This window comes from Aptenodytes patagonicus, chromosome W (genome assembly GCF_965638725.1).
Source record: "Aptenodytes patagonicus chromosome W, bAptPat1.pri.cur, whole genome shotgun sequence".
NCBI lineage: Eukaryota > Metazoa > Chordata > Aves > Sphenisciformes > Spheniscidae > Aptenodytes > Aptenodytes patagonicus.
The window spans coordinates 13,758,539-14,267,126 of NC_134981.1; the positions used below are offsets into that span (position 1 = coordinate 13,758,539).

A 508,588-nucleotide genomic window follows, 5' to 3' on the forward strand; every position below is an offset into this window, starting at 1 on the left:
GGGCTATGCTTAGTAATGTTCCTTTGCATCCTGGTTTGTGTGCCGTGTCTGTTACAAGGTATGCGAAAAATGATTGAAAGATCTGTTTCAGCAGTGTTTCTAGTAAAACAAAAAGGGGGAGATGTGGGGATGGGAATCTCACTAAGGGACATTCCTGAGATTGATTTTAATGAGCAAACACTGTACCACCTGGCATGACAAGGCACTTAAGCAGAAAACAACGGAGAAAGGAATGTGCAGCTGGAAGGAGAAAAACAAGATAAAGACCATGAAGGCATTTTGCATGATCAGGAAGAACGGGCCAATCTGCTAGAGCATAGATGCGCGTGAACACAAGGCTATAACCTATCTGCAAGCTGCAGGTAGCGCGTGTACACTTCTGCTTGCTATAAAAGATGCTAACAAAAAGCAATAAAGGTCTTTGGTTGCCGTGTCTGCCGGAGTCCGTGCCGCTTTTCACCCCCACACTGGGCTCCTGAGAAAAGGTGATTAACTTAATTTATTTAATTTTGGATATTTTTTTTTCCTTAGTTAGAGAAGGTGACCTTCTCTAACTGCCAGGAATCCTCAAGCACGTGTTGACCTGTAACTAGTCATTTATTCCAGGGAAAGTGTGTAATAGTTTGACTCTCCACTTTATACTGGCTGACCTACAAGGTTTTTCCTAATGTTTCTACTCACAGCAAACTGGACTTTTCACTATATGACAGTGACCTCAGAAGGCAACAGCATAATCTGCTACATAAACAATATGTTTTTAAGATAAACATAATGGTGGATCAAAGCTTGATGAGCTTTTCCAAAAAGAGGCATATTAGCTTCATATTTGTTATGCAATCATCCTGAGCTTGTTGCCTCGCTGATTTTCTTTTCCTTGCATATTAGTTTTCATCTGTATTTCATACATTCATTTTAAAACACCATATAATTACTCCAGCAGAGGTTAAATGTCTCAAAGATGGATTTAAGTGCACGATCTTTCCTATTTCTATGTAATTACATTGCCTTCCATGTTGCAGTACTGGTCTCAAAATAACTCAGTTCCCCGCAATCAAAACTCCTGAGCTAGTTCAAGCTCCAGGAATTCAGCCTACAGAAAGTTCAAACTAAACAGACTCTGGTCCGATGGAAATCAGGCACTTTCCCAAAAGGTGATAATAGATAGGCACCAGGTGGCCGACCGAGGACAAAACAAATGCTCCCGGTATGTGCCAAAAAAAAGAAGGAAAAAAAGAAAAAAAAAGAAGAAAAAAAAAGAAGAGAAAAAGATTGGCATCAAAGGAAAATAGTAAAACCAGCAGTAGCTCTTGTGTCTGCAATCTGAATTATCACAACACAGTAGACAGCAGTTTCATGCACTGGATTCAGTTAAAACTTTTGTGCCATGCTTATTAATACGTCAGTGAAGCAAATGAAGCACAAGTTATGCTTTAGCTCAGCCACAAATTGTTGGGCACCATACAGGCATAACTAGGTGAATTTGAAAGGCTTGTGAAGTGCAAGAGGTCAGGCAGATGGGCCATTCCTTCCCAGCCTGAAACTCCGGAGCCTGCGAGCCCTGACCCACCCCTTAGAGTCAGCTCTAATAAGCACTCCTTAGTGCTTATTAAATAAATAAAGACCCTCATCTGGATCAGCTGTTTTGTCTGCTTGAGAAAGATATTTCAGCCCCATAATACAGAGTTAATGATCTAAGTTTCATGTAACGTCTATATCATCGTGACTCAATAAAATAAATTTTCATTACCTTTGCAGACTCCAAGGATCTTCCACTCTCTTGTTGGCAAGGTACCTTGAACATCAAAATGAGCAGTTCCATGAACGATGGAGGCAGCGAGGCTCAGTTTCCAGGCTGCACAGGTTCCCGTAAAGGCAGAAAGTCTCTTTTCCCTCCAGGGACAAGCAGCATCCTTCATCAGCCGCTCTGGGGATGGGAGTCCTACACCAGATTACAATAGGGCAGGTGCTCCTCACTGCAGCAGGACACAGCTCCTGCTTGCCCTCTATGCTGTGCTGGGGAGCTGGCTTCCCTTCCAGGACAGGCCACAGACCCCAGGGGAATCAGAGCATATGGGAGGTCAGGGGAGCAGTGAGGGCAAAGGGACATCCCAAAATCCTATTGACGTCCCTTTCTCAGAGTTCCCTGAAACCAGCCTTCCTGGGGAGCTGTGGGGCTGCCACTGCAAACCTGAATTCAGCGTCCTTGGGGCAGCAAAATGCAGCACTGTCTGTACAGGGAGCCTCAGCCCCAGCCACCATTTCTGTGAGGCTCTCCCTAGGCTGGAGATGTCCTCCTCACTCAGTCTCTGGCTCCAAATGCTACAAGGATGGAGAGAGGCTTAGCCAAAGACAGAGGGGCCGGACAGTCACGGTTTCCACAGGAATGCAGCAAAATGCAAGGTGAGGGTGCTGCCTCGCAGGTGGAACAAGCCAGAAATGGAGGCGAAGGACAACAGGATGCAGGAGCTCTGGAGCCAGGCTGTGGGGACACGGTCAGGTTTCAGCAGCGGTGCGTAGCCCAGCGCACAGCTGAGAAGAGAAAACGTGTGACTTGAGCTACCTCAGAGCTCTGCTTGACTGGGATTTCAGCGGGGGGAGAGAGGAGGAATTATCTGGGGACAAGGCAATACCACTATTACAACAAACCAGATTGCTGGGAATATTACCCTTAGATTCACTCTAAATACCCCACCTACTTCATTCAGAAAAGGCATAAAAAACATGGGCTAAGCTCACTCCCAGTGCAACTACAGGTGAATTTACTGCATTCTGTGGCATTTCTGCAAAGGCAAATTATCTCCATTCCCACTTTTAAAGTTCAAGAAAGTAAATAGAGCATCTGTGGAGTTGGGGGAATTTATTATCCCACAAAATAACTGACTTGACCATACTTAAATATTCTGAATTAGATATACAACTGCAGATCCCTGTGCTGATTTGAAAATCAAATTCTGCAAAGATCAAGACAAGGCCACAGATGGCAAAAGCCATTGCATATTTCACAGAGGATCTTCCTACTTCCATTCAGATTAAAGAGTTTTAGTAAAGTTAGTGGATTTCTAAGAGGAAAGGCAAATTAGTACAGTATTCCTTCTGCCATTATAGGATTTTAAATTTTCAGCTTAGAAGAAGCATTCCATGTACGTTGGCTACCACCTTAAACAAAGGAGACTGTAAGTTTTCAAGACAAAGCTACCCTAAAAATTAATATGTATAACAGGCCTGTTCATTTAAATCAGTCAGTTTAAAATCTAAATATCATTAGACCTCAGAATTGAAAGGTGCCGAAATATGGAATTTCCACAGCTGTAAACAGTAAATACCTGAAATGGGGAGAGTAAGAATGCATGAAACTTCCAGTAGAGTGTGTTTTGCATTAATGTACACAAACCAAATGTTTTGTGAATTATTTAAGTGGATGAAATGTCAGGAATGAAGCAATATAATCCAGTAAAGTAAAGCATGCATACCCTGAGGCAGAAGTGGTTTTAGTTTTCTTGTCATAGCACAGCATTTTGTTGTGTATGTGTGTGTTCATGGAATGAGGTAGGGGACACTTGAAACAAGGAGTTGAGCAAAATTCTAGAAGGTCTTTGCAGATATTTCTGGTGCTAAAGAGCAGGTCTCTGTTTAGGGTCACAAACCATATGCCAAAGTGCCTTGAAAAAGTTCTACTTTCCCTCACATAGGTTTTCACTTTCCTCTCTCTTCTAACCGCCAAACTATTCTCCTGCCTTTTCCTGCATGCAAATATAATGCAGATTGCAGACAATGTATACTTCTAGTATTGCTTGTTTATTTTTTACTGCCATACTCAAAAATCCATTTTCTTTTGGAACCACTTTTTTCTTTATTCTCTTTTTCCCTAGTTCTGAGGCAAAGAATTTAGCAACTGAGAGCTGTAGTGTTTCAGGGCTGGGAGTTATCTGTAGATCCAGTCTTGTCCTTCCCAAACAGGTAGTCCAGTGAGAATCCAAACACCCTGAAGATTTTTTTAACCCATTGCAAGATCAGACTTCATTAAACAGAGAAAAAATGCCTCTGTGAACAACCTGCCACCCACTGACTGAGCTTTGCAGAGTTCAGGCATTTGCTACAAAGCGCTATCTTCAGAATACCTGCTTTTAATTAATCTTTACTTCCTATCTTTGTCTTTTGGATTACATATCTGTGTATTCATTCTTTTCACAAATCATCTCTGTGTTTCATTTCAGGTTCATACGTTATCTATTACTCTAATTACCAGTAGTAAAATAAGCAGCTTGAGTTATGTCTTTCTGAGGGAGTTTAAAGTCACTATTCATTATAGCATCCTTAGAAGTAGAAGGCTGGCCCTTTCCAAACCCTTGCTTGGGATGATCACCTCTGCACTAAAAGCTTGCAATTCAGATGCTGTGCCTTAGTCCAAAATAATCTCCCATTTAATTAGAGAAGGAAAAAGCAGTGTGTTCTATTAGTTTTCCTTGTAATTTTTTTCGGTTGTTCTGAGAGTATATATCAGGAAACAGCAGTTGTATAAAGAACAAGCCCTCAAATATATTTTATTTTATTCTTTATATACTTTATACTTTAATGTCATTACATTAAATGTGAAGTGTACTTCATTAGTAGCCCATTGTGATGAGGAATAAATCATAAGAATCTTCTGTCTGTTTATGTAGTGATATTTTTAAAAGGAATAGGCATGTTTCTCTTATACTTTACCTTTCCCAGGTCACACAGTTTATCCATGAGATTTTCATCCCTGTCACAGTACTGTGTCCTCCTCTCTTATGGGCTGATAAGTGACTGCAAGTCTGGAAACAATTTTTCCACATTATTGGGGGGCAGGATAGGACCCCATGTGAATCTTCATGCAGGATTGCTTTGAGCTGTGCTACCCAGCGTTGGGCTCGCCAGAAGGCAACCCCTGGTGTTATGGTGCATGTTTTGCTGGTGAGTATACAGCACTTTCCATGCTGTCATGGTGCTTCTCACACTTCAGTGTGATTCTGCCCAAAGATTGTTATCTTTGATCTCTCACAGCTCTGCCTTGTATTTTTAGATGCAGTGGAAGTAAGCCATTGACATTTTTCTCCTTTTTTTGAATAGGACTTCTCACATGTTGTTTACTCTCCTCCATCTCTGTGAGTTTTACTGGAGTGTTTCTTCTCCACTGAGAGGAACATGCTGTTCACGTGCACTCTTTCTCCTGCTCATGTTTGTGTTGCCTGGAAAAGACCAATTTTCCCTAACTGCACGATAAATCACATTTGTGTCCCATTTAAAATATAAACCACAACAGACACAGAAGAACAAAAGGAACCACGCCCAGCTTTTTTGACAAAACTCCCACACATTGATAATTAGAAGCACATAAAACCATACACAGGCTAGGAGAGCTCGAGCGGCTGTCACGCCTCATGCTGTCTGTCTCAGCCTCCTCCACTTTCAATTCTGCCGCAAAATTGCCTGGAACAGTAAAAAGGGCAGAAGATGATTAACATAAACAATCTGTGAAACAATGGAGATTAAAATAATAGTAAAGATTGCCTGACAAGTGTGCTTTCACGAGACTCTGGGAAATCTTTGCTTTAATTAATTATCTGCACTTGTCCAAGGGATATCTGAAGCACTTAAACACTAAAAGGAGAACAATGCATTTTAAAAGCCATCTCTAACACAAATAATTGTTGAAAACCTTTTAAGTAGCTTACTGCATAGCCAATGTGGATAGGGGATTCTGGCCACATGTTTGTTTTATATTTTGCAATCAGACTTACTGGCTCTACAGACTTGAACTATAATCCTGCAAACTCACATGTATAAGTATTCCTGCTAGACTCAACAAAACTGGATTGTCCAGTTTGTTATATATATACTACCAAATGTAACAAATAGTGCTCATTACATTCACTAATACTGTTGCTGCTGTTGCAAGGCTCCATATATTTGTGCTTAAACTATGTAAAGCATGGTGAATCCCCATGCCTCATACACCCCATTGCCCTATTAGCAGTTTAAACACCTAAGAAGGAACTGAACACATTGGCAAAGTGTGGAAAAAAAATAATGGCTTGAAGGGCTAAAGGACTTTACCCAAGGATGTTGACTAGATCAAAGGCAAAGCTCTGTAGGAAAACTAGGGCTCTTCATTCCCCACACAATGTCACATACTAGATGGCAATACCTACTTCATGGTAGGATTTTCTCCAGCTTGCAGAATCAGGCCCTTATTTCAGGCATATTACAGCAAGTGTAACACATGGAAATGAAGTTAAGAACCTCACTGATCTCAGCAATGTAATGATGAATATTTATTTTAGTCTAAAAAATGACCAGCTTTGAGCAGTCTCATTTCTCAACTTAGACCATTTTGGCACCAATTTTTTCACATTAAAAACTATTTATCTTCCATTAATTTCACCCTCTAACTCAGGTGAATAAGGATTGGTAGGACATAACCATCCTTAAAATGAAAGATGCCCTTTTATAAAAGCCAGTTCTTTCTATTCTTTCTCTTATTTTTAGATCTGCTGTTAAGTATCTCACATACAGGTATTTGGTACTATTCCTCTGTGCCAGTACATTATAGATGTTTCACCCAAAGCAAGGGAGATGTACTTGGAGAACTTACATAAAGTCACGTGAGCTCCACACTTCCAGATCATCCTGCCACATATTCTATCACACTTGCTCACTTTCAGCAGTGCCAGCCTTTAGTAGACCCTAATTTCCCCAGGACTACATCAAGACTACCTACTGAATGCAAGTGAATGACTCTGAATCTAGTGATCATAAGAGTAATTACTCCCAGGACAAATTTACTTCTCTTGTATGTCTAGTCAGAAGCAATCAACAAGAACAATTATTTAGTTTAAGAGCCTAAATTAGCGCCTAGGTTCAACTGGTTTGACAGCAAGATGAAAGTTAATTAGCTCTATTTGCTAAAATTTTAAATGCTAGTGAAAAAGACCTCATCTTGAGGTAATTAATTGCTTTTTGGCCATTCAAGCTGTCCATGATTTCAAGTCTGAAAGGGCTTGTTACGTCCCAAGAAAACAAACCAGCCTTATAAAACCCTGGAACATTCTACCACCAAGCCACCAGGAAATTCAAACAGCTCTTTGTCCAGAAATCAAAGAAACAACTAAAAACACAAGGGGAAAAAAAAAGCTTTTGAACATGGAGTTCTAGGAAAGAAGAGTCTTAAAATATCTGTCATCAAATAAAAAAGAAGAAATCAAACTTCCATGGACTATATGCTGATTTTCGTGGGTATTTTGGTTAACTTTCATTCTCCATTAACAAAAAATAAAAATCTAAAATAGATGACATATTTCAATTTATGCATTTATTGTATTATCTGAATTAATGATGCATTGATGTTTGATTTTTTTTTTTAAACTTGAAAATACACCTATATATCTTTGGCTTGCTGAAAAGAGTAATTTATTTTGTATGATCTGAAATGATGTTTTTTTCTCTTCAGATGTCTAAAAACCAAACAATGATTTATACTTTAGCTCCAGTACAACTGAAGTTATCATGAGTTCTGCCACTTACTTCAATAGAACATTTTCTTCTCCAACTATTACCTTCTATTCCTCCTGTCTTTACTTCCAAATCTTAACAAAGTTGAAGATTATAAAGAAGTTATAGAGTGTTGCTCAACATTTTACGTTTTTAAAGTATACATAAAATATTTGTTTTATCTGAATTTTTTCATGTTATTTCCAACAAAAGAGACTGTGTTTTAAATTTTCAAATTATGTGTTATCTTATACTGTCAGTCTAGAAATTGATCAGAAAACAATTATACTATATTAAAATCATTCTATAACTTTCTTATTAAACTTATACAAAACTGAGCCATGATATTTCCTCTCATATTTTTTTAATAATTCTTTTGGGAATAGAAAGAATTTTTAAAAAAGGAAAGAAAAAGTGGAAAAATAATTTTTCTGGTTTTCCTTATTTTTTTCAGCTGGAAAAGGGGATGAGAGCTGTAACTCAGCATTTTAAGCTTTTCACAGTGGTCTTCTTTAAAATTGCAACAATTGAGCACAGTACCAAAACATATTTTTGACCAAGTTTTTAATTAATTTTTTTGGGAAAAAAATCAGACTTATCTATGTCTGAGTCTATCTTGCCACTCCTGTACATACACTAATTTTGCTTAGCTTTTAATACTGAGTTTTCGCTCAGTGTTGCTTGCTGTTTTTATTTCACCCTTCCTTTAAGCAGTATTTTTTTATGTATTTAACCGTAGGCTTAACACAGATAGCTTATTCTTTCTCCAGTTTATTGTTGATGTATGAAGGAATTATGATTACTGAATTAGTCTAGTGAGTAAATATTATACGTGGTGTCTACCTTGACTTCTCACAATGCTTCACTAGTCTTGCACATTGCAAGAAGGCACCCAGGAGAGAATCTTGAATGACAAATCTAGGTTGCTTTATATAAGCCATTTCCAAAGAAGTACAGCAGTGCTTGCATATTTTGTTCTACTTTTTTCATAAAAATTCCCTGTAGTTAAGTGGATGCTGGTGAAGGTAGCTGACTTGAAAATCACTGCAAATGACACAAGTTTTCAGAGTTCCTCAAAGAAATAGTTTCACTTGCAACTGGAAAAAAAAATCCTCCCCAAATCATTAGAATTCTTGCATATTCTCAACTGAGAAAATCATAAATGGTTTTTCTGTGGGGGCTTAATTAGACCTGTTACTTGGGGTCTTCCCATGCTGAAAAAAGGAAACTTAAAATAGTCTTACAGTAATTCCTATTCATAAAAATTTATGTGAATGAATTTTTTTATGGAATTTCTTCCTAAACTCCAAACTGGACTGGCTCTTTCCATGCTTTGCTTAACACAGAATGAGACCTAGCCCAAGAAATGGTGACTTCGAGGTTCACCATTATGTGGTCAGTCAATGGTTTATGGAAAGAGAATTCAAAGAACATATAAACTACATATAAAGCAGACACTTCTACCCACTAAAATTGTTCACCGAAGACAAACACACGTGCATGAAATTCTACAAATTTGCTACATTCAACCTAGAATCCTGTCTGAAAATAATGATGCTATATTGATTTTTTTTATAACTTTCCATTTAAATTTAATAGGAAGCTGAGCTGGGATATTTGGAGCTATTCTTTTTTATAATTATTTTTGGGACAGAAGGGAGAGGAAGATTTTGCACTTTTTACTTAAAAATGATGGGAAAGGGGGGAATTAAAAAGCCTAAGGAAATGGAGGTTATATACACTTAAAAAACAGAACCACTCATGTTGTTTGGCTTATGTCCAGGAAGAAAAATCTAGTGAGACATCTTGAAGCCTTTAAAATCATAATTTTCAACTCTGAGGAATTCTTATATTATCCATGCTAAAAAAAAATTAAAAAAAAAGGAGCATAGGTCTTTTTTCTCCATACATTTCCAGATCACAGTTAAAATGTATTATACGTACTGTAGATGTTATTTTTAGGTCAGATTGCCTGGTACTGTATTCTAGGTACTTTATGTATGGGTCACAGAGTTCAGTAATAGTAATAAGACATACTCTGTTGCTCTGCTGCATGGATAGAATGTGTCTTACCCAAGGCCTTTTACTCACAGAAACAACACTTGAACTTTATAAGACATTTTAAAGGGTTGGGGTTTGGGGTTTTTTTTAATTTGTAACACTCCCCTTAGGAAGGTTTTTGTTGTCCCTGTTTTGTTTGCTTGCTTTTGTAAGCTGAGAAGCCATGTTGGCTAGGAATTAATTAGAAAACTTCCCAACTCAAAAGTAATTGACCTTTGGAAACTAAGTTAAAAATACTGGTCCAGCAGAGAACCCATACATCAAGACTGTTTCAGTTTAAGCGTTTCTCACCCTTCACAAGCACAAAGACCACGAGGCAATGGAAAGCACCTACACGTTTCATAACCCTGCCAAATTATTCAGCTGAAAACTTGGTAATTACATGTAACTATTTTTGACCATTTAAGCAGAGGCCTCATGCAAACAGTCAAAATTTCATTGTTCCCCAGCCTAGATTACCAATGACACATCCTCTTCACCAGAATTTTCCTTTTTCTCTGTAGTCTTTGGCAAGGTAAAGCGTCTTTCTCAAATTCTCTCTTAATCAAAGCTGCTGTAAGCACAACAGAGAAATCAGCATGACTACCTGGCGTGGCTGCTGCTCCCTGAGCCCAAATATGCACCTTGTAGCTGCCTCCTCCTATGCTATCTGTGAGTTTTGTTCATCAGTGTTAGAACCAGATTGATTAGAGCTCTTCAGCTGATGGACGGATTAGGAAAAGCATTAACAACTGCTCCATTTCAAGTGCCATTTCTTTTGAAAGCAGCCCAATCGTTCCATCTAGGCAGGATTAAGAGCCAGTCACAAGTAAGCCAAGCAAATGGTAGCCAAAGCATAAATCATCATTACATGCTGGCAGCTGGCTGCAACTACATGACAACTATTCACAAACAGGATGCTTGGTGCCCTTTTATGTGGATCTTGTGTTCTTTGCACATGTTTGTTCCACGTGAATTGTTCCCTTGGAAATACAGGGGGAGAACTAAGGTGCTGAGAGAATAATAAAATACCTCATTGTCTCCTGCTGCCTTTTAATCTTGGACAAAAGACCCTTTTATTCATGGACAAAATAAGATTGGCAGAACTGATACATAAGCAAAATGTGCAATGTGTATCCTTTAGTCGTGAAACACAAAGCATATATGTTCTTGAGTCTTTGCCACTGACGTAAACTCTGACTTATGAAATTATACGAACTGCAATCCATTCATCAAGATTTCCCACCACAGCATTAGTACCTCTTCACCATTACCTGGAGCTCTCTAGCTACATGGTATTTCTGCCCCACGCTATGGTCTCTTTAGTCAGAGAAACATAAAAACCATCAGCAAGAACGTAGGGTTCCTTTCCTCTTGGAGTGATCCCAGCAGTGTTATCACATGCATGGTCTCCCCTTTAGGAAGATGATTGCATGTTTAAAACATTCCAATTTTAAGTCCCACTTTGGAATTCAATATGATTTAGTGACTTGGGTGGTTGGGTGTTTTTTCTATATTTGTTTTACTGTCTTTTCACTACTTCTAATTGCTTTTCATAAAAAAGTCAAGGATACATATATTACAGTCACATAGATACATAAAATTGTACAATTATGCCAAGAAGAAAAAGCAAAAGGAAACCCCAATAACTTGCAGAATATATATTTTCCCCTCATAATCAAAACCAAGCTTTGTGGCATGATTCCATGACAAATATTATTCTTTATGGCATTATCTCAGTTAGTCAAAGAAAAAGACCCAATACCCATAATAAATACCTGTAATAAAGGGCGTTAGATGAATCTCAAAAATCAACAGAATAGCCAAGTAACACACTTTTTTCTCTACCTGCACATTCACACCTCCTAGCATGGGAAATACTTTTGAAAAGCATAATCATTATAAACCATCTCAAAGCAATCCCAACATCTGCCATTCAGTTGTTCTGCCATTCAGACTTAGAGGTTAATACCTTATCTGTAATAGTTGTAAATACCAGATGTAAATACCAGAGAAAGGTGTAAGAATTTCAACATAGGCAGGTGTTGGATAATCATCTGTCATGTTAGCTTTCATCTTGAATCCTAGTCTTTGACAATGGTTTATGCATCAAAACATGACACTGAGTTCTTTCAAAATGTGTTAGCTTTAGCAGGTGTAACTCTGAAGCTCTCAAACCTCATGTAAATGTCCAGGACTTTTCCAGACCTTGCCGAGTGCTTCATCTCTTTGACTTTCTCTGGAAAAGAGCTGCATGGGCGTTTTGGTAGACTTCTTGGTTATTGCTGAAGTCTGGGAGTGCTTACAAGAATATATTACTGTGCTGCTGTTTTGTATATAATCCTCATTTAGCTAGACCAAGAAATATTCACAGAAATCCCGGATTTTGAATTTCACAGATCTTGCATCTGGAATGGACATAGTCGTCTCATAGAAGAAATTTATATCCACAAGGAAAATCAGAACCCCAGTAAAGTCTGTTTATAAACCATGCTATGAAAAGGGCTTGAAATACTACAAAAACCTCTTCCAAAAGTTAATGCAGCTTTTCTGACTAAGACAGATCCTATGTGACTTTGTGAGACAGTGGTTGCTTTTCTGCACAGGAAAGAGCATCACTCTTACCTTCTTTGGATTACTTTATGTTAACAATAAATTCCTTCCAAATAGCCTTAATTATTAAATGTGGCACTGGCATATTAATCCACTGATTTCTTCCTGCCCAATATTTTGTTTTATCCATGTATTACATCTAACAGACCAAATTTAAATACCTGAATGCTAGATTCACTAATACACATTGTCAGAATTGTCAGTAGCTTCATATCCTGATAACCTATTAAGTAATATGAGAGTTGCTAATTATTCTAGAGCTGGAACCTATTAAAAATACCAGAAAGCTAAACCAGAGAAGGGTGCTTTTTATTAAATTCCCAGCAGGAGTGAAAAGTCTATGAATCCAATTAAGTGACCTCATAATTTCTGCTTGAAACCAAGGCCTTGCTGGGTCTACACACACATTTTTTCCTGAGATAGCTTTTCAGATGAATGGGATTATTTTAACCAAAAGCTGTATTGATATCCAGCTAATAGGGATCCTTTTATTTCAGTAAGCTTATTTGCCTTCCTACAGGGTATAAATTAATTGTAACACTTTTATATCTGCACAATTGAAAGCACAGTAGTAACTTTTATGTCACTGCAGAAGTGTCAGTAAGACAAAGTAACTTAAAATAAGCAGCTGGGAAAGGCTGGCAGAGGGTCACATAAGCTTCATAAAATTCTTCAGAGAAAGATGGTGTCTACTGGCTTAGACCTTAGCCCACAAGAGACCTTATGATTGTGTCTAAAAGCCACTGAAGTCAAAAGGCTTTAAAATACACGCTAACTATTAGAATATGCTTAAGCACCATTTCTAAATCAAAATGTTTTCCTGAATCAGGGCCGCAGACAGGCTCAGAGCTTCTCTCTGCGACCCAGCATCCCGTGTGGGTTGCTGTAAGTGTTGCCCTGAGGAACTGGAACTGAATATTCCACACGATGATTCAACAGTCAACATTTTTCCAATTTGTGCTGGTCCTTTATATTTCCAAGAATGGGTGGTCGCAATCGGCATTGCCCCAGTGTTAAATAAGGTAAAGGTGTGTTGAACAGCAAGCCTCAGGAAGACATTACTATTATACTTACTTGTATGGCTTGTAAAAGTAGTTTTCGTGCCAGCAGCAACAAGAGTAGTAAGTAACTGGAATTGTTTTATTTCAGAGACTAATGGTAAATGCAAATAAAGATTTCTTTGCTCAGAAAACAACAGCCCTGTGAGTTAACAGAAAACATAACAACTGGTAGCTTACCCTCTAAGTAACAAATCCAGTTTAACAACAACCCACATATGTGTCTCCGAGGAATCTTTCTACTACATAATTCTCCCTAGCCCAGTTATTATCTACAGGGATACTACCTTAGGTCTGCTATTCAGAAATGCTCCACCAGCTTTGAGAAAAAAATGTAAATTACAGAGAAGAACTAAGTTAGCAGCTCTACTGAATATGAGCAAAATTGTTTCCTTCAATTGTAAGTGCACCATTTTATAACAAGAACAGCTTTAATCACAGCCCTTTCTGCACCATAGAATAAGCAACAAGGCTTAGCTACTGATGCATTTTTTCTGTGGCTGATGATCAGTCCAAGAAACTATTGCAAAATAAGTTTTAAAGTAGTTTTGAACCCTCCTTCAATCCAAGATCCTCATTTTGGTGCACAGGAATAAGAAAATCAACTGTAAAAGATGCTTTGGGAAAAAATGAAGTTGTGAATGGAAACTATGGAAAAAGGTATTTTTTTTCAAGGTGAAAAAAAACCTATTACAAGCAGTCCACCTCCCTGTGGATTTTTAATGTGGCACCATTATTTGGAAGTAACGTGAAGGTTTTTCATTTATTGACGTCTACTCTCCTTCCTACTGGCACAGGCTTTTCTGATGCTTTCACTCTAAAGTAAAAATAATTTATTTTCTGTAAGATTCCTGTCATAAGACTGTAGTAAACAAATATTTCCATCTGTTTTGGGAGAGAAATGATTTGTCAACAATGGAAGCGAGTATGGATGCAACCCAACCCAAACCCAACCCAGCCCAATCCTCAGACTTAATATCAATAATCAGAGGGGCAATGGACAGACAAAAGATGACAGAACACAAACTAAAAACTTGGATATAAATGATCCAGAACTGAGGAACAGATGAGCTAAAATATCATTCCAGACTTAGTGACTTGATCTCATCCCAATGTGGACTGAAACTAGGCCCATGACTGCACTCCCTTGCTAAGTGGGAACAGAGCTGTGCCACAGCCCTGTGTCTGGTTTGAGAATAAGAGGATTCATTGTTGCAGTCTCGATAACTTAAATATTAAATGCAGATTGACTTAGTAAATTCAGGGTCTGAGTTTTGAGCAATATGGGAGGTATATGAATCCAACACTGCAGGCCTCAGGCTCTCTTGCTATTAAGCCAAAGCTGTACGTCTGCCTAGTATGCATTTCCAAATTCTGTATATAATGGTTCTCTCTCCTCCACATATTGCTTGTTCTGAAAACCTCCCCCCAAGCTTCTGATTCTTTCCTTCTTCTTCTTTGGATTGTTTTTTTTTTTCTTTTCTCCTTTTGTTTCCTTTTTTTTTTTCCTTTGATTTGAACTTTTCTTTATGGTCCCTTTATTGCTCATTCTTTTTTTCTCTTTACTATTTTCCTCCTCTTTTACATTGATTGACTGACCATAACTGTAGGAAATGACTGGAAATATTCAGCAATCTAGCAAATGGCATAAAATGAGTGAGTCATTATTATCGGAAGCATGACGAATCCCTACGTTTCCTTTTATGTTTGTGGCAAAACAGGTGGTCAGCATCTTTAGGAATCAGCCAAAGATTTCTTCTCTCTATATCTTGCACTGCACGGACCTCACAAAGTGTGCTAATAATAATAGCAAGAATGGAAAAAGCAAGCAAACAAACAAACAATTCTGGGTGAAACTTAAAGCAAAGAAAGCAGGCTTCACACCTTGGACATTGAAGCTCAACTTACAGATACAGGCATTTATGGAGTGAAGGGACATATGTCAAAGGCATTAGAAATAAAGAATGTGATGCTTTGATTATCTCTTCCACAACTGAAGATCTGAAGGTGGAAACAGCAAAACCTTTTAATTAGATTTTTAGGAGTATATCCCAGGAAAAAGCATTGACAATGATCTTATTCTTATTATCCAGAAGTTGTTTTCTAGAAATTTCTCTGCTGTGTTACAGAAAAAAAAAAGAATTTTCCAAATCTTTCATCTGAAGTCTTTAGTCCTTCATGCAATGCTTGGGCGTGGCTCTACTTTGAAAAGGAAACCCATATGACGTTTTACTTTCTTACACTGATTTTTGCATAAAGTACCAATTTTCTAGTACAGTGAATCTAGAATTTTAAACATCCTGAGCCATTCATGAGCTTTTTCTTCCCAAATTGTCTCTTGGAGTCAGAGACTAACAATATGTCTCATTATTTTTCCTTATCATTATCTCTGAAAACGCTCTATGTTTTGTTTTCTATAGCTTCCACTCATACATTTTCCTGCTTATTTAGACTTCCAATAGACTTTACATATTAGCTTTAGGGTTGTTAGTTTATGTTTTTAAGTCTAGTAAACTGAGATATACTCTCAATGGATGTAGATGGATATGTGTCATATGCATACACATTGCACAGGCAGGCTATAGCACAACTTGCAAGGCGGGAAGTGAGATGAGCAAGCTCCTCCAGACCTACTTTGATGACTCAAGACCTCTCAGACATTACCTTTTACTCGCACCTCAGGACAGGTGTATCAGGCACCAGGATTTCCCTATTGGCCTCAGAGTCTCCTAGACTCTCCAGTGCTGCACAGTGCAGTCATACCACAGCAGGCTCCTTGGTCTCAGCTCCATTCTAGTTTGCCTCTCACAACAGGACTTCCAGAAGGATCCCCAAAGACATCTTTACAGCAGACTACCACAGTGCCTGCACTATGGAAAATAAGTCTCTCAAGGGCCCCTTTAAAACAGCTAGATCACCAGTGAGATTCTGAGCCTCCACTTTCTGCAGAATATCTAAAGCATTAAATCATATAAGCTATTTTTCCACTGTCAGCTTATAATTAGCCTGTTTCCACTGCTCATCTGAAAAAATCCAAGGTCTCATCTTCCCACTGACTTGCTACTGTGTACAAATAACTTTTATTTTTTCTTCATTTGTCTCAAGAAAACATAAGCAGTACTGTGTGTTTTTCATACAATGATTGCTAAAGTCATTTAAAGTGATATGATGCAACATGTCATCTACCAGCTGAAGCTCTAGTGGGAGAAGGTTTAGCTGCTAATCTAGACAGAATATAAGGGCTCTGAGAATGCCCATGCCGGACGTTTCACTGGAAAACTGTAAAAAGTGCATTCCATACGGCTTCCAAAAAAATCCCACAGATGTTACCAACAAAGAAATTGGGATGCTTTTAGAAATCAACCTCAAAATTCTTCCGTTGTCTGTCTCCCTGGACATTGTGTTCCAAGATTAGCACTAGAAAACAAAAAAACCCAACTTAAATAGCTTGACACAAATAGAATTAATATATAAATTGCTACCATTCCAGAAGATATTGTTTCAAATCATATTTTTTCATAGATTTATGAAAAACACTGTGCTAGTGCATGTGCTTTTGTATCAGAGCAATGGATTTGTAATCAGGAAGGGAGAAATTGTGCACTTGCAAATTTAACCTTCAAAAAGGCCAGGACACCATAGCTGTAAGAAGGACTCAAGGACAGAGTGTTTTCAGAAAGAGGCATGATTCCCAACCTAATCCTTTCTTGCTACAAGATAGCTTATCCTAAGACCAGGCTGTAGTGGCACAGCTGTTTCAGCTGAAGAAGAGTGAGGCTATGTCTAGACTACAGGGACATGCTGTGGGTTCCCCTGACCTGTGACACCTGCTTGGGCCTCAGGCTGAGTGCAAGCTACCTAGAAGAAACAGTATGGAGGCAAGATGCCAGTCCCTGGGACATCTTGAAATTTGAAGTGCTACTGAGCATACTCTAGCAACTATCTCTTTCTGAAGATTTTATTCTTCCTAGTTATCATTGTCTAAATTTCCACTGCTAACTTTGATTTTTGCCTTTCATGTGTGTATGCATATATTATCTATATTACCTATATTATCTAAAATCTAAATCTAAAATCTAAAAAATCTAAAACTCTAGAAAGAGATTTAGAGATTATTATTTACCCTACTTCATGATGAGCAATGTGCATAATTCTAGTTATTGTTCATAGTAATTGTGTGTACATAGTACTGTACCACAAAGGAAATGTAATTCTTCTTCAGTGGTGAAAAAATGCTGCTGGTATACCACAGCCTATGATTTGCTAAATTCTGGAAATCATATGGCTATTGTAACTCCAATAGGTGCAAAGAAAACTTTTTTCACTGAACAGTCACATTTAACTTTAGCGCAAATTCATAGAAACTGCATTTTTAAAAAATTCCTGCAGTGCTGTTCACAATATAGAGCAGTAGAAAATTTGACCAAATAGCTAAAACACGACAACCTGACATGTGCTCCAGTTTATCTATGTACCTATGCTTAGGAAACCATAAAAAGATCAAAATCAAACCACATTCATCCTGAAAAGAACATATTCCAGACACAAACACTAACAGAGCCACCAAGTCTTCTAATTCAAATAAACTAGCACCTTTTATAATGTATAAATCACTGGTATGAACACATGTTAAAACTAAATACAGACAAACACACTACAATAATTTTTTCCAAGTGCAACTCTTGGAATCATATAAGTCACTGTGGTTTCCAAGAAGACAAATGGCCTGGAAAATGAAAAATAAATTAGTTCTGTGACTAATTGGAGTCAGAGATTGGAGGTCAGACTTGGTTCTGCAGTTGACCCTGGTGACCAGTAAAAGTCCAGCTTGGCTCACAGTACAACTTTCTGTATTTAGGAGTTGTTTACAGTAGAGAAACACTGAAAGTGTACATTAGAAAACTTCCTCTAACAAATCTAAAACACATGTCAGTTCATAGGCAAGTAATAAACTTATAAGGGGCCATGTTGACAGTTTCAAAGCCTTTTGGTAGGACCCTGCAACATAAGATTGGAAACATTATAATAAACATCTCTGCTTTTAAATTTTGCTGCTTGTCCTAAGATGCCTGAAAAATGTATCAGCTTCATAAAGAGTTTTGTCTCCCCTAGTCTTTCTCATCACACAAGTAAAAATATTATTCAACTCTGAGCATATTTTGCTCAGGTATGAATCTCATGCAATTCTCTTAAGGTCAAGAGAGTTACACTAGTGAAATATTTAAATAAGTTGCTTCAGAATCAGGCCTCTTATTTTTCACACAGAGAACAAAATGATGTTAATTTAGTGCATTGGCTTGGACTTGTAATTGCTGATATTTTCATTGTGTTGTTCAAAGTATTTTGCTCCCTTCAAAAGTGTTAAAACTGTTTATAAACCACATCTGTTTCCTTGCATCATGTAATCACTGAAGATAAACTCTGTTTATAAAGCATCACACATACAACAGGTTATAAAATTTCTCAAAGCTCTGATGAGCATGAGACTCTAATTAGAGAAAAGTCAAGCTCTTCATGCACATAGCATTATTATTATTACTACTTGAATCCACTTGTAGCCATAAGAGAGGAAACCATTTCCCAGTGGAAAAATTCTACTTAATTCATTAAGATCAAATCTTCCACTGCTCCCCAAAATCCCAAGTAAACAGGTGATGTGATAGATGGAAGAGCTGACTTAGAGGGAACAACCTGACTTATGAGCTCAAGTAGGAGCAGATGCAACTCTGACTATATGGCGGGGAGAGAGGAAGCTGCACAGTCACCAGGCTTGCATCACCTTGTAGGTATTAGAGTAGATCTGTGCTTGTCTTGATCGGCTGTACTTGCAATTTTAGATTTCTTGCTACTTTTCTAGTCTCATCAGGCCTATTCCATTTTCTTCCTCTACACCTTGCCCAACCTCTCTCCACGTCCTCGCTGCTCCCACGACAGGTGCAAAAGAAAGCGGGGCACTGCCTTTTTTCTTAGCCTGCAGAAGGGAAGGCAACTACAGTAACTCCCAAGTAGCAGGGCATTTCAGAAAACGTTGGAAGTGCTATTTACAAATTGTCAGTATTCCCAACACTGATCTATGAGAGTTTGAATGCATTTGCTGGTCTTGTCTCCAGATAATTCTCAAAGCATTGTGAATTCCATTTTAAAGTTAATCATATCACAAAAATAGCCTTCCAGAAACTGTCTCCTCAAGAGCTGGAAGCTGTGATTTTTCCATGACTAATACATTCCATGTCTGTTTAATCTATTTTAATTACATTGATGCATCCATTTTTCCCCTTCCATTGTTAAGCATGCCGCTACCAGTGCTTAAATGAGTACTTCTGTCCTTGTTTGCCTCTAGTTTGGGAATGTCAAAGGCAAGAACTCTTTACTTTCATTGCTTGACCACAGACTAAAATAGCCTCTGACCTCCATTGTGAATCCTGGTGGTGGCCTTACTTATCGAATAACCCAGAAGTCATTAAAAAAAAAAGATTTTCAGCATAAAATACATTTATTTCTTGGACACTACTATGGTAGTGGTAGTAGTATCAACTGATAAAGAGCCTATAAAAATTCCTCATACTGCATAAATTAGGAAACTAATTTATCTAAGCAAACATTCAGAGAAATATATGCACACACAGATTTTTTTGTTTGTTCCATAGGCAGTGACATGGAAGATGCAGAGGGGCTTGCAGAAAAGATACAAACCCAGTATCTATGGATCAGAGATAACCCAGTCCTTATGAGTCAGAAAAGTTTCTTACAAGTCATCCAAGTTTCCAACCAAAAACCAGGCTCTGTTTATTTACAGAAGCCTGCGAAGGACCTACCAAAGCCCAATATATTTGTAGCACATTATGTATGAAATTCAAAGGGATATTTTCCCAGCAGCACCATTGGTAGAAATAACATGAATTTACATACAAACAGATCTTAAGGTTATTGGCAAATTGACAGGGAAATGGTATGGGTTGGCCATGTCCAAAGAAGTTTCCACTTCCACAGCAGCCAGACAAAAGACCCTACCAAATGCTAGATTGTATGACAGAGAGGAGACAGGCAGGAACTGAGAAGATATTGAAGTTGTGTCTGCTAATACTCTAAACCATCTTTACAGTTGTTATCCATGCCAGCAGATGGAGAGGACATAGAATGAAAATGATCCCCATCTCCAGTGCGGTGAATGAGACTCGTGCCACGGCAGCTGCATGAATGTCCAGCTTGGCTGATCACAACACAGGGCTAATGTCTTCAACATACTACCAAAACCCCGAAGCCCCTGCCCATCCCCAGGCCTTTGAACAGTTCTGCTCTCACCTCCAGGTCTCCCTCCACCATGCAGTGTAGAAGAGATGGCCATCCCAGTCAAGAACTGAAAGAGCAACTCCCCCACCGACCAAGTCTGCTGTTCACTCACCCCAGGAAGAGCACAGCAGCTAGCTAGCTGTTCTCTTGCACTTAGGATACAGAAACCAAAATGCTTACAGGATATTCAATAAATAGTTCAGCCTTTAGTAGATCCCAGAAGAAAAAGACCTAATAAGAAAGAAAAATTGGTGGGTTTTTTTTCATTTTCCTAGGTCCTTCTTGAGTCTCTATTACAAGACTTCAGTTCTCCCCAGAGAAGTCACCACCTCAGTGTTCAAAAATGCTGATTTAGAATAGTTCTCTCAGCTAACTCAGATAGACTCTACTACTGTGGATTAATAGCTCTCTCGGGTAATTAAAAAAACATACTGCTTTGGATTAAATTAAAACAGAACCTTATTTTAATAATAAGAGGGAATCTAAAAAATAAAGTTTGGCATACAAATGAAAAAGGCGTAAGGTATCTTAATATACCCACCATAGGTGATGACATTAAAACACTAAGTTTAGCTTATGGCTTAGGACAATAATATTTCTGTCATCAGATATTCTCCACTTACATTTTATTAATGTTATAAAATACTTTTGACTAGCAGTTGATGAGATGTGAAAGGAAAATCCCCTACAAAATATGCCACATAAAAAGAGTTCAACTTACACACTGTTATTTTTTCCTAGTTATTAAAACTAAAATTTCCATTTATAAGTGTACCCGGAGCACAGGTTTCCAATATCAATTAATTGTTAATAAAACCAAGTAATTAAACTACATTGCCAATAAATTGTGCAATGTTAATACAAGCATGGAAAGTTACAGAAACAGTGAGAAATAATATAATAGAAGGGAAATGGGTAAGAATATGCATATGAAATTTGTGACTTTTCTACTTTGTAGTGTGAGCTACATCAGAGGTCATAAACTAAGTCCTGGACTCAGGCCAAATTAAAATTTAGATAAGAGAGCCTGGGAGTTACAGGAAGATGTATTTTCCTCTCTTGGCTAATGTCAACCTATCGCCAGAAGTAGAAATACAGGACTGCTGGAAGCACCATATCTCAACTGTCATATAATGCGTGTGTAATGCTTATTTGTGTCATGAAAAATGTCACACCACCATTCTAACTTAGAACATACATTAGTCCTGCTGTGTTGGTCAGACTCTCTGCAGAGATAATCACATTTTGCCTAGCTAAAAGATCTCCCCATACTTCCACGGGCTAGGATCTTCTTATTTGTTTGAATTTAATTTGGATTTGCTTGATTAAAATTATGTGTATACCGATTAAAAAACCATATGTGCCCACAAGAAATTAAAAACAAGTGACCTTTAAAACATTCCTTTATTTGCGATTCTTTAACCCAAACTAGAAACAAATATTCTTAACAGTGCTACATAATCAAAAAATGTGTTTGGTGTGTTTGGTGATCAGTAAATCCATGTTCTCATTCCCACTATGGTGGATATTACCATGACAAAAGCAGAGTCAAGAGTCAATATCATTAAAAGTCAGAAGCTACATTCTAGTTACGGCTTCCTGTGTTATCCGAGCCACTCATAAATTCTCCAGACCTTGCTTTCCTGCTCTGTAATGTGGCGGTCATGTGGGAAGCTGAGATTTTTAATATGTGTTTGTGAGTCACTTGGTACCGCAGAAGACTAGAACCCAACATATACGTTAAAGACTTACAGTCAAGAAAGAATTTAAGCTTGCAGTTAACTTTAAGACTTCCAGCTTGCATTATCCTATGATTCTATGATTCTGTGCTGAAATCCCACTGAAGCTTGAGGTAAGGTTTGTCAGTTCCAAATGAAAACCATTGGCATTTCACTGTACTCGTTGCCTGTGAAAGTTTTCAGTCACAAGTGACATGAAGGGAAGAGATGGATGAATGGGCAGATGCTGCTGAAAGCTCTGCTGTGCTTATCACTGGAGCTTGTCAAAAATTTAATTTCTATGAAATGAAAGACATTTCAAAAGCTGTCAGTGAGATTCAGTTGTCAAGTTGGCTGTAGGATTTGCATCACAGCATCGGCCAGTTAAAGCAGGAATGGTGAGAGTTGAACACAACACTGAAATTCCCACACTGAACATGGAGCTAAGAAATGCAAAGAAATGCATTTCTAGGCTTCATCTTCCTCAAGAGGCCACGCATTTAACCTCGCAACCTGGCTACATGTTCTCAGAAATTAACTATTTCCCAGTGTTAGGCAGTTTAAATCAGATCAGGCTGTACTGTAAAAAGGAGCTAGTTCTCCACTTAGACACAAGGGCACCTGAGATGCAGGAGAGTCCACTCCAAACCCTACCGCTGCTCCGCTTGGGAAGATATTTCAGTGCTGGGTGTCTGTATCACCACAGTAAACAGAGTCACCACCACACTCCTGGCCCAACTAATTCTTATGTAACTTCAGAGAAGTAAAACATCTTCACCAGGAGAGTCTAAACGTTGTTTGTCAAATCAGAGATACAGACCACGTCTTCAAATATGGAAGGTCCAGGACCAAAATCTGTCTTCCAAGCCAGAGAGAGGATTTGAATGCATATCAGCAATATCATAAATGAATGTGATAGATGAGTTAGTGTAGCTGTAACTCATGGGCTACCACTGTAGCGACAGCAGTAACAGTATCTTCAATTCGTATAATAACATATATTCCAACATACAGTACACGCTATTGATTATCTGAAATTTTCTTTTTGCTGAACTGAAAACACTTCTGGGATTTACAGCAACTGTCAAACTGAAAAACAGCTTTAAAAAAATTATTGAAAAGGAATTATTTTGATTCTTGTTTTATTTACTCTCCTGTAACGTTTTTTATATTAGAACTGATCAACTAGACCTCATCAAAGCCTATGAAATTACTAAATTATACAATACGCTTTAAAAATCTTTTTTCAACATTACATTTTTTCCTATATATAATATGAATAAATATGACTGAAACCCTGAATGCATAATTCTCTAAGAGCATATTAAAGCCTGTTGTCTCCAGCACAATCTTTCCAAATGTATTTGCAGGAGGCAGGTACCTCAAATCATCACCTCTTACTATATCCTAATCTAGTATTTTAAAAATGGTGAGGTTTTAACTCAGCAATAGAAAAGACACTACATTCACTCATGTATCACTCACAGGACTCACAACTGGACACCACAGTTTTAGGCTGATACTTACTGGTGCCTTGGGACTTGTTGAGCACCAACCAGCTTGGCACATACCATCCCATGTGGAACAGGCATGTGGTTGCACGACCTCCATGTTTGGAGAGGGACTGCATCTTCCCATTTCCATCATGCTTGATGAATGTTGTTCAGATTTTTAGTGTTCTTTTCATGGGAATGACTACTTTGTTTATACTGTGAAACTACTTTCAATATAGAAACTATTAGTCCAATCGAATTTGGAATTTAGAAATTGAAAAAAATAAGTAATAAATTGAATAGGCTATTTGACAATGAGATTAATACTTGAAATCCTGAAACAATTTGATTTGGTTCCCTGTACTATGCATATATAACTTATGAAAACAGTTCTTGGAAGCTCTCATTTAGACCGGACATTAGGAAGGATTTCTTTACCGAGAGGGTGGTCAAACACTGGAACAGGCTTCCTAGAGAGGTGGTCGATGCCCCAAGCCTGTCAGTGTTTAAGAGGCATTTGGACAATGCCCTTAATAACATGCTTTAACTTTTGGTCAGCCCTGAAGTGGTCAGGCAGTTGGACTAGATGATTGCTGTAGATCCCTTCCAACTGAACAATTCTATTCTATTCTATTCTATATTCCATTCTATTCCATTCTATTCTATTCTCATGGCTGTTTACGTGTTTAGTCTAATGTTCCTGATATTGACGATTAGTTTTTTCAAATAACAGCTAGTAACAAAAGAGTTAAAAAACTGAATTTCTATTTAAAGATTGATACTATCCAGGTGTTCAGCTATCTTGGAAAAAGGCATTTGAGATATACCCTGTCTGCTGTAAATATCATTAGGAGACAGATTAGGCAGTGTTATACAAAACTTTAGTAAAACACAGGGATAACAAAAAAAACATTGTTCAAGTTCAGTGGAATAAATTGCCAAACACGTGACCTCCAGAGTGCCAGAGTGTCCATATCGCCAGCATCAGGCTCATAGTGTCTCATGCAGAGACAAAGGCAATATTAGGTTCTTCTATCATAGGCACCCTAGAAACAGATTAACAGCTACTCTGATGCTATAAAAGATTCTGTTAGTCACATAAAAAGTATGTTTCACTTACTTCTTGAGGGTACAAGGTCCTTAAAATATCTTGGTAATTTTCTTCAAGTTACAGGATCAATGTGCTAACTCTGACTCGTTGCATGACATAATTCTGATGTAGAAAATAACAGCAGAAGTCTCCAACGGAAGAAAACTGGTGTATACCCTCTAAAGATCCGGCCCTTGGGATCAAGCTCCCTTGCATTGAGTTTGGTTTATATAATATAACCACTGATATGTTTACAAAACAGAAAAAAAACACCTCTTTTCATGAACTACTAGGAGAAAATGTAACCTTGGGTTAAAGGATACAATGATTCACAGGTGGGATTGTCTGGGGAGGTGTACGTTTTCACAGGGGAATTTACATACAGCCAAAAGAAACCACTGCACAACAAATCGGGCGGGAGAGGGGGAGTTTTTAACTAAGTGGTAAAATAACTGTGTCTGTTTGTAGTTATTGGGCTGCTGTGCTTTTTGCTTAGTAGGTCAACACGCTGTCGTCTTATTAATTTGTGCCTGAGCCTATCACGCAAAGGTTGTTGCTTCACAGACGGTTTCAATCAGAGCAGTCAAACCAGCAAAGTAGGACATCCTGGTTAGAATTACTTTCTCAACCTCATTTTGAACTGTTGCTTTTTCAATCAGTCTTGGCAGATTTCATTATAAGGTTTTTATTATAGCACGCACATTTCACATGACATAACAGTTTTATGTAAGAAAAGTGCACCTTCAGTCACAGAGTAAACCAAGATGCAAAATACTATTAGTCAAAGACATAGCCTTAATCAAATGTCACACACCATGAGACGAAAATAGCTGGTGTACTTCTACTACAGTCTTTTTTATTATTATTATTATTGTATCCCTTTTAATGATATTCTATAACAAGTACAATATCTACTCCTGACCTCTCAGAGGCTGAGCTCTGTGACAAGCTGACTTTTCACTTCCCTGGTCAAACTGGACAAAATAATTCAAAGTAAATCTGAAGCAGCCCAAAATAGAAAAAAAGTTTTCTTTTCCTTTAAGCAAACTCCCTCTCTGAGAAAGAAACCAAAGAACTTTTATTGTGTTTTTAGCTCTAAAATTTTACAAGCAAATTTCAAACTAAAATGTCTTTCCAAAGAGATACAGTAAAACATTTCATTCAGAAACTTTTGAAATTAAACATGTAGCTTTTCCAGAAAAAAAAATAAAAAACTTTCAACCAAAATTATTCCCTAACTGTGGCATGATTTCTCAAGTAGTTCCAACTGAAACTATATCTGTATTTTTCAGTGAATGAATATCCATCAAAAAATTTTTTCCCAGCTCCTTCTTTTAGTCTTCCACTCTTTTCCTTTGGCTATTCCAGGCAAAGGATTCTTCTCATCTCAGCAACCTCTATTAGAGATTAATCCTCCCTAGATTTCAGCATTTTATATAACTATTCGTTAAGCCAAAGTCAAACTTATTCCTGCAAAAACTTAAGATTTTCTTTCAACTAAATAAGAATTATTACTTGCAGTATTTTAATATCATAAATAATCAGCTTTTAAATCCTTAATAAGGCAAGTGTGTGAATGTATATGTCAGCCTGAAAAAGAAACAGGAACACCAAGATGGCTGATGATAAACAAACTTGTTTCTAGTTCTGTTTGTGCTTAAGTGTTATTTTCAGTTGTTAACTAGGTTACTCAATATTGAATCTTAAAATCTAATAATAATAATGAGGACATATTGATGAGACACGTTTTGACCTTGCTGTGTGATTTTACACCTCTCAAAATATGATCTTGATACAATTCTATCTGAAATCATACCAGGTGCACTTTCTACTGTAGTATCCATACTGAGGACATGTCACTGAGTGAATTATTCTTTTTAGCTATTGATCATGGAATATATTGAATGCATTATGTTTATTTGTAATGGAAGTAATTACGCCATTCAAATATAAGAGGGGGGGGAAAGTTTAACTAACCATTTTCTCATAAATACATGAAATTGGACTTTAAGCACTAAAACTCACATTGTATTCCTATACACATGCAGTCCTGTATTTTACCCCAGGCTATATATGCTGTAGGCACCATTCCTCATTGGCTGAGGAAGGACCTGGGTTTACACAGCTGTACCGTCAATAAAGGTAACAGGCTATTTAAGAAATACCAAATCTCTCTGTTTTTCTTGTAGTTCCTGTCAACAGGCAATCAAAAGACATCAGCACGACTGAAACTGAGGCTGTGTTACTGGTGCTGCCTTGCTCGCTAGCTACTGTGGATACTGTGGTTATGTAATTGGCATCATCTCAGCTTTTAGCTACTGTGGTTACATTTAATGATGTTGCCTTGGTTGCTAGCTACTGGGCAGCTTTGGTGCCTTCTCGATTTACTACGAAGAGTTACTACTTCTGCTGCACTTTGCCGAGCTACTGGCAGGATACTGCTGTGGTCCAAATCTTGGGATTTCTTCTTGGCCAGATGCTTGGTACTGCAAAGTTTTCCTTAATTTGGAGTTTCAAGATTCAACCCGACATCAGTGCACTGTTGATGGATGTAACTGGAATACATAAGTTTTATGAGGGATAGATGGTATTTAGGAGTTTCAAAGGTACATACAGGAGTTAGACACCCTTTTTTTGGAATTTCCTCAGGAAATTACCACTCTCTAATTCCTTGCGGCTTCTCTAAAGTCAAAGGAGTTCTACTATAACCATTTCTGGTTACAGTAGAAACAGCTTTCTTCTGTAACCTGTTTAATCCAAAACTTTCTGAATATTTAGCTCTCTAGACTGGAGCTTTCATGCAGATTTAAGAAGCTGTTTCTTCTTCTTTGAATGCTCTGAAGCAATGCTGCCAAATAGTCAATGGCCACATCAGGGTGAAGCAAGGAACAGAGAGAGATGGCTTGAGAAAGCCACCTCTTTAGGACCCGGATTATGACAGGGCGTAATTCACTAGTTACGAACTCAGAGTTATTCTCAAACCATTTTTCCTTTGTAAGCACTTAGAATCATAGAATCATTGAGGTTGGAAAAGACCTCTAAGATCATCGAGTCCAACCGTTGACCCAACACCACCATGCCCACTAAACCATGTCCCTAAGCGCCTCATCTACACGTCTTTTCAATACTTCCAGGGATGGGGACTCCACCACTTCCCTGGGCAGCCTGTTCCAATGTTTCACCACTCTTTCAGTAAAGAAATTTTTCCTCACGTCCAATCTAAACCTCCCCTGGCACAACTTGAGGCCATTTCCTCTCGTCCTATCGCTAGTTACTTGGGAGAAGAGACCGACACCCACCTCGCTACAACCTCCTTTCAGATAGTTGTAGAGAGCAATGAGGTCTCCCCTGAGCCTTCTTTTCTCCAGGCTAAACAACCCCAGTTCCCTCAGCCGCTCCTCATAAGACTTGGGGTCCTCCAGACCCCTCACCAGCCTCATTGCCCTTCTCTGGACACGCTCCAGCACCTCAATGTCCTTCTTGTAGTGAGGGGCCCAAAACTGAACACAGCATTCGAGGTGCGGCCTCACCAGTGCCGAGTACAGGGGCACAATCACTTCCCTACTCTCCCCTACTTTACTTAGAGAAAAGAGAACAAAGATGGCCAGATCAGAGGCAAGCACGCAAGAATGCTTTTCAAAAGTAGAACTTTCTGACAGTGATGGTCACACAATTACATAGTTTCCCCACTTACTAGGTATTTTCCTTATTTAGTCTTTGATTTCATATTAGAAACTTATACCTTATAAAAGAGACCGCATCTGTGCTTCCTTAGACTGGGGAGGGGAGAAAAAAATCCAAAGTGTTTCTCCAAACTTCTCTGGATTCTCCCAGTGGGACTGGCAAATGCAGAAAGTGAAAGATGGAAATGAAAGATTAACAAAGAAAGAACATCTCAAAGAAGGGACAAATGAACACATGAAGTATAAGGTCTACTACAAAACACTGCTACAGTCTAACATTACTCCTAAATTTTTGCTTTAGAAAGCATTCATTTCATTTAAAAAATAAAACCTGTTTTATTAAATGGATAAATCATGTTTAAAAACATATTAAAAAGAAAAAAGACAAAAGAAGAGGACTGTTAATTCATAATCTAATTGTTCCTGTTAAATCAGGACCATACCGTATCCTAAGTATTCTCTTCTTCCTAGTTCAGTCCTCCATCATGAGACTTCCCTTTAGAGACACACCACTTGTCCCTTTAATTTCTCTTTTTCTGTTCTGTCACATATCTTCCTACTCATCTGACTTTAGATTCTGACAACTGCTTCATGACACACGTCCTTGCTTTTCCTCCACCAGGATTGATATTTGACAAATGTCCTTTTTTTACCTCCCAGTTATTTCTTGGCCCACTTTTCTCAGTTGCTGCAGTGCCAGCTAGCACTGCTTCTGTGTCCTCTTGCTCATTATGCACTTACTTTTTTCCATGTTCCCCTTGTGCTTCTTATTTTTTTTAATTTAATTTGGGGTTTATGAAATCACTAACACCACATCTTAGCACTTTCTTCATATTTTCTGCTGAGAACAAGAATCATAGTGTTTGTTTTTACAAAATGTAACCATGATTAGTATGTTTAAAGTTGACCAGTTGCCTCTTGATAATAATCTTTTCCAAATGCCCATGTCACTTATTGTCCAGTTTTAAAATAAGGAACATAATGCTGTTCTGGTTTAACCCACCAGGCAGTTAAACACCACACAGCCGTTTGCTCACTCCCCCCGCCCCACCCAGTGCAATGGGGGAGAGAATCGAAAAAAAAAAGTAAAATTCGTGAGTTGAGATAAAGGCAGTTTAATAGGACAGAAAAGGAAGGGAAAATAATAATAATAATGATAAAAGAAAATACAAAACAAGTGATGCACAATGCAATTGCTCACCACAATAATAATAATCAACATTATTCTCATACTAAATCCAAAACACAGCACTGTGCCAGCTACTAGGAAGAAAATTAACTCTATCCCAGCCGAAACCAGGACAAATGCTTTAAGGAAAAAAAAACAAAGAAAAAAACAAAGCTGATGTCAGTTCTAAAATAATACATGGTCCAACATTTCACTGTCCGACAGCCCACTGGAATGAAACCTTATCTTGTGCAAATACAATTAGAAGAAACTATTTATGCAGAAGTCAATCTGATTACAATGTACAAATAAAAATTAATCAAAACAGCAAACAGGAGTGAAAGATGTAGCCAGGTTATAGGTACATGAATTTCATCCTCAAAAGCAAAATTTCATTTTGCCTTCTCCAGTTCAGCCATGAAACCTACCAGGTTTTATTTTTTAAAAAAGAGCCTTAGCTCTCCCTGTGAATTAACATACCCTCTCTTGTCAAAGGACATCATTCAACCAGAGGTCTATCATCCATCCTGGATATTTGCCCACCCAAATACAACACCCTGGGAATACTGGCCACAGAGAAAGAGTCTAATTCAAAAGGCGCTCACCAGCTACTGTCTCTAAGCTGTTTTGGGTTGCTCCCTGCCCTTCCCCATCCTCCTGTCATCTTTTGTTTCCATTAACTGTATATGGAACTTCATCTCTAGCAAGTCAAATGTCTGAAGTTGATTTCTCCTCCCCAACCCAAAGAAAAATGAAGAGAAGCAGAAGAAAGACAGGTACAAACAGCCAAAGGTGGAGTAATGCTAACTCACTGCTGGACACAAGCCTGGGCATCTCCGATGCAATAGTTTTCTAGACTATCACAAAATCGCGTGCAGATCTCGGTGCCCAGGGATATAAGTACCTACGAAAGAACAAGTAGGTACCTAAATATGAAGTTAGCCACGTGTGCCAAATTCTTTTTAAAAATATTGTTTGGGCTCTTTAATCACTTAACAGCATTGTACCCACATGCTCTTGCACACAAGTAACAGTGAAGGCCACTCTGAGCTCTAATCAGGGCACTGGAGAGTGAAAAGCTGGTTGAGCTATCTTGACAGTAAACTGCTATAACTGTAGTTACATGCAGCCAAGGCATCCCTCTCCAGAAGCAGGAGTAAATCCAGTGAAGTTCATGGGGTTACTGAGATGTTAAAGCCAGCTCTGTAGGTGGCTATTAAACTCTACTGCCTGATGCAGCCTTGACAAAGCCCAAACTTTGGCCCAAGCTTCAGCTAAGAGCAGTAAAAAAATGCAGAAGGAAAGATCTTTCTTAGCATGCTCTGTTTCTTGTACCCTTTTTAAACATGAAGTATTGGTCACTATTGGAGATCACAGAATCATAGAATAGTTTGGGTTGGAAGGGACCTTTAAAGGTCATCTAGTCCAACCCCCCTGCAATGAGCAGGGACGTCTTCAACTAGATCAGGTTGCTCAGAGCCCCGTCCAACCTGACCTGGAATGTTTCCAGGGATGGGGCATCCACCACCTCTCTGGGCAACCTGTTCCACTGTTTCACCACCCTCAGCGTAAAAAATTTCTTCCTTATATCTAGTCTAAATCTACCCCCCCTTTAGTTTAAAGCCATTCCCCCTTGTCCTGTCGCAACAGGCCCTGCTAAAAAGTTTGCCGCCATCTTTTTTATAAGCCCCCTTTAAGTACTGATAGGCTGCAATAAGGTCTCCCCAAAGCCTTCTCTTCTCTAGGCTGAACAACCCCAACTCTCTCAGCCTTTCTTCATGGGAGAGCTGTTCCATCCCCCTGATCATTTTCGTGGCCCTCCTCTGGATCTGCTCCAACAGGTGCGTGTCTTTCTTATGCTGAGGGCTCCAGAGTTGGACGCAGTACTCCAGGTGGGGTCTCACCAGAGCAGAGCAGAGGGGCAGAATCACCTCCCTCGACCTGCTGGCCACGCTTCTTTGGATACGATTGGCCTTCTGGGCTGCGAGCGCACATTGCTGGCTCATGTCCAGCTTTTCATCCACCAGTACCCCCAAGTCCTTCTCGGCAGGGCTGCTCTCAATCCCTTCATCCCCCAGCCTGTATTGATACCGGGGGTTGCCCCGACCCAGGTGCAGGACCTTGCACTTGGCCTTTTTAAACCTCATGAGGCTCACACAGGCCCACTTCTCGAGCTTGTCCAGGTCCCTCTGGATGGCATCCCGTCCCTCTGGCGTGTCGACTGCACCACTCAGCTTGGTGTCATCTGCAAACTTGCTGAGGGTGCACTCGATCCCACTGTCTATGGCATTGATGAAGATATTAAACAGTACCAGTCCCAATACGGACCCCTGCGGGACCCACTCGTCACCAACCTCCATCTGGACATTGAGCCGTTGACCACTACCCTCTGGATGTGACCATCTAACCAATTCCTCACCCACCAGACAGTCCACCCATCAACTCCATGCCTCTCCAGTTTAGAGAGAAGGATGTTGTGGGGGACTGTGTCAAAGGCCTTACAGAGGTCCAGATAGATGACATCTGTAGCCCTTCCCGTGTCCACTGATGTAGTCACTCCATCCTAGAAGGCCACTAGGTTAGTCAGGCAGGACTTGCCCTTGGTGAAGCCATGCTGGCGGTCTCGAATCACCTCCCTGTCCTCCATGTGCCTTAGCGTAGCTTCCAGGAGGATCTGTTCCATGATCTTCCCAGGCACAGAGCTGAGACTGACTGGCCTGTAGTTCCCCGGGTCTTCCTTTTTTCCCTTTTTAAAAATGGGGGTTATGTTTCCCCTTTTCCAGTCAGTGGGAACTTCACCGGACTGCCACGACTTCTCAAGTACGATGGATAGTGGCTTAGCAACTTCATCCGCCAGTTCCTTCAGGACCCGTGGATGGATCTCATCGGGTCCCATGGACTTGTGCACCTTCAGGTGCCTTAGATGGTCTCAAAGCTGATGTTCTCCCACAGTGGGCAGCTCTTCATTCTCCCAGTCCCCGCCTTTGCCTTCTGCGGCTTGGGCGGTGAGGCTCGAGCACTTGCCGGTGAAGACCGAGGCAAAATAGTCATTGAGTACCTCCGCTTTCTCTGTATCCCAGGTAACCAGGTCTCCTGTTTCATTCCGGAGAGGGCCCACATTTTCCCTTGTCTTCCTTTTATCCCTGACGTACCTATAGAATCTTTTCTTGTTGCCCTTGACATCCCTGGCCAGATTTAATTCTATCAGTAGCTTTCCTAACCTGATCCCTGGCTGCTTGGACAATTTCTCTGTATTCCTCCCAGGCTACCTGTCCTTGCTTCCACCCTCTGTAGGCTTCCTTTTTGTGTTTGAGTTTGTCCAGGAGCTCCTTGTTCATCCATGCAGGCCTCCTGGCGTTTTTGCCTGACTTCCTCTTTGTTGGCACGCATCGCTCCTGCGCTTGAAGGAGGTGATCCTTGAATATTACCCAGCTTTCTTGGGCCCCTCTTCCCTCCAGGGCTTTGTCCCATGGCACTCTACCAAGCAGATCCCTGAAGAGGCCAAAGGCCGCTCTCCTGAAGTCCAGGGTAGTGAGCTTGCTGTGCGCCCTCCTCGGTGCCCTAAGGATCTTGAACTCCACCATTTTGTGGTCACTGCAGCCCAGGCTGCCCTTGAGCTTCACATTCCCCACCAGCCCCTCCTTGTTGGTGAGAACAAAGTCCAGCATAGCCCCTCTCCTCGCTGGCTCCTCTACCACTTGGAGAAGGAAGTTATCATCGACGCATTCCAGGAACCTCCCGGATTGCTTATGCCCTGCCCTGTTGTCCCTCCAACAGATGTCGGGGTGGTTGAAGTCCCCCATGAGGACCAGGGCTTGTGAGCGTGAGGCTGCTCCTATCTGTCTATAGAGGGCCTCATCCACTTGTTCTTCCTGGTCAGGTGGCCTGCAGCAGACCCCACCTGTCACCTGTCCCTGCCTTCCCTTTAATCCTGACCCATAAGCTCTCGGTCGGTTCCTCATCCATCCCCAGGCAGAGCTCCATGCACTCCAGCTGGTCATTGACATAGAGGGCAACACCCCCTCCTCATGTCCCCTGCCTGTCCTTCCTAAAGAGCCTGTATCCCTCCATCCCAACACTCCAAGCATAGGAGCCATCCCACCACGTCTCCGTGATGCCAATAAGGTCGTAGCCCTGCAGGCGTGCGCACGTCTCTAACGCCTCTTGGTTATTCCCCATGCTACGTGCGTTTGCATAGAGGCATTTAAGTTGGGCCCCCGATGAAGCTGTCTTACTGGCTGGAGTTCCTTTGTGCTGCTCTTCAGGTGCTCTCCTGCTGACCTGTGTTCCTTCTCCAGGCTCTGGGCATCTATTGCTGGCTCTGGCATCAAACTGGTAGGAGTGGGATGGATTGAGGTTCCCCTCCCCCGGCATCTCTAGTTTAAAGCCCTCTTCACCAGCTTGGCAAGCCTATGACCGAAGATGCTCTTCCCCTTCTCTGACAGATGGACCCCGTCAGCCCCCAGTAGACCAGGTTTCTCAAAGCGAGTCCCATGGTCTAAGTAGCCGAACCCCTGGCTGTGGCACCAGTCCCGTAACCATTTGTTGACTCGCCAGATTTGACTGGCCCTTTCAAACCCCTTCCCTTTGACCGGCAGGATTGATGAAGAAACTACCTGCGCTCCTGAGTCCCTTACCGCCGCTCCCAGGGCTCTGTAGTCCTCCTTGATAGTCCTCAGACTGCTCCTGGCTGCGTCACTGGTGCCCATGTGAAACAGCAGCAGCGGATAATAGTCAGTGGACTGTACAAGGCTTGGTAGCCTCTCGGTGACATCCCTGATGCAAGCCCCTGGTAAGCAGCACACCTCTCTAGAGAGTGCATCTGATCGGCAAATGGGTGCCTCCGTACCTCTCAGAAGAGAGTCGCCTACTACTATCACCCGTCACCTTTTCTTAGTGGCACTGGTTGTTATACGGGGGCCAGATCGGGCTGCATTACTCAGCTCCATCGCTTCTCCTGGTGTGACAGGACTTTCCTCTTCGGCCTGCAGAGTGATGAAGCGGTTCTGCAAGGGCACCTCAGGCTTCAGGGGAAGTCTCTTCCTCCTGCTGGTCCTTGCCTTTGCAACCATCCATTCTTCTGCATTATTGGCCCCCCCGCTCCCTTCTGCATGTGCCGGTGGGGGAGTTTTTGGCTGTTTGGCCGTGGGCTGTGGGTCCGCTGCAGACTGCGCTTGGAACCAGCAATCTAGCTCCTTCTCTGCCTCCCTGATGTTATGCAGTCTTCTCACCGCCTCCTGCAGCTCAGCCACCTGCTGCAGGAGGTCCTCCACCTGGGCACACCTTTTGCAGGCAGGTCTGCTGCCTGTCCCTACCCCAGGAGAGAGGTCTAGGCACTCCCTGCAGCCTGAGGTCTGCACTGCAGCCTCTCCCTTCAGCAGTTCCATCTGCGTGGAGACATCGGCTGCTGCTGGGGTAGATGGTGCAGACCCCCCAGCTGGAGCCGCGGCCTTTACCCTCAGACGAGTGCCCACCATTCTGCCTTGAGGGTCGGTAGGACGAGTGCCCTTGTCCTGTGCCCAGTTGCTGGGTTATGTGTATGCCGAGTCCCCCGCTCGGCCCGTGGTTGTCCTCTCCTTCAAAGAGGCGCCCTCCCTGCGCGAACTGCCGTGCCAACTGCCGTGCCGCGCCACGCCCTGTTTGCCCGTCCTGTTCGCAGCGCTCCTGGTGGCTAGCGCTCCCTGGGGCTGCCTTTAGTGGGAATGGGGGGTGGCAGCCGTTGCTCCTGGCCCCGCCCACGCCTCCTCAGCCGCCCTGGTGAGAGCTGCCGGCTCCCGGCGGGTCTCTGCGCTCCCCTGTGGGTTCCCCGGCTCAGGAAACCCCCCTGTACGCCGCGATCCGCCGCTCCGCTGCGGGACGCGCCTGCACCGGAGCTGATCGCCTGTGCGATCAGCAGAGATGAGGCTTAGCTGGTTTGATTTTTGCTCTGATCCACTGCAACAGTTCTTATGTTATAAAGTGTAAGCAAGACGAAAAATCTGGTCCAATGAGTGCACAGCTTTTAGTCTTCTGACTTTAAACAGGAATACAGAGCAGTGATATTGTTTTCATTAATTCCAGCAATAAGCTGGCCTTCTGGGTCCAATCTTAAGCTACTATGAAAAGAATTATTTTACCAAGCTTTCAGCTTTGAGGAATGAAGATTACATAATTCCAGCCTGGCCTCCTTAATTAATTTAATACAGGAATGTTACTTGCCCACAGTCTGTCTCCTATTGTCCAGTAATGTTACACAAACTAAAAAGTAATTGGCAAAAAGAAAAGCTTATGTTTATTATCTAATTACCAAGAAAAACTGAGCGGTGAAGTTTGGACTTTTCCCATGTTAAGCTATATTGGCACCCAAAAGTTAATCTAGATATTTATTTAGACTAGCGAATTGTTTGTTACTTCACTGGCGCCAGAAGGTAGAGGACGGGAGGGCACTGTGCCTCCTATCTGCAGACCCTGCCAGCTAGAGGAGATTCCTCCAGGCGGAGAGAAGGACGCCCAGTGAGCTCCTGCTGCTGCTCCAGGGAAATCCTCCTGCTAGCATGACACCAGGGCACCGGCATGACTTGGTCAGCAGGGACACAGCCACTCTTCCGCACTGGCAGACAGCTGCCCCAGCAGGCAAATGTATGCCCAGTATGCCCAGCACGCTTGCGCCCAAACCACCAAGCCACTTAAACACACGCCGGCCTCTCCACCCATGCCAAGGTGTACGTCTAATGCCTGCTGAGCCGGTGGATCCTTCCCACCCTTAGCAGGACTTAGACAAGGCCCCTTAGTGCAGTAGCAGCCCCTGAGACTCAAGCCATTGCCTTTTGATAAGGGGAGGTGGACATAAACTCAGGCGTAAAGCTGAGCACTGTGAATCAGGCCCAATCCTGCACCTAGGAAACACCTCTTGCCAGCTGTAGGGACATTTGCATAGGCCTCTCAGCCATGATCTGCTCAAGAGCTGTTCAGAGGGACACTCCCAGCGCAGCCAACCCACCCGCCGGGCAGAAACCGTGGCAGCAGCCCAAACAAACATCCTTTCCCCCAAACAAGGTTATTGGGAAAACACAGACATTTCTGAGCAGTTTATTCTCTTGATTTGCAGATTGCTCAATAAGAAAACATTTCTGATCCTACACAATCCATTTTCCAAAAAAAATTGAGGGGGAAAGAAGTATGGAAACAATGGCATAAAAAAAATTATGCTACTAAGCCTCCAAAACAAATTTAACACACATGTATTTTTTTTAAGTAATTTTTTTCTACAAATTAGACCATATTCAAGTCGTTGCTTAATTTTTGCCAAACCAGAAAAAATTATGCCAAATACAGAGCTTTGATGAATGCGCAGGTGATGTCATTTCAAAAAGTCTGGGGACATTTAAGGAGGGAAAACAATTTATGATTTCACCTCTGAATGAGAACAGTCTGCTGTTTATTCAGACTTGATGCCTGAAAACTATACTAATCTGGCCTACAGAAAATGAGATAATTTTATTTATTTCACCAATGAACTGTTTATACCTAAACAAAGCTGTAACATTTTTTCCTTTCATATTGACTGTGAAATATAAAAATATCCTGGTAGTAACCCCCCAAAATGATCCTTCTTGAGCCATTGCAACATTCTGCTCTTTGCTGGCCTTGTAGATTACTCTTCAGTACATGACCTCCATATTTACAGTAATGTTCCCATGTATACGCAGAAAGCAGAATGTCAAAATGGAGATAGGATCAGCAGGTCTTAGAGCAGAGTTTTGTCCTCAGGAAAATGAAAAAGATGTGAACAAGACAAGAAGTTGCCTTTCTTTTGCCTCAGCAATCATCAGTTCCAACTTTCCTCCTTTTTGGTCGGTATACAGCAGAGCATGTGAAAATTAAGCCTGTCCTTCTCTGTGTTCCTAAATGGCCATAACTTGTATGAACAGTGACTTGATGGACATGGGCTCTGCCACTATTTTCTCTACAGAGTGGGCAGAACATAGTGTGGGTATTAGGAAGGATCACCCAGCCACACCATGCCTAATCTCTAGGCACGCCACCTTCCAGGTGAACAGGAGGAGGGTAGTTTCCTCTGCCATGTTCTTCTGAGATGTTTGCTTCATCAGCCGCCATCTAGTTTTGCATCACTGAAAGGGAAATCTAAAGCTATGAGGTAGTTGGTGGCGTTTAATGAAAATAGCATAGCCAGAAATTAACTCCTGATCATTTTTTCAAACTTGAGCAGTGTTACCTGCCAAGCACAATGGCCAGAGTCATCTAACTTTCCTCTCGCTGACCTCATATAGCTCTATATTTAATGATCTCTATATTATCATATTTAGTATCTATACAGGCTCTCTCTGTTTCACCATGGGGTGTTGGAGCTTGTCCTTCTTCCACTGTTCCAGGTCAGCAAATCTTGGGCTCTGAGACTACTGTCAACATAGTTATATCTTTATATTCTTTAATGTGATTATGTAAGAGGATAAGGAAGAAAAACCTAAGAATGCCTGTATTCCAGACAGAGCTGAGACAATATCGGTAACCTTGAAGTGCTAGAATTTAACAGTTTTGAGTGGGCTCAAGAACATACCAGATACTTGAGAAAGCAGATACCGAGAGAGCACTTTAAGAATACTCTCCCACCAGCTTTCCTGGGATGATTTCTTTAAACAGCAAAGGGAAATCCTAGATAACAGGACTGAAAGAGAGGTCATTTAGTCTGTTCCTATGGGAGCATCAGCTATACCTAATCTGTACTTAAACAAAGAAGGATGTGGAGGATCCTGTAAGCTCATGGAAAACATTAAATCTGATATATTTCTGTCTGAGGCTTTCAACCAAGAGCTCACCTGTTGATTGACCCAAAGTGTGTATATCTGAGTTTCAAGAGCCCACAGCTTGTTTGGTCTAACTGACTGAATACAGTGATCTCCTGGATTTGTTAGTTTACATAGCAGTTCACCCAGGTGTTCCCTGACAAAAAGTCTAAAGATGGTTAAGTTTTCCTCTTAAATGAATGAAGAGGTTTGTGATGGGGAGATGGAAGGAGATTTAGTTTTGCACTACAAGGGAGCTGATGACAAGCTGGATAGCTCTGTGTTTGTGATTGTGCATCTAGCAGTTTAGAAGAAATTTAATTTTCATAGTGCCCAGCACCAGAGCAGCTGTGATCCTGTTTACAAAATTAACCACCCTAAAAGGTGACATCAGGCAGCTGTTGCTGCCTGAAGAAACACTCGCTACCATCTTGTCATTTTGTCAGACAAAATGACTAAGTAAAACAAATCAATAAAATAACCAGCCTTAAATTAAACAAACAGCCTAACATTGCACCCCAGACACTGCCTCCAGCAGACTGTCAAGAAGAAAAACATATACAAGCAGAGCCACTTGGCTGAGAAAGTCGTGCTGCTAGGCTGCCGTGCTGCCAGGCTTGAAGGTTCAGCCCCACAAAACCCGCTCTGCCCTCACGGTGGGGCAGAGCAGCGGAGAGGGACCTTCAGAAAACTAGGTTGAAGAGACTAGTCAGGAGTCTAAAAATAGACCAAGTGCTGCTGTAAGTTTTAGCTAAAATGTAAGACTAGTGTTACAGCAACTCAACTCACTTGTGGAAGAGAAAGACTTTGCATCAGATATGCCTCCAAGAGACAGGAGCTGCTAGCAGAAAAGAGCACAGTAGACAAAGGCTGAGGTGGCCACCATGAAGCTGGCATTAAAAAGACATAGTTTAGTATGCAGGGAGGCACAGAAAATAAAAGGCTGCAGTGCAATCCAGGAGGAGTTGTTTCTCCTGTAGGATACAAAAAATATATTTAAAGACTTTAGCCCTTTTTCCATTATTAATTACTGTCAATTATTCCATTTTAAAACGTATGCGAATTGTTGATGCCATGTCTTTTGCTTATTAAGTAATGGCCATGCTCAGTGTCTTGAACTTACACTCTGCAGAATTCAGTGCGCTTGGTTGTGTGATTTATCTGATTTTACCATCATCCTTCCTTTGATCGCACGATCCTCAAACAAGTGAAGAACTTTCATATGGGTTTGCATATACTTCCTATATGACTGCATGGGTTAATCTACCACACAATGATGGATTCCTTCTCCAAGGATACTTCTGCAAATAAAGTTCCACTCATAAAATGCTTGCTAGAGAGAAAAGGGAATGAGTCAGCGTGAAGTTTGCACCTTTGAGTCAAATATTTATAAGCAACATTCACCCAGCTCTGTCCAGCCACATCCCCATTTCAGCTAAAGGCTTCCATGCTCTCCCAGTGCCAACAAGTCCTTTCTGCAGTTCTCCGAGTGCTTCTGCCATTTATTTTGCATATAGTTTCTGTCTCATTCAGATCAAATAAAGCCTGCTCTGTTTTATCCTCTTGGCCAGTCCCACTCCCTAGATGGCATGTTATGGTGATGGAAGTTTCTCCTGTTCTCCTTCAGAAGAATCTCTGTAGACATTTCTGGATAGATTTTCAACATAATAAGTAACTTCTGCATGAAAACCAGTCTTGCTAAAACTGTCACAATGCAACTTTAATGAAAGGTGATAGAAATCAACATAAACATATAAATAAATAAAACTCTTTTCTAGAAAATTCAAAAATCACTACATAAGGCTTCTCTTGAAACAGGAGGGCAAACTGTCCTTTAAAAGGTCAGTGTATCAGAATTTAAATAAAGAAGTTTGGGGTGACATCTGAGCTCTGCTGTTCTAGTGTAGCTACAAAAAGCTGCTGTAGAATGTGGTTAAATGTAAAGATGAGCTGATAAAGATGCAAAAGTCTGGTATGTACAGTGTTAGCTATTGTGGGAGAAAGATAAAGGGAACCCCTACCTCTGCAACTCCTATGTTGCAATACTCATCAGACTCTGAAGCCAATCAGTCTATAGCCAAGAAAAAATACTTTCCTGATTTGTTACTTTTGTTGTGTTTGTCTTTTCTACCTCATTTAAAATTCTTGCTTTTAGAAACAAACTTGTAAATATTTACAAAATGAATAATACTAAACAGCAAAAGAGATTAGAGAAATGCTTTGGTACTAAAACGTGTTTCACGTAGCCTGATTGTATAATTCAATTTTATATTTGAGGGGAGATATGTAAATACAAATGGTGAAATGTGACCCAATATTACAAGATCATATTTCAAACAATACAAATGAAATCCAAATTAAGTTCTAGTTTCTGTGTTTACTGTGGTGAAACTAAATTTAATAAATATATTAGCACCTGGAGATATTTGGTGATTTCTGAACAATGTTAAAACATTCATAAATCAAAATCTTTGAGTGTGGACAAAAAGTATACATTTGGCTTTTGGGGGCTTTTGCTACTGAGATTTATTTTGATTGATCATTCATAACACCTACTTCTTTTCACATAAACACATGTAAAACTTGTGTTAACTATTAAAAAAAACAGTGCTCCTTTTTGTTTCTTAATGGTTTATCAATACTGCAGTAATAATGAAAACCATAAGAAACAAGGCTGCACCACATTTGTAGGTAATTAGGCTGTGGTTTATTTCTTTATAAACCACATTTGCAATTTATTGAAAAGCAATGCGGTTTATAAACAAAAACTACTCACATTGTATGCCATCATCGTAACACCAGAACAAAGGCGTGCAGACCATTTTGCTCATTAAAAAAGCATTGACATTGAAAGTATATAATTTCTAGAGAGAGCTGAAAGATAAGTAGAAAACAGGAAGAGTTTCTCCTGTGAAAAGCACTTAGTACAGGTAAAGAGATTAAATATTTTACGTAATAAAGATGCAATGTTCCTTGTGCTAAATCACATCAGATGTTATCACAGATAAATCATTTTCAAGAGGACAATAAAAGGACAGAGGAGCCTAATGAAATTGTAATTTGTAGAACATCCAGCATAGCGTAACAGGAAGTCTAAATGGTTCCCTGCCCATGGAAATAGCAAAAAAAGGGGGACAGGCACAGGTCACCTGCCTGTGCAGAGGACGATGAGCAGCCACCTGACAAAGATAAGAACAAAGACGAGCTGTACAGGAAACTAGGGATGGAAACCTCTCGAATCTGGTACAATGACCACATTGGACTTCCGATCCTAACCTTTTCCAGAAATCCAGTCTACTTATTTCTTTGTTGGTACTTCTCAGGGAAAAATGATCCCTGTCTCATCTCATTCATCCTAAAAATTATTTGTTTCCTAGAGTTATGTAGCTATTGCAGCAGACTGAGAGGGAAATTCTGGTAATAAGGCTCCAGGCTTAGTTATGTCCCCATGATATGAAAGTCTGCATCTTTTTCCCCAGCTGCAACATGGGAGTAGTCACATATTTATTGTATTTCATCGGACTCTTGTGAGGGAATTAGTTTAGGTCACTTTTCAGAACACTCAGTATTTATTGTCTGCTCCCACCAACAGGTATTAATTATTATTTTATTTTGTAAATAATTTGTATTTTGTAAATAATTTGTAGAGTTCTCTTTCAGCTGCGCTTAAGGTTTTCCAAAGAAAGGAGCCTGTTAGTAGCTTCAGAAATGTCTCACTAAGCCTCCAGTTATTTGTGTCTGTCAGCTTCTCCAAGTTGGAAATGGAAGAGCTGCATTAAACATCCATGTTAACTTTCCAACATGTTGCTCAAAGCAATGCCTCTGTCTTTGATTAGTTAGAAGTACATCTGCAAAGTTGAGTTTACAATACACCACATAATCTCAAATGCAGATCTTATTCTGTCATCTGGACCATATATGTTAGCGTCAACAACAGCAATAAACAATACAAGACATAGCTCACATAAACATTTCAGAAATCAAGCTTAATCATTGTTCAGAAGTTGGACCAAGCTATGACTAACCTCTTCAGCACTATAAGCCCTTGGCTTACTGACTTTGAAATATATACAGAAGAAAGTGTATCCAAAACTTGAACCTGGAGATGAAAGAAAATTCATGTGGCATAACAATGATGTGAACAGCAAAAAGCAACTTTAAAAGTTGGTCAACTATGAAACTGAAGTTGTGTTGAATTGCAAGCCTTGCTGAATGGCAAGCTCCTCTAGCACTGCGAACACAGGATAAGATCATTTCTTAATTCATTTTATTAGCTACTTCTTTTCCAGTTCACTGAAGTCTGCTGAGCTGGCTATGCTGCTGTCCCTCTAATCTTTGGCTTTCCAAAAGGATTCTGGCGAACAGCATCAGTGGGTAAAATTGATTAAGAGTTGAACTGGGGAAAAAAAACCTGAAGCAACGATCAATGGAAAACATTTGCAAAAAGCAGAGCCTAGAAAACACCTGTAAAGCTGGTCTGTACACACAAATGTGAGGTTTTCACACACAAGTGCCAGCGTGACTCATGACAGCATGAGTCGGAGCTAGAGCACTTCCAGCTCCCAAGGCCAGATGGATTCTCAGTGCATTCCTACTTGTGCCACTTCCCCCCATTCTATGATTTCCAAGCAAGAAAACTTGGATGCATTGAAAAAGGAAGAACCACAGCATGTTCTCTGGTCTGACAGCAGTCTAGACACATCCTTCAATTATTCTTAGGTTTTTGGTAAAAGACAGGAATTAAGAGGATGTTCCAGTGTTTCAGATAATAGACTGAACTAATGAAAATTGATTTCCCCTTTTTTTCCATACATAGGTCAGAGATGACTAAATTCTAATATTTCAGGTCCAGCCTGTGTGAGAGTGAAAAGGTTCTTACATGGTATTTTAGACAAAGCCCATGCCAAGCAGGTATTTCTGTAGCCTCATTCCTCAGTCAGCAAAGATCTATACCCTATTAGCACCATATATAACACCGCATGTACTTGGAACAATCGTCTACCAGAAATAGCTGTCAGTATTTGGAAAGGCAGGGAGCAAACAACTCTTATGAAAGAGAGAAAGAAAAACTATCTTTTTAGACTACTTGATTTGGGAGTGAAATAATGATCATTGACTCAGGGAACTATTGCTGGTACAGAAAATACTGCCTGGTTTTCCTTAAGAAAGTAGCAAGTATGAATCGTCTAAAATAACTCCCAGAAGAATGCCTTTTTGTAATCTATAGCCTGAGTCCTAAAATCCAGTCCTACAAGACCTCGTTAGTGTAAGGAGGGAAAGGTAGCTCTCAATTATTTTATCATCTCATCCTTGAACCTGTGAGGGTCAAAATGCCCTACAAAATCCCTTAGATGGGCTGATATTTTGCACCAGTATCCAGGCATTGGTAGATGAGCACAGTTTCCCCAGGTGATTTGTTAGTGCAAGTCTCTCACTGCTTTGAGAGCCACTAAATAGAAGAGCCAAAAACAAGAGCTAAATTATCTGTCATATGTTGACTTATATTTCAGTAATCATGGTTTGATAGCCTAACAGAAAGTCATTGTGCATGGGTGCTATATTTAAGAAACAACAGTCTCGGCAAGACTTGTCTTTCACTGTATAGAGCTGCAAACCACAAATCCATTCCTTCCACAGTCCGTTCTGCCTGATACTCTTGTTATGCCTCTGTCTAAACCTTCAGTTAGACTTAGGGTTATCAAAAATTTGTTATTTTAAGGAGCTAAGTAGTAATCTATGTAAACTGGCAGAAGCTACAAAGTGCTCTTAGTGGCTGGAGTCAGAAAACAGTGTGCAGGGCCTCATTCAACCCAAGATAACGACACAGCATAACTGAAGCTGAACTCCTAGGTAATTCTAGTTATAAAGCTACTGCTTAAAACAGGAAAGACATTGAGAATGCTTCAAGTTTATTAAAATAATAAATACTGCACGGCCAGTTATCAAACTGATGATTGTGCATGTTTGCTGCAAAGGGAAAAAAGTGACTATTGTCTGTTCTGCCACCTTCTCATGCAGAGTCCAGAGCAACTCCTGTTTTGTGGATTTCTGAAACATCTGCTACTTAACATTGTTAGTACAGAAGTTTCCAAGAGCAAAAATGTTCTTGAGATATTTTAATACCTTCTCAGACAAGAAGCCAAAGGAAGCTGGAAGGTTCAAATGCAGTAGAATGCCTTTGACCACATCTGCTGCAAAGCACAGCCATGACAGTGAAAGATACCAAGCAAGAAAAAAAAACCCAACACATTGCATTTGACTTTGTTGACTGCCTTTCCTATGAGATGTGAGAGAGTACTTAAAAATATACACATATCGCTTTTTTCCCCCAAGTAAAAAGCAGAGGTTTAAATTGATCTTGAAATAGTTGCATCAAATTAATTCAAATGAGACATTCCCTTGGGTATCTACATCCAGGATTAAGTGTCCTTTTCTTTCCTCACCAAAAATCACAAGCCTCCAGAATCTGGATGACTGGGAGCATCAGATGGTTATGATAAAGGTAAGGAATTAAAATAATTTCTCCAAAACTGCTGTCTATTTTGAGATTAAAGCAAAAAATCACCAACCTGTGAAGTCAACTGTAACAAGTAATCATCACTAATCAACACAAAATCATTGTTCACATGTTTTCTGAAGCAAGATTGCTCATCACAACTATTTTATCATGAGACTGTAATAAAAAATGATAGCAAGTGTGTTTCTATGACAGACAACGGAGATTACAGAGACTGATTGCTCTAAACAATACATGTTAGTGGAACAGTTTGCTAATTCTTCCAAGGTAGGCTGATTTATGAGCTTTTGATCCAATTTAAAATTTGGGGGAATTTTTTTTCTGGCCTTTTTAATGGAAAAGATGTGGTAGAATATGCTCAGTATTTTACGTGTACACCAAAGAAGGAGTATGTAAATAAAATGTTTTACACTAGTGTAACTTCATGGATTTGAATGGAATTACTCTTTATATATACAGTAGACTTCAGTGGAATTACTATTTATTTATATGTACCACTTGTTGGAACAAAGACACAAACTTCAGGATGTGATCCAAATATATTTGTCTCAAAAACACCACACAGTTTCTCTGATTACAAACATCTATTATAATTTCTATTACTATAATGCTTAGGAGCTCCAGCCATGGACCAAAGCCCCGTTTTGCTGGGAACTGTATGGTCCTTTAACAAGAAAGCAATCCCTGTCCCTGCAGCGTGAGGCAAGAGGAGGAAAGGAAAGGAGAAAGTTAAAGACATACGGATGGCAAGATGCACAATAGCCTCAGTATATCAGCAGCCCAACCATCATCGAGGGCTATGTTCCACTTCTTGTTTGGCTGGTTTTCCTTTTCTTGGTATCATAACAAAGCAGAATTTTAAGGTAGATGTATACACTATCTAACCAGAGAAAAGATGTAAGTCAAGGCAACTGTCATTTGGCATTACTGAGTTATCCACATTTGTATAGTATCACTTCAAAAACGTCATGTCAAAAAAGTACCAATGATAAACAATACCATTGCCAGGAAAGCAATATATATGGTTGATGATGGAATGTAGTTTGAACACAGTGATTTAGGATCATGAACAAAGAAAGACTGAACAAAATGTCCATGCCATTAGCACATGAAGATTTAAATAAGCAGAAGATTGTGTTTTTATAGAATACATCTGAAATGATAAGACTAATGTGAGAAAATAAAAAGATAATATAGAAATAATATTGTATCAAATTTTTCAAAGGGAATTTCAGAAAAGTGTAAGACATTAAAAATATATAGAAATAAATGGTTCATTTTAAATCATTTTTGTTTGATTTGCATAGGTTCTAAAGTATTTTAGTTTTCCTATGAATACTGAGTTCCATGCGGATGATGTGACTCATGCTGACAGCATGGAAAGTTTTAATATTCATTTCAGTGAGTTTGATCAGGCCTTGACCAGGCAACAATGTGCATTTTTTAATCACCAGGGTTCAGCACTGAACAGAATCAAAAGTGCAATACAGAATTATTGATTCATTGACCTATTTACATCTTAGGTAGTTCTGAAGTCTCCACAGTCTTAACAATCTGTTCTCACTTACAACTACCCATCACCAGACTGTCTATGTGCTGCAGGCTCTATGTAACCAGATGATCTAACTTCTTTGGCCAAATATTTTCTTGAAGAAAGTTTACAATTTTGACAAGACCTTGAAAATATTTATGCATGAAAGCTACTGCTCATTATCACCAAATCATTTATTATTGTCATTGTCAGGTCCCCAAATAAGTAATTGAATCCTTACTAACCTTTAGAGGCAAAAAAAAATTTATTTCAAATCAAGGCAACTGACTGACTAAGGCCACACAGGTCTGGTATGAAAGTCTATCACGCATGTTTCTTGTTGCCTATTCTGTCAGTAGCTGATGTGGGGAAGGGGATTTCAAGCCACATGAGATGTATCTGCAACAGCTCATAAGGCTAGGTCATTTCCAAACACTCCGATTATGTCAAAAACATTCATTTTCAATGAGTGTTATGTCATCTACTGTAGTTTGACTCCTTTGTTACGTATTTTTCTTACCCAGTTCTGGACACAGAACAAAAGCAGATGGCTGCAAATATAAACTGTCACCACAACTACTTTGTTTCATGAACAATATTTACAACTTGCTCATGACTGGTTCTGGATAAAATACTAAAAATATCTTGTTGGGCCTAGCCTGTCTTTGGCTGAGAATATTCACAAAAGTGATGTTGTGAATTAATTTTTCAGAAAAGGTAATAGCTGCTAAATATCAAAGTATTAAAAAACGCACTAAATTTCTGTCAAAATTACTCAAAGTAACACAAGTTACTTTTTCTTAATCCCCAGTGTTCAACAGCTAGGACAGCATTTTCAGTTGGCTCATGCACAGACAATTTAAATCATGATCTGATATTAAAAAAAATCAGAGTAGAACCAAGGGTCTGCCCATAAACAGAACTCCCCTTAGTTTCCAATCACTTTCATCTTCTGCCATATGGCAAAGTGGAGTCGAAAACTCAGCATGACTGGCAGGCTAAGTATGGGCTTTAGCAAAGCAAGGGTGGAAGAAGGAAGTCTGCCAACAGAGCACCTCTCACAAAGATCTTTTTACTAATAAAGCCTTTCCTTCATACTGACCCAATATCATCCTGAACCTTTCCTTTAATTTTACATGAGGTAGAGGGTGAAATGCAATTGCCACAGTAGAGGTGGTTAGTTATTTTTCAATAAAATATTTTGTCTTTCAAAAAACTGAGCCTTCAAAACCAGGCTATCACACTCATCTGGAAAAAAAATGTAGGGAAAAAATCAGAAATGTTGAAAAATCTTCTTTCGACATTTTCTAAAAAAATTATGGTTTCTCTGTTCAAAATACAGAACAGTTTCTCTGTTCCAATAACTGTAAGCAGAAAAGTCATAGAATCATATGCAGGTTGAAAAGAACATAAGGTGGTCCCCAGTGCAACTGCCTGCTCAAAGCAGCATCACTGAGGAGGTCAGACCATGTGGCTTGGGGCTTTCTCCAGACTGGTCTTGAAAAGCTCCAAGGATGCAGACCACACAGCCTCTCTGGGCAACCTGCTCCACTCTGAACTGTCCCCATGCGGAAAAAGTTTTCCCTTTATATCCAGTCCGAACTTCTCTTGTTTCAACTTATGGCTGTTGTCTCCTGCACTGCTGCTATGCACTGCTGCAGCGATCCTGGCCTTGTCTTCTCAATAACCTGCCCATAGGTAGGGGAAGGCTGCTCTGAGCCTTCTCCAGGCTGAAGCAGCCCCGTCTCTCAGGCTCCCCTCACAGGGCAGGTGCTCCAGCCTCTGAGCATCCTGGTGGCCCTCCACTGGGCTCACTCCAGTTTGGCAATGTCTACTTTGGACTGGGGAGACCAAACCAGAGGACACAGTGTCTAGGTGTTGTCCAAGAAGTGCCAAGTTGAGGGAAATAATCACTTCCCTCCATCTCCTGGCTGTGCCCTTGCTCATACAGCACTGGATGGTGCTGGTCTTCGCTGCTGCCAGCCCCATGGGCAGCTCGCTCCTGTGCAGTTTGCTGCCTCCCAAAGCCCTGGGGACTTATCCACAGAGCTTCTGCCCAGGCAGTCAGTACCCAGCCTGGACTGTTGCAAAGAGTGGGGGCTCTGCCTTCCCAGGTACAACTAGCAATGCACAACTTTGCATTTTTCTCCTGATACGCTGGTTTTCTCCCGAGTATAAGAAAAAAAGCTTGGATGATACTGTCCTTAAAGATTCACAAGCTTTCTTTATCTCCTTTGCCCTTCAGAGCTGCCTCTCATGGGATCCCACCTACCAGTGTCCTGAATGAGCTGAAGTCTGCTACTCACTTTCCTCACTCCCTTTGGGATCTTGACCTCCACTAGTTCATGGTTGCTACAGCCAAGGCTGACACTGATTATCATGTTCCCAATCACATCTTCTCTGTTATTGAATAGGAGATCCAGCTGTACCTCACCCTTGGTTGGCCAATCCATTATCAAGAAGTTACCCCTTACACCCTCCAGAAGTCTTCTCGACTGGTTGCATCCCGCCATGTTGCCCTTCCAGCAGATGTCAGGGAAGTTAAAGTTCCCCCCAGTAAACAAGGTTTGTGATATAGAGACTTCCTCCAGTTGTTTAAAGAATATTTTGTTGATTTCCTCACCTTGGTTGGGTGGAAAAACAAAATGCAACAAAATCCTCTAAAATTACAGAAATGTTTTGATTGATAACAGTAAATTTTTCTGATTGGCTTTGTATGCTTTTTAGATTTCCCCCTTTCATCTTAATTCAGATCATCAAGTTTATTTTAAAATCTTGAATTACTTCCTAGGACAAAAAAAACCCCAACTAAATAAACAAAAGCCCAACAGCCAATCTCCTTTGATTTCTCAACACATCTTGAAGAGCAGACTCCAGAGCAGTTCCCTGAAGAGAACTTAAATAAGCCATTGAAAGAGCCAGAGAAGAAAATCTGTGAAAATGGAGTTATGCCCTGACAGCGGCCTCATTTTTTTCTCATATGGAAACTTTTCCTCAGGGTTAATTACCTTTTCTGCATCACGCTGCTCTTTACTACATAAATAACAGGTTTACACTCTTTGTAATCTCAACTGGGTTTTCCTTTCCTAACGGCAAATGAAACATTAGGAAATGTCTCCTACATATTTTCCTTGCCTGGATTTCTGTTTGCCAGTCAGTATGTAGGGGAGAATAAATAGCCTAAAAGAGGACTGAGAAAGGACTAGCAAGAGAAATCTGGCCACAAGAGAGGAAACAATCAAACAGGCCAGGTCTGTTCTACTTATTGGACTCTGTTCTGCAGCTGGCAAAACATTAGAAAATAAACATTGTTTCCTGATATTTTAATTTCCCATTGGAGTTTACTATGGTAAACTTTGCTTTTGGGTAAGATATGTTTTGAAGATTTATTTTTGTATAGCCAGAATGAAAAATTGTTAGGAAACAACCCTCACACGTGCCCACTGGGAAAATTTCCCTTTCTTCATATTCAGATGACCTGGGAAGTCCTGTCAGCACCGTTGGGAAGAAACTGCGTCCCTGCATAGAAAGACACATTTACTGGATACATTGCCACCAGTCCTTGTACTGAACTTTGGAGAACCAAATCAACCATCACATACTGATAGGAACATTGATATGAATTGAAACAAAGTCTGTATGAATAATACAAGACAGATGTTTGCTCACTGTTACCCAACTAATCCTAGCCATCACAACAGCATGTGGCAAACACCTGCTAAGGCCTGGCTGCGTCTTGGATGTGCTCCTAGTCACTGAAGGAAATTTCTTGTAGCATCCTGTGGTAAACTAAAAAGCATAAAAAGCTTCAAATTACAAGATATTTGTCTCAAATTACATAGAGACCTTGTCTCTTCCAGTCACAAGCTCCCTGTTTTGTTTTAAATACCCACTGAAGACTCAAGCAGTGTTCAACACTTTTCAAAAACAAACTTCCTTCATACACAGAAGCACTGAAGGAGCCTATTTCTTCAAGACAGCCATCACTCAAGAGTGCCAAGGAACGAGGTCTTACCCATTCGTAGGAAGAGAGACCCACTCAATTGCACTACAGCCCAGCAGCAGGATAGTAAAGAAGGACAGAGCTTTGAATCCAGCGGAAGTGATAACAACCTCCCTCCCTCTCACACCCTCCACTTCAACAGTAGCACATCAGTCCTTTCTTCCCATTGTCCTTTCAGACATTTCTGTAAACACAGACAGAAGTCATTGTTCTGAATTTATGCATCACAGACTTATTTTGCCCACTGAGGACATCTGAGCAGCCATTACTTCATAAAAATATGGGTGGGGTGAGAGGTTTTTTGGATTAACTGCAAATAAATTAAGAGTTAGCAATGCACAGTACCCAAAATGGAAACAATCCCATCCCCAAATAGCACATTTCGTACAATAGATTAACTGCAATTACAGCTGTCTTGGAAGTATAGAAAAAATAATAGAGCAAGATAGAGTGGGTGAGAGAAAACACCAGACTGTTCCACACTGAGACATGATGGGAGTTACCTCTGCTAAGAGGCCTGTGATGTCTCTGCAGGACTTTCCAAGGGCTGACTAATAATGTTTCCTAAATGTTCATCCATTTCACTGGCAAGTCCTTAAGTTTTTATAGTCAAACCTTTCTAATGGCACTACACTTCATGTACTCCAGTTAATCTTGTAATCAGATAATTATTTCCTGCATTTTCCATTCTAGTCCTCCAAAACAAGAAACAAACTACCATGTGGGAGGAAATTACATGCATAAAGAGAAAGTAGAAGTGCTTGTTTTGCAAATAGTAATGCAAACACTGGAGAGCTTCATTTTCCTACCAAACATGATTTTTACACTAGTTAAACTGTATGTGCTTCAGTGAAATTATTTCCAATTTAAATGCACAGGAGAGTCAGGCTATCACTGCTCATCCTTTGGATCTCCAAATATCTCTTTATATACTCAATTTATTAAAGTGTAAGCTCAAGCACAAAGTAAACTAATAATATATCCAAACAAGGAACACACTTGCACATATGTAACAAGCCATGTAAGACAAAGACTTATACAACTATACAGCTATTTGTTCAGGATAACACAAACAATAGAAAATGTTCTTCACATTAAAATGTTTTTCTAATTCTATCCTGAGATTGTCACTTTTCTGTATATATTGGCCTAATACAGTGACTTTCATCATCCAGTAGAGACATCCATGTTTTGTAGGACGGTCATCAACCTCAGGCCATTTTTACTTTGATAAATCTGGTCAGGCCTACTGGAGCAGACAGAGTTTGAATGATAGACTTCATCTTTTTAAGTCAGGAATGCCAGAGTATCTCCAGGTAAGTGTCCAAGTTCAGATATGTTGTTGACCAAACTAAACAGCTTGCCCATTCTTTAGCATATATTCACCAAAGGCTTGTAATGAAGAGAAATGGCATTATCCCCCTTTTACAGATGGGAACCTATGCAGAGAGACTAGGAAAAACATGGGCCAGGGCCTTTATATGGCCTTGGATGAGATCTTGAGTTCAAACAGTAAACCATTTTTCCCTACTCCTGAGACAGGGTGGCCTCTTCTACCCTGCCTATTGGGAACAGCCCCTGATTATTGGGGAACCAAAGACATAATTGACCCAACTACATTCAGTATGATAAAGAAAAGATTGTCTTGAGAGGAATAAAATTTAGTTAATATCTGTTACAGATACTCTGCCACAAAAGGCTTATTTTACAAACTAGGAAAATTTTGAAAAACAGTGATAAGAAGATACTTTAACAGGAAAACATGAGTAAACAGTACAATGTTTGAAAGGCTAACTTACTATAAAGAAAGAAGGATCATTTTTCACAAGGAAAAGGGCATGTTTGTCTAAAAACATCTCAGTATAACAGTAAGGTGAAAATAGTAAAAAGAATACGTAAGAAATAGACAAAAGAATAAAAAGCTAGCTATCAGTATATAGTAGATCTTAGAGACTCATGAGAAATATTATAAACATTTCTGTCTGGAGTAATATGGATAATGAGGAGGATTGGTGGGATGTTATTTAACATCACAGTTCAAAAATATAACAATAGTTTAGCCCTTTAGTAGATGCAAATGGTAAAGTAATTAATAAGGATAAAGAAGAATCAACAAATGCAAATCCAGACAATAAATCTTTCTGTTCTGCATTTGGAAGGAAACAGGTTTATGTACTTATATCACATCAGATTGACAGTGGACTTTCTACTAGTAACAAGGGGAAGTGTTAAACGCAACGTCTGTTTGTTAGAAATAAATATCTTAAAATCCATAGGCCTGGATAATTTGTGCCCGAGTGTCCTAGGAGTGCTGGTTCAGATGTTCGGAGCTGGAAAGAGTGCTAACATGCTGTCAGTATTAGAAAGGATGTGCAGTATAATCAAACTAGGCCATTTAGCATGACTTCTAGCTCAAGTAAAATAACATCAGTTCAAAGTTATTTCAATTTACAAGTAAGTCAATGTTTTAAAAAATCTTGAAAGAGAAAGATATTACACAGTTAATACTATTGTAGGAAAATGGACCTTGAAAAACAAACCCAATTTCATTCTTACAGGAGACCAAAAAATCTAAAAATGGTAAGATTAAACATTAAAAATTTTGGCAAATATTCTATGAACATAAAGCTTCTATGGCTTAATGGAGTATGACATTGTGGTTAAAAAATGGCACCAAACATTTTTAATAAATGTGCTAACTGGAATAAGAAATACTACTATTTTGAACAAAATCAATACCTCACCTGAGACAAACATCTAATGTAAATACTGAATTGCATTAAAACGAGTGGATAAAAGATTACTCATAATCCATGTCAGTGAACGGAGAAACATGAGTTCAGAGAGGGCTGCTCAGAGACCAAGAAAACAGACAAGACCACTGGTCACCTACAGTAGTCCAAGGTCTAATATTGAAGGAAAGCATCAGGATACTGACCTACAAGTGGTCCCTTGGATCTCACATCCTGGATATACTTTAAAGTGAAAAATAGCAGAAAAACTGAGAAGAAGCCTTGCCATTAACTGTGACTCAGAATTGCATTTTACTGTCTATATTATAAAACAGTAATTTTTTTTTGAAACCTTGGTACAGTTTTGTAAATCAAGTGCTTTACCTTTTCTTTTGCCAGAATAAAACCTGCATTATTTTTGGCCCCAAGTTTATCTGGTCTCAGAGGGATGTCTAAGCAAAGGATACATCAACTCTGCTTATGCAACATGTCCAAAGCAAATAGTGCATGTTGGTAGTCCCAGTGCAATTGCACCCCACAATGTCTGAGGAACCTAGAGACTGAGGTGTGCTCCCCATCCTCCAGCAAGGCTTTCTGGCAGATCGACCATGTCCAGGTGCTGGACTATGGGGACAAGATCCCCTGGCAAACACAGAGAAAGGCCTTTTTTTGAGGAGCAGAAAGCAGAGGAAGAGTTCACAGCACTAGACACCTCTCATAAAGTCTAAACAAAGAAATAACAAGAAAGAGCTGGTATATAATTTGGTAGAGAATGGAATGAAATCTGGCGGAGATGTTTTCAGAAGGATGTGTGAAAGGTTATAGATCTGAGCAACAGAAATATTTATCATGAGAGGAGAGGAGCAGTTAGTTACCTTGCAGCAAGACACTTGCAGAGCTTTGTATGTAACTTATTAAATAAGGAGCAGGGACTTGACTATGGTGTCTAAGTATCATCATGAGGAGAGAATACTGGGTATTAAAGCCATAATGCTGATGGGAAGGTATTAGATAGGATGGAAGGAAAATACCAAGGAAGGAGTTGTGGCTCCCGACCTTCACGCTGAAGTTTAGATTAGAAATAGTGTTAAAGCAAGTAGGGTTATTAATCATATTAAAGACAGTGATTGACTGTCCAAGTCCAGACACCTTCTAAATCTGTAAAGAACATTTTACTTGCACACAAACTATTGGCCGCAAGAACGGAGTGAAATACAATGGCTACCGGCATACTGAAGGCTGAGATAATGTCATGATTCCTGTGTCCCTATCCTCTGGCAGAGGGAATAAGTTCCTCTGCCGGTGAACAAGGTGAGACAGCCACCAAGGCTTCTATTGTCCACTTTGCTCAGTAATCTGAAGGTGAAAACTTCAGTCCTTCCCCCGCCTCTCCCAGCTGGTGCCTCCTGAGGTTTCTTGCAGGTGTGGCACCGCAAGCCTGCCTGAGGCCACTGTCCCTACTCCCTCCCCACGCGGTTGAGGGGAGGCTGAATTATAAATGTGAAGAAATAGTTCCGTAAACCATTTTGGAGGAAATTCTTTGTGTTTCCTATAAAAGGCAGCTTACACTTCAGGGAGAGACAATACATTCCAACAGACCTCTCTCAAGTGAAAGAATTCAATTTGTTTGTGGTTTTAAAAAAAAAAACCACAGAAATGGTAAAGGGGCTAAGTCCCTGTGTCCATTAGGGCAGAGTTGTTCCAAACTTTTCCCTTGGTTTCTTTTAACGTGGGAGCTATGGTCCAAAAAACCAATTCTGTAGAAATGTCACATCCCTACAAAAATCTGTCTGCTCCTTGTGTGTCTTTGAGAAGTAGCTCCTGCTTTTTCTGACAAAAAGAATGTTTCACTTCTGTTAGCACTGCAGAACCAATTACAGCGTGGAACAGGACTGCATCGGCAACAGCACTGTCACCTAATTTGCATACACAGAACAATTATGACAGGCAAGGATATAAGAGGCAGCCTGGCTTTTAGATTCCAGCTTGAACGTGAAGGATTAACAGTAGAAAAAAAATATCTTTTGATTCTGAGCAAATGTGATCTGAAAGCAGTCTAGAAAGAAGCCACACCTATACCTATTTTTATAGTAATAATATATATCAAGCTAATAATCAGCAATAAATAAGATAGAACCCCAAGAAATATTCTCATAACACTAGATTTCCTTTTATCCAAAAATTCATTTCTTTAAAAAAATTTCCAGCTTTGATTAATCAATCAGTTCTATTACTTTGACTAACTGACCCCCTGACTGCAGCTGACAATATATACTTACACAGCTGTGTTCATAAACAGAAAGACTATTAGATCTCAGAAAAAAAAAAAGAGACGAAGATATTGGGAAATGGACATTACAACAAGGGGGTAGAAGAAACATGAGAGTGGAAGGTGAAACGTACATTTCAGAGTGGTTATGATGTTCACTGAAAAGGAATGTATAAATGAATTTAATTTTTGAAGTGGAAATATTTATGAAAATGCTGACTATTGCACTTTAAAACCAGAAATTACATTTATGCTTCTTTTCTGCTTTTATTCAGTGCCTACATTTAATGTTTTTAGATGGAGGGCATACACAAGGACTCAGAATCTATATCTGCACAGACTTCACTCCAATTTTTTTCTTCTTCTGCTGGTATTATCTTTGTGGACTATTATGTTTGCAAGGGGAAAATCTTTTTGCTATTAACAGAAATAACTAACAGAGGAAAATAATCTAAATCAAGCTGTATGATCTGCATTTTGCTCTGCTGATTACTACAGATTAGTGTAACAATATTTTCTTATCATTTGGATCAACAAGGAAAATATTTTTCTTTGAGGACAGACATCCGCCGTAGCCAGATATGATCACAAAGGGAAGGACAACAAGATGGGCAGCAGGACCATTGCATCAAAGACACTATTACAAATTCCTGAATTATAAAATGGCTCAGTCCAAACGTAATGTAGAAGTAGTGTTATGCAGGAGGCCAGACTGGCCTTCATACAGACCCTGGTCCTCAAATATGGCCTCCACACTGAAAAACATAACTGACTAGTTTGAGCCAACAACTTACTGACATCCTCTGTGACTGGACAGAGATGAGCACATAACCCACAGTGATTAGCAAAGTGCTACTGAAGTGAGTTCATTTACAAAAGTGTATGAATAGACACATTTTTCAGTTCTGCAGCCTATGACTTAAAGGTCTGTAATTTTGACTCCTGTCCATTTCCAAACAAAAGGTGGCTTCATTTGCTAGTGAATACATAACCACAACGCCAAGTTTGTCTATTATTTTCCCTTTGTATTTGCTTTAGGGATTCTTTGGGATAAGTGGCTCTATTCTAAGGCAGAAATAAGATTCTAGTCTATCCCAGACAACCCTACAGCCCAGGATGAAGTTCTTGTTTTAAATATAAATTATAGTGGTTTCATTTCAATTTTATTTTATAGTCAAGGAAGGAACGAATGAACAAAGGACTGAAGGAACAAAGGAAAATCAACTCAGCATAGGACGCAAGACTTTGCTATAATGGTTTTTATAAACAAAATCTGTTCAGCACCAAAAAACCCTCTGTTGGCTTATAAGTATTTTTCACGTGGCCTTTGTTTTGCTTCCACGTCTTAAAGGCATTTTTCTAGGATCCTCCCTAAAATCTGCAAGCCTCTGTTCAGAAAGAGTCAGAACCTAAAAAAAATCTTTTAAGGACAAAAAGAAGGCTCTTTGCTTTAGAAGACCCACAAAGCTCCTGGTCCATATTTGCTGGTTCTGAATCCCTCGTTTCCGGTGGCTATGGGAACAAGAAATAAAAATATTTGTAAGAGTATACACACGTGGGGATTTTTATTTATTTATTAAGAAATGGACACTTTTCTGAATGTTTGCTGTTTTTTCAAATACTTTTTTCAATATTTCTTCTTTCCCCATTTTTTTCTAATTAATTTCACTGTTTTTTCATCTTGGTATCTGTTTTCCCTCAAACCTTACTTGTGGACTTTCTCACTCTCTCTGTACTTCCCAGGTGTTAGATTCCCTTCACTTTTTCCTGGGTGGTACTTTGACTCTTTCTAATTAGCTTTATATTTTTATAAGACCCATACCTGCCTCTTAGGCTGGCAGATGATGTTCACACTGGACTTGATAAGCCCTGAAGCATTTAGCTCACATCCATTTTATATCCATTCCAACCTGCCCAGCTGCAAAAAACCATCGCTGCTAAAATCTCTGGGCCACATCACAGCCCTGTAGGGCTCTCCAGCTCTGCAGGCACAGAGCAGGCAGGACCTGGGTCAGTGGGACTGATGCTGCCCACTTGCTCGCCCCTGCCACAATGCGGTTCCTGCCCATGCGTGCTGCATGGAGATGCGCTCCTCTCCTCCCTCTGCTGCTGCCCTCAGCTGCCCTTACACACACAAGGCACATGTTCCCAGACCTCCCACAAGCAACTCTCTGCTTTCCTCCCCAAACACTTCCTGATGGTCATAAATCTCCTGAAGAGTCAGTATCTCTCCCTCTTTAGGACCCCCATCTGTGTGCAGCTTAATTATGTGAGGGTCTTTTTTGAAATTGTTGGGGCTTACAGTGCTTTTATAGCACTTCATGCATTTGTTTTTATTCACAAAGCACACAGATTACAGCAAATTAAATAGATTACAGCTAGGACATCTACACTCCCAAGGGTCACATCTCAGGCAATTGGCTAGTCAAAGCAGCTTCTTTTGTTCTGAAATGTTTACGAGCCTTTAATTCAGGACACTGGGGGATTCAGCAATTCCTGGAAGTAGCCTATACAGCCACATATCTTCCTATTGCTTATTGTTGGTATGTCACATGCAATAATGTCCCAGACCCTGGAGCAGGGAAGGGAAAGGACTGACAGAGACTCCTCCATGCCCTACAAACTGGAACTGCACCTCTGCACCCAGAACAGGAAGGAGACTCCATCTCACCAAATTCAGTCCAAAAAGGAAAAGGAATAACCTGTTTGACAGCCTGCAACACAGAGTATCTTCCTCATTTTTAATTCTTGCTGTAGGTATTTCCCCGCTTGCCAAAATGTTCCTCCTTCCATCCCTAGTGACTCTCACACCCCTGAAAACAAAAGGGTGAAAGCACACAATGCTGACAGGCACGTTCTGGGTTTGGATTCTGGGACTTTTAGCCTGCGACATTCTTGCTAATTTTATTTTCTTGGCATCCCACTGATTATGTTTGGCTCTAGGCCTCCAAAACTTTTTTCCCCAGTGCTTATTTTCACGAGGCAATAGAAGGAAGAAAATTTGAGTCATGGAGATCTCTCATATCAGCTATGAAAAGTAGGTTAAACTGGCTTTTGTGCATCCAAAGATTGTAACCTAGCCCTTGCATTTTTGCCTTTGTTTCTGGCATTGGCTTAAAATTCTATTCATCTCAGAAAGAGCAGGGAAGTCCCAATTACACTAGGATGAAAGGATGGTTTCATCTTCCTTCTTTTTTTTTAATGGATTTTTTAAGATAATGGGAAATGACTTCTGTTCTCCCAAATGACAGAGAAAGTATTTCCCCTCACCCTAACAGCTTCTTTCTTCAGTTATTCCTGAACTGGAAAGAGCATACTCTCCCTACTAGCATAATTTTACAATAATTGGGGGGGGGGGGGGCACGCAGGGGGGGAAGGGAAGTTCTCATTGTGTGCAATGGAGAAATGATAGTGATGATTTGAGCCACTCCGTATTAATTCATTTTAAGATGTATATAACAATAAGGTGAGGTCCTGGCGATTCCCATTTGTTGCAGCATGCAAGTGCATTTTAAACACTTGTTGTACGCTCTGAAAATATTGTGCATGCATGAATGTCTCATTTTCAGAGGAAACAAGCCTAAAGGAGTTCTCTCATCCATGAATCACACTAAAAGTGAATCTCCGAAGAGAACTTACTCTTCCTGCAGGTGGATTACTTGCTGGGAATGCATGTGAGGTACCACTTCAAGCTTCCAGGTAGCATCTTTCTGCCCCAGAAAGGGCAGATTTCCCAGGATGCCAGTGTTCCTTTACTCCCAGCCTCTATATAGGGGTAGTCACTGATCCCTTATAGTAGCCAAAATGTGGTTAATTAAAAAAAAAAATCATGCAACTGGTGGCTTATACATTTATCAATCAAGTATGAGGAAGCCTCAGTTCTATTTTCATAGACTTACACCTCTCTAAAGAATAAAGGATATGCTGAATGGCCATGCATCAAGAATTATAAAATGCAGAAAAGACAAGTCTGTATAGAATTTCTCCTCTGGGTCAGCAAATTTTAACATTGCCCATATATTTGCTAGCAAGTTTGGCAAAATTGGAGAATGTTAATTGTCAGCGTTTCAAATCAAATGAGATGCTCCATTTATTGTAACATCTTTTTTCCCCCTGCTGAGTCTCAAAGCATTCTGGCAAGTTCTGCCCTGATTTATAACCACTCAGTTCTCAGAATGGCATGGTTAGATCCAGAATTTGTTGAATTATTTGAGGAAGCTGCCTGAAAGCCAGCATTTCTCTGAAAATATGACAGATATAGTCAAAAGCTTCAAGAGTCTGAATAGCAGCACCAGGCTGTAAACCTCTGAAATGTACAACCCAGCTAGTTAAGTGGGGGTAAATGGAAGCAGAAGTCTGCCTTCGGGCTTAAAAACAAAAAAAAAACCACCACCAACAAAAATATGGTCGGGCATTAATCCAGGCAGAGTAACTGCGTACACGTATCTGAGCCTTCCTCCTGTGCAGAAAGGGTCAGTTTTATTCCACTGTCCAAAAGAAGCAGCAGGGTGCCATTTTGTGGGGGCAGAGGAGAGCTATCAATCCTTTCAGTAATCATAGGATCTGCAAATAATAACCTACGGGCTCCTCTGTTCTGTCTTTCAGTGCAGGAGCATAACCCCTTTTGTATTTCTACCAGCATTTTATCCGGTCTGGCTTTTTATGTTCCATGGGACAGAGTCTTTACTCTTCCCCAGGGGGATTTTTCCACTGCTAATAGCTCTCATGGCCAGGAAGTTTCCTTCTCTAAATTCTCTCCTACTGTTCTTAGCTAACTCTCCTATTGCTAAGCCATTTTAAATAATTCCTCTGTATTGCTGATGTGTCCATCTCTACATATGTTCATGCATAAGGTGGCCACAGCTTCTCCTCCTTCAGGAGTTTAGTCATATTTAAAATGCTTAATTCTTCAAGAAAAATGTCTGTGCTCCATTTCCACAGCAGCCCTCCTTAATGCTGAATTCCCCCTCCTGTCAATACCATGCTGGCAGCACCATTTGGTGCAGTGCATTCATAGCAGAGGGACCGTTACCACCCCCCTTTTTGACATGAGTCTGTACACAGCCCTATTCCACTAGCGTGTTTTGATGCATAGGTTTTTGTATGATAACCACAAACTGAGTAATAAGACAATCTGTGAATGCTGAAAAGGAGTTCGCTGACGTTTGTTTGTTAGATGCTGTTGCAAGCCTCAATAGAGCAGCAGTAGGTAGCCGGCTCTTCCATGCCTGTAAACAATTATTTGAGACTCAGCACAGCAGCTCCTTCACATGTGTTTTGTCATTTAGGCAGCAAAAGGCATGACAAAACTTCAGTGGAAAAGTCTAATTTACATTACACAACTAGCTATCTCTGGACCAACACCCACTCTAGCCTCCTTCCTCTGACTGGATAACTGTTTCAGGTTATCTTTACACAGTTTTAAGCAGTTTACATTTTTTCGTAACTAAAGGATTTTTTTTTTCCAATCTCTCCAACTTCTGCTGCAGTAGATCTATAGTCTCACTATGCACTCAGTTCCTCCCAGGCACTTAAATATTATGCATAAATGTTGATACCAAGCTCATTACTTCTTTTCAGTCACCAATTAAAGTACCAATTTAGACCCGCAATAATCCTTGATCCCAGTAAAGAGCATTAAAGACACCTCTTACTAACACAGTATTTTCCCAGAAGCCATAACCTTTGCTTTTGCCTCTCCACAGGAATGACATTGTCAGAGATGCAAGCTTTCCTAGCCAGCCCTTTTCTGAGAGAAGAACCATGGTGTGGGGGAAAGGATGACATATCTGAAAATATGTTTCATTTTGTATAGTCTTAAGACTTCATGATGCAAATATCTCTAGCTATGAAAAGATCCCTAGGACTCCTAGCTATAAAAAGATCCCTGCATTTTAGGCAGTGATTTCAGAAAGTAGAAATGGATCTCGAGAGCTCAGTTCAGTAGGAGGCTACTGTAAGGGAAGATCTCTAAAGAGAGAGTTATGCAAAGACTCAACTAGAAAGAGAAAGCACTCCTTATAATCTAATCTATAGCCAAACGCAAAGAAAGAATTTAGTACAAAACCAAAGAAGCTGTGTCTGTATTACACCTGTCCTTATATAAAGCAGTCCAAACACCGGTTTTCACGACCTGGTCTGAGTTTTGCCTCTAAGCAGGTGAATTAGCCAATGAGACATTCTGTTTGATGCCACTTTAGATCATGTCAGATGACTTGCTGAGTGCTCATATATATGCCTTTCATTAGCATCACAAGGGCAAAAGATAGAGTAGAAGAGCATCTTATAAAGAAATTACAGACTGGTTTATACACAACTGCCGATCATTTTATCTTGGTTTGTCTGCAAACTGAGTCATGTGTAAGTGGTTAGAAGCTTATTCCACCCAGGCAAGGAAAAAAAGGAAGGGTAAATTGTTTTTAAGGAGGGGAGGCAATGGAATTGCAAAGTAAGGGGAGAAAAGTAAGAGCAGAAGGGACAGGAACACATGACATGGCAGAGAAGACAACTGGCTGAAACAAAAGACAGTTGAAGTAAAGAAACTATAAAACTGATCTCTTAGACTTGGGTTACTTTTTAATACTTCCTGTTAAAAGCTGGCAGTTAGATCTTACCATATCATTGATCTTTTGTATGACCAAGGATATACCATTTCTTCTAGTGTGTCTTCTTTTAGTTTTTTATTTGCCAGCTTTACAGGACTGTACTGAGAACAGACACATGCAAAGGTTGTAAAGAGCTCAGGTGCTATAACAGTGCCCTGGGCAGAGATTTAGGTAGAGTGTAAAATGCCTAAGTTCTAGGTATTTACTTCTGACAGGCAGGATGCTCTATTACTCTTAGGCTATATTCCTCTATTGCTTTGCTATGATGTAAACACACTGTTCTTGCAAACTGAATTCCAAATCAACTCAGTTATAATTTTAGCTCTGACAAAACATCTGGTATCTTAATAGCACTGTCTTTATATTGTTGGAGTAAAATTATCCTGATCAGGACTGTTTCTTTCTACACTGCAGAGTTATTCAACTTGCTTCAGGCCTGAAAGCAAATTTCATTCGTTCACATAGTCCTGTGCTAAGGCCTTTCCAGCACCACAGTCCTTTCTTGAAACAAGGGCTATTATTTCCAGAAGGTACCAGGAGAATCAGGTGGCTAGGCAAATTAAGGTCAAAAGTTGTGAAATCTCTGTTGCTGATACTGGAGAATACAATATATAGAAACTTGTTTAAATCACATGAGCTAGCTGTAACTGCCATAGTAGGTCTTTATATACTGACTCCATCTGAGCTACTTCTGATTTCTGGACTGGCACATGAATTTTCACCTTTAAACTTATGTTAAGCCTTGAGTACTAGTATTACGGGCCCACAAGCACTCATCTCACTAGATCGGTGTCCAACAACTTTCTGATACAAGCTCTAAGGTTGCCTCCAAGTTTGCATGAAAAGAATTCCCATGTACGAATCCAGCCAAATGTGACAGAGGTTTGGTTGGCTCTTTCAACTTTGTTTTAACAAAGAGAGCGGCATTGTTTTACCTAGGACAAGCATCTCAGACACCATGTTTACCAATGCCCATTTCTTCAGAATCTCAATTTGCTTTCATTGCTCAAGAAAGCACAGTGGTTTCAGGCTCAGGTTTCTCCTGGATTTAGGATTATGACTAGGAGCTGGAGAAGACCTGTGTCCTTGTTAGGCCACTAGCCAGATAGACAGGCAGCCTAATAGGTCAATTCCTTACTTTGTGCCTGGGTCTCCCCACCTATAAAGCTAGGAAAAGGATTTTAACCCCGCTCTGTAAAACATATTTTAGCTATTAGGAGTACTGTTATTGGCATAATAATTGGAGACATTGTAAGTGTGGAAAATATTGTCTGTCAGTTGAAGAAAGGAAATCATGTGAAAAGGATTGTTTTAGTTGCCTCATAGTAAAACACATTGTGGAAATCTCTCATCGACATAATGAAGCAATGTGGGGAATTTGATACTGAGGCAAGTAAGAATGATGCTGTGTAACCAAATTGCAACGTGGCATCCTGATCCACATCAGTTCTCTTAGTGTTTCCACAGTCCAGAATTAAGAAAACAGAGCTTGGTATTAAATCATGCTTGAATTCTAGCTACACGTAAGAAATAATGTAGCTCATAATGTTTCCAGCCAATTCCTCAAGTAGAGAAATTTTAACATGCACCATCCTTGACTATTGCAAAGCTGAAAATGGCTTGGGCTTCAAATTTTGTGTAAATCAAGGATATATATGAATGCCTTATAACCCTCTTCAATTAAAAATATGTTGACGATGTCCAGGATGCAAATTATGTGAGGGCAAATATAACATGCAAGGACAAGAACAAAAATTTCTTGCAATTTTGGGAGACTTCTGGCTGCAAGTGCCAAAAGCAAATTGCAAACTACAGTATGTAAATACCACACTGCTGGAATAAATGTTTTCAAACAACTTCTGCTTTGATTCTTTACTTCTGTATGTATGTGCTCTGTCGGAAGGGTAGAAGGTTCCACAGAAGCTTTGTACTTGGAAGACAAAGCAACACATCAAAAAGCCTCTCCGTGTTTTTAACTATGCACACCCAGGTGTTATTGCAAACGCAGGCAGGTATGAGTAACCATCTACACTGTGTGCTGATATTCAAAACACAGAAGATATTATCTTGGAGCAAGAGCAATGGCAGCATGCACATGTGCACACAGACACCCACCCACATGAGAACACTGTCATCTTGCACCCATTACTTGTCCTTTGATACAGACATAATCTAGTTAAAATGGAAATGTATTAGGAAAGTCAAACAATTAATTGATCCAAGAAAGGTTGTTTCATGTTTTGTGTAAATCAAAGCTAAAAATTAATTTGAGAGACGCTGCCATATTGTAGACTAAACACAGTTTGGCATGAGCGCAGGGCTTGGTGTGGGTGTTAAAGTTGTTCTGCACTACACATGGTCAGTAATCCTCAGCAGAAATGTTAACTCAATTTGTCAGTATTATCTTTATGTCAACAGTAATGCTTAAATATTTACAATAGACATAGTACTCAGAGGGTTCGTAACACAAGATAAATTGGAAAAATGCTAACAAAATGAATGGTACTAATACAAGCCCTTGGCACTTTGTACTGTTCAATTTTATATACAAGAGGGTTTGCCTGAAAGTTGGATTTTATTAGGCTCTATGGTTTATTTGCTACTCTCAAGCTTTTCTAAAATGAAGCAGAAATTTGTATAATCATTGTAAAAACAGAAATGTATTAGGTTAGTGATGCATGAGGACTGGGTCCACAAGAAAGAGGCATAGATTTTTACAGATATGTTCTGGACCAAATTCAGTCTTGATATAAATGAGTATGAATACTGTAGACCTCAAACTGAGTTGAACCTGTTTATATACTGGCTGAATTTGGCCCTATGTCATAGAAGAAATTATAAATATGCAGTATATCTTTTTTTAGATAACGTTCCATATATAATATCACTCCAAATGCATTACAAGCTAAATAAAACAACTGCAAATTTTGCAAATAGCTAAGAAGAAAGAGAAATAAAAAAAATAACTAGGGAAAATATTTTCAGAACAGCTCTGAAAATAGAGGAACAATATAATGAAATGAGACAGCCTTCCTCAACTTTTTCCCTTCATTACTCTCCCTATTCTGCTTTTTTTTCCCCATTATCATTACATACCAGTTAATTGGGTACAAATCCTGTATATTCTGCTCATATAGTTCTTGTTCATCTCCCTGTTTCCTCAACTTTCATAACCTGCCAGTCATCACTTGACTGTGATATAGTGTAAATCTGAATAAATAGTCCAAATTAATAATAAAAAGAGCAACTGAGAGATTTAAAAAATAAAATATCCTGTGCAAAACATATTGCTCTTTCAGAGATGACTGACCTAGAAGGCACTGTCAAATGAATAGCAACTCAATGTCAAACTCCCCAAAACATTTCTGTCTCTGCTCCAAGAGAGTATCATTTCAAGGGACTAAACCCTGAGAGGAAGCAACAGAAGAAAACATGCTTCAAAGCACCTATATTGGACTATAGTATCAGACAAGAGTTATGTCATCAGTTTGCAAGACCTCAGCCTATTTCCACACACATTTGCTTTTCCTTCCTCTTGCTCCCTCCTCCCCCCCCCAAAAATCTGCTATGCTTAACTTGAAACTATTCAGTTTCACACTAATATACATTTACATCCCCAAAGATTCACATACTTTTAAATAGAACTGATAATAGTGAGAAAAGGGTAAATACCATCCATCCCCTTCCTACTTACACACACACATTTCCTATCTATAGAACACTCACTGTTCTTTTTTAAATTTCTTTGAAGGAAGCACAGAAGCAATGTTTAGAAAATGTATGGAAATCCCATCTTATCTTTGAGCTGTCACTCAGGCTTTGAGTCTTTTGCCCCATATTCTATTTGCCATTCTTATTCTGGACCTGTGATATCTGATTCCTGTTTCTGTAATTTCCATCTTTTGTTCACAAGTCTATTCTCTTCACAATAACACGATTCAGATAAGGTATGTCTTTGAGTTGTCAGCTACTACTTTTTTTTTTTCCTCCTTGTAAAGATCCCATTAGTGCTTTGGGATTCTGTGATACAAATGTAAAAAGCAAGAGCCCTCTGCTGAAATATTGCAGCTCACTTTTCACTACTGCGTCAGATAGCATTAGTAGGGAGTTTTTATAGTTTACCTTGCAAATGATGGAAACCACTCTTTGTTAAACAAAAGAATGAAGGGAGCCCAGCAAAAGATATACTTATAGTACATTGCTTGTGCGTTATGGTGTCCTGGCACTGGAGGAAAAATGTAAGAGGATTATTCCTAGATAAGGCACCTTGCAAATATAACATATGCATGTTGTGACACTTTGCCCATATAATCATCATTCAGTTCAAAATGGTATGCTTTCAAGGTTTAAAAAGTAAAAAGATCAGAGTAATGACCTTGAACTACACAGCAAAAGACACAACATATCTTTATTATGTCTCCTCTCAGCACAGGGATTGCATTTTTTTTTAGGTACACATTGCCCAGCAAAATGGAATTAGGGACCTCAGCACTGCTGTGATGTAAGCAATAAATCTATAAGAAATCCCACTGTATTTCAAATAATTTTAATAACAATAAGAGGCTGATGTTTTGTACTCTGGATCTTGGATAGAAATATATGGTGCATATTTATATACCGAAGCCCCAAGACCTATGCTCCTGGTTCCTTGCCAGTCACTTGCTTTGTGACTTTCAGCAGACCACTTATATCTACAGATATGTCACCTTATCTACCTGTAGCATAGGAATGTTACCATTTGCATCAAAAAGATTTGATTCAGAGGTGTAATTTCATTTAACGGTGCTTGGAGATTCTTGGTTTCATCCATGTCCAAGGTCTACACTCCAACTACTCATCAATAACAAAAAAAATTTCAATGAGGTTCCACAGGCATATATTATTGGATAAAATTTACAATTCAACAAAGCGAGTGGTATAACTAACACTAATTGCGTAGTTTCAAGCTTTTTTCAAAATTATTTAATATTTTCATAGTGCTTATAATAAAAGAATAGTGATTGAAAATTGTTTTAACTTATCCAATAGCTTAGGACATGAAGTAATCAAAGTAGTCTTCATATGTAACCAAATTGATAATAATTTTGAAATATAGTTGTTAAAATGTAATACCAAGATCACATTTGTTTAATAGCCAGACATTTTCCTACTAGTTTATCACATCTTAATTTACAAAAAAATAAAGAAAACTAACAGTTCCTATAAAAAGCTGATCTGTATATTCTAACTGGGCATCAGGAGTTTGTTTACCTTAAAATCATTTCCTTTTATAGTTTTTAGAGTAACAAAGCCCTAGGTACAACTAATTGCAAGAGCAAGCAATGACTAGCATTTAGGTCACTTACTGTAAACAGCTGAATATTTAAACAGCACCAGTGACTGATATTTTATGGATATTCTAAAGTCTAAATATCTAAATTCTAAACATCTAAATTTATACTTCTAAAGTCCACGAAAAACAAAATTTGGGATGCACTTTGTACATCATACAAAGACACACTTTAACAAAGTACTTACTGAATTTAGTTAGGTGGTATTAAATTCAACTGCATTAAGAACTGAAGTTAAGCTGTGCCTGAGTGGCAGTGTGCCCAGGCGGCCAAGAAGGCCAATGGCATCCTGGCCTGTATCAGAAATAGTGTGGCCAGTAGTAGTAGGGAAGTGATCGTGCCCCTGTACTCGGCACTGGTGAGGCCGCACCTCGAATGCTGTGTTCAGTTTTGGGCCCCTCACTACAAGAAGGACATTGAGGTGCTGGAGCGTGTCCAGAGAAGGGCAACGAGGCTGGTGAGGGGTCTGGAGGACCCCAAGTCTTATGAGGAGCGGCTGAGGGAACTGGGGTTGTTTAGCCTGGAGAAAAGGAGGCTGAGGGGAGACCTCATCGCTCTCTACAACTACCTAAAGGAGGTTGTAGCGAGGTGGGTGTCGGTCTCTTCTCCCAAGTAACAAGCAATAGGACAAGAGGAAATGGCCTCAAGTTGCGCGAGGGGAGGTTTAGATTGGATGTAAGGAAAAATTTCTTTACTGAAAGAGTGGTGAAACATTGGAACAGGCTGCCCAGGGAAGTGGTGGAGTCACCATCCCTGGAGGTATTTAAAAGACGAGTAGATGAGGCACTTAGGGACATGGTTTAGTGGACATGGTGGTGTTGGGTCGACGGTTGGACTCGATGATCTTAGAAGTCTTTTCCAACCTCAATGATTCTATGATTCTATGATTCTATGATTCTATGAGTGCTCTGCTGAACCGGGAATAATCATCACTTGCACTTGTTAACGTGCAAGTCTGGTGCAGTCAGAGCTGAAAACATGATTCTAACAGCTTTTTTTTAAGGAAAATAAGCACCAATAAGCACTCTTCTGAGCAATGAAATATGATTTCTTTGGCCTTACTGACCCATTTCTCTTGGTCCTCTTGAGCACTTCTGGTCTCAACAGTCAGCACTACCAAGACACCAAGCAGAGGAAGCATATTTGCTAGTCATAGCACCTACTCCCTGGCAGACTCCAGCAGCAGTTGTTGGCTGTAGTTTCAGCTTTATCTAAGGATATGTCACATATTTAGGCTGTTATGTGATCTGTCTTTGCTGCTTTCCCTTCCTAAAAGCTTTCTCCATTCTCTGAACTTATATGCTTTTTTCACATTTGTGAATTAGGTGCCATGACTTGCTCATGAAATAGCTACATAGGCTGTTTTACAGCTCCAGAGTGGGAGCCAGGGCTCTCCTCACGTTTGTGTGCCTTCTGCCTCCAAGCAGGCAAGACAGGAGGCTCGGAGCAAGAAAACTAATTACAGTATGGGCACATCTATATGCTGGGACTATGATTTCAGTGAAGGAGGGTCAGATGCGCAAGCGTAGTCTCTTGCTTGCCTTTTCAAATCATATTCCGCTTGCCACTCAAGTAGGAAACTTGTCACATGTAAAAGAACCAACACGTGTCTCTATTAGCTGCCCATGAAATAGTACAGTGTAACACAAGTTTTTCCTAATAAAACCTGGTCCCTCAGCTCCAGTTTCAATCTTCAGTTTAACATTAAGATAAAACATAATGGAAAGCTGTTATAATAATATCAAGGATCTGTTTTAAATTTAAATTAAGAACACTGAGAAATATATTTTCAAATGCTGATCTTCCACTTGTTGCCCCAGAACCTGTCAGAGCCACAGAAGCTGTGTTTGTGGCCTGGGCACCCATACATACGGCGTGTTTCACATCAGTAAGGATTCAGGAGTACATTTGATTTGTCATGTTCACAGCCAAGAGGCATTTGCAGGTGCAAGTCAAAGTCGTGGGCACACAGAAGCTGTAAGGCAGCTTTTGTTCTGTGGTTTGGCAACCAGGGAGCCAGCACAATCCCACTGCCTACAGCTGGAAGGTATGCCCCCCCATACCCCTGGGGGGGGGGGTTAGGGGGAGTTCTGTCAGAGGCAGTATCTATGCTGCATGCTTATAGCATTTACCACTCAAAATAACCAAATTGTGCACGAGGGAAATGTAGACAATTGGAAAGCCTCACCAGTACACATTGAAGAGGATCCCTTTGATCCACGAAAGGTGCACTACTGCACTGCTGCGGAGAAAATTGTCCTCCTGTGTATTGGGAACATGTTATGATCAACATCAGACACAGCTGGATAAGTAGAAAACACCAGCTAGCTTCTTTGAAACCCAGCTTCATACTTGAAACTATACTAGTTGGATAAAACAGTAGACTTACCAAGCATACTGAAATCAGAAAAAAAGCCATTTCAATGGAGACTGAAGCAGGCCTGAAATGATCATCTGAATACCTGCACAATACTATAGTATTCATTTTTTTAAGGGGTTTGACCTTCTCATTCACCTGATAAGACTTTTCCGTAGACTTTCTGAATTCATTCAGAGACAAATCCTACTTCCTAGACTTGCTCCTACTTGCAAATATTATGACAGGCGGTGAATTTAGTCTCCAGTTCAACCTTTGGGCTGCTCCAACTCATCAATGTAAACACAGCCGTTATGATTAATCTTAAGGATTGCCATAAAGGTAGAGAGGCCATTTAGGGAATGTGGGTCTGGTCCAAACTTTGTCTTTCTATTTAACTTCAGTGCACCTTGAAAGAGGCCCTAAATTGGCACTGGGTTTCCCATAAATTAAATATGGGACTTTTTCTAAGCTTTAATATGTTCAGAGAGGATTTTATTTTGTTCTAATAGAATGATCAACGAATCAACTCCATTCTACCCTTTACACTTATTTAGAAATTCTCTGTAAATATTTACAAATAAAAGGAGAAAAGGAACTTGAGAAATACGCATTTCAGAGGGGGGGTTGCTATAGAATTTTACAGCATGTTACAGGAAATATCTTAGAAAGCAGGAGATAGATGTAATAATGGAATATGTGCAATTCAGTATCTTGTCTTTACCAAAGACAGTGCTCTTTCTGGTTGGAAGTGGACCACAACTCATACTGAGTGATTAATTTGCTATGAATGAGTAATTCCATGAGTTTTAAGCTCCTTCTCTACTTATCACACATCTGTGAATAGATCATTTTCACTGAACTTACTTGATATTCACTGAATTGAGATACTTGCTTAGTTCGTCAAGTGTTTTGGCATATCTGAAATTTGAGCTATGCTACTGAGTTGTGATCAGTTGGATGAGTGACCAAGCATGTGATGTGCTTGAAAGCACAGATCATACCCACTCAAAACACGTTGGTCTTGTTCCCTAATCTGTTCTCTGCTTGGAAAGGAACTCAAGAATTTCTACCACACATTTTTCTGCATACACCTCTAAATAGTTTTCCCAGTAAAATCCCATTATTCAAATGCATACAGGTTCAGATAAACTGCCTATAAAAATCTGTACATTATTACCTGATTCTTAATCACAATCAAAAGCCTGTTTTAAATGTTAAGATACACGATTCATAAAAGTGTCTCAGGTAGTTCAGTGCAGGAAGAGAACTAACCTTGTGCCAGGATGGGAAGGGAGCGCTCTAAATTACACAGCAGACTATGGATTTATACATTTATCAAACAGAAAGAAGCTGCTAAGGCACAGTAGTCCAGTATCTCTTGGACATCCTAAATATCCTCTGGAAAGGTAATTAATTTGCCTTATTTTGCACTGAATCCAGAAGATAAGGAAAGAAAACTGGAGTTTCACTCCTAGAAACTTCTAGACTTGTGTAAGAAATGAAGTAGACATTTTTAATTATTTATAATATCACCCAGACACAGAAAAAGTGTAGGGCTTTTTTCTTTTCTCATCTAGCTGATGATAAAAGCAACAATCAGGTAAGTGCTGAAGATATGGTGCTGAAGATATGGTGTTATGATAATGTGCTTGACCCAGTGAATGCACTTCAGTGAATGCAAAAAAAAAATCTGCTTTTGTAAGAAAAGACAGAAAACCATGGAAAGTGTCTGAAAACACTGTCATCCTTGATGGGACAAATGTTTTTACGTAAGTCAGAAGTATTTTGGAAAAGGAGACTAGAGTTCTGCAATGACCATCACTCCCTAAGAGACATAAATAGAACCCAAAACGATCCAAATTCAGTGTTCAGTGGGAAAAGAAAATAATTGTAATGCAAGGGCTCTCAGTAGGGAGAAGATATATGTATTTTTCAGATGGCAGTCTGACAATGTTCTCTCCCTTCTTGCCTTAAACGTCCTAGGAGGCCTAGCGATCAGGATTATATATAGAATTGACTGAACCGTCTTAAGTATTTGTTTCACAGTAATGATCAGCTGGGTTTTTTGAGCTGTTAACCATGAGCCAAGTCTTTCAAGACGACTTCAAGTTTTCAAGTTAAATTTGCTTTATGGAGGATTTCAGGCCACATCACAGTTATACCTGTGCAGTTTCCAGCACCAAAATAAGTGATGTGCAAATATCCATGCCATGGCGTTGAGGCATCTCCCACACATTTTCTTTGCACACATGAATTTCACATAGCCTCCAGTTTCCAAGTCACTCCTAGTAACCTATTTGTTAAAAAAACATAGTGGCATGTTATCTTTTACTTTTACATCTGTATCTTTACTGTTGTGTTTTCCCTGGTCTCTTCTGGAAGAACTCATTTAAAACAGGGATGGGACAAAAGTAAGAAGGAGAGAGTAGGTGTCAATAATTTTTACTGGGAAGAAATTGAAGATGTTGAATCATGAACAGTGACCTTTCTTTCTTTGTTCTCAGAGGTACCATCCTACAGCAGATTACTTCAAGCACTAGAATGAAAGATCTTCTGCCACGCCGCTTCGCTTCTCTGCATCCTGTGGAAACACAATCTACAAATAGAATTGGTCACAAGCCCTCAGGACTTGGCACTAAGGAGCAGTACATGCAAATGCAAAGTACTTTTAGAAATAAATTATCAAATATGTTGTATTTCTAAGAAGAAAAAAAGCACTATGAAGTTGTACTCTCTCTTGTTCTTATTCCATATAAAGATTGTATGTAGATGGTTTTTGAAAAAGGGTACATGGGTAATAACCTCCATGCGGTTAGACAGGAAAGCCCAGAAGAATTAATCACATCTGATGAAGCCCTAAATAATTCTACTTGCAATGCTGTACGTCTGGGAGAGACACACAAGTAAATGTTGCATCAGAGGCAGATAAATCCACAACGTTCCACATTCACCCAAAGTTTTAAGAGCTCCAGTCTGCCAAAATTAAGTCTTGTTGGCTTGTGGGACTCCTTGGAGACCACTCGGTTACTGACCATATTTGCCATTTCTAAGACAGAAATTTCCTCTTTGCAGGAGCTATCCTTGAGAGTTTATCTGACAGAATAGGCAATTTTCTGCAATAATCTGGAATCAAAATCTTTCTACCCTGCTTTATTGTCTCTCTTGTTCGACTCCCTCTGTATTTTCTCATATACTTCTCCTCATTCAGTTTATCACTCCTACGTATTTAAATTTCTTCACATGATGTCTATGCTACACTGAAAATGGAAGAGCTGTGACATATTTGATGGTAAAGTGAGAGTGGCTATTTTAGCCTTGTGGCTTTCATAAACTATTGCCTTCAGTGGTGAGCAACATGAATTATTTAGCAACATAACAGTGGAAAAAGTGTTCTCTGGCTGAAGTGAAAATGCAGCAATCTCTGTTGCTAGAATCACGACAGCTGGGATCATTCTCAGTTAGTAAGCACAGTGTGGAAAGATAGTGAGAACACTCTTCTAGGTAAAATCTTAGTCCTGATGAAATAAAGATGAAAACTATTTCTCATCTCAATAGAGCCATGATCTGGCCTTTTCAGAGTCAGAAGAGGTTAAAAATTTGATTAGCCAGCACTCAAAATACAATATAAGATTGGGTAATAAATTCTCTGTTTTAGTTTCACTCATAATGCAACCCTAATCTTATATGCTTTACTTAAAAAGAGATTAGTGCTTTTTATTTTCTAAATATAAAAAAGTTTAAGTATAAAGAATTTCTGAAATTCAGAAATTCAGTGACAAAGTTTGTTATATTAATATATTAAATGTATATTTCCCATGCAGGGAAAACCAACCCCCCCCTACACACCCCTCTGTGCTCAAAGTGGTGTGCATGTGTGTGTATGGGGCAAAGTATAAACAGTATAGACACTACACTTAGCTGAAGGGCTGTGGCAATACCATCATGAGGTCTAACTGTTCTTCGAGCCTGTGTGTTATTTTTAATATTTTCTTAATAACGAGTTTTGCTTTTAGTCTGGGAACCCCAGGCTGTTAGCTTGCCTTTGACCAGTACCAGATTATTTTCATGGTTCTGTTTCATTGAAAATAGCAAAATATAGCAATAGATTTCAAGGAATTGTCAAAAAAACCTAAAGCAGAAGGTGTTTATTGACTTCAAACCAAAAAAAGTTGCACACAGAAAGGATCCCATAGAAAGTGAAAACTGAGAGTATTTGGGAGGAATGTAAAGGAACCTAAACATGTATGGACAAGTCATTATGGCACACACCCAAAATGAAGTACAACTACAGCTCAAATGCGGGCTGAAAAGAAACTATCACATTTGTTCTACAAATCCATTAGGAGTCAGAGGATAACCAGGAGAAATGTTGGCTTGCTACTTCATGAGAAAGACAGAAGATACTGAATATACCATAGATCATAGCATGTAATGCTTTTTTTGTTTCAGATTCTTCTAAAAGGCTTAGTCACGCTTACACTATCAGAATTAATACCAGAGAGTCATTAGATAAATTAGATGGTTTTAAATCATCTGGATTTTAAATCTAGTTCTAGGAAACTTGAAGACCTGTCTGGAGCACTCATCACAGTTTCCACTAATCTTTTAAAAACTGCAGGGATCAGTGAGGTTCCAGAAATGGGAAACGTGGTGTCTATCCTTAAAACATAGAAAAAAAAGGGAATCGGAAAATGTTAGACTAATCAGCTTAACTTCACTTTCCAGAAAAAAAAAATAAATCAAAACCAACTGGCATACATCATGAAGGCAACAGTTTGCAAGCACCTGGAACAAATAAGCAACAGCCAAGACAGACCAGTCAGGATCCCATCTAATTTTCTTCTGTGATGGGTAAGAGATTGTTTAGATGAGGAAAAAGCAGAGGAATTGTCTGTCTTAACTTCAGTAAGGCTATTGACGCTGCTTTCAATGATGTTCTGGAACAGCGTGAAGTTGTCTGCCACCTTCGTTTCCAGCCATATAGTCCATTGGACCAACACAGACTGGTTTTCAAAATGCTATGCCTGATCAAATAAATCCTAACAGATGTGACCTGGTCACAAATCACCATTTGATCAGGCCTAGTCTGAAAAAAGTGACTAAAATGTGGGAGCATAACTAGTAAGAAAAATGTGCACAGGTAGCTGATACCAAAAAGCTAACAATTAACAAGCCTTATGAAGGAGTCTGTCCTGGGGCTGATACTATAATTGTTGTCCTGGAGGATGAAAGAAACTGTTTTTCAAATTTATAGTTAACATCAAGCTTGAGGGATGTGATAGAATTCAATATGATCTTGGCAATTTGGAGAAATGGTATAAAAAACAATACAATGGACAATGGAGTGACAGTGCTCTTAGGGAGGGATTATCCACTTTAAAAATACAGGATAGTGAGCAACAGGTACAAGCTGCACATGAGTCAAAAATGTCATGCTAAGAAAAGACCCATTCCAGTTTGAGGCATTTAAACAGCAGTTTAGCCTGCAAAAGACACAAAGTAGTCTTTTCATAGTGGTAAGGCCTCAGCTGGAATACTGGTTCAATCACTTTCAGAGAGACATGGACCAGATGAAGGAAAAATCCAAAGGTGGTCTACAATGGTTAAGAGACATCTAAAAAAACTTGGAAGAAATGATTGAAAGACCCTGGGACTGTTTAGCTTAGATAAGAGAAAACTTGTGGAAAACAGAATAACAATCATCTGGCATCTAGGCTGTTGCTAAGAAGGTCAATAGGAGAAGGAATGCCTCAAGGGATATTTGAGAAGGCATTAGGATAACCCTTCTAGTACTAACCACTGTCAATCCACTTGCCTGGGGAAGTTGTGGTATTAGCATCATGGGAGCATTTAAGAACAGTTTAGACAAATATCTTTCATGAATAACATAAACAGGGAATGGACTGAATGACTTCTTTCCCTTTCCCTGCTCTGAGTATGTTATCACTGTTAATACATATCCTTTCCTTAGAATTTTGGCAATAGGTCTCTGAATGGGATGGAATAAAAAATGGCTGTAGCTCTGTCACAGGAGAGATCAAACAAGAAAAGAACTAGAGCAAGACCCAGACCCAGGGCACCAAGAAGCCAAAATCCTAGGATGTCATGAGCAATCCCAAACAGAGATGGCACATGGTAGTCACTGTTGTGCAGCCCTTGACTAACAGCAATGAACAGACATAAGCAATACAAACTGAGGAGCTGTCATAACACTAGCTACATAATCTATCACAGAAACTACCAAGTGGCTTAGTAAAATGTCACTCCTTTGGAGAAAAAGACTGAAAAGTTTACATAGCTTAATTTTTCAACCAGCTTTTCTACAAAGACACTGGGAATTTGTTTGCATGGGAAGCTCATCAACGAAAGGTTGCCCCAGCTAAGGATAAATTCAGCTGCAGTAAATACAAGAAGCTGGACCAGCCTCTTGTGGTTTTGGAATAGCCTGGACAGTAACATACATCTAGAAATTATTATAATGGCCTACTAACCTACAATTACTGGGGGAGAGGATTTGTAAGAAAGGATGAAAGTGGTTAAGTATAGGATAAACAGATGTCAAATAAATATTTTATTGTTCCTTTTCTGCTTGTTTTATTTTGACTACTCTAGTTTAATGCACCTTCTGAATGTGTGAGAAGCTATATCAAAATAAATACCCCTCCATAGAAAGGTGAAAATGCCCAGAGGCTGCAAGAAGTATCTAGGCTCTTTTTATGTAGACTCTATGTTAAAAAGTCCCTTTACACGTTCTAGGATTATAATAAAGTGGAGAAAAAGACTAAGAATGTAAGACTGGACACATAAACCACTGGTCTCAATAGGCAGCCATTGAGATGATGCTGGGGATATTAAGTGATCCAGGCAGGAAAAAAAATGTAGTTTTCTTTTTCAAAGGATAATGTAGTGACAACACTATTCCATTTCCCAGAGAAAGAATGAGAAAAACAAGATAAGAGCTGTTGGGGGAAATGAGCAAAGAAAGGTAGCGAGTGTGGCAGTTTGAAGGAGGTGACAGAACATAAGAAAAATTAAGAAATGAGGTCTGAAGGATCCCCCAGAGTGAAGTTGCTGATGACATTTAAATTCTTGCATCAAATCAAACAGCCGTTTGGAACTGGGCTTCATTAAATCCTGTATATCATAGTGTTAGACACTAAGACGTTCCTGAGACCCAAATTTTCTATTTATAAACAGAAGTCTTCATGACTTTACACATTTTAGCAGTGGAGTGGAAATCGTTACAATGCTTTGCATTTGTATTCTGCATCAGCAGGAACACAAAATTTACAGCCAGTACGTCTTCCTTTTTTGTTTGTTTTTGCCTTTGTTTTCAGGTTGGAAAGAAGTCAAGGGCCTAGCTTTGCAGAGCCCAGCTAGAAGTCATTAAGAGCAGGAGCAAACCCTGCAAGCCCTTGAACACCAGCCACAGTTACATCACAAACTAAATGCACCACTTGGATTATCTGTTGTTTAAAATAGACATCTTTAGTATGCTATCTATGTGAATAAAAGCATAAACATTTCAGCTATCAACTCATCAGAACTGCTTGAGCAAGCATAAAATATCTTCTTGGCACCAGGTAGTCACTCCGTCCTCTTAACGCAATTTCTCTCTCGAACTTACTCTTCAGCCACATGCTAATGGGTTCATCTTAAGATAGCAAAACGATGCATGTTTTTAATATCAGACTTCCTTGCATTGGTGAGGGCTACAGATTTTTTGCCGACAAGACAGTTTTAGAACTACATGAATGGTACATGTTTGTTTAGGGGAAAAAAATGAGGTGAGTAAGAATTCTGAACCACAAATGATGCCACGTGAAAGACTAAACTGAACACAAAAAGTGTTACAGACCACTTCGCAAATGCAAATGAAGTGAAGAATAAAATGAAAGTCCAGCCCAAATGTTTTTTGTGGGTTTTTTTTAATAGGCTTCATTCTTTGCAATTTCCATGTTTATTTTCTGATTTTATTTTTTATTTTCCATGTTTATTACTAAGCAGGAGTACCTGAAGCAGATCACCTAAGTTCTTTTGGTTTGGCTTATTTTTTAATTTCCCCCTAAGTCCTTGGGTGTTATTTAATTGTTTCAGAGGACCAGCCAGGGCCTCTAAAGCCACATGATAAGCCTTGCCTGACTGGTCACAGAGTCCACCAGGCACAGGCTGAAGTACTCGCATAACAATTACTGCTAATGATTGAGTGCTGCATGAACTGGAGCTTGAGCCACTTTCTGCTAGAAGAGGTCTGTGATGACAGGCTCACCCTATGGAAACAAGGTGTCTTCCCTTTTCATTCCCGAGACAAATCAGCGTGGGTTTCCTCTGCTCCGGCCATCCACCAGAAAGTCTTCATCCATTATTCTTCTCAGTTCCCTTTACAGGCAAGCATGTATGATATTCTGTCCGCTCTTCCTAAAACCAACATCAGCCCCTCAACTACACTCATATATACACACAGCCTCTTTCCCTTAAACAGAAAAATTAGAGGCAAGTGGGGGGAGAAGATTGCTCACTAAATCTTTGTTGCGGAAGACAGCAAAAGAGCTTAATGAGCACTTTGGCTGAGAGCCCCACACTGGCTTGAGCCAACTGTTCTTGCGACGACAGCATCAGCGCAGTTTTATTCTCAGCTCAGTCAGCACCTCTCCAGCAAAGGATTTCAATCACACCAGGCCCTACTTTCACACTGCAAGGGACCATTGACTTCCACTGTATTCTTGTGGGTGACATACCAGAGAAATCCACTCCTATCCTAGGCTACTTTGGTCAGACAATTCCTTTCGGACTTGTATCAAATTCCATTTAATGCCATCCATTTCTGTGGTTTCTTTTTTTTCCCCTGCCACCAAAGTCCTCTCAACTGTCCCACCGACAAGTTGGCCTTTTTCTGATGTTCCCAAGTGCCTGCATGGACATGGTATCAGATAAGCACTGCAATGAGTGACTGGGTTAACTGATAAAGTTGCTAATTAAAGCCCTGTTTTCAGCACTCCTGAAAGATTAACTGGGCCAAAATTTAGAGCACAGGGGAAGTTTTACTTTTAACAATGTACACTGCTGAGTAAATAAAAGGCTCTAACAATTTCAAAGAAAGTCATGCCAAGAATCTTGCAAAAACATTTTCCTCCTCAGAGAATTATACAAATGGTACAATTCACTTTAAAGCTTTGTAGGTTTAACTTTGCGAGTCTCTTGTAAACACTGAGGCTAATTCACTAAAAACGCTGCAGCACTGAAAGCACAAACATTTTATAATCTTAATTATTCATTTCCAATTACATATTCCTAACATTTCAAACTGGCCAAAAATCAAAATTACTGGAAAATTGGAAGTGGGTTTAAAGAAATAATTTCTGTCCTCTCCAGTGTAAGGTTAGATATCCAGTTACTGGCAGGACTATACAAATGAGATAATGAAGTCATATTAGGATGGCAGTGACTAAGCTAATACCTATACTAAACCACTAAATGCACCCAGTGTAAACTGAGTGGCTCTGAGGCTGAGTTGACTAAGCCTGAACTGAGTCCCTGTGCAATCCACAGAAAGGCTGCTGCTTTTCTTTCTGGCAGTGACAACAATTACCAAACAGTTCATCATTACTGGTTGTATAAAATACTACGGAAAGTCTAACTAGCATAAGCAGAAATACTGTTGAGGTTTAAAAATGTTCTCAGATGTCCCAAGTGTGTACACACCTGTTTTGTTACTTGCTTGTAATATTCCCAGATGGAAAATGATGAAGACCTATTTTGAAATACTGTGATGAGCTGAACTGAACTCTGTCTGATAATGAGCACAGAAATTTCTCAGCATGTTTTTGATTTAAATGCTGCAACAGTGATTATTTACTGTGAGGGTAACAGAACAGGTGGTGAACACTTAGCTGACCGATATTTACGGGTTGCACATGCAGCACATCAGGACTTTTATTGGCATTGAGGTAATGATTCTAAATTGCAGCTTGTTTGCTTGCTTCTTTTAGTAGTGAACTTCTGTTAATAAATGGAATGGAAAATGGAAGATGATTACCACTGAAGGATTACACTTACGTCTTGACTACCTTGTGTTTGATATGTTCAGATTTCATAAGGTAAACCAGGGCAGGCAGGTCATGATGAGAGCACTCATTTATAATCTATACTAAGTTTAATTAAACATGGGTGATGCAAAAAATCTGAGTGCAGGTCCTGACCTGATCCCAAAATTAAGTATAACCTGGAATTTTTTTTGACATATTATAAGGACCTGATAGAGAAGTCCAAACTGGCCCCACCATTACTGATGAATTCCAAAGGTGCTTGGCTCTGGACTATTAATTTAAGAGCAAGCTTTAATTTAGTGACACTGTGCTCTGTTGGCACTATCACTGAAGAGAGATAGTAAAACCAAAGTCATCACCTACATCAATATATTTTTTTATAATGACAGGGTCACCATTGCTGGTGTTACCTCTGCTTTCTAATTACATTTTGGATCAGGTAAACTCATTCCTTCCAGTTACCCTGCAATAGTTTATTGAACTCTGTGCCATACTTTCAAATACCATTGAGAGATGCTTACATTGCAGCTATGGTGTATATTTGTGATTACACTATTTCACACAAAAATAAAGCGCTCACACCTCACTTCCTTCTTACAAGTTAGTGAATGGTAAAATTGATAAGACTCTCTTCATGATCTAAAGCTACTTTGCAACGTAGATATCTAATATTCATTAAAAGGCCTGGCTTGACAGCCATGAAGGCTAGAATCTCTTCTTTATCCATGGAGCAGGTACAGAACAACAACATCACAAATGCATTATTAATAGACACAAGGTCTATTCCCTAATTTGACCTCTAAATGGAGAGTGCCGGGTGGGATTCCCATGTGACCCCACTAAATTATCTTTCACATTCATAGCAACAATTTTAGATTTCAACAACCCAGGCTAAATTTTAACTGAGAGCCTAGTAATTATTGCAGGAACCATTTATTTTTCCTTTCCTTCAACTCCCTCTCTATGAATGTTGTGCAACTTCCTCCCTTGCTGCTTCCTCTAGGAGCTCTGCATATGTCTAGGAACAGCCTGCCTTTAGCTAAGAATCATTAAAAATTGTCATTACCCCATTGTTTCTACAGAAGTCAGGAGCAGTAGCAGCTCTAAGAATTCTGACCTAAAAGCAATATACATCAGAAAGGATAAGAACAGGAACCTAAAACTTAGCAAAGCTACCGCAAAGATTATCTAAAAGATAGTTAGTGCTGTAGCCCTACCCCACCACTATAGCCTGATCCTGTTCCTAAGTCTACATTGAAGACTAAAATGCAGCCTCAGGCCTCATTTAACTCCACAACAGGTTGCAAAACTCCTTGATAGAAGTTTAATGAGGAAACATTTCTTCCAGTTCCATTGACATGGGTCTGATCTTGCAAGCCCAGCTGAAGCCAACAGGAGAGTTTATTTTGGTAAGAATAACTCACACAACAGTTTGAAAGGAAAGCTACGTAGAGCAAGATATGTACTCTGCAGATCGTGACTCTGTGAATTTTTTGGTTTTAATCCCTAAATCTAATTCAGAATAATGTTGTAAGGTTTTGCCAGTCTTTCTCTGCATAAACCCTTATCTCCTCACAAAGCTCTGTCCTCAGCTTCCAGTCTACTTTAAAAAAGTATTTTAATTTACTTCTTTTTCCAAATTAATTTCTTTATGACCTCTTTATTTTCCAATTGTTTTCCTCCTCCTGTTCCATATTGGTGCCCGCATCTTTTTTTCTTTCAATCCTTACATATTGTTTCCTTCTTAAGAATGCTGTCATCTAAAGCACACTAAAATTATTTGAGAAGAAGTTGCTTAGGGATGTGGAAGAGAAAGGTCTGTGGAGACTTTTGTTAATCATTTCATACATAGAATGTACAACATAGAGATCATTTTATGCAAGAAAAAGGAAAGCAATAAAATCAATAAAGCAAAAGAAATTATGGAAATTTACAGGTGTGGAGAGATCAGATATTAAGGCTATTTAGATTCTCAAATTCTAAAAGAAAGACAAAACTATACAATATGTACCTCTGCATATTCTGGAGAATAGCGCACCCAGCAAATAATGAAGTAAAAGAATGAAACATATACAGTGAAGAAGAACAAACATCCCCTAGGAGGAGTGCTTACAACCACAGAACTAGAAAGAAGGGGGGAAACACTGGCTCCCTTCCACCTACAGATAAATTGGTAACAACAGTGACGGGGACTTGCAAATGGCAGAAAATAAACATACGAGGTTCAGAGGCAATTTCTTTTGAGAGAGATTCTAAAATGGAAGAATTCAGCAAAATCTACATTTTCTATTTCACATCTTTACTTGACACCTTGTTGATTCTGTAATGTTGCAGAGCATTTTCTGGACTAGCAATAGCAGAGATGTAGAGGAGGGATTATTCTAGCAAACCTTTGCCCTGTCAGAAGCATATGGGCACAGCTGTCTGCATCTGAGTACAAGCTTGTACCTAGCTTGTGGTACAACTGCCCTTTAGATAAAAACTGTACACATGGTTTTTCTCTTCCTTTACATTTTGCCTTTAATCTAGCTAGAACTTCTATGGACAACGGTAGGAATAGTAGCAAACAGTGTATGCACTGGCATTGGTAGAAGCCCTTAGGAAGAAATGCCCTACTGAAATCAAAACAGAAGGCTTGCGAAACAGAGTGCTTTGGAACAGGAAAGCAAATCCTGGCAACATATGAAAAAGAGACAAAGCACTGTAACTTTGAAGTCTCACACGCAGGCTTGTAGATTACTGTGCAAGAGCAACTGCTCTCCTCTCAGCAGTGATTCTTGTCTATGCAGGAGTTGGACTATCACCTTTTGCAACATTATGTCATACTCCACCTCTTTCCCTCTATCAGTATGTGGCTGCATCCAGCTCTACATATAGCTGGGACCAAGATATAAGCATGTCTCCTACCAATACTATGCACTATACAAGATATTACAAATACACGAACTGTTGTGAACACTGAGAGCTACCACTATATTTATGGTGATTTTTTGACAACTGTGCACATCAAATGGGTAACTAAAATAATTTGCTATTTAAATAAATAAGCTTTTCTCTTTCCCTTGTTTCATCTCTCCTCTGAATATCCAGTCAATTTCTACCATACTTTTTTTGTCAGTGAGGAGCTTGCTTTAAAAAAAAAACAGAAAACCTTTAATTCTCTGCTTTCCCTCAGAGCACTGCTCCTGCCAAAGGAGCTGTGAATAAAAGCCAGCTTTCACTGCCTTCTCAAGCATCTTCCATGCTTTCTGACTCCACCAGATCTGTTTCACAGATGCTTTCCTGGGTAAGACATCAGTATCATCTCCTCTCCCCTACACAGCACTGCCATGGTTTGATACTATCATTTACGCAATGCTCCCATCTCCTATCTGGTTAATTAGAAGTACGCAATTCAGCTCAGACTGAAATAGTAATCTTACAAGAAATTCTATAAGACCAAATGCCGAGCCAGCTGGCTATATTTTCTAATGAAGTAATCCAGTTGTGCTTTCTAGTCAGAAATTGGGTCCAATACTGTATATCACAGAATTATATCTTTTACAGTTACCACACAAGCAGCCTTTGAGATCCTCCAGTTTCCAACTCTCTACTATCTCCATACCCCACACAACAATGGCAAAAAGAACTCAGCTTCCCAGGATAGCTCTACTGCCTTCAGTGGGGTTACTCCAGGCATGAGTTTATACTCTATAAAAATAGCAAAATGCACTCCAAAAACCCCCCCAAATGCTCTGACAGAGAGATGCCTTGTCATGACAGACCAGCTTTGGATCAGTGCCTGCAGGGAACACATTACACTAAGTAAACAGCCAGACTTCATGCCATGGCCTCCAAAGGAAGGTCCTTTGCAGTCTTGTTTGCACTGACAGCTGATATTTACATACCTTTGAGAATGGCAATGAGTCTGACACTGTCTCACTCTCCATATAAGTCAATAGGGCTGCAAGAGTTATAAATCAGGAAATAATACTTCTTGTAAATAAGCCCAGAGTATTTAAAATAATCCTAAATAAGACAGCACGATTATTTCTCAAAATAGCAGTAGAGAGAATGGATTGCCTGGAAAGCTGGATTTCAGTTCATACAGATGTGTGCAATGGAATCATTTTTGTTTTGTTACAGCTATTAAAAAGATATCCATCTTAGCTTTCACCATGGAAAATTAACAAACTCAGGGGCTAGTCATGAATGACACTAGAATCAATTTAATAGAGACAAAAATATGTCTGAGACAAAACTGATTTAGAGACAGGAATGATTTATAATGCTCTTTCCCCAGTATCGGCTGTTCTTTCCACTGCAGTCACTTTAATCTCAAATATCCATAATGTGGCATGCAGCTAAAAGAAACCTCCACAGCTTGTTTGGAAAGACAGGGAGAAAAAAATTCTCAAGTATTAGGATACAAAAATATGAATAGCTCCCCAAATATGAAATAAGTACTTATTTTTTTCTACCAGACAACCAACATTACTGGAGCCTTTTCATTAACTGAGCAGAAAAAAGGCAGTGTTTTCTGTGTACTGAGACAGCACAGTGCTCAAACAGCTCCTATGTTCCTTCTAACAGACAGCACTCCCCAAAAAGCCAAAAAATAAAAGATGGCAAAACACTATTTGGATATTTTTTTTTCCCCACTGGAATCATGTACTTTTACCAAATGTTCCTCTATGAAAGCACAGCAGTAGGTAACAAGTAAACTAACACTATGGGAGAAATACGTTCACCTGTCACCCAAGAGGTGAACTGACCCATTCATCTGCACTGACCCATTCTAGATTTCCAGCCTTGGTCCATTCATCTCAACTTAGGAAAGTTTAATTCTGTATTTACCAATTCTGCAGTAGAGTTCTAAAACACTACTGCAAAATAGCATGTTTGGATCATCACAGTAAATTACTCCCGTGGGGGTGTTTACAAGTAAAAACTGAAAGAACATTTTAAGTGCCTTTTTCCCCCCTTTCTTCTTTGATGCAAGTGTTATGCTGCTTGAAAACAATGCCAGACTTAGCATTGGATAGAGTCCTCCATTGAGTAGAGACCAAATCATGGGAGAGGTAACAAAAAAATTCAGTCCCTTGATAAATTAAATCCTTGGCCTCTCTGTTCGAACAGCCAGCAAGGATTTCAGCTAAAGCCAAATATAGTAGCAGTGTTTTTCTGTGATGCAAATTCATCTTCACGATGATCTGGATCAAAACAATCTAAGAGATTTTCAGTCAGCTACAAAATGAACATTTTGAAAGAAAAGAAATCAAACTGAGATGAAAAAGGTCAATAGAGGAAAGAATTGCAAGCAAAAGCATGGGCTCTGGAGAACATGAGAGCTCATCAGCCTCTCCAGTGAGTTGGAAAGCACCTGAACGGTGTGAAGTGGATTAGCAGTTGACTTGCACAGTTTGTAAATACATCGGGAAGTTGCCAATGTGTGAGTACTAATTTTATGGTATGGAAAGGGTAAAACAGGTGGGTTGTGGGAGCAAAATTTTATGCTGTACCAGTGTGTGATACTTGCACTGAAATGACCTAGTTCCTCCTCTTTTAACTTAGAGATGAGAACTGGACTTCTGCACTGGGATCTGTTTACATTATCCCAGGAATTACTCCTTTGGGAAATGCCATTTTGATGTAACTTTTCCTCAGATCCTTGCTTTGCAATGTCTCCGCTGACCAACTGAGCCTCAAGCTCACTCTCTTCTGAATATTGACGACACTCATGCTGGCATATGGAGACCTCAGAGGGGATTAATAATGAGAGAGCAGTCAAGATCCATTGGTGTCTGATAATCTCTCTTTACTGGAAAAAGGGGGTTTCTACCAGTAAGGTCATTGCTTTGACAGATTGTGTAAAGAAGCCAGGGGAGAGTGGGGAGTATGCAAACTAGACTGCTCCCAGTTGAAGTATGTGAACAAAAGGACAGAGACCATGATAAAAGTTGATCGTGTGAGTAAAAAGGCCAAACCACTACCACATGCCTGATGAAAAGGCAGGAAAGATGTTGTCCAAACCAGGACTCCCGGGAGAGATGAGATCACACTAAGCGGGGGAGGAGAGTACGTACAGGATGTTGTTTTGTAACTGTCTAGTGTTTTCCAGAGTAAAAGTGATTGTGGCTTGGCTAAACCCAAGCTCCTCGCCTGCCCGCTACTTTATCCCTAAAGACTAGAAACAAGAGCTCCACCACCAGGTAGGCTCTCTGGAAATACATCCAAGCAGCATGGTGCTGGGAACGCCTATTGTCAGCGAAGTCTCTGGAAGACCCAACCTCTCCGTACAGATGGAGCTGACTGCCCGAGAGTTGTAGTATTGCCTCAGATTCCTGAGGCACAGAGCTAGACTGCCCAGTACCCAAAACCTAGAGGTTCAATCAAACTGATTTGGTCATCGAAGGTCCACTCTCACAGGGAGGGAAGGGCTTCACCATAGCATTCTGCTTCCAAGCTAGGTCTTCATTCAAAGGGAGTCAACTCCCCTTTCTCACTGAACCTACAGGCTAACATTTATGTAATTGTATTTAAGATTCAGGAGCATTTTTACATAATATTTCAAGTGATCCATAGTTTGCCAGATTCTTCATTTGTGCTGAATTCCTTTTTGCAGGGGCACAGCTTTAAAAGAGCTAATTTCTAACTTTTCTGGCAGTAAATTAATTCAGGCTGCTCTTAGAGGCCCTTCTCCTTCCTTTACTGACTTCTTGTCTCTCATGCGCTATCCGCTCTCCTGGAAATCTTAATCTCAGAGTATTAATTTAATTTGCCAGTATCACTTTTCTTATCTTTTACATTCTCAACTTCACTATGTAATCGTTCTGTTCCTCCTCTGCATTTAATGTTTGATTCCATGGCTGTATCCCCTTCTTGCTCTGCATTGTTTTTCCTGGTTCTCTGTTTCACAGGGCCTTCTAGTTTTTTATTTTTTACAGAGTCAGCTCCTTTGAAGGACTGAGCCTCCATTTCCATTAATATCAATGACAAGCTCTAGCGTTCTGTTCAGGGTATGAGGGACAGCATGTATAGATGGTTATGCAAATCCTCTTGATACTAATTATTCCTTCATTCTATATCTTCTGTTTATCCCTTCAAACATTTTATTCCATTTTTTCAACTTTTCTTTCATGCTACTAAACTTTCCTCTGGCACAATGTAATCCTCTTATTTGTATTATTTTTTGTCTCACTGATGGCTTAATTACAAGTCTAATTAAGTTCTAAAAACAAAGTACTCTCATACCTTCTCTTATTAACGGTTCTACTTGACAGTCTTAGACATGCTTCTCACTTCAGTTAGAAAACCAAATCACAAAAGTGAGACAATGATCAATTGAATCAAATTGTACATCACCTGTTTTGTAAGCAAACCCATTACCTTGCCTTGTATGAACAAAATAACCCTCTGAAACCTCTCTATTTCCTTATTTTCTAAGTTGTTATCACATTCTCTGATAACATAACGTATTAAGACCACCGTAGGCCTTGTAATTAGGGCTTTGAAGTGTGCAAACTTAGAGACAGCTACACAGCAGGATTTAGGATTTCTGTCTTTCTGTTTGTCCTGGTTTCGGCAGGGATAGAGTTAATTTCCTTCCTAGTAGCTGGTACAATGCTGTGTTTTGGATTTAGGAGGAGAACAAAGTTGTTAAGGCACCGATGTTCTAGTTGTTGCTAGGTAATGCTTACACTAGCCAAGGACTTTTTAGTTTCCCATGCTCTACCGACTGAGAAGGCTGGAGGTGCACAAGAAGCTGGGAGGGGGCACAGCCAAACTGGCCAAAGGGACATTCCATACCATGTGACGTCATGCTCAGTACATAAACTGGGGAAAGCTGGCCGGGGGGGGCCGCTGCTCGGGGACTGGCTGGGCATCGGTCGGCGGGTGGTGAGCAATTGTACTGTGCATCACTTGCTTTGTGTATTATTATTATTATTATCATATTATTATCATCATCATTTTATTTCAATTATTAAACTGTTTTTATCTCAACCCACGAGTTTTTCTAACTTGTGCTCTTCCAATTCTCTCCCCCATCCCACCGGGTGGGGGGGAGTGAGCGAGCGGCTGTGTGGTGCTCAGTTGCCGACTGAGGTTAAACCACGACAGTCCTTTTTGGCGCCCAACGTGGGGCATGAAGGGTTGAGATAATAACAGATTAACCGGAGTGTATTAAGGAACTTATATCTGTTAATAGTTGTGGGTCACAATGTTGGTTTCTCTGTTCTCGATATTGATTTGTATAATCTGCATTGTGCTCTTTTTTTTGCTGTACATGTTAAAGATTGGTGTTGGTTTTTGCAGTTTGCTGTGGTCTGCAGTGAGTAGTGATGTCTCGCTTGTGAGGTTTGTTTTTAGAACATTGACCTTGATGTTAGCGTGGTATGTAGGTTTCGCAATGAAGCCGTTACTGTACCACGGATACCATTTCGTGGAGACAACTAGCAATTACAGTGACTTCTCTGAGAGTTTTTTTACAAAGGAAATACAGAATGGCAGTGTCACTACCTTCTTCTATGATGTTTCCTCCTTCATTACAGTAATTTCTCAGTATTTTGAACAGCCTTGGGCAGTTAAGATACTTCTATTGGTACTTCTTGGGAATATTGTTTCGGTTTTGTCTAAAGTTGGTAAGCAATTTAAGAATATCATCCAGAGATCTGCCCCAAAGCCGAATAGTTATGAGTGGCAGGGTGTGTGGGACAAGATGGGCAAGTACCTAGGCCAATGGGCACCCCCAGTGTTTTGGAACTTCACCCCTGAGCAAGTGCGGAATCCTGAAAAGTTAGTAGAATATTTGGACAAAGTATGCTGTCACCCTGGCAACTCCAGAGAGATACAGATCATTGCAACGTGCTGGGGCCTGGCCCATGCCTACCGAGCCCTGTTCAACACCATTCAGTACCCTCAAAGGGAAGAGAAGGTCTCTGGATCTGGTGGTAAAACGACACGCCCCGCGGCCACTCAGACCCGGGCAACACGCCCTGTGGCTGAACCAAAGAACCAGCCTGTGCCGGTATCAGTCGCCCCTGTACACAAGAAGAAATCTTGGAAGCGGAAGTCAGCTCGTTTAGTAAGGGAGGAAGAAGCTTCTTCTAAAAGGGAAGCAGAGGAAGAACTATACGACTACCCTGGAGAAGGGCCATCACGAGAACAGGAGGAGGAGAGCCGGCCGCTGATTGGGGAGGAAGAAGAGGAAGAACTCATAAACGAGGCAGTGACCACCCGATCTCTATCCCTGAGTGAGCTGCGAGATATACGAAAAGATTTCAGCAGCCGTCCAGGTGAGCATATTGTCACCTGCCTGCTCCGATGCTGGGATAATGGAGCCAGTAGCCTAGAATTAGAGGGTAGGGAAGCCAAGCAGCTGGGATCCCTTTCTAGGGAAGGGGGCATTGATAAAGCAATTGGAAAAGGGACACGAGTCCTCAGCCTTTGGAGGCGACTCTTGGCAAGCGTGAAGGAAAGGTATCCCTTTAAGGAAGATGTCATATGTCACCCAAGCAAGTGGGCCACCATGGAGAAGGGTATCCAGTTTCTGAGAGAATTAGCTGTGCTGGAGGTGATTTATGATGACCTGAACAATGAACAACTATCCAAAGATCCAGACGAAGTCAAGTGCCCACGACCCATGTGGTCGAAGTCTATAAGGAGCTCACCATCGTCATACGCCAATTCATTGGCAGTGATGACCTGGAAAGATGGAGAGGAACAAACAGTGGATGAATTGGCTAGTCAACTCCGGCAATACAAGGAAAGTCTCTCTTCCTCCCTCGTCTCAGCTGTGGAGAAACTGTCCCAGGAGATCCAGCAACTCAGAGAGGATAGGTCCTACTCCCCACCTGTACGGACCAGTATCTCGGCTATTAGGAGTCAGCATTCTTTTGCTCAAGAGAGAGAATATAAAGGGTACACACCATGGGGCACCCTATGGTTTTACCTGTGTGACCACGGAGAGGACATGAGGAAGTGGGATGGGAAACCTACTGCAGTCCTAGGGGCACGGGTACGTGAATTGCAAGGGAAAACAATCACAGAAAGAGGTTCTTCCAGGAAAATTGCTGCTCCAGTTTCCAGCGGGCAGTTCCCCAGAGAGAGTAGAAGGGCTGAACTTACTCCTGATCTTAATGAAGAAACTTCTGACTCGTACGTACAAGAAGTGAGAAATGAGTACTGTGATGAGGACTAGAGGGGCCCTGCCTCCAGCCAGGGGGAGGAAAGGGACAACCGGGTTTACTGGACTGTGTGGATTCAGTGGCCTGGCCCATCAGACCCACAGGAGTATAAGGCTCTAGTGGACACCGGTGCACAGTGTACCCTAATGCCATCAAGCTACAAAGGGGCAGAACCCATCTGTATTTCTGGGGTGACGGGGGGATCCCAACAGCTAACTGTATTGGAAGCCGAAGTAAGTCTAACTGGGAATGAGTGGCAGAAGCACCCCATTGTGACGGGCCCAGAGGCTCCGTGCATCCTTGGCATAGACTACCTCAGGGGAGGGTATTTCAAAGACCCAAAAGGGTACCGTTGGGCTTTTGGTATAGCTGCCTTGGAGACAGAGGAAATTAAACAGCTGTCCACCTTGCCTGGTCTCTTGGAGGACCCTTCTGTTGTGGGGTTGCTGAAGGTCAAAGACCAACAAGTGCCAATCGCTACCACCACAGTGCACCGGCGGCAATATTGCACCAACCGAGACTCCTTGATTCCCATTCATGAGCTGATTCATCGACTGGAGAGCCAAGGAGTGATCAGCAAGACTCATTCACCCTTTAACAGTCCCATATGGCCAGTGCGGAAGTCTAATGGAGAGTGGAGACTAACAGTAGACTATCGTGGCCTAAATGAAGTCACGCCACCGCTGAGTGCTGCTGTGCCAGACATGCTAGAACTTCAATACGAATTGGAGACAAAGGCAGCCAAGTGGTATGCCACAATTGATATTGCTAATGCATTTTTCTCAATCCCTTTGGCAGCAGAGCGCAGGCCACAGTTTGCTTTCACTTGGAGGGGCATCCAGTACACCTGGAACCGACTGCCCCAGGGGTAGAAACACAGCCCTACCATTTGCCATGGTCTGATCCAGACTGCACTGGAGCAGGGTGGAGGTCCAGATCACCTGCAATACATTGATGACATCATCGTGTGGGGCAGCGCAGCAGGAGAAGTTTTTGAAAAAGGGAAGGAAATAGTCCAAACCCTTCTGAAGGCTGGTTTTGCCATAAAACAAAGTAAGGTCAAGGGACCTGCACAGGAGATCCAGTTTTTAGGAATAAAATGGCAAGATGGACGTCCTCAGATCCCAATGGATGTGATCAACAAAATAACAGCCATGTCTCCACCAACTAGCAAAAAGGAAACACAAGCTTTCTTAGGCGTCGTGGGTTTTTGGAGAATGCATATTCCAAATTACAGTCTGATTGTAAACCCTCCCTATCAAGTGACCCGAAAGAAGAACGATTTCAAATGGGGCCCTGAGCAACGACAAGCTTTTGAACAAATTAAAGAGGAGATAGTTCACGCAGTAGCCCTGGGGCCAGTCCGGGCAGGACAAGATGTAAAAAATGTGCTCTACACCACAGCCGGGGAGAATGGCCCTACCTGGAGCCTCTGGCAGAAAGCACCAGGGGAGACTCGAGGTCGACCCCTAGTGTTTTAGAGTCGGGGATACAGAGGATCCGAGGCCCACTATACTCCAGCTGAAAAAGAGATACTGGCAGCATATGAAGGGGTTCGAGCTGCTTCGGAAGTGATCAGCACTGAAGCACAGCTCCTCCTGGCACCCCGACTGCCGGTGCTGGGCTGGATGTTCAGAGGGAGGGTCCCCTGTACACATCATGCAACTGATGCTACGTGGAGTAAGTGGGTCGCACTGATCACACAACGGGCTCGAATAGGAAACCCCAGTCGCCCAGGACTCTTGGAAGTGATCATGGACTAGCCAGAGGGCAAAGATTTTGGAATATCGCCAGAGGAGGAGGTGACGCATGCTGAGGAGGCCCCACTGTATAATGAGCTGCCAGAAAATGAGAAGCAATATGCCCTGTTCACTGATGGGTCCTGTCGTCTTGTGGGAAAGCATCGGAGGTGGAAAGCTGCTGTATGGAGTCCTATGCGACAAGTGGCAGAAACTGCTGAAGGAGAAGGTGAATCCAAGTCAGTTTGCAGAGGTGAAAGCCATCCATCTGGCTTTAGACATTGCTGACCGAGAAAAGTGGCCAGTGCTCTGTCTCTAGACTGACTCATGGATGGTGGCAAATGCCCTGTGGGGGTGGTTGCAGCAATGGAAGCAGAGCAACTGGCAGCGCAGAGGCCAACCCATCTGGGCTGCCGCATTGTGGCAAGATATTGCTGCCCGGGTGGAGAACCTGGTTGTAAAAGTCCGTCACGTAGATGCTCACGTACCCAAGTGTCGGGCCACTGAAGAACATCAAAACAACCAGCAGGTGGATCAGGCTGCTAAGATTGAAGGGGCTCAGGTGGATCTGGACTGGCAACAGAAGGGTGAATTATTTCTAGCTCGGTGGGCCCATGACACCTCAGGTCACCAAGGAAGAGATGCAACATAGAGATGGGCTCATGATCGAGGGGTGGACTTGACCATGGACACTATTGCGCAGGTTATCCATGAATGCGAAACATGCACTGCAATCAAGCAAGCCAAGCGGTTAAAGCCTCTCTGGTATGGAGGACGATGGCTGAAATATAAATATGGGGAGGCCTGGCAGATCGATTATATCACACTCCCACAAACCCGCCAAGGCAAGCGCCACGTGCTTACAATGGTGGAGGCAACCACCGGATGGCTGGAAACCTATCCCGTGCCCCATGCCACTGCCCGGAACACTATCCTGGGCCTTGAAAAGCAAGTCCTATGGCGACATGGCACCCCAGAAAGAATTGAGTCAGACAACGGGACTCATTTCCGAAACAACCTCATAGACACCTGGGCCAAAGAGCATGGCATTGAGTGGGTATATCACATCTCCTATCATGCACCAGCCTCTGGGAAAATTGAACGATACAATGGACTGTTAAAGACTCCACTGAGAGCAATGGGTGGCGGGACGTTCAAACATTGGGATACACATTTAGCAAAGGCCACCTGGTTAGTCAACACGAGGGGATCTGCCAATCGAGCTGGCCACGCCCAGTCAGAATTTTTACGTACCGTAGATGGGAATAAAGTCCCTGTAGGGCACATAAAAAATATGTTGGGGAAAACAGTTTGGGTTATTCCTGCCTCGGGCAAAGGCAAACCCATCCGTGGGATTGCTTTTGCTCAAGGACCTGGGTGCACTTGGTGGATAATGCAGAAGGATGGGGAAGTCCGATGTGTACCTCAAGGGGATTTGATTTTGGGTGAGAATAGCCAATGATCTGAATTATGTGATGTTAAGTACTAATTATAGTTATAATAGTTATACTAATAATACACAGATATACTAATCATACTAATAATATTATATGCCATACTAATGTTATTACAATAAGAATCACCCAGACTAATGAAGAATAACTTCAGTGAAACCAAGCAAAGCACAGTGATGATGGTACCAGAACTGACTTCAACATGAAACAGTCCAACACCACATACCATCTCCATTTTTCCTGCCCTGGAAGATTATTATGACAGATGGAGCCCAAAGTCATGGACTAAATGAACTCACCGAACGTTTTAGAGGGATGGCCCACAGACTAAGGGAATGATATCTCTGTGTGTGTATGTGTGTGTGTGTGTGTGTGTATAAATATATATATTTAAAAAAGGGGGTGGTGATTAATGAAAATGTACTGGAAAATGTGAGACTTGAGCATGACGCAGATGGTATAGAATAAGGGGTGGATATTGTCCTGGTTTCGGCAGGGATAGAGTTAATTTCCTTCCTAGTAGCTGGTACAATGCTGTGTTTTGGATTTAGGATGAGAACAAAGTTGATAACACACCGATGTTTTAGTTGTTGCTAGGTAATGCTTACACTAGCCAAGGACTTTTTAGTTTCCCATGCTCTACCAACTGAGAAGGCTGGAGGTGCACAAGAAGCTGGGAGGGGGCACAGCCAAACTGGCCAAAGGGACATTCCATGCCATGTGACGTCATGCTCAGTACATAAACTGGGGAAAGCTGGCCGGGGGGGGCCGCTGCTCGGGGACTGGCTGGGCATCGGTCGGCAGGTGGTGAGCAATTGTACTGTGCATCATTTGCTTTGTGTATTATTATTATTATTATCATATTATTATCATCATCATTTTATTTCAATTATTAAACTGTTTTTATCTCAACCCACGAGTTTTTCTCACTTGTGCTCTTCCAATTCTCTCCCCCATCCCACCGGGTGGGGGGGAGTGAGCGAGTGGCTGCGTGGTGCTCAGTTGCCGACTGAGGTTAAACCACGACACTGTTTTCTAGCCCATTCTCCTATAAAGCAAGTATATACTACTAAAAGATATTTTCCTTTTGAATGCTACTTCTTGCTCTCTTTCTTTCAAGGTTCCATCCATCTCTGTTACTTTTCATCTGCAAATCTGCTCATCTGTCTGTGCCTGAATGCTCTTTTTTTCTTTCTTTGCTATTGATGCAATTTTTGTAAATTACAACATGGGAGGAAGGCGTTGCATTATTTCAGTTTATGAACTGAGCTGCACTAATAAAGTATCTGCCTGGAAAAATTAGTTTGGGGCAGAAACAGTGTCTTACTCTTTTTTATAACTTACTATATTAATTTATGAGTATTATGCAAATTAGGCCAAATTACTAAACACTTTCTGTTATAACAGCTCAAACATCAATTGCTTGGGATAATCAGAGCTCTAAGAAAGCTATTCTGTTTTCTTATACCCCATCCACATAACAGCTTTTAACAGTCATCACACACTGCCTACCAATGATTAAAAGGATCTTCAAAGTCCATTAGGATGATCCATTCCTTAGGTTGCCAGGAAGGTCTCTGAGGCTCTGCACATGATGTACGCCAGTCTCACTGCAGTCCCAGTATCTATTGACCTAGGGACCAGAGAGAGCCTAAGGACGAGAACAAAACTGTGCGGTGTCCTGTGTCCAGCTCTTGTCGTTCCACACTGACTGGAAATGAAATGTCACTTGGCTGAAGCATCAAGTTCACTGAGGCGACAGGAGCATCAAGCAACGCAAGCTGTTTGTTATCCAGCTGACTTCCTAAGAGCACAAAGAAATGGACCAAATGTTTTGCTAGCAAGATAGGTCTGAAGGCAGATCATTAAGACATATAGAGTGTATATAAGGACAGTCTGCATTGAAGAATGGAATACCTTACACATCATTAGGACCACACCATGCATGTAATCATCTAAATAGGTAGATGAAACAGCACAAAGGGATCACACAAATATTAACCAATCGATATGTATTTTTTCTGGCTGTGTCTGGACCCTTTGCATGCAACAAGAATCCAAAGAATACAGTTGTCCAACAGAAAATACATGTAAAAATTGTCACGACTTATCTACTGCTCTGACCCAGTCAGCTGAAGGCAATTTTATAGTACCATAATAATCCTTTAGATTTATAACTGAATATATTTGCCAGACGGTAGTTTTGGGGACAGTTACAATAGACAGCAAAGAGTAAATATTTGATGAGCATTTATGGGCACAACAGCATGTAAAAAAGAACAGGCTGCAAATCTCAGAGTCATGCGGTGTTACAGTAAGGTGAAGGTTTTCCAGACATCCAAATCAAAGAAGAATGCAGCTCCCTTGGGCAGTTAACAGATACGTCCAAACTGAGGGAAGGGCTGAGGAGGAGCAGTAACAGGAGTGAGCTTCCAAATCCATTATCAGCTGTGAGCTGTATTTTCAGATTTTTCAGTTCCCACTGAGGTCATGGAGGAGAGCAGAGCTGTTATTCGTAGCCTTTTTGGTCCCTTTTACACTTGGGGGGGAGAGAGAAGAGGAGCATAGAAGGAGAGAGGGAATCTTAGAGTATTAAGTGGATTCCTACCCATTGTCTTACTTTTCACTATCAACATGTACAAATAAACTTTATTAATCATCATTTGAATGCCTCTTAATGCCTAATCAAGATAGAATCCCATTTTTTCTAGTGTGGGGGAGACAGTGCATAGGCTCTGAGTGGGCAAAGGGCAGGGAGTATTTAGACATGCTACACTGGAAGGTCACTCACCATAGGCCACCGAACAGGAGAGTGGCACTGCTGGGGATAAACCCCAGCATCCCAGCTCAATGCCCTTTTCCACACCATGCCATATCCCTGAATTAATGTAGTTAAGCTTTTGACACAAGAGAGGACATTTGAAAATGAGAAAATATAGCTACAAGAGCTAGGCTCTAATGGACTTTTTTTTAAAACAGTTAATGGTAAGATTAATGGGTTTATGTCTATAAAACTGACAAGAACATCTTGCCTATGAATGCAAGACTAGCATTTTCACTTTATCTTTTGTAAGAGAAAAACATATACCAAGAATTAAACTCAGAGATCTTAAAGAGAGATGATTTTCCAGTGGGGCATCAAATGAAACTATCTTTATGAAATGACTTGATTTTGAAGCAGAATAAACAAAGATGCCAAAGATTTTTGCATGATGGACTTGGTAATGTTCTGTACCAGCTGTTGCTAAGGGCTACAGAGACAGAGTTTTCTACCCCGCTGGATGCACAGAAAATCAGCGGCCTTCACTTAATTGCTTTACATTCAAACAGCTCATAGACTACTCTGATTTTTGTCCCAGCTGCCTAGAGCTTCAGTGCAGCTGTGGCAGCTACCAGTAAGAGATACAGCATCATAGCAAGCCTTGTTTTCACCATCAGTTCGCACTTGCTGAAGACTTGCTTCATCCTACTCTGGAAGAATTCCCTAGTAAGAAGCGAAGCCAGTTGTTCTTCTGCTTATAAGTCACATCATGACATAAAGCAGGAGAGAGTCATAATTGATAGCAAATTATTTCCATAGATGTGACCAGCAATGTGAGCAAAGACAGAAGCCTGCAGTTCTCAATGACATTGTATCTTCACTAATCTACATTTACCTCCCATGGACACTGACAGGTTTTCATCTAAAAGACTGGTATTCTTTCATACTACATGGCCTCTTTAAGTTACATGAGCTGCTGTACATTTCTAATGCTTTGCTTGATAATAAGAGTTTGCAAACAAAAACTCTTTTTGGTCTTTACAACATACTGTGCATTTTTCTCTTTCATCTCTGGATGTCTCTAAAGAAATTGAATGAGCAGGGCAAAGAAAATCAGCAGAGCATAATACGGCCATTAGCATATCAACTGTAGTGTGTGCGTTTATGAACCTGTCACTCGGAGATTAGACCAGACATGCTTCTCTCATCAAAGGCTTCAAAGTCAAGCCTGAATACTCAACTGACTTTCCCAAGATGGGATTCTCCTACTCTCAAAACAAACATGTCATTTCTGTCTGTGCTGGAGAACCCTCTCATATAATGCCACATCAAGTATAATTAGTTGCATTATTGAATCCAACTGTTCCAACATCAAATTCTCTGGTAAGTTCCAGTGTGGCTGACTTGCTGCTTTGTAATTTGCTGACAGAAGACATTAAGGATCATTTCCGTATGCGTTAGGACTGCTCTGAGTTCATTTACAGTTCCAGTGAACTGTAATCTAGTGCAGCCTAACAGTTTAGAGCATTATCTAGAGAGCTGTATTCCCAGGTCAGGCACTGGGTTACTATACGACTTTTGGAAAGTTGCTTAACATTTCAGATAATCTTTCTTCTGAACTTAATATTGCTATATTTACTATACTTACCTCACAAGAATTTTCTGAAGCTCAATTAATATTTATTAGTCTTCTAGCTTAGATAACAGGCCCTGTTCAAAATGCAAAGTATTATCACACCTATTAAAACTGCTTCATAAATTGCTATTTATGGCTATATCTAACCAGTAGTGTTGGAAACATTTTTAGGGACTTTTGTTATCTTGTCAATAGAAGCTAGACTGCTTGCACAACAAATAAAACTACCAGTGTGATGAACCTTCCTGCTCACAGGTCATAATGATTGATTCCATATTTTAAAACGTGGAAATTTTTCTTTCTCTCAGTTCACAGCTTATTTAGGACATGGCAATGCCTTTCACCAATTAGAACAGAAATTCAGTTTTTACTAGTAAAGTTCAAAATATGTTCTTCTCCAGCTTAGTGGAACGTCACCCTGTTTGGATCCTGCTTTTTACTTCTGTGTTTGAAGTCCTGCACAAAGTCAAAGGATGAAGTCATTGGAGGTGTGACATGTAGGAAAAATGTTATGGGCTTTAGCTGTTCATGGGAAAGTATACGATGATGGAAGCCACCGAGGCGAAGGGCTCCGGAGCGGAGGATCGCGCTGGGGGGACCCTTCCTAAAGCGGCAAAACCGCGGCAAAAACCGCGAAGGCAAAAGCGCAGGGGGTGAGAGGGTGCCCCAGCCCGCCCCCCTCCCCCAGCCGGAGGAGGGAGCTCCTGATGAGCGCCCAGCGTGGGCGGAGACAGGAGGGACGGCGGCCAAACCCCCTCACATACAAGAGCAGCCCCCAAGGGAGCGCAAGCGACTTGGAGCGCGGCGCGGCAGTTCGCGCAGGCAGGGCGTGCAGGGAAGGCGAGCGGGCAGGGCGCAGTCCCCCTCCTGGCTCTAGAGGCCAACTCAACTAGTAGTCGTCGCCCTCCTAGAAGAGGACCCGCTATGGTTTCCACTCGGCCGAAAGCCGTCGCCAGAAGGAATGTGGCGACCCAGACGGAACCCTCACACAAGCATACAGCTGTCCAGGTCTCTGGCTGCAGGGAGTGCCTGAGCCTGTCACTTGTACCAGAGGGCAGCAGAGGCAACACCTGTGCACGGTGTGACCAGGTGGATGATCTGCTCAGCCTGGTGGCAGAGCTGAAGGAGGAAGTGGAAAGGGTAAGGAGTATCAGGGAGTGTGAGAGGGAGATAGATTGGTGGAGCCATACCCTACCATCCCTGAGGCAAAGGCAGCAGATGGAGGCTCCACAAGAAGCAGAGGATCCCCTGCCCTCTTGCCACCAGGCAGAAGGAGGGGACCTAAGTGATGGGGGGGAATGGAAACAGGTCCCTGCTCGGGGTGCCAGGCGATGCCCCGCCCGGCCTCCCTCACCTTCCCGGTTGCCCTTACACAACAGATATGGGGCCCTGGAACTTGAGGGCCAGGCAAATGAGGATGTAGATGAAGGTCCATCCAGGGGGTTGCCTAGGGTGAGGCAGTCAGCCCCGTGCATTATGGCTGCCTCTGCTAAGAAAAAAAGGAGGGTAATTGTCATAGGCGATTCCCTTCTGAGGGGAACAGAGGGCCCAATATGTCGACCAGACCCATCCCACAGGGAAGTCTGCTGCCTCCCTGGGGCCCAGGTCAGAGACATTACTAGGAAACTCCCTGGTCTGGTACGGCCTTCTGACTACTACCCGCTGTTGGTTATACAGGCTGGCAGTGATGAGGTTGCAGAGAGAAGTCCAGAAGCGATCAAAAGGGACTTCAGGGCGCTGGGGCGACTGGTTGAAGGATCAGGAGCACAGGTAGTGTTTTCCTCTATCCCTACAGTGGCAGGGAAGAATACTGAAAGGAACAGGAAAACACACCTGATCAACACGTGGCTCAGGGGCTGGTGCCATCGGAGGAATTTTGGCTTTTTTGATCATGGGGAGGTTTACACGGCACTGGGCCTGCTGGCGACAGATGGAGTTCAGCTGTCTCACAGGGGGAAAAGAATCATTGTTCATGAATTGGCAGGGCTCATTGAGAGGGCTTTAAACTAGGTTTGAAGGGGGAAGGGGATAAAACCAGGCTCACTAGAGATGAGCCTAGGGGTGGCATGCCAATGCTGGGGGCGAAATCGATAGCCCAGCTCAAGTGCATCTACACCAATGCACGCAGCATGGGCGGCAAACAGGAGGAGCTGGAAGCCATTGTGCAGCGGGATAGCTATGACTTAGTCGCCATCACAGAAACATGGTGGGGTGACTCTCATGATTGGAGTGCTGCAATGGCTGGCTATAAACTCTTCAGAAGGGACAGGCGAGGAAGGAGAGGTGGTGGGGTGGCCCTGTATGTTAGGGAGTGTTTCGATTGTCTAGAGCTCAACGACTGTGATGATGGTACGGTTGAGTGTTTATGGGTAAGGATGAGGGGGAAGGCCAACGAGGCAGATATCCTGCTGGGAGTCTGTTATAGACCACGCAACCAGGATGAAGAGGCGGATGAAGCGTTCTACAAGCGGCTGGCAGAAGTCTCACAATCGCTAGCCCTTGTTCTCGTGGGGGACTTCAACTTCCCGGACATCTGCTGGAAATACAACACGGCAGAGAGGAAGCAGTCTAGGAGGTTCCTGGAGTGTGTGGAAGACAACTTCCTGACACAGCTGGTAAGTGAGCCTACCAGGGGAGGTGCCTCGCTCGACCTGCTGTTTACAAACAGAGAAGGACTGGTGGGAGGTGTGGTGGTCGGAGGCTGTCTTGGGCTTAGCGACCATGAAATGATAGAATTCTCGATCCTTGGTGAAGTAAGGAGGGGGACCAGCAAAACCCCAACCATGGACTTCCGGAGGGTGGACTTTGGCCTGTTCAGGACGCTGGTTGAGAGAGTCCCTTGGGAGACAGTCCTGAAGGGCAAAGGGGTCCAGGAAGGCTGGACGTTCTTCAAGAAGGAAGTCTTAAAGGCGCAGGAGCAGGCTGTCCCCATGTGCCGTAAGAAGAATGGGCAGGGAAGACGACCGGCCTGGCTGAACGGGGAGCTCTTGCTGGGACTCAGAAAAAAAAGGAGAGTTTACCACTTGTGGAAGAAGGGGCAGGCGACTCAAGAAGAGTGCAGGTCGTGCAGAGAGGAAATGAGAAAGGCAAAAGCCCAGCTAGAACGCAATCTGGCCGCTGTCGTTAGAGACAACAAAAAATGTTTTTACAAATATATTAATGACAAAAAGAGAGCCAGGGAGAATCTCCATCCTTTATTGGATGCGGGGGGGGGAACATTGCCACCGAGGATGAGGAAAAGGCTGAGGTACTCAATGCCTTCTTTGCCTCAGTCTTTAACAGGCAGACCAGTTATCCTCAGGGTATTCAGCACCCTGAGCTGGAAGACAGGGATGGCGAGCAGGATGAACCCCCCATAATCCAAGAGGAAGCAGTCAACGACCTGCTACGCCACCTGGACGCTCACAAGTCTATGGGGCCGGATGGGATCCACCCGAGGGTGCTGAGGGAGCTGGCGGAGGAGCTCGCCAAGCCACTCTCCATCATTTATCAGCAGTCCTGGTTAACGGGGGAGGTCCCGGACGACTGGAGGCTTGCCAATGTGATGCCCATCTACAAGAAGGGCCGGAAGGAGGATCCGGGGAACTACAGGCCTGTCAGCCTGACCTCGGTGCCGGGGAAGATTATGGAGCGGTTCATCTTGAGGGCGCTCACAAGGCATGAGCGGGACAACCAGGGGATCAGGCCCAGCCAGCACGGATTCACGAGAGGCAGGTCCTGCTTGACCAACCTGATCTCCTTCTATGACCAGGTGACCCGCCTAGTGGACGAGGGAAAGGCTGTGGATGTGGTCTACCTGGACTTCAGCAAGGCCTTTGACACTGTCTCCCACAGCATTCTCCTAGAGAAGCTGGCGGCTCACGGCTTAGACAGGTGGACTCTGCGCTGGGTCAAAAACTGGCTGGACGGCCGGGCCCAGAGAGTTGTGGTGAATGGAGTTACATCCAGTTGGCGGCCGGTCACAAGCGGTGTTCCCCAGGGCTCAGTTTTGGGGCCAGTCTTGTTCAATATTTTTATCGATGATCTGGATGAGGGGATTGAGCGCACCCTCAGGAAGTCTGCAGACGACACCAAGTTGGGCGGGAGTGTTGATCTGCTTGAGGGTAGGAAGGCTCTGCAGAGGGACCTGGACAGGCTGGATCGATGGGCCGAGGCCAACTGTATGAGATTCAACAAGGCCAAGTGCCGGGTCCTGCACTTGGGTCACAACAACCCCAATGCAGCGCTACAGGCTTGGGGGAGAGTGGCTGGAAAGCTGCCTGGCAGAAAAGGACCTGGGGCTGCTGGTTGACAGCCGGCTGAACGTGAGCCGGCAGTGTGCCCAGGCGGCCAAGAAGGCCAATGGCATCCTGGCCTGTATCAGAAACAGTGTGGCCAGCAGGAGTAGGGAAGTGATCGTGCCCCTGTACTTGGCACTGGTGAGGCCGCACCTCGAATACTGTGTTCAGTTTTGGGCCCTTCACTACAAGAAGGACATCGAGGTGCTGGAGCGTGTCCAGAGAAGGGCAACGAGGCTGGTGAGGGGTCTGGAGAACAAGTCTTATGAGGAGCGGCTGAGGGAACTGGGATTGTTTAGCCTGGAGAAGAGGAGGCTGAGGGGAGACCTCATCGCTCTGTACAACTACCTGAAAGGAGGTTGTAGCGAGGTGGGTGTCGGTCTCTTCTCCCAAGTAACTAGCGATAGGACGAGAGGAAATGGCCTCAAGTTGCGCCAGGGGAGGTTTAGATTGGACGTGAGGAAAAATTTCTTTACTGAAAGAGTGGTGAAACATTGGAACAGGCTGCCCAGGGAAGTGGTGGAGTCACCATCCCTGGAAGTATTTAAAAGACGCGTAGATGAGGTGCTTAGGGACATGGTTTAGTGGGCATGGTGGTGTTGGGTTGACGGTTGGACTCGATGATCTTAGAGGTCTTTTCCAACCTTAATGATTCTATGATTCTATTCTATGATTCTATGTTAGCAGTGATACAGTAGCTAACATTATGATGACAGCTTTTACAAGGTAAATTATATCCTCTCTAGTGAAATTATTTCCTATTGGAAAGATAGAGACTAACTGAAGGCCCTTGACTTCAGCATTGCCCGCATAGTCAGTGACTGAAAGCAGTAACACAATACAAATGATTAATTTTCAACCTATGAATAATCCTAGCAAAGAAGCAAAAAATAAATAAGTATTGATCTACACTCACAGACCTCAAGGCTGATCCATTTCTGTTATAACTGATGGGAAAATTTCCTTTCTTACCTTTACTCTCTGTTGTTAACTAAACTCAGCATCTATCACACACATTCACCTTGTAATCACAAATGATGATTAAAAATGTCGTTTTAGCCTCCAGGCAGGGGGTAGAAGTACCTAGGGATGTTAGCCAGCAGGAGTCTGAAGATTCTGAGTTCCTGTTTTATTTGTGTAAGGGTGTGATAAGCTTGTGAGGACTGGAAACAACTGCATTGCAAATTCTTAGCAAGCTCTCCATAAGACTCACAATAGTAAGATCATCCAGACACACGTGAACGGGCACAATCCAGTGTGTCCATCCACTGTGATATGTGCAGTCCAAATCAGTTCATCATTTGCACTTTGAGAATTTATTGGAAAATCAGCTTATAAACACAGGATAGCCATGTATTCAACTACTTCTGGAGTACAGTTTGTGGCTTGACAATTAGTAGTATTTCATCATAACATAACAAACCTTTTAATTGTCATTTGTGATTAAGGAAGAAGGTAAGGAAACTCTGAGATCTGCAGTTGTAGGCATTTAATGGCCCTAAGTAATCCAAACAAAACTGTATTGTTGTTATCTGCTCACTCATAGTGTTGTCAGCTCAAAGGATTTTATCAAGAATATTCCAGTACATTATATTTTTCTTAAAATCCCAGTTCGTGAAGAACCTCAGTTTTCTGTTTTTAAGCAGGAGCATCCAGTGCTTACTTTAAGCACTCAACTTGTATGGAAACCCTAAAGCACCCAAAGAATCTATCCTTCCTGCAAAACTTAAGCAGGCATGATCTCCCTCTATAGGCCTCCAAAGACACTTCCTTCTCTCCCTTGATGAGAAAGGGATCCTAGAGTAGTGTCCTGATGTGGTTAAAATGAAGCCACAGGTTAAGTGGCCTGGGTACCAAATGAAGTTTCTCATGCTGAGGTTTAAAGATACACATCCCTCATGACTAAAAGTTCAAAGTCAAAAGGCAAAGCATGGTACATTTTATGACGTGCCGAGTCATGATTTTGAAGTTATCCTCATGTTTTTTGAAGTCTGTTTATTGAATATCCGGAAGCACTGCATAAGCTCTTAGATAAATATTCCGGCTCTCAAGTATGGCCCATCATGTCTCTTCCTCTTTCAATGAAGCCCAAGCAGCTTCATTCTCTTGACAACATTAATGGCAAGCATGCAAGAGGCTGTCTGAGAGGCCTTTGAGAATAGCAAGGACTGTATGCATGCATCCATGCACTCTTCAGGCCTTTGAGCTGAAAGGGAATTCATTGTGTTTGGATGAGCTGTAGTGGCTGATGTTTACGGCCTGTGCTGTGTGAAGAAACAAACTGTGGGTTAAACACAGAAATTTTCTTTTGTAACCTCACTGTTGAGGATAGGGATTGCAATGCTGCCATGTGGCTAAGCAAAGGTTCTGCTCATTATGAATGTGCATAAACACAAATACATGCATGTGATGCTTTTAAAAAACCCTCAGCAGGGATTTTATTTCCTTTTTAAAAAGTCAGTGAACTCAGAGGTGCCTTTTCAGTACCAACAACAGCTTTGTGTGTTCTGCTTGCCTTGGTCATAAAGTCCCATAGTATAAGGGTCTAGAATCTCCCCATTTTATGATGATAAAAAATGAACTGTAGCAAGGACATCTGATATTATCAAACAGGGAAACTGCATGGAGGCACACAGCTTTGAAGCAGCCTGGAATCCTTTTTTGCCAAAATGCCATGGTGATGGCCACAGTGAAAACAGAGGACTGTGGCTAGGAGGAAGGCACACTATCCATTGCAGCTTAAATACAAAATAATTTGTGTCCAATTCTTTTATTTTTATAGTTATGAAGGCTTCTCACCAATAATCTTGAACATCACAGAGAATGGCAGTGTTTAGAAAAAAAATCAGTGTGCTAGGAGCCTTGAAAGGAATTTGGAACATATTGTTTACTGGATGTTAGCAGCTACTTGAACTTTTTCTGTGTGTATACATTACCATCCTCCAATCCCACAGGAATTATACACAAATATCCAGCTCTACTGATGGAAAACATGACAGGGTGCATTTGGCAAGGATTTTTCATTCAGAACTGACTTCCCTGCCAGGAGGTTTCGAGGCTCATGCAGCATTGTTCATATGGCACCTACCCTTCTGCAAACCATCAGTGTGGCTAAAAAAGCTTCTTGATTACATCACTTCTTTTCATTTTCTTACCATTTAGTAAAAGTTTTCTCTGGTGGGAAAAAGTTAGGATTGTTTGTCTCAGCCACATTAAATATTCTCACACAGCCTTTTGTCCCAATTCAAATAGATTTACTGGCAAAACTCATAATAGATTTAAAATGACCAAGAATGGCCCAAACCAGCGATTTTTGGCTTTTTCTATTTCTGGATCTTCAACATTTCTGCAGGGAAGGTGGGAGGCTCATATAGCAAACATAAGCTGAGCAAAGCCTTAATTTCATTAGCTGTCTTTCACAGACTCCTCATAGAAAAACATTGTCCTAAATCATTAAATCACAGAGCTTAGCTTGTGCAACGTTTGTCTCTATGAAGCCAGGAAGCTAGTCCTGTGCAGGATTACTGCCCATGATTTGGCCCATAATGCTTTTGCAGGTAGTTATTCACAAAATCTATCACACAATAAAGGAAAAGACATCTTCTCTTCAAAATGAGACATTTGTCCATATGGCTGCACTCTCAGAGTACCTCACAGTCTGTAGAATATGTACGTACACTGTATGTGTACACGGTGTACTCATTTTTAACAGTGGAAAACTGAAGAGCAAAGGAATACCTTTTCAGGTATATTCAGGAACCTAATTCCAGAGGATTTAGAAGCACACCAGAAAATCTTACTTCACAGTGGAGAGAAATAAGCTTCACAGGGGGTGATGAAGAGCAAGAGGCTCACGTAGCTATTGTAAATATCCTACAGACCCCTGAGGGACTGTGGCCCATGGGCGACCCATGCTGCAAGCAGGGACACCCCTGCAGGACTGCAGCCCACAGGGGACCCATGCTGCAGCAAGGACACCCCCAGGGGACTGCTGCCCCTGGGTGACCCACACCAGGACAGGGACACCCCTGAGTGACTGTGGCCCATGGGCAACCCACATCGGAGGAAAGGCACTAAGAAACAGAGTAGCAAGAAAACCTGAAGCAGCAAAGAACAGCAAAGAAAATGAATGAGAAGTAAACAGCAGCAGAGAAAAAGCAGTAAGAAGCAAAGTACAGCAGAAAAAACACTTATGCACACAACCCCAAACCTCCTGTGTCACCCACTGCCTGACTGGAATAACTGGGACAGACTGAGTTTAACCCCCAGCAAACACAGGGGAAGTCAAGCCTGGGAAAGGAGGAGGGAAAAGTGTTTGGCTCAAGTGTTTTTTGATTGTTGATGTTCTTTTTTCTTCATACCCAAAGCAATAATCAGAAGTTGATGTTAACTGGACATAAAATAAGTAAAAATTCCCTGAGCAGTTTTGCCCATGACAGATGCTCAGATGCTCTTGTCAATAAGGTGTGCACTTCCACAGGGCAGCTCAGCCCAGCAAACTCTGATTCCTCCCCATGGGAGCACATACCTGTCTCCAGTAAAAACTAACCAGGACCCACAGTGCCTGGCTCCCATCAGGTGTCCCAGCCAACAGTTCCCTTTAACTACTGCAACATAAAATGTCATAAAGAGCTAATTAATAGGCCAAGCATATAGCTACAGGAGTATTTCAAAATATTCATTATTAAATTTGGAGCGAAGGGGGAATAGGAGTTATATTTGGTAGTAAAGAACTGCAGCCCAATATTAAAAAAAAAAAAAAATTAGTATGGATATTATTAAACACAGAGTTAGGTGATTGTCATGTTACAGGAGAGATTTTAACATTCAATTTTTCTTTCACTGCAGTCAGTAGTAAAACATGCTTTTACTTCAATAGGAGCTGAATGAAGCCATTAAGTGGAGCTGAATTGTTAAGCCACATGGTCTCTCTCCTTGTAACTTTCTTAGTGTTGCAGGTATTTGTTTCTGTTTTGTGTTTGTGTGTACATTTTCTTGGCCCTTTTAGTGCCCTAAGGAGCCATTTATAAATGGTTATAACACAATAACCCACAGAATTACAGCCCTATAAATTATTTCCTCAGGCATTAAAAGAGCCTGGGAAAATACAAACTCAGAGAGACTCAAAAATTTATTTAATAAAATTTAGGCCATATTGGTGGTGGGTGTCCTGGTTTCGGCTGGGATAGAGTTAATTTTCTTCCTAGTAGCTGGTACAGTGCTGTGTTTTGGATTTAGTATGAGAATAATGTTGATAACACACCGATGTTTCAGTTGTTGCTAAGTAGTGCTTACACTAGTCAAGGACTTTTCAGCTTCCCATGCCCTGCCAGCGAGAAGCTGGGAGGGGGCACAGCCAGGACAGCTGACCCAAACTGGCCAAAGGGCTATTCCATACCATGTGACGTCATGCTCAGTATATAAACTGAGGGGAGTTGGCCGGGGGGGGCAGTGACCGCTGCTCGGGAACTGGCTGGGCATCGGTCGGTGGGTGGTGAGCAATTGCATTGTGCATCACTCTGTGTAAGCACTGCTCAGCAGTAACAAAAACATCTCTGCATTATCAACTCTGTTTCCAGCACAAATCCAAAACATAGCCCCATACTAGCTACTATGAAGAAAATTAACTCTATCCCAACCAAAACCAGCACACCTGCGTTGCACATTTAATTTCTGTCTATTTTTAGCTTGCTTTTAAGACATAGGACAGCATAAGAAAGTTACAAATTCCACGAGGTGTTTAGAAAATGCAGCTTATCAAGATAATATTACTCTCTCCACAGCTAACACCTGTAAAGGTCTTCTGTGAATGACATCTCATATATCACAAATAATGTCATGTCTTTTGTGAATGACATAATACATCAGTTCCAATAGAAGAACTTGCTAGCAAGAAAAAATAGTTTTTCAATAAAATAAGATACTATCAAGAGTAAAAGCAAATCTGTAACTGATAACCTCCAAGGCATGGGTAACTCAAAGCAAATAATACTTAATCCTAGTGATATGCAAAGTATTTTAAAGATTTGCAATTGGGAATATCTGAGCAGTTATGAGTTTTTTTTAAAAATGCTTCTTGGGTTTTATTGAGAATTCTTGGTGGAGGCAATGCACCTGTGGGATGTTAGTCCAGCAATAACAGCTTTATTGTGACCACTCATCATGGCCAGAGAGCTCTGCCCCTGAAAGGATGGGTAACAGGGGAGGCCCGAGGTGCTTTCCTTGGTCATGTGCTGCAGTCTCAGAAACTGCCTTCAGCCACCCACTGCAACCATCCAAATTGGCAGGAGGGCCAATTTGAAAGGAACGTTAGTCCTTTAGGCAACCAGCAGTGATAAACAAACCTCCTGCCCGGAGCTCTGCACAGCAAGGTATTAAAGAAGAATGGTTGCAGAGCTACAGGGTCCTAGCGCAAGGCACCCATGGAGGACATAGCGTAAGGAAGCCCTCTTCACTGCTGTGCCACACACTGAGTTACCTTGGGCAAATGGCTACAGCTTAGATCTTCAAGGAAGATTTTTATGGCACTAAATCCAGCCTACCTCTGGATGGATTTATACTTACAGGCACCTGTATGGCTACTTAAAAGTACTTTAAAAGTTAAAGTCTGACTTCCAGACTGGTGTTATCTCTAGCCAGGTCCCTTGAGAAACGTTCCCCTTTCTCAGGGTTTGCCTTATAGATGTTTATTTGTGCAGAATCAGTTTGGGATATCTCCAGACACAGCCAGCAGAAGCAATAAATGTGATTACAGCCCTACACTCACCAAAGGAGGAGAGGATCCAATTCCCTCTTCCCAACTCAAACTTGTCCACCACTTTTAGAAAAGTCTGTGCCTGCTACTGTTAAAGAGTCAAGATTAATTAAAAATAGAAAAAATGTATAAGATGTTTTTTTAAGTCCACAGTTTAGGGAATTCCTTGGAGACACATCTTAGTTCTCTAAAGAGGCAGATGTCTCCTCGTGGCTTACAGCCTTTACTTCCAGAGCCTGTGCTCTGAGAAGTAGGCTATTTTATACAGGCTATTTGCTGACATTGTGTGCTGATCCTGTTTTAAAACAAAGCATCTGTGTAACTGTATTTCCAGAGGAATTCAGTGCTTTCATTGGGCCCCAAGGGTTAAGAGTCCTGGGAGAATTCCCAGTGGACTGGCATCCCAGGGGAACCAGGCATCGCTCAGCCCAGGCTCAAGACCCTCATAAAAAGATAGGTGTTGATTTTCATATTGATAAAAAGATAGGCTCAGATTTTTATATCAAAAAGGCAGTCTCTCATGAAATTAGGCACTTCTAGTATTAGGTAGCAGCTAAATGGGGTTACTTAGGATTTGGCTTGGACTGCTTTTGAATTTGGTTCCCTGTTGCTAGTTGTACATCTCTAAACAAGGGACAACAGAAGAAAGAGTCCAGACCAGGTGTTGAGAGAGAGCAACACCTTCAGCTGTTAGGGCAAAGGATGCTCAGTAACTCTGAATCCACCCCTACACCTCCACATCTTCCTGGTAACCCTTGGATATGCCACCAAGCTAAAGGAATCTACAGAAGAGGCATTATAACCTCTGTTCAGAAGGAGCTGGTGGGTTTTTTTTTTCAGCTGGGGGGGGGGGGGGTGAGCTTTAAAGAAGATTTTATTTAAAGCATTCATTGGTATGCAGTAACAGAATTCTTGGCACAACAAATGTTAGGAGACTTGTTTTAAGTGTAATAGGCCTCTCAACATTGTTAGATAGGGACCCAATAGAAGGGAAACATAGTCAAAAGGCTGGATATGTTTCACAGATCAGATAGTCCCACATTAGCATCAAGCCTGAGCTCCTAATTCCTGTTCTGGTCTGCCCTTCTAATACGGATGTGGTAAAACTTTCTTTTCTCTGACAAAACTTGCAGCGCTCCTGTTTAGCAGAGTACTTTTTATAACACCTACAGGTTGTATAAGCATGGGGCCATGATAAAAAGGTCACAGCTTACACGAGGGAAAAGAAAAACATGTAAGTGTTACTGCAGTTTTTCCTAAAGTGGAGTCCTGGAAAAATTCATGTAAACTGTGCATAGCTGTAATGTGAAAGGGGACATTTGTTTCTTCAGAAGGAATTATTATGGTGCAAAAATTGTCTTGGCAGATAAACAGAACATATTTGCCCAGTGTGTAAATAACTTTTTCATCTGTAAAACTTGAAGTGAATAAGAAACTTTCTGAAAGGCAAAAAGACTCCATCTCTTTACCTTCTGTACAGAGACACATACTTGTTTCTTTAAAAAAAAAAAAAAAAAGGCAGATTTTTAATTCTACCTTTTGACCTCAGTGGTTTCGGCACAAGTTTCAAATGTCAAATCAAAGAGTATTGCTCATGAAAAGAAATCTGTTGGCATAGGTAACTCTCCTATTGAGGTCACATTCTAGAGTTCGAAATGTGGGAAAAGTTTTTTCCCCATTTTCCTAAGAGATTAGTCATATAAATATTTTCTAATTACAGAAAACACTACACATGACTTCGCCTATTGAAATGTATTCGTTTGAGCGTCTATTACGCAGTTTCACTAGATGGAATGCCTCCTTTCGCAAAATTGCATGCAAATGGGTCCTTCCCTATTGGCTGACCTAGGGAGGAATGAAACCTCTCCAAACCATTGCAGCTATCCTGACAGAAATTCCTCTTGAGCTCAAACCACAGGAGGTCTGTGCTTTTGGAGATGCAGCACGCTAATCTAGCATTACATGCTGTTCAGCTGTGGACTCTATCTGTATGCAGTAGCACATTGGCCATGTTAACATCATACATTAATGCCAGGTCGAAGCTCTCAAGCTGGACCTGCTCTGTTGAGCCCAGAGTCATAAAGGTTTTCTGCTGTCATTGACACAAACTTCACAGAGATGCCAAAATCTGCCTTATTGGAAGGGTGGGGAGAGGAGAGCTCTGCTCAGCTGAGGCAAGAAGATACTCTTACACTAAGCTATGGTCATCTCACTAACCTGGATCATTTTAGGACTCAGCAGATGCTCAGATTCCAGATACAGATTTTTTTTTTTTCCAATTTAATGATGAGTGTATCAGGACATGGAACCCAGGGCTCTCCTGGGTTTTAGCATGGAACAAAAATGTACCCACTGTTACACCATGAGTCATTTTGCTGCTTGCCAGAACTCAGTGAAAAAGAGTGACATCTTCTTACCTATTATTCTTTGGACAAAATGACTTCTATCTACACTATTTCACCTGGATTTTTTTCTCTCTACTTATTTTGTGAGTTGTCAGTGGGCAGGACTGTTTCATTATTTGCTGTATAAGAAAGGAAGAAAAGGTTTGTATTTATAGCCTACCAGGAGCTTAAAGTATACAGGCACATAAGTTTTCAAAAGAATTAACAAAACAAAACGTAAATGAGTTTTTCTACTATTTTTAAATGGATTTTGACACTCAGCAGATTGGAACTACTTAGTCTTTTCTCATGATTCACAAGTAGGTCCACCATATACTTTAAAAGAATTAATGAATCTATCACCCTGCAGAACACTAATGTATGCATTATTCATTCTGCCTCAGCTTGTTTGAAATGTTTGCATGAAGAGGAACTCTAAGTACTGTTTCATTTCATCACTTACAGTGCCTGCAACCTGACTGCAGTAAAATTTACAGCACTGGACTCTTGTATGATTAATATACTACTGCCCTAAGAATCTGCTATACTTTTGGTACCATTACACACATGGGTTTCTGTTGGATACCACTCTTTGCGACTTCACTTATCATTAATTTAAAGGTAGCAAATGTTTCCTTAAAGTATGCTTTTAGTCTTATATATCAGACACAGGAGACATTCTATGAAATTTGTAGAAGAGCTCCTTTGGAAGAAGTTGATACAATTCGAGCTAAGCAGGAAACCTAAGATTAATCTGCTCATGTCTAGTCATCTGTAATTTAGAGCTAGATAAGCCCCCAAAAAGACCCATAGGACTCCTAGACAAGTAAATGAATAAAATACCCAGAGAGGTCTCCCTCAGTTATCAGGCAAAGCAAGGGAGAGGTGGAAACTCCACAACACACTAACCCTGACACCTTCTCTTTGCTCTTCCTCTTGGAATTCCTCATCATGGGAAGTAGAAAGTGGCACCACAAAATCAAAATAAAACTACTTGGAATGGCTTGCTTGTGGCGGAATCTGCACTGCTCAGAGGACAGAAGGCAAATGGGGAAACAGGATGTGAAGCCATAATACATGTCACTGTCTACCTGCAGCAGTAGCACAGTCCTTTAGGGCATCATTTACCAAATTTGACCAATATGTTTAACTATTAAAACAAAATTAGCAAAGGTTTGTATTATACACTGCTTGAATTATATGTAATTAAGAGTAAACAAGCTCAGTTGTCTCCACAGGTATCTAATATGGTTTTATAATAAACAGAGGCAACCTTTACTTTATATAGTATTAATTTCCCAACAGCAATGAAAAACTGGGACTGAAAACTTCACTGTAGAGTTTTAAGATACAACAAAACTGAGGAGACAAAACTTTTTTATAAAAGATGTGATCAAAAGCCAGACATGAAAACACTTGGATTGACTAAAAGACCCTTGGAAAGAGACCATTATTTAATGAAAAAGCCTGTAGAGCTGGTAACCAGCAGCCACCTGAGACCCTACCATGCAGTGACCCTTACTTGAGTTTTAATTGCAGATGACATCAGATGACGAAAACACAACTAGAAGGAAAAAAGACCATTTCAGTTTTAAATACACTAACAAAAATATTACTGTAAAAACTAAAAAGTTTTTCAGAGCACTAAATAAACCTTTAAGATAGCAATTTACCATAAATAGGTGAAAACTTAATAAAAATTTACAAATACAAAACCCCTGCAAAAACACCATCACTTCAGTGTTTATGCCATAAGTTTCAGGGGAATGACAAGTAGGAGAAAAACTGTTAAAAATAATTGCTGGTTTTTAGATTGGATCCATGCTTAAACATCTATTCTTCAAGATCAAATGCACAGAGTTTTGTAAGATACAACAACATGTATTTTCATTTAGAACAAAAAGTTTTGGTTAGAAATAAAAATCAGAGCTGATTTTTTACTGGATGATTTTAATACTTTTTTTTTTCCCAGATGATGGGGTGCAGTTCTGTTTGGGGGGGGGGTATTGCAAGAATGCCGTAGCACTTCAGAACAACTCAATACACATGGGAAAAACCTGCTCAACCTGAAGTCACTGGAAGAAGTAGACCTCACTTCACCAAGCCCAAGATGTCATTCTACATCATAAATACCAGTAAAATTTTAAGAGCTGACAACTAGACAGGAAGCATTTCAGCAGAAAAGAATATTCTGACACTACAGGAAGTCTGTGTTATTAATATTGTAAAGATGACAAGAATATTAAGCTCACAAATTAGGGGATATTTGATATTTTTTATATATATAGCTTATATTATGCATTTTATATATTTTATATTTATTTTACATATTTTGTTATATTGTATATTAATATACTTAGAACATTGTTTATATTTTATTATTTTACATATTTACTAGAAAGATGAAAATTTGGCCAGGAACAGAAAAGTGATGGTACAGTATGCTCTGGCAGAGGGTTACCTGCATATATATTGACTCTTCTTCCTTTTATTCCAGCCTTTTGATAATGTTGTCAGATGCTGCAGTTGGGACTGACATAACAGACAGGCTGTACACTAGGCACAATTCTGTTTGCACAACACATGACCAGATCAAGTGTAACTACATACGTCGATCCACAGAAGGACAATTAGAATTTGACTGGCGTTGATGTTGCCCATACATTTTTTCAAGCTGTTCCTTAGCTAGATATTCTGCAGTGACTGGTTACCAACTCAAGAAGAGAATACTTCCTCTTGGGTTTTGTTCCTTTCTATCTTTTCTCTCTCTCTCTCTTTTTTTTTTTTTTGGCTGCACCTTTCCTTTCTCTGCCTTTGATGTATCTTTCTCTACACCCACATTTTTGTCTTTAAGACAAGCCTACAAATGCACAGAAGATCAAAAGCACTGTTGTGAAAACCACATTTCTGTTGACTCAAACTCATGGTGCAAGTCAATGCTAATGCTACAGAGGGGATGGAGATCAGCATGGTAGTGGCAGAAATAGGACCTTCCTGATGGTTGTCTCATGGTTACACATTACAGGAAAAGCCAACATCTAAACTCCACTTAAGAAGCATTATAGGGTAACATAGGCAAAAGTCAGCTACAAGCATCCTGTGCTCCAAGATAACAAGATATCACTTCAAATTAGCCTCTCTTAATTTTCAGATGAAAAAGCACAAGGCAGAGAAAGAAAAATTCTGCTGCCTGTGCTCACCTAGGCACCATTTCCACATCCACAACAGACACGCAAACTATTTTCTCTGATGCCAGACTATTAACTTCTTAAATATATTTATATGAAAAAAGTGACATCCAGTGGCTGGTACAGTCAATTACTATTCAACTCTCAAGCCAGGTGCTCCAGCATCTGTATCTTTCTCCCTCCCTTCTGCTCCCTGCTTACTCCAAGTGCCCATAGCAAGTCAACCAGCTTTTCTGTCTGAAGGGAACTGCTTCAGGACCCTCACTGAAAAAAATCACAAGGGAGAACTGACACAAGAATTAGGGAGGTAGACAGGAAGCCCAGATCACATTTAAATGAGGATTTTGATGTTAAGGTTTGTAGTGGCATTTGATCGCAAAGCCATTTATGTTGAAGTTTGTTTTAATCAAAAAAGCAAAAAAAAACTTTGTTTCCTAAAGGTACTCCAATGAAATTTGCTACCTATCTGTGATATACATCAAATAAAGTGCTACATAGAATACTCTCAAAAAGCACACATTAACAGCTGAATTGAGTAGGTGCATTTAGAAATTGTTTCTGAAAAATCCCAGCAAGACTCTGCTAGGACTGGGAAAGGGAACACAGAAGCAGCGTTAGACATTTTGCCTGGGTAATATTGTTACAAATATCTGATATCCAATGGTACTTTTGTACTTATAAACTACATTCAACCTCATTTTTATGAGCTCAAAAATCACACATTTCCATACTAACTGGCTTGGCATAGATAATGTTACATAAAGACCTAGGAAATCATCTCCTTAATCTGTTTTTACTGAACGCTTTTCACAATAACATCATATGGGCAGAATTTATACACCACGGAAGACAGGACTGGGCAGATCTCCAACCTGGACACACTGGAATGATTCCAAGAAAATGAGAGATCTCCTATAACAGTCTCAAGCGTAAGGCCCAGTCACAGCATCTGGGACTTACTATACCTTACTGTTGTTCTTACAATTGATATCAGAACTAACTGAAAAAAACCACAGCACAGAAAAGAAGCTAGGGTCCCATCAAAAGGTAGCCATGGACCATTTGTGTCATAGGAAAAGCTGCTAGAATTAATATATTACATGATTACCAAACAGCTTTAGGATAGCAGGCATTTATTTTATTTCATTACCAATGAGCAAGATAGACTGGAATCCAGTTAAGTAATAAGAGAATGTAATAAACTATGTGATTCTGTAACAGATTGAAATATTTTAGTTAATTTTAAAGAAATATTTGATAAAAATATTCAAACCAAGTACCCTGGTCTCAAAGACATCAAATGCTAGAAAACACAACACAGTATTTCAAAAACTTTGCCTTTTTTTTCTACTTTGAAATATCCTCTATACCTGTTCACCATGCATGCACAACTTCCTATATTTCCTGTAGCTTACTTACAGCAAGACGCTTCAGTTTTTGCTGTGTTAATAGTAAGAATTTAAAATAGAATGCGCATGTTATCTAAGAATTTTCAAGATTTTAGGATTTAAAATGAGGTTAACAAACATTGCTGCTAAAGAAAAATAGGCAAAGTCATATAAGAATAAATGCAAAAAACCCACACCAGATAGCTTTAATACCACATTAATATTTAATATTTTTTAGATCCCATATCAATAAGAAATATTAGAAGGTACAGGTTTGCCTGATATACCACAGAAAACAAGCTTTGTAAGAAGAAATAATGTAAGACCAAATGATATAGCTGGGAAAAGAACCAGACAAGCTTTCAGGCTGACACACCTTCGAGGCTGAGAACAAGGCCATTTCCGACCAGAAGAAGAAAATGAGGTCTGAAAAACGTGTCTATTCTTTTCTCGGCTACCTCAGTTGCCTAATAAAAGATGTCAACTCTCCCTTTCATTTTTAGTCTGTTCTGACAACAACAAACCACCAAACAATAGCAACAACCAACTCCCAAAAAAGGTCCTTTTCAGAAGACAATGTCATAGCTACTCCATTACACATTCTGCACAAGGATTATTTCTCAGTGGTAATGGAAGCACATGCTAAGCCATAGAGAGCTAACTTTGACATTTCTGGAACAGGAAATCTCTAAACGTGCAACCAGGCAGCAGCATAGATAAAAGTCATAGATGTTTGAGCAAAAACGTGTTCATAGAGATAAATATCAGCTGAAACCTACATTTTGGCAACTCACATTTACATACACCAATACACGTACAAACAGCCTTACCTCCACTGTTTGGACCTCAACAGCATTTATTCCTACAGGGTTTTAATAAATGATGGCAACATATTAGCATTAAAAGATGTGCTTATTTTGTAGCAATTCATATTCCACATCCTGAACCCTTACGTAGTACTTGGGGTGACAAAGATCCTAACCCCTCTTGTAAAGCAGAGGTACTACCTTCACAGGGCAACCATGAGGCAAACTAGGACTCTTCTTCCTCAGAGTATCAAACCTTCCCTGGGACACAAAGGTCTGAATCATACTGTTCTTTAAGGGGCTTCCTTTTCAACCATCCCCTATTTTGGACTCAAAAAAATCTTTTCTACACAAGAAATACAATCCAGTAAGGGGATAATGGTTTGGTTTATCTATACTTTAATCAGAAAACATGAATTTCATATTTCATAGATAAAAATCTCAACATTTACATTTCTTAAATTCCTCTACTTTGACAGCTTGTGAATACTGACATAAATTACAAATAATTCCTATTAGGAGCACTCAAATTTGTGGATACAGCATCAGATGCAGGCTAAAGTACCTTCTTGTGTTTTCATTTTGATGAAACTTTAATATACAAAACCTAAAATTTTCACACACACACAAAAAAAAAGCTGCTTTAGATGTCCAGCTCCTATTTGTCTCTGTTCCCTTCCTATTATCTTTGTATTCAACACAATTTAATACTTGCAAACCACGGTCATTTTTTTTCGTGTTTCCATTCCTATTAATCATGGCCACCCCCTCCAACATAAAATGCAAACAATTAAGAAAATAACCGAAAGTAATTTTCACCCACAAAATGAACCCAATAAAAGTTATACTGCAAGTTCATCAGAGTAATTCCCAAACCAATTACAACTATTCTTAAAAGAGCCATGTGGGAAGCAATTTTTGGAGCTAAATAGACAAAAGGGAGTTGATATTACCTCTGCTTGGAAATGGAAAAATATTAATGAATTTAAACTCTGGCAAAATGCTTCAGTATTCCCTGCAAAGAACATAAGTCTTCAGGTATGATAAACTTAATGTCAAACTGATCACAACCTGAGCTACTTACCTAATAATATATTAGGTTAGGACAGGGAAGTCTAGCTGAGAGTCAAATCAGTATATTTTGAAGATAAAAAAAGATACTGGTTGAAAACTAAGGCTCAAATACTGACTTTTGCACCTCACCAACATGCTTTTTTTGAGGGGGGGAAAAAAGCATTGCCTGTGGGAACAATTCTAACAGAACATCTTCTCAAAGACATATCTTCCAAATGCTAGAACTTATCTCTGAATTAAAGAGATAAGTAAGCTAAAATGCTTTTACAGCTATTTGCAGTGAGAAGTTATCTTATTCATGGAAGGATTTGGTATGGGGTTATTCTACTAATGGTAGAATACAGCCTAACAAAACACAAAACCAACATGGGAGAAGTCTGGAGACTATATGTGTTCCAGGTTCTGGTTGGTAAAAGATCCAGCTTTCTTCTTTTTCTTTTTAAGAGCTGACAATTTTAAAGGCAATTATTTTGAGAAGAGTGCATGCACAGAAACAATGTGTTGCTAAGGCTACTACTTATTTTATTTTAAAAATGGTTGCTGTTTGTAAGCCATTGTACATTTTCTGAGATGGAAGGATATCACATCCGTTCAAACACTGAAATTTAACTGTTCAGCCCAAAGCTACAGAGCTGGTCCCTGAATAGAGTGAAACAGAATCAATTGTTACAGAAGTCAAACTCACCCCCTCTTGAAAATTTCCTCATTGCTCATGTCATCAACAGAGGACATAAAGCTTCAGATGCCTCCTTCTTGTCCAGAGGGGTACACTGCAATTCATCAGGGAGACCAACCTGCAGGACAACCAATGCAAGTCTTTTTACCTCCAATGTTACACCATTTGTTAAACTGAGCTCTGAAGTGTATTTTGGTCTTCACTGTCACCTCAGCTTTACCCCAGCATTGTTTTGCTCAACCTTTTATTAAAATCCATTTTAATAATTCCGGTTTAATCTGAGGAATTGCAACATGTGTCTAACATGAGGACTATGGTAATCTCAAGGTAATACACTAGGGTATGTTTCCAAACTAAAACTGAAGTTTCTCATTCATATCGTCTCCCATTCAGGCCATATTCACTCTACTCAGATTTTTAATGAATATAAGGAATTTACAGCTACCTTAAAGAGCAAATGAGCAGGTTTATGTTTGAAAAGAAATGTTAGAAAGGGCAGTAGAGTAACATTTTAGGACCAACCACAATGATCAGTCTACAGCAGAGATGGGAAGCTGCCTCTCTTTTCTAGCTTGATAACAGAGTTATAGATACAGGATAATAAGGTGGAGCTACTGTATGATTTCCTGTAAGATCAACTTCACAAAAAAATGCAAAGGTGACCACCTCCTTCAGAGGACAACAGAAATTAGATCCCTCAGCAAGAGTTTGCATTTAAATACCAAATGCCATAACGATTTCACACAAACAAACAAAGGAACGAGTAGGTAAAAAGGCAACAGATACCTACTCTTGCTCCATTGCCCTGCAGAAAAAAAGGGTTCTGAGGTCTACAGACAACATTCAGCAGCTCCACAGGTAACTTTAACACTGTTCACAAATCTAATTGACCAGGTAGAAAGAGTGGTTTATGATATCTCGGAAAGTTTAAGAAAAGACGTCAATGTTACATCAGGAATATAACATGAAAATTATAGCAATACTTAGCATGTTGCACTATGTTGATTACACTTTGCTGGTTTTAAAAATCAAATATAATTAGATCACCTCATATCTTATGCTTCACTAAACTAATATTCAATGGATACATTTGGGGACAGAATGCTGATGAAAAATAAGGACTGTTGATGCGCCTATAAATTAGAGAAGAGCCAACTTCCTGTGTTGTGTCCGCACATTAACAAATCCACCATAAAACACTTGAAAACTTAAGTTCATTGTACCATGACCTATGACAACAATGAGCTGCTGAGAATGTAAAATCAGAAAACCAAATGGTTTTTCCTATCCACATCTGTAATATTTTAATAGGGAGAATGGGCAACTGCTAGTTATTACTGCATGAAACAGCTTTAACATCTGCTTGAGCTCTTTACGTTCACTAGCTGTTAGTTTCCATTCTGCTAGGAATTTTTTAAGTTATGGGTTAGATTGACCATGTAATAGAATAACTTAATTTCATGCTGTGCTAGAGTTCAACCACAATCTTCTTTCAGAAGACACTTCTTACTGAATGTGAAGCCTCCTCAGCCCTTTTGTCCTCCAGTTCTTTTGTTGCTTCCTTCCTTTAATAGGGAAAGGGTTGGATAATAACCAGTTTTATGGGTTTTGTCAACAAGGGACAGGAAAAGAAGTTCAAGAGACACACAGGGCCTTTTCCTGGTCTCACGCCTAATTGCAAAACATCACACTGTTAGTAAATGTCATATTCAGCACATATAACAAGTGCATCATGTATAATCTTATTTTCAAAGCTATATTTACATGTGAAATAAAGTTCTGATCTTTGCAGCATGACTACTGTACTTCTGACATACAATTTCTTCCACATCTTGTCTGACCCGCTTTTGATCCTATTTTCAAAATGTGTAACAGACATTTTATACCTCTTGTTCACATAATGTCCAAGACAGCTCTAGTTGGTAAATAAGGTTTAATAGTTATTTTCTATATCCTTGTCTAACTAGAACTGCTTTGCAGAAGTACAATATACAGAGTTGAAAAAAGTGTCAAGAAGTATGAATTTAAAAATTAGCAATGTAGAATTCAGAGAGCCATTTCTCTAACAGACAAGTAAAACTGGGTATTAATTTATAATTTATATGTGCTGTGCAGAAAATTGGACTGCAGAGTGCCAGGTTTCAGAGTGATGTACAGGGCTACGTGCAGTCTTGGAGTATATGGGGAAAAATAAAACTGATCAACTGTCATTAAGGGAAGCACGCAAACTACCTATGCATATGTTGAAGAGTATGATCCCCCTCATTCTCAGGGGAATCTGTCTCCAGGTAAAAGTGAAACAGAGAAAGCAGAATAGTTAAGTCATGTTTCCTCTAACATTTTTTTTTCCTTCACTCTCTTCTCATTAGCTAACATTTCTCATTATCTTTGCAACTGGAGAAAAAGTTCTTACCTTAGAAGTCATTATGATTATTGCCCTGGAATAAGGGCTATAAATTAGTCTCTTAATTTCATAAGTAATACTTTAATGTTTTAGGACTGGTTTTGCTACTTCAAAACATCACCCTTTTCAGAACTTGGAGCTTTGAATATTATTAAGCCCATTTATGAAAATGTGCAAGTACATATCTTCCTCTCAAAGAACCATGTATCACATCAGACTAACACAGTTAATGTAATATATCCTCTGGGCAGCTACAGAGCAGTTGGATTATGCAAGTCATTACCATTTTTTTAATTTTTTTTTTTTTTTTAAACCACCCCACGCTAGTGATATTGTTGGAACAATACTCATTGCAAGTCTCCTGAAATGAGTATTTGAACTGCACTGCTTAGGTACAGAAGAGAGTGCCCAGATCTCCCAGTATTCAAATTCCTTCCTGTAAAGTTTTCCTGCAGAATTTGAAAGCTTACACAAAAGCATACATGTGTCAGTAGAGCAAAAAGCTTTTTTGTTTTGGGGTGTTTTTTGTAAATTTAAATTTTAAGTTAACTTATTACAAATAATTAAGCCCTAGAATGGAAGAAAGTGAATTACACCCTCTAATCTCTCATGCTCTGGACATCTGGCAGTCTACCTTAGCAGTTATTTTGGCACAGTAGAGAAAAACCTGGCAAACAAGGCACTCGGTGCTGAGGATATGAAATCCACCCCTATATGTTTGAGGGTGTTTACCGTGGACTACCTCTAACCTGGTCCTGCAGACTGAATGTTCATTCACAGCTCTAATGCATCTTCTAGCTTAGTTTCAAAAGAATCCAAGTTTGTGTGCTCCAAGACTCCTCTGCAATAGAAACCAAAACATAGCAAGTGGGGGAGGAACAACAACAGCCACCCCACCCAAAAAACCCCACCCCTGTGATTCACTCCAAAAGCCAACTTTTTATTCAAACTAAAATGCAAAAGTAGGTTCAGTCCCCAATTTCCCCCTACGTGAATGGACCAGAATCACATGCTTGCTACAAGGAACTGACATAGCAGGATATGTATGACTCACTAGATTATGATATGGTTTCTAAAACTCCAGACTAAAGCAAGAGTTTGAGAAACTGATTGACAGATTAATAGATCACATAACTGCAAACTCGACATTTTGTAATCAGTTAAATTCCCCTACTTATAAGAAGTTACAAAGCCAATGTACCAGCACAAAACAAAACTTCATACTTTTCAGGACAGAAAGTAAACAGCGTATTTGCTAGAAACACCAGCTTTTACAGAGTTAGAATTTAATTTCTGAACTGAGTAATAAGTCACTGGCTCAAGAAGGGCAAGGAGGAGGGACAGGGAAACAATAGGCCACACAGCCAAACCTTGACCCTGGGAAGGTTACATAGCCAACTCTCCTGGGAACTTATAGAATCATAGAATCATTGAGGTTGGAAAAGACCTCTAAGATCATCGAGTCCGACCGTCAACCCAACACCACCATGCCCACTAAACCATGTCCCTAAGCGCCTCATCTACGCGTCTTTTAAATACCTCCAGGGATGGGGACTCCACCACTTCCCTGGGCAGCCTGTTCCAATGTTTCACCACTCTTTCAGTAAAGAAATTTTTCCTCACGTCCAATCTAAACCTCCCCTGGCGCAACTTGAGGCCATTTCCTCTCGTCCTATCGCTAGTTACTTGGGAGAAGAGACCGACACCCACCTCGCTACAACCTCCTTTCAGGTAGTTGTAGAGAGCAATGAGGTCTCCCCTCAGCCTCCTTTTCTCCAGGCTAAACAATCCCAGTTCCCTCAGCTGCTCCTCATAAGACTTGGGGTCCTCCAGACCCCTCACCAGCCTCGTTGCCCTTCTCTGGACACGCTCCAGCACCTCGATGTCCTTCTTGTAGTGAGGGGCCCAAAACTGAACACAGTATTCGAGGTGCGGCCTCACCAGGGCCAAGTACAGGGGCATGATCACTTCCCTGCTCCTGCTGGCCACACTATTTCTGATACAGGCCAGCATGCCATTGGCCTTCTTGGCCGCCTGGGCACACTGCTGGCTCATGTTCAGCCGGCTGTCAACCAGCACCCCCAGGTCCTTTTCTGCCAGGCAGCTTTCCAGCCACTCTCCCCCAAGCCTGTAGCGCTGCATGGGGTTGTTGTGACCCAAGTGCAGGACCCGGCACTTGGCCTTGTTGAATCTCATACAATTGGCCTTGGCCCATCGATCCAGCCTGTCCAGGTCCCTCTGCAGAGCCTTCCTACCCTCGAGCAGATCAACATTCCCGCCCAACTTGGTGTCGTCTGCAAACTTCCTGAGGGTGCACTCAATCCCCTCATCCAGATCATCGATAAAGATATTGAACAAGGCTGGCCCCAAAACTGAGCCCTGGGGAACACCACTCGTGACCGGCCGCCAACTGGATTTAACTCCATTCACCACAACTCTCTGGGCCCGGCCATCCAGCCAGTTTTTGACCCAGTGCAGAGTCCACCTGTCTAAGCCGTGAGCCACCAGCTTCTCTAGGAGAATGCTGTGGGAGACAGTGTCAAAGGCCTTACTGGAGTCCAGGTAGACCACATCCACAGCCTTTCCCTCGTCCACTAGGCGGGTCACCTGGTCATAGAAGGAGATCAGGTTGGTCAAGCAGGACCTGCCTCTCATGAACCCGTGCTGGCTGGGCCTGATCCCTGGTTGTCCCGCTCATGCCTTGTGAGCGCCCTCAAGATGAACCGCTTGAACTTCATGAAAGACAAAGTGACTAGGAACAGGCAGTACAATTTTACACGAGTAAATCATGCCTGACCAACCTGACTGCCTTCTACAGTGAGATGGCTGACCCTGTGGACACAAGAAGAGCAATAGATGTTGTATACCTTGATTTTAGCAAGGCCTTTGACAAGGTTTCCCACAGTTTCCAGGCACATTAGTGACATATAGTTTGCACAGGTAGAATATTGACTAGATGGAAAACTAGCTGGTCCACCAGACTCAAATGGTTGTGATTGCAGTATAAAGTCCAGCTAATGGTGAGGTACCAGTAGCATTCATGAGGGAATCGGTACTGAAGTCAAGACTTTAATGTCTTTATTACTGACCTGGACAAGGGGAAGGAAAGCACTCTCAGCAAGTTCACAGATTTTAGCAAATTGGAGGAACAAATGATATACTGGAGGGCATGACTGTCAGAGGGACCTCAGCAGATTAAAGAAACAGGTTGACAGGAATCTCATTAAGTTCAAAGGCAAATGCAAAGTCCATTATTCAGGATGGAATAACCCCATACAACAGTACAGAGTGGGGGCTGACTAGCTAGAAAACAGCTCTGCAGAAAAGGTCAAAATGGTCCCACACTGGACAAGCTGAACACAAATCAGCAGCACAACCTTGCAGCAAAGGCCAACTGCATATTGGGCTGCATCAGTAAGCATATAGCCAGCAGGTAAGGGAAGTGATGATTCCCTTGCACTTTGTACTTGTGAGACTGCGTGTTCAGTACAAGAAACCATTGACATATCGAAGTGAGCCAAACTGGGAGCCATGATTCACATATTACATACAAGGAGAAACAGAAAGAACTGGGTTTGTCAGTCTTAGGACAAGGGGAGAATCTTCTTGTTGCTTTCCATGAGACAGCAGAGAAAACAGACTCTTTTCTGAGGGGCACAGTAACAGGATTAGGCTAAGGTAACGCACACAAGTTGCAGCAAAGGAAATTCCAATTAGATATCAAAAAAATTTTGTTCACAATGGGAAGAATCAAACACTGGAACAGGGGAACAGAGAGGCTGCGGAATCTCCAACCAGGAGACGTTCAAATCAAAGCCTGGAGCAATCTGATCTAACTGGATCTGTTTTGAGCAGGGGGGGTTGGACCAAATTATCTCTAGAGGATCCTTCCAACCTAAATTCCTCCGTAACTTTAATAATGCTACAACTTCTATTAAAAACAAAGATTCAAGGTGTCTCGAGGCCATGGACACACACTGCAAACTGGAAGAGTTCCACCAGGTGAACAGAAATGTGTCTTCCATCCTCTCTTCTTTTGTTCTTGCTGCACTGCTTTGCCACGATCTCATCAGAACAAATTTTCATAGCCTGCTTGAGGCAGGCTAGAGTAAATACCTCTTGGGTGATAATAAGCAGCTGGAGATGGGGGGCGGGGGGGGGGGAGAGAGAGAGAGAGTAAAATCTTCAAACTAGCAGTCAGATCCACAAAAGGCTATGGCTTTACCATTTGTCAGACTACAAATCCATATACTGTGGGTATATGCTCCCCAGGTGGGCTACTCAATCAAGAGGAAAGAGAGGTTACCTCATGAATCAACACCAGGCTGCAGCCTCTAAGAGAAGCCTCAAGTCTCAGCTTGACCAAAGCTTGAAGAAAACGAGTTGCATGTCAGACTTGTGCAACTATACAATTGAACAGACTATCAGATGGCTAACATTATTCATTTATCATTCACTTTGAAGGTAGATACTGAAATCATCATAACAATCAACTTGACCACCTCGTAGAACTAAATAACTAAGAACTGAAGCAAACTTATATGGTATCAGGCTCAATGGGATAGGATTCATCCACTTCAGCCAACGCAAAATGAAGCATTCAGCCAAGTTAAAAAAGAATGCCTGAAGAACTATGTCAAAAAGGAAACACATTGGGATCAGCTGCTCTCAGCAGTTGTCTAACCCTCTTCATTTACTAGAAGAGCTCATATAAAAGTTGCTAAGGTCAGGTGATATCAGTCATACCTAGAATGAATATTTTAAAGAACTATTTAAATAAAAAAAATTTTTAAAAAAAAGCATATTTCACTATGATTCCTTTTCACTACGTTCTTTAATCTCAACATCCTTTGGTGGCATTTTGATCTTCTAACTCCCAGAAAGAATGTCAGACTACTTATCTACTCAGGAAATACAACAGGAGAGAAAAGAGACAGTGATCAATAAAGAAAAATAATCAACATTTTATTAGCACTTCAACAATTACATGGTGTTCCATGGCAAAGCACAATTTTAAAGATAACACTGGTACCTCTGATCCAACATAACTGTATGATTTTTTCCAAATACAAAGGAAAAAAATTCCCAACCCTTTTATTTTTTTTTTAAAGAAAAGCTAAGTCTTATATTAGCTACTTATAAGCAGAGACATGTTGCATACCACAGTTAGATACTTCAAGTTTGACAAGACAAAAATTAACGTTTTAGGATGTTAAATCCTTTCAAATCCCTTTTTTGCTTAGTTGTGAGGGAGAGAGATAGAGGATCATTTCCTAGTCTTTCCCCTTCTCCCACTTCCCTCCTATTTTTTGCAGACCTAAAAGAAAAGTTGAATACAATGAAATCAAGAGGCCACGCATGCTACATTCAAACATAGCTGCCACAATGTTTTAATTTAAAATTTAATTACAAGTATTTTCCTGCAGTGTACAACATATTAATGCTTATGTGATAATTTTTATTTCAAATTATATAAAAGAGATTTGCAATAAGGGTAGCTTCTTTCATACACTGTTACATTTCTTAATGCATTACTTGCTCAAAGTCTGGGTTTTAAGTGATCTTCACATAAAAACAGAGGTAGCTAAGCGGAAATACTATATTTTATATGAAGTCTCAATACATGGTGTAATAAAAAGTTTGTTCTATCAATCAAGATGGATTAATTTCAAGACTTACTTCATAGTAGTTTGTCTTCCCCAGATATGAATGCTTTCTAACACAAGTACAGCTATTTGTTTAGCCTTTGTCACCATGGACAGTTGCTACATCATTATGGAAACACGATAAATTCATTTTATTAGGCAAATATTTGAGTTCCACTCAAGTACACTTAACATAAAAACAAAACAGCAATCTATATCATAATTTAATTCTTTAGTGAACTTATTATGGGAATTTAATAGTGCTTTTAATTAGATTAGGGAGAAGTCAAGAATCAAACCACTGGATTTTAAGTTTGGTATGTTTCTGTGCTGTCCAAACAACAGCTTATTTATTTAGGAAAATTCTAGTAAACTCCAGCATCTTAAATATGTTCAAAAGTACCTTTTCCAGCATCACAAAAAATGTTAATTCAGAAAGCATCACTAAATTTTAAAGTAGCAAATACAGTTAAAAGTCTAAGTGAACAAAAACTGAAACACTGTGGTCCAAATTCTGTGAACAGATCAGGTATGCAAGATGTTCTGCCTGTGCAGAACTGGACCATATTTTTCCTCAGACAGTTAAAAAGGCAATGACTGGAAAAGATGGAGAATTTAGCAGCTGCTGAAAACAGTTAAGCAGTGCAAGTAAGTGTACATTTCCTTGTCAGGCTTGAAGATCACTTAGTAGGTCCCTGAAATCCTGTGTTTTGTTTTACACAATGTAAGTGGACACTACATTGAAACTGAAACTATTTTAAAGAAAAATAACTTTCCTAAAGTGTTCCTGATTCACAGCATCCATACAATCCACAAAAGAAACAGTTCAATTTTTTTTTATAGAGATTTAACAGAATATTATGTTTAGGATCTAAAATCATGTAAGCATGTGTTTGCAATTCTGCTTTAAATTTTGATGAAATAAATAGTTATTTTTGTCCATACTGGCCAAAGAACAGCTTTGATGGTAAGACAGAATACAATTTTGGCACAGTAACTTTTAGTGAATTTCCATGACAGAGGTAGTTAGGAGGAGGAAGCCAATAACTACTTAAAGATGACAAAGAGTAATTACTTCCTACTTCTAACAGCTCAACGTTAACCTTAAAAAGCACATTTTTGTTCTTTAATGCACTGACTCATGGGAGATTTAGTTTGAAGGGCTAATGTGCCCATCCTTCCATAAAAGCCTACATCCCTGACTGAACTACATCTCCTAGGAGTTAATAGAGTCTTCTCCAAATGCCAGCTGCATTACAACAGTAAGAGATTTCTTCTAACTCCTGTTTTCTATTACCTCTGTGACAAAACTGTAGTCGCAATCATGAGTGGAATATAAATCAGTATTTAGCTTTGATATGATTCCCTGACTTTGGCCTGTAGGGCATCACAAGTCTTCTTAGCATCTCCCAACAACATGGCAGTATTGGGTTTGTAGAAGATTGGATTGTCCACAGCTGCATAACCAACTCCCAAAGATCTCTTCATTACAATGACCTGCATGTAAAGAGTTCATGTTTGACACAGTGAAAACCAACCATCATTCCCCCTCAAATGAAGACGACACAAAACCAACCTCTACAAATGAGGGGAGAGGAAGAGAGATCCCTGGCCAAAATAGGGTGCTCACTGCTACAAAACTGTATTTCAAATTTTAATATACCAGATAAATTGAAGTCTGGACCAGTTTCAGAAACATGTTATTGTTATTACATGTCAGATGAAGTGACTGTGGACACTACATCTATTCATATGCTTTTACTTTATTCCATGTTAATAAAGTCAAAGCAAGATGGGCACTGATGATTATAACATAGGTTTTTGAGGCTTTTTCATTTTTAAACTATTTTAAGAACCCAATTCCCTGTCAACACCACAATTCAGATGAGCGTTCACATCAATACTTGGTGCAACGCTCTCCGGTACTTCTCCAGACTATTACTCTGTATTACTTCATACATGGGATTTTAAAAAATAAATAAATAAATTTCAGCCAGTTTTAGCCATTAAATGTCAAATTAGTTAACCACTGCACCTTCAGGAGAGAAACTGTGAAGCTGTACCAACTTTAAACATGTAAATGTTTATTTCTCAAATTGCAACACATAGCTACAGACAAAACACTGATTAACGTATGTGCCTATGACACTGAGTACTTGAATGGTTCAGTATAACAACACTGAACTCCAAAAAAATTCACAAAGGGTGCAAAGGAATACTTAACTCGTAGAAGAACTGAGGCTAAGATTGGGTTCAGAACAAGAGATCAAATATTTCACATCAAGGAAACTTGATGTGAGCAGAACGTCATTTGTTCTAATCACATTTTTTGAGCAGAAGTACTTTCATTGGTCTTTTCAACTGCAGTCACCATTAGTCTCTATAATCATCAGCAAGTGCTTTAGTAAATCATGAACACCGCATCACACTTGCAGAGCACTGACTGTTTTGTTGGACACCTTGCAGAAAAGCTTCTCGTGGAAACCAGAAGAGTAAGATAATCTTGTTAGCTTCTCCTATAAACCATGTTTTTAAAAGCATGCTATCTATAGGTAGGTGCTAACACAACTCTGTTAGTCTCACCTGTTTGGACTTCCAGACCTCAAGAACTGGCATTCCAGCTATGATAGAGTTCGGATCTTCCTGAGCTGCTGAATTAACTGTATCATTTGCACCAATTACAAGGACCAAGTCAGTTTCTGCAGCAAGAGAAAGAAAATAAAACTGATGAAAAATTATCTGAAACCTGAACACTGAGGCTGATGTACATTTGCGTGTTAAATCTGATCTTTGGAGAACCCCTTATGGTAAGCACTCTACAAACATTTATGGGGACTTCATTCACAAATATTTTACAAACTTATCAAGGCAAGTTATACGTGAGAGTCCAAGTGTGCTACCAACTACCCCCAGCAAACTGCAAGCATCTAGAACCCCATTTCAAGGGGCTCATTAGGCCACTGCCACACAAAGTTAAATCCTTTGATATTTAAATGTGGTTTCATACACACATAGTATCAGCACTTTCAAATCTCTCTGTGCCTGGCTTTTCCTTTGAATATTCTTTAGAAAAACCTTTTACTAGAAAAACTTTCTTATTTTTAAATAAAGATGTAGGAAAGCAAGATGATGCATGTACATTGCTATACTGGTTTGCAAGATATAACAGGGTCAAATCATCCACAGCACCTGACCTAAAGAAATAACAGTAGTTTTCCTGTATGGAGCAGTAACAGTGATAAAAAAAAGACACAGCATTTGTCATTTATTTCACAGCTACAAGCAATTAAAAAAAAAGTTCTCTTGGTTCTGGAGGAAACAAGTTTCACAGGCCTATTTATCCCTCTCCCTTCAATACCTACTCTTTTCCATACTCCTACATCCAATGTTTCCCTTTGCTTTAACCTGTCTGTACTCTCTGCTTCTCAGTTTTCTGCTTTTGAGTCAGGCCATTTCTTGTATTCCTCTGTGCTCACTTGCCATCAGCTGGGAAAGCACTCAGATTGCAAGAGAAAGACCTCTGCTCCTCTACAGTGGTATCACAACAGGCACAAAAGAGAAACTGAATGGCCTAAGATTTTCTATTTTTAAAATCCTTGTGTGATGTAAAAACAGAAGAATCAAATAAAAATTGACAAGATCAAATCCAATCTACTAGAAACTTATAGCTCGCATGCTAACCTGGGAAGTCTTCGTTGATCTCATCCATTTCCAGTACAATGTCGTAGGGAACACCAGCTTCTGCTAGGAGTACGTTCAGCTGACCAGGCATACGGCCAGCCACAGGGTGAATACCAAACCTAACAGGAAAAATTCCAACCCCATTAATAAGTACTGACCACTCTGTTTTATATAACAAAATTGCCACCTGTGACCTACAAGGCTGAGAAGTTCTTTAAGTATAAGTACACGTACGAATTAATAAAAAGAAATGGTTAAATCTTAACAATACTGTAAGTACTTTTCCAGTGTTGCAGGGAACCAAGTGGGTGAGAAAGGGAACAAGGCCCGTAGATTTGGCTCTTCACCTGGAGAGCAGCTGTTCCTTTTCTGCAAAGTTAAAAATATGACTGATACAAGTATGCAGAAGAATACACTCAATTCCCAGTAAAACTAAAAAAGCTAGGAGTACATTTTCAATCCTTCCATCATAAGAAGACTCTTTCAGAAAGTTGTTGCATCTGCAAAGCGGCTTTGAAGAGCCTACTGCAATAAAAATGCCAAGGACGCTTCTAGTGACAACACGGAAGGAACTAGTAGCTTTACCAACAGAGTAAATTTCCCCCCCAGCAAAAGCTTATACCAACAAGCTCGGTGGGTTTTCTTCAAATACTTTTTAAAGTAATAGGACTATTTTACTATTCTGCCTGGCTACAATCATCAGCCCGAGCCACATCACACAGCAAGCATTCACGTCCACCTTCCAAGCAGTACCATATTTAAAACCTTGTGACAGATATCTTTGGTTCTTTATGAATAAGCCCGTTTGCTTCAAAACCATTGCTCACATTAATATGCTTTGCAGGTCCCTTACATCACTGAAAAGTAAAAGCACCGCAGAGTAAAGTGAACTGGCTACAACAGAACACTCTTCATGAAAAGGCCAAAAGTGTGCAGCCCTCCTGAAGCAAAAGCACTTCTAGACCTAGAAATGCACTTGGCAAATGACCTTATTGACTCAGGTATCTCTAGAGTATGCATGTTTATCACAGCCTAACACTCCAATCCAACAGAAAAATTAGCAGGTACTCGACTTCAAGCACAAGACAATGCTTTGCTGAATCAGGTTAACGTGCCACTTTCTTCTCATGATTGATCTTAGGAGGAAAAAAAAATAAAAAATAAAAATAAATGCGAGGGAGTGAGAAGGTAGAGAGCTAAGAAGCTATACCAGTTTAAGAATAACAACTTCAGAAATGTTTTCAGAACAGCTCAAAAACAATTTACAGAAAATACACTGCTTATGAGTTACTAAAAATTCAGACAGGGTATCAGCCAGGGGGGTGTTAAGGCATGAGCGCAGGTCTGTAAGAGTAAAACCCTGACAAAATTCAGAACAGAGATGTTAAACTGATTTAGCTGCAACTCCCAAAGACATATTTTGGTCAGAAGCAAATCTATTTCTTGTGGGCAGACTGTACTCTTCTGCTCATCTACTGGCCCTGAATAAACTAGGCAGATCATGCCTGCTGTCCTGTGCATTTTCTGTCTTTCCAGCTCTTGAGCTATCACCAAATGTAATGCTGACTCAAGCACATCAGAAATGCCTCAGATGAATGTTGTATAGGGCTGAATCTAAATGTTTAATAAGGAAGTGTACAGGTATTTTGGAATAGACAGAAAATACCCAAGAGAAAACTGTAAATTTTTGGATTTCTGAACAGAAATTTCTGAGCAGAAATCCAAGTGAGTCAGGAATACAATAAAAGGACTTCAGACAGACTTCTTGAGAAAGGAGGGAAAGACCGATAAATCAACTTGCCATGACAGAGGGATTGCCATGTATCTTTATTTCCTATTCCACTGCGATGGAAGCGGACCATCAGTGATGTGTTATTGACAAGTCACAGTCCAATCAATACAGATCACTTGTGAATCACTTGGCCAGTTGCCGAGGCGAGCTGCTCTGGAGACAGCCCAATCCACAGTGGAGCAGATGATCTTGGCATACAGGGGTGCTTCCTGAGGCAGGGAAACGCCAGGGCAGCAGAGACACCCACCAGGAGCCAGCAGCTCTCATGAGAGATGCTGAGGAGGCCTGGGCATTGCCAGAGCAACCGCAGCCACCCACACACCTATAAAAAAGCAGCCTAGGGAGCGCTGCAAACAGAGCGGGCAAACAGAACGTGGCGCGGCAGTTTGCGCAGAAGGGCATCATCACCCTACCAGCTCAAGAGGTGACTTCACCCTCTTGCACCCAGAAGGAGCTTAGCTATGGCATCCACCCAGCAGAAAGCTGTGTCCTTTGCACTCACCAGAATGGATGCGGCTACCCAAACAGAGCTCCCACAAAAACATGCAGCCATCCAGGTCTCAGGCTGCAGGGCATGCCAGAGCCTTTCACTAGTGACGGATGGCAGTAGTGAGAACAGTTGTGTGAGGTGTGACCAAGTGGATGATCTGCTCAGCTTGGTGGCAGAGCTACAAGAGGAAGTAGAAAGGTTAAGGAGCATCAGGGAGTCTGAGAAAGAGATAGACTGATGGAACCATGCTCTGCCCTCCCTGAGACAGAAACAGCCACCAGAAAAAACACAAGATCAAGGGAATCCTGTATCCTCCCCCCGCCAGGCAGAAGGCAGTAGCTTAAAAGAAAGGAGTGAATGGAGGCAAGTCCATACTTGGAGTGGCAGGCGAACCCCCTCCTTGCCTACCTCGCCTTCCCAGGTGCCTCTATACAACAGGTATGAGGCTCTGGATGTGGAAGGCCAGTCGATTGATGATGTGGATGATGGTCCATCTACACTAGAGGTGTTGCCAAGATCAGAAAGGCCTACCCCCCCATATCACAACCACCTCCATGAGAAAGAAAAGATGGGTTATAGTTGTAGGTGACTCCCTTCTGAGGGGAACAGAGGGTCCAACATGCCAGACAGACCCTCCTCTTTGGGAAGTCTGCTGCCTCCCTGAGGCCTGGGTTAAGGACATCACTAGGAAACTTCCTAGCCTGGTACAGCCCTCAGACTATTACCCATTATTGCTCTTCCATGTGGGTAGCGATAAAGCTGCAACACATAGTCCAAGGGCAATCAAAAGAGACTTCAGGGCCTTGGGACGGTTGGTAAGGGAATCTGGAGCACAGGTAATTTTTTCCCCTCTATCCTTCCAGTTGCAGGCAGTAACATTGGAAGAAACAGACGGACCCAGTCTATTAATGCATAGCTCCATGGCTGGTGTCACCGCCACAATTTCAGGTTTTTCGATAACGGGATGGTCTACGTGGCACCAAGCCTGCTGGTGTCGGATGGGATTCACCTTTCTCAAAGGGGGAAGAGGGTCTTTGCTCATGAGCTAGCGGGGCTCGTTGACAGAGCTTTAAACTAGACTTGAAGGGGGAGGGGGATAATATCAGGCTCACCCATGACAAGCTGTGGGACAACACACCAAGGTTAGAGGAACAGGGTGCTAGCAAGGGCCCTCAGCCTGTTGCTCTGAGACGTGCTGAAGTGCCTCTACACCAATGCACGCAGCATGGGCAACAAACAGGAGGAGTTGGAAGCCACCGTGACTGCTAGAAAGCTACGACCTAGTTGCCATTACTGAAACTTGGTGGGACGAATCCCATGACTGGAGTGCGGCTATCAATGGCTGCAGACTGTTCAGAAGGGACAGGTGAGGAAGGAGGGGTGGAGGGGTTGCCCTCTACATCAAGAAATGGATAGATTGTGAAGAGCTGTCTCTGAAGAATAGCCGCCATGAGCAGGTTGAAAGCTTACGGGTAAGAATTAGAGACTGAGGCAACAAAGGGAATCTTGTGGTTGGTGTTTAACGTTCGACAACAAGCCTTGGCAGAAGGAGACCTTCCTACTGTGGCATACCCTGTCATAATCAGTGAACAAGGTCCTAACAGTTGGCAGCCCCTTCAATGGGATTTGGTTAAGGAGTTAAGGCAGACCGTTATGCAATATGGATTGGGAGCGCCTTTTACACAGAGCCTATTGCAAAATATTGTGAAGGGACACTTGTTAACCCCTTTCGATACCAAAGCATTAGCTGATTTAGTATTTTCCCCTACACAAAGAGTGCTCTGGCAAGCCCACTGGCGAGAGCTCTGTGATCGTGCAGCTTTACAGAACTTGGAGCGGCGAGCGAGAGACCCGCTACGGGCCGCGGGACTCGCTCAGTTAATGGGGGAGGACCCTATCAATACGCCGCAACTGCAGGCACGGCTGGCGCCTGAAATTTTAAGACAATCAGCAGACCTTGCGTTTCAAGCAATGATAAAGGTCCCTGACACAGGACGACCGGTAAAATCTTTTACTAGCATTAAGCAAGGGAGCAACGAACCTTATATGGATTTTATCGACAAGCTCCAAGAAGCTATTCAAAAACAAATACAAAATCCTGAAGCCAAAGAGGCATTGCTTATGAAATTGGCTATAGAAAATGCCAATGAGGACTGTAAAAGAGTCTTACAGACATTGCGAAATCCGACCATAATAGACATGCTTGACGCGTGCAATCGTGTGGGTTCAATTACACATAAGAATGAGGTTTTTGCAGCCTGTTTAGCCGCTGCCTTGCGTCCCGGTAACAAAGCGTGTTTCCGCTGTGGAAACTCGGGGCATTTTAAACGGCAATGTCCTGAGAATCCTGTACAGAAGGGAGGATCAGAAGGAATTCAGCAGCCCCCTGGTATTTGCCCGCGCTGCCGCAAGGGGAGGTACTATGTTAATCAATGCCGGTCGAAATACGATCTCCGCGGTCGACCCTTGTCGGGAAACGGGAAGTCGAGCGCGAGGCAGGGGCGCGCACCGACACAAATGCCACCCCAAAATCCCCAACCCCAAAACCCCATGAGACCGCTGTCTCAGCAGGCCTGGATCACCTCAAGGCCAGAACCATGGGCAGTGCCGGAGTGGATGTCTCCACAGCCACCAACCTCTCTATAAACGATCAGACTGTGCACAGGGTGCCCCTCAATGTGAGAGGCCCCCTTGGCCAGGGGCTGAGTGCCCTATTGGTGGGGAGGTCCAGTGCTACTATGCAGGGTTTGTTTGTGTTACCTGGGGTTATCGACTCTGATTATACGGGACAGCTGCAAGCATTGCTATGGACCCCCTCTCCTCCAGTGTTTATTCCAGCTGGAAGTAGGATTGCACAGCTAGTTCCTTTTAAGAGTGTGGTTCGTAATCGGGATCCTATTCCTCGGGGGGCTGGTGGATTTGGGTCCACAGGTGAACCAAATATTTTTTGGACTCAGCTTGTCCAAAGAACTCAGCCCACTTTGACCTGCACTCTAAAGAATAAAGGCAGCAAACCGGAACAACTGGTAGTGAAGGGAATGATAGATACAGGGGCAGACGTTACTATCATCAGTACTGCAAAGTGGCCTGGATCATGGGAAACCATCCCGGTCAACACGGGGCTAGTGGGAATCGGAGGCCTGTCGACATCCAGGCAGAGTGCCAACTTAATACAGATTGTAAACCCGGAAGGACAGGTTGCAACTATTCGACCTTTTGTGGTTCCTGCGCCATTAAACCTGTGGGGACGAGATGTCTTGAGCACTTGGGGACTAGTGATTGGCACTGCTGATCCGCATCAACATTTTTAGCGGGGGGTCACTGGCGCTCGGCCCACCGTTCGACTCACATGGCTCACCGATCAGCCAGTGTGGGTGGATCAGTGGCCCCTATCACAGGAAAAGGCCGACGCGCTGCGAACGTTGGTGGACGAGCAAGTGAGTCAAGGACATCTGGTTCCCACCACCAGCGCCTGGAACACCCCAGTGTTTGTTATAAAAAAGAAAAGTGGCAAATGGAGACTTCTACATGATTTACGGCAAGTAAATGCCGTGATTCAAGATATGGGGACACTGCAACCAGGTATGCCTTCACCAACATTGATACCTCGTCAATGGGACATTGTGATTATCGATTTGAAAGACTGCTTTTTCACGATTCCCTTAGCGCCGGAAGATGCTCCCAGATTTGCCTTCTCTCTCCCAGTTGTAAACCATCAAGGGCCTAGGTTGCGATATCATTGGACGGTGTTGCCTCAGGGCATGAAAAACAGTCCACATTTATGTATGTATGTCAAAAACATTTGACATACATATGTCAAATGTATGTTGCGCGTGCGTTGTCACCCATAAGAAACAAATATCCTGACTTAATTTGTTATCACTACATGGATGACATTTTAATCACCGGACGAGACCCAAAGGAACTCATCACAGTTATGAAAGATATGTTGCAGGGGTTTAAGACATACGGCTTGCAAATAGCTCCTGAAAAGGTGCAAGTGCAAGCCCCGTGGAAGTACTTGGGGTGGAAGATTTTAGAACATACGATACAGCCCCAACCAATAACCTTGCAATCTAACATTAAGACACTGAATGACTTGCAAAAACTAGTAGGGACTATCAGTTGGGTGCGCCCATTACTAGGAATAGATAATGACATGTTAAATCCACTGTTCAAGTTGTTAAAGGGTGATCCCGAGTTGACATCTCCACGAGAATTAACGACAGAGGCCAAACAAGCGCTAGGAAAAATATCACAGGCACTTACCGAAAGGCAGGCACAATGCGTAATTGAAGGATTAGGAGTTAACTTGTATGTCCTAAATCAGTCCCAACAAGCAGTGGGCCTCTTAGGCCAATGGGACACCAAGGGTACCCAGGATCCCTTAGCCATCATTGAATGGGTATTCCTGCCGTATCAAGCACCAAAAACGATAGTGACAAGGGTGGAAATGTTTTCGATGCTTGTGCGAAAGGGACGCGCGCAATGTTTGGAACTAACGGGCACAGATCTTAAAACAATTTATCTCCCACTGACTAAAGACCACCTTAATTGGTGTGAGGCTAATAGCCTAGAACTACAGATAGCGCTGGAAAACTTTAAGGGACAAATTCTAATTCACTATCCATCTCACAAATTATTCTCCCTTAACGAGGAAATTAGTATAATTCCTGAATCGCTGAGTAGGGAGGTACCTGTCGAAGGACCCACCTTATTCACCGATGGATCAGGACGAACAGGTAAGGCAGTTATAGTGTGGTGCGAAAAAGGGGAATGGAAACATCAAGTTCACCATGTTGTAGGAAGTCCTCAGCTGGTGGAAATATACGCAGTAATTCAGGTCTTTCGCCAATGGGAGATGCCATTAAATTTGGTTACTGATTCTCAGTACGTCGCCAATGTTGTCAGGTGCTTGGAAAAGGCTTGGCTCAAAAAAGTTGATAACGAACCAGTGTTTTTAATGTTCAAACAGGTATGGGACTTGTTGAATCACCGCGTAAACCCGTATTACGTGCTCCACGTGAGGAGTCATACCTCTCTCCCGGGGTTTATATCAGAACGGAATGCGCGAGCTTATCGTCTCGCTGCCCCCGTATGGACAATCCCTGTACCAGACGTTTCTACACAAGCCCGATTGTCGCACGAGTTTTTCCATCAATCTGCCCGAATGCTGCGTCGACAATTTGGGTTGACTTGGGACACGGCACGAAGTATCGCACAAATGTGTCCTGACTGTCAGCAATTAGTTCCCATACCCCAAACAGGGGTAAATCCCCGAGGAGAAAAGGCCCTACAGATTTGGCAAGCCGATGTTACTCATATCGGAGAATTTGGCAAACAAAAATATGTGCATGTTTCCATCGATACGTTCTCCGGAGCTCTATGGGCGACCGCAGAGACCGGAGAAAAAAGCAAAGATTTTACGGCACTGGAAAGGGGCCTTTGCTGCTCTAGGGGTTCCACACCAGATCAAAACAGACAATGGGCCCGGGTACATAAGCGCAAAAACGCAGGCCTTTTTGGCACAATGGGGCATTCGACATATCACTGGTATCCCCTCAGAGCCAGGGTATCGTTGAGCGGGCTCATCTCACTCTCAAGCAGCTACTACAAAACAAAAAGGGGGAATGCTAGGGGAATCACCGCAAGCCCGCCTCCATAAAGCAGTATATGTGTTAAATCATCTTACAATGAGGGAAGACAGGACAGCAGTTGGCAGCCCTAACACGGTAATAGCGAGACACTTTACATCTTGTAACTCAGCTTCTCCGGTAGGAGAAAGGGCTCGGGTGTGGGTCAAGTCATTGGAAAATAGCCAATGGGAAGGCCCTTATGATCTTATAACATGGGGGAGAGGATATGCTTGTGTTTCCACAGATCGTGGACCCCGGTGGATACCTGCCCGCTGCGTTCGACCGTATCTGGACAAGGAGCCCAAGGAGCCCACAGATGCATCAATGGTTTGAAGTAGATTACTGGGACTTACACAAAGTATCTCATTCGATATTTGGGGAACCACCTAGTGGACCAGGCCGTGCCGGGGTATATAGGGGACCAAGTGGGTTGCCATTAGCCGTGGACTGGGAACACCAGGCGGCGGAGAACAGTCAACTGGATAATCGAGAGGTGACAGGAATTCCCTGCTTCCAGTGTCCCGGATCAACACATCACACATGGACTTTGTGCAAATGCGATAATTGCGAGAGAAACTGGTATTGTCACTCTCAGTTCCGGGCGGGAAGGTGCACAAGGTGTAAAGGGCATACCACTGGGAGCGCCGAACCACAGATTCTACAGCTAGTGTGTGGGAGATCACATTGTGTCCCCCAGCTGTGGACTGTGTGGGAAACGGACTGGGAAAGTACCAAACGACAGTGTGACAAACGACTTGGGTGGAAACGGAACAAAAAGAGAACGTAAACCATGACGCCAGTATGGGGGGGCGTCTTGTGGCTAATATCACTATGTGCAGTCGCTGTGTTATGGGCACCCTCACAGCCGAAGGAAAATATTTGGGTGACTCTGGCCAATCAGACAGGACAGGATTCCATCTGCCTGTCGATATCTTCCCCCGGTAACCCCTTTTCTACCTGCCTAGTGGGGCTTCCTTTAGATAATTGGGACTTGGGCCTGACTAGTCCTTTCAAGGAGGCCTGCAGGGGGGGACGACATGCCACTGACAATTGGGATGGATGCCTACCACATCTTAATCACTTGCCAATAGAACCTCAGGAACTCGAGCTATTAGGGTCCATAAAAATGGATTGGTGTTTGTATTTCAATTATTCAGGGGCCAATGTTTCCCGAGCCTGGTCAGTTAACGCTACCCTGGGAATCTATAAAAATGAATCACTGTGGTGTAACCACACAAGCAGCAATATATCTAAATCATCCAATGCACCTATAGGATTACCCAGGGGGGTCTTTTTAATATGTGGAGACCGGGCCTGGCCTGGCATTCCCTCTCATATTAAAGGTGGGCCGTGTTCGTTGGGAAGATTAACTCTACTAATGCCAAACACATCTATGATCCTAGACCACAGGAGGAGCACCCCTAAGACGCGCGGTAAGCGCAGAGCACATGCCTACACTTCACAATGTGATGATGCTGTCGACCTATGGAACCGGAACACTATAGCTGCGGTTGCAATCTTGGCTCCAGGTGCCGCAGCAGCAAAGAGTTTGGTCACATTAAATAAATTAGGATGTTGGCTAGCGAAACAATCAAATGCAACCTCTGAAGCACTAACGGGATTATTAATGGATGTAGATTCTATACGACATGCTACTTTGCAAAATAGAGCAGCGATAGATTTTTTTGCTTTTAGCGCAAGGCCATGGGTGTGAAGAGTTGGAGGGAATGTGTTGTATGAACCTATCTGATCATTCGGAATCAATTCACCGCAGCATTCAGATGTTAAAGGAAGGAGTACTGAAGCTAAGAGTGGAAGACCCCTGGGACTGGTTGGATAAATTATTCGGGAAATGGGGTCTAAGTGGCTGGTTAAAAGGACTAGCCAAGCTAGGAGGGCTATGCTTAGTAATGTTCCTTTGCATCCTGGTTTGTGTGCCGTGTCTGTTACAAGGTATGCGAAAAACGATTGAGAGATCAGTTTCAGCAGTGTTTCTAGTAAAACAAAAAGGGGGAGATGTGGGGATGGGAATCTCACTAAGGGACATTCCTGAGATTGATTTTAATGAGCAAACACTGTACCACCTGGCATGACAAGGCACTTAAGCAGAAAACAACAGAGAAAGGAATGTGCAGCTGGAAGGAGAAAAACAAGATAAAGACCATGAAGGCATTTTGCATGATCAGGAAGAACGGGCCAATCTGCTAGAGCATAGATGCGCGTGAACACAAGGCTATAACCTATCTGCAAGCTGCAGGTAGCGCGTGTACACTTCTGCTTGCTATAAAAGATGCTAACAAAAAGCAATAAAGGTCTTCGGTTGCCATGCCTGCCAGAGTCCGTGCCGCTTTTCACCCCCACACATGGGCATGAACCTTAACTCAATGCAATAACCCTCCCAAGAACCCAACTGCAGGGAAGAAAGAAGAGCCTGCCTCCACAAAGCATCACAAACTGACCTAGTAAGGTCACCCAGAGCTGAGCTGACCCATATGGAACCAATGGCATACCTACAATACACACCCAGGAGCATGCAGCTACAGCTGCATCCTTGCAGAAGCAGATCAGGTACAGAAAGGTTTGCTAGTTCTCTCTAGCTACATCGATATGGCACTTGAGCTAACAGATCTGCTGGACTCCATTCGTCCCTCCATCTGCAGCATTAATAATTCAGAATCCACCCAGTTAATTTGACTATAAGAAAGAAACTGAGAACTGACACACACACACACTTAGTGTCTTCCCAGTAAACATACTTCAGCTTCCTAGAAACTTGCATCAGCACACATTGTTCTTAAGCTGCCATTCAGTGCTGTGACAGTGATTTCCATCTTATGCACACCTGAGCTATGCAGTATGTTAAGACTGATTGGGACAGCATCTTAACTGCTCATCCTTTAAAATTCTTCCAGATTTTCTTATAGATCAACAAAGAATGATGACTGTAAACTGAAATAATTAAACAATTAAAATTAATCAGTTTTATTTATTAAGTTTAGAGAAATGTGCAAGTGGTACCCATCCACATGTTCTATTACTCACAAGCAATTCGAACCATGGAGAGAAAAAAACCCAGAACCCTAAACACATTTGATTAGAGCTCAGGTAACAATAAAAATTCAAAAATGCAGATATAACACTAAATCCATTCTGTCACATTTTCAAATATGTAAGAAAGCTGTGTTTCCATGTGCTCAAAAGTACAAATGCACAAATTTAAACCCCAGTCATAAAAGGTTATGCATCATGTTATATAAATCTGTGCTCTTCACTGAGAATGTTATGGCTATAGGCAAAGTAAATGAAAACAACAGTGTCTCTGGATCAATCATGAGCCATGAAGCAAAAAAAGACCATATGACAGATGCAATTTTTCTTGGCACAGTATGGGCATTACAGACTGATGACAATCGTACATCCACACTGGCACCCTTCCACAGTGGATGTGTGAGAGTGTCACTACATCTGGATGGTGAACGTACTAGGGTCCCGAGGCACTCTAGGCCTACTGAAACCAGAGGGACAGCAGCTGCACTCAATGAACACCGTGGGAGCTCCACAAAGTGATGAAAGGCCTAAATGACCACAAACTGTAAATACAGATTTATTTCATTAAAATACCAGGTAACCACTGCAGTGATCCCTTCCTGAAATTGACTCATTTCAAGTATAAGCCAGTTATTTCAAGGATTCATTCACATTTCTCCCCTGCAAAACCAACATAAAAGGCAAAACCAATAATCTTTTATATCACCAAGATTGCTAAAAAATAAAGCTTGCCCACACAGAAGCACTGAAAGGAAAGCTAAGAGCACGCGACACATCGCATTAGCCAAGAAAGGTTCTTTTGTTGCAGAACTAATGGGTCTTCAAAATTTTTAATGCAATTTGGACACACATACAGCTTTTGCTAAACATGGAGAAATAAGGTGTTAAGAGAACTGCTCCAGGAAGCAGATACATCAGCACGCACCCTCTTTTCTCACATATGCATGCACAAATACATCTAAAAAGCAATTTTATATGCAAAACTGCAACATTCTGGGTCAACACTAAACAAGTAATTGCTGCTAAACCCTACAACCACCCTGCTGTTATCCATCACAACACATGCTGTAAAACACTGCGAAGACTTATACACAACTTTTCCATGAACTTGGAAAAATAGTGGAAGAAGAAAAGCAAAACAAAAAAAACCACCCCCACTAATTGCTGGAATATTGATTCCACAGGAAAGTCACCATCTGATTGAAATAAACACATGGAAATCAGAGAATGAGTCTGGCTAACCAGCATCTGTCCAAATATCTTGTTTCAAATGAAAACTGAACCTTGACTAATTTTAAAATATTAAATTACCATAATTAGAAAATAGCTTCCCAAACAATCAGCAAGGGAGGCATGATGTTAGCTTTCCAGTACTTTCAATACCTATAAGGTCTATGAAAAACTGAAGTAGGAAAGGACTTGGGCCAATACTGGCACCTAAGAATTCTCTCTGCTTTTTGGAGTAGCACTCCAGCAGAATAAGTCCATGGGACTGGTCACGTGCACTCCAATAATCCTTCCATGCAATACTCAAAGAACTCTAACCACCATATTGCTTACAATAGCAAAAATTTATGGGAACCTGATAAGAGTAGATCTAAAATGCTTAAGGGATTAGAGTATTTGTCACGAGAAGAGAGGCTGAGAGCTGGGATTCTTCAGCCTGGAGAAGAGAAGGCTCAGGGGAATCTTATCACTGTGTATAAATACTGATGGAGGGGAATAAAGAAGACAGAGCCAGATTCTTCTCAGTGGTATCCAGTGAACAGACAAGAGGCAACAGTCACAAACTTAAATATAAGAAAAACCTGTTTTATTCTAAGGATGATTGAACATTGGAACAGATCATCCAGAGAGGCTGTCAAGTCTCCATCCCTGGAGACTGGATATTCAAAACCCAACTGGACAAGATCCTAAGAAACCTTCTCTAGTTGACTCTGCTTTGAGCAAGGGGGCTGGCTGAACTAGACAATTTCCAGAGATCTCTAACTTCAACAATTCTGTGATTCTGTGAATTCAGGTTACATTAAAATAGTGACAGAAGTTTACATCTTCAGACCTTCCTGTGTTCACTGGCTGCTTTCTAAACAAATCAGACTTCAGAAACCTTAAAAGCATGGTGTGAGAAAAGATACCACAGCCCTAATGCTTGGAAGAGGCAAAGGGAAATCAGGCAGTATATCCTGTGGAAGCTAAAATCCTGCTGCTAACATAAGATCACATGGATTGACTTATGAGGATTTCAAGGAACGTAACAGACAGGAGACCTACTTTTAACAGAAACACTGTGTGCAGCACATTGGTCCAAACACAGGAGCTCTTGAGCATATGCAAAACACCTCTCATCAATACACACTGAATGTCTTTAGCTATCCAGAGTGCAGAAGGGGTTAGTGGACGAGTAGAAAGATAAGTTTAGGTGACTCTCTTCTGAGAGGTACGGAGGCACCCATTTGCCAATCAGATGCACTCTCTAGAGGCGTGCTGCTTACCAGGGGCTTGCATCAGGGATGTCACCGAGAGGCTACCAAGCCTCGTACAGTCCACTGACTATTATCTGCTGCTGCTGCTTCATATGGGCACCAGTGATGCAGCCAGGAGCAGTCTGAGGACTATCAAGGAGGACTACAGAGCACTGGGAGCGGCGGTAAGGGACTCAGGAGCGCAGGTAGTTTCTTCATCAATCCTGCCGGTCAAAGGGAAGGGGTTTGAAAGGGCCAGTCAAATCTGACGAGTCAACAAATGGTTACGGGACTGGTGCCACAGCCAGGGGTTCGGCTACTTAGACCATGGGACTCGCTTTGAGAAACCTGGTCTACTGGGGGCTGACGGGGTCCATCTGTCAGAGAAGGGGAAGAGCATCTTCGGTCATAGGCTTGCCAAGCTGGTGAAGAGGGCTTTAAACTAGAGATGCCGGGGGAGGGGAACCTCAATCCATCCCACTCCTACCAGTTTGATGCCAGAGCCAGCAATAGATGCCCAGAGCCTGGAGAAGGAACACAGGTCAGCAGGAGAGCACCTGAAGAGCAGCACAAAGGAACTCCAGCCAGTAAGACAGCTTCATCGGGGGCCCAACTTAAATGCCTCTATGCAAACGCACGTAGCATGGGGAATAAACAAGAGGCATTAGAGACGTGCGCACGCCTGCAGGGCGATGTGGAGACGTGGTGGGATGGCTCCTATGCTTGGAGTGTTGGGATGGAGGGATACAGGCTCTTTAGGAAGGACAGGCAGGGGACATGAGGAGGGGGTGTCACCCTCTATGGCAATGACCAGCTGGAGTACATGGAGCTCTGCCTGGGGATGGATGAGGAGCCGACCGAGAGCTTATGGGTCAGGATTAAAGGGAAGGCAGGGACAGGTGACATTACGGTGGGGGTCTGCTGCAGGCCACCTGACCAGGAAGAACAAGTGGATGAGGCCCTCTATAGACAGACAGGAGCAGCCTCACGCTCACAAGCCCTGGTCCTCATGGGGGACTTCAACCACCCCGACATCTGTTGGAGGGACAACACGGCAGGGCATAAGCAATCCGGGAGGTTCCTGGAATGCGTCGATAACAACTTCCTTCTCCAAGTGGTAGAGGAGCCAGCGAGGAGAGGGGCTATGCTGGACCTTGTTCTCACCAGCAAGGAGGGGCTGGTGGGGAATGTGAAGCTCAAGGGCAGCCTGGGCTGCAGTGACCACAAAATGGTGGAGTTCAAGATCCTTAGGGCACCGAGGAGGGCGCACAGCAAGCTCACTACCCTGGACTTCAGGAGAGCGGCCTTTGGCCTCTTCAGGGATCCGCTTGGTAGAGTGCCATGGGACAAAGCCCTGGAGGGAAGAGGGGCCCAAGAAAGCTGGGTAATATTCAAGGACCACCTCCTTCAAGCGCAGGAGCGATGCGTGCCAACAAAGAGGAAGTCAGGCAAAAACGCCAGGAGGCCTGCATGGATGAACAAGGAGCTCCTGGACAAACTCAAACACAAAAAGGAAGCCTACAGAGGGTGGAAGCAAGGACAGGTAGCCCGGGAGGAATACAGAGAAATTGTCCGAGCAGCCAGGGATCAGGTTAGGAAAGCTACTAAAGCCCTGATAGAATTAAATCTGGCCAGGGATGTCAAGGGCAACAAGAAAAGATTCCATAGGTACGTCGGGGATAAAAGGAAGACAAGGGAAAATGTGGGCCCTCTCCAGAACGAAACAGGAGACCTGGTTACCTGGGATACGGGGAAGGCGGAGGTACTCAATGACTTTTTTGCCTCGGTCTTCACCGGCAAGTGCTCGAGCCTCACCGCCCAAGCTGCAGAAGGCAAAGGCGGGGACTGGGAGAATGAAGAGCCGCCCACTCACTGTGGGAGAACATCAGCTTTGAGACCATCTAAGGCACCTGAAGGTGCACAAGTCCATGGGACCTGATGAGATCCATTCGCGGGTCCTGAAGGAACTGGCGGATGAAGTTGCTAAGCCACTATCCATCGTAATTGAGAAGTCGTGGCAGTCTGGAGAAGTTCCCACTGACTGGAAAAGGGGAAACATAACCCCCATTTTTAAAAAGGGAAAAAAGGAAGACCTGGGGAACTACAGGCCAGTCAGTCTCAGCTCTGTGCCTGGGAAGATCATGGAACAGATCCTCCTGGAAACTATGCTAAGGCACATGGAGGACAGGGAGGTGATTCGAGACCGCCAGCATGGCTTCACCAAGGGCAAGTCCTGCCTGACTAACCTAGTGGCCTTCTAGGATGGAGTGACTACATCAGTGGACACGGGAAGGGCTACAGATGTCATCTATCTGGACCTCTGTAAGGCCTTTGACACAGTCCCCCACAACATCCTTCTCTCTAAACTGGAGAGGTATGGAGTTGATGGGTGGACTGTCCGGTGGGTGAGGAATTGGCTGGATGGTCACATCCAGAGGGTAGTGGTCAATGGCTCAATGTCCAAATGGAGATCAGTGATGAGTGGTGTCCCTCAGGGGTCCGTATTGGGACCGGTACTGTTTAATATCTTCATCAATGCCATAGACAGTGGGATCGAGTGCACCCTCAGCAAGTTTGCAGATGACACCAAGCTGAGTGGTGCAGTCGACACGCCAGAGGGACGGGATGCCATCCAGAGGGACCTGGACAAGCTCGAGAAGTGGGCCTGTGTGAACCTCATGAGGTTCAACAAGGCCAAGTGCAAGGTCCTGCACCTGGGTCGGGGCAACCCCCAGTATCAACACAGGCTGGGGGATGAAGGGATGGAGAGCAGCCTTGCCGAGAAGGACTTGGGGGTACTGGTGGATGAAAAGCTGGACATGAGCCAGCAATGTGCGCTCGCAGCCCAGAAGGCCTACCGTATCCTGGGCTGCATCAAAAGAAGCGTGGCCAGCAGGTCGAGGGAGGTGATTCTGCCCCTCTGCTCTGCTCTGGTGAGACCCCACCTGGAGTACTGCGTCCAGCTCTGGAGCCCTCAGCATAAGAAAGACACGCACCTGTTGGAGTGGGTCCAGAGGAGGGCCACGAAAATGATCAGGGGGATGGAACACCTCTCCTATGAGAAAAGGCTGAGCGAGTTGGGGTTGTTCAGCCTAGAGAAGAGAAGGCTTTGGGGAGACCTTATTGCAGCCTATCAGTACTTAAAGGGGGCTTATAAGAAAGATGGGGACAGATTTTTTAGCAGGGCCTGTTGCGACAGGACAAGGGGGAATGGCTTTAAACTAAAGGGGGGTAGATTTAGACTAGATATAAGGAAGAATTTTTTTACGCTGAGGGTGGTGAAGCACTGGAACAGGTTGCCCAGAGAGGTGGTGGATGCCCCATCCCTGGAAACATTCCAGGTCAGGTTGGACGGGGCTCTGAGCAACCTGGTCTAGTTGAAGATGTCCCTGCTCATTGCAGGGGGGTTGAACTAGATGACCTTTAGAGGTCCCTTCCAACCCAAACCATTCTATGATGTGGACTGTGGATTTTTAACCAAAGGAGGGCATCGAACATTAGTGTGGTTAAATTTTTTCCAGCATTGTTTCAAACATGCCAGTCAGAATCGGATGTTACTGTCCATTTTGTTTTGTGTGGGGTAGTGGTTTTTTGTTTGGTTGGGTTTTTTGGGGGAGGTTTGGGGTTTTTTTTTTTTGTTGCTATTAATGCAAGTCAGTTATCCCAGGAAAGAAATAAGTCCTGTGTTCTTGGTGTAGAGGCTGCTACCTGATCTACTCTTCCATTTCATACCAGACTGACCCCAGCAAACACTTTCTCCATACTGCAAGGAGGCCCTCATTTCCTGCCTAGAATCCTCAACTCTTCCCATCACACCCCTTTAACTATTCCCGAACAGTTTCACAAGCAGAGGGGTCAGTTTCCTTAGGAAATTAGGACTTAAAAAAATAAAATAAAGCTACTTTAGCCTAGTAAACAATCCCCCTTAACAGAGGTTTCTCTAGGAGGCAATTCAAAGCACTTAAGTTAGGCCTGTGCTCTCTCCCCATTGACTACAAGCATAGAAGAAAAACTATTCTCCCTACACTGAAGTCAGTTGCGATTACTCTGCACAGTAAGTTTGTCAGAGTGACTGCTTTCAGAGTTCTCCAAACTCCAGCTTTAGAAAAGGCTAACTCTTCTCTTGAACAGAATACAAAAAGCTACATTGAAATTTTTTTTTTCAAAAACAACTTCACTGCTTTTTTTGTAGAAGAGTACTACTATATCTAAAGGCAGAGCATGTGTATCTAAAGGAGCTAACTTACCTTACAAAAAAAAGAGTAAGATTTTGTTACTACAATACAGTAGTATTAAATTTTAAAGCCATTCTTTTTAACTAAACTTCAGCATGACACCAAAGAAACAAGAAATAAAATTATTTTCCAACTGCTGGGGCTACTTCCAAAACCCAAATTTAAGAACAGTCTAACGTATCTTAATCCCCTGAAATAGTAAAAGGTAGAAATACCTTTTACACTAAAGCATGAAATTTCTAGGTATTCAGCTATAAGTTAATAAGACTAGAGCATTCCTCCAGCTAGTATTTCTGAGAGAGAGATCAGCGTAAGAATGACTGCTGAAAGAAAGATTAAACCAAAACACAGACTTGTAGGAGATTTTAATGGAATGAGGAAAAAAAAATTAATACTTTTCATCAAGTACTTACCTGACATTTTTCCCTTGTTCTCTCAACATCTTCACTAGATCAGCTATGGGGTACTGAGCTTTTGCTGCACACAAACCATAACCTGAAAGAATTTCCAAATTTTAAGCTATTTTTCTGTTTCAGCGTAGACAGAATAGTTATGGGGAATAAGTGTACCTTCCACACAAACAGAAGCTCTCAATTAAAAATAAACAAAACAAACAACATATACATCAGACACTCATATATTCCCAGGGGAGTTTCAGCCTGACCACTGTAATTCAGTAGCTGAATATGGCTTTTAGCAGCAAATAATCTTTTCAGTCTTTCTATCTGAATTAATTCAGCAGAGCAATAAAGCCCAGGAAGAAAATGCAGAGTATAAATTATTAATGGTGTCCTCAAGGTTTGACCACAGGAGCAAGAGACAAACTCCTTGAAGATGTTTGCAAGCTTTGTTTGAAACAAAGGTAACTTCCCAAATTAGAACCCTATCTCATTGATGTTTTAATTTAAGCTGAAGCAAAATGAAAGACTACTTTGGTTTTTAGCATTCTTCTCCTCATTCCGATGCTAAAATATAATTTAACACAATAGTTGTGCCATTCAGTTGAAGGAAAACAAGTCTTGAACTACTCCCCACCTGACTTCTCCTAACAGGAAATGTGCTACTGAACTATATAAACCTATGGCCAACATAAGAGTTTCAGAGAACTCAGGATTTTGGTTTTCAGGGTTTTTTCTACTTTGATTCCAGTATTTATTGGATACTAATTAAGTTTGAGATTTTTTTTCTGCAGGCTTTTTAACAAAACAATGCAGAATTGAGCAAGTAGACAAGAAGCATAAACAAAATCCTCTCTTTCAGTAACTTAAGGGACAGCTATTTTGTTATTGGTACTATTGGTACTGTGGTAGTGCTTAGAAACTCGCACCACAACAGCTATACACAAAATTAACTGTAAACATAATTTACAAAAGACAGCCTTTATCCTGAAGAATTTAAAATCTAAATAAATAGGACAAAGTTTGAAGAGACACACACAAGGAAAAAAAAAGTGATATACACATTTCTACACAGAGGAATAATGACTAACCTGTGAACAAAAACAGATCCCACAACCCCAGTCAACATTTGACATGCTGCTGCTATGTTGCAACTGCAAGACAGGCTACAGATTTTTTGTTTTGTTTTGGGTTGTTTGTTGCTTCGGTTTGTTGGGTTTTTTTTTTGTTTTTTGGGGTTTTTTTGTTTGTTTGGTTTTTAAATAATACATCCTCTGAACATCTTGCTGTATGAGTCAAGAGTGTCTTACCTGGAGTAATAATAATGTTATTGGCTTCCTTTATCATTTCAATTGCATTGTCCACATTGATTTCCGTGTGGGTTCCAGTAATTTCCATGGGCTTCCCACCAGCTGTTGATGTGGTGCCATAGCCCCCTAGAATCACATTTGCAAGGGAACGGTTCATAGCCTGAAACACAAGAGGTTTCTGATCACCTAAAGATGAAATCCAAAAACAAAGGAGAGATGACCACAAATAAAACTAAAGATATTAAAACCTTCCTGACAGTAGTCTTTGTCTGCTGGTTTCGCCTGTTTTCAACTCAAAACTTCTTAAAACAGGCTCCTTAAAACAGAGACCCAGATTAAAACAGCAATAGCCAAACATCAGCTTCTAACACATTACACACATAAGAGATCATCAGCATTTCCCCAAGGCAAAGAACAAAACAACACAAATTAAAAAAAAAACACCTCAGCAAGTATTGGTCTCTTTCTGTTCTTAAAAGGGAGGACTATAAAAGAATGCATATTTGATGACAGATTTTTTTTTTTAATATATAAATAAAATATACACACAATTTTTGCAAGATATTTTCTTAAGTTCTTGAGCAATTCAACACAAACACAGAACTGCTATATGACAGCATGGAAGCCATGTAGCTCTTACAGGTAGCGCAGAAGCAAAGCTTCTACAGCATTAAGACAGAAAAGAACAGAACAAAGCTAAGTAGCCACACAAAACTAACCAAATACTAACTCAAAACAAATTGTAATGAACTGAAGGGGGCCATTAACTTACTGTCCGAGCAACAAAGGGGAACAAGAGATCTTAAACTAGGAGCTTTAAGAGGAGAACACATCCTGAAAATTCAGCTCTGTAGATACATAGCCAGGAAAAGCCACTGGCTAAATGCTTTCACTGGCACATCTCCTTGTGAGTGTGGTCCCAAAGCAATATCTGGAAGTAGGCAAAACTTGTAACTGCAGTAAACAAAACTTTAGAAGCAGGAAAGGAACATGATAAATCGCTTCTTTAAACAAGCATGCGTATCATACATCTGCTGCGCTAGCTCAGAAACCACAGCAAAATTTAAGAATGGATCTGGAGGCACACATACAAGCAAGAGGAAACACCCACACAAAAGTATGCTTCCAAGTATCCATTTTCCACTGACATTTCAAATCATGCAACTCCACGTGTTTTTGCTATAGCCTGAGAAGATGTGCGATTCTGTGAAATTCAGCATCTAGCAAATAAGCACAACGAAGATGTTAGAAGAACTTTTGTTTATCCTGATACATCATCACTGTTTCAGATACTGTAAGGTAGGCACACAAACTCAGGCTCTGTGAAATCATCATCTTTCTACTGACTGCAGTGGGCAGTAGTTCATATCTTCTAAGAACACACTGCCTTTGACATATATTGCAATATTAAACCTTCAAAGAGAAAGACTACTTAGTGTATTGCATCAGTTAAGCGTCAGGTAAGACAGTCTAGACAGAAGAATACCCTCTTCAGATATTACACACACTAAGCTTACAAGCAGCAAAGCACTTTCTACTCATATCTAAACCAAAAGACAACAGTAAGACCAGACCAAAGGAAAAAAGTTCAAATATTAGACATCTGAGAATCCACACAAAGCAAGCATGAGATTGAAGCACCCTTGCCTGGCTACACACCACAGAGCCAAGGAAAGAGGAGGGAAGTTTGGCAAAAAGGGGGTGGTACAGAAGGCTTCAAAATGAGCCAAGACCTCATCAAGCAACAATTAACCAATGCAGCTAAGACCTACCCAGCACAAGGGCACTGTGGTAAGTCTTCTATAGCCCCTCGGGGGGGGGGGGACACGACATGCCAATACAATCAAATGTTCTGAAAAAGTCACATTGTGTTAGTGTTTTAAAAGAAGTCACAATTCACAGGATGAGTGAACAGTACAGGCCTTTGCTTTTTTGGTTTGAAGTTAAATTTTTGTCCTTAACTCACCTCAATAGGCACAAAAGAGGGATGGGTGGAAAAATCAAACTGATATGAGTGCAAAAATTAAGATATTATCTGAATATATGTTGGCCAATTTTATCAACTCATGTAAAAGCTTTAAGGTTATCTGGATAGGCTTTGGATGATTAAGCTACAGTTTTATCACAAAAAGTAATTGGAAATGTTGTAAAAAAGTTTTCAACCATTAAGATGTTTCCACAAACACCTTTTAATCTGTACTAGATAAGCTTCAATAAATATACTGCTTTAGATGAAAGTCATACGGGGGGACAGGACAGGACACGACTGTGTTGCTTCATTAGCACAGGTTGCAACAGCCTAAAGCAGAGTTTATTGAAACTCTTGAACATTTTTTTCTCCTGAAACACAACTTGAAGACATTGATACTGAATCCCTTGATTATAAGAACGCTTTTAAAAGTAAATGATTTCCATTAAAGGAAGTAAAGCAGAAAAGAAAAATGCTGGGGGAGAAACAAGTTATTCTGCTTATTGTTTAGAAGTTATACACAATAATTTTACTAGCTGATCAACTTTAATTGTCTAAGCTTATGTGAAGCAGCACAAGATTTCTAGAATATTACCTCAAAAACTAAGCTTCCTGAAGTTTGAGAAATACATAGAGGAAAGTTATGCAGTGACAAGAGTGGCTATTTTGCTAATTATTTCCCCAGGCTTCCTATTTACCTAGATCCTTCCAAACAACAGATCCAAGTATCTCAAAATTCTGTGAGTGACTATGCCTACTGGTAAATACGTATCCAACAGATCATATTTTCCACCAAGACTTACAAGATTTTAATCTTTAAAGAACATACTTTTCATACCTGTGTTACCCCATAAGCATCATCTTTCTACTGATATTGACTAAATTGCTGACTGTATACAAAAATATATATATTTTTATATATAAAAAGATATCCTATAAGCCACATAATCTGATTTCCTTTTGATAAAGAGATACAAAATGTTCAGGAAAGAACAAGATTCTTTAAAATTCATACCTGGGATTGTTCATTTGAACTCACCTCCATGAAGCTGCACAAAAATACTTTTTTAAGCTTTTCTGAAATTGTTCCTCAAGAGAGATGAAAATGAATGATACTGAACATTCTTAACATAACAACACTATTTATCAGCAGAGAGGAAGTAAAAGACAACAGCCAGGGCTGACCATAGAAAAACATCAGGACAGGAGAATAGCAACACTGATCATACAAGAGCAGAAGTGAAACAGAATTACACAACAGATAATCAGGAGGTTGACAGCTGTTGCACTGTGAACAGTTTTCTTTAAGTCGTTACCTCTCCATCTTCAAAAACAAAAAGGAGACACACACGGGAAGACAAGAGAGACTTCTGTACAAATGTTCCAGGAAAAAAGGAGACTATTACTAATAATGCAATACGATTACACAGAGAGTTGAAGCTCAAGTTTGCTCTGACACAGACGTTAGTATCAGCAATACATTAACACAAGCTTGCTGCCACCCCGTGGTACTTCAAAGTAGCTGCTCCGAAGAAAGTAGCACACTTTCCTATACTTCAAAAAACAAAAAACTTTAAATTACTCTCTAGTCAAACCAAACATGTTGGTTTGTTGTTGTTTTTTGGTTTGGGGTTTGTGGGGTGGTTTTTTTGTTTGGGTTTGTTTTTTTTTAAGGAACTCACTACTTACAATATCCCCTGCTAATAAATTTTACATTTAGTTTAAAATTAACACTGCAGAGTGACATGACTAAAAAGACAGCTGAGCACAAGTAATCATATCTATTTGAGCCCAGATTCAAACCCTGAATGCCCAAGTCAATGCAAAGGCTTTCCTCAGTTTTGAAGTGGGTATCTCTCCAAACCAGAGAGAGATGACTGATGTCTAGTCCAACAGTTTCAATCAAGAATTTTCTAATCTCTAAACACCTAGCAGTCTGGTCTTCTGATTGCTTATCTTCCTAGCAAACATGCTGAATAAGGTTTCTCATTACTTGGAAAACAAGCACAATTTCTGCTCACTTCTTACCACACACATGATGTAAGAGAGGATGGCGCCAGAGGAGCCAATGAGTGCACCAACAATGGTCAGCAAGTTGTTGTTCAGTAGGAAGCCCTCAGCACACAAAGCCCATCCAGAATAACTGTTCAGGACAGTAATAACTACAGGCATGTCAGCACCTCCAATAGCTGCTGTTAAAGTGACACCCTGAAAAAGGAAAGAATACACACACTTCAGTATAAGCCACGACTAAGGAGAACATGCAAAGAGGACAGTCTGCCTGCAGCATTAAAAAAGCAGCATGAAGTTACTTAATAACCCAATCCAAGTATTTTCAGCATAGGAGACATCAAGCTGTGACCTGAGGATTTGACATACCAATTCCTGTCTTCTGAGAGAAGACAGGAAGGCACTCCACTGTCCTCATCCTGTGCTTAGTCACATATTTTTTACTCACAAAAATATCCCACCAGCTCCATGGAATCGTTCATACCAGTAAAGTATTCATACTGAGCAGACTTTGCAAAACTCAGTTTATGGAATGGTAATATATAGGGTAAATTTTGCAACAGCTGGTGTGAGTGAATGGGGGAAGTTACACATGGGGGTAATCTTATTAAGCTATCATGACAACCTGTACATCCAGTGCCTTTATAAGTATTTTAAGGATGAACTTTCCAAAAAGTCTTTTAAAATATCACAGTTTATCATATAAAAGCCTCCATTAAGTCATAGTTGCAAGAAGTAATTATATACATATATGCCTGTTCTTTGGAACAGTTCTGTTTTACAGCTAGATTTAGGAAAGTCAGTTGCTACTTGCCACTGTAAGTTAACATACTATGATGATAGTGACTCAGGATGGTAAAATACAATCATCAAGAGGAAACTTGCAAAGCTGAAGAATGAACTGCTTGTTTAATTTGTTTCACCTCCTATAATTCCCCAACTTACCATTATAGCTGAGAGAGCTGAGACAGAACCTAAACAAGTAATTCCCATAGTGTAACTAGGATCAATCATGTATGGAATCATTCCGCCAACACTGGCAGCCAGCAATCCTGCATTCAGTGCATGTCGACCAGGCAAGAGCAGTGGTGCAGAATTCAGGATACCTGCAATCAAACACATATTCAGAGATTGACACATACAAGCAGGAGAACCTGTGTCTCGCCCCAGAGAAGACTGAATACCTCAGCAAAAGAAAAATTAAAAAAAAAGAAAAAAGAAAAAAGAGGAGAAGATAAAACAAGTTAGTTGAAGCTGAGACCTTGTGCTGACTCAGTATTGCAACACATTCAGACATTCTAGATTCTCAAATACTCCTGTTTAAACTCTTGTTTTACTTCCTAATCTCTCTTAAGTGTTTCAGAATAATCACAAAGACCTCTTTTCCTCTTGAAAAGCACCTTTTTTTTTTCTTCATTGAACTTACTTAAATTCTGGCCCCAAGTCTTTGCATGCTGTGCATGAAGCTCTAATAGGAAGCTCTTAGCTAGAACTTCTTAGTACAGGTATTATCTCAGTCTCTCAAAAGCTGTATGCTTAGAAAAATATGACTACACAGATAACCCCAAATATAAAATACTCCTGCTTTCAAATGCTTTAGTTTCACCAGTACCCTCAGTCACACAGACTTCCCACGTTGGCAGAGACTTGAGGGGAAGAGAAGTTTGGGGATTTGTGCGATTCAGTTTAAAAAGACAAACAAGTATTTATTTTCACCCTAGGCTTTAAAACAACACAGCAAAGAGTAAAAATAATTATTCATTACTTTTGGTGTAAATAATTACTTACCAAGCGACTCATTTAAATTTAGCTGAATTCAAGAGAAAGAATGAACTGATCAAAGCGTGTGACCTGCTACCTCTAGTTCAATAGTATAGACAAGCTTATTATTATAGTACTGATATGACAATGGAAGGGGAGAAAAAAAAAAAACACAAAACAAAAAAACAGGAGTGGGCTGAAACAGGCAATGAAGTTCACCAGGGACATGCACACAAATCACTAGGAGGGGTGGAGAGGGGAAGATGGAGAAAAGAAAGAAAATAATTGAGAAGAAATAAATGAGTAACTACTTCGCAGAAATACATACTACTGACAAAGCCTTCAAAAGATTATTAGAGAAGACAGCTTTCCATCCATATCATGCTTCCTCCTTCAATGGCTGGTCTCAAACACTGAAGAAAGCAAACAGATGTTTCCCAAAGGAACTATTGCAACACTAATAACAAGATTAGTAATAGGAAGCTCTTAATACCTGTACTAAGAAGTTCCAGCTATCTCAGTCTCTCAAAAGCTGTGTGCTGACAAAACCAAAAATAAATGCAATAAAGAAACCTTCAGGTGCATAAGAATCAGGAATTAGCAAGTGTTTAATTTAGAAGGCATATTTACTAAAACAGTAAGAGGCACAGAGTTTGCATAGCAGGTAAATAGATAGTGGATTGGATGGTTTAAAGTGAGTCAGTCTTAACTGATACTGCAAAACTACCTACCTAAATGAAGCCTGCAATGCTAAAAACAAAATCCCATAAATATTAGCAGTGCTCACTGAGTCCAGCAACACCAGGGTTTCAATTAAAATGTCTGCTCAGGAAGATGAAGTTGTGATCATAAAGGTTCAATAAAATAGAGTCAGGTACAGTGTCTTAACAACACTAAAGCAACACTCATTTCTAGATGAGATGAATTGAGGGAAGCTTATGTGATTTGGTAATTAATAGCAGTAATACGTCCAAGCACTGAAGACAAACCATTCATAACTAAAGCTGTACACAAGCAAGAACAGAATTTTTAAAAGTACACTCATAAGAATTAAACATATAAACTTTTACCTGATGCAAAATACAATGTTTCTTTCCAATTACACAGCAGTCTAAAGGCAGAGCTAAGTCTTGGGGGGGGGGGGACGACACCTTTAACAAATACTTAGTTCTGAATGGAAGGTCTCACCTTGCAGTTTTCCATAAGCAACAAGAGAGCCACTGAAAGTCACCCCGCCAATGTATGTGCCAAGGTACGCCACAATCTTGGTGAGGTTTGTAGCTGGATCAGTAGCAAAGTGAGGATATTCAATCATGTATTCTGCTACACAGGTGAGCACAGCAGCCAAACCAACCAAACTATGGAAAGCAGCCACTAGCTGAGGCAGATCAGTAATCTGGATGCGTTTAGCAATCATCAAACCTATTGAGAGTTGAAGACAGAAGGGAAGTCTTACAAAACACAACCAATCTGTGCAGCTAGAAATTAATGTATCATGGTTCAGTGTGCAATGAGTACATGCACACACATGCCTGTTCCAATGGAAAAATTTGTTCTACACTAGAAATTGCTATGGCATTTAACTGAAAGCTGCATATGTGTATTTTGTGCAGTGAGGATATCATGGAAATTAGAGAGAAGATTAAAGCATATCATGTTCTTAGAAGCTTCATTAAATATTGAGAAATTCAACATTTTCTGTTAAGAAAGCACAGCGTGAAAAAGTGAATTTGGCAGCATTCAGTCAGCAACTGAACAGAAGTATGAAGTTAGGCAAGTTCATTCACCTCTGCATACCCAGTTTACCTAACAGAGATGATGTGCTCCTGCTTTTCCACCAGTCTCTCCATTCTTTACCGCATCCTGATGCATTAATAAAAGCCCTGGGACTTATGATTCTTTGTTCACATACTTGCAAAATAACATAAGCAAGCCATAAATGTAAATTAGTCAATTCGCCTGTGACCTATACAATATTTTGCGTATATACAGCTTGCATAAATGCACATATAGAGCATATATTGTCAGTTTATAGTATCATACACATACCTATGGTACCACCAAGTGCCACTGCACCTGACATCTGCGACAACAATTCAGTTGAGGGTTTAAGGCCTCCAAGAGTTGCTGCTAAGCCTCCTACAACACCAATCATACCCAAAGCATTTCCAAGACGAGCTGTTCCTTGGGTGGACAGACCAGCCAGGGCACCAACACAGCATAAGCCTGAGCCCAGATACATCATCTTTAAAATAAGAAAAACATCAATATGCATACATGAAGTAGAGGCACAAAGCGCATAATCATTATCAAAATCTTTCTAATTATTACACAAAAGGGCAAATTTCTCCAGAATGCATATAAGTCACCAGATGGCTTGTTCTTAACTGAAGAAGTCTCTTGACTATGAGAAATTGTTGTATGGGATGTGATTTTGGCCAATTAATATGTGATATCTATTAAAACTTTTTCCCCACTTTATGAGCTTGGTTTATCTGCACTGTGAATACTAAACTTGCATCAAGCCAACTTTCTTCATCAGTTCAGAAGCAAGTTTTTCTTTAGTACAATCCCAGAGCTAAACTGTCCTGTTCATTATAGGAATAGTTTTGGAATTTGCTTATGGTACATCTGAACTCCTGTTTTCAAAAAGTATAAACAAGCTTAAGTGAACTGAGCTATACACATCTAGATAACTAAAAAAATCTCAATGTATTGCAAGCCCCCAGGATAAAGCTATGCTTGGATTCACTTTTTCCAAACACAGAAGGCAATACACATAGATTTTTCTTACTATTAAAACAAATGCAAACAGAAGTCCGTCTACCATAAAAGGTGCTATAGGTACAACCCCTGTACATACCTCTGTGCTGAAATCTCATCCCATCCAGATGTCATACCTACTTTAACTGTCACTCCAAGTTAAACTTTCAGAAACATTTAAACCAAAGACTGGTTTCTATAGTCACTCTAATATTTAAGCTGTAATTTAGGAAAACTGTCCAATAAATAACAAAGTACCTGCTGCTTGGGGGGGGGGGGGGAATTAAAGCTTTTAAAATTTGCAGATTCAGCATTTGAGGTATAATTACAAGCTTAAAGTTAATCAACTTCATATTGGCTTTGTTGGAATACATAGCTGATTAAAAGACCATGGCTAATTTGCTATTTACTCCTTAACAGAGTAAGCAGCGAAGAAGCATACCTTGCTGTGAACAGCGGGCTGAGAGCCAGTTATCTTCTTACCTGTTCAATATTATAGCCGCCGTTGAGAGCAGCTGCATAGCCTCCTACAAATATACCACCAGGAAGTAGGTACAAGTAGTTGTACTCAGGAGGGTCTGTGGGACGTTTGAACATATCCAGCATTCTCTGTGTAACTAGAAACCCACCTGGCCAAAAGAAAGCAACAATTTTTAAAAAATAAAATCTTAAACTAAGCATATGCCAAGCTATAGGAGAAATATTTGGTTAAACCATATTACCACATAAAGTTAGCAACTGACACCAATAAAGCCTCCGAAAAGCTAGTAAGCTGGAAAACCACCAGGAAACAAAAGGTATAATCAGGGTGAGATCCTGCTACCTTTTTAACCTTTGGAGGGAATTTATGAAAGCCTGGAGGACTTGCTCTGGCTCCATACTCTACGCTGACTATAGGGTACAGCTTAGTTTATGACTATGCTCTTTTCCCTGTCTACTCTAGCAAAAAATAGTATTTATAAGTCACATTGCTCACTTTCGCATCTTTTTTTATTCATGAAGCTGGGACTTTTGAAGATTGAGCAAGCAGAATTTTATTCTATGCCACTAGTATATATTTCAAGTGGGAAAAGGAATACAAAGACAAATACAGTACCATCTTGGGATATACAGGAAAAAGCTATTTTATATAGTCATCACCCAAAGGATACTGTAAAAGAAAAACACACATTTAAAACATAGAATCATTAAGGTTGGAAGAGACCTCTAAGATCATCGAGTCCAACCGTCGACCCAACACCACCATGCCCACTAAACCATGTCCCTAAGCGCCTCATCTATGCATCTTTTCAATACTTCCAGGGATGGTGACTCCACCACTTCCCTGGGCAGCCTGTTCCAATGTTTCACCACTCTTTCAGTAAAGAAATTTTTCCTCACGTCCAATCTAAACCTCCCCTGGCGCAACTTGAGGCCATTTCCTCTCGTCCTATCACTAGTTACTTAGGAGAAGAGACCAACACCCACCTCGCTACAACCTCCTTTCAGGTAGTTGTAGAGAGCCATGAGGTCTCCCCTCAGCCTCCTCTTCTCCAGGCTAAACAATCCCAGTTCCCTCAGCCGCTCCTCATAAGACTTGTTCTCCAGACCCCTCACCAGCCTCGTTGCCCTTCTCTGGACACACTCTAGCACCTCGATGTCCTTCTTGTAGTGAAGGGCCCAAAACTGAACACAGTATTCGAGGTGCGGCCTCACCAGGGCCGAGTACAGGGGCACAATCACTTCCCTACTCCTGCTGGCCACACTATTTCTGATACAGGCCAGGATGCCATTGGCCTTCTTGGCCGCCTGGGCACACTGCCGGCTCATGTTTAGCCAGCTGTCAACCAGCACCCCCAGGTCCTTTTCCGCCAGGCAGCTTTCCAGCCACTCTCCCCCAAGCCTGTAACACTGCATGGGGTTGTTGTGACCCAAGTGCAGGACCCGGCACTTGGCCTTGTTGAATCTCATACAGTTGGCCTCGGCCCATCGATCCAGCCTGTCCAGGTCCCTCTGCAGGGCCTTCCTACCCTCGAGCAGATCAACACTCCCGCCCAACTTGGTGTCGTCTGCAAACTTCCTGAGGGTGCACTCAATCCCCTCATCCAGATCATCGATAAAGATATTGAACAAGACCGGCCCCAAAACTGAGCCCTGGGGAACACCGCTCGTGACCGGCCGCCAACTGGATGTAACTCCATTCACCACAACTCTCTGGGCCCGGCCATCCAGCCAGTTTTTGACCCAGCGCAGAGTCCACCTGTCTAAGCCGTGAGCCGCCAGCTTCTCTAGGAGAATGCTGTGGGAGACAGTGTCAAAGGCCTTGCTGAAGTCCAGGTAGACCACATCCACAGCCTTTCCCTCGTCCACTAGGCGGGTCACCTGGTCATAGAAGGAGATCAGGTTGGTCAAGCAGGACCTGCCTCTCATGAACCTGTGCTGGCTAGGCCAGATCCCCTGGTTGTCCCGCTCATGCCTTGTGAGCGCCCTCAAGATGAACCGCTCCATAATCTTCCCCGGCACCGAGGTCAGGCTGACAGGCCTGTAGTTCCCCGGATCCTCCTTCCGGCCCTTCTTGTAGATGGGCATCACATTGGCAAGCCTCCAGTCGTCCGGGACCTCCCCCGTTAACCAGGACTGCTGATAAATGATGGAGAGTGGCTTGGCGAGCTCCTCCGCCAGCTCCCTCAGCACCCTCGGGTGGATCCCATCCGGCCCCATAGACTTGTGAGCATCTAAGTGGCATTGACTGCTTCCTCTTGGATTATGGGGGGTTCATCCTGCTCGCCATCCCTGTCTTCCAGCTCAGGGGGCCGAGTACCCTGAGGATAACTGGTCTGCCTATTAAAGGCTGAGGCAAAGAAGGCATTGAGTACCTCAGCCTTTTCCTCATCCTCGGTGCCAATGTTCCCCCCCCCGCATCCAATAAAGGATGGAGATTCTCCTTGGCTCTCTTCTTGTCGTTAATATATTTGTAAAAACATTTTTTGTTGTCTCTAACGACAGCGGCCAGATTGCGTTCTAGCTGGGCTTTTGCCTTTCTCATTTCCTCTCTGCATGACCTAACGAGATCCCTGTACTCTTCTTGAGTCGCCTGCCCCTTCTTCCACAAGCGATAAACTCTCCTTTTTTTCTGAGTCCCAGCAAGAGCTCCCTGTTCAGCCAGGCCGGTCGTCTTCCCCGCCCGTTCTTCTTATGGCACATGGGGACAGCCTGCTCCTGCGCCTTTAAGACTTCCTTCTTGAAGAACGTCCAGCCTTCCTGGACCCCTTTGCCCTTCAGGACTGTCTCCCAAGGGACTCTCTCAACCAGCGTCCTGAACAGGCCAAAGTCCACCCTCCAGAAGTCCATGGTTGCGGTTTTGCTGACCCCCCTCCTTACTTCACCGAGAATGGAGAATTCTATCATTTCATGGTCGCTAAGCCCAAGACGGCCTCCGACCACCACATCTCCCACCAGTCCTTCTCTGTTTGTAAACAGCAGGTCGAGCGAGGCACCTCCCCTGGTAGGCTCACTTACCAGCTGTGTCAGGAAGTTGTCTTCCACACACTCCAGGAACCTCCTAGACTGCTTCCTCTCTGCCGTGTTATATTTCCAGCAGATGTCCAGGAAGTTGAAGTCCCCCACGAGAACAAGGGCTAGCGATTGGGAGACTTCTGCCAGCCGCTTGTAGAATGCTTCATCCGCCTCTTCATCCTGGTTGCGTGGTCTATAACAGACTCCCAGCAGGGTATCTGCCTCATTGGCCTTCCCCCTCATCCTTACGCATAAACACTCAACCGTATCATCATCACAATCGTTGAGCTCTAGACAATCGAAACACTCCCAAACATACAGAGCCACCCCACCGCCTCTCCTTCCTCGCCTGTCCCTTCTGAAGAGTTTATAACCATCCATTGCAGCACTCCAGTCATGAGAGTCACCCCACCATGTTTCTGTGATGGCGACTAAGTCATAGCTATCCCGCTGCACAATGGCTTCCAGCTCCTCCTGTTTGCCGCCCATGCTGCGTGCATTGGTGTAGATGCACTTGAGCTGGGCTATCGATTTCGCCCCCAGCATTGGCATGCCACCCCTAGGCTCATCTCTAGTGAGCCTGGTTTTATCCCCTTCCCCCTTCAAACCTAGTTTAAAGCCCTCTCAATGAGCCCCGCCAATTCACGAGCCATGATCCTTTTCCCCCTGTGAGACAGCTGAACTCCATCTGTCGCCAGCAGGCCCAGTGCCGTGTAAACCTCCCCATGATCAAAAAAGCCAAAATTCCTCCGATGGCACCAGCCCCTGAGCCACGTGTTGATCAGGTGTGTTTTCCTGTTCCTTTCAGTATTCTTCCCTGCCACTGTAGGGATAGAGGAAAACACTACCTGTGCTCCTGATCCTTCAACCAGTCGCCCCAGCGCCCTGAAGTCCCTTTTGATCGCTTCTGGACTTCTCTCTGCAACCTCATCACTACCAGCCTGTATAACCAACAGCGGGCAGTAGTCAGAAGGCCGTACCAGACCAGGGAGTTTCCTAGTAATGTCTCTGACCCGGGCCCCAGGGAGGCAGCAGACTTCCCTGTGGGACGGGTCCAGTCGGCGTATTGGGCCCTCTGTTCCCCTCAGAAGGGAATCGCCTATGACAATTACCCTCCTTTTTTTCTTAGCAGAGGCAGCCATAATGCACGGGGCTGACTGCCTCACCCTAGGCAACCCCCTGGATGGACCTTCATCTACATCCTCATTTGCCTGGCCCTCAAGTTCCAGGGCCCCATATCTGTTGTGTAAGGGCAACTGGGAAGGTGAGGGAGGCCAGGCGGGGCATCGCCTGGCACCCCGAGCAGGGACCTGTTTCCATTCCCCCTCATCGCTTAGGTCCCCTCCTTCTGCCTGGTGGCAAGAGGGCAGGGGATCCTCTGCTTCTTGTGGAGCCTCCATCTGCTGCCTTTGCCTCAGGGATGGTAGGGTATGGCTCCACCAATCTATCTCCCTCTCACACTCCCTGATACTCCTTACCCTTTCCACTTCCTCCTTCAGCTCTGCCACCAGGCTGAGCAGATCATCCACCTGGTCACACCACACACAGGTGGTGTCTCCAGTACAGCTGACAGGCTCAGGCACTCCCTGCAGCCAGAGACCTGGACAGCTGTGTGCTTGTGTGAGGGCTCAGTCTGGGTCACCACATTCCTTCTGGCAACAGCTTTCGGCCGAGTGGAAACCATAGCTGGTCCTCTTCTGGGAGGGCGATGACTACTAATTGAGTTGGCCTCTAGAGCCAGGAGGGGGACTGCGCCTTGCCCGCTCACCTTCCCTGCACGCCCTCCCTCGTGAACTGCCACGCAAACTGCCGCGCCACGCCCTGTTCGCCGCACTCTGGGTCGCTCGCGCTCCCTCGGGGCTGCTCTTGTATGTGAGGGGGTTTGGCCGCTGTCCCTCTTGTCCCCGCTCACGCTGAGTCAGAGCTGCCGCTCATCAGGAGCTCCCTCCTCCGGCTTGGGGGGTGGAGCTGGGGCACCCTCTCACTCCCTGCGCTTTTGCTTTTCGCGGGTTTTGCCGCGGTTTATGCCGCTTCAGGAAGGGTCCCCCGGCGCGATCCTCCGCTCCGGAGCCCTTCGCCTCGGTGGCTTCGCTGAAATGGCGGGTACACTGGGTTTTAAACTGCCGCCGTCCCTCTTGTCCCTGCCCACGCTGAGTCAGAGCTGCCGCTCGTCAGGAGCTCCCTCCTCCGGCTCCTATGCTTCCCTAAAAAAAGGTTACACCACAGGGTATGTGAACCAGGTACAGTAACTACTGTGAAATTTGGGTGGTTTTTTTTCCTTTATTGATGGATGCTCTCAGATCTATTCCCAGAATATTTCTGGAATCTACGCACTGTAAGAGCTAGAAGAATTAAGAGAGTTACACAAGTGCTTTAAGTTAGCCTGGGGGGGAGGGACCACCCCACCCCCCCAAAAAAACCACTAACATTCATACCTGCAATATTGACTGAAGAGATAAAGGTTGAAAGCACTGCTAGACCTTGAGGAGTGTTTTCAGGGAGATAGTTTCCTCCCATTAATACCAATCCACCAACTGCAGTTAGTCCTATTTAAAAGGGAAAAAAGTGTTACTGAACCTTAAAAGGCTCTATACCTAGAGCAGGTTTCCTTCTACCTGTCAACTCAAATTTTTACCCCTACTCTACACATTACTATTTAAACAAAGACTGCCATGATTTTTTTCAGCAATATAAACATGTTTCAAAAGAAAAAAAAATAGTATATGAATGTAGTTTTGAAGTACAGTGCCTCAAGCACAGTGAGCCTCTGAGTACTTGTTCGATAAAAGAAACTTTGCTTTTAATAGTCAAAATAGATCAGACTCATGACCTGTCACATATATACACAGATATATAAAATATTACATATTTATAAGGTTATGAATCTTACAGGTCACTGTTAGGAAATTTTTCTTTTTTCCCCCTCCTCAAAACACACATAGTTCGAGGAGAGGAAAAAAGAAAGCAGAAAACATGAAAGACAAGTTATTTTCAGGGCAACATTTTGGGAGGAAAGATGTGTTGTATGAAAGGAGAGACTGCAGCACTCCAAGTAAAACAAAACTATAAAGTAAACAGTTTAAGAGTTGAAAGTTACTTCTAAAAAATACACAGCACCACATTTGCCTTTCTTTTGAAAAAACATACTCTTGGAAAGAGTATGTTCCAGGTTACTTTCATAAATAGCAAGGACAACTCAGAGATGCAAAGTAGTACAAGGCTCTTTTGCATTTTAAAAGGTGTATCAGCAGACTTTAGACAAAAGTTCAAGTAAAAGGAGCGGTGTTTATTTCAAATAGAAAACAAGAAGTTGTATGACAGCTACTTACCTGAGATAGCATTAGTCACTGACATGAGTGGAGAGTGAAGAGCAGGAGTCACACCCCATACTGTATGGTACCCCACTATTCCAGCTAGGCCAAATGTTGTCACCATTTGTGTGAAAGCAGTATTAGGAGCTACGATGCCCAGTCCTAACATGCCCGCTAAACCTAGAAGAAAAGCACAGCAAAACTTTTCTATAACTTTTCAACTGTTTCTTATATTTAAACTCTGTACAACAGGAGTCCAGTATTGAGCTAAAAGCAAAAAGGAGTTTTGTGCATGGACTTGTTTTAAGATCAGCTGGAACATCTTCATCAACTACAAGGCTCTTTAAGTGCTAGTGGTTCTTTTACAATAGAAAATAAATCCATAAATATAGACATCTTTGTTATGCATGCAGACAAAGCAGCAAGGATAGGTTTCTACCCCAACACTGGCTCCTGTCACACTCCTGTTCTATAGCAAAAACGTAGAAGAGTCACAGTCATGTTGAGATACTACTTGAAAGACTCAGAGTGAGTATGAAGAAGAGAGGTTAACATTAAGAATACTCAATTCATTAGTTACCTTGGGCAGAAGTTCCGACACACACAGAATACCAAATGACAGGAAGAACCAATATTTATTTGTCAAGACAATGTCCTGTTCCTAATACTTCAGTAGATTGTGAGCATTTAAGTCCCATACAATACATTAAAGACTGAAGAAAGCAATGGCATTAAATTGATTCTGCTGCAAAGTACGAGCACAGTCCCTAGCAGGAGTCCTTCAGAATTTTAAGTATTTTACTGATATTTAAATAAAGCCAAACACACATACATGCACACAACATGAGTCAGCACTGTTTGAAATGTTAATACTTTTGGTTAAACTTCTAAAATTTTATTTTCCCCTCTCAAAAGCAATTATTACACTACACTGATTTTGTACTAGGATACACCAGCCAGTTATTAAATTGAACGAGTAAAATGCGGAGTCACTGGAAAGTATTAGCCAAATGAGGAACGCTCTACACCAATTCTCCAACTCTGGAAGTTGCCTACCTGCTGTGTATACAGATGCACTAGTCATAGTTTTGCTAAAAGGTGTAATAGTAGCTGCTTTTTCTGCTTCCAGCTCTGCTACAGTCTTCTGCTTCACAGGGGCTCCTTGAGGAATGTTATTTGGTGGAGGTGCTGGGAAAGTCACCTTGCCATCCTGACAAGAGATACTTACAGTTATCGCTAACATGGCAGATGCTTTATAGCTTGAGGAGTCTACTCTTCTTAATCCTGCAACTCAGATAAGTCTCAACATCCTACAGCCATGCCACAAGAACATCTTCCTTTTTCCTGCATCAGAAGTTTGCAAGGCTGGATGAACAGTACAGCCAGACCAAGTTAACCATACTGGTTTACACATTTTTCAGACAAGATTTAATATCAGTGTCCAAGAGCACCTGGCAGAAACACAGCACAGGGCTTGAAAGCAGGAACCAAAGAGGGAAAAGTTCCTTAAACGGAAAACATTTATCCAAAATAAAACAGGGTCTTGGAAAAAGCAAAGTTCTGCTACAGATCTGAACTGTAATCAGAGCCTGCCCAGACCTCAGCAAGGTTCCAGACATATTGTCCCACACTTCTTCTTGTTCTCCAGGCCTCTAGAGGAAACAACTGCTGGAGCTGTCAGACCTAGAAGTTGTACACGCCACTTCAGTGGTCTGAGAGCTTAAGTCAATGCAAGCCTCCTCCAGAGTAGATATTAATAAGCATTACAAAATCTTGGCAACATTAGCCAGCAAAACTCAACAGAAATTAATACCTCTTACCTAAACTGCAGATTATTATTTCCTAATAGTTGCACAAGGAGAGCCCATACTGGCCCATGCCCCAAGTTTGTATTTTATTATTTGCTAATAGAGCTTAAATTATCCTGCATATTCTAGTTCCACCATTTTTTTTTTTGCTGAAGTTACTCTTATAAGAACAGAAACATGTATTGATTTAAAAAAAAAGGAAGAATGTTTTTCTGGTCCTATAGTAATGTTTCAAAAAATGTTTTAAATAACTATGCTTTTATCACATGAATACAACATGCAAATTTAATCTTTTTCCTATTTTTCAATAGTATTTGTTTAACCTTGACAAGAAGACAAAAGCAAAGAGGTTTCCCTTCACAAAAAGGGACAGAGGAATATTCAGCTGAATGCAAACACAATTACCCACACTCTCCATCAAGCCACCTCTGAAGTCTGTTGGCATGCAGTATCTTTGAATGCATTTTAAAGAGACAGCACCAATAAATGTAAAAGTATGCACTCACAAATTAAGAAGAGAATATTTACTGATTTACCTTCATTACTACAGTTCCTCTAATAACATGATCTAGAGTCCCATAATCAAATTCATCTTTTGGATCAAAGAAGAAGTTCTCTTTGTCAGGACTAATAGCCTTTAGGAGTTTGATAATATTATTGGAATACAGAGTACTAGCCTGAGTAGCCATCCTGCTAGGCAGGTCTGTGTAGCCAATGTGTGTAACACCCTGGGGGGGGGGGAAGAAAAAAATCAAGTAAAATATTAAGGATTAGTTCAATCTCTGAAGCAGCAGCATCTCTTCCAATACATCCTTCTGGAAATATATATCCAAACCATTTAATTCATTTCTGTTTTTAACCCCAGCTAAAACTGTTACCTGCAGCTCTAACATTATTAGTTGGGGGGAGGATTATTCACAACAGTTACAAAATTCAATGTGATCAAATCCAACACCTTAAACGCTATTAGCAACAAGCCTACAGAGAGGAGAACGTATTGGTGCAAGAGCTTGTCCTCTGCAAGTCTTACCATTCTCTCAGAATTTAGTTTCTTAAAGCAACCAGGTAACAGATTATCCTGCCCAGAGATTATCCTGCCCAGTGCTTGGCATCTTCTCAGTCCTTCTGGAGGATATGCACTGGAGGCAACGTTCTACATGACAGAGGAGCAAAGGGAGCTTCCTCAGAGCTAGGTAGCTGTGCAAGTAATACGCCCAGGTTCACATTTATGTAAAGATGTAACATAATATATCCACACTGTTTAAAGAATAAATGTGAGTATACCTAGCTATCAGGCTCTTGAGCTTTTAGAAGGTGTGGGAAGCTGAGGCTGGCGTACACTCTTCATGCTCAAGCAGGCTTGTGTTAGAACACTGCTCCTCGCAACTTATATCTAAGATCCATGCATGCTTCCAGGAACTCTGGCTTCTTAATGCAATGCTCCGGCACACTACTAGTAGTTCTGCACTGCTGCTCTTTTCCACAGCTCAGTGCCAGTACACTATATCCAGGGGTAATATTCCTCTGGCTAAAAGCACTCCATATAAATTCTTCATGGAAGTATCTGCTTATTTCTGTTCTACATACTCTAATTTCAGTTTTTAAGCAATGACATCAAAAGCCCTAGGAAACCACAAAGTCAAATACAATGTGTGACTCATGATATACACACACAGCCCTGTTTATGTTAAGGTCAACCATGGTAGCAATATGTCCTACAGGCTTCCCTAGAGCAGAATAACAGCATTATGCCCTTACATTACCAAATAACAAACTTGGAAATCTGCTACTTTAAGTCTCATCACCCAGATGTCTATAACTGCTAGATTTCTCACAAGTACCAAAAATAAACCCCAAAAAACAGGAAACAAGCTCTCAACTGAGCCAATGAACATTGGAGCAAAAACAAAGTAGTTAGCTCAGTCCAGGGCAAAATTGCTTAGTTTAATGAACCAATTCATGCTACTCCTAGTTTGGGTTACAAGTGGTTTGGATACTCTAGGGCAGACACACTCATGTTGGCAAAGCTAAGACATACGAAGACGTCACCCTCCTGAAGCTGAAATTATATTGAGCTAAGCCAGAGACTTTGCACTGAAGTAAACACTGACATAGTCTGAACCTGTTTAGCTGTACCTGTGACAGGGACTGTAACCTCCAGTTGTGGGAGGTGATGAGCAAGTCAAAGAAGCTATTGCTACTGCCATCTCTTTAGGTAGACCAAGAAATAGACATCAAACCACACCCTCAAATCAGAGACAAATCACTGGACTTGGAAGTCTAAGAAATAACACTTCCATACTTAGCAACCAAATTAACACTATACAAAAGTATTTGTTTCTTTAAAAATCTTCAAATTGTTATACATAGAGACGATTAGTGACCAAATGCAAATCTAAAGGATTACTTAAGCCTAAATAGCAAAGTCAGCTACTCATTTTCAGCATACAGTTTACAAAATACAATGTGAATTCATGCAAACAGAGAAGGATCTGCAGACCAAAATGCTCACCTTATGAACATACATTTCTCCAGGCTTTGTAGTCTCAATGTTTCCCCCTGCTTCTGCAGCTAAATCCACAACAACTGAACCTTCCTTCATTGATTCAATCATATCTTTCTTAAACAAGATGGGAGCTTTTTTGCCTGACAAGACAAAGCATAGCAAGTTAAACACAAAACACAGCTTTTACCTGTAGAGCTCGGGAGATGAGTTCTCCCCTTCTCTCTCTCTAAACCTATTTTTGTAAGCAACATTTTCAATTAATTGGTACCTAGGATGAAATGTCACAGAGTGTTTGTTTATACAGGCAGAGAGAAGAGATGCTAAAACATCTTGCACCCAAGCATATTAAAAAAAAAAGAGTATGCATGGGCAGTCTACCAAAGATACTAGCAAGTCCAATTTTGTCCTCAGTAAACAGACAACATCCAATCTTACAATTTAAGTCATAACTAAAAAAAGAAATGCCACATCATAAGTTATTAAAAGACAGATGTTGTGCAATACAAAGTACTAAAACCTAAGCTCTACCTTACTATGTTTCAATTACAAATGACAGTACTGTTTCAAATGGACTTGTTTCAGTGCACAAGCTGCATAGCAGAAGCAGCAGTGATGCAATAAATATGCAAGAGAATTATATATTCTTACATTACTACTTACTTTATTACTACTTACTTTATTACTACTTACTTTATTACTACTTACTTTATTACTACTTACTTTATTACTACTTACTTTATAATATTTAATTATATATTCTTACTTTATTACTATCTACTCCTTGTTTAATAAGAAACCATGACGATACTGACGATACTGATGAGTCAAAAGACCGCTAGTTCATGAAAACAAGAGTTGTAAAAAAAAAAAAAGACACTTTAAAAACAGGCATTTATCAGGGAAAAGGTACATGCTCACACGGAGATAATTCATTAACACCTCTGTTTTCACTGCAGGCACAGCTCCAAACACACTAATTTTCCTTTATCTTGTGTAAGTTTGCATCTCGCATGTAAAACATACCTGGAATAAGCGCTGTAGTGATTATAATATCAACGTCTTGGCACTGCTTGGCAAAGAGTTTCATTTCAGCTTCAATAAATTCTTTGGACATTTCTTTAGCATAACCACCTTGTCCCTCTCCAGATTCCTTTAAGTCTACTTCCAAAGGCTCAGCACCAAGAGACTTGAACTGTTCCAGAGCTGCAGCTCTAGGAAAAGAAAATTGGAGGGGGTGGGGGGGTGGATGTGTATGGGGGACATGGGACAGGACACACAACCACTACTTTAAAAAGGAGATCCATGTTTAGAGGCAGCTCAATCCACCATGACTTTTCTGGTCTTTTGTTTGAAGACGACTACTACTAAAGAGATCTAAAGCTTATTCTAGGACTGAGGAGACCATAACTAAAGTCCTCCACTTTCTGTGTTTAGTGAAAAAACATCACTAATTTTAGGTCCCTAACGAAGATACTCGGATAAGGAATGAAGGCAGCCTACAGTTTCCTGTATAGTCAACAGTTGCTCCGAGAAGAGACTCAAAGCTGGAAGCTTAACTGTTGACTAACGCTGCTCACCCATTTCTCTTGTCGTGACTAGGTAAGTCTACAGCCCAAACTTAGATGCCTAAGATAGGCAGGGCTACAGGTGGTGTATTTATTACCTTTAATCTGTGAAATGGGAAATACCAACAAGTCTGTTTTTCCACAGGGATTTTTTTTTTTTACCATTATCCTGTAAATCTGTCATTTATTTTGCATCATGTGACATCCCAGTAAATCAATGACAGACTAAATTCCAGTGTAAGGTGAACATTCACAACATGCAGAGGATTTAACACAAACATTCTTGCGCATCAAGATAGAAGTATACAAGGATGCTTAAAGGGAATTAAAAAAAGTCTGAAAAGTTTTAGACAGATTTTGATCATGCTTTTAAGAAAAAGAAACTTATCAGTTTGTTTTAAGGCATATGCAGATTTTCTAACAAACCAGAGTGAAGGTTTTTCCATATTGCACATCATAAAACCTGGAGGTATATTCATTTTTATTCTTTCATATTAGATATAGCTAACTAACACTAGATGCCACTTCTGCATAAAAACAAACATGTATAACTAATTTTAATGCAGATATAATATTGAATTTGTATGTGCTTAATACAAGAAGGCCATTTAATATGAAAAAAAGTTAATCAAGTTTGCAGTTCCTGTAACAATAAGAAGAAAACTGTTTGTGGTCTGTAATTTTCCTAGTCTATTGCTCTAAAAATGGCTATGGGACAAAATAATCCTTCTGAACATAAAGAAGAGACCCCAAGATAGCAGCATTTAAAGCAGCTTCAACCTGCAGTTCCTGATCTTTCATCTTGAGTTTCATATATAAAATAACTTGATCTCTTTATTTCCTTGAGCAGATTGAAGAAGTGTATCTCCAAAGAGTTCCTAGCTGGCCTCTCTGGGATCAGGAGAATAGAGATGAATAAGAGTATGCAGCTATGAACCTGGATCAAAGCAAGCTCTAAATGATGGCATACAGATTCTTTCTTTACTATTCTTCCCTGTGTCCCCAAGAATTGGGGAGACATGAAATTCTGGACAAAAGCCCTAACTTTCTCATTTTCATAAAGCAACAATTTTTTTATTCATATAGTTCTGAATGATTTAATGAGATGGACTCTTTGGAAGGTTTGGTTGTTTTGGGGAATAAGAAAATGGAGGAATAATGCAGGAATAAAAATGGTATCAAGGGAATTGTGATTCAGTGCAGTACAAGTGCTTTCACCTGTAATAGAGCTACAAACTACTTAATCTTAAAATAATTTTAGATTGCCATTACCATTTCACATACCTACCTAGTATCAAATCCACGAACAACTGCACCCATTGATTTAGCTGCTCCTGCAGAAGCCAAGCCAGCAACCCCTCCTCCAATGATCAAGACCTAGAATGATACCATCAACATGCTTGGAGCATAAACTAAAAACTAGAGCTGGTTAGAAAAGCAGCAACATTATACTGCTTTCGCGACAGCAGATACGCCTCATTAACCAGCCATTTAAACAAGTTGTAACACAGAACCAAAAATGACTTTGGTAAAGCTGCCCTGTAAATGTAACGGTTTAAAAGCTGTAACTGCTAACTTGACTTATCTGAGAGCAGACTCATCTGTAGCTAACAGTTTATGTAAGTAAATAAAGGTTTTCTACTTAATTTCTCTTTTTTTTTCTTCCCCAATTCTTTTACTTTCATTTCTCTTCATCCCAAGCCACCTGCAATTCCAATCAAGCAATTCCTTCCATCACAGCCTTCAACACACCAGAAATCTCAACATCTCTGACTTTTCTTAACTGCTTCCTTGCCTTTCCCCATCTGGGAAGAAAAAACAAAAAAAAAAATCCATCCATATATAGCTAGTCTGAAGTTTAAAACTAAGCAAGCTTACATAAAACAAGTTATTCTATTATTAAAAAAAAAAACACAAAAAAAAACCTACACTGCAGGTAATGAACAAAAATTGGTATGGGAATAACTATATGGGTTTCCAAAGTCTCTAGAACTAGCCCCAAGGCAGGAAAAGCGCCTTTAACGCGGGTTCAGCAGTAGTTAGCTGTGCTCAGGAACTCACATATTATTCTGCCACAGTATTTGTTTAATTATACATACCTTCGCTGGAGGAACTTTACCAGCGGCTGTGATCTGACCCGTGAAAAATCGACCAAAGTGATTTGCTGCCAGTACCACAGCCTTGTAACTGTCAAGTAAGGACAAACACATATCAGTATTTTCCCAGGCTCAGCGTGATTCCATTCATGACAGCAATCAAAAGGATGTACATTTGACCATAGCATGCGTGGGATGAAGCAAGTTTAATATTTTACTATTGAGCACAAGTTTAATAGCCTTTCTGTCTTTGTTCATATTTCTTGCTTTTTTTTTTTAATCATGGAATGCATTTTCAGAGAGAATTTTTGGACTGCAATATACTGAATGTCCACAACTATTCACTCTCTCAAATAAAATTTTACATGAATAATAAACACTAACTTGCCAAAAGTTAACTTTGTCATCTTTGAAGCTACCTTCAAAGGCTGTAACCTGAGGCTTGTTAGGGAAGGAAACACGAACAAGCAATTGCAAAACCCAGAGTAATTTTGCAGTAAGCTCACATAGACAAGCAAGCACACATTCAAAAAAGATACCCTAACTCTGCAGAGCTATATGGCTTAGGGCAAGTAGCTTAACCTTGCTGCTTCTTTTGCCCCATCTGCTTTTTAGCCATCCTAGAATGAGCAGCTGGACACCAAGTTAACATCAGTAGAGATATCTGAAAATGCAGATTAATGTGTAATTATGTCTTGTCTTAACAAGAGTGCACATTTTCTTGCATTTTTACTAGCACTATTGTAGTTCAACAGTCCCATTTCACTCTCTTTCCCATCCCTAACAGGGACATATGGAGGTCTGTATGCCGTAAAATCAGTTTTAATTTGGAATACAGCTTGTAGATTTTATACCTTTAAATACATTATGATTTCTTATGATATTTTAGTAAAATTACACAGAATGAAAACACAGAGAAGCAACCAAACATATATGTTGATAAATACTGCTGGTGTCCACAAAATAATCTGGCAGCTTTCTCCCAACAACATCAGATCCCAATGACAGACAATCTGTGTTCAACCCATCTTAAGGATATCTTTGAGCCTGCTCTGATCTAGTTCAGAGTAAAGAGGCACTAGACAAAGCAGTCCAGGAATTAGAAGAATTGCCTTCAATTTTTGTTTGTTCATTTATTTTTAAAAAGCCTTCCTCTGATCTGCTGCAAAGCTGACCATAAGAAACTTTAAAAGTTGTTTGGCACCTCCAGCAGCTTCATCCTGCTTGAAACAGCTGTATAAAAATAGAGATACAGAATTGGCTTAGATATACCTAATATCAAAGTACATAGCTTTTAGTCCAGCTATACTTACTCAAGCTAGAGAGGAAAAAAATAAAAGTAAGATTCATACCCAGCAATGTTGGCCATGGAGCTAAGTGCATCATATCCCTGAGCAATGGTGACCCGTGGAACCTGATCCATAGCCAAGACAGTAGTCTTTTTTTCTGCAAGTTTTTTCAGGAGGTCTGGATTTTGTGCTGGGTAGATAAAACTAATCAGGGTAGCCGCCGTCTTAAAAAGATCTGCCTCATGTATGCCTAGAGCCGAGTTATATCTAGGAACCCTCACCTGAAGAAAGAGAGAAGTTTCCAAATTAATCAGTGGAAATAAATCAGTGCACGCTCCACTTCCTTTTCTCCCAGCTTGCAGTCTTGTCTATTCCCATCCACAAAGTACATGAGGAAGGAGCGTGTTAGTTTACACAACTAAACTGAGTAACTGCACTTCTTAGCTGCAGTCCACATATTAGATTTAACTCTAGGCAGATGGGTGACAAAGCAGCAATAGTCAGCACACACTTTCAGAAAGTTCTGATGGCTTCTAACCAGCAGTTACTGGCTTTTATGACTGGCTGGTTTTGGGGCAGCTGTCTTTCTCAGGCAAAATGATTACTGAACAGATGTGCCAATTAAACTCTACAGGCTAAGAATCACTAATTAGTTTGCAATGCACCATCACATACAAGGAATTTCAAGCATGAAGTCCAGTAGAAACCCATCTTGATCTGTATTCATTTCTTTGGAATTTCTCACTTTTCTTCAAAAAGAAACCTACTTAAAAGGGTTGTTCACAAACTAGCACACAGAAATTCTGTGTTCGATCCTGACAGGATAACTCCATATAAAACATTTAAAAGGAAGCCTCAACATCAAGTTTAAAGTCTTTTTTTTCCCTTCAGGACTCTGCACAACCTAATACCTCTCAAGCAACTTTACTTTTAGCGGTCTTTCCAGACCAGCTACAACTCCTCTAGTTACAAATACTTTTGAAACACACTGTTGCTGTGAAGTTGTTGGATATCTTATTGAGAAAAGTTAGAAACCCGCATCTTCAAAATTCCAAGCAAGTTTCTCTGAAGAGTAACTTGGAGTTGTACATTACTACTCTGAGTGAAAGTTTCTTAGAGCAGGGATCTTGTCTTATTAGAGTCCGGAACTAGTCTACCTTGCTCTAAAAAACACAACTTCTCCAAGGTAGTTAAAAACTTGATAAGAAGTTATCCTCATTTTTTTCAATGCTGCTATTTACTAGTTTATTACTGTAGGTGCACATCTGAGCTATTAAAAAAAACAGACTAAAATTAAATCAGAACTTAGAACGGAAAATATGAATTTAAAGGAGCTTATTTACTGAACTTTCAGCAGACTTCGAAAAATTTGACCTATATGTTTCTCCAAAAAGAATGTGGTAGGAAATATATTAATAAAGCAATTACTTTGACAATCAGATCAGAAGCCAGGACTTCCTTGGTCCCCTGGATCTTTGCTCCAACTTCTCTGTAATGGTCATCAGAAAATTTCGAAGCTTCTCCAGCACCAGACTCCACCACAACACTGAAGCCTTGTTTAACCAAGGTTTGAACTCCAGCCGGTGATAAAGCCACTCTCTTCTCGTTCTCAAATATCTCCTTGGGGACACCTACAGTCAGCTGTTTATAAGGAATTCCTGTAAGAGTGGCAGATATGACAGCATTAGTTGCACTAAAGATTACTGAATTGATATTAACGGAATTCTTCAGTGTTGTATAGTGTTGTAGAAAAAGTTAGTCGAAACTTAGCACTAGCAGCTTAAACATTAATAGCTAGAGTAGACAAAGCCTATAGATCGCAGTACATGAACTGTAACAACTGTATTGCAACATGCCGAAAAGCTAATTACAGAATCAGCTGAAACCAACCTAAGAGGATGTGAAACAGGATATTAGAACCATTGTATATTGTATAAGATGACCACTTAGTAACAAAACAGCAAACAAATCAAACCAATAAAAAACAAGACAACCCCAGACCTTAATATTACTATTGGTCTGAACTGTCACATGAGGGGTGGGGAACTTAGTAAATCCCTGGGCAATTATACCCTTACAATCTTTGTTCTGGGTCCCTCTTCGGAGGCACCCAGCTTGAGCTGTAGCGCTATTAATAAAAAGGACTTTATAGAAGAATCTCTTTTCGGCCTATTGATTCAACGGAAACCTAGAATCGAACCCTGTTATGGTGGCTGGCATGTGTAATTTCCATAACAATAGACACACACAGACATGTCACACTAGTGATTTGCCCTCCTCAGGGATGAGGAAGCAGAATGATATTTTCTAGCAGTGTAGTTCATATTTCCTTAAATTACACCATCTTTCTAGAAATCCCTGTTCTCTCAGGCATCAGCAGGTCAGCACAATCAGCCACACAAGCAGTAACAAGTGTTTGGTGCGGTTCATACCCATCTGAAATTATACAGTTCTAATTATATAAATCAGAATACCAATTATACAATACAGTCTTCTGGTGATAACACATTCTAACTGGGGTAAGAAGAATTTAAATCCCTCTTTAGTTACTTCAACTTTACTGTGAAGAAATAAATGAATGAGCTTGAACAGCTGAACTGCATTTTAACTGAACATGTTTTAAATGTCTATCAAAACCAAATTACAGTTGTCTCAGATCACTATGAATGTACCACAAAAGTACATTGAAAGGCACAACTACATCAATAAGGTACTCTAAGAGTTGCAACAGAAATGAAAAATGTGAATTCAGTAGTTGAAGAAAAATGGAATATCAGTCTACTAGTTTATTCAATCATACTTCTCTTCAATGTTATCTCCTTGTCTTAACTTGTTCCAAGCTCTACTAAACAACACCAGAAAACTGCAGAAGATGCAATTTATCAGTTTTAGCTTAAGGTTTCAAATTACAAACATCTAACTGTGTTCATGTACAATTTGCAGGCTTCCAGTCTAATATCTGAGAGTTAAACTTCTCTGATCTGATCAAGTGTTTAAATACATTATTTATAAATACACAGACTGAGGCAGAATAATAGTATATCAAACTACCACATTGATTCAATTACACTAGACAGCATGCAGTCCAGCACCCAGGCCCAGTTCTGCACCAGCTTTCACCAATGTCTATCCACAACAGCTTTCACTGATATCTATCCAGAATTTAAATCCAGATTGTGACATTTACACGAGAGACCTACACCACATATATATATTAACAAAATATAACTTGAGCAGCCTAAGCAGTCACTCATATTAAAGGTCAAGCAAGCAAGCAACCAACCAACCCCAAAAAACCCCACAACCAAACACACATACACACAAAAAAAAGGATGAAAGGGTTGTTTTAAATTACAAATCTGCTTTTACTTTGGCCACAAATACTATGCATTTTGCTACAAACTTGTACCAGACTAGTAATGAGTTGCATGTTTTAGAAAGGCCTCCTTTTCACTTTTTTTTTCCTGTTTGATTTTTTTTAAGATAGAAACAAGCAAAACAAAGCCAAAAACATACCATACTATAAGAACTTTGAGGAAATGAATTATTTTGATATTTTTAAATCTAAATCTATCTATGAAATAAAACTGGGACTGCAAGGTGCTTAAAATTGAACATCTGAAAACATATTTTCAGAACATAAATTGATAGTATCATGAGAGTTGTTAATCTAAAACAATACAAAGTTGCTAAGAACTGGTACTTAAATATCTACCTGTACTTGTCAGTCTACTCACCCATTTAAAAAAAAAAAACTGATGATTGAACACATCCAACAAGATGACAGAATGAAAGATCAAAGTACATTACTTCTAATTATTATTATTTTTACTTTTTTATTTTAGCTTTCTCTTTGAAATTAAATTAATAAAATGGTAAGAAATAATTTGAAGACACGACTGTTTTGATATTTAATAAGTTGGAGAACATTTAAAATTCTTTAAATTAAAAGACAAAATCAAATTCAGAAAAACATGCTTTAAAGGAACATGAAGTCATAACGGGAGTGAGAATGCACATCTAAAACAACAGACCCACAAAGGTAACAACGCTTTGCAGAGATTTGCTTAATCAGCATACACCATATCTAAGCATCACCAGGCAACTCAGGACATCCCTATCAGGGGCACTAGCCACTTGAAAGCTATGGTAACTGTTGCTATCACTCATACAAATTACCCTTGTCATTTGAAGGGAACTTCCCCTCACCTCTTCTCCTAATTACTACACAATAAAGTCCTGCTTCTGATTTTTATTAAATAAACTCAGTAGAAATGAGCTCTCGTCTTTTAAAAGCAGAAATGAAATCTAGAAGATTGATATTTGTTAGAATAACAATGAATCATAATTTCAGAAAGGAAGTAGCTCCAGGACAGAAGGCAAAAAGCTTCTCAAGAAGCACTGAGAAAATAAAAACTGGAGTACTACCTTCCCTTTCTCCTTTTGGAAGTTTTTACAGCGCACAAATGCAGAGGAAGGAATAAATTATAGCATACAAGTTCATAGAAGGATGACTGCACCCATTTTTAAAAAGGGTAGAAAGGAGGACCCTGGGAACTACCGACCTGTCAGCCTCACCTCTGTGCCTGGAAAGATCATGGAACAGATCCTCCTGGAAGCTATGCTAAGGCACATGGAGGACAGGGAGGTGATTCGAGACAGCCAGCATGGCTTCACCAAGGGCAAGTCCTGCCTGACTAACCTAGTGGCCCTCTAGGATGGAGTGACTACATCAGTGGACACGGGAAGGGCTACAGATGTCATCTATCTGGACCTCTGTAAGGCCTTTGACACAGTCCCCCACAACATCCTTCTCTCTAAACTGGAGAGGTATGGAGTTGATGGGTGGACTGTCCGGTGGGTGAGGAATTGGTTAGGTGGTCACATCCAGAGGGTAGTGGTCAACAGCTCAATGTCCAGATGGAGATCAGTGATGAGTGGTGTCCCTCAGGGGTCCGTATTGGGACCGGTACTGTTTAATATCTTCATCAATGCCATAGACAGTGGGATCGAGTGCACCCTCAGCAAGTTTGCAGATGACACCAAGCTGAGTGGTGCAGTCGACACGCCAGAGGGACGGGATGCCATCCAGAGGGACCTGGACAAGCTCGAGAAGTGGGCCTGTGTGAACCTCATGAGGTTCAACAAGGCCAAGTGCAAGGTCCTGCACCTGGGTCGGGGCAACCCCCAGTATCAACACAGGCTGGGGGATGAAGGGATGGAGAGCAGCCCTGCCGAGAAGGACTTGGGGGTACTGGTGGATGAAAAGCTGGACATGAGCCAGCAATGTGCGCTCGCAGCCCAGAAGGCCTACCGTATCCTGGGCTGCATCAAAAGAAGCGTGGCCAGCAGGTCGAGGGAGGTGATTCTGCCCCTCTGCTCTGCTCAGACCCCACCTGGAGTACTGCGTCCAGCTCTGGAGCCCTCAGCATAAGAAAGACACGGACCTGTTGGAGCGGGTCCAGAAGAGGGCCACAAAAACGATCAGGGGGATGGAACACCTCTCCTATGAAGAAAGGCTGAGAGAGTTGGGGTTGTTCAGCCTAGAGAAGAGAAGGCTCTGGGGAGACCTCATTGCAGCCTATCAGTACTTAAAGGGGGCTTATAAGAAAGATGGGGACAGACTTTTTAATAGGGCCTGCAGCAATAGGACAAGGGGTAATGGTTTTAAACTAAAAGAGGGTAGATTCAGACTAGCTATAAGGAAGAAATCTTTTTTACGATGAGGGTCATGAAACACTGGAACGGGTTGCCCAGAGAGGTGGTAGATGCCCCATCCCTGGAAACATTCAAGGTCAGGTTGGACGGTGCTCTGAGCAACCTGATCTAGTTGAAGATGTCCCTGCTCATTGCAGGGGGGTTGGACTAGATGACCTTTAGAGGTCCCTTCCAACCCAAACTATTCTATGGTTCTATGACTGCAAATTTAAAGGCACACAGACACTTGAATAAAGCTTATACACTTCTCAGGAAAAGAAAAAAAAACTAGGGGTGTTTTTTTTTTTTAGTTCCTAAGGACCAAGTTCAAATGACAACTGATGCTTCTGATTTCTTTTTTGTTCACTTGATTTTGTGTGAGGTACCAGAGTAGAAGAGTAAATGGCTAGGAGGCATGGGACAGGAACATGCACTCACTATATGCCAAATGTGTTTCCTCATTTATTTCTTTCACGTTATTACATCTTACATGCAATAAAAATAGGTAAAATAGGTAAAACTTTTTCAGATAGAAAGTATTTGCACCTACTTTATTAAGCAGAATGATCAGAGACCAATACTGAGGACTACGCCCTCCTCCAATGCTTTGGGAGATCAAATCCAAGCTAAACATTCAACAAGTCTCATACGTCTCTCACCACCTTTTCTCCTCTGTCCCACTACCAAATTTCTAGCAACCAGTGAATATAGAAGCAAACAGATGTCAGTTTGCCAGCCTTCAACTAGAACAGGTATACGACATTTTTCAAGCAGACTACCCTGAGCTATCACATCATTCAACACCAAAAAGGAGCAGATGTCTACAATTGCAAAGCAAAGATCTATGTTAAAACTTCAGGACAGGATATGATAATAGTATAGCTTCCTTCAAACATTATTTAACACAGAACACAGATTTGATTTGTTGAACTCAACAATTAGTTTTGAAAAGTTGAAATCTAGAATTATAAACTTAGGATCTTGATTTAGGTTTTATTTTGAGATAGTACATCTACTATCCTTGCCATGGGTTTAAAACCACATGAGGGAGCAACGCTTCCAAGTTGCCTTTCTAAGCCTCTGTCGTGGTTTAACCCCAGCTGGGAACTAAGCACCACACAGCCACTCGCTCACTCCCTGCCCAGTGGGATGGGGGAGAGAATCAGAAGGATAAAAGTGAGAAAACTCGTGGGTTGAGATAAAGACAGTTTAGTAGGTAAAGCAAAAGCCACACACGCAAGCAAAGCAAAGCAAGGAATTCATTCACTACTTCCCATCGGCAGGCAGGTGTTCAGCCATCTCCAGGAAAGCAGGGCTCCATCACGCTTAACGGTTACTTGGGAAGACAAACGCCATCACTCCAAACGTTCCCCACTTCCTTCTTCTTCCCCCAGCTTTATATGCTGAGCATGACATCATATGGTATGGAATATCCCTTTGGCCAGTTGGGTCAGCTGTCCCAGCTGTGTCCCCTCCCAACTTCTTGTGCCTACTCACTGGTGGGGTGGGGTGAGAAGCAGAAGAGGCTGTGACTCTGTGTAAGCACTGCTCAGCAATAGCAAAAGCATCCCTGTATTATCAACACTGTTTCCAGCACAAATCCAAAACATAGCCCCATACTAGCTACTGTGAAGAAAATTAACTATCCCAGCCAAAACCAGCACAGCCTCCGTGTCAGATAATCTCTGCCTTGGGTATGCTTTAGTAACTTACTGCTTTATGACATCAAGAACATTTTCCAAAAACAGACCAAGTTACACATATCTTGAGCACCTTTTTGAGTCGCATGATTTTGAATGTATTGTTCATTGAGTAGGAGATACAAAAAATCAACACAAAGGATTTTGCTACTATTAAAAGTAGAATCATTAAATTTCACAGGCCTTAGAGTCTTAGTATGCAATGTACATAAATTAGAATTTAGAAAAACTAATAAGAATACTATATTTAAGTCACTCTTATTACTATGCTTTCTCACCCCCTTAGCATAATCTCCACTGCGTAGCAAGGACACGTGCAAAGCAGTCTCAAACTTCAAGTAAACAAAATAAATAGGTAATCTACATCTCCAAGCTTTAGAAATCAAACAATTAAAAATAACTACAAAAGCAATCTTCTCCATTTAACTTCCATCTACAAACTGAGTGTTTAGAGAAGATCCTAAATTAAAACTATCAAGAAAACTCAGAACATTGTATGTAGAGAAACAGAGAAGAATACAGGGGGGTTTTTTTATCTCCTTAATCTGATTCAGGAAGTAGCCTGTAGCAAAATATTATCAACAAATATTAGAGACTGACTTAGATAAAAGAGAAAGGAGAAGTTTTGACTATATGCCACATGTTCTGGGATGGGAAAACAGGATACGAAACCTGCCTAACTTTTTAGTTACTCTAACATCAGCTTTAAACAAACCACCTCACCTGTTCTGAAGATGAGGACATATTCCAAAGAACAGCAATATGATGTTGGGGGGAGGAATGGTACAGATAATTAAACAAACGCCTCTTCTTACACAAGTAAGGGGATACAAAAAACCCAAAGAAGTTAAAGGAGAATATCTATGGTTTATAAATAACGTACAGCTTATCTAGAGAATTAATTGACAATAAACTGTTATAGGTTTAAAAGTTCTGCAAGATTTAGAAAAAAACCATGCAATTTTAAGAAAAAGGCATAAAAATAAAAAGGACATTAAAAATCCTAAGATAGAGAGGGGTAAAAGTCACAGAGCTGTAGGACAAACCAAGCTGGAAGTATATTGGAAACCTCAGAATTAGTCAATCTGTAAGCACCTTTCCCAGGACTTGGGAAAGTTTTGGATCTGTTTCTGAAGCATCTGGTGCTAGTGACTATTTGAGATAGGAATTTTCATACAAGAATAAACAAGTATTCCAGTAACCTATGTTTATAAAAAACAAAGAAAATAGCAGCAAAATAAATAGCAATAAGAAAAGTATCCATCCTCCAAGTTTACTTTTCAACCAACTCCAAATCTCTTCACTCCTAGGCTTAAGAAGAATTACTGACACTAGTCTTTTCAGAAAACTTACTCTTCTTAGTATTACAGCGATTTTACCAAGTGTCACTATAATCAAAGATAATTTCTCAAAGTAATAAAATAACTACATTTTATTCTATGCTGTTAAATTTTGATTCAAGAGCACCTAAAAAGTATACATAGGCAACAGTACTGCTACTAATTTGTCATTCAATTGCTGTTTTATCCTTGATTTGTCCTCTACTGAATGAGAAATCTCACGTTACCAAAATGAACTATAAGGACAGCTTAATTATCAACCAAAAGACTTATCAAACTTATAATTCTCAGCATTAAATAACTGCATTGCATGAATACTACTCTCCCTTAAATAAGGGCTTCCACATGAGAGATCTGAAGGGTCAGCACTTAATGCTTAAACACATGATGCTAATCAGAGCTCTTCATCCTTGTGAAAAAATTTCTGAAAACTGATTCATAAAAACAAGAAAACATACATACACACACAAGAGCATACAGATTTCAGTAAAACTGAAGAGATCTTTCAGTTTCATGATCAAATTTGTGGTCAAAGTCAAATACAAAGATTGATTCCAAACTCAAACAACAAGGGCGCTTAGCTGGAACATCTGAGAAAGGACTTTGAACCTAGTTTCCTACGTCCCAGGTTAACACTCCCAACCAAGGGACAATTTGCCATATCAAGACAAACAGATGTCTCTTTCATTCAGATACTGAATATGGAAAAAAAAAAGTTTGGAGCACCATAAATTCATGGGATGGCAAAACCATTACCTGATCAGTTCTGACAGACCCCAGATCCCTGGGCTGTCAGTCAGAGCAAAGAAATTTAGGTTTCACCATGCAACTGTGGTAAAAAGCCATACGATACAGATTACCAGGAGCCCTCAGAGTAAAGAAACTCTTCTTTTCATCACGTTTCTTCAGAAGCCCCAAACATTGGGTCATTGATTTGAAAGGACCCCAAAATGCACCAGCCACTATTAGTATTGCCAGAAATTCCATGCAACAAAGGCTTCTCCGAGTTATATGGTCTAATCTTATGTCCTGTGTTTTTACAACCAGACACTTCTGTTCACAAACAGCACTACTTTTCTAAGCCTCCAAAATGTCTAATGCAGTACCTACTGTGCACATGTAGAAGAACCAAACATCACATGCACAATCAGTCTAACTCTCCACATTAATCTGTCCCAGACTGAGAAGACCCTAAATCAGCACTGAAGCAGGGTCTCTAAATTCCTTCAGGGAGACGTGACCCATGCAGAATAATGGGCAAAATCATCATTAAACCAGTTTTACATATTCTCCAGTCTTCTAGCTGTCAGGCTATGCACAGTGTAGGACAGAGCAAAAAAACGTCAGTTCTGATTTTCATACACCTGGCTCACATCGTAAACTGGAACCAAGGATGCCCCTGTTCCCCTCTTTTTTTTTTTCCTGAAAATACCTGAACCTGTCCATTATCTGCACTAAAATGTAGTCAGTACAAACATACCAACAAACCCTACATGTAAAGATGCAGATCAAAAGTTCTTCAAGGTGGTACAACATAAAAGTTTCCTGAACAAAGTTGAGATTATTTTTTTTTAGATAGGATAATTACATCTACATATAATCATGCTTGCAGATGCTCTCTTTGTGAGGGCTGTATTTTCCCCTGCATGCACACAGAGAGTTGCACTACCAAAACTCATGGGGAACTCAGGCTTTTAACTAAGAAAAGCATTTGTTTAAATACTTCCCTCAAGCAAGGTGGCAGCAGGAGCTCTGACCACCTACCCTTAAAGACTATTTGGATCCAAAGTATTCATAATAAACACAAACACCTTCTGCATAAGCCCTTTAAAACCAGTGTAAAGTTGTACTGCAACTGACTGACTCAAGTAAGCTGCTGACATCATTTAAGAGTGTTCTTTTTATTTTAAGTCTTTTCTGTACTAACGCATATCTGAAAGAAAAAACTTGAAGGTAGCTTGAATTTAAAATAAAAGATTATTTACAACAGTTTAATCAATTTACCTGGCTTTGGAGCTGCCCGAGACCTGAGCATCTGGTGGGTTCTAAACATTCGCAAACACAGCATCTTTGCAGAATGCACCTTAGGTGGTAACACACTGCCAAAAACAGGAGTTGAGCACCAGCTAACAGCAATGTGCAGAAAGCTTGCCATTTCACCCAGACCTCACAGCAGACTCCTTGCCACGTATGGAATCCCTGCTGCACATGGAAAAACAAAGCAAGAATTATTAATGATACTAGACAGAAGGTATGTAAACTCAGCAGCTTAAGTCCAGTCAACTAACACTAGCCACAAGATGATCACTTCTCCCCACCTTTTCTTTCTAGCTAGAAAAGAAAATCCACTGTTTTTCCAAACTGAGTAAGGCAAATATCAAACTGAAGCAATAAGCCCATGAGAGAATTGACATTACAAGTTGACCTACAGATTGATATTTCTGTGACTCAAGACCATATTCTCTTTACAGCATTGCTCTAAACAAACAACTCTGACAAGTGAAAATCTCCTGCACCCCAAGGAACCAGACAAACAATTCAAACCCCAGCCAGAGCTCCCAAAGGAGTTACCGTGAGCAGGACAACAGTTTACAGGCATCAGGAGACATACCAAAGCAGGCACTCGGAGCGGGAAAGGCACCACCGGGAGAAGTGGGGCAGCGGGGAGCAGGCAGGGGAGCCGGTCCACGCTCCCCGCCGGCTGCCGGGCCGCCCTCGCTAGCAGGTGGCTACTAGCTGCCGGTAGAGGGAAGGGCTCTTCACCCGGAATCCCACTGTCCTGTCCTGTCCTGTCCCGTCCCTCCCCACGGCTCACGGCGGCGGCCCACCGCTCCCCACCGGCCCGGCCTACAAGGCCCCGTTTCACTCCCGCCGCTATTTATAGCCCGCGGCTACTGACTGACCTTGGGTAGGCGGCTCGCCCTCCACCGCCCAGGCCCGCCGCTCCCCAGAGCCACAATGGCCGGCGGCCATCGCGCCCGCCCAGAGGGAAACCCGGAGCCACCACCTCTCCACCCCCCGCCCGGGAGCGCTCCCGGGGAGCCCTTTCCGCGTCACCTACCTTCTCCACACATCCACCTGCCCTTCGTTCCGCCGCTCCCTAGGCGCTGCGAAAGCGGGACACCACAGCCTTCTCCTCAGCAACGGCCACCCCCCGCCCGCGCCAAGAGAATGCGAAGGTGCCCCCGCGCACCCCCAGCCCGCCGCACCACAGAACAACACACCCACCAACCGATACCGCCGGCCCCGCCGCGGTACTGACCGACCTTGGGCGAGGGGGCGGGGCGGGGCGGGCTGCCTGCCTGGCCGCCAACCCGGAAGGAGTGAGGGGAACGCGGAGGTCGGAGTGGGCGGGTCACACGTTGTCTCTCTCCCCGCTCTGGAAGGGGGCAGCAGGGGTGCCCGTCACGTGGCGCCTGCGCGCCGCCGGCGGCTCGTGCTTCAGGCGCCCGCGCGCGGGGGAAGGGTAGCCCGGCGGCTCTCTACAATACGGGAGGATAAAAGAAAAAGAGGAATTCTTGCAACTGTATAAATACTAATATATTAATCGATAAAGAGAATGTGCTATTAAAGAGAGTTTACAGAGAACAGCTTGTCAGGTTGCCTACACTATTGCCTGTATATGTTGTCCTATTTCACACAATCTTGTTTCACGAATTCGTTCGAGTAGTATATTCTTTATTTGCAGCGCGCTGGATGCACAGGGGATCTCTCCACCTATCGTGCATGCCCACAACAAAAGTTACATCTCATTTATACAATTGAGTAATGAATATTCTAATAACGCCTATACATATTCATTATCTAACCACGCCTATCCTCGCTCCTCATGCTAATTAGTTGCTAATTAGTTGCGTCTGCGCAGATCTTCCAAATAATTCTGGGCCGGGGTCGTTCCGGTGAAGGCTGATAGTCTTCCTCGTCCCCTTTCACCTAGTTGGCGCCAGGTTTCGCTGATCTTTGAATATATTGCTGACAGCTTGAAGGTCCTTTACGCTTATCAGACCGTCTCATTATCCACTTTACAACAAACTGTTTTTATAGTTCCTGTGTCTTCTATCTTCAGAAGGTCAGGGTTCTTTATCTTTAGAGGGTCAGGACTAATTGGTATGTGCAAACATCTGTTCTTTATCAAACACATGACAGAATATAAATGTATAAATGTAACACAAGTTATCTACATCTACATGACAGAGTAATGATTTATGTAAACACCTGGTTCACAATAATTATCTAATTATTTGTCTAAATATATTCCTCCATCAGTCCCCCCTTTTTCTGTATCATGAGTAAATTCTTTTACTACATCTTATATGATTTCATTAATTGCTTTCTTATAAACCATGAGAGAACATTGAAGCATACAACTAATGATTATTCCTAGAATGATTATTAAAACTGTGATTATAAAAAGCTTCTTTAACCAAGTAAGATTTGGTAACCAAGATGTTAATTTATTCCAGACTTCTTCAAAACTCCAGGAGGTGTCATCCTGTGTAACCTGATGCAGTATTTTAGTCTGATCCCAAATTACCTGCAAGTCTGTGGAAACCCGACCACTCTGGTCAACATATGTACAACAACTAGTGTTGATCATTATACAAACTCCTCCTTGAGCAGCTAGGAGGATATCTAAAGCCATTCTGTTTTGCAATACTACTTTGGACAAACTCCTAAGCTCTTCTTGTTGCGCTTGAATTGCATCCATAGTAGCGTTTTCCAATTTTTCTACAACAGCCGAAATATTTACAAGGGCTTTCTCAATTTCACTCACTCCTAACCATGGTAAAAACCATCTTACAAAACTATGAAAGGCAGTAGGTTTCTCAATTAAAGGATTATTTCGTTTAAGTCGCCTTAATGGGCTTCTCAGAAATCCTTTATCTAATCGAGTATGTACTGTCATATTGGGAATAACTGCTCCTAAGGTACAAGTTCCTCTCCAATTTTCAGGTAACGTTTTTCGAGCAGTATCATTACATATCCAATACCATCCTTTTCCTTCAGGGACAGGCCATTTGGTAGAATTGTTCACCTCACTATTGACACCTATATTTATTGTCTTATTACATGCTGTCTGATTTCCTACATATACCGTATCACTACAATATAATTTTCCCATACCAGTAGGTGGATTACATCGTTGAACACAAGTGTAGTAAGAATCCTAAGGGGCCGGAGTTGTTATACTTATTTGTTTCGCATCTATCCCCGAATCCCAAGAGGTATTTATCCATAATTTTGTCCAAGACACGTTAGAAGGAATTGGAATTCCGATTAATGATATTCCTTTTTTTCCCATGTTCGGGGATATGAGTACATACCCAACAATCGCTTCGATTAACTAATTCAGTCACTTGTTGTACCAAAGATAGGTGAGTATTTTCTTTCCAACCGCTCTGTATTTGATCAATTTGTACAATTACCGAAATAACCGCAATGAAGTTGGTCCAGTTGATTCGGCTTTCCATAGGGAGTGAGAAGGGGCCTTCTTTACTTGAGAGTAGTGTATCCAAGATTTCTTTTCTCGCACCTTAATAGCTGTATTAGTAGCCAGTAATACTTGGAAGGGTCCTTTCCATTTTTGCTCTAAAGGATCACCTGAAATAGTTTTGATTAAAACACAATCTCCTGGTTCAAAACTATGTAGAGGTCCATCTAATCCACGAGCTCAAGTTCCCAATACTTGTTTAGAAATTTTTCTCATCTGTTGATGTAATTCTCTCAAATATTCATACCAATAACTTTCTCCTACTTGTCTTAGATCTTCTCCTGAAAAGGTATGTTGATAAGGTCTCCCATATAATATTTCAAAAGGACTCAAGTTTTCCTTATTTCTAGGTTTAGTTCTTATTCTTAATAATGCGATTGGTAGGGATTGTGGCCATGTTAAATTAGCTTCCTGACTAATTTTAGCTAATTGTAGTTTCAGTAAGTGATTCATTTTCTCCACTTGACCACTCGCTTGAGGTCTATAGGGAGTATGCAGCTGCCAATCAATTTCTAAGATATGACTGATCTTTTGCACTATTTGGGCACAAAAATGTGGTCCCCGATCTGAAGATATTGTTTCCGGTAATCCAAACCGAGGAATTAATTCAGTGAGCATGAATTTTATCACTTCTCTAAACTTATTAGTTCTACACGGACGTGCCTCTGGCCATCCTGAAAAAGCGTCTACTAGACCTAATAAATATCAAAACCCCCCTTTTCTGGGTAATTCCGAAAAATCTATCTGCCAAACTTGTCCTGGGTAATTTCCTTTACCAATGACCCCTATTCGTACTTTGTCACCTGTTTTAGGATTATTTTTAGCACAAATCTCACATTGTTGTATAACTTGTTGAATTTTGGTATATAAATCTTTTCCAATCCAATATTTACTTATTGACTTATAAGTGGGGTCCACACCCCAATGTGTCTTAGCATGTTCTAATTTTACTAAACCCCATATAATTTTAGAAGGAACTATTATTTTTCCTTCCGGGGTCCAAGCCCATCCATTTGCATCTTTTTTACCTTTTAAGTCGTGAATTAATTTGTGGTCTTCCTTTCCATATTGGGGAAGACTTGATGTAGTTATTGTTTGGGCATTACCGTCAGGGATCAAAGTTAGCCCTTCAACCATTTTTCTTTCTGCTGCAATGCGAGCTTCTGTGTCAGCTAATCAATTTCCTTTTTCAAATTTAGTTTCTCCCTTTTGGTGTCCTTTGCAATGCATAACAGCAACTTCCTGAGGTAATTTTATGGCCTCTAGAAGATCCAGAATCTCTGTTGCATGTTTTATCTTTTGCCCCTGAGACGTTAGAAGTCCTCTTTCTTTCCAAATAGCTCCGTGAGCATGAATTACTCCAAAAGCATATTTCGAATCAGTCCAAATGTTTACCCGCTTACCTTTGGTTAATTTCAAAGCTCTCGTCAACGCTATAATTTCAGCCTTTCGGGCGGAAGTACTAGAAGGTAAAGGACCCGATTCTTTTACCTGGTCTGTTGTAGTTACAGCATACCCGGCGAACCGTCGTCCTTCTTTCACAAAACAGCTTCCATCTGTAAGTAATTCTTCATCCGCTTCCTCTAGCGGAGTTTCACGTAAATCGGGTCGACTAGAGTAAACGGCTTCTATTGTTTCCATACAATCCTGTTCCAAGGGTACTTCTGACACTCCGCTGAGGAAAGAGGCTGGGTTCACAATGTTAGTTACGACTATGTTGACGTCGTCTTGTTCAGCTAACAACGCCTGATATTTCAAAAATCTTTGAGGAGACAACCAATGAGTCCCCTTTTGCTCCAAGACGGCTGAGACTGTATGTGATACCAACACTGTCATTGTTTGTCCCAAAGTAAATTTCCGAGCTTCATAAATATTTATAGCAACCGCTGCCACCACTCGCAAACACGAGGGCCATCCTTGGCTGACTTCATCCAATTCCTTTGAGAAGTAAGCTACAGCATGTCGATATGGACCTAATTGTTGAGCTAATACTCCCAAGGCAAATCCTTGCCTTTCATATGAGTATAGTAAAAATGGTTTACTAATATCCGGAATCCCTAAAGCAGGGGCTCTCATTAATTCATTTTTCAATATTTTATATGCTCTCTTTGCTTCCCCTGTCCATTCCAATTTCAGGTTAGATTCTTTTAATAATTCATATAACGGCTTCACTATTATTGCATAGTCTCTTATCCACAAGCGACACCATCCGGTCATTCCCAAAAAGGTCCTCAATTCCTGGATAGTCTGCGGTTCTGGCATCTGGCAAATAGCTTCTTTCCGCTCAACTCCCAACTCTCGCCGTCCCCCTGATAACTCTATTCCCATATAGGTTACCTGGGTTTTCACAAGTTGTGCCTTTGAACGGGAAACACGATATCCCTTCATTCCCAAGAAATTCAACAGGCTTATAGTCCATGTTAAACATCTTTCCCGTGAGCTGGTAGCTATCAATAGATCATCCACATATTGCAAAAGCACACCCTGATCATCAGGGCTACTCCAGTTCTCGAGATCTCTAGCAAGCTGGTTCCCAAAAATAGTGGGACTATTTTTAAATCCTTGAGGTAATACAGTCCATGTTAACTGAGTCTTTCGCCCCGAGTCTGGATTTTCCCATTCAAAAGCAAATAGTTTCTGACTTCCTTCAGTCAATGGGAGGCAGAAAAAGGCATCCTTTAGATCCAAGACGGTAAACCAAATTAACTCGTCTCTTAATTTAGTTAGCAATGTATAAGGATTGGCTACCACTGGATGTAAATCCTCTACTATCTTATTTATTGCCCGAAGATCTTGAACAAGTCTATAACTTTTGCCGTCGGGCTTTTGGATGGGTAAAATAGGAGTGTTGTATTCAGATTCACATTCTTTTAACAACCCATATTTCAGGAATTTTTCTATTATTTCTTTTATCCCCTTTCTATCTCTTAATCGGAGGGGATACTGCTTAATTCTAACAATTTGAGCTTCTGGTTTTAAGTGAATCTCAATAGGTTTCACATGTTTTGCCTTACCTGGGAATTTACTAGCCCAAACTCCGGGATATACTTGATCTAAAATTTCAGAGGGGATTTCTTCATTCTTTCCCGGAGCCTGTAATGCAGTTAAACTTAATAATGAGATTAGTTCCTCCTCCTTAACCTTTAACTTCATTTGACCATCCTTGAAAAATATTTCTGCTTCTAATACTTCTAACAAATCTCTTCCTAATAAAGATTTTGGGGAACCGGGCAGATATAAAAACTGATGTAATCCTATATTATTCCCTATTTGATATCGTAAGGGCTTTAAAAAATGTGCCCTTTCTGTTTGTCCCGTTGCCCCTACTACCTGAACATAATTGTCATCTTCTGGTATTAGTTTTTCATTTAGGACTGAATAAGTCGCTCCAGTATCTATTAAAAATTCCATTGTCTTTCCTGCACTCCCCAGCTCAATATTAACCAGGGGATCAGCTGGGGTTTGATCTCCAGGTCCCCGTCAATCTTCCTCTCCCAAACTTCCCACTACCCTCGGGAACTTTGCCTTTTGCTTAGGACATTCTTTCTTCCAATGACCCACTTCTTTACAATAAGCACATTGATCTAGCCGCAAGGGAGAGCGCACTCCTTTTGGGTTTTTTTTTTTTTTTTTTTATCATATTTATTTCCCTCCCGTGCCTGGAGAGCCGCTACAGTTGCAGTAGCGATTGTCCTAGGAATAAAGAGACTAACTGCATCCTCCCCCCTTCGGATGCTGGATCAATTGTGGTATATTTTTGCATTCCAGTGCGCAGTCGATCTAAAAACTCCGAGGGGGTTTCTCCCAAATTTTGTTTGATCATATATAATCGTGACCAATTTACTGATTTAGGTATTGCCGTTTCCAAACCAATACGTATCCATTCCTGATATCCTTTTAATAATTTATAATCATTATCGTTATTATAATCCCATCTTGGATCTACCCGGGGTATATACGTTTCTACTGTCCCGGGAAGGGCTCCAGATGTGACTTGAGCTTGTACCTGTGCCCTAGCTACCTTTAAAATCATTTGTTTTTCCGTCTCTGATAAAGCTGATAACATTATTTCAATATCTCCCCAATCTGGATCCAGATTTTTATTTATTAATTCAAAACGCTTAGCCACTCGTTCTGGATCATCACGATATCCTTTTACAGCTTATCCGCATATTGCACTTCATCCCATTTTCCTTCCCTTCGTAAAAATAACATTAATTGGAGTAAAGTATTATAGCTTAAAGTGCCATTCACCGGCCATTTCTCTTTATCTTTTAACTTATACAGAGGCCACCATTGATTGCAATATTTAACCAATACCTTCTTACTTTCTGTTCCTTTCGCTGATCCTACTATATCCTTCCAATGCACAATACCTTCTTACTTTCTGTTCCTTTCGCCGATCCTACTATATCCTTCCAATGCACAATACCTTCTTACTTTCTGTTCCTTTCGCCGATCCTACTATATCCTTCCAATGCACAATACCTTCTTACTTTCTGTTCCTTTCGCCGATCCTACTATATCCTTCCAATGCACAATACCTTCTTACTTTCTGTTCCTTTCGCCGATCCTACTATATCCTTCCAATGCACAATACCTTCTTACTTTCTGTTCCTTTCGCCGATCCTACTATATCCTTCCAATGCACAATACCTTCTTACTTTCTGTTCCTTTCGCCGATCCTACTATATCCTTCCAATGCACAATACCTTCTTACTTTCTGTTCCTTTCGCCGATCCTACTATATCCTTCCAATGCACAAGAATACATTTCAAAGGGGCTTCTTTGTGGGATTTCCACTGAGGCCCGCCCACCCATTTTCCAAATGTTGTCAATAACCGAGCTCTGGTTAACACACAACCCAAAAGGTATTTTACTTTATCAAATACCCCCAAATACAAAAGCACAAAAGCACAGTCTCTTTTGTACACCAAATAACCGGTTATACCCAAAAATAAAGAATATACTCACTTTACAACAATGGGGTCCTTGTCTGTCCCCGCAGTGATCCAGTGAGTCAAGGAGTCCCTCCGGGAAATCCCAGGGGTACCCTAGGGAGTCCTATCCTCCACGGGTCCTGCAGCGCGACAGAGAGGAAGTCCCATCTGGGTCGCCAAATTGTTTCACGAATTCATTCGAGTAGTATATTCTTTATTTGCAGCGCGCTGGATGCACAGGGGATCTCTCCACCTATCGTGCATGCCCACAACAAAAGTTACATCTCATTTATACAATTGAGTAATGAATATTCTAATAACGCCTATACATATTCATTATCTAACCACGCCTATCCTCGCTCCTCATGCTAATTAGTTGCTAATTAGTTGCGTCTGCGCAGATCTTCCAAATAATTCTGGGCCAGGGTCGTTCCGGTGAAGGCTGATAGTCTTCCTCGTCCCCTTTCACCTAGTTGGCACCAGGTTTTGCTGATCTTTGAATATATTGCTGACAGCTTGAAGGTCCTTTACGCTTATCAGACCGTCTCATTATCCACCTTACAACAAACTGTTTTTATAGTTCCTGTGTCTTCTATCTTCAGAAGGTCAGGGTTCTTTATCTTTAGAGGGTCAGGACTAATTGGTATGTGCAAACATCTGTTCTTTATCAAACACATGACAATATAAATGTAACACAAATTATCTACATATACATGACAGAGTAATGATTTACGTAAACACCTGGTTCACAATAATTATCTAATTATTTGTCTAAATATATTTCTCTTGTCCTCCATCAATCTGTAATTTCTAGGTATAAATTAGGCTTTTTTTATTTACATTGTGCAACTGTTTATGCAAAATATGCTTTGCCTGAGGCATTTTACGGTGTCATACAGCTTCCAGTCTCACAACTGGTGAATTATGACGAAGTGAAGTTAAGCACTGAAAATGTGAGTCTCTCAGAGTGATTAATAGGATACCCTACTACTAGATGTTCAGGAGACTGCTGTGCTTTTAAATAAATTTGTGAGAAAGATTCCATTTAGAGTTATGGCTTATGTGCTAATATATGTGCTTTATGTTTTGGGCTCAGTAACCATTGACTAGTGCAACAACATGCCTTATCAGTATGATAGGAATCAATATAATTCCAATTATTAATAATATATTCTGTTTTAAAAAGTAGAACCAGCCCTCTCTGTCTTTCTAATTAGAAATATATTGTCAGAATAAAAAACCCAAACATGTAAAAGTGCTTGTGTTCTGAATAGTGACAAAGTTGCAGTTTGTGGTTTCTCAGCACCAGGCGCTGCAGGTCTGTGCAGTATTGCTTCTGAATTAAGTTTTAGACTATTAGGTAACACGCTTAGGATAAAGCAGGTAACTCCTCTAGTGGATATTTATAAGCAGTCATAACTACATTTGGTGAAAGTTTTAATCCAGTTATTGGGTGCTTAGGATATGTCTTGCTAGCTTAGCTATCTCAAGTTTTCTGCTATTTGGTCTGAGAGGATTGAAGTAATTTACAGGACCTCAGCTACTCGGGCCAGAACATTCTAAGCAGAATTTTAGGCATTGTCTAAAGGGGTTGACTATTTTAGGTAGTATTTGGGGATTGTAATTTTGGATTTAACTGCCTGAAAGATTTTTTTGTTTAGGTGTCTACATTGGGGAGGAGAAATTGGATTCCCAACCAAACACAACTGCTCTCATGCAAACTTCAGTAGTGCATCTATAATGAAAAGATGGATCTGTGATCACATTCCACTCTACACGGTAAGTAGTTGCCAAGCAGTCATTAAATTAAGGTAATAGAGAACGTCCGCTAAGTGAAAAGAATTCACATTTATGACCAAAGGTGAAAAGTTGTCTGGTTCAATAATGATAACCTAAGGCATTTAATTCCTCATAGGTATATAACTTAAAGAATGAGATTTGCTTTCTTGAAAGATTGGCATATTAAAAAGTGATGCCAGTATATAATGATGATTTTCTTAAAGCCTCAGGATCCTGATGTTGTCCCGAACACGGGCTCGTTACCCGGTGCACAACGCCAATTTACACACCAAGGCGAGGTATTTCCATTTCTTTTATTCTAGTTTGCGCAAAGTAGGGAGCTAGGTGGTAGCCCACAAAAGACTAGCTCTCCAATTATCAAAACTTCACACTATTTATATTCTATCTCCTATTGGTTAAATGATTCTCTCGCTTCTTATGCTAATTAGTTCGCATGCTCAGTCTTTCTCTTCTTTTGAGTCGGAGGGTTTCTTGAGTCGGTGGTTGTGATCTCCCCTTGTCGGAATTAACTCTCCTTCACCTTTAGTTTCACGCTTCAGCTGTCGCAGCCAAATTCCTGTGGTTTTGCTGATAAAACAAGTTATTTCCTAACAGCCTGATTTATACAAGCCAGGATGCTCTGCTTGTCCAGGATGTTCCTGATTTATCTCCCTTGAGATTTGATGCCATGCCAAGTATTTACTTCGAACCTCCCCGACCTTGAATAGTCAACAAAGCACTGGACACATGAATCAATGACAGCCTCTTACAAACTTACATCACTGAGACCAGTGATTGAGAATCTCAACTTTCTTTTCCACATTAATGTAAGCTTTTCATTCTCTTCCTGGTAAGATAAAGTCTACAAATGTGACCAGAGGTCACAATATAGGCTTTAAAACCAGAACTGAAATAACACAAGAACACTGAATATTTTTTATTTAGTTTAGTAGCTAATTTGTGATCTTTAAAAGCTTGGTAATACTGCTTAAATCTAGTTTTGACAATTGCTTACACAAGGGAAGTCTTCTGCTTTTTTGAAAACTCATCAAAATCTCCTACACTTGCTCTCATTTCAGTTGCAGAGTATAGATTTGTTAGTTTATCAGTCTTCACTTTCAGTACTAGTTGCCTAGGAACAGTTTTCCCATGAGCCTAATTAATTCTGTGTCACCTTTACTGTCTGGCCAACTTTGTCTCTCACCAAAAATCAGTCTGATTCATGCCTTGGGGAAGTAACAAATATTTTACTCCCTACCCCCTCCATTAATAATTAAAAATAGTAAAATGTAATAATAAACTAAATAGGAACATAACTTCTAAAGGCACTATGTTAGAATACAATCATTTTCTTTTAAATACACGACAGTGCTATTCTGATTTTTTTATAATGTTTCATACATACTTGCATATTTTTCATCCCCTCATGATTCATGAACAGAGTTTGAAGCAACACCACACAAGCCTTTGACTTTGGCTGTGGAAGGAACAGGTGGAAAGGCCAGACTGTTCAGGGAGACAAAATAAAAACATCAGCTGAGGTATATTCTGGGCACCCCAGTTCTCGGTTATCTTCCTAATCTTGAAAGCAGATTGTGATCTGGAGTTTGCAAAGCAAGTAGAGCAAGACTCTGGACTGAAATTGAACATAAATAGGTAAATTAAATTGTGAGTGGACATGTGAATTGAATCATTCGCAGTTAATATGATAATATAAGCAAAATGCATTACATGGGCCATCTCCTTCAGTTAGTTCCTGTTGGCATGGAAGGTTTTAAAAATTAAATCAGAAGAGCATTTGTTATCACATCATGTATAAATTCTACATAAAATACATTATTCTGAACAGCTACATTAAGTAGACCTAACAGTACAATAATATTGTCACATTGGAGGCTTAACTTTGTTGGCTTAAATTTACAATTTAGCCTGCAGCTTTTCCACACAAACCCCTTTCTTGTGGAAAACAGCTGTATATGCACAGTGTGGCATGATGCTTTTAAAAGCAGACACTTGTAGCTACACATTTCCTACCATGTGTAGCTGCAATCTTGGTCCTGTTACAGTCACAGCATGCTATTTGTTCCTGTAGGGAAGCAATTACAAGAGAATATTGTCTTTTTGAAAGTGCCCTTTCCAAGCTTTTGTGATTTTTGAGGAAGGTGTGACTCAAATACATCCCGAGGCCCCAGAACCGGCTGCTAACACAAATAAACCCCACACTTGTTTGTTGTTGGAAGTCGATCCCGTGTTGGGGGGGGGAGGGCTGACTCATCAGTTCTGAACACGTGGGGTTGGCAACACGGCCCGAAATCCGGGCGAGAGCCTTTAACCCGTGGTAACCGAGCTGGCCTCCTCGACGGTGGCAGCTCTCGCGGACACCCTGCCTGGCCTACACCTGCGGGCGGTAGCGGCGCGGGGTGGGGTGGCCCAGGCACCCCCAGCGCGACGGAGCCGCGGCCGCCTGGCGGGCCGCGCTCCTCCCCCTCCCGGCGGCGGGCGGCGCTAGGCCCCGGCGGCCCCGAGGTTGCTATGGCGACGAGGTTGCTATGGCGACGAGCGGTGCGAGACCGCGAGGAGGCGCTGTGAGCTGCTCTGGGTCGCGACCATCGTGGCGGTGCGTGTGGGGGTGAAACTGAAAGCGAAGGGCTCAGGCCGCGGCGAAGCGGGACTGAGTTGCTGGCTCCTTCCTATGAGTGCCTGAGCCACCCCGGCCTGAGCATGTCGGATAGTTTCGACCGAGCTCCAGGTGCTGGCCGGGGCCGGGGTCGAGGAGGCGCTGCTCCCCTCAGCGGCGCGGGCGTGTTGGAGAGCGGCGGCGGGGCCTGCCTTGGGGGTAGCGGTTCCCATAGCTCAGGCTCGGCCGAGCAGCAGCACAAAACGGGCGGCCTCTTCCCGCAGCAGGAACCGTTGCGGCCTCCGAAGACGGCGCCACTGGGCACCGGAAGCGCAGGTACTGGCCGCCGTGCAGCGGCCCCCTCCCCGCCCTTCCAGAGGCCCCCGATGCCGAAGGTGTCGGGGAGCGGCCCCCTAAAGCCCGCCGCACACCGCCCTGCCTCTGCTTCGTTTGCTGCTCCGACCTCCCCCCCCTCCGGCCTAGCCGCGAGGACGTGTCCTTTCTCCCACCCCCCGCACCTAGGGGCTGAGAGGCCACCGTGGCCTGAGGGCCAGCGCTCCGCGCATCCCTGGCGCCTGCCTGGCTCCTCTTGGCGCCGCATGGAGATGAGCCGCGTAGGGGGCCTGGTAACTGCACTTTTCCTTAGATGAGCGGTCATGTTTCTGGGCTATGGACCTGTGCCCAAGTAAAGGTGTGACGTTGCGTTGCAGCCTGTTTGCAACACCTCTCTATCCGTCTGTCCCTCCCTTTCTGTGCCCACACATCTGCGTGTGTGTTTTATCCATTTGTTAATCTGACCACAGATGGTCTCGGTCTTCCCCTTATTGAAGAACTCTAACTCTGGTCTAAAGGTTGGCCAAAAAATAAACCCAACCCAACAGTAACATAAAGCATTGTTTGTTGGTTAGCTTTTTCAAGTAGATACAGATTCTGTTTTCAATAAATTTAGGAGCTAATCTATAAAGAGATTTGGAAAATGTGGTTTAAAAAACACTGTTTCATTGGATTATTTTTGCAAATGGTGTACAAGAACAATGATAGTTAAGTGTCTTTCATTTATGTTAAAAATTAGTGGTCTTCCATTTATTGATCTTCAAAGTCTTGCCTTTGCATCTGAAATCTGTGAAAAACCCACAAAAACAGCAAGCATATCATAAGAAGATTTACTAGTTTCTCAGGTTAGCTCTTTTAGAAAACATGTTTTCATGGGGGAGGAGAGGGCTCTTTTCCCCCTTTTTTTTGTCACCTTCATGAACATTGTGTTTGCTTTTTGTCATGTAGAAAGGCATCTAGAGTTTGCTAAAGTGAAAACTATCCATATTTAAGAAAAAATATTTGAAGTATACTTAAAAGTATATTTATAGTATAAGTAAAAATATATTTAAAGTCCAAAAAGTGATGTATTCTGTGTGAATACATATTAATTTAGCGATTTCTAAGAAAAACTGTTAACAAAAACTTTTCAGAACACCTGCAACAGGCAAGAATTCCATCTGGATCACAAGATAAAGTTTCAGTTCCTGATTCTGGACCGGAAATGGCTGAACCTCAGGTGGCTGTGGCTCCTGTGGTAACATCAAAGTTGTCTGTTAAAGCACCTGAGTTTTATCCATCAGGATACAACCAGAACTTCAATCAGAACTTTGCAGTGAGTGTTTATCTTCTCTTCTTAGTATATGCCAATTTACTTATATTCAAATTAACAATGTTTTCTTGAGATCTTGTGTATCAGATAACTTGAATGCTGCATTTGCTGAAGAGATTCCAAAAATTTGGATGATAACCTCCAGAGATCCAGTCAGAATGTTAAGTGATAATGAGTGAATATTATGCTGTGTGTGAGAGCCTTTAGTGTGGGATATTTTGCTAAAGCTTGCTGCAGATAACCACGTTCCTTGTTGATTACACCAAGCATTGATTACACCCAACATCACAGTAAGCTGTCTTTTTGGCGACTGCCTCTGTAGTTACATCTGCACTGCATTTTAAGTAAAAGCTTAGCTGCACTTTTATTCAGATTTCACAGGTTTTTGAAGCAAGTGTGGGAGAAAGCTTGAACTTTAGCTTTTCTAAGCACAGGCTTTACCTTTCCTAAATTTACTGTGCCATGGGTATGATTGGCCATGACTGCCTAACTTCATGTACCATCATGTGTCTTTTAATTCCTTCAGTGATATTGTATCGCCAAAGGGCAAAAAAGTAGGGTTGGGCTCATTCCTAGCAGTTAACCTACCCACATACCTAATATGAAATATATTTGCAGCCAGACTAAGGGTAATCTTAGATCAATATTGTAGATTCATCATGTAATAAAAGTTGGTGGTACTTATTTTCTACTCCCCTTGTCTTCCATATTATTGCTACAGTAATTCTACTCCAGGGAAGATCTATGTGAATTGGAATATCCTTTTGTTATGCAAGTAGACAAACTCTGGTACTATATATAAATAGGTGGGAACTATTACTTTTACAAATACAATCAAGTGATAATAAACAATTATACTGAAACAAATAAATTTTGAATAACTTACAGAAAAATACTTGATTTGAATGCTAAACATGGTGGTTTAGTGTTTTGAAGATTTTTCCTCATCAGTAAAATCGATGTTATCTGGATGTTACCAGCTTTCTGAATAAAATCACTGTCCTGGATAATATAAGCCCATAGCCAATATACAACTGTTGATAAATGCCAATACGAACATGCTTCAGTGAATGGATAATCTAGGGGAAAAAAATACTACTTTGCCTCAGTACATGTTTTCTATAAATAAAGAAAAAAAATGCCATTTGGAATGGCATGCGTGTGCATACATTAAATTACAAAGTTTTGAGGCCAGCAATGTTGCTTTTCAGCTGTTTTGCAAAAACACACAAGCATGTGGGAGTTCCTGTGGTTGCTATGTTGTAGGAATATGCTATGATTATAAGTGACTCATCTATTAATGAAAATAACTCTTAAAATGCTAGCAAAACCTAGAACACTTATTTGGAAGTATGTTGCAGGGACCCTAATCTAATCAGAGTATACTAGGCATAGAATAGTGATGTTTCAGACTTGTTAGTCCTTCACTGTTACAAAGTTTGGATGTGGTTTTTTTTTTTTTTTTTTTACTTTAATGACTGATTAATTTCATAAACTGGGTCCACCTGCAATAAAAATAAGGAATTTAGCACACTTTACTATTACGCAGATTTTTACCATGAGTTTTAAAATTTGAATCAAAATGAAGTTTTGAGAAACTTCTGTTTTTCTGACTTATAAATGAAAGCTAAGTACTAATTCTAATGTTCCCTGGAATTTTTAGCTCTGAAAACTCACATTGTTTTTGCTATTTATTAAGCATTTATTGTTTTAGAAATAATGTGTTGATTCCTTGTTTGATTGTACATTAATTACTATGTGTGTCTATATAACACTTGCTTATTAGATTAGTTAATCTCCAGTTAGTTCTGATACTCAAAACTCTCAGTTACCCGTGAAGATACTTTAAGGGGTACAGCATCCAAGGCATACTAGAATTTTCAGAAAAACTTTACCAGGACTTTGGGGAGGAAATACTTCCGTGGGATTCTCTGTTTGCATACAGCTGTCCATCCCATAGGAAGTTGTGGATGTCTGCAGTAGAATTGACTAGATTTAGGTTTGGATTGCCAGTAGGAAATGTCAGATGTTCTCTGGCATGGGTATATGAGAATAATATGGCTGTCACTCCATCAGAAGGGCGTAATGTTCTCACTTCATAGTTTTAGGAGTGAGATTTGTATTATCTTAGATGGAATCTCCCCCCTGCCTTCCTTCCCCCCCCCCCCAACTAATTTCAGAAATGAGGCTAAGCAGCCTCAGTGGTGGGTTTTATACTTTTAGCCAAGTGTGAGGGTGCCATTTAACCTCATACAACGTGAATAGGTGATTTTGTACATGCAACAGTCTTTGTACTTAATTTTGCAATAACTTTATTGTAAACTTGTTGAGTATGTATAATCTGAAGGGGAAAAAAAAGCTTGTTCCTAAGAAGTCTGAAGAAATCAAATCAATGATAAATTATTGGTGACTAAGTTCCTAAATGGAAATGTTGTGAATACTTCTCAGCTATAGGAAAGTGGTAATTAGCACATGTACTGAAACAGAGCCTGAGAGCAGATTTGGCTCATGGATCTTTTCTATAGACTTTCTGGTTTTTATCTTTATGTAAATCAGAGGGATTTTAGTACCTACTTAGCCTTTTCATTGTTATGTCTTTAAACTTATGAACTGACTCTTAGTAGAAGAGAGGCAAATCTATTACCTTTGTTAGTGACTCTTGTGTTTTTGTTGTGAATAATCCAGGATCCAGTCCTATAGCTATCAAACATAAAGAAGAAGGATTAGACAGTGTTGGCCTGACTGAGAAATCATTGAAATTGATGGAAAATTTCTAGTTGACTTTCATGGCTTTGAATCATAAATTTGTAATGAATGTGTAAACTTATAGCCTCCTGTTAGCCGACTACTGTTTAAAAATAACCAAGAGGAATTTGCTTTACTTTCCCTTAGTTGATACAGTACATGGTGCTATCTTCTCTGTTAAATCTTAAAATCTGCCAGTGAGAAACATGAGTGGTTTATGTCTAGAAGTTACTGGACTAAATCTAATTAGTTTTTAAAGTATTGAGTGTTACTAATTTAGCAATATACAACATATAATAATGTTTGAATTATTAATTTTTCTCTCCCATTTGTTCTGTTCCCTGGCGTAGTTACTAAAACCTAGACTGCCTTTGGAGTTGCATATTTAGTATAGGTAGATGAATGTGGTGCTGAGTTTAGCCTCTGTGTTTAGCCTTTTAATTATAAAATGGGAAGAGGACTATGAATACAGGGACACCGATATACTAAATGGGATTGGAGTCCCTTCCAAATCAAGGACATTTTCCTCCAAGACTGAATTTTTATCAGATGAGGATGAGAGGAAGATACCTTCCTCTCTGCTAAATGAGGATCTCATAACAACCTGATGGCTGTCAGAAAGAGCAGCTTCTTTTACTAGCTACAACAATTGCATTCCCTGCAATCTGGCTGGAGAGTTTTCAAACAGGTTGTTGGAAGAGATGCTAGTTCAGCTGTATGTGACTAAGCTGCAGTTGTTGCACAATAATGTCATAGCTCTGTGGAACAAAATAGTTTAACTTTATTGTACAGAACTTTTACTGGGCTCTTGAAATTGCCTAGTAAAAGTTGATTTCCTTTAGAGAAATAGAATATTTAGCAAGTTACACAGAGGCCTGTTAGCTTTTATTCTTTGGCTTCATAAGCTCCAAACCGTTAGAATCGTAGAATAATTTAGGTTGGAAAGGACCTCTGAAGTTCCTCTGGTCCAGTCCCCAACTCAAAGCAAAACCAACTTGGATCAGGTTGTTGAAGGCTTTATCCTTATGAGTAGTAACAATTTGCTACCATTTCTGTAAACACCCCCCCCCCATTTCTGGTGGGCCACATTAAGTAACTTTGTCTTCAGTATTATTCACTGGGCAAATATTCTACTTAATTAAACATCATAAGAAATCTTTCTAGTTTTTCTTCTGTTATATTGATGTGTCCCTCATTAGCTTAAGTTGTATACCCTTACAACATGGGTCTTTGAACAATTTTGGAAAATCTGCATTTTTCCCCCACACATTCTTCACAGGTCGTGAAACTAATGTCTACTTGATTTTCGGCAATGTGTATCTGTCTTTCTCTACAGTTTGTATCCAGGGCTTTTATCTTTCACAGATCCATGTTGCCTCACAGTAGAGGAGAGACTGAGGCATTTTGAAGACAAAGTAAAGGATATCCCCTCATTAAGGGAGGGATGGTGGGGAGAGGCAGAATATAATTATAAACCTTATCAATGTATTTATGTCCACTAAGTAAAGAAAAAGTGGTTTATAATTTTTAGCTCAATTTTTCATTACAGTAGATATATTTTAAATGTTTTTCATGTTAAATAGTAGATCAGTTGAGAATTCTGATATCCTGTATGTTACCCTTATATCTTGAGTCACTAATTATAAGTCAGTTCTTTAGCAGTCCCTCTTCAGGCTCCTGCTTGCACTTCTGAGATCTCATGTGAGATACTTTTCACAATCTTTTGTTTAGTGTGGCAAAGTGAATTATTTGTACTGTGTCATTACTAGTTACATCACAAAGTATGTTGCTTCCTATGCTATTCCTCTCATATACTAGCATTGTAATCATCCAGAACAGCATTGACTTTAGAGACTGTTACATACATTAATTTCTGAATGGACAAAATTAGCAGCCTTCTGTTCTATCAGCAGGAGCATAAACATTGATAAAGTGGTATTGTTCTAGCTCCTCCTTTCTTTAGGGAGCAGGTGTGTTTACTGTCTGGTTTTTAACCTCAGTAACTGCAAATTAATGCAATACCATTTGAATAGTTTCATTTCATGCCTTGTAGTCTTTCATCCATTGCCAAGAGATGCAAATTTGCTGACTTTAAAAGATCATTTTTCCTGGCTATATCTTATACATGGGAACACTACACTGTATTGTATTTCTGTAATTTCTCCCCCTCCTGCATATTTTGGAGCACTTTTGCGCTCTATGTAAGCTCAAAATATTTTGTTTCCAATTTTCAATTATTTTTTCCTTCTACATTATATTATATTAATATATTATTATATTATATTATTCATATATCTGCAGCACAGTTTGTGTGCGCATCAGGAAAGGGTGTTGAGCCTCGGTTTGGTAGTTTTATTCTTAACAGGTATACTTACTTGTTAGTTTGTTAGTTAATCTTACACCCAACTTGGCAAACTGATTTCTTTTTAATCTGTCTTTTGATGTGTTTTGCTGGGAGACCCTAATCTCTATAAAAACATGTTACCTAGTTCTTAAGATGATGGGACTACTGGAGCTTTCTGATGCATTGAGGTCTATGCTCTCTAAAAATGTTTAAGTGAACCGTGTAATAAAGATCACTATCAAGTATGCAGAGCATCAGGAGTTACTCAAGACTAAGGGCTATATGGTTACTTCTGGAGATAGTAAGTGTAACAACTTTATTTTAGGTTCCTTTTAAATAGCTGGTGTATTCTTTCACTGCTATAGGATTCTTCCTTTGAAGATGGATATGATGGCTATCTGACTTTGGCAGAATATGTACAAGACTTCCTAAATCACCTCACCGAGCAACCAGGTTGTTTTGAAACTGAAATAGAGCAGTTTGCCGAAACACTGAATGGCTGGGTCACTGCAGATGAAACTTTGCAAGAACTTGTTGAACTCGTATATCAGCAGGTAGCCTGTGTATTCTGTCTTATAACATGGATGTTATGCCTCTGTTACCTAGTGTCCAAGATATGCATACTAGTATTATTTGTTATATTGTTGTACCTACGTAGTATTTTAATGGTTTGAATTTTTCTTTTTAGACTGAAACATATAGGGAAAGATTTTTCTCAATAAACTGAAATGATAGCTCAAGTGTGGGATACTTGCCTGGTTGATAAATTTCCCTGATTTACTCTGTTTCCTTTGCTGTGTATTTGAATCTCCCGGGTCACATACTAGAGTTGAAATTACAGCAGTTAATTAAAGGAGCTATAAATCCAGCAATTCAAATATATAGTAGAGACTGAAGAAACTCTTAAGCAATGTCAGTTGTACGTTTTTATTCTATCCTACAAAAAAATTCTTCATAATACTTAGATATTTTTCATTCCTTGGTATTTTAAAAAAAAAAAATTATACCTACTGTACACATCACCCTTTGGGAAATGCTCTTTTACTGACAGGCTTTGTTCTTCATTTGGAATTATACCTATTTCAGAACAGCATAATTGGAGGAAAGGAAAGCTAGTCTGCTGGTAACTAGGTCCAGTCCCATTGATGGCCATGGAAATGAGGACAGAGACCTTGAAAGGAACTCTACTAATTGGGGGAGCCATTGGAAAGAACAGGTTAATCTGTATTGCTAAGCAAATGAGCTGCTGTTACTATCTTCTGGGCTTGCTGCAGAGAATGAAGTCACGCTTGTGCTTGCTATTTATTACATTGGGTGTGTCTCACTTTCCTGAGTTGCTTTCAAATTCTACCTTGAAGAATGTAAACTTTATTCATCTTTTAAGTGCAGATACTTGCAGAATTTTTTTACTGTGAAATAATCTGGGGTATGTAGAAGCTGCGTGACTGGTCATTGTACAGAACTGGAGTGTCTTAAGTTTCTTATTATACTACAGAATTGATGCACATTTAATTCAGAACAGTTTAGTTAGACGTTAAGATTACCTGTGCTGTGTTTGGCAGCATCATTTTCCCATCCTTTATTCGGACACATGGAGAATAGTTAATTGTCGTGGTTTAACCTCAGTCGGCAACTGAGTACCACACAGCCGCTCGCTCACTCCCCCCCACCCCTGGTGGGATGGGGGAGAGAATTGGAAGAGTAGAAGTGAGGAAAAACTCGTGGGTTGAGATAAAAACAGTTTAATAATTGAAATAAAATTATAACAACAACAATAATAATGTAATAATAATACACAAAGCAAGTGATGCATAGTACAATTGCTCACCACCCGCCGACCGATGCCCAGCCAGTCCCTGAGCAGCGGCCCCCCTGGCCAGCTTTCCCCAGTTTATGTACTGAGCATGACGTCACATGGTATGGAATGTCCCTTTGGCCAGTTTGGGTCAGCTGTCCTGGCTGTGCCCCCTCCCAGCTTCTCGCTGGCAGGGCATGGGAAGCTGAAAAGTCCTTGGCTAGTGTAAGCATTACCTAGCAACAACTAAAACATCAGTGTGTTATCATCAACTTTGTTCTCCTCCTAAATCCAAAACACAGCACTGTACCAGCTACTAGGAAGGAAATTAACTCTATCCCTGCTGAAACCAGGACATTAATAAAAGATGAAAATATTCCATATAACTTTATCGGAAGAAAAAAAGAGGAATTTATCCTATTTATAACTTCATATATGTTAAATAAATTGACTCTCATTTAATGTAAGTCTTTTAATGTTGCCTCTTCTCTCTTCCTATTTAAAACAAGTCCAATGTTAGGGTTGGCTGTGCCTTCCTTAACTGAGAAGCATTGAGTGTTATCAGTCTGAAATATAACAGTTTTATGTGAAAAATAAAACTTAGTTCAGTGCAAAATGCTGTCCTAGTATCCAAAAGCATATGATCTTAGCTTTGTTGTATGTCAGGATATGATAGTGTTTGACTGTCAATCAACTATGCTTATTATTCTGTCTTGAGCTTCTGCTCAAGTATTTGTTTCCTTATCCTGGTTTATCACAAAACTTCGATTAAAATTGCTGAAGTGTGTTTATAAGCATCTGCTTCAGTGATGTTTTGAGCAGATTTACAGATGCTAGGTTTGTGAAGGAAAAAGGCTAAAATGAAAGAAACCCAAGTCCTGTACAGTCTTCCCTTCATCTGGGTATCAGGTATCTTAGCCTGTCTATAAGAATTAATTATCTACTTCCCTCTGTTCTTCCTAATCCATTTATGTCTTGACAGAGTGAAGTGCCAGTTCTCTTGTTTTCCAAAAACTGAACACTCTGACTTCATGGCTTAAGAATTTTGACTGTTGTCTAGTTAATACAGTGGATTGTTGCTGTTACAGCAACTAAAATTTCTCAAGATACGTATTGGTAGACTAGCTTTCATGCTTAGATTGTGACTTTTTTGAGTTGGAGGTAAACTGGGATTACCAAGCAACAATAATTTAGGGAAGACATTATTGCACTATAATGATTGGTTATTAAGATGATGTGAAGTGGTTTTCTTTGGTCTCTGTGTGCTATGCCAGGTCATAATACCCAAATTTGAATTGTTTCAGTATTTGATGCAACCACAAATACAGACCAAATAATTGGGAAGATAATGGTTTAAAAAAATACAGATGAGGTTTGAAGAAGTTGTGGGTTTTGGTTGTGTGGTGTTTTGGTGGTTTTTTGGATTTGTTTTGTTTTGTGGTTTTTTTTGGTTGGGTTTGGTTTTTTTGGTGGTGGGGGTTTTTTTTTTGTTTTTGGTGTGTGTGTTGGTGGTTTTGTTGTTTGTTTGGTTTTGTTTTTTTTTTGTTTGTTTGTTTTTTCTTTTTTAGGAAAGAGAAGTGTAATTTAAGTGATGTATTTTGCCTTATAAAAAGGGGGGCACCTCTTCTAGTCCAAGCAACTGATTGAAACAAAGCACCAAAAAGCTCGTTAGCTATTTCACATGCCTCTTACTGGAAACTAAAGTCAATTTGACTGTCTTAATTACTTAAATTTGTATCTTCCAAAGATACCTCAGTTCTTTCCAGCAATGTTATGCATATAGTACAGTTACACTGAGTGTGTTTTTTCCTCTGCCTGTAGAAGGTAACTAGCTATAATGCATTGACATGCTAATGGCAAGATGCTTTTTTCAAACACATTAGAAGCAGAAGCGTGCAAGCACATCTATAGCGCTGATAAATGATCAAGATGTAAAAGGAATGTTCAAAGATGATAAAGCCAAAGGAGAAGTTTAATGAATTCTTAGCATCCCTGGGATTTTTGGCAGAGCTGATTGAGTTACTTAGACCAGAGCCTCTTTTCACTGAAGCTGTATCTGAGAAATAAATTCAAGTCTTGTTTTGAACTCTCTTCTAACAAATGAACGGTAATAAATTACCAAAATAAGGGGATGTTCTGCTTTAAGTTCTAAGAGAGGTTGAATGTAGACACTAATGAATTCCCAATTACTTTTTTCCACCTCTTGGAATTTTCAAGTATCAGATTTAAAGCAAAATATTTTTCAGACAGTGTATAACTTACGTTGTGGAGTTTCGTTGCCACCACCTGTTTTTAGATGATAAAAGTATAAATGTTCAACAGTAACAGGATTTGTTTAAAAAAAAAAAAAAAGGACCCATCGAGCTGTTAACTGTAATGATACAGTTTTAACATCTGAATCAGGAGTTTGCTATTCTGCAGTTTGGAGCATGTACAGGAGAAAGTATTTATCTACTTGCCATGTTCTTGTGCTCTTTCCCTGGGCATTCACTATTGCCAAAAATAGATTTTGGGATAAATAGCACTTAGACTGAATGAAGGTGATTTTTTTTTTAACTTATTTATTTTGTTTTAATGCACTCATTGCTCCTTGACAGAGTGCGTGTCCTTGAAAAAGTGTCTTAATGTCCACTGTTGGTTTTTTTTTTTTTTTTTTTTTGTATAAACAGTTTGTAAGTGACTTTCAGACACTCTTTGGTGTAGGTCACAATGGAGAAGTAGAATTGAGGACACATGGCATTAATGGTGGTTGTTTTCTTAAAGCCACGAAATCACAGTATAATGAATTTTTAAGTGCTGAAATGCATATAGCAGTGTTGATGAAATACTATTTCTCGTGTTAACTTTCGTAATTATTAATCTTCTGCTCTTCAGTTGTCTAGTCAACTATTGTTAAACACAGTTTTCCAAAAAGCTTTTAAAGTTATTTCCTGATAACCTAATCATGACTTTTATGAATAATTTATTTTTCCACTTTTATTTTGGAAGGCCACATCTGTCCCAAATTTTTCCTACATGGGAGCACGGTTGTGTAACTATCTATCTCACCATCTAACCATTAGTCCACAAAGTGGGAACTTCCGACAGTTGTTACTTCAAAGGTCAGTATCAGATAGCATGTCATTTTAAGCCCCTTACTTTCTCAGGTTAAGTGTCTTCCTCTTTTGTATGTAACTCTTTGCACGCTATGTTAAGACTATGTTGAGGTATGTATTTAAAATAAAAGTTTAGATTGAGGATTATTAAAGCACAGGTACATACTGGATATTGAATACATAAATTTTTAAAATATTTTTAATATGGAAATAAGACTCAATTCGGGGTTCTGTAGGCTCTTTTGAACTGAGTATATTAGACTGATACCAAATTACAGGGTAAACTTGAAAGCTGGTCAACTTCAAAAGTATACTAAATGCATATATATGTACTGTCCTTGTCCTTTGACTCTTGCCAGGACTTATTTCATTGTGTTTTTTTCTTTAATTACTTTTCCGGCTGGAGTTGCTGTGTAAGGTTTATTCATTGATTGGCTAACTGACTTTACGCCTATGAAGTAGATGCATAAAATCCAGAAGGATAAATTTCTTCAATTTTCAGTTACTACGGAATTTGGGGGCTTACAGTTTAATAATGATTAGACTTCCTAGTTGACAAAAATGCAACATTTCTTAAATGGATGTATTTCCTTTTAAATATTACTCTATGACATTTGAAGGAGTAGTACACTTTAATACTTCAGAATTCTTTAGAAATTAGCCTTTTTTCTTTAAGGACTTTTGGCTTTCTAGGCTTCAGACTTGCTTCTTATTTTAAAAGTTTCACTTAGTCCACCTATGTTTAGGAGCAAAGGCATGATAAACTTAAAAGATCATCAAAATGCATTGCTGTTAATCAGGAGTGGTACCTTATGGAGAAGCTTAATTTCTTCCCCCCCCCATCCCAAAGCAAATGAGCCTTTTTGCCTTCAAAATTATCACTTTTATCTTGTGGGTTTTTTTAACTATGTTTGTTACTTAAACAATACCATGAAGGAAATCCCTGTTAATGTTGGATTATCTGATTCCTGGTTTTAAAGCCAACCCAATAGATAACATTCCTTTTAGCACCCTGAAGCCATAAATTTAAAGTTGCTTATGTTTTTATTGCTACTATGGATGGAATGGGGGGGGGGGATAAACAAGCTAACAATATGAATACAGAGAACTCCTGTTTCTCAGCCCAAGTTTCTACTTCACATTTTTTTTCAGCTCCTTAGATTTTTCAGTTTCTCAGGTATTTCTTAATCTATTACATAACCATTGAGAATACATTGGAGGTTGTCTTGCTTTCCTTTTTATTTCAAATGTTTTCTAATTCTGTTTTTGAACTGCTATGTAAACTTGTATATTTTTTGACACAGCTGAATACTAGAAAATTACCTCACTGCCATGTTATCTTAATCCTCAGTATTTGCATTTATATCTAAATTATGCATCACTGTCACTTAATGGTGGGATAAAGAATTTATTCAATAAGTTTAAAGTCATCTAAGACAATGTGGGCAGCACGCTGAAAGGGGGAAAATGTCTTTCAGAGTATACCTACTTTATTTCTGTTGATGTTTGGCTGCCTGTGTTAAACTTCCTGGACCCATATTCCAATATATAAACTGTGTAACTGTCTTTTAATTTTTACATGTTGCAATTTGCTCTATTTCATTTTGCTGTCTCGGATATCTCAGTGCTTGATAACACAATCGTAATCATATGTATTCATCTAGAAGGACAAAAATCCACATTGTCTTTGTGAAGTCCTCTTGCTTCCTTCACAAATCATACTTCCTAGCATTCAGCATTTAACAGTTTTAATGCAGTTCATAAGTTCTTAGCATTCTATTAAATAAGTAGCATTTTACATATGTTGGGATGTCTACAGATTTTATGATTTTTGTTTTAATGTTTTCAGGTGTCGAACAGAGTATGAAAACAGAGATGAAGCTGCCAAAGGAGATGAGACTACTCGAAAACAATTTCATGCCTTTGTGTTGTTCTTAGCTGAACTTTACCTTAACCTAGAGGTAAGAAGAAAGTTGCATGTCAGATGGTTCTTCATTAATTTTTGTTGTGTTTAGGTAAACACTAAAATGGAATATCATTTGAGGTGTGGGTTGTTTTTTTTTTTTTAAAGGGAGAGGGGAATAAAGTAAAAGAACTTTAGAACAGTTTCATTATAATGTGTGTCCAAGAAACAGATAAACAAAAAAGGACAAGATCATCAGAAGAGAAATGTATAAAGATTTAAAAAAAAAAAAGTGTAAGAATTCATAAAAAGAACCAACCGTAAACCACCTTTGGAATGAAGCTTTTGGTATTTTCTTTTGTCTGATAAAACCACCAGATTACTACACTTAACCAACATAGGAAATGTTACAACCTAGCAGATCAGGATCAATAACCCATGTAATTCAGTATTCAGCCACTAATAGGAGCTATTATCAAATGCTTGAGGAAGTCATGGGAATCTTCAAAATGAGCAATTAAAAATGCAGACCTTTAAAGAGATTTCTTTTGAAGGTTGAGTCCTTGGCTTATGCATGAAGCATGAAATCTTGTATTTAGATCAGTTTTTTTGTATCTGATATGTACAAAAAAAGTGTACGTACACATAAAAATTCTTTGACTCTTATACCTGTGAGTTCAGTAAGTTCACTAACTGCTGTAGTGTCCTTAAAAATATTTTTTTGACTGGATTATTTCAAAGGTTCGATTTAAGCAGACACTATAAAAATGTTCTGCTGGCATGAGGAAAGAAAACTCTGACTCTTCCATTTTTGTTTATAATTGGGCCTTGAAATCTAATTTTCACTTGCTAGAAGTAAAAAGGAAGCTTTCTAAAGGGTTTGGGGGAGGGGAAGTTGCCCAGTTTGGTGGAGTGAGTATACCATTTATTTTTAAACCATTTTCTATAATTTTTAAATATATAAAGAGTGCCTTCTAGAAGTAAGCTACTCTATAGCTGTAGAGAATGCATAATGTAGGATGGGAAAGAGCATAGGATTCTGAGAATTTGGGATGATGTGGACTGCTTGCCAGACATTTTGCAGTTTTTCTTAGCAATTTATTAGCAAAGAAACAGAATGCTAGACAAGCATTGTTATGTATATGTCAGAATTGTAAGGATACTACTCAAAGTCTGTGTTCTAGAATAGTTACAGTATTTGGCATATTCTTCCAACTGAAGAGCTCAACTATGTTAATCCCAAACCAAATCATACAGCATTTGAGAGAGAAAATGTGACTAAATTTCTAAAACTGAAGTCTTTTAAATGTGGTTTGTTTTGGGTTTTTTAAAATATATTTTGCAGATTAAAGGAACAAAGGGACAGGTAACGCGAGCAGAAGTTCTTCAAGAAGGCCTTCGGGAATTACTAAATGCGCTCTTCTCTAATCCTGTGGATAATAATTTGATATGTGCAGTGAAACTGCTGAAGGTGAGACAGTAGTTTTAAAAGAAGAAAAAAAAAAAAAATTTTTTTTTTTTTAAATATATCATCATAGTCCTGAATGAAAGAGGGAAGCTCATGAGCACTACTTGTTTATATAATTATATGTAGATCATAATATATTTTAAATACAAATACTAAGATACTTTGGTTTTTTTCTTCTTGAGTTTTTTGGGTTTTTTGTGTTTTTTTTTTTTTTTTCATCTGGGATAAGTAAAAATAGAGTACATGACAGCTGACAGTGGAAAGTGAGGAAAACAAGATATGGTCATATATGGTTCCTGCTGGTGAACCAGTGGGGGGGGGGGGGGGGGGGGGGGGGGGGGGGAAGAAAACAAGTGAAAGCCTATTTCTTTGTGCCACAGGCTAGAATGGATTCCTGGGCCACAGATTCAAGATCCAGGCTAACAGAGGTAGCCACATCACACAATTCCTTCTGTAGGTCGGTACTATAGTATGTGGTTAACAGCTCTAATTAAATTAAGTAATATGGAGAGGTTTCTAATTACGGGTAATTAGAAATTCAGAATTTATTAGGTAAAAGGAGGGAGGGAGTGTTTAGTCTCTTAATCAGCATGACCATTATCAGAGTTAAGCAACTGTCTGTCATTCTTGGATGTCCAGCTCATATGCTTCCATGCCCTGTGAATGCTTTAACTGGATGCCTCAAAAAAGAAATGAGCAATGCATAAAGTCAGTGGGTTGTGCTTCTAGAACACATAAAGTGTAGGTGACAGTGTCTTATGAAAGTATTTCTTGTCAGAAAGATGAGAATTTTTGTATATCTAAATGAAAAGCTTGAAGATTGGGAAGAGAAAGTGGAGAGGCTTTGGATAATGGGAAGAGTGTTTTTTCAAAAAGCCCTACTAGACAAGGAAAGGTATGCAGGGAGCATTATGTTTCTTTTTGAGACAATGGATGTACCTTCATATCTTTGGGAGCAGTGGAGGAAACAAAACTGCAAATGAGGAAATATTTATGGCATTTTATGCATTACATCATTAGTGGAGCAAGCTATACTTTTTTTTTCCTCTTAGTACCATTATGAAATTGAGCAAACAAAAAAAGTAACATACTACTCTAAAAGTAAAATGCAAGGCCATTTGTGTACGTATAAGAGCAGTAGAACTGAAGCCAAGATGCAAAGGATCACTTGAGGGTTTGTGTGGGGGTTTTTTTGTGTTGGGGTTGTTTTTTTTTTTTTTTTTTTTTTTTTAGCAAAAGGTTCTTTATCAGTTATTTCCTACTGTATTGTCTGCATCATTACTACTGTAGAAATATATTTCTCTTTCATGATGAAGACAAGCCTCTTTGCTCTTAAGTTTTACTTGGGGAAAAAAAAAATGTTAGGCTCTATGCAGGGAGAAACTTTTATCTTCACAAGCCATGGTTATACTCATAGTTGGGAAAACAGTTTATTTTAGGAATGAAGGTCAAAAGCTAAACAGTATTTTTGTGGAGTTTTGTTTCTGGTTTTTGTGGCTGGTCGGTTTGGTTTTCCTCATTCTTCCCCCTTCCTCCCACTCTTAAGTTTTTCAGACTCTTCTATCTTAAATTTCAATTCTGGGAGCTTCTTTTGATATGGTGAATAGGGAAGAGAGGTTTTACATCTTCCAATTTAAACCCTTCAAATGAAGTTTGGATGTTTAAGCAGGTTGCTTCATAGCAAGTGTGAGGTTGTGTTCAACTAGCGTTTTCACTCCTGCGGTCGATCCTTATGTTGAAAGTGCTTCCCTGAGGCAAGGCCCACTGAAGGACCTTTCAAAAAGACAGTACACAAATCAGCAGCACTGGAAAGCTTCCCATGTTTTCTGATTGTTCTCCAAGGAGATGGAGGGCTCACTATTTCTGTGAATATTCACAGAAATATTTATTTGGCGTCAGTGTCCATTCCAGAATAAAAGACAGTTTTGTGGGGCTTTTTGGTTTTGGGTGGTGGTGGGTGTTTGGGTTTTTGTTTTGTGGGGTTTTTTGTTTTTTTGTGGGTTTTTTTTTATGCAAGTGTTTTCTGATGTCTCAAAGTAGCTACAGATACACTCCAACATTTGTAGATAGACTGGGCTATACCTCATGAAACCTTGGTTTCACTACTGAAGCAATAATTGTCTCCTGTTGTCCTTTCCATTTAATATAGTGATAGATACAGGTTTTTCACCTGTTTGCTTTGCAATATATTTATTTTTAATTAAACTTTCTTGGTGCTGTTATCTAATTACCTAGGATCAAGGCAGGACCGCAGTAGAAAACTGGGAATGTGAAACAAGTGCTGACCAAGATGCTTGCTTTTAGCTTTGCATTTTATTCCTTTGTATCATCAGATGCCATTCCAAGCATTTTTGGATCATGTAATATTTATGCTGAGTAGATCAGGAATTGCTATGAACTTAGACCATAGTGGCAAACTAATTTTTCCCAGTTTAACTCTTACCTCCTGCTGTGCAATTATTGGGCAATGAAGTATCTATTCTTAACAGAAAAGGCTTTCATCCACAGCAGTTCTAGACTGCTGCTAAAGCACTCTCAGCAGCAGCTTCAGTCTCGTGGATTTTATGTATTAAAACTCAGGCTGGCTTGGCCAGATAATTTTTGGCTCCTCTTGTATATACCCAGATGAAATTCTCTGGCATGTCTGATGCTAGGTATGTTGACTGAAGTCTTTCTAAAGCTTACTAACCTATTGTTATTCTCGGGTAAGGATGGCATCATCTGCAAAAATATGGTCTCTTTTTTTCATAGCATGTACTTAAAGCAATTAAGATCTGACAAATGCTGTTAGTCCTTTCAAACAGGATTCAGAATGTTGCAATATTTCTGTGTCGACGTGACCCGAGTAACAGTATGGTCAAATACAATCTCCGTGTCCCACTGATGTGCAACTTCAGAAAGATGAAGAAGTGTAATGATTTTTCACAAGAAATCACTGCAATATTAAAAAAAAAAAGTTACATGTATGCATTTTGTTGTAATGTGACTGTTTCACAGTGTAAATTGCTGGAGAGTTGTTTCAAAATCATGTTTCAAGACTGAAAGGAGGGAAGTGGCTGTGAACTTCTAGGCAACATAAACATTGGACATAGAGTTACCATACTGTCTGTAGTCTAAAATAAACTATTTGCAAGGTCTATTAATCTGTTTAGCAAAAAGATGTAGGAGATTGGGACCTTCAACCCTCAGGTAGTTGCACAATGCATCTAAATGTTACGGATTGTTACAGAATCTCCTCTGTTGAGAGTTTCTTAAAGTTTTATAACTTGCTTTAAAAAAACCCAAAAAATTACTAATCCCTTGTCTTTAGTTGACAGGCTCAGTTTTAGAAGATGCCTGGAAAGAAAAAGGAAAGAATGATATGGAGGAAATGATTCAGAGAATTGAAAATATTGTGTTGGATGCGAACTGTAGCAGGTGAGAAGATAAATTTATGTGCAGTGTTTTGTTTTTATATTAAACAGAACACCTTAAAAATCTTCAAGAATAATGAACGTGTCCAAAATGTTACCTTAAAAACTTTCATTTACAAAAAGTAAGGTGATATTTGGGTCACTTCCCATGTAACAAAAAGTAATTTTCATTTTTTGGGGGTGTGTGTTTCATTTCTGGGGTGTTTTTTTTGTTTTTTATCTCTTACTAGACATGCATGTTCCACTTAATGGGATGATGGTGGTTTCTTGTTTTTTAAACCTTTAGGTGTTAAAATCTCCCTTAAGTGCTTTAGGCTCTAAAAGCATGTATAAATACAAAAATACAATAGTGGCGATATCTCATAGTTTATACTCTTAAATCTGAATTTAACAGCATTAAATATAGTATACAAATCACTATAAATGTAAGGGCAAAATGGAATATGCGGGTTTTTTTTGGTTTTTCTTTTTTTTTCTGGAGAACATACCTTTTTGGCAGGTTCTTACTACAGGCTGGAAAAGAATGAGTGGTTGGCTGATGTATTCTGCTTCTCAATTTGCAATCAACTGCATGCATGAGGTTATCTTATTCTGCTATGTTTCATCCTCAGCTTCTTGCAAACTTACTAACAACCTATAGAGGGTTCAGACATTGTGACCTGATCTCTTGCCATATAGAGGGGAGGACAGCAGGTAGCTGGTAGCATCTATGGGTTGTGATTTAGCTGCCTCCCAGGGAAGATGAGGAAAATCTTGCTTCAGGAACCAGAGAAAATAAATAGCACAAGCCCGAGGCTTCAAAAACACAGAAGCATGAACTTCTTTTAATAGAGGAAACAACTGAAGATTTTAATATTTTTTTTTTCCTTGATGAGATTCACTGAACTTTTCTCCATGGACTTGCTTAAAAGAAGAAAACAATTTCTCTTATTTTAGGGATTAAATGGGTGGTGGCATCTAATGTATTGGAGACGTTGAAATTCTGTAGTCAACAGTGAAAAGTAATGTGATTTAGAGAGCTAAAGTTAGGAGCATAAATTAGATGATTAAAATACAATTTGAAGATCACCCCCTGTTTTCCCCAGTACTATCCTTTTATAAGAAAAGGATTTGTTCCTCAACTTGTGCTGTAGGTTTGGTATCTTGATTTAAAAACTATAGCAATTTCTATTTCATATGGACTCCTTACTTCACCACAGAAGAAGTGGAGAGAGTGAGTGTCTCATAATTGAGAGGGACACATAAAGCATCTAGACTTAGAAAAAAATCATTGAGGTTGGAAAAGACCTCTAAGATCATCGAGTCCAACCGTCAACCCAACGCCACCACCCACTAAACCATGTCCCTAAGTGCCTCATCTACTCGTCTTTTAAATACCTCCAGGGATGGTGACTCCACCACTTCCCTGGGCAGCCTGTTCCAATGTTTCACCACTCTTTCAGTAAAGAAATTTTTCCTTACATCCAATCTAAACCTCCCCTGGCGCAACTTGAGGCCATTTCCTCTCGTCCTATTGCTTGTTACTTGGGAGAAGAGACCGACACCCAGGTAGTACACCCTCCTTTCAGGTAGTTGTAGAGAGCAATGAGGTCTCCCCTCAGCCTCCTTTTCTCCAGGCTAAACAACCCCAGTTCCCTCAGCCGCTCCTCATAAGACTTGTTCTCCAGACCCCTCACCAGCCTCGTTGCCCTTCTCTGGACACGCTCCAGCACCTCAACATCCTTCTTGTAGTGAGGGGCCCAAAACTGAACACAGTATTCGAGGTGCGGCCTCACCAGTGCCGAGTACAGGGGCACAATCACTTCCCTACTCCTGCTGGCCACACTATTTCTGATACAGGCCAGGATGCCATTGGCCTTCTTGGCCGCCTGGGCACAGAGCTGGCTCATATTCAGCCGGCTGTCGACCAACACCCCCAGGTCCTTTTCTGCCAGGCAGCTTTCCAGCCACTCTTCCCCAAGCCTGTAGCGCTGCATTGGGGTTGTTGTGGCCCAAGTGCAGGACCCGGCACTTGGCCTTGTTGAATCTCATACAATTGGCCTGGGCCCATCGATCCAGCCTGTCCAGGTCCCTCTGCAGAGCCTTCCTACCCTCGAGCAGATCAACACTCCCGCCCAACTTGGTGTCATCTGCACACTTACTGAGGGTGCACTCGATCCCCTCATCCAGATCATTGATAAAGATATTGAACAAGACTGGCCCCAAAACTGAGCCCTGGGGAACACCGCTCGTGACCGGCTGCCAACTGGATGTAACTCCATTCACCACAACTCTCTGGGCCCGGCCGTCCAGCCAGTTTTTGACCCAGCGCAGAGTCCACCTGTCTAAGCCGTGAGCCACCAGCTTCTCTAGGAGAATGCTGTGGGAGACAGTGTCAAAGGCCTTGCTGAAGTCCAGGTAGACCACATCCACAGCCTTTCCCTCGTCCACTAGGCGGGTCACCTGGTCATAGAAGGAGATCAGGTTGGTCAAGCAGGACCTGCCTCTCGTGAATCCGTGCTGGCTGGGCCAGATCCCCTGGTTGTCCCGCTCATGCCTTGTGAGCGCCCTCAAGATGAACCGCTCCATAATCTTCCCCGGCACCGAGGTCAGGCTGACAGGCCTGAGTTCCCCGGATCCTCCTTCCGGCCCTTCTTGTAGATGGGCATCACATTGGCAAGCCTCCAGTCGTCCGGGACCTCCCCCGTTAACCAGGACTGCTGATAAATGATGGAGAGTGGCTTGGCGAGCACCTCCGCCAGCTCCCTCAGCACTCTCGGGTGGATCCCATCTGGCCCCATAGACTTGTGAGCGTCCAGGTGGCATAGCAGGTCATTGACTGCTTCCTCTTGGATTATGGGGGGTTCATCCTGCTCGCCATCCCTGTCTTCCAGCTCGGGGGGCCGAGTACCCTGAGGATAACTGGTCTGCCTGTTAAAGACTGAGGCAAAGAAGGCATTGAGTACCTCAGCCTTTTCCTCATCCTCAGTGCCAATGTTCCCACCCGCATCCAATAAGGGATGGAGATTCTCCTTGGCTCTCTCCTTGTCATTAATATATTTGTAAAAACTTTTTTTGTTGTCTTTAACAACAGCGGCCAGATTGCGTTCTAGCTGGGCTTTTGCCTTTCTCATTTCCTCTCTGCATGACCTAACGAGATCCCTGTACTCTTCTTGAGTCGCCTGCCCCTTCTTCCACAAGTGGTAAACTCTCCTTTTTTTTTCCTGAGTCCCAGCAAGAGCTCCCTGTTCAGCCAGGCCGGTCGTCTTCCCTGCCCATTCTTCTTACGGCACATGGGGACAGCCTGCTCCTGCGCCTTTAAGACTTCCTTCTTGAAGAATGTCCAGCCTTCCTGGACCCCTTTGCCCTTCAGGACTGTCTCCCAAGGGACTCTCTCAACCAGCGTCCTGAACAGGCCAAAGTCCACCCTCCAGAAGTCCATGGTTGCGGTTTTGCTGCCCCCCCTCCTTACTTCACCGAGAATGGAGAATTCTATCATTTCATGGTCGCTAAGCCCAAGACAGCCTCCGACCACCACATCTCCCACCAGTCCTTCTCTGTTTGTAAACAGCAGGTCAAGAGAGGCACCTCCCCTGGTAGGCTCACTTACCAGCTGTGTCAGGAAGTTGTCTTCCACACACTCCAGGAACTTCCTAGACTGCTTCCTCTCTGCCGTGTTGTATTTCCAGCAGATGTCCAGGAAGTTGAAGTCCCCCACGAGAACAAGGGCTAGCGATTGGGAGACTTCTGCCAGCCGCTTGTAGAATGCTTCATCCGCCTCTTCATCCTGGTTGGGTGGCCTATAACAGACTCCCAGCAGGATATCTGCCTCGTTGGCCTTCCCCCTCATCCTTACCCATAAACACTCGACCTTATCATCATCACAATCGTTGAGCTCTAGACAATCAAAACACTCCCTAACATACAGGGCCACCCCACCGCCTCTCCTTCCTCGCCTGTCCCTTCTGAAGAGTCTATAGCCATCCATTGCAGCACTCCAGTCATGAGAGTCACCCCACCATGTTTCTGTGACGGCGACTAAGTCATATCTCTCCCGCTGCACAATGGCTTCCAGCTCCTCCTGTTTGCCGCCCATGCTGCGTGCATTGGTGTAGATGCACTTGAGCTGGGCTATTGATTTCACCCCCGGCATTGGCACGCCACCCCTAGGCTCATCTCTAGTGAGCCTGGTTTTACCCCCTTCCCCCTTCAAACCTAGTTTAAAGCCCTCTCAATGAGCCCTGCCAATTCATGAACCATGATCCTCTTCCCCCTGTGAGACAGCTGAACTCCATCTGTCGCCAGCAGGCCCAGTGCCGTGTAAACCTCCCCATGATCAAAAAAGCCAAAATTCCTCCGATGGCACCAGCCCCTGAGCCACGTGTTGATCAGGTGTGTTTTCCTGTTCCTTTCAGTATTCTTTCCTGCCACTGTAGGGATAGAGGAAAACACTACCTGTGCTCCTGATCCTTCAACCAGTCGCCCCAGCGCCCTGAAGTCCCTTTTGATCGCTTCTGGACTTCTCTCTGCAACCTCATCACTGCCAGCCTGTATAACCAATAGCGGGTAGTAGTCAGAAGGCCGTACCAGACCAGGGAGTTTCCTAGTAATGTCTCTGACCTGGGCCCCAGGGAGGCAGCAGACTTCCCTGTGGGATAGGTCCGGTCAGCATACAGGGCCTTCTGTTCCCCTCAGAAGGGAATCGCCTATGACAATTACCCTCCTTTTTTTCTTAGCAGAGGCAGCCATAATGCACGGGGCTGACTGCCTCACCCTAGGCAACCCCCTGGATGGACCTTCATCTACATCCTCATTTGCCTGGCCCTCAAGTTCCAGGGCCCCATATCTGTTGTGTAAGGGCAACTGGGAAGGTGAGGGAGGCCAGGCAGGGCATCGCCTGGCACCCCGAGCAGGGACCTGTTTCCATTCCCCCCCATCACTTAGGTCCCCTCCTTCTGCCTGGTGGCAAGAAGGCAGGGGATCCTCTGCTTCTTGTGGAGCCTTCATCTGCTGCCTTTGCCTCAGGGATGGTAGGGTATGGCTCCACCAATCTATCTCCCTCTCACACTCCCTGATACTCCTTACCCTTTCCACTTCCTCCTTCAGCTCTGCCACCAGACTGAGCAGATCATCCACCTGGTCACACCACACACAGGTGGTGTCTCTGCTGCCCTCCAGTACAACTGACAGGCTCAGGCACTCCCTGCAGCCAGAGACCTGGACAGCTGTATGCTTGTGTGAGGGTTCCATCTGGGTCACCACATTCCTTCTGGCGATGGCTTTCGGCCGAGTGGAAACCATAGCTGGTCCTCTTCTCGGAAGCCGACGACTACTAGTTGAGTTGGCCTCTAGAGCCAGGAGGGGGACTGCGCCCTGCCCGCTCGCCTTCCCTGCACGCCCTGCCTGCGCAAACTGACGCGCCACGTCCTGTTTGCCTGCCCTGTTCGTCGCGCTCCCTGGGGGCTGCTCTTGTATGTGAGGGGGTTTGGCCGCTGTCCCTCTTGTCCCCGCTCACGCTGAGTCAGAGCTGCCGCTCGTCAGGAGCTCCCTCCTCCGGCTCGGGGAGGAAAACTTGCAGGAAAAAAACCAAACCACTCAATTATCTGCAGACTGGACCAAATTTTGTCCTTTTTGGAGCTTTTTTTGAGATTTGGCTATCTAGTATATGCAAGATATAGCCCAATTATTGCTTAGCACAAAACATTCTAACTTTTGTGGTGCTTCTGTTTATTTCAGAGATGTGAAACACATGCTTCTGAAACTAGTAGAACTACGATCAAGTAACTGGGGTAGAGTTCATGGAACTTCTCCACATACAGAAGCTACCCCTGAAAACGACCCAAACTATTTTATGGTAAGAATGTACTGACACTTCAGTTCCTCAATTTAATGTGAATTTAACTTGATTCATAGACAATCACATTGCTGAAAGCTACTAACAGCTGTTTCTCTGAACACATATAACTTACTGTATAACTTTATTCTTAGAATGAACCAACATTTTACACTTCTGATGGTGTTCCTTTCACTGCAGCAGATCCAGGTACGTCACAAGCTTAGTTATACCTGTCTTCTCAATCTTCTTTAAAAAGTTGTAATTAAGTACGTAAAAAGTTGTTCTTAAAAACATCTGAAACTCGTACAACTTAAAAGACAAAATTATGTTTGAATTCCTGAATTTGTGTAACACGTGCCTTATTCTGTATTAAAAGAAGGTAAATGTTTGAAATAGAGAATGTGCATTTGAATACATATAGTTGAGAAGAATTTGTGTCGTAGTCCTCAGCACTTGGTCTCTCCAGGAAGCCAGAAATCTTCAAGTCTTCTTTTGTTTGTCCATTTTTAGTAGCAAAAGGGTTTGTTTCTTCCTTGGTTTCTTTGTTTTCTATAATCTGAGCGCAACATGGTATGACATCATTTGAGGTAAAGATATCTGTGACTACCTTTACAGTTAGTAAGTTATCTCTGGGAAGATAGGTATCATTCTTAGAGGTTGATTTATGTCCTGAGAAAACACTGTAGCAGGATGTCGTGGTTTAACCTCAGCTGGCAACTAAGCACCACGCAGCCGCTCGCTCACTCCCCCCCGGTGGGATGGGGGAGAGAATCGGAAGGGTAAAAGTGAGAAAACTCATGGGTTGAGATAAAGGCAGTTTAATAGGTAAAGCAAAAGCCACACACGCAAGCAAAGCAAAACAAGGAATTCATTCACTACTTCCCATGGGCAGGCAGGTGTTCAGCCATCTCCAGGAAAGCAGGGCTCCATCACGCGTAACGGTTACTTGGGAAGACAAACGCCATCACTCCAAACGTCCCCCCCTTCCTTCTTCTTCCCCCAGCTTTATATACTGAGCATGACGTCACATGGTATGGAATGTCCCTTTGGCCAGTTTCGGTCAGCTGTCCTGGCTGTGCCCCCTCCCAGCTTCTTGTGCACCTCCAGCCTGTTCAGTCAGTAGAGCATGGGAAGCTGAAAAGTCCTTGACTAGTGTAAACACTACCTAGCAACAACTAAAACATCGGTGTGTTATCAACATTGTTCTCACCCTAAATCCAAAACACAGCACTGTACCAGCTACTAGGAAGGAAATTAACTCTATCCCTGCTGAAACCAGGACAGTATCCACCCCTTATTCTATACCATCTACGTCATGCTCAAGTCCCATATTTTCCAGTGCAACCTCATTAACCACCCACCCCGCTTTCCATCCTTTGATATAACACACAGATATCATTCCCTTAGTCTATGGACCACCCTTGTGGAATGTCTGTAAAATGTCCAGAAATGTCCATGAAATATCCATTGAGTTCATTTAGTCCGTGACTTTGGGCTCCATCTGTGATGGTGGTCACTCAGGACAGGAGAGGTGGTGTGTTGCGTGGAGTTACTGGGTACCAAAGCCAGCTCAGGTCAGGTCACTGCTGCACTTGCACTGCTTCTTGTAAGGCTTGTCCTCCACTTGTTCGGGTGGTTCCTGCTATAGTAATTCCTATAACACGCAACTCAAATAATGGGTTACAACAATTTAAAGGTATTTCCATTACAATCTCCACCCCTGGTCCCTTTGGGCCAGGTTATAGGGTTTAACATTGCAATGAACTCCTCCCCTTGCTCCTAGCCTGGCTAGCAACAAGGGGTTTCTGCTATAGTAATTCCTATAACATGCAACTCAAATCATGGGTTACAACAATTTAAAGGTGTTTCCATTACAATCTCCACCCCTGGTCCCTTCAGATCAAACCATAGGGTTTAACATTGCAATAAACTCCTCCCCTTGCCCCTGCTCTGGCTTGGACTTATCCACAGACTGCAGTCCCTTAGGGTAGTACCTGCTCCAAGTGGAGCCTTATCTATGAGCCACAGTCTCTCCAGGGGTACGCCTGCTGCGGCATAGACTTATCCACAGTCACTTTGAGATGCACCTGTTCCAGCACGGCCTTCTCCATGGGCCACAATGTCTTCAGAGATATACCTGCTCCAGCGTGGCCTTACTCGCAGCCACAGTCACTTCAGAAGTAAACCTGCTGTAGCACAAACGTAACCGCGGCCACAGACGCTTCGAGATGTACCTGCTCTGGCATGGGCTTATCCACGGCCACAGACGCTTTGGGGTGTCCTGCTCCCGCATGGACTCATCCACAGGTCACAGTCCCTTCGACTCGAGTTCACACTGGATTTCCAGCCTGTCCAGTACAGCAGCACAGAAACAGCAGGGATGCCCTGGCCATCTGCCAGCCCAGGCACATCGCCATTGCGTTATCAAAATGTTCCCAGGCACAGCAGAATACGATGATAAGCAGTACAGCAGTACAGCAAGCAGTGAAAGCAAAAAACAACCACTAACGAGCATTGGACTCTAATATACAGTAAGGCAAGCAAGCCCCATGGCAAGCACAGGAGCCTGCCAATTAATAGCTAAACAGCTATAACAGGTATAAATTCGATCTAGCACATTCCAATCAAAACCTGTCATTATCTCGAACCCTTCGAGCCCCACGTTGGGCGCCAGAAAGGACTGTCGTGGTTTAACCTCAGCCGGCAACTAAGCACCACGCAGCCGCTCGCTCACTCCCCCCCGGTGGGATGGGGGAGAGAATCGGAAGGGTAAAAGTGAGAAAACTCATGGGTTGAGATAAAGGCAGTTTAATAGGTAAAGCAAAAGCCACACACGCAAGCAAAGCAAAACAAGGAATTCATTCACTACTTCCCATGGGCAGGCAGGTGTTCAGCCATCTCCAGGAAAGCAGGGCTCCATCACGCGTAACGGTTACTTGGGAAGACAAACGCCATCACTCCAAACGTCCCCCCCTTCCTTCTTCTTCCCCCAGCTTTATATACTGAGCATGACGTCACATGGTATGGAATGTCCCTTTGGCCAGTTTCGGTCAGCTGTCCTGGCTGTGCCCCCTCCCAGCTTCTTGTGCACCTCCAGCCTGTTCAGTCAGTAGAGCATGGGAAGCTGAAAAGTCCTTGACTAGTGTAAACACTACCTAGCAACAACTAAAACATCGGTGTGTTATCAACATTGTTCTCACCCTAAATCCAAAACACAGCACTGTACCAGCTACTAGGAAGGAAATTAACTCTATCCCTGCTGAAACCAGGACACAGGAGTTTTTCTATAATATGTTTCATGCTGTTTATGGTTTCATTAAATAGGCTATTTTCAAACTGTATAGATGTATGTTAATTTAGAGGACTAGTCTTATATATTACTTGGTCTCATTTTTACTATGCCAGATTACCAAGAAAAATACCAAGAGCTGCTTGAAAGAGAGGATTTGTTTCCAGATTATGAAGAAAATGGAACAGATTTATCAGGACCTGGAGATCAGTATGTTTTCTTTTTGAGTGGTAGTGTTTTGTTTTGTTTTTTTAACACTAGTTATTTTTACTGCAGACTTAGGAATCCAATCTTGACAAAACTGAAACTAAATATTATTTAGCACTACAATGGAAGTTATGTATTTGTTCAGGTGTAAGTTGGTTTGTAATCACACAAGTTTGAAACAAATTTTAATTGCCCTACTCAGTTGGATAAATGTAAATTTCAGATATTTTTGCACATGTACAAACATACTCTCTTCTGCATTTTAAAAAAATAAATTTGCAAGCAAAATGAAGCACCAGACCTTCAAGTGTTAGTAGTGAGACAACCTGAATTCGACTGATGCGCATACCACGTCCTAGCTAGAGATAATTACAAAATTTTCAGTGTCTTTCAAAGGGAGGAGGAGGTTGTTAAGTTTCTCTCCTCAGGATAAGTAGTATTCCCTCAATTAAATGGCTATTCAGTATTCCTGTAGAACAAGAAAAGCAACCTAATGGCAAAAGGGGAAGCAATAGATGGTAATATAGTCTGACTTTGACACCGGTTTATAAGAATTTGATAGGAAACCAGTAAAAGAAATACAGTCTAAAATAAATTGCTCTGGGCTTTGTACTCATCTGGTTGAAGGAGGACTTTCAGATCATGATTTGATACCCAAAACCACTTTCAGTGTTGTGTTTATGTGCAATAAGAGTGCTGGTCTGGATCGATATTTTTGTTAGTAAATTAGAAAACTTCTAGATGGCACCTAGTTGAGGGGAGTTGCAGGAACTTTGGAAGATAAATTAGAGATGTCATCAGAAATCAACAAGCTCATACTGTGGGGAAAAAACTACCCTCGTGAACTGCTGTGCTTAGAACAAATTAAATGCAAAATGGAGACAGAGCAGTTAAACACAGCAAATCTGAAGAGTGACATGTGGAAGACTGAGTCAACCTTCATGCAAGGTGACTGTGGAACCTTCTTGGTCTAAGCTTTTCTTAAGCCTTCAACAAATCTATCCTGATCCTCTGTCAGCTATTTCTCATGACTGACATCAGGGAGAAGGGTTCTATGTTGAGTTCCTTCTCAAGTCTACGCTCCTACAGGAAAGGAGGAACAAATAAAATAAATATGTAGACTGGTTCTTTAATGCTCAAGAAAAAATACTTTCCTTATTATACATTTCTGTGGCACTTACTGTGGTTTTGTGCAAAACACCATTTATGGCCTCCGTGCAGATGAGACATGCCGATTCCCTTGTTTGGAATTAAGGCACAGAAGATAATAAACTGGGCACCTGAAACTAATGCACACTTCTTGAGAGTCAATAGCTGCTGACTTTTTTTAAGGCTGTTTAGAATTATATACACTATCATGTTCAAGCTACAACTCTATTGTCCTAGTTTATGGTGATGAACGCTCCAGTTGGACCTGGAGAAAACAAGGAACATTCAAGTTACTTCCCAATAACTGTGAGGAGAAAGCAAGCTGTTAAGTGATCCCCATCACTTCCCAGCTTTATTTTGAAACTCTGTGGTAGTCTCCACTCTGTGCAATACTGATTATCATTAATGGGATCCAGTCTTTTCTCTGATCTAAATGAGACAGATCTTTTCTGAAAGACTGCTTACCATGTAATAGAAGATAATATAATGCAGATGCAAAAGTGAGGTGAATTAAGGTTGCCTTCTTTCATATATCAACAAATAGGAATACAGGTTTTCTATATAAATATATTTTTCAGACTAGTGTGCAACCAAGACAGTTGATGCAGTATTTGAACTAGGATGTTAACCAATCAAAATTATGCTAATATGATGCCAATTATGTTTTTTGTAAATACATCAGCGCAAATGCATTATTAAATTTTTGAAAACTTGTATTGCATTATTGCATTTTTCTATCATCTTGGAAACTATTTCTGTCTTTTAACCTGTGGACAGCATAAGGTGATCTAAAATGGTGACAAACACTGTAGCAATTTGTACATATCTCTGCTGTTTTGAGGTTTCTGTTTGTTTTCCTAGTACCCATAATTTTTTTCTTCACCCCCTTTTAGTAAATGTCATAGTTAACTACTATTTACAAAGCTCTGTTTTATTCTTGACATCTACATAAATATTTCACCTATTTACTGTTTCTGAAAATCTGTACATAAACTTAACGTTTTTGGTGATTTTTAAAAAAATTTTTTTATTATTATTTTAGCTATTTTGATGACCTTGATGACAAGATGGATCCAGAAATCGAAGAAGCATATGAAAAATTCTGTCTAGAATCAGAACATAAGAGAAAACAGTGAGATGTTAAACATTAATGTTAGTTTATTAAACCAGTTTAGGTATGGTTAGAATACAGGGGGACACAAAACATTTGTACCAAAATAAGGAAGTTTAGTTTCTCCAAGTACTAAAGTTACACAATTTCCATTTTGTTAAACAGAATCTGCTAAAAATTGTAAACTTATGCCCTGTAACTTAAAATGTTGTGTATATATCATAGTTTATTTTATGTACAGGTATATGAACAATGTTTTGGTTGCAATAAAATTGATTTTAAAAGTATCATAATGGAAATTAAAATTTAATGGGGAACTGTCCCATAAAATTTCCCTTGGGGGGAAGAATAACTTGATCTAAATTTAATTGCTTGCTTGGTTTAGTATACATTAGGACTTATCCTTTTTTACCATATACAAGGTCTGGTGTTTTTCTTTTTTTTTAAACTAAGGAGCATATGATCCAAATATGGATTCCCCCCCCGTAGGTCACAATCATGAAATCATGAAGTGGTTTGTGAAGGGTTTGTTTGGGGGGGGGGGGGGGGGCATTGTTTTGTTTTTTTCCTTTTCCTTTCCTCTTCCAAAACACATATGAGTGAGGTCTGGACTCTTTTTCCTGGAATAAACATGTTATATGTTGATATGTGAAAAAGCAAGCAGTATTTTGGGAAGTCGGGTGCTTTCAAGACCTTTGGTTCAGGTAAGCTTATTTTCAACTTTTACAAGCAAAAACTATCCTTTAATTTGCTGTGTTTTTCAAGACTACATATAGTTATGTTTTAACCCATGCTTCTCCAAGAGTATGTGCAGTGCTTGATATATTTTTTTGAATGTATCTAACGTGTCTAACCTTCCAGCAACCCTTGTAACTTTCTCCATTCTTCTAATTATTTTTATATAGTTTGTTCTAATTTTGTAGTTTGAGTAAATTCATATATTTCACAAATGTTAACATTCTGAAGCCAACTGCTCTTTTTTGACCCCATATAATCATGTTAGTTTTCCTAGGATACACCATTGTTGTTGCCAAACTCAGTTGTATTTCTTCCTGTTACCTGTTATTGGTTAGACTGAGTAGAACCCCTTACCAAAAACAAATGGGAAATATTTCCCAAAAGGTAAGCTACTGTAAAGAACACATGTTGTAAATATGCATGTAAATAATTCTGTTATTCGTTTGGTGAAATCACTGTATTAGCAGACATGCAAGTTAGCACTGACTGTTTTCTGGATGTTTATTTAACATACTCATTTAGGTTGGAGTTTTGAAAAAGAAAATTTAACTAGCTTTGTTTCCTTTGGTATAATTTCCACTATCTTGTCTTTTTGCTTTTAAAAAAACAAAATTTTTTTTTTTGCATTCAAATATGCATTATAGTAAGGTAATAGTGTCTTCAAGGGACTCTGCCTTGCATGTTTAGTTTTGCATCTTTTGTACAGTGTTTTTTTTTTTTCCTGAAAAGTAGCTGTCAGACTCCAGATGTATACTGTCAGGTTGTGGAGACAGTATGTCTTAGATGTAGATAAGAAATACACTAAGTCAATTTTGGGAACTAGGAATTGTATATTTAAGGCAATTCAGATCAAGGTTTGCAAAATAAGCTTTTTTCCTCCACCAGAAATACTGAAAAAATCAAAGTGAGACTTTTGCTCAAAAGAGTGGAGAAGTTTGTGGTGTCTGTGCATATGAAGGTTTGCAAGAGCTTTAAGCCTGTATTGCAGTAAGGAAAAATTGGTTTTAACTCTGTTCTACTGAGTAAGGAAGACGGGATAATCTTTGCCTTAAATGTTTAACAATCTGTCCTACTTGTCTTAAATCTTACAGGAGTCTAATACCAAATTAGTGATGGTGGAATGAGATGTGAGAGAGCAAAAGAAAGAAGCAGGTTTTGTGCTGTCACAATCACCATTTGCTGCTTCTCTGCCCGCTTCTAACTGCCAGTAGTTCTGTGTATGATAGAGGTGAGTCTTGAGAGGTTTAAAGATTTTGACCTGAATTTTAGCATTTACAAATCTTAAGTGCACTGTGTAAAAGTGTGTTTCATCTACAAGTTTCTGAACAATACCTTACAGATAAACAACCCTTTAAAAAATTTATTTTCTTTGTGGCATAATGGTAAGCCAGTGAAGACACAGAAGTATGGAAAGTAAACTTTAGGGGAGAAGTGAAGCAAACTTCTTTAGCACTGGTTCTGAAAAGAAACATCCTTCGCATTCAAATTCTGGCACACGACAGCTTCACACATCAGAAAAAGTATGCACAATATTTGCCACTCTTGACAAATCAATTGTGATTTAAGGAAAATGTTTAGTATTTGAAAATCACACTTAAAGTTGTTTCAAACTGGGCTGCAAGAGGTGCTGCTTTGCATGTGCTTTGCTTTTGAATGAGAGTTACATATTCAGAAATGAAGTCAACTTTTTCTCAGTAATTTCTTTTCAAATCTGCTAAGAACTTCTTGCTATTGGCCTGTTTTATTTATTCATTTGGGAAACAGATGGTCACTGAGTTTTTGAATGTTGGTTTATTTCTTTCTGGGCCAGTATTTCATTATCATGTTCTGCCTTTCCTTCCTACTGCACAGAACTCATTCAATTAGTGATGGTTCAAGATTGCAACTTCTCTCTGACTCAATTATAGTTCTAATCATCCAGTTTATGCTTGTGGATCCTAGTAGTTGATACAGGAACAGAAAATTACATTTTGGCCAAAAGGCAAGGAAGATATTGCACTGTTTGCACTCTGTGAATTGCTGATTTGCCACCTCTACTTCAGCCTACTTGACCTACTTCCACAGTCCCTACGCTTAGGGTTCTGACCATAGTAGTGAAGTTGCCAGCAAAATATAATGCATCTTCCATAAATAATAAAAAGTAATAAAGCAGAGAAGTACCATTATTTGTATTTTTGATGGATAAAATACAAATACTTCAAAACTCAGCCAGGACTAGAATGTGCATTTCTGAACCCGAGTCCAGCCCTATAAATGTCATGCTTGCTTGCTTTAAAACCAAGTATCTCTATACTGCTAGATTTACATACAATAAAAGTTATAAAAGGAGGATTCATAATCCAAATTTATACTTTGAAACTTGCTTCAGGCAAGTACTATGCAGAATAATAGTCATTAAAAAGGGTATTACAAATAGAACCAGATTTCTTTTGATGCATGGCTGTGTCTGCAGCCACTTGGCTGGATGTTGACCTACCCTCTACTTTGTTGAGAAAGCAGTTGTAGAGAATGGAAATTTGTACTGAGCGCACTTCTTCCATGATTACATACTGATCTAAGAAACCTGTACTTCTGTAGGTAAGGAATGATTGTTACAGCTAGATGAGACCATATGATCTAGTGTGGCCTGTATAGCAAAGGATCTTGAATTACATTTGCTTAGTGCTTTAAGCAGGAATTGATAATAAGTTGTCACTTAACTGTAAACTGTCAATCCATTTAAAACAGCTTTGATTAAACTGTAAATATTAAGGGGAACAGTGTATATATCTTTCAAAAAGGCAACTAGGCTTAATTTTTAAATTGGCCTTTGGGAAATTAATCTTTCAATCCATTCAGCTAGGGCTTCTGAGACCCTGTTCTAAGTATATGGATATTTGTTAGATTTCCCTGCTCTATGAATGCATATGTAAAGCAGCAGTCACACAGATAAATAATTCTCTTAACTTGTTTTAGGGATATTTTGTAGATTGGCAATCTGCCTTCTCAGTTCTGTCCCCTAAGCTGCCATCTCATTTTCCAGAGATGCTAATGCGAGGAGGCATTGAATGGATGCCCTCTTGTACAGCTGCTTGCATGCTGCAGAGGGGAGGGCAGGAGGAATGTGCTTATGCTTCTGCAGAATTTCTCTAGATAGCTGTGCTCTGTGTCAGTGCACATGCTGAAAGATGTATATCTTAAAGCACAGTTACAGGTAAGTAGTTCTTTTCTATAGTCTAGGCCTTTATACTGATAACTCTAATTTCTGGAGCAGCAAAAAAAGACATCCCTGTTTCCAGCAGGTAGTGATAAAAGCTAAAAAAAGTTAAAGTAAAAAGACACAGTGTGTATTTTCATCTAGCTTGTTTTACAGATGTGTATATAAATCAGGTCATGTTTTCGACCTGTTCTCTGCTAGCAGGAAGATAAGGTTAATTCACCAAACAAACGTACGTGCCGGAGGGAGGGAGCTCGGCGGGCCGCTCCGCCCCTCCCCGGGCTTCCTGCCTCGCGGGCTCCGGGTGCCTTCAGTTGATTCCCCGTTGTCCTGCGTAGCCCCTTTCGGGGAGATGGACGTGGAAAGCCTGATGGTGCTGTACAGGGACGACTCGGTGGAGGTGCACTACGCGGGGGGGTCCCTCTTGCTGCTGTCTCCTTGTTGCTTCGAGTACCTGTATGAAGCGGTGCTCCCTGCCTCTGCCCACCCCCTCCAGCTGGCAGAGGCCACCTGCCAGTGGGTTGCCTTCGTTGTCAGTGCCTATAGGGTACGTGGTGACGTTGTCAGGCCCTTTGCCCCGTGGAAGGGAAGATGGGGTCGGGAGGAGTGTGGCTTGTATTATTGTCTGCATCGGAGGCAAGCAGGTTTTAGAAAGCAGTCTTAATGAAGAGTACTTGAACTGTTGTTCAGGAGTAAATGAATCGCTGCTTAGGAAGTAGCATCTCTCGCCTGCTGCATTCTTGTGAAGCATGTAATGGGCCAGTTACGCAGAAACAGGGAGTCGCACAGAAGTCCTGTTACCTGTGCTACATAGGGGAGGGAAAAAAAACCCAACAAACAACAAAATTGTTGTTGCTCTGTGTAAAATGGAGGGAATTTCTTGGACTCTGCTCCAGAAAAGAGGAGGATGAAATCTGCTAAAATGTTTTTACTGCATAGAAAAACTCATGATATTCCAGGGGGCTTTAGATTTCTGGAACAAGTTTTCTTCTCATCTGTACGTACCTTCATGTATTATATCCCCAGAAAGAAAAAAGGTGAGTTTTACATATGTAATGCTTTTGTAAAATAAACGTCCCTAGTGGTCTGACAAAGTGGATTTACATAACTTTACATGCATGTGTATGAGTACAGGCCTTGAAGATCTACAGAGTACAGTTTGGCTAATGTGTTTGTCAACTTGATTAGAATACAGCCATTTTAAATTACAGTTTTAAATGTTACTTAGTCCTCTATTTATGCGTATCCTTTGCAGCCGAACACTAAAGAGTTCGCTTACTCCTAGTAAGACTAAAACCTAGGATTTTGTATATTTGATAGAATGAGCTATTTTATATATCGTCACTTTGCTGTACTTGAAACCTTTCAGGGAAGACTCAGCGAAATACGATGGTATTTTCCGAGAGGCTGTCAGGTTCAGAATCCCATTGTTTCCCCCTGTTAAGTACCTGTGTGAGTCTGTTACGAGGGCCTGAGAGATGACTGGGGCAGAGTGTCACTCTGTGGGAATGGCTACCCCAAGTCAGACTGAAGGTCCATCTAGCCCCCATTTACTGTTTCTAGGAGCTTTACTCCTCATCAGCATCCCTCTGGTGTTGCTGCTGAACGCATGTGAGTGTGTGCACTGTGGTGGAAGTATTTAGAAGCCTAATAAATCAGGTGAGTTTTAAGTTTTAAAACTTTTAGACTGACGTTTCATTAGCAACACACTTCATGCTAATGTTTAGTCGTTAAAAACAGTCAACCAGTATCACTACATACTTACAGCAGTTGGTCCTTAACAGTCATACCATATGTTCACTGCAAGTGTACAGCACCACAGAGCTGATGCACTGTCCTTAGCACTAGTGGGTAACCTTCCACCTTCCCCCTGGGCCAGGATCTTGTTCTTCAGGAAAATGGCTGAGTTTCTAGACATTCTAACTTTTAGCTTCCACCGTGACTACCTGCTTCAGGATGTTGAGGGATAACTTTCCCAAGCCACAGCAAGTGCCTTATCCTGTTGTTTGGCTTTTTTTCTTACCTTTTTTTTCCCCTTTGGTTTATCAGCTGCTGCTTTTCTTAAAGCAAAAGCAGTCTTTTTGTAGCTCTTGAGATTGTACTTCTTCAGTGACCAGTAATTTACTATCAGTTTATTGTTCTGTGGTCTCTTATTTTCAACCAGTGCCCACATTTTCAAGGCCTTTGCTATTTCCCCACACTTCAGCAGTCCATTATAACAAGATAACAGTTATCAAGCTCCAGTTTATTCAGCATGTTCTCATAACAAGTTGGTAATGAGCCTAATGGGCCAGCCTGGGGCTTTGCACAGTTAGCATAAGGCATAGTTAGCGTAAGACCTGTGGCCTGTTACTAGCTGTGACAATACTACTTTTACTGGGCCACTGAGTACAAAAACGCTTCTACAGTTATACTGTATTACTTTGTTTTGAATTCGAGCATAAGCAATCTAGTACTACAGTTTGCTTAGGCTCTGCTTTGGCCACACTAACCATCTACGTCTCTAGGCAGCTTGACAAGGGGGATCCTGTCAGTGGTGTGACCTGTGTAGAACTGCATATAGTAATCAGAATGCAGGTTAACCACAAATATATTCAGCGGTATAGTTCTATCTTCTGTTTTGCTCTTGTTCCTTTCCTAAAACTTCTAATATTTGATACACTACTTAAACTGCTACTGAACATAATGTTTTCATGGAACTGTCAATCATAACACCAAGATCTCATTCCTGGGTGGTGGTGGTGAGCTCAGAGTCCATCCTCTTATACGTAAATTAGGATTGCCTTTTCCCATTTATATCACATATTTATCTCCACTGAAATTTTATCTGCAGCCTTATTGTCTGCTCACTTGATTTTTTTTAAATTTTTTTTTAGGGTCCTTTTGCAATTCTTTATGGTAAATTTTTATCTTTAGTGCCCCAAATACCTTCAGCAGACTTTCTCACCTTGATAAATACACTAGTGCTGTCATATTTCATTTTTATTGGACTCCAGGCTTTTCCAGTGCTGGGCCGAAGTATGATCCTGGCTGAAACATATTTGATTAAAGGTCAGTCAAATGAGACAAAGCTGATTAAATTGAGATAAAACAAATGATGAGGAGTGTGAATAATATTTGGTTAATTTTTTTTCACACCTTATTTGAGAGGGTTTGCACTTCTGTTTATCCAGTGCTATACCTGGAGTCTTCAAATGAAAGCAAACTAAGGATATTTTCTGTGCAGTGATCAGACATAAGGACAATACAAAGGAAAATATCTCCTTTTGGGGCAGAACTTTTGTAGATGGCTAGAAAAGCATTCTCTATCTTGACAGAATTTTTCTAGTTTCAGCATGCGATTAGTGCATTTTCTAAACTATATCTAACTATATTTCCTCTTTGGGCAAAGCTTTAATCTGGGATTTGAGGTAGATGCAGTGCTTGTTTGGAGTAATTTGTTGAGAATCACCTGCTTCACTTCTACAGAAGGGGTAGCACAAGGGCATATGCTGTGAAAATGTTTGTTTGTTTTGAACAAAAGTGTTAATTGAAGCAGCAATCTGTACTTGAATATCACTGCAGTAAGATGAGGCTATTCTTTTGAGACTTTCCAAATGTTGTATTGTAAAAGTCTAAAATCTTTATTATATTTTAAATTCTTCTTCAGAAATATGCTCTATCCACATCCCGGTAATAGCTGTGCAACTTAATCTTTGGTGCTGGGGATTAATTAAGTTTACCCACATAGCTGCAAAATGTTTTCAATAAATTTCCGTTTTGGTAAGAACACATAAATACATGTTACATGCCATTTTTACAGGCTTATTTTAATTTTATAAATAGAAGATTTCAGAGCACGTGGCATCTTAACGTACACGATTTTAATGTGGACTTTCCATGAACTCTACTGATAACTGATATGATCAAGATAATTTAGGCTTTCTCTTCAGTGTTTCTTAAGAAGCAGTTGGAAACAGAAATATCTACTGTCTGTGGGCAGTTGTACCTGGTCAGTTGGCCATGTATCTTAATAGTTTATGAATGGATATTAAATGACAACCTTATTGCTAGATAGAATCCTGTTAGAACAGGAGGAAGTGGATATGAAGGTTAGATATTTTGCTTCCTCTTGAGTTCATGTATGCAAATAAACACAGAGTAAAGTTTCTTGCCATCACCTTGCAGAAGGACCAAATTAATTTAAATGTAAATCCTCCATTGTAATTTCTGGCAAGCATGTCGTTTTTATCTTGCAACACATTCCTATCCTTTTTCTTGTATTAATTCTTTTCAGGGATGTCTTAGAAGTTAGATGGCCTGACCCTGCTATGGCTGATCTGACAAGATGTATAGACAATGGCAGTATGAAGATCTTGTCAGTAGATGGTTATGCTCACCTTTACCTGTCAGAATTGCAGCAAGAATTTACAATAGAGTTCTTATGCAAAGTCAGCCACTCATCTGCAGCATCCTTATGCTCCTCTCAAAAGAACAGCAACTATCAAACCGGAGATCAGTATGGAAAACAAATAAAAATTCTGTTCCAGAAATGTCTTCGAAACAAACAAGAAAAGAGAATAAGAATGAACATGGTCATGCTGAAGGTAAATACAGAGAACCAACCAAACCAAAGGACCAAAGAGAGAGATGGAGTCCCTTTGTTTTACACAAATTGTTCTTCTGAATACACCTGGGTTACACAGCGTTGGTCTGTTTCCTTGTACCCAGAAGAATGGAAATACCCTTTGTCATCGGCATTAGTGTTGTCCCACAAGCGGGGTCCGGTACCCGGTGTGCAATAAGCCAATCTTGCACACAGAGCCGAGATATTTATTTAGCTCGTGTTTGCGCAAAGATGAGTGCTAGGTAGTAATTCCACAAAGCTAGCACACCACACAAAAGAACTACAGCGTATTTATATTGTTACATGATTAGTAAAAGCCTGCCTAAGTTCATGCTCATTGGTTAGTTGTGTTCAAATTAGCCTCGCTTGCTATGTAAATTAGCAGGCATGCTCCTTGCAGGTGTGGGGGGGCAAGTCTTTCCAGTCTTGAATTGAGTCGGTGGTCGCGATCTCCCCCTGCCGCCTTTACCTTTCCCCTAGTTACTGCAGTTTCTTGCTGACTTCTTGGTTTTTTGGCAATCATCTAGCCTCCAATGCCTTCTAGGGCAGGATGTTCCCCTTCTATCAGTCTTCTAGTTCTTCTTCAAGGGCATAGTCATTGTAAGGCATGCATTGTTTATACAAGGTAATCAGGCTAGTACAATGAAGGCTACAGTCTAGGATAGGTATTAACCCAAACATATGGCTACATTAGTGCACTATAACTTACATACTATTAAGAATGTAATGAAGACGTGAGAATAACAACCATACGTCTATAGGAGGTGATGTTTTAATAGACCCTGAAACACATGAAACAGTTTCTTGTTTACCTAAAGCTTTGCTGCTCAGCTGCAGAGCCCCATATTTACAAAGGTAATTTAAACTGTTTCCTACTGTCCTGGTTTTGGCAGGGATAGAGTTAATTTCCTTCCTAGTAGCTGCTACAGTGCTGTGTTTTGGATTTAGGATGAGAAAAAAGTTGATAACACACCGATGTTTTAGTTGTTGCTAGGTAATGCTTACACTAGCCAAGGACTTTTTGGTTTCCCATGCTCTACTGACTGAGAAGGCTGCAGGTGCACAAGAAGCTGGGAGGGAGCACAGCCAAACTGGCCAAAGAAACATTCCGTACCATGTGACGTCATGCTCAGTACATAAAGTGGGGAAAGCTGGCCGGGGGGGCTGCTGCTCGGGGACTGGCTGGGCATCGGTCGGCGGGTGGTGAGCAATTGTACTGTGCATCACTTGCTTTGTGTATTATTATTATCATCGTATTATTATTATCATCGTATTATTATTATCATCGTATTATTTCAATTATTAAACTGTTTTTATCTCAACCCACGAGTTTTTCTCACTTGTGCTCTTCCAATTCTCTCCCCCATCCCACCGGGGGCAGGGGGAGTGAGCGAGCGGCTGGGTGGTGCTCAGTTGCTGACTGAGGTTAAACCACGACAGTCCTTTTTGGCGCCCAACGTGGGGCACGAAGGGTTGAGATAATAACAGATTAACCGGAGTGTATTAAGGAACTTATATCTGTTAATAGTTGTGGGTCACAATGTTGGTTTCTCTGTTCTCGATATTGATTTGTATAATCTGCATCGTGCTCTTTTTCCTGCTGTACATGTTAAAGATTGGTGTTGGTTTTTGCAGTTTGCTGTGGTCTGCAGTGAGTAGTGATGTCTCGCTTGTGAGGTTTTTTTTTAGAACATTGACCTTGATGTTAGCGTGGTATGTAGGTTTCGCAATGAAGCCGTTACTGTACCACGGATACCATTTCGTGGAGACAACTAACAATTACAGTGACTTCTCTGAGAGTTTTTTTACAGAGGAAATACAGAATGGCAGTGTCACTACCTTCTTCTATGATGTTTCCTCCTTCATTACAGTAACTTTTCAGTATTTTGAACAGCCTTGGGTAGTTAAGATACTTCTATTGGTACTTCTTGGGAATATTGTTTCAGTTTTGTCTAAAGTTGGTAAGCAATTTAAGAATATCATCCAGAGATCTGCCCCAAGGCTGAATAATTATGAGTGGCAGGGTGTGTGGGACAAGATGGGCAAGTACCTAGGCCAATGGGCACCCCCAGTGTTTTGGAACTTCACCCCTGAGCAAGTGCGGAATCCTGAAAAGTTAGTAGAATATTTGGACAAAGTATGCTGTCACCCTGGCAACTCCAGAGAGATGCAGATCATTGCAACGTGCTGGGGCCTGGCCCATGCCTACCGAGCCCTGTTCAACACCATTCAGTACCCTCAAAGGGAAGAGAAGGTCTCTGGATCTGATGGTAAAACGACAGGCCCTGCGGCCTCTCAGACCCGGGTGACACTCCCTGTGGCTGAACCAAAGAACCAAATGCACAAATAGGAAAACTTTTACCTACAACAAATAGTGATACTGTAGGTAAACAAAAACTATTTTCCCATCGGAAGTCTGATTTTTACATCTCAACTATAACCAATAATGCTTCTTGCATTTATCTGTCTCCTACACATTTCTTAAAAAAAATTAATAAACCATTTTGTATTGTTGTTCTTTAATTAAAGGATTACAAAGAAAGTCAATTTTCCCTCCACCTCCTTCCTTCCTAGGAGTTATTTCCTCTGTCATCCACGTGAAGAGTATAACACTACTCTGAGCAAACTGGGGGAGAAGGCGGCAAGATGGTCAAACTACTAAGCTATGCTCTGGTTGAATAAATAAAGGCTGGTATTTTCCCCTTCTCCTGTGCAACAACAGCAGGTCAATCTGTAGGTGGGGGTGTACATTTTTGGGGAGGGGAGAGCAAGTAGCATGTATGTATATGTATGCTAGCAACACCAGCATAATCAAACTGTGAGGACTTGTGTTGCTGAGCAGAGCAAATTCCTGATAACAAGCAGAGTAGCAGGGCTCTAGCTATGGGGACCAGAAGCCAGTGAGGGCAAGGAGTGTCTACCTGAGATATGAGATCTGGAGGGCAGTGTTAAGAGAATTGTGGCTGGGGCCAACACAGATGGAGCTTGCGGAAGGTGCAAATGTTTTGGAGAGTATACAGAACAGACTGTTGTGGTCAAGGAAAGCTGGGTATATATGTTTGGAGCAGGCAAGAAGACAGGGATATGTGTACATGTGTGAATGAGGGAGCGGGAACAGGATACACCTAAACCACTGGAGAACCACTGAAAAAGAATGCCATAAACTGATAGTACTAATCCTATTGAAAAACTCTGTCCTAACAAGCAGTTCTGCAAATAGATGACGATCACATATGTTCCTTAACAGGAGCCAATTCACTTTTTTCTTTCATTAAAAAGTTTGACACTTGATTTTTTTTTTTTTTTTTTACAGCTGTATTGGGTTTGCGTGGCAAGGTTTTGGTAGTGGGGGGGGCTACAGGGGTGGCTTCTGTGAGAAGCTGCTAGAAGCTTCCCCCATGTCCGATAGAGCCAGTGCCAGCCAGCTCCAAGACAGACCCGCCGCTGGCCAAGGCTGAGCCAGTCAGTGACGGTGGTAGCGCCTCTGTGATAACATATTTAAGAAGGGGGGGAAACTGCTGCACAACAGCAGCCGGAAGAGAGGAGTGAGAATATGTGAGAGAAACAACTCTGCTGACACCAAGGTCGGTGAAGAAGGAGGGGGAGGAGGTGCTCCAGGCGCCAGAGCAGAGATTCCCCTGCAGCCTGTGGTGAAGACCATGGTGAGGCAGGCTGTCCCCCTGCAGCCCATGGAGGTCCATGGTGCAGCAGATATCTACCTGCAGCCCGTGGAGGACCCCATGCCAGAGCAGGTGGATGTGCCCAAAGGAGGCTGTGACCCCGTGGGAAGCCCGCACTGGAGCAGGCTCCTGGCAGGACCTGTGGACCCATGGAGAGAGGAGCCCACGCTAGAGCAGGTTTGCTGGCAGGACTTGTGACCCCATGGGGGAACCACGCTGGAGCAGTCCATTCCTGAAAAACTGCAGCCCGTGGGAAGGACTCACGTTGGAGAAGCTCATGGAGGACTGTCTCCCATGGGAGGGACCCCATGCTGGAGCAAGGGAAGAGTGTGAGGAGGCCTCCCCCCGAGGAGGAAGGAGCGGCAGAAACAATGTATGATGAACTGACCGCAACCCCCATTCCCTGTCCCCCTGTGCCACTCGGGGGGGAGGAGGTAGAGAATTTGGGAGTGAAGTTGAGCCCGGGAAGAAGGGAAGGGTGGGGGGAAGGTGTTTTAAGATTTAGTTTTTATTTTCTCATTATCCTACTCTGATTTGATTGGTAATAAATTAAACTAATTTCCTCAAGTTGAGTCTGTTTTGCCCATGACAGTAATTGCTGAGTGATCTCCCTGTCCTTATCTCAACCCATGAGCCTTTCATTATATTTTCTCTACTAGGATACCCGGATTATAAAGACAGAGTACTCATTTCTGTGATAACATTAAAAAGAACACTTTTGAAATAAAAATCCTTATATAAATGATGTATTCCCTAGCTTTGTTATGTTAAACGCACTGAAAAGCAGACTTTGAAGGACAGTATCAATTCTAACTGTCCAACTATCTGTCTTTTTGGGGAGCCAGGGAGATAGGATGTAGGCTTTGAAATTGTGGTCTATCTAAAAATGGATTCTTCCCAAGAGGTTGCTATTTCTGTGCAATACATTAAATCTTGGTAATCCTCCTTCTTACAGTTCTATCAGGTAAATTTTTATTCTAAATGGGCTTTTTATGAGTGTATTAGACTTCCTTTAAAAATGAATACTTCTAACAATGTTGACACATAATATTTTATGATTACATGATAAATGTAATGATTTACACATTATTGATTATAAGCCCCAGAAAATATAAAATGTTTCTTCTAGCTTATTTACATGTCTGTTTATTGTAGAATTATCCCCAAAACATGACTACTGGCATTGATCTTCATAGAAAAAAGCTCACTGAAGCATTCATTTGGAAAAGGTTAAAAAAAAGAGAAGCAAGCATGAATAATACATGAGCTTTGCACACAGATGAAAAAAAGTGGGTCAAGTTTAGATTCTGTTAACCATGACTGTGCCTCTTCTGAATGAACGTGCAGACACAAAGTATTTCCTGAAACACTGGAACTGTCATTTTCTTGGGGGTGACTTTATAATAAACAGTACATTTCTGAATAAATTCCATTTTAAGGAACAAATGGTGATATCCTCAAAAATGTTTCTTCTATATAGCCATCATGTCAGATTGGATTTTATTTAAAATTACCATAAAATCTCTATAAGAATCCAATCTGGGAAGAGCTGATGTAGCAACATACCCTTAAAAAGCACACCAGTATTCAGAGTCAAACTTACCCTGGGACTAGGAGGACATATTTTCCATTGCAGATGCCTTATTCCAGTAGGAAATGTGGTCTATGCCTCAGAGTTGAGCCTCTGTGCTTGCTGAATCCAGTCCATCCAGTCCAATGCAGGAAAGACCAAACACAGTTTGTTCCATACCTAAATAAATCAAACCAGGCAACAATAAGCACTGATACTACACAAAGCTCTACAAACTCTCTACCAAAACATACATGAAAACTGAACAATAATAAAAAATACAGAAGGAAGCAACGTCTTTTTAATGAATTCCCGAACAAATATAATTGAGCTAAAAGCAACTTCAGCTAGGGCTTAGAAGCTCTGTTAAAGAAAGCAGAAAAAAAAGTCAAGACCATAAAACAAGAGAAGGACAAAAAGATGGAACAAGATAATAATTAAAAGATAATAAAACCCTATGTCATAAAGTCAGAAAAGGGCACTTCCAGCCTTCTGTTTTAAGTAACTGCATTTCAAAATATACAGAAATCCATTTTAACAGATTTTTCCTTTTAACTGTGTGCCTGAAAGATTCTCACCTAATGAAACATACAGGAGTCACATTCAGGGATGTCTTTTTAATTTCATCTCATCAATTAGTGACCTTGGTATAGATAAACAGAGACCTATAAATTCAAATAGCAACAGAGGTCTGTGTCAGTTCTGTGGTAGGCTTACACCGCTTTACTATGAATATTATTAACATGTGCATAAAGTATACAGGAAAAGTATTACTACAGACTTAAAAAAAAAAAAAATCCAAAAATGAGTATGTTTTGGGAATTATGTACCATGAATGAAATAAAAGTAACAATATGTCCTGATTTCGGCTGGGATAGAGTTAATTTTCTTCCTAGTAGCTGGTATAGGGCTGTGTTTTGGATTTAGGATGAGAATAATGTTGATAACACGCTGATGTTTTAGTTGTTGCTAAGTAGTGCTTACACTAGTCAAGGACTTTTCAGCTTCCCATGTCCTGCCAGCGAGAAGCTGGGAGGGGGCACAGCCAGGACAGCTGACCCAAACTGGCCAAAGGGATATTCCATACCATATGACGTCATGCTCAGTATATAAAGTGGGGGGAGTTAGGGGTGGTGGTGGTGACTGCTGCTTGGGAACTGACTGGGCATCAGTCAGCAGGTGGTGAGCAATTGCATTGTGCATCACTTATTTTGTATATTCTTTTATCGTTGTTATTATTATTATTATTATTATTATTATTTTCCCTTCCTTTTCTGTCCTATTAAACTGTCTTTATCCCAACCCACGAATTTTACTTCCCCCCCCCCCCCCCCCCCCCCCCGATTCTCTCCCCCATCCCACTGGGGAGGGAAGGAGCGAGCAAATGGCTGTGTGGTGTTTAGCTGCCTGACAGGTTAAACCACAACACAATACCAACTGGAAAACAAGGACAATACGTGGATGGGTGTCTTTGAGCAAGAACAAAGAACATAAAGCAAAACCGTGGCTTCAGATTATCCTTAGTCAAGAGCCATGTCCATGGCATAACTGTTCTTTTTAAACAGTCTGTCTCTGCCGACTTTTATAGACAAAAATGACCACTGTCTGTGGAAAAATCAAGTCACATTCCCAGGTACAACAGCATAAGTATAAACGTTCTGCAGGTCAAAAGTGAAATCAGACTAGAAAAAGCAAGACTCTGTTCCACCAAAATAATCTCTGAAATTATTATTTTTAATATAAAATTAGAAATTGTACTTTTTTCTGAAAAAATCTTTTCAGAATGTTTACAAAATATTATTGCAATAAAGTGTCATAGGTTTTTCTATTCAATAAATCTCGGAAAGCATAGTTGTGGAGCTTACATTTTTGTTAAAACAGAAAACTGGGAAATAGATGTATTATACAAGAATGCTTAGAAAGCTAACTTCACAACTAAAGAGTATGGGTGGTCAGTACAGTTAATGTATTGAAGAAGAGATTTAGGTTGGGTTTACATAAAACGTGCACACAACAGTTGATATAACAACACTACTTAGAGTTGTGATTTCTTGTGATATTTTTATATCGGATAAAGCATTAAAGCACTGTCTCCACCTATACCCACAAAATGCAATTTTGTTGATATATTTAATTTCATTTAATGAAATTATAAAAATAATTTTAATAAGTGCACAGTTGACATTGTAAATTACTGACACAAGAAAATATTTAGATCAAAGCTGTAAATATGCATTTGGGGAAATACCTGACACTAAGAGGCCTTTCAACTCATGATGTAAGACCAAAGCAAAAATCTGATAGCTAAAATTAGCATTTAGAAATATTATCACTCCAAAATTTTTGCTCCAATTCTGCAAGAAGTTATCAGGTACATGAATACATATAGGAATTCAATGCATAAAATCCTATTGTCCATTTTATGCAAGAAGTCAAAAGATTGCAGTGGTCCTTTATAATTCTATAATCTCCTAAAAAAACGTTATTTGATATTGGATGTTAATTTATGTTAAAAATTTAATAAAATACAATTACCCTTTGTCCTGGTTTCGGCAGGGATAGAGTTAATTTCCTTCCTAGTAGCTGGTACAGTGCTGTGTTTTGGATTTAGGAGGAGAACAAAGTTGATAAGGCACCGATGTTCTAGTTGTTGCTAGGTAATGCTTACACTAGCCAAGGACTTTTTGGTTTCCCATGCTCTACTGACTGAGAAGGCTGGAGGTGCACAAGAAGCTGGGAGGGGGCACAGCCAAACTGGCCAAAGGGACATTCCATACCATGTGACGTCATGCTCAGTACATAAACTGGGGAAAGCTGGCCGGGGGGGCCGCTGCTCGGCGACTGGCTGGGCATCGGTCGGCGGGTGGTGAGCAATTGTACTGTGCATCACTTGCTTTGTGTATTATTATTATTATATTATTATCATTTTATTTCAATTATTAAACTGTTTTTTATCTCAACCCACGAGTTTTTTCTCACTTGTGCTCTTCCAATTCTCTCCTCCATCCCACCGGGGGCAGGGGGAGTGAGCGAGCAGCTGCGTGGTGCTTAGTTGCCGACTGAGATTAAACCACGACAGTCCTTTTTGGCGCCCAACGTGGGGCACGAAGGGTTTGAGATAATAACAGATTAACCGGAGTGTATTAAGGAACTTATATCTGTTAATAGTTGTGGGTCACAATGTTGGTTTCTCTGTTCTCGATATTGATTTGTATAATCTGCATCGTGCTCTTTTTCCTGCTGTACATGTTAAAGATTGGTGTTGGTTTTTGCAGTTTGCTGTGGTCTGCAGTGAATAGTGATGTCTCGCTTGTGAGGTTTGTTTTTAGAACATTGACCTTGATGTTAGCGTGGTATGTAGGTTTCGCAATGAAGCCGTTACTGTACCACGGATACCATTTCGTGGAGACAACTAACAATTACAGTGACTTCTCTGAGAGTTTTTTTACAGAGGAAATACAGAATGGCAGTGTCACTACCTTCTTCTATGATGTTTCCTCCTTCATTACAGTAACTTTTCAGTATTTTGAACAGCCTTGGGTAGTTAAGATACTTCTATTGGTACTTCTTGGGAATATTGTTTCAGTTTTGTCTAAAGTTGGTAAGCAATTTAAGAATATCATCCAGAGATCTGCCCCAAGGCTGAATAATTATGAGTGGCAGGGTGTGTGGGACAAGATGGGCAAGTACCTAGGCCAATGGGCACCCCCAGTGTTTTGGAACTTCACCCCTGAGCAAGTGCGGAATCCTGAAAAGTTAGTAGAATATTTGGACAAAGTATGCTGTCACCCTGGCAACTCCAGAGAGATGCAGATCATTGCAACGTGCTGGGGCCTGGCCCATGCCTACCGAGCCCTGTTCAACACCATTCAGTACCCTCAAAGGGAAGAGAAGGTCTCTGGCTCTGACAGTAAAACGACACACCCTGCGACCACTCAGACCCCGGCGACAGGCCCTGCAGCCACTCCGACCCCAGCAATGTGCACTGCAGCTACTCAGATTCCGGCAACAGGCCCTGCAGCCACTCCGACCCTGGCGACAGGCCCTGCGGCCACTCAGACACCAGCGACATGCACTGCGGCCACTCAGACCCTGGCAACAGGCCCTGCGGCTGAACCAAAGAGCCAGCCTGTGCCGGTATCAGTCGCCCCTGTACACAAGAAGAAATCTTGGAAGCGGAAGTCAGCTCGTTTAGTAAGGGAGGAAGAAGCTTCTTCTAAAAGGGGGCTGGAGGAAGAAGTGTAAGAGACAGACGACCCTGGAGAAGGGCCATCACGAGAACAGCAGGAGGAGAGCCGGCCGCTGATTGGGGAGGAAGAAGAGGAAGAAATCATAAATGAGGCAGTGACCACCCGACCTCTATCCCTGAGTGAGCTGCGAGATATACGAAAAGATTTCAGCCGTTGTCCAGGTGAGCATATTGTCACCTGGCTGCTCCGATGCTGGGATAATGGAGCCAGTAGCCTAGAATTAGAGGGTAGGGAAGCCAAGCAGCTGGGATCCCTTTCTAGGGAAGGGGGCATTGACAAAGCGATTGGAAAAGGGACACGAGTCCTCAGCCTTTGGAGGCGACTCTTGGCAAGCGTGAAGGAAAGGTATCCCTTTAAGGAAGATGTCATATGTCGCCCAGGCAAGTGGACCACCATGGAGAAGGGTATCCAGTTTCTGAGAGAATTAGCTGTGCTGGAGGTGATTTGTGATGACCTGAACAATGAACAACTATCCAAAGATCCAGACGAAGTCAAGTGCACACGACCCATGTGGTCGAAGTCTATAAGGAGCTCACCATCGTCATACGCCAATTCATTGGCAGTGATGACCTGGAAAGATGGAGAGGAACAAACAGTGGATGAATTGGCTAGTCAACTCCAGCAATATGAGGAAAGTCTCTCTTCCTCCCTCGTCTCGGCTGTGGAGAAACTGTCCCAGGAGATCCAGCAACTCAGAGAGGATAGGTCCTACTCCCCACCTGTACGGACCAGTATCTCGGCTATTAGGAGCCAGCGTTCTTTTGCTCAAGAGAGAGAATATAAAGGGTACACACCACGGGGCACCCTATGGTTTTATCTGCGTGACCACAGAGAGGACATGAGGAAGTGGGATGGAAAACCTACTGCAGCCCTAGGGGCACGGGTACGTGAATTGCAAGGGAAAACAATCACAGAAAGAGGTTCTTCCAGGAACATTGCTGCTCCAGTTTCCAGCGGGCAGTTCCCCAAAGAGAGTAGAAGGGCTGATTTTACTCCTGATGTTAATGAAGAAACTTCTGACTCGTACGTACAAGAAGTGAGAAATGAGTACTGTGATGGGGATTAGAGGGGCCCTGCCTCCAGCCAGGGGGAGGAAAGGGACAACCGGGTTTACTGGACTGTGTGGATTCGGTGGCCTGGCACATCGGACCCACAGGAGTATAAGGCTCTAGTGGACACTGGTGCACAGTGTACCCTAATGCCATCAATCTATATAGGGGCAGAACCCATCTGTATTTCTGGGGTGACGGGGGGATCCCAACAGCTAACTGTATTGGAAGCCGAAGTAAGTCTAACTGGGAATGAGTGGCAGAAGCACCCCATTGTGACGGGCCCAGAGGCTCCGTGCATCCTTGGCATAGACTACCTCAGGGGAGGGTATTTCAAAGACCCAAAAGGGTACCGTTGGGCTTTTGGTATAGCTGCCTTGGAGACAGAGGAAATTAAACAGCTGTCCACCTTGCCTGGTCTCTTGGAGGACCCTTCTGTTGTGGGGTTGCTGAAGGTCAAAGACCAACAGGTGCCAATCGCTACCACCACGGTGCACCAGCAGCAATATCGCACCAACCGAGACTCCTTGATTCCCATTCATGAGCTGATTCGTCGACTGGAGAGCCAAGGAGTGATCAGCAAGACTCGCTCACCCTTTAACAGTCCCATATGGCCAGTGCGGAAGTCTAATGGAGAGTGGAGACTGACAGTAGACTATCGTGGCCTAAATGAAGTCACGCCACTGCTGAGTGCTGCTGTGCCAGACATGCTAGAACTTCAATACGAATTGGAGTCAAAGGCAGCCAAGTGGTATGCCACAGTTGATATTGCTAATGCGTTTTTCTCAATCCCTTTGGCAGCAGAGTGCAGGCCACAGTTTGCTTTCACTTGGAGGGGCGTCCAGTACACCTGGAACCGACTGCCCCAGGGGTGGAAACACAGCCCTACCATTTGCCATGGTCTGATCCAGACTGCACTGGAGCAGGGTGGAGGTCCAGATCACCTGCAATACATTGATGATATCATTGTGTGGGACAACACAGCAGGAGAAGTTTTTGAGAAAGGGAAGGAAATAGTCCAAATCCTGCTGAAGGCCGGTTTTGCCATAAAACAAAGTAAGGTCAAGGGACCTGCACAGGAGATCCAGTTTTTAGGAATAAAATGGCAAGATGGACGTCGTCAGATCCCAATGGATGTGATCAACAAAATAACAGCCATGTCTCCACCAACTAGCAAAAAGGAAACACAAGCTTTCTTAGGCGTCGTGGGTTTTTGGAGAATGCATATTCCAAATTACAGTCTGATTGTAAACCCTCCCTATCAAGTGACCCGAAAGAAGAACGATTTCAAATGGGGCCCTGAGCAACGACAAGCCTTTGAACAAATTAAAGAGGAGATAGTTCATGCAGTAGCCCTGGGGCCAGTCCAGACAGGACAAGATGTAAAAAATGTGCTCTACACCACAGCCGGGGAGAACGGCCCTACCTGGAGCCTCTGGCAGAAAGCACCAGGGGAGACTCGAGGTCGACCCCTAGGGTTTTGGAGTCGGGGATACAGAGGATCCGAGGCCCACTATACTCCAGCTGAAAAGTGTGTGTGTGTGTGTGTGTGTAAAAAAAGGGGGTGGTGATTAATGAAAATGTACTGGAAAATGTGAGACTTGAGCATGACGCAGATGGTATAGAATAAGGGGTGGATATTGTCCTGGTTTCGGCAGGGACAGAGTTAATTTCCTTCCTAGTAGCTGGTACAATGCTGTGTTTTGGATTTAGGATGAGAACAAAGTTGATAATGCACCGATGTTTTAATTGTTGCTAGGTAATGCTTACACTAGCTAAGGACTTTTTGGTTTCCCATGCTCTACTGACTGAGAAGGCTGGAGGTGCACAAGAAGCTGGGAGGGGGCACAGCCAAACTGGCCAAAGGGACATTCCATACCATGTGACGTCATGCTCAGTACATAAACTGGGGAAAGCTGGCCGGGGGGGGCCGCTGCTCGGGGACTGGCTGGGCATCGGTCGGCGGGTGGTGAGCAATTGTACTGTGCATCACTTGCTTTGTGTATTATTATTATTGTTATCATATTATTATTATCATCATTTTATTTCAATTATTAAACTGTTTTTATCTCAACCCATGAGTTTTTCTCACTTGTGCTCTTCCAATTCTCTCCCCCATCCCACCGGGGGCAGGGGGAGTGAGCGAGCGGCTGCGTGGTGCTCAGTTGCCGACTGAGGTTAAACCACGACAACTACTTAGTTGTTAACATATGTTTTACAATTCTGCAATTCTGAACTTCAACCTCTAGCAAAATAACTGAATTCTAGGTATAAGAAATAAAAAATTTACTATCATATTCTTTTTTTATTAGGAACTTCTTGAAACATGAAATTTGTGAAACCAACATTCTGTATCCTACTGTAATGGATAAATAGTAATTAGTCCAGAGAAAAATAAAATTTATTTTCTGACATGCTGTATAAATATGTAAATGAAAAAGAGAATACTGAAAAAAAACACATGGGTTTGGGTTTGGTTTTTTGGGTTTTTTTGAGAAGATAATACTTCAGAGGTGGGCTGGTGACGCATATTCTCTGTCAGCATCCCTAAAAATAATTAAAAAACTTTTATAGGTTTGAGAAAATAAAGTTGGTAACTGATGTGGATAACTGAGGAATCAGAGGACACTGAAAATATGTGGCCTCTTTTCCTTTGAATACACGTGCATGCATCTGTTTTTGGTATAGAAATGTATTTCCATTTAGGATACAGAAATTATCATCAGCACAATTAATCTCTTCTGTCCCATAGCATAATGTTCAGTGGTCAGTAGTAGTGGTGCTTGCTTGCTTGCTGGTATGGAGGGATAGTAATGTCTTCTTACTTAGGTACCTAGAGCAATTCAGGAAAAAAATAAAATCAAGAGTTGGTTGTTATGTTTGCTGGGGGGGGGGTTCTAGTATTATAGTAGAAATGCTTCTTTGTTTTCAGGTGAGAAGTTTCTTTGCCATGGCTTTTACTCCATTTGTGTTTCTTAACTTTATCCTTTGCTTTTTCACCATTTATTAAATATATTTGTAAATTTAAAAGTTGGTGTGGTTTTTTTTTCTTCTGTCCTTAGATTTGAATATTTTTATTTTTAAAGCAGAATTAAGGGTCAACTTTGTACCCTTCGAATCTAGCCTTTAACTTTTGTTAGTCAAACTTTGTAGTTCATTACTGAATAACTATCTTCTCTGTCTATCTGATAAGAGAACTTCTTGGTCCATACTGAGTGCATAGAAACTGTGAATGTGTTTCTTCCCACAGAAGTAGGCTTAAAGGATACAACTGCATTTTCTACTTTTCAAGGAGATATTTATCTGTCTTCTGGGACAAATTTAAATGTGATTATAGTTGCTTTCTGGGAGGTCAGAAATTTCATATCTTGCAAGCTCTTAAATACTGTTTTCGTACTACAGTACCTATAAATAATTCATCTCCTTTCTGCTCTTTACTGCAGAGAGAAGAAAAGATGTGTTCGGTAAACAGTCTACCTCCTGATGTACCAGGAAATCCATACTCTATATCCTCCATTATTACTCAAGCAACCAAGTAACTTTATTTATCTTTATTATATTAATTCCTCTGACTTTTAAAGAACAGTAGTTAAAATTACACATAATACTTATTATGACATTAAGTATAAAAATTAAAGGAATTTATATTAGCACTAAGGTTGTCTATAAACTTACAGGACAAAAGTCACAACTGCTTAGAAGACTATAGTAAGTAAGTATGAAATGCTTAAGTTTTTTTTTCTCAATGCTTCAGTACTGCTACAAGACTAAACTATCATTAACTCATAATTATCATCTCTGCTGCTGGAAAATGGTATGTAGCTGAAGATTTATAAATCTTTGTGTTATAAGGATAATTATATGCGCTATAGGGAATAGGACCTAGTCTAGAGGGAAGAATGGTGAGTGTATCCTATAAACAAAGATCAGAAGGTATATATTTGGGAACCAAAACCATGCAGTGTTAAGGTATATTTGTGAAGCAGAAAAAAATTGCATGATGGAGAGAGCTGGTTGTGGTCTGGAAAAACAAGCGAATTGAAAAGCTGGAAGAGACACAAACAGCTGTAATGATGTAAGTAACCTTTCCTCAAGTTTCTAATGTATTTGTTTGGTTCTAGGTACCCTAGACAGGTGGATGAGAGATGTTGCCAGTTTTGCTGTATGAAAAGGTTATTCCCAGCATAGGAAGACTTGTGTACTCAGATCATAAAGTCCATGCTGCTTTTTGGGATGGGATGACCTTGAATATGGTCTGGGATTTCAGCGCTTGCTGTAGTAAGATCCAGGTAATTCATGGTTTAGAGGAATGACTGTTATTAAAATTCTTCATTAAAAACTAATGAGAAAACAAAACAAAAGTTTTGATACCTATAAAATGCAAACTGAAGTCTTTTGAGAGATTTATAACTTATAGCAGTTTTCTGCTGTGGCTTACTCTTGAGCTGGTATAGTAGCCGAAATGAAAATAGGGACTATCTGCAGATGCTACCATTAATGTATTGCCAGTATTTTAACCAGAAACAAGGAGGAAAAATATTTTAGTGCATAACTCATGCCTAGAGATAAATGAAACTTTATCCTTTTAAGAAGTCACTCATATTGGTAGATAAGGGAAGAGTGACTGACATCATCTACCTGGTCTTGTGCAAAGCATTTGATACTGTCCTGCACAACATCCTTGTCTCTAAAATGGAGAGACGTGGATTTGATGGGTGGACCACTCAGTGGATAAGGAATTGGCTGGATGGTCACATCCAGAGAGTTGTGGTCAATGGCTCGATGTCCGGGTGGAGACCAGTGATGAGTGGGGTCCCTCAGGGGTCTGTGTTGGGACCAGTATTATTTAACATCTTTGTCGGGGCCATGGACAGTGGGATTGAGTGCACCCTCAGCAAGTTTGTGGATGACACCAAGCTGAGTGGTGTGGTTGATACTCTAGAGGGATGGGATGCTATCCAGAGGGACCTTGACAGGCTAGAGAGATAGGCCCGTGCGAACCTCATGAAGTTCAACAAGGCCAAGTTGTGACGGTGTGCTCCCCTGCCCAACCTGACCTTTATCTCCTGTAACCCTGCTCAAGCGATAACTACCAGGGGCAGTCATTAATGGATGCTGCTAGTGATAGCTTCGTCCATTAACGAAGTGGATTCGGGAGCCAGATAACAACACGATAGCCCTTGGTTATTGTGAGAAATACGCCCACCTAACCACAGTTATCAGTATGCAAATATGACTATGAGTCAATCATCTTACCCCTATAAATAGTGAGCAGCCCAAGAGCCCTTTGAGCTCTCCTGCACGGCAGCGGGCTGCATGCCAGGATCTCCCCTTGAGTAGGGACGCCTCTCAAGGTTACTCCTCGAGGTTGAGAGATTCCTTGCTGCAACAGATACTCGGTAAGTGACTAATAGCATGCTAAACTTAGCTAAGATTTCAAAGTGATATAAAGGATTGATTGCGCATATATAATCCTGTAGACATGAACTGTTGACCAAGTCTGGGACTAGGATTGGATCCAGCTGCACCTAGACTCCTCTCTGAGTTCAGAAAGCAAGGGAGTCCTTTCTGAACCTCACGGCTCAACGGGAGGGTGTCCCTGACAGTTTTGTCTGACTCTGTCCTCTATGCAGTAAATAATCGTGTGCCTTGCCATCGAATCTTGTTCACTGTCGCATTTACCATTGAACTTTGTTAATTCACGCTTTAACTCACTGTTTTCTATCAATAAAGTATTGTTGCTTCTCTCTTACGAGTGAAGTGCAGTCTCACTCCATCCGTGACAAATGTGTAAGGTCCTGCACCTGGGTTGGGGCAATTCCAAACATGGATACAGGCTGGGCGATGAGTGGATTGAGAGCAGCCCTGTGGAGAAGGACTTGGGAGTATTGGTGGATGAAAAACTGAATATGAGCTGGCAATGTGCGCTCGCAGCCCAGAAATCCAACCGTATCCTGGGCTGCATCAAAAGAAGGGTGGCCAGCAGGTCAAGGGAGATGATTCTCCCCCTCTACTCCACTCTTGTGAGACCCCACCTGGAGTACTGTGTTCAGCTCTGGGGCCCTGTCCTGGTTTCAGCTGGGATAGAGTTAATTTTCTTCCTAGTAGCTGGCATAGTGCTGTGTTTTGGATTTAGGATGAGAATAATGTTGATAACACACTGATGTTTTAGTTGTTGCTAAGTAGTGCTTACACTAGTCAAGGACTTTTCAGCTTCCCATGCCCTGCCAGCGAGAAGCTGGGAGGGGGCACAGCCAGGACAGCTGACCCAAACTGGCCAAAGGGATATTCCATACCATATGACGTCATGCTCGGTATATAAACTGGGGGGAGTTGGGTGGTGGTGGTGACTGCTGCTCGGGAACTTTTATCATTATTATTTTCCCTTCCTTTTCTGTCCTATTAAACTGTCTTTATCTCAACCCATGAATTTTACTTCCCCCCCCTGGTTCTCTCCCCCATCCCACTGGGGGTGGGGGGGGAAGAGAGTGAACGGCTGTGTGGTGTTTAGCTGCCTGCCAGGTTAAACCACAACAGGCCCCCAGCATAAGACAGACATGGACCTGCTCAAGCTGGTCCAGAGGAGGGCCACAAAGATGATCGGGGGATCATCACCTCCCCTATGAGGACAGGTTGAGAGAGTTGGGGTTGTTCAGCCTGGAGAAGAGAAGGCTTCGGGGAGACCTTATTGCAGCCTTCCGGTACTTAAAGGGGGCCTACAGGAAAGATGGGGAGGGACTCTTTCTCAGGGAGTGTAGTAATAGGACAAGGGGTAATGGTTTTAAACTGAAAGAGGGTAGATTTAGATTAGATATTAGGAAGAAATTCTTTACTGTGAGGGTGGTGAGACACTGGAACAGGTTGCCCAGAGAAGTTGTGGATGCCCCCTCCCTGGAAGTGTTCAAGGCCAGGTTGGATGAGGCTTTGAGCAACCTGATCTAGTGGAAGGTATCCCTGCCCATGGCAGGGGGGTTGGAACTAGATGATCTTTAAGGTCCCTTCCAACCCAAACCATTCTCTGATTCTGTGATATTGATCAAAGAAGGGAGTGTGTGTGTGTGTGTGTTTTGTTATTTCAAATTATCTATAATTGAGCAAATGGATAGTGAAAAATTACTCAGAAAAGTAACCTTGCGTATATAGGATTTCATATACATTTTTAAATCTTAATATAGAAGTAAAAAGATTATGTTGATTTTTGCAAAATGGCCCTACAGAGAAAATTGTGTGGGATTCAAAGTTGACTGCTGCGTCTTTTGGCTTCTGTGTCTTTGCTTATTACCCTAAAGTGACAAGACACAAAAAAGATGTTAAAGTGTCTGTGGATATCTATTATAAACAATATAAATATGATATACTGTATCTTTCAACACAATGAATAACTTCATGATGTGAGCTAGCTCAAATCTTTATACTCACTAATGATAAAAGTAGGAAGAATTGAAAATTCTACAGGTTTGGAAACATTTCTACACATTTTTAGAAATAATTTATTATTGAATAGCACAAAATGAGTGTTGGGGCTGTGCCAGGTGTTCTTTCCCTCCCACATTTGTGATAGCAGACTACCAAATTCTATCCTTAGCAAAACACAAACTTTTAAGTGGAATGTTCACAGATACTTAATTCTTAAATTAGCAGATGATACTTGCCTTTTTTTTTTCTTCAAGACTGCAGCAGAAAATTAATACTTTTAATCCCCCCCTGCCCCTAAGGTAAATGAAGATGTAGGCTGGTGTAAGTTAACTACTCCTGATGGAGTACAGCAGCTAATACAAATAAGTCATCCTGGAATCTATGAAAGGTATTGATACCGAGTACAAAGGAATATTGAAGAGACATATGGTTCTCTTCACTGGACATAATGTAATCAAGCTTGACATACTCTGTGAATAGATAAGCCAAACATTCAGAAGGGGTATACTCTGTGCAGTAGGGGTATACTCTCTGAATAGATAAGCTAAACATTCAGTAGGACAGAAGACCTTGAAACTTTGTAGATAAGGAAGCGATGCTGAAGACAGCTAGTTTGTGAAGGTAAAAGTGTGCAAACCGAGCCAAAGAACAAACTGTGCATGCGCAAGAACTGAGTTCAGCTAGCGGTCACGGTGAGGAAGACTATCGATGACCACCAGAGGACCCTGAAAGACAATGGACATGGACAATGGACATAAGGGAGCATGCGTAAAGACTTTTACATATGTTAATGAAATAACATATGTTAACCATGTCTCAGAAATCTAATGAATATGTATATTTTGATTGTACTTAACTCCTATAGTTAAGCAGCTCGGTGTGCACATTAGGTGGAGCGATCCCCTGTGTGTCCGGCGCCACAATAAAGAATGCCTGCTTTCTAAAACTCCAAATTGAGTCAGAGTTTTTAATTTGCCGACTTACAGTAACAGTATAAGTAATTTAAACAATTTAAAGTTAAATATAAAAGAATTCTATGCAAATCCTTTTATATTAAGAAATGGTATTTACTGAAAATAATTTGGTGGAGGGGAACCAAACACATAATGATAAAAGCTACATCTTATATCTGGCAAAGATTCACGACCTGTATGACTCAGGACCACTGCATGCTGTGATTCCATTATAATTGTTACAGTAATGTCTTTTTAAAAAAAAAAATAACTAGAACTGCAACTTGGCACTTATATCACTGGATAAGAAAAAAAAAAAATCTTTGCCCTATATAGAGCTGGTACATAGAACTGGATAGCACTTGATCCAGTTTTTGCTTTATTGCAGATATTGACCTCTGCCTGCAGATTGCTTTCTCTAATCTGCTTGCTCTAATTACAGCCTCATTATGGGAATCATCAGAAGCTTTTACTGTGCTGCATTTTAGCAAGCAGATATTCACACACAAAAATTAACATTTGTACACTATTCATTACAAACCATATGGCTTTGTTACAATTTTCTATAACTGCATAGATTTAAATATGAAGGAGATTCTAGGAAAAAAAAAAGTGGGAATCAAAAAATGGTAAAGAAACCTAGAGAAAAAGCTAGTTTTTGAATCATGGCTTTTTCTTTCAGATCCAGGTGTATTGCTTTAATGCCTTCAATTTTTTGCTTGAATTACTAGAGTATATTTCTCATCTAAATAACTACTTTTTTGTGAATTTTCATGTTAACACAGTGTCCTGGTTTCGGCAGGGATAGAGTTAATTTCCTTCCTAGTAGCTGGTACAATGCTGTGTTTTGGATTTAGGATGAGAACAAAGTTGATAACACACTGATGTTTTAGTTGTTGCTAGGTAATGCTTACACTAGCCAAGGACTTTTTAGTTTTCCATGCTCTACTGACTGAGAAGGCTGGAGGTGCACAAGAAGCTGGGAGGGGGCACAGCCAAACTGGCCAAAGGGACATTCCATACCATGTGACGTCATGCGCAGTACATAAACTGGGGAAAGCTGGCCGGGGGGGCCGCTGCTCGGGGACTGGCTGGGCATCGGTCGGCGGGTGGTGAGCAATTGCACTGTGCATCACTTGCTTTGTGTGTTATTATTGTTATTATCATATTATTATTATCATCATTTTATTTCAATTATTAAACTGTTTTTATCTCAACCCATGAGTTTTTCTCACTTGTGCTCTTCCAATTCTCTCCCCCATCCCACCGGGGGCAGGGGGAGTGAGCGAGCGGCTGCGTGGTGCTCAGTTGCCAACTGAGGTTTAAACCACGACACATAGGTACATCAGAACAGCAATAGAATGGTGCAGAAGTTTGCGTGAATGGAAGGAGATTCCTGAATACACTGCATGCTCTGTAACTTAAGAAAATTGGTATTCATCTTTATCCTAAATAATTGACTACAAATAATGTTGAAAATAAAGCTCAAAAAGACTGTAAACTCTGAATTTTATAGACTGCATTTCCTAAGGGTCAAAAATGAAAACTGTAAATACATTTATTTTGTGTGGTTTCATATTTTTCTTATAGTGTTTAAAATGTTAGATAAGTTGAGTTCCAGGTGAAGCTTGTTTCACTGCGCTTCTGCCTGCCTTACTTAAAAATCAGAATTATGGTGACTTTGCCCAAGTAGGTTTAATGTTAGAGATAGTATCTTGCAAGGTGAAAAGGAGAAACTAGACTAAGAAATGAATCTTTTAACAGAACACCAAGCAGTTCAAAATAGTACTTTGAACTGTTAAATGACATTTGGATCTCTTGCTAATATATGTCCTTTTTAATACATGCTAGTGACTGAAGGTCTACTGACATCATATACAAACATAATCGGGAAATAAAAATGTGTTAATTGAAATCGATTACACAAGCACTTGTTATTCAAATTATAGCAGATTCAGTAGCTGATGAAATGAAAATTATATCTATAGTTATACATATATACAGCAAAGAGACTATTCTTAGCAGAGCCCTGATTTTTGGAAATATGATTGACAAATGGCAGCCATTGTCTAGTAATATGAAAGACAAAAAGCATTTTTTTCCACTTGGATTTTGCTCATCTAATTTTCACTATTGTCGGAAGCTATTAAAAATTAAAATCTGAAGTAGAAAAATACATTTGAGAACCTTTTTTAATACTAAATCGATTAATAATCTCTATTTTCTTGGACAGGTCTGCTGATGCTGAGCTTGAAAAAATACAGGGATTTAACTATCTTTTTGAAAGCTGTAAAGATTTTTCACTTTTATATTCCATAATTCATCTGCATATTCAAATCTGCATTTTTAGATCATCAAAGGCTCTCTATCCTGTTCTCGCCTTCTACTGTCTTACCCACTTCTTAAAATTAGCTTTTTAAGCCATTTTTTTCTCATTTATTATTTTTGTTTTATCACTTATCTTGTCCAACTTCTGTGTAACAGCACCAGAAACAAAAACAGTGTCAGAGTACAAAACTAAAATTAAAAAAAAAATCACAAAAAAAAAAGGAAGCCCTTTAATGGGTATTGCATCAGTTTTGCTAACACTCATCTACTAATCTGTTCTTGAAAGAGGGATGATGCAGTTGCCTTTGGTCTTGTTGCAGTACAATACCTTTTTGTTTATCGACTACCTCAGTATTGTTCCACTGTTCAGCCAGCTCAAAAAAGTGTGCAGCGCTGCATGTCTTTAAGCCAGTGTTCAATTTTATTAGCATGCTGTTAAACTGTGCAATGTGATATCAGATACTTTAAAAAGGAAACTAACTTTTGGATGAATTGAAGTCTTTGTAAAGACCTTTTCTAGAAATGTGTTAGATGTTTTAAGTAATATACTCTTTTTTTTTTTTTTTTAGTTTTATGTAATTACTATGCTATGAAATGTAAGACTTTGTAATGCAGAATGAGGAGTACAAATATAGAGAAGCATTTTTCTCATTATTAGGGGGAAGACTTCGATTTTTTTTCTTAACAAAATAACACTAGTTTTATTGGATAATAGCAGTGTTCTGGAAAGGACATCTGCAAAAAACAATCCATCTGGTATTATTGTCAGAAAAACAAAACGGGAGTGAGCTGGAAGAAATCAGTGAAGGGTGCATCTTGGAGGTTTTGGAAAAAAAACTTCTAAAGTAATTCAGGATATTGAATCTCTGCTTGCAGCTTCTGGGAAGTGAAGCGTCATAGCACGTGAAAACCTGTGTTACGTACCTTCATAGGAGCTGTCCCAGCCACGTCTGAAGAGGCTTTGAGGTGTAAGAGGAATAAGGGCTAAAGCTGTAGTTGAATGCCTTTTCAGACCAGCAAAGTGTTTAATTTGGCATTAAAATACCACAATTGTATAATGTGGATAGGCAAAAAGTATGGGCAAAATAATAGAGTACAGCTGTATAAATATGACAGGGCTGACCTGACAGTGCTACTTTATGAATGTCTGTTTGAATAGTTTAATTTTATAGAGGATGGTGCAAGCACCTTAGTTAAACTGCTCAAGTGACTAGAGTAGGGATAAGCAGTTTTAACTGTAAAAATGTGCATTTATTCAGAAGCTTACACCAAGCAGTCCAGTATTGAATAGAGTAAAAAGTTTTCCAAATGCTTTCTACTCTACTGTTTTGTAGTAAATAAATATTTAAAGTGTGTTTAGTCCTTTCTGGTGTGTAGTCAGTCACTCGGTGGTGCACGCTATCTTTAGTGATAAAATACTAACCTTTTATCGTTGGTTTTTCTTCCAGCGCTTTATTTAATCTTGTGGGGAATACTCAGTGTTTTCATTTTTTTCTAGAAAAATTTCTCCCCTCACCCCAGTACGGCCCTGGGCGAAGAGGAAGGGGACGGGCTGCTCCCTCAGCTGCAGTGGGAGGGCCGCGGTCCCAGTGTTTTCCGCGGCCACGGATGCCTCCTAGCCCCGCGCCGACGGGGCTAGGAGGCGGTCGGTTCCGCTTCACCTCTTGGGGTGGCTGGCGGCCGCCGCTCGTCAGGTGGGCACAGGGAGCGGCGGCGGCCAGTTTCCCGCCTCTGCTCGGGCCGGGCAGAGCTGCGCCCTACACCGGCGGCCTCGCTCCCTGCGGCGCGGAAGGCGGCGCTTTCCTGTGTAGAGTGTGCCCTCTGTCGGCCCGGCGGGCACTACCCGGGCAGCCCCCGCCAGCGGGAGGCGCGGGCTTCTCATCGCTCCGGGCTGCCTGCGGCGGGGTTGGGGTTTTGGGGTCCGTTGGTGAGGGGACCCCGGGGCCAAGCGTTTCTAATACGATGTTTTTCACTGAGAAGAAGCTAAATCGGGAGAAGGCTGCCGTAGCGCTCCTGGCAGGAGCTAGCGTCAAATTCCTGTTTTATTAATATAGTCACTCATATGTATGTTGTGTCAGGTCTTAACATAAAAAATGGTAATGTAGAGTTTTAGGTAAAGTCAGGCATGTCACTTACATGTTAGGCTCTGTAACACTCTTGGTTCCATTTTTGCGGTAAAAATGACAGTATATTTTTATTTCTTAATGACTGAGAAGATGGCTAATGAGGGGTTTTGGTGCTGCGTGTTGAGACAAAGAATACCCTTACCTCAAGACATAAAAATTGTTGCTGATCTCTGTAATTTTACATGTTTGTCTGCTGCATGTGTCTCTTCCCTTAGTCCCTCTCTTTGGTTACACATACTGACTGTATTTTAATCTTAAATTGGATTAGCTGTTTACGATCCGAATGCCGTTGTAATTAATGAGGGTAATGAAAAAAAGCATGAGCAGTTTTTGGTGGTTTTCTTTTTTTTTTTCTTTTTTTTTCTAGGTTGACAAATGAACTTTTTTTTCAACTGGATAGTACTGTGGTTTGTTTCCAGTTACTAAATACTTCTAGGATATTTCTTTTAACTCTTTCTTTCCTCTTAGATACATCTCAGTTCCAAAGTACTCATTAAGGAGAAGGTCTGCATTTTGGTAGCTTGGGAGGGCTCTTTTCAAACACTTCAATTTATGGTCCCTGAAATAACTAATTCAATTAAACAGTGCAGATCCTGATTTTATGTTTGTTTTGTTTAATTGTTTGCTTATTTTTCTTAATTTCCTTTTGGTTTTAACTCAGTTTGTTCCTAACTACCTTGGTAAAATCCTACTGATGTATTGCGTGCTTTTGTCCTCTTTCTTCTTCAACCTCCTTCTATTCTCTAACCCCAATAACACGTTATAATTATCTGACCCAAAAATATTTGAATTATCAGTCCTTCACAGATTGTTTTATGCTCGGATCTGCTTTTCCAGGAGATAACGCATTAAAGGTTTGAGCTTGTCTCTTAAAGGGTGTCGTGGTTTGACCTCAGTTGGCAACTGAGCACCACGCAGCCGCTCGCTCACTCCCCACCCACCCCGGTGGGATGGGGGAGAGAATTGGAAGAGCACAAGTTAGAAAAACTCATGGGTTGAGATAAAAACAGTTTAATAATTGAAATAAAATGATGATAATAATAATATGATAATAATAATAATACACAAAGCAAGTGATGCACAGTACAATTGCTCACCACCCGCCGACCGATGCCCAGCCAGTCCCCGAGCAGCGGCCCCCCCGGCCAGCTTTCCCCAGTTTATGTACTGAGCATGACGTCACATGGTATGGAATGTCCCTTTGGCCAGTTTGGCTGTGCCCCCTCCCAGCTTCTTGTGCACCTGCAGCCTTCTCAGTCGGCAGAGCATGGGAAACTAAAAAGTCCTTGGCTAGTGTAAGCATTACCTAGCAACAACTAAAACATCAGTGTGTTATCAACTTTGTTCTCATCCTAAATCCAAAACACAGCATTGTACCAGCTACTAGGAAGGAAATTAACTCTGTCCCTGCCGAAACCAGGACAATATCCACCCCTTATTCTATACCATCTGCGTCATGCTCAAGTCTCACATTTTCCAGTACATTTTCATTAATCACCACCCCCTTTTTTTCCTCTCTCTCTATATATATATATACACACACAGAGATATCATTCCCTTAGTCTGTGGGCCACCCCTCTAAAACGTTCGGTGAGTTCATTTAGTCCATGACTTTGGGCTCCATCTGTCATAATAATCTTCCAGGGCAGGAAAAATGGAGATGGTATGTGGTGTTGGATTGTTTCATGTTGAAGTCAGTTCTGGTACCATCATCACTGTGCTTTGCTTGGTTTCACTGAAGTTATTCTTCATTAGTCTGGGTGATTCTTATTGTAATAACATTAGTATGGCATATAATATTATTAGTATGATTAGTATATCTGTGTATTATTAGTATAACTATTATAATTAGTACTTAACATCACATAATTCAGATCATTGGCTATTCTCACCCAAAATCAAATCCCCTTGAGGTACACAGCGGACTTCCCCATCATTCCGCATCACCCACCAAGTGCACCCAGGTCCTTGAGCAAAAGCAATCCCACGGATGGGTTTGCCTTTGCCCGAGGCAGGAATAACCCAAACTGTTTTCCCCAACATATTTTTTATGTGCCCTACAGGGACTTTATTCCCATCTACAGTACGTAAAAATTCTGACTGGGCAGGGCCAGCTCGATTGGCAGATCCCCTCGTGTTGACTAACCAGGTGGCCTTTGCTAAATGTGTATCCCAATGTTTGAACGTCCCGCCACCCATTGCTCTCAGTGGAGTCTTTAACAGTCCATTGTATCATTCAATTTTCCTGGAGGCTGGTACATGACAGGGGATGTGATACACCCACTCAATGCCGTGCTCTTTGGCCCAGGTGTCTATGAGGTTGTTTCGGAAATGAGTCCCGTTGTCTGACTCAATTCTTTCTGGGGTGCCATGTCGCCATAGGACTTGCTTTTCAAGGCCCAGGATAGTGTTCCGGGCAGTGGCATGGGGCACGGGATAGGTTTCCAGCCCTCCGGTGGTTGCCTCCACCATTGTAAGCACGTGGCGCTTGCCTTGGCGGGTTTGTGGGAGTGTGATATAATCGATCTGCCAGGCCTCCCCATATTTATATTTCAGCCATCGTCCTCCATACCAGAGAGGCTTTAACCGCTTGGCTTGCTTGATTGCAGCGCATGTTTCGCATTCATGGATAACCTGTGCAATAGTGTCCATGGTCAAGTCCACCCCTCGATCATGAGCCCATCTGTATGTTGCATCTCTTCCTTGGTGACCTGAGGTGTCATGGGCCCACCGAGCTAGAAATAATTCACCCTTCTGTTGCCAGTCCAGATCCACCTGAGCCCCTTCAATCTTAGCAGCCTGATCCACCTGCTGGTTGTTTTGATGTTCTTCAGTGGCCCGACACTTGGGTACGTGAGCATCTACGTGACGGACTTTTAGAACCAGGTTCTCCACCCGGGCAGCAATATCTTGCCACAATGCGGCAGCCCAGATGGGATTGCCTCTGCGCTGCCAGTTGCTCCGCTTCCATTGCTGCAACCACCCCCACAGGGCATTTGCCACCATCCATGAGTCAGTCTAGAGATAGAGCACTGGCCACTTTTCTCGGTCAGCAATGTCTAAAGGCAGCTGGATGGCCTTTACTTCTGCAAATTGGCTCGATTCACCTTCTCCTTCGGCAGTTTCTACAACTTGTCGCATAGGACTCCATACAGCAGCTTTCCACCTCCGATGCTTTCCCACAAGATGACAGGACCCATCAGTGAACAGGGCATATTGCTTCTCATTTTCTGGTAGTTCATTATACATTGGGGCCTCCTCAGCACGTGTCACCTCCTCCTCTGGCGATATTCCACAATCTTTGTCCTCTGGCCAATCCATGATCACTTCCAGGATTCCTGGGTGACTGGGGTTTCCTATTCGAGCCCGTTGTGTGATCAGTGCAACCCACTTACTCCACGTAGCATCAGTTGCATGATGTGTACAGGGGACCCTCCCTCTGAACATCCAGCCCAGCACCGGCAATCGGGGTGCCAGGAGGAGCTGTGCTTCAGTGCCGATCACTTCCGAAGCAGCTTGAACCCCTTCATATGCTGCCAGTATCTCTTTTTCAGCTGGAGTATAGTGGGCCTCGGATCCTCTGTATCCCCGACTCCAAAACCCTAGGGGTCGACCTCGAGTCTCCCCTGGTGCTTTCTGCCAGAGGCTCCAGGTAGGGCCATTCTCCCCGGCTGTGGTGTAGAGCACATTTTTTACATCTTGTCCTGCCCGGACTGGCCCCAGGGCTACTGCGTGAACTATCTCCTCTTTAATTTGTTCAAAGGCTTGTCATTGCTCAGGGCCCCATTTGAAATCGTTCTTCTTTCGGGTCACTTGATAGGGAGGGTTTACAATCAGACTGTAATTTGGAATATGCATTCTCCAAAAACCCACGACGCCTAAGAAAGCTTGTGTTTCCTTTTTGCTAGTTGGTGGAGACATGGCTGTTATTTTGTTGATCACATCCATTGGGATCTGACGACGTCCATCTTGCCATTTTATTCCTAAAAACTGGATCTCCTGTGCAGGTCCCTTGACCTTACTTTGTTTTATGGCAAAACCGGCCTTCAGCAGGATTTGGACTATTTCCTTCCCTTTCTCAAAAACTTCTCCTGCTGTGTTGTCCCACACAATGATATCATCAATGTATTGCAGGTGATCTGGACCTCCACCCTGCTCCAGTGCAGTCTGGATCAGACCATGGCAAATGGTAGGGCTGTGTTTCCACCCCTGGGGCAGTCGGTTCCAGGTGTACTGGACGCCCCTCCAAGTGAAAGCAAACTGTGGCCTGCACTCTGCTGCCAAAGGGATTGAGAAAAACGCATTAGCAATATCAACTGTGGCATACCACTTGGCTGCCTTTGACTCCAATTCGTATTGAAGTTCTAGCATGTCTGGCACAGCAGCACTCAGCAGTGGCGTGACTTCATTTAGGCCACGATAGTCTACTGTCAGTCTCCACTCTCCATTAGACTTCCGCACTGGCCATATGGGACTGTTAAAGGGTGAGCGAGTCTTGCTGATCACTCCTTGGCTCTCCAGTCGACGAATCAGCTCATGAATGGGAATCAAGGAGTCTCGGTTGGTGCGATATTGCTGCTGGTGCACCGTGGTGGTAGCGATTGGCACCTGTTGGTCTTTGACCTTCAGCAACCCCACAACAGAAGGGTCCTCCAAGAGACCAGGCAAGGTGGACAGCTGTTTAATTTCCTCTGTCTCCAAGGCAGCTATACCAAAAGCCCAACGGTACCCTTTTGGGTCTTTGAAATACCCTCCCCTGAGGTAGTCTATGCCAAGGATGCACGGAGCCTCTGGGCCCGTCACAATGGGGTGCTTCTGCCACTCATTCCCAGTTAGACTTACTTCGGCTTCCAATACAGTTAGCTGTTGGGATCCCCCCGTCACCCCAGAAATACAGATGGGTTCTGCCCCTATATAGCTTGATGGCATTAGGGTACACTGTGCACCGGTGTCCACTAGAGCCTTATACTTCTGTGGGTCCGATGTGCCAGGCCACCGAATCCACACAGTCCAGTAAACCCGGTTGTCCCTTTCCTCCCCCTGGCTGGAGGCAGGGCCCCTCTAGTCCTCATCACAGTACTCATTTCTCACTTCTTGTACGTACGAGTCAGAAGTTTCTTCATTAACATCAGGAGTAAGATCAGCCCTTCTACTCTGTCTGGGGAACTGCCCGCTGGAAACTGGAGCAGCAATGTTCCTGGAAGAACCTCTTTCTGTGATTGTTTTCCCTTGCAATTCACGTACCCGTGCCCCTAGGGCTGCAGTAGGTTTTCCATCCCACTTCCTCATGTCCTCTCTGTGGTCACGCAGATAAAACCATAGGGTGCCCCGTGGTGTGTACCCTTTATATTCTCTCTCTTGAGCAAAAGAACGCTGGCTCCTAATAGCCAAGATACTGGTCCGTACAGGTGGGGAGTAGGACCTATCCTCTCTGAGTTGCTGGATCTCCTGGGACAGTTTCTCCACAGCCGAGACGAGGGAGGAAGAGAGACTTTCTTTGTATTCCCGGAGTTGGCCATTCATCCACTGTTTGTTCCTCTCCATCTTTCCAGGTCATCACTGCCAATGAATCGGCATATGACGATGGTGCGCTCCTTATAAACTTCCGCCACATGGGTCGTGTGCACTTGACTTCGTCTGGATCTTTGGATAGTTGTTCATTGTTCAGGTCATCACAAATCACCTCCAGCACAGCTAATTCTCTCAGAAACTGGATACCCTTCTCCATGGTGGTCCACTTGCCTGGGCGACATATGACATCTTCCTTAAAGGGATACCTTTCCTTCACGCTTGACAAGAGTCGCCTCCAAAGGCTGAGGACTCGTGTCCCTTTTCCAATTGCTTTGTCAATGCCCCCTTCCCTAGAAAGGGATCCCAGCTGCTTGGCTTCCCTACCCTCTAATTCCAGGCTACTGGCTCCATTATCCCAGCATCGGAGCAGCCAGGTGACAATATGCTCACCTGGACAACGGCTGAAATCTTTTCGTATATCTCGCAGCTCACTCAGGGATAGAGGTCGGGTGGTCACTGCCTCATTTATGATTTCTTCCTCTTCTTCCTCCCCAATCAGCGGCCGGCTCTCCTCCTGCTGTTCTCGTGATGGCCCTTCTCCAGGGTCGTCTGTCTCTTACACTTCTTCCTCCAGCCCCCTTTTAGAAGAAGCTTCTTCCTCCCTTACTAAACGAGCTGACTTCCGCTTCCAAGATTTCTTCTTGTGTACAGGGGCGACTGATACCGGCACAGGCTGGCTCTTTGGTTCAGCCGCAGGGCCTGTTGCCAGGGTCTGAGTGGCCGCAGTGCATGTCGCTGGTGTCTGAGTGGCCGCAGGGCCTGTCGCCAGGGTCGGAGTGGCTGCAGGGCCTGTTGCCGGAATCTGAGTAGCTGCAGTGCACATTGCTGGGGTCGGAGTGGCTGCAGGGCCTGTCGCCGGGGTCTGAGTGGTCGCAGGGTGTGTCGTTTTACTGTCAGAGCCAGAGACCTTCTCTTCCCTTTGAGGGTACTGAATGGTGTTGAACAGGGCTCGGTAGGCATGGGCCAGGCCCCAGCACGTTGCAATGATCTGCATCTCTCTGGAGTTGCCAGGGTGACAGCATACTTTGTCCAAATATTCTACTAACTTTTCAGGATTCCGCACTTGCTCAGGGGTGAAGTTCCAAAACACTGGGGGTGCCCATTGGCCTAGGTACTTGCCCATCTTGTCCCACACACCCTGCCACTCATAATTATTCAGCCTTGGGGCAGATCTCTGGATGATATTCTTAAATTGCTTACCAACTTTAGACAAAACTGAAACAATATTCCCAAGAAGTACCAATAGAAGTATCTTAACTACCCAAGGCTGTTCAAAATACTGAAAAGTTACTGTAATGAAGGAGGAAACATCATAGAAGAAGGTAGTGACACTGCCATTCTGTATTTCCTCTGTAAAAAAACTCTCAGAGAAGTCACTGTAATTGTTAGTTGTCTCCACGAAATGGTATCCGTGGTACAGTAACGGCTTCATTGCGAAACCTACATACCACGCTAACATCAAGGTCAATGTTCTAAAAACAAACCTCACAAGCGAGACATCACTATTCACTGCAGACCACAGCAAACTGCAAAAACCAACACCAATCTTTAACATGTACAGCAGGAAAAAGAGCACGATGCAGATTATACAAATCAATATCGAGAACAGAGAAACCAACATTGTGACCCACAACTATTAACAGATATAAGTTCCTTAATACACTCCGGTTAATCTGTTATTATCTCAAACCCTTCGTGCCCCACGTTGGGCGCCAAAAAGGACTGTCGTGGTTTAATCTCAGTCGGCAACTAAGCACCACGCAGCTGCTCGCTCACTCCCCCTGCCCCCGGTGGGATGGAGGAGAGAATTGGAAGAGCACAAGTGAGAAAAAACTCGTGGGTTGAGATAAAAAACAGTTTAATAATTGAAATAAAATGATAATAATATAATAATAATAATACACAAAGCAAGTGATGCACAGTACAATTGCTCACCACCCGCCGACCGATGCCCAGCCAGTCGCCGAGCAGCGGCCCCCCCGGCCAGCTTTCCCCAGTTTATGTACTGAGCATGACGTCACATGGTATGGAATGTCCCTTTGGCCAGTTTGGCTGTGCCCCCTCCCAGCTTCTTGTGCACCTCCAGCCTTCTCAGTCAGTAGAGCATGGGAAACCAAAAAGTCCTTGGCTAGTGTAAGCATTACCTAGCAACAACTAGAACATCGGTGCCTTATCAACTTTGTTCTCCTCCTAAATCCAAAACACAGCACTGTACCAGCTACTAGGAAGGAAATTAACTCTATCCCTGCCGAAACCAGGACAAAGGGTAATTGTATTTTATTAAATTTTTAACATAAATTAACATCCAATATCAAATAACGTTTTTTTAGGAGATTATAGAATTATAAAGGACCACTGCAATCTTTTGACTTCTTGCATAAAATGGACAATAGGATTTTATGCATTGAATTCCTATATGTATTCATGTACCTGATAACTTCTTGCAGAATTGGAGCAAAAATTTTGGAGTGATAATATTTCTAAATGCTAATTTTAGCTATCAGATTTTTGCTTTGGTCTTACATCATGAGTTGAAAGGCCTCTTAGTGTCAGGTATTTCCCCAAATGCATATTTACAGCTTTGATCTAAATATTTTCTTGTGTCAGTAATTTACAATGTCAACTGTGCACTTATTAAAATTATTTTTATAATTTCATTAAATGAAATTAAATATATCAACAAAATTGCATTTTGTGGGTATAGGTGGAGACAGTGCTTTAATGCTTTATCCGATATAAAAATATCACAAGAAATCACAACTCTAAGTAGTGTTGTTATATCAACTGTTGTGTGCACGTTTTATGTAAACCCAACCTAAATCTCTTCTTCAATACATTAACTGTACTGACCACCCATACTCTTTAGTTGTGAAGTTAGCTTTCTAAGCATTCTTGTATAATACATCTATTTCCCAGTTTTCTGTTTTAACAAAAATGTAAGCTCCACAACTATGCTTTCCGAGATTTATTGAATAGAAAAACCTATGACACTTTATTGCAATAATATTTTGTAAACATTCTGAAAAGATTTTTTCAGAAAAAAGTACAATTTCTAATTTTATATTAAAAATAATAATTTCAGAGATTATTTTGGTGGAACAGAGTCTTGCTTTTTCTAGTCTGATTTCACTTTTGACCTGCAGAACGTTTATACTTATGCTGTTGTACCTGGGAATGTGACTTGATTTTTCCACAGACAGTGGTCATTTTTGTCTATAAAAGTCGGCAGAGACAGACTGTTTAAAAAGAACAGTTATGCCATGGACATGGCTCTTGACTAAGGATAATCTGAAGCCACGGTTTTGCTTTATGTTCTTTGTTCTTGCTCAAAGACACCCATCCACGTATTGTCCTTGTTTTCCAGTTGGTATTGTGTTGTGGTTTAACCTGTCAGGCAGCTAAACACCACACAGCCATTTGCTCGCTCCTTCCCTCCCCAGTGGGATGGTGTGGGGGTGAAAAGCGGCACGGACTCCGGCAGACACGGCAACCAAAGACCTTTATTGCTCTTTGTTAGCATCTTTTATAGCAAGCAGAAGTGTACACGCGCTACCTGCAGCTTGCAGATAGGTTATAGCCTTGTGTTCACGCGCATCTATGCTCTAGCAGATTGGCCCGTTCTTTCTGATCATGCGAAATGCCCTCATGGTCTTTATCTTGTTTTTCTCCTTCCAGCTGCACATTCCTTTCTCTGTTGTTTTCTGCTTAAGTGCCTTGTCATGCCAGGTGGTACAGTGTTTGCTCATTAAAATCAAACTCAGGAATGTCCGTTAGTGAGATTCCCATCCCCACATCTCCCCCTTTTTGTTTTACTAGAAACACTGCTGAAACAGATCTTTCAATCATTTTTCGCATACCTTGTAACAGACATGGCACACAAACCAGGATGCAAAGGAACATTACTAAGCATAGCCCTCCTAGCTTGGCTAGTCCTTTTAACCAGCCACTTAGACCCCATTTCCCGAATAATTTATCCAACCAGTCCCAGGGGTCTTCCACTCTTAGCTTCTGTACTCCTTCCTTCAACATCTGAATGCTGCGGTGAATTGATTCCGAATGATCAGATAGGTTCATACAACACATTCCCTCCAACTCTTCACACCCATGGCCTTGTGCTAAAAGCAAAAAATCTATCGCTGCTCTATTTTGCAAAGTAGCATGTCGTATAGAATCTACATCCATTAATAATCCCGTTAGTGCTTCAGAGGTTGCATTTGATTGTTTCGCTAGCCAACATCCTAATTTATTTAATGTGACCAAACTCTTTGCTGCTGCGACACCTGGAGCCAAGATTGCAACCGCAGCTATAGTGTTCCGGTTCCATAGGTCGACAGCATCATCACATTGTGAAGTGTAGGCATGTGCTCTGCGCTTACCGCGCGTCTTAGGGGTGCTCCTCCTGTGGTCTAGGATCATAGATGTGTTTGGCATTAGTAGAGTTAATCTTCCCAACGAACACGGCCCACCTTTAATATGAGAGGGAATGCCAGGCCAGGCTCAGGAAACATTGGCCCCTGAATAATTGAAATACAAACACCAATCCATTTTTATGGACCCTAATAGCTCGAGTTCCTGAGGTTCTATTGGCAAGTGATTAAGATGTGGTAGGCATCCATCCCAATTGTCAGTGGCGTGTCGTCCCCCCCCGCAGGCCTCCTTGAAAGGACTAATCAGGCCCAAGTCCCAATTATCTAAAGGAAGCCCCACTAGGCAGGTAGAAAAGGGGTTCCAGGGGAAGATATCGACAGGCAGATGGAATCCTGTCCTGTCTGATTGGCCAGAGTTACCCAAACATTTTCCTTCGGCTGTGAGGGTGCCCATAACGCAGCAACCGCACACAGTGATACTAGCCACAAGACACCCCCCCATGCTGGCGTCATGGTTTACGTTCTCTTTTTGTTCCGTTTCCACCCAAGTCGTTTGTCACACTGTCGTTTGGTACTTTCCCAGTCCGTTTCCCACACAGTCCACAGCTGGGGGACACAATGTGATCTCCCACACACTAGCTGTAGATTCTGTGGTTCGGCGTTCCCCGTGGTATTCCCTTTACACCTTGTGCACCTTCCCGCCCGGAACTGAGAGTGACAATACCAGGTTTTGGGGGTTTTTTTTGCAATTATCACATTTGCACAAAGTCCATGCGTGATGTGTTGATCCGGGACACTGGAGGCAGGGAATTCCTGTCACCTCTCGATTATCCAGTTGACTGTTCTCTGCCGCCTGGTGTTCCCAGTCCACGGCTAATGGCAACCCACTTGGTCCCCTATATACCCCAGCACGGCCTGGTCCACTAGGTGGTTCCCCAAATATCGAATGAGATACTTTGTGTAAGTCCCAGTAATCTACTTCAAACCATTGATGCATCTGTGGCCTCCTTGGGCTCCTTGTCCAGATACGGTCGAACGCAGCGGGCAGGTATCCACCGGGGTCCACGATCTGTGGAAACACAAGCATATCCTCTCCCCCATGTTATAAGATCATAAGGGCCTTCCCATTGGCTATTTTCCAATGACTTGACCCACACCCGAGCCCTTTCTCCTGCTGGAGAAGCTGAGTTACAAGATGTAAAGTGTCTCGCTATTACCGTGTTAGGGCTGCCAACTGCTGTCCTGTCTTCCCTTATTGTAAGATGATTTAACACATATATTGCTTTATGGAGGCGGGCTTGCGGTGATTCCCCTAGCATTCCCCCTTTTTGTTTTTGTAGTAGCTGCTTGAGAGTGAGATGAGCCCGCTCAACGATACCCTGGCTCTGAGGGGAATAAGGGATACCAGTGATATGTCGAATGCCCCATTGTGCCAAAAAGGCCTGCGTTTTTGCGCTTATGTACCCGGGCCCATTGTCCGTTTTGATCTGGTGTGGAACCCCTAGAGCAGCAAAGGCCCCTTTCCAGTGCCGTAAAATATCTTTGCTTTTTTCTCCGGTCTCTGCGGTCGCCCATAGAGCTCCGGAGAATGTATCGATGGAAACATGCACATATTTTTGTTTGCCAAATTCTCCGATATGAGTAACATCGGATTACCAAATCTGTAGCGCCTTTTCTCCTCGGGGATTTACCCCTGTTTGGGGTATGGGAACTAATTGCTGACAGTCAGGACACATTTGTACAATACTTCGTGCCATGTCCCAAGTCAACCCAAATTGTCGACGCAGCATTCGGGCAGATTGATGGAAAAACTCGTGCGACAATCGGGCTTGTGTAGAAATGTCTGGTACAGGGATTGTCCATACGGGGGCAGCGAGACGATCCGCTCGCGCATTCCCTTCTGATATAAACCCTGGGAGGGAGGTATGACTCCTCACGTGGAGCACGTAATACGGGTTTACGCGGCGATTCAACAAGTCCCATACCTGTTTGAACATTAAAAACACTGGTTCGTTATCAACTTCTTTGAGCCAAGCCTTTTCCAAGCGCCTGACAACGTTGGCGACGTACTGAGAATCAGTAACCAAATTTAATGGCATCTCCCATTGGCGAAAGACCTGAATTACTGCGTATATTTCCACCAGCTGAGGACTTCCTACAACATGGTGAACTTGATGTTTCCATTCCCCTTTTTCACACCACACTATAACTGCCTTACCTGTTCGTCCTGATCCATCGGTGAATAAGGTGGGTCCTTCGACAGGTACCTCCTTACTCAACGATTCAGGAATTATACTAATTTCCTCATTAAGGGAGAATAATTTGTGAGATGGATAGTGAATTAGAATTTGTCCCTTAAAGTTTTCCAGCGCTATCTGTAGTTCTAGGCTATTAGCCTCACACCAATTAAGGTGGTCTTTAGTCAGTGGGAGATAAATTGTTTTAAGATCTGTGCCCGTTAATTCCAAACATCACGCGCGTCCCTTTCGCACAAGCATCGAAAACATTTCCACCCTTGTCACTATTGTTTTTGGTGCTTGATGCGGCAGGAATACCCATTCAATGATGGCTAAGGGATCCTGGGTACCCTTGGTGTCCCATTGGCCTAAGAGGCCCACTGCTTGTCGGGACTGATTTAGGACATACAAGTTAACTCCCAATCCTTCAATTACGCGTTGTGCTTGCCTTTCGGTAAGCGCCTGTGATATTTTTTGTAGCGCTTGTTTGGCCTCTGTCGTTAATTCTCGTGGAGATGTCAACTCAGGATTACCCTTTAACAACTTGAACAGTGGGTTTAACATGTCATTATCTATTCCCAGCAATGGGCGTACCCAATTGATAGTCCCTACTAGTTTTTGCAAGTCATTCAGTGTTTTAATGTTAGATTGCAAGGTTATGGGTTGGGGCTGTATTGTATGTTCTAAAATCTTCCACCCCAAGTACTTCCACGGGGCTTGCACTTGCACCTTTTCAGGAGCTATTTGCAAGCCGTATGTCTTTAACCCCTGCAACATATCTTTCATAACTGTGACAAGTTCCTTTGGGTCTCGTCCGGTGATTAAAATATCGTCCATGTAGTGATAACAAATTAAGTCAGGATATTTGTTTCTTATGGGCGACAACGCACACGCAACATACATTTGACATATTGTGGGACTGTTTTTCATGCCCTGGGGCAACACCGTCCAATGATATCGCAGCCTAGGCCCTTGATGGTTTACAACTGGGAGAGAGAAGGCAAATCTGGGAGCATCTTCCGGCGCTAAGGGAATCGTGAAAAAGCAGTCTTTCAAATCGATAATCACAATGTCCCATTGACGAGGTATCAATGTTGGTGAAGGCATACCTGGTTGCAATGTCCCCATATCTTGAATCACGGCATTTACTTACCGTAAATCATGTAGAAGTCTCCATTTACCACTTTTCTTTTTTATAACAAACACTGGGGTGTTCCAGGCGCTGGTGGTGGGAACCAGATGTCCTTGACTCACTTGCTCGTCCACTAACGTTTGCAACGCGTCGGCCTTTTCCTGTGATAGGGGCCACTGATCCACCCACACTGGCTGATCGGTGAGCCATGTGAGTCGAACGGTGGGCCGAGCGCCAGTGACCCCCGCTAAAAATGTTGATGCGGATCAGCAGTGCCAATCACTAGTCCCCAAGTGCTCAAGACATCTCGTCCCCACAGGTTTAACGGCACAGGAACCACAAAAGGTCGAATAGTTGCAACCTGTCCTTCTGGGCTTACAATCTGTATTAAGTTGGCACTCTGCCTGGATGTCGACAGGTCTCCGATTCCCACTAGCCCTGTGTTGACCGGGATGGTTTCCCATGATCCAGGCCACTTTGCAGTACTGATGATAGTAACGTCTGCCCCTGTATCTATCATTCCCTTCACTACCAGTTGTTCCGGTTTGCTGCCTTTATTCTTTAGAGTGCAGGTCAAAGTGGGCTGAGTTCTTTGGACAAGCTGAGTCCAAAAAATATTTGGTTCGCCTGTTGACCCAAATCCACCAGCTCCCCGGGAAATAGGATCCCGATTACAAACCATACTCTTAAAAGGAACTAGCTGTGCAATCCTACTTCCAGCTGGAATAAATACTGGAGGAGAGGGGGTCCATAGCAACGCTTGCAGCTGTCCCGTATAATCAGAGTCGATAACCCCAGGTAACACAAACAAACCCTGCATAGTAGCACTGGACCTCCCCACCAATAGGGCACTCAGCCCCTGGCCAAGGGGGCCTCTCACATTGAGGGGCACCCTGTGCACAGTCTGATCGTTTATAGAGAGATTGGTGGCTGTGGAGACATCCACTCCGGCACTGCCAATGGTTCTGGCCTTGAAGTGACCCAGGCCTGCTGAGACAGCGGTCTCATGGGGTTTTGGGGTTGGGGATTTTGGGGTGGCATTTGTGTCGGTGCGCGCCCCCACCTCGCGCTCGACTTCCCGTTTCCCGACAAGGGTCGACCGCGGAGATCGTATTTCGACCGGCATTGATTAACATAGTGCCTCCCCTTGCGGCAGCGTGGGCAAATACCAGGGGGCTGCTGAATTCCTTCCGATCCTCCCTTCTGTACAGGATTCTCAGGACATTGCCATTTAAAATGCCCCGAGTTTCCACAGCGGAAACACGCTTTGTTACCGGGACGTAAGGCAGCGGCTAAACAGGCTGCAAAAACCTCATTCTTATGTGTAATTGAACCCACACGATTGCACGTGTCAAGCATGTCTATTATGGTCGGATTTCACAATGTCTGTAAGACTCTTTTACAGTCCTCATTGGCATTTTCTATAGCCAATTTCATAAGCAATGCCTCTTTGGCTTCAGGATTTTGTATTTGTTTTTGAATAGCTTCTTGGAGCTTGTCGATAAAATCCATATAAGGTTCGCTGGTCCCTTGCTTAATGCTAGTAAAAGATTTTACCAGTCGTCCTGTATCAGGGACCTTTATCATTGCTTGAAACACAAGGTCTGCTGACTGTCTTAAAATTTCAGGCACCAGCCGTGCCTGCAGTTGCGGCGTATTGACAGGGTCCTCCCCCATTAACTGAGCAAGTCCCGCGCCCCGTAGCGGGTCTCCCGCTCGCCGTTAAAAGCAGTAGCCGAATCAAGGGGAATTCCCTTTCGTTTTAGCCATGAAAGCAATAGGCGGAGGGTATAATCATCATACTTAATTCCACACTTTTCTAACAGCTTCTTAATAGTACATAGTATAGATTCCTCCTCCTTAGTTAGTTGTGATCCCATTTTAAGTTTCCCAGCTGCTCACCTCTGCTCCAACGAGGCGATGATTCAAAGTTCCGGCTCCAGCTCTTTCCTGAGACTGCTCTGTCTCCCGCTGGCTATGACTCGTTCAGCTGGCTCCCCACCGGTGCTCTGTTCCAGCATTTTCGCCCCACGTTGGGCGCCATTTGTGGGGGTGAAAAGCGGCACGGACTCCGGCAGACACGGCAACCAAAGACCTTTATTGCTCTTTGTTAGCATCTTTTATAGCAAGCAGAAGTGTACACGCGCTACCTGCAGCTTGCAGATAGGTTATAGCCTTGTGTTCACGCGCATCTATGCTCTAGCAGATTGGCCCGTTCTTTCTGATCATGCGAAATGCCCTCATGGTCTTTATCTTGTTTTTCTCCTTCCAGCTGCACATTCCTTTCTCCGTTGTTTTCTGCTTAAGTGCCTTGTCATGCCAGGTGGTACAGTGTTTGCTCATTAAAATCAAACTCAGGAATGTCCGTTAGTGAGATTCCCATCCCCACAGGATGGGGGAGAGAATCGGGGGGGGGGGGGGGGGGGGGGAAGTAAAATTCGTGGGTTGAGATAAAGACAGTTTAATAGGACAGAAAAGGAAGGGAAAATAATAATAATAATAATAATAATAACAACGATAAAAGAATATACAAAATAAGTGATGCACAATGCAATTGCTCACCACCTGCTGACTGATGCCCAGTCAGTTCCCAAGCAGCAGTCACCACCACCACCCCTAACTCCCCCCACTTTATATACTGAGCATGACGTCATATGGTATGGAATATCCCTTTGGCCAGTTTGGGTCAGCTGTCCTGGCTGTGCCCCCTCCCAGCTTCTCGCTGGCAGGGCATGGGAAGCTGAAAAGTCCTTGACTAGTGTAAGCACTACTTAGCAACAACTAAAACATCAGCGTGTTATCAACATTATTCTCATCCTAAATCCAAAACACAGCCCTATACCAGCTACTAGGAAGAAAATTAACTCTATCCCAGCCGAAATCAGGACATATTGTTACCTTTATTTCATTCATGGTACATAATTCCCAAAACATACTCATTTTTGGATTTTTTTTTTTTTAAGTCTGTAGTAATACTTTTCCTGTATACTTTATGCACATGTTAATAATATTCATAGTAAAGCGGTGTAAGCCTACCACAGAACTGACACAGACCTCTGTTGCTATTTGAATTTATAGGTCTCTGTTTATCTATACCAAGGTCACTAATTGATGAGATGAAATTAAAAAGACATCCCTGAATGTGACTCCTGTATGTTTCATTAGGTGAGAATCTTTCAGGCACACAGTTAAAAGGAAAAATCTGTTAAAATGGATTTCTGTATATTTTGAAATGCAGTTACTTAAAACAGAAGGCTGGAAGTGCCCTTTTCTGACTTTATGACATAGGGTTTTATTATCTTTTAATTATTATCTTGTTCCATCTTTTTGTCCTTCTCTTGTTTTATGGTCTTGACTTTTTTTTCTGCTTTCTTTAACAGAGCTTCTAAGCCCTAGCTGAAGTTGCTTTTAGCTCAATTATATTTGTTCGGGAATTCATTAAAAAGACGTTGCTTCCTTCTGTATTTTTTATTATTGTTCAGTTTTCATGTATGTTTTGGTAGAGAGTTTGTAGAGCTTTGTGTAGTATCAGTGCTTATTGTTGCCTGGTTTGATTTATTTAGGTATGGAACAAACTGTGTTTGGTCTTTCCTGCATTGGACTGGATGGACTGGATTCAGCAAGCACAGAGGCTCAACTCTGAGGCATAGACCACATTTCCTACTGGAATAAGGCATCTGCAATGGAAAATATGTCCTCCTAGTCCCAGGGTAAGTTTGACTCTGAATACTGGTGTGCTTTTTAAGGGTATGTTGCTACATCAGCTCTTCCCAGATTGGATTCTTATAGAGATTTTATGGTAATTTTAAATAAAATCCAATCTGACATGATGGCTATATAGAAGAAACATTTTTGAGGATATCACCATTTGTTCCTTAAAATGGAATTTATTCAGAAATGTACTGTTTATTATAAAGTCACCCCCAAGAAAATGACAGTTCCAGTGTTTCAGGAAATACTTTGTGTCTGCACGTTCATTCAGAAGAGGCACAGTCATGGTTAACAGAATCTAAACTTGACCCACTTTTTTTCATCTGTGTGCAAAGCTCATGTATTATTCATGCTTGCTTCTCTTTTTTTTAACCTTTTCCAAATGAATGCTTCAGTGAGCTTTTTTCTATGAAGATCAATGCCAGTAGTCATGTTTTGGGGATAATTCTACAATAAACAGACATGTAAATAAGCTAGAAGAAACATTTTATATTTTCTGGGGCTTATAATCAATAATGTGTAAATCATTACATTTATCATGTAATCATAAAATATTATGTGTCAACATTGTTAGAAGTATTCATTTTTAAAGGAAGTCTAATACACTCATAAAAAGCCCATTTAGAATAAAAATTTACCTGATAGAACTGTAAGAAGGAGGATTACCAAGATTTAATGTATTGCACAGAAATAGCAACCTCTTGGGAAGAATCCATTTTTAGATAGACCACAATTTCAAAGCCTACATCCTATCTCCCTGGCTCCCCAAAAAGACAGATAGTTGGACAGTTAGAATTGATACTGTCCTTCAAAGTCTGCTTTTCAGTGCGTTTAACATAACAAAGCTAGGGAATACATCATTTATATAAGGATTTTTATTTCAAAAGTGTTCTTTTTAATGTTATCACAGAAATGAGTACTCTGTCTTTATAATCCGGGTATCCTAGTAGAGAAAATATAATGAAAGGCTCATGGGTTGAGATAAGGACAGGGAGATCACTCAGCAATTACTGTCATGGGCAAAACAGACTCAACTTGAGGAAATTAGTTTAATTTATTACCAATCAAATCAGAGTAGGATAATGAGAAAATAAAAACTAAATCTTAAAACACCTTCCCCCCACCCTTCCCTTCTTCCCGGGCTCAACTTCACTCCCAAATTCTCTACCTCCTCCCCCCCGAGTGGCACAGGGGGACAGGGAATGGGGGTTGCGGTCAGTTCATCATACATTGTTTCTGCCGCTCCTTCCTCCTCGGGGGGAGGCCTCCTCACACTCTTCCCTTGCTCCAGCATGGGGTCCCTCCCATGGGAGACAGTCCTCCATGAGCTTCTCCAACGTGAGTCCTTCCCACGGGCTGCAGTTTTTCAGGAATGGACTGCTCCAGCGTGGTTCCCCCATGGGGTCACAAGTCCTGCCAGCAAACCTGCTCTAGCGTGGGCTCCTCTCTCCATGGGTCCACAGGTCCTGCCAGGAGCCTGCTCCAGTGCGGGCTTCCCACGGGGTCACAGCCTCCTTTGGGCACATCCACCTGCTCTGGCATGGGGTCCTCCACGGGCTGCAGGTAGATATCTGCTGCACCATGGACCTCCATGGGCTGCAGGGGGACAGCCTGCCTCACCATGGTCTTCACCACAGGCTGCAGGGGAATCTCTGCTCTGGCGCCTGGAGCACCTCCTCCCCCTCCTTCTTCACCGACCTTGGTGTCAGCAGAGTTGTTTCTCTCACATATTCTCACTCCTCTCTTCCGGCTGCTGTTGTGCAGCAGTTTCCCCCCCTTCTTAAATATGTTATCACAGAGGCGCTACCACCGTCGCTGACTGGCTCAGCCTTGGCCAGCGGCGGGTCTGTCTTGGAGCTGGCTGGCACTGGCTCTATCGGACATGGGGGAAGCTTCTAGCAGCTTCTCACAGAAGCCACCCCTGTAGCCCCCCCCACTACCAAAACCTTGCCACGCAAACCCAATACAGCTGTAAAAAAAAAAAAAAAAAAAATCAAGTGTCAAACTTTTTAATGAAAGAAAAAAGTGAATTGGCTCCTGTTAAGGAACATATGTGATCGTCATCTATTTGCAGAACTGCTTGTTAGGACAGAGTTTTTCAATAGGATTAGTACTATCAGTTTATGGCATTCTTTTTCAGTGGTTCTCCAGTGGTTTAGGTGTATCCTGTTCCCGCTCCCTCATTCACACATGTACACATATCCCTGTCTTCTTGCCTGCTCCAAACATATATACCCAGCTTTCCTTGACCACAACAGTCTGTTCTGTATACTCTCCAAAACATTTGCACCTTCCGCAAGCTCCATCTGTGTTGGCCCCAGCCACAATTCTCTTAACACTGCCCTCCAGATCTCATATCTCAGGTAGACACTCCTTGCCCTCACTGGCTTCTGGTCCCCATAGCTAGAGCCCTGCTACTCTGCTTGTTATCAGGAATTTGCTCTGCTCAGCAACACAAGTCCTCACAGTTTGATTATGCTGGTGTTGCTAGCATACATATACATACATGCTACTTGCTCTCCCCTCCCCAAAAATGTACACCCCCACCTACAGATTGACCTGCTGTTGTTGCACAGGAGAAGGGGAAAATACCAGCCTTTATTTATTCAACCAGAGCATAGCTTAGTAGTTTGACCATCTTGCCGCCTTCTCCCCCAGTTTGCTCAGAGTAGTGTTATACTCTTCACGTGGATGACAGAGGAAATAACTCCTAGGAAGGAAGGAGGTGGAGGGAAAATTGACTTTCTTTGTAATCCTTTAATTAAAGAACAACAATACAAAATGGTTTATTAATTTTTTTTAAGAAATGTGTAGGAGACAGATAAATGCAAGAAGCATTATTGGTTATAGTTGAGATGTAAAAATCAGACTTCCGATGGGAAAATAGTTTTTGTTTACCTACAGTATCACTATTTGTTGTAGGTAAAAGTTTTCCTATTTGTGCATTTGGTAGACCTTTTAATATGATCAGTTTCCCTCTTCTTTGTCTTTGACAAAGAGGACGTTTTCACAGAATCACAGAGTGGTTGTGGTTGGAGGGGTCCTCTGGAGGTCATTTTCTCCAACCCCGTGCTCAAGCAGGCTTACCTGGAGCCGGTTGCTCAGGACCATGTCCAGACAGCTTTTGAATCTCTCCAAGGAGGGAGACTCCACAACATCTCCGGGCAACCTGTTCCCGTGCTCAGTCACCCTCACAGTAAAAAAGTGTTTTCTTACATTCAGGAGGAACCTCCTGTGTTTCAGTCTGTGCCCGTTGCCTCTTGCCTTGTCAATGGACGCCAATGGAAAGAGCCTGGCTCTGTCATCTTTACACCCTCCCTTCAGATATTTGTACACCTTGATGAGATCCCCCCCAAGCCTTCTCTTCTCTAGGCTAAACAGTCCCAGCTCTCTCAGTCCCTTCATCATCTTAGTGGCCCTTCTCTGGACTCTATCTCCAGTAGCTCCATGTCTCTCTTGTACTGGGGAGCCTGGAACTGGACTCAGCACTCCAGAGGTGGCCTCACCAGTGCTGAGTAGAGGGGAAGGATCACCTTCCTTGACCTGCTGGCAACATTCCTCCTAGTGCAGCCCAGGATACCACTGGCTGCCTTTGCCACAAGGGCACATTGCTGGCCCTTGTTCAACTTGTCCACCAGGACCCCCAGATCATTTTATAGAGAGCTGCTTTCTATCCAGTCAGCCTCCAGCATGTACTGGTGCCTGGGGTTGTTCCTAGGTAGTCCGTAGTTCTCCCCTTTTCAATATTTCTTGTGTATATGGAAATACTGTAAAATTATAAAACCACATAAAGAAAAGGAAAGTTAGTTTGGTTGATTAATGGGTCCTATAATATTAACATTTTGGTATAGCATTTAAATCTATAATTATTCTCATGTATATTTTCTTATTTGAAAATCAGTAAATGCAAGTAATGAATGAATACTTATTTAAAAGTATTGTTAAAATATTCTTGCTACTTTTTCTTGCATTTGAGATTATCACCAGTATTTTTTTCTTAATTATGACCACTAGATGACACACTTCACCAATGTTTGTTTAGAAAGTTGAGTATTGTGTCGTATCATAGAATTGGAAAGTGACCTGTCTCTACTGTCTTCAGTGAGGCAAGATTAAATATGCTTACGCTTTCCACGATGGAGAACGTTTGTAGCCTATCCCTAGTATCCCAAACAAAGTAAATTATTGCAATTTAATGCGTTAATTTGTTCCTGTGTTTTTTCAATTCCCAAGCAGGTAGACTTTTTTTTCTAATATCCAGCCTAAATTATTGTTGTTGACAGTTAGATCTTGTTTTCTTATTCTTTAAGGCTTCTCTGCGAAAGACAGCTGATTGCTGTGCTGTCTCCAAAAATGTTTTACAAATTAGAAATACAAGATCTGCAGGTAGAAAAATAGCCCTTTAGTAGCCAAACTTACATAGCTGAGGTGAGGAGAAGGCAAGATGCCCAAAGGCTCTTTTATAGTCATTTGCCTACTTAACTCCTCTCCCTTCCATATGTTAATTGGGCTAATAAAGGATGTTTACCTGTAAACCATATCCTGTGTAGGTCTCTAGACCCTTACAGCAGTAACAGCATTACTCTTACAACTTGAAAAAACATTATGCTTTACAAAAAGTCTCTTGACTAAATAACTCACAAGAAAAGGCTGAAGGGCCTGGATTTATGTTTTCTAAAGCTCTTACTATTTTTCTGGTCTCCTCTGGATTGCCTTTTGCTTAAATTATCTTTAAAGGGTCCTGTCCCAAACTGTGTATAGTATTTTAGGTGAGACTTCATTTGAGCCAAATAGCATAAATTAATTCCTTTTAATGTCACATGCAAACAACACTTCTGTCTTTTTAAAGAAAAAAAAAATCTGTTACAGGTTTTATGTTTTCTTGCAATGCCATCAGAGTCTTTAGTTTGTGATATAATGTAATCCCCATAAACTTTTCTGCTGTGTTGTTGCCTGGCTAGCTAGACCTGATTATAATATGTGATTTTGCTTTACTTGCCTTAATATGATGCACCTTTCAGTTTCATGTCGTAATTTCAGGCTGTTGCCTATGTAATTTATTACTTCATGGGATACTTTTTTACTACTTATTTGTTAGTTCCAGTCCCATTCTTCCTTTTTAAATTGCAGGATTGAGAGTAACTGATTTAAGAGACTACAATGTTTATTGCTTATGCAACACATTACTAAGTAACTAATAAATTAAGAAATCTAATTACCTAACCACACCACTATTACTAATTTGTAACAATGGTATTTTTCACATTACTATATACAATTATCTATAAAGCTCTTCATCATCACTCTTAAATCTGATGACGGGTTACTTTTTTGAAGTAACCCTTCTGTGCAGCGCAAGGCAGTATTGCCATCTACCTCTAGTTGCTACCTTCATACTATACTCCAGTCATCTACTCCTGTTCCTGCTGATACAGCTTGCTGCTTGGATTATTTGGCTATTGGGCTGTTTTTCATGGTTTCATCATTATTTTTCTGGAGTGTTCAGGGTAAATAGTCACCTGTGGTATTTATATGTTTACTCTGATAAATACTTGTGTACCAAGTAGCATGTGATCTGCCCTTTTGTCCACATTATTTTTTGCAACAAGTATAAAGTCTACAAAGAATTTGCTACTTAGATTTTGTAGTTTTTTGTATTCCAGGTAGTTTTTACTGTGTATTATGTGCACACAAATGTAGAAGAATCTAAGAATCAGTTTGAAGTATCTGTCTCATTGCCTAGCTCTAAAGGTGAAAGTTACTGCAGCCTGCTATCACATTCGGCATTGCTGATAAACAAGAGCAGCATGATGGGCTAAATGTGATACAAGTATGACTTCAATGAGAAGTGTCCCCCAGGATTGTAGCCCAAACACTCATGTTGTGGAACAGATGCACGGAAATTGCTAACTTAAGACTCACCAGCTTCTAAAAGCGTAGAGAATGCAATTGGTGGCAAACCTGCACTTGATTGTACCGGCAAACGTACATAACAGAGCTGGTTAATGTGCCACTGCTGACCAACCTGGGCTGCACAGGAGCATTTCTGGAATTGGAGAATAAGCTTTGTACATACACAATTAATTTAACATTGAATTTAAAGATCTGGACTCAGCCTCAAAACTAAGGACTTCAGGCTTGTGAAGCATCACAGAATATGAGCGAGGGAGCCTGCGTTGTTACATAAATTCCTTGCTGTCCCCTTGAGCATTAAAGCAAAGAGTTTGCTTGGGTTCTACTGGATGTGATTGTTGTCTCCTGTCTCCAGCTGCTCGTTATAGTGTGTAAGAGGGGCTGGAGGAGCAGGAACTTCAAGAAGGTCTTGCACCTAATTTAACATTTAGGCAAATGGAAAAGGTAATTTGTGTTGTGAATAAATGCTGTTTGCAACTGCAGCCTGATCTCTTTCATGGTAGATGTCTCCCTAAATCTACCCAAACCATGATGATCTTTTTCCAGGAGGTTTAAGGCAGAACAGGCTTGTGCTAATTTTTTTTTTTTTTTTTTTTAAAGATCTGGTGATTTCTAAAGGCGAACAAATTTGCCTGTTAGGAGAAAGAGTATAACAGCTTATATTGCCAAATAGAACTATGTGTCTGTCTCTTGGGCTTGGCAGCTCAAGGATGTAAATGTTCCTCTAGTTACAGAACGTAAAAGAGAAAACACTATTCTCTCAGAACTTGGGCAACAGCATTTCAGAAGCCTGATGACTGTACTGCAATTACAAATAGGGTTTTCTCTTGCTAAAACTGAGCGCTCAGGTTTGCTATATGAACAACACTGCCATCTAAAATTCTGTATGAAAAATTTTCAAGCATCTGGATAAAGATCAGCACTAATACTGATAAATTGCATAAGTAATCAACATTCAAATTCTCCTTACTCACTGTGTTGCTGTTGGCACCTAACCTCCATAGGGTAGAGGGAAAAGAATCATTTGGACTCTGCCACTGAAGGCTTCACTGATTTTTTTTTTCTTTTTTTTTTTTCAAAGTGCAGAAATAGTTACCAGTCAATAGGATATCTGCCAAAATGTATCACCATCCAGGGTGGTTTTTCAAAAATAGGCTAGTATGAATGTTTTAGGCTCTTGCTGACTAACAAAAATCTGACTATCTTTGTAGGGTAGGTGATTAACAATTTCACCATCACAAGATTTTTCTACTTTAATCTGTGAACAATCTGCTTGTATGAAACAGAAATGAAGTTGCAGAAAATACACCCTTTGCACCAACTTAAAGGAGTTGGGTCTGTACCATTACAGTTAAAAGTTGTTGAGACGGTTTGTTAACTTTTTAATCCCGTTACCTGATTGAGAGTCATGGACAAGCATGTGGTGGGAAGCTAATAGAGCAAAGCTTTCTGCAAGCCTTTTTACCGTTGGCTTTGGTTTAGGGCACAGGCTATTATATTCCAAGGTAATCCATAATTCCTGGACTCAGGAAAAAAAGGAGAGTTTACCGCTTGTGGAAGAAGGGGCAGGCGACTCAAGAAGAGTACAGGGATCTTGTTAGGTCGTGCAGAGAAGAAATGAGAAAGGCAAAAGCCCAGCTAGAACACAATCTGGCTGCTATCGTTAAAGACAACAAAAAAAGTTTTTACAAATATATTAATGACAAGAAGAGAGCCAAGGAGAATCTCCATCCTTTATTGGATGCAGGGGGGAACATTGTCACCGAGGATGAGGAAAAGGCTGAGGTACTCAATGCCTTCTTTGCCTCAGTCTTTAACAGGCAGACCAGTTATCCTCAGGGTACTCGGCCCCCCAAGCTGGAAGACAGGGACGGCGAGCAGGATGAACCCCCCATAATCCAAGAGGAAGCAGTCAACGACCTGCTACGCCACCTGGACGCTCACAAGTCTATGGGGCCGGATGGGATCCACCCGAGGGTGCTGAGGGAGCTGGCGGAGGTGCTCGCCAAGCCACTCTCCATCATTTATCAGCAGTCCTGGTTAACGGGGGAGGTCCCGGACGACTGGAGGCTTGCCAATGTGACGCCCATCTACAAGAAGGGCCGGAAGGAGGATCCGGGGAACTACAGGCCTGTCAGCCTGACCTCGGTGCCGGGGAAGATTATGGAGCGGTTCATCTTGAGGGCGCTCACAAGGCATGAGCGGGACAACCAGGGGATCAGGCCCAGCCAGCACGGATTCACGAGAGGCAGGTCCTGCTTGACCAACCTGATCTCCTTCTATGACCAGGTGACCCGCCTAGTGGACGAGGGAAAGGCTGTGGATGTGGTCTACCTGGACTTCAGTAAGGCCTTTGACACTGTCTCCCACAGCATTCTCCTAGAGAAGCTGGCGGCTCACGGCTTAGACAGGTGGACTCTGCGCTGGGTCAAAAACTGGCTGGACGGCCGGGCCCAGAGAGTTGTGGTGAATGGAGTTAAATCCAGTTGGCGGCCGGTCACAAGCGGTGTTCCCCAGGGCTCAGTTTTGGGGCCAGTCTTGTTCAATATCTTTATCAATGATCTGGATGAGGGGATCGAGTGCACCCTCAGGAAGTTTGCAGATGACACCAAGTTGGGCGGGAGTGTTGATCTGCTCGAGGGCAGGAAGGCTCTGCAGAGGGACCTGGACAGGCTGGATTGATGGGCCGAGGCCAATTGTATGAGATTCAACAAGGCCAAGTGCCGGGTCCTGCACTTGGGCCACAACAACCCCATGCAGCGCTACAGGCTTGGGGGAGAGTGGCTGGAAAGCTGCCTGGCAGAAAAGGACCTGGGGGTGTTGGTCGACAGCCGGCTGAACATGAGCCAGCAGTGTGCCCAGGCGGCCAAGAAGGCCAATGGCATCCTGGCCTGTATCAGAAACAGTGTGGCCAGCAGGAGTAGGGAAGTGATCGTGCCCCTGTACTCGGCCCTGGTGAGGCCGCACCTCGAATGCTGTGTTCAGTTTTGGGCCCCTCACTACAAGAAGGACGTCGAGGTGCTGGAGCGTGTCCAGAGAAGGGCAACGAGGCTGGTGAGGGGTCTAGAGAACAAGTCTTATGAGGAGCGGCTGAGGGAACTGGGGTTGTTTAGCCTGGAGAAAAGGAGGCTGAGGGGAGACCTCATCGCTCTCTACAACTACCTGAAAGGAGGTTGTAGCGAGGTGGGTGTCGGTCTCTTCTCCCAAGTAACTAGCGATAGGACGAGAGGAAATGGCCTCAAGTTGCGCCAGGGGAGGTTTAGATTGGACGTGAGGAAAAATTTCTTTACTGAAAGAGTGGTGAAACATTGGAACAGGCTGCCCAGGGAAGTGGCTGAGTCACCATCCCTGGAGGTATTGAAAAGACGTGTAGATGAGGCACTTAGGGACATGGTTTAGTGGGTGGTGGTGTTGGGTCGATGGTTGGACTCGATGATCTTAGAGGTCTTTTCCAACCTCAATGTTTCTATGATTCTATGATTTTATAACTTCCCATCTCTGTATTTCTTGGATAAGGCTACATCAAAGTTTCCTTACAGAGAAGACAGGGTTCCAAGTGGTTGTCTAAATTATCCATGAGAACTCAATTAAGCTATTCCAGAGTCCCATAGTTGCAGGTACCGTAGCTGATGAATCCTGCAACAATTAACACAACTGAAACATTAACAGGTTACTGGCTTGTGTCTTGTAGTGATGTTTGTTTGCTTTCTGCAGTAGATGCAGTGAGGGATATGTTCAACAGAAGTCAGATGCACCATCGTGTGCAAAGAGTATGTCTCTGGGGCCTGTTACAGTCTTTCCAAATGTTCACCAGTATCTGAATTGAGCCAATTAATATTACATCAGCAAATTGTAGTTATGCTTATGGAACAGAAGATACTGAGGACTAGGCTGATCAATCTCTGGAAAGCTGTGAAGGAAATAGGGTTAAATGAGCAAAAAAATTAATGACTTCTGGAGAGCTAGAAGGAGAGAAGATTGAAAGGTTACTACTATTGGAGAATCTTTGCTGCTGATTACAGTCATGCTGATGAAACTGGTGAATGTTAGTTACTAGGCATTGGTAACCAGAGTTTGCTGAGGGGCTCACCCTGCTTTGACTGCTAGTCATGCCTCTCATTTTTCACTGGTATAGATCTTTTCGTAATGTGCTATCATTTCTCCTGTGCTTACATGTCCTGGTTTCGGCAGGGATAGAGTTAATTTCCTTCCTAGTAGCTGGTACAATGCTGTGTTTTGGATTTAGGATGAGAACAAAGTTGATAACGCACTGATGTTTTAGTTGTTGCTAGGTAATGCTTACACTAGCCAAGGACTTTTTAGTTTTCCATACTCTACCGACTGAGAAGGCTGGAGGTGCACAAGAAGCTGGGAGGGGGCACAGCCAAACTGGCCAAAGGGACATTCCATACCATGTGACGTCATGCTCAGTACATAAACTGGGGAAAGCTGGCCGGGGGGGCCGCTGCTCGGGGACTGGCTGGGCATCGGTCGGCGGGTGGTGAGCAATTGTACTGTGCATCACTTGCTTTGTGTATTATTATTATTATCATATTATTATTATTATTATCATTTTATTTCAATTATTAAACTGTTTTTATCTCAACCCATGAGTTTTTCTCACTTGTGCTCTTCCAATTCTCTCCCCCATCCCACCGGGGGCAGGGGGGAGTGAGCGAGCAGCTGCGTGGTGCTTAGTTGCCGACTGAGGTTAAACCACGACATTACAGAAACAAGAATCTACTCATTTGTTGCTTAAACAAGTTCCCTGAAATCAAAAAACTTTTTTTTTTTTTTAACTGTCTTTGAGTTTGTGGAGATAGTTCTAGCTGTTGCTAGTAAGTACATCCAGAATATTTTCTCAAGTGTGTATATTAAATTGATAATTATCACTTCTTAAAACAACTAAATTTAATCTCCTTTGTAGTGAGGACTCTCACTAGCTAGACATTCACCTTTATTAAGCCCAAATATCAGGCTTTCAACTGAGTTAACATTAGGCAAAGTTGTTAATATAAAAACCCCAATCACAAATGATTCACATGTTAGCTTCCGAATGTGTCTTTTCCCTGTCCAATTTTGTTGTATTGGAAACTACTGCTCTGTATTGGATATTGTCAAACTAAAATAACTTCACAGGTGTATTATGCATATACATTATAACAGTATTATACAGGATGCATTTTTTGAAAAGAAATGTAATTAAAGCATATTTAATATTTCAAGTATATTGTATGATTGTTTTCCTTTTTAATTATCTTGAAATTAAATACATATAATCAGTGCAGCAGACTATACATGATCCTGTATACCACATGACTATATGACAAATAGCATACCTCATCCTTCTCCCTCCCTGTTTTGCCATTGATACTGCTTAGTAGGATGCATGATTCATATCATACAATAGAGAAAAGCCTGTCCCAGCACCTTGAGCCCTGCTACTGACAGGGCAGCACACAGCTCATACATCTAAATAGTCATATTGTTGATTTTGATCAGCTGCAGTGGAAAGGAACAGTATGTTTTTCTTTGCACTTCCACTTTGATAGTACACCTGTAAACATCCATGAAACATTTATTGTCTTGTCACAATTGTAGCTATTGCCAATTATATTTTTCTTTTCTGCAGGCTGCTCTGACTCTTCCACTGAGACCACTTCTTCATTGTTCTACTGTGATTCCTGTTGTGGCTCAGACATTAAAGCTTATTATGCACCTTTTCAGGCTTAAGGACTCATGGCGCTTTCTTCCCTGGATGTTGTTCATATCCTGGACTTCTCATTACGTCCATGATGGGATTCATCATGGCCTCTGGATCTGCCTGTTTGGAAAAACTCCTTTGCCATATTGGCTGTATGTGGCAATTACAGCATCTTTACCTCATCTATGTTCATTTATTATGTATTTAACAGGCACTAGAGAATTAATGTCTATAAAACACGGAATCTGCATTGATGTATAAGGATGATGGATCTTAAGTTATTTATATTAGCACTTGAAATAAGCTGTCTGTTTATCACTGAAGTGGTTTCCTTATGTTTCCTACAATTTCCAAATTAGGCATTTTAAGCCTGTGGAGCCAGCTCCTGTGTCAATTCCTTGTGGTCATAGAAACCTATTTCATGAATGGTAATAATTTCATATCTATACATTCCCCTTGTAAAATATGTGGTCTTCCATTATAGTTCATGCATAGCTAGCTGATTTATAAAGTACTTAGTCTCTCTGTAGTAATTACATTACATTTTACTGTCATGGTGCCATTCATCTGATTACTGTTCACTTTGGATTTGTATTCTGCCTTTAGATAATACATTTCATCTAGATAGCATTTGTATAGCGCTTCAAAAATGTGAAGTACTATATAAATGCTAAGTATTAGTGAGAATTTAGTAGTTTATGGTACTTCTAAAAAACATCTATTAGCCTTTTGAATGTGTTTATTCGTTTTCCTGCTGAACTCTTGTATTCAACTGTTTTAAAAGAGAAATGCTGTTTGTATTTCACAACGTGCAACTACATATCTGCACTTCTTTGAACGCTGCTATAATATAGTGTTTCTACTAAATTCTATTCTTCTGTAGTTGCTTGATACTCAATTTGCAGACAATTACTAGCTATTATTTGTGGTTAGAAAGGAGAAGACAGTTTGGTTACAGTATTATGTGCATTGACCAAATAGTTTAAAAAAATATACTAATTATGAATATTATTTAATTTGGAACTAAGGAATTTTAGTAAATATTTAAGGATTGTGTAAAGGCAAACTTATTTATTACAGTAAAACAAGGTTTAGGGAAGAGTCAGGAAGATAAAATTAAAATTGCTCAAAATGTAAGTTTGCTTAAAGGCCTTACTACTGTACTTGTAAACAGCATTTTTCATTAGGTGCAATATCATCCTTATAAAATGCATTATTATTATTATTATTATTATTATTATTATTATTATTATTATGAAATAGAAATTTCCTCATAAATAAGTTCCTTAAGGAAAAAATATGATTATGTGGCAGGTTCATAATGTAGTAATTTGCACTGTGGACTATTCAAAGTAACAGTTTTCATTTACAGAAATTTCTCAGAAAAAGTCCCAAAGTAAAAATTAAGCTCTTGTCTAGTTTACAGTGTATGAGCTGAGAAATGTCTATTAATAATTGTTTTGTTAATTTTTTATTCATTGAACTCCATTGCCCATTAAGTAGATGGGGCCTTAATTATTCCAGTTTGTGATGGATAGCCAACACAAGGGAATATTTTTGTGGAAGAGCATATATAGGGTAGCATGTGTTGAACTTAAGTTATCAAAGGGTGCAAAGATTAGGTGATGCATTCATACTACGTTTACATTAGTAAATGTATATTAGTGTACTGCATCTGGCTGGGATGGAGTTAACTTTCCCGATAGCAGCCCTCATAGTGCTGTGCTTTGTATTGGTAGCTAGAAAGGTGTTGATAACACACCAGTGTGTTGGCTACTGCTGAGCAGCACAGCATGAAGGCTGTCTCTCCAAACCCCCCCCAAAGGCCAGTAGGCTGGGGGTGGGCAAGAGATTAGGAAGGGACATAACCAGAACAACTGACCCCAACTGACCAAAGGGATATTCCATACCATATGACCTTGTGCTCAGCAATAAAAGCTAAGAGAAAGGAGGGGGGGGGGGGGCATTCGTTATTAAGGCATTTGTCTTCCAAAGCAACCACTATGCATACTGAGGCCCTACTTCCCAGGAAGTGGCTGGACATCGCCTGCTGATGGGAAGTAGAGAATAATTTTTTTGTTTGCTTGTTTTGTTTCCTTTGCTTTTCTTTATTAAACTGCCTTTATGTTGACCCATGAGTTTTTAATCTTATTTTCTCCCCCCCTCTGTCCTGCTGAGGAGGGGGAGTGATAGAGCGGCTTGGTGGGCACCTGGCAGCCAGCCAAGATCAACCCACCACAATTAGTATAAAGTACAGAAAAATTACAGAAAATAACTGTGATAGCTGGTTTAATGGGTACCAGAGACCTTCTATGGCTGCAAAGTAGTAATGGCTCTCTGGAGCATACTAAGCTACTTACAGAAAGTGCTGCACCATTTTAAAATGCGCCTTCCCTCAAAAAGCATAGTTTCTGCCCTATTTGTTCTTCACATTAGAAATCTATGCTAATGGAAACTTGTCTGACAGTACAGTGGGCCTGTTTAGCCTTTATTCAAAAAAGGAATAATTTTTTTTCTTGGAAAGAAGATTGGAAAAGCAGGACATTCCTTAAAGGACTATTCTCACACTGTGGATCTGTCTTTTATAGCATATAAAAGTTTCCCAGAAACAACATCAGAAATGTCTTGCTTTATAGCCCTCAGAGCAGGAACTGGATATCTGTCTTTTATCCAAAGGCGTGATGGTTTAGTAGAGGAGGAGCGTTGCTCATTCATTTACTTCTAACCTGTATTTTAAACTATAGGCTATGAAATGCCAATAATGAATAATTTTTTTGTGCAAGTGAACACAAATGTGTAGAAAATTTTCTGTATTCTTGTTTTATGGTATAATATTTGTATAATTTTGTGCTTTATCCAGATTTGTTGCAAAGTGAAATGTATATAGGAACAAAGTGGAGAATTATACTTTCTCATTTTTAGGTTGTAGCTGTATCCTTTTTAGTAACTATATATCCATCAACAGTCCTTAAGATTGGTACTGTACTGTTCTAGCTATGTTTAACAGGGTACATCTTCAGTAGTTTAAAAACACATATTTTCATTCTCTGTATTTCTAGCGATTTTTTTTTTTTAAATAGTTTTTAGCTGTAGTTCAAAATATTATTTTTCTGGTCACGTTCTTATACCAGTTCTACCATAGCAATAGATGAACACCACTCAGAAATGCATTAAGGAAAGTAGCAAGCATGTGTGACACAACTTCTCTCTTCCTCCAAACAGACATGTCAGTCTCATGCCTCATCCTGACATTTAGGCAACTTTAGCTCAGGCCGTTGACAACTTTTTAAGGTAAACTGACATGTTGCATGTAATGCTGTAATTTGTGGGTAGCCAGATTAGAGAACAAAGGCAAAGTTAAATACTTGTTTCAGCCCATGTCACTTAGGAGATACACCTCCCTATTACAAATGAATTTCTTAACAATTCCTTACCAGTATTTCATGTAAATGTCAAATTAATTGATATTTTCAACTGTGCATTGATACCTGCCATGTGTAGCAAAACCATGGCAAAAATAAACCAAGGTGCTAAAAACATATCTTAATGAATGTATGCTTTACTGCATGCATTACAATACAGAGTAAATGTGAAGTACAAAAAGCACGTGAATTACACAAAAAATTGTTAACAAACTCAAGCTAATAATTTCATGCACAATGAGACATCACTAAAATATTACTGTTATTTCAGTGGTTCATTTACTATGCTAATCTAAACTTTTTCCATATATTTTCAACTTGTAAACTTAAAGAAAGTGTGGGGTTTTTCTGACTTACTTTTGATTTAGAACTGTGCTGCTTTTTTTCCTGTTTTAATGCATTGCTGTCATAGAAAGTAGGTACTAATAATTACCAAGTTAAAAGAAAAATGTTTGAATGTTTCTTTTCCCCAGTCTTCCAGAAACAAGATAAAATTTCTCCCAATTTCCTGGTGGCCTTAACAGAAAGAGTGAACACATTTCCTATCAGTTTATATTCTAGTTTAAAATGTAATCTGTATTTTCATGTGATTACTGGTACCATTTTTTTCTACAGGGAAGTATATTGTATTAATGATCATGTGCCTTTAATTGGTTATTGATAAGTGAATTATTCATAATTGATGCCATGCTCCAAGGAAAATGCTGGTGAGTTTGAATTAAATTGAAATTATTTTAACAGCCAGGCCATTGATATTAGCTTATTATCGGAAGGACATCTCCTTTGCTAATGGAAATAAAGTTCCAGAGAGAGAGAGGGAAGGGGTTAAAATTCAGTCTAAAGGAAATGTTAGTACATAGTTAATTTTAAACACATTATTTTTATTCCATCAGCTACTGTCAGTATGAAGCTAAGTGATGAAATGCATCAGAAGAGTACATTTCTGTTTAAGTAATTGAGCCAATCTAAATTCTGTCAATTATGCAAATTTATTCAGGACAGAAGAAATTTTGTATTGTAAGTGTTACATAGTATGGGCTTTGATCAACTGGTAATTTGAGTCCACAAGCTAGGTTTTGTTTCCCTGCTACAGGCAGACCTTGCACTGAAACAGAGGAAGGGCTGTCAGGTTAAAGTACCCTTTGCATTCATTGCAAAAAAACCAGTAGTAACACTTTTCCTCGAAATACTAAATTGGTACCTTCAGTTCATTCTTAAAATTCCCCAAATTTTACATTCTCTGCATTGAATTATAAATTTGAATGCTGTATTGTAGAACTGTTTTCTGTTACTTATAAACCCACCATTAAAGATAAATAGTACTTGTATTTTTTATATATATCACATCACACACTGATCTTTCCTTTGATGTTCATATAATCACTTTACATTTGCTTAACCTAATTTTGTATTGAATTTTCCTGCGGGAAGGAGGAGTGTTTGTCTCAATGAATAGGAAACCCAGGTATGCCACTACTTAGCAAAAATATTTTAATACAATGTTAAGGAAATCTTCAGAATATTGAAAATTAGTTAAAAGAAATGTATTCATTTTGATGGAAGTGTTAAGTAGATTTCTAGGCAGTTTGTAAAAGCAGATTTGTTTAATCAAAACCAATTGACTGAAAATATTTGTATTAGTAAATATGGCTGAACAATCTGTGTGAAAATGGATTTGTATACTGAAACTGTTGGAGGGGTAATTCACCAGGTCAGACTATATGCTGTTGCCATATCCACCACAGAAACAATTCCTTTGTCCAAGGAATGTTATTAATGTCCCTGGAGCCTTCCTCATGTTGCCAAGTGAATTCAATCTTGCTTTGATCTTAGTAATTTTTTCCCTTAAAAATTGCATAACATTGAGTAAGGGTTCCTGGACTGGTGTGGGGTAGTTTCCTTAATCTGCTTGCCGTCCACTCCTTCACAACAATTTTTACAGATGAGACAAAGCTGGTAGCTGTGAGTTCTGGTACAGGAACTATGGTAAAGATAGCAGACATAACAATGGCATAAGGAATTTACAAGGTTTTGCTACTAGTTTCACTTTTACATTTCAATTTAAATTGCTTATAGTCAAACAAAACCAACTTCTTTTCATATATTACTGCCAACAATTTAGAAGCAAATTTTGTGATGACTGCTCTAAAAATATGAAGTTTCTGGGCCAAATGAATACTGTAAGATTAAAGTAATAAGGCTTTATCAATATATTTTCAACAGTCACCTATGTCTTTTTGTTCATTTAACTGTATATAATGCATAGACCCAAGCACTCAGTTATTTCGTAGTCTTACTGTGGAAGCGTGGTTGGGGTTTGGGGAGTTTTGATACAGAATACTCTAGCTAGCAAAACCTTTTAGCATAAGTAATTTTTGTTTCATTAGTCCCTGGGGAGACTGATATTCCCTTCTAGACTCGTTTTGTTAATGTGAAAGTTTGAGAGATTTGCAAGCATCTTTTGGATGAATGTTCTGTATGCCTTGTACATCAAACATAAATAAGCAAAGCAAATGCACTTACGACTTCATACCATAAAAATGTATGCACATTATTTATCATTTTTTTTTCCCCAAAGTAAAAACAATTTAACATGCTCTTGCATCCTGGACATGTAAATGTTGACCAAGTGGCATTTCTAGTAATTTTATATGGCTACAGAGACACCAGCAATGTTTCACGTGCTTTCCTAGTGTTTGACTTGCCTCAGGTTGGATGAAAGTATGCTTCTGCTTCAATGTACCTGACCCAGATACCTCAGCTGGGTTCAGCTGACTAAATGGGGATGCCTACAATGCAGACATCTATCTCATAGCAAACCATCATAGACTCCCTATATATTCAGTGTGTAGCTAGTCAGTCTGTTCGTTGGTGCTTAAAATGTGATTTATCTTTTCCTAAAAAAGATGTCTACTTCTGGTGTACTGAATTGCATTCTAGTCACTGCGGATTGTACTAACTAGATGGTAGCTGACTGAAATTGGGATTGTAGATTGGGCTAGACTTCCTATCATTCACCATGATTTACTATTGCTGGAGAAGGAAACTTTCTCTTCAGGGAGTATTTTATCCAGCAGATACTTTGATGTGTAGCGAAACATGAAAAAGTGAAACAACCAAAGGCAGTTCTCATGAGGTACTTACATCACTTCTAGTCTCACATATTTCAGTAGAGGGATAATGAATGAATTTAAATGAATTGTAACTTTTTAATGCAAAACAAACATTTATTGTAAAATTAGACCATTTTCTTTCTCAAAATCAAAATCTGTCCAAAGCCAGGAGTTTCTCTTTAAAAGATTTAACAATTGCAGTTAGTATCCTTACATTTATTGTGGCTGAAGTTTTCAATGCAAAGTCTTTGCTTCAGTTTACATTTCTTTGAAGAAATTAATTTGCTCTAGCTCCAATGTATGGGGACTTGGACTAGGAACATGAAATTTGTTAAAAGATTGCATCTCTTTCTCCCTTGAAAGTTGACCCAGATTTTTCTGTTTATAAGGCTTAGAAAAGGCTCTACTTGTGTATCCTACAGTGGAGCTTGTACTATGTACTGTCAGTCTTTCTGAATGGCAATATATAAAAGCTTTATCAAATATCAAATTTATCAAATTTATCAAATATTTATCAAAGCAATTAGAAACCTCTGGTATTACTCTGGCACTACCAAGGAGATGTGGGTTGTACTTGCTGCTGCCACCTGTGCATTCAGTGCAAAGGAGGAGTGCTGCAGTGTTAGTTAACAGTGTTAGTTAAGGAAAACTGAGGCTTGAGTATGTGGTGTATGGGGCTCCATGCTTCAGCAGTTCCCCTGGGTGTTAAAACCTGCTTCTGTTAAAAATAAAATCCTGAGTTTCAAAGAAAGAGTTGTTTCCCAATGAATTTCTGCCACTGAAAGTCTTGTTGAATGATAAAATTTCTTGAAAAATAATTTCAGATAAGAAAACCAGTTTGGCTGTGACTCAATTTACAAGAAAGTATATTTTTGCTGTCTATTTCAAAGGGATGAATGTTGGCACATTTGGTTCTCTGTTGCCTGGGTTAGCTCTGCAAAAAAGGTAGTGTTGTCTTAGTCATCAAGAGTGTGAGCACTTTCCCTCTTTATAGTGAACAGATACAAAAGTTTGGAAAAAAGTTGAGTACAACTCTTTTGCCTTTGACACATGTTTCCAAACATTTGCCTATCATGGTCATGAAAGGTATTCAATAAAAGATGGAAAATGCTTTGGACTAGGCATATACTGAGCATTTCATCAGAATCTGTCCTGTTGCTTATGCAACAGGCTGTAGGTGCATCTCCCCTGGAAGAAAGTAACTGATATGATAAAATAGGCTATTGAAAAAGAAAGCATTGAAGACAGAGTTGCTTTGCTCTAATTTTTTCTTCATCCGGTTATTCTACCTCCCTAACTTGCAGAAGGACCGGCCTTCTAGTGAGTTTGTTCACATTGCCGCATAGTGTACACATACTCTAAGCTTACATAGAAGATGAAAGGTTTCAAGTGCACAGGTGAAGGTGAGTTGCATGATAATAGCAGAATGCTCTGTTCCTGAGTTACTGATGGTATGCAATACCAAGGGGGGGGAAGCATCTCTCAAAAGGAGTAGTATTGATTGAAGGTAGAGAACAGATTATTTCCCTGGTGCTGGTGATATTTCCTTATGCCAGGATATCACTCCAGTTTCCCTGGCAGGAGTTACTTTATTGATGGAGATAAAAGCTTTAGTTTTCAGTTGAGATTCCAGCTGATTTGGCACACTGACAAAATTACATCTCCAGAGGTAACAAACGTTGATTTTTCTCTGTGTAACGAGATCAACTTCTACTAAAATTTTCCAAGTTTGTACTATATCCAGACTTGAAAAAAAAATGTGGCAGAATGTGTTTAAGACATTGTTTGAAAACACTCTTCTGTCATGTTTACAAAGGGTATTTGGTATTTCTGCTTACTTTCTGTCCCAAAGTAACCCATACTTGCTGGCTTTTAGGAATAATTGAATAGTCTACTTCATGGAGAAGGAAAGGACTTGCAGAGGTACATACAGGAGAAAATGGTTTACCAACCTGTTTGTTTATTGCCAGAGCTGAATGGCTTTTTTTTAGGCTGTGAGAGTGACTATAAGGTTTATTGTGCTACTCAGAGCACATAGACCTTCTGGAGGAGGTAACAACTAGGCTTTCAAAATCAAAACAGTTGAATAGAGGTGTCCTATGACATGCATAAAAAACATTTTAATGCTATTGAATATTATATCCCTTCATAATTTATCAAAGTAAAACTTCTTAACTGACACCTGTTTTCTTTCCTCTAGTATTCCTATCTCCATGAGTCACCTGGTGGTAGAATTTCATACAGCTACTTTTATCTCCAAAGTGCTTTATAAGTGTTACCCAATCTCACTAGGTCCCTAATTAGTTTATGGGGGGAAAAAAAAAAGAAAAAAATAAAGGTTTATTGTCTTCTATGAACAAATGGGGAAGCTGGGCTAGATAAGTGTGTTCAAAGATAAATTCTTCAAAGCTGAAGAAGTAGAGCTGACTGTGGAATGTTAGGATGAAATGTAGTTTTTCAAGCAAAAGACTGCTCTAGAGAGAAGCTTGTTTCAAACTATAATTACTAACCATGAAACTCCATGGTTAAATGATACATATCAGTCACTTCCTGCTAGCTGACCTAAAGTGATGAAACAGTTTGGGTTTTAAAACTACAAAAAGAGAGCACGTTATTGCAAACAACTTTCCAATGCCAGGAAATAGGCTTTGGAAAAACGATGAGGGACTAAGATACTAAATTCACTTGCCGAAGTAAATCTCCTCCCTGCCCCAAGTTAGTCAATACAAATGTGCAGGACTCTTCTTCCATCCAAGCATTTGATGGACTGGAAACCATTGGATAATTTGAAAAAAAGGCAGTGAAAGAGATTACGGGGAGAGAGTGTGCATAATGTCCTCTGGAGGGCACGGAACCACCCCTGGGAAGAACAGTCAGCACTTACTGCAAAGCTTGTCTCTTTTCCCTGTTTGTTTTTTGTTGCAACCCAAAGACTGGATCCCTGAAGGAGTGGACAAGTCAGGGTGGCCCATCTTTAACTGGCAACATACAGTCAGTGGTACCTGAGTGTAAATGAGATGAAACAAAAGGGAATATTTACTTGCCCAACTTTAAGTGGTTAACATAACCTAAAAGAGATTTGAGTGCAAATTTGTTCCTGTGTATTTTCCTGGATCAAATTTTACTCTGTTACATCTGTGCAGCCTCGATCTGTTAACCGAGAGATGAGCTTGGTTCACTGTGCAAGTTTCATAGTGTAACCTTTATTGCAAATGAGGAATATTTGGTGATCACATTAAGTGGAATTCAAAAGAAAAGCAGGCCAAATCCAGCAACCAAAGCTCTTTCCAGTATTAGTGAGTGAGAACTTCAGAAGCAGGCATATTAACAACAACATTCTTATTAATAATTTATTTGTTCTGGGTAGTGCAGGAAGGTTTCAGTCACTCATTATGTTAGCTGTTGTGTAACAATAAGACAGTCCCTGCCCAAGTAGTCTTACAATCTAAATAATCTGTTTTATATCATGTAGATAACATTTAACTATAAAAATATGAAAATAGAGGAAGTGATTCTGATCTTGTTTAGCTTCAAGTAACAGACTTTATAAATGCAAATTAGAATTTCTTTTTTCAAAATGTTGGCATTTCCCATACCCCTTGGACTTGTGAAACTCATGCATCTGGTATTCCAAAAAGAGCTGCCAAAAATAGCCCCATGCATATTTTTTTTTAAATTACCTTTTAAAAAAATTCTTAAGTAGATTTTCCACAGACAGTGACATCATGGAGGAGGATGGGGAGGATCTATATCCAACTCATGCATCATTTTACTGTTCAGAATTTTAATATTATGTCTCCCATTGAAAAAGGCCATACTTTACCAACAAAAGCTGTGCATATCAGATTTCCTACGAAGTAGGCAGTGGAAATTACATTAACCCAGTTGCAGTCCTACCTACCATGTTTCTTAATAACACATGACTGAGTTGTATACTGAAGTTCTTTTGTGCCCTTCTGGGAAAAAGGAACTAAAAAAATCAAAAAGGCATAGGGAAGAAGCTGTTTTGGATGAACGCTCCTTACATGGTGAGTTTCCCCACTTCTGCCAAGCTACCTGGCAGCTCCTGAAACAGGATGAACATAGATAGGAAATTTATGCAAGGACCCGGGGTGAAAACACACCACTCTTGTTTCGTGGTCAGTGGACCAGGGGGCCCTTTCAGAAAAGAAAGATCCTTTGTTAGTGCCGCCCTCTTATTTCTTAGCCCAAGTTATGAGAAGCATAAAAGAAGTCTTGAAGCTCTTTTTCCTCTTCCCCAGCTTCCATGGGTATAAAGAAAGTGTGAATTCAACTCTGTGAGTGAAAAACCGAGTATACTATGTGAGACTAAAGAGTACATCATAGCCTCAGAGCTGTGAGGGGCCTACCTGTTACCTGGCAGATGTGAGGTAGTATGAAAATCTTGGTGCTAGCTAAATAACGAAAATGTAACGTGTGGGCATGATGGTTTATAAGACAAAATTTAATTTCCTGGTATAAGCAAGGGCTGCAAGAGATCATAGTTCAGGGTTAATAATGACTTCACAAGCCACTGTAACAGTCAATGAATTTGAGTCAGGAAAGAGGGAGAATCACATTCATTCCCTGTAAAATTGGTGCAAATCTGTTGATCCTCGTGCTTAGATGTAATGTGCTGCATGTATTCTGTGCAACCTTGTGTTAGTATAACCTCATGTAGCCATTATGTTTGCACTTGACCCTGTGTAAGTCTCTTGTGACCGTAAACATGTTTTCAGCCAAAGCATAAGACCAAAACATTTGTGTATTTATGTTAGTAGAAAAGAGCACCAAATTTTTTTAACTTGATTTAATGAGTTTTCATTGAACATTTGTCATTTCTTGCTATCCCCCTATACATACAATGTTGGTTTTTAAAAGATAGGGAAATCAGAATAGATGCTCAGAATATATGTTGTTCTGAAAGCCAACTTCAAACTTTTTAGGACTCAGGAGAAGCAGGTTAGAAACAAAGCATCACGCTGAACCAGACCACTGATCTGTGTAGTCAGATATTGCCTCTGTAGGGCATGAGCTTTCACTCATGTTTGTGAGTAGACCTTCTGTCCCTCCCCCAATTTGCTTTTTGCATTTTGGAATCAAAATAACAGACTCACTTCTTCATTCAAAAAGTCAGTTAAGGCCTAGGATGAAAAAACCCCACCCAAAACTTAGGGGAACCTGGTCTTTGGCACTCGTCTTTATCATGACAAGTCTTTTGGGAGGCAGAGTTGGGCTGTGTGGACAATTGATGTAAACGTCACATTTTTTACTTGGTTTGAGAGAATGACTAAGCTATGTAGTCAAGAAAATCTTTGGTTTTTAAATAATAAGAAAGCATGCAGAATTACTGGTCTTTGTTCTATTAAGAAACACAAATTCCAATGTACTTATTTCCTCTTTGTGTATCTCAGCATCAGGTTTTCTCCAGAGCCAGCCAACCATGGAAAACATCTGCCATTCTTTCTCTTCAGCACTTGCAGATCCTCTTAGTACATCTCTCATGGTCCTCCTCTAAATTATGATTGATTTTTAAAAAATAGAGATTGAGAAGGGAAGTGTTTCTCCTTTTGCTCATTTCCTCAATGAATTAGGTTCTTTTTCTAAACCTGCATAATAGTATGTCAACTTTTAAATGGCATATTGGAGATACGGAAAGGGTTATAATTTGGCTATCTCAAATGATGGGAACACGCCATTGGAAGCCAAGCTTTCCAGTTCACCGGCAATGATGTACTCCTTGACAATCTTGAAGAAAGTTCTTGAGGTGAATCCTGGAGCTCCGCTCAGGGGTGACTTCCCAGAATGGTTCAACATCTGCAACATGATACTAACACAGCTTTCTATCAAATGGTACTCCTTGCTTCTTCAGTAACTGGATTTCTGGGTGTCTGCTTCTCGTTCTCTAGCCTGCAGCATTTTCATGCCCATCTTCCCTGCAGTCTCCACTTCTTGCCTTCACAGAGGAAAGGAGTCACAGAAATTTATCAGCCTCAATTTTCCTCTTAGTTCTCACTTCAGGGAGATTTTCACTTCTCTTTTGAATGCCAGTCAGATTCTCATCTCTGTTAGAACCTGTGCCGCAGCATCCTCTCCTCCTCTTGTGGTCTGACCTCCAAAGCGCTGCCCTGTGAGGAACGATCCCTTTTGCTGTGTACTGGTGGTAAGGGCTTTCTCTGTGCTGTTTCCACTGGTGATGATAGCTGCTACCACAGTAAGAGCTAAAATCCAGTAAAGGCACCTCTAGGTAAAATGCCTGGCTCTTAGGTAGTGTGTGGAGGAAATCAGCTGCTTTGGATAGAATTCAAAATACCTGTAATGAAAATTTTACTGAAACAGCCAGTATGTGGGGATGGGAATCTCACTAACGGACATTCCTGAGTTTGATTTTAATGAGCAAACACTGTACCACCTGGCATGACAAGGCACTTAAGCAGAAAACAACGGAGAAAGGAATGTGCAGCTGGAAGGAGAAAAACAAGATAAAGACCATGAAGGCATTTCGCATGATCAGGAAGAACGGGCCAATCTGCTAGAGCATAGATGCGCGTGAACACAAAGCTATAACCTATCTGCAAGCTGCAGGTAGCGCGTGTACACTTCTGCTTGCTATAAAAGATGCTAACAAAAAGCAATAAAGGTCTTTGGTTGCCGTGTCTGCCGGAGTCCGTGCCGCTTTTCACCCCCACAAATGGCGCCCAACATGGGGCGAAAATGCTGGAACAGAGCACCGGTGGGGAGCCAGCTGAACGAGTCATAGCCAGCGGGAGACAGAGCAGTCTCAGGAAAGAGCTGGAGCCGGAACTTTGAATCATCGCCTCGTCGGAGCAGAGGTGAGCAGCTGGGAAACTTAAAATGGGATCGCAACTAACTAAGGAGGAGGAATCTATACTACGTATTATTAAGAAACTGTTAGAAAAGCGTGGAGTTAAGTATGATGACCATACCCTCCGCCTATTGCTTTCATGGCTAAAACGAAAGGGAATTCCCCTTGATTTGGCTACTGCTTTTAACGGCGAGTGGGAGACCCGTTACGGGCTGCAAGACTCGCTCAGTTAATGGGGGAGGACCCTATCAATATGCCACAACTGCAGGCATGGCTGGCGCCTGAAATTTTAAGACAATCAGCAGACCTTGCGTTTCAAGCAATGATAAAGGTCCCTGATACAGGACGACTGGTAAAATCTTTTACTAGCATTAAGCAAGGGACCAATGAACCTTATATGGATTTTATCGACAAGCTCCAAGAAGCTATTCAAAAACAAATACAAAATCCTGAAGCCAAAGAGGCATTGCTTATGAAATTGGCTATAGAAAATGCCAATGAGGACTGTAAAAGAGTCTTGCAGACATTGCGAAATCCGACCATAATAGACATGCTTGACGTGTGCAATCGTGTGGGTTCAATTACACATAAGAATGAGGTTTTTGCAGCCTGTTTAGCCGCTGCCTTACGTCCCGGTAACAAAGCGTGTCTCCGCTGTGGAAACTCGGGGCATTTTAAACGGCAATGTCCTGAGAATCCTGTACAGAAGGGAGGATCGGAAGGAATTCAGCAGCCCCCTGGTATTTGCCCGCGCTGCCGCAAGGGGAGGTACTATGTTAATCAATGCCGGTCGAAATACGATCTCCGCGGTCGACCCTTGTCAGGAAACGGGAAGTTGAGCGCGAGGCGGGGGCGCGCACCGACACAAATGCCACCACAAAAATCCCCAACCCCAAAACCCCATGAGACCGCTGTCTCAGCAGGCCTGGATCACCTCAAGGCCAGAACCATGGGCAGTGCCGGAGTGGATGTCTCCACAGCCACCAACCTCTCTATAAACGATCAGACTGTGCACAGGGTGCCCCTCAATGTGAGAGGCCCCCTTGGCCAGGGGCTGAGTGCCCTATTGGTGGGGAGGTCCAGTGCTACTATGCAGGGTTTGTTTGTGTTACCTGGGGTTATCGACTCTGATTATACGGGACAGCTGCAAGCATTGCTATGGACCCCCTCTCCTCCAGTGTTTATTCCAGCTGGAAGTAGGATTGCACAGCTAGTTCCTTTTAAGAGTGTGGTTCGTAATCGGGATCCTATTCCTCGGGGGGCTGGTGGATTTGGGTCCACAGGTGAACCAAATATTTTTTGGACTCAGCTTGTCCAAAGAACTCAGCCCACTTTGACCTGCACTCTAAAGAATAAAGGCAGCAAACCGGAACAACTGGTAGTGAAGGGAATGATAGATACAGGGGCAGACGTTACTATCATCAGTACTGCAAAGTGGCCTGGATCATGGGAAACCATCCCGGTCAACACGGGGCTAGTGGGAATCGGAGGCCTGTCGACGTCCTGGCAGAGTGCCAACTTAATACAGATTGTAAACCCGGAAGGACAGGTTGCAACTATTCGACCTTTTGTGGTTCCTGCGCCGTTAAACCTGTGGGGACGAGATGTCTTGAGCACTTGGGGACTAGTGATTGGCACTGCTGATTCGCATCAACATTTTTAGTGGGGGTCACCGGCGCTCGGCCCACCGTTCGACTCACATGGCTCACCGATCAGCCAGTGTGGGTGGATCAGTGGCCCCTATCACAGGAAAAGGCCGACACGTTGCGAACGTTGGTGGACGAGCAAGTGAGTCAAGGACATCTGGTTCCCACCACCAGCGCCTGGAACACCCCAGTGTTTGTTATAAAAAAGAAAAGTGGCAAATGGAGACTTCTACATGATTTACGGCAAGTAAATGCCGTGATTCAAGATATGGGGACACTGCAACCAGGTATGCCTTCACCGACATTGATACCTCGTCAATGGGACATTGTGATTATCAATTTGAAAGACTGCTTTTTCACGATTCCCTTAGTGCCGGAAGATGCTCCCAGATTTGCCTTCTCTCTCCCAGTTGTAAACCATCAAGGGCCTAGGTTGCGATATCATTGGACGGTGTTGCCTCAGGGCATGAAAAACAGTCCCACAATATGTCAAATGTATGTTGCGCGTGCGTTGTCGCCCATAAGAAACAAATATCCTGACTTAATTTGTTATCACTACATGGACGATATTTTAATCGCCGGACGAGACCCAAAGGAACTCATCACAGTTATGAAAGATATGTTGCAGGGGTTAAAGACATACGGCTTGCAAATAGCTCCTGAAAAGGTGCAAGTGCAAGCCCCATGGAAGTACTTGGGGTGGAAGATTTTAGAACATACGATACAGCCCCAACCCATAACCTTGCAATCTAACATTAAAACACTGAATGACTTGCAAAACCTAGTAGGGACGCCCATTGCTGGGAATAGATAATGACATGTTAAACCCACTGTTCAAGTTGTTAAAGGGTAATCCCGAGTTGACATCTCCACGAGAATTAACGACAGAGGCCAAACAAGCGCTACAAAAAATATCACAGGCGCTTACCGAAAGGCAAGCACAACGCGTAATTGAAGGATTGGGAGTTAACTTGTATGTCCTAAATCAGTCCCGACAAGCAGTGGGCCTCTTAGGCCAATGGGACACCAAGGGTACCCAGGATCCCTTAGCCATCATTGAATGGGTATTCCTGCCACATCAAGCACCAAAAACGATAGTGACAAGGGTGGAAATGTTTTCGATGCTGTGCGAAAGGGACGCACGCAATGTTTGGAATTAACGGGCACAGATCTTAAAACAATTTATCTCCCACTGACTAAAGACCACCTTAATTGGTGTGAGGCTAATAGCCTAGAACTACAGATAGCGCTGGAAAACTTTAAGGGACAAATTCTAATTCACTATCCATCTCACAAATTATTCTCCCTTAATGAGGAAATTAGTATAATTCCTGAATCGTTGAGTAAGGAGGTACCTGTCGAAGGACCCACCTTATTCACCGATGGATCAGGACGAACAGGTAAGGCAGTTATAGTGTGGTGTGAAAAAGGGGAATGGAAACATCAAGTTCACCATGTTGTAGGAAGTCCTCAGCTGGTGGAAATATACGCAGTAATTCAGGTCTTTCGCCAATGGGAGATGCCATTAAATTTGGTTACTGATGCTCAGTACGTCGCCAACGTTGTCAGGTGCTTGGAAAAGGCTTGGCTCAAAGAAGTTGATAACGAACCAGTGTTTTTAATGTTCAAACAGGTATGGGACTTGTTGAATCGCCGCGTAAACCCGTATTACGTGCTCCACGTGAGGAGTCATACCTCTCTCCCAGGGTTTATATCAGAAGGGAATGCGCGAGCTTATCGTCTCGCTGCCCCCGTATGGACAGTCCCTGTACCAGACGTTTCTACACAAGCCCGATTGTCGCACGAGTTTTTCCATCAATCTGCCCGAATGCTGCGTCGACAATTTGGGTTGACTTGGGACACAGCACGAAGTATTGTACAAATGTGTCCTGACTGTCAGCAATTAGTTCCCATACCCCAAACAGGGGTAAATCCCCGAGGAGAAAAGGCCCTACAGATTTGGCAAGCCGATGTTACTCATATCGGAGAATTTGGCAAACAAAAATATGTGCATGTTTCCATCGATACGTTCTCCGGAGCTCTATGGGCGACCGCAGAGACCGGAGAAAAAAGCAAAGATATTTTACGGCACTGGAAAGGGGCCTTTGCTGCTCTAGGGGTTCCACACCAGATCAAAACGGACAATGGGCCCGGGTATGTAAGTGTAAAAACGCAGGCCTTTTTGGCACAATGGGGCATTCGACATATCACTGGTATCCCTTATTCCCCTCAGAGCCAGGGTATCGTTGAGCGGGCTCATCTCACTCTCAAGCAGCTACTACAAAAACAAAAAGGGGGAATGCTAGGGGAATCACCGCAAGCCCGCCTCCATAAAGCAGTATATGTGTTAAATCATCTTACAATAAGGGAAGACAGGACAGCAGTTGACAGCCCTAACACGGTAATAACGAGACACTTTACATCTTGTAACTCGGCTTCTCCGGTAGGAGAAAGGGCTTGGGTGTGGGTCAAGTCATTGGAAAATAGCCAATGGGAAGGCCCTTATGATCTTATAACATGGGGGAGAGGATATGCTTGTGTTTCCACAGATCGTGGACCCCGGTGGATACCTGCCTGCTGCGTTTGACCGTATCTGGACAAGGAGCCCAAGGAGCCCACAGATGCATCAATGGTTTGAAGTAGATTACTGGGACTTACACAAAGTATCTCATTCGATATTCGGGGAACCACCTAGTGGGCCAGGCCGTGCCGGGGTATATAGGGGACCAAGTGGGTTGCCATTAGCCGTGGACTGGGAACACCAGGCGGCGGAGAACAGTCAACTGGATAATCGAGAGGTGACAGGAATTCCCTGCCTCCAGTGTCCCGGATCAACACATCACGCATGGACTTTGTGCAAATGCGATAATTGCGAGAGAAACTGGTATTGTCACTCTCAGTTCCGGGCGGGAAGGTGCACAAGGTGTAAAGGGCATACCACTGGGAGCGCCGAACCACAGATTCTACAGCTAGTGTGTGGGAGATCACATTGTGTCCCCCAGCTGTGGACTGTGTGGGAAACGGACTGGGAAAGTACCAAACGACAGTGTGACAAACGACTTGGGTGGAAACGGAACAAAAAGAGAACGTAAACCATGACGCCAGCATGGGGGGGTGTCTTGTGGCTAGTATCACTGTGTGCGGTTGCTGCGTTATGGGCACCCTCACAGCCGAAGGAAAATGTTTGGGTAACTCTGGCCAATCAGACAGGACAGGATTCCATCTGCCTGTCGATATCTTCCCCCGGTAACCCCTTTTCTACCTGCCTAGTGGGGCTTCCTTTAGATAATTGGGACTTGGGCCTGACTAGTCCTTTCAAGGAGGCCTGCAGGGGGGGACGACATGCCACTGACAATTGGGATGGATGCCTACCACATCTTAATCACTTGCCAATAGAACCTCAGGAACTCGAGCTATTAGGGTCCATAAAAATAGATTGGTGTTTGTATTTCAATTATTCAGGGGCCAATGTTTCCTGAGCCTGGCCTGGCATTCCCTCTCATATTAAAGGTGGGCCGTGTTCGTTGGGAAGATTAACTCTACTAATGCCAAACACATCTATGATCCTAGACCACAGGAGGAGCACCCCTAAGACGCGCGGTAAGCGCAGAGCACATGCCTACACTTCACAATGTGATGATGCTGTCGACCTATGGAACCGGAACACTATAGCTGCGGTTGCAATCTTGGCTCCAGGTGTCGCAGCAGCAAAGAGTTTGGTCACATTAAATAAATTAGGATGTTGGCTAGCGAAACAATCAAATGCAACCTCTGAAGCACTAACGGGATTATTAATGGATGTAGATTCTATACGACATGCTACTTTGCAAAATAGAGCAGCGATAGATTTTTTGCTTTTAGCGCAAGGCCATGGGTGTGAAGAGTTGGAGGGAATGTGTTGTATGAACCTATCTGATCATTCGGAATCAATTCACCGCAGCATTCAGATGTTAAAGGAAGGAGTACTGAAGCTAAGAGTGGAAGACCCCTGGGACTGGTTGGATAAATTATTCGGGAAATGGGGTCTAAGTGGCTGGTTAAAAGGACTAGCCAAGCTAGGAGGGCTATGCTTAGTAATGTTCCTTTGCATCCTGGTTTGTGTGCCGTGTCTGTTACAAGGTATGCGAAAAATGATTGAAAGATCTGTTTCAGCAGTGTTTCTAGTAAAACAAAAAGGGGGAGATGTGGGGATGGGAATCTCACTAAGGGACATTCCTGAGTTTGATTTTAATGAGCAAACACTGTACCACCTGGCATGACAAGGCACTTAAGCAGAAAACAACGGAGAAAGGAATGTGCAGCTGGAAGGAGAAAAACAAGATAAAGTCCATGAAGGCATTTCGCATGATCAGGAAGAACGGGCCAATCTGCTAGAGCATAGATGCGCGTGAACACAAGGCTATAACCTATCTGCAAGCTGCAGGTAGCGCGTGTGTACTTCTGCTTGCTATAAAAGATGCTAACAAAAAGCAATAAAGGTCTTTGGTTGCCATGTCTGCCGGAGTCCGTGCCGCTTTTCACCCCCACACCAGTAGAAAATGCTAGGTATTTCTCTGCAATTTTGGCACTAGAGCCAGAGCTGGCACCTTTGTCTTTTTGATGTGTAGAGCCCAAAACCTCCTCTTCAGGACAAAAGCCTGCATTCTTCCAAAGAACTCAACTTTCATCCTATTCTATCATAATTTAATGGTCAGGGAGTGAGAAGTCCATGCTCAAGCCCTCACCCCAGTGCCCTAAGTGCCAGGCAACAGCACAGGCTGGCACAAGCCTTTCAGTTCATCCTGCAAGGGCTGCAACTGTGCAGCAGAGAGTGCAAGAGTCCAAGGGAGGCTGAGCAAAGCAGGAACATGAGAGCATTATCTGTTTGTGGGAACATTCACCTGACAGGAGGGAAATGGGTGCTCCAGTCCCTTCTCAAGTTTCTTTTCTCTTTTTATGTATCAGTAAGATATAGTGCTGAATGTAAAATATACCTCCCTGAGGCCCTAGCTGGCTGGCTGGGGAGCTTTCCTGAGAGGTGGGGTGTATCTGTACCCTCCCTCTCAGGCAGAGGACTGAATCTGGCTGGCTTGCTTCTTAGCAAGTGCATTAACCATTTAAAATGTTCACAGCTTAAACTTTTCTTCTAGACTTTTTTTTTTTCCCCCAAAAAGGAAAATACCCACAGATAAATTTCTGGCGTGCAGAAGGCTGAATGACAGTTATGTAGAGAATTTTAAAGTCTGGGGTTTTAAGGGAGGCACAGGGCCAGTCAATGCAGTCTAGAATAGGGGACATCTGAAGAGGTCACAGTTTGGGATTTTGATACCCACACGAACAATTGGAGACATTTCTAGAAAGTCCAAAGTATAATTGTAAATTATGTCCTCTGTCCATTCATGATTTTAGCCATTCTAGGAAAAAAATTAAATTGATTATTGAGAGTTGATTATTATAAGCATTGACAGAGTAATAGGAAGTACTGAAGTAACAGAGAAGCCCATTGCATCTATCAGTATGTCAGGAGCCTTGGTCAAATTAAGTCTTGCTGAAGACAGCAATGATCCAAAGTTGTTTTAACATGAATTATCCTGATTTAACAAATTGAGTCAGTGGTTTTAGTCTTCTTCAATAATCAGCACTCCTGTTGGAAGTTCAATTCCAGAGACTGAAAAGCTGTAAAGACTCAGTTTTCTTTTGTGTGTTGCACAGAATTTTTTGATTTGGAGTTCAGGTGTATTGGCTGAGCAGAAGTGCGTGGCTGCTGTTCCCCATGACATACCTTTCACTGCAAAAGATTATTGTCTAAGGAGTGGGTTAAAGAAGGACAGTTTACTCTTGCCTCTGCTTGAGTAACTGGAGAAAGGTATATATAACTGGAGGCATTATATTACAATGCATATTAATATAGAAGTTATAATCATTAACCTCCGCTCTAAAATTAAAGGCTCAGATTAAAAGAGCTGTCAGTTTTAGCCTTTCCAGCAGTCCTACGTTCACAAATACAAGGTAGAACTTCAAAAAGGACTAAAACAAGGATTTGCTTTGTTTCTCAGGACAGAAGAATGCCTACCTTCTCATTTGCAACACTTTCTGCCTTAGTTAGCACTTTCATTTGAGCTTTGAATGCAATCCAAGCCAATATGTCAATAAAACTCTTCACTTTACTTTAGCTGTACTTGTAACTAATGCCACTGTCAACTATGTCAGTGTAATTCTTGGAAAAGAATTTCTGGCTAACTTGTTCTTCCTTTGTAAGCTGGATGGCTGCCTGCACGTTCGTGTGGAGCCATAGCACAATATTTGCTATTGTTCCCTGGCTTTATTTTTATTTTTAATTTCTCAATGTCATAAAATAGAACTGTTTCCTCAGTTTACATTTTGTCCTGTTCTAATAGGTTTAACATTTTAAATTGTTGACACATTATATAGCCTCCATAAAGTGGAAAGCATGTTCTGGGTCTGACATAATCATAGTTTCCTTGCTGCACTTTCCCACTGAAGTAACTAGACATTTACTTTCTTTTGGACCTATAAATGACACTGTGAACTCTGAAGGAACATAAGATGTAGAACTTGAGCTCAAATTGAGCTCAATGTGACTGAAGAAGTAAGTTTTATTCAGTATGCCGTAGTTTGTTGTCAGCAGCAGAGAAATTAATACCTGCAGATATCTGTATTTACTCTGTGTTTTTGAGAACATAGTATCTGTATATGTCTGAGCAACCATCTGGGAACACTTTGGACTTGTCACTGCAGGAACTGGTCTTAAACGCAGAGTGCTTTGGTTCTTCCCCCTGTCCTCATCACTGCTACAGCTCCCCATACTCCTACTGGGGTGAGACTTTTGTAATCTGTATCGAGCCTTTAAAACTGTATCTGGAGATCCCATGCAAAGCATTTGTCAGAACAAACTAGTTAGTTATCCGCAAGGACACAAAGCACCCCATTTTGCAGTGCCAAGCAGACACTGGAATGCAAAATCAAATTAATACTGACTGAAGCTGTTTCTTCAACATGTTACTCCAGTAACACCTGTCTCATTATATTTCTTTTTTTCTAGCTTGTTCCTCTTTGTGCTACTTTGAAGGACATTAATGCTGCTAATAGTCTTGTCCTTACCTAAGTTCATGTTAATAAAGGTGTTGTGAGCTGTCTTAGCTTTGGCCGTGGTGGTTTAGCTTTTATAACGCAGATTTTTCACTGTAATTAAATGGTGACAATGAATCAGCTTGTTGATTCCAACATAAATTACTTCCCTGAAATCATACTTTAAATGGCACACATCATTATCTACTCTTTCTCCTCTTAACAGTAGACTTTCATTTGAAAGTGTAGTACTCTACAGTTGCCTCAATCTCTTATCCTGGTAGATAACAGTGTCAAGCAGAAACCAAGAGCTATGAAGTAAAACTGTGATAACCAGAAAGTTTGATTGTACTATATTAATTTATTAGTAGATGGAATTGCAAAACTGGTGTTGGGACTGTAAGCGTAGATTAAAGTCCCTGAGGTTAGCAATTTCTTGTATCTTGTGTTCTGGAAATTTAGGAATGGTAAGAATGGCTGTAATGAGCCAGAGCAAAGGTGAGCTTGGTCGAACAGTCTAGAGACTTCCCAAACTGATTTTTCTAGTTCAGCCCTAGAAAAGGTCAAAGCAGACAGCCTGCACTGCAGTGGCAGTGGTGGAGTGCAGCAAAATATGGCAACTGCTTGCTACCCATACAGCCATAGTGTTCAATTCAGACAGACTGCACAGTAATCTTTTCAGGTTTTAGAAGATTTGAACCAGTGACGTATGTCAAGTGTAGCAGGAAATTTGAGGAGTTATTTTCCCCAGAGACAGTTTTCCCTATCGCCTGCATGAGTCAGAAAAAGACTTTTCTGATGCCACTCACAGAAGTGTTATGGAAATTATCAGCCTCCAAATTCAGTGCAGCACATCTCGAGGATTTGGGAGATCTAATAATACTTGCTTTTGCCTTCTTGCATTTTCATCAAAATTTAAAAAATTTCAAAACAGATTAGCCAGTGCTGTGCTTGATTTCTTAGTTTTTCTTGTAATTTTCTACTGTAAAATAAGCTGTGTTCACAGAGAAGATAGATAACTCAAATTCTGGAGGACTTCAGCCTTTGAGATGCTCCTTTCTCAAGCTCCACTGGCTTCAGTAGGAGTAGGAATTGTGGAGTTCCCTGGGGATTTAGACAACACATGGACAAAATCTGCCTTAAAATTTTATCCTGTTAAAATGGCCACTGCACCTGCTGGTGTGGGAAGGCTCTGCAAGTTCTTTTCTATTAGATTTATGATCTGGCCAGTCAGCAAGGTCTTGCACAATAGGACTGGCACGTACATACACAGGTCAAAGTAAAGGTTCTCTTAGAACATGTTCTTTTATACTGAACCATCTGGCACAGGGGAAATACCTTCACCCCCTAACTTTCCTCATGCAAACATGCTCCGTACTGAGCAACAATATTCAAACAGCAGAACCCACAATAAAAATAGGCAGAACTGCATGTGGCTATCTGGGTACAGGCACACCCTACCCCGATCTGAACTAGCAAATGGGTTAGGCTTCTTAGGCTGGCCATTATGCATCCATTTATTTCAGCATCACGGTACAGATATAAAAATAAGATTTGGGCTGGTACATGCAAACTTGCAGAAGTTTCCTTTGCTTGTGGATGTGAATTGGTAGCTGTTGACAGAGGCCAGGAAAGCCATCTGGTGGCTAAAATTACACCCAGTCACAGGCAGGAACGCAGCCCTGCCAGGCAGTGCCAGAAAATGAGGAGATCAAGATAATTTTGTAGAAGTGTGATGGGGATGTTGGGTTTTTTTTCCTTAATATAATTCAAAAGAAAATTTTGCAATTTTACTTTAAAAAAACCCCTGATATTCTTCCATCATCCTATTGCTCTCAGTGCCAGGGATTTACAGAGTGCCAGACACTGTCATACCTGCAGTGAAGTGGGTAGCACTGCATGACAGACTATGCAGCAGGTTGGACAAGGGAACTTATTGGTTGGTTTGAATTTCAATTTGAGAAGACAAAAGTTCTCTTTCAGCAGCTCCTACATATGTTTCATCTTGCAGATATCAAGAGAGAAATTTGGTAATTACTATACAATAAAAGCATCCAAAACAATTGTTAAATGCTACAGGGTAGGAATAACAACTAAATAAGACTCCGGGTCTTCCTGAAGGAGTTAGTTGAAGTTATCTTAGTCAAGTTATTCCAGTAATGCTGATCTGGTCAGAGTGAGGATGATCTGTACAGTGTGGGAGATGGGTTCCCTCTTATCAAATTGTGTTGCTTCATAGAAAAAAACAGATGTATGTTCACATAACAGCTTCTTTTTGCATCATAATGTGCAAGACATTACGTGGTTTGTTTTTGCTAGGAATAGCAGAAATTTCACCTTCTGGTAAGGCACTGGATACTAGTGTTTGTTTGACCACATCAGTATTACACATTGTTTTGCCAATTTTCAGCCTGCATTTCCTTGATGCTCTGTAGTCCAGAGCATCAAGGATGCTGTATGGGGACAGACAGCTTACAAACTGATGGTGATTTGATGGACAAAGACCCATTTGAATATCATGACCTATATGACATACTCATCTGTTCATCTCCAGTTGGCCGTCCAGCCTTGAAAATGTCCATATTAACAGCAGTCCTCATAGCAGAGCAGGAAAAGCATCACTGCATAACTTTATTTGTATTTATTCTTGGCCACAAAATTATATAGTATGATTTATATATTTATATATTATGATTTATACTTTATTTATGGTTATTTCCACCACTTCAGCAGGTATAGCTTGGAATCCCTTCTAAATCTTTTCTTTGCCTTTTTCTCAGAATTATGCTTTATCTGTGCATATTACCACACAGTCAAAATAGTAGGATGCATTAAGGCATTTTTCAGCATTTGAGTTCCCCTCTTATCTCCAGCTGTTAAGCAGGCTCCTTGTTTTTACAGAGTACAGCTATGCTACATTTGCCAAGGAGTCTAGCATCCTGCTTTGTTCACCTGCCAACCAGGATCAGAGCCTTCTTCATAATGAAATAATTATTGAATTCCTTTGGGTTAAGCTGAAAAGACCTGCTTTGAGCTACTGAACTCTTAAAATAGCCTCGTTTGTTTTAGATGAGAGGAACATTTTCTGGCAGCTTCATGAGCAAATGAGTACTAAATGAGCTGCCTTATAGTAGTTAATATAAAGTGTAGATGATGCGATAGTAATTTTTCTTCCAAGGACAGAGCCTGGATTCTATGTTCATAAGCCAACAACACCAGATTAAGAGGTGAAACTTGTCTATGGAAATGGCTGTACTGAGACCAGAGCATTTCAGTACATATCATGTTCTGACTAAGCAAGACATTAATCCAATTAATCAATGCAAAGTTTTTTTTCTAGATGTACAAAGCCTACTTTGTAACCACAAAAGAATTCCATTAGGAAACACTAATGCCTGCTGCTAATAGCCCCAGGTGTGCCAAAGTTGTGTAATCGGTGCAGAGCTGCGTCAGTTCATAGTGAACTTGAGGCACATTAGCAGCAGGTCTCACATTTCAGCATAGATACAGAAAGTGCCTCAGGTTTATGGATCTCGCCATGCAAGAGAAGCTGTCCCTCAAACCACACAGTATGTTGGGGGAACCCATTCTGCTTAATAACTATATGCATCTTTGCTGGGCTCCCCTAGTTTGTGTAAGTGCAAGAACTATCTTTCTGGTTTTTTTGGTTACATAGAAGAACGTCTACAGCATGGCCTTTCACTTAGCAGTCCATGGGTCATATCCAGTTCACTTAAGTCAACTAAGGGCTCTGCCAGCAGTACTGACAGGCTCATCTGTACTGCCAGCAGAATTCAGGAGGGACCACCAAAGGCCTGGTCAAAACACTAACTGCTGGAGTGAAACCTGTCAGGAAAAGAGCTGTGGAAGGCCTGTGTAAGGCAGCTGGGTTGGGAACAGGAGCAGAGAGAAATGGAGACAGGGACCAAAAATGTCTTTCACATTGTTCTCACCTAGAGCCCAGCTTTTCCTATCATGTTTAGCCAAAAGAGGCCAAAATGAAACCAAGCGTAGTTGGGTATAGCTTGCCATACGAGCACGGGGTGGGGAATGCAATGGCTCCATCACTCACCATCTATTTCCATGTGGCTTCATCTCCTCTTTTTTCTCCATCTGGTCCCCCTTCAGCTAAAATATGAGGCAAAGACCATCCTGCTGTGTTAAAATTTTCTACAGAAGAGCCTGGCTGAACCAATGACTGCTGTGTTTCTCCTTCCCAGTGGTCTGCCCTACCCATATTGAGACATTAACCCAGTCCTACCTGCCTAAAAGCTGCAGCCAGAGAGCAGCAGATCAGCCACCTGCTACTCCCACTGTATGCAGTAGGAGGGCTCTTCATCAGGCACTACAGTTTCCCTAAATAGGAAGGCAAATCTAAGAATATCAACCCAAAACTGAAGAAGGAGGGAAATGTTCTTTGTTGCCCCAGAAACTGAGCAGGCAGCAATAATTGCTTTTAGTATTTCTTGCCTGAACCCTAGATGACACGGCCTTCCTCAGCTGTTTAACATGTGGCTCAGGTTTGAGAATGATGACAAAAAAAGCAAAGCAGAAAAGATGAGAAAAGTTTCTATGGACTGAGTTTGGCCGGGTAGAAGATAGGAAATGGAAAAAGAAACTTTTGGCAGTCAAAGAGACGATACTGATCAACAGAAGTATAAAGACAGATATAATGAACAGTACTCACGGAGGTCTTGTTCCATCAGAGCCGTTGTTTTCACTGTGCTTCATTCTCTAGCACTCCACTCCAATCACATCAATTCAAACTCACTGAGTCTCACAGACTTTGGGGATCTTTTCCATTTAGGAGCAACATTTTACTAAAAGAGCTTCTAACAGGTCTAGCTGAATGCGGGTGAAAACAGTAATCTCTAGTTGCCAACTGCTTTTGATCCTTTCAGCCCTAAGAAAGTGACTGACTACTGTGCCACCAAGATCTGACAGGCTTCCAAGGAAACAAACCACCGTGGGAAGTTTAAATTAAGTTCTTGTGCTACATTCCTTGAACAAAAAGCACCATTTCAAAATAATTCAGAATTTTGGGGGTTTTCTTTTTCTTTTTACATTTTTTAAGAAAAAAAATCAAGTGGGTTTTATTTAAATGTGCTAAACAACTTATTCTCACTAGAAAGGACCTGTCTCAAGATTCATTGTGAAGTTTGTTGGTTCTTTCAGCGGCTCCTTTGGATTTCTGATTAAAGAGGTTCAGTGTCAGACAACAGGTCTAAATAATTTTTGGGTAAGCAGCTGTGGATTTCTGATTGTGTCACTGGGCCATAGAGACAAATTAAATGGGCAGCACTGGAAAAATCTCTTTGAGTGATAAAGGGCATGCAAAAGGCCACGCCAACATCCTTGTGGAAAACCACAGTTATTTTCTTTTAACCACTGTTTAGACCAATGATTACTAATGAGCCTGATCTAATTGCTAAAACCACAAAAAAAATTCTGGTATTGAGTTGAGCTGAATTCATTAGCTTTGCTTATTAACTCCTGGTTCCTTCTCACTTGCAGGATTAGAGCGCAGTTACAGTAATAATGGACTGGCAACAGAGCTGCAGGATGGCTCAGTGCTCCAGGAGAGCAGCATCCCCTCTCCTGGGGCTCTGGGGAAATACAGGAATTCCTTGGCTCACTGCCCTGATCATTCTTCCCACTCAGGGGGAAAAAAAGTCACTTTTAAAACTGACTAACGTGTAAAAAGGTACAAGTTATCACAAGTGCCTCTGTTAACACAAGGTTGAAGATGACACTTTCATGTTGTCTGACGGAAAGACCCTGATGCCATGTATTCATCTGTGATTCAAAGATAATTAACTTCTATTTTCCATATTGTAGCTGTACTTTCATGCACAGAACAACAACAAGAAATTATTTAAGTGACATCTTATTTTTCGTCAAAAACCAGTGCAGATCAGAATTCCTCAAGGCAAACACCCATACAAACCTATGAAAGCAAGACAGCCTCCCCAGGCACACACCTCCAATAAAAAGTTACTAGCAGGCTCTCAGTCTCTGTAAGAAATGCTTTTGCCCCTTTAGCAGAGACATAAGCACCACCTCATTCATATTTTACTACAAAATTTCAATCTGCTTTCTGTTGGTGTATTCACCAGTTTCACATGCAGTCTGTTGCACGTTCTCATGTTGAAAGGCACAGCTTTTTGCATAGATGCATGAATTAGATGTGAGTGGCTTAATGCTCTAATTCAAAGATTGACTGAGCATCAGGTAATTGAATTCACTCTAAAACTGCTACTTTAGTTATATAAGTGGTATCTAAAGGTGCAATTATAAACAAGTTTCTAAAAGACGCAATTCATGTTGGCTAAATTCCTTGCAAAAGGGCAGTCTGTCACGAGTGGCCAGTGAGATACTCATAAACCTGGAGGCATCAAGAATTTTGCTTTATTTTCCTTATATGAGTTTGTGTATAGTTTTCCTTATACAGCTATAAAAGTACATCAATATTAATTTCTTAATTTTCAGTTATAAAGTGTGTAAAGGACAGTGCAATAAAGATGGTCCAGATCTGAGGATCAAAGCGAGTGATGTTTCTGAGTACATAAAGTGGGATGAGGGCAAGAGATGGTAGCCAGGCACTGGAGAAACCAGGTGAGGAAGAGTTCAGGAGACAGCTGGCTCACCCTAAGACCTTCTGTAATATCCAGCCATTCCATGGGAGGCTGGCAGTGCTGGCCTTGCCAAGTATTTTAGTTTACTAGACCCCAAAGAAGCACAGGACTAGACCTCTCCAAAAAGCACAACCGGCAACTTCAGGTAGAGTTCAAGGTATAATTACCCTTCCTTGAGTTTTTATCCTGCATAATCCTTCTGCCAGGAGCTGACCAGTGACAACAGAAGTTCATACTTAGTGTCACCACCACTGTCTTGAGCTCTCAGAAAAAATTGAACTTAGTGGTACTCAGTGAACTGAATTCCCATTTGCAAACATGAATTAATTGGCTTCACAAGCAGTATGCTGTTGAAGAGAGAAAAGAAAAGGACAACGGGGAAATAATACAGGTAACATTCAACACAATTAATCCTTCTGCACCATATGATTATTTATAGTCCTCCTCTCTGGGTTGCTGAGGAGGCAACTGCTAGGCCAGCTGCTTTCTTTCGCCTTCCTTTCTGACTGTGAAGTCCCAGGGCTCTGTCATCAACCCCACCGGTACAAAAGCCCCCTGCAAGATGTAGCGGATAGCGTGACTGATCTTCTGCAACTCCTGCTACATTGCTAGCTGCTCGAGCTCACTGCTACAGTTTTGCCGGCATCTTCTGTTTTTCCAGTGCTTGGTGAGAACTCATGTAAGGAATATAGCACACAATCTTCTTGCTTACAAGAAAATTTTTAAACAGACTTCTCATCTCCTGTTTACAGGAAACGTTTGAAATGGATTCTCCTGCTTCTTTTTTTCTTGCTCTATGACTCTTGCACTCCAAGGCTAAATGATTACTTAAGGAACAGCATGATTTAAAGGCTAGGAAAAAAAAATCAAAACAAATAGGAAGAAGACTCTCTCCCCACTTCTCCCAGATTAGTTCATTGACTGGGACACAGGGGCCCTTGCTGTGGTCACTTTGAAGCACGGGTTTGATCCTGAGACCCTCCCATCCTAGATAAATCCCTCAACCACATAGCTTTGCTTGTCCTTGAGCTGATGGAGGGAATCCCTTTTAGAAGATATATTTCTGTGCTAGAGCAGAAGAAAATCAAACACCAAAATGTTAGTATTTGTCACCAAAAAATATTGAGTTATGATCTGCTTTTTAAGGTTCAGTGACTCTTTTTTTCAAGATGGTATTAGCAAGCAGGAAAAATTCTGCAGGAGATCATTCCCTAGCAGAGACACGTTCAGCCACAGACCCCTAGGCCCTTGGGGCAAAAGAAAACACAAAACCCAGCAACAGCATTAATAATTTCAAAGACAAAAGATAATGGGCCTGATTCAACCTCGCAAGGCAAAGCTTTTAAACTATACTCCTGAACACTTCCTGTGTCATTAATGTTGGTGATCTTCTTCCACAAATAAAATATTTTTTTAAATTTTTTAATTTTTTTTACTGTAACAAGCCTTTACATATATGTGCACAAGGAGAGGTGGAGGAAACTGTTCTTTAAACAACAAAAACACCCATCTGTCTCATAGGAGAAGCCGAGAGGATGGTATCTCATCTCATAAGCTGTAAAGATAACTAACCCTTGACACCCCTCTGAAATGCCTTTACACTAATGCACATGGGGAGCAAACAGGAGGAGTCAGAAGTCTGTCTGAGGCTAGGACTTCATTGGGATCATGGAGACATGGTGGGATGGCTCACCAACCAACCCTTCCAACCTCAACCATTCTGTGATTCTGTGAAGTCAAGCTATGGCTTGTCCCCTTCATATCTATGTTGTTTCTAATGTCGTTATTACTCTTTTTAGCTTTGTTTCCTGGGGCCTTTAACTCTTGCATGAAAATTTCAGATGAAATTCCCAAAGGAATTCTCAGAAGAGTGGAGAGGTTTGAATTCCAGAAAGCTGATGGCCTGTGTTACCTAGAAGCTGTTATGTAAGAGATGTTTTGGGTGCTTCACTGTGAAAGGGGTACTGTCGAGTTAAAACCTATTAGGCACCTTTTAAACAAATAGAATCTTAAAATGCTAACACAAATTCAATGAAAAACAAGACTGTATGTAATTTAAGAACTGTCTTTCCTTGTGCTATTTAAACTTCTGACTGCTAAAACTGAATTTCCTTTTTGGTAATAATATTGATCGTTATTCAGCCTGCACTAACTTTGACACTTGCTTTATTTTCAGAACTGAAGAAGGACTTACACATCTTAAGGCTTCTCTGTTTTTTTCCAACTATTGATCCTCTACAAACCGTGCCTAAACTCATTATATCAGCTTTACTTTTGTACTTTTTTTTTTTTTTTGGCTGGTACAATATCACACTGTTTAGGTTAAATTGATAAATTTCAAAGAAATCCTGGACATTTTTTATTTCTAGACATTTGCATGATTATCATGACGATAATAATAATAAAGTGGTCTACTTATTTATTGGCAATAGAAATGTACTGTTTTGCACTGTGGTTCTCTTCAGACTCACTGAAGTAGTAAAGCTTTCTTCAGATTTTGGAAGACAAGTGTAATCATGTAAACCTTAGATCCTAACTTTTACCATATCTGAAACCAGACAAAAGGGAATAGACATAGTATAAAATATAATTTAAGATTAACCAATTCTAACTTTATGGTCTTCATATGTGAGTGATAAGTATGAAGTTGGGGTTTTCTACATTTTTTCTTTGAAACTGACAACTAATTTTTGCTCTGGCAGTCTCTACATAGAAGGCAGAAAGTTCTGTGTGAGCCCACGGATTAGAAAAGTTAAAAAATGGATGAAGAAGAATAAGCACAAGATTCCTAGAAAAAAAGCTCATGGTAGAAAACAGAGAAGAATCAAAATTATTAAAAAAAAAGAAAAGAAACAGTAACATGATGAAGCAAGCCCCATGATGAAGATACCTGTGGCATACAGCACTGCAAACAAAGATACCAGACTTCATCAACGATGGATGACTGTAGCATTAAAATGACCTTTCAAATATCTATGTGCTAGAGAAAGCAGTGGCAGAAAACATCACCTGTACACAAGAATGATGCTGGTCAGATTACCAGCCAAATGACAAGGTGTTCCTGACAATGTCTTGTAGCAAGTGCTCTGCCCTACCTCCTAGTTCTATTGGTAGACTTAAATCCTCCTCAGTCCCACCCTGCTTTCATGGCTACCTCCCTTGTGATTTCTATTTTAACATGCCAGTATGCAGTTCCTTCTCATTGCTCCATTTTTCCAGTCCCATTCTTGGTCCCTATTCTTTCCTGTTTGCAATCATCTTTGTGCTGTTGCCTATTTTGTTTCTACTCTTCCAGTTATGAAACTGTGGGTTCTTTTCTTATGTTATTTTACAGATATCTTTCCAGATACTAGTTCAGTTTAAGTTGGCCAAAACCACATATCTTTTACCTATTCCAAACAATCTCTGCTCCCAGCTGTTATTATCACGAAATATCATTTCAGATAATATCATTTCAGATAATATCATTTGGCGGATGAAGCGTTCTACAAGCGGCTGGCAGAAGTCTCTCAATCGCTAGCCCTTGTTCTCGTGGGGGACTTCAACTTCCCGGACATCTGCTGGAAATACAACACGGCAGAGAGGAAGCAGTCTAGGAGGTTCCTGGAGTGTGTGGAAGACAACTTCCTGACACAGCTGGTAAGTGAGCCTACCAGGGGAGGTGCCTCGCTCGACCTGCTGTTTACAGAGAAGGACTGGTGGGAGATGTGGTGGTCGGAGGCCGTCTTGGGCTTAGCGACCATGAAATGGTAGAATTCTCGATTCTTGGTGAAGTAAGGAGGGGGGCCAGCAAAACCGCAACCATGGACTTCCGGAGGGTGGACTTTGGCCTGTTCAGGATGCTGGTTGAGAGAGTCCCTTGGGAGACAGTCCTGAAGGGCAAAGGGGTCCAGGAAGGCTGGACGATCTTCAAGAAGGAAGTCTTAAAGACGCAGGAGCAGGCTGTCCCCATGTGCCGTAAGAAGAATGGGCGGGGAAGACGACCGGCCTGGCTGAACAGGGAGCTCTTGCTGGGACTCAGGAAAAAAAGGAGAGTTTACCACTTGTGGAAGAAGGGGCAGGCGACTCAAGAAGAGTACAGGGATCTCGTTAGGTCGTGCAGAGAGGAAATGAGAAAGGCAAAAGCCCAGCTAGAACGCAATCTGGCCGCTGTCGTTAGAGACAACAAAAAATGTTTTTACAAATATATTAATGACAAAAAGAGAGCCAAGGAGAATCTCCATCCTTTATTGGATGCGGGGGGGGGAACATTGCCACCGAGGATGAGGAAAAGGCTGAGGTACTCAATGCCTTCTTTGCCTCAGTCTTTAACAGGCAGACCAGTTATCCTCAGGGTACTCAGCCCCCCAAGCTGGAAGACAGGGACGGCGAGCAGGATGAACCCCCCATAATCCAAGAGGAAGCAGTCAATGACCTGCTACGCCACCTGGATGCTCACAAGTCTATGGGGCCGGATGGGATCCACCCGAGGGTGCTGAGGGAGCTGGCGGAGGAGCTTGCCGAGCCGCTCTCCATCATTTATCAGCAGTCCTGGTTAACGGGGGAGGTCCCGGACGACTGGAGGCTTGCCAATGTGACGCCCATCTCCAAGAAGGGCCGGAAGGAGGATCCGGGGAACTACAGGCCTGTCAGCCTGACCTCGGTGCCGGGGAAGATTATGGAGCGGTTCATCTTGAGGGCGCTCACAAGGCATGAGCGGGACAACCAGGGGATCAGGCCCAGCCAGCACGGATTCACGAGAGGCAGGTCCTGCTTGACCAACCTGATCTCCTTCTATGACCAGGTGACCCGCCTAGTGGACGAGGGAAAGGCTGTGGATGTGGTCTACCTGGACTTCAGTAAGGCCTTTGACACTGTCTCCCACAGCATTCTCCTAGAGAAGCTGGTGGCTCACGGCTTAGACAGGTGGACTCTGCGCTGGGTCAAAAACTGGCTGGACGGCCGGGCCCAGAGAGTTGTGGTGAATGGAGTTCAATCCAGTTGGCGGCCGGTCACGAGCGGTGTTCCCCAGGGCTCAGTTTTGGGGCCGGTCTTGTTCAATACCTTTATCGATGATCTGGATGAGGGGATCGAGTGCACCCTCAGGAAGTTTGCAGATGACACCAAGTTGGGCGGGAGTGTTGATCTGCTCGAGGGTAGGAAGGCCCTGCAGAGGGACCTGGACAGGCTGGATCGATGGGCCGAGGCCAACTGTATAAGGTTCAACAAGGCCAAGTGCCGGGTCCTGCACTTGGGCCACAACAACCCCAATGCAGCGCTACAGGCTTGGGGAAGAGTGGCTGGAAAGCTGCCTGTCGGAAAAGGACCTGGGGGTGCTGGTTGACAGCCGGCTGAATATGAGCCGGCAGTGTGCCCAGGCGGCCAAGAAGGCCAATGGCATCCTGGCCTGTATCAGAAATAGTGTGGCCAGCAGGAGTAGGGAAGTGATCGTGCCCCTGTACTCGGCATTGGTGAGGCCGCACCTCGAATACTGTGTTCAGTTTTGGGCCCCTCACTACAAGAAGGACGTTGAGGTGCTGGAGCGTGTCCAGAGAAGGGCAACGAGGCTGGTGAGGGGTCTGGAGACCAAGTCTTATGAGGAGCGGCTGAGGGAACTGGGGTTGTTTAGCCTGGAGAAAAGGAGGCTGAGGGGAGACCTCATCGTTCTCTACAACTACCTGAAAGGAGGTTGTAGCGAGGTGGGTGTCGGTCTCTTCTCCCAAGTAACTAGCGATAGGACGAGAGGAAATGGCCTCAAGTTGCGCCAGGGGAGGTTTAGATTGGACGTGAGGAAAAATTTCTTTACTGAAAGAGTGGTTAAACATTGGAACAGGCTGCCCAGGGAAGTGGCTGAGTCACCATCCCTGGAAGTATTTAAAAGACGTGTAGATGAGGTGCTTAGGGACATGGTTTAGTGGGCATGGTGGTGTTGGGTCGACGGTTGGACTCAATGATCTTAGAGGTCTTTTCCAACCTTAATGATTCTATGATTCTATGCTGAGGGTGTTGAAACACTGGAACAGGTTGCCCAGAGAGGTGGTGGATGCCCCATCCCTGGAAACATTCAAGGTCAGGTTGGACGGGGCTCTGAGCAACCTGATCTAGTTGAAGATGTCCCTGCTTATTGCAGGGGGGTTGGACTAGATGACCTTTAGAGGTCCCTTCCAACCCAAACTACTCTATGATTCTATGATTTTCAGGGAAAACAAAGTCATGTGCTGTAATAATCTCTTCCACAAAACAAGATGTTGAGATGACTTTACTGAAAAAAATATTGATTTTATTTTGTTGCCATGCTGGCTGTCTCGAATCACCTCCCTGTCCTCCATGTGCCTTAGCATAGCTTCCAGGAGGATCTGTTCCATGATCTTCCCAGGCACAGAGCTGACACTGACTGGCCTGTAGTTCCCCGGGTCTTCCTTTTTTCCCTTTTTAAAAATGGGGGTTATGTTTCCCTTTTTCCAGTCAGTGGGAACTTCACTGGCTAAAGGTCTTTTTTCAATGGGTTTAGGCACCTAAAGATGTAGTTGGCTGCATCTGAAAACCCCAGTGAGTATTTCAGTGACTTAGAAGCCTAGCTCCCATTGAATTCAATCCAAATTAGGCCTGGAATTAATTTAATATTCTTGAAAATTCCAATAAATTCACTCAAACAGTGTTAAGAAACAGCTTTAATCATCTGGCTGTTTCATTTATTTTAAGAGTTATTAACCTAATATGACAGTCTCTATCTAGGAGGCTTTAGAAAAAAATGTCACAGATAGGATTGCTTAAGAATTACTAAACAGAAGCAAAAAAAAACTGTTGGGTCTATCGAGATAAAACCAGTGCCCTAAATTTGATACAGTGGCTTAAAACTAGAAGTAAAGGTGAGTCATCGGACCACAAACATTTTTCTTTCAAAACAGTACTGGATTAGAAGATGCTACCCACTTTTACACAAGTGAAAAATGGTGAGAGAGACTCAAATTCAAACTCCTCTTTTATCAAAACAGACTCAAACAATGAATGGGTTTTAATGGAGGAAGAGGAAGTGTGCTTGTCCTCTCACTAGCAGCATCTGAGCATGGTTTTGCTCCAAGGTTATTCAGAGTTATTCTGAGTTTCTTTGGTAATACCATCTTTAGTAAATGGACCTCTCTTTTCTCAGGTTTCCAGTTCTAAGTTTACTGAAGTGCAGCATTCATTTTGGTACATTAATCCAAATTACCGAATACAGTCTCAATTGAAAATCTCACTGGACAGATTGGTTAAGCTCTAGAGCCACGAAAGGAAAATGACGTGCATTCTCACAAGCTGGGCTGGAAATAGTGGCAATCACGTGTCTGGAGCATAATTTGGTTAGAGGACTGTAATTAATTACCTAAGAGGTTTGGAACAAGATCCACCAACAACTTTAATGTTATTATTGCAATCTTTCTGAGAAATCCATATAAAGCAATTGTTGTCAATTCTATCGCAATAGCAGTATAGGCAGATCCTTTCTTGTGAAGAAATAATAGTAATTTTTTTAAGTATTCCCTTGCAGTACACTCAGTGACAGGAAAAGCAGGAGCCTCATAAAGCTGAAGAAAGGGAATAACGCTCTTGACAACAATTATAAAATAAATTGTACTGATTAATAAGAAACAGTAGTAAATCTTAGGCTATAAAGAATTAGTCATTGAACTAGTCTGCAAGAGGAGGACATCTGGACTTGATGTAAGCTTAAATTAGTATTTGGATCCAGAAACATCCTTAGGAGACAAATACATTGCTTTTATAACAGTGTAGATTAGATACCTGGTCTCTGAATTTAACTTCAGATAATTATTAAAAAAATAGGACTGCATTGTGCCTTTAACCTCAGTTTTAAAATTCTGAAAATCCAGCAACTGTTACATTTTACCTTTTAGCTTTTCTTCATCATCTGCAGTGTAATCTTTAAATGCGCTTTGGTACAGGCACAATAGGAGAACATGGTTATAGTTCTATTGGCTATAGGTGGTTAATTTGGTGGTTTTTTTTTTTTTTTGCAAATACATTATTTTAAATTAATAACAATGATTTCATGCATGTCTATGTCATACTATCTTCTACAACACAGTTAATGTCAAAGACTGTGGGAAGTTATTAATCATCTTGTACCATGGAAAAGAAAGCAATAATATGGATCGTCTCCCCAAGCTAATCTTAGTCATTTTGACACCTTTTTTGATCAGATCTGTGAAGATATAATAAAAATCAGAAGATTGCTATTTACATATATTGTTGACTACACACCAAAAAACAATTGCAAAAACCAATTCTGCCTTTACCATTTTGAAAGCAAATACAACATTTATCAAAAAAACCCCCTACCCAGCCATGTAAGTACAGGGTTACAGGCGAGCACATTTAAGCTGTCAGGGAGCAGCAAGGACAGGCTGCTCTGCAAGGGAAGGTGAGTCAGAACATGACAACAAGGCAGGCAGGGCAGTGACCTTGCCGACAAGGGCACATTCTCACAGTGCCCAAACAAAAAAGCAGAGCAGGGCAAGCAGGGTCAGCCAAGGGTCCAGATTTTCGGACAAGTCTGTAGCGATGAGGCAGGTGGGAGGTGAAGTTGGGAAGTCAAGTCAGTGGGTCAGGATCAGCAAGGGATGTAGCCAGGCACAGGCGCATCTGTGGCACTGCTCAGGCAAGGGCCCAAGTTTGAACACAGCTCCCAAGTGAAGGGGAAGAGGCCACCGAGGAGGCTCCTCACAGCTCCTTGTCACACAGCTCTTTTCACTGCGACCCCATCCCAGGCTACTTGAGCACGTTGTATTGGAGCCGGCCTCACGCACGGGCAGCTATGCCCCCAGGGAGCAGGCAAGGGGTTGCAAAGTCTCAGGGTGTACTCGCAGCCCTAACATAAGCTCCTGCAAATTCAGTGAGATGAACTGTTTCATCTCTTCCTGAGCATCTGTTCTTCTCTAAAGCCAGAACAGTCAAAGTACCCCGATGTGAGTAAACATTATGCCACCAAACTATATAATGAGAGGCTGGCATTAGGAACCCATTTTGAAGTCTAGAACAAGGACACAGTTATGGGTTTGGGTTTTTGGGGTTTTTTTTTGTGGTAGGAAGGGAAAAGAAGAAGGAATTGAAGTTTTAGATTCCCAGAGCAAAGTTCAATTTTTCTAACAAGAAGTCCATTTGGTCTGTAGGCACAGAAGATAAAGTGTGTCTACATGATGTAACTATGCCATCACCTATTGAGTTTGCATTTTGTCAATGTGTTTTTTCAGAATTTCAAATTGAACTAGCTTGTACACAGACTGGTGTAAGCTTATTAGAAGACTGCAGGGTAACACGTGCAAACAAAACTCTCAATTTCTCAGTAGTGTTTCTCAATCCTTGCACTACAAAGAGTTATACGACAAATCTGTGATTTTACATGACGATAGCAGAACAGTTACAAGTTCAAAACAGATTGAACAAACAGGATAGGAGTTAAGACTTTCAATGAGAGTTTTTCCCTTTCTTTTGCATTATTTTTACCTGCCCCTAAGATGGTGGAAATAACCTAGTTGTAATGCCCTGATACTGTGTGAGGTGAGCAAGGTGTTGTCTTCTGCTAGCTGTAGCAATCAGATGTCACGGAACCTGACACCAGCTGCTAAGGGAGTATATTTCTTTGACTTGAGTGGTGTTTACAACCAAATTATCCAGGCTTTAAAATTTGCATGTGAATTTATCAAGCAGTTTCCCCATCTGCAACAAACATTTGTACTCCCAGTACCGGCAGGAAGGAATCCTCTGGGAATGTTCTGGAACCTGTGCAGCAATGGATTAGCTGGATATAAATCATCACAGGGCCTAAAGGCTACAGAGGTTTGCATGTGAAACCCATACATTGGGTAATTGTGAATTTGCCAAATAACAATAACGCCATGAGATATGGCTTGGCACACTCTTGATTTAACAAGCTGGGAAGAGACTGTTACGGGAGGATCCGGGGCAGGTAGGACAGGACATCACATCCTCCATGAAGCAATTTCGCTAGCAGAGCCCCCGTGCATGCCCCGAGTGCCTCGTCCTCGCCCACCAAGGGGAAGGACGGAGGGTAGGTTTTACAGGCAAGGGAGATGTCACAGGCTGCCGCACCGAATGGCACCGGGCGCTCTGCCCGCCCCCGCAGACCCCTGCCCACCCCGGCCTGCGCCTCACAGCCTCGGCACCCCCACCAGCCCCACTGCTCCTCTCAGCCCGCCGCTGCTGCCTCCCAGCCCCTCACCCGCGGCCCTCCGCGCCCGGCCCCAGTCCCGGACAGCGCTGGGGCCCCCGGGCCGGGGCCGAGGCGACACGACGGGCGGCTCTCGCCGGGGCCGGGCGGGCCTCGCCTCCCGTTGCCGGGCAACCGCCTCCTCGCCTCGCTGGGAACCGACAGCCGTCCTACTCTCACCCGCGATCGGCAGCGCGCTTCCATTGGCTGCCTCCGCGCTGCGCTCGGCTCCCATTGAGCGCCCACCGCCTCTGCCGCGTCCTCATTGGCGCGCTGCCCTCTGGCCACGTCGCGTCACTTTCTCACACCATTCCCCCCGCCTTCTCCGCCAGCTGCGGGCCGGCCGGCGGGCGGGACCTGGGCGATGACAGCTGTGATTGGCCGGGGGAGCTGCCGCTCAAGGTGCTGGCCGGAGCCCGGGCGGTGGGGCTGTTTAAAGGCGCCGCGCGCCAGCGCACTATTTTCTTTTCGTGCATGCGAGTGAAGGTGTGGAGTGGTGGTCGTATACCGGGAGCTATCGCCTCGGATAGGTGAGGGCGGTTCGGCCCCCGGAGGCCCTTGGGCCGGGTGGCGTGCGCCGTCGCATCAGCGCCGGGTGGCGTCCCCTGCCTCTCCTCGCAGCGGCGGGGGGCCGGGGCTGCGGCACCGCGTGGAGCTGGAGCCGCCCGCGGGGCGTGGGGATAGGTCAGCATAGCTGGGAGCGGTGTTTTCGGTGGATGTAAGTGCGTTTGAAGTAGTGTCTGCAGTGCAGTAAGAGGAGGGGGGGGGAAAAAGGAAGAAGAAAGAAAGAAAAAAAAAAAAAGGCGTTTCTGAGTGTCACTTAAGGTTGGTGTCAGCCTGCAAACTGCGCTGGGCGTTGCCTGGAGCATAATCGAGCAGCGCCCGTGGCGCGGCCGCTGCGCGCGGCGCTGCTCTCACCTGGTGTAGCTGGCGAGGTAAAATGCATCGTGAAAGACCCCGTAGCCCCGGTGTTGGAGGACCCTGGGTGCCGTCTCGCGTGCTGCCCACCCCCCCCCCCCCCCCCCCAAAAGAAGCACCCCGGCTGGGTGAAGCTATGGTGGGCGCGTCCCTGCCGCTGCCCCGCACAGCGAGGCTCCGCGGGCTCTTTCCCCGCCTGCGGAGTGTCCCCAAAGAAGCCTGAAAGCGACGGCGCCCTAGGCGTGTCCCTTAATCGTCTCTGTGTCGCGACAGAGGCGCCCACCCAAGCCGGAGACAGCGGGGCGGGCGTGCCACCCCCCTCATCGCGCAGGTGTGGGCTTCCTGCCAGCCCACCCGTGTTGCTAACGGAGTCTCGGTCTCGGATGTGCTCGGGGCTAAACCCAGAGGGAGGGTGCCTCGGATCCCTGCGGCACGCTGACCCCCGCGGGGAGAGACGCTTCACATAGATCTTTATGAATGAATTCAAGATACTGTCTTCTGCAGTTTGGTGGGTTTTTTACGCTGTTTGCTTGTTTCTCACTTAGTCTCATTCTTTTGGCTCGGAGGTGAGCGGGGGACATGGTGATGTTCATGCATGGTCCATGCCGTGGCGAGTCGCAGCAATCCGGGTAAAAGCAGTGACCTCTCGTGGCGTGACAAGTGTTTTGCATGTACTTGCACTCGATACCTATAAACCTTTTAGCTGTGGGGAAATAACTAGATTTATTTAAATCATGTTGTAATTGAAGCTACCAGATCATCACTGTTTAACTTCTGAAAAACAGCCTCAAGTGGCTTTGCTTTCATGAGCAAAGTCTGTTCTACAAGTCCTCCAGAAATAAAAAGCCAAAGGGAATTACCAAATGTATTACTTGTAGCAAACGGGCTTGGGTTTTATTTTCTAACTTTCAGTCAAGTGTTTTGTACGAATTAAAAACTTAATTAGGAAATAATGAAGTAAAATTATTGACAGAATATGCTCAAATTTTTAATAAAGGCAATGAAAGCCACCAGTTGTTGTGGGAGAACATATTTCTGGTATCTGGAAGCACTAGCAGAAAGTAGTGGCTGTTTTATGCTGCTCATCATTCCCTACAGAATCTTAAGGGGATGCAAAACAAAGTAGACTTCTCATTTCTTTATATTAAAGTATTTTGGATTCTCAGTATCTTAAAAGAAATAGTACTTTTGGGTACTCTTTCATGTTCAGTAAAAACCCAGCGATAGGATTTTGTTTGCAGTTTGACCAAGAGGACAAAAGGCTGTTTGTTTTGCATCAAGTAAACCCCCCCCCCCCGTAATGACTAATTGACTTAAGATGTCATATGTCCCACTTTCTTAAGTGATCAGAGCAAGCTTATAAAGCAATGTTTTTCATTGCAGTATAACCTGATAGCCCTGACTGCTGCTATATTAGGTGTATTTGGTGAGCCATGCGAATACAATAGAAAGTCTCCCTTTAGTTGTCTTCTGCAAAAAGTTTTCTGATGAGAACTGCATCAAGTAGTATGGAATTAAATGCTAGTTTTGATCTCAAAGTTCTGTAATGAACAAGTACAGAACAGAGTGTTTTCCTCAGCCCTCACCAATAATGCAAATCCTTTTGGCATACTGAATTTCCTAATAATTCACTGCTTGGTTAAAAACCACTCTTGTTCTATGGCTGCTACAGGTCAAGTCCATTATGTGCTGTCATGCATTGTCTTTTAGTATATAACAATTAAAATTAGGCATCTAAGAGTCTGTAGCCTCTAACTTTCATCTTTCTGGCTCTTGGAGCAGAACCAAGCTCTGCTATGGGTAGAAGGCTCAGCCTCAGGGTGGCTGCCAGACACCATGCTGAGTTGGGACCTGCCTGAAGTCTGCCGGCAGCTGTCTGTATTTCCTTTTTGTCTCCTTTCAAAGAAAGGGAGGTGTTTTATGCCACAAAGAGGGCTGGACCCCAAAGTCCTTTTCCCAGCTGGGACCTTGGGAATATCACTGTCAGTAGTGTGTCTGCATTCATACAGAAAGTGGGAAACCACACTCATTCTCCTCTTCAGTGCCTGTGCAGATTTGGGGTAAAATGCAGCTCTTGGAGCTGGGTCTGAAGCTCAGTGCTGCTTCTTGTCCCCAGGAGGTGTGTAACTTGCTAGTTGTGCTGCTGAGAGGGCATGTGAACTTGCTCTGGCAGCTCCTGGGGGGTCTCCAGGCCACTGTGCTCCCTTTCTCAGTTGTGGCTTCAGGAAAGCTGTGACTGCCACTGTTTCTCACAGTGTAAGCCTGCTGCTGTGTCATGACAAATCCTTAATTCTGCCTACCAGGGTCAGCTTCCTGGAGGCAGATGTTATTCTGTCTTCCTTGCTTTTTTTTTTTTGTAGTCCAGCTAGTTTAAAAAGAGCAATGGTACTGCTTGCCCTTACTGCCATGGCTTAGGTGTGCAAAAAGGTGCAACTTAAAAGCATTTGAGAAACTTTAAAAATGAAATGCTAATAGAGGTGAGGTGCCTGCAGGATGGGGTAGTCTGTGGACAGGGACTGTCAAAACCAGGAATTTTGGATGCTGGTGGGTTTTATTTCAAGTTTTTATTGGGTTTGCCTCCGTGCTGGTGGGTTTACTGTGCAAGGCGCTTAAGACAACAACGTTGTCCTCACCTCGAGGGACCCCGTTAGAATGGGGGGAGTCCGCAGGTGAACGCTCTGCCACCCCCCCCGGCCCCGCGGGGGTGTGGGCTGGGCCGGGCCGGCATGGCAGGAACGCTACGGCCGGAGCCCCGCCTGGGGGGGAAGCGGGCTTCCCGTGCCTGCGTGCTGCTCGCCTGCCCGAGCCGGACGCCGCCGCACGCTTGCGCGCCCCCCGCGCCGAGTGCCGGCCGTGGGATTCCGCAACGTGTAAAGGCCGGGGTCGCGGCCGGCGGGAGCCGGGCGGGGCGTGACACCCCCACCCCGGTGGCTCCTCGCAGTCTCCCCGGTCACGGGTAACCTTGAGGCGTGGGGGCGCCCTCGGTGCCCTTAGCAGCGTCGCGGGGCCGGCTCGGCGGGGGGAGTGGGGTGGCAGGCCTCCGGCCGTGCGCTGCAGCCCGCGGCGCGATCGTCTGAGCTGAGGGGCTTCGCAACGGGATGGATTGGGGGGGGGGGGGGAAGAGTTCCGGTCAGCCGCGGCGCTCGGTTTTATCCGGACGTTGTAGTGGGGCGTTTGCGGGCACTGCGCTTTCGGTGAGTGGATATGAAATCGTGATCCTGGAGTGGCAGCAGAGCACGCAAATAACGCGAAATTGGTTTTCTTGCTTGAAATCTTGTGGCAATATGCTGTACGGCTGTTCTGCAGCGCTCCAGTAAGCAGTTTTAAATAGCAGTCTTCTGCAATTTACACGTTTTAATACGAATAAATGCTATAAATGAAATACTTTTAAAATGGGTTATTTCAGGTGCATCATAGGTATGTTTGAAACTTTGTTAGAGGCAATCAAAATGAATGGCAAGCCATGGGCTCTTACTTTAGGTCTTATGTAAGACTTTGATATCCAACTGTACGTGTAGCAGAAGGCACTTTTAATGTTTTCCTAACACTTGTTTTAACATGCATCTTGTAAAGTCATCATTCCTGCATAGAAAGGCTTTATTCCTTTATACAGCGCATTGTGATTTTTTTATGGAAGAAGCTGGGTAAGGTCAATGTGATGGTACAGCTGGGCACAAAAGGGATAAGTGTTCTGTAAGGATGTAAGCAAAAGTACAGGAAGATGGTGCCTTTCTGTGTAATACAGATAGGGTTAAAGTAGTAGGATATAGTATATATCCTAGAGTATAGTGACAGTAAAGTTATAGGGTTAAAACAAGAAAACTTGGTCTATCAGGAAGAATCCCTGTGTGTTTATCTCAGCCTGTGAAATATTCCTCCAGGCCTGGTGTTAGGAATTCCAATGTTCAGGAATGCCAAAACAGAGTATGCTTAAAAAACCCAAATGAACAAACAAAAAAACCCAACCAAAAAACACCACACCAAAAAAACTTCTGTCTTTGTTGCAAGTATAAACAAAATGAAGCAACTTAGACCACTTAGTTTAAAAATAAAAACAATTTTGAAAAGTCCTGGCCTGTTTTAAGGCTGAGATTTCCTAGTAAGGATAAATTTTAAACTTAATGTCTCAACTAGCAACATAAACATACCCCCCAACCAAAACAAACAAATAAACACCCCCACACACACCCCACCCCCCACCCCCCACCCCCCCCCCCAAAAAAAAAACCCCAACCCCAAAACCCAGTGTTTCCAGCTTGGTTGTATAAAATTGAGACTTTGCATATAAGCAAAAGTAGAATAATGAACATTAATTTCTCAAACATGTATTAAGCATGTGTTTTGCTTCAGTGAAATAACTTGGGCTTAAGCTACATATATTCATCTCCAGGGCTGAAATTGTACTTTTGCTTAAAAGATCTTAATATAAAATGTTATAAAACTTCTAATGATGTTTACAGTATGCTCAGACCAAAATTTCACCTGGAGGCAAAGGCTTGCCTTTTGCAAATGAACTTATAGAATACCTAGAACTTAACCTTTTCTATAAATCTACAGAAAATTAAAGTATGTATGAAGTAGGTCTCTAAAAATGGATATGAATAAATCAGCTGGTTTTGTGGTTTTCTTTTTTTCTTAAAGATCTACCACGATGCCTGGGTCTCTTCCAGTGAATGCTGAATCCTGCTGGCCCAAAGATGTGGGAATTGTTGCACTGGAAATATATTTTCCCTCTCAGTATGTTGACCAGACAGAGCTGGAGAAGTATGATGGTGTGGATGCTGGGAAATACACCATTGGGCTAGGCCAGTCAAAGATGGGGTTCTGCTCCGACCGGGAGGATATCAATTCTCTCTGCTTGACTGTGGTTCAGAAGCTCATGGAGAGGAACAGCCTTTCCTATGACTCTATCGGGAGATTAGAAGTTGGAACGGAGACAATAATTGATAAATCAAAATCTGTAAAGACTGTCCTGATGCAACTTTTTGAAGAATCTGGTAATACGGATATAGAAGGAATCGACACCATGAATGCATGCTATGGAGGCACCGCTGCTCTTTTTAATGCTATTAATTGGATTGAGTCCAGTTCTTGGGATGGTAAGTTCAGGGTATTTTCTTGAAAAGTTGTCAGTCTCTATTTCTGAGTAGTCTGCCTTGCAATTAGTGTTCATGTTTAACCATATAAAACCCAGAGGGTAAACTCTTGTATGCTTCTGAAGTCTTTTTTTTAAATGCTCTGGGCATTTGCCACTAGTTCAGTCACATGCAAAAAATAATACACGGATAATCATCACTGGTCTTTTCATGTAAATTTTGGTGGCTGCCAGGATTGAAGAGCCCTTTAATTCTGGAGTCATCTCCTCTATAACCAAAGCTTAAAAATTGCTGATGGATATTATCATAGAATCATAAATCATAGAATAGTTTGGGTTGGAAGGGACCTCTCTAAAGGTCATCCAGTCCAACCCCCCTGCAATAAGCAGGGACATCTTCAACTAGATCAGGTTGCTCAGAGCCCTGTCCAACCTGACCTGGAATGTTTCCAGGGATGGGGCATCCACCACCTCTCTGGGCAACCTGTGCCAGTGTTTCACCACCCTCAGTGTAAAAAATTTCTTCCTTCTATCTAGTCTAAATCTACCCCCCTTTAGTTTAAAGCCATTCCCCCTTGTCCTGTTGCAACAGACCCTGCTAAAAAGTTTGCCGCCATCTTTTTTATAAGCCCCCTTTAAGTACTGATAGGAATTATAAATATTAAATATTAATTATAAATATTAAAATGTGCTAGATTCTTGGCTACTTTTCATACTTATTTCTGTGGTTTTGACAGGACGCTATGCACTTGTTGTTGCTGGAGACATAGCTGTGTATGCCACTGGAAATGCCAGGCCAACAGGTGGAGCTGGTGCTGTTGCTATGCTAGTTGGTCCAAATGCTCCGTTAATTTTTGAGAAAGGTTAGTCCTGTGAGAAAATAAATACCGTTCAGCCAGATACTGGATCCGTTCTGAAGTTCGTCCCCTGTTATTGTGGGTTGCTGGAGGGCTGGATTAACTCCCACTAATGTCAGAAATTGTACTTTGTCCCCTCTTGATCTGGGCTAACTTGGCCAAGTCCTATTATAGGAGGCAGCAAGAAACAACTAGAGATGCTTCTATCTTTTTTTTTTTTTTTTTTTTTCCCCCTTGGGGATTCTCCAATAAAATTGACAAAGAGTGGACTAGAGCTGAATAACACAGCGTTCTACTTTCAAGGTGAAATGATGAAAATAATTTGTTACTTGTGTTTGTCATGCTCAGTCCTACTGTACTTGAGTAACAGGTGATTGAGAACTGTGTGAAACGTTACCTTAAAGGGCCCGAAGTGCTGTGAAAACCTGCTTGACTGAGGCCAAATATTACTTGTTTTCCATGTATTAAGCAATGTGTTCAAACTGACTCAAAGTAGCTGAATAAAGTAATTTTCAACTTTTGTCAATTTCTGTCCATCAGGGTTGCGTGGAACCCACATGCAGCACATGTACGACTTCTATAAACCAGACATGGTCTCTGAATATCCTGTAGTTGATGGTAAACTATCTATACAGTGCTACCTCAGTGCATTAGATCGCTGCTATACTGTCTATCGCAACAAAATCCATGCCCAGTGGCAAAAGGGTATGTAGCCTCCCATAATATTGCAAGATCTGGCAAATATTGGAATGTGTAGCTACACAGACAATATATTTTCAAGTTTTAGCATCCAATCTAAAGACTAGTACATGGTTCCTTTCTTTGTGTTTGTGTTCTGAGACAGTTGAAATGTTTGTGCTCTCCCATAAAGAAATGTCTTATTTCTGTTCTGGTATGGCTAAGTACCTGATAGTCAATAAGCAGTAGTCTCTACAAGCTTTTGTTGGTGTAATGTATGATATCTTGCTTAAAAGTGTGTTGTTCCCTTCTCTACCAAGGCTCTTAAGATATTGAGGTTAATATCTACGTGTTGTATAAGGATACTGATTTTTTTTTTTACCCCCATATGTTTAGTAATTGCTTCATTCATATTAAGAAGCATAGGTTTGAAGATTAGATAGTTAGATGAAGTAGATTACTTCTTATTTCAAAATGCTGGGTAGAAATACAGAGATTCTGTTAAGCTTAACTTTTTCTTCTAGAAGAAGGGCAAACATTGCTAGCTGGTGCACAAGATCAGTAAGAAACTTATTTTTAAATAGAAGTAGCAGCAGTGTGTTAAATGAACTTGCCAGCAATAGTTAGTCCTACGGCTGTCTTTTGTATGCTGATGTGTTATGATGATTGGTATCCTGCCATCCCCCTATTTTATTTTAATACTTGAAGTGAGTACTAAACATAAGTTGTAACACAACATTTCTGCTACTTCCAGAGGGGACAGACAGACATTTCACCTTGAATGACTTTGGATTCATGATCTTTCATTCTCCCTACTGTAAACTGGTACAGAAATCTGTGGCTAGACTATTACTGAATGACTTTCTTGGTGACCAGAACCTAGAAACAGCAAATAATGTTTTCAGTGGTTTGGAAGCTTTCAGGTGAGAATGGCTGCTGTCTTCCTTATTCAGATAGTCTTAACTTGTTAAACATCCAAGGTGTTTTTTCTTGCTGCCATTTTAGTAACTGTTTCTGAACCTTTTTTTAATAGGGATGTAAAACTTGAAGATACATATTTTGACAGAGATGTGGAAAAAGCTTTTATGAAAGCCAGTGCAGAGCTCTTCAATCAGAAAACCAAAGCTTCGTTACTTGTATCCAATCAGAATGGAAATATGTATACCCCTTCAGTCTATGGTTGCCTTGCCTCTCTTCTAGCCCAGTAAGCATAAAACTGGAAAAAGTCATAGCTTTTTATATGTAAGCGCATAAAAAGCTTTTGTTTCAGAAAGCCTTTTGTAAAAGTATCATCTAGCAAACCTTTTCCTACTAGATAGTCTTGTTACTTAAGGCAAAAGTTAGAAAATTATTCTGCATACACAATCAGGTCAAGTGACAAGCAGATTCAAAACTTCTGTGTCAGAAGCTGATCTGAAACAGCAGCTTAATGCCTTCCAAAGTAGGATCTTATTTGTAAGGTGGTATATCTTTTTCCCAGCCTCAACACACACACACACACACACACACACACACACACACGCCCCCAAACACCCCAGTGGAAAAGAGAATCTGAATGCCTTTTCTGTTCCACTATAATCATAGAATCAGAGAATGGTTTGGGTTGGAAGGGACCTTAAAGATCATCTAGTTCCAACCCCCCTGCCATGGGCAGGGATACCTTCCACTAGATCAGGTTGCTCAAAGCCCCATCCAACCTGGCCTTGAACACTTCCAGGGAGGGGGCATCCACAACTGCTCTGGGCAACCTGTTCCAGTGTCTCACCACCCTCACAGTAAAGAATTTCTTCCTAATATCTAATCTAAATCTACCCTCTTTCAGTTTAAAACCATTACCCCTTGTCCTATTACTACACTCCCTGAGAAAGAGTCCCTCCCCATCTTTCCTGTAGGCCCCCTTTAAGTACCGGAAGGCTGCAATAAGGTCTCCCTGAAGCCTTCTCTTCTCCAGGCTGAACAACCCCAACTCTTTCAACCTGTCCTCATAGGGGAGGTGCTCCAGCCCTCTGATCATCTTTGTAGCCCTCCTCTGGACCCGCTCTAACAGGTCCATGTCTTTTTTGTGCTGGGGGCCCCAGAGCTGGATTCAGTACTCCAGGTGGGGTCTCACCAGAGCAGAGGGGCAGAATCACCTCCCTTGACCTGCTGGCCATGCTTCTTTTGATGCAGCCCAGGATACGATTGGCTTTCTGGGCTGCGAGCGCACATTGCCTGCTCATATTCAGTTTTTTATCCACCAGTACCCCCAAGTCCTTCTCGGCAGGGCTGCTCTCAATCCACTCATTACCCAGCAATAATAAGTAAAGCCAAATTAAATTAGTATTTACTTAACAAATTGTTGCGTGGTTTGTTTTTTTGTGGGGTTTTTTGTTTGTGGTTGTTGGTTCCCCCCCCCCCCCCCCCCCCCCCCCATGACAGACTTTTACAAAATCACTCTTCTTGGGTCCTTTTTTCTTTATTGTGACTTTGCATTCTAAGATGTGATGGTTCATTTTAGGCTTTAGGTCACTTAAGAATGAAAATTGGCTGCCTTCTAGATAATCATATTCTGGGCTTTTCTTTGTTCTCTTTTGCTTGGGTAGCTCTGAAAATCATTGTGTAACAGCAGTGTTTGAAATCCTGTTTTTAAAAGTCATCATTTATGCATTTAGCACACTAAATGTGTATTGTAGTCAATATAATTTTGCTGGCTGCTTTTTCTAAGCTAGCTGTGCTTTCTAGTTATTTAAAATTGGCCCCTTGGCTTAATTCTCACTTTAAACAACTGTTGCTTGATTTGCAGGTACTCCCCAGAGCAGCTCGCAGGACAGAGAATTAGCGTGTTCTCATATGGCTCTGGTTTTGCTGCTACGCTGTATTCCATCAGAGTTACACAGGATGCCACTCCTGGTGAGTGAAAGGAAGAGATGTTAATTAACTCACTTGTACAGCTCATCTCTAAATGCTTTGTTACGCCCACCAGCATAAGTAAACCTGTAGAACAATGCCTAATGACAGTAGTGTTAAACTGAAGATGTTCCAGCTCCAGGGAATGTTTTAAGTGTCTCTTTGGGCAAATAAATAATATTCTTAAAATGCTTTAAGCGTTTTGCTTGAGTAATTGGAAATATTTTTAAATGACTAAAACTTTAGCTTCTGTAATGCAAAATATTTTGAATGGGCTTGAAGTGCTAATGTGCTAGTGTGCAGTTCTCAGTACTGGTGCTACCTTACATGATGGTTTTATATTGTAGGTTCTGCACTGGACAAAATAACTGCCAGCCTTTCTGATCTTAAAACAAGACTTGACTCAAGAAAATGCATTGCACCTGATGTCTTTGCTGAAAACATGAAGATTAGACAGGAAACACATCATTTGGGTAAGAACGTCATAAATATAAATAATTCCTAGTCCTACAGCAAAATACTCATTGCTTAACTTGCATTACTTTAAATGATTAAGGTGCAGAATAAAGGAAATATCTAACTCTTTCTACTTCTGAATAGCTTGTAAAGTGCTTTTCTATAGCTTGTGTTCATTGGCCCAGTATGGTTGAAATGAAAATGCAGACTTGGTTTTCCTATCTTACTACCAAACTGCAAAGGCCTGTGTTGTATAAAACTCTTACCAGGAACCAACTAATGGTATGTTATTGGCTTTTTTACAGCCAACTATATTCCACAGTGTTCAGTAGAAGATCTCTTTGAAGGAACGTGGTACCTTGTGCGTGTGGATGAAAAACACAGAAGAACTTATGCACGGCGCCCACTCATGGGTGATGGACCTCTGGAGGCAGGAGTTGAAGTTGCCCACCCAGGCATTGTTCATGAGGTGAACACTCAGCATTCTTTTTAGTTTGATATAAATGGTGGAACAGTTTGTGTTTGTCTTAGCATGTACACATATGTTAAAAGAGGAAGTGCTTTAACAAGTTATATCAAGTACTTTATTAAAATATGTAACATATAAGCCAGAAGTGTATAAAAAAAAAAAAAGAGAGAGCATGGGATTTTAAAAAATACATTTCATCATAACAAGAACAAACTGGCTCTTTTCACATAATCAATTTGCATGAAGCATGACAGGTTTGAATGACTTAAGACCAAGCTGTCCAGTGTAGCATGAATGTTGTTTGAGAGTTGGACTAGCCATGAGGTATGAATGTTTGTGAATTAGAAAACCATATTTAATGCTTTGTTTTGTGGGTTTTTTTTTCCCTTTCTTAGCAGATCCCAAGCCCTGCTAAGAAAGTGCCAAGAATCCCTGCAGCAACAGAATCTGAAGGCGTTACAGTTGCCATTTCCAATGGGGAGCATTAAGATACCTCTGTGAGGTGGGGAATGAAAAAAGGTGTGAGGGTAGGGTGAGAGAGAAATGATTGCAGTAGTACTGAAATTTCAGTGTACAGTAGTACTTCATTGGAGCATGGAAAAACTGTTTAAACTCCTTGAAAAGATTTGTCGTAACGTAGTGTGCTGATACTTATAGTATTTTTGGAACACTAAAATCATTAATATACTGGAGATGGAGGAACTTGCCAGGGGCTTTGTGGATTTCTTAACGTGTCTGAATTTAATTGCTGCATAGTAGCTGTAATCTATTACAAGGTCTTTGTACATAGAAAAAAAAAAAGTATCTTCTACTTGCTTTTTCCATGTAAAATGACTTAATCTACACTGTTAACTTTTCTGCTTGCACTCAAAAGTGGGTGGCAGTCTAAGCTTTTAATGTTAGGGTTCTCAGTGCCTTGACAGTAAGCAGTCAGTCTTATGAATACTGCACTTGTCTTTCCCTTTATCACCTTTCCTTTCTTCTTCCAGTCTACCACCCATCACACCATTGTTTTGGGAAAGGTGTAGAACCAAGTAACATTCATTACTGGAATAGAATCTCTCTCCCCTGTCAAAATGGCTAGACTAACGGGGGGGTGTGTGTGTGTGTTGGTTTTTTTTTTTCTCCCAAGGAACTCTGACCTACTGTGTTAGTTACTCTGTAATTCCTCCTAACATCCATATTACCTGGTTTATACCTGCATTATAAATCACAGCAGCCTGGAAGGAAAGAGGAACAAGAAGGGAAGTAGTAGGTTTTTTTTCTTCTAAAGAACAAAAAGGGTATATTTCTTGGGTTCACTGATTTGGCACCTTTCAGGATTGTTTAACTGTAATAGAAGTATTTAAGGCAGCAGAATTTTCAAATAAAGCTTCTGGATATAATGGAGCTGTCTTCATTGGCAAACTAAGGAAGGGAGGAAGATCACTTTGTCTAGAACTCTGGCCTCTTGCTACTCTTTATATAATACATTTCTAAGAGACTATTTCTAACTTTGAATTTGGCTTGTACTTTGAAGTCCTTCTCGCTATTAGTAATGTTGTAGGAGTGGGGTCTTCCCGTCTTCCCCCCCCCCCCCAAAATGCAAGCTGAAAGCTATCCATTTTGCAAGTGGCAGATATACAATGCTAATGGGGCATCCATTCTGGTAGATTTTTAAAGCCCAGATTGGAAATGAACTATGACATGAGCCTTGTAAGCTTGTAATAAATATTTAAATTGAGCTAATGTACAGAATAAAGTTTTGTTGAATTTTATTTCTTTGCTAATTCTACAAAGCTACATTATCTAATATAAAATAGCAAAAAAAAATTTGTCTATTAAATTACAATTTTTTTTGTGTGTGTGTAATGAAGTGTTTGTATGTCACTCACTAGGATTCGATAAGACTGTATTTGTACAGTCAACCCTTGGTAAAATAGTTGTTTACTATAAATTGATGAATACTAATCAGTTTGTTCTGCTGAAAATGATGGAGCAATGATGCACGAAGATAGTGTTTGCAAGTATTTTTGTTTAGGTTGCCCTTGTGAAACTTATCTTGGTACCAGGAAAAAAAAATATTGCTATGGAACGAACAAAGTCCATTGCTGGCAGTGGACAAGCCAAAAAGTGAGCTACTGGCACAAAAAATTAACCACAGGGAGCTCACTTTCTGTGAGGCCGATCCTTTATTTTAATGAAGTTTGAGATACTTGAAACCTGTTAAAGTAGTACTGACTTGTTAGGCTTTCAGGATGCATTATTCTACCCTACAGAGGGTGGAAGCAAGGACAGGTAGCCTGGGAGGAATACAGAGAAATTGTCCGAGCAGCCAGGGATCAGGATAGGAAAGCTACTAAAGCCCTGATAGAATTAAATCTGGCCAGGGATGTCAAGGGCAACAAGAAAAGATTCCATAGGTATGTCAGGGATAAAAGGAAGACGGGAAAATGTGGGCCCTCTCCAGAACGAAACAGGAGACCTGGTTACCTGGGACACGGAGAAGGCGGAGGTACTCAATGACTTTTTTGCCTCGGTCTTCACCGGCAAGTGCTCGAGCCTCACTGCCCAAGGCTGCAGAAGGCAAAGGCGGGGACTGGGAGAATGAAGAGCCGCCCACTGTGGGAGAACATCAGCTTTGAGACCATCTAAGGCACCTGAAGGTGCACAAGTCCATGGGACCCGATGAGATCCATCCGCAGGTCCTGAAGGAACTGGCGGATGAAGTTGCTAAGCCACTATCCATCGTATTTGAGAAGTCGTGGCAGTCTGGAGAAGTTCCCACTGACTGGAAAAGGGGAAACATAACCCCCATTTTTAAAAAGGGAAAAAAGGAAGACCCGGGGAACTACAGGCCAGTCAGTCTCACGTCTGTGCCTGGGAAGATCATGGAATAGATCCTCCTGGAAGCTACGCTAAGGCACATGGAGGACAGGGAGGTGATTCGAGACCGCCAGCATGGCTTCACCAAGGGCAAGTCCTGCCTGACTAACCTAGTGGCCTTCTAGGATGGAGTGACTACATCAGTGGACACGGGAAGGGCTACAGATGTCATCTATCTGGACCTCTGTAAGGCCTTTGACACAGTCCCCCACAACATCCTTCTCTCTAAACTGGAGAGGTATGGAGTTGATGGGTGGACTGTCCGGTGGGTGAGGAATTGGTTAGATGGTCACATCCAGAGGGTAGTGGTCAACAGCTCAATGTCCAGATGGAGATCAGTGATGAGTGGTGTCCCTCAGGGGTCCGTATTGGGACCGGTACTGTTTAATATCTTCATCAATGCCATAGACAGTGGGATCGAGTGCACCCTCAGCAAGTTTGCAGATGACACCAAGCTGAGTGGTGCAGTCGACACGCCAGAGGGACGGGATGCCATCCAGAGGGACCTGGACAAGCTCAAGAAGTGGGCCTGTGTGAACCTCATGAGGTTCAACAAGGCCAAGTGCAAGGTCCTGCACCTGGGTCGGGGCAACCCCCAGTATCAACACAGGCTGGGGGATGAAGGGATTGAGAGCAGCCCTGCCGAGAAGGACTTGGGGGTACTGGTGGATGAAAAGCTGGGCATGAGCCAGGAATGTGCACTCGCAGCCCAGAAGGCCAATCATATCCTGGGCTGCATCAAAAGAAGCGTGGCCAGCAGGTCGAGGGAGGTGATTCTGCCCCTCTGCTCTGCTCTGGTGAGACTCCACCTGGAGTACTGCGTCCAGCTCTGGGGCCCTCAGCATAAGAAAGACATGGACCTGTTGGAGTGGGTCCAGCGGAGGGCCATGAAAATGATCAGGGGGATGGAACACCTCTCCTATGAAGAAAGGCTGAGAGAGTTGGGGTTGTTCAGCCTAGAGAAGAGAAGGCTTTGGGGAGACCTTATTGCAGCCTATCAGTACTTAAAGGGGGCTTATAAAGAAGACGGTGGCAGACTTTTTAGCAGGGCCTGTTGTGACAGGACGAGGGGGAATGGCTTTAAACTGAAGGGGGGTAGATTCAGACTAGATATAAGGAAGAAATTTTTTACGCTGAGGGTGAGGAACAGGCTGCCCAGAGAGGTGGTGGATGCCCCATCCCTGGAAACATTCCAGGTCAGGTTGGACGGAGCTCTGAGCAACCTGATCTAGTTGAAGATGTCCCTGCTCATTGCAGGGGGGTTGGACTAGATGATCTTTAGAGGTCCCTTCCAACCCAAACTATTCTATGATTCTTCTTTAACAGGAAAGAAAGAGGAAACTGTTCCTGTGAAAACCCAGAGTTGTGGGTTCACAATCTGTGTGGACCTTCTGGATCTTTCTTTTTAATATCTTTCCATTACAAAAGTGGAAAGAAAGGGTTGCTTAGGCTAGTGGGAAACTGTTATTTCAGGAACGTGTTTCAAGATAAATGTTTTCAGATGGAAACTGTTTATAGTGGAAGAATTCATTCCCAGCTTATGAAATACAATTCATCTTATTACTGTATTATGAAAGATGGTATTGTTTTATCCCCTTCTCACAAAAAAACTGTGAAAGGGGATTGGTTCTTGCTTTGTACTTACCTGAGCCTCACTGAGTCCAGATTCCCATGGGTGGCTTTTCAGAGTCATTCTGTTGCTTATTTACATTAATTATTCCTTTTAATGCAACTGATCATCTCATCAGTCCCCATAATAGATAAGGCATCCCTGCCCTTAAATTTGAAAGCACCAGCTGTACCTCTCTAAACCTTGTATTGATTTACTTGCCTTAACTAAAATCATATAGGCTCTTCCTCTTAGCTTAGGCATTTCAACTGTGCCTGTTCAGAGAAGGACAGCTACTGTACTCTTCCACTGTTTGCATTGGAGCTGATGATATTGAAAATTAAAGTATAAAATACCTGAATAAAGCTGAAGGTAGGAGTATCTACATCTTTGATGCTCAAAACAATTGGAAGTGTCAGGCTATCCAACTTTTAACTTGCAGTGGTCAAGAGTATCAAAATGAGCTTTGTGCTGGCAGAAGTAGTATGGCAGAAGTTAGTACAAACCTATAATGTTCAGTATATGAGCAGATTTTGTTATTGACTGTGTTCAACTTACTGTGATACCTAGTGCTAAAGCAAGAATTTAAAACTACATGAGTTTTGGAGTATGCTTATATCTTTCTTTTTTGGAGTGCAATGGGAGTCCAAGCAGTTCTAGACTGTCAGAATTGTACAAGTAATGGTAGGTGTCAGAAGGTTAGTAGATGGTAGCCCAACCAGCTATGCACTGGGAATTGCAACCCACATGTGCAGGGTTAAAACAGCATATCCTAACTTGCCTTTCTGAATTGTGACAAATCGGAAACCATGGTCAACAATAGCATTGCTATTTCTTTAAACAAAATTAAAAAAGAAAGGCTCCAATATACATTTTATCATGTTTAATTTGCTGAAGATGTTTTAGAGAAGAATTTGCACTTGTTTAGATAATTGTCTGGTTTCTGCTTAAATTTAGTTCTCTGCAAAAACTGTCCTGGTTTGCAGTGGTAAAGTTGTGTCAAGCTAAGGTAAAACTTTTCAAGTTAGCTGTTATATGCCTGTACTGAGAATCTCCCAAGCATGTTAAGTGCAATACTATTTGATTTTTAATAAAGATCATATCCACAAATGATCTCTTACCTGTTTTACTTGAGTTCTTGCACTGGCTATACCAAGTTTCTAGAGTAAGGGGCAAACAAGTGCATGAGAGCTCTGCATTTGAGCGCTTCAGTGTGACTTGAGAAATACAAAGGAGATGAGGCATTTTTGGTTTATTTAAAAATTACAAAAAAATGTAACATGGAAACTTGTGAAAAGTGAATAAAACCCTTTGTTTAAACGTGTAGAGTAGAAAGCCTGTAGTGCAATTTATAAAATAGAACACATTTTGGATGTGTGCTTCATCCCACTGTGAGAACGGATTCCTCGCCTCAAGTCTTGTTCTTTGGGGTCTGGATGGGACATTATAGGAACACATTCAAGTGCCCTTTTCTTCTGTACTTTTGTGCAAAACAATTCTGTAGACCCCTGTTATTGAGCTGTGTGCATCTCTTCCCTGGTTATTTTGAATGTGGTGTTCTGTGATTCCCAGATCTTCCAGAATATTTTTCACTTCACTTTCTTCCTCTTTGAGTGTACCGATCTCTGATAAATACTTTGGATCCAGTTTAAATGGCTGTAAAGGTTTGGGGTACCGTATCCCTTTCATTCATTCGCTGTTCATAATAAGTTTGACAGAGTATTGTTCGGTTGGTACTGGCTGAAGGACTCCTTTTATCAGTTTCTGGCAAGTTTGAGAGGCAGGGAGGCAAACTGTATGTCCCTTCAAGAATGCACTTTTCAGTTTGGCCACTGTATTTGCCTGAAATGGCATGATACCTGTTGTCGTAAGTTTAACAGGATTCCCAGTGCCCAGATAGCTATGTAAATGCTAACATAATTTTCATCTCGGAAGAGTTTGGGGGCAGCATAAGGAGGAGAGCCACAGAAAGTATTTAAAGTTTCATCTCTTTTACTTACTGTGCTGAATCCAAAGTCTCCCACCTTAACACAGGTGTTACTGGTGTGTAGAATACATTTCCTGCTTTCAAGTCCCGGTGAATAATATTGTTCTCATGCTATAGAACAAGAGGAAAACTTGGTATTAGCTTGTTCACAGGAAAGTTCTCAGGTGACTACCTCTAATCAATTAATTACCACACAGGAGAAAGGGAATTACTTTGGACAAAGTCAGAAATAAGCATTGCAATGAAATTGAAGAGTTAAGTTGAAGTTGTTTAAATACTTTAACTCTCTACTGATACAAAAACAATAGAGTAGATGGAGAAGATAAGGAGGATGCTGTTTTTATAATAGCAGTCTCTTGTTAACTAATATCAACTATTTTCATTAAGCAGATTTGTGATGGCATCATGGCTAATCCTACAAGACTAGATATCTTCATGTGCAAAATCTGTATTTTTTCAGAGTTCAGAATGCTTGCTTTTGCAATTACTACATTTCTATAATGATGTAAGTAACAAAAATAATTTTTTAACTAATTCCATTTTTGTATGTATTGTAAACTTGTGGACTCATGAAGTGAAAGCTTTTAGTTTACCAAGGCCATGAAGTGAATGTAATCACATAAAGTAAGAAAGTAGATTACACAACAGAATTGTAGCAAATGTCCTATGAAGAACTGGTGGCGGCAGGAGAAAAGGACCACAGACTTGTGCCTTGTGGTATTTCACATCCTTGCAGGACACCAAGTTTAGTGGTGTCTTCAAGTTTTAGAAATCTAATTAACTTGTACTCTTTTTCCTTGAAAATGGCAGTAGTAGTTAAGGACTCAAACTGAATTTGCTCTGCTTAGAGATACATCTGTCTTGATTAGGTAAGGGTTTAGCTTCATCTTTGAAATAACTAGGAGGAATGGATGTGTTTGAGCATTCTCTGCCCTACCCTTTGAAGTAACAAGGTGTATGTGTATCTGGAGGCAATAAGGAAACCCTTTGGCATCCTAAGATTTTTAAACTGTCATCAATAACAGGCAGGGATCTTCTGTCCTCGTGTGGATTGACAGCAGTGAGATGGGATTTAAGTAGCCTGGATTTGATGGCTTAGCAAAAATAAAATGTTTTTGCAGAAGTCTGTGTGAGTGAAGAAGTTGGCCAGCTTGGTAGTCTGGGTTTAATACTAAGAAATAGATGCGATCTTGAAACGTAAGTTCTAGTAGCTCCTGAATATGTGTCCTATGGAAAAAGTGTTGAAGCTAATCCATTGCTTACAGGACATCTGAGCATTTTGTCAAAATACATAAAAAATGCATACTGTTTACATATACCACGAGCAGTTTGCAATGTAGTTTCTAGACATCTGACCTAGGAACACTCTTGCTTTTGACTTTCAGAGCTTTTCAGGCTTTCAGAGCCTGAGGCTATTACGTGGCATATGAGAATATGAGCTACCGGAGGGCACCCTGAGACAACTTTAACAAATACTAGTGTCCTGGTTTTGGCTGGGATAGAGTTAATTTTCTTCCTAGTAGCTGGTATAGGGCTGTGTTTTGGATTTAGGATGAGAATAATGTTGATAACACACCGATGTTTTAGTTGTTCCTAAGTAGTACACTAGTCAAGGACTTTTCAGCTTCCCATGCTCTACTGACTGAGAAGGCTGGAGGTGTACAAGAAGCTGGGAGGGGGCACAGCCAGGACAGCTGACCCAAACTGGCCAAAGGGACATTCCATACCATGTGACGTCATGCTCAGTACATAAACTGGGGGAAAGCTGGCCGGGGGGGCCGCTGCTCGGGGACTGGCTGGGTATCGGTCAGCGGGTGGTGAGCAATTGTACTATGCATCACTTGCTTTCTATATTCTTTTTATTATTATTATTATTACTATTTTATTTCAATTATTAAACTGTCTTTATCTCTACCCATGAGTTTTCTCACTTTTACTCTTCCGATTCTCTCCCCCATCCCACTGGGGGGGGAAGAGTGAGTGAGCGGCTGTGTGCTGCTCAGTTGCCGGCTGAGGTTAAACCACGACAGTCCTTTTTGGTGCCCAACGTGGAGCTTGAAAGGTTTGAGATAACAACAGATTAACCAGAGTGTGTTAAGGAATTCATATCTGTTAACAGTTGCGGGTCACAATATTGATTCATCTGTTCTCGATATTAGTTTATCTGATCTGCACCATGCTCTTTTTTTTGCTGTACATGTTAAAGATTAGTGTTGGGTTTTGCAGTTTGCTGTGGTCTGCAGTGATTAGTGATGTTTTGCCTGGGAGGTTTGTTATTAAAACACTGGCCTTGAGCTTAATCTGGTATTTGAGCTTTGTATTGAAGCCATTACTGTACTTTGGGAACCACCTTGTGGAGACAATTAGCAATTATAGTTCTTCCTGAGTGGTTTTTTTTTTTATGGAGGAAATACAGAATGGCAGTGTCGCTACCTTCTTCTATGATGTTTCCTCCTTCATTACAGTAACTTGTCAGTATCTGGAACATCCTTGGGTAGTTAAGATACTTCTATTGGTATTTCTTGGGAATATTGTTTCAGTTTTGTCTAAGGTTAATAAGCAATTTAAGAATATCATCCAGAGATCTGCCCTGAGGCTGGATGGTTATGAGTGGCAGGGAGTGTGGGATAGCATGGGCCAGTACCTAGGACAGTGGGCACCCCCAGCGTTTTGGAACGTCACCCCTGAGCAAGTGCAGAATCCTGAAAAACTAGTAGAATATTTGGACAAAGTATGCTGTCACCCTGGCAACTCCAGAGAGATGGAGATCATTGCAACGTGCTGGGGCCTGGCCCATGCTTACCGAGCCCTGTTCAACACTATTCAGTACCCTCAAGGGGAAGAGAAGGTCTCTGGATCTGACGATAAAATGACGGGCCTTGCAGCCACCCTAACCCTGGCGACAGGCACTGTGGCTGAACCAAAGAACCAACTTGTGCTGGTATCAGTCGCCCCTATACACAAGAAGAAATATTGGAAGCGGAAGTCGGCTCGTTTAGTAAGGGATGAAGAAGCTTCTTCTAAAAGGGAGCAGGAGGAAGAAGTGGACGAGGCAGACTACCCCGCAGCAGAGCTATCACGAGAACAGGAGGAGGAGAACTGGCCGCTGATTGGGGAGGAAGAAGAGGAAGAACTCATAAACGAGGCAGTGACCACCCGATCCCTATCCCTGAGTGAGCTGCGAGATATACGAAAAGATTTCAGCCGTTGTCCAGGCGAGCATATTGTCACCTGCCTGCTCCGATGCTGGGATAATGGAGCCAGTAGCCTGGAATTAGAGGGTAGGGAAGCCAAGCAGCTGGGATCCCTTTCCAGGGAAGGGGGCATTGACAAAGCAATTGGAAAAGGGGCACAAGCCCTCAGCCTCTGGAGGCCACTCTGGTCAGGCGTGAAGGAAAGGTATCCCTTCAAGGAAGATGTTATATGTCACCCAGGCAAATGGACCACCATGGAGAGAGGTATCCAGTACCTGAGGGAATTAGCCATGCTGGAGGTGATTTATGATGAACAATGAACAACTATCCAAAGATCCAGATGAAGTCAAGTGCACACGACCCATGTGGCGGAAGTTTGTACGGAGCGCACCATCATTGTCATATGCCAACTCACTGGCAGTAATGACCTGGAAAGATGAAGAGGGACCAACAGTGGCTGAATTGGCTGGCCAACTCCGGGAATACAAAGAAAGTCTCTCTTCCTCCCTCGTCTCGGCTGTGGAGAAACTGTCCCGGAAGGTCCAGCAACTCGAAGAGGATAGGTCCTACTCCCCACCTGTATGGACCAGTATCTCATCTATTAGGAGTCGGCATTCTTTTGCTCAAGAGAGATGATATAAAGGGTACACACCACGGGGCACCCTATGGTTTTACCTGCGTGACCACGGAGAGGACATGAGGAAGTGGGATGGAAAACCTACTGCAGCCCTAGGGGCACGGGTACATGAATTGCAAGGGAAAACAATCACAAAAGGGGGTTCTTCCAGGAAAATTGCTGCTCCAGTTTCCAGTGAGCAGTTCCCCAGACAGAATAGAAGGGGCTGATCTTACTTCCGATCTCAATAAAGGGACTTCTGACTCGTATTTACAAGAAGTGAGTAACGGATACTATGACCAGGACTAGAGGGGCCCTGTCTCCAGCCAGGTGGAGGAAAGGGACAACCGGGTTTACTGGACTGTGTGGATTCGATGGCCTGGCCCATCAGACCCACAGGAGTATAAGGCTCTAGTAGACACCGGTGCACAGTGTACCCTAATGCCATCAAGCTACAAAGGGGCAGAACCCATCTGTGTTTCTGGAGTGACGGGGGATCCCAACAGCTAACTGTGTTGGAGGCTGAAGTGAGCCTAACTAGGAATGGGTGGCAGAAGCACCCCATTGTGACTGGCCCAGAGGCTCCGTGCATCCTTGGCATAGACTACCTCGGGAGAGGGTATTTCAAGGACCCAAAAGGGTACCAGTGGGCTTTTGGTATAGCTGCCTTGGAGACGGAGGAAATTAAACAGCTGTCCACCTTGCCTGGTCTCTCGGAGGACCCCTCTGTTGTGGGGTTGCTGAAGGTCGAAGAACAACAGGTGCCAATCGCTACCACCATGGTGCACCAGCAGCAATATCGCACCAACCGAGACTCCTTGATTCCCATCCATAAGCTAATTCGTCGACTGGAGAGCCAAGGAGTGATCAGCAAGACTCGCTCACCCTTTAAGAGTCCCATATGGCCAGTGCGGAAGTCTAATGGAGAGTGGAGACTGACAGTAGACTATTGTGGCCTGAACGAAGTCACGCCACCGCTGAGTGCTGCCATGCCGGACATGCTATAGAACTTCAGTATGAACTGGAGTCAAAAGCAGCCGAATGCTATGCCACAATTGATATTGCTAATGCATTTTTCTCAATCCCTTTGGCAGCAGAGTGCAGGCCACAGTTTGCTTTCACTTGGAGGGGCATCCAGTACACCTGGAACCGACTGCCCCAGGGGTGGAAACACAGCCCCACCATTTGCCATGGACTGATCCAGACTGCACTGGAACAGGGTGAGGCTCCAGAACACCTGCAATACATTGATGACATCATCGTGTGGGGCAACACAGCAGGAGAAGTTTTTGAAAAAGGGAAGGAAATAGTCCAAATCCTGCTGAAGGCCGGTTTTGCCATAAAACAAAGTAAGGTCAAGGGACCTGCACAGGAGATCCAGTTTTTAGGAATAAAATGGCAAGATGGACGTCCTCAGATCCCAATGGATGTGATCAACAAAATAACAGCCATGTCTCCACCAACTAGCAAAAAGGAAACACAAGCTTTCTTAGGCGTCGTGGGTTTTTGGAGAATGCTTATTCCAAATTACAGTCTGATTTTAAACCCTCTCTGTCAAGTGACCCGAAAGAAGAACGATTTCAAATGGGGCCCTGGGCAATGACAAGCTTTTGAACAAATTAAAGAGGAGATAGTTCACGCAGTAGCCCTGGGGCCAGTCCAGACAGGGCAAGATGTAAAAAATGTGCTCTACACCACAGCCGGGGAGAACGGCCCTACCTGGAGCCTCTGGCAGAAAGCACCAGGGGAGACTTGAGGTCGACCCCTAGGGTTTTGGAGTCGGGGATACAGAGGATCCGAGGCCCACTATACTCCAGCTGAAAAAGAGATACTGGCAGCATATGAAGGGGTTCGAGCTGCTTCGGAAGTCATTGGTACTGAAGCACAGCTCCTCCTGGCACCCCGACTGCCGGTGCTGGGCTGGATGTTCAGAGGGAGGGTCCCCTGTACACATCATGCAACTGATGCTATGTGGAGTAAGTGGGTCACGCTGATCACACAACGGGCTCGAATAGGAAACCCCAGTCGCCCAGGAATCCTGGAAGTGATCATGGATTGGCCAGAGGGCAAAGATTTTGGAATACCGCCAGAGGAGGAGGTGACGCATGCTGAGGAGGCCCCACTGTATAATGAATTGCTAGAAAATGAGAAGCAATATGCCCTGTTCACTGATGGGTCCTGTCGTCTTGTGGGAAAGCATCGGAGGTGGAAAGCTGCTGTATGGAGTCCCATGCGACAAGTGGCAGAAACTGCTGAAGGAGAAGGTGAATCGAGCCAATTTGCAAAAGTAAAGGCCATCCAGCTGGCTTTAGACATTGCTGACCGAGAAAAGTGGCCAGTGCTCTATCTCTAGACTGACTCATGGATGGTGGCAAATGCCCTGTGGGGGTAGCAATGGAAGCAGAGCAACTGGCAGCGCAGAGGCCAACCCATCTGGGCTGCCGCATTGTGGCAAGATATTGCTGCCTGGGTGGAGAACCTGGTTGTAAAAGTCCATCACGTAGATGCTCACGTACCCAAGAGTCAGGCCACTGAAGAACATCAAAACAACCAGCAGGTGGATCAGGCTGCTAAGATTGAAGTGGCTCAGGTGGATCTGGACTGGCAACAGAAGGGTGAATTATTTCTAGCTCGGTGGGCCCATGACACCTCAGGTCACCAAGGAAGAGATGCAACATACAGATGGGCTCGTGATCGAGGGGTGGACTTGACCATGGACACTATTGCGCAGGTTATCCATGAATGTGAAACATGCGCTGCGATCAAGCAAGCCAAGCAGTTAAAGCCCTGGTATGGAGGACGATGGCTGAAATATAAATATGGGGAGGCCTGGCAGATAGATCGATTAGATCACACTCCCACAAACCCGCCAAGGCAAGCGCCACGTGCTTACAATGGTGGAGGCAACCACCGGATGGCTGGAAACATATCCCGTGCCCCATGCCACTGCCCGGAACACTATCCTGGGCCTTGAAAAGCAAGTCCTATGGCGACATGGCACCCCAGAAAGAATTGAGTCAGACAACGGGACTCATTTCCGAAACAACCTCATAGACACCTGGGCCAAAGAGCACAGCATCGAGTGGGTATATCACATCCCTTGTCATGCACCAGCCTCCGGGAAAATTGAACGATACAATGGACTGTTAAAGACTACACTGAGAGCAATGGGTGGTGGGATGTTCAAACATTGGGATATGCATTTAGCAAAGACCACCTGGTTAGTCAACACGAGGGGATCTGCCAATTGAGCTGGCCCTGCCCAGTCAAACGTTTTACGTACTGTAGAAGGGGATAAAGTCCCTGTAGGGCACATAAAAAATATGCTGGGGAAGACAGTCTCGGTTATTCCTGCCTTGGGCAAAGGCAAACCCATCCGTGGGATTGCTTTTGCTCAAGGACCTGGGTGCACTTTGTGGGTAATGCGGAAGGATGGGGAAGTCTGATGTGTACCTCAAGGGGATTTGATTTTGGGTGAGAATAGCCAATGAATTAAATTGTATTATGTTAATTGCCATATCAAAGGTATTACACAGCATATAATATTACAATAAGAACCACCCAGATTAATGAAGAATGAACTTTGATGAAACCAAGCAAAGCACAGTGATGATGGAACCGGAACTGACTTCAACATGAAACAATCCAACACTGCATACCATCTTTTCTGCCCTGGAAGATTATTATGACAGATGGAGCCCAAAGTCATGGACTAAATGAACTCAACGAATGTTTTAGAGGGATGGCCTATAGACTAAGGGAATGATATCTGTGTGTATATATATCAAAAGGCAGGAAAAGGGGTGGTGATTAATGGGAATGTATTGGAAAGTGTGGGGACCTGGGCATGACATAGATGGTATAGAATAAGGGGTGGATACTGTCCTGGTTTTGGCTGGGATAGAGTTAATTTTCTTCCTAGTAGCTGGTACAGTGCTGTGTTTTGGATTTAGGATGAGAAGAAAGTTGATAACACGCTGATGTTTTAGTTGTTGCTAAGTAGTGCTTACACTAGTCAAGGACTTTTCAGCTTCTCATGCCCTGCCAGCGAGAAGCTGGGAGGGGGCACAGCCAGGACAGCTGACCCAAACTGGCCAAAGGGCTATTCCATACCATATGACGTCATGCTCAGTACATAAACTGGGGAAAGCTGGCCGGGGGGGCCGCTGCTCGGGGACTGGCTAGGCATCATTTGGCGGGTGGTGAGCAATTGCATCGTCCATCACTTGCTTTGTATATTCTTTTATTATTGTTGTTGTTGTTGTTATTTTATTTGAATTATTAAACTGTTCAACCCATGAGTTTTCTCACTTTTACTCTTCTGATTCTCTCCCTCATCCCACGGGGGGGTGGCAGGGGGAAGAGTGAGCGAGCAGCTGTGTGGTGCTCAGTTGCCAGCTGAGGTTAAACCATGACGACTAGTTTTACTTCTCAAACTTGCAGAACAGTCTTCCTCTGTTTATATGCTGTTGTTTTAAGTAGCTGTAGTTACTATGCAAGGTTCGGAGGAGATGGTACTGGAAGTAGTTAATTACCCTTTTCTGCCTTTATAAGATGCTTTAGGCTCTACACAAATAGCATCATCCTAAATCCAGTTGCAATACTGAAGACTAGGCAAGGGGAAGTGACTTGCTGGGTGTTAACTTCACAGATTTGTTCCAAAGCGAGGATCGGGAATTAACGGTCTTAAGTGCTAGTCTCCCACATTCATTAATAAGCAAGCTGGATGTTTGCAATACCTAACAAGCCTCTTCTCTGGAACGCTTTCTTCTAGCGGAAGAGTGACTGATCCTATGTTTTAAAATAGCTGGAGGAAAAAAATTTAACTTTGTTAGCTGTTGCCTACAGCAGCTTAAAGCAGACCAGGAGAATGCTGCTGTTAAAGGGATGGTTCCACTCACCAGATGTTCCCAGTTCAGTCTCCTCCCAAAAGCTGTCAACAGAGGCAGTAATTTGAGGTGGATGTGAAAGCTCTCTTAGATACCTTTAAGATAGCTCTTCTCTAGCTGTTTTGCTCTTCAGAAACATGGGCCTGAAATCTTGTTAACAGTAAACCTACTAGTTGAAAACCAAAAGATACATCCACAAAAGCTGCTAGAGTAGTGAGGGGCAACATGCCTGTGGAAGAAGAGCAACTTACCACATGCTTCACAGCAGCCACAATCTAGGAGAAGATTAGTTTACACTCTGTTTCTAGCAGCTTCCCTTTTGTACTGATTTTAGTGAAGAGCTCCCCACCTCCTGCATACTCCATCACCAGGAGCAGTTCTGAGAGTGTTTCTACCACTTCATACAGTCTGATGATATTTGGGTGGTGCAGTTTTTCCATGCTGGATATTTCATGAGATAGCAAACGTTGAGTCTTCTGATCTTAGCTTTGTCTTGTACAAAATCTTAATTGTGACTTTCTCATGAAAAGCATTTTTCTTTTCAGGTGTTAATTTTGTACCTATTGCATTTACTTACGCCATTGCTTGGTTATAGAAGTGCGATAAAATTTCGCCTCTGATCAGTATAAGCTAAACTGCAGAGGCCTACTAAGCCCTGTAAAGTTTCATAAACATCCATGTTCCTTTCTGTCTCCAGCATCCTATTCACTGCTGATGTAGCTAAAGGCTGGTAGAGTATTGCAAGGGCTAATCAAATCATCTGCTGTCTTAGTGTGCTCCACTGCTGTCAAGCTAATACATGTCTGATGGCCACAGTTACAGCATCTACTTTCGGTGTCTAATACTGGTAAAGAAAGTCTGTGCGTTCTCTTTCATTGTTAGCTTAGTGCTGTTCAGATGAGCTAGGCCTGAGCCTAGTACTTGCAGACTAATGGAGGTGTCAAATTTAGGTACTTTGTTTCAGAGAAGACAAACTTGGGGGTAATTTAGGGGCTCTGGCTATAACTCTGCAAGTTTATAATGGAAAGGTGTATTTAAGTTGGTGCGACTTACAGAACTTTTCCCTAACTTACCCCCACAAATTCTCAGTTACCAAAATCAGTGTTGTAGAGATTTGTCTTTAGCTATGTCAGTTTTTCCAACGCGTTCATGCATGAGTAGTTCTTGGTACTGTACAGAATACAGGAAAAGTACTTTTTTTTTTTTTTTTTTTTTTTTTTTTTTTTAAGGTCTGTATGCCACAGTGGACCATGAATCCACACCATGCAGATTTTATTCTGAGGAAGGGAAAAAAAGAAACTGAAGTAGAATAAGTTGCAGGGATCCTGTAAGACAGCAAATCTAGCTGTCTTACACTGTCCTAGTAATGCAAAGCTGCTGTTAAGTTCTGTGTGTTTCTGTAGCATATCTACAGTGAAGCCAAGGGCCACAAAACATAGATATACATCTGCAGCTGCACCACATCATCAGGGTAGCTCAGAGCAGTATGAATAGGTCACTCACAATTGCCCTTATATTTCTGTATTAACTGGTAGGTTATGGCTTTTGTATTCACTCTATTGAATACAGCTGGTATTTGAAGGATTAGTCTGGTTAAAATAGGTTTACAGTGGCTTTGTATAACTTATCAAGACAGCAAAATTAAACTGGATCATGGCAAAACCATCTGTTATTTCTGGGAAAAAGCTTTGGGGTTTTTTTTCCCCCAATAATATCTTAGTCAATCATTCATAGATTTCTTAACAATTAATCATTTTTTATCAAATCTTTTAGAAAAAGACTTCACCTTGGTTTTTAGTACATGGGGGTAAATTACAAAAGAAGTTAGTACCATTTACTTCTTGCTTTAAGAGAAGAGTAAGAAGGCCAAGTATGTGTGTTTTGGTATAAAAACATTCAAAATGTTTTTACTTAATATTATAAAGTTATTTAATGTGAGCTTTCACACCTCTGCAGTCTGGGCTGAAAGAGGTGGTCAGAGAAAATAACAGATAATATGGCATGAAGGCTTTGGGGCATCTCTCGTTCTCTCACCTGTTAAGATGATGGAGAGAAGGAGAATCAATCAAATTGGAAAGGAAAGACTATGAGAAAAACTGGAGATAGTAGTGTACAAAGATGCAGGGAAAACTAGTCATCCATGAGGGAAAACAAGAACAGTTTCTATTATTGCCAGACAGGGGCAGAAGAAGAAACAGGATACATGAAGACAGGTTCTTAGTTATACGTATAACTGAAGTGTTTGCTGCAGTTGCCTAGCCTTTTTCGTTCTTCCTAGAAGCAGCATATAGGGTGCTTTACTTACAAAAAGAAAAATAATTGATAGTTCACCACAACCTTCTACACTGGTTTGGCTGTACCAAAGCTCATTTTCCTGCACCTGCTCAGCCCACACCTATATCCCCTGTCACAGCTTTTTACATTAATGAACCCCCTGCAAATGAGTCAGTAAAGCAGGCATAAAATTTCTCAACAAAATTACTGTGACCAAATAAAAGCCTCGTCCATATTAGTAAAATTTGCTATGAAACAAAGGAAGCCTTGCTAACTCTGGCTGCAGGCAGGAACATGCCTAGCCAGGCTGCCCTGGGGCTTTAGCACCTATAGCCCTGCAGCCCATGAGCTGGGGCAGGGAAGAGGGCAGATGGACAGGAGGAGTTGTAGGAGGGGAGGCACAACATTGGTTGGTTTGTGGTTTGTTTGGGTTTTTTGGGGGGGTTTTTTTGGGTTTTTTTGTTTTTTTTTTTCAAAACTGTGGGGGTGCTTGAGCCATGGGGCAAGATGTGTTAACTCCCCAAAGCGCAGAGACTAATTTTTCTTGTAATAGCTGCAATCTAGAGAAAATGTTTCTGGCTGCTTTAAAGACTAATCCAAACCTAAGCATTTATCTGTGACTCTGCCTATAGATTCACACAACAACAACAACAACAACAAAAGGCACATACAACCTATATGTGTACTTAAAGTTCAGATAGCATCTTTCTTCGCAAGAGGTCCATTTGTAGGGTGCTCAGCACGCAGGTGACCCACACGGTGCCGCCTACCTTTGGTTAGGGAATGAATTCTAAGCTTCACTTGAGAAATTCCCACTTCCTATTTCTCCTCTGATTCAATAGAAGCCAATTCTCTTTCCCAGGGTTAATTCTTTCACCACTTTGTCATTCTGGGACATAGCCTGCATTAGTTTCTCAAATGGGGTCAGCCTGTGCTGCCTGCCCTCTTCATCTCAATAGCCCTCCAGGTGCCCATTGTCCTCTCCGCTGTCCTCATGATGCCACCTGGCATAGCGGTGTTTTCCAAGACCTCTGCCATTCACATATCCTGTTGTCATAGTCTGTAGGGTAATCACATCCCCATTTAACAAGATGTCCCAATAAGGAGTTTAAATTAAATAATTCTATATGAATATGCAATCCTGCACATAATGGACACTGTGACAAACTTAGCAAAAAAAGCAGCTTACTGAAAGTCCAAGGATTAGTTTGGAAATTACTTCAAAAACAAATCTGGCATATCTACATATTGCAGTTCTGTTCAAAATCAGAGATAAAACTGGAAGCTGTTTACGTCCACCTCTCACTAACCGATTTAGTGTGTCAGGATCTTCATCTACAAGGTAAAAGAGGCTTTGCAGTTAAAACTGTAAACTTTGTGCACAAAAGTGGCAAGTTGCTCACTGTCTATGCAGTACATTTGACACATGCAAAATATTTGACACAAATTTTCAGGCTTTAGCTTGCTGCTTTGAAAACTAACTTGATAGATAAAAGTCAAACAAATAGCTGATTAATTGCTCTGAATAAATCCAGACCCTTCCAGTTCATTTTGAATAGCTGACCTTAAGAGTGTAGTTCTCCTTGATTCTGGTACCAGTCCAAGAGCTGAACGTAGGGTTTGCCTTTGATTCATTCACTGTGCCTTGGAAACGTCACTGTGCCTTGAAGCCTTGCTGTAAAAAGTTTGTTGTCCCTCTGTTTCCTTCCCATGGCAGGTTTAACAAAGCAACTGATCCTGGAAGATGACAGGAAAAGCATAATCTGTGCACCAGGCAAAAGAAATGCTGCATCTCGGTATCCCTGCAGTCACATGGCAGGACAATACAGGATTAAGTAACTGCAATGTCACATTAACCCTCCTTTATTTAGATGAGCTTTCTTTAATGCCTTGAGCGTTCTCAAAATTTTGCCAGACGCATGGTGTTCCTAAGCAGACAGATGAAGAAAGTCATTAAAACCTTTACATAACAGCCATACGCTTCACTAAACAACAGCACACCACATACCATTTCACCAATTTAATTCTATTTGTTTGGCAGCGCACATGAAGTCCTTATTCTAAATACACAAGCAATCACCTTTAAAACAGTACAGCATTTTTTTCTTCTTTACCTTTCTTCTTTAACCTTGAAAAATAGGAGTTGATTAGCAACTGCTAATCATGCAGCCGCGTGCCTGAGGGTGGTGAGTTGGGCACAAAAGCTCTGAGATAGCGCAGGTGGTGGCAATGCTCATCTCCCCTGCTCTCAGCCTGCAGCACCACCCGACTGACGAACACGGGAGACACCTCACTGCGGTCATGTACAGATTCAGCAGACTGAGGGGGTGAGAATTAGACCAGTAACTCAATGCCTGGAGCTTAGGGAAGGAAGACAGTCACCTAAGGTGCTGCACTAGAAGAGGGCATGTGACAGAGGAGCTGTCCTCTAAACCCCAATCTCCCGTGCGAGCAAGAGGAGGAGAGGCCAAAGGCACCACAGACGGGCAAAGAAAAGGCACCTGGCAACGTATTTCATTAAACGGCAATTGGAGTGGCACAGAAGCATTTGGCTGCTTCTACAGAGAGGCTGAGGCAACAGACCCAGCCTCTGGGAAGCTGCTCCTTGCCCTGAGACACACGTGAGTGATTTTGGCCTCTGTGACCCGGGGAGAGGCAGAGAGCCTGGCTTCTCCTTGCCCTCAGGGTACAGGAGGATCTGTCACCTCTCCCCATCACTTCTCTGAGCCAGGGATGCTTCTTACTGTGCGTGCTGCAAACTTATGGCTGACATAGTTTATAACTGGAATGGAGGGAGAATGTATTTGTTGCATGACGCCTTTGAACTCTTGTTACTCTTTTTGTTTTACTCCTATTTGAATATTACATATCAAGCAGTTGAGAGCCATTTTCATGGTTGACAGAAAAAGTATAAAATAATAATAAATATTCAATTAGCTCTTGCATCATGCGATACTGTGAAATCACCACACACTTTCAATGAATGCAGAGAAAACTGCTGTGAAGCAAACTACTTGTAAACAGTGCTCTAACTTTAAGACAGAGTATTCAAATATTTTCATATTTTATTCTCTGGATCTAAATAGTCAAAACCCTGACAAACACTGTATGTGTGCAACAACTATTTGCCGAATCCTGCAATTGTTAGTAGGGGAGAGACTGAGTGGCAACTGAACAAAGTCTTCAGGATTCATCCATCAACCCAGCCTCACTTAGCACCAAACGTTCCCTCTAACTTTATTATTTGATACCAAGGAAGAAACACCTATGTGGAGAGACACCCCATCCCCAACCAAACCAAAAACCCACCTAAACCCAAACCTTACATTCTCTATTTGTTCTCCTTTTCCATTTGGGGAAAGGACAATTTCTTGCAGGATTGCCTGAATTCTGGCCCATAGTTGTTTTCTGTTTTAATGTTTCACATCACAATTTTAAGAGTATTTTAGGTAACAAAAAACTTGTTATATGAATCTCACCTGTGTTTCACAGTTTTAATGGTCGACAGCACTCTGGCAGAGCAAGGCTTTTGGAAGCCACTTGTCTACTGTACACTGCCACAGCGATTCAGATATTAGAGAGGCCGAACTCTGTTCCCATTCTGCTGTTTGATCCAGAGGAAAACCACAGCAGCTCAGGTTGTCCATATGAAAGGTCTGGAAAACTCTGTGAGCAACATCAGAGGTGCCATGTACAAGCTACAAACTATTATTTAATTAAGTATCTTTGGATGAGCAGTGACATCCTCATCACCTTACCGAAGAACAGCTGTAGCTTATGGCTATAGCCTGAGCACTCCAGAGTGGCAGGTATGGACAATTCTGCTCTTGCAGAAGGGGAAACACAAAACTACTACTAATGTCGGGGGGGAAAAAAAGAAAAAAGAATGCTCTGGATAGCTGAGTCTTATGAACGCCAACCTATTCAGCATTAGAAGTCACCCAGCTAAAGACTATCTTCTGCAAAAATAATCAGGGCCTTTGCAATTAACTGGCTGTACGGAAAGGGCTGACTACATAAGAAGAATTTCCTTCAAACAGACCTATACAAGCCCCTCCCGAATACATTTGGTAAAGGCAAAGAGAAGGCAGCTAGCCCAGTCTATGTGACAGAGACAAGCACACCGCATGGGAATGCCATGACCTTGTGGGGATGGGGGTGTCAAGAGAAAGGCAAAACTGTTTTAAGGCATTAGCGCACAGCTCTTCCAGAATTTGCTCCTGACAAATTTCTACTGGTGCCCAACATGCTCCTTTTTAGAGCACAGCCTACCATTAATCTCCCTTTCAGGTTTCCCACTAATTGTCAACCCTGCAATCTCCTGGTGCTTGGCCAACTGGCTAGGTTTCCCCTGCCTTTTAAGATGAGCTATTTCAGTATTCCTGGAGTTAGCAGAATATATACCATCTATTTATGGCCTGGGTTCCTTCCTGTAATCTAAACCAGTAAAATCCACCCTGATACCATACAAAAGGGCACTGACTGTAAAAGAAAATAATTCTGAGAGAAGGGAGAAACTAGGAAATCAGAAGTCATCCAAATACAATGAAGGACAATGATTTAATTTTTTTTTTCTTCAGTCTGGCCAACTGGTAACCTGAAAAACCTCAGGAGAATATATCTGCCCAAATTATTCATTACTTCAAAAACCAAAATAAACAAGAAAAAAAATCACACTACAAAAAGCAACACAAGACAGAGTGAATACATGTATCAAGCCTTTAAGACACGTCCCAGCCCAACACCGCTCTTGCTTGACCTTGTTATTCAAATATTTCCAGGTACTGATGTTCTGGTCCTATTCTAAGAAGTGCTAAATACCCTCAGGCTTCAGCCGCAGGCTCAGTTTAAACCCTGCATCACAGATCCTAGGAAATTTAGAATGAAAGGAAAAAGGATAAAACCAAAACAAGAGATCACTGGATATACAGACTTTGGTTCCTAAAAATCCCATCTTGGCAGGTAAATAAAAGTGACCCGGTTTTAAGGAGCTTTGAATGGAGCACATGGAAATGTAGAAGCAGCTAGAACAGGGCTCCAAGCACTGTGCTTTGCAAATTGGTCTCTTTTATTAAGCCTGTCTTTCAGAGAGGCAAAAAAACCATTCAGCTTTGTGTACTTAAACTGCTGCAGCTCATATTCCAATGAATGTGAAAGAAGTCACACTGGATGGTCTCCTACCACTCAAGTCCTCAGAGTAACAGGTTGTTTTTTTTTAATGAGGATGCCACTGGATATTGCAACACATTCACTAGATAGAGTTCCCTTTTCAGCCCCTCCGCTGTCTAGCCTGAGGAGAGCAGGATTTTGGAGGTATTTCCTTAGGGTAGGGGATTAGCTCGATTTGTTTGACTTCCCTTGAAGAACAGCTTGTCTCCTTAGTACATTATACGCATTGTGAGCCAGCTGTGAAAATGAACTGAATTTAAAGTAGTAGGGCTTTTTTAAGTCATCAGTAAGAAAATATTGATCCTTCTTTTTTACCATAGCTTTGAAAGTTCAGTTATTGCAAGAAAATACCAAGAACCTAGTATATCCCTATGTTTAGAAGGCCTACCTTTTATAAAAGATGAGAGCACAGCAGAAAAGCCCACAAGACCTGTTCCACAGACCAAACACGACACAAAAGGTCTCCTGTGCAGCCACACAGCATGTTCACTGACACAGGGAGAGTAATAGCTCCACTTTTGTACTTTTGCTCAAGTAATATTGGTTCAGTGCATGGCTGTTGTCACCAAAGGAAATCAATGTTTGTTCAAGGTTTGCCCTGAGCACATTTTTTGGATTTGAGTAAGAAGCACTCTCAGAGTTATTTCTGTGAATGCCAGAAAACAGTGACTATATAAAATACGCACTCCAGAGCTTCGTATGAGTAGTTAAAAAAAAGATTCAAAACACACAATATAGCGCAGTTGCAGACTGAACTCAGATCTGTATGTTCCCAACTCAGGTAGGAGGAAATACGAACAGGGCTCAGCATTGACTGTGGAGAGCCTCAAGAAACAACTTGCGCTCTCTGCTCGGGTGCACGACACCCATTTCAGTACATCCCAGAATTACTACTGTTAGTTAGCATAGTATTCAGTTTGCCAATTATTGTTCAATGAAAACCAGACATGATCAACATAATTTTTAACCTTATAAATATCCTTGCCTAAGACACCACATTGTTTTTCCACACACGGAAGATTAATGTATGCAGCAGCCCTGGCTAAAGCAATATAAAACAACACTGTACACACTTTTAGAAACATGAAAGTATAACCACACAAGTGTTGTACCAGATGGAATTTAGGATGGCGAAATGGGAGACAGGCCCTGTACAGCAGACTATGCATAAGCTCTATTTACTTTTTCAGTTAAATTAAAGCCTATTTGTTTAATACAAGATATATGCCACAATATTTTAAGACAATGACTGTAACGTTCATTGTAGTGAGTTATAGCACTCATTCCTTCCATTACCTTATTTAGCACATTTTAGGTTGTGACAAGGCACAAAGGTACCAACATATAAGCGACTATGTATGGGTCACACTGTAACAGCAGATCTTCTGACGGTCTGACACAGCACCTAGAGAGTGGTCATCTTCACCTCCTCCACGAGCCTCCCAGTGCTGCCACACAACAATCTGTAGACGCAGGGTAACTCCAGTCAATTGTGGCAAGCTGTGCCAGCACATCAGTTAGAGGCAAGTCAAAGCAATCTGCCATCCTCTATGCACATCTTAGACCACAGATGCAAGGCTACCTTCAAGATGACAAACTGAAAGAGAAGGCTAACAAAAAAAAAAAAAAAATTAAAGATCATGGACTCTATTATTTTTCCTGCTGCACATTACTTGATGAAAGAGAACACAAACACCTTCAACAGTTTCCATGCAAAACCTCACTTGATAGCCACAGCACCGAGAGGGGAAGCAGGAAGAGATAACAAACGGTTGTATTGCTGTGCTGGTTTTGGCTGGGATAGAGTTAATTTTCTTTATAGTAGCTAGTATGGGGCTATGTTTTGGATTTGTGCTAGAAACAATGTTGATAATACAGGGATGTTTTAGTTACTGCTGAGCAGTACTTACACAGAGTCAAGGCCTTTTCTGCTTCTCACACCACCCCACCATCGAGTAGGCTGGGGGTGCACAAGAAGTTGGGAGGGGACACAGCTGGGACAGCCGACCCCAACCGACCAAAGGAATATTCCATACCATATGACATCATGCTCAGCATATAAAGCTGGGGGGGAAGAAGAAGGAAAGGGGGGACGTTCGGAGTGACGGCGTTTGTCTTCCCAAGTAACCATTACGCGTGATGGAGCCCTGCTTTCCTGGAGATGGCTGAACACCTGCCTGACGATGGGAAGTAGTGAATGAATTCCTTGTTTTGCTTTGCTTGCATGCGTGGCTTTTGCTTTGCTTATTAAACTGTCTTTATCTCAACCCACGAGTTTTCTCACTTTTACCCTTCTGATTCTCTCCCCCATCCCACTGGGGGGAAGTGAGCGAGCGGTGGTGTGGGGCTTAGTTGCCAGCTGGGGTTAAACCACGACAACTGTACTGACTCCTTCACCACAACAAAAGGCATATTCTACATGCTGCTGCTACCAAACCAAGAAAATAAGAAATCCTGGTGTAAAAAGGAAAAAAACCAAAACAACCAAAAAACACCCACCCAGGAACACACTGACTCTAGCCCACATCTTCTTCCACAATTGCAACTAAGAGGAGAAGACAATGCACTTTGCAACCTATTTAGAAGTTTAACAAGCCTGAGCCCTGCATGTCTGAAGCGGAGTATGGAGGGCTGGCTGGATGCAGAGCCACCGGCTCCCTGTGTTACAGATGTGAGAGCAAGGACATTACTCAATGTTCACACCAAAAAGTCCAAGCAGTAAAACCTAATTCAGTTGATGTTGCTATGCTCTGATTTGGCATTACTGTAACAGGTACAGACACATCAAAAGATCTTTGTTTAAGTGGACAAAAGAGATAAAAAGCCAAGAGAGGGATACAAACAGTGCACCGAAGAGATGATCTCTCTGACACAGCAGCTCACTGGCAGAACAAGATTTGAAAAGACTTTGCATTTTTACCTATTTCTTCAGTTATCATTACCAAAACAAAATCTCAGACTAACACTTCCTCTACACCCGGGGCCAAAAATTCAGGACAACAGTGCCTGCTTCAGTACAACCCAACACGTAACACTGCTTACAAATGAGGCCCCCAGCCCTGCCAGAAGGATTCAGAGTACCCAATGTGAGAGTTGGGGATGTGGGCAAGAGTCACAGTCAGAAAGACAGCAAGCAGAAGGGGACCTGAGCAATAAAAAATCAGGTCCTTGTTATAAATGAGCATTGCTGTGAAAACATCAGTGTGTGCAAGCCTTTCTCAGAGGGGTTCGCAGCCCTGCGAAGGCCAATGTGCCACTTGTGTGGGAAAGGACAGTCAAAACATCAGTAAAAGAAGAATAACTGAAGAAAGAAACCTAGTTTTATTTCCCACTAAGAAAAAGGAAAAGTTGTGACAATGAAAATGGAGCAGAAGTATCTTTTCTTTTTGACTTATGTGGGGTTTCATTTTATAAAATAAGCCAGTTTAAGACCAACATAAGCATTTATTGTTATACAATTGCTTTATAACCCATCTACTTCCATATATATACACCCAATCCTGCAGGCAGAAATAGGTGCACAGGCCCCTCTGCAGTCTCTCTCTCCATCAGAGAAACCTCCACCATTCTCCTCACTCCCTCACACCTTGTAGGCATCTTGTGCTAGATCAAGTGCCCCCCCCCCCCCCCCCGCCAAGCTCATCAGAAAGACTGAAATCCTCATCTTTTGTGTTGATCCCACATTCATTCTGGGATGGACCCCCTAAAGACAAACACGGGTATTACCTTGATGGAACCTGAGCTCTCACTCAAGGAGCTTACCCAACCAGCCCGCTCCCAGAGCCACTGACCGGAGACAGGTGGGAGCATGGAGAACACCACTCAGCACAGGTCACCGTGGCAGAAGATTATAGATCCAAGCAAGCTCCCACGTTCATTTAGTCCAACTTCCTTCTCTCCAAGAGCAGAGAGAAGAAATAGAGGAAAAACCCACAGGTGTGCCCTAATCTGTGATCCACCCCTAAAAGATCTTGCCACGATCTCTAATAAGCAGTTACTGGCTGTGTCCAGGGAGCGCTACAAGTTGGCTCACAGAGAGCCACCTAGCAGGTGGACCATCACACTGGGCCTGCATAAGCACACTCAAACACCAGGCAATACCTGTACCAGCGTTTGCATCACAGCAGCAGCTCAGAGGAGTCTTGCAGGGCTACTGACAGACATTTCATTCGATACTGGTATCGAGGTGTAGCACAGACTCGCCTTTCCATCTCCCCAAGTGTTATCTACTGACAGGCTCTTGGACCAGAGCAGGAAGGAAGAAGGGCTGCACAGAGCCCTCAGCATTGAGACGTAACCCCCCAGTCCCACCTGAGCTGATGCCGACACAGGTCAGGTACAGCCCAGCTGGTGGAGTCTAACATCAAATCCACAGTCTGCAGACTGCATGGGGATTATTGAAAAGAAAATAAATGCACAACAATCAACATAATACAAACTATACTAAGCTAATACATTAAGACCTGTGAAGGAGAAAATAAAATATGGGGAAAAAATCCCTTTTATCCTTTTGCAACATTGCATGATAAAAACAGCTAGAGAGCGAGAATTAATTAGTCTTTGAATTGCCCAGAAACTGCATTAAAAGCAAAGATTTATTTCCTTCCCCGAGGTATAATGCAAATCGGTCAATTATTTGCTATGGAATTGTTCTTCCAAGATGAAAACAGCTTCCATTAAACATGTATTCTGAAGCAACAGAGATGCAACAAAGTCTTTATTAGCCTTTTAAATAACAGGACAAAATTTACATCTAATTCAGTTACTTGAATAAAACTGAATTTGACTCATAGGCTTTCAAGTGAAAAAAAATTCTCTGGAAAAAGAAAGCTATAGTACAAGAAGTAAGAAATAGACAATTCTTTGAGTCCCATTCAAATCACTGAGGAAATAGGTCTTTACTTATTTCAAGAAAATGACTGTATATTTATGCAGATATGCATTGCTAAGCAGATGGCCTGCAATAAAATCATCCTGCCATTATTTGCAGGAAAGAGAAACCTAAAATGTGTTTCCATACAAAGGAAAACAGAGAATGTTATATTTTATATTGTCTATCACAGTTTTCTTTCACTATTCCCCACTTATTTATTAGACAGGCCCTAGCAAATACAAATAACTCTGGTTACCTCTTATAAGGTAATCAAGTTTAGTTGCATCAATATATATGCACTCCTCAAAAGTACTGAGTAGTAAAAGATTAAGTATTCATAATGTAAATTTAAATGGATTTGCGCAGAAGATAAGCAGTTGCTATTGTTTTCCAGGGAGGTATTTGAAAAGATATAAATCCTGCACTGCTCTTTGAAACGTACTTTATACTGTCTGACATTTCCAGTTTTTCAGAGTAATGTCTGAGACACTCAGGAGATTTATCCTGAATCAGCATTAACAAGCCACTGCATTACAGTAATTATATTACTGAGCCTGACTAAAAGAAGGTGTAGATGTACACATACAATACCCACATAAAAGTGGCAGGAGCCAGGGAGAAACAGAGCAACGTCATAAAGATCGCTCAGTTTTACAAATGCTGAAGAACTATCCCCTGAAAGTAGCTTTGCAACTGCTCTGTCCTTGCCAGATTTAAATGTCCCAAAGTGACTGCAGTTCTGAGAACTTTTAGAACACTTAGAGAAAAAAATCTAGATAGAAAGACACGTATTTGTACTTTTTATCTAATTGGCAATTAGACTGGAAATCTTTAGAATCCATCAGAAAAAGACAATGAAATGGAAAACAGTCCCAGCCGTACATCTATAGCTCTATATGAGCATGCCACCTTCTCAGACCAACGTGGTTGTGGTGGATTGACCCTGGCTGGCCATCAGGTGCCCACCAAGTCGCTCTATCACTCCCCCTTCTCAACAGGGCAGGGGAGAGAAAATATGATGAAAGGCTCATGGGTCGAGATAAGGACAGGGAGATCACTCAGCAATTACTGTCACGGGCAAAACAGACTCGACTTGGGGAAATTAATTTAATTTATTACCAATCAAATCAGAGTAGGATAATGAGAAATAAGAACAAATCTTAAAACACCTTCCCCCTACCCCTCCCTTCTTCCCAGGCTCAACTTCACTCCCAATTTCTCTACCTCCTCCCCCCCGAGCGGCACAGGGGGACAGGGAATGGGGGTTGCGGTCAGTTCATCACACATTGTCTCTGCCACTCCTTCCTCCTCACACTCTTCCCCTGCTCCAGCGTGGGGTCCCACCCACGGGAGACAGTCCTTAACAAACTTCTCCAACGTGAGTCCTTCCCACAGGCTGCAGTTCTTCATGAACTGCTCCAGTGTGGGTCCCTTCCACGGGGTGCAGTCCTTCAGGAACAGACTGCTCCAGCATGGGTCCCCCATGGGGTCACAGGTCCTGCCAGAAAACCTGCTCCAGCATGGGCTCCTCTCCACGGGGTCACAGGTCCTGCCAGGAGCCTGCTCCAGTGCAGGGTCACCACGGGGTCACAGCTTCCTTCAGGCACATCCACCTGCTCTGGCGTGGGGTCCTCCATAGGCTGCAGGTGGATATCTGCTCCACCGTGGACCTCCATGGGCTGCAGGGGGACAGCCTGCCTCACCATGGTCTTCACCACAGGCTGCAGGGGAAGCTCTGCTCCAGTGCCTGGAGCACCTCCTCCCCCTCCTTCTTCACTGACCTTGGTGTCGGCAGAGTTGTTTCTCTCACATATTCTCACTCCTCTCTTCCGGCTGCTGTTGCGCAACAGTTTTTTCCCCTTCTTAAATATGTTATCACAGAGGCGCTACCAACATTGCTGATTGGCTCAGCCTTGGCCAGCGGTGGGTCCGTCTTGGAGCCGTCTGGAACTGGCTGTGTCCAACATGGGGGAAGCTTCTGGCATCTTCTCACAGAAGCCACCCCTGTACCCGCCTCCCACCCCCCCCTGCTACCAAAACCTTGCCACGCAAAGCCAATACAGCGGTCCTGTCACCATGCAGACCACCTGGTCCTCACACCAGCTCCTGCCTCTGACCCTGTATTTGGATACCACATACTGAGAAACCTCTGCGCTGCACAGAGTCCTGCTACCAGGTCTGCCATCTGTACATCCTTCCTGGCCTCTGCAGGCACAGAGCCATGCAGGGGAATAATCACAGGCTCACTAGAATCACTGAAGCTTCAGCTAACCTCTGGAAACTGTTTAACGCATAGTAAGGCTTCAGGACTTGGCAAGAAGCTTAGCAGGAAGCGACCTGATCTTATTTGACATCCTACAGGTCATAAGTTACTAATCTCTGAATATCAAAGAAATGTTGCCCATTAAAGACTCCCCTTGCACTGGAGTGAAAACAGAAGTGAAATTAGGATGGGTATTTTTGAAACTGGGATCTAGAAAAACAGTCTAATTGCAGTGAGCAACATTCAAGACGGCCTACTGCGAATTGAACTGTTCTCTCAGCTTCAGCTGCTGTGGCGCACGTTAAGGATCCTACGCGAGGGATATTAACCCAAACAAGATGGAGCACAACTCTAGATTTTATTCTTCTTTCACAACTTTGGTTTCAGTGTTGCAGCTAAAAGCTTTGACATGCATCCTACTAAAATAAGCTTTTTTTTTTTTTCCTCCTCCCCCTCTTAAGCTTGTCTGGTTTTGGAGCCCTGAAAAGTTCATAATATTGTCTCTCAAACCAAATATACAAATACAGCAGCGTATGCTGAGAAGCCTGTACCCCAACACGTCTAGGCAACTGCTCTGTCCTGCTGCAAGGATCAGCAGGGAAGCCAGGGTTTGAGGGCAGGGAAGGCTGCCGGGGTTTGAGGGCAGGCACAGACCAATACCCCTCTGGCTGGGAAAGTGCAGAAGAGGAACACCTCAGAGGTCCAAGCAATACACAGCTTGCCACTGATTCACTGAAAGTCAGGGTCATGCTAAAAAGTTGCTACATCCCAAATCCCTAAAACTATCCCACTTGTCATATTACATTTGAACAGCAAAAGCTTTCCTGATTTGAATGAGACAATATTAATGTTAATAAATTGTGCTAATATTTAATTTCATTAGCTAATCTTATTGAGATTAGTTGAGTATCTGTCTTGGAACACAGGTTATTATTTTTTTTGTCAAACCAAAGACTTACATAAACTGAGTTCCATAAGAAAGAGTAGCGCAAATCTGAGTATCCAGCAGCATTAGGAAACCAGTCAGTGTTCTTTCCATTTAATTTTTCTAATTAAATCCACTGGAAAAGGAACTGTTGTTCCAAAGATTTTTGGAACTGCTAAATATATATCATGTGGCATTTGAATCGCCATACAAAAGATCATAAAATTTACCACACAGAAGACTATAAAACATCTCAAAAGCTAAGACAGATAATACTCGTTAACATTTTAACAAAATAACACATTCAATGTTCAAGTTTGGGGACCAGATTTTGACAAGCTTGCAAAAGTGGAAATTAAGAATAAATCCAACTCTATGGTATTACACAGATACGAATTACATTCCATGGTTTCAGGAAGCATAGGTTCACTGATGAAGCAAAAAGTCAAGATATGCAAAAGTAGAGCATAAAACCATTTTAGAACATCTTTAAACCATACTCTTCCCTGCAAACATCCATTCCCCCTGATGCAGACACTTATGCAGCATCTATACTTTCAGAACCACCATTCACATAACACAACCCAAAATCCCAAGTTTATGCAAAAGTCTATTGGTAAGATACTCCAATTCATTACCTTCCCTCAATTTCCTCCCCAAAGAAATCCACAGGAAAATTGCAGGTTAGAATCCAGAAATGCATCCGAGAATAGAGGCACAACCACATACACACAGAAGAGTTTATAAGCTATTCCTATTAGACTAAAGTTCTGAAATAGCAATCTATTTTTAAATAGATGACAATATGATTCTAGCATTTCATTCACTGACTAATCTATCCTAGATTTGCTTAATGCTCTACCCCTTTCTAGCAACCGTCTATCAACACAAAAAAAGGCAGCTGTCTGAGCACAGCAGAACTCAATGAAAGGGAAAAACCCTCTAGTTTCATTTTACTTTGTAAAGCAGGGAAAAAAACACAACAGAAAACAACCAGTGGAACTAGCTCGTAATTAGTGTTAAAAAAAAAAGAAGATAAAAAGAGAAAGAAAATGTACAAAGTCAAAATATTATGAGTCTGTACTACTTTAATGGTGATAATTGCTTGAGCACAACAGATTTTTTTCCATTTATCATTACAATTAAACTAGAAAATACATGAAATCCGTTGTGTGGGATTTTGTCAAGAGACATGAATGAAACTGCTGTTTAAGTGGTATGCACATGAAATTATATGCTTGCAGGAAAACATACTGAAAAAGAAAAGCTGACTTTAAAACCATGATGATACTTTTCTGTAATACTAAAGGCAACACTCATCACAGTGTCACTTGCAGTTCAAATGATTGCACATTAAAAAATATAAAGTTATAAGACCTGCTCAGGTTTCTAGAATAGCTTTTGTGAATAGAGGAAAATGGAAACGAGATACAAAAGAGCAGCCTGTTTAGATTTCCCAAACTGAGCAAGCTAACACCACAAGGCCAGCAAGACGAAACAAGATGAGAAATGCTTAATGTTGCCCTGAAATCTTATCTATATTTACAGCTAAGAGGGGACTTTGACTTGTTTGATCTCCTATACCCCTCAATCTAGAAACCACGTTCCATTAAGAGTCTGAAACCTCTCAGGAAGCAGAAACTTTAAAAGATGGATCAACTCCTGAAGAGGTGTATTGGAAGCAATTCTCCAGCAAGCAGCTCAGAGTAGACATGACACCATCTTTAATTTTGCCTGATGATGTACCACATGTGAACAGAGTCAACACTGCCTTGAGCTAGAACTGCCTGCTTTGCTGGCACTAAGCTTTTCAGCCTCTAATGTAAAGATTAACATATTCTTCTGGCTCCTCCAAAGCTTGGTCTCTGACTGAACCTCAAGAAGGGTTTCAGATGCAGTCTTTCACAGTGCGGGAGAATGCTGTCACTGCTCAGCTATCCTACAGGCATGCCTTAAAAACCATAAGCACCATTAAAGCAAGTTTCTAGAGGGGTGGGGGGAGGACAATTCACTGATTGCGATGTAGTCCTGCATAGCAATTCTTTGATACAATTTACATACCAGACTATCGCCCTCTCATGTGAAGAAAAGTCAAAAAAAGGTTTCTCAGCATCAGGGTCATAGGAATAGCTCTATGCAAGATACCAAGACCAGACAATGTGATGTTTAGTAAGAATTAAGCCTTAGTTACAATGTGTTTCTTTTGCTGAGTGTAGAAGTTTTGGCAACTCCAATCTATATTCCCATATATATTCAATATATTTTGCTTGATGACTATATTTTCATGTGAAGTGTAAGGCTAGTTTCTGGGTATCTCTTAACTTCAGAGCTTTCATTTTTCTGCCAAACACGTCCTCAGGAGGTCATCAAATCCTGGTCACCAGAGACCAAGAGCACCAAAGAGGATGATATAATCTGCATCTGGGAAAAAGGCCAAACCCAGCTCTTACTGATGCTCCGACTCTTTGATTCTGAAGGGAAATCTGCATCTTTTTTTTCCACTTAGCAAGGTATCAGCTGTTTCAAGTGGCATCAAGCAGCCAAAAGGGGTCTGGGACAGAAAAGAGCATGAGGGATTAAAAAAAATGAGGAAGGATAAGCAAGAAGGCCTAGAAATAAAATACTTCGAAAAATCTTCATTACTGATGCAAGAAGTTGTCAATGTTAATTACAACTGAACTGCTGTCAAGAGAAATCTCCTCCACCAAATGGAGCTGATTACACTTCAAATTAAGATAAAAATCAGTCATTGATATGCTGCAGAAGAGCTGACACTTTGCATTAGCACGACTTTTGAAATGCTTTCCTTTAATGTTTTTTTAAAATCTGTTCCTGCTAGAATCTGAGCATTTTTCAAGATGTCATGAATGTCCCCAGCTTCCAGGGAGCTCTCCACATGCACCTCCAGCCTCTAGACACCTGTAGAAATGCAGTTCCAGTGATAAATACGATTACAAGTCTTTAAGGACAAGAGTGTAGCTGCCCTCTCCCCTCACTGCAGCAGCACAGATAAAGGAAGCCTACACTGAATTTGGTTCCTTCCAAGCAGAAGGATACAATAAATACAGCCACAAAGGTTTGTAATGTCCGTGTTTAGTGTGGTGGTGTAGCTGTGCAATGCACCCACACATAAACAAGCTATGGACTACGAGACAAAGGGCAAGATGTCGGTAAATCCCTTACAGCTCTACCACCAATCCAGGCAACTCTTCACGAGAGTGGAAGGCATGACACTCAGAGTCACTGATCATTCCTGGAAAACTCAAATCCCTGTGCCCCTGTGGCATGCTCTTTGGTAGCTCAAACAGCCTTGTGCACTGCTGAGAGTAAGTACTAAAGTTCAAGAGATTTACTGTCTGGTTCATCCTAAGGCTGTGCTTTTCAAGAGGGGATAAAGTTGTACAGTAGAGACCTAAACAAGGAGCAAGCATGGCAGATGCCATTCACTCTGAAGCTTTAGCTCTTTATCCAGACAACCTGCGCACGCTGTTAGGGCCTACAATATTGCATTTTACTGTCTTTATGAAGGTAACACCATAGAGAAGCTACTAAAATGGAAAATATGAAACAGCAGCTGACATTGTGTTCACAAATCAACATTTATACCTTCCAGGCCATTAGAACCTTTTAAATATTATTTTCACTTTTGCTCCCAAAACTACTCTCTAGTAAGATACATTAGAAATTCACATGTCAGAGCTACAGGCAGGAGATTAAAACAATTGTTTGAGAAGCGTTTTCTCCTTCCACCCCATTCTTAGAAAGAAAAACCTAAGATATTGTAAATCTAGAAACCAGAATTTAAGAAAAACCATCACACAGTCTCATTGCTTCCCACCCTCCACTTCCCTCTGCAATGTAAGCTGGGGTAGGGGCAATCACTTACACTAGCACATGCCTCAGGATATTTCCAAATGTCAAATAACAATTATAAAGGAGAAAAATGTGTATACAAACACAAGTACGTAAAGAATACCAACACTTTCAAAATATAAAAATTAACTAAATCATCAATAAATATTGTGCTCCAAGAGAAGCACCACTTTAACTGGGTGATAAATAGTTGCCTAAAGAATAGATATTTCCAAATATGTTACAATAAAGCAAACCTGTAATTATAAACTCAGGCCTCCGGGCTGTGACATTTAGTAGCCTACCAGCATCCAAAAAGAAACAATACTGACACAGAAGCAATAACCTTATATTTTTTGACTTACAAAATAGTAAAATGATGAAACTATAGAGCTAAATCCTATTCTGGACTTGAATACTGGTGCTGGGAGAGCAAACACAGGCCTGGCTGCTGCACGTGGCAGCCCACAGCCTCATGGAGCCAGGCACCTACCAGGGTGATGGGTCTAAGGGGGCATCCAGAGACTGACCCTCACCTGAGTTCATTCCAGGCACCACTCCCCGCCCAATGGGGCAGCTGTAAAACTAAGAGGCAATTCCACCGTACAGCGCAGGAGCCTTGGGAGTAAAGTGATGGACAATCTGTTAGTAAAAAAAAAAAAGTACAATTTTGGCATTATGAAGGACAATAAAATCAACAAAAACAAGTTATAGATGAAAACCTGACACTAATGGCTGATAGCAGAAGGGTTTTTTTCACTCTACAGGTCTAAATCAAGTACTTTGTCAAGAACGTTTTCTATGCTTAAGGTCAACAAAACCTTAATAAAATTAACATGGGTATGAGATCAGTGACATCCATATGCTTTGTGGATGAAGCAAACACAGTGTGGGCAAACACAGTGGAAAGAGCTGCCTACAGAGGCAGCTGAGGGAGTCTTGGGGAGAGCAGCCCAAGGCCACCAGTACATGCTGCAGCATGACACCCCAGGGAAGGGGGCAGGGGGGGAAGAGAGAGGACTTTTAGGGCTTATCACCAGGCTGAAGCAGCAAGCATATAAACGGTTTCCTAATGTTTATTCCTGCTCCTCTTATTTGTTTCACTGCATTTGGAAAAGCAAGACTTCCCTATTAAATGATAATGAAAACGAGCCACTGGGATTTAAACACTGACTACTCATTTTAAATGTTACATTTATTGATGCTGGTAGGTGATCAACTCTCCTTTGGTGCAATTATGCCATGCTTGGCCAGAGAAGAGGAACTTTATTTAAAAGTAGAGCCCCAGGCTCAATTCTACAGTGTAATTTTTGTACCTTCTGAATACTGGACCAGACTTGGGCTTGATCTGACAGAGACTCTTCAACTTGACTTCTGCAAAACCAAGTTTCTAAATCAGGATTCTGTGGAACCTGTAACTGATAAGAAAAAAAAATTTACACAACTCCATCGTGTTGCGACAGGACAAGGGGGAATGGCTTTAAACTGAAGGGGGGTAGATTTAGACTAGATATAAGGAAGAAATTTTTTACGCTGAGGGTGGTGAAGCACTGGAACAGGTTGCCCAGAGAGGTGGTGGATGCCCCATCCCTGGAAACATTCCAGGTCAGGTTGGATGGGGCTCTGAGCAACCTGATCTAGTTGAAGATGTCCCTGCTCATTGCAGGGGGGTTGGACTAGATGACCTTTAAAGGTCCCTTCCAACCCAAACTATTCTATGATTCTATAAAAACAAAACCGAAAACAAGGAGCACTGGTGGATCCTTCCTCTATAACTAGTAGCACAGTTTCATGCTGTCCCTCTCTCAGCCCAGAATTAACCCAATTCACGGTGGCCTAGCAGGTCAGAGAAGACAACCGCCAGCGCAGTCACTTCCTGCAGGACTCGGAAAAGTCCATTCTTTCAACTGTGCTATATAAAAAACAGCATTATATATGGGCCTATTGTGGAGGAGAGGACTGTCATTCTACACAAATACAGTGTCTCAAAGAGGCCACCTTGCACACATGAACTGGGCCTGGTTTCCTTGACTTCATGAAAGCTTTCACAAACACTGAAGTTCACGAGTACATCTCAGTAAACTATAGGAAAAATTATGGAAGTAATAACATATCAATTTCAACTTAATAAGAGAGGCATACATAACTGAGGATCAGTTCAAACCAGGAGTAGTTCTCCTGAATTGTTCAGTGCCAGACGAGTTATCAAGCACACTCTAATCGCCTTGCAGGGAATATTCACATTTTCTAACTTCCTTCCAGATTAAATACTTTCTCATTTTGCAACAAAAGCTTTGAAAGTCATGATAGTATCAGCACTCATTGTTGCACAGTGTAATAACCAAACTATCTTAATGAGGGACTAAAGAGTCCTTAAACTTTTGATACAATCTCTAAAACATAAATGACATAATAATTTAGACTGAGAACAATGACTTACTATAAACACCTGAAAGATACCAGCCTTGGGACACTGAGCCAAGTCATACACTGCTATTACAGCAACAAATTGCTCCATGGTTTAACACTGTGTCTTTCCTAGAAGATTGGATGTGCATCACTTAGACTCTGGGCACTATTTTAAGAGAAGGGAATGGAGAGCATTTAAACCAGCTGTTATCTAGCAGCTCAATATTGATGATCTAATTTGGAAACTGGATTAAACTGCACAAATTAACATGCTTCCAGTAGAAAATGTATCCCACTAATCCTCTCCCAACAGATCTGTCTCCATGCAGCATTAACAAGATTTATCACTAGCACAGACATACTTACAGTGATTTCATTGCAGATATCTAAATTGGTATAATCTCTCTCTCTGCATCTTTTAAAATACCAATTCACAACCAGAAGGAGAGAGAAGCTCAGTTTATGAATGAAAGATGGAAGCAATGAAACATCCTTGGATGTTATCTGAAATGTATAATTTCTTAGAAAATATTAGTGTTTTTCAATTAATTTTCAAAGGTACTGAGTGTGCAAATATGTATTTATTTTATAAACATAATAAAGTTACTATTATCCTATGCTTCCCACATTAGGTAGAGTCCTCTCATATTTCAAGCAAGAGACACACTGATTTCTATTTTGGAGTTATCTTTCTCAATAACTTGTTTTCCTTGCTATGGGGAGAAGAGTCTTTGGTTTTATGCTTCAGGAAAGAAAGTCAGGAAGCTGGACAGTGTTCTCAGTTCCACTACTGCCTGCTTGCAGTATTATTTAATCTGTGTAACCATAATAAAGTACAGAAAATAAAAAAAAAAAAAAGGAAAAGGGAAAAAAAAGCCATTTACCTGCTTTATAGGAACAGTCAGAGGCTGAGCTAATTAATAATTACCAAGTGTCCTAAAAGAGAGCTATCTACACACGAAGGACTTGTTTTATCCAAACACACAGAAGAGCTACACTGGAGATTTTCTCATTGTTAGACGAGAGTTTCAAAGGATGGTGTTTCTTCCCCACCTCACAGTAAAAATCAGGAAGAAAAGCAAGCACTTCCGACTTATGGGGCTCTGGAATAACACCAGAGGCCAAGACTGCCCATGCAAAAGTTGTGTGGTGTTTTCAGCTGTAAGGAGCTAATCCCATCACTTGTCAGTATGGTTCAAATTTGTGTGCTCTCATTTGTTATGTTCCCCACTCCAGTGTAACTTCGCCTCCAAAAAAAAAAAAAGCAAAAAACCCCAAATCCCCCCACAAAGAGCACATTTTGAACATATATCTTACAACCACCTCTGTCACTTGTGCTTCCCCCAGGCAAAGCACTACAGCTGCCACGATGTCGCATCTGCTTGGGTCAGTGCTCTGTATCTCGTGGAGTGGGAACTTGCAATGCATCCACTTCCCCAGTGGTGAAGTCCAGAAAATCCTCCCATGAAGTTCAACCTACAGGACCCAAAGAAAATCCCTTTTCAGCAAAAGGCTAATTGATCATTTATTGTAATTTCGCTACAATACGAGCAACCAATTCTTTTCCAGTGCAACTTAATTGCCTTCAAAACAGAATTACTAGATCAGAATGTATTATAATAAATTATTTATATTTGCAATAGTGCAGGCCCTGTGTTAGTTTACAAAATTATTTTGAGTATTTTCACAGGACAAAGCTAAGGACCCCACAACTGGACAAAATTTTTAAAAATACCCTAGAAGCTGCAATTTTTACCTAGTGCAAGAAAAAATAGTTTAAAAAAAAAGTGGCAAGAAGAAAAAAAATAGAAAAAAATTATTCTTTCTCTCTGGTAATGTTAGTAACAGAGATGTAATAGGGAATAAAGACACGGCTATATATATATAGTTTAGGACCCTTTTTGATAGAATGATACCTTTTTAATTCTGTTTTTTTACACACACGTGCACAAACACCTTTCTCCCCCTGAAAATGAGTACTAGTTTTTAGTTTACTGTATTTTCCTCCTTAACTGTGGAGAGGGACAATCTAAACACGCTCTAACATATATGCACCCATAACTTCAACAAATCTATTTGGTGTGAATCAACTGAAACATCAGTCTACATCCTTAAAGGAGAAAGCCCTGAAACTACAAATTTCATGTGACACATGATGTTCTGTTTATCTGTTCTGTTAACTGTGCCAGCCACTCTAAAGCTACATGAACAGATTACACTATATAAGGAATAATACCCCAATCCAGAAAACACTGAAGCATGTCCTGGCTTCTTCCATGGAATTAGTCATATGCTTCTTATGTTAAACACAGTATGGGATTTCTTAGACTGAAAATATTTTGCCTTTAGGCTCCAATTAGCCCTAGCATAAGAAGAGGGTGTCAGATAAAATACACGTCTTTCAAATAATCTGCATTTAAATAACAATTTAAAAACACCCACATTGGCACTGTCTCTTGTTTACTCAATTTTAACAGCAAAACCCCCTCTTCTCCCCTCACCTCTGTGTAATTCATCTGTGAGCCCCCCAGGCGAGGTCCGCCCATGAAGCACCACTCTTGCAGCGCAGCCCCTGAAAGCAAGTGGGTTTCTCTGTTCCTTTTTCAGAGCAAGGCACCAGGATAGAACAGCATTTTCATGAATCAGATTACAGCCCCAGCAAAGGATATCATACACAGAGTTACACCTCCAGCTGGAGGGAGCAATTGGAAACACTTTATTTTGTCTAGAATATTGTAAAGAAAAGTCAGCATTAGAAAAATGTAGGATCTTATACCAGTAGCTTTACTGACAAAAATAATTCCTTTTAGCCAGTATACTTTCTCTAGGCAAATTAACATACTAATTAAAACAGCAGCGACAAAATATTATTGAAATTATTAAAACTCCTCCAGTGGCATAAGCACAGGCTCAAGGCAAGGCTCGTTAACATCAGTGGGAGTCTTCCTACAGCCCCGCCGACGCCACAGGAATGCAAGCTTAAGCTCTTTGTGTATTGGGTTTGCGTAGCAAGGTTTTGGTAGCGGGTGGGGCTACAGGGGTGGCTTCTGTGAGAAGCTGCTAGAAGCTTCCCCCATGTCCGATACAGCCAATGCCAGCCGGCTCCAAGACGGACCCGCCGCTGGCCAAGGCTGAGCCAATCAGCGACGGTGGTAGCGCCTCTGTGATAACATATTTAAGAAGGGGGGGAAACTGCTGCGCAACAGCAGCCGGAAGAGAGGAGTGAGAATATGTGAGAGAAACAACTCTGCCGACACCAAGGTTAGTGAAGAAGGAGGGGGAGAAGGAGGGGGAGGAGGTGCTCCAGGCGCCAGAGCAGAGATTCCCCTGCAGCCCGTGGTGAAGACCATGGTGAGGCAGGCTGTCCCCCTGCAGCCCATGGAGGTCCACGGTGGAGCAGATATCTACCTGCAGCCCGTGGAGGACCCCATGTCGGAGCAGGTGGATGTGCCCGGAGGCTGTGACCCCGTGGGGGACCCACGCTGGAGCAGTCTGTTCCTGAAGGACTGCACCCCGTCGAAGGGACCCACGTTGGAGCAGTTCGTGAAGAACTGTCTCCCGTGGGAGGGATCCCACGCTGGAGCAGGGGAAGCGTGAGGCGTCCTTCCCTTGAGGAGGAAGGAGTGGCAGAGACAACGCGTGATGAACTGACCGTAACCCCCATTCCCTGTCCCCCTGCGCTGCTCGGGGGAAGGAGGTAAAGAAAATCGGGAGTAAAGTTAAGCCCGGGAAGAAGGGAGGGGTGGGGGGAAGGTGTTTTAAGATTTGTTCTTATTTCTCATTACCCTACTCTGGTTTGATTGGTAATAAATTAAATTAATTTTCCCGAGTCGGGTCTGTTTTGCCTGTGACAGTAATTGCTGAGTGATCTCCCTGTCCTTATCTCAACCCATGAGCCTTTCATCATATTTTCTCTCCCCTGCCCAGCTGAGGAGGGGAAGTGATAGAGCAACTTGGTAGGCACCTGGCATCCAGCCAGGGTCAACCCATCACACCTTAGCAAAGACTATAAGACCCAGCTGTGCTGGAAGAGCACTAGAATTCAGCAGCTCTCAAACTATTGATCTCTCCCTTTCCCCTCCCTGCCCTTCTTTCAGAAATAGCTTGTGGCCTCTCATGCCTATTATATATAAATTGACAAGTCTACCCCTAACAGTCTTAATTTAATGCTTGCTTTTTATTTTGTATCCAGACAGGATATATCACAGGCTTTTGTTCATTCCCACTCTTCCATTTCTCACTGCCTAGACTCTACTGCTTTAGCTGATTAGTTTCATTTGGCATAAATTCAAGCGTTCACCCCACATGACATGGCCCACCGCAGGCCCCAGGCAACAGGTGCAGCCATGTGCCACCCCATTGCAAGCTACAGACCAGTACCTGCATAACACAGGGCACTCTGGGGACCAGCAGTATATACTTATTTAGAAGGAAGAACTCCTCCAATGGTGCATAGGTAATATAAAGTATGTCTATACAGACACTTGGGGCAGAAAGAGGATGGCTAGGTGGCTATTACAGAGAGCAACCAGAACTTCTAACTCTCCAAGTCAGTCATCCCTCCCTCAGTATCAGCTGTTGCAGTAAGGAGGTATGGGGGACTCCACCAGTGGAAGCAATTTGGGCAGGAAATTCTAGGAAGAGGGTGTTGCAAAGGGAAAGGCTTTCCAGTGGAGTTATTACTTGAGGAGAGCTTCACCCTGTCCCTCAGGGTGAGAAGGGGGTTGCTCATGTCCCCACTGCACTCCCACCCAGGCTCAGCAGGAGTCTGGATGGAGGCAGCACTGGGCATAACAACAGAGCATTGTTTCTCTCCTACCAAACTTGCAAGCTGTTGTTGAAAAGAGGAGATCAAACAGAACAAAAAATAGCCCAGCTGTGCTTACCAAACCACATCCCTGTTACCAATACTACATACCTTCTCAATTTACATTGGACCTTAAATTACCTAAAAGTTAGTTTCAGTGGTTAGACACACAGCCAGACTGTTCCTTTAATTCCACAAATACAGACCTTGTGTCTATATGCACAAATACCTAAAAAATTAAGTTATGCAGCTAAGCAAGCAGGCCTGTCCCCTGCGTGTTATCAAAAGATGGGCTTCTTATCAGAAGCCAGGTATAAATACAATAGCCAACTTTTACTTTCATCATTTACATTGGGCCACATTCTTCCCTCTGCACAGAATCTCATCGCATATTACTTGCATCTCAGAAAACACAAAACATCATAAAAAAAAGAATGCAAGTTACGTTAATCAAATTGTTTGAAATTTTAATTGAGATCCATGTTTGTTTTGCAACAGTTTCTCAAAGGCTACGCTACAATGAAACACGAATAATTTTGAATGAGACTAAATAAAAGCACAAGTCTCAGGGAAAAAATTCTGCATTTGGAGAAGGCTGAATAGAAAAGCCTGATTTCAACTAAGATCTACAGGATTACCAAGAGCATTAGGGAACATCCTTGCAAAAATTCCTCCCTTCAGTTAAGGCTTTGAAAAGAAAGTTTTTTTCAGAAGTATGGAGGCACCTCTAATCTCAAGGCAATAATTGAGAATTAGAAGTCCTTAGCATCCTTAAGCATAGAGCTAGACAAGTATTTTCTAAACAAACTTAACTTTACAGTAATGAGCTATTAATCTTATTAAAATGAGATTGATTCTTGCCACTGAGATCTGGTACTGTAATTGCCAGTCACTCAGTTGTTCCTAATTTATTGGATGAAGCAAATAATGCAACATTTCATGGCTGGTATTGTTTTATTGTCTAATATTGATTAAAATATTTACACTCCTACTTTTCAATCCACATTTTAGCACTCATACCTATGGCTTTTACTTTTAGTACAACATCTTTGTATCAAGTGTCAGAATTTCATTTCAAAAAAACAGGAACCTGATACCATATAGACAAGTCTTCTCTATATTTATGTTTAAAAATATTCATTTTCAAAAATGATGATTTATAAAAGAAGAGTCTGCTGGTAGCTTTCTTCCAGCTCATGTTTACCACAGATTCTACTGAGCTTTTCCTAATTTAAAGCATCCCTTTTAGAGCATCCTGCTGCCTCCACGTGGAATCTGTTTCTTCCCTCACCCCCCCCCAAATTTAATAAAAAAAAAAAAAACAGTAGCTGACAATTTTAAGCAAAAATATAAAGCGCTATAACATTACCTACATTGCCTTTTACTGAACTAGGTTCTTGAACGCTCTAGGAGCTTTGTGGAAATTTAATCAGTCAGTGTTGAAAAGGCACAGGATTTTTGTGCTCCGAGACCTCCAGCAACAATGTTTTTTCCCCAGCCTGAAAGTTAGGGACTGCTGTTAGGAAACAGCAAAACAGTCTGTCCAGAAAATTCACAGGTACCCAATTGCCACTTACGTTAGAACCCACCAGATTTTACTGATTCTTCTGCCACAGACACCCTGCAAATCTATAACAAGAGTTTGCTTCTATGGCAAGAGGAAAAGAGGTAAAGCTACTCTTACATATAACCCAGGGATGGCATAACAGTGATACAAGCTATTCATTATTAAAATCCTCAAAAAGCTGTTCATCTCTGTGGTAGTTTCTGTTCCATGGTATTACATGAATGGGAACATTATTTTTCACGAGAGAAGTTTAGTTGTACATGAAGAAAGCTAACTTTGGTCCACTTGTCCAGCTTCCTAAGGACAGCATATTGGAAAGATGACCACTGACGGTTCAAAAACCAATGTAAAAGCTAACAAAAGTAATTGGGTATTTCATTCCTAAAACCTGCACAGTGTGGTTATTTGTCCTAGTCATCCACCTTTTCATTCTGTGTGTCCACTAACTGTTGAGTTTTTAAGTCTTCAGCTTGTTCATGATCTTCCTTATCTACATCATCTACTTGACTAGTTTCCTTTTCTTCTGCTTCTCCTTGATCAACAATTTCATATTCTACTTGTTCCAGGTCTGTTCCATCTATAAGTTCTGCCTGTACTTCTTCCATCTGTATTTGATTTACATGCTCAACATGTAACTGCTCCACATGAACTTCAGCACCTTGTTCAGTCTGAATGTGTTCAACTTCCAAGTAACTAATTTGCACCTGTTCTTGCAGTTCCTCCATCTGTGTGCCTTTCACTTGACTGTCCTGTATGAGATCCTGGTGCATCTGTTCCACAGTTACCTGTGCAGGATCCACTTGTACCTGAATTACTGGTAGGACATGGACTTGCTCCACTTGTTCTATTATAGTCATTGATGTTACTGGTTCAGCTTCCACTGGAAGAACCTCTTCTGTCACTATTCGTTCTGAAATATTGTGCATGTCTTTGAGATGCCTTCTCAGCTCACTGCCTTGCATAAACCACAAATCACATAAGGTACAGTGGTTGGGTTTGTCACCGGTGTGTATTACCAAGTGATCTTTAAATTGATCCCAGCTGTTAAACACGCTGTTACAAACCTGAAACAAAAGATACAATATTAAACAGTGCCAACAGAAATATGACAAAGTATAGTGCCTATTTCAGATCATAGCTTCACATAATGTAGCTTCTTGCTACTTGGATTAAAAAAACCAAACTGTACGTTAGAGGTAAAAGCTGAGAAGTCAGCGTCAGATGAACAGAAGACCTGGTATTTGTTTATTTTTAAGAAACAGTGTGCCATTTTGAGTTGTGCATACACAGGATACCTACAAAATTTATGAGTCAGTACAGCATTTTAAAATAAGAAAATTTTCACCTTATGTGAAATTCACATACAGATTCACACCCCAATAAGTGTCTGGTGCTAGAATTTTGGGTGGAAAGCTATTTATGTAATAATATCGTATGATGAAAGTGTAATACAAACTGTCCTTTTACTGAAGTTCTAGATGCAGTACTACTAGCCAACTTTTCCTTATCAGCTTTCATTTGTTCATGGCATTGTAAAATTTACCTGGCTAGACTAAACTCTCCCATTTTGCCATTTCAAAAAAATACTTGAGTGATTTCAGCAGATAAAGGGATGGAGTTTTAAGAGATTTTTAAGTCTCTTCCAGCTAAAAGTACTGCTTTGACTGCAGACATACTATTTTCACAAAGCACATGAGCACGTTTCCTTCCCTTCAGCCTACTGAGGTAAGTAGCCTGAAAACAACACACAAAGATGCTGCAGAAATGAATGAGGTGCCAGGGTAGAAGAGAGAGAAGAGTGGGGTAGAGTCAGGCTCAGGGGTCTTGGCTGCAGAAAGAAGCAAAGAACATGCATTTCACTGTTGGCACCCCTTCGCTGTTGGCAAATATTTTTGAAACAGAATGTTCCATCTCCTCAATTTTCAGCAACAGCACAGAAGGATGATGGAGTATCCGACAGGGATTAACTCAAGGAACAGGTCTGTATAATGGAGCTGAATATCCCCATTTTGCTGTTGAAGTCTTAAACCCATGTTTGTGATGCTAGTGACGTGCTTTTTGTCCCCCCCCAGGCTCATGCTTTAGAAAGAAGTTGCACACACGCTTCTTAAAATACTAACCTTATAGATAAGCACTCAATATTACTTAGTCATACATAAAGGTAATGACTATCAGCAATGCCCAAGCACATAATTACTGTTCTTGCCACATGGAGCCTAATTCAGTGCTCAAGGCATACAATGAAGAGCACCAAAAGTGCTCATCAAGCAAGTGCAATTTTGTTCAGTGAGCCAGGATTTTATTTGTTGAACACTATTCAAATTTAGTTCTAAAGAGAAAAAAATTCAAGAAAAATTTATCCAAGAATTGCTGTAGTTGCTGCAGGCTGAAATAACACTAACCCACATTCACAATATCTGTAACAGAGAAAGCTATGAGGTGAAGCAATGAAACCAAAGGGTCACAAAGACAAAACAGTATCTTCAATGAAGCTACTAGGTACAACTTTGTGTTATACAGTAGTTCTCATGTTCAAAACAAATTTATCTTTAAGACAAAGGTATGCTCCCAAGAATTAACTTCAGACAACTAAACGATGCGACAGCATTGGTGAAACTTCTGATTAAATGATTTGATTAGGAACACACAGAATTCATTCATCTCCTGCAGTATTCACTGTTTTCTGTGAATAAGATCACTCTCTTTTTGGGACAAATAAAGCTGATATCCAGCAGTTTTCTTTACTACACAACCCAATTTAACCTCAAACCACAGCCATTCTGTGAACTGAATAAGGTGAGAGCCTTAAGGGGGGGAGGGGGGGGGGAAGCGTGTTCTTATTTGAGACTGTCACAGCAGTGGAGCAGCAAAATGGCAAATAAAAATGCTACAACCAACCTCAGCTCTCATTTTCTAGCTTTTCAAAATCAACTTTTAAAAGCTAAGTAACATTCTTCTGAACAGCTTTTCAAGTGTCAGCTACGTATAGTGACTAAGTACCCTAGCTATCCATCTACAGCATTTATATTTGCTTAAAAGACATTACAGACTGTCATCATAAGTTGGAATGACTTTCCAGGCAAAGTCAATATATTGGTATCAAACAGAAGAATAATAAAATAGGAAATAAAATAGTACTTTGTATTTTGGACTTTAGTGAAGCATGCTCACAAGCAGGAAAGGCCTAGGTCAGTGCATCAAGAACCTTGAAAAGGAAGCAGAAAGATCAGTAAGATGCAGATGAACACTTACCTACCCACAAGAATCTCTCTGATTAACAAAGTATTATGAAGCTCCATATCAGTAATTCCATATTTTAAATGGAACTACTTAGATATAAGAATTTACCCTCATGTTGTGGTTGAATGCAATCTTTATAATTTATTTTACTAAAAGAAGTTCTTGGAGACATAAGCCCACTCTCGTTGCCTTTCCTGCTCAGTACTCCCACACTCCCTCAGCACAGGAAGGAGGTATCTAGCCTCAGACTTTGCTACTTCCATTACCCACCTGACATTCGTACAGCTTCTTTCTTCCCTTTTTAGCTCCAGCTCCAGACTGACAGGCCGTCAGGTGACATTTGAGTGTGCTATTCCTAGCAAAACGTTCATGGCAGTTTGGACATTCAAATGGTTTTTCACCTGTTAAGACAGACACAGGGATTTGTAAGCGTATAAAACCAGCCAGTTTTTGGTCAGCTCTCCCTTCTTCCCCTCTCCCTTTTGTGTAGGTTGATAAATATGCTGTAAAGACATGGTCAACTGGATTATTCTACAGAAGAAGAGAAAGACATTCTATGTAAACTTTATTTATGTAAATAAAAGGGCAAAAACCTAACATGGAGTCATAACTCATTTATAAAAAAACCCCACAAACAACAATGTAACAATTACCAGTGCCATTTAAGGTACATTTAGGTTTTTATGGGAGTTAGATTATTATTCTGACAAAATATCTTAAAGAAATAGCAGCTATTTCTCTCTTTTCACCTGATAATATTAACAGTTAAAGACTCAACATTAGTATATACAAAGTGACACATTAAAGAAGGAAGTATTTAAATAATACAAAGTTTTATTTTCAAGAACAATAACAGCTTATGCTTGAGAGCTGAAACTGAGCTCCAGAAAAAGAAGTTGGCACAGAATGACCATGAAGTAACAATGCATCAGTATTAAAACCAAAACTTTCATCCAGAGTAGTATATTGTTATTACCATCATCAAATAGTAACAAAGAACAACTGGTGTCTCTACTACTTTCATCATGCACAAAATGCAATGAAATTCAAGGAAATTACAAAAATATTAGGAACAGTGTGTTTCTTCTGAAAGTCTGATAATTAATCTGTGGAGGTACTGACACCAACATTACTGAAACAGACTACTAAATTAACTCCAAAAGAGGCTGAGACATTTCAGTGAGTAACACAAGAATCTATTCTAGCTAGATTAAGTTTAAAAGCCTACATTTTCAGGAATGCAGTAGTTATTGATTACTGAGATGGAAAGCCAGTAAACCTGTATTTCCAGAAATAAAGATATTCAGAAGTGCCTAACTAGCTTTTCAAAAGAAATCCACAAGTAGCCTATAATTCTCGCTTATATACCTAAAGGCCACAGAAAAACGTTAAATGGTGGGTATATTCCCCTTAATGGTTATAAAAGGCCATGTTTTTGGAGACTGTTGTACAGGTAATACAGAGGATGCTGAACTGCCATCAGTCTTGTAGATTAAAAAAATCACGGACTTTGCGCGAGCAACCAAATACATTGGTGAGCCAAGAGGATACTACAGAACAAAACTCACACCACAGACCTTCACCTGCCCTGCGATCTGGTCACATTTAAAGAGTTACTTGGAGCAAGGCACTGCCCAGTCAAGGACAAATTTATTCTATTCTTACTCAAATTCTTCAATAATCTTCAATGTATTCTGCCAAAAGTATCTGAAAGTGACAATTCAAAGACAACAGTGGCGATATCCAAAGGCCAAAAGACATTGTGTGACTTCTTGCACAGTGCAAATCAATACTGTGACCTCAGCTGCACTGGTCTCAGCAGCGATGGAAAACACAGAGAGCGTGTCAGCCTGCCTCTAGCTTGAGAAACGCACTGGTGAGCTGGGGGCTAAACTCCTCTGCTAAAGGTGACAACTTGCTTCTCTTCCGCCAGGTGTCATCCAACTACGAGTTTAGTCTCATCTAAGTGAGATTTTATAAAGAGGAGGGGTTCTGGCCTGATCTAACAATTATCTTTTTTCCATTTATGAGAACAGGTGAGATTTCACTTACCAATTGTAAGTAACTCACAGGACAGAAATTCTGACCAATATTGTGCTGGTCCTTTATAATCCTACAGCCACAGGAAGGAGATTGCCCAAAATAAATATTTTTTTAACCCAAAGACATTCATAACAACACTGACTTTTATTTGCCTAATATGTAAGAAATGCCAGGGAATTCAACCATAACCATAAAGCTGCCATATCATTATTTAGATTGGGTTTAGAAATAGTAAGCCTAGTTGGGGTTTTTTGTTTGGTTTTTTTCTTTTTTCTCCCACAAACACACCAAAGGCAGGCATTTATCAAATGAACTTCTTGGGATCATTTATTCAAGGTATGTAAATAGAGTCCATTTATTCACTCCTATGGAAGATGTTATTTGCAGTTCAAAGTACACTTCCTGTAAAACATATTTTAGATTTATGAAGAATGGCAAAGACCTTGATTAATTTTTCCTAAGAAGTTTGTATAATCTGCATACAAATTACTTCAGTTACAGGGTTTTCATACAAGGACTGATTAATTTGGCTGCTTAGAGCACATCACAACTCCTTCACTTCCACCTTCGCTCATGTGAGTGCACACACACACACACTCCATAAAAGGAAAAAAAAAAAAAGAAAAAAATCAAGAAGGCCTAACTCTGAGAAATATTCAGCAGTCAAAATTCCCAGTAAAATCAGAGGGAATCAAAGCAGTTCAGTGTCTCTTCCTGCTAAGGGATATAAGCTTTGCAAAATACCAGGATTAGACCAGCATATTGAGAGCAGTAGCTTCATTCTAAGATTGATTTCCTGTATGAGGAAATTGTTTTTCTTGTGTAAGACAAATTAGAGCTATTGAACTCAACAGATATACATTATTTAAGTGCAGCCTTGCAGAATTTCTGTCCTATGAGTTACTTATGATTGGCAAGTGAAATCTCATTCATTCTCATAAAGGGAAAAAAAGAGAATCATTAGATCAGGCCAAAAAACCTCCCTCTTTATAAGTTCTGGAGATGACTTCGTTATTACGTTCAGTTACATGACATACAAGACAATTTTGAGGTTTTTTTCCAGAGACTCAGAAGCTGCTTAAGGCACTGTATGCACGCACGAGAAAGAAATATGGAGTTTCTCCTTCCTTTCTTTTATTGAGACAAAGATAATAGCCATTGGTAATGTCAAATTCCTACATCAAAAAGAATTACCAACCCTGATAAGGTGTCTATTTCTGCTCCAATTGCTACTTTCATGTTATTGCTGATGTGATTAAGCAGCAACAGGATCAAATACTTTGTAGGACATTTTCTCCCTGGCCTTTTAATTTCATTTTCATATTCAACCAGTGCTATACAGAATTAAGAACTTAGAAAGCCTTTGGCTCAATGTGAGTTTTTCCCACTGACCTTAGGAGACCACAGTTAAATGGTAGTATCTGGTTTAATTTTAAGCTTAAGGCTTTCAAAATGCTGAACTGGAAGTAATTAGATTCCATGTGTTATACTTGTATCAATAAATATTTAGAAAGTACTCTGCATCTCCTGTGATATGCTAAGTTGCTTCATCCCCAAAATCCTTTGTCACAACAGCAACTAACATACTGTGATATTTGGGTTACTCTGTTAGTCTGCCACAGACTTTTCTCTGAAAAGACTTTTGTTAAGTAGCTCGTATTTGTCTTGGTCATAATGGAGAAACACTCCCTACTTCATAGGGGATAAGGATTTGCCAAAGACTTTTTATAAATGCAACTTTTAAGGGGCTATTGGGAGTAGACTGGATACAGTGTCATATATCAATACTCGGCAGTCCCATACACAGATGCAAAAAAGTTCCAATTAAAAGGCTTTAGCAACAACAACAAGCCGCGAAAGAAATAGGACTGCTACCCTCCATTAAATTCTTACTGATGACTCATGACTGACACATTAAACAAAAACATCTGAAAGATCAGGACAACATATATTTTACATTCAGAGAGCTATCTATATAATGCTCAGTACCTATTCGGATAGTACAGACTTTTCAGTGAGATGAAGAAATAGCATCTTAACCTCCCATATTATATAGAAGAAGGAGCACAAGTCATTTTGTACTCAAAAGATGCTATCCAGATTTCAGAGAGGCAGATTTTACAATAACAAAAGTCTACTATAGTCACTAGAAATGTTTTGCTGTGTTAATTAACAAAGAAAATGAAATCATAGATGAGATGTCAAGAGCAAGGATGAAACTTTCAAACAAGATGGTACAAGAGAAAGTTGTTAGGGGGGGTACTTTATCCCTAATGCATTAATAGGTGTTTAACTAACAGAACTTCTGAGCAAAGAAACCTTCTAAACTGTGTATTCCACCGAGAAGCTCACAGTTCAGATCGTATTTCAACAGAAACATTTACTAGTAGAATTGTGAAAATAAAGAGTAGCTCCTCAGCTTGGTGCTTTTGAAGAAGAAAACATGCTTTAAGAAATGATTTTGAAAAAAACTTTAAGATTTAATAGACTTGAGAGAGAAGCTTCATTAGCGCTTTCTGTTTTTAGGTGCCTATTTTTAGCCACCTCAATCCCTCAATGTTTATATCAATGGAAAACAAAAAAATAAAAGAAAACAAAACCAGCATTTTAGTTGTAACTAGAAGCCAAGTATTTCTAGCACTCAGGACTCAAGTGTTCTCTTCAGCATATTCTCTATTTCCCCAAAACATGCAAAAACCCAAAATGCTAGAGCCAAAGCCACAAGTGCAGGACCATAGCAGTGCTCTTACCTGTGTGCTTCCGGAGGTGCTCTTTAAAATGTCCAAAATGGTCAAACTGCTTATCACAGTACTGGCATATATGTATTTTTTTGCCAGGTCTTTGCTTCTTGCTGGCACCACCTTCATCAAGGTGGTAACAGGTGAGGTGCTGTTTCAAAGCACTCTCTCGTAGGTACCTTTTATCGCATATATCACACTTGTAACTCTCAGTAGAGTGTGTTTTCATGTGTTCCTTAAAATGGTAAAACAATTTAAATGAACGGTTACATTTCTCACAGTGGAATAAATTCTTCACGTGTGACAGCTGAAGTTCCACAATTTCAATACCTTCTACCTGTTTGCACGAGTGATCAGTTGCACTATCACCTTCTTCTTGGATCTGGCATTTTGTCTCTCCCTGACGATACTTACTGGTGATATCTGCCAAAAGAGCCAAAGCAGATTCATCTGATGTACCCGTTGTCTGTATGTACTTTATGGATTGCTCTGCAGAAGCTACTTCAAGTGTTTCAATGCTGTCATCTTCCACTTCAATTGTCCCCTCAGCAATCTCAACCTCAATTTCAACAGGCTCCGATTCTGCAGATGGCAGTGTTTCTGTGATAACGTTAGAGGTTTCAGCTATCTTCCTCTTTTTCAGTTTATGTTTACCTTGCGTTTGATTTGATTTTAAGGGTGATGAATTTTCTTTGTTCCTGCAAAGCATTTGCATAAACATAGTTAAGATCCATAAGCACTTACATAACAATTCCTGCCTGATACTGAGCTTCTGCATTAAACACTTACTAGCTGTTTCTCAAAGAAGCTGAATGATGAACGACCACATAACCTGCATGCATTTCAGAAGCTAATTTGTCCTTAATCTATACTCCTTAGAGCTGTAGAATAGCATGGTTAAAGCTGTAGAATAGCATGGTTAAAGCTGTGGAACCTTTGACATAAGGTTACTGAAGTGTTTTAAATAGCTCCGCTTGAACGATACACACCACCTATCAAGGAGAAAGGCCAGTTAGCCTAATGACATAGGTTTATCTAAGAAACTTGTGAAATTCTGTACTTGGAAAGAAAACTTCCCTGAAAGAAGGAGTTCTTTGTCCTGCCTACTCAGAAATAAGATTCAAGTCCTTCCTAAGCTATTTACCTTTTAAGCTCTGGAGTGCATGCAATTGCCTGCAGCACTTACAGCTGGTTAGAAAACACTACAGCTGTGACATCACACAATGATTATTATAACATCTTGTACTTCAGGAAAGCATACAGCTAACAGCTGAGGTAAAAAAAAAAAAAGCCACTGGAATGTGGAAAGAGTATTCTAGTTTAATTTTCTGGGCTTAAACACAACCCCCAGCTCTGTTCCTCTTCTCCCTGCACTATAAACACACAACCCCCTTCCTCCAAGATGTCAGGGATAGCATCCCATCTCACAGACAGAGCTGAGTGGGCCAATGCTTTCAAGTCACACCCTCATGATTATCCACAGCACTTAGATGCTGGAGGTTTTACTACTGATTATCAGTTTTGAAAATGAGTGGCTATCTTCCCCTCAAATCAGACTGACAAGAGTAATTTGTGCTTTTACCTTTCTTTGCAGCCTGATGAATCCTTTTATGTAACCTACTCCCTATCACTTTCAGGTTTTCTAGTAATAGAAGAGAGAAGGTTTTTCTCCAGTATCTGTATGTCATATGGCAGAGATGTGTGGCTAATGACCTAATGCAGGATACAGCTTATTAAACTGCACCTTACTATATTCAGATACAGAAAGACAGAGCAGCTAAACTTATAGTTTCATCTAGCCTGGATTTCTGATGTCTAGAAGGTGACAGTTACTTTGCACATTACTGCAAGGAGCTCCAGGATCACATACCAAAATAATAATCTGCTCAGCAAAGAGGAGACTACCGTCCTTGAGCACATTGTGTGGCTCAGGTGTGAAACTTTGAATGGGGATACACACATATAACACAACTGTACTTCAAGGAATAACGGTTGTTTTCTTTCTAGTCTAGATTATGAGATGTGCAACTCTGATGCATTACACAAATGGTTAGTTCTATAATAATCTCTACTTTAGCTGAACTTTCTGAAGCTTACCCCTTTCAGTCAAAGCTCAGATGGAGGCACTGTATTGCAATTCTTCCCCCTCCTACTGTGGAGGAGAAAACCGAGACTGACAGTGGTACTCAAGTTTGTTTTTCTAACCAAAAAAACCCCCACCAAAAATCAAAAAAACTTTTCAAAATCTATGAACAATGGAAATAACTCTAAGAACAGACTGGCTTGCACATGTGTTTGTTAAGCAAAACATTTGTTTCCTTGTAACATAAGAATTACAGCATTTACTAGCGATGCATAACCAACAAACTGCATAACATTATACAATAGTGGGAAATAATTGCAGGCTGGACAGTTTAGCTTGACGGACTGATTTGAATCCTGGTTCAACAGCTCTACTGGTGTACACAGACTCAAAGTGATACCAATTAGAACATACTTTTTCAGTTTCAAGTGTCTTTTAAATTTCTCAAGCAGACAGCAAAGGTCTACTTTCTTCCTGAATGAAAAAAAAAAAGTTATTTTGGTGATACCATGCTTAATCTTAATAATGTCAAAAAAAAAAGGGTGTTGGTGGGGTTGGAGGATAGGACTAGAAACACACAATCCCATCTTCCCTATTAAAAAATAAAAAATAAATTACATACTTATTCAGCTCTGCTACCAATCCACAGAATAAGTTGAAAACCAAGTTTCCAGTGTACCATGTCATGGAGGTTTTGTTTGTTTTAAAAAAAAAAAAAAAGTTAGCTGGCTACTAGAGGAACTCGGGGTCAATGCCACTCTCCTTAGCTAGTATGTCTATGGGGAGATAAAGAGGAAGCAACAGTCTTTCCTTAGCCTGAACACAAAGACCTTTCAACAGGTCTAGAAGAGAAAGCAAGGATAACCGTAATGCTGGGAGGCATTTATTGCCCCTCCCTCTGCTTCATGACAGAACAGTGTAGCATACAGAAGGAATGAGAACATGACAGCATTTTGTGAAAGGGAAGGAAGGGAAAGAAAAACAGCATGATGGGAATGGCACCCGCTTTTCTCAGGTTGGAGTTTGGTAATGGAGTACGGTTCCTGGTACTGGATAAAAGGTGCCACAGCAACATTTGCTGTTCCCAGTACTGATCCCATATAAAACTGATTATAACAGTTACATTCGTTCAAGAAGTTTGAGAGATTAATTTTGCACCAAGAAGTTTTAAAAACACTGCCTATTCTCTTGAAAGCAGAAAGCTGCATGAAATCAAAACACCAGCACAAGCTTGTTAATGTGGTCTAATTACCTGAGACACATCACTGTACACCCAGCTCTCAATCAGGTGTGGGCAGTCAGATAGCACAGAGATCTGGTATTAGTTACCACAAAGTCACAGCCCTACAATGTCTGCAACATTTACCAGCCATGTCACTTGTCATCAAGTTCCAGCCCAAAGAATGTGGCATTCATTTTTTAGCCTTTATAATTCTGACCCATATCTTATAGTAGAAGAGTATATGGTCCCACACAAGTTTAGGAGGTTCCAGGATAAAGAACAGCACTGCAAAATACTGGCAGCCAGCTCTCGTAAAAGGATTCTTAAGACTCTACATTTCAGTGTTGGGAAGAAAAAGAGGCTTATGTGTTTACCTGATTTCAAGTGCTTTGATCGCTTCTAACATCTGTAGATACTCAGCTGCTTTCCAAACATCATTTGCTTCTTCCTCACCTTGGACCATTAGTTTTGCTGTATAGGTGAACTCAATTAGGTGACGAAATGCCATGTTACTTACACCTGTTTACAAGCAAGAAAAACAGCCTCTTTTAGTAATTCCTCAGTCTCATCTATCTGCTGAATCTTGTATACTTGCCTGCTCACCATTTTGCTCACAGTACTTTGACAGCCAGTTTCATGAAGATGCCACCCTTGAAAGGCTCATGTTGGACTAAAAAGTCTACTATGGAAACACATGAATCTGGAACAACTACAGAGTCATGCCATGACAAAGATAAAAGGAAGAATAAGATGGACAAAAAACTGTTTGTATAGAATAATAAAAAGTATAAATTTAAACATAAAGAGATGATCTTTCTCAAGAGACCTCTGAGCAGCAAGTTACCAGAAGCTGAAGTATTACTCCAGGAAATTGCTCCTTGCCTACCAGGCAAGTATTGCTCCACATCTATCCTGTTCTTGCACCCCAGCCAAGGCATCTTTTTCTTTTAAATTTTACTTCAGGGGAAGTTTTTTTTCCAGTGGCAATAGCTACCTATACTAGTTTTGGCTGGGATAGTTAAGTTTCTTCATAGTAGCTTGTATGGGGCTGTTTTGGATTTGTGCTGAAAATAGTGTTGATAACACACTGATGTTTTAGTTACTGCTGAGCAGTGCTTACACAGAGTCAAGGCCTCTTCTACTCCTCACACTGCCCTGCCAGCGAGTAGGTTGGAGGTGCACAAAAAGTTAGGAGGGGACACAGTTGGGACAGTTGACCCCAAACTGACCAAAGGGATATTCCATACCATATGATGTCACGCTCAGCAATAAAACTGGGGGGGAGGCAGGCAGAGAGGCCACTGCTCGGGGACTGGCTGGGCATTGGTCAGTTGGTGGCAAGCAATTGTTTTCATTTGCATCACTTGTCTTGGGTTTTATTTTCCTCTCTGTTATTTTTTTCCTCTTTTCCTTACCATTTTTTAAAAAATTATTATTTCTTTTTAATTATTAAACTGTTTTTATCTCAACCCACAAGTTTATTTCTCACTTTTACTCTTCCGATTCTCCCCCCCATCCCACTGGGGGGGAATGAGTGAGCCTGGCTGTGTGGTGCTTAGTTGCTGGCCAGGGTTAAACCACAACACTACCTCAAAACACCTCAAGAGCTGAGATCTAGAAAGCTAATCGATATGATCAAGCATGCATTTAAGCCCATACCAAGGATACTACATTCATTTTGAGCTTGGGCACACAACTCTGAAGGTTTTTATTTGCATGAATCAGACTACCTTCAATCTCCACCAAGGGCTCCTGAGTGAAATCTTGGAAGAATTTGTAGAAGAACTGGCTACAGGCAGCAAGAACAGCCTTATGAGCTTTGAAATGGTGACCTACAAAGAGAGACAGAAATTTTGGTTTAGGATAAACACCTTCCTTACTCATAGTGCAGAATAAGTGCAGATGCAGAGAAGAGAATGGCTGCAGAACCACCCAGTCTACAAATCTATTCCAGCAGCATATAGTCACTTAGTATGTCTCCTTGTAACATGGGATACCACTGCAGCTAGCCTGTCCTATCTCATGCAGACCCTTGCTGACATCACTGACCTTGTTGAAGCTCTGCAAAACTCAATCAGCTGGAAGACTCACTCCAGAGTGTTTCTCTTTTCAGATATTTAAGTTATGGGAAATTCCTGTGCAAACTTTTTCCTGTATGTTTTGGGCTCAGCTCTCAGGTTTTATCCAGGCTCTCCTTGGTTTTTGCTGCTCTTACATACGGATGTATTTTATCATCACTTCTGCCAGCATAAAGACCCCTGCAGAACAGAAGTAGTTCTGCTCTGTTCCTGTTTTCCAGACTGTGTATTCCCCATCACTGTGTTGCCTTCTCCCTGGTGCAGGCATGAACATTCATAAGGCTCCGTGGGACAGAGGTAAGAGAAGCAACATGGATTAGAACTACACAGCTGCACAAGAAAACAGTTTTGACCTCAACACATGGATTGGGTAACACTAGAGCAGGAACAAACGTTCAGGATAAGTTTTGTGCAAGCACTGTCAGTGAAACTACAGTGATTCTAGAAGAGTAATTTTTTCTTCATTTGCTTACTTTTTTCTAATCCAGGGCCCTTTTCCTTCAAGTGAGGATACCTTCAAGGATACCACTGCTATCCTTTTAAGGATCAGGTGGTACTCCTTTAGCTAGGTCTGTCCTAGTGGACACTGCCTATCTTCCTTGAAATGCTCATCCATTCTAAGACATGTTTGGGATAAGAAGCAATCTTAGGTGATCTATCAGACACCCGCCTTTTCTAATGAGATAATAAGCACTTATTTCTCCATCTTCCTTTTAAACTAATACTTATGTCTTTAGAACACAGAGAAAAAGAAAAGTGAGTTGTTCTACCCTATTTTAACTATATATTAAAATAGTAGGCAGATACCAGAGAGGCAAGAAGCAACCTTACTTCAAGCTGGTTGTTGTTTTTTTTTTTTAAAAAAAAAAACAAAACCAAACACCAATCAACCAATATTCATATTAAGTTCTCTGCACGCAAACAGCTCAAGTTAGGGAAAGATATTTTTACAATGTTTTGGAAATTCTTAGACAACACGTTAAATGAAGTACAGCAGTTTCAAAATGGGCTTCTGTCCTGGTTTTGGCAGGGATAGAGTTAATTTCCTTTCTAGTAGCTGGTACAGTGTTTTGGATTTAGAATGAGAACAAAGTTGATAAGGCACCGATGTTTTAGTTGTTGCTAGGTAATGCTTACACTAGCCAAGGACTTTTTAGTTTTCCATGCTCTACTGACTGAGAAGGCTGGAGGTGCACAAGAAGCTGGGAGGGGGCACAGCCAAACTGGCCAAAGGGACATTCCATACCATGTGACGTCATGCTCAGTACATAAACTGGGGAAAGCTGGCCGGGGGGGCTGCTGCTCGGCGACTGGCTGGGCATCGGTCGGCGGGTGGTGAGCAATTGTACTGTGCATCACTTGCTTTGTGTATTATTATTATTATATTATTATCATTTTATTTCAATTATTAAACTGTTTTTTATCTCAACCCACGAGTTTTTTCTCACTTGTGCTCTTCCAATTCTCTCCCCCATCCCACCGGGGGCAGGGGGAGTGAGCGAGCGGCTGGGTGGTGCTCAGTTGCTGACTGAGGTTAAACCACGACAGTCCCTTTTGGCGCCCAATGTGGGGCTCGAAGGGTTTGAGATAATAACAGATTAACCGGAGTGTATTAAGGAACTTATATCTGTTAATAGTTGTGGGTCACAATGTTGGTTTCTCTGTTCTCGATATTGATTTGTATAATCTGCATCGTGCTCTTTTTCCTGCTGTACATGTTAAAGATTGGTGTTGGTTTTTGCAGTTTGCTGTGGTCTGCAGTGAATAGTGATGTCTCGCTTGTGAGGTTTGTTTTTAGAACATTGACCTTGATGTTAGCGTGGTATGTAGGTTTCGCAATGAAGCCGTTACTGTACCACGGATACCATTTCGTGGAGACAACTAGCAATTACAGTGACTTCTCTGAGAGTTTTATTACAGAGGAAATACAGAATGGCAGTGTCACTACCTTCTTCTATGATGTTTCCTCCTTCATTACAGTAACTTTTCAGTATTTTGAACATCCTTGGGTAGTTAAGATACTTCTATTGGTACTTCTTGGGAATATTGTTTCAGTTTTGTCTAAAGTTGGTAAGCAATTTAAGAATATCATCCAGAGATCTGCCCCAAGGCTGAATAGTTATGAGTGGCAGGGTGTGTGGGACAAGATGGGCAAGTACCTAGGCCAATGGGCACCCCCAGTGTTTTGGAACGTCTCCCCTGAGCAAGTGCGGAATCCTGAAAAGTTAGTAGAATATTTGGACAAAGTATGCTGTCACCCTGGCAACTCCAGAGAGATGCAGATCACTGCAACGTGCTGGGGCCTGGCCCATGCCTACCGAGCCCTGTTCAACACCATTCAGTACCCTCAAAGGGAAGAGAAGGTCTCTGGCTCTGACAGTAAAACGACAGGCCCTGCGGCCACTCCGACCGCGGCGACACTCCCTGTGGCTGAACCAAAGAACCAGCCTGTGCTGGTATCAGTTGCCCCTGTACACAAGAAGAAATCTTGGAAGCGGAAGTCAGCTCGTTTAGTAAGGGAGGAAGAAGCTTCTTCTAAAAGGGAAGTGGAGGAAGAACTGTACGAATACCCTGGAGAAGGGCCATCACGAGAACGGGAGGAGGAGAGCCGGCCGCTGATCGGGGAGGAGGAAGAGGAAGAACTCATAAACGAGGCAGTGACCACCCGATCTCTATCCCGGAGTGAGCTGCGAGATATACGAAAAGATTTCAGCCACCGTCCAGGTGAGCATATTGTCACCTGCCTGCTCCGATGCTGGGATAATGGGGCCAGTAGCCTAGAATTAGAGGGTAGGGAAGCCAAGCAGCTGGGATCCCTTTCTAGGGAAGGGGGCATTGACAAAGCAATTGGAAAAGGGACACGAGTCCTCAGCCTTTGGAGGCGACTCTTGGCAAGCGTGAAGGAAAGGTATCCCTTTAAGGAAGATGTCATATGTCGCCCAGGCAAGTGGGCCACCATGGAGAAGGGTATCCAGTTTCTGAGAGAATTAGCTGTGCTGGAGGTGATTTATGATGACCTGAACAATGAACAACTATCCAAAGATCCAGACGAAGTCAAGTGCACACGACCCATGTGGCGGAAGTTTATAAGGAGTTCACTATCGTCATACGCCAATTCATTGGCAGTGATAACCTGGAAAGATGGAGAGGAACAAACAGTGGATGAATTGGCTGGTCAACTCCGGCAATATGAGGAAAGTCTTTCTTCCTCCCTCGTCTCGGCTGTGGAGAAACTGTCCGAAAAACTGTCCCGGGAGATCCAGCAACTCAGAGAGGATAGGTCCTACTCCCTACCTGTACGGACCAGTATCTCGGCTATTAGGAGTCAGCGTTCTTTTGCTCAAGAGAGAGAATATAAAGGGTACACACCACGGGGCACCCTATGGTTTTATCTGCGTGACCACAGAGAGGACATGAGGAAGTGGGATGGGAAACCTACTGCAGCCCTAGGGGCACGGGTACGTGAATTGCAAGGGAAAACAATCACAGAAAGAGGTTCTTCCAGGAACATTGCTGCTCCAGTTTCCAGCGGGCAGTTCCCCAGACAGAGTAGAAGGGCTGATCTTACTCCTGATGTTAATGAAGAAACTTCTGACTCGTACGTACAAGAAGTGAGAAATGAGTACTGTGATGAGGATTAGAGGGGCCCTGCCTCCAGCCAGGGGGAGGAAAGGGACAACCGGGTTTACTGGACTGTGTGGATTCGGTGGCCTGGCCCATCAGACCCACAGGAGTATAAGGCTCTAGTGGACACCGGTGCTCAGTGTACCCTAATGCCATCAAGCTACAAAGGGGCAGAACCCATCTGTATTTCTGGGGTGACGGGGGGATCCCAACAGCTAACTGTATTGGAAGCCGAAGTGAGTCTAACTGGGAATGGGTGGCAGAAGCACCCCATTGTGACTGGCCCAGAGGCTCCGTGCATCCTTGGCATTAGACTACCTCAGGAGAGGGTATTTCAAGGACCCAAAAGGGTACCGGTGGGCTTTTGGTATAGCTGCCTTGGAGACGGAGGAAATTAAACAGCTGTCCACCTTGCCTGGTCTCTCGGAGGACCCCTCTGTTGTGGGGTTGCTGAAGGTCGAAGAACAACAGGTGCCAATCGCTACCACCATGGTGTACCGGCGGCAATATCGCACCAACCGAGACTCCTTGATTCCCATTCATGAGCTGATTCATCGACTGGAGAGCCAAGGAGTGATCACCAAGACTCGCTCACCCTTTAAGAGTCCCATATGGCCAGTGCGGAAGTCTAATGGAGAGTGGAGACTGACAGTAGACTATTGTGGCCTGAACGAAGTCACGCCACCGCTGAGTGCTGCCATGCCGGACATGCTATAGAACTTCAGTATGAACTGGAGTCAAAAGCAGCCGAATGCTATGCCACAATTGATATTGCTAATGCATTTTTCTCAATCCCTTTGGCAGCAGAGTGCAGGCCACAGTTTGCTTTCACTTGGAGGGGCGTCCAGTACACCTGGAACCGACTGCCCCAGGGGTGGAAACACAGCCCCACCATTTGCCATGGACTGACCCAGACTGCACTGGAACAGGGTGGAGCTCCAGAACACCTGCAATACATTGATGATATCATTGTGTGGGGCAACACAGCAGGAGAAGTTTTTGAAAAAGGGAAGGAAATAGTCCAAACCCTTCTGAAGGCCGGTTTTGCCATAAAACAAAGTAAGGTCAAGGGACCTGCACAGGAGATCCAGTTTTTAGGAATAAAATGGCAAGATGGACGTCGTCAGATCCCAATGGATGTGATCAACAAAATAACAGCCATGTCTCCACCAACTAGCAAAAAGGAAACACAAGCTTTCTTAGGCGTTGTGGGTTTCTGGAGAATGCATATTCCAAATTACAGTCTGATTGTAAATCCTCCCTATCAAGTGACCCGAAAGAAGAATGATTTCAAATGGGGCCCTGAGCAACGACAAGCTTTTGAACAAATTAAAGAGGAGATAGTTCATGCAGTAGCCCTGGGGCCAGTCCAGACAGGGCAAGATGTAAAAAATGTGCTCTACACTGCAGCCGGGGAGAATGGCCCTACCTGGAGCCTCTGGCAGAAAGCACCAGGGGAGACTTGAGGTTGACCCCTAGGGTTTTGGAGTCGGGGATACAGAGGATCCGAGGCCCACTATACTCCAGCTGAAAAAGAGATATTGGCAGCATATGAAGGGGTTCGAGCTGCTTCGGAAGTCATTGGTACTGAAGCACAGCTCCTCCTGGCACCCCGACTGCCGGTGCTGGGCTGGATGTTCAGAGGGAGGGTCCCCTGTACACATCATGCAACTGATGCTACATGGAGTAAGTGGGTCGCACTAATCACACAACGGGCTCGAATAGGAAACCCCAGTCGCCCAGGAATCCTGGAAGTGATCATGGATTGGCCAGAGGACAAAGATTTTGGAATACCGCCAGAGGAGGAGGTGACGCGTGCTGAGGCGGCCCCAATGTATAATGAACTACCAGAAAATGAAAAGCAATATGCCCTGTTCACTGATGGGTCCTGTCATCTTGTGGGAAAGCATCGGAGGTGGAAAGCTGCTGTATGGAGTCCCATGCGACAAGTGGCAGAAACTGCTGAAGGAGAAGGTGAATCGAGCCAATTTGCAGAAGTAAAGGCCATCCAGCTGGCTTTAGACATTGCTGACCGAGAAAAGTGGCCAGTGCTCTATCTCTAGACTGACTCATGGATGGTGGCAAATGCCCTGTGGGGGTGGTTGCAGCAATGGAAGCAGAACAACTGGCAGCGCAGAGGCCAACCCATCTGGGCTGCCGCATTGTGGCAAGATATTGCTGCCCGGGTGGAGAACCTGGTTGTAAAAGTCCGTCACGTAGATGCTCACGTACCCAAGAGTCAGGCCACTGAAGAACATCAAAACAACCAGCAGGTGGATCAGGCTGCTAAGATTGAAGTGGCTCAGGTGGATCTGGACTGGCAACATAAGGGAATGATATCTCTGTGTGTGTGTATATATATATATATATATATAAATATATATATATAAAAAAAAAAGGGGGTGGTGATTAATGAAAATGTACTGTAAAATGTGAGACTTGAGCATGACGCAGATGGTATAGAATAAGGGGTGGATATTGTCCTGGTTTTGGCAGGGATAGAGTTAATTTCCTTTCTAGTAGCTGGTACAGTGTTTTGGATTTAGGATGAGAACAAAGTTGATAAGGCACTGATGTTTTAGTTGTTGCTAGGTAATGCTTACACTAGCCAAGGACTTTTTAGTTTTCCATGCTCTACTGACTGAGAAGGCTGGAGGTGCATAAGAAGCTGGGAGGGGGCACAGCCAAACTGGCCAAAGGGACATTCCATACCATGTGACGTCATGCTCAGTACATAAACTGGGGAAAGCTGGCCGGGGGGGCCGCTGCTCGGCGACTGGCTGGGCATCGGTCGGCGGGTGGTGAGCAATTGTACTGTGCATCACTTGCTTTGTGTATTATTATTATTATCATATTATTATTATTATCATTTTATTTCAATTATTAAACTGTTTTTTATCTCAACCCACGAGTTTTTCTCACTTGTGCTCTTCCAATTCTCTCCCCCATCCCACCGGGGGCAGGGGGAGTGAGCGAGCGGCTGCGTGGTGCTCAGTTGCCGACTGAGATTAAACCATGACAGCTTCTATCTGAAAATATTTAGCCCTTTATTTGGAAAAGCAGAAGCAAAATTATTAATCACTGCTGGAGACTGTGTTCACCCCAAGGTTTTAAATGAAACTCCACAAGCAACTCGCGCACCAATACAGAACCAAGAATTTGTTAGCAACCAAGTCTGACAGCTGACCTGTGACAAACCCAACAGCTTCCCAGTACAGCTTTCAGAATTCTCTGTATACCAACTGGTTCTCAGGCCTGTACATACCATCGACAATCAGAGTGATATCTGTAAACTGGTCCTGCTCACGTTGTTCATTCAGTCTATCCAAAATAACTTTATAGTGTTCAGGGAATTCCTGGATACATTCCATCATTTCTTTGGCTTCCATGGCAAAAGGACTAGTCTGCAAAAGATGTGGTAGGACAGTAAGAATACTGCACTGCTCAGTAAATACTATGCACAGTCAGGTTAGTATACAAACATGAATTAACTAGCACTTTTCAGGGACTACAAAACCAATAGAAACACCAAACTGTCTTGGTAACAGGTTTGCCTGATTTTAGCTGACAGGTAGGAAACATTAGGGTTAATGGAGTATGGCCTTATTTATACACATGAAAAAAACAGTCAAAGTGGGTAAGTGCATTTCTTTATTCTACAGATTCAGCAGGGACCCACCTCCCTCAAAGCAAATACTGCAGGGATGTAACATCTTCACAGCTAACTATTCTACAAACATCTCAGCAGCATAATGTCAGAATCTATATAAAGTTACTTCTTGCAATCCTACCAAGCCACTTGGTGGAAGAACAGTTCTGAAAATTTTCATACTTAAGTCACATTTTGTATCTAGTGAACACAAGATGTTTATTTCCTTTAAATAAGGATGTAATAAAGCAGCACTTTTTGGCTTCTGAGTACATAGGAGTTGCCAGGGATTTAATGTGTTGTCATACCCAAGAGCAAAGAGCTTCTTATTCACCCAGCCTTTTTACACTTCTCCCCCTGCAAGGTGAAATATTCTTTGCCAACCTTTTGAAAGAGGCATGTAGGCTTGTAATCTGATGGCTCTTCCTCCCTTACTTATACAGCAAACATAACTGGGGGTGGGAGTTGCAGAGGTTCTCAAACCTGAAGAGGTTTAGCAGAACTCTGTGCCTGTGGATGAGACACAGATGTTAGTCTGCTGCTTATGCAAAAGAATCTCTGGAGAGTGTCCAAGTGCTTCAATGAAAGCATTTCACAAGTTAACTGCAGGCAAAATGAAGATGAGTGCTGCTGCACAGATCTGAAGTCAACTGCCACATTCACATGGCTCTCACACCGAGAATGCCACAGAAAAAGCAAAGACATTTCAAAGTCACAGTAACACAGAAACTTTGTTTCTTTTCACAGTCTCACTCACTTTGAAGAACATATGGTTTCTGAGAGGAGACGGTGATTAGGTTTGAATGAGTCTTAAAGGAATTTGAGACATACCCTTCACTATATTGTTATACTTAGTATGGGCAAGAGGAAGAAAGTCAGGAGAACAGCTAATATCAAACCAAACACTGAATATAGAGATGGAAAATTCTAGCATGGCAAAGAAGCAATTATCTTCAGAGTACTAGAAGAAACTAGATAGCAGGTGCTCCCTAACTTCTGGTGCAGATTTTTTGTGTACGATTGGAATTGGAAAGTCCTGAGCACAAACCTGTTCCTTACATGTACTAATCACATCTGAGCTGATGCCACCATGCTTGCTAACTCCCCTGTGCAGCTGTGTAAATTCTACCTCGCTTCCAACAAAGACACATACTGGTATATGGGGTTCAATAGAAGTAGAGAGAAGAATTACCTGGTTATGATAAAAGCAAAGTTGTTTTCTTATGAATAACAGACATCAAGTAAAAGAAATTGTGGAATTCCTATTTTTACCACAAAACACACTTTCTTGCATCTCAGAAAAACTGTCCCATGGAGAAGTCATTTTGCCAAGAGCATGAAAAAAGAAGAGCAGAAGCAACTGCTTATGGAAGTCTAGTTCTATCTGCTATCACTGCTTTGCCAAGCAGATGCTGAAATACATATCAGGATCTTGTGAGGGCAAGGGGGAAGGTGAGGTTGAAGGGAGAGAATGCTGCTGCTGCTGCCTTCACTTCACCTCATCCATAATGATGGGTCTAAGGCAGATGACCAGCAGCTCCTGCCATTCTTCTGTCATCTGGTATTCCACACAAAGTCTCATGTGGGAAGCTGTCAGCCATTTACTGCACTGTTTAATTCTTCTTGCCCATTTTTGGCACATCATACAAGGATAGATGACTTGCAGTTAAAAGCATAATTTCCTAAAAGTTAAACCAAACAAAATTTCGACCCCCAAATCTCATGATTTCAACCTATCCAAAATTTACTTCCAAATTACATGTTTGTAGGAAGATCTTACAAAAAAAACCCCACCAAACCAAAAAAACCCACCTTAAAATCACAGAGCGAGCCCCCCCAAAAATCTAAGAAATTTTAAAAAGTTTCAGTCTTTCTCAGAACACTGAAAATCATGAATAAGAAAACAACTTATTGTTGTCCTGAATTAACACAAAACTAGTAAAAAAAAAAAAGTGAATTTATCACATATCCAAATACAGTTGCAGCATTCATTGAGTATTCTCATTTTAAACTCTGATATTGCAGAAGAAAGCCCAACAGAACGGCATATGTTCAATGAGAGCATGACTACTTTGGAGCAAGAAGTCCTCAGAGAAAAACCAAGAAGCCAAGGAAGGCAGACAGAAGTGATCCAAGTTGATGCTTACGTGCAGGCTCATCTATGAGTGATGGAAACTGGACTAATTCAGTTAGTTACCTGGCTTTTCTTGGAAGACCCAGTTGACTACTGAATTAACCTTATCAACTTCTGACACTGGATGGATGCATCTCACATGATATGCATGCAATTTGCAGATCTGTTCTTATAAATCTACCTCAATGAAGCCATCTTATTATTTCCATACTCCTGGACTTCAAAAGGAACTCCTCTTATTTTAGGCACTAGACATTTGCTTTCTTTGCCTATATGGATCATACACAAATGCAGACAAGCAGAGCAGAGTTATGGCAATTCAGACAACACGGATCAGCAGACTGAGCACTGGCCAAACCACTGCCATCTCAGGAAAGGAGAATGAGGGGTGTTTGGTGGGCAACAGCAATGGTTGCTTCAAAATAACACAGATGTGAGAACTTCTTGTGCACTTTGCTATATATTTTTCTTCAAAAATAACAACAGAGCAAGGATGCAAGCCAGCCCCTCAGCCCCCTCTCAGCCACAGACAAGGCCTCGCTCCTGCTGAAGGCAGAGGCAACCCAAACACCCACACCCTACCGAGCCGAGCAGGGCACACGCCGGGTGCCGCACTGCTAAAGGGCAGGAGAGCCCTCTCGCTGCCCATAGCGGCTACGATGCGGCACCACGACCTGCCGTCGGTGCCTCTTGCAGTCCCTGCCGGCCCGAGGCTCCACAGAGCTCTCGGAGACGAGCCCAGGCCCGCCAGAACCCCCCGCAGCCGCGCGCGCCGCCTCCGAGCTTCACAGCCCGCACACCCCGTGATCAGCCGCAGCCCCATTGGCGGGCGCTGATGGCAGTCAGCGCGACCCCCGCCAATCGTAAGGCGGCGGCAGAGCCCGCCCCAGGCGGAGGAGCCAATGAGCGCTCGCCGAGTCCCAGGAGCGGGAGAAGGCGGAAGGCCTAGCCAGCACCGAGTGCCCGCCGGGCACGGGCGCTCTGAGAGCGGTGTGGGCGACCGCCGGCAGGCGCGAGTATCCCATGGGGGCACCCCCGAGGAGGGAACCCAACCGGTGCCAGCCCGAACCATGCGTTTAGCAGCACCGCCGTCTCGTTAGTCGTTATTACGTCATCAAAGCGCGCATTAAATCGATCCCTGTTCAAGTCCCGGCTGGGTCGCGGCGCGGCGCTCTGCGGGGTGGGGAGGTGGTTCCGCTAGGTACTCACCGCGAGGAGCTCTTCGTCCTGCCGCACTCGCTCCGCTGTTACCGCTTCCTGCTCCCCAGCACGTTGAAAAGCGGGGCAGGCGCCGACCAATCGCGACTCGCATTCCCGGCCTGCACCACGCAGCAGAAGTGACGGCAGTCACCTTTCACACGACAGGGTGCGCAGGCGGCGGGGGGCGCGGTTCGACTGCTCGGTGCGTTCTGGGAGTTGTAGTCTGGGGGTGCGGCTGTGTGTGTGTGGGGGTGTGTGCCAGCACCGCACGGCTGAGGGCAGGGAGCGGCCGTTGGGGGTGGGCGGCGCCGCCGTGAGGAGCCGCAGCCGGGGCGGGCCTGGGAGCGGGGCAGGCGGGCTGCCTCCCCCAGGGCTGGCACACCCTTGTGCCGCCGGCGCTCCCCGCAGACGAGCAGGCAGTGCCCGCGCGGGGTGGGGCAGCCGCGGGAACCGGCGGCTCCAGCGGTCACTTCGTGCAGTCCCGGCCCGAAGCTGCACCGGTAGCCCCGGCGGCGGCAGGCGGCCACTCCGCCCGGCAGGACGGTTGGCTGGGGGAGCGGCCGGCGGCGGCCGGCTGGCGCCCCGCCGGAGGGCGGTGTGGCGGCGGGGAGGTGGCCTCGGCTGTTCCGCCCCTGGGAGGGGCACGGCTGCTTTCTGAACATGAAAGAAAAATGCAATTAGATTCACCATTAAGATAAGATTAAACACCGTCATTTTTCCCAGACCTCAAGTCTGCACGTTCACCAGTTTCATAAATGAACCAAGTCCGTGCAAGTTACTGTTGTAACAAAGTGCCTGCAATATTTGACTGCCCTTACTGTGAGATCAAAACAAACAAATACATAGATGTGTTCTGATTGCTGAAGGAAAATGCATGTGTTTCCTCTTCTAGATGTGCTTTGGAAAGTTACGTTGCTGTATTTCGTGCAAGTGACTATGTTACTTAATGCGATCTGCCAAAATATTCTGGAAGCCTGACTGGCAGGAGGCCTGGGAGCGCTTACACCCCCAGCCCTTACCAGCATGAATCAATACACGATTCTCTTCAGCTCCCCTCATTGAACCAACCTCCCTCCATTACATAACCATTCTTATATGCAGGGCATGCATGCCGTGTTGTTTTTCTTTTATAATTTAAATTGAGTGGTACTTGAAATGAGTATCGTTAAGTGGTGTCAAAAACTGCACTGAAATACTACTCAGTAATCTACATGATTACTTTTGCCATGTTTGTCCTCCACTAAAAGGGTAAATGCATATGAAGTTAATGCAGCCATTCAGCATAGAAATCCTACAATATCAAACAAAACATAAACAATAGACATTCAGTCAAGTTCAAATTCATTTTTATATAGTCTTTAATACAGAAACTCCTAAGAGTCTGTGCAGTGTTTTATAATACAGTAATAGAGAAAGATTGCCAGTTTTATCAATACTGATAGTTTGTAACGTAATATAAAAAAGTTTGAAGTCAAATTTATTGTCCCTTTTATTTCCTCATGTTATTGCTTAATGGCCTTGCTAATGTAATAATATTAATTTTCCTGTTAGTAGGTCTGTTCAGACAATTGTTTTCAATCTAGGAGTTGTCTGCCACACCCATTCTTGTTTTCTGGTACATGGGAGTACATGAGGAATGTTGATGCCTCCTGCGTTTAAAAGATATAAAGGTTTGCTTTAAATCATTATAGATCTAATTTTTAATTGAAGAACTATATCTCCAATAGCTTGTCATTCAAATCGAATATTGCTAAGTTACCACTATAGGACCAAAACACAACACGATAATTAAAAATAATTTATTTTTTTATTCCACTACCTTCTACCTATCCAGACAAAGTTGGTGGTTTGCTTATTTTTCATTAATTTATGTTCTTTTCTGACCATTTGCCTTTTTTTTCCATGGCATTTTCCATAGTGTTTCTTTACTTTTTTCCTATGGCTTCACCCTTCTAATTAGATTAGATGGGAGCTTTTAAATGAACAGTTCATAATTTTTCCTAATAGCTTTTCAAATATAAAATTAGACTGATTGAGCTATAACTTTTCAGGTTCTCCTTTTTCTCTCTTAGAGATGGGTGTGGCGTTTCCTAGCACTACCTCTAGGATTTCTGAGAGTTATGTTACAAAACAATACAATTTAGTTGTAAGTCTCAAAATAACCTGGTTTATAGTGCATTTACATGAGGAAAAAAATGTTAAGCAAACATCCAAATGATTTTTATCCATATCTCTAGTTTAATCTGTATTAGCCATTTCTATGGCTAAAAATTCCCTATGTTTTTTTCCTTTTCCAGAATCGCCTCAATGACACTCTGGAGAAATCTGTATTCATTAAGATAACCTGATAAGCCTTCTAGACACAACATTCAGCTGAGTTTGGGAATAATACCAAAGCATAGATGTTCTCCTCCAGCTCTGGGCTTCTCATGGCAGTGTTGAAGAAGGTAGAGAACATTTAGCCAGACTGTTGGTTGCCTCTCCCAGGGAGAGCTGTGAAGTAGCGAACAGACAAAAATGAATACTAAACTGATCATAGAAAAGTGTGAATCATACATTTCCCTTCTTTAATAAAAAACCCCTCTTGTCTGAAGAAATGAAGGAATTAATAAACTGCAGATGTGAAACCAAGAATTCAGAAGACGTGCTTATGTGCAGGATTGAGTAGATAACTATTTTCCAAAAGCAGTTGATTCAGATTATAAATGAAGGCCAAAAGGGACCATTAGCTTATCTAGTGCAAGGCTATCCACCTAGCAGCCTGTGACCTACACCCAGCTTGCTGGGGAGTTCTGTCTGGCTCACCAAATCGTTTTGAAAGCTGCTTAGTGCACTCGTACACACCCAGATCTCCCACCACACTGTCCTGCATTACGACCAAATGATTCACCCAGGGAGGTGCAGAATTCAGATAGCTACAATGTGGCCTTTTCTGGTCTCTTCTATTAAAAAAAGTCTTATGAAATCAACTGCTCAGTGATATCAATCATTTGCAAGAAATCTTCTCTGTATCAGAAGACTCAACATGTCTCCATTCTACAGTAACTTGTTCTGTGCATGAAAGGACTTTACTGTCATGCCTAGAGCAAGCCAGATGCATGCTATTTCGCAAGAGAAAAAAATTTCTGTAGAGCCCCTTTGATAGGTATGTCTAGTGAAACAATACCAGTGACTGTTTAAAGTTTTTAAAGGAAAATAAATATGGGTTGTGCCTCAGACAGCATGATAGAGAGCTGTTCTGTTAATTCTCCTCACCTCATTACTATTTCAAGGGGGAAGGGAAGATATAAAGAATTAATGAAAGTCAAAACAATAGTGATAACTGTAAAATGCAATGCTTGAAAACTGTAACATGCTGAATTGTGAATTGATGTTAAAAATCCTTAAACCTTACATCTGTGACACAAAGATGTCAGCTTGTTCCTTTGTTATCTTTATATTTTCAGAGGAAATACACAGCTAGTACAGGATGTGTGTTTATATCTACTCAATATTGTCTGCTGCCCTACAAGCTCCATGCCAAATCTGATCTACTGTGTGCAAGTTTCATATTTTTGTAACCCCACAAAAATCAGCTGACTAGTGAAATCAGGAAGATCAGTGTCTGGTGAACATTGCAAGAGAGGGTGGTTGAATTCTAGCATTCTTATCCAAATATTTTCTTTTACATTATTTTAAATATCTGGAAGAAGCAGCAAGTCTAAGAACTTAGTGTTTATCAGTTTCATAAACCATAGTGATTTGGATTCTGCAGAATTATGAGAAGCATGCCTAAAAGAACTGTATAGTGGCTTAGTGCTTAAATAACAGTAGGTGTTAAGTACTTTGCTATTTTTTCCTTTTATCCCAGAATATAGAATCATAGAATGGTTTGGGTTGGAAGGGACCTTAAAGATCATCTAGTCCAACTCCCAATATAAATTCAGCAGTCCTTGGCTAGGTCAGTATTTGTCTGGGAAACCTCTTAAGGAAAACCTGTGTTAAAAAGTTACTTGTGTTTACTGTTAAAATAAATATATACCATGCCATTTTTGTATGGGTATGCATTGTGCATCATGAGTAGAAATAACATACATACACATTGTTTATAAAGATTTTGTATATGTAGATATTACCTCTTCAGAGGTAACCCAGATTTTCACAAGGAAATCTGTAACCTGTTTTGCAAAAATGTTTTCGTTTTGTGTTTTTTTTGATAAGCAACAGTGAACATAGCGCATCAGGACATGAAATGTGGTGATTTTTCTAGTTCTCTTTAATAATCCATGGAAATCTACAGGGTCTGGAAAGGATTAAAACTAAACTGGCAGAAAAGGTTTTGACCTAGCCCACTATCAGTGCTGCAGTTCCATGTATTATACATGCAAAAACATTATCAGATAATTTTAGATTACTCCTTCTTTCAGGCCATGTAATCTTCCTAGAAAACTGTAGACCTATGGACTATATTATTGCTGGGAGAAATAATGTCTGACTGATACGTTCATAAAATGTTCACTATAGACTAAAGTTTACTGCAGAACCTAGAGACAATCAGGGAAATGTTCCACATGCAATTAAGATAATATTAAGAGCAATTAAGTGGGAAAGTGGGCAACCTGGAAATAATTCTTTTCGATATCTAGGGGAAGATTTTTTCCTTCAAGAACTTTTTTCTTTCTAGCACAGCCTTCCATCCATCCGTGCAATACCATAGAATCATTTAGGTTGGAAAAGATCTTTAAGATCATCAAGTCCAACTGTTAATCTAACACTACCAAGTCCACCACTAAATCATGTCCCTAAGCGCCACGTCTACACATCTTTTAAATACCTCCAGGGATGGTGACTCAACCACTTCCCTGGGCAGCCTGTTCCAGTGCTTGACAACCCTTTTGGTGAAGAAATTTTTCCTCATGTCCAATCTAAACCTCCCCTGGCGCAACTTGAGGCCATTTCCTCTCGTCCTATCACTTGTTACTTGGGAGAAGAGACCAACACTCACCTCGCTACAACCTCCTTTCAGGTAGTTGTGGAGCGCGATAAGGTCTCCCCTGAGCCTTCTTTTCTCCAGGTGTCGTGGTTTAATCTCAGTCGGCAACTAAGCACCACGCAGCCGCTCGCTCACTCCCCCCCTGGTGGGATGGGGGAGAAAATCGGAAGGGTAAAAGTGAGAAAAACTCGTGGGTTGAGATAAAGACAGTTTAATAGGTAAAGCAAAAGCCATGCATGCAAGCAAAGCAAAACAAGGAATTCATTCACTACTTCCCATCGGCAGGCAGGTGTTCAGCCATCTCTAGGAAAGCAGGGCTCCATCACGCGTAACGGTTACTTGGGAAGACAAACGCCATCACTCCAAACGTCCCCCCCTTCCTTCTTCTTCCCCCAGCTCTATATACTGAGCATGACGTCACATGGTATGGAATATCCCTTTGGCCAGTTTCGGCCAGCTGTCCTGGCTGTGCCCCCTCCCAGCTTCTTGTACACCTCCAGCCTTCTCAGTCAGTAGAGCATGGGAAGCTGAAAAGTCCTTGACTAGTGTAAACACTACCTAGCAACAACTAAAACATAGGTGTGTTATCAACATTGTTCTCACCCTAAATCCAAAACACAGCACTGTACCAGCTACCAGGAAGGAAATTAACTCTATCCCTGCCAAAACCAGGACACCAGGCTAAACAACCCTAGTTCCCTCAGCGGCTCCTCATAAGACTTGTTCTCTAGACCCTTCACCAGCTTCGTTGCTCTTCTTTGGACACGCTCCAGCACCTCAACGTCCTTCTTGTAGTGGGGGGCCCAAAACTGAACACAGTATTCAAGGTGCGGCCTCACCAGTGCCGCGTACAAAGAGACGATCACTTCCCTAGTCCTGCTGGCCACACTATTTCTGATACAAGCCAGGATGCTGTTACCGTAAGTCGGCAGATGAAAAACTCTCTAAGACTCAATTTGGAGTTTTAGAAAGCAGGCATTCTTTATTGCGGCGCCGGACACACAGGGGATCACTCCACCTAATGTGCGCGCCGAGCTGCTTAACTATAGGAGTTAAGTACAGTCAAAATATACATATTCATTAGTTTTCCGAGGCATGATTAACATATTAATGTTAGTTCATTAGCATATGTAAAAGTCTTTACACATGCGCTCTTATGTCCATTGGTGGTCTTTCAGGGTCCTCTGGTGGTCGTCGATAGTCTTCCTCACCATGACCGCTAGTTGAACTCAGTTCTTGCGCATGCACAGTTCGTTCTTTGGCTCGGTTTGCACACTTTTACCTTCACAAACTAGCTGTCTTCAGCATCACTTTCTTATCTACAAAGTTTCAAGGTCTTCTGTCCTACTGAATGTTTAGCTTATCTATCCAGAGAGTATACCCCTACTGCACAGAGTAAACCCCTACTGAATGTTTGGCTTATCTATTCAGAGAATATGTCAAGCTTGGCTACATTATGTCCAGTGAAGAGAACCAGATGTCTCTTCAATATTCCTTTGTACTCGGTATCAATCCCTCCTTTTCTTTTGAGGATTCGTAGCTAGCAAGCTACAATCCTCATCTCATTAAGAGAGTTGACAAAGCTATAGTAGACAGGGTTAGTATATGTCAAGTTGGGTTATTCGTTTCATCATGTACCAAACCTTTGTATACAATATAACTACAAGTAACAGGCATACTACAGTTAGAGTTAGTAAGACTATAATTGGATGAAGCATAAGGTTAAACACTCCCGTTGCAGTCGGTGACCATCCAAGAAGAGTTTCCCACCAGTGGTGTTCTCCATCCTTCTTTACTCTTTCCAAGACATGGTGTATCTCTTCTGTATCATGGTGAACGGTGATTAGAGTTTTGCGTCCATTGTCTCGGGCCCGTTCTAGTAATTGACACAGGTCATTATGTTGCAGTAGTTTCTTCACCAATGTGAGATCCATTCCGATGGGGGTAGGTAATAAATCTTCACTCAATGTATAATTAGATTGCAGTAATTGATAAGATGTAACAGGAGCTGAATAATTAAAGTCGCATCCTATAATGTTAGTAAAGTTACAGACACAAATATTTGAGTGATTGCTTGTATCTACAGTAACGCTATCCACAAATATACAGTCACAAGGGGTTCTCATACAAACACATCCTTTTCCAATATATATGAGTATAGTGTTAGGTGTCTCATCAGGATGTATTTCAAAGTGACAAACACTTTGTTCAGTGTCAAGACAAATGTCTTGGGCTTTATTGGTGTTACTCTCACAAATAAATCCTTGCTGTTCCCGTACAACACATGCGTTAACATCAACAGTTTGCCATTTGTTTCCATTCTGTTGGGCCCATACTCTATGTTCTGATGGATAGAGTATAGTTCCATTGTGATTTAATCCTAATGCAATGATTGGGTATATGGTGTATACTGAAGCATTGTGAATTGTTAAGACAAAAGCTGTGGCCTTATTGTTGATGGGATCAAAAGTGAAATTAACTAAGTACCACCAGGATTGGAATTCTTTCTCAAATTTAGTTGCATTATCCCAAATTACCTTTCGAATTTCGGTGGGTAAGGTGCCCTCTTCCCCTTCTCTTATAACTGCTGCTACCATAGATTGAATTAAGTTCTATTACTCCCAGATATTCTCTTAACTACTAGTCGAAGAGGTGATCTTGATTCCACTTTCCATTCTACAGGAGCTTTCTTAATTCGAGAGTAGTGAATCCACGGTCCTTTTCCTTCTAGTTTAACTGCTGTATGTGTAGTTAACAAGATTTGAAATGGTCCTTTCCATTTTTCTTGTAGTGGTTCAGAAGTCCATGATTTAATGTATACCCAATCTCCGGGCTGGAATGGATGCGCTGGGGAATCAAGACCTAGAGATTTATTCAAGACTACATATTTATTTAGTTTTTGTAAAACTTTCCCAAGAGCAATCAAGTAATTTCTTGCATCATTCTCCCCTTGTATTCGCATCTCTCCTGGCAGTCCAGGCATTTGGTACGGTCGTCCATACATCAATTCGTATGGGCTGAAGTGTTGCCTACCTCGTGGCTGGACTCTAATTCTTAGCAAAGCTAGAGGCAAAGCCTGTGTCCAGTTTATCGAGGTTTCCTGACATATCTTACTTAACTGAGTCTTGAGGGTACAATTCATTCTTTCTACCTTACCACTAGATTGAGGCCTATAAGGGGTATGTAAATCCCAACTAATATCTAACAGTCTGCTTATTTCAGTAACTACTTTGGCTACAAAATGTGGACCCCTATCCGATGACATCCCTAAAGGTACTCCAAATCTTGGGATTATTTCTTTTAATAATATTTTTACTACTTCTTTTGCTTTATTGGTGCGACATGGAAAGGCCTCAGGCCATCCTGTATATGTATCCACAAGGACTAACAAATACTTTAGCCCTCCTTTTCTTGGCAATTCAGTAAAATCTATTTGCCAATACTCCCCAGGTGCCTGTCCCTCCATAGTTTTTCCAAATTGAATTTTATTCTGTGTTTTTGGGTTGTTTTTACAACATAACTCACATCTTTGTGTGACTGATTTAATAATTTCCACCATATTTCTGCTAATAACCGACTTCTGTAAATGTTTTAACAAATTTTCAGTCCCCCAGTGCACAGTGTTATGTTCTTCCTTTACTAAACTATTCATAAGGGAATGCGGTATTACTACTAAACCTGTAGGTGTAACTGCCCATCCGTCTTCTCGCCTTTCTGCTTGTAAAGTTTCGATTAATCTTTTATCTTGTTTATCGTAAATAGGGTTTTCTTGAAGGGAGATTCTTTTTCCTGGCACTATTGCTAATACATTTTCTTCTATGCCTTTTTCTGCAGCCCGCTTTGCGGCCAAATCAGCCAGCTTATTTCCTCGGTCCTGAGCGGTTTGTCCCGACTGATGAGCTTTACAATGCATAACAGCTACAGCAGCCGGAGCCTTTATGCTCTCCAGTAGGCTCAAGATCTCTTCTTTATGCTTTATCTCCGTACCTTGTGAGGATAACAATCCTCTTTCCTTCCAAATTGCTCCATGTGCATGTACTACTCCAAAAGCATATTTAGAATCTGTCCAAATATTCACACACTTATTTGCACTTAACTGTAGAGCTCGGGTGAGAGCTATCAGTTCGGCCTTCTGAGCTGACGTCTTGGTGGGCAGCGCTTGTGCTTCCACCACCATTTCGACGGTGGTGATTGCATATCCTGATACCCGCTTTCCTTCTTTCATAAAGCTGCTGCCGTCCGTGTATAGCTCCCAATCTGGATTCTGCAAGGGAACATCCTTTAAATCGGGTCTGCTTGAATAGACTTCCTCAATGGTCTGCAGACAGTCATGTTCCGGTTTGCCGCCTTCTTGTCGAGTTGAGAGAAACATGGCAGGATTAATCACAGTAGTAGTCTTTAAGGTCACATCATCTAGTTCTATTAGTACTACTTAATATTTTAGCATTCTACTAGGAGACAACCAATGTCCACCCTTCTGGTCCAATACTGTGGTCACCATGTGTGGAACATAAACAGTTATCTTTTGTCCCATAGTAAGTTTTCGAGCCTCCTGTATTAATAACACTGTTGCAGCTACTGCTCTTAGGCAACTCGGCCATCCTTGGCTCACCGGATCAAGTTGTTTAGAAAAGTAGGCCACAGCCCTTTTATATTCCCCCAACCGCTGGGTTAAAACTCCAAGGGCTATTGCTTGTCTTTCATGAGTAAATAATTCAAATGGCTTTTCTAAATTAGGCAGTCCCAAAGCTGGGGCCTTCATCAGAGCTCTTTTGAGTTGAATGTATGCATTTCGATCTTCATTTGACCATTGCAGGGAACCTTTTGATGACTTCAATAATTCATACAAGGGTTTTACCATCAGTCCATAGTTAGCAATCCATAAACGACACCATCCCACCATTCCTAAAAAGGTTCTCAACTCATGAACATTTCGAGGTTCTGGAAGCTGACAAATAGCTTCTTTCCTTTCATTACTTAATTGTCTCTGTCCCCTCAGAATTTCAAAGCCCAAATATATTACAGTTTCCTGTGCAATTTGGGCCTTTCCTTTTGACACTCGGTAACCACTAAGTCCGAGGAAATTTAATAAACTGACTGTCAATTCCAAGCATTCCTCTCGGGAGTTCCCAGCTATTAGTATATCGTCGACATACTGTAGCATTACTCCATTTCTGTTTTCTTGTCTCCATAATTCTAATTCTTTTGCTAGTTGATTTCCAAAGATTGTCGGACTATTTTTGAATCCTTGCGGTAATACAGTCCAAGTGTACTGGGTTTTCCTTCCAGTCTCAGGATTCTCCCATTCAAAGGCAAACAATTCCTGGCTTCCGGAATCAAGTGGGACACAGAAAAAGGCATCTTTTAAATCTAAAACTGTAAACCACCCCTGTTCCTCGGTGAGTGCGGTTAATAGTGTATATGGATTTGCCACTACTGGATATATATCTTGGACAATTTGGTTTACTGCTCTCAAATCCTGGACTAATCTGTAAGATTTTCCATCGGCCTTCTTAACAGGTAAAATCGGAGTATTATACTTAGATTCACATTCTCTTAATAACCCATATTTCAAAAACTTTTGTATAATAGGTACCAAACCAAGTTTAGCTTCTAATTTTAAGGGATACTGCTTCAATCTTACCGGTGTTGATCCTGGTATAAGGTCTATTCTTACGGGTTCAGCCCTCTTTGATTTTCCAGGTATTTCTCCTGCCCAGACAATAGGGATCACTGCATCTTCAACTTCAGTCGGGATTTTCCTTTTCACTTGCTCAATTTCCTGCAATAATAATATTGAAGCTTGGACAAATTTAGATTCAGGTATTGACACTTCTACTTCTCCATTCTTAAACTTTATTTCAGCTTCTAGTTTTTCTAGTAGATCTCGGCCTATTAAAGGTTTTGGTGCACCTGGTAGATACAAAAACTGATGCGTTACCCATTGTTTTCCAATTTTAAATTTTAGAGGTTTAAAGAAGGGCCGCGTCTCCGGCTTTCCTGTCGCACCAATAATTCTTACAGTATCATATCCTAACTCATGTTTCTTTGTATTCAAAACCGAATAAGTAGCTCCTGTATCAATTAAACATTCTATTTCAGTTTCATCTTCCCCCAGCTTAATTTTAACCAGAGGCTCTGCTGGGGAAGATTCCTCCGGTTTCCTTCAGTCTTCCATTTCTATGTTTAATATAGAGGTTTCAGACTTTCCATTTTTTTGTAACAACGGACATTCTTGTTTCCAATGTCCCTCCTTCCTACAATAAGCACATTGAGTTTTTCCTAATGGGGGTCTAGAGTATCCCCTACTGCGACCTTCCCGATGTCGACCCCCCCCAAATCCGTCTCTTCTTTGGCCTCCTTGTGAACCACGAACTCCTTCCAATGCTGCGATTAGCCTAGCATTCCCTTTTTCTTTTTGCTGGTCTCTGTTTCTATATATTAACCAAGCCCGATCTAAAAGCTTTCCCAAATCTCTAGCATCTGCCCCTTGTAGTTTCTGTAATTTCCTGCGAATGTCGTCTGCAGATTGTCCAATAAATAAAGTTGCCAATTGACTCTTTCCCTCTTCTGATTCAGGATCTAGTGTTGTATATTTTCGGGCTGCTTCTTTTAACTTATTTAAGAAGTCTGTGGGTGACTCCTTCTTGTCTTGTTTAATTTCATATAATTTTGACCAGTTTATTGCTTTAGGTATAGCATTCCTTATCCCAAATAGGACCCATTTTTGATATTGAGTCAGTAATAATTTTTCTCCATTATCATTTGGATCCCATGCAGGATCAGCTGAAGGGAAATGATGCTCCAGTTGTCCCTGCAGTGTTCCCGCAGCTATTTGAGCTTCTACCTGAGTTCTAGCTGTTTTACGAATCATTTCCCTTTCTGTACTATCAAACAATACTTGCATGATAACTTCAATATCTTTCCAATCTGGATCCTGAGTTTTTATCATCATTTCAAAGGCACTGGCCACTCGATCAGAATCATCTCTATAATTGCCGGCAGCTATTTTCCAGTTGTTTAAATCTGTGATCGAAAAAGGCACTTTTACTACAACTGGACCCTCATTCCCTACTGCTTGCCTTAACGGAGCTTGCAACACGGTTCCCTGTCGGTTACGAGTTCTCCTTGCCACCGGCGTGGCCCTTGTAGCGCCTCTCTCAGACTCATCGTCCGATTCGCCCTCCACCCTGAAGGGCTCAAATCCATGATTTTGGGATCTCTGCCTCAATCCCGGAGCCACTAACATCTCTAAATCCTCTTCCTGCTCTTTCTGAGTCAACTTCAAACATCTCTGTCCAATACTACATGCCGAACAACACCTTTTTAACACTTTCCCTTTTTCTCTCTCTCGTTCATCCTTTTCCAATGCCAATACCAAAGGATCAGTTGGGGCCAAATTAATTCCACACTTCTTTTGCCACTCAGGATGCTGCCTCAATGTAAAGAACATATCAGCATACAATATCTCATCCCATTTTCCTTCTCTCCTCAGAAACAGCATTAGTTGTAACAGGGTATTATAATTCAAAGTACCATTCCTTGGCCACTTTTCTCCATCTTCTAGTTTATATAGTGGCCACCATTGATTACAATACTTAATTAGATCATCCCTTCTTGTGACCCCACCAGGGGATCCTGCAATTTGTTTCCAATGTATTAAAATACAACCCAAAGGTGATTTCTTTAAAATTCCCTCACCCGTGGATGGTCCGGCACCCATTTTATACACAGGGAATCACACACACAGACAAGTCTTTCATACAACAACACAAATAACCAATCACTATAACAAACAGATGAACTATAACAAACAGACAATACTTGCAATAATAGACAAGTTCTTACAATATTTGTTACCGCGGTTGCTAGCAGGAATTCTAATCCCTTTTAAATCAAACGGGGACTTTAACCCCTTCCAAACCAAACGGGGACATTTAACCCCTACCAAACGGGGACATTTAACCCCTACCAAACGGGGACTAGCCCCTACCCGGGTCCTAAACCCAACCCTGCGGAGCTTTCGCTGCGTCTGACGGGCAGGTAACCAAATTTCCGAAAGAATGCCTTATTACTCACAAAGCAGTAGTCTTCGCTCAGGGGCTCTTCGGTCCGGGGATCGGGAGAAGTCCTCTCCGAGAATCCCTCGGTGCCGGCTGAGGTTCCGCGATCCCAGGATCCGTCGAGGCTCAAGAGCTGTGTCCCATCTGGGTCGCCAAAACTGTTACCGTAAGTCGGCAGATGAAAAACTCTCTAAGACTCAATTTGGAGTTTTAGAAAGCAGGCATTCTTTATTGCGGCGCCGGACGCACAGGGGATCACTCCACCTAATGTGCGCGCCGAGCTGCTTAACTATAGGAGTTAAGTACAGTCAAAATATACATATTCATTAGTTTTCCGAGGCATGATTAACATATTAATGTTAGTTCATTAGCATATGTAAAAGTCTTTACACATGCGCTCTTATGTCCATTGGTGGTCTTTCAGGGTCCTCTGGTGGTCGTCGATAGTCTTCCTCACCATGACCGCTAGTTGAACTCAGTTCTTGCGCATGCACAGTTCGTTCTTTGGCTCGGTTTGCACACTTTTACCTTCACAAACTAGCTGTCTTCAGCATCACTTTCTTATCTACAAAGTTTCAAGGTCTTCTGTCCTACTGAATGTTTAGCTTATCTATCCAGAGAGTATACCCCTACTGCACAGAGTAAACCCCTACTGAATGTTTGGCTTATCTATTCAGAGAATATGTCAAGCTTGGCTACATTATGTCCAGTGAAGAGAACCAGATGTCTCTTCAATATTCCTTTGTACTTGGTATCAATGCTATTGGCCTTCTTGGCCACCTGGGCACACTGCTGGCTCATATTCAGCCGGCTGTCGACCAACACCCCCAGGTCCTTTTCCACCGGGCAGCTTTGGTGCTACGTGGCACATTGACTGTAACTGTGCCGATTATAACAGCAACTTAAGTACTCCCTTTGCAGACACACGGAGCAGCTACCAAAGCACACGTGCTACTGAAAGACCACCCGGCCTCTGTCCTGTCATTTAAGTTCTTAAGACCAGCCTCATGAATGAACCACACTGTAAGCCTCAAACAGTGCCTGAGCCACTGACTGCACAATGATTTGCCTGAACAATGAAGAATTAAGTCCTACATTTGGCTTCAGGAGAACCAGATATCTGAAATCCCACATCATCCTTTAATTATGTATTTTGTAACTTACCTTGGGCACATGTCCGTGTTAAAGAATCAACAGAAATTTTATCATTAACTTAAAACATTTACAAGCAAGACATCATGAAGTCTTTGCAATGAAAAGGGAAATATAATTAAAAAGCATTTATTGTTAATTATTACTATTATTGCAGTCATGGGATCACTTATGCATTTAGTTTTCTGGTCTGTCTCTCCTGAATGCCTGCTAGCTGTGTTGGAGAGAATGTTCTGCAGCTTTATTGCCATGATTTTTAAAGTGCTACAAGTTTCTTTCACTTCACATTCATATTCTGTTTCCTCTTCTTGAGTTCTTACAGGAAATCTGGCAAAGATTGTGATGCAGGATCAGCACAAATCCATATTTTGTTTTTCTTCTTCTTTCTTTTTTTGCTGACAAGCAAAAGTTCAGAAAAATTCAGCTTGCAGTTTAGAGGGTTGGTTAAAACTCTGATAGTCAAAGACGGGTGTAGGAGCTGCTCAGCTGTTCCACCATGAGACGCTGACTTTGGGCTCTACTGGGGATACTACCATCTCCTTAAATTAAATTCTTAAGAATGCCTGATATGTAAATAATAACTAGTAAATAATATAAGGCGTATGTGAGTAATATTTTGAACATGTCTTCCTGCCAAGAGACAGCCAGAAAAAAAATGAAAATGAAGGTCAGCTAGAGATGAGGACATACCAAAGTAAAATGCCAACCTGGGACCTCTCTCTCCTGTAGTTCTACAAGAGTCCTTACAAATGAACAGCCATGCAAACCTCTGTTGACTGGAGAGATTTTGAGGCATGGTGTGATGACAATTTCTTGTCAGGACCAGGACTCAGTCACTTTTCAAGTTCCACAAGCTGAGCCAATGCTTTTGGAACTGGATGGTGAGGAGATTCAAAAGTGAATATTGCTGTTATTGCCTGTAATTAGAGAACATGATATGAAGCCTGTTCAGTGTGAATGCTCAGACAAGCCAAGATGTCCATCCAAGCACATGTGAACATATGAAATAAAGGCAATTTCATAGAAGCAACCAATAATGGCTGCTAATGAATTTTGCAGGACAGATTTTTTTCATGTCTTTGCTATTTGGAGTGATGTGGAGTAGTGTGATGGCTTGTGCAGGTGACTTCCAAAGGTGTTCTCAGGTAAGATGTCATATCTTCTTCTCTACTCTCACTTCTCTTCTTTCTTTCAAACACTGTTTTATTTGCTCTTTGTTGCATACCATGGCCTTTATTCTGGAATGCTATTACAGTCCTGCTACTCTGATTTTGACTTTTCCCCCAACCACCCAAAACCTAGGAGACCAAAGCCATAGGAAAAATAGGAAAACTGCCAGTGTCAAGGTAGGGCTAATATGTTTGTCAGATATAATGGTCCCCAATCTTTGCTGGCCCATTGCCAATGTATTACAGAAATAATATTCTGTAGTCAAAATTTTACTTTGCCTTCATTGTTACCTTCAAGGACTGCATCTGTGGAAAATAAAATATAGGACTAATATCAGAAGATTGGAGACTTTTGTTATACTTATTTCATCCAAAACACACACAAAGAAATGTATGTTACTTAATAATTATCATTTTCAGAAAAAATGTGAACTCTTCAGGAGAATAGGAAATACTTGGAAATCTGAAGCTAGTGATGGTCTTTCTATCTTTTTTTTTCACCAGTTAATATGAATTTACAAAAGATATATTATATACTCTAGTATTAAAGCTATTCCAGTCTTTTCAATCAATAAGCATTTAACACTTCTAGAAGGTGTGCAGTTATCCAGCCGACTATAGGCATACCCATTACATTCTGAGTGTGGGTTGCAGATACTAAGTAGCTATATATCAATAACTGGTACTGTCGCTGCTGAATGTTTTACAAAGTACTGTCTGCTGAAGGAACAACTTGTAAGCCAGTATGGCTTTGTTAACAGAAAGCAAATCTAGGCAGGGGCTGAATGCTAATCACTGTTGCCAACTCTTTAAATAATGGCACTGACAACAACAGGAAAGGTGTTACTGTAAGATAGCTGCTGTAAGTCCTCCTCTCATTTGAAATGATGTTTACTGATATAAATCAGATAAAGATCTGACTCTTCCAGACTTCCCTCAGCTTTCAAAAAACAGAAGGAGGCAGTTAGTCCATTCAGGATTTGATCATTGCAAGCATATGTATCAGCACAGCTTTCCCTCTGCTTTTACATAGAACACATTTAATAAACAGTTCGGTTCTTCCACCAGTCCTCAGAAGGTCAGTATCGCTTTACAATATTTCTTTATCTACAGAGACCGCTTGAGGTACTTACGTTTGAAGTTCATTATGGTACTGGGAGGTCCCTTTTTTGTGAAAATAGTTTTTACTCATGGTGGGAGTAGATGGCTATCAATCTCAGCTTCCTGTGTGCTGCAGCAGCAAAGTATATTTTGTTAAGTGAAAATTGTCACTTAGACCGATCTGATCTATTTTTGTATTTCATCTGCAAATTGTTTCAGCAGTCTGTGAGAGACTGAAAGAGTTAATGTATGTCAATGTCTCAAACGTTGTGGCAAAGCAGGTTGCCGTCTGCATGGCAACGGTGAACCGCAGGTGAGAGGCACAGGACGCGGAGGGCGTGCCGGAGGGTGCGCAGTTCCGTGTTCTGATAGGCCCGGCATGACAACGCACCATATATGGCCAGAGGTCACAGTTTATTTGAGGAAGGGGCTCACGACCACCCCCGCAATGGCGCCTGCGCAGGAGATTAGGAGTTACATAACTCCCCGAGGGGCGTGACTAGCGCGGTCGAGAGGCGGGGACTAGACTATAAAAGGCACCACTCCAAGGAGCCACGTGCGCGCCCACCGCCGGAGGAGCGACACGTCCGCAATCGTCATCGCGGGATCCAAGGGTGGTGAAATATCTTCCTCCCCTCCTAAACGCCTCGATAGAATCCACGCCGTCTAATATTATGCTTTCTAAGTATAAGTTGCGTGTGCCGTAAATAAAGCGTTTAATTGATCGCCTGGTGTCGTTTCACCTTAATTTAGCCTAAGGGACTCACAAAACCGCTATGACCCCCTGGGTCACCCAGTCTGGGTCGTAACACAGTCCACAAACAATTTTCTACTAAGAGTGCTTTGATGCTGAAATGACAGCTGCTCTTGAATTTCCAAGATGGACAGAACAGTAAAAAATGGTTGATTTAGCCAGTTATACCTTCCTTACTGGTGCTGGTGACACATTCACATACTCTTGCCCCAAGATTTTTTTCACAGTTCAGCATTCCAGGTTTATGCTATCTGAAAAGAAATATCATCAACAATCAACCTCCAATATCATGTATTTGAAGCCATAATTATTTTAGTTTGTCAGACTCCATTTAATGTAAAACAATCTCCATCTTGCACTCAGCTAGCTGAATTTGTCCCTAAGCTCTCTTAGCATCTCTTGCAGACTATGTTTGCAGCCACTGCTGTACTCTCAGGAAAATAAAGCAACATAGAGCCACAAAAAGAAATTTAACTAAAATATGTCATCCATCTTTCATCACAATTCAACAGTTCTTGAAAGAGATTTTTTTCATACAAAACCCTCTTATTCATTAGCTGGACCCAGTTTTCACTTCAGTTTTCATGTATTTTACAACAGATAAGCAAAGAACAGACTTGAACTTCCTGTAAGTTCACTGTATATTGTCACTGAATCCCATGTACTGTACTGTTGTAACTTCCATTCCCTGGCTTGGGTTTAGTGCAGTGAACTGTTTGGATGACCTGTTATAAATCATTAACAAGAATTTGCTTGTACAGGTATTTCTGGTGAGAAGTCTTTAAAGTCACCTGGAATGAACTGCTATGGATTTAGCTGATGAATCATTTTCCTCCACATCTCCTAAGGAGAGTTATTTGGTATAAAGACTTTAATGGGAATTGTATGTATTGCTGATGATATTTCTGAAGTTATGATTACAGTTACACCCTCTTTGAGACCTGATCTGTTAACATAAAGAGAACTGTCTGAATACAGCAAAATCAGGGGCTTTGTTTAACTTTCTTCATATTAATTGCTCCAGATCTTTAATCACTTCAGTTATGTGTTGACTCAGTGCACAGTACTGGAAAGCCTAAAGCTGCCTGTTGAATTCCTGGTGCAACTGCATCATTCCTGTAGAAAGAGGGATCACTGATCATTGTGTGGGATATGAGATCCTGTCGTGGTTTAACCCCAGTCGGCAACCAAGCACCACACAGCTGCTCACTCACCCTCCCCCCCGCCCCAGTGGGATGGGGGAGAGAATTGGAAGAGCAAAAGTAAGAAAACTCATGGGTTGAGATAAGAACAGTTTAATAATTAAAATATAACAACAACAACAATAATAAATTGTAATGAAAAGGAAAACGACAAGAGAGAGAAAGAGAGGAACAAAACCCAGGAAAAATAAGTGATGCAACCGCTCACTACCTGCCGACTGATGCCCAGCCAGTTCCCAAGCAGCGATCACTGCCCCCTGGCCAACTCCCCCCACTTTATATACTGAGCATGATGTCACATGGTATGGAATATCCCTTTGGCCAGTTTGGGTCAGCTGTCCTGGCTGTGCCCCCTCCCAGCTTCTTGTGCACCTCCAGCCTTCTCAGTCGGTAGAGCATGGGAAACTAAAAAGTCCTTGGCTAGTGTAAGCATTACCTAGCAACAACTAAAACATCAGTGTGTTATCAACTTTGTTCTCATCCTAAATCCAAAACACAGCACTGTACCAGCTACTAGGAAGAAAATTAACTCTATCCCAGCCAAAACCAGGACAGTATCCACCTCTTATTCTATACCGTCTACGTCATGCCCAGGTCCCACACTTTGCAATACATCCCAATTAATCACCACCCCTTTTCCTGCCTTTTGATATATACACACAGCTATCATTCCCTTAGTCTATGGGCCATCCCTCTAAAATGTTCGTTGAGTTCATTTAGTCCATGACTTTGGGCTCCATCTGTCATAACGGTCCTTCAGGGCAGGAGAGATGGTGTGTGGTGTTGGACTGTTGCATGCTGAAGCCAGTTCTGGTCCCATCACCGCTGCACTTGTCCAGTTCTATCATCGCTGCACTTTGCTCGGTTTCATCAAAGTTCATTCTTCATTAATCTAGGTGATTCTTATTGTAATACTGTAGCCACCATAGAAGTGATGATATACAGTATTATATAGCAATTAACATCATACAATTTAATTCATTGGCTATTCTCACCCAAAATCAAATCCCCTTGAGGTACACATTGGACTTCCCCATCCTCCCGCATCACCCACCAAGTGCACCCGGGTCCTTGAGCAAAAGCAATCCCACGGATGGGTTTGCCTTTGCCCGAGGCAGGAATAACCCAAATAAACCAAAGCATATTTTTTATGTGCCCTACAGGGACTTTATCCCCTTCTACAGTACGTAAAACGTTTGACTGGGCAGGGCCAGCTCGATTGGCAGATCCCCTCGTGTTGACTAACCAGGTGGCTTTTGATAAATGTGTGTCCCAATGTTTGAATGTCCCAGCATTCATTGCTCTCAGTGTAGTCTTTAACCGTCCATTGTATCGTTCAATTTTCCCGGAGGCTGGTGCATGACAGGGGATGTGATATACCCACTCAATGCCGTGCTCTTTGGCCCAGGTGTCTATGAGGTTGTTTCGGAAATGAGTCCTTGTTGTCTGACTCAATTCTTTCTGGGGTGCCATGTCGCCATAGGACTTGCTTTTCAAGGCCCAGGATAGTGTTCTGGGCAGTGGCATGGGGCACAGGATATGTTTCCAGCCCTCCGGTGGTTGCCTCCACCATTGTAAGCACGTGGCGCTTGCCTTGGCGGGTTTGTGGGAGTGTGATATAATCGATCTGCCAGGCCTCCCCATATTTATATTTCAGCCATCGTCCTCCATACCAGAGAGGCTTTAACCACTTGGCTTGCTTGATCGCAGCGCGTGTTTCACATTCATGGATAACCTGCGCAATAGTGTCCATGGTCAAGTCCACCCCTCGATCACGAGCCCATCTGTATGTTGCATCTCTTCCTTGGTGACCTGAGGTGTCATGGGCCCACCGAGCTAGAAATAATTCACCCTTCTGTTGCCAGTCCAGATCCACCTGAGCCACTTCAATCTTAGCAGCCTGATCCACCTGCTGGTTGTTTTGATGTTCTTCAGTGGCCTGACTCTTGGGTACGTGAGCATCTACGTGATGGACTTTTACAACCAGGTTCTCCACCCGGGCAGCAATATCTTGCCACAATGTGGCAGCCCAGATGAGTTTGCCGCTGTGCTGCCAGTTGCTCTGCTTCCATTGCTGCAACCACCCCCACAGGGCATTTGCCACCATCCATGAGTCAGTCTAGAGATAGAGCACTGGCCACTTTTCTCGGTCAGCAATGTCTAAAGCCAGCTGGATGGCCTTTACTTCTGCAAATTGGCTCGATTCACCTTCTCCTTCAGCAGTTTCTGCCACTTGTCGCATAGGACTCCATACAGCAGCTTTCCACCTCCGATGCTTTCCCACAAGACGACAGGACCCATCAGTGAACAGGACATATTGCTTCCCATTTTCTGGCAGCTCATTATACTCAGCATGCGTCACCTCCTCCTCTGGCGATATTCCAAAATCTTTGCCCTCTGGCCAGTCCATGATCACTTCCAAGATTCCTGGGCGACTGGGGTTTCCTATTCGAGCCCGTTGTGTGATTAGTGCGACCCACTTACTCCATGTAGCATCAGTTGCATGATGTGTACAGGGGACCCTCCCTCTGAACATCCAGCCCAGCACCGGCAGTCGGGGTGCCAGGAGGAGCTGTGCTTCAGTGCCGATCACTTCCGAAGCAGCTCGAACCCCTTCATATGCTGCCAATATCTCTTTTTCAGTTGGAGTATAGCGGGCCTCGGATCCTCTGTATCCCCGACTCCAAAACCCCTAGGGGTCGACCTCGAGTCTCCCCTGGTGCTTTCTGCCAGAGGCTCCAGGTAGGGCCGTTCTCCCCAGCTGCGGTGTAGAGCACATTTTCTACATCTTGCCCTGTCTGGACTGGCCCCAGGGCTACTGCATTAACTATCTCCTCTTTAATTTGTTCAAAGGCTTGTCGTTGCTCAGGGCCCCATTTGAAATCGTTCTTCTTTCGGGTCACTTGATAGGGAGGTCTTACAATCAGACTGTAATTTGGAATATGCATTCTCCAAAAACCCACGACGCCTAAGAAAGCTTGTGTTTCCTTTTTGCTAGTTGGTGGAGACATGGCTGTTATTTTGTTGATCACATCCATTGGGATCTGAGGACGTCCATCTTGCCATTTTATTCCTAAAAACTGGATCTCCTGTGCAGGTCCCTTGACCTTACTTTGTTTTATGGCAAAACCGGCCTTCAGCAGGATTTGGACTATTTCCTTCCCTTTCTCAAAAAATTCTCCTGCTGTGTTGCCCCACACAATGATGTCATCAATGTATTGCAGGTGTTCTGGAGCCTCACCCTGTTCCAGTGCAGTCTGGGTCAGTCCATGGCAAATGGTGGGGCTGTGTTTCCACCCCTGGGGCAGTCGGTTCCCGGTGTACTGGACGCCCCTCCAAGTGAAAGCAAACTGTGGCCTGCACTCTGCTGCCAAAGGGATTGAGAAAAACGCATTAGCGATATCAATTGTGGCATAGCATTTGGCTGCTTTTGACTCCAGTTCATACTGAAGTTCTATAGCATGTCCGGCATGGCAGCACTCAGCGGCAGCGTGACTTCGTTCAGGCCACGATAGTCTACTGTTAGTCTCCACTCTCCATTAGACTTCCGCACTGGCCATATGGGACTCTTAAAGGGTGAGCGAGTCTTGCTGATCACTCCTTGGCTCTCCAGCCGACGAATCAGCTTATGGATGGGAATCAGGGAATCTCGGTTGGTGCGATATTGCCGCCGGTGCACAGTTGTGGTAGCGATTGGCTCCTGTTGGTCTTCGACCCTCAGCAACCCCACAACAGAAGGGTCCTCCGAGAGACCAGGCAAGGTGGACAGCTTTTTAGTTTCTTCCATCTCCAAGGCAGCTATACCAAAACCCCACTGGTACCCTTTTGGGTCCTTGAAGTACCCTCTCCTGAGGTAGTCTAATGCCAAGGATGCCTCTGGGCCAGTCACAATGGGGTGCTTCTGCCACCCATTCCTAGTTAGGCTCACTTCAGCCTCCAACACAGTTAGCTGTTGGGATCCCCCCATCACCCCAGAAATACAGATGGGTTCTGCCCCTTTGTAGCTTGATGGCATTAGGGTACACTGTGCACCAGTGTCCACTAGAGCCTTATACTCCTGTGGGTCTGATGGGCCAGGCCATCGAATCCACACAGTCCAGTAAACCCGGTTGTCCCTTTCCTCCCCCTGGCTGGAGGCAGGGCCCCTCTAGTCCTGGTCATAGTATCCGTTACTCACTTCTTGTAAATACAAATCAGAAGTCCCTTTATTGAGATCAGAAGTAAGATCAGCCCTTCTACTCTGTCTGGGGAACTTCCCGCTGGAAACTGGAGCAGCAATTTTCCTGGAAGAACCTCTTTCTGTGATTGTTTTCCCTTGCAACTCATGTACCCATGCCTCTAGGGCTGCAGTAGGTTTTCCATCCCACTTCCTCATGTCCTCTCCCTGGTCATGTAGGTAAAACCATAGGGTGCCCCGTGGTGTGTACCCTTTATATCCTCTCACTTGAGCAGAGGGACGCTTACTACTAAATGGCTGAGATACTGGTCTGTACAGGTGGGGAGTAGGACATAGCCTCTTTGAATCACTGGAACTCCTGGGACAGTTGCTCGGCTAACATGTCCGGCAGTTTCTCCAAAGCCGAGATGCAGGCCTGTAGGGAGGAAGAGAGACTTTCTTCATATTGCCGGAGTTGGCCAGCCAATTCATCCACCATTTGTCCCTCTCTGTCTTTCCAGGTCATTACTGCCAATGAGTTGGCATATGACAATGATGGTGTGCTCCGTATAAACTTCCGCCACATGGGTCGTGTGCACCTGACTTCATCTGGATCTTTGGATAGCTGTTCATTGTTCAGATCATCATAAATCACCTCCAGCATGGCTAATTCTCTCAGGTACTGGATACCCCTCTCCATGGTGGTCCACTTGCCTGGGTGACATATAACATCTTCCTTGAAGGGATACCTTTCCTTCACGCCTGACCGGAGTCGTCTCCAGAGGCTGAGGGCTTGTGCCCCTTTTCCAATTGCTTTGTCAATGCCCCCTTCCCTGGAAAGGGATCCCAGCTGCTTGGCTTCCCTACCCTCTAATTCCAGGCTACTGGCCCCGTTATCCCAGCATTGGAGCAGCCAGGTGACAATATGCTCGCCTGGACAACGGCTGAAATCTTTTCGCATATCTCGCAGCTCACTCAGGGATAGGGATCGGGTGGTGCACCATCTCATTTATGGGTTCTGCCTCTTCCTGCTCCTGTTCTCGTGATGGCCCTGGTTCATCTTCATCCCTTACTAAACGAGTCGATTTTCTTGTGTATTTCTTCTTATGTATAGGGGCAACTGATACCAGCACGGGTTGGTTCTCTGGTTCAGCTGCAGTGCCTGTTGCCAGGGTTGGAGTAGCTGCAGTGCCTGTCGCCGAGGTTTGAGTAGCCTCAATGCCTGTTGCAGGGGTTGTTGATCTGCTGGGGCCTTCACTCGCCCTTGTACTCAGGGTTCTGCATGATGGGGGGCTCCCACTCCCCGTCCATCTCCTCATCCCAGTCCTCCAGCTTCTTGGCGTTGGGGTCAGGGATGTGCTCAGGCTTGTTCCAGTCCTCGGGCTTGGTGTCCTCGGGGTCATTGATCTTGGCCCACTCATCACAGTCATCGTGTTTCCGGGCCTTGAGGTCCTTGAGCTTCCTGGGCAGCAGGAAGTCCCAGTCCTCCTCCAGGCTGCCCGACCCCACCCACCCATTGTCACTCTTCACCTCGTAGGTGTTGTCAGGCCAAACCACCAGCGTGTAGAGGTGGGTGAACTCGTCATCCTTGCAGCGGATGTTCTTATTGATCAGGACATTCCTCCCCTTGTAGTTGAAGATGACATGGACCTTCTTGGTACCGGGGCCGCAGATGTCGGGGCCGAACATGGTGGTGTACTTGGAGTTGCCGTGCATGTCCTGCTGGCTCAGGCTGGCCGGGAAGAGCTTGACGTAGCCACCACTGCAGTCGATGTTCTGCTCATGCTTCACCGTGAACTGCACCACCAGCGTCTTGTCTCAGTTGCTGAAGTGCTCGAAGTGGGAGGAGATGGCGTAGAACCGGGCGTCCTGACTCGTCTGGATCCCTTTGTGCTTCTCAGTGTCGCTGTAAAACTTCCCAGCCGTGATGACAAACTGGCCATAGTCAGGCTTGTGCTTCGATTCCACCCACCAGCGGGTCCAGGCGTCTCCGTCCCTGAACAACTCCCGGAAGAACTGGGTGGGCCCAGCCGCTGCCAGCACCAGGAGGGTGCTGAGCATGACGGGGAGGCTGAGGCAGCTCTTGGTGGCGATCCCACACGGCGTGGCCCGGTTGTTTTGTCGTCAGATCCAGAGACCTTCTCTTCCCCTTGAGGATACTGAATAGTGTTGAACAGGGCTCGGTAGGCATGGGCCAGGCCCCAGCACGTTGCAATGATCTCCATCTCTCTGGAGTTGCCAGGGTGACAGCATACTTTGTCCAAATATTCTACTAGTTTTTCAGGATTCTGCACTTGTTCAGGGGTGAAGTTCCAAAACACTGGGGGTGCCCACTGTCCTAGGCATTTGCCCATACTAGCCCACACACCCTGCCACTCATAACTATCCAGCCTCGGGGCAGATCTCTGGGTGACTTTTTAAAATAGTTGTTTAACTTTAAACAAGACCTGAACCACATTCAGGAGACATAGCAAAAGGAGCATGCTGGTTTGAACATCCCAAGGATATTAAAAATTCTCGAGACCTGGTGTAACTAGCCTGAAGGAGAAAGGGAAGGTGAAAAAACAGAGGAAAGCAACCCCCTCTGTCTTCCCTGTGAGAAGAAAAGGTGAAGAGTGTCATTATTAATAATTTCTGAGAGATGGCGCCCGATGACAGCAATACCGAATACAAATACCAAATTAGTCTTTTTACCAGTAATATTATCATAACATAAGCCGATGTTACACAGTACAGCAAAATGATAATCCTGACCCATCTCCCAGAAATGATCAACAGCACCGCAGGGAATACATACTGCAAGTGAAGATTTACATAATACAACCATGCGAACAAATAAAACAACATTGTGACCAGCGACTATTAAACTAATGTAATGAATGCTTATAACAAATTTATTTTAACACGCTCTGGTCAGATCTGTCATTATCTCAACCCTTCGTGCCCCATGTTGGGCGCCAAAAAGGACTGTCGTGGTTCAACCCTAGTCGGCAACCAAGCAACACAGCCGCTCGCTCACCCTCCCCCCCACTCCGGTGGGATGGGGGAGAGAATCGGAAGAGCACAAGTGAGAAAAACTCGTGGGTTGAAATAAGAACAGTTTAATAATTAAAATAAAATAACAACAACAACAACAACAACAAATTGTAATGAAAAGGAAAACAACAAGAGAGAGAAAGAGAGGAACAAAACCCAGGAAAAATAAGCGATGCAACCGCTCACCACCTACCGACTGATGCCCAGCCAGTTCCCGAGCAGTGATCACTGCCCCCTGGCCAACTCCCCCCACTTTATATACTGAGCATGACGTCACATGGTATGGAATATCCCTTTGGCCAGTTTGGGTCAGCTGTCCTGGCTGTCCCCCCTCCCAGCTTCTCGCTGGCAGCCTTAGTCCTTGACTAGTGTAAGCACTACTTAGCAACAACTAAAACATCAGTGTGTTATCAACTTTGTTCTCATCCTAAATCCAAAACACAGCACTGTACCAGCTACTAGGAAGAAAATTAACTCTATCCCAGCTGAAACCAGGACAGATCCATATAGGAGATCTGTACAGATATCCTACTTTGGGCACTGCATGATCATGTTTGCTTCTTCCTGATCCTGTTGATCCCCAACACCAGGAGCCTAAGCAGAGTCAGACCAAACTGAAGGAACTTTTAGTTTTCTTCTGTAGATCACAGGACTGCCAAGTATTACTAAATACACTGAAACATACGAAAATACAGAAGATGTCCTACAGCTATGATCTTCTTAACCACCTCTTGGGTACCATCGAGTAATTTGTCCTTCCTTCAAATGATAAGTTGACCATTGGTCTTAGGCCTACTGAAGTGACACGTGGAACTTGCAGGCTGATAGAGTCATTGCAGGATAAATGCCGAAAGTAAACAGAGCCAATAAGGAACTCAGAATACATGTAGGTATTCAGCAACTAGGGTTAGTTTGCATTTGTAATCTGTGCAATGATTATGACTCAGGACATGTCTGATGAAAAAAAGATTTTCCTTGCTAATTACAGTGTGCTTCAGATAGGTTAAAGTAGAGAAAGATACTTTATTATAATGGAATTTCCAAGCAAAAAACCAAAATATTTATCTACAAGATCAGAGCTCCTTTAAGTCTCATTTTGTTTTTAAATAGACAATTGCATGTATCAGCTATTCCTTAGTTCACTGAAACAATCTCCAGGCCTATATCAGAGGATGTCAGCTTTTGTTGCTTCCTTTGAATTCTGAGAAGTATGCATCTGGTTATCTTATGCTGCTCTGGATCTCACATGAGAGGAGCACGAGACCAATATTGCACCACTCTCCTTCTTTCTGGAGTTACTTTAACTAATGAAATTTTGGTTCTAATTTTTTTTCTGAATCTACTTTACTTTAATATATCTTCTTAACAACATTTAACCAAGAGTTTAAGGCCTCATAAACAAATGGAAATTTGTTTATGTAAGCATTAAGTAAACCTCAACAGCCTGTTTTTGTTGCAATTTATTCCAGTATAAAGTATGAGTAACTCCACTGGGTTGACACAGTTACACTGTTATAAAATGAAAAGATATAAGAGAAGAATCAGTAGAGACTTACGATCTGCCAATGGACTTTGAATTCCCTGTTTGTGAGATCCTTCAGTCACAAAAGCAAAACAGACACTAAAGTCCTAAGGTCTCATGATAGAATTAGTGCTGGATCCATGTTCTGCCTCTGTCCTCTCATTATTTGCACATGTTGCAAATCACTACAGCAGACTTTACCAGAGTATAATTACTGACAGCCTCATAATTCCATGTCCATTTCAGATTTTTTTCAGAAATGTGTCTAGATAACAGAAATAATGAATATCAGTTAATTTCCAAAGACACTGGTATTTCTGTGATGTGATGCTTTGAAAAGTTTGAAACGTAAGAAAAGGGGATAGTTTATGTTTATGTTTATGATAGTTTATTTAGAAGGGAAGGGAGCTATTATTTCCACCAGGACCATTATTCTCCCCCAAATAAGAAAGAAAGTGAGTAGAAACAGGATGATAATTATAAAAATTATTGTTTGAAACTGAAGACTTCTCCAAATTAGAGTTCATAACTGCCTCCTGCAGTGAGATTGGAATATACTCAACAACTAAGAAAATACTTACCGTGGAAAGCAAAATTAAGATTTAAGACAATTATTTCTTTAGAAGCTATGGACAAAGGTCTACAGGAGTCTACTAATTCAAGGGGGATGAATATAAGAAATGGAATGACCGGACTGTAAATTTAACAATTATTAACATGTTTATTCTACTGTTTGTACAAAAATATGGAAGTGGATTTTTTTCCACTCAGAAAGGATAATGCTTCAGACTGAAGTTTAAACATATTTAGGGGTTCATAAGTTTCTAAAAAAAAATGAATTAGTTCTATCTGCACCCACAGCCAACATTATAATATTCCTTACCACTTGCTTTAAGATGGAGGAACTTTTTCCTCAATAAATCTTGAGGCAAAACAATGATCTCAGGTAGGGTGAATGTTATAAAGCAAGATGCTTATGGCTTATCACTATGAATGTAGATAAGGTCTCCTTAATATTATAAAGGTTATAATAAATATAATGTAATATAATAATAAATAATATAATAAATAGTAGTTATTAGCACAGTGATAATTGCTAACAACAGCTGCTTCTTATCTCTCTGTAAGGGAACTGAGGGTCTGCAGGTGTCTCTGCATACTGTATGGGAGGAAATACTAACTTTTCAGTAGTGACCGCTGTACATTTCCATCCTCAGTGTGCTTTCCATAGCAAGGTAGCTGGTTTATGTTAGCTGCTTCAGTTTACTTTGTCTGGACCCTTTATTCTTCAGTACTCGTGAGCTGCTAGTCTCAGCAGCACTCGGTGGTATTACATGAGCTTATAGGCTCAACACTTTTAGTCAAGCCTTGTTCACATCCCTCTCTACATAGCTGAAAAATGGGAATGGAATATTGCTCTTTATTTGATAGTATCTCCACTTGTGTTGCAATAACTGGCAAGAGACCAATTGTCAGTCACTACTGAGATGCATTTTATTCCTCTCCCTATTAATAGAACCGTACCTGCTTCATTTCTTTTTGGCTGCTTCAGTGCTCATTTAGGAATTGACAGACATGATGCATACCAAATACTTACTTCCAGCAAACCTTGCAGGGCTTTATTAACACTGAAAATCAACACCCTATCCTGAGACAGGAGGCCCAGCGAATAATCTATCATTTGGAATAGTAAAGGACATCATCACAGATATGAGGGCTTGGTCCCAACCCGGCAGAGAATACAAGGATGTGCTTCCTTAACAATATAAGCAACATGAGCACATCCCACCTTTTAAAAAAATTCAGTCCCAGTCTGACATCTGTCTCTGCTTTCTGCATCGTGTCTTCAGAGACTATTGAATAAAACTTCAGATCTTTGTCCTTCTTTCCATGGACTTGAGCATAGGACTTCTACAGGATAAACCCCAAGGTTGGCAGTTCCATTTCTCACACCCAACAGGACTTTCAACCAGAAGCATAAAGCTCACCTGTGCAGGAGACAGAGTCTTAGGCCATAGAACTAAGCAATATAAATCTCACCACCTTAAACTCTGAGGGCACACCAAGTTTTTAAACATTTATTTCTCCATAAACACACATAACATGTACATTGAAAGAAATCAAACTCAAGCAAACTGCCGTCAAAATAAAACACTCCATGCATAAACAATTCTCTCACTGAGGAAAGAGAGCAAGAAACAGTTTAACCTGAATGTCTGCAGATACCTCAGTGATGATGGTGTTAAGAAACCATAACAGAGTAATACAGAGTTAAGTGGCTGTTGCTAATTGGTAGAGCTTCATGGCTTTCATGTAGCTACATTGATTTAAATGGCTGAAGATCTGGGCTCTAACCTTCAACAGAAGTTGATAAACTGGCAAGTTCTTCAGAAATAAGTTTTAAAGCCAAGTGACGTAATCAAGAGCAGCTGGGCAAAAGGAGCTCTGTACTGCACATGCCCTCAGACAGGGTACACCATTCTTTAAGGGAAATAGATAAAGCATATGAGAAAAAACCTGCTAGCTCAGCATTTTTATAAATAAAGATGTACCTTCCCCTCTTACTGTGGTTACCACTGTGTTCAAAAAATAATGACTCTTTGGCCCACCCTCCTCCTCTGACTGTACCACTACCTCCAGCTGACTGTGGAAATTTCCATTGGAAACCACCTAGAAAGTTGAAATGCGAAGAGAAGTATAATTCAGAACATAGCTCTCATCTAGTTCACAGGGCGAGACAGCTGTTGCTGGGCGCTGTATGCCAGTGCTGCAGAAGGCTATAAAGGCATAGAAGATGTCATAGGAGTTTCATGTGTTTATAATGGATCCCTATAAAGGCGGGCAGCTTTCCAGATGTGTGGAAAGAGTAAAAAAACTGGCCCTGTTGATATCTATTGGACCACAGTTTAATCTTCAAAGTACTGTACCTAAAATGCTTTTGGTAGAACTGCAGGAAAGAAACATTAGGGACAGCAGGATTTCACAAATGGTGTTGGCTTTGCGGCAGCTGGCTCTTGTTTTAAAAGATCAATTATTAAAATACTTTAATTTTGTGGAATATGACAAGATTGATGAAAAGCATGTTATTTATCAGAACTTCGTGTTTCCAAAACATTCTGTGTTTACTGTCAGACTCTGATGCGAGTGGTGGAATTATACAATTATAGGACATGTTGGGGAGCAGTTTTATAATGTTATATATTTCTCAATAATGTGTTTTCTGAACACATTAAGCCAAAATTATTATGTTAATGGAATAAAAGGAAAGGATAATTACAGAATTTCTCATATGTTTTGATTTTCATAAACATTAAATGGACTCAGTGTGGGCAGAGGATTTTGTAAGATCTGGGGAATCCTGAAACTGAGTTTCATGACTTGTAAAAATCTTTGTCTTCTTTTTTTCTGCCAGGTTTTGTAATACTTGCTATGTACCAAAATACACTGTTGGTGCAATTACTTTTAAAACAGTGGAATTACTCTGGAATTGGTTGGAATCACACTGGAATCTGGAATGAACTGGTCTAGATTCTTACTGGTGTAGACTGGCTCAGCACCACTGATTTCAAAACACGAGAAATGAGGCCACTTTAAAATCACTGAAGTGTTAAAAACAAATCAAGAAGAAATTACAAAGACGAAGGAACAACCTAGTCTGATTAATAGCATTAAAAGAAAATCCAGTTATTTTGAACACTTACTCAGCTGTTTACCAACAACAACAGCAAAAAAATTTGCCTATTTATTATAGGGGAACTCCACTGCAAAATGAAAGAAATATGATCAAGCAGTAAACATACTACCTCAAATTTATTCTTTTTTTTTTTTTAAACTGAATGGAGCCAATATCCTGCTGTGTTTTGCTACGGGAAGTTCAGAGTCTGAACTTTGTTTAGGCATGGATCTCATTTTGTTTATTTTCTCTCTTTTCAGATAAAGCCCAGCCATGTGGGCAGGGCTGGGGTTAGTTCTGGCTCTCTGTCCCTTCTCCTAGAAGGGAGCCTGCAAGGAGCCCCCAGAATGGCATATCGGGGAGGAGAACCCAATGCTGAACTCTAGGGGCTCAGTGACGGTGGTGGTTCTCCTCCAAGCTAGCTGATACTTGTGCCTGCTGCAGGCTTCCAGGTAAGCGTAAACCTCTTTCCCAGTTTTTGTTAAAACATGACTGGTCAATTTTTTAATGCCATCTGAGGATAATACATGTGCCCAACTACAGATGCACTCAATGAACTCTAGCTTCCTCAAATGCCACCGTCCCAGCTGGCATGTGTGACCCAGTGACCAGGTTAATTCCCAGTGGGAGTGTTCTGTGCCAGTGGCTCAGATTCTTCAGCTCTTTGCTTAGTCCTGACTGACAGATCACCTTCTCCAGATTGTATTTACAAGTATGATCAACTTGACGTTAACGAAACTCAAAACACATGAAAACCCAACAGAAAAAGTTCCTCAAGAGCTATGCTTCAGTTAGCAACAGATGATTAATGTAGCAAATATGCTGAAGCCAAGAAACATAATTCTCTGACATGGCTAGAACACCTGAAACAGAGAGCTCCGTGATCACTCATTTCTTATGCAAGATCTGTAGGGGAAAAGGCAAATCAAGACGTGCTTTTAATGTGCTTTCCCAGCCCCTGTTCAGAGGTCCTACATATAAAAGAAAAAAAAAAAATCCAGAAGATAAGGTAAAGACTGGCCTTGCAAAAAACAGATGAAGCATTCAAGGGAATTATCAGTGTTATATTTTCATACAAGATCTGGGACATTGGTGCTCTGGTTTCTAGAACCTACCTCTGTACAAATAATTAGGTATCATGATAGTAACAGCAGCAAGACAATAATTTTGAGCTGACCCAAACAGGAATTGCATACAGCCTTTATCTTGGATTCATTTGGTGATTGTGAAATCACATTGGCTTAAAAATTCATAGTGCTGGTTTCACAGCTTGATTTTGATCACTGTAATAACATCTTGGTTTCCTCCTCTAGGCTGCATAACTTCATATTATAATAGTCTTTGCAAGTTTTTCAAGAACTGGATTTTGAAAAAGTGGTGGTAAATCTCTGGCTCCATCAAAGTAAAAAGTGGGCTTTATGATTGTCTTTCAAGGTAGTTGGGTTTGATTCTGTACATTTTAGAAAGGCTCTAAAGAATCTTTCAAGTTCTAGGCTATTTCCTTAAACTGAAAAAATAAAATAATTTTCTAGAGCAATTCAGTAGGAAGGCATGATCCTGATACAAATGAAATGGAAAAAAAAAAACCCAACACATCATACAGCGAGAAAGCAGCTTTCTGTACTATATAGCAAAGAAAGATTTTTGTGATGGGACACCAAAGGGGAAGACTAATAACTGCCAGCCAGGTCATGCACACATTCTATAGCCATCCTTTTGACCCAGTTGCTGTAATATCCCTTTTCTGGCTATTATAGAAAATAGCCACGTCAAGATGAGTGGGAGAGCTATCGGCCTTTTACTGCAGGTTTGCTTTCTTGATTATTCACCTTCCTGCTGTATTTACTCTATGCATTCTTTAACCAACTGTGACCTAAAACTCAGCATTTAAATAAAGACATCAGATAAACTTAACTGTGTTAGACCATGAAGAGCATGAAAAAAATGAAATAAAAATAACACTGAATTCAGTCTGAAAACATGTCTGCTTTACTTAGTACTGCATTCTACTTACAAGAACAGGAACCATGACATGTTAGCTATTGTAGAGTCTGGTTTGGTGACAGTATAGTTGATAGTCATGGCAAATAGCAATAATGTTTTAATAGTGTTAGACTGTTGTCATTAAAACTGGGAGGAAATAACATTCACTGTAATGAAAGCAAGATGGAACATATTAACTTTTGTTGAATGTGGCAAATCACTTATGTCTGGAACCATGCATATATTTAAAAATAATATTTTTGTATTGCAAAGGAAAAAAAATATTATGATTCCCTAATCATTTATGGTCTTGCTTCTTTACATTCTCCACTAGATTGGAGGAGCTGCGAGTGAAGTTAGAGAATGAAGGACTGGTCAATATCTCATATGTGAGATAACTGATTATTGATTCATTATTCCTCATCAGGGAACGTATTCCCAGAGGAACTTTCACTTGCTGAAAGAAAGTGTTTCAGACTATATTACTGTCTACCAGCAAGATGAACAGCAAGCTGATGTCTGGACTACCTTAAATGGAAACAAAGATGATTTTCTCATCTGACAGATTTGTGTTTAGAGGGAAAAACAGGAAAATATTTGCATGTATTTAGAGTAATGCTTTGTAAATCTCTATATTATTTCATTGATTTGCAAATAACCTGGTTACCTCACAACAGACATCATAATCAACTTCTAAGTTGCACTAAGTAAAGCACTTGCATTTACTGGAAAAAGGAAGCTACAAAAGAAAAGTCTGCTTTTGCTTAAGTAAGTTTGAGATAAATACATTTTTCTTTGTAATCACTGTGGATTTAGATTAATATAACTGAGTGTAGAATTCGATAGCATGATTCTGGTCTTACACTGCTTTTATTTTCAGACAACTTCATTACATCCATGTATGTGAAAGTAGAATCAAACGAGAAAAGCTATCTGAGTTCTCATGAAAACATTTTGACCAGAATTGTTGAAAATGTCATGTAGTCATATGGAAAAATTAGTCTTTAGGTGAAACTTAAAACTTTGTAAAAAAATAGCTTTTTGATCATAGGATTCTGGGACGTGTCTTTTCGCAGAACCAATAATAATTGTTTAATTGAAATGCTGATTTTTCAGTTTTGATGTGAAGGAAATTATTTGACAAGTCCTGCACTTCTAATGTGTCCATCTTAATTACTATTATGTTACTGTAATGAACATTCTCAGTTCATATTGAATAAAGAATTAGAAAGTTACTTAACTTTTTTTTTGGTAATATGATGAAATTGCACAAATTAGCTAAATTAGGCTTGTGGGATGAAACTAGCACTGGAATGGTCTTTAGAAAGTGATTGCATGTTACAGCAGCAAATACGCCTGAATATGGAAGGTTGCTGTCATATGACAGACAAACAGAACAAGGCTGTATGTAGTGCATGGAGGGGCTCCAAAGCTGACACCTGGCCCACGGCATTTGAAAGGCTGAACAGTTCTGTGCTGTCGACACATAGGATACACCTGCACTACGAATTGGTTTGGCACTAGTTTGGCTGTGATCCATTATGGTTCTAGAAATGTATGTCCTTACTGTGCCTTTATTGGCAATGAAGTCTTTGCCTGTTGCTGATCCTAGACGTGTGCTGCAGACATGTAGGGAGCTAAGGCTAGAGGACTGTGTGGTGACATTGCAGGTGGGATACTTAACAAGGTACTGTCGTGTGCAAGTTCCACATTTACTCCAGCTCCTTTGAATGTACCAGTTGTGTAGTCAAGTGCATACCAGAACACTCAAGTACAGACATGGGGCAAATAGGCAGCATAAAAATCCCCTCATGCACACTAAATCACTAATGCAGATGCACCGCAATGCACATTCCAATCAAAAAACATATTATGCTGCATTAAAACATTCCTTGTACGGATGCAACAACCATGTAGTGATTTGTACCACTATGCAAACAGCCCTCCTCAAGATAGGTCTGTAATGAGTGTACCTTTGCTAGTTGAAATGCCACTAAACTAGAGGCTTCTGCCAGTAGAGTTATTATGTCAGCCAGAAATCACACTTCACACTACTGACCGATGCAGTTGAGTGGGCAAACGTCTGTAAGGCAGATACTGTTTTTCCCCGTAAGCTCCTTGGACAGAAACACTCTTCATGGGACTGTACAGTATGGGTGGATTGACATGAATAAAATAAGGTATGATAAAAAGACATATTTAATTTTATGTATACGTTTATGTATATGTAACCACAAAGTCTTTCTCTCCTTAGATGCGGACGTCTAGTGTATCATCTGGGTCTGCCCTATTCCTTCCTGTTTTTCCAATATGTAGAAGAATCTATTAAGATTGCATACTGTGAAAACGTGTGGAAATTGCTCTTACATGGTATTTTCTTGCTTCATTATATATACTAGAAAAAGAAACTGGATTTGACTGGTACTTAAAAAAAATTTCAGTGTGATTAATCCAAAAAGACATGATTTAGAATCTACACATTTCATGTATCTTGACAGAGAGCTTTTAAATATTTTTCAAAATGAATTATATCTAATTTATAATAGACTGATTATCTAAATTCCTGCCCTTGATAGAAATGCAAATCATTTTCAGAAATCTAAATGCAATTATTGGATGCGAATTCTATTTCTGGAGTAACGTACAGCTAGTGAGCATTTAGCTACTCTAGTTTTTGGGGAAAGGTAGGTACTTAAACAAATAGTATATTTTCTGAAAACCTGGGAGTCAAATCTGAGCTGGTTTGAGTTACTATTCCTTTTAGTTTACATTTAAACACAGTATACAATAGTTACTTTTTAAAAGTGATAATACAAGGTGACAAAGTATTGTTACTGTTATAAAAGAAGGGTAGCTTTGTTTTACATATAACATATGTACATACATATATTTACATATAACTAAAGATCAGAACTACTTTAAGGATTATCAAGAAATGTACATACATAGTCATAGGATGGATCGATGGGCCCAGACCAATTGTATGAGGTTCAACAAGGCCAAGTGCCGGGTCCTGCACTTCGGCCACAACAACCCCATGCAGCGCTACAGGCTTGGGGAAGAGTGGCTGGAAAGCTGCCTGGCGGAAAAGGACCCGGGGGTGCTGGTTGACAGCCGGCTGAACATGAGCCGGCAGTGTGCCCAGGCGGCCAAGAAGGCCAATGGCATCCTGGCCTGTATCAGAAATAGTGTGGCCAGCAGGAGTAGGGAAGTGATCGTGCCCCTGTACTTGGCCCTGGTGAGGCCGCACCTCGAATACTGTGTTCAGTTTTGGGCCCCTCACTACAAGAAGGACATCGAGGTGCTGGAGCGTGTCCAGAGAAGGGCAACGAGGCTGGTGAGGGGTCTGGAGAACAAGTCTTATGAGGAGCGGCTGAGGGAACTGGGACTGTTCAGCCTGGAGAAAAGGAGGCTGAGGGGAGACCTCATCGCTCTCTACAACTACCTGAAAGGAGGTTGTAGCGAGGTGGGTGTTGGTCTTTTCTCCGAAGTAACAAGCGATAGGACAAGAGGAAATGGCCTCAAGTTGCGCCAGGGGAGGTTTAGATTGGATGTAAGGAAAAATTTCTTTACTGAAAGAGTGGTGAAACATTGGAACAGGCTGCCCAGGGAAGTGGTGGAGTCCCCATCCCTGGAAGTATTTAAAAGACGTGTAGATGCAGTGCTTAGGGACATGGTTTAGTGGACATGGTGGTGTTGGGTTGACGGTTGGACTCAATGATCTTAGAGGTCTTTTCCAACCTCAATGATTCTATGTTTCTATGATTCTATGATAAAAGTTCAATGAGAAGAAATATTGTTTTGGTTCCCATCATACAGTTTTCCAGCTAAATGTAGGCCTCAGGCAGGTGAAATGTGGGATCCTACAATAAGAATACTTTTTATTAGCAATTACTTGAATTATAATTCCTAAAAGTTTGCATTAAGAGCCCTGTCCAGTTATCAGTGGTATTGTAAAACAAGGTTCCTTTTGATACATTCATATCTTTCTTCAGCAAAGTAGCACAAAAAAAAATTATAATTGGGTTTCAGGTTCTGCAAAAATGTTAAGATAATTAATATTTTACAACTAGTTTAATTAAATACAATGCCTTGTATTTAATGCAAACTTCTGTTTTGTAGGAACCTGATATTGATATATGTGAAAACATTACTAAAAAAGCAGATGAAAAGGTAGCAGAGCTAGAACCCAAACCAACTGGTCAACATTCACATCACCACAACCTGCACAGACACAGACACCACCACAACCATCATGAGGGCAGTCATCATTCCAAAAATCGGAATCATCAGGCTCCTTCTGAAACTCAGAGACATCATCCTCACAGCGGTCGGCATCATAGAGTTTTTGGCCATAACAGACATGATCAGACAGATAGTCATCAACAGGTAGACACTGTTCGTCCAGGAGAAAGTGTGGAAATTCTTACACAAGATAAAAAGTTATGAAAAAAATGGAAAACCAGCTGTAAAAAATGTTAACTTGAAATTGGCAGGCAGCATCAGACTCAACTTCTAGTAGCTGATGCTGTCATTGTCGACACCTTTTGAAGAGCTAGGAAATTCTGTCACTTGACAGTGTCGCGGAGCACTTCCAAATTCTTGCAGGTGACATGGCCAGCTGTCAGCAGAGGACATCACTGAATCTTGACAGTGACATCTGCTCACTGCTGCCTGACAGTCACCAGCAGCAAGTGAAACTAGTGACACCTGACAGTGACAGGAAAAGGCAAGAAACTGAGCCTGAAAAACAAACTAAGCACCTTAAAAATGCAAGGGAGTCCTACTGCCTAAATTCATATAATTGCGAGAGTGGAAAAATTAACAGATTAAGTGTTTTTATTGCCCCCAATTAAAAATTATACTAAGACACGTGTGTAGAGTTAAAATATTAAAAGAAGTAGACTTTTAGAGCAGTGCTCTTAGGATTACACAATACCTGTTAAATTCCATCACTGAAAAGCTTCATAATTTAAAGGAATTTAATTGACCCGTAGTTTGTTTTTCAGTTGCACTGGGAAGGTGTCTGCATTTTTGATTAATTTGTCTTTCTTGTTTCGCTTCTAACATTCTGCTTGAATTTGTGAGGACAGGAGCATAAACTATGACCTAGGGGCTCCTGTCTGATGTTTTGCAATCAAGAATAGAAGATAACTAAAACAGATATTTTAATCATTTTTTATTAAGAAGATGGAATACATTCAAAAGTGGATTTTTTTTTTCTAACCTAGTGATACAAATTATGTACAAGAAAAGCTTATTCCTAAGCAATGTGCCAAAATAACTTTTTATCTCAAATGTAAGATACAAGCAGTAATTGCATTATTTTAATGTAAGAGATTATAGGCTTAACTTTTGTGGCTTAGATACAGTATCAGGGTCCATTAATACATACTACTACAGCTCATAAAAGCCCACTAAATCAATAAGATCGTGCCTAAAGTGAGAAACAATGTTAACAACTCTTCATGCAGAATCAGTATCAAAAAGAGGGAGGGGCAGAACAAATTCAATCTTGGTTTAATGTTTATCTTTGTTTATAACAGTGCTGAATTTGATAAATCTGTATTGATTAGTAAGGTGTATATATATACCACTGAAACTTGTATAACTTCTCTGTCCGTAGCTTAGCATTCCTAACCTTTGATTAACCGAGTTGAAGTAAAAATATAGTTGTTCAAAGGATTCCTGGATGAAGAAGAGAATATTCAAAGGAAAACTGCTCTGAAAGTGTATACCATAATTAACGATGATTTAATAGGAAAATTATTACTCCTATGAAACCTGAATCTTTTTATCGTGAATGCTGATTAGCAAGAAAGTAGCACTGAATATAAGCAGAAGGCATGCCTTTGGAATATTTGACAAGAGAGTTTTCAATTAAAATTATTCAGTATTTCTTCATATTTTGTTTTTATTTTCAGGTGCACAGTTTTAAATATACTGTTTCTAGTTCTCATTGTATGTACTACTGAAATACTTCCTGTCATTTACTCAAAATCGCCTCTGTTTGAAGTGCAAGTCCTGGCCTTTATTAAGACGTTGCTCTAAGTCTCTTATGGTGTATCAGAGAATTTCAATTTCTTTGTTTTTCTCCTCCTGGAGATGCTGCAGCTTCTGTAAAAATGCAAGCAAAAGCTTCATTGTTAAATATCACGTAGAATTATGTACCAATACAATATGCTATTGCTAATGAGAAATATTCTAATAAGAATATTTTTCTCAGTATTTTGCATCACAAAATTACAAAGATGACTTCCCCAGAATCCTATTTCTGTGACATCCCAAAGTCCCCAGCCTACAAAACCAATAATGTACATATATAATTTATATCACAGTCATTTATGTCAGTTCTATCTTAAATTTCCAAGTTAACAGTTCTGTACTAAAACAACTTCACATGTGGGCTTTTGTTGTTGTTCATGTCAAAGGTATTAAGCTGAACCCCAGCTATATCAACATCAGTGCAAAGATACATGAAATTAGTTGTCTAGAGGTGGGAGGGATGTGTTGGAAAGTGAGCGAGATGGACCCTGTAAGGCATGGAACTCCCCACCCCCAGTTTTGTTGCAGAACAAACACAGTAAAACCCCAGGGAACTGCTGTTTGAAATAGGCTGCAACAGTATTTAGTATTTGCAGACTACAGGCTATTAAAGCACATACCCTTCGATAGATACTTTGTGGCAAGACAGAAGCATCTGAAAATGATTTTGTTGTTTTATTCTGAACTCTTGCTAATTTAGCATTGAACTGAAAGAATCAGGAAAAGACAAAACATTAAGAACCCAACAGGAAAAAAAAGTATGTTAAATAATACAAGTATAATTTTTACTTTTTTAAATGGATTTTGTACCTGAAAGTAGTAATAGCGAGCTTACCTACTATTTAATCCTAGGACAATGAAGCTACTTAAGTTTATTTTTAAAAGAATGCAATTACAAGTTATGCTTCTTAAAAACAATGCTTCAAAATATTGCAAAAAGTAAATAGTACAAATATTATAATCCAAATACATTATATATAAGTATTTCTGAAACATTAGATGAACAAGAACACTACTAAAAAAATGTTGAAAGAACACTGGCTCCACAGTCTCATGTCTGCAGGAAGAGAAAATGCAGCGGATGCTAAAAACCTCTGAAACCATTACCCTTTCCCCATGTTCCAAGGATAACTCAGCCCAAACGCTTTCACACCTTATTTCTTTTTTAATATGTGAAAGGTTTGAAGTATTTCCTTAATTTTTTCTGTAATGAGAGTGACTTAAAACCTGAGCCATGAAATACATGTTGAATTCTGTGACTCGAATCTCTGCAGGATTAGAAATCTTAAGCTCTTGGAAGTTTATAAAAAATCTATATCTTCTGAGCATTCAGATATTAAAAAGAATAAAAATAAGCAGAAAACATTGTTTCATTTCTTTATAGCTCAAAAACTAGCAAAATTTTCAAAATAATTTAATTTAAAACAAGAACACAGCAAGCTTCACTCTCCCTATACAGTAGGTAGAACTCTTGATTTCCGAGCAGAAGCAACTTGGATACCATTATGGAAGGGAGCACGTGACACTGATCTTTTAAAGACAATCACTTTTTAAATTTCCTAGATTCCATCATATTACTTTGTTAAGTACTAATTACAACATTTTTCACTACAGTCTCTTCTAAGTTTACCCAATGCCCAACTGATCTTTAACTCAGCTTCATAACACATACCTCTATCTGCAGTTTAATTATTTCATTCTGCTTCTCTTCATTTTGAATTTTCAGCTGTCTAGTTAGCTCTAATATTTCCAGTTCTTTTTTTCTCTCTGTTCTTTATACTCCACTTCTTTTACTTCAACTAATAACACAGTAACAACAAATACGATGATTAAATTATAGAAGATGTTTAGATAGAAAAATGACAGCATTTCCCAAATATTAAAACTTTCTTGAACAGTAGGTCAGTATTTCAATGGAAAACAATTTCAGTCAAACAAAAAACATACTTTGAAACTATGTGGAAACCATCATGTCCCAGTGAGATGGAGTCTCTTTAAATAAGCATCAAGTTTTACAGACTTTGGCTTTTTTCAGCTAAGTGGATGACCAAACAATCCTACTCTTCAAGCCTATGTCAGTAATGAAAAAAAAATATTGAAATCAGGTGTTTCTTGTTGCAGTATTATTTATTTGCAAAAATAACATCCTACTCTCCTGAGCATAGCTGGGACACTCTAACAGCAGTCTAGCTTAAGGTTCAAAGCAATTTTCCAGTCAACACTTAACCCCAAATTTTATTCCTTCAGATTTTTAGGTCCAAGTTCCCTGTGTCTGTTCAACCTGTTTGGGAATTTCTACTCATCCTGTGTTGCTGTACTATTAGCTCATTGCCACTGTCTACTCTCTTGAGCTAAGATAAAATTCAGTTAAACACTGTCCACTTCTAGCTTTCATATGTTGCCCTTAAGAAGTGGAACTATTGCTTTAGATAGAACAATTATCCTAGATGAAGTATAGCTCTTGCAGGTTACAACATGGTTTACCCAATGCTATAGCATTCAGTCTTCAGAGAACTTACATTTTTTTCTTATGTCACAATTCAACTGTGTTATTTCTAATTTGTGGTTGTCGTCTTTGTTTTTAATTTCTATCATAAATTTCTCAATCTGATCTTTATATTCCTGTGAATGTAAAAAGCTTCATAAAAATCTTGAGGTTTCTGTGCTACTTAGAAAGCCCTCTGCAAAGCACAACATTAATGTCAAAATGTACAGTACTCTATAATTCAATACTTGTTTTATCCTTGATCTAGTAAATTCAAAATGCCCAGTTACTTCTTACACAACCTAGCTGAAGTCCACAGATGAAAAATGCAGCAGATTGCATTGTATTACATCTATCAGTTAATATAAAATTAGAAATTGTTCTTATTAGAAGAATGGGAAAATGGTGATATTTCTTTCCCCAATCCAGGATCTGATACAGTGCTGCAGTTAGTTAAGTAACTACAGTTTTACTTTTGTGGATTTTTGACTGTAAGATTGTATAACAAAAATGGTATTTAAAGTATATAATTTTGTTAATATTGCTTATACCAAGGATTCCCCAACTTCATACTGGCAGCAGTAGAAACACCAGTGGTATTAGCGGTAGCGATGCTGGTGGCACTGATACTCGAGTAAACAGTTTGAGCACACCTATTATATGTTTGCTCCAATAAGAATTACTCCAGAATTATCAAGTAATTGGCTGTAGTTGCTAGTGTAGAGGTGCTTACTCCAAAGCTCTTGTCAGAGCCTTCAGCTGTAGGTAGCCACTGACCAGAGCAATGCTCAGTGGCACTCAAAAAGGCAGTGACTGATTGGTGGTAACAGTGTATATTGACATAGTCAAGTAAGTGCCTTCAGAACACTAGGAAGCTCCAACATGTACATATACATATATAATATATATAGTCATAGTTTTCTCATGTCTTTTGGAAGGCATTACTTATTTTATTCCCAAACTGTCAAGATAACAGCTCTATTGGTATAAAAAGTTAATATAAACTCAAGGTTAGTACAAACACAGGCAAAGAAAATCAGCAGGGAAATTCCTAATCCTATACAGGTAACAGATGTGCAATTTTAACACAGAGAATTAACACAACTTGTGGCTAGCCCTGCTGGTGTTACCTCCTTTCCAAAAAAGAGTGGGATAGATAGTAGAGAAATGGTAAATGGAATTTATTATGAGACACAGGGACCTATTCTCTTGTAGCATTTACTCCCAAAGAAACCATAGACAAAATTCAGATGGTTCTTGATTCTCTGGCAGTAGAGCAGGTATCTTGAATATAAAAAAATTATTTCCACACAAAAACGTATTTTCATGCAAGGGATTAGATTTTAGAATGTAAAGTTGAATTTAAAGCTAAATACAGCTAAAAAAAATAAGTGCATCTTAGACTGAGCCAGAGTTCTCAGCACTTAATAGTTTTGACCTCTTAGTCCCTGTAACACATTCTCATATTGATACTTTCTTGAGAACAACTTATCTCTTTTTGCACATGATAAACGTTAGGAAAAGTGCAACAATAATGGGATCACTAGCAAACCCAAGAATATAAAGATATATGAACTACTACAATAGAGACAGAATATTATTTCTCTACCTAAAGAATGATCATTTGTGACACAGCTGTTCAGAAGCCTTTAATTTCTCTTCCAAGATGTGAATGTTATCCTTCAGTCTATCATTTTTCATCTATGTAAATAAAAAACTGTATGATACACTAAGAAGTACATTTTGACAGTATTATTAGCATGAAAGCAGAATAAGGAAATTACTTTCATTTTTTGACTTGTCTGAAATTTAGGAAACCTTTTTGTAGACATAATTTTCATTTAGAGATCTACATAATCTCTCTCCATTTTTTTAACAAGAAAATTCATAGTTAATAATAATATTTGTCTTGTATTACTACTTTGAACTGTTTTTAGCCTTCTGATAACTGATGCAGTCAAGAAAATCTAGGTGCAAAGTTCTTTGGCTCAGAAAATAAAAAATTATTATCATGTCTACAACAGTTTTGAATTGGAAGATGTGACTTTTTAAGGACTTGTTTCCCAAAAAATAGAAAGTAGCATCTCTAAAACAGAAGTTAGAAAAAGCAGGTAATGCTTTTTTGATTATTAAAAGTAATTTTGAGTATTAAAAACAGCCATATACTTCCAATTTTTAGAGGTTTATTAATATTTATGCTAATATGCTTTGAACACACAATGGGTATAAAATTAAGTATATGATGTACAGCTAAACTGTGATATAAAGATATAACAAATATTTATATATTTTATTTTAAAATAGCAATGAATAATTGTCAAGTATATATGGATAACAGCTAAATTTTAATAACATTACACTGAGAATTAATACTCTTTGGTTTAACAAAGCACTTTGGTAAAAACTATGCGTAAATGCTTTAACAGACTACAGTCCAACAGTCAAATGATACTTTCTCGCTTTTTGTAAAATTTCCTGTGCTATGCTGAAATAAATTTAAAACCCAACTCCTGATTAAAAATCTCACTGAGACAGAACTTCTTTTACATGTGGATTCTAAGTGGGATAATAGCAATAGACATTTATTAAGCACATAGACCACCAAAATCTGCACAGGATTGTTTTTAGATACATTTTGTTTTCTTTCTGTTTGGCTGCCAGTGAGTTAAATAAAAAATTTAAATGCCTGCTCATTCTAAATTACAGTACAGTATATATAAGAACATTTTTGCTTTTACCTTTCACGTTACACTGGTTTTCAATGGTTTGCGTAAGACCCTTTATCACATTCTGTAGAGTAGTACATTCTAAAATAAGTGAAAAATCCAGTATTTTTGAATAATTTCTTCACCATTTTAGTTTTGGAATTCATTATAACAATTGAAAACAAACAATAAACACCATGTTTAAGTACTATTTTTTAAACTGCAATCAAAACAGTAAGAGAATAACATACATTTTTAATAACAATTTTAAACATAATCCTTCTTCTTGCTCTTCCAAGAATAATCAACCTATTTTTGTGGAATAGTTGGAAAAATATACTGCTTTGCCCACTGTAAAGATGACTAAAAATCTTGCTTTACAAATCAGGGTGGGGGGGGTTTTGTTTTTTTTTTTTTAGGGATGTCCTGGTTTCAGCAGGGATAGAGTTAATTTCCTTCCTAGTAGCTGGTACAATGCTGTGTTTTGGATTTAGGATGAGAACAAAGTTGATAACACACTGATGTTTTAGTTGTTGCTAGGTAATGCTTACACTAGCCAAGGACTTTTTAGTTTTCCATGCTCTACTGACTGAGAAGGTTGGAGGTGCACAAGAAGCTGGGAGGGGGCACAGCCAAACTGGCCAAAGGGACATTCCATACCATGTGACGTCATGCTCAGTACATAAACTGGGGAAAGCTGGCCGGGGGGGCCGCTGCTCAGGGACTGGCTGGGCATCGGTCGGCGGGTGGTGAGCAACTGTACTGTGCATCACTTGCTTTGTGTATTATTATTATATTATTATTATTATCATTTTATTTCAATTATTAAACTGTTTTTTATCGCAACCCACGAGTTTTTCTCACTTGTGCTCTTCCAATTCTCTCCCCCATCCCACCGGGGGCAGGGGGAGTGAGCGAGCGGCTGCATGGTGCTCAGTTGCCGACTGAGGTTAAACCACAACAAGGGAGTTAACCTTATTTCATTCATTATATAACTTTGGAGAAAGACGTCTTTTGCAGGAATGACTTATGGACTATATTCATTTAAATCTCACTTTCACCACATAAATCAGTTTAAAGATTCCTAGCCTTCTATTAGCAGACCACAAAACTTCAGAAAAAATAAAGAAGATTGGGTATTTAAAATAAGAATAATTTAAGTTACTTCATATATGAGATTTAACTTATTTAGCAATGTTATTATCCCATGTTTCTGCTTTCATAGATGGACTTCAGGTAAGACAATGGCATGCAAGAGGAAAGCCTGCTGAGTATTTTGTTAGTAGCTATTTAAACAGCAAAAGTTTGGTGTGTATAGGAATTATAGTTTATTTTGGAAAGATGCAGTGAACACAGTGTATAGGATAGGTGTTTGAAAAATGATAACAAGCCAGTTATTATTGGATGGATCTGTGAGTTTCCAGATAGCGTATCAAACTCTCTGGAAATCTCCGTTAAACTCAGCAATCTATAAAGGGAGGAAGACTGCATCACTGGGGAACTTTGCTATACAACACTATCTACAACTAAATGTTTTAATAAAGGAAATTTAAAAGCAAAAGAAATTACTTTTCTACATTAAATGAGGATTGTCTGCTGCAATGTTTTAGTTCTTCAAGACTGTTGAAAATATCAGTGATGACACACTTCCAGGGCCTAAATGTTTAATTTCCTAACATTTAATTAAATTTATTAAATTCTTTCCTATCTTAAAACATCTCCCTTTTGTAAATCCATTTGGATAGTTTACAGAAGCTGGCTAAATACTGATTTTAAGGCTGTTTCAAATTTAAGTTTTACATACAGTGAGTATTATAAATTGATAAAAAGTGTATGAAGGTATGAAAACTAACAGTAAGTACTTAAAATAATAAGATTACAATAATTGAATTGCATACCTAAAGCTAGTAAAAATGAACATGAAGAAAAAAATCCATTATGGGCTATGAGAAATGGTGTTTTCCTAAAATGTCTTTTGTCATTATTTTTCATGTGTTTGTCCTCCTATCACATGAATGGCCATTATTGCCAAAATATTTATTCTTCAGAGTAGGAACTTTTCAGCTGTCAGTGGAGGAGATCTAGCCTCTGTCAAATATTTGTCTGACCTTCCCTCTGAAAATGTGGTCATTTCAAATTCAGTCAAGCTATTGACTTCAGAAAATCTCAGTTTGTACATGCTCCCTAAAGACTTTTTACAACTGGCTACTAAATTGTCAAGACTCAAATCAACACCCCAAAACTGAACAAGACTTCTCCTGTTGTATCTTCAAAGAGGTAACTGCTGCTCCGTAATTAGAGCTGATGTCAGATTCTGTGTCCTGTAACCATGGTGTTTCCTTCTGCTGGTGATTAATGACACTTAATGAAGAAAAAGGCAGAGACTGGGAAAAACATCATGGAAGAAACTGAGGTGCAGATGGGAGGGGCAGGTCACAACAGAGCTAGGTTCTACTGGGGGAGAGATTCTAGAACTATGAGCCAAGCAGCAACCAATGGTGAAGAGAAATGGCAGCTGCTAGGAGAAAAAGGATAGTATAGATTCATAGAATATCTCAAGTTGGAAGGGACCCATGAGGATCATCAATTCCAACTCCCTGCTCCTCGCAGGACTACCTAAAACTAAACCATATGACTAAGAGCATTATCCAGACGCTCCTTGAACTCTGACAGGCTTGGTGCCGTGATCACTTCCCTGGGGAGCCTGTTCCAGTGACTGACCACCCTCTCAGTGAAGAACCTTTTCCTAATGTCCAATCTGAACTTCCCCTCATGCAGCTTCATACCATTAATAATGAACACAGTAAAAAGTATCAGATTTTTGGAAGCAGCAGATGGGTAAGTCCTATCATTTTGTCTGATGAATGGAAATTCAAGATTTACAACTGAGCACTTCAGTGATTCTCTACAAGTAGGGAAGTCTGCAGAATGATGGTTCAAAGTTCCAAAGAGCAAACTTGTATTCAAGCTCAGAAGCACCAGTTTTCAAATAATCAGACACTCAGGACTAAAAGACTGGTAGTCTCATAGTTCCCTTTCATTGAGGTAATTGCCACCTCATGTTCTCTTTCTGATTTAGCTCTAAACCCAGGAGAGAATCTCACATAAACAAAGCTGCACATTCAAGATTAAAGTAGTCCTCCTCTACATAATCCAGTCAGAGCCCAGGGCAGAGGATCATATTCTGTTGCCATTTACATAAGATTAACATCACAAAAATTTGTACAGATTCTGACACAAAGTAGGACATTTACCTCATTTGATTTCGCACTTTGTACTAGTCACACTGAAAACAACGACATCCAAGTAGGACATCACAGTATGCTACAAAAACACAAGGGTAATGGCGATTTCCCCATTATAATCCATCTCTTTCATTCCCTTTAGAAAACGATGGTCTTCCAGTTCTATGTGACAATGTTCCTAAAGGCAGGTGAAGGAGGCATGATGTATTATAGTTTTGTAGAGACAGTACTGAGATAAAATTCAAGATGTTCTGTATCTCTGATGTAGTACATTAAAGACTCAGTAATGAGTATTATCCACAAACCCTCCCATCCAACTTTTAAATAAGTTAAGTTGTTAAAAGAACACAAGATTTAAGTGCTGCCTTTCCATTAAAAAAACAAACAAACCAAAACAAAAAACCCCACCAAACTCCCTAACTTCTCAATGTCTATCTCAAGGCCAGCTGAAATTACAGCCTTTGGTTCAGAACAAGAAGTTGTCAATAGTACTTAAAAGGTGTTCAGAACTTACTTTTGGAATTCAGTAATATGAGGGGGCATTCATTATTAAGGCATTTGTCTTCTGAAGCAACTGCTACGTGTACTGAGTCTCTACTGCCCAGGAAGTGGCTGGACATCGCCTGCTGATGGGAAGTAGAGAATAAATCTTCTTGGTTTGCTTTCCTTCTGTGCACAGACTTTGCTTTTTTCTTCATTAAATTGCCTTTATCTCGACCCACAAGTTTTTCATCTTATTTTCTCCCCCCCCCATCCTGTGGTGGGTTGACCTTGTCTGGCTGCCAGGAGCCCACCAAGTCACTCTCTCACTCCTCCTCCTCAGCAGGATGGGGGGGAGAAAATAAGATGAAAAACTCATGGGTCGAGATAAGGACAGGGAGATCACTCAGCAATTACTGTCATGGGCAAAACAGACTCAACTTGGAGAAATTAATTTAATTTATTACCAATCAAATCAGAGTAGGATAGTGAGAAATAAAAACAAATCTTAAAACACCTTCCCCCACCCCTCCCTTCTTCCCAGGCTCAACTTCACTCCTGATTTCTCTACCTCCTTCCCCCCGAGCAGCACAGGGGAACGGGGGTTGCAGCAAGTTCATCACACGTTGTCTCTGCCGCTCCTTCCTCCTCAGGGGGAGGACTCCTCACACTCTTCCCCTGCTCCAGCGTGGGGTCCCTCCCACGGGAGACAGTTCTCCACGAACTTCTCCAACGTGAGTCCTTCCCACGGGCTGCAGTTCTTCATGAACTGCTCCAGCATGGGTCCTTTCCACAGAGTGCAGTCCTTCAGGAACAGACCACTCCAGCGTGGGTCCCCCACGGGGTCACAGGTCCTGCCAGGAGCCTGCTCCAACGCGGGCTTCCCACAGGGTCACAGCCTCCTTTGGGCACATCCACCTGCTCCGGCATGGGGTCCTCCATGGGCTGCAGGGGGACAGCCTGCCTCACCGTGGTCTTCACCACGGGCTGCAGGGGAATCTCTGCTCCGGCGCCTGGAGCACCTCCTCCCCCTCCTTCTTCACTGACCTTGGTGTCTGCAGAGTTGTTTCTCTCACATATTCTCACTCCTCTCTTCTGGCTGCTGTTGCGCGGCAGTTTTTTCCCCTTCTTAAATATGTTATCACAGAGGCGCTACCACTGTCGCTGATTGGCTCAGCTTTGGCCAGTGGCAAGTCTATCTTGGAGCCAGCTGGCATTGGCTCTATCCAACATAGGGGAAGCTTCTAGCAGCTTCTCACAGAAGCCACCCCTGTAGCCCCCCTGCTACCAAAAACTTGCCACGCAAATCCAATAAAACCACACAGACACAAGCCTTTTTTTTCCAGTTTGAACTAGAAACAGTAAACAACGTTTATTTAGAGTGAAATAAACCCTTTTTCTGAGCATAAACTTAATTATGTTAATCAATTAAATAATACGAGAGGGGGAAATGGTTAATGCTAACCTTTCTCTGTTTCATGGTAAGTGGAACTGTGATGAAGGTACAGGTGGGAGAGAGAGAGAAGGAAAAGAAGAAAAAAAAAAAAGTAAAAATAAATTATTCTATTCTGTGGTAGAGAAAGACTACCTGGAGGTAAGCCACGTGGAAAGTTAGACCACACCAGTAGTCTATTCAGTATTCTTTACTGAATATTAAATATGATAGGCTAAATAGAGTTATATATTTTAGTTCCCAGGGTTATCTTTTGAAAGTAACTTCTTTGGTATCTACCTCGTAATACATGTATAAAAGGAAAAGATTGGCAACATTATGCTACTAGGTTCATCCTTCTCTTAGGCTTAGTAAAATAATGCTGTTGTGTACTTCCCCAATATCCTCCACACAATGCTCCCTCCAGGCAAACTAGCTCTGATACTCTTTATCAACATACCAGTTAATGCTGTTCCCATCTTCTCCCCCTTCTAGAAGTTTTCATATTTTTCTGTGACAGTCTCAGCCCCAATCAGCTAAAGGAAGAATCATCTTCTGTACTCACATCTGGTTTCCCAACCTGATAATAACAGACTTGATGCATTATCAAAGCATAGCTTCTTTATGAAATTAATTAGAAGAATCAACAGCCTATACAGAATTATGTGTGAAGGAATAAATGCTGTGGCATACAGGTACTTATGAAGTCTACTCTTCATTATTAGCAGTGGCTTTAAAACAAAAAGCCAAAACACTATTTTCATAACAGAACTTGAATTCCTCCATGTTTAATAAAGTAGGCATAAAATACATATTCCATTTATATGTAGATTTTCCCAGTGAAGAAATGCAATAAGATTTATGGCTAGAAATATTGATTAAATGTTCATAATTATTGGACTATATCATTCAATTGTTTGTTATGATTTTGCAATGAGAATGAATACAGTTCTGTTTTCTTTTAAGATAAAAACCATCATATTAGGAAAGAATGTGTAATCTCCGTTCTGGAAATGCTTTTGACAACCCTAAGCAGTATTTCAGTTTCAGTCTTTCGGTCTTTGATTCAACAGTTGCTTGAGCAGCAATCACGCTCTATTCCTTCCTATGGTGTGAAGAGTCTTGCATCATAACGATTCAGAACGAATACCAAAAATTAACCAAAAGAATGCTATTTTTCAACTAGTTATTGCACCTTAGCCAAAGAAGAGCCAAAACAGAAGAGAAAAACAGACAAACAAAGCAGTACTTTACTCCTTAAAAACATTCCAGTCTTCTATTTACAGAAGATTCATCTTGGCAATACGTCATTCCCCTATGACCACTAGATGTCACCTGAGCACCGGATAGATTACTACTTCCTTTCTTTGTTAGACATTAAATGTAACAGGGATTCATCTCACCTAATTAGCAAACTAGACAGGTATCTAGGTTCCCTCTACAATGCACACCAAGAGTCAAATCACCCTGCGGAGGGGTCTTTTTCTCTCATTAACTATTCAAGAAATAAAGGGATCTTATCTACAGTGTGAATTTTTAAATTAAATTAAAAATACTAATGCATCTGTAACTACATAAATATAACATTTTACTGACACACTGATCTTTTTGTTTACTAATTGTTTTGTTTTTTATAAAGTGGGATGAATGAAACCCTAAACTTCTAGAATGGTGCCCGTGATATTGCATCAACATATTAATAGTCTGCGTTTTTCCCATTACATAGCCCAAAATTATTATCAGTAAATTAGGGCAGTGTTAAAGAAAAACTGCATTCTGAGACCTGGAAAGCACCATATTTGCGATTGTAAGAACTAAACTCATCAAATAATAAATAGAAAGAAACCTCACAAATGCTCTAATCAAATTTACTTCAGAATCTCCATAATTTGAATCAATAGTGGGCATTCTAACAAATTTTTACCAGTCATACTGTCTTTACTCAGCATTGTGTCCCTGGACTCCAACTAAATATAATGTTTGTTTTGGATAAGGAATACTGCACTACAAGCATCAGGATTAAAAACCATCACAGAAACTCCAAAGTTAAGTGTTAGAGCAAAGAATCAATTCTAAAAGATAGTAATATTTCAATGACAATTATCACTATCATCCTTTCAAAATAAAGGATGTATGTCCTGTTAAGTAAAGAATAATGAGCTAAGCAAGCAGCACATATTTTGTTTATGCTGCTTGAAAGCATGACTCTAGGTGGTAGGATTTGTTAGGGAGGGTCCTGTTTCATACCGTATCTGGTAAGAATGGCCCCATTCTAAGCTGGGGCTTCCAATTCCTAAGGTATATGACCCTGTCTTTCTTTTAATACAGCATTTTTACATTCAGACACTGGTGATGCACAGACTAGATTTTTAGACTGATACAGTAGCTCTGCTTGGTATTTCACTCTACAACAATAAAAAGAATAGCTCTTTCTAGATTATGTGCAGTTAATAACACAATCATATGAATCAATTCAAAACAGAGTAGGGGCATTTCAGAGCATTCTATATGCATGTTACCATACAAACACACACAATGGGAGTGTTTGGTTTGCATCAAAATTATAAATTACACATGTAATTATGTTCTAAAGTATACTTCAGCCTTCAATGGACAATGTCATATTTATATTTTTTAAATACACTGGAACTTAATATTTCCAAAGTTAACTAATCTGAACAACAGCCAGCTGAATTCTAGCCTATCACCCGTTTCTTCTACAAACGTTATTTTTAATGCATACACTTCAAAGTCATTTATTGTCTTGTGTCAAAATATTATTAAAATAAAAGCTCAGTACTGTGTCTAAAAACCCAAAGAATCTTACTCTGAAATCCACAAACTCAGTCAAACTGCCTAGTGCTTTAGTATGTGTCGTAGAAGATTAGGGAGGGATTACGATTTGTACTTGAATCAATTTAGCCAAGAATCCCATAAAAAGAGTTCCTGTTTTGCCACCCCTTTGTCCCCAAGAGCAGCCTTCCGAAGGGGCAATACTGAACACAGTATTCAGCAACAGAACAGCAGGACCACATGTTATCTTCTACTCTTGAAACACTACTTGACTTCCACAGACAAGTGGCTTTCACTTGGGATCTGCATGGTCTCCTCTCACTTGTATGTCACCTGAGCCCCATGCCCTGCCATCCTCTGGAAACAACCAGGGAAAGTGGGGAAGGGCAAGAGCACCATGAAGGGGTCTGGTGTATCCTTTTACTGGGGCAAGGCACAAGGAGTGCCTGGCTCAGCACACAGTTTGCACCACTAGTGAGTGAAACATGCAACTCTTCAAGCAGCTCCCACTTATTATATATGTGCAAAGTGGCAAAGGGTAACAGACAGCAGGGAGCAACTCATTGTAAAACATGAACTGCCTTACTGGATAAGGCCAAAGATTTCCCATTTCCCTGTCTCTAGCAGTAGCCAACAGTATATATAAAAGAAAATAAAAAAGATGTAAAAATAGGTTAGGTATATGGTGATACTCTTCCCAAATATTCTCACAGATTCAAACAATTTGTGACCCAGGGACTTCTTAGTTCTAGTGTATTTAATAAACTCTCCTGGGTTTTCTCTTCAGTGAACTTGTTCCATCTCCCCTTGAATACATTTGATCTTTTAGCATCCAAAGGCTTCTAAAACACTAATGCCTTCATGGAATACGAAGTCAAAACTGAGCTGAAATTGGTGGAAGGGCGCATATAAGCTGAAGACAATGTCGAGATGAAGGGCAAAGAAAAACCACACCAGCTGTCTCTCATGTGCTAATACCTCACATACAAAATTGTCAAAAGGCTTAGAACATTGTGAGGGAAGGAGAGTAAAGGAAACTTGCAATTTCTTACACTTAATCACTTTGCAATGGCATGCTGCAAACATGTTGATGCAGGACCATAATGTCAAAAGACACTGAGCAAGGAGAGGGATGGATATGGAAAAACTGCAGCACACTATTTACTTTTACTGGGTTGCAGATGCATCCCAGTGGCAAACATATGCAACAGCTTCAAGTGCATGAGCAACAAATTCCAACAAGAATCATTTCTTTTCTGTTAACATCTACCACACACACAAGCAATAAAAACATTTCATTACAGCAGATTTAGATTCTCAAGTAGCGTCTGATTCTCTTTAGAATGCAAGTTCAACAAACTTAAGGTTCTGAAAACCAAGACATGAAGAGTTAAGGTATATACCCCTGTGACTTGAATCTTTATCCTTGAGCAGTGCCCAATATGACCATAACACACACACAATTTTTGTTTGAACAGTGCTGATAAAGAACTGCCTACATCTTCCTTCAATTACATATTCTAACATCTACATTTTACAACTCTATCATTCCCTTTAGCAAATCTTTTGCATTTTTGTACAAGACTGCATGTATAGGTATGCATTCAGTTGCTCATTAGATTCACAGATTATATATCTCTCAACCTATAGCTGACTGTCCCTGCAGCAAGGCCATCCCTCAGTCTGTCTAGATTTGAAGCTTGAGTAGCACTGCTGAAATGAGGCAAACTGGATTTAAGTACAAAGGCGTCTTTCCTTTGATAACATACATAGGATAATGAAGCAGAGTGGATCAATCTTTCCAATGGGAAACATAGCCCCATAAAGCAGGATACCAAAGTCGTATTTAGCATTTTCGAAGGAAGAGAGATCAAATAGAACCATAATACTGTGGTAAGCTTTATGGTTTTAGCCACTGAGTAGAAAAGGCAAGTGCATACCCAAGAGAAGAGGGAGAGAAGGGCTGTGTATATGTTACATCTCAGGCAAGCCAGCCATCAAGCAGAACGGAGGTTACTGGATACATCTGCTTAACTTACCTGCTTGCTGTCTCTTCCAGTCAGCCACTCAGTATGCTTTAGCTGTATGACTTCATCCACTTCAATGTAGTAAAATAAAATGAATTTTTAAATCTTCATTGAAGTGAAGAATAAGCACAAGCTGCAGCTGCCAGCTAAATTACAGCTGCCAATTAAATTAAGGAAAGCCTGCTCCACAATTCAAATGGGAACACCCACTGACTTCAGTGAGTTCAGGACTTACTCTCTGAGCTTTGAGGAAGCTATGTATCATACAGCTGTGTGCACCAGCCTGGTACTTGGTAACCTGGTTTCTTTTCTCTCCTACTGTTGGATGATCTTAAGTAAGCCAATTCTAGTCCTGTGCTTCAACTCTTCCTCTTCCCCAAATTTTATTGTCAATTAAATAATGTTGCTAGTCTCCTTTACACAATGCTTTAAGATCTATGGATGGAAGTACTGTGTGAGAATTAAGCACTAAGTTACTGGAAACTTAAAAAGTAAAATTACTCCCTGTAGAAACAGTCTTATAAAATCATGTCTGTTGGTATGTAGTCACAGATAAAGTGCATGTAAACCCTGCAGTACAGTAAATCTGTTGTGTTTTTTCCAATTTAGTTTTAAGTCTCCAAGAAGGAAAGGCTTCCGTAAGTGTCTTCAGAAGCCTGTTCTGCACCTTAATAGTATTCATCTCGACTTCTCCTTGATGTCTTGGCTAATTACTGTCTCCTACTCAAACCTGTAACAGACTAATCAGTTCCTACCCTTACTTTTCTAAGCTTTACTTTTCTTCTCTCACTTATTGAGGATTATATACCATAAGAATCTGTAAAATGGGTTCATTTATTGTTCCTTTTAGCTAAACAATGAACATACAGGCTTTTAAAATTTTCCCTTCAATATGAATATGAGCTCTTCAAATTTCCTGATCATTTTTATAATGCATTACCAAAAAATTTCTGGTAGCAGGATGTGTACCCAGAACATACTCATTATTCTAGACATGGTTGTGCAGAGCCATCTACAGACAGATTATAAATCTCTGCTTCAAAAATTGGAGACTACAGGAATAACACACATTATCTCAGACTTTTAAACTAAAATATAACATTTTAGACTCTTGGAAAAGCAATGCAAAGATCTTGAATTGCTTCTTTAACTACTTCAAAAAAATTGAAGTTTTGGAGGTAGAAGTCAATAGTGGTGGAACTAACACCATTTAAAAGGCTGTGGTGGGTTGACCTTGGCCAGCTGCCAGACACCCACCCAGCCATTCTCTCACTCCCCCTCTTCAAACAGGACAGGGGAAGAAAATAAGATGAAAAAGCTCATGGTTCAAGCTAAAGACAGGGAGATCACTTACCAATTACTATCGTGAGCAAAACAGACTTGACGAAAATTTAATTTATTGCCAATTAAAATAGGTTTGGGTAGTGAGAAACAAAGACAAACATTAAAACAACACCTTCCCCCTACCCCCTTCTTCCCAGGCTCAACTTTACTCCTTCATTCCCGACTCCTCTACCAGCGGTGCAGGGAGGATGGGGAATGGGGTTTACAGCCAGTACATAACAGTTCCTCTCTGTCACTCCTTCCTCCTCACACTTCTCCCCTGCTCCAGCATGGCTCCTCTCTGCTGCAGTGTGGATTCTCCATGGGCCGCAGAGTAATACCTGCTCCACTGTGGTCTCTTTCACAGGCTGCAGGGAAATATATGCACTGGCGCCTGGAGCACCTCCTCCCCCTCTTTCCTCTCTGACCTTGGTGTTTGCACTTTTGTTTCTCACATTTTTTCCTCACTCCTCATACCATTTGCCATTTCTTAAATAGGTTTTCAAAGAGGTACCACCAACTTCACTGATTGGCTCAGCTTTGGCCTGTGGTGGGTCTGTTGCTGAGCTGTCTGGAACCAGCTGTCTGGCACAGGGCAGCCCCTGGCCTCTTCTCACAGAGGCCACCCCTGCAGCCTCCCCACCCCCTTACCAGAATCTTGCCATGTACACCCAATACAAAGGCCTCAGAAGAAGTGTTTTGATCTACTTCCACTTTTAAGCACTGTTGAGCCAATTACAAGAAAAAAAATGAACAAGTCAAATATACAAAAGAAATTCTCAAGAGAAAACACACAGTATTCTCAGGGCTCAAAAATTGAAAAGCAAAAGCATCAGGACAATAAAGACCCTTCTTTTGCTAACTAGAAACAGATCTTCTCAGTGAGAGGTCAGAAACAGTAACTACAACCCAAACTGCAGGCTTTAATTCCCACCATTCCCACAAAGAAGTCCACACTTCTATATTAAGAGCAACAGCGTGCAGTCAAAGAATTTGGCATTAAACTAAGAAGTTATGAAAGAATAAGACTAAGAAAAAAAACTAAACTGTCTAGAGAGGAAAGAAGGACCAAGTTTCCAAGCTAGACAAGCCTTTTTTAGTATCTGGCCAGGAAAGACAGATAACTGATTTAGTCATTTACCTCAAAGGACTATAATAAAAGTGTTCACTGGCCTTGATTTGCATTGCAATTAAATATACTATAGCTTTGGAGTTAAATACACTATAGCTTAGACAAAATTATTTTCCAAATAATAGCTTTTACTATGAACTAAATATCAGGTGTATCTATTTCTGGCTTCCCATATATCAGTAATTGACATTGAAAGCCAACAAGTAGACAATTAGTAATAAATGTTTCTATGAATTAGTCTCTTTCTGAATCTGCTGTTTACCTTGCATAGGGAAGTACTGTTCCTACTTGCAATAGCAGAGGTTGTTGGGGAACGAATGATCAGTACTGGCACTTCCCTGCAAGCACTTGCTTCCTGGCTTGGACAGCACCTTCTCTTTGCAATACCAGTCTGAGTCACTGTAGCACTCAAAGACTTGTTTGGTGGCTAATGAATGAAGGCCCAGTGCTTGTGGCTGCTGGGAAAGGGGTAACCCTTCATAGTACTGTTCCTAACACTGTGCACAATCCATATAGCTTTTGATTGTTAATAATAGTGTCCTGGTTTCGGCAGGGATAGAGTTAATTTCCTTCCTAGTAGCTGGTACAATGCTGTGTTTTGGATTTAGGATGAGAACAAAGTTGATAAGGCACCAATGTTCTAGTTGTTGCTAGGTAATGCTTACACTAGCCAAGGACTTTTTAGTTTTCCATGCTCTACTGACTGAGAAGGCTGCAGGTGCACAAGAAGCTGGGAGGGGGCACAGCCAAACTGGCCAAAGGGACATTCCATACCATGTGACGTCATGCTCAGTACATAAACTGGGGAAAGCTGGCCGGGGGGGCCACTGCTCGGCGACTGGCTGGGCATCGGTCGGCGGGTGGTGAGCAATTGTACTGTGCATCACTTGCTTTGTGTATTATTATTATCATATTATTATTATCATTTTATTTCAATTATTAAACTGTTTTTTATCTCAACCCACGAGTTTTTTCTCACTTGTGCTCTTCCAATTCTCTCCCCCATCCCACCGGGGGTAGGGGGAGTGAGCGAGCGGCTGCATGGTGCTCAGTTGCCGACTGAGATTAAACCACGACAGTCCTTTTTGGCGCCCAACGTGGGGCATGAAGGGTTTGAGATAATAACAGATTAACCGGAGTGTATTAAGGAACTTATATCTGTTAATAGTTGTGGGTCACAATGTTGGTTTCTCTGTTCTCGATATTGATTTGTATAATCTGCATTGTGCTCTTTTTTTTGCTGTACATGTTAAAGATTGGTGTTGGTTTTTGCAGTTTGCTGTGGTCTGCAGTGAGTAGTGATGTCTCGCTTGTGAGGTTTGTTTTTAGAACATTGACCTTGATGTTAGCGTGGTATGTAAATTTCGCAATGAAGCCGTTACTGTACCACAGATACCATTTCGTGGAGACAACTAGCAATTACAGTGACTTCTCTGAGAGTTTTTTTACAGAGGAAATACAGAATGGCAGTGTCACTACCTTCTTCTATGATGTTTCCTCCTTCATTACAGTAACTTCTCAGTATTTTGAACATCCTTGGGTAGGTAAGATACTTCTATTGGTACTTCTTGGGAATATTGTTTCAGTTTTGTCTAAAGTTGGTAAGCAATTTAAGAATATCATCCAGAGATCTGCCCCAAGGCTGAATAGTTATGAGTGGCAGGGTGTGTGGGACAAGATGGGCAAGTACCTAGGCCAATGGGCACCCCCAGTGTTTTGGAACGTCTCCCCTGAGCAAGTGCGGAATCCTGAAAAGTTAGTAGAATATTTGGACAAAGTATGCTGTCACCCTGGCAACTCCAGAGAGATGCAGATCACTGCAACGTGCTGGGGCCTGGCCCATGCCTACCGAGCCCTGTTCAACACCATTCAGTACCCTCAAAGGGAAGAGAAGGTCTTTGGATCTGATGGTAAAACGACACGCACTGCGGCCACTCAGACCCGGGCAACACGCCCTGCGGCCACTCCGTCCCCAGCGACACGCCGTGCAGCCACTCAGACCCCGGCGACAAGCTCTGAGACCACTCCGACCCCAGCAACATGCTCTGCAGCTACTCAGACCCCAGCAACAGGCCCTGCGGCCACTCAGACCCTGGTGATACACCCTGTGGCTGAACCAAAGAACCAGCCTGTGCCGGTATCAGTTGCCCCTGTACACAAGAAGAAATTTTGGAAGCGGAAGTCGGCTCGTTTAGTAAGGGAGGAAGAAGCTTCTTCTAAAAGGGGGCTGGAGGAAGAAGTGTATGAGGCAGACGACCCTGGAGAAGGGCCATCACAAGAACAGCAGGAGGAGAGCCAGCCGCTGATTGGGGAGGAAGAAGAGGAAGAAATCATAAACGAGGCAGTGACCACCTGATCTCTATCCCGGAGTGAGCTGTGAGATATACGAAAAGATTTCAGCCGCCGTCCAGGTGAGCATATTGTCACCTGCCTGCTCCGATGCTGGGATAATGGGGCCAATAGCCTAGAATTAGAGGGTAGGGAAGCCAAGCAGCTGGGATCCCTTTCTAGGGAAGGGGGCATTGACAAAGCAATTGGAAAAGGGACACGAGTCCTCAGCCTTTGGAGGTGAAGCGTGAAGGAAAGGTATCCCTTTAAGGAAGATGTCATATGTCGCCCAGGCAAATGGACCACCATGGAGAAGGGTATCCAGTTTCTGAGAGAATTAGCTGTGCTGGAGGTGATTTACGATGACCTGAACAATGAACAACTATCCAAAGATCCAGACGAAGTCAAGTGCACACGACCCATGTGGTCGAAGTCTATAAGGAGCTCACCATCGTCATATGCCAATTCATTGGCAGTGATAACCTGGAAAGATGGAGAGGAACAAACAGTGGATGAATTGGCTAGTCAACTCCGGCAATACAAGGAAAGTCTCTCTTCCTCCCTCGTCTCGGCTGTGGAGAAACTGTCCTGGGAGATCCAGCAACTCAGAGAGGATAGGTCCTACTCCCTACCTGTACGGACCATTATCTTGGCTATTAGGAGTCAGCGTTCTTTTGCTCAAGAGAGAGAATATAAAGGGTACACACCACGGGGCACCCTATGGTTTTATCTGCGTGACCACGGAGAGGACATGAGGAAGTGGGATGGGAAACCTACTGCAGCCCTAGGGGCACGGGTACGTGAATTGCAAGGGAAAACAATCACAGAAAGAGGTTCTTCCAGGAACATTGCTGCTCCAGTTTCCAGCGGGCAGTTCCCCAAAGAGAGTAGAAGGGCTGATTTTACTCCTGATGTTAATGAAGAAACTTCTGACTTGTATGTACAAGAAGTGAGAAATGAGTACTGTGATGAGGATTAGAGGGGCCCTGCCTCCAGCCAGGGGGAGGAAAGGGACAACCGGGTTTAGTGGACTGTGTGGATTCGGTGGCCTGGCACATCAGACCCACAGGAGTATAAGGCTCTAGTGGACACCGGTGCACAGTGTACCCTAATGCCATCAAGCTACTGTCGTGGTTTAATCTCAGTCGGCAACTAAGCACCACGCAGCCGCTCGCTCACTCCCCCCCTGGTGGGATGGGGGAGAAAATCGGAAGGGTAAAAGTGAGAAAAACTCATGGGTTGAGATGAAGACAGTTTAATAGGTAAAGCAAAAGCCGCGCACACAAGCAAAGCAAAACAAGGAATTCATTCACTACTTCCCATCGGCAGGCAGGTGTTCAGCCATCTCCAGGAAAGCAGGGCTCCATCATGCGTAACAGTTACTTGGGAAGACAAACGCCATCACTCCAAATGTCCCCCCCTTCCTTCTTCTTCCCCCAGCTCTATATACTGAGCATGACGTCACATGGTATGGAATATCCCTTTGGCCAGTTTCGGCCAGCTGTCCTGGCTGTGCCCCCTCCCAGCTTCTTGTACACCTCCAGCCTTCTCAGTCAGTAGAGCATGGGAAGCTGAAAAGTCCTTGACTAGTGTAAACACTACCTAGAAACAACTAAAACATAGGTGTGTTATCAACATTGTTCTCACCCTAAATCCAAAACACAGCACTGTACCAGCTACTAGGAAGGAAATTAACTCTATCCCTGCCGAAACCAGGACAGCTATATAGGGGCAGAACCCATCTGTATTTCTGGGGTGACGGGGGGATCCCAACAGCTAACTGTATTGGAAGCCGAAGTAAGTCTAACTGGGAATGAGTGGCAGAAGCACCCCATTGTGACTGGCCCAGAGGCTCCGTGCATCCTTGGCATAGACTACCTCAGGAGAGGGTATTTCAAAGACCCAGAAGGGTACCGTTGGGCTTTTGGTATAGCTGCCTTGGAGACAGAGGAAATTAAACAGCTGTCCACCTTGCCTGGTCTCTCAGAGGACCCCCTCTGTTGTGGGGTTGCTGAAGGTCGAAGACCAACAGGTGCCAATCGCTACCACCATGGTGCACCGGCGGCAATATCGCACCAACCGAGACTCCTTGATTCCCATTCATGAGCTGATTCGTCAACTGGAGAGCCAAGGAGTAGTCAGCAAGACTCGTTCACCCTTTAACAGTCCCATATGGCCAGTGCGGAAGTCTAATGGAGAGTGGAGACTAACAGTAGACTATCGTGGCCTAAATGAAGTCACGCCACCGCTGAGTGCTGCTGTGCCAGACATGCTAGAACTTCAATACGAATTGGAGTCAAAGGCAGCCAAGTGGTATGCCACAGTTGATATTGCTAATGCGTTTTTCTCAATCCCTTTGGTGGCAGAGTGCAGGCCACAGTTTGCTTTCACTTGGAGGGGCGTCCAGTACACCGGGAACCGACTGCCCCAGGGGTGGAAACACAGCCCCACCATTTGCCATGGACTGACCCAGACTGCACTGGAACAGGGTGAGGCTCCAGAACACCTGCAATACATTGATGACATCATCATGTGGGGCAACACAGCAGGAGAAGTTTTTGAGAAAGGGAAGGAAATAGTCCAAACCCTTCTGAAGGCTGGTTTTGCCATAAAATAAAGTAAGGTCAAGGGACCTGCACAGGAGATCCAGTTTTTAGGAATAAAATGGCAAGATGGACGTCGTCAGATCCCAATGGATGTGATCAACGAAATAACAGCCATGTCTCCACCAAGTAGCAAAAAGGAACCACAAGCTTTCTTAGGCGTCGTGGGTTTTTGGAGAATGCTTATTCCAAATTACAGTCTGATTGTAAGCCCTCTCTACCAAGTGACCCGAAAGAAGAATGATTTCAAATGGGGCCCTGAGCAACGACAAGCTTTTGAACAAATTAAAGAGGAGATAGTTCATGCAGTAGCCCTGGGGCCAGTCCGGGCAGGACAAGATGTAAAAAATGTGCTCTACACCGCAGCCAGGGAGAATGGCCCTACCTGGAGCCTCTGGCAGAAAGCACCAGGGGAGACTCGAGGTCGACCCCTAGGGTTTTGGAGTCGGGGATGCAGAGGATCCGAGGCCCACTATACTCCAGCTGAAAAAGAGATATTGGCAGCATATGAAGGGGTTCGAGCTGCTTCGGAAGTGATCGGCACTGAAGCACAGCTCCTCCTGGCACCCCGACTGCCGGTGCTGGGCTGGATGTTCAGAGGGAGGGTCCCCTGTACACATCATGCAACTGATGCTACGTGGAGTAAGTGGGTCGCACTGATCACACAACGGGCTCGAATAGGAAACCCCAGTCGCCCAGGAATCCTGGAAGTGATCATGGATTGGCCAGAGGGCAAAGATTTTGGAATACCGCCAGAGGAGGAGGTGACGCATGCTGAGGAGGCCCCAATGTATAATGAACTGCCAGAAAATGAGAAGCAATATGCCCTGTTCACTGATGGGTCCTGTCGTCTTGTGGGAAAGCATCGGAGGTGGAAAGCTGCTGTATGGAGTCCTATGCGACAAGTTGTAGAAACTGCTGAAGGAGAAGGTGAATCGAGCCAATTTGCAGAAGTAAAGGCCATCCAGCTGGCTTTAGACATTGCTGACCGAGAAAAGTGGCCAGTGCTCTATCTCTAGACTGACTCATGGATGGTGGCAAATGCCCTGTGGGGGTGGTTGCAGCAATGGAAGCGGAGCAACTGGCAGCGCAGAGGCAATCCCATCTGGGCTGCCGCATTGTGGCAAGATATTGCTGCCCGGGTGGAGAACCTGGTTGTAAAAGTCCGTCACGTAGATGCTCACGTACCCAAGAGTCAGGCCACTGAAGAACATCAAAACAACCAGCAGGTGGATCAGGCTGCTAAGATTGAAGTGGCTCAGGTGGATCTGGACTGGCAACAGAAGGGTGCATTATTACTAGCTCGGTGGGCCCATGACACCTCAGGTCACCAAGGAAGAGATGCAACATAGAGATGGGCTCGTGATCGAGGGGTGGACTTGACCATGGACACTATTGCACAGGTTATCCATGAATGCGAAACATGCGCTGCAATCAAGCAAGCCAAGTGGTTAAAGCCCCTCTGGTATGGAGGACGATGGCTGAAATATAAATATGGGGAGGCCTGGCAGATCGATTATATCACACTCCCACAAACCCGCCAAGGCAAGCGCCACGTGCTTACAATGGTGGAGGCAACCACCGGAGGGCTGGAAACATATCCTGTGCCCCATGCCACTGCCCGGAACACTATCCTGGGCCTTGAAAAGCAAGTCCTATGGCGACATGGCACCCCAGAAAGAATTGAGTCAGACAACGGGACTCATTTCTGAAACAACCTCATAGACACCTGGGCCAAAGAGCACGGCATTGAGTGGGTATATCACATCCCCTGTCATGCACCAGCCTCTGGGAAAATTGAACGATACAATGGACTGTTAAAGACTACACTGAGAGCAATGGGTGGTGGGATGTTCAAACATTGGGATACGCATTTAGCAAAGGCCACCTGGTTAGTCAACACGAGGGGATCTGCCAATCGAGCTGGCCCTGCCCAGTCAGAACTTTTACGTACTGTAGATGGGAATAAAGTCCCTGTAGGGCACATAAAAAATATACTGGGGAAAACAATCTGGGTTATTCCTGCCTCAGGCAGAGGCAAACCCATCCGTGGTATTGCTTTTGCTCAAGGACCTGGGTGCACTTGGTGGATAATGCGGAAGAATGGGGAAGTCCGATGTGTACCTCAAGGGGATTTGATTTTGGGTGAGAATAGCCAATGATCTGAATTATGTGATGTTAAGTACTAATTATAGTTATAATAGTTATACTAATAATACACAGATATACTAATCATACTAATAATATTATATGCCATACTAATGTTATTACAATAAGAATCACCCAGACTAATGAAGAATAACTTCAGTGAAACCAAGCAAAGCACAGTGATGATGGTACCAGAACTGACTTCAACATGAAACAATCCAACACCATATGCCATCTCCATTTTTCCTGCCCTGGAAGATTATTACGACAGATGGAGCCCGAAGTCATGGACTAAATGAACTCAACAAACGTTTTAGAGGGATGGCCCACAGACTAAGGGAATGATATCTGTGTGTGTGTGTGTATATATTTAAAAAAGGGGGTGGTGATTAATGAAAATGTACTGGAAAAATATGAGACTTGAGCATGACGCAGATGGTATAGAATAAGGGGTGGATATTGTCCTGGTTTCGGCAGGGATAGAGTTAATTTCCTTCCTAGTAGCTGGTACAATGCTGTGTTTTGTATTTAGGATGAGAAGAAAGTTGATAAGGCACTGATGTTTTAGTTGTTGCTAGGTAATGCTTACACTAGCCAAGGACTTTTTAGTTTCCCATGCTCTACTGACTGAGAAGGCTGCAGGTGCACAAGAAGCTGGGAGGGGGCACAGCCAAACTGGCCAAAGGGACATTCCATACCATGTGACGTCATGCTCAGTACATAAACTGGGGAAAGCTGGCCGGGGGGGCTGCTGCTCGGGGACTGGCTGGGCATCAGTCGGCGGGTGGTGAGCAACTGTACTGTGCATCACTTGCTTTGTGTATTATTATTATCATCATTTTATTTCAATTATTAAACTGTTTTTATCTCAACCCACGAGTTTTTCTCACTTGTGCTCTTCCAATTCTCTCCCCCATCCCACCGGGGTGGGTGGGGAGTGAGCGAGCGGCTGCATGGTGCTTAGTTGCCGACTGAGGTTAAACCACGACAAATAGCCACTATACTCAGACTATGAAATTGTTTATTGTAAACTGAGTGTTATAACCCAGCAGGAACTCTTGAACTATAAATACCAATTCCTGATGAGGCAGTATCTTCAAAGAGAAGTATTTTTCTAAAATACAGCACTGACCACATATTTGCAAGTGTGTCAGGAGATGGCCCAGACATGCCCCATCCACGTATGAATTCTCCCTTTGGAAGAAAAGCCAGGATGCAGACAAGGTAGGAAGAGCCACAGTGCACTCCACTTCATCCCTGCTTCTAGACAATCAAAAAAACAGTATAATCAGATGCATACTAAAGTGCACCTGCACTGCAAAATAGACACATCCACTGAGATCCTGACTTTCCACAGATACATGAAATATTTAGTGAAAAGAGGAGCAAATCAAATAAATATTTCCATTAGGCTGCTCAACAGCACAAGATGAAATTACATATTTCTGGAATGAATTGTGTGACTACAGTCACCAATCAATTATCTGAAAATTACTACTTTGCTATCAAAAGACAAAAATTTATAGAATCATAGAATAGTTTGGGTTGGAAGAGACCATTAAAGGTCATCTAGTCCAACCCCCCCGCAATAAGCAGGGACATCTTCAACTAGATCAGGTTGCTCAGAGCCCCGTCCAACCTGGCCTTGAATGTTTCCAGGGATGGGGCATCCACCACCTCTCTGGGCAACTTCTTCCAGTGCTTCACCACCCTCAGCATAAAAAATTTCTTCCTTCTATCTAGTCTAAATCTACCCCCCTTTAGTTTAAAGCCATTCCCCCTTGTCCTGTCGCAACAGGCCCTGCTAAAAAGTTTGTCCCCATCTTTTTTATAAGCCCCCTTTAAGTACTGATAGGCTGCAATGAGGTCTCCCCAGAGCCTTCTCTTCTCTAGGCTGAACAACCCCAACTCGCTCAGCCTTTTCTCATAGGAGAGGTGTTCCATCCCCCTGATCATTTTCGTGGCCCTCCTCTGGACCCGCTCCAACAGGTCCATGTCTTTCTTATGCTGAGGGCTCCAGAGCTGGACGCAGTACTCCAGGTGGGGTCTCACCAGAGCAGAGCAGAGGGGCAGAATCACCTCCCTCGACCTGCTGGCCACGCTTCTTTTGATGCAGCCCAGGATACGATTGGCCTTCTGGGCTGCGAGTGCACATTGCTGGCTCATGTCCAGCTTTTCATCCACCAGTACCCCCAAGTCCTTCATGGCAGGGCTGCTCTCAATCCCTTCATCCCCCAGCCTGCATTGATACCGGGGGTTGTCCCTGACCCAGGTGCAGGACCCTGCACTTGGCCTTGTGGAACCTCATGAAGTTCACACAGGCCCACTTCTCAAGCTTGTCCAGGTCCCTCTGGATGGCAGATTTGTATAGGAGGAAATTAATTACCAACTATTCTTAATATGATGAAACACTTGAATTTACTTCTGCCACTTCTGCTTTTTTCTCTCCCAATTTAGAAGAAGCTCCACTTGTCTTCTTGTCACCATGCTGTAAGTATAGAAAATAAATGTGTAATTATTAAGATCTTGAATTATACCTTCTGTGTAGAGAGATTCCCAAATATCTCAGTGCATGTATGATCCATTTCACCTACCATAATATGAGAGAATGGAACATTATAAGTTTTCTTTCTCACTAATGGTTTACAGGATTTCTAAGTGATCCGGTGGATAACTTCAATTGAAATCACAGTTGGAAAGTAATGATTTTCAGGGCAGTATATTTAAGACTATTGTTCTTGTGAGAAGTTATGGAAGATAATTAAGCTTATCAATCATTCTTCATCTGCACAGTGCTCTCTAACTGATATTTGCTTCAGTAATGCTGGCAGTCCCACAGGCTTCAGTAGAAATTGAACAGGTCTCTCAGAGACCAACATTAAACATGCAATCATGAACATCCACTCCAGCATCTGAACTTTCCTCGGAAACATTCAAATGCTCATTACACCCAGCCTTCCTTACCTGGAAGACAGCTGTTACTATAATTTCTATAATTATATTATTGATATACAAAAAATAATCTCTGTAATAGTTCAGGCACAAGTACACATTAGGGAATCCAGTTCTACTAGATTCCCCAAACCTCCTCTATCTTTCATCCCCTCCAAGACATTAAATTTCTTGCTTTCACCTCACCTGAAATGCAATCCTGTTTGTCCCCTGCATGCAACAACATACAGTAACACACAGTTTATTCAGCATGCACCCAGGTATTCAGTGCAAGCTTTACTCTATATATCTGTGAAAAGCAGTGAATATGGTCCCTCAAAAAAATCTTTTTCAAAAAAATGTTGTTTAATCTTTATAACAAAACCCCCCAAAATGTAAAAATAGGCAAGAGATTTTACAATTACTATAAAAGACAATGCAATATAGTTATTATCAATATTTGGCTAGTATAACTTCCCACAGCAACTCAAACATCTGAGAATGAAGATTCATGTCTGGTCTGTTTTGTTAAGTAGAGAGATGAGATGATTTTGGACTCATTTATTTCCCTATTGTTTTGTGAGTTGAATAGCAGGAGGTAAAGTTTGCTAAACGATTAAAGCAACAAGTTCCTACAGCATTTTCTTTACATGGCTACAGGGAGAAAATAATGATCCATGTATCACTGCATTATCTTCAACTGGAATGTGTTCAAGCTCATTAGACAGCCTGGGAAAACAGGCTGTTGAATGAACAAAGTAAAACAAAAGAAAAAAAACTCTCATCTGTTTCCATTATGGTAGTACAGAACAAAAGTTTCAAAAACTTTTTTTTTTAAACAAAACCTCTAATAATTCAAGTTTTTAAAATGAGTTTGGGCATCAATAGGATACTTGACAAGTTTTTAAATTAAAAATACTATTCTCATATTCCAATTTTGCCTCTTCAGAGGAAGAACAAGGTTCTCTTTTCAGGTAACAGGTGAACTGATTCACTGCCCTACTAAAGCACTTTCAGTAGAGACACAATTGCACCAGTAAAAAGCACAGATAACTGGTTTAGTAAAAGCACACCACACACATACCAGTAAAAGCAATATCGGTGAGAGTGCTTTTGCTGACAAAAGCATAACTGTACCAGAGCCGTCATAGTTATATGGTTCAGGAACTAGAGTTCCTACACAAAAAAGGTTCTGTAATGTAGAACAGGCTCTATTCCTAAATCAATACTCTCAGCATCACAACACTAAAAGCCAAGTGCTACCCTGAATCCAGCTACAGGTCTTATTGTTATCAATGTAGATAGCATTTAGCTTGTGTAGAATTGTGAAAGCATACTGCATGTAATGCTAGGCTTCACAGGGTTGTCCAATTGGATATTTATTATCATGAAAGTTGGCTAACAATGCAAGCACGCCTTTCTGTGCATGGTCTGTAGTTTGTTGCTTTTATTTGTTTGTTTCTTTGAGTTTAGACATAGTAATAAAAGCAATAACACCAATTTAACTCCAGATTTTTTTTCTTTTCTTTTTTTCTTCCTAAATCAAGTCACAGTTCAAAGAGTTTTATGCCTCAATTCCTCCCTGGTCTCTCTGGCTTCATCTATAGAATGCAGGAGCCTTATGTAGCACTGAGCATGCCAAACTTTTATCAGGGCCAAATCAGGTGTTACCCTTCCTCCCTAAGTCCATCTCCTAGTCTCCATACAAAGGAAACCCAGGCCAGACAGGAGCCACAGCATCAATAGGATGCTCAGTCCCAGGACTAAGATGGGGGGGGCATACACTGTGTCTCAGCAGATGGATGAAGTTCAGTGTCCCCTCTTAGGTGTCAAGGTTTGTACATTTGCCTACCTCAGCATAGACTTCTGCCGTTTTCCTATCCCTAGACCAGGCTGTCAGGTACAGTACTCTGTGGTCCCTGCAGAGCATTTGGGGGCAGGTAAAGGGCAGGACGATGGGGTTGACAGGACTCTCTCAACCACCTTTAAAGCAGAATATCAGCTCCACATCCCTGGGGGACCTCAGGCCAATTTCACTGGCCACGGACTACAAGGAATGGACAAGGACCACAGCTTTGTCATCCCCAAACTCAAGTAGGATGCAGATTAAATGCTTACAGTTTTTCCTCCAGAAGCATATGCCAAACAGCATCTTTAATAATGAGACTTTGACTTAAAATCCAAACACTGTTTATTTTAACAGTTGCAACAAGGCATATATGTCCAGATCAAAGTATTTTTTTATCCAGTCAGTTGGATCAGGCAGCCATGTATACATTAAGCACCAATACTCTCTGACCTCAGATAATAAAACAGTTTATGAAACTATTATCTCACTTAAAAGTTTGCCATCCTGAGGAGGTAACCTAGGAAAGCACAACTTCCTCATATATCTTCTGGGTAGAACACACTGATTCCCTAAACAGCTCATGTTTAAAGTAAGAAAAGGGACCTTGGTTTAAAAACTATCTTTAACAGCTCTCTGCTGCTCTGTATTTCCAAGATTTGAAGCTTCTAGTTAAAAATTTAAAAAATAATAATAATAAAAAAAAAATCAGTCTGCTCAGCTAGAGAATAAGCTAAGTTTTTCAGGGCTAGTATGTACGTCTTACTCCTTTACATTCCCCAAATGGGTGGGAGAGATGTCATTCTTTCCTTTTTCTGCTCATCTTTCCTTATGTCGGAGTTTCCCTTTGTTCAGTGTCGACGACGGAGCGGGAGTTGCGATTCCGGAGTAATGACAGATCTCAATATGAGTATGGTCATTCTCCTTTATTTACACTTATAACAGGGCTTATATAGTTATCTACTATGGACACGCGCTACCTGCAGCTTGCAGATAGGTTACAGCCTTGTGTTCACGCGCATCTATGCTCTAGCAGATTGGCCCGTTCTTTCTGATCATGCGAAATGCCTTCATGGTCTTTATCTTGTTTTTCTCCTTCCAGCTGCACATTCCTTTCTCCGTTGTTTTCTGCTTAAGTGCCTTGTCATGCCAGGTGGTGCAGTGTTTGCTCATTAAAATCAAACTCAGGAATGTCCGTTAGTGAGACTCCCATTCCCACATCCTTACAGTGCCAAACCAATGTATTCACACAGTAATAACATATCCATTAGCAGACCAATTGACAGGAGCAGCTCTAGCTCTGTCACAAAAAACACTCAGCATACAGTTTAAGTTATATTTTAAAGTTTAAATATCTAACAACTGTTCCTTATAGTTCTTAGAAAATCAAGTTGGCCCAAAATATTTTCCCAGTTTATTAACTAATAACATAGTATGCAAAACCACCCATAATCATATCTTCACAAAATCTATCCCAAAATAAACAAAGAAAAAGAAGTATCATAAACAAGAAAGTTTATCTTAAGATCTTCATCATGTTCTACAGTGTACAAAAATGCCACGATGCTATCATTTTATAGACACACCTTTACCTGCTGATATGGGCATTCATAAACTAGAAAGTAACTGACCTAAGTGAAAAGTACAGAGCAAAATACTAATAACTGAACTCCCAACTGCATTTTTCAGTCTGCACTTGCAAAAATCAGAACTCAGCTAAGGGCTTACTTTAAGCAAGACTGAAATTCTTTCTAGACCTCAAGAGTCCCATCAGCATTAACGCATCTTTGGTTCAAAGCCATTACATAGCATCTTGGAGGACCGCAGTGATGACATGTTCAGTAACTGGGTAAGAAGGGAAGTCTACTTGCCAGATTCTCAGCTGATGTCAACTAACGTAGCACTATAGATATTAAAGGAGATATATCATTTTATGCTGATAGGAATCTGACCCTTGTTTTCAGTTGAAATAGGGAAAAAGACAGATCTGTGATGCTGTTCAGAAAACAGCAGGATGGAAAGATGTGTCAAGGAACTACAATCAAGAAATGTAAGGAATGGATAGGTGAAAACTAGATTCTTCTTACAGCAACCACATTCTGCTTTAAATAAAACACCCAGTAAAAACCTTGGTGGAAAAACTAATGAATCTCTTTTGCGTCCATTTCCTCTGTTATACCTTTTCTGCTTTGCTTACTTATCCTTTAGATCAGGTCTTCCAGGTAGAAACTGCCCTGTATGATGCATGTACAGCATTGGACAAAAGAAGACTCCAGTCTCACATGAGGCTAGCAGAGGTCAGCAGCTGATATTCTGGTGCAAATAGTTATAAAGAGTGATTTCCAGCAGAGCACATGGAGGAGTGGTTTCTTTACCTGAACACATATAGCAATGTTGTCTTAATATCTTTTCATACCTCAGATTCAATGACCCAGGACTACAGAGGCCTTTAATGTTCCTGTCATCATTTAATGCAGCAATTCCCAAACTTTGTGACTTTGTCTCACCTCTGGCAGGGGCGGGGCGGGAGGGACACAGCTTGCACAGGCTGCACAGATGGGCCGATGCGGAGATCACACCTATCCTGCCGGGCTGAGCCCCCTCACACCGCAGAGCCCCAGGCCTAGCCCTGCGACGCTCCTGCTCCGCCCCCTCAGTGCTCACGGCTCCGACAGGGAGGGGCAGTGCCCCACGTATTTACCATGGCGCAAAAGCCATAGCCATCACTCGCTCCTCCTCTCGGGCAGCATAGTACAGCCCAGTACCGTCCCGCCCCCCACCCGCCCACCGCTGGGCCCCAAGCGGAGGCGACGCTGGTGGCGGGGGAGGGCAGACGGAGCGCAGCGCGCGTCCCAGCCCACCAGGAGGGCGCCCTCCGCGCTCCCCGGCTCCCTGGACACCTCTGTGTCGCCCTACCCTACGCTGCCCGACTTACCCTGAGCTCCTACCACTTTGCGTGCAGACTCGCTGTCCCACAGCGGGGCTGTCCCTCCTGCCCCATGAGCCAGGCCCCCCTCCCCGTTGTTTCAGCGGACTCCGCAGACAGTCCACAACGCGGAGCTGTGGCACAACGCGGAGCTGGCCCGCTCCCGTCCCCTGTCTCCCCCTGCGTCAGCCAGCACCACCTTACCGCCCAGGCCCTGGCGGCTCCAGCCCCTGCAGGCTTGGAGGTCGGCTGCCTCCCTTTTCTGGGCTGAGACATGGCAGCTGAGCTCCCTCCCGGGTGTCTCCAGCGCTACTGCAAGCCCAGAGGCAGGAGAGGAAAAAAAAAAAAAAAAAAAAAAGGGGGGGGGGAGGGGGGGCGGTTACTTAAACGTGAAGCGGTCTTTCCTACGTCCCCAGAGCTAAAACCAGACTGCGTTCTAGTTCGTCACTCCTCTTCCTGCAGCCGGTAAGAGCCGGGAGGGCTCACCCCGCCGGGGCTCCGCACACCCCGCAGGAGGCAGAAGAGAGTGGGGTACAGCTCGCTGTGAGATGCCTTATGTTTATTTTTGCCTCCTAGGATAAACCTTGGGCTTCTTGAAGACCAGAGCCGGGGAGTTGCCCTGTCTAGACCCCGGAGTCACTTACCTCTCCTGTAGTGAGAACCACCTACAAATGAGCCCAGGCCTCAGTGCTCTGATCTCCAGCAGAGCTTGTCCAAAATTTGGTTGATCTGGTTCTGATTTAGATCTGTGCTTAAATGACCAGTAAGTTTTCCCTTGGCTGGTTGTAATTGTGTTTGAGGAAGTAGCCACTAAGCATTCTTTGCCGTGTAAATGTGATTTTTCAGGTAGCAAAATGACTCTTAAAACAGGAAAATCTCACACAAAACAAGCTTGCCTTTTTTTTTTTACGATTTGGAAAAAAGTGTAGACACTTTCCTAGATTAAGTTGCAAGTGGATGTACTAAAAGATAACTTTCTTTCTCATGAAAATCAATGCCTCTGCCTTTCTGCAGAGCCCCTTGAAAAAGCATTCATTTTTGACACCTGATCCTGAATTGATGCTTGGAGCCATTCACAGCTCCCCTTCCTGGGATTGTGCTTGTTCAAAGCTTTCTGCTTTCTTTAAGCAAAGGCCAGCAGTAGTTCCAGGTACCTACCTGTTCCTGTAACTTAGGCTCCTTTAGCATTTAACCCTTGCCATCCCAAGAACCTGAAATTTCATATAATGCAAAGGATACTTTTCCTCCAAATGAACAGTTTCAGTTTTGAAGTCTGCCCTATATCTTGTGTTGGGTTTTTTTAAAGTGTAGCATTACAGCTCATATATACTGCAACTCAGGTTATTAAATCCAAAAGCCTTCAAGGTCTGGGTTTTTTGGTTGTTTGTTTTTTTTTTAAAGAGTAAATTCTAAATGTCCCAATCTATGTGAGTGTTTACACAAATGAGTTGCCCAAGATATACTGACAGCTCTTCCAAAATACAGCAGGAATAATTAATGGTCATTCAAAGCTGCTGGAAGATTAAGCATGACCAAATTACCCTGGTCGAAAACTGAAAATATGCCATGAGTATGAATGATATAATACTAATTCTGGATGAAAGATGATTTAGTTTGGCCAAGTCCCCTGTTCATCTGGATGTGTAGCTGAAATGGAAAAATTCACCATTTTAAGAGCAGTTCTCCAAGACTTTCTCAGTGAAGAAACAAACTGGGATTAATGTAGTATAGTAAATATCCTTCAAACATTGTAACAAGAATGATGTAATTGATAATGTGAACTGGACCTCCAGTGAAAGGGGGTTCAAAATGCAATAGTTATCTATAAACTGGTATGCCTAGCTGTATATAGATACATACATACTCATACACAAAGTTTATATACATGAGAAGGGGAAATTCAAATTGTAACTGCTCAGCAGTGGTAATTCACGACTGTCGTGGTTTAATCTCAGTCGGCAACTGAGCACCACACAGCCACTCGCTCACTCCCCCCCCCCCCCCCCCCCCCGGTGGGATGGGGGAGAGAATTGGAAGAGCACAAGTGAGAAAAACTCATGGGTTGCGATAAAAACAGTTTAATAATTGAAATAAAATGATAATAATAATAATATGATAATAATAATAATACACAAAACAAGTGATGCACAGTACAATTGCTCACCACCCGCTGACCGATGCCCAGCCAGTCCCCGAGCAGCGGCCCCCCCGGCCAGCTTTCCCCAGTTTATGTACTGAGCATGACGTCACATGGTATGGAATGTCCCTTTGGCCAGTTTGGCTGTGCCCCCTCCCAGCTTCTTGTGCACCTCCAGCCTTCTCAGTCAGTAGAGCATGGAAAACTAAAAAGTCCTTGGCTAGTGTAAGCATTACCTAGCAACAACTAAAACATCAGTGCCTTATCAACTTTGTTCTCATCCTAAATCCAAAACACTGTACCAGCTACTAGGAAGGAAATTAACTCTATCCCTGCCGAAACCAGGACAATGACCAAGGAATGATCTGGCATGGAGGGCAAGAAGGCCTAACTGCAGAACGGGTTAAACTGGCTGGAAGCAGGAATGCCAGAGACAGAAGGACTCCCTGTAAGGGAGTGAAGTTTCCCTTGGTGATAAGAAATGCTACGGTATTGTCTTGTAGCAACCTTGGAATGTTCTCAGGGTTCTGAGTTCTCAGGGGCCACCTTTGGTCAACAGAGCTGACACTGGGGGGATGAACCAAACACTGGGCTAAGGTGTCTGATGCCAACACTCACATGATTGGTGCAGGTGTACATGTATATAACGAATCAGCTCGTTAAGCATTTTTGCAGACTCCTTGTAGAACTGCTTATGGCGGTGGGACTCTGTCCAATGCATTGTTCATTAAATCTTTTTATATTTAAGCACAAACACGTGTTTAATTCACCTCAAGGGGTACAATAAAAATTCCTCAACACATGAATTGGCATGGTTGACCAATTTTATCTTGCTCAGATCATGTTTGTACACAGCTTAAGTAAAACAAATGCATGGTTTGAATATTCCATACTAGGAATTCCCAAATTTAGGCTAGTTGGGCAAAACAGCCATATAATGAATTGCATTACTCCAAAGAAGTAATAGCAGCAACAGTTCCTAAACACATATATGTGCAAGGAGGCCACAGGAGGAACCAAAAGTGTCTAAGTTTTTAGGGAATGTTCACTGCCTAAGCAGCTATTCCCTGATTCCTCCAGGGCAAAGGCAGTAGGACTAAGTTACTGCGTGGAAAGTCTATAAATCCAATTAGTGCTCAAGCCTTTCCCCTGTCATATAAAGGGAGAATTAGACACATCAGAACCTCAAGTGGGTGAAGGTGAATCCCTAGAGGCCTTGGGGAATGGCTGTAACCCCAAGAGAGGCAGGATGGTTCAGATACGTCAGTTGCCTAAATCCTTCCCTACTCTTCCTTTTTGGGTAGCTCTGTACTCTGTACAAATTTTTTTAGCTAGCCTTTGAAGTGATTAAATCTATGACATGTATGAATTTTGCACTCCACTCTATGAGTTAATTGCCTAACATTTTAAGTACACAGCCCTTAACTAAGCTCTGCATTGCATCCAGCCATGAATGTGTTAAGTGGTTACATAGGACTGTTTTATAAGGATGTGCATATAGGCAAGATCCTCTGGAGGAGATAAAGGTGAGGGACATGTTTAAGGGTATGACTTTTACACAAGTCTTTTGCATGTTATTTTATCTAGGATCACTCTGACAGGTCTAATGGATAGTACCACATTCCTAGGCTGCAGGCAGAGGATCCTTCCTGCTGACACAGTGCTTCAGTAAGCATTTACTGTACTTCACTGCTTTTATTGCTATGTTCCTGATGACAGCAAATGAAGCTGTCAGTAACTGAAATTATGGAGTTACATAGTAACAAGGCAGTAATACATGATAAACTTGGTCATGTAGGTCTGTATCATGCAGAGTGCTGAGGATTCTGCTGATCCAGAACCACATTGACAACTTTAAGTTGTCCTATTAACAAGTTTAGTATGTAAATGCAGTCTTGCCCTTAGATACATGCACAGGTCTCGCTCCTAGAAACCCCCAGACTCTATGGTCTCTCTGGCAACTTGCCAGGACTCCCTTGCTCCCTCTGATAGCTGGCTCTTCCCATGGTTTCACCCCTGGCTCCCAGGCCACTTCACCTACTCACTGGCTAGTCTGGCTTGATCTTCACTAGTGCTCACACACTTGCTTGCATACCTGTACTCACTCCAGTTGCTGGCACCCAGATACATGGGCCTCTGATCCCTGGTCCCACTCCAGTGGCTGGCACTTGGTTTCACTCACTGGGGTCTCTCCAGTCGCTGGCAATCAGGCACATGGGCCTTCTGGCCCGTGGTCCCAAGTCGATTTGCTGGCACCATGGACACATGGGCCCCTATGACTCAAGGACCCACTCCAGTGGCTGGCACTTAAGTCCACTCACTCGGGTCTCTCCATTTGCTGGCACCCAGGCACACAGGCCCTCCAACCTGTGGTCTGACTCCAGTTGCTGGCACTCACACCCCATACATGCACATGCACACAGAATAGAGGGCCCTCACCCAGGAAAGAGTTAGAAAGGAATTTAATAAGAAGATAGGACAGGCTGCGCTGATCAGGCACAGGACATGGCCAGACAAGTGTACTGACCAGCAAACTATTTATACACAGCTGGCCCTTTTTATCCCCATACCCATCTATTTTCCCACAGTTGTTCCTCCACAAATCACCTATATCCCCTCCCTTTTCCTGCCTGTGGTTCCTCCCCTAAATATCCCATAATAAGTTTTGTGCAATCTCCAAATGCTCTTCCCCTGCATCCCATAATGTGTCCCACACCCCTAGGCAGCAACCCCCCTCAGGCCAAAAAGTGGTCTGTTGTTGACTCATCTTGATAGGTGTCACACCTGGACACTGGGGCTGAGGCTCTTCTGGGACAGCCCTGGGAGGGATCCAGACAGGGTGTGCCTTCCTTGGGAGTCTGTAATTTGGGTTCCCACCTGCTGGGGTGCTTCTGTGCTCCTCTGGGCTTGTGGAGATGGGCCTTTGATGGGCTGAGGGCTCCAGTGATGGGCCTGGGAGGAGCCAGGGCAGGGTATTATTTGGGTCCCCCACCTGCCATTGTGTCTCTGAGCTCCTTTGTGGGTGTGCAGATGAGCTTTTATCACATAACCTAACATCGCAAGAGAGGATTGATAGTCTAGATATAGGACTTGTCCAATATGTTACCGTAAGTCGGCAGATGATGAACTCTCTAAGACTCAATTTGGAGTTTTAGAAAGCAGGCATTCTTTATTGCGGTGCCGGGTGCAAGGTGGAATTTCCACAAATCAAGCACACCTATGCTGAGATCACTGTTACATTTATACACAAAAATTACAAGGTAGTACACTCCCAGTTACAATGATTGGTTAGTGATTTGCATATAATTATAATATCGGTTATGTCATTCTCTTCTGTTACTACGCTTGCGCAGGGGAAGGGTCTTCACCTGGGCAAGGGTCTTCTTGACCTGTGGGTGTGTTTTTTAGTATTATAATGAAGGCAGTTCACTTCAGGACACCTTAAAAATAAGTTTTGTTGCCAAATTGGCCAGCTAGATATCTACTTTGCCAGGTTGTCAAATAACTCATCCTATAAACAATAGAACCCAGGTGCTCTGGTTATGGTCTAGAGGGTCCAGAGAATAGGGACTTCAAGCAACACAGCCCCAGATAACAAGTAGCACAGCACCCATACATAACGCTAACATAAAAACTAACTTCATGAAATCAAGATGTTCTTATAGTTGATTATTTCACAACCAAACATAGAAAGATTCAGGAAAACTTAAGATAATCTTCAACAAATATATGTCAGCAGAAGCAATGTCAGGTGGCAACATCGGGAACATTGGGGACTGACTTTTTAGTAGGGCCTGTAGCGATGGTTCTAAACTAAAAGAGGGTAGATTTAGACTAGATAGAAGGAAGAAATTTTTTACGCTGACGGTAGTGAAACACTGGAACAGGTTGCCCAGAGAGGTGGTGGATGCCCCATCCCTGGAAACATTCCAGGTCAGGTTGGACGGGGCTCTGAGCAACCTGATCTAGTTGAAGATGTCCCTGCTCATTTGTCCTGGTTTCAGCAGGGATAGAGTTAATTTCCTTCCTAGTAGCTGGTACAATGCTGTGTTTTGGATTTAGGATGAGAACAAAAGGAGAGACCCAAGGTCAACCACTACGGTTTTGGATCTGGGGATATCGAGGATCAGTAGCCCACTACATCCTGACTGAAAAGGAGATATTAGCAGTGTATGATGGGGTTTGAGCCGCTTCAGAAGTTGTTGGTACAGAACCATAGCTCCTCTTTGCACCACGATCGCCCATGCTACACTGGATGTCCAAAGGAAACATCCCATTTACACTTCACGCAACCAGCTTCGCAAGGAACGAGGTGCCCACCAAGCCGCTCTATCACTCCCCCTCCTCAGCAGGACAGGGTGAGAAAATAAGATTAAAAAAACTCGTGGGTTGAGATAAAGGCAGTATAATAAAGAAAAGCAAAGTCCATGTGCAGAAGCAAAGGAAAACAAAAAGATTTATTCTCTACTTCCCATAAGCAGGCAATGTCCAGCCACTTCCTGGGAAATAGGGCCTCAGTACGCGTAGCGGTTGCTTCAGAAGACAAATGCCTTAATAATGAATTCCCCCCTCGCCATCCTCTCTCTTAGCTTTTATTGCTGAGCACAACATCATATGGTATGGAATATCTCTTTGGTCAGCTGTCCCAGCTGTATCCCCTCCCAGCCTCTTGCCCACCCCCAGCCTACTGGCCTTTGGAGGCGGGGGGGGGGGGGGGGTTTGGAGAGACAGCCTTGATGCTGTGTGAGCACTGCTCAACAGTAGTCAAAACACTGGTGTGTTATCAACAGCTTTCTAGCTACAAATAAAAAGCTCAGCACTGAGGCTGCTATGGGGAAAGTTAACTCCATCCCAGCCAGACCCAATACAGGCATCCACAACTTCTCTGGGCAACCTGTTCCAGTGTCTCACCACCCTCATTGTAAAAAATTTCTTCCTTTTATCCAATCTAAATCTACCCTCTTTCAGTTAAAACCATTGCCCCTTGTCTTATCACTCCAGGCCCTGGTAAAAAGTCTCTCTCCGTCTTTCTTATAAGCCCCCTTTATATGTTTAAAGATGGCAATAAGATCTCCCCGGAGCCTTCTTTTCTACACACTGAACAGCCTGAAATGAATTCTATTACTGCCTGGTAGGATTGGAGTTTGAGCCTTTTCAGTCTGCAGTCAAAAATATTACTAGCCGAATAATTGATTCAGAGCAAAATATACATTTCTAGAGTTGGCCCTTTCCAAAATGCTGTTATGACTGGATAGTTCCTAAGAGCTCTGGAAATGGGCTTTCTCAAAGGAAAGATTTGATCATCTAGAAAGTTTTTAGGTTGTGCAGGTATTCTGTATCTGCATAAACACAAAAGTGGTGTTGCATAATAATGACCAGAAAGGTTTTCCCTAACCTTTAACTGAACTAATTTAGGAGTCAACTTTCCTTAGGTTTGTAATATTTGAAAAAATGCAGATAGTTTGGTTTGCTGTTGTAGAAGGAACCTCTCAGATATAACACAGCTTCTTCTGTTACTCATGCACAAGGAATTAAGCTTGATAGTAATTTCTGTAAAGTTGTGATCTGTACATAAGATATGTAATAGTCCATAAGCAAAGTTCAAATATTTCCCCTTTCCATGAATGTACTCTTTACATAAACAGACTATATCCAATCCTAATTTCTGATATTAAAATAACTTTAAGGCTGGTAAAGTATTTCTAAATTCCCTTTTTTCTCCTTTAAAACTGTTTTCTTTATATTGAAAACAGCTATGAGAGTTTTCTGCTTGAAATAATTTTGGGAGAGGTAAGAAAGTGGAAAATTTTTTTTGAAAACTAATTTTCTGAATTTGGAGCTACAAAATATAGAATAGAATAGAATAGAATAGAATAGAATAGAATAGAACAGAACAGAATAGTTTAGTTCAGTTGGAAGGGACCTACAACTATCATCTAGTCCAGAAACAAAGTCAGTACCGAGCCTGCACCTTCCGACGCTCCTCATAAGAAGAGGCTCAATTGGGACGGTTTTCCGAAACAAATAATAACAACTAGTTTGTTATTAAGCAGGCATTCTTTAATACAGCGCTGGGCAGCACTGGGGATAGCTCCGCCATGAGTGCTCCCCCAGGTTAACAAAGTACATCAGTCTATATAGAGAAAAATCATACATATTCATCAGATTTCCTGGAAAAGGTGGTCTTATGGTGATGAGTTCCCAGAATTCCCAGAATTCATTTACATAGTCCAAGCATGCGCTTGGACCACCCTCCAGTGGTCGTCCATAGTCTTCCTCAGTCTGTCCGCTAGTTGAACTTTGGGATTCCTTTGTCCATATATAGTCATTGAAATAGCTTATCAGTCCTTCGACTCTGGGATGTTACAAGGGGTCAGTTTAAACTAGTTTTTCGGCACTTATCTCAACACAGTTGTCCTGAGTTCCTATTATCAGTGATTTACACAGAAAGCCTAATGAGCTAGCTCAAGGCCTGTTTAATCTTGTTCAGGCAAGAAGTTACATGTTTCAAAATGTCCTATCTTCTACTCGGCAAGTAACTAAAACTATGCAAGTGAAGTTAAGAAAAGTACAAGTAAATTATTCTTATTATCTTATTATTTACGCTCACAAGTCTATGGGGCCGGATGGGATCCACCCGAGAGTGCTGAGGGAGCTGGCGGAGGAGCTTGCCAAGCCACTCTCCATCATTTATCAGCAGTCCTGGTTAACGGGGGAGGTCCCGGACGACTGGAGGCTTGCCAATGTGACGCCCATCTACAAGAAGGGCCGGAAGGAGGATCCGGGGAACTACAGGCCTGTCAGCCTGACCTCGGTGCCAGGGAAGATTATGGAGCGGTTCATCTTGAGGGCGCTCACAAGGCATGAGCGGGACAACCAGGGGATCAGGCCCAGCCAGCACGGGTTCATGAGAGGCAGGTCCTGCTTGACCAACCTGATCTCCTTCTATGACCAGGTGACCCGCCTAGTGGACGAGGGAAAGGCTGTGGATGTGGTCTACCTGACTCCAGTAAGGCCTTTGACACTGTCTCCCACAGCGTTCTCCTAGAGAAGCTGGTGGCTCACGGCTTAGACAGGTGTACTCTGTGCTGGGTCAAAAACTGGCTGGACGGCCGGGCCCAGAGAGTTGTGGTGAATGGAGTTACATCCAGTTGGCGGCCAGTCACGAGCGGTGTTCCCCAGGGCTCAGTTTTGGGGCCGGTCTTGTTCAATATCTTTATCACTGATCTGGATGAGGGGGTCTAGTGCACCCTCAGGAAGTTTGCAGACGACACCAAGTTGGGCGGGAGTGTTGATCTGCTCGAGGGTAGGAAGGCTCTGCAGAGGGACCTGGACAGGCTGGATCGATGGGCCGAGGCCAACTGTATGAGGTTCAACAAGGCCAAGTGCCGGGTCCTGCACTTCGGCCACAACAACCCCAATGCAGCGCTACAGGCTTGGGGAAGAGTGGCTGGAAAGCTGCCTGTCGGAAAAGGACCTGGGGGTGCTGGTTGACAGCCGGCTGAACATGAGCCGGCAGTGTGCCCAGGCGGCCAAGAAGGCCAATGGCATCCTGGCCTGTATCAGAAATAGTGTGGACAGCAGGAGTAGGGAAGTGATCGTGCCCCTGTACTTGGCACTGGTGAGGCTGCACCTTGAATACTGTGTTCAGTTTTGGGCCCCTCACTACAAGAAGGACATCGAGGTGCTGGAGCGTGTCCAGAGAAGGGCAACGAGGCTGGTGAAGGGTCTAGAGACCAAGTCTTATGAGGAGCAGCTGAGGGAACTGGGGTTGTTTAGCCTGCAGAAAAGGAGGCTGAGGGGAGACCTCATCGCTCTCTACAACTACCTGAAAGGAGGTTGTAGCAAGGTGGGTGTCGGTCTCTTCTCCCAAGTAACTCATGACAGGTCGAGAGGAAATGGCCTCAAGTTGTGCCAGGGGAGGTTTAGATTGGACGTGAGGAAAAATTTCTTTACTGAAAGAGTGGTGAAACATTGGAACAGGCTGCCCAGGGAAGTGGTGGAGTCCCCATCCCTGGAGGTATTTAAAAGACGAGTAGATGAGGCACTTAGGGACATGGTTTAGTGGACATGGTGGTGTTGGGTTGACGGTTGGACTCGATGATCTTAGAGGTCTTTTCCAACCTTAATGATTCTATGATTCTATGATTCTATGATTCAGGAGATCAAGTAGTGGATAATGAATTGCACAGGCAGAAAAGTGTGTACTATAAAAGGTGAGCTACAAGGCAATGTCATTTCCTTAGGAAAAAGGCAAATGTTCCAACAGTCTTGGTGTATGATAACTGAATTGTACTCTATCATCATCTTCACAGTTTGATATTTAAAGTATGTATTTTTAAAAGGCCACATCATTTATATATTTATAAAACAGTCTGCTGTTGCTTTTGGCTGTTTCTTTGGAAAGGTGCTGTAGCATAAGAGTTAATTTTAAAAAATACCCACAATCTAAAGGCGAAGCCCCACTTTTTTTCCATTCCGGATATTTTAGCTGTAGGAGCTGGTCAGCAAGAACTTTATCAGCAATGAAATAGACTCAGAATTTATGATGAAGATGATTAAGCCAGGCTTACTGAGTCACGCACTGAGCTGAGCCAGGAGGAAGGTAAATGGAAGAAAAGGAAATTACACAACCTGATTAACAAAATAGTTAGTTAGCCAAGAAAGTAACCACTGAGGTGTCAGCTCAAAAATAGAATAGAATATAGACTAGACTAGACTAGAATAGAATGTCTGATCAGAAACTCTGTGCTCAAAAAGGCTAAAGCTAGAAAGTTCAAACACAATATGACATGCAAATATCAAGCTGATTTCAGAGAAAATTAATTGTTTAGTGTGGAAGTCAGTTAATATTACTTGAATGTAGACTTGGATTTTATTACACTTGCTGTGATTTAATCTGGCAGGCAGCTAAACACCACACAGCCGTTTGCTCACTCCCCCGCCCCACCCAGTGGGATGGGGGAGAGAACCGGAAAAAAAAAAGTAAAATTCATGGGTTGAGATAAAGACAGTTTAATAGGACAGAAAAGGAAAGGAAAATAATAATAATGATAAAAGAATATACAAAATAAGTGATGCACAATGCAATTGTTCACCACCTGCCGACCGATGCCCAGCCAGTTCACAAGCAGCGGTCACCCTTCCCCCGGCTAACTCCCCCCAGTTTATATACTAAGCATGACGTCATATGGTATGGAATAGCCCTTTGGCCAGTTTGGGTCAGCTGTCCTGGCTGTGCCCCCTCCCAGCTTCTTGCTGGCAGGGCATGAGAAGCTGAAAAGTCCTTGACTTAGTGTAAGCACTACTTAGCAAAAACTAAAACATCAGCGTGTTATCAACATTATTCTCATCCTAAATCCAAAACACAGCCCTATACCAGCTACTAGGAAGAAAATTAACTCTATCCCAGTCAAAACCAGGACAACACTATTTTAGAAATCTTTAGAAATGTATTTTCTACACACATTTATTAAAAGTATTTCTGCTATGGAAATGTAGCTTATTTAAAGCAGAAAAATGTTTTAACTATTGTCCTGGTTTCAGCAGGGATAGAGTTAATTTCCTTCCTAGTAGCTGGTACAGTGCTGTGTTTTGGATTTAGGGTGAGAACAATGTTGATAACACACCGATGTTTTAGTTGTTGCTAGGTAGTGCTTACACTAGTCAAGGACTTTTCAGCTTCCCATGCTCTACCGACTGAGAAGGCTGGAGGTGCACAAGAAGCTGGGAGGGGGCACAGCCAGGACAGCTGACCGAGAACTGGCCAAAGGGATATTCCATACCATGTGACGTCATGCTCAGTATATAAAGCTGGGGGAAGAAGAAGGAAGGGGGGGACGTTTGGAGTGATGGCGTTTGTCTTCCCAAGTAACCGTTACGCGTGATGGAGCCCTGCTTTCCTGGAGATGGCTGAACACCTGCCTGCCCATGGGAAGTAGTGAATGAATTCCTTGTTTTGCTTTGCTTGCGTGTGTGGCTTTTGCTTTACCTATTAAACTGCCTTTATCTCAACCCATGAGTTTTCTCACTTTTACCCTTCCGATTCTCTCCCCCATCCCACCGGGGGGGAGTGAGCGAGCGGCTGCGTGGTGCTTAGTTGCCGGCTGAGGTTAAACCACGACAACTATCAAGACAGCATTTGATAAAAGAGGTTCATTAATTGAGCAGTAGTTATTTGAGACCTGAGAAGGAAACTAAATCTAAGTATAAAAATGATTCATATATCTTCAAGCTACAGAAGTTAAAACTTTGGAAAGCTCAGATTTGTTCATCTCAGCTCAGTGTACATGATATCCTCTCAGTGTAACAGTGAGAAAAGGGGGCATTTCATGTAAAAAGTGACATCTTTCTGGTCTTGTCTGGGCATAAGCATAAGTTAGAGCAGCCCACATAACACCCTAAATTCTACACAATTGCTGAATGGTGTCTATGGAGTTGTATGCCAAACATCCCACTGCCTGCTTCTGGCCTACAAATACAGGCCTTTCCTTTTCTTATGCTATAGGGTGCTGAAAGACAGCCAGAACAGGAGGCATTCCTCAGTATAGATCAGCATATTCCCCTAAAAAGACAGTTCCCCACTGTACTACTTTTGGCTGGGATAGCGTTAATTTTCTTCATATGGGGCTATGTTTTGGATTTGTGATCAGTGACCTGAACTGAGCTGGCTTTGGTGCCCAATAACTCCACACAACACACCACCTGTCCTGTCCTGAGTGACCACCATAACAGATGGAGCCCAAAGTCATGGACTAAATGAACTCAGTGGACATTTTGTGGACATTTGTGGACATTTTTGGACATTTTACAGGGGTGATCCATAGACTAAGGGAATCTTATTTGTAAATATATCAAAGGACAGGAAGAGGGGGCGTGGTTAACGAGGATCTATTGGATAGTGGGGGACCTGAGTATGAAGTAAATGGTATAGAATAAGGGGTGGAGAATGTGCTGGGTTTGGCTGGGATAGAGTTAATTTTCTTCATCATAGCTAGTATGGGGCTATGTTTTGGATTTGTGCTGAAAACAGTGTTGATGATAATAACAGGGATGTTTTCGTTACTGCTGAGCAGTGCTTACACAGAGTCAAGGCCTTTTCTGCTTCTCACACCATCCCACCAGCGAGTAGGCTGGGGGTGCACGAGAAGTTGGGAAAGGGACACAGCTGGGACAGCTGACCCCAACTGACCAGAGGGATATTCCACACCATATGACGTCATGCTCAGCATATAAAGCTGGGGGGAAGAAGAGTGATGGCGTTTGTCTTCCCAAGTAACCATTACGCGTGATGGAGTCCTGCTTTCCTGGAGATGGCTGAACACCTGCCTGCCGATGGGAAGTAGTGAATGAATTCCTTGTTTTGCTTTGCTTGCGTACGCGGCTTTTGCTTTACCTATTAAACTGTCTTTATCTCAACCCACGAGTTTTTCTCACTTTTACCCATCCTGCTAGGAGGGGAGTGAGCAAGTAGCTGTGTGTTGCTTAGCTGCCTACCAAGGTTAAACCATGACACCCACAACTATTTCCAGTAAGGGTATATAAGGGCTTGTTTCTTTACTGGAGCAGTTGGAAAAAAACATTTTAACTACTACTGCTTTGATATAAGGAAATGAGGATTATGTATATTTAATTTGATCCTCTTGACTCATTCTTCTGTATTAAATCATTACAGTACTTCTAACACATATGCCTATATGTGAAATAAGCGGAAGAGTTGTGTATTTGAGACCCACAATAACAAATACTGCTCTCACTGATGTCAGCAGCAAAACTTATTTTGACTTCATTCATGAAAGGTAAGCATTCTAGGGTTCTTCCTCATGAAAAATCCTCTGCAATTTGTTGTTTTCAATAAATTTTCCTTTTTGTCCACCCAACCCCTTTTTACTTTCTCAACCCATTACTTTTAATTCTAAACTATATTTCCCGGTTGGTTGAAGTCAGTGGCTTGACTTGATCTTATTGTTTTCTTTACAGATGTTAAGACCACACATTCTGAGCTCTGCTAACACACTGTATTTTGGTACTAGTAGACAAATTTAGACAAATTTTAACATCACATACATACTGCAGTTACTGCAGAACATGCCTTTTTAAAAATACCTTTATTGGATGAAATTCTCTTTCCCAAGAAAAATCTGATTCTTTAATATAATTTATTATGCCTTTTAAAATTCGATCTGTTCAATAAAATACTTGCTGTATTATAAATACCTGTAAAGAAAATATAATTTAAAATTCTGAAAGAAAACTTTATTTTTTCCTTCCTTTTACATTTTTTCACAAAACTCACACAGGCACCAAGGAAAGACTAAGAATAAAAATAATTTACTCCTTTACAATCTACTCTGGGTTGGAAATATTCAAAAGAGAGACTTTAAAGTTGTCCTCTGATGAAACTTTGGCTAGAACATGGGAACTGATCTTAAAACAAAGGAGGGTCCTATGTTTTCCACCTGTTTAATCTGAGTACTTCTTCAAGGGCTGCTTGCTTGTTGCTAGTACTTTCCTCACTTTAACATACCTGACTGAAGAGTGGCTAAAATTGCTGTTATCTGAGGGAAGCAGCCTCTAAGCTTCATTGCATGGGACTAAAGATGGTCCTAACTCACCATACAGGAATATGTATTGTAGAGATTAACTCCCAATTCTAAAAATTAAACAGTAGTGGAAATAAGTTAGTGCTCTCACTGTCCAATAGCAGCAATTAGAAATTTTAACATTTTGCTTGTTCAGTAGTTAGGAATTGCCAGAAACCTTGTGTGTTGAAGGGATAAGCATAAGAAAATTTTCTGATTTGGACTGCATGTATTTTTCTATCACTTCTATCATGCAAATTATTTAGTAGAGAAGGAGTGTTTTATTATACGAGATATTCAATCTAGGAGTTTTTATCTTTGAAGTATGATAACATGGAGTAGAAATATGGACGAATTCTTGAAATCAGCTAAGCTAAATTTATCTAAATCTGGCAAAAATGCAGACTAAGCCCAAGACAGGCATCAAACCATTAAAATGAATGAATAAGCAGAGATTTTCAAATCTTAAATTTGGTAAGACAAATTTCAAAGTTGTCTTTAGGCAGTCCCATTTTTCCATAAAAGAAGATTTAAGTACTTCTACATTAAATAGATTTTGCCTTAAATTAAAAAAGTTAGTGTGAAGTTTGAAAAATCCATCCAAACTGATCAATTATCAGCAAAATGTTAAATTTCTGTTTTAGAGGCACTTGCATCATTTTATGGAATAGATAGTGAAAGAGTAACAAATATTTGTAGAATGTTTGGAAAATACATTTCAATAGATAGGAGAGAGAGAGAGAAAAGTGAAAACTAGTCAGCACTTATTGGAATTATCTTTAGCACTGCAATGAAATACTGTGTTTTTCCTTCCACTGAGAATCTTCATTTCCTTGCCCTAAATCCCTTCCAATTTCTGACCATCCAACAATGCACTGTTTTTTTAATTATGAACAACAAAATAAAGTCAATCTTGATCTTTACTTTAAAGAGGCAATTGTGGAAAACCATTTGTCTGATATACTAACATTCATACTATTCTGCTCCAGATATCATTTTTTTTCACCTGAGATAGGTTGATAGACCTTTCTGACCAGCCTCCTTCTCCCTTCATTACCCTTCTTCTTATTATTATTCTAAAGAATTCTCACTGTGTTTCTCACTACTCTGTTGGTTTTTTTAAACTATTTCTCTTTTTATTTTTTTCCTACAACTGTGCATGTTAGGGAGCAGTCTGCCCTTGCTGCTCCCCGACAGCTGCCTCTATTTCCTCCTCTTTCACCTTCTCCTTCCTTCTTTTCCTCTCCTTCCTCCACATCCCATGCAGTCTTTCCCTCCATTTCTGAATCCTTTCTCTTGATATTTTTTATCTCAACCCTCCCCCCATGAATTTTCCCTTAATTTCCTAAACATTTAGGAAATGTTACAAGCTACCACAGATACTCCAAGATCCAGTCTTTAAGTGGACTTTGCTGATACAGTTTCCCTTTCTATACCATTTTGGCCATAGACAAAGGAAAGGACAAAATATCCCAGCTTTGTTGTCCTGACTGCTGGGGATGTAGACATCTCAGGAGGCATTTATATTACTTAACTTTAGAAACTTAACTGGGGCTCCAAAGGTAGGAGGTTGATCCCCCAAAGCTCATATACTCAATAAAAATACTGGTACTCCATCAGGTAATTCAGAACCAGCGTAAAAACCAGTCGAGTGCTTTGAAGTGCTGCCTATAGGAGACTCTATCTTCATTAACTATATACAGCTTAGAAAGACTAGGCTCATAATTCAGGCACTTCATTTAGGTAAAGTTATGTGGTGAGAATGCCATCCCATGGTCTGGATGTCTCATTTAGGGCTTGTTTATGTTAGTGCATATCTATCTGTAGTCTAAATCATTAATAACTTCCATAGTGTGTGTTTAGAATAAAGTCCCATGCCTCTTTTCAGGCATGGATCATGAATGACTGGTTGGCACTTTCCTGCAATGCTCCAACCCAAGTCCAGCTTCCCAGCTGCTCCTTTCCTAGAGAACAGAAGGGTGCATTGTTGTTTGGAAAAGGAACAAAAACCTGTGACAAGCAGTACTGGCTGCCAGTGTTAAATGTTGAATAAATGCCACATATAAGAAAGACTGCAATATTCATTACAAATCCAGGGATGAGAGTATCTTCTCATAACTTTGGCAGTTCAGTTCAAAACTGCATGGTAATTCAGGTTTTGAATCCTACTGCATGCTAAGGGAATAGAGTGGAAGAATAAGTAATGTGAAAATTGTTTAAAATAGAGCATTAGGGTTTTTAGGGGAATACTGTTGCATTTCATGCCTGAGGGGACAAATCTATTCCGATGTTAATGAAGAAAGGCTTTGAAAAAAGCTATTACTAAAAATCATCAGTTTACTGCCTTATCCTCCCACATCTGTTTTTCTCCCTTACTTGATATTTGTGTTAAATATGAAACAATCAAAGCAGCAATCACACAACTAGAGCATACAATAGGCTTTCAAAAAAACCTGTAGAGGTGGGGTGGGGAGCATGAATATTTCCAACTCAGCAACATACCCTATAGTTTAGTTTACTTCATATAGAATATCAACCAAGGCTTGCAGCAGTTTATCATCTCTATGCTTGTATGGCTTGGCATTGTAAAAAAGATCAATGTAGTCACTGTACAGACACTTCTGAGTCTTTTAACTGGGAGGGCTTCTTTAATTTTTCAAGGGCTTGATAGAAGTGTTCATGTGAAATATTAACTTCTCACTTGCAGTCGTCTTTGACAGTCGCTTCTTAGTCATCTGTCTGCTAAAAGCACTTTGCAATAATTGTAGCATAGCCTTCTGCTTTGTCACTGCTACTACTGATATCTTCTGTGACCTTGGGTTTTTCATTCAGGTACTCCTGTGCGGTATGGTGCTAGAATATGGAATAATATAAAAGAGGTTAGGTGTCAATGAAAAATTGACTGGAGTAAGATTTGCTCTGAATAGCGATTTACGTGTGTGTGCATAGATGCTACTTTTTCATTCAGGTGCCACTAGCATCTAGAAAAGAACTAGATCATTATACATCAAAAATTGCTATCAAAAGGACTATATTGTATATAATACTGAATCTCTCCCCAAATTAGGAAGTTATAAATTCAGGTTTCATATTGGCAAGATACAACATGTCATTTTAGAGTATGATCTGTCGCAGTCTTAGAGAGAGAGAATCATAGAATCATAGAATAGTTTGGGTTGGAAGGGACCTTAAAGATCATCTAGTCCAACCCCCCCCTGCCATGGGCAGGGACATCTTTCACTAGATCAGGTTGCTCAAAGCCCCATCCAACCTGACCTTGAATACTTCCAATGATGGTGCATCCACAACTTCTCTGGGCAACCTGTTCCAGTGTCTCACCACCCTCATCATAAAAAAATTCTTCCTTATGTCCAATCTAAATTGACTCTCTTTCACTTTAAAACTGTTGCCCCTTGTCCTGTCACTACATGCCTGTGACTGGTACCCCCTGCTCCCGACCCCTGGTAATGTGGTTAGCATAACTAATGCCATTTTATAAGGTAAGCAGCCATTCTCTGTGACTGAGCGGGTCACATATTCATTCCCTTCCCCTCATTATGAGGCCCTGAAGGTCCTGTGAACCAAATAGACAAACCAAACAGATTTCTTCTTCCCCTCCCTACCAGCCTCAAGATTCCTGGGTGCCAGGCCAATTACTTCCTTCCTTGCCTGATAATCCTTTTAACAGCCGGAGTACATTTTGCCAAAGAATTTTGTATTTCTGCAATTGTACCGATGGAAAAATAACCCTACTCTTATTATGAAAAAATAGCAATAACTGGGTAGGGGGCTGTGAATGGAAATGTTCAGACAGTTAAAAATTACTGGCTTTGAATGACAACAGCTAAGTATTGTATCAGGAACTGTAAATGCTGGATCTTAGGTCTCTTATGAAGACACTACAGTCAAAATTCCTGCCAAGGCTTTGAGCATCCAATTTGAAATTCTTGAGGGAAAGGTATTCATAGTACTCTGTTTTGAGCATTTCTTTACGTTTCCTTTAAAATTAGTGGAAATAATCTCCTTTAGAGCATCTATAGGATTCAGAGGTTACTCTGAATCACACTATGGAGGAGACTGAGTAGGTAGCGACTCATTTCTGAATCATGTGTCTAATTCAGGCCCTGACATTACATGTCTAAAGTTGGCCACTGTGAATATTCTCATCTCTTTCCCTCTTTTCCCCTCCATTCTAATATTCAGTGGTGCTGAGCACAACTGGGTGCAGCTGTTTGGTGCTTTTGAAAAAACAAGCTGAAGCTGTGTCAGATTTAGCATCCATTCAAACAACGGGACTCTCCGATCCAGTGATAGCTACAGAAAATTTTATAAGGATCTCCAATTTCAGTCCAAGATTGTTCTCTATAAAGATCATGTGGGATTCTCAGACTTCAGGCAAAATTCACTCAGATAACAATGGCGATTTTGCATTCAGTTTAGCAAGTCATTTAAGCACATGCTGTGGGCCAATGGATAAAAACCATTAAATGTGTGCTTAATCTCACCCACTCGCTTAAATCACTCTCCTGTCCTGTTTAAGCATATGTATGGGATTAAGAAGGGGATTAAGTTCTTGGCTGAATCAAAAAGAACTTCTACTTCAGGGTCCTTCTGCACAGAGTAAGGGTATGTGATTTTAAGTTCTACTTAAGTTATTGTAAGTGTCTGCTTGCAATTTTAAATTGTGTCATGAGTCGTGCCTAGATTTCCATAGTGTGCAACTGAATTTCATGACATGCTTACATTGCATTACTGGATCTCAACCTAATATGACTCACTTTCCTTTAGGAAACTGCATACAAGCACTTCTTTATTACGGAAACAACATTTACAAAGCTCAAAGCAAGTCCTATACATTTGGACATCTTCTACACAAGTTAATTTCATGTTGTTACTAAACATTTTAGGTATTTAAACATTTAGAATCTGTGACCTTAGTCTTCTTATGAAGTTCAGAGGATGCTATCCATGTAATTTAAGAAACTAAACCACAACATATTATAATAATTTATTTAGTTTCATGTTACAGTGCTGTACAAATGCATTGAGATTGAAGAACAGTCTGAAGACAGATATGCTATTACTTATTTTGACATAAGGCAATTCCATTGCTTTTATAGGCTTGTTCCAAATGTTCAGCAGGATACCTGAGAAATGAAACTGGCCTAAGATAACTTGAATCAGGCATTATCACATAGCAATGCAAGAGAAAAGAAAGAGATGGCAGATTGGAAACAGACCCAGACAAGAAATTATGGATTTTATGCTTCTCTCATTCTCTTTATTCAAGGAGTTTTCAGTTGCATTGCCCTGGCTTTAAAGGACAAATTTTAAAGATTTTTCTGCTGCTCATGCTATTGAGTTGGATTTGGTTTGGTTTATAACAAAATTAATTGCTTTCTTAATCCCCCTTGTCTTCCCTTCCTAACAGAATTCTAATTACAATATCCAAAGGCCAGCATTTCCAGATATTCAAATTGCATCAGGTCTGTAGTTTTTGTTAATCAGCTTGGTTCCTTGATTTCACCACTGTTATACCAGTTGAGATTCTAAGTCATTGTCCATTTTTAGGAACATACATCAACATGTGCTTGCCTTTAGAGATGCTCAGTATTTACTTTTCTCAGCAAAGTTAATGGCAGTTTTATCAGCTCACCATTTTGCACTATTCAAAAACCCTATACACACCTATCTGGAGCATCACCAAAAAGCATTATTCTTGAAAAAGTGTGTCGATGAACAAGTGTGTCATTGCTTAAATTTTAAAAGGAGACACAAGGAAGTAGGGGCCCAGCTTCCTTCACCTTTCAATGGCATCCGAGTACCTAAATCCTTTTGTGCTTTTTTTTAAACCCCAGCGCATATTGCATGTCTCTGGAACAAAATATCCCTGTACATATTGCTGAGTGTGGCTAGGGGTTTATGCACTAAAATGAGCATAAAATGAACACTAAAATAATTTTCTGTTAACACAAAGATGAGGCTCAGCCTGCAAATATCTTCTACTTCCTTGCATCTGCAGTGTGCGGAGTCATACAATTAGTTTCTTTGCATGGGTGGAAGTAACAGTGGAAGAGGAAGAGATTTAATTGCACCTTGCACATAATAAAAAGCTGATGTCTAGCTTACCCTGTTTCTTTATAGGGCCTGATCAGCCTATTCTTTCCAGTCATGAATGGAGCTGATCTGCTCACACTCTTAGTTTTCATTAGGCAGTACTGTTGTCATTCAGTCTGTTCAAAGAACTGAATCAAGAAAAAGAGTTAACAACCTCTTTTTTTTTGGGGGGGGGGGGCAAAATGCCCAAATAAAAAGTAATTTTTGTGATCTCCACCCTACCATCCAATCATAAACCAGCTGATATTTCATCACTAGTGGAAAATGTTTTCTGGTAGGGCTAGTCCAAGTGCACTTATTATCAGTGAAAGAGTGATTTTTTGCAAGTGTAGTTTATATTGATTCTCCAAACAGAATAAATTATACCAGAAAAAGCACTTGTTTTACTGGTATATGTTTTCACTAAGACATTTTAGTTTTCTAATAATTTCTAGTCTCTTTTACATTTAAATAGAAACATCATATATTTGATCTCAGTGCATTTTTGATACAGTAAAATTAATTATAAAAAACAGGATATCGTGCATTTAACTCCCATTATCACCAATAGAATCTATATATTATGTTCAAGCTTTACAATTCAAGCTATAAATTAGGCAAGGACTGTCTTAGTGAGATGTGATGATGCTACAGCAGGATGGGGGAGAGAATTGGAAGAGCAAAAGCGAGGAAAAAACCCCAACACCTTATGGGTCAAGATAAAGACAGTTTAATAAGTGAAGGAAAAAAAAAATGATGAAAAGCAATCACTCCCTACCAGCAGATGGATGCCCAGCCAGTCCCCGAGCAATGGCTACCTTGGAAACCCCCCCCCCCGCAGTTGATGAGCATGATGTCATATGGTATGGAATATCACTTTGGTCAGTTGGGGTCAGCTGTCCCAGCTGTGTCCCCTCCCAACCTCTTGTGCATTCCCAGCCTACTCCCTGTAAGGCAGAGTGAGAAACAGAGAAGGCCTTGATGCTGTGCAAACACTGTTCAGCAACAACTTGTATTATCAACACTGTTTTAGTCACAAATCCAAAACACAGCACCCTATTAGCTGCTATGAAGAAAATTAACTCCATCCTGGCCAAAACCAGTAAAAAACTACCTTATAAAGATAAGCATCACTAATGTCTCTCTTGGGTAGCATTAGTTTTCCTTCAGTGATAATGTTTTGCACTCATTCTCAGGCAACAACTGAAAAGTATAGTGTCACAGTAATAACAGCTCGCTTTTTTTACTGTCCGTCTTAGGTTTTAATATTTTCCAGTCTGCAGATGACTAGGAGAAAGATGAGCACTAGCACTTCAGCTTATTGGAAAAGTAACACAGCAGAGCCAAGATTACCTTTTATTTATCCTGAGTCATCTTCAGACAGATTGCATGTTTAGTAGTTTGCTGTGCCATCTATATAACTGCTGTTTGAAAGCCTTCCAATTTTTGATTATTCTTAACATGCCCTAAGTATTCCCATCAATAAATAGGTTGCTTGGGACCCTTTTAACCAGATTATAATGTATTTGTGATATTTTTAAGTTTAGGTAATATGCGAATCCACAGTGGTGCTTTGTTATGATTAATAATACTCTAGCTTCATCAGAATAAATACAGCCTGTATTGCTGTATTGCATTAGACAGCAGATATATAGTGCATGACAGTCCCTAGTCTGAGTGAATTGGAGTCTGAAGCAAAATGTCAAACATTAGTGGGATGCTTTGGCATAGATTTTCTGTGCATATAGATCCTAGTCAGTCTGGCAATAATCACAATAATCACAATTCATCATATCTGTTCCATTACTCAACATCTGTTCTTTACAATTTTGAGTGGCAAAGACCATGTCTGTGATTATGGCATTCACATTTGGTACTCGTCATGACCTTTCATGTGCAAAGAAAATGTTTTTGTTTTCTGAAGAATCATAATCAGCCTCAGGAATTTTCTTTACAAAAATGGTTTGCTTTATTTTGCTGTAAACAGAAAGACTGCAAGATTTACAGAGAACTACCAGCTTCCAGAGAGCTCTTGTTCTCTGAATACTGCTCAGCGCCTTTCTCAAAATATCTGTTTTCTGTTCAAGACAGACATAAACACATAGCCCAGTAAGTCCAAATTCAGAGACATTCTCACTTCCTCTGTTATTCCTTTGTTAGAATATCAGATTCTGCAATTTCAGCTGATGTGGAGTAGCAGCTCTCTCCACAAGCAGTTCTACTGAAGCTGGCAATCAGAGGTGGCTCCAGTGTGCATATAGAACATGCCTCAATACAACTCAGATTTTGCCTAGGAGATACATATGCTACTGTAACACAAATAAAGAATCACAGTACTAAAGTATACTTTCCATTCACAGCTTTCTCTGAGGCAAATAATAAACCAGAGCCACTACAAATCAGAGATTAAGGACATAAAATGAAGGTTATCTCCTCTCCTAAAGAAGAGTAAAATGATTCATAATGGTATAACAACTGGAACAAAGAAAAAAATTAAATTGCCTGCCTCTTTGATATCTGACATTTTACCGTGTGTTCTTTCTCTTTTGACATAGAAATGATTTTGTTCATAGATAGGTGTCCATGAGAATCTGGACTGTGTGGCAAAACAAATCTCTCATTGTGATAGAGTCCTAAACCTCACACCAAAGCAGGAGAAGCTCCAGGACCCTCCCTATTATTGTCATTAGACAGACAATAGCTAATCTACACCAAGTGCAATGACTGGAGGGCAGACGTATATTTTACCAGTCAGCAAACCTCCCTCTTCCCTTCTAGAAAGAAAGATGGGAAAGAATCCATGAATTTGGATCAAGGAACTGAGCAGATGGGATGAGCACTTCTTGGGTCTACTGAGCTTCCTGTATTTCTGCAGTGGCAGGTCTGTGGGCTGACTTGGGCTTAGTCTGATCCAATCTGGATCTAGGAAAGCTGAGGAAAAGATTGAGCTCTATTCTGTTATTATTCCCAAATTCCCTGATTGCTAGCTTGCCACATTTGATCCCAAAGGGAGCCAAACCTTGACAGGTGACTGTCACACTTGTATTTATTACATCAGAAATAACTGACTGCACCTGAGGATACTTCCTTGTCTGTATTGTGCAGAGAAAGTACCTCTCTGTGGTACCTAATTTTTCACGTGAACTTGGATTACTTCTTATAGGCTTCAGTTTCCATTCTACATGACTCTGTTGAGATAAAAAGTGCCCTGTGGGCTTTCTACCTTCTCTTGAACTTTGTAAGAATTTAAAAAGTCTTATTGCTGCTGCATGGATGTGTGAAATACCTGGTGAGATGCTTCTTTCATTCTACTAAACTAGTATGCTCTAACTGAAAGTAACAGCAGAATAAGTAGAGTTGGGTATACTAGACATAAACTCATGATAAACCTTATTTGTCTGATAATGCTGTCAGGGAGAAATTACTGAACTTTTCCAGAACTTCTGATAAAATGCCAGAGCAACATCTAATTCTAGCATTTGACCACAGGCTCAAATCCTGACCCTGCTGAATCAGCAAATTGCCTGTGAGGTTTTGGAACCTGATTCTAGTGCCCTTCCTTTTATCACTTGTTATAATCCCACTGCTGTCTACACTAGCAGTGTATCCGTGAAAACTGTCGTGCAATACATGAATCTGATTTGAGAAAGACCATATTCTGTAAATAAGAGATGATTCTACAAAAGATGGTGACAGAAAAGCTAAAAAATCTACATCCTTTTTACAAACTTGTGCTCCCCTTCTAGGTTTGCTAATGGATTTAGTAGGTGCTAGCTAATGGTAAGCAATTCATTTGGTGTGCTGGGTGCCTGCAGTCTGCTCTTTTCAGTGCAATCCCTTATGTTTGTTGGTATTGCTTTGTGTGATTTTCAAAACTTACTCTTACAGCCTATGATCTCCCACAGGATGGATACAATGCAGAGCTGTAGGCCAGCTTGGTGTACTGCATGCTAAAAGAGGAAGCTTGTCAGTGTTAGCTAGAATCAAGAACTCTTCAAAGGATTTTAAGTACTGACTAGAAATGGTAGCTTAACACCACCTCTCAGTTATGCTGTGTACACTGTGCTGATCCCAGGTAAGTCTGATTGCTTGTCTTCTTTCTATTAATAAATCCCATATCATAATAGTAGTTAAGACATTTCTTGCAAAGTATCTGAAGGCATTTACTGTGCCTCTTACATTATTTGAGTTGTGTGGTCAGACTTTGTAGTCACCCACAACTGCTTAGAAATATTTTTTCATGCTGTCACTCTGCCTTTCTGAGCCCAGATAATTTATAAACTTTATTTGTGTAAGACTGATTTTATCAAGCTGATATTAATGTTGCATCCTTACTATCTTATTAACTATGTAAGATTTTATAGGTTTTCAACTTTATTAGAATTTATTCAAATTACTTTTATATTCTCAAATGTAGGAATTTCTATATATGCTACAGCCCAAATAATCTGGAAAGAGTTTGCACTGCATTCTCCTTGTTTGACAGGTTAACTTGTGATTTCAGTACTCTGAGCTGCATATCGCCTTTCTATATGCAAATGACTTATGCTCTCCTATCCTTTCAAAATTGTTACTTTGCCAAACTACGCTATAATAGCCAAGCTACAGTATTTTCAGTCCTTCTGTAAGGATCAATCCATCTGGGTCCTTCACTATCACTTTTATTGTTCTTTTCTGAATTCTCTTCTGGCAGTGACTGGGCAGAAACGTTGAGAATGGAACAACTGAACACTATGCCAAAATGGTACAGAGATGTGAACACTTGTTACCTCCCTGCCTTCTGCTACAGCCTTACATTTATTTAGCTTTAGCTGCAGCATCTTCAAAGTACAATCCGATGTCATCTGCTCTCATATTTATATTTCTTCCCATATTACTGCTTCCTAGGTTTTCTCTTACTGAAGTGGTATATATTCTGGCTTAAATTTCCACAGGTTTATCTTTATTAAATTTATTTTCTACCCATGTGTTCTGTGCCTTTTGTTGTTTTCTACCCATGATTCTGGTGGCTATTGCTTTGCATTAATTTGCAGCTCTCACTAGTGCTAACTAATCCTCCCAAGTATCAAATCTCATTACCCATTTTGGTTTTTCTTCTAGATAATTAATGAGGGTGTTAAAAAAGTTGTGACACCTATCCCTTTGCTATTATATTAAATAAACCATCCCCAGTTTGGTATATTGTCACTTATCATTTTGCATATGGTTTTTTAGCCAACCTTAATATGAGAGTGTCCCTTTACGTTAATTTATCAGAAGGAAATTTCATTAGTGTGTCAAATACTTTACTACGATGCAAATCTGGTTGTTTGTTTTGCTCTCCTTCAACCTTGCCCTCTAGTGCTTATTTGGTGATTCTTTCAAAATAAAAAAATCAATAATATTATCAGATAACACTTATTTCTTACTGCTCATGGGTTTTTGACATTCTGAATTACTAGCGATAGAAATCACAGTGTGATATTTGGTACTTCTGTTTCACTTTTGTATTAAGCTTCAGCTAGTCTTTTCCTATTTGACTGAAGGCAAATTTGAGACTACCTGTGGTGGGTTGACCTTGGCGGGCAACTAGGTGCCCACCAAAGCCACTCTCTCACTCCTTGTCCTCAACAGGACAATGGGAGAAAATAAGATGAAAAACTCATGAGTTGAGATAAGGACAGGGAGATCACTCAGCAATTACTGTCACGGGTAAAACAGACCTGACTTGGGGAAAATTAATTTAATTTACTGACAACTAAAAACAGAGCAGGATAGTGAGAAATAAGAACAAAACTAAAAACACCTCCCCCACACACCTCCCACCCTTCTTCCCAGGCTCAACTTCACTCATAACTCTTCTACCTCCTCCCCCCGAGTGGCGCAGAGGGATGGGGAATGGGGGTTGCTTCATCTCTGCCGCTCCTTCCTCCTCACGCTCTTCCCCTGCTCCAGCGTGGGGTCCCTCCCATGGGAAACAGTCCTTCACGAACTTCTCCAACGTGGGTCCTTCCCATGGGCTGCAGTTCTTCACAAACTGCTCCAGCGTGGGTCCTTCCCACGGGGTGCAGTCCTTCAGGAACAGACTGCTCCAGCGTGGGTCCCCCACGGGGTCACAGGTCCTGCCAGGAGACTGCTCCAATGTGGGCTTCCCACGGGGTCACAGCCTCCTTCGGGCACATCCACCTGTTCCATCATGGGGTCCTTCACAGGCTGCAGGGTGGATACCTGCTCCACCGTTAACCTCCATGGGCTGCAGGGGGACATCCTGCTTCACCATGGTCTTCACCACGGGTGCAGGGGAATCTCTGCTCCAGCGCCTGGAGCACCTCCTCCCCCTCCTTCTTCACCGACCTTGGTGTCGGCAGAGTTTTCTCTCACATATTCTCACTCCTCTCAGCTGTTGCTCAGTGTTTTTTTTACCCTTTCTTAAATATGTTATCACAGAGGCAGCACCAGCATCGCTGATTGGCTCAGCTTTGACCAGTGGTGGGTCCATCTTGGAGCCAGCTGGAACTGGCTCTGTCTGACATGGGGGCAGCTTTTGGTATCTTCTCACAGAAGCCACCCCTGCAGCCCCCGCTGCCACCAAAACCATGCCACGTAAACCCAATGCATTCCATCCCTTGCCTCTGTGAAACACACATTTAAGAATTATCATTAAAATATACATTCATCACCCAATCGTCACAAACTGCACTTACATCAACAAAAAGAATTCCCCACACAGAAGTCAAAATAACATCATCACAACACCAACAAAGGTGAAAAATTTATACACACTCCACCCCTCATCCCTTCACCACAATTATAACAACAGAAATTCACAATTATTTTGCTCTCTGGCAATGTCCAGTCCATGTTTTGCCCATTACCTCTCCCAGTTACTGTCCTTATCTTGAATTCCACCAGAGTCCCATGTTGGAGGCCACAACGGACTGTGGTGGGTTGACCTTGGCTGGCTGCCAGGTGCCCACCAAGCCACTCTATCACTCCCCCTCCTCAGCAGATTCATTTGTTCTCGATATTAGTTTATCTGATCTGCACCATGCTCTTTTTTTTGCTGTACATGTTAAAGATTAGTGTTGGGTTTTGCAGTTTGCTGTGCGCTGCAATGATTAGTGATGTTTTGCCTGGGAGGTTTGTTATTAAAACACTGGCCTTGAGCTTAATCTGGTATTTGAGCTTTGTACTGAAGCCATTACTGTACTTTGGGAACCACCTTGTGGAGACAATTATCATTATAGTTCTTCCTCTGAGAGGTTTTTTATGGAGGAAATACAGAATGGCAGTGTCGCTACCTTCTTCTATGATGTTTCCTCCTTCATTACAGTAACTTGTCAGTATCTGGAACATCCTTGGGTAGTTAAGATACTTCTATTGGTATTTCTTGGGAATATTGTTTTGGTTTTGTCTAAGGTTAATAAGCAATTTAAGAATATCATCCAGAGATCTGCCCCGAGGCTGGATGGTTATGAGTGGCAGGGGGTGTGGGATAGCATGGGCCAGTACCTAGGACAGTGGGCACCCCCAGTGTTTTGGAACGTCTCCCCTGAGCAAGTGCGGAATCCTGAAAAACTAGTAGAATATTTGGACAAAGTATGCTGTCACCCTGGCAACTTCAGAGAGAAACAAATCACTGCAACGTGCTGGGGCCTGGCCCATGCCTACCGAGCCCTGTTCAACACTATTCAGTACCCTCAAGGGGAAGAGAAGGTCTTTGGATCTGACGATAAAACGACAGGCACTATGGCTACTCCAACCCCCACAACAGGCACTGTGGCTGAACCAAAGAACCAACTTGTGCTGGTATCAGTCGCCCCTATACACAAGAAGAAATATTGGAAGCGGAAGTCGGCTCGTTTAGTAAGGGATGAAGAAGCTTCTTCTAAAAGGGAGCAGGAGGAAGAAGTGGACGAGGCAGACGACCCCGCAGTAGGGCTATCACGAGAACAGGAGGAGGAGAGCCGGCCACTGCTCGGTGAGGAGGAAGAGGCAGAACCCATAAATGAGGCAGTAACCACCCGATCCCTATCCCTGAGTGAGCTGTGAGATATCCGAAAAGATTTCAGCCGTCGTCCAGGCGAGCATGTTGTCACCTGGCTGCTCCGATGCTGGGATAATGGGGCCAGTAGCCTGGAATTAGAGGGTAAAGAAGCCAAGCAGCTGGGATCCCTTTCTAGGGAAGGGGGCATTGACAAAGCGATTGGAAAAGGGACACAAGTCCTCAGCCTCTGGAAGCAACTCTGGTCAAGTGTGAAGGACAGGTATCCCTTCAAGGAAGAACTTGCAAATTCCTGAAGCAAATGGACCAACATTGAGGGAGGTATCCAGTATCTGAGGGAATTAGCCGTGGTGGAGGCGATCTATAACAACCTGGATGACACCCAGGCATCCAAAGACCTGGATGAAATCTGGTGCACATGGTCCATGTGGCAAAAGTTTCTACAAAATGCACCAATGTCATACACTCACCCCCTGGCGATAATGAGCTGGACAGACACAGAGGCACCAACTATAGATGGACTGGCCAGACAACTGCGAGAATATGAAGATAATCTCGCTTCTTCCATGTGGGCCTATGTCTTGGCTGTGGACACGCTGGCTCAAAAAATGTCCGAGCAAGCCAAGAAGGGTAGGTCTTCCTCACCCACACAAACCAAGGCCTCAGCTATTAAGAGTCAGCCTTTTTCTGTTCAAGGGAAAGGGTACCAGTGGCGCACACCACGTGCCACCCTGTGGTTCTTCCTGAGTGACCAGGGGGAGGACATGAGGAAGTGGAATGGTGAACCTACCTGGAGACTAGAAGCTCAGGTACAGGAACTGCAAGGAAAAACAACAGCCAAAAAGCATTCATCCAGGAAAATTACTGCTCCAGTGTCTGTTGGGCAGAGTAGAAGGGCTGATCGTACTTTTGACATTTATGAAGGGATTTCTGGTTTGCAGTTACAAAAATCAAGTAATGAAGACTCTGACCAGGACTAGAGGGGCCCTGCCTTCGGCCAGGTGGAGGAAAGGGACCACCGGGTTTACTGGACTGTGTGGATTTCATGGCCTGGCACATCAGCCCCACGGGAGTATAAAGCTCTAGTAGACACCGGTGCACAGTGTACCCTAATACCACAAAGGGGCAGAACCCACCTGTATTTCTGGAGTGACGAGAGGATCCCAAGAACTGTCTGTGTTGGAGGCTGAAGTGAGCCTAACTGGGAATGAGTGGCAGAAGCACCCCATTGTGACTGGCCCAGAGGCTCCGTGCATCCTTGGCATAGACTACCTCAGGAGAGGGTACTTCAAGGACCCAAAAGGGTACCAGTGGGCTTTTGGTATAGCTGCCTTGGAGACGGAGGAAGTTAAACAGCTGTCTACCTTGCCTGGTCTCTCAGAGGGTACTTCCATTGTGGGGTTGCTGCAGGTTAAAGAACAGCAGGTGCCAATTGCTACCATGATAGTGCACCGGCGGCAATATCGCACCAACCGAGACCCCCTGATTCCCATCCATGAGCTGATTCGTCAACTGGAGAGCCAAGGAGTGATCAGCAAGACTCGCTCACCCTTTAACAGTCCCATATGGCCAGTGAGAAAGTCACATGGAGAGTGGAGACTAACAGTAGACTATCGCAGCCTGAACGAAGTCACGCCACCGCTGAGTGCTGCCGTACCAGACATGCTAGAACTCCAATATGAACTGGAGTCAAAGGCCGCCAAATGGTATGCCACAATTGATGTCGCCAATGCATTTTTCTCGATCCCTTTGGCAGCAGAGTGCAGGCCACAGTTTGCTTTCACTTGGAGGTGTGGGGATGGGAATCTCGCTAACGGACATTCCTGAGATTGATTTTAATGAGCAAACACTGTACCACCTGGCATGACAAGGCACTTAAGCAGAAGATAATGGAGAAAGGAATGTGCAGCTGGAAGGAGAAAAACAAGATAAAGACCATGAAGGCATTTCGCATGATCAGAAAGAACGGGCCAATCTGCTAGAGCATAGATGCGCGTGAACACAAGTCTGTAACCTATCTGCAAGCTGCAGGTAGCGCGTGTGTACTTCTGCTTGCTATAAAAGATGCTAACAAAGAGCAATAAAGGTCTTTGGTTGCCGTGCCTGCCGGAGTCTATGCCGTTAATCCCCACATGGAGGGGCATCCAGTACACCTGGAACCGACTGCCCCAGGGGTGGAAACTGTCCTGCCATTTGTCACAGATTGATACAGACTGCACTGGAACAAGGTGAAGCTCCTGAACACCTGCAGTATATTGATGACATCATTGTATGGGGCAACACAGCAGAGGAAAAGTTTGAGAAGGGGAGAAGAATAATCCAGATTCTTTTCAAAGCCGGTTTTGCCATAAAACAAAGTAAGGTCAAGGGACCTGCACAGGAGATCCAGTTTTTAGGAATAAAATGGCAAGATGGATGTCCTCAGATCCCAATGGATGTGATCAATGAAATAACAGCCATGTCTCCACCAACTAGCAAAAAGGAAACACAAGCTTTCTTAGGCGTCGTGGGTTTTTGGAGAATGCTTATTCCAAATTACAGTCTGATTGTAAGCCCTCTCTACCAAGTGGCACGGAAGAAGAGAAACTTTGAATGGGGCCCTGAGCAGCAGCAAGCCTTTGAACAAATTAAATGGGAGATAGTTCATGCAGTAGCCCTGGGGCCAGTCTGGGCAGGACAAGATGTGAAAAACGTGCTTTACACCTCAACCAGGGATAACAGCCCTACCTGGAGCCTCTGGCAGAAAGCACCAGGGGAGACTCGAGGTCAACCCCCAGGGTTTTGGAGTTGGGGATACAGAGAATCCAAGGCCCGCTATACTCCAACTGAAAAAGAGATATTGGCAGCATATGAAGGGGTTTCAGCTGCCTCGGAAGTAGTTCGTATTGAAGCACAGCTCCTCCTGGCACCCCGACTGCCGGTGCTGGGCTGGATGTTCAGAGGGAGGGTCCCCTGTACACATCATGCAACTGATGCTACATGGAGTAAGTGGGTCGCACTGATCACACAACGGGCTCAAATGGGAAACCCCGACTGCCAGGAATCCTGGAAGTGATCATGGACTG

The 508,588-nt window shown here is 41.7% G+C and overlaps 7 protein-coding genes, 1 long non-coding RNA gene and 4 pseudogenes across 15 annotated transcripts; 4 read left to right on the top strand and 8 right to left on the bottom strand.

Annotated features, from left to right (window-relative positions):
* Positions 1-5,102: 5,102 nt before the first annotated feature.
* LOC143171933 (NAD(P) transhydrogenase, mitochondrial-like) lies at positions 5,103-185,705 on the bottom strand. Of its 4 annotated transcripts, XM_076361118.1 has the most exons (23): positions 185,616-185,705; positions 184,559-184,756; positions 175,246-175,475; positions 173,881-174,098; positions 172,532-172,619; positions 171,721-171,809; positions 169,891-170,078; positions 168,874-169,007; positions 166,898-167,089; positions 165,610-165,763; positions 164,572-164,733; positions 163,678-163,788; positions 158,231-158,376; positions 157,034-157,229; positions 156,173-156,406; positions 154,169-154,329; positions 153,242-153,421; positions 149,245-149,404; positions 147,950-148,031; positions 129,874-129,992; positions 128,776-128,891; positions 118,153-118,261; positions 5,103-5,451 (listed from the first exon to the last, which is right to left on the bottom strand). In XM_076361118.1, the coding sequence occupies exons 2-22, from the start codon at positions 184,707-184,709 to the stop codon at positions 118,178-118,180; spliced, it is 3,195 nt and encodes a 1,064-aa protein (XP_076217233.1). In that variant the 5' UTR covers positions 184,710-184,756; positions 185,616-185,705; the 3' UTR covers positions 5,103-5,451; positions 118,153-118,177. The 4 variants fall into 4 exon arrangements, with proteins under 4 accessions (XP_076217233.1, XP_076217231.1, XP_076217232.1 ...); XM_076361116.1 differs by lacking the exons at positions 5,103-5,451; positions 118,153-118,261 and adding an exon at positions 125,492-127,689 and having other exon boundaries at positions 184,559-184,753; XM_076361117.1 differs by lacking the exons at positions 5,103-5,451; positions 118,153-118,261 and adding an exon at positions 125,492-127,689.
* Positions 185,706-186,215: 510 nt separating this feature from the next.
* On the bottom strand, positions 186,216-189,216 carry LOC143172073 (syncytin-2-like). The gene has a single exon (XM_076361315.1). The coding sequence runs from the start codon at positions 187,674-187,676 to the stop codon at positions 186,864-186,866; it is 813 nt and encodes a 270-aa protein (XP_076217430.1). The 5' UTR covers positions 187,677-189,216; the 3' UTR covers positions 186,216-186,863.
* Positions 189,217-197,380: 8,164 nt separating this feature from the next.
* LOC143171878 (polyadenylate-binding protein-interacting protein 1-like) lies at positions 197,381-227,640 on the top strand. The gene is made up of 11 exons (XM_076361012.1): positions 197,381-197,717; positions 198,848-199,029; positions 204,481-204,669; positions 208,899-209,011; positions 210,855-210,966; positions 212,254-212,379; positions 215,687-215,793; positions 221,505-221,622; positions 221,757-221,811; positions 225,010-225,103; positions 227,292-227,640. Exons 1-11 carry the CDS (start codon positions 197,486-197,488, stop codon positions 227,383-227,385), a joined length of 1,422 nt encoding a protein of 473 aa, XP_076217127.1. The 5' UTR covers positions 197,381-197,485; the 3' UTR covers positions 227,386-227,640.
* A 4,006-nt stretch (positions 227,641-231,646) lies between these two features.
* On the top strand, positions 231,647-258,036 carry LOC143172169 (uncharacterized protein C5orf34 homolog; annotated as a pseudogene).
* Positions 258,037-327,261: 69,225 nt separating this feature from the next.
* Positions 327,262-343,770, top strand: LOC143171958 (hydroxymethylglutaryl-CoA synthase, cytoplasmic-like). Of its 4 annotated transcripts, XM_076361141.1 has the most exons (11): positions 327,262-327,354; positions 332,384-332,841; positions 333,575-333,700; positions 334,235-334,399; positions 335,127-335,295; positions 335,406-335,576; positions 337,155-337,261; positions 337,606-337,731; positions 338,020-338,183; positions 338,579-338,685; positions 342,375-343,770. In XM_076361141.1, the coding sequence occupies exons 1-10, from the start codon at positions 327,299-327,301 to the stop codon at positions 338,669-338,671; spliced, it is 1,635 nt and encodes a 544-aa protein (XP_076217256.1). In that variant the 5' UTR covers positions 327,262-327,298; the 3' UTR covers positions 338,672-338,685; positions 342,375-343,770. The 4 variants fall into 4 exon arrangements, with proteins under 4 accessions (XP_076217256.1, XP_076217255.1, XP_076217257.1 ...); XM_076361140.1 differs by lacking the exon at positions 342,375-343,770 and having other exon boundaries at positions 338,579-339,940; XM_076361142.1 differs by lacking the exon at positions 342,375-343,770 and having other exon boundaries at positions 338,582-339,940.
* Positions 343,771-343,901: 131 nt separating this feature from the next.
* On the bottom strand, positions 343,902-356,674 carry LOC143171971 (serine/threonine-protein kinase NIM1-like; annotated as a pseudogene).
* Positions 356,675-381,243: 24,569 nt separating this feature from the next.
* LOC143172090 (zinc finger protein 131-like) lies at positions 381,244-405,542 on the bottom strand. The gene is made up of 7 exons (XM_076361337.1): positions 405,503-405,542; positions 401,776-401,914; positions 394,539-394,640; positions 393,183-393,327; positions 389,516-390,201; positions 384,993-385,123; positions 381,244-382,546 (listed from the first exon to the last, which is right to left on the bottom strand). Exons 2-7 carry the CDS (start codon positions 401,897-401,899, stop codon positions 381,893-381,895), a joined length of 1,842 nt encoding a protein of 613 aa, XP_076217452.1. The 5' UTR covers positions 401,900-401,914; positions 405,503-405,542; the 3' UTR covers positions 381,244-381,892.
* Positions 382,215-443,044, top strand: LOC143172091 (selenoprotein P-like; annotated as a pseudogene). Its single transcript, XR_012997292.1, has 6 exons — positions 382,215-382,299; positions 383,409-383,461; positions 436,554-436,745; positions 438,611-438,836; positions 440,524-440,646; positions 442,399-443,044. The product of XR_012997292.1 is annotated as a selenoprotein P-like (transcript).
* On the bottom strand, positions 411,421-418,405 carry LOC143171928 (uncharacterized). Its single transcript, XM_076361112.1, has 2 exons — positions 416,110-418,405; positions 411,421-415,792 (listed from the first exon to the last, which is right to left on the bottom strand). The coding sequence occupies exon 1, from the start codon at positions 418,186-418,188 to the stop codon at positions 416,632-416,634; it is 1,557 nt and encodes a 518-aa protein (XP_076217227.1). The 5' UTR covers positions 418,189-418,405; the 3' UTR covers positions 411,421-415,792; positions 416,110-416,631.
* On the bottom strand, positions 411,421-419,268 carry LOC143171929 (uncharacterized). Its single transcript, XR_012997241.1, has 2 exons — positions 418,545-419,268; positions 411,421-413,312 (listed from the first exon to the last, which is right to left on the bottom strand). It is a non-coding gene; the product is annotated as an uncharacterized LOC143171929 (long non-coding RNA).
* On the bottom strand, positions 429,278-430,820 carry LOC143172170 (calreticulin-like). The gene is given in 2 exon segments (XM_076361423.1): positions 429,278-430,144; positions 430,740-430,820. Coding segments are annotated over 2 exon segments (948 nt in total).
* Positions 443,045-444,270: 1,226 nt separating the features above from the next.
* On the bottom strand, positions 444,271-451,690 carry LOC143172171 (coiled-coil domain-containing protein 152-like; annotated as a pseudogene).
* Positions 451,691-508,588: the final 56,898 nt, after the last annotated feature.

Coding starts and splice junctions, on each gene's coding strand:
- LOC143171933 (XM_076361116.1), bottom strand. CDS start 184,709: ATGGCAAGCTTTCTGCACATTGCTGTTAGCTGGTGCTCAACTCCTGTT. Junction 171,810..172,531: donor GTAAAGTTCCTCCAGCGAAG/GTATGTATAATT, acceptor GTATCATTCTAG/GTCTTGATCATTGGAGGAGG. Junction 158,377..163,677: donor CTCTTCAGTCAATATTGCAG/GTATGAATGTTA, acceptor TCTTTTGGCCAG/GTGGGTTTCTAGTTACACAG.
- LOC143172073 (XM_076361315.1), bottom strand. CDS start 187,676: ATGGGAAAATTATATTGTAGTGATACGGTATATGTAGGAAATCAGACA.
- LOC143171878 (XM_076361012.1), top strand. CDS start 197,486: ATGTCGGATAGTTTCGACCGAGCTCCAGGTGCTGGCCGGGGCCGGGGT. Junction 199,030..204,480: donor ACTTCAATCAGAACTTTGCA/GTGAGTGTTTAT, acceptor TCACTGCTATAG/GATTCTTCCTTTGAAGATGG. Junction 209,012..210,854: donor CGACAGTTGTTACTTCAAAG/GTCAGTATCAGA, acceptor TAATGTTTTCAG/GTGTCGAACAGAGTATGAAA.
- LOC143171958 (XM_076361141.1), top strand. CDS start 327,299: ATGCGAGTGAAGGTGTGGAGTGGTGGTCGTATACCGGGAGCTATCGCC. Junction 332,842..333,574: donor TGAGTCCAGTTCTTGGGATG/GTAAGTTCAGGG, acceptor TGGTTTTGACAG/GACGCTATGCACTTGTTGTT. Junction 338,184..338,578: donor ACCCAGGCATTGTTCATGAG/GTGAACACTCAG, acceptor TCCCTTTCTTAG/CAGATCCCAAGCCCTGCTAA.
- LOC143172090 (XM_076361337.1), bottom strand. CDS start 401,899: ATGGAAGCCAAAGAAATGATGGAATGTATCCAGGAATTCCCTGAACAC. Junction 394,641..401,775: donor TATCACTCTGATTGTCGATG/GTATGTACAGGC, acceptor CTCTCTTTGTAG/GTCACCATTTCAAAGCTCAT. Junction 390,202..393,182: donor ATCAAAGCACTTGAAATCAG/GTAAACACATAA, acceptor AATGCTTTGCAG/GAACAAAGAAAATTCATCAC.
- LOC143171928 (XM_076361112.1), bottom strand. CDS start 418,188: ATGGGTGCCGGACCATCCACGGGTGAGGGAATTTTAAAGAAATCACCT.